General features: G+C 46.8%; 6 protein-coding genes across 7 annotated transcripts; 2 read left to right on the top strand and 4 right to left on the bottom strand.

Moving 5' to 3' along the window:
* Nucleotides 1-84389: 84389 nt before the first annotated feature.
* LOC142764836 (uncharacterized) lies at nucleotides 84390-167176 on the bottom strand. The gene is made up of 5 exons (XM_075865370.1): nucleotides 166999-167176; nucleotides 134547-134683; nucleotides 134397-134476; nucleotides 94669-94758; nucleotides 84390-84619 (listed from the first exon to the last, which is right to left on the bottom strand). Exons 1-5 carry the CDS (start codon nucleotides 167110-167112, stop codon nucleotides 84468-84470), a joined length of 573 nt encoding a protein of 190 aa, XP_075721485.1. The 5' UTR covers nucleotides 167113-167176; the 3' UTR covers nucleotides 84390-84467.
* Nucleotides 167177-272397: 105221 nt separating this feature from the next.
* LOC142765386 (uncharacterized) lies at nucleotides 272398-517339 on the bottom strand. Its single transcript, XM_075866277.1, has 5 exons — nucleotides 517164-517339; nucleotides 471754-471884; nucleotides 429591-429685; nucleotides 303568-303690; nucleotides 272398-272751 (listed from the first exon to the last, which is right to left on the bottom strand). Exons 1-5 carry the CDS (start codon nucleotides 517332-517334, stop codon nucleotides 272504-272506), a joined length of 768 nt encoding a protein of 255 aa, XP_075722392.1. The 5' UTR covers nucleotides 517335-517339; the 3' UTR covers nucleotides 272398-272503.
* Nucleotides 313551-314174, bottom strand: LOC142765135 (uncharacterized). Its single transcript, XM_075865706.1, has one exon. The coding sequence runs from the start codon at nucleotides 314172-314174 to the stop codon at nucleotides 313551-313553; it is 624 nt and encodes a 207-aa protein (XP_075721821.1).
* On the top strand, nucleotides 373490-374421 carry LOC119181938 (piggyBac transposable element-derived protein 4). The gene is given in 2 exon segments (XM_037433184.2): nucleotides 373490-373737; nucleotides 373740-374421. Coding segments are annotated over 2 exon segments (783 nt in total). The 5' UTR covers nucleotides 373490-373610; the 3' UTR covers nucleotides 374396-374421.
* Nucleotides 439281-445810, top strand: LOC142765385 (uncharacterized). 2 transcript variants are annotated; one of them, XM_075866275.1, is made up of 8 exons: nucleotides 439285-439634; nucleotides 440546-440675; nucleotides 440805-440980; nucleotides 441438-441497; nucleotides 441569-441628; nucleotides 441694-441798; nucleotides 441854-441967; nucleotides 442264-445810. In XM_075866275.1, the coding sequence occupies exons 2-8, from the start codon at nucleotides 440560-440562 to the stop codon at nucleotides 444423-444425; spliced, it is 2793 nt and encodes a 930-aa protein (XP_075722390.1). In that variant the 5' UTR covers nucleotides 439285-439634; nucleotides 440546-440559; the 3' UTR covers nucleotides 444426-445810. The 2 variants fall into 2 exon arrangements, with proteins under 2 accessions (XP_075722391.1, XP_075722390.1); XM_075866276.1 differs by having other exon boundaries at nucleotides 439281-439634; nucleotides 441694-441967; nucleotides 442264-442298.
* LOC142765134 (uncharacterized) lies at nucleotides 469461-470753 on the bottom strand. Its single transcript, XM_075865705.1, has one exon. It carries the CDS (start codon nucleotides 470544-470546, stop codon nucleotides 469461-469463), a length of 1086 nt encoding a protein of 361 aa, XP_075721820.1. The 5' UTR covers nucleotides 470547-470753.
* Nucleotides 517340-576716: the final 59377 nt, after the last annotated feature.

The raw sequence follows: 576716 nt of genomic DNA, 5'->3' as shown, positions 1-576716 counted from the left end.
TAGCTATTCCAAAAAAAAAAAACGACAAGGAGACGGTAACGCTAAAACAAGCACCAAGCGAAGCGCGCGCAACACGAAGCCGCAGTCAGCAACTCTTAATTGATTGATATGTGGGGTTTAACGTCCCAAAACTACCATATCCCTATTGAAAAAACGTCCACCATTGGAATGGTGGATTCCACCATCCACCATTTTGGTGGATTATGGCGGTGGAAATGTATGTGGCACATGGTGTATGGTGGAGCGGATGGTGGATGGCGCGCTCCAGCTGGCAATGGAGGAGCGCGAAGCAGCGTCAGAACTACCGTGACAAGCTGCCACTAAAATTAATAAAAATAATTGTATAAACGATGTAAAAAGCACTCGCAAAAAAAAACTAGTGACAGCGGAGAATCGAACCTGCCACCTCCGAAATCTGAGCTGAGCACACAAATTATTGCGCCACGCCGACAGATGGCAAAATGGGTGTTAAAGCGGTAGTTAACTAAGGAAGTCGCTGTTTAATTTTAGTTCTGTTTGTTGTTTACTCGGGACGGACGGGATCTGCATCTGCTAAAATTTGCACATTTGATAAACACGAACTGCTGCCTGTAACTATTGCCACTGCGATAATGGTAACAGCGCTATGTTTTTGTTACAATTTACAACCGCAAGGAAAAAAAACAACTCCGTGGACTAACGAGCAGGTAGAGTTTATCGGTGGTTACTGTCAAGTTTATTATCCGTTTCTCGCTCCTCCCAAAGAGCGATATCAGTTCAGGCTTTTTTACGCTTCTATGCTCAATCAATAGATACGCCCACACAATCGATTTTGATGTTTTTCGCGCAACGCACACGGCAGTCGTGCCAGCGCACCACTGTTGCTCTGTCGTTAGGAACAACAGCTACATAACGGCTTGTCCAAAACGAATGCAGTGCGCCAAAAATTTTTGCTATCATATTAGTTCAGTAAGCGTACGAATGGAAGTGTCTATGTTCTCGCATAAGAGCAAGTGAAGTGCCGGCGAGTGCGACCGGCGACTGTCGGTGAGGGGAGGCGTACCTTTGGTGTAAGTGCTGCAAGAGCGTCGCATCGATGTTTGTCCCTTCTTGCGCGGACACCGTCCACAATAAAAAAGGCTTCATTCAGGTTAAATGATGCCGCATCTGTGCTGTATTGTCAATTATACTCGTCAAAAATGCATATTCTGAAACCCAAAAGTGCCTATAACACTTGTACGGGCTCGGTCGGTATGACTAACTTTTGGTGGAAATTATAGTGGTAGAACAGAGGGGTAAAAATCAAATTCGCTGGGGCTCATCTCGAAGCATGTCGAAAGTAAAAGTTTATGCATATTCGCACGAACTTGTCAACTTAAAGGTACGGCTCAAACAATAGAGTGTGGAAGACTTACCAGAGTTGCGTTTCTAGCGTGGCGACATCGAGTGACTGCTGTGTTCTGCTCTAACATTGAAAGGGGCGATTGCGAACTGTTGCCCATTTATTGGTCGACAACTGCACGCCGGTGTAAAACATTTACTGTAAAGTTTACAGAGACAATACTAGTCTTCTAAATACTACAACAAAGAAACCCATTACGGAGGTCGAACTGATGTAAGTACGTGCGCGAAATGTAAACATATTCTCAGCCACATATTCTATGCTCCACAAAATTGAAGTGTTGTTGAAACCACCGGAATAAGAAACAAACGTACTAGAAAGCGTAATGAGCAGCGTTGGTTTCTTTTAACCATAAACATATATTTCTGCGCATACGAAACACTACATATAAGTGGTTTCGCATACTGTCATGCGCTTTTCATCATGCCACCAACCTTCCACCACGCCACCATCATCCACCTTGCTCACCAAGCCTTCCACCAAACACGTTTTGTCTCGCCACCATGAGCCGGCATTTTCCACCGTCGCCACTATTGGCTCGCCCCACCACCACCATGTGCCACCATTTTTTCACTCTAGCCGCCATCAGCCGGCATTTTCCACCGTCACCACTATTGGCATGCCACCACCACCACTCTCTGCCATATTTTTTTCACTTTCGCCATCATCAGCCATTATGCCCACTACAGTTTCCACCATATCCATTAACACTTACACCATATCCACTATTCTTTCCATCATATCCACCAACGATTCCAGCATCCACCAACTCAGGATTTTCAATAGGGATGATTATAAGAGACGGTGAAGTGGAGGGATTCAGAAATTTCGACCACCTGGGGTTCTCTATCATGCACCCAAATCTGAGTACAAGGGCCTACAACATTTCGGCCTCCATCGAAAATGCAGCCGGGATTCGATCCCGGGAGCTGTGGGTCATCAGCCGAGTACCTTACACTCTAAGGCAACAGTTAGTCCCCACAGACGAACTCAAGTACTAACATTTAGTCCTCCCATTTACACCTTACTGAGTAACCGTTAGTCCCACAATTCACCTTAAGGGATTAACATTTAGTCCTCACATTTGCACCCTATAGAGCAACTGTTAGTCCCCACATTTACATTTTACCGGGCAACCGTTAGTCCTCACAGTTACACCTTGCCGGACGAACGGTTGATCCACTCAAATACTCCGATTGGATGAACTTTATGTCCCCAGTTCAAACATTGTTTTTTGTATGTCGCCAGTTCCAACATTGTTTTTTGTTTACTTTCCGCCTGGCCTAATACTGTTTTCGCCTGTTTTTCTGTGCAGTGAGCAAAAAATTGGGCAGAAAAGAACACGCGTAAAAGTAGTTAGCCACCTATGTGTAACTGCTTTCGCAGTCACGGCAACAACGAGAGACAAAAGTGAGACATCGAAATCTTTTATTTTTCTGCACACACATGAAGTTTCTTCGTTCTTTTAAGTGAATTTTTGGTGAAGTGTGCAAGTCCAGTGTCGTTGTCAAATCTTGTTCACTCCTTGGGGAGCTCCTCCGACGAAAGCGATAGATGACAGGCATTGCAGACGCCAGCACACGCAGCCTTCTGCCTGTTGTGTTCCCACGGCTGCACATACAATATTATAGTAAAAATAGTCAGACACACGTGACAGATGATGAAGATGCACTCATATGACAAGTACATGCACGTTAATATAAAAATAAGCGTTAAAATATGACACACAAATAGCTTTACTTTCACAACTCGCTAAATCTTTCTGAAGCTGCTCTGACGAAAGAGATGGATGACAGGCGTCGCAGACGCCAGCGATACAGTCTTCAGCATGGCGTGTGCCCACGGCTGCACAATAAGTACGTAAAATAGTGAGTCACGCGTGACAGAGCATCAATACAAATGCATACGAGAAATGCATGGAAGGTGAAATGAAAACATACGTGAGATATGACATGCTAATAATTTCACCGTGTTGTCACACGTCGTCAAAGACTCATTTCACCCGTAGCGCAACAGCTTAAGAGTGGCGGCCGCAGCCACAACTCCGCGACCCACCGTGCCGCTAACAAGTCGGCAAATCCTAAGCGAGCGACGTCGTTTAGCTCGATCAAGCGAACGCGAGACCAAGCACGGCGCTGCACGCGGAGTGTCTGCCGCCAGCGAATTTTGAACAGGAGAGCGAGCGTACGCTTGGTCGCTGCCACGAACAGCGCCGAGCTAGTTTGGAGGTAGCGCCGAAGAAATCTACGGTAATGCGGCCCTTTTCCACAAACCGGAGCGAGTGCAGCGCGCAAACGCGAACCCGCCACCGCAGCCAACGGATGGCGCCGAGCTGCTTGCGACCGACTATTGGGAAAGCCAATGTAATGGCGAGCAATTTTCAGTGCCTTCCGACGCTAGCAAAAGCCCCGCCAGCCCGTGCTGTTGCACTTACAGCGCGCGACATACTACAACCAAGCTCTTTACGGGAACCCGCAATGTGTTTTCGACGACTCGCAACACAGAGACGAGGTCTCAAGCCTAATATCGTCAGCCCGGAGCTCATCGCGGCGGCGAAAACAGGCGAGCACTCGACGAGCGAGCGTACGGAAGGCCGACGTCAATTGCGGCCAATTTCCAGGTGGTCGCAAAGCATAGGCGAACTGCAGACGCCGAAGCTGACCTTCGCGATGCATTTAGTGCGTGCGATATACAACACGACCGAGCCCGTTGCCACCAAGCGCGATCCGTATCGCACACGCGACAAGTAGAGAATAGTAAGGAATGATAACCTACTTGCCTTAGAATCCAGCGCTGTTTTCTGACCTGAGTCAGACTGAAATATATATCCGATAGGCCTGTTGAGTTCTCGGTCGCCGTATTGGCCTTCCCAACTGTTGCTGTCGTGTGTTGGTTGTGAATATCTCGAAGCCAGAGATATACATCGCGGCGTGGTGACGTGTCGAGACTTGCTCCAGACTTCATGAGTGCAGAGAAACGCAAAAGCAGCAGCCCACGCTCATCCAAGCGTATACACAAGCACCACGTCGTAATTCTTATATCGTCGAATCCAGGTGGCCATGGTCGAGCACTCTGAGCGCGACGCAGCGCGAACCGTCACCGGCAAACTACGGGGATACACTCGACGAGAAGAGGAGGAGAGGGAGAGTGGGCCACTTTGGCAACGATTTCCGCGCTGCCTGCAATGCCCGGGTGGTTCATCGCTTGGTTTCGCGCGGCACGTTTCCCTCTGTGGTTGCTCCTCAACGGTCTATCCGTTAATCGCGCGCGCCTATTGGGCTCCGTTACTCCTTTTTTCGGGTAATTTTGCATTGTAGTGTAGCCACTAGACCACCGCGGTGGGGCGAATAGTTATAAACTTGTATGCTCGCAGTGTCGTTAATAAAGTTCATCAGCTTGAAGCAATGCTCCTCGCACATTCCCCTGATATTGTCGCTATCACGGAAACGTGGCTACATTCTGGTATTTCCGATGAAGGCGGAAATGTCGTAGGCCCGTGTGCTCAGATTTGGGTGCACGTTAAAGAACCCCAGGTGATCAAAATTTCCGGAGCCCTCCACTACGGCGTCTCTCATATACATATGGTGGTTTTGGGACGTTAAACCCCACATATCAATCAATCAACATTCTGGTATTTCGGATAAGCAAATCGGACCTCCCGGATATGTGATAGTGCGCAAAGACAGGGAGTCACGTGGTGTATGTGCTGCGCTCTTTTTCAAGGAAGGTATCTATTTTTCAACTATGCCAGACGTTAAAAAAGATAGAGCTTTGTGGTGCAATGTGCACCTTTGTCACAGAACGAGCGCTCAAAACGGGCGCGCCACCAAATTCTCACGACGAAACGCTGGAGTGAGGCCGTGAGGTCAACAATAAAAGAACAAAAAAGAGAAAACAAACATCCAAGGCTCCCCGGGCACGCGACTCTCTCCGCTCGGAAGCGTGGCTTCGCCGACGAACCTTCTCACCCCACATCGGCAGCCGAGCAAGCACTCGAAATTTCTAGATGGAAAGGGGCATGTTATGCCGAGTTGAGTCATCTGTCGGGGGCGGCCCTCGTACAGTCTCGCGCCTTCCCCCAGCCTCCTCTGCGCATCGCGCTGACGAAATGATGAGAACTTTCTGGAATGTCGCGCGGAAGCTATTTATTTGAGCAGCCGAGATGAGAGATCAGGAGAAGACGGAAGTTAGCGCCAGAGCGCGTAGGGATTCCGCCGTGTAGTCGGCGAAGGTTTTGTCCGTAGGGACAAAGCAGGAGAAGACGGAAGTTAGCGTCAGAGCGCGTAGGGATTCCGCCGTGTAGTCAGCGAAGGATTCGTCCGTAGAGACAAAGCAGGAGAAGAAGATGATATCCACCTGAGGGATGACGACTTGAGCTACAGGCAAGAGTGCGTGTTTACCGCTATTGAGCGAAGACGCGTGGCAACAGCTGCGTGTGTGAAGCCGACGTGTTTCCGGCGAAGAATTTGAAGCTTGGAGAGTGGCCAATTGAAGACGCGAGGTTTCCTTGAAGAGAAACTTCAGGGGCAGCGGAACGACAACAACGCTGGACTTTGAGTGAGTGATTCTCGGAAGAGTATCATCCAGACTTTTGTTCCAAGAACTTTAGACTGAATAGGTTTTCTATCTCTTTAGTCTTTAAGTGCCTTGGTTGTTCAATTCATGCGACTGTATTGTAGTGCATATTGTTGTCTGTGTCAGTTGTTTCGAGTGTGGCTGATTGTACTGTGTAGTACGTTGTTTCACTGGTGACATATTGTCCTCACCTATTGTGGAGTGTGCATTCTTGTGTATGGTTTTCGATCTCCCATTATTGAGAATATAATTGTGTTTTGTTTATTAACTCGTGGCTCTGACTTGTTCTTTGGGCCACAGCCGGCGTCCACTGGCGCGCCAAAAAGGACCACTATTAAATTGTCCACGCTTTCGTGGTGCGGTTCAGGGGGCCGATACTTCGGCCCTTGGAATTAGCCCGGCAATCACCTCCCTAATTAACGGGACCTGTGTGACAATTATTCTGGCGTCCGCGACAGGACCTTTTGGTGCACAGTGTGTCCAAAATAGTGAGAAAGAGCCTCGAGTTCTTGATAGTGCTATCGGAACGATTTTGTGCGTTGTTCAGTGTTCTCGTTACCGAGTGCAGGAGAGTGTTCCGATATACTGATTTAGGCAGATATTTTTTGCACGCGGCAAGGCTTTATTTGCGAGACACAATGGATCTCGAAAAGTTAGTAGCTCTGGGTGAGAAGATGGGTCTTTCTGGCGCCGAACTACGGAAGTGGGTCAGCCAGAAGGAAAAAGAAGAAAAAGAGAGGGCCAAAGAAGAAAAGGCAGCTGAGCTGGAAAAAGAAAGGTTGGTGGTCGAAAGAGCCAAAGCGGAAAAAGAAGCTGAGTTGGAACGAGAGAGGTTGGCAGCTGAGAGGGCCAAGGAAAAAATAGAAGCTGAGTTGGAACGAGAGAGGTTGGCAGCTGAGAGAGCCAAGGAAGAAAAAGCAGCTGAGTTGGAACGAGAGAGGTGGGCAGCTGAAAGAGCGAGAGAAGAAAGAGAAGCGGAGATGGCTGAAAGGGAACGGCAGCGGCAGCGCATAGATGGAACTCGAGCGGCTCCGTTTGCAACAGCGAAGTGAAACTCCCGTCCAAGCTAGAGTTGAAAGCAGCGAGAGGGAAGAGCATGGCTTCCACTTGAACCCAAGCAAGCTGCTCGTGGCGTTTGATGAGAGGAAGGACGACGTTGACGCGTACCTTCACAGATTTGAGACAATTGCAAGGAGCCAAAATTGACCGGAACATCAATGGGCAACTGCTTTGAGTACTTGCTTGAGTGGTGAAGCGCTCAGTGTGTACGGTAGGCTGACGCCGACTGATGCAGCCAACTATGCAAAGGTGAAAACTGCTTTGCTGAAGCGATTTAGATTTACTATGAAAGGATTCCGGGACAGATTTCGGACAGGAAAGCCAGCTGATGGTGAGACGGCTACGCAGTATGCCGCCCGACTGTGCCATTATTTCGACAGATGGATTGAACTTTCAGGGACAGCGCAAGAGTACGATGAGCTTAGAGAGCTCCTAATTAGCGAACAATTCCTTAATAGTTGCCACCCAAGCCTGTCGCTGTACTTAAAGGAGATGGAGCTAAGTCACTTGAAGAGATGCTTGAATTGGCTGATCAATTCTTGGAAGCGCAAGGTGGAACTAATTTGGCCAAGGTCAAGAAGGAGTGTCCCGAAGATTCGAAAAATTCGGCACCCGAACAAAAGAAGCGTGCACCGGAGAGTGTTCCGCGATGTTTTCTGTGTAACCGAGTGGGTCATCGCGCGAGCAACTGTCGTACTAACTTTACGAGCCCTACGGTAGTAAAATGTTTTAAGTGTTGTCAGACTGGGCACAAAGCACACGCATGTCGAAACGGAGCAAGTCAAACTCACCAGGTATCCTGTGTGAAGGCGGCACCAAAATCCGGTTATAATGCCGTCACCGATGAATTCGTAGAGTTGAAAAATGGGGAAAAAATTCCTATTGTGGGTGCTGTAATGTCAAAACAGCCAACCGGTGTTACGAAGGGAATGCCAACGCTGCCTGGAAAGGTTGCGGGCAAGAAAATTACGGTTCTAAGAGACACGGGTAGCTCCACGGTTATAGTGCGGAGAAATTTGGTACGGGAAAGTGAGTTGACAGGCAGAACGAAACCGGTTTGCCTAATTGACCGTACGGTTCGGATGCTTCCCGAAGCAGAGATTGAGGTTGAAACCCCGTACTTCAGCGGGAAGGTTACCGCTCTATGTATGACGAACCCCCTTTACGACCTTGTCATCGGAAACATCGACGGGGCGCGAGGACCGAATGATCCGAAATGTTTGGGAGAAGACCCTAAGATTGAGCCCTTGCCAACCCAGCGACCGCGAGATACAGTGGAGGAGCATCCCGTAACGGATCTCACTAGAGCCCAAGGTGAAGCCGCGGCGCAAGAGACAGCGAATGAGAAGATGATCGTGTTGAATGAGTTCACGTGCTGGGCAGCTGGACGTACGTCGACACGACCCCAGCTGACCAACAGTGTAAAGATGACGGAGTCGGCCAGCCAGGCGCAATGCCGTGACATGAACAAGCTGGTAAATAAACAGACAGGACCCGTTGAACGTTATGGCCCCTTAACGGTGTCGGAAGTGATTGCTGAGACGCCGATTGCTGAGACGCCGTCTCAGCTACCGTCGTTGAAAAGGGCTCGCCAAAAAAGAACGTGGAAACACAAGAAGAGATCGAGCGAGCACCGCAAAAAAGGGCGCAAGCGCCGCTCAAAGTTCACAGGATAAGTGCTGAGGTCGAATCAGAATGTGTTTGGCAGTGCTGAGTGCCATATGTTGTGTTAATGTTGTGTTATCCTGTGTCACAAGTGTCGAATTGTCTGTGCTGTGATGTGATGTATAGTGTTGTATAATTGTTGTAAAGACAGAACATTGTACGTTTGTATTGTTTGGAATGTGTGATGAAGCGTTGTACTCATGTACCTGCGGTTATATTTCATGTGTGTGAGATTGAATAGCAATGTCCAATTGTATTGAGTGATATATTGTGAATATGACGTGTCATGAGCGATAGACTATGTTACAGTCTTTGAGAGTGTGTGGTGACTGTTCGCGCTCGTTTGTGTGGTTTTGAATATTATGAGATAATATTCTTAAAGTGGGGGGCAGTGTCACAGAACGAGCGCTCAAAACAGGCGCGCCGCCAAATTCTCGCGACGAAACGCCGGAGTGACACCGCGAGGTCAACGATAAAAGAAAAAAAAAAGAGAAAACAAACATCCAAGGCTCCCCGGGCGCGCGACTCTGTGCCCTCGGAAGCGTGGCTTCACCGACGAACCTCCTCACCCCACATCGGTGTCCGAGCAAGCACTTGAAATTTCTAGATGGAAAGGGGCGTGTTATACCGGGTTGAGTCCTCTGTCGGGGACGGCCCTCGTACAGTCTCGCGCCTTCCCCCAGCCTCCGCTGCGCATCGCGCCGACGAAATGATGAGAACTTTCTGGAATGTCAAGCGGAAGGTATTTAATCGAGCAGCCGAGATGAAAAATCAAGAGAAGACGGAAGTTAGCGCCAGAGCGCGTAGGGATTCCGCCGTGTAGTCGGCGAAGGTTTTGTCTGTAAAGACAAACCAGGAGAAAAAGATGATTTCCACCTGAGGGGTGACGACTCGAGCTACAGGCAAGAGTGTGTGTTTACCGCTATTGAGCGAAGACGCGTGACAACAGCTGCGTGTGTGAAGCCGACGTGTTTCCGGCGAATAATTTGAAGCTTGGAGAGTGGCCAATTGAAGACGCGAGGTTTCCTGGAAGAGAAACTTCAGGGGCAGCGGAGCGACAACAATGCTGGACTTTGAGTGAGTGATTCTCGGAAGAGTATCATCCAGACTTTTGTTCCAAGAACTTTGGACTGAATAGGTTTTCTATCTCTTTAGTCTTTAAGTGTCTTGGTTGTTCAATGCATGCGACTGCATTGTAGTGCGTATTGTTGTCTGTGTCTGTTGTTTCGAGTGTGGCTGATTGTACTGTGTAGTACGTTGTTTGACTGGTGACACATTGTCCTCATCTATCGTGGAGTGTGCATTCTTGTGTATGGTTTTCGACCTGCTATTATTAAGAATATAATTGTGTTTTGTTTATCAACTCTCGGCTCTGACTTGTTCTTTGGGCCACAGCCGGCGTCCGCTGGCGCGCCAAAAAGGACCACTTCTAAATTGTCCACGCTTTTGTGGTGCGGTTCGGGGGACCAATACTTCGGCCCTTGGAATTAGCCTGGCGATCGCCTCCCTAATTAACGGGACCTGTGTGACAACCTTTAACACACGATCGCTAAAGCGGGCGTGTTCTACAAGCCCCCAATGCCGATTGTACATATCTTGAATCTCTTTTTGATTACATGTATTCGAATATGCACGGCGGCTTGATTGTACTAGCCGGGGACATTAATCTTCCTGACATTGGCTGGTGTTTTTTTTCTGCCTGAATCTAAACATCAAAGCATCCTACTGGATCGCATGTTTGGCTTCAACCTCGAGCAGATTGCTTCAGTCCCAACTCGAATACGGGGAACGTCATCTCCGATCTCAGACCTTGTTTTTGTAAGTGACAGCCTTACTACAAATGACTCTCGAGTAGACGTACTTGATGGGTTATCCGATCACAAAATGGTATTATGCACATTGCCTTTTATTATTACACCAAAGCTAAGTGGCCAAATAAAACAAATACCCGCACTTAACAAGACCAATGATGCGGCTATAATGACGTACCTTGTTCACGAGTACACTGAATTTTTCTACCTCTGTTCTGATGCTTGCTCTAGCATTGATGTGATCTGGCTGAAATTGAAATTCCATGCAATGCATTGTAGGCGGAACTTTGTTCCAATGGCATTCAAATCAACTCAAAAACACAATCCGTGGATCACACATGAAATAATTCATACTAAACGCAACATCAAGATGTTGCGTAAAACTAACAAAAAACCGGAATGTTCCAGGCTACCATTCCATACTAAACTCACTTACTAGATCACTTGAGGACCAGGTGCGTAACGGGAAACAGAAGCTCTGCGGGTCCACATACAATGAGTTTATTAAAAACTATCCTCACAAAATCGGGAAGCATATGAGCACAAAATGCCTAATCTACCTTCACCAGACGGTCAAGACCAAGCAAGAGTTGACGATTTTAACTGTTATTTTTGTTGGGTTTTTACAGTCGATAATGGCACTGTGAATATAAAGGCTTCTTTATATAATCAGGATATACAATTTTTAGGCATGCGTTTTTTATCAGAGGCTGGCATTCTGTCGCTTCTTCGAGGCACCAATGAAAAAAAAGTAGCGGTCCAGACGGAATTCCAAATGGCTTCCTTAAACGACATGCAGAACCAGTCAGTAAATATCTTTACTTGATATACTCCAAATCACTGGCAGACGGCTGCATTCCACCTGAATGTAAAATTGTCAATATACTGCAATATTTGAATGAGGTAATGCCGCTAATCCTTCTAATAATAGGCCTAATTTTATCACCTGCACTTGAAGTGAAATTCTCGAACATATCATATCCAAATTTTTAATTAGTTTTATTGAACCAAACAACATTCTGCAATCCAACCATCATGGCTTTAGACCACGACTATCTACAGTTACACAGTTTGTCGAAACACTTCACAATCTGTCTCTCGGCATAAATGAACGTATTCAAACTTATGTAATTATTCTCGATTTATCGAAGGCTTTCGACCGCGTCTCGCACCCTAGACTATTACTCAAACCTAATCACTTGTTAGGCGATGGCCCCACCTTCCATTAGATAACTAATTACTTAACTTACCGTCACCAATAGGTACAGCAGGGCATCCACACTTCTGACCTAGCTAGCTCGGTGTTGTCAGGCCTTCCGCAGGGGTCAGTACTAGCTCCAGTTCAGTTCCTAATATAAATAAATGACATAACTAACTATGCAGACGTTAAACTCAGACTCTTTGCAGACGACTGTGTGCTCTACAATGAAATACGTCATCACGATGATCAGGTGAAGTTGAGTAATTCACTAAACAAAATAGCTCAGTGGTGCGCTAATTGGCAAATGACTATAAACATTGACAAAACTGTATTTATGTCCATTACCAACAAGGTGTCTAAGTTTGATTTTCAGTACCAGTTTAATAATGTGCCACTACGAAGAGTTACCCATTACAAATACCTTAGTATCACAATCGCGTTGGATTTTAGTTGGACACAGTCGCCCCGCCGCGGTGGTCTAGTGGCTAAGGTACTCGGCTGCTGACCCGCAAGTCGCAGCTTCGAATTCCGGCTGCGGCGGCTGCATTTCCGATGGAGGCGGAAACGTTGTAGGCCCGTGTGCTCAGATTTGGGTGCACGTTAAAGAACCCCAGGTGGTCGAAATTTTCGTAGCCCTCCACTACGGCGTCTCTCATAATCATATGATGGTTTTGGGACGTTAAACCCCACATATCAATTTATTAGTTGGACAGAGCACGTGCGTCAAGTGTCCAAAAAAGCGATGAGCTAATTATTCTTTATTAAACGGGCTCTGTCCTTCGCCACACATGAAACGAAGCTTCTTGCTTACGTCAAATTTGTCCGCCCGGTCTTATAATATGCTAGTATTGTGTTGTTCCTTCACGCTGTGAATAATTTCGCTATACTGGAAAGGGTCCCGTAGAAAGCAGTGTGCTTTGTCTTCAACAGATACGGGCACAATGACTTACCTACTGCTCTATTACACCGTGCTGGTCTAGCCACCCTTGATAGTCGTGCAAAGGTTTTCCGGCCTAAATTTCTTTATCTACTTTTACACAGATTAATCCGCATAAACCCAGATCTCTACTTGAACTTTTGAGACACCAGATTGACGAGGCGAAGGCATGCATGGAAACTTGAAGAATACTATTTAAGTTATAACACTTTTTATGCGTTCTTCCCGCGCGTAATTCGAGAATGGAACATACTGAATCTAGTCATCACACAGCAACCAACATAAGAGAAATTTGGGAAACTAATTGAAGGTACTGATCTATTCTAACCTAGTTAGCATGTACAGTGATCACCTGTTTTTTCTTTACATAGCCCTTCCTGCTTCCAATTATCATACCAAAGCACTAGTCTGCATATACTTAGTATTTATACGCTTCGTTGATAATAATACCCGATTTGTGTTTTTTTCTTTCTATGCTTCGTTTCTTCTTGACCCCTGTTTCTTTGTCGAGGTACCATTGGAGTACTTTGTACTTAGGTATGGTACAAATAACTATGTATGACTGTTCTATGCCATACTGCTGTGTCCAGTGATTATATATTCTTTATCATTCTGATTTTCTTTGTTTCATACGTCAAAAGTGATTCTGACCCCTGTAATAATCCCCATGAAGAATTGACAGTATTCTGTAAATAAATAAATAAAAATAAAGATGAACATAGCAAATTCTCTAAATACGTTTGAAAAATTCGCCTTGTGAGCTCATTCAAACTATGATGTCGCAACGACGAGGTAAAGAACATAAAGTGATTTCAAGCGCAACGATCATATTTACTGTTGCTTTCAGACACACAGCATTTCGACAAAACTATTTGTTAATTTTTACCGTGGTTCATCATCTCCTGCCACGTTTTTTTCTGATTCGTAGCTCCTCTCTTTTGTGATTTTCTTTTATACTACTTTTATTAGCAAGACACTGTGTCCTGGAATCAACTAAATGCCCCAAAAACCCTTTGCAGTGCCGCAGCAGAGGCCTAATTACTGTTAAAACTTGTGAACGTTTGAACATGCTTTGAATCGGTAGCACCAGATGCGTGGGTAGGAAGGCTATGATTATTTCGAGCTTAGAGTTTTCTACCTGCAGTCCGTAATGAAAATCAAATTTTAGGGCCTCTCGTGGAGGTCGTCGCTCTGATAACTATGCCCTGTGCAAATGCCGCAGGTGATGCTGCGAAAAGAAAAAGAAAGCATGAATTTTGGTGAACATACATATAATTCATGGGGTGAATTTACTTTGAATGAATGTGTTCTTACTTTCCCGTTTTTTTTTCAATTCCGGACTAGTTAAAGTAGAAGCCTCTTCCACTTTTTTATTGCAACGTCGATGTTGCAACTGTATAGGATATCAAGGGTTGCATTGTAGGTCCAGGTTCGCGAAGGACTCACCATAAACTGAAATACAGAATTAAAGAGCTGCTTCGGTGCAATATATCCTTTCGAACAGATGGTCGCAGTTCTGGGAGAAACCCGCAAATAAACAAACTGGTGCGAGATGCACACGTCCTATCATATTGCAAAACTTTGTACCAGTTAAAGCAGTGTGAATACGCGTACAGCACACTGCAGTGTAATGAACGTATAGATAGTGCCAGAAACGAGAAAGAGTAAACGTCATGTACCAGAGTATGTACCAGGAAATCCTAGCTTGATCTTTGTAGAATTTTTTTTTACAAAAGTTGGTATTGTTTTATTTTTTATTTGCACTGCCTGCTCTGTATTGGTACTTGTCGTTATAAACATTTTTCAAAGTTGTCATTGTATGAGCATATACTTCTTCAAGACGAACTGCCTAAAGAACAAAATTAAGGATAAGTTCACTACAACGTAAAAAATAAATTCACAATAAAAAGCCCAAACATTGCGCCACCTAATAGAACTGTATTTTCACAGAAATAAAGGAAGGCAAACCAGTTTACTGAACCAAAAGGTTCGTGCACACGTTTGGAGGCCTCAGAAGGTAATGCACGTGCAAGCGTCACGACGAGCGTGCCAGGCTTGAAAAAATGTTCTTTTCCCTTCTCCTGTTCACGAGTGAGTGTCGTTGCATTGCCCAGGTCAAAACCGTTAAAACTACGTCTCAGAACTGTTCGCACTGCCGTCTTCCGCCAAAGAAAAGAAAAAGACTGCAGCTACAGCGACGGCAATTCGACTAAAAAGAGAAAAAAAAGCAGCAGCCAGGATAGTAATCTCTCCCATTATCTACACAAAAATACGGCTAGTTTTTCGAAATGGTGCCTTCTCCTTTCTCTCTTTCTTTGACTACAATGTCCCCTCCGTCTTAGAGTTTTGAGCCGCCCTGTCATATGGGTTAACTTTACTACCACCACCCCTTTCACAGAAACGTCGAGCGCTGCACGACTCGTTCTGCCAAGCAACTTCTTTTTTTTGCATTCCTCGCCTGTAGTGTCGTCTGTTTGTTTCGCCACACTCTTTCTTTTCCTGAAAGCACTACGTCCCGTGAAGGGTCTAGTATACTAAGAGATTACTATCTCAGGTACAACTTATCTAAGCAAAATAACTTTTCACAAGTATGAGTGCGTGTATACGTTCTAAAATCTGTACCATTTACAATGCCATACCTAAATTCACTACATTTAAAAACAATTAACACTAATTTCAGTTCTTCAAGTTTTATTTGTGCAGCTTACATATTCTATCAAATAATTTTTTACGCAATGGTAGACCTCGACCTGGCATTTATTTATATTGAAAGCGAACAAATGTTACCGCTTATGTGTACTGACAAGACGAAAAATATGTTTCAACCAGTTAGGTTTACCTATAACAATTATTAGCATTTGATAGAATCAACCTAAAACTACAATATTTTCTATTGTTCTATATCTAATCAGCGCTCCAAATATTACAGCGACTTGTTTCAATTTACTGAAAGTATTCTGGCGTTAATGCTGCGAAAACAGAACAAATAGGTGAACAACCACAAGCGCTTGTGGTGTACACTTTTTTGCGCTAAATTTACAACATAATGAAACAGTAACAACTCGCTCACCTCTCCGATTTAGTTTACCATAGTTATATTGAGAAAACAAAACGTAGTTCAAACAACGCATCATCGGAATTCCGCTAATTTTTCACTTACATCTTTTGAAGTTAGCCAAAGATTGATCACATGTTTCGTTTATGAACCCAACATTATCCAATCTTTGCACTGTTTGACAAGAAGAACAGGTAATTCAAAGATAGCTCACTCAGCATTTTTTTTCGCTGCACCAGCAACCGCCAAGTTCCTTAACACTCGCGAGATCACAATGTGTAGTTCACTGCCAGGAACATTCACACAATTAGGACGTCTCAGCATAGCGTGTCAGGTGGTCCACGGTGGTCACTATTCATCGTTTGTCAGCAGGTGTGACGGAAAGAGACCCGTAAAGGTCAACACTTACAACCTCGAACGGCATTGAAGGGCACGGAAGTGGCTGTAGAGGTCCAGTAGGTGCAGACGAGGGCAGTTTACGACGCTGGCTTGGGTAGCAGGAACCGAAGTATCGCGCTACACTAGAAGAAAGGCCGGGCCAGTAATAACGACATAGAATGCGGTCGAGAACTTTTTTTTTAAACCAAGATGAGCAGCAGTCAAGTTGTCGTGGAAGGCTTCGAGCACCTGAAGTCGAAGAGAGTGTGGCAGTACAGTAACCCAGCACTGACCGTCAGGGTGGTAGACGTGGCGGTAGAGAACCCAATTGTCCAGCTTAAAGTGCAGAAGTCGATGACGGAGTCGCGCGTTTGGTGGATGAGAAACTCCCGAAAGGTGGCCAATCATGCGTATGCAGTATGAATCGGACCACTGGCGGGAGACAAATGTTGGCTCGTCGTCCGAAAAGGGTTGTCTTATTGATGCGAGCGTGTGAACTTTGGTACATGTGGCGGTTGAGTTCTCACCAACGCTGATATGGGCAGTTGGAAGCGGGCAACGAGATAAAGCGTCGGCGTCTTGATGTTTTCTGCCTACCTTGTAAGTTATGTCAAAGTCGTACTCCTGCAAGTGTATATCGACCAACCCAAGCGTCCGGACAAATTTTTCAGTGCAGAAAGCCAGCTTAAGGCATGGTGGTCCGTAACGATTGTGAAGTGACGGCCGTGGAGATAGTAACGGAACTTCTGGACTGACCAAACCACAGAAAACACTCTTGCTCAGTTATCGTGTAGTTCGTTTCGGCAGGGGTGAGTACGCGACTGGCATATGCAACAACTTTCTCTAGGGAAGACTTGTCGCGTTTGAAGAACGGTTCCTATACCGTGGCCGCTAGCGTCGGTATGGAGGATAGGCGGTGCGGCTTCGTCAAAGTGGCAGAGCAGAAGCTCAGACGTGAGTGCCCGCTTCAACAGGTCGAATGCCATTTGACATTCTTGAGACCACAGAAAGGGGACGTTGGAAACAAGTAGTTGGTGTAATGGAGAAGCAATAGAAGCGAAGTTCTGGATAAACCGGCAAAAATAGGAGGCGAGGCCAAGGAAACTGCGAAGCTCCTTTGGTTTTTCGGGACGCGGAAAGAAAAGGACCGCTGAAATCTTGTCAGGGTCGGGGCGGATGATATCTTTGCTAACGACGTGTCCTAAGACCTTGATAATTCTGCTAGCGGAAGAGACTTTTTGGTGTTTATTTGAAGCCCGGCGCCAGCAAGGCACATCAGAACTTGATCCAATCGTTCTAGGTGCTCAGGAAACGTTGACGAAAAAATAATAATGTCGTCCAGGTAGCAAAGGCAACTTTTCCATTTCAGACCGCCCAGCACGGTATCTATCATGCGCTCAAAAGTCGCGGGTGCGTTGCAGAGCCCGAAAGGCATGACGTTGAATTCATATAGCCCGTCGAGGGTTAAGAACACCGTTTTCTCCTTATCGTCTTCATGCATGGGAATCTGCCAGTACCCAGAACGCAAGTTGATGCTTCGAAAGAATTCTGCGCATTGTAGGGAATCAAGGGCGTCGTCAATGCGTGGCATAGGGTACACGTCCTTGCGTTTGATCCTATTAAGCGCCCGGCAGTCCACGCGAAAGCGCACAGAGCCATCCTTTTTACGGACCAAAACAATAGGAGACGACCAAGGGCTAGATGAGGGACGGATGACTTCCCGTTTAAGAATGTCCGCAACGTTTTCTTCTATAATTTTTCTTTCAGCTAAAGACACGTGGTAGGGTTGGCGGTGTACGATAGATGTCCCAACAGTTTGAATTCGATGTGACGTAGTATTAGTGCGGCCCAGCTTTGACGAGCAAATATCGAAAGAATTTGCATGTTTCTGTAACAATGCGAGCAGCTACTGCCTCTGTGAATATGTCGATTCGCTGCTGATAGCGGTGGTAAAGGCAGATGAAGAAACGTGCTTACCGAGTTAAGCGTCTTTTGATGCGATGGCCTGAAGTGACGTGAAAAATACAAGCTCGGAGTCGGCAACATGGGCCACAGTAGGGCCCTGTGGCAGTAAGGTATTCTCCGGTGTAGAGTTGACAGTTGTGACAATGCAGAGCCATTGCAAAAACGTACGACACTGGACGGAAGAACTATACCTTTACGAACGCAAAGTGGTGATGGTGAGAACAATACATCACTGTTATAGATGTCGTTGGACGTAATGCTGACAATTTGCTTTTGTAGTGGTGGCAGTTCGATGTCTTTCACAGTGACCAGACGAAGCGGCTTCTGATTGTCGTCGTCAAGCATGTAGTTGGTGTCAGCGAGGTGAACAACGCGTTGTCCACAACAAATTGCCGCGGAAGCAGATGATAGAAAATCCCACCAAAAAATTACTTGGTGAGAGCAGCGGACAGGACAGCAAAGTGGATATGATGGCGAATGTCGTCGATGAAACCACGCACATTACAAAATGCGGAAGGGCGAACAACGTTCCCCTGGGCAGCCACTAACGTGGAGCCATCGTAAGGCGTCATTCCTTCCCTAAAAGTTCACACAAATCAGCATGTATCACAGACAATGTCGCACCTGTGTCCACCAAAGCATCGACTTGCACTCCTTCCACTTCAACAGAAACAATGTTACACGGGCCAGATGGAGGAATTTTAGTTCTAATTCCGAATGCAGCTTTTCCTGCACAAACTGCATCACTTAGTTTTCCGAATGAATATCAGAGGAGAATGATGCGGGCCGAAGTGAAGTGGAACGGCGGAAGGACGAAGGCGAGCGGCGTCTCATGTTTCGGCAGTTTCGTGGTGCAGTCGATGCCAGAGGAGATGGAGACCGGTGCGGGGGAGACGAATTACGCCGACCTTGATAAGAAGCCCCAGTGTACTAATCCCGTTCGCGCACGTCGTTCCGACGCTCATCTTGCTAGCGCTTTTGGCAGAAACGAGATATGTGGCCGCGATAGCCACAGTAGTAGCATACAGGGCGAGACGAGTGCCACGGTTGGGAATAGAAGGCATGGACGCGGCATTGTCACGTGGGCGTCACTTAGAGGCCCGGCATCAACTTGAGGGTACGTGGATATAGGGCAAGAAGCAGGTGGTAGTACGGACGCAGAGCCAGTCAGAGATGTAAGTTCCTCCCTGACGATGTCACGTTAGGGCCCTCCAGAAGGCTGTGTAGGACGCTGTGTAGGAGGTGTGAAGCCCATGGACCGCAATTCGTCGCGTATAATGTCCCGGATGAGGTCACGCAGATGGCCATGTGACGTGAAGAGGTGGTCGCCAATGTCCGGTTGGAGGCGAACGGAGTCCAGCGCATCAAGGCGCTGGCATGTCGTCACGCCATCAGCGAGGGTAGCTGGGTTTTGCACAGCGAGGGCATTAAAGGCAACAGGCCCAATGCCTTTCAATATATGACGCACTTTGTCCGATTCCGGCATGAATTGATTCACACGCTGGCACAGTGCGAGGACATCGTCGATGTATGAAGTTTACAATTCACGGGGATGTTGTCAGCGAGTAACGAGTGTCCTTTTCGTGACGGCGGATCGAATTTTCGGTGTACCAAAGACGTGTCGCAGCTGCTGCTGTAAGGTAGACCAGTCGGGTATGACAACGACTTGGTTAAAATACCAAGTCTTCATGACTTCGGTCAGATAAAAAGGCACGTAACACAGTTTGGCGGCCTCATCCCACCTATTAGCGGCACTTACGCGGTCGTCGTCATCGAGCCAGTCTTCTAAGTCTTCTCCCCGAAGACCAGCGAAGAGCGGGGGTCCCCGCTGATATCCGTGTATGTAAGTAGGAGGGGCAGCTTGCGGTGGTGCGTGGTCGATGACATTAGCGCCGGCAGGCTTAGTCTGGGACATGCTGCCTGACTGTGGGCGCAAGCGGTGGCCAAGAACGAGGCTCCTGGGGGGTATAGCGGACTGCGGGAAGTCAGAGAACCGATAATCCACCTCCACCACGTATGACGTCTTGGTAGTCTTAGCTGCGTTAGCGTTTATTTGAGGAAAGACCTCGCAAAACGAACGGGCAGAGCCAGCACACAGACGATAACGATCATGATGACCCAGAGTGGCAAAGATACAAGCGGATGATGGTGATTGTGATCATGCAGGGATGAGGACGATGTAACAAATGCCCACAATATATATATATATATATATATATATATATATATATATATATATATATATATATATATATATATATATATATATATATATACTGTAATGAAGAGAAAACAGACAACAGCCGATCCACGGCTAGCTGTTCTTATTCTGATTCATCCTCTCACCTGGCATGCACGTCTGTGCCAGAGTGCCTGTTTCGGTCTTCGTCATCACACTCGGCCATGACTGCGAACGTTGTCGATGGGCCACACGACAATGTTCATGAGGGTGAGGCTAGCTGCTGCAGTTGACATTGCTTCAGGTCGGCGGGGTCGGCTGCATCGTCGTGGTCGGCCCCGACCACGCTGGAAGTTTGTCGAAATTGGCTCCGACGGCCGACACTGGCTTTGTCGCCTGGGTCTTTCGCCATGTCGGGGTGGGGACTGGGTACTAGTTGTTCCCTTTGATGATGATGACTCCGCGGGACAACGTCGACTGTCGCGGGGCAGTCTACAGCCTCGGCCACGCTGCGACTTTACAGATAAAGCAGTTAGACTTCGATTTTCCTTTGGTGGACTAAGCAGGTATTCTCAGGGTAGAAGTTTCCTATGGTGGTGTGGTTTTCGTGGAGATGGTTCTGGCGGGTGGCCCGGACTGGATCGACATGGTCGCAGGTTGGTCACAGAACGCTTTCTTTCGTCTCGACACATTTTAGAAAACAGGGCAAGAAACGGTGGATCCGGCAACGAAATGGGTAGCATCATACACAGCCGTCTGCGCAAGTTTTGGCGAATCGAAGGATGTTTTCCCGTGCAATCAGACATCTGCACTAACGTGGGGTGAAAACCACGCGCTGACTTTCGGCGTGGCTCCTGCGCCGTGATGTGGCTAGTCCTTGACTTGCGCAGCATTGTCGCCATGGGGCTCGTGGATGCTATCAAGTCAGCGATTCTTAAAGCCACGCTGCTTACTGGCGGGAGATCCTCGACGGAAGCCATTCCGAAAATCGGAGACTCTACCGATTCAGGCAGTGCATGCATCACACGCATATCCACTTTCGTCTGGTCAGATGGAATGTTATTAGACTCAGGGGAGAGACTTGTCTGATGAGGTGGTAGAATGTCCAATAGGATGGGGGCTCGTGCCTCTAAGTCGACCGGACGGCCTGCGTCGGGGCCTGTTGAGGAGCATTGCGCAAGCTTTCCGTAAAGGACCCGCCGGACACAACTGCACCGTCGGGCCGGTTCCCCTCAAGAGCTCCAAAGACTGCAGCGAAAATGCATGTGCAAGGCAGAGTTACACGGTCGTGATTGTTCCCTACATCTTGGTCACCGAGAGATGACCGGATGATAGGGGCTCGAATCACATCCTCTAGGTCGGGCTTCTCCTGAGTTCCGTCCTGAGAAAAGGTCTAGTAGCATGGGCACGTAGCACAGGGAATCAAACCGAAAGCAGCTATGAGCTTGAAGATCCACTCCACCCATGACTGCTGCTTCCAGCCTTCATACGAGTGCTACGCTGCTGCACCTTCCCGAAAATGGTCTATGGCCAGAGAACATTTCTGGTGCTCTGTCCAGGGCGCACGCATTGCTAGCGTGTTGGTTGCCACCCAGCTGTCGGCGTCGTTCTGGGCCCCGTGGAATTCAGGTAGTTCGCAGACGGCTAGTGATTGTGGGGTGGCAGGTGGCAACGCAGAGATCACCGACGGGAAGCAGTCGACCTGGTGTGAGATCTCGATGAGAAAAGACCGAGACTGCCTGCCTTGCTCCGGTTTGCTTGCCTCAAGGTCGTAAGAGGCAGCTACTTTCAATACTGCGTTAACGTCACGCAATGCTGGAAACATTGTAGAAGTTCGCTCGGCGATCAACGCTGTCAGTTCGTTAGTCTTCACGCGGAGTAGCGCGATGGTACGCCGCAGGTCCGCGGTGCTGTCGGGCGTTAAGCCCGAAGAGTCAGTGATCGTGGTCTTTGAGTAAGTAGCAATTGCAGCACTCACCCCGGTGAGGTCGACGAGCAGGGAAGCCTGGACGGCGTTCCGTGGCGGCTTGTTTGTTGAAAGAGTACTGCAACGGTAATGTAGGCAATGGTAAACGTGAGCGTCATTCCCAAGGGACAGGAGCCGGTGCGGATCCCTGCCGTGAAACGGTGGCAGGGTTTCAATCAGGTCATGGCCTAGAACCACAGGGGAGGCTGGATGCTGTCCACAGGTGGTCAGAAGGGTGGCTGAAGCGGCGGGTGGGACCCCATCGCTAAGGAAGCGTGAACGGCGTTCCTTTATGGAGAAGCCCACGCTGCCGACAAACCACGAAGACACCTACCGGTACCTTTCTGCAGAGGGTTCACTTGTCGGACTGCGCCAGTGGAATGAAGAGAAAAGAGACAACACCCGATCCTGGGCCAGCTGTTCTTATTCTGACTCTTCTTCCTCGCTCACCTAGTATGCGCGTCTGTGCCAGAGTGCCAGTATCGGCCTTCGTTATCACAATATATCATCATCATCATCATCATCATCAGCATGACTACGTCCACTGCAGGACAAGGGCCTCTCCAATGTTCCACCAGTTAACCCGGTCCTTTGCTTGCTGCTGCCAATTTCTACCCACAAACTTCTTAATCTCATCTACCCACCTAACCTTTTGTCTCCCCCTAACCCCCTTGCCTTCTCTGGGAATCCAGTTAGTTACCCTTAACGACCGGCGGTTATCCTGTCTACGCGCTACATGCCCGGCCCATGTCCATTTCGTCTTCTTGATTTCAGCTGTGATATCCTTGACCCCCGTTTGTTCCCTAGTGCACTCTGCTCTCTTCTTGTCTCTTAAGGTTACACCTACCATTTTTTTTCCATTGCTTGCTGCGTCGTCCTCAATTTAAGCTTAACCCTCTTTGTAAGTCTCCAGGTTTCTGCTCCGTAGCTAAGTACCGGCAAGATTCAGCTGTTATATATCTTCCTCTTGAGGGATAGTGGCAATCTACCAGTCATGATTTGGAGCGCTTGCTGAATGTGCTCCGCCCCATTCTTATTATTCTAGTTACTTCAATCTCGAGGCTCGGCTCCGCGGTTTTTGCCTGTGCTTAGTAGACGTATAGTCTATTACAACTTCAAGTGTACTATTGCATATCTCGAAGCACTGTTCAATTCTTAAGTTTTACATTACTTTCGTTTTCTGCAGATTAATTTTAAGACCTATCTTTCTGCTCTATTTGACTAATTCAGTTCTCATGAGTTGCAATTCGCCCCTGAGTCACTCAGCAATGCAATGTCATCGGCGAAGCGCAGGTTACTAAGGTACTCTCTACTACTTTTTATCCCTAACTGTTCCCATTCTAGGCATCTGAAAACCTCCTGTAAGCACGCGGTAAATAGCATTGGGGAGATTGCGTCCCCCTGCCTTACACCCTTCTTGATTGGTATTCTGTTGCTTTCTTTATGAAGCACTATGGTAGCAGTTGATCCCCCGTAGATTTCTTCCATGATGTTAATATATACTTCATCGACGCCCAGATTCCGCAGTGTCTGCATGACGGCTAATATTTCTACTGAATCAAACGCCTTCTCGTAATCTATGAAGGCTATGTATAGTGGTTGGTTATATTCTGAGCATTTCTCCAAGACTCTGGTACTCTTGCCGTCAGGAGACACCTCGTAAACAGGGTGGCTAGTTTTTCTAACACAATCTGCCCTCCATCTTTCAGCAGATATAATGTTACTTGATCCTCACCAGCAGATTTGCCTCTTTGCATGCTCTCTAAACCTTTTCTGACTTCTATCATAACTGGTGGGGTGTCACCTGGGTTACTGCTAGTTCCTATAGTATTAAAGTTGTGGATGTCCCAGCTACTGTACGGATCTCTGTAAAACTCCTCCGCTATTTTAACTATCGTATTCATATTGGTAGTTATTTTGCCTTCTTTGTCTCTTAATGCAGCCATCCGATTTTTGCCTATCCCAAGTTTCCTCTACACTGCTTTGACACTTCCTCCGTTTTTCAGAGCGTGTTCAACTCTCTCCATGTTATACGTTCTTACATCGGATACCTTACGCCTATTAATAAACTCCGAAAGCTCTGCCAGTTCTATTTTGTCTGTTGCACTTGAGACTTTCATGATTTGACGCTTCTTAATGAGATTCTTCATTTCCTGGGTAAGCTTGCCAGTGTCCTGTCTAACTACCCTGCCTCCAACTTCCACTGCACACTCCGTAATGATACTTGTCAGATTCTCATTCATTGTATCTATGCTAAGGTTGGTTTCCTCATTAAGAGCCGAGTACCTGTTCTGAAGGGAGACTCTGAATTCCTGTACTTTCCCTCTCAGTGCTAGTTCTTCGATTGGCTTCTTGCGTATCAGTTTCTGTCGTTCCTTTCTCAAGTCTAGGCGAATTTGAGACCCTACCATTCTATGGTCACTGCATCGTACCTTGCCGAGCACTTCCACATCTTGCACGATGCCTGCGTGTGCACTCATTATAAAGTCTATTTCGTTCTTATTTTCGCCATTAGGGCTCCTCCATGTCCACTTGCGGTTTCCTCGTTTTCGGTAGAAGATATTCAAAATCCGTAAATTATTGCGTTCGGCGAATTTCACTAGTAGCTCTCCTCTGGTGTTTCTAGTACCGATGCCATAATCTCCTACTGCCTGGTCTCAAGCCTGCTTCTTCCCTACCTTTGCATTAAGGTCTCCCATCAGTATTGTATACTGTGTTTTTACCTTACTCATTGCCGATTCCACGTCTTCATAGAAGCTTTCAACTGAAGCGTCATCATGGCTAGATGCAGGCGCGTAAGCCTGTACCACCTTCATCTTGTATCTCTTATTCAGTTTAATTATGATACATACCAACATTTCATTAATGCTATAATATTCCTCTATGTTGCCAGCTATGTTTCTGTGAATTAGGAACGCCATTCCCAGTTCTCTTCTGTCAGCCAAGCCCCGATAGCAAAGGACGTGCCCATTCTGTAGCATCGTATAGGCCTCATCTGTCCTCCTAACCTCACTGAGCCATTTAACACCCTCTAGCTCCTTGAATAGTACAGATAGACTTCCCTCACTAGATAAGGTTCTAGCGTTAAACGTTGCCAAGTTCAGGTTCCAATGGCGGCCTGTCTGGATCCAGAGATTCTTAGCACCCTCTGCTTCGTTGCAGGTCTGACCACCGCCGTGGTCAGTTGCTTCACAGCTGCTGGGGACTGAGGGCCGTCAGAGTTTTCACGTATGCATGTGGGAGGTAGTGGCCAGATACTGCACCAGGGTGGCCAATCCTTCTCTGGTGAGGGAGTGCGTTTCCGGCGGTGGTTACCGGTGAGGCCGCACCCCAGGCCTCGTTATGCAGTTCCATCACCACGCGGTTTGTTTTTATCTGGTTGGGAACTGCGCGGCACCGGGATTTGAACCATGGACCTTTTGCATGCGAGGCGGATGCTCAAACCACTACACCATCGCTGCTCCTATATATATATATATATATATATATATATATATATATATATATATATATATATATATATATATATATATATATATATATATATATATATATATATATATATATATATATATATATGTATATATATATATATATATATATATATATATATATATATATATATATATATATATATATATATATATAGTGATAACGAAGACCAAAAGATGAATAGAAGATGAATGCGAGAGTCGGAGATCTGCCAGAACACCGCTCGTGCCAAGTTAATTCTCTTCCACCACGCCTACCCTCTGTATCGTTGCAATTGCTCTATGCAGACGATGCTCGCAAGGCAAGTTAGGCTTTTTTGCGGTAATGAAATTGTTTTAAACGGGCCACATGGACGACTTTGGTATTGCTTGAGCGGCATCCAACTGACAACAGGCGAGACATCATGTACGTGACATCGCTGAGACGTTCCAGGACAACCAACGGACCAGTCTAGTTGGTCAGAAACTTTTGGCAGAGGCCGCGTCCAAAGTCACAACAAATCCCCTTTGTCAAATCTCCTTTCTCATGCCGGTGACTTCTGTCGTAGCGTTTATTAGAGCGTTTTTGGGAAACTAAAGTTTGAAGACAGGGGATGCGCCGGGTCTCTTTTGCACAGCAATTGGTTTCGGCGAAAGTAGGTTGATCGGTCTTAAAAAAAGGAAAAATAGGGTCAAGAGCTGTGCGGGGTCGGCGCACGTAGGGCAGAATAGACAGACTGTGTTTCAATATTTCGTGCTGAGCAGTGTTGTATCGAAAGTTATAATTGGCAAGATGGTAGATGGTGTCCCATGTTTTGTGTCTGGAATCAACATACAGGGAAATCATGTGACGAGAATCCTAATAGTTCTTTGCGTCAAACCATTAGCCTGCGGGTGATACGGGGTACTGGGACGAAAATGGCACGAAGCAAGACGAAGGAGGTGTACATTGGCAACGAATCGGCGCCCGCGATCACTGATGATGACACGGGGGGGATCTAGGGCGTAATTTAATGTGCGAAAGCATGAACTGTGAAACTTGAGTGGCCGTTGCCGCAGGATTCACCGCAGTTTCGGCGTAGCATGTGAGGTGGTCAACGCCCACAATAATCCATCAGTTGCCATTCGTTGATCGCAGAAGAGGGCCGAGCAGTTTAACGCCGATGACGTCAAATGGTGAACCCGGGGGTGCTACGAGGTGAAGTAGTCTGGCTGGTGGTGTTGTAGGACGCTTGTAGCGTTGACATTGCTCACAGCTCACAACGTATGCTGTCACACTTTTACGCATCTTCTGCCAGAAGATGCGTTCTTGCGTGTGATAAAAATGTCCTTGAAAACCCCATATGGCGAGATGTTGGGTCGTCGTGCTGTGCTCGAAGTACGTGTTGTCGCAAACTTGTAGACACAACTAGAAGTAGACGGGGGCCTGCGCCAGAATGATTGTTCTTGTAGAGAATACCATTCTTTACGATGAAACCACGTTCACCATTTTTTTTCTGAAAAAATAAAGAAGTGAGACTGTTCGCACTGCGTTGCTCTCTTCAAAAAGTTGTTAGGTCAGGAAATGGGGCATCCACTACAACCAAATATTCATTATAGTTGTCTGCGTCACACTCGGTTCTCGGAAGGGAAAGCCGTGAAAGGCACTCGGCGTTGGCATGACGACGGCCGCTTTTGTAACGGACTTCAAAGTCGTGTTCTTGGAATCGTAAAGTCCAAAGAGCAAGATGACCAGATGGGTCCCGTAGTCCAGTGAGCCAATAAAAAGAATGTAGGTTCGTGATAATCAAAAATCGGCGCCCAAAAATATAAGGGCGTAACTTGTGCATGGTGAATATGACTGCGAGACACTCCTGCTCTGTGACAGCGTAGTTTCGCTCCGGTTTACTAAACAGCGACTGACATAGACAACGACGTGTTCAGCAGCTCCACCGAGTTGGACAAAGACCGCGCTGATACCTACACCACTGGCATCGGTGTGAACTTCTGTGGCAGCAGGTGGGTCATAGTGGCGAATCACGTGCCCTGACGTAAGAACAAACTTGAGTTGAAAAAACGACTCGCATTCCGTTGACCACCGTAAAGGTGCGTACTTGTGGAGTAGGGACGTCAAAAGGTACACGAGGTCGGTGAACTTTGGCACGAAGCGGCAAAAGTACGAGCATAAGCTAAAAAATCTTGGCAACTCTCGTACAGATTGAGGTTGTTTGAAGCTACTGACTGCAGCTACTTTCTAGGGATCGGGTAGAACGCCATGCTTCCACCAGATGACCGAGAACCAGAGTCTCGCGGTTGCCCAAGTGACACTTCTGAGAGTTCAGGGTGAGCTTAGCTCTCTGAAGGCACTAGAGAACAACGTCTAGACTATAATTTTCTTCATCGAATGTACGACCAAAAATTATATCATCCAAGTAGCACAGACAAACTTCCCTCTTCAGTCCACGTAATATAATGTCTATGAAGCGCTCAAACGCAGCTGGAGCATTGCATTGGCCAAAAGGCATTACAGTGAATTCAAATAGACCACCGGGGTTATGAAGGCCGTTTTCTCTTTGTCATTCGGATGCATGGGGATTTGCCAATAGCCAGGTCTTAAATCCATAGAAGAGGAGTACGATGCTGAATGTAAACAATCAATGACGTCAACAATCCTGGCAAGCGGGTAGACGTCCTTTTTAGTAACAGAGTTGAAGCATCGGTTGTCCACGCAAAATCGCCATGTACCGTCTTTCTACCGGACAAGAATCACAGGGGCAGCCAAAGGGATACAGGACTCTTGGAGGACCCTTTTTTTTAACATCCCGTCTACCTGTTGAGCCATGAACTTGCGCTCCGCAGATGAGACGCGGTATGGTTTATGCCCGATAGGGTGAGCGGATCCTGTGTTGATACTGTGGTGAGTACTCGACTTGGATACACTTATTTGCTCGTCATTCTGCGCAAAGCATAATATTGTAGCGTACTTCGCAAGGACTTTGACCAAAGCTTGACGTTTTGCTGACAGCGACTTGTTTACCCTACTTAGAAAGTTGGCTTCTGTATAGTGCGTTGCACGAATAGGGTCTACGCTCTCGCCACTTAAAGATGCGATGAAACTGTCTGCATTTTACTCGAAGTGGTCAAGTCACAATCCGCAAGGTAGCATTACAGTTTAAGTAAAATAATTTAACCCCCACAATGCCAATCACCGATCACTCTTTGAAATAATACATCTTGGAACAAGCACATTTATTCTTGGCGCAATTCCGCAAGAATATCAAACGTTCCGGTGTCCAAGGCAGAGGCGTCAACGCGAACGTTCTTCATCGAGTTGGGCGGGAAGACAACATCCTCAATGACGGTGATAGATTCATGCCAGCACTCGGGATCGTCAGTAAATGCCGATAGCATAATCTCGCCGGCACCGCAATCTACAGTAGCACCGCAATCACGTAGAAAGTCGATCCCTAAGATGACGTCATGTGTGGAGCTGGCCAGTACAGTGAATTCTGCCCCGAACACTTTGTCACCCAAAGTAACACTAACAGCACACACACATTGATAGGGCACAGCGCCTCCCCGCCTACTGCGCGAAATTTTGCACAATAGTCCCAGCGAAACATCACTTTATGTCCTAGCCGCAATTTTAACTTTGGACTCCTCCCTGAAACAGCTGCTCCAGTATCTAATGAAGTCATCGTAGGCAGTCCATCAATATGCACGGTGATCTTATTTTTTGTCATAAGAACGGGTGAAGGCATAGGTGAATGTAGTAAAAAATCTTTGGTGACCTCAACTTCATTGGCCCCACCACCTAGTTTCCCGGAGGTTAGGAGGTGAAGCGTAGACCAGGTGACGGTGAACGGAGCCGGGGTATTGCCTAGGGCATTACAGGATGATGTTGGAGCGACGTCGAACCGTGCAACGGTGGTGACGTTGGCAAGTCTAACAAATTTCGAAGTGATGTGCCTTGCCTTCAGCGTCTCAAACGTGCGGCAGTGTTGAATTGCATCCGCTACAGACGCCATAGTGTTCTTGCCTATGAGAAAACTGAAAACATCTTCAGCAATCCTGTTGAGAGATGCCCAACCTTATCGTCTCCTTTCATGCGTGGGTCTACAGACTCACACAATTTCACAGTCTCTTCAATGTAAGTTGTGCATGTTTCATCGTGGACTTGAGCACGCTGCATAAAAGCTCGCTCAGCCAGATTGTTCTTCATATATAGGTCCCGAAGCAGCTCACTATTTGTTTTTCAAACGCTTGGTGTGGCTCAAAGCATGGCATTGGTGTGATTTTCAAACCACTGCAACGCCATCTCTTGAAGAAACAATCCGACATTGGTCAACTGGGAGGCCGAATCCCAACAATTGTATTTACTCGCACGATTGAAGTGCTTTGGCCATCCATCGACACCTTCTCCGACCTTCCCAGAGAAGCTTCGTGGTACCATGTGCCGGGGCCACGTAGCGCCAGACTAAGAGTGCGTGGTGTTGCCGCCAGCAATCGGATTCATAGATAGGGGTGATAGACCTGACAGTCGGCGGCTTCAGTGTAGTTCTTGAATTGGCGGTTCCGTGACCGTTTCTCTGAAATCACTCCGCTGTACCCCGCAACTTCCACCAATCTTTTTACGGTTAGATGCCTTCATTTACAAAAGACGGTGAATGCGAGAGTCCAGAGATCTAGCAGATCATCGCTCGTGCCAACTTTGTTCTCTGTGTTTGGGCACATTAATAAGATTTACCAGACAATAATGCCAAGGAATGTATAGGGGAATTTATTAGAACGAATGTAATGTAAATAGAAAGAAAGAAAAGTGGGTGAAAAATAACCTACCATGACCAGGAATTAAACCTACTACCTTCGGATAAGGTGGTCGATGCTCTGAACACTGAGCTATCATGGCGGCATTCTCGCAACCACTTTTTTTGGTTTTTATATGTGAATTTAAACGTAGGAGCGTCAGTCAGCGCCATATGTAGCCAAGTGGCGAGTGTGAAACACCCTTCCAACGAGTTATTCGAAGGTCGTAGGTTCAATTCCTGGTCACAGTACATTATTTTTGACCCACTTTTCTTTCTTCTTATTTACAATACATTCGTACTAATAACTTCCCCTATACATTTCTTGGCATTATTGCCTGTTAGATCTCATTATATATATATATGATGAGTAGTTTTTTAGTGGCGCAAGGGCCAATTGATGGCCAAAGAGCGCCATTTCAATTGAGTACAGATATGAACAATGTGTGTTTGTGGCAATATGGTGCATGGCTGTAAAGGGGCCTTAAAATTCCTCGCTCTAACGCGGGTTAAAACATGAAAGTAATAAGATCATGACAGTGGCGTGACATATGTGTAGTGATAGCGGATGGCAAAATGTCATGATAATAAAACTATGATGAAGATGTAGTCACCGCAGCCACGACAACTCTATAGGGGTTGTGCTACGGATGACCGAGAAATATCGGGTGAAAGCTTTGCACATCTTTTAAAAACGTAAAAAGTGTTTGCAGTTTAAAAAGCGGATCCCTACCGATGAGCATCCCAGGGTGTAGAGAGAGCTGTTGTTGGTAGGGCAGTAAAAAGTGCTTTTTCCTTAGAGCGTCCAGCTCATTGCACTGGACGAGAATGTGGAGAACCGTAAGGGGCTCCCCACATCTCTCACAATATGGTGAATCACCGGTAGAAAGGAGAAATGAATGTGTAGAATGTGTATGTTCTGGTCTAAGCCTTGTTAGTATTACTTCTGTGTGTCGTGATTTTGATAGTGGCGGCCAATAACCTAGTTGCGGCTTAATAGCATGGAGTTTACTATCTGTGTGTTTATCCCACATGCTCTGCCAGTACCCCCTGAGCTTTCGTTTTATAAAAGATTTTAAGTCAAGTGCAGGACTGGTTTTGATGTATTGGCAGTAGTGACATTGGCGCAAGCAGCCAGATTGTCGGCCAAAACGTTCCCTTGTATTTCACGGTGCCCTGGAACCCAGCAGACAACGACATGCTGTTTTGATGTGTAGAGTGTGCGCAGAAGTGAGTAGAGTGACACCAGCACGGGGTTCTTGTGTTTTTTAGGAGTTTTCAGGGCTTTGACCACGCTTAGTGAATCTGTGTATATTACGGCCTTTTTTAAATTTATCTGTTTAATGTGTTTTACGACCGCCAGTATTGCGTAAGCGTCACCTGTGAAAATGCTTGCATTAGGATGAAGAACGCCGGCCTCGGAAAAGGATTGGTCTACCGCTGCATATGACACAGAAGTGTTTGACTTTGACGCATCAGTAAAGAACTCAGGGCATGTGTATTTATGTTGTAGTTCTAAAAAGTATGTATGTATGTGTGCAAGTGGTGCGTGCTTTGTGACATCAACAAAAGAAACATCACAGTCTATAAGCTGCCACTGCCACGGTGGCAGATATGTTGCAGGAGCCATCAAACTGGGTTCAAGAAGAGGCACACCTGTTTCTTCGGCCAGGCTCCTTACACGCAGTGCGTAGGGCTGCCTAAACGAAAGACGGTTCTCGAACAAGCCAGAACAAGACAAATCATTATATGTGAAATGGGAAGGATGTTTCTTGTCTGCCTTCACCTTCAAAATGTACAAAAAGGACAGGGAACATATTTGTATGTGGAGCGACCATTCATTCGAATCCACATACAGGCTCTCCACAGGGCTGGTGCGGAAAGCACCCGTAGAGAGGCGAATGCCTAGATGGTGGACAGGGTCGGGAATTTTCAAGGCTGATGGTGTTGCCGACTGATAGATTATAGCACCGTAATCTAGGCATGTGCGTACGAGGCTTTTATTTAAGTTAATTAAACATTTCCTGTCACTACCCCATGTAGTGTGTGACAACACTTTCAAAATGTTCATTGTTTTTAAGCACCTGTCCCTTAAAAACTTGATGTGTGGGATGAAGGTTAGCTTAGTGTCTAATATGAGACCGAGAAACTTGTGCTCGGTCTTCCCTGACAGAGGTTGACCATGCAGGTCAATGTCAGGGTCAGGATGGAGGCCCCTCTTTCGGCTGAACAAGACACAAGTGCTCTTTTGCGCGTTGAGTATAAAACCATTCTCGTTTCCCCATTGAGATACCTTGTTCAACCCTAGTTGAACTTGACGTTGGCACATTGAGATGTTGCACGATTTGTAACCAATCTGCACATCATCGACATATATGCAGTAAAAATATTCCGTGGGAGAGACAAGTGCAAGAAATTCATTTTAACTATGAAAAGTGTGCAGCTCAATACACCTCCTTGTGGCACTCCTGTTTCTTGGACAAATACTCGAGATGAGACAGTGCCAACTTGGACACGAAATGTACGGTTGGACAGGTAGCTTTCTATAATTATTAGCATTCTACCCTGCACACCTAAATGTGACAAGTCTCGCAAAATGCCGAAGCGCCATACAGTGTCATATGCCTTTTGCATATCGAGGAACACAGAAAGGAAAAAGTGCTTATGAACAAAACCGTCGCGAATTTGTGCTTCGATACGGACAAGGTGGTCAGTGGTGGACCGAGCCTCTCGAAACCCACACTGGTATGGGTCAAGTAGGCCACTAATTTCAAGGAAGTGCATCAGGTGTCTGTTAATCATTTTTTCAAGGACTTTGCAAATACAGCTGGTTAATGCTATTGGCCTGTAGCTGAAAACTGAGGCCGGGTCCTTGCCTTGTTTTAGGATTGGGATATTGATAGCTTCCTTCCAGGCTGAGGGTAGCTCACCAGAAGACCATATCGCATTATACAGAGAGAGGAGAGCTTTCTGGGTTTCAGTGGGCAGGTGTTTTAACATTTCATATGCCACACGGTCTGGGCCTGGGGCAGGTTTATTGCAGCAGGCGAGTGAGGCCTGCAGTTCAGCCAAACAAAAAGCTTCGTTGTATGCCTCATGTGTTCTGGGCTTGCGCTCTAATCTCTGTTTTTCTATTGCGGTTTTGTATCGTCGGAACGCTTCACTATAGTGTTGAGCTGGAGATGTGTTTAAAGTGAGCTCCGAGAGTGTTTGCCTGGTCTTCCAAACTCTCCCCTTGTGTGTTCACTAGAGGAAGCGATTGTGCTCCTCGTCCTGCCACCTTACCAACCATGCTCCAGACTCTTGACTCATCTGTGTATGAGTTAATGCCCGATACAAATTTGTGTCAACTTTCTCTTCTCGCCTGTCGGCGCGTCCTCCTTGCTTGCGACTTGACGATCTTAAAGTTTACAAGATTCTCGGCTGTGGGCGAGTCTCTAAGCAACCTCCATGCCTTATTTTGTTTTTTTCGAGCATCACGGCACTCATTAATCCACCATGGGACTCGTCGTTTGCTTGACGGTCCACAAGTTTGGGGAATACATTTTGTTGCTGCATCAACCAAAAAGCTGTAAAGTAGAATACAGCATCCTCTATGCTCAATGCCGCCATGTCAGTCCAAGATAATAAAGTCATTTTTTGAAACTTTTCCCAATCAGCTCTGTCGGTGAGCCATTCAGGAACTTGTGCAGGACATGTATTTGTTATTGATGTGCTGATGACGATTGGAAAATGGTCACTACCATAAGGATCATTAATGACTTCCCATTTAAGTAGAGGCAGAAGTGATGGGGATATTATGCTGAGGTCTATTGCTGAGTACGTATTGTTAGCGATGTTTTAATATGTTGGCTCTTTCCGATTCAGCAGGCACGCACCAGAAGAAAAAGTAGCTGTTCAATCAGGAGACCTCAAGCATCGCAGCGAGAGTCACCCCATAAATTGCTATGTGCATTGAAATCTCCCAGGAGAATATAGGGTTCTGGAAGTTCCTCTATGAGGAACTCGAATTCACGCTTTTCAAGACGGTGTTGTGGAGGTATGTAGAGAGAGCAGATGGTGACGAGCTTATTCAAAAGAACTGCTCGAACAGCCACCGCCTCAAGGGATGTTTGTAGTGGTAGATGTGTGCATGCAATCCCTTGATTGACTATAATGGCAACACCACTGGATGGCACAATGGCATCATTCCGGTCTTTCCGAAAAATAGCGTAATGACGTAAAAAGTTATTGTGTTTAGGTTTCAGGTGTGTCTCTTGTACGCACAGCACCTTAAGTGTATGTTTGTGTAAAATTTCATGGATATCGTCGAGGTTTCTCAACAGTCCTCCGACGTTCCACTGAAGTATTTGTGTCATTTTAATGTAGTGTGGTGCTGTGTGTACAGAGGTGTTGCGTTAGTTTACAGGGCCTTTTGAGGGCCCTGTGATTCAAGTTTTTTTTTTTTTTTTGGCGCGCTCCAAGGAGTTGCGTCTATCCTTTGGCGTCTGAGACGCCGGAGGAGAGGGAATTGTGTCCATCATCTCTTGTGAGGTGGTGGATGGTGCCTGCTGGGCAGGCACATTCACTGAACTTTCGGACCTAACTGCGCCTGCAGTGGTCCGAGGTTTAGCAGACACTGGGGTCTGCCGGCCCCGTTTGTCAGGTGGCGGAGCAGTACTGGCTGCTCCAGCCGGGGGCGCTGGCGGCACGACCGCGGCCACACACTGTGTGACATTCGCGGGTGCCGAGGCATGTGGCGCGGCGCCCCGGCGTGTCACATCTGCAAAGGAGGGATAAGATGGGTTGTGTATTGCGAAACGTTGGCGTGCTTCTTGGAATTTGAGATTGAATTTAACCTTAAGTTCTACTATTTGTTTCTCTTTTTTCCATGCGGGGCATGATCGTGAGTAGGCAGCGTGATCTCCTTCACATTTCGAACATTGAGTTGATTCTGAGGTAAAGTTGTCCGATATGTGTTGAATGGATGCGCACTTTGCGCAAATGGCACGCCCTCTGCAACTCTGCGATCCATCACCGAAGCGTTGGCACTTAAAACATCGACGAGGGTTGGGAATGTATGGTCTTACACGAAGCTTACAATAGCCGGTTTCGATTGATTCTGGTAGGTCTCTTGTTCCGAAGGTAATTATTACGTGTTTTTTAGGGGTCAGTTTGTTGTTGCGCCTTATTGTTATTCGTTGGACTTTGACCACGTTCTGGTCCGGCCAACCTTCGAGCAGTTCACTTTCAGAAAGCTCAGTAAGATCATCCTCAGAAATAACGCCGCGGACAGTGTTCATGGACCTGTGTGGGCCCACCGAAACAAGGGATTCCCCAAAGGCTACAAGCTTAGACAGCTTTTCGTACTGAGCTTTGTCACGAACATCCAGACGAAGATCGCCACTTCCCATCTTTGTCACTTTACAACCTGGGCGTATTGCTTTTGTGAGAGTTTTGGAAACGAGGAAAGGTGAGACGGCTCGGACTGTCTTGTTTTCGTTTTGACTGTGGATTACATGGTACTTTTGGAATGTCGGCTTTGGTGTGCTAGCAAGGAAAGTATCATCGGTGCGCCACCTTTTTAGGGAGCGATCAGGAAGAAGAGGAAAAGCTTTTGCCATAAAAATACTATAAAGTTCGGCGGCGATGGTGGCCACCCATCACCGAGCCCAACAAGGGGACGCTACAAGGTTGACTAGTGAACACTCGGAGACGCCAGCAATGCATCGCCGCTATAACCGAATATAACTACCCAAGGTTGGGTAACTACACAGGGTTAACCCTCGCCGCCAGGAAATTCGGAAGTAAACGGAAAAGAGATGACAGGACAGATAAAAAGTGAGAGATAAAGACGAAGATGTAGGAAGAGAGAGATAGGAAAAGGCGACTGCCGATTTCCCCTGGGTGGGTCAGCCCAGGGGTGCCGTCTACGTGAAGCCGGGGCCAAAGGGGTGTGTTGCCTCGGCCGGGGGGCCTTAAAGGTCCAATCACCCAGCATTGGCTCAACCCCCAGAATCCCCTTTTCCCCGGACACGGCAAAGCCACGCACGGTTAGGCGTTGGAGGGAGCCGATACTCCCCCGTTATATATATATATATATATATATATATATATATATATATATATATATATATATATATGTATATATATATATATATATATATATATATATATATATATATATATATATATATATATATATATATATATAAAGTCTAATAATACTATAATACTATAATAATAATACATAAAATAAAGTCTAATAATACTTTATTTTCCTTTTTGAGTACTTTTTTAGTATTATTTATTTTTATATATTTTCATCCTTTACAAGAATACCCATTTACTTATTTTCAGTATGACTGGTTGTACATTTTTCTGCAAGAGAGGGCAGGTGGAGGGAGGGAGAGAGGGCACATTAGCTTTCCAACGTGGCCATTATATTCCGAAAGCTGGAGCGGGTCGTATGCTTCTTGTGTGTGTGTGTGGCCCGATGCCACGGGCCAGCCGCCGAACCACGTGAACTTAAACTCGATCCATGTGTGGGATGCGAGTAAGCAACAACATGTTCCACATTTTTCCGTTTTTCTTGGTCGCTTCCGCTGGCGGCGCGTCTTACCTATACCAAGTAACAATGCCAGAATTACCCGCTCGTTTCCGGCGGCTCTCCGTCGCTCCTTTCTAGTTCCTCTCCTTCTTCTGCTTCTTGTTGTCTGTTGCTACCTCGTTCGCCCGCTTGTCTTTTTCTCTCTCTTTTTTTGGAGGGTCTTTAAACTGTGAGGGTGACCCTCTGCTATGGGAACTTGTATCATTTCACTTACATCCTCCGAAGAAGGCTGGTCCACTAGCCGAAACTGTTAGGATTAAATAAATATTTTATTGTTTTGTTTCCTATACTGCACTATTCTCGAAGTTTATAACTTTTATTACGGTAGCCGGAAGAAATTCTGATCATCTATTTCATCTATATATATATATATATATATATATATTGTAAACACACACACACACATATATATATATATATATATATATATATATATGGGTGTAAAAGTAGTTGCGCTTTCACATAACAACTTGCTTATTCAGCCGACGTTTCGACGGGAACCCCGTCTATTTCAAGGGATATTATTATTTACACATTTTAGTGCCTTCTTATAGATTCTAAAGACAGGAAGGAAGGATACAGAAAAAAATATTAACAATAACAAAAAAGAAGAACAAAAAGAAGAAAAAAAGAGTCACCGGCTGTTTCATATCTTCGAACGCCACCAACATGCACTTGAAGCGCTTTACCTCTCCCACCGATTTGTCGTAAATTTCGAAAAAGGACAAGTTGCCAGCGGATTGCACCGGAGGCTGAAATAGAGAAACGGTGCTCAAAATGTCCACTTCGGGGAAGGGTTGGTGCTCGGGAGGTACTGTTGACCAATTTGGCATAGCTCGTTTACGTTCGCATTTGTTGAGTTCCTGTTCCTTCCTAATCCCGCCATGCCCCTCTTGCTTCTTTCGAACGTGGGTCGACACCACTGAACAATTCTAGTACACTCTAACATGGGCATCTTCCCTCTCTCGTGCGCGTCCTCCAGCATATGGTTGTCAAATGCGTATCCCGGCCACAATTTGCCGACAGATGCGCGCGTCGCGTTGCATGTCCACCAACGCCGTCTCAAGGTTGCTTTTTTTTATCCGCTAGGCCATGCATTCTGGCGCTGAAGTTAGATTGTAAAACTCGACTGAACGGTGTCTAAATACACAACCACAGGTGTTATCAGAAAAGTCAGCTGGTCCTTGTTGCTGTTGATCAGGAGAACTCAAAAGTGAGGGTCATTATCTTGTCTTTCTTCTGCGACGAATGTAGTGAATTCCTCACCCCTACGTGAATTCGCATCACCTCCGGAATCAGTGGCAGTAGAAACTTTACACACCGCACATGGTTCGGGCACTGCCTCCAGGATCGGCCCAGCTTTGACCACACGACGATGACCTGTGACGAAGTCATCATGTGGCCTCAGCTGGGGACGTCAAAATAGAATGGCAGATTTCAGCGACTTTTATCATCCTCATGACGTGTTAGTATACGCGCCGACGGAAACCTCGCGCTTTGGATGAGGAATCTAAATTTTTCACACTGAAACAGAGCTTGTCGGCTTGATTAAATCTACGAGGTCTCTTCTCACCTTGTGCCTGCACACTAGTTCTTGGCCTAAAGCTCCAGGGTACTAACCTGAGCAATGCCAGTGCACTTCAGGCTCTTCCCTACATTTTTTTAAATAATAAAAGTAGTAAACTATTAGTAAACGCATTGATATACTTTTTATGGCGTTTTTACTACCTTCGAGGTATCTCGTTACTAGTATTAGGTAGTAAAGCTTGTGACTTCGGCTTTAACTAACTAGAGTAGCTATCTTAGTATTCTTACTAGGTAATTACTGAGCCGCATAGCTTGCCAGATCTTTCCTAGATACCGAGTATATTTTGCCAATGTGTATAAACAACTCTTCTGTACCCCTGCAATCAGTTTGACGTTGTTAATATTTGTCCTATTTTCTGCCTGCTGCTGGTATAACCAGAAGGGGCTGTCGCCTCGTCAAACTACTCACTGTAGTAGCTTTTTGTGAGAGCTCCTATCATTTTTTTTCGAAAGATTAATAAACTTGATAATAATTAATAATAATAATTGCCTTCAACAAATTTAGGCTATATTGATTAGCATAGATTAGAGTTTTATGCGTAGTGGCACGCATACGCTTTAGCAAGCAGAACGGGACAGGTGATCTGTAGCAAACATCAGTTATTCCTCTAACTTTTATGGCTGATAATGAGTACATGGTGGGTCTTGCCAAAATAACAGGAGCATTAATAGCCTTCAAGATGCTGGTAGAGTAGGTATCATCTGTGTAGAAATCTTTATTTTAGTGTGGGCGTTTGCGTGTGTGTCATCGTTGTTTGAGATTCGTTCATTCCTCTACGTACGTTGCTGTGATATGGCCTTACCGTAGTAATGTTATAAAGTAATTAGCAGCCATTAGGTACTTTAGAAGGCAGAGCCCCTTTGTTTATTTAACCACAACATGTGTGCTTTTGCAATAGAGCCATCTTAACATAGTTCTGCAGACGCACATAAATACAAAACACGCGTAAAGTTTTATTTTCTAATTATAGTCAACCAAAGTAAATACGGTTAATAAGATGCTGGCGTGAACACTAACAATCTAATAATAGACCAACCGTTCCAGTGAGTACTATTACCTTCTATCTAGGTTGAAAACTTCACTGACCTGCCTATTATAACCTTCGATTAGCAAGAGGTTAATGCTTTTTGTGAAAAGTCAACGGCAATTATCTAGCTAGTGAATATGCCGATCTTTTTTAAAATGTAAAGTTAATGTATGACGGCTTTATTAGCCACACGCATTTTCACAATTTTTCACAAGAAATGCTACGTTTAAAAAACTATGTTCTTGCAATATAGCGGCAAATACGTTATAAGGTATGCTAAGTAGGTTGACAGATAATTGATATGCACGTTCTCACATTTTCTTCACCCAAGAAAATCGGTGCTAAGTTTCTAAATAGCGGGCGCTTTGCTACAGTTGTAAAGTTCTTCATTATTTTGCTGTATTAAAACGATATTTGAACTCTACTATTTTCTTGCTTTGTACGCATCTAGAGTAGGAACAAATAATTTCATTTAAAGGGAAACATATTCGACAGAAATCTGCCTGACTGGGTCACAAATATTACGAACAAAATAAACTCTCCAGCCACTGTTAGTACAAAACTTTTAACTATAAACTGAGTCGACATTTCGGGAACCTTTCGGTTTCTTCTTCAGGGGTGATTGTTCGGCTGGCTCTTAAGCTCGCGTCCTTTCTTGGTGGTGTCTCCTCTCTATCTTCTTTCTGCCCACCGCACTTCTTGCTGTGGTGTTTGCCCGCTTGTTTCGTAGACCATGCACGTATGAACTGGGTAGAGTCCCATTTTGTGTGGTTAATATTTCCACGTGTTACTTGGATATACCAGGACTAATTGCCTTTTTGTGCACGTACCTTGCATGTCGGTTACCCGGATGGCATCGAAATTGATGTGATGGTCCATCTTTTGGCTGTCTTCTGCGAGAGTGTTCCAGACAGCGTTCAAGCTACGCATGTCGTTTCAGTGTTTCCGTATCCTTTCCGGGAAGTTATTGTCCCGCCGATGTAAGAGACGTCACATTCATTGCAAGGAAACACTTAGACAAGCCCGCGGATTTTTTTTTTTTTTTTTGGCAGCCGTTGTTTTGGTCTGGGCAAGAGTCACCCAACGGTTGAAAAGGGTTTGCGCACCACCTTGATCTCCTCTTTTGCAAGCACCCTTCACGCAGTTACTCGCTTATTCCTGGAACGTGTGGTATCGAGACGTGGTTAGAACGTTTGAGAGATGAGTGATTCTTAGCGTCACCCTTTTTAGAAGAGGACAGGTGGCTGGCATTTTATTGACCGTCACGTCAATGCCGTCCTCGGTGAATGGCGTTCTTTGATACACATTATCTAGGACATCGGTAGTGACTAATTATAATGTGGCTATAAATTATAAACCAACCCAAAGTTTTGAGACCAAAACGTCAGGTCACTTGAAGTTTTGAATATTAACATTAGACATTTTTGACTAAAAGGGCCTGAAAAGTTTACTTCAATTTTATGAATTAATTATTGAATGTTCATTCAATCTGATTTCCCTCGCGCCATTGCGCACCCTTTACTTCTATAACTTTTAACCGTACGCGAAGTTCTTGGCGATCCCTCTCCAGTGTGTCTTTCTCCTATAGGAAATGCCATGCGGCAGTGTTGACGGCAGTTAGTGCCGGCAAATCGGGCTTAAGCAGCTTTCTGTTTTCGTGACACACAGCCGTTTATTGAACCACGGCCGGACCGGGAAGACAAAGCGAGTGTTCGGAATGCGCGGACGATATTGCTCTCTGGGTCACGTCGGGCTCTGACGGCCATATCGAGCAGACGTTGCAACGCGCAACCGACGTCGTCACGTCCCACGTGCACGCGGCCGGTCTTACTTGCTCAGCGGCCAAATCGGCCCTTCTTCTCATGCGGCCTCCCGACCGGCGTCGCTACAAAACTCCCCACCCCACCATCACGGTTCATGCCAACTCTACTCCTGTCCCCGTCGTTTCGCATCTCCGCGTGCTCGGGCTGATCCTACAGTCCAACCGCCATAATACACACACCATAGACAAGCTCTCGCTCTCGGTGCAGCAGACCGCACGTATGCTCGCCCGTGTCCGTGCGCGGCGTGAGGGCATGCGAGAACACGATCTACTTCGCCTTGTCGACGCTTTCGTCGTTTCCCGCCTCACGTACGGCCTTCCTTATACACGTCTCCTAAAATCGGAACGCGATAAAATTGACGTCCTCATCCGCCGGGCATACAAGACTGCCCTCGGCCTTCCCCCCAACACGTCCACCGATCGTCTTCTCCGTTTGGGTGTACACAACACGCTCGACGAGTTGATTGAGGCTCACCGCTCCGCTCAAGTGCAACGCCTTTACCGTTCGCCGACCGGTCGCCACATCCTTTCCTCCATCGGCCACGACACCTCCTCCCACCCTCCGGATCTGGTCTCATTACCCCATGCTATTCGAGCGGCGTTCTACATCAAGCCGCTACCTAAGAATATGCTGGCGGGCCACCACGACGCTCGCCGCCAAGCCCGTGCCGCCATGCTTCACGCAAAGTACGCCGACCACCCGGCCGTCGCCTACGTAGATGCGGCCCGATACAATGCACGCAGGGACGCCTTCGTAGTCGTTTCCGTGTCGCCCTCCTCAGCTCCTTTGGGGCCGACCATCACGGCTGGCACCGTCAGAACGCCTTACGCCGTCGAGGCGGAGGAAGTGGCCATTGCTTTGGCCGCGACCTCGGCTGACGCAAGCGTCATAATCAGCGACTCGAAACAAGCCATCTCGAATTTCGCGCGAGGTCTCGTCTCGCCTACCACCCTACGGCTACTTCGGCCCCTACTGCAGCAAGATGAGCAGTGCCGCATAGAACTGATCTGGGTCCCCGCCCACTCGGGTCACCCCGGCAACGAGACAGCTCACCAACGCGCTCGAGGATTCGTCGACCGAGCGGTGGGCCACTCAGAGTCGGACGCCCTGGTGCCGGAGCCCCTGGTCACCTACCACGACATCACTCAGCACTATCGCCTCGAGCGATATTTCTATTCACATCCTCACAGCAGCCTTCCCAAGCGGTCCGAGATCGCCTGGCGTCGCCTACAGACCCGCACCTTCCCGTGCCCCCTCGTGTTTTCATACATGCACCCAGGTGCCATCGATCCACGCTGCTGCCTGTGCGGCAACGTTGCCTCGTTGAACCACATCCTCTGGGGCTGCCCGGAGGATCCCCCGCCCGCCGACCTCCTTTGCTCACCCCCCACCGAGGGACAATGGGAGGCCCTTCTCTCCAGCAACGACATAGACATCCAGACACGGGTCCTGAAACGAGCGGAAGAAGTCATCGAGAAACACAGCCTGGCAGCCTTCGTGGCTTAGCCTCCCTTACCCCTCACCCCTTCGACTAATAAAGTTGTTACTCACTCACTCGGAATGCGCGTTTCTAATCCAGCCGTAATGGAATTTTGTTCGCCCTTGATTACTTTTTGAACGGTATGACAAATTTTCCTCCTTCGTACAACAAGAACTTTCTGGCGCCGGTGCCGCAGTTATTGTTTCCGATATGAGGAATGTCGAACAGTCTTTTTTTTCTAGAATTTAATGATTATTGTGGCGTGTGCCTGACATGCTCAATTCAAATAAAGTAGTGAGCGTATTTGATTGTACTGTACTCATCAGCATCGTGTTTGCCAATAAAAGTAATGTCAGCTATTCAGTGTACATAAGAATAGAGCAAGGTTTGAAAAAAGTCGACGTACATTAGTAAGTGAATACAAAGAACTCAAGAAATCATAGAAAAATTATTGAACAGTTTCTAGAGCCATTATTCAACATCAGGCAAGCGAGTGTAACGAAAAAAATGGTTCGATTGCCTTGGCGTTGCAAGCTAAACTTAAATGAATAAATACTTACCAAAAAAAGGCTCAATAATTCGTGGGCAGGGTACAGTTTTTTGCACACGTGTTTGGTTATTATTTGTTGAAGTTTTATTAGAACTGCTTTATTTATAACTCCCTAAGCGAAAGTTTCTACGATTAAGTCATGCAGGTTAAAAATGACTGATTGGAAGCGTAGGTAGGTTGGCGCAATCGTATTTTGCTGAGATGAATAAAATGCCGGCGATAAGACTGAGCAGAGGTTAGTAGAAGTCGTACGCGTAGATGATGGAAATTATGATATTGTTTGGAGAAAGCGCGTGTTTACGAGAGCTATTGAGCGATCACTTTATACCTCTTAGCTAGTGGTTTGAAGTGATCACTCGATTTTACTTCTAAGTTGTTTTAGGCGTAAAGGCACGTATACGTATAAACAATTAGAAGGGGACATGCAATTCATAGCCAATATGAGTTATTCATCTAAGCTCCATGGTTTCTAACGAGTACACGGTAGGCCATCCCAAAATAAGAGGAGCTATAATATCCTTCAAGATGCTGCTAGAGCAAAAATCAGCTGCGTAGAAACATTAATTTCAAATTTCAGTGTGTACGTTTGCGTTTGAGTCGTCGTTCGTGATCTGTTCATTCCTCTACGTATATGTTCCAGCGATGTGGCCTTACCGAGGTAGTTAGATGACGTAATTGGCAGCTAAATTCTATTTAAGTAGGCAGAGCCCTTTTGTTTTTTTAACGACATGTATATTTGTGCAATAAAGTCACTTTGATACAGGAAAGCAGACGCACATACAAAGCAAACCAGGTGCAAAGCTCTAATAGGCTAATTGTAGTCCACGTGAGTTATTACTCTTACTAAGTTGCTAGCATTCGCACTAACAATCCATAAAAGACTAGCCGTTCTAGTGAGGACTAATAACTTTCCAGCTAGGTTGCGAATTTCGCTCACCTGACTAATATATACTTCACTTAGTAGGAGGTTTATGCTTTCTGTGACAAGTGAATGGAAAGTATTTAGCCAGTGAATACGCCAATATTTTTTCAGTTTGTGCCACCAATGTACGACGATTTTATTAGCCGTAAGTATTTTCACAACTTTATGTGCGCTTATTACAGCACGCGTTTCTAAATAAAAAGCTCTGTTTACAACATTCTGTTCGGGAAAGCAGTGGCTCATAGGTTATACGGTAGACTTGAGTAAGTTGACACGTAGTTGAGATGCATGTTTTCACAATTTTAAGACCAAGGAAAAAATGAGTGCTAAATTTCTAAATTACTTGTGGTGGACGGAAGGTATAGGGTTCATGAATACCTTCTTTTATTGAAACAGTATTTGAGCTCTGATCAACAGAGATATGTCTGACTGTGTAACAATTCGTACGAAGAAAATATAGTCTCCAGCCAGTTCTAGTCCCAAATTTCTCATGTTACCATAAAAAAAACTATAAACTGAATGGACGTTTCAGGGCCCTTCGGTCCCTTCTTCAGGGGTTACCATTTGGCTGACTCCAAAGCTAAGGACTTTTCTTAGCGTTGCGCCCCTATTGAGTGTCTTTCTTCCCGCCGTTATTGTTTCCGTGGTGTTTTCTTCCCTGGTCGCATAGACCATGCGCGTATACACCCTATAAAGACCAATTTGAGCGGTTAATGTTTCCAGGTGTTTTTTGGATAAGCCGGGACTAAGTTCCTTCTTCTGCGGCTACTTTTCATGTCGATGACCCTGGCGACGTCCAAATAATGCAATGGGCGATCTTTTCGCTGTGTTCTGCGAGAGCGTGTCACAGAGCGTTGAAGCTACGCACGTCGTTTTGATGTTGCCGTATCGTCTCTGGGAAGTTTTTGTTTTTGTGTGTGTGTCTCGCCGGCGTTTTAGGCGTCACAATCACTGGATTGAATGTCGTAGACAAGCCCAGCGAATCTTTTTTTTTTCTGCAGCCGGTGTTTTGTTCGCGGCAAGAGTCATTCAAATGTTGAAATGGCTTTGAGTGTTTCCTAGGTGCCCTCTTTTCCGAGCATCGTTCCCACAGTTGGTCTCTGATTCACGGAACGTAAGGTATTGAGACGCGGTTGGAACGTTTGTGAGAGGCCTTATTGTTAGTGTCACCTTTTGGAGAAGAGCGCAAGTTGGAAGGGGGTGGCGGCACTACACTAGCCTACAGTTACTTTGCATCGTATGTCTGGTGTAAAAACAGCACAGAGGCGTTGTTACGAATGAGTTATCCTATTAGTAATTTTCACCTCATTTATCTAATTCTTGAGTTTAACGTCCCAAAACCACCTTATCTATATGAGAGACGCCGCAGTGGACGGCTCCTCAAGTTTTGACCTCCTGGGTTTCTTCAACGTGCACCTAAATCTAAGCACACGGGCGTCAACCATTTTCGCTACTTGAAGCAATATACCGCCGCTGCCGCTATATGTTGCCACTCACTGCAGCAGTGAAATCTTGCACAGCGCACTCGAATAAGCCTGCGGCACGCCGCCCGCAGCGGAACATCGCGCCGTATTTTTCTCCTGCGCGCGCAAGGAGTAGCTTTGCTGTAAAGTCGTTGAACCTAAAGGCAGAGCTATGCGCGACTCAGCTCCCGTAGGGAGCTTATGCAGTAGCATTATACCAGCCATCACGTCACTACAGTTGTCGGCGAATAAAGCTCTTCGGGTACCCATTGTCCAAGAGGTCGATAGTGCTTTTAAACTAACTGTACATTGAATATAAATTATGAACTAACCCTACGTTTCCGGACCAAAACCTCGAGTCAGTTCATTGTTTTTAATGCTAACATTAGACATTTAGGACTAAAAGAGTCTGGAAAGTTTATTTTATTCGTATGAAATAATTAATAAATTTATAATCCAGCTAACTTTCTTCACGCCATCACGTGCCCTTTCCTTTCATAACTTTTCAACATACGTCAAGTTTCAGGCGATCCTTCTTGCGCGTTTCTTTCTCCTATAAACAATGCCATGTGGCAGTGTCAACGGCATTAAGTGCTGGCAAAATGTCTTTAGGCTGCTTTTTGTTTTCGTGACACACAGCCGTTCATGAAACGTTTTGGACGTTCCTTTCCGATCACTACTTCGACGGCATGGCGGATTTAGGTTCATAAAGCAACAACTTTCTGGCGCCGGTTCCATGGTTACTGTGACCGATATGCGGGTTTTCAACCAGTCTTACCTTCTATAACTAGATCATCATTGTGGTGTGCGCCTGACATGCTCCAGTCAAATAGCGCAGTGAGCGTACTTGATTTTACTATATTGGTCAGCTTCGTTTCTTGTTCAATAAAAGCCGTGTCAGCAATTTACAGTACATAAGAGTGGAGCAAGGTTTGAAAGGAAGGACCCGTAAATTGGGGATGCAAATACGAAAACTAAGAAAAAGAGAAAACAATTTATTGAACAGTTTCAAGAGGCCTTCATTAACATAGGTCATGCAAGTGTAATAAAAATGGTTTGACGGCTTTGGTGTTGCATGCTAAACCTAAAAAAACAAATACTTATCAAAAGGTCACAATAATTCGTAGGCAGAGTACAATTTTTAGCACACGTGTTTGGTTATTATTTGTTTATTTTTATTAGAACTGGTTTACTGATAACTTCATAAGCGAAAAGTTCTATTATTCAATCATGCAGGGTAAATATGACTGATTAGAAGCGTTAATAGGTTGGCGCAATCATTATTTGCTGATATAATAAAATGACAGCGATATGACTGAGCAAAGGTTAATAGAAGTCTTACGCGTAGATGACGAAAGTTATGATAGGGTTTGGAGAAGAGCTTGTGTTTACGAGCACTATTGAGCGATCTCTTATAAACATCTTACTTAGTGCACTGAACCTAATGACAATGTCAGTGCTGATGTGTTGTTTCGTTTTCAAGCTGATGTGCACCAGCGTTGCCTACAGCATCCTCGTAGTTGAGACGGCTGTAATGGCTGGCACCCATTTGCCGGAGATCAATTTTTTTCTTCGTTACAGTGCAGTGTAGATTGGCACTGTCATCCTCCTCCTTGGGACTTTTCATGGGTAGCACTTTTTAAACTTACCAATCATCATCTGTCTCCAACGCTTTGTCTATTTAAGCTTACCTTATTAACTCTAAATAAATTTCTTCTTATTAGCAGGACACTTCATTCCGCTTCCATGTAAAGTCTGCAGCAAGCCGTTTTGTATGCAAAACAGAAAATGCCTACTTAAATAAATTTAAAGAATTGCTGGGTTTTTATTTACTTGGCCAATATGAGCAAGTCCGTTTTAATAAAGATGTGAAGATGATGTTTTGTGCTTTGTGGCGCAAGGGCAATTTGACGGCCAAAGAGCACCAGTTCATGGAACAAAAGATGTGGACAATTATTGTGATTAGCGTCTGTAGAAAGGCATTGAAATTCCTCGCGCTACGGAGGGTGAAACATAGAAGTAATAAAATCATGACCATGCCGTGAAAAGTGTGTGTTGGTAATGGATGATGAAAGTTTGTGATAATAAACAGAGTAGTGGACATGTATGGCATTAGCACAAGTGCCTGGATAGCTCACACCCTTGCCTCCAAGGGCCATGAGGCAAATGCTTTGTTAAGTGTAGCCACTGCAGCCGAGACGTCTCTGGAGAGGTCGTGCTATGAACTGCCTGGGTATATGATATGAAATGTATGAACTTCTCTGAAAAAAGCTAACAAACATTTCTATGTGAAAAGTGGTTCCCCACCGACGAACATTGCAGGATGAAGTGGTATCTGTTGTCGGTAGGGTAAAGGAAACTGTTGTTTTCTTAGCGTGTTTAATTCTTTACACTCGATGAGAATGTAAAGTGCAGTGAGTGCTTCTCCGCATCTATCACAAAAAGGTGGATCGCCACCAGACAAAAGAAATAAATGTGTAGTGTATGTAGGTCCTGTTGTTAACCTTGTAAGTATTACTTCTGTATGGCGTGATTTTGATACTGGCCGCCAAAGACCAAGTTGCGGCTTGATGACATTCAATTTATTACCTGTTTGTGTGTCTCATGTGCTCTGCCAATAGCCCCGCCGCTTTCGTTTTGGAAAAGGTTTCAAGTTGAGTGCAGGAATTGGTATCAATGTATTGGTTGCGTTTTTGTTGGCGCATTCAGCTAGCTGGTCCACCAGAACGTTGCCTTGTATTTCGCAGTGTTCTGGCACCCAACAGACTACAACATGTTGCTGGGATGAGTAGACTGTGCATAAGAGCGAATAAAGCGAGACAAGGACAGGGTTTTTGTGCTGTTTAAGAGTTTTTATAGGTTTTACTACACTTAGGGAACCTGTATATATTACTGCCTTCTGTTTTTTGGAATTTTAATGCTTTTAACGACCTTAAGTATCGCCTAAGCTTCACCGGTGAAAATGGTTGTATCAGAGTGCAGGACGCCGGCTTCCGAAATGAATGGGCCGACGGCTGCGTACGAGACAGAATTCTCGATCTTTGAAGCATCATTAGAGAACTCAGTATATGTGTATTGGTGTTGTAGTTCTATGAAGAATGTCTAAATATGTTCGATTGGTGCGTGTTTTGTAACCTCCAAGAAAGATGCGTCGCAATCTATTGCCGGCCACTGCCATGGCGGCAGGCATACTGCGGGAGCCATCAAACGGTGTTCAAGTGGCCCACCGGTTTCCTTCACTAGGCCCCTCACACGGAGTGAGTAGGGCTGCCTTATAAAAGGTCGTTTCTCAAACAAAGCAAGGCTTGACATGTCAATAATTAAGGAATATGAAGGATGTTTCTTGTCTGCATTCAATTTAGGCTAATGTGTAAAAGACATGTAGTATCACTCTAGGTGGAGTGACCATTCGTTCAATTTCACTTAGCCCCGCCGTGGTGGTCTAGTGGCTAAGGTACTCGGCTGCTGACCCGCAGGGCGCGGGTTCGAATCCCGGCTGCGGCGGCTGCATTTCCGATGGAGGCGGAAATGTTGTAGGCCCGTGTGCTCAGATTTGGGTGCACGTTAAAGAACCCCAGGTGGTCTAAATTTCCGGAGCCCTCCACTACGGCGTCTCTCAATCATATAGTGGTTTTGGGACGTTAAACCCCACATATCAATCAATCAATTTCACTTACCTGCTTTCCACGGGGCTTGTGCGGAAAACACCCGTAGAGAGACGGATGTCTAGATGATGTACAGGATTAAGCATTTTAAGGCCAGTAGGTGTCGCAGATTGGTATGCTATTGCCCCATAGTCTAGGCGAGCATGTAGGAGGCTTGTGTACAAATTGATGAGGCACTTCTTGTCACTTCCCCACGTAGTGCTTGACAACACTTTTAGAACATTCATGGCTTTTATGCACTTGTTTTTTAGATACTTGATGTGTGGTATGATGGCTAGCTTGGCGTCCAAGATTAGACATAAGAAAATGAGTTCAGTATTAACAAAAAGACGTTGACCATGCAGTTGAATATTGGGTTCCGAATGAATGCCTCTCTTTCTGGAGAACAAGACACTCGTGTTTTTCTGTGAATTCAGTCGGAATTCGTTTTCTTCTGCCCAATGGGATACTTTATTCAAACGAAGCTGAACATGCCACTCACACATGGTCAGATTACAAGAGTTTGAACCTAGCTGGACGTTGTCGACATATGTACAATAAAATATATTCCGAGGAATAGACAAGTACAAGAAATTCATTTCAATAATAAAGAGTGTGCAAATCAGTACACCACCTCGCGGCGCACCTGTTTCTTAGACAACTGTTTGGGAAAAAACACTGCTTACTCGAACGCGCAATGTCCGGTTTGACAAGTAACTTTCGATTATAGTACACATACTGCCACGCACGCCAAGGTAGGAAAGGTCTCTTATTATTCGAAAGCGCCATGTTTTATCATATGCATTTTCAATGTTAAAGAACACAGAAAGAAGTATTGCTTGTAGACGAAAGCATATCTTATCTGTGCCTCAATACGAAAAATGTGGTCGGTGGTGCACTTACCCCCTCGAAACCCGCACTGAAAGGGGTTGAGCAAATTGTTTGTTTTATGGAAATATACAAGTCGGCAGTTTATCATTTTTTTTCAAAAAGTTTGCACAAGCGGCTTGAGCAAACTTTTTGCCTCTATCGAAACTTAAGAAGGGTCCTTAATAATAATGGCCTCTTTCCAGGAGGAAGAAATAGCATCAGAACACCAGATAGCATTGTAAAAACAAAGTAAGGTTTTTTACTTTTCGATTGGCAGGTTTTTCAACATATCTTACACCACTCGGGGAGAACCAGGGGTGGAAACACTGCAGGAGTTTCGTGATGTTTGGTGCTCAGCCAAGCCAAAAGCCTAGTTGTAGGCTTCGTGCTTTGTACATTTCTGTGCTATTTTCTGCTTCTCGATTCATGTTTTATGTTTTTGGAAAGCGTCAGTATAGTTTGACGAGCTGGACACCCGTTCAAAGTGTGCGCTGAGGAAGTTCGTCTGATCTTCCGAGCTGTCGCCACGAGTGTTTGCGAGTGGGAGTGAGTGTACTTGCCTTCCTGATACCCTACTAACCTTATTCCAGACTTTAGCCTCCTCGGTATATAAATTGACCACTGATAAGAACTTTCGCCTGCTTTCTCTTCTGGCCTGCTGGCGCGTTCTCCTGCGTTGAGACTTATTTTCTTTAAGCTGTCAAGATTGTCGGCTGTCGGTGGGTTACGAAGCAACCTCCATGCCCTGTACTGCTCCTTTCGCGCATTCCGACACTCAGTGTTCTACCATGGGACACGTCGTTTATCAGGCATTCCAGGTGTTTGCGGGATGCACTTGGTTGCTGCGTCAGTAAGGAAAGGTGTGAAGTACTGCACAGCTTCATCTATGCCTAACCCGCATATGTCAGTCCAACTTAAGTGAGTAATGTTATGAAATTGTTCCCAGTCGGCTTTGTTTACCAGCCATTTGGGAACATGTGAAGGACATTCATATAGTGTTGTTGTACTCAAAACTAAAGAAAAATTGTCACTTTCTAATGGATTATTTTTTACTTTCCTTTGGAGTAATGGTACAAGTGAAGGAGATGCGATACTGAGGTCTATGAAGGAGTAAGTTTTGTTGGCAAGGTTATACATGTTGTCTCTTCCCTATTCAACGGACGAGCACCTGATGAAAAGAGGAAATGTTCAGTGAGACTACTTCGTGCATCACCGCGAGAATCATCCCACAGACCGCTATGTGCGTTCAGGTCGCCAAGGACCACATAAGGCTCAGGTAGTTCGTCTATTAAAGACTGTAATTCACGTTTTTCAAGATGGTGGGGCGAAGGTATGTACAAAGAGCAGACGGTGACGAGTTTGTTTAGAATAACTGCTCGGACAGCCACCGCCTCGAGGTAAGCTTAAAGAAGTAATTGTGTACATGCTATCCCTTGACTAACTATAACAGCTACACCACCGGATGACGGCATGGCGTCATCTGAATGCTTTCGGAAGATTACGTATTTACGTAAAAGTTTTTCTTGGTTCGTTTTATGTTCGTCTCCTGTACACACAGTACTCTAGGGTTGTGTTCATGGAGGAGTTCTTGTAAGTCATCGAGATTTCGAAGAAGGCCTCGGATGTTCCACTGTAATATTTCTCTCTGCATATCAAAAACAGATATCTGTGTGTACAGACATTATTCTGTGTTGGAGTGAAGTTGTTAATTCAAGTGGCAGGACGGTCGTCCGGCCCCGTTATTGGATTTTTATTTTTCTTATCTCTTCTATCTCATATCTTTCTCTATATAGTACCTCCTCGGAGGCAATGGATTCCCGCATATGCCAGCTGGTGGTTCGAATTTTAGGCCTCACCTGGTGAGCTGAAGCCTTGAGACCACAGGACCTTGGAGTCTCTGGTCTCGATTCACTAGGAGGCGGAGTAGACTGAACTACTGCCGCTTTGGGGGCAGGCGCCACAGCCGACGGCTTGCTCTGCGCTGGCCGAAGAGGTGGCGAGGGCTGGTGCGGAGTTGCCCCCTGACACGCCGCCTCCGCATATGTAGGGCCATAAAGTGGCGACACTCCTCTTCTTGCTTCTTTGAATGTGATGTTTTCTTCAATTTTTAGTGTGACAATCTTTTTCTTTTTTCAAAATGAAAAATAACGTGAGTATGCTACATGATTCCCGCTGCAGTTCGCACAGTGTGACGGTTCTTTGCAGTTGTCATAATTGTGGCCTGACACTTCTCATGATGCACAAATTTGGTGACCACTACGGCTTTGTGAGCCGTTGCCATATCTCTAGCATTTAAAACAATTAGGTGGGTTAGGTATGTATGGTATGATCGAAGTCTTCGTGTACGCAGTTTGAATAGTTTCTGGCAGATTTTAGGAGGCAAACGTGAGTATAAGGTGTTTTGTTGGTGTTTGCTTGTTGGCTATTTTGATGATAATCGTCTGTACATTGGTCACATCCTGACTTTCCCAAACTTCCAGAAGTTCTGCTTTGGTCAGGCCAAGCAAATCAATGTCAGATACCGCTGCACGAGTTGTGTTCATTGATTTGTGTGGTGTTACAGTGATCGCAGTGTCAGCAAAAGTTGAAAGATTTTGTAGCTTCTCAAACTGTTTTTTTTCTCGAACTTCCGCTGACCATTTTGATAACTTTGTACCCAGCCCAAGATGTTATGTCAGACACCTGGCTACTACAAAGGGGGATACAGTTCTGGCTTGCTTGCCACTTTTCTCTCTATATGTAACATGAAAATGGGGGAAGTTTTTATTTGATGGGTTTAAAAAGCTAAAGTCTTCTGTGCGTGCGCGCTTTAGGACGTTACGATCACTTAACAGGGGAAATGCTCTATACATACCTGTTTAATGTTTTTAAGAAGCGTTCGCGGCCTCCTACCACGGAGCCAAATGAGGGGACGCTACAAGTTTGCGGATTCTAAAGCCTGCAGACGCACGCCAGCCGTACAACGCTACTATAACCAAATGCGCCTAGACCAATGTAGGCTAATTGCACAGGGTTAACCCTAGCTGCCAGGAAGTTTGGAAGTAAAGAGAAGAGAGGAGACGACAGGACAGATAAAATGTGATAGATAAAGACGAAGATGTAGAGAGAGACAGGTAGGAAAAGGGGACTGCCAATTTTTCCTGGGTGGGTCAGCCCAGGGGTGCCGTCTACGTGAAGCCGGGGCCAAAGGGGTGTGTTGCCTCTGCCGGGGGCCCCTAAAGGTTCAATCACCCGACTTCGGCTGAACACCCCGGATCCGTTTTTCCGCGGACACTGCTCAGCGACGCACGACTAGGCGTAAGAGGGAGTCGAAACTCCCCGTAAGCTCGGGTCCATGGTGTCGCTACACATCAAATGCCTGCTTAAGCAGACGCCCCTGCGGGGAATAAAAATGTGGTTTCAGTCCAGTTTGTATTTAAATTCTTCGTTTTTTACTTTGTAAACACTAAAAGGCAAAATCGTACATTTTGTAGCGAAAAATTGACGCCCAAATTTTGTGTGCGACTTGGTCAGATGTTTGTGATTTCAATAAATTTAATGAGCTTGAAGAAAACAAAATATATCACTATTGAGTAATTATTGTTTTTTGAATGCAAGGGTTCCTTCTACAGTTGCAGCAAAATATCCGGAAAACACGTCCGCTCTACAAGTTAAAATGGTAATGAAATTGCACGCTGACAACGCGTCCGCTCCACAAGTCCAATGATCATAGAGGCACACCCTAGAAAAGACGCTGACAATACACCCATTAGAATAGTCAAACTAATGAGAAACTTCAATAATGCTCAGTATGGTCGCCAACAATGATTATACCCACGCCCTTCGGGTCATTAGCCGAGTACTTTAAGCGCTAGACCAACGCTGCGGAGCAGTCTTATGCGGGAGGGGAGTCAAGGTTGAAGTTCGTCCCCCCACACTACACTCCAGGAGCGTGAATCTTGCGATGTACCCGGGTTGTAGAAGCCGAAACGAGATATCAGTAGGCAGGGCGCATCGCGTTGCCCGAGTCTGTACCAGGGCGTCGCCTGACCTAAAATATAATTGCCAGTGACATCGCAGCTCAGAAGTCGCCATCTGGTTTCGCGCCTGGAGCCACAATGAGAATAGCGTCATGACAGCTGACACGAAGAGACCCAAGACAGCCCTCTGGACAGCATCTCGCACTGCAGCAGGAACACCGGCTAGCCACGAGGGACGTCGCTCCTGACTAAACTCGGGAAAGCGGAGCGATGCTCAGCCGTCCCTCCCCCCTTCCCCCCAAAGAAAAAATCACAGCTTATCCATGGAGTGCATGATGATAAATAGGGCGAAGCGTCCATCCGTCCGTTTGTCCGTGCATCCGTCCATGCGTTTGCATTGCATCCATTCATTTGTGCATCCGCCCGTGCATCTGTCTGTCGGTTCATCCGTCCATCGGTTCATTTATCTAGTGAGCATTCCAAGTATCGCCATCTCGCATCTTTTCATCATGTATTCAGCATATAGAGGTACCACAATTCAGCGGATATTCCAAGGACTAATCGAGAGGTGGCACTCGCTCACATTCTTACGGCCTGTGCTTCGTGTCTACTTACCACCTTTCACCGCCTCTAGTTCTTGGCTATATATTTGTTCACTATGCTCATGGCACTGTGGCCCAACCCTCGCTAAACCTTGATAAAACCAAGGAAGTGCCGCCCAGCGAGTTTACCGTGGCAGCACGTTGGGTTCAGATAGTGCTCAAAGTGCGTCCTTTAAAGACGATAGTCTTTAAAGACGAGTTTTCCAGACGATGATCTTTCTTGGGAACCTTCAACGAAAAAATTCTGGTTTGTCTGTCTGTACTTATCTTTGTTTGTCCACTCTTAACGACACCGGGTACTTTAAACTGCCAACCCGATCCGCAGCGCCAACCAATGTTGCTCAAGATTTTGCGTTCATACTTGTGCAATTGTCAATTAATAGGCAATTATTGCGCATGTTTGGGGCACCATAACAACACGTATGTATTCTGCATGTGCATCTTTTACTATAAGAGGCATACATAAGTAATTTGAAGAACTGTAGCACTTATCATCCTGCGCTGACCTAGCAACGCGTGCACAAAAAGGCGAGTGTTTCAAATGCTTTGCTAAGACGAGATGGTGGCGGCACCAGCCCGTCGCCTTGAGTTATACACCTTATAACCTATGAGACGGGCGCGCACAACCGCCTCGGAGCCACGCACTTTGTTTTCCAAGAAAACTGCCAGATGTCTCACGTGGGACGTGACTTGATGCGCCCGTTCGCCTCCGCTGCACACTCGAGGCACTCAAACGCAGCGCGTCCAGAATACCATTCACCGATTTTCTAGCGCAGAACATCGAATAAACTGTTCACTCTCTCCACATGCAGTACTCTAGTCTTTCGTCGACATTTGCAGATTAACATGTAGATACGGGGTCAATTTTTTTTAAAAGCATCAAACTCAACCCTATTACAAGAACAGCGTGATGCCATTACATTTTTGGCGCTGGTACACGCTGGAGACACTGGTACACGCTTGCAATCGCTGGCACTTTGCTGGGCGCATGCACTGGGAAAAACTGTGTCGCACTGGAAGGGCCGCTGACTCAACCGCTGTGATGCTGGTGCGCACTGCGAAGCACTGGAAGCGCTGGAATTGTTTTTTTCAAGCGCTGGTGAATACTGAAGCACGCACTGTTTCTACCAGCGCAGCGTGCATGTTATTGTAGCGTGTGCCGTGGTATGTTTCGTTGTCATTGAATATAAAACGCTTCATTCGACGGTACGGAGAAATGCTACCTTAACAGATATCAAGAATACGTAATTTTTGCGGCGTACGTACGTATCACAGCAATTATTATGCACCTTTTTCGCATATGCCCCCGCATATACCAGCCAAATTTGCATCATCCGTGTATTGCTGTAACGATTCCAAGTTGCAGTGTTTGTAACCTGGAGTTGCACGCCACTCCTAACAGAAACAGGAAATTGTTTTTGCCGCAAAGTTGACGAAACGTAAACGAGCTCTCTCGATCGCTTCGCAAGGTTTCCCAGTGGAGGCGAGAAAAAAAGCTCTCGTTCGATTCCGCCACACCGCATAAATGTATGTCTGGCCATAATCACTCACTATCTTGAGGGCCTCTCCATCCCACTGTTGAAACGTGGTGATAAGAAGCGCTGTCAAGTGCGGTCTTTCAAAGACTACTCCCGTGCAGATGACACGTCCATAGTTGATCATCTGGAGACCGGTCTTGTTGACTTTGACAATGATGACGTATGCACTCTCTGGGCCCAGTTTAAAAAAATGTGTGAACACTGTTAATATAATTTTGTCCCAAGCCGGAAAAAGAAAACTCACAAACAGACCCCCTGGATAACGCGTAGTATTATTCACTTGAAACGTAAAATTAAACGTCTAAAAAAGAAGCATGCGGATATGACTTAAATCGGACCATTGCAGGCTAGCCTCGCACAAGCTGTGCGTTCTTCTAAGGATTTTTATTTCCAAACAACTCTCCCAAACTTCATAAAAAATGACCCTGAAAAATTTTGGTACCACTTGACGAATAAAAAAGCCTGTATCCGAAATGTTAGTAAAGGAATCTATTGTTACGGACAAAGAGACTATAGCTGAGCATTTCAATATATACTTCCATAGCGTGTTTACTAGCCCAAGTGTATATCCATCTAATGTTCCATCTTTTCACACGACCGAGGCTGACATTGTTTCTAAAACTGAAAACTAAGAAATCAAGCGGTCCTGATAATATTCCAAACACCTTTCTTTGCCGATATGCTGAAGTGATCGCGAAATATTTTGTGATTATATTCCGTGTATCTTTGATATCTTCAAAGCTCCCTAGTGACTGGAAGGCAGCCGGAGTTGCACCGGTATTTAAAAAAGGTAACCGCTTGCTTTTTGAAAATTATCGTCCAATATCATTAACATCAGCATGCTGTAAATTAATTGAGCATATAATCGCGCAACATATCACCGAATATCTTGAAAAAAATGCTGTCTTAACTGATTCTCAACATGATTTCAGAAAAGGGTTTTCAACTGTGACTCAACTGCTCACTATACCTCATTCCTTTGCATCTACTCTAGACAAGAATGGTCAAACTGATGTGATATTCTTGGATTTTAGTAAAGCGTTTGACAGGGTTCCTCATGACAGACTCATACTAAAATTGAACAATATTGATCTTCCTCGCATCTTAGTTTTCTGGGTTATTGATTATTTAAACAACCGAATTCAGTACGTAGAAATTGGGGATCAGCGATCGGGTTGTCTTCCTGTCACCTCTGGAGTACCACAGGGGAGTGTCTTTAGATCCCTACTGTTCCTGCTGTATATAAATGACATTGTAAGTGTGGTATGTTCATCTGTGCAAATTCGTTTGTTCGCAGACGATTGTGTCTTGTATAAAAAATTACTTGCCCACAAAATCAACATGACCTTAATCACAGTTTGTTTAATGTTTTTCAATCGTGCAATTACTTGGGGATGGCTTTGAACGTAGATAAAACTGTATGCATGCGTATAACCCGGAAGAAAAATCCACTTCAGTATACTTATACATAAAATGAGTCACCTCTACAGCAAGTTTCTGAGTTCAGATATTTAGGAGTAACACTCACAAGTAATTTATCTTGGAATCAACATATTGACAATATCTCCGCTTCCGCCTTCCGTAAACTGTCTTTCTTACGACACAAATTAAAAAACGCTCTTCCTGATGTCAAACTCCTGACCTACCAATCAATATTTCGACCAAAGTTAGAATGTGCACGCATAATATGGGACCCGTTCACACAGAAAAACGTCAATAAACTAGAAAAAATGCAAAGAAAAGCTGTAAGGTATATATACTCTAAGTTTTGTCACACTGATTCACCTTCTGAGTTAATTAGAGCTAATGGCATTGAACTCCTTGAGTCACGACGGAAGACATTTAGGCTTAATTTTCTTTCCCAACTTCTTCAAAGACAAACAGCACTTGACCCTACACAGTACCTGACACCCATATCGACAAGGCATACGAGACACCATCACCCCGGAACTCTAACACCTTATTTTGCACGGACAGATACATTTAAATTTTCTTTTTTTTCCAAGAACAGTGGAAGAATGGAACCTTCTAAAGGACTCTGTTTAAAAATTCCCTTTGGTTGATTTACTGTGTGTAAACAGTGTGTTGGGTGTGTAAACCTGTACTTGTATGTTGAATTATTTCCTTTTTCCTTTTCTACGTGACTTGAGTGCCTAACATGTACTTGCTACTTGTACCGTGCCCACCTGCCTGGACCTGTGAAGGTCTGCAGTATGCATTAAAATAAATAAAAAAATAAATAAATTATCCTTCTACTTACTTCAGGTAAGAGTTACTAATGTTCCGAAGCTCAAATGCAGAATCCTTAACCATCCCAACTTACCGCGTCGGGAGCGGTCTTACACACATTAGGCCTGTCATACCAGCCGCGTTGGTATATATGTTACCGGCGCTTATTGCTTGGTGTACACAGAACTTTAAAGTGTGAGAATAGCTGTAAAGTGTAGTTTAGACATCTATGAACTTAAATCAACTATTTTGGTCTTGTGACGATGTTCGCACAGGGAGCGCTAACGATCGAACGTCGCGCTTTCAGCTACGCAAGCTGTCACCGAAAGCTGCTGGCCGCGCAGCCGGTACTTCTCTGACTGATATGTAACAACACGCAATTTTCAGCTGGTAATTTGGTACGCCTTCGTCAACTGATTCCCTGCCATACATTTTCAGCGGATTACATTGGTATTTTTATGGATGTTTTTTTTTCATTGTTGGTATTGATATAAGTGCATATATCTGTACACTGGCACGCCCGCTGTATACTGCCAGCGGAGGCCAGGAAAACGGCTGTCGCTCGGCATCGCCACTGCGTAAATGCATTTCTGGATTCATTGACCTTCCAATTACTTCAGGTACAGTTTAGGTAACAGTTAGAAATGTTGCTAAGCTTAAATGCAGAAACTTCGTGTGTTGTATCGCTCAATAACCCAGAAAAAAGCATCGCAACTCAGCTGCTTTGAAAGCAGCCTTACCCCGTGCCCCGTCCTATAGCGAGGCCTTTTTCGTGCCGCCCGCGTTCGTGTACATGCTGCCGGCGCTTTTTACTTTAAGTAGGCAGAATTCTAAAGTGTAAGAATGACTTTAAAGTAGAGTTTAGACATCCCTGAGCCTAAATCGACCATTTACTCGCGTGTGCGGTGCCCGCACAAGGAGCGGCGACGATCGATTTGTTGTGTTTTCAGCAACGTAGTCTGTCACCGAAAGCTTCCTTCTGAGAGCACGAGCCGGTCCTTCTCTGACTCGCATGTAAGAACACGCAGTTTTGAGTTGGTAATTTGGTACGTGTTAGTGAACTAACAAACTGGCATACTTTTTCAGCGGATTGCATTAGTCATTTCTTCAGTGGTTTTTTAGTTGCAGGTATCGATATAGCTGCAAATATGTAATCTGGCACGCCGAATGTGTACTGCCACATCGTCGCTTGCGCGAAAAAAATACTCAATATTCACTTGTGTGCGCGGATATCTATCGAACAAGACTTATAAATCATCTGTACATGCTGACCAGTAGCAAGTGCGAGAACCGACTATCAAAGCAAAAAACTATCTGCAGCAACAGCTGACTATCTGTGGCTGCTCCTCCTGTCAATTTGAGATTTTTCGGAGTTAAGATGCGGTTGCTTCAAAATCTTTGCACTCTTGCTAATATCCGCACGTCATTTGGTGCCCGGAAGCCGATCGTCACTGTCTACTGAAGACGCCATTGTTATTTGGGTAGGAATATTGTGTAAGTCTTGAATGTGCGACTTATAAACAGCAAGTTGAACGGTGCATTCTTTTGATAAATAATCATTTTACAAGCCCCCTGCAAATTCTGGCGTGGCGTAGTGGGTAGCGTACTCAATTCAAAATCAGAAGGTGCGAGTTCAAATCTCGTCAATAGACGTTCAATTTTTTTAATTTTCAATTTTCTTATTTTCAATGTGAATGCGCGCTATTTTACTTATCTACTTGTTTATTTATGGCGAATTGGCACCCCCCCCCCTTTTGACTCTGTGAAGCCATTTTGCGCAGAGTACTGGAACGCTGCTGCTCGTCCCTGCACCTGCACTGGGAGGCGCTGGTAATAGCGCCATACTGGGCCCATAATCAGGCATGCCACTGGACTCTGGTACCCAGTGGCGCTGGTTTTTGCAATAGGAAAGGCAAACATTACTGCAGATCGAGTCACCAATACTCTTCCATGATGTTTATTTCATCAGAAACAACTATAGTTTTATTTATGATTAACGTGCGCGGGTTCCATCCTTAATGAACTAGGGTGCGCGCGTGCCACTCCTCTAGTCCGGCCGTAGAGGTGGCTACCTACTTCTACTACTAATACATATATCGTGGACGCATGGCCCACGGCATAGGGAGCTTCGCCCCTAAAAAAACCCGCGATTGTTGACGCCGAGACCAGGCCCGGGCAAGCAAGATTAGACAAGCAATGCGGGCATGGCCCTTTCTTCGAACAACAACGCTTCTCTGGCGTAAACTGCACTAAACCAGTCGCTCGAGAGCTTGCCTCGAGACTGACGCATGAACACGCGCATTGTTGCGCTCCTTCAGTTCATGATCACCAACACGGTGATTCTCGCGCACTTTAAATCGGCCCCGCTAAGTGACCACAAATATAGAATCGGTCTTGCACAATGAAAACAATACGTCACAGCTGACACGCGCTTCTCAGGGTAATGTTTTACCACACACGTCTTCCGCATTAAGACATTCCACAGAAGTGCATTTACAGATATGTCGTTTTGACAGGCAGAATGAAGTATAAGTGACACGCCTGTACACATTCTTTGCCATAGAATTCACATCTTTGTTTTCTGTTTCTGGATTTTGAAGGGACTAGACCCTAATAAGAACATAACCTAATTTGGATTTTTTATACGCAGCAGAGCAGCTTTTCATTCAGGGCAACATTTTATTAAGAGAGCTAGTTTTAGTGAAAAACGTAGAAATGAAGGTAGCAGCTGCTGCACGTCATGACTATTTTCATTTCCCTCTTCTTTTACGACATTCCTAAAAATACAAGGGTGAAGTAATAAAGAATGTGTTAAGAGGTTTATTGGCGGACACTTCGCGATGATTCACGACAGCGACAGTCAAGGCGGGGACCGACTCTCTGCACGAGCTGTTCTTCTTCTTATGAAAAGGGAGACCCACTAGTAGGCCCTGGAGAGGACGACCCACTGTTCAAAGGCTTTACCACAACTACCCCGGGTACGAAAAGGGAGCCGCCTGGCGACCTAACAGCTGGTTACAATGAGCGGGTCATGGTAGACCTTGAGGCGCTCCACGTTAACAGTGTCGCGTCCTCGACGGCGCATGTCCGAAGATGGTTCGATGGGTTCAATGAAGTAGTTGACTGGGGAAGTGCGTTTGACGACACGGTAGGGGCCTTCGTATTTGGGCAATAGTTTTGAAGATAGGCCAGTTTGGTAGGGATCGAGAGCCAGACGAGCGCTCCAGGGAGGAACGTGGGCGCAGTAGGGCTGGCGTCAGCGCGAATGCTTTTTGCCGCTCTTGATCATGCGCAGTGAAGGTCTTTGCAAGCTCTCGACACTCTTCAGCAAGCTTGGCTGTAGAAGAAATAGGTGCCCACTCAGACGGATCTGGCCTGTACGGAAGTATCGTGTCGATTGTGTGTGACGGGTGCCTTTCATATAATAAAAAGAAAGGTGAAAAGCCAGTAGTGCTCTGAGGGCGGTATTATATGCGTAGGTGACGAAGGGCAGAATGGAATCCCAATTTGTGTTATTGGCGGCGACGTACTTGGAGAGCATGTCGCCGAGGGTACGGTTGAAGCGTTCGGTGAGGCCATTTGTCTGCGGGTGGTAAGCAGCAGTTTTGCGGCGAAAAACGTTGCACTCTTTGAGAATGGCTTCAATGACTTCAGACAGGAAGACACGGCCTCGGTCACCGAGCAGTTTCTGGGGTAGACCGTGTCGCAGAATGAATCGTTGGAGCAGAAAGGAGGCCACATCGCTCGCTGTAGCCGCGGGAAGAGCGGCCGTTTCGGCGTATCGCGTGAGGTGGTCCACAGCGACAATGACCCAGCGGTTACCAGCCGACGTTAGTGGAAGTGGCCCATACAAATCGATGCCAACGCACCCAAAGGGCCTGGTAGGGCAAGGTAGAGGTTGTAGACCTACCGGCGACGGGTGCGTTGAAGCTTTGCGGCACTGACAATCTATGCAGGAGCGAACGAATTTCTGCACGTAGCGATACATGCCGCGCCAAAAGTACCGTTGGCGAATACGGTGGTAAGTCTTCGATACCCCGGAGTGCGAAAATGCGGATCAGAATGAAAGAATTCGCATATGTCAGAGCGCAGACTGCGAGGTATGACTAGTAGCCACTGGCGGCCATCACCGTTGTAATTGCGCCTGTGTAGGAGGTCGTCGCGAAGGGCGAAATGGTGGGCTTGACGACGCAACGCGCGAGTGGATGGAGTGGATGGATCAGTCAGCAAGTCTATCAGTGAGGCAATACATTGATCGCTGTTCAGTAGCAATGGTATGAGTGCTAATCGAAGAAATGGCAAGGTGAGACGCTGAGTTGTCAGGCAAGAGAGAGCGCGGCAGGGCGTCGGCGTCAGCATGTTGCCTTCCATTGCGGTACAGCACGCGGATGTCATAGCCTTGCAGGTGAAGTGCCCACCGGGCGAGACGGCCTGAGGGATCTTGCAATGACGACAACTAGCATAGTGCGTAATGGTCGGTGACGACATCAAATGGGCGACCATACAAATAAGGTCGGAACTTTGCAAGGGCCCAGACGATCGCCAAACATTCTTTCTCGGTGACTGTGTAATTAGTCTCGGCTTTAGTAAGCGTACGGCTTGCATACGCCACGACATATTCCGAGAACCCTGGTTTGCGCTGCGCAAGGACAGCGCCGAGGCCGACACCACTGGCATCCGTGTGTACCTCTGTAGGGGCCGTAGGGTCGTAGTGGCGGAGTATGGGAGGCGACGTCAACAAACGACGAAGTGTTGTGAATGCGTTGTCGCACTGTGATGACCACGAATGGAGAGGCCCGTTACTTCCGAGAAGCTTCGTCAGCGGCGATATGATAGTCGCGAAGTTTCGAATAAAGCGCCGAAAGTAGGAACACAGTACTACGAAACTGCGCAGTTACTTGACGGATGTCGGCTTGGGGAACTCGGTCACGGCCCGAAGCTTGGCTGGATCAGGAAGAATTCCGTCTTTGGAGACGACGTAGCCGAGTATTGTCAACTGCCGAGCTGCAAATCGGCACTTCTTTAGGTTCAGTTGCAGCCTGGCGTCGCTCAGACGCGTTAAAACATGCCGAAGGCGTTGAAGATGCGTCGAGAAGTCCGGAGCGAAAACGACTACGTCATCGAGGTAGCACAGACACGTGTGCCATTTCAGGTCGCGCAGAACAGTATCCTTCATGCGCTCAAAGGTGACGGGCGCATTGCACAGCCCAAACGGCATGACGTTGAATTCGTACAAGCCGTCGGGGGTGACAAAAGCGGTCTTCGATCGAGCGTCCTCAACCATAGGTACTTGCCAGTACCCTGAGCGCAAATCAAGGGATGAAATAAATTCTGCTCCTTGCAGGCTGTCAATCGCGTCATCTACCCGCGGTAGTGGGTACACGTCCTTACGAGTGATCTTGTTGAGGCGTCGGTAGTCCACACAGAACCGCACAGAACCATCCTTCTTCGTGAAGAGAACGACAGGAGGTGCCCAGGGGCTACTAGAGGGGTGAATAACATCGCGGCGAAGCATGTCGTCGACTTGCTCGTTGATTACACGGCGTTCTGTGGGAGATACGCGATATGGACGTTGCCGCAGCGGTGGCTGTGCGCCTGTGTCGATGCGATGCGTAACGGTGGATGTGCGGCCGAGAGAAGGTTGGGCGACATCGAAAGAAGAGCGGAATTCTTCCAACAGGCCCAAAAGCTGGGAACGCTGGCCCGGCGTAAGGTTGTCGGGTATGGAGGGACCGAATACATCATCGGATGATGAAGTAGATGTCGAAACATCACTAAGCGTACAGGAACTATAGCAGTGCATGTCATCGGGTTGATCCATAACTTGCGCGTCTTCGATGGGTTCCACGCTGCCGAAACATTCCCTTCGCACCAACGTAACACTGTATGGAGATGAGTTCACAACAAAAATAGTGGTGCTGCCGTGAGTGAGTTGCACGGTCGCGAAAGGAACCAGCAAGCCTTTTCTTGTGAAAACACGATGAGATGGCGAGAGGAGTGCAGCGGTGTCAGAAAGGCTTGCGCTGTAGAGCGACACCACCAAGGACGAGTTTGCAGGCACTTGAGTGTCGTCTCTGACGAGTAACTTGCTTGCAGCAGATGGACTGTCGGCCGGCGTCAAAGAAGAGAACTGCGTGAATTCTATTTCTGCTGGTGCGCAATGAATGACGGCGTCGTGGCGGGAGAGAAAATCCCATCCTAGGATAACGTCGTGAGAGCATGAAGAAATTATGATGAATTCGACCGCATACATCACGTCCTGAATCATGAGGCGGGCTGTGCACATCGCTGTAGGGTGAATACTTTGGGCACTGGCTGTACGGAGGGAGAGCCCGCAAAGCGGCGTGGTCATTTTGCGCAGTAATCGGCTAAGTTTTGCGTCCATCACGGATACGGCGGCTCCAGTCACAAGGGCACATGCAAGAACGCCATCCACAAGCACGTCTATCAAGTTCGACGGGCTTTCCTGAGGGCTTCCGCAGTTCGACAGCGTCGCAGCCCTTGCCTCGTGGACTGCAACGACTAATTTTCCTGGTCGCCCTCGAGTGGACGTGGCCGCATCGGCGATAGTGAGCGACGTCGTGGAGATGGTGAACGGCGGGTAGATGGAACGGGGCGGGACGACGGTGACATAGGCGGCGGTTGGTCATAAGAGCGGCTTGATTGGCTGGGAAAGTTGGAGGCGACCTGCGGATGCTGCACACGATTGCAATAGCGTGCTACATGACCGATGCAACCACAAGCAAAGCAGATGGGGTGATTGTTAGCAGTGCGCCATCGGTTCGCGGGTCCCATCCATGTCGCAGAAAGCGATGGGCGAGCCGGCTGCTGATATGAGCGCATGGTAGGCGGCACTCGAGGCACGTGGGTGACGCCGGCGTATGTAGGTGAGACAGGTTCTCCAAAGGTCTGGGGGCTCGCGACGGTGTCGGTGTAACTTAGGGGAACAGCGACAGAAATCGGTGGGGGCGGCCTGGCGACAACTTGGGCGTAGCTGAGTGGCGCAGATGCAGGAGGCGGCTGGTGGTATTCAGGGACGACCTCTGCGATTTCCTGTTGAATGGCTCGGCGGAGCGGAGGTGGAAGTGTACTTGATGGCAGTTGAGCATGTTGTGGGGAAGCAAAAGCCAGTAAAGAGACCTGGCGGGCAACTTCCTCACGCACGAACGACTTCATTTCGGAGAGCAAGGTCGCGTGGTCCGGAACTGCTGACAAGGCCGAGAGATCAGCATCACGTGGTGGCGGTCGACGGGTCATCAAACGCTACCGCCGCAGCTCTTCGTAACTTTGGCATAGCGTAATTACTTCTGCCACAGTGCGGGGCTTCTTTGCCAGGAGCATGGTGAAGGCATCGTCGGTGATGCCTTTTAAAACATGCGTGATTTTGTCAGCTTCTGACATGTTCAGTTCGACTTTCTTGCACAAGTCAAGGATGTCCTCGATATAACTTGTGAAGGACTCGCCGGTCTGCTGGGCTCGTTCACGTAAACGCTGTTCAGCTTGCAGCTTACGAACGGCCGGACGGCCGAACACGTCGACGACTGCGGTTTTAAAAGCGGACCAAGTCGGGAAATCAGATGCTTGGTTGTTGTACCACATGCCGGCCACACCCACGAGGTAGAAAAACAGGTTGCCGAGTTTACCTGCCTCGTCCCAATGATTGGGGACACTGACGCGTTCGTACATGGCCAGCCAGTCCTCGACGTCGGTGCCATCCGTGCCGGTGAAGACAGGAGGGTCGCGGATGCGGGGTACACCGGGGCATGGCGTCGGCGTAGGAGGAAGCGTTTGCTGGGCAGCGTATTGGTTCATGGTTGCAGGCACGGTACGGGATCTAAGCTCCAAGGGCATCGAATTCGGACCAAAGGTGTTTGAAGGGCACAGCACTCTCAACCAAATTGTTAAGAGGTTTATTGGCGGACACTTCGCGATGATTCACGACAGCGACAGTCAAGGCGGGGACCGACTCTCTGCACGAGCTGTTCTTCTTCTTATGAAAAGGGAGACCCACTAGTAGGCGCTGAAGAGGACGACTCACTGTTCAAAGGCTCTACCACAAATGTAATAAACTGCATGGCGAGAAGCCAATGCGTGCCTGTGATGCCTCAACCAGCCTATAACTAAAAAAACCATATTTTTAAACAGTTGTTATTGCTGCAGTTCAAGGAAGTGCATTCTGACAAAGCTGATATATTTCACTGTTTTGACATTATTTTAAAATAAATGACAGTTTCTAGCTCTAAATGGTCCTACATTGAGTCCCATTGTTGTTTTTATTTTTTTTTGGACCGTCGTGCTGGATTGTGCTGTTTTCCGTTTATGTAGCATTCCAAGCTTTTAGTACTTTCATGCGCAATAGTGAGACATTGTCTGCCTAAGAAACAAATGCACTAACGCAAAACAAAGAAAAAATATGAGCATTTATTTTGAGGTTTAAGGAAAATTACCTTAAGAAAGAACACCCAAAGAGCAAGACGTAATAACAATGAATAAACTAAAAACATTTTTTTATAAAACCTCATACATTCTAAAATAGAAAAGAAGTAGAACGATTAACTAGAATTTTCTGGTAGCACTTTTTAATGAACTGTATTACCATAGTTTTAAGTGAGAGAGCATTGGCAGGTCATACACCAGTGAAATGCTGTGCGTGTCTGTCGTGTATTAATAGCATGTTTTCTCAATATGTGCTAGTTCAAGGTCACTTAAAACAATCAATATATGCTACTCCTATTTTTGAGATGTCAAACACAACAAGTCAGCATTACTTGGTATGTGTCAATCGTTACATTTAAAGAAGTTTAGCCTGGCTGGTGGATTAGAACAAGACATACCCATTTTCATAGCTATTTCTGCGCTAGACAATTTCATGATATGGTATACGTTCATCATGACGCTACAGACTGGTTCTATGCAGATGGGTATAGAAGAAATGTATTAGTCGTTTGTTTCATTTAGCCCCCGTGACAAAAGATCACATGGCTTTCAAAATGCATGCAGTAAAATGAACTGCCACTATATACCTCAGAAAGCACTTGTCAGTGTGCCATTTTGCAATAAATACGTTTTTGCTCGAGATACCTCCATGCACAACGAGTACTTAACAACTGTAGGACACAATGTTGGCAGTCATGCGTAAAATTGCATCAAAGCAATAACAAAATCAAGGGTTAGCTGCAAGCCTGAGGAGTTCACGATGAGAAGGAAAATGCTACAAATGTAGATTGTGCGGTTGTGCTTTTTGTACAGCCCGAGAGTGCTGTTGTAAAAAAAAGAGTACTATGGATGGACGAAAAAACGTTTATTACAGAGAAAAAATTGAAATAAGGGTTAGAAACAGATGGGTGGGGTGCCTAGTCCAGGAATCCACTGGCCTCAGCAGCCCGATGCGCCTGGTACAAGAGCGCCACTTGGGCCTCCTTTTCCTCGCTGGCGAGCAGTGTCTTCCAGTGCTTCATCGTGAATTTTTTCGCCCAAATTTGAGGCGTATTATTTTAGCTGGCCTTAACTTACACAAAGCACCATCTTACTTTCTATACGAAAGCCCGCTTGAGAATGGCGTGGCGGGAAGTTCAATTGTTGAAATGAGAACAGCATAAAAAATACAATATTGCACAAAACATGACAAGCCATAGGGTCATTAACTTTCCTGAAAGGTGAATTTACCTCCTTCAAAACTTAAGTGTTCCTTGTGTGTATAAACACACAAAAATACTAATGCTGCACAAACAATTGTGAAATAAGGCTAGACCATAACCGCTCAAAAAATTACTTGTTATGCCCTTCATGAAATGTATGTCTGTTATTTTGTGCTAGATTCAATAGGACAATGTAGGAAAAACACGTATATCTGCTGTACAAGAATGCATGCATCAGAGGTTGAAGCAACTGCCGAATTTCCTGAATGCAGCCATATCTTCCTGAGGGATTGAAGGCAGTGCCATTACTAAACATGAAATTTAGAGTGAGGCGCATCACACAGTGGCACGTGACCAACACAACACTATTCTGGTGTTTGGGGCCTCATATAGGTTGCTTTTATAGATTAAACTGAACTCGGATATCAAACAGCACATTTTCCAAACTTCAAAACTAAAAGCATCTGAAATGTTATATTGATGTGTGGAAAAAATGTATTATGTATTCAAGGAGATTCCTACGCTACATCAGTACTTCTTTATGTTCCTTTGCCCTTGTGTAGTAGATAAAACTTCACAACATATGAGTGAACGCACATAAATTGCAAACGTTTATTCTTTGGTAACAATATTGCCTAAATTGTTTACAGCAAAGCTTTTGACCTGCCTGCGTTTATTCATATCTCGGGCTTGCACCAGCATTGGCTGCATGTGAATCAGGTTCGCCAAGACAGGGAGAGGCTGCCACAATGTTTTGTTAAGATGGAGGCAAAATTGGTTGAAAGTGGGGTTTTTTAATTTTTATGGCACAATATGGAAGCATACCGACAAGTGCTTCGACGAAATGGCGAGCTTTTCCGCGCAGTGGAAACGTTTGAAAATGGCCGCAAATGCGTCTGATCCTATTTCTGCATCGTTTTAACTGCACCTTTTAATGGCCTTTTCTTGGGGTAGTATTTTTGCTCTAAAAGAAACATTTTATCTGCAACCACTGAAGCTATCAAGTTGAAACATTTAGAGACTCTTTTCTGGTTTTCGTGCAACGTTTCTGAAGCAACAGACCGTTCTTTCCACCAGAAATGCATTCTTTAAAAAAAAATTTTTTTCTAGAGAAAGTCTAAAATCTTGGTCATAAAATATTTGCATTTAGGAAGTCCATATTCCGTTGCCAGTGCCTATTATTTTGTTCAGATGGCACTTGTAAAATAGAAAAGTGATTTCCCCATTTTGCATCAGAAATATTTTTCGCCAGTCTTCTTTTCAAACTTAGAACCGTGACCTACTTCAGTCTTTTGTTGTTTTTAGAACGGCTTTGTAATTTTCCGACAAATTCACAAAACATATAGTAACATCTCCATTCGAGAAAACTGAAAATTGTGCATTGTTTGCTTTACAAATAGCAGACTGATGAGCAATAGTAGTTGCACTTTCGTGTACTATCCATCATCTCCTAAAGCATTGCCAAGGTTTTCACATTGTGTATGGCCAGTAATGTTTGGTAAAACAGGTTTTGAGACAAAGTTGTGCCAACGCTCTTGAGAATGAATAGAGAGCTTCGGCCAAGCACGTGTCGTGTCTCATGCAAACATTACACTAAATAATAAATCACGCAGACAAGTATTACAATACACTTACACGACATCGACCACGAGAGAGCATCAGGTTGATGACGAAGACAATGAATTCAATTGCGCTCGTGTTTTTGCTGTTGTACCTCCATCTTGGCCGCAGCTGCCTCTGACTCTCCCTGTATATATTGTAAATATATTTATTTCATTTATTCTTTTACTCCCGTGACATTTGGTTGAGGTGCTGGGTCTCCTGCGTCCACGTGCTTCCATGCCTGTGGCTCTAGCCCTCAGACGGTGCCACTCGTACATGCCATTGTGCGACAAGAGCTTTCCCATGCTGGACAGGCCTCCGAGTGCACTACAACACCGTCTCAACCGATTGACCGTCGTCCACCTCCTGTTTCGTATGCCCAAAGCCAAAACCTTCTGGTTCGCCGTTGCAATCTAGCCGAGTGGAGGACTGCTGATGATCGTCCGATTTGTTTCAACTGCCACCGTATCAGACACATGGCCCGCCATTGCAACACTCGGGGGTATTGGCATCAGGCATCCTATGGGTGCACCCATCGCCCAGAGAGGGATCATGGACGCTTTCAACCTTACCGGGAATCACCGCAGGCGACCAGTGAAGACGTTCCTTCTATGCCACCATATCGTCGTCGTTTCCCATCTCCGCATGCTCACCAGTTCCGTCCACCACTCTCACATCGCTAGTCGTCTCTCTCGCATCAATTTCGCCGACCAACGTCACCGACTGACCAGCTGCCACAGGAAAATAAATAATGCAGCTCGCGGAGGTGTTGCTGCATTGACCACTTACTTGCCCGCCAAATCCTCTGACCATGCTGCCGACTCGACGCAACCTTATTGACATTGAAGTAGACGTCACACCCGTTGTTGCACTTGTGGACACATGGGCTCACACATCAGTGATGAATTCAGAACTTCGTTGCCACCTTAGGAAAGTTTTAAGGCCACCCACAGTACCACTCATCCAGGTCTCTGATGGTGGCACACTTCTAGTGCATGGAATGTGCTCCGCGTGTATAAGTGTTGCCGATCGCTCCACGACAGTGTTATTTGCTGTGCTCGAGAATTGTTCCCATGAGCTTATCCTCGGCATGAACTTTTTATCCGCCTACTCTACCCTTATTCATTGTTTAACCGGCATGCTTCAACTTGATTTACCGTGTTACCATGACGACCCAACATCAGCTTCACCCCTTCTGTGTTCTGTACCTCACGTTTGCCTAGCACCTCAAGCCATTACCTACGTGAACCTGAGATCTGTCTCTCCTGTTCCCAACGGTGCCTACAAGTTGACAGCTATTGCTGACGTTCTGCTGGCCAAAAATGTTGCCGTGTCTCACACTTCTAACAGCCACGGGAAATACTGCATTTCTTCCGATCCTAAGCTTCAGCTGGTGAACTCAAATTATCCCAGATGGTATGACTTTGGCAAAAGTTGCTTATATCGATGCTGCCATTTCGGCATTTGTTGCCGAATCTTTGTCGTCCTCTGCTCCATCCTGCTTTTCGAAGAGCGCAGCGGGTGCCATCATCAACAAGATGATCGCCCTGACCTTCTTCCAGCACAGACAGCTGATGTCCGACAATCTTTGATTTTTATGACCGCCCTTTGGGTCAGACATGCTTTGTAACTCATAGAATTAACACGAGAGACGCCAGCCCCATCCTTAGAAGTTCTTATCTCGTGTCTAATGCTGAACGACAAGTTATCCAGCACGACGTTGAAGAAATGCCCACAAAAGACGTCATCGAACCTTCCTGCAGTCCATGGGCATCGCTGGTCATGCTAGTCAAGAAGAAGGATGGCAGCTGGCGCTTCTGCATAGACTACCGTCATTTAAATCAAGCAACACGTAAGGAACTGTATCCACTGCCGCGGATTGACGATGCTCTTGACTGCGTACATGGGTCTGCCTACTTTTCGTCTATCAACTTACGATGAGGATACTGCCATATTTCTGTCGATCATCGAGACCGTGAGAAAACCGCATTCATTACACCGAATGGACTTTTCCAGTTCAAGGTTATGCCAATCGAATTGTGTAATGCGCCAGCTAGATTTGAAAGGATGATGGACTCTTCGCTGCGTGGATACAAATTCTTCACATGCCTGTGCTATCTCGATGACGTCATAGTATTTTCACCTACATTCGAAAGCCACCTTAGCCGCCTATCAGCTGTTCTTGAGGTTTTCTAGACAGCAGGACTTCAGCTTAACCCTTCCAAATGTCACTTTGGCCGTCGGGAAATCACTGTGCTGGGCCACCTTCTCAGTGCTCGGGGCGTGCAACCTACTCCTGACAACATTAGAGTTATCACAGATTTTCCCGTAACACGTTTCGCAAAAGATGTACGCAGTTTTATCGGTCTCTGTTCTTACTTTCGACGTTTTGTGAACAATTTTGTTGACATTGCCCGGCCACTTACAAAACTACTGAAGAAGGACAGGCCTCTTTATTGGGGTACTGACCAGGTGACTGCCTTCAGCACATTTACAACATTACTTACTTCTCCACTCATCTTGGTCCATTTCGACCCGTCAGCTCATACTGAAGTTCGTACTGATGCCAGCGGACATGGAAATGTGCTGTGCTCGCCCAGCGGCAACGAGGACAGTTTTGCGTCATCGCTTATGCCAGTCGCCTCCTTTCTCCTTCGCAGAGCAAGTTTTCCATCATAGAGTGTGAGTGCCTCGTACTAGTCTGAGCAGTGAGAAAATTTCAACCATACTTGTTTGGCCGCACCTGTTTGGTAGTCACGGATCACCATGCCTTGTCCTAGCTGTTGTCCCTTAAAGATCAATCTGGACGACTTGGCCGTTGGGCCGTACAACCCCAAGAATGCAGCTTTCACGTGCCATACAAATCTGGCCTAATGCACCAGGATGCCGACTGTCTATCCTGTTACCCCGTGGACCCACCCGAACTTTCAGCACATGATTCTGACCCTTGTGTTTTCGCCATGCCTGCTTTCACCAACATACGCAAGGAACAGCTCAGCGATGTCCACTTGTGGTCTATCATGCAGAGTCTACGTTTGCCCCACGTAGACCCGTTGCTACACTTGTTCGTTCAACGTGATGGCGTTCTTTCCCGATGCAACATTAGCGCCGAGACCAGAGCTTTTACTCGTTTTTCCTGCTACACTCCGTTCCGCTGTTCTTGAACAGCTTCACCACGACCCAATCTCTGGACATCTCGGGGTCACGCGCACGTATGATCGCGTGCGGTGTAGATTCTTCTGGCAAGGCCTTTACAGTTCTCGGCGCCGATACGTTGCTGTTTGTGAGTCCTGCCAGTGCTCCATACTTTCCACCTTGCCACCAGCTGATCCGCTCTAACCAATAGACATACCGACCGTCCCCTTCTACCACGTCAGTCTTGATCTCGTTGGACCATTTCCTACTTCTCTTATAGGAAACAAGTGGATAGCCGTGGCCACGGACTACGCCACAAGATACGCTATCACACGAGCGCTACCGACAAGCTGTGCTACTGATATCTAAGCCAAAAGAGAGCAACGGGGTATAGGGGTTGCTCTTTCCAGGGAGAAATTGCATTGCCACTCCCATCACTTCCCTAAAAGGAGTAACTGCAGAGGGACGAACCGTTGCTCTCTTTTCAGTTCGTCCTTTCGAGGATGAACAGTTACTCCCTCCAGTTGTTTCCTGCGGACCAACAGTTACTCCCACCAGTTGCTCCCTGCGGACCAACCATTACTCCCACCAGTTGCTCCCCTAAGACCAATGGTTAGTCTTCACTGTTCCTCCCGCGTTTTCTCAGTTACTCTCTGAGAACCAACTGCATATGTTACTTCTTGTGGAAATGAATATCTCGAGTATGCTTGTCACACGCTCAACACATGGCGAGAGCTCCTCGGAAGAACACTGCTTGGGAGCTTCTAACACAAAAAGTGGACAATATTGAAAGGAAAAAAATGCTTTATTGTTTTTCTTTTTTAGTCGGCGTGTGAGCACTATTAGACTTCGCCACACTACAGCCAGCACTCACCAAGCACCATAGTAAATCAAAGGTTTTCTGCGTCTTCCGTGGATTAACAATCTTGAATTTCTAGCATTGGGCAGTTTGTGTCATCATCGGAGAGAGAAGGGCAACTTCTCCGATTGTGAAAGACTCAATTTTCGCAGAAATGGTGTTTCCATCAGGCTAGCGCAGCGGAATGTCACTGCAGGCATATGTGAAGCATCTCATTGCAGCAAGAAAAAATAGAAATGTGAGGTTTAACATGCCAGAATCAATACATAACAATGAGTCACACACTCTGCAGCAGCGTTTACATTCTAGGATGTCCACTGCAAAACGAAATGTAAAAAAAAGGTAGGTTCGGTCAAACGCTACTAGGCAAGCCATATAAATGCTGATGTGGTAGATGTTCTTCACATGATGTCTCATATAACAACATCCTGGAAAAAATTGTGCAGCAACTCAAAAAAGCATCATATTTGTAGCATTTAAAGCTACCCTTAGGTTAAGTTAACTTGTTTCCTATACACAGCTGAGTGACATTTCTATGAGCTCATTCCCTAATAGGCAGTGTAAGCGAGATCGTGTGTGCGGCCAAAAACACGTACCGTCCGCTCTTGTTAAAATACATATTTAGCTTGTGCACGTAGTTGCTCTCGTTTCTACTGTTCTATCATATGCTGCTGCGTCATGAATTGTGCAATACCTGTAGGCACAAGCCGAACATGCAGAGCCTGCTTGAAAGCAACCATTCACAGAGGCTACATGATAATCTTCAGTACATTTCTTCGTGCCTGACGTAAACAGCTGGGCAAAACTATAGACATAAATAAATATAGACTGTGCTACCTTCAAGCAATGCTTCAAATTTAAGAAAATACGGTGCACTTGTTCACTCACTTAATGAGTCACAGCCACGAGATCTGTGAACGAAACAATATGTCTGGAGGCATGCACAGATATTCTGATTCATTGTTTGACAGTGTCACAGATGGATTGCGGATACACATATATCTGAGCGCAACAATATCTGAAGCTTTTATTAGTTCAACGTCTTGTTGGTTCACAGGCGAACAGGTTACTGCTCTGTTGAACAAATTGGAATAAGCACACCGTGGTTTCCAAAAAAAAAGCGTTATTAGATGTTAGCGCCGGGTGTGAGTGTCTGCCTATTTATTTTGTACTGCCTTCTACATGTGCCACAAAGACATTTGTTGAGGATGTGCTACCATTCAAGCCCACTTTGCACACTTGGTCAACGTGATGGGAACACGAACATTAGGAACACTGTCATCTCTAGTACGAGCATAATAATTCAGGATCTTGGAACAGCAAGGAGCTGCACAAGAAAGTTAAGCACACTCTTGCAGAACTCTAAACGAGAATTTTTCAACAGGTCCACATGCTGTGACACTTTTAAACCCACGAAACATGCACAGAAAACTCTTGCAGAACTTTAAACGAGAATTATTCAACAGGTCCACACGCTGTGACACTTTTAAACCCAAGAAAAATGCACAGAAAACAGGGCAAAGGCGAGTCAAAAAACGCTGTTATCAAGGCCTGCGCACGGATAGCTTTGTTAGTATAGGTCCAAGTGTATAGGTCCAAGTGTTGAGGTTGTCGAAATTTTCGTGGTATCGACGTCAAAACGTGACTTCAAAGGCTTGCCAAGTTTCACAGTGCATAAAGATTCCATGATACAAAATATTGACAACGCTAACGTAAACTTACAGCATTCATGATTCTTTCACATTATCAAGTTTTGCGAAGATTGTGCATCACTAAAGAAAAAAAAAAGATTTGGGTCATTTCTCCTCACATTGTTCTGTCAATATGCAAAGTGCTCGCTTGATGGTGCGCTTATAAAATAATACGTTCAGCGTAGAGGTGAAGCAAGTGACGCAGTGATGTAGGCAGATTTTTTTGGGGGGAGGCGTGTGGGGAGTGGTGATGTGGGGGGGAAGTTTGTTTATTTGAATTAGAGGCCGGGCAAGCAAATATGGTCGTCATATTAGGCTCCCTATGCACGGCCTAAAAAACTCAGTGTGCTACCACCTGGCTATGCCTGTGAAGTGATACGAAAATGATTTGTTCACGTGCTAGTCTCCATACACTCTACAGCTTTAAAAAATGCGGCCGAAGTCCCCAACACCTAGCCGTTCACGTTACATAAAGCCGATGATAGATAAGTACCAGTATGAAGGCAACTACAACCGCGCCTTAGTGTTTTTTCGACCTACGTATTGTAGCGAAAGGGAACTTTTAACAGCAAAAATACACTGGCACTGCAGTGGTGACAGAGGCAGAAAGAGGGCATGCAGGCGGTGATAATAGAGGTAATTTAGTTCGATACGGCTAGCAATGGATACGGTGAATAAGCAAGTGCAAATAATTTCTCTTTTGATAGCGAAACCACTCAACAATGTCTTTGGCGAAAAAGCAATTAGCCAGCTGTTCGAGAGCTCAACATTTTTCACAAGCTGTGAACAGGCATAAATTTGGGATTGAAAGCGCCCCAACCAATGCTACACTGTAATTACCCGCACTGTAGGAGCATTAAATGTTGCTGGGAACGCCACTCACCTGCAAGCTGATGCATGCGCAGTCTTTTGTCTGACGAGCGAACAGGTTTGCAGATAGCTGAAGACGTGTTTACGTTGTGTTTGTTCCAACCAGCAGCAAAATACACAACAAAATTGCGCTCTCTAAATATAAATATACACTAACCTTCGTCATGAATAAGTAGAAACGCAAATCTGCGACACACACGCGCGATCAAAACATAGCACAGAAGCTCGCATGTCCATGTGCTCGCCGACCACAAACCATATGAAGACGAGTAGTGCAAACGCGAACCTAGTTGCGGTGAAAAAAACGTCGAGTAGTGGCAGCACAGGCGTCAGCGCAAAGCTTTCAGTGTGTTGTCCAAATAAACTTATAAAATAAACTTAGGTATTATAAAGCTCATGAATGTTTATAAAAAATTGAGCTTAATTTTTATTTAGTGCTAGTACACATAAGCATTAAACATTGATCGCTTTGTAAGTTACATTGCTTCATATACTAACGCCACACTTGTCGATTTGTCATTCTGCCCTCAAACTACACGTTGAAGCGTGCTACTTAGTTTTACGGCTGATGAAAAGCGTGTCTGGGTCTGCTTTTTTTTTTCTCCGACATATTGCGGGGGGTGGGGGGGGGGGGGCTTCTTTTGCACGTGTTTTGGTGCTTTATCGGCTTGGCTTTGACGCCCTTCCTTAACAGATGAACGGTGTGTCTAGGCTTTTTCTATATCGTTGTTTTGCAAGTGTTTCGGCGTTTGGTCCGCTTTGACGTGCGAACTCTCCATGCTGCTTCTGCGTGGGTTAGGCACTTGCGGTAGCTGTATTCTCAGGCCTTTTGTGTTCAGCCAGCGCTGCTATTTTGTTATCTGCGGATGTTAAAATAAATCACTGTTTTGGTTTGGTGAAGTTTGGCACACAGAACAGATAACAATCTGGCGCAAGAATATCAATGTGGGCGGCATGCATATTTGTGTGTGGTGTCCTTCAGGGGAGTAACCGTTGCATTACGAGAGCAATTACAGCAGTTCTTCTTTCCGTTGCACCCTTACAAATTTAAGACTAATACAGCTGCTTCCCCGTTTTCGAACATGTCAGCCGTCTTGTTCTTCTTGGTCCTTTAGGAGAGTAACACTTGGTCTAAAGGAGTGAAAACAGCCGTTGTTCCCATTTCCACCGTTTTTGGCTTAGAGTGTGACTTCGCGGACTTCTTGCTTCATGACGCTCACCATGGCGCTCCTCAACAGCTGCTGAGCGATAGTGGTTGCTCATTTCTTTCAAAAGCAGTAAGCGGCATCCTTCGCTCGTGTTCGACGTGTCACAAGCTCACTACGGCCTACCAGCCGCAGAAAAATGGCCTTACTTAGCGCCTAAATCCAACCTTGACAACAATGCTCTCCATGTACGTTTCCAAAGATCACCTTGATTGGGATAGCACTTTGCCTTATGTGAAATTCGCATTCAATTCGTCACGCCACGACACCGCTGGCTTCTCCCCCTTCTATTTATTGTTCAGCTGCCATCCATAGTTACCCTTCGAGACTGTTCTACCACTAACTACACAAACGGTTACAGAGTACGCCCGGGATGCCACTGCTCGGGCTTGAGTGGCCCGCCAAATCGCACGGGAACGTCTTCTTGGCTTGCAGCTCACAGAAGGCCGGCTACGACAGCCATCACAGAGTAGTTTCCTACTCTCCAGGATCATTGGTCCTCCTCTGGACACCATGCCGCCACGTTGGCCTCTCTTCAAAGCTCCTATCTCGCTACTCAAGGCCTTACAAGGTTTTACGCCGGCTTACTGAGGTCACATATGAGATCGTGCCGTTGGACAGTCAGTCGTCGTCGTCCGGGCCCGCCACTGACGCCGTCCACGTGTCCCGTCTGAAACCACACATCTCCACATATGATGCTACTCTCCTTTAGGCGCCGAGACGGCGCTACCAGCGGCGGGGAGTTGTATGTTACACGACATCAGGAACGAGAGAGCACCAGGTAGACGACGAAGACGATGAATGCGATTGCGCTCGTGTTGTTGTTGCTGTTGTACCTCCATCTTGGCCGCAGCTGCCTCTGACTCTCCCTGTATATTTTGTAAATATATTTATTTCATTGATTCTCTCACCCCCATGACAATAGTTCTAACTTTGCTGACTAAGTGCTAATGCATTGTGCACTGGCAAGTTTTAACGTTAATGAACACCAACAATAAGAATGAACCATTGCACCAATAACAGAAAGCCTCCCCATGAGCGACATGCAATAGTGGGCTTTTAAGAATTCCTTCCCTAAGTATGTAAATAAATGTTATCTGAAATTTTAAGAGCCTCTTGGTTTATATGATCAGAGCTGAATACACTTTCACATGGATTCTATTGATTGAATGTTCACAACAGAGCAGTAAAAAACATTCCGAATTTTTCTCAAATTTCTGTGGTGTACATATATGTTTACAGCCAACAGGCTGAACATGCCAGTGTTCGACAATGTCATCTCTGAGGATATACACCGCACTTTGGGCGAGTTGGTACATTACCATATTCGGTTGACCCCACCATGTGGCACAGATGAGCAAAAACGAATTCGATGATACTTGTAGCCTCGTATGTACCAGACTTCAAGTTGAACTAAACAAACCATGTAAGTGCAGTACTATCTAGCTTAGATGCAGGATAGCTTATTTCTCTCTTTAGACGCGTACACAATGAAACAATCATATTTACAGCGTACTTAACCCACGTGAAATCTAAATTTTATGGTACAGTAATACATTCTGAGCAATTGTTAGCTGGTACCATAATTATGCTGATTTTTGAGTGTTCCCGAAGTCATGGAAGACTGCAGTCGACCTTTTCCTCCACCTGTTGATTACGAATAACTTATAACCAGCCCTGTGAAATGACTATAGCATGAACACAGCGATGAGTGTTTCTTAGAAGCTCCACAGCAGAGAAGTTACGAAACAAGTAATACTTTTCTATTAAAGGCAGAAGTTCAGGTCAGGATAAGATGAGATGAAAAATTCGTAAACACAGGGTGCCTGAACCACCTACGTTCACGGATTTTGTAATTATCACCAATGTCGCTCACAACTTCAATTCTTCAGCGCATGTATAGCGTCGAAATCAATGGAAAATTTCCCTGATAATCATAATATATTATCCAAGGTTTTGCACGGTATGACAGTCATAGGAGCAAGGCTAGGCCTGTTTTCACGCTTGAATGATATCGTCCTGCGCGTACAACTTATTCGTACAACAAAAGGTTAAAGGAACTGTGCGTTAAGACTCCAAAAAATGAGCCCAACTGGTGTTGGACAAGACGTTCTCGCATTTTTAGGTAGCTGACTTTTCAGTAAAGTTCTTTGTCGGCACGACACTAGCCGTCACAATAACGTTGTTGCCAAACATCACGTCATGCGTTGCACTTGTACGCGAGTAATTCACGTGGTTTTTGGTAGTATTGTGCAGTACATTTGCATTTGTGAGCGAGATCTCGATGAAGGGTGATGTGTGCAGCCCTCGAGTTCAAGCTGGGGTTTGTGCACGTTTCTCACATTCGGCTAAAGTAGGGTAGGGCGGGAGGATCTCACTAGGCTGAATTGCAGTAATGTCCTCATGCGGTGTGTGGTGTGCCATGTTCTGTCAGCCGGCCAAAAAGTGACGATGGTAGGGGAATATGTACTTGTTTTGTGAATATCGCCTTCTTCTGAGGGCGTTCTGATTCGGTTTTATTCCAATAAATAAGTAAGGCTGTAAGCTTGCCGTACACGTGTCTTCAATTCAGTCGGTTTTAGCAGTTTTGCCGTTATATCTATGCACCAAGGTACAACTGCCGAACTGCCGACACTCTGGGATTATTTGAAAAGAACGAGAAGGCAGACAAAAATGAATGTAGTGTTTACAACAGGTGAGCTCCGTTTTAGCATGTTGCTACTTTCATCTAGCGAAGACAGCCGCAATATCTCAAAACTGACCCTTCTTGAAGCTTGTTCTATTGTGGCCTCAATCGTGTCAGATCTGTGGCCTTCTCACGCGTCACAAGAGCCCTCAACAAAATACGACAACTGTGATGGCTCAAATATTGCTTTTTTTGCTTGTCTGCTTGTTTTCTAAGAGGACTGGCACATACCCTACATGCGGCTTGGCCAAGAAAACTTGTATTGACCTATATGTGAACACTATAAAATGACTGTCAGCCTATTACTAATAATGTAAGAAAAACAAATGATAAGCTATCTCTTAAGAATAAATAAAATAATAATAATAAACCAAAAGTGAATCATAAACCAGAGCTGATAAAATACTACAGAGAGCTGATAATAGAGACTGAAATTTGTAGCTGACAAGACAGTTCAGTTTACCTGACCCAATATATATGGTATGTATATTCGACTATCATTCACATTTATAATTATACCGCAAGTATTCATCAAGAGTATATTAAAGCAGGCGTTATATCGACATGCGCTTAGATTCTTGAACAAAATTGCATACTGCATCAAATACGTTTCTGTGGCAATGTCCTAAGACAGAGGTGGCGAAACTGAGAACATTATCGGCAGTCAAATTTAAAGCTACTGTAGAAAACGGAATGACTGAAAGTCTTTTCTTAATTAATAAATAGTTCGGACATAATATAAAGTAATGGTCAATTGTTTCTGTTTCTTCGCAGAATGCGCATAGGGGAGATATCACAGACCAGGTCTGTGTAAATAAAAGCTTAATCGGGGGACACGCTGCAGTTTTCTTGAGAGCTTCTTCTGCGTCTTCTTGCTAATAATACTACTAATATTAATAATATTAATAATAATAATAATAATAATATTAATAATAAGAATAATAATACTGATGATAATAATAATAAAAATAATGATATTAATACATCATCATTATTATTATTATTATTATTATTATTATTATTATTATTATTATTATTATTATTATTATTATTATTATTATTATTATTATTATTATTATTATTATTATTATTATTATTATTATTATTACGTAATGTCATGCTTTTCACGCAAATACGGACACCGCCACGCAGGATTGTATGCGCCTTAGGTCACTCAAAAGCTGCTTTAGAGGTATCTATTTTCTGAAATTTGTCCAAAGGGAGCGGTTATGGATAAATTCCTGAAACGTGGTAAGGGGCCGAGCAGATGTATGTGTAGGTGTTCGTGCGAGTACATCTTTACATAGGGTGAGTACTTGCGCCGCGGAGCAACCAGTACGTTCGCGTTGGGTCGCCCTTAGCCGTCGAATGCAGCAGTCTTGGGCAAGAAAGATCACATCTTTGTGCAATTCATTTAGGTGACGCAATATGTCATTTCTAAAGTGTTGCACTCTGTAGATGTTGTATTATTCAATTAGGTCGGGTTGTGGTGAAGCACTTGCCTCACTCATTGGTTCAGCAGTGAACTATTCCCACTTCCATTTTCATTGCATAGAATTGCCTCTAGGCGCACTGAGAATTGGTGCGGAAAGTACTACAGTTTTAAAGTTGGGTCACCAAATAACGAAATTTTTTTCTGATGATACGTACTTCGGTGCCTCACAAATACACCTAATCAACGATCATTTATAATCAGCAGCGTACTTGTCAATCGACGAAGCCTTTTCATGATTTTTTATTATCATCACAACTATTGCACAAAGCACCAATCCAACACAACTGCACGTATGCCATCATCCACCCACTCTGACCACTGCATCTCCAACGAAACGTGAAGTGTCCCTTCATCCACCCATCACATCTCCCGGCATCCGTAATTCGTGTGTCTCCACCATAAACCCATTATGGTCATCGTGTGTCCACCAATCTAACTGCATTCTCACGATGTGTCTCACGATGACCAAGTGTCTCACGATGTTCAGAGTAAATTTCAGGTTATTTCGTTGTCGGGAAACCAACTTTCCCCACTCGGCGCCCGAGGCCTGCACAACCCGAGGTGAAATAGCAAAGGGGGAGGAAGAAAAGTTCTGCCGCTATGCAAATATTGGCGATCGACTTGCTGGTTGCTTAAAAAGGAAGTAAAATGCTGTAGAAGTTCTAGTAAGGCTGAGAAACACTTGTATTTACAGACTTCGAAAAAAATATACCCAAAGGGTATTTTTAGCCCAAAAGTCCCAAAGCTGCCTTGAAAAACAATTGAAACCCACAAGCGGAAACCTACTTCAGGTCGAAACTGCCATGTTCGCCTTCAGGTAAAAGGTCACAAGGTAAGGGGGGCGTTCGGACGTCATGAGTGGGCGTGCACATGAAGTCCGGCCGCAGCAGGCTGCCGAGCCCTGGTTTGTGGCACTGTCGCTTCGCGCAGGTGCTGCGCACTTCATTAGAGCACCCTATTATTCGTGTTTCTCAGAAGGGTTGGGGAAGCAAATTAGTTCTGTGTCTATCTGTTTCAATTTACATGTCTGTAACCTTGCGATCGATGGCCTGATCGTCGTCAGCGTGTCTCTCTGTCGCTGGTATGCTTCATACCTAAATCATCGCCCCACCACAGTGTTCTAGTGGCTAAGGTACTCGGCTACTGACCCGCAGGTCGTGGGATTGAATCCCGGCTGCTGCGGCTGCATTTCCGATGGAGGCGAAAGCGCTGTAGGCCCGTCTTTCGAGATTTGGGGGCACGTTAAAGAGCCCCAGGTTGGCTGAACTTTCGGAGCCCTCCACTACGGCGTCTCGCATAGTCATATAGAGGTTTCGGGACGTTAAAGCCCAGATATCTATCTATCTACCTGAATCATCGGTATTTTAAACGTGTGCTGGAATGTCGTGTTCTAACGGGTTGAAGCGCGGGTACGTTCAAGCACTACAATGTCATGCCGAACGCAACCCAGTGCAGATGGGCTGATTACATCCTAGATAAGGCAGCTCAAGTGACCATCAACAATAGTGCAGGTTAAAGCCCCTCTGTAGCGTTTATAGCGTCCACGACTGCAACCATGCAACTCGTGCCGCTGCAAAATGAAACGTAACAGGGCACCTACTTCCTTTATATTGAACCCACATGGGCAAAATTATACGTTTTGTGTCCTCTGCTGATGATAGTCGCCACCGAACACCTCTGTTGAACGGTTTCCAGCTCTTCGTGAACATCCGGTCGGCCAATCAGCGTGCGCTTGCACTCCACTCGTGCGGGCCCCACCGTGATCAGGCTCCGTCTACAGACCGGCTGAAAACCGAAACGGTCTAGAAAAACGGAGCGGGACCGGACGTGCGGACTTAGGGCCATTCCATGCATCAGGGTCATTCCATGCGCTAGCCGAATAGCCGCAACGCACGTGCCGGCACACCTGCTGCACCCAAGCGGGGCATAAAAGCAGGCGTGGCCGTTCTGCCGCACAACTACGCCAAACATCTGGCCACCACCTTCCGTACCACCAGCACGCTGGAGCCAATGACCTCGCTGTGCGTTTTAATAAAGTTGTTTCTCTCTCTCTTGCTACAATGTCAAGAAAATGCTTAAGTTTTTCACAAGTATGTAGTGGGTATTACGTATTTGCGAAGAATGACGAATAATCTCATTGTGAATTCTTCAGCCCTATCGAACCATTGAAGTTTTATGGTGTAGTGGCTTGAATACATTTGTAAAAATACTTCACTGAAGTCTTTGTGAAAACCAGCACCTAAAAATTTCATGCTTATGTTACAATAGGAAAAGAAAATTCTGTTTTGGACTCTGAAAACAGAAGTCTTGTTGGCTGAGAGTCGAAAACTATGAAGAAGGGCAATGCGAGGTCAAAACTCAAAAATAGGATCCATCGCGGCGTTCTACAGATGCTTGTAGAGACAGTAATAAAACAATTGCAATTGTGACAATTCTGCAGATTTATGGAAGAAATAATTCCAACCATTTGAGCTACTTAGGCGCTTAGGCGGTATGTATTAAAATACTTCATGAACCCATTTTTATTCATATCTTGACTGATTTTCGCTCCGGAAGTCAATGAGTTTTGGTTAGTTTTAGCTGTTTTTGCATTTTGCAAAATATACCGTTCGATTTGTCTGGCCAATATTGCGTGCTCCTACTAACGCATTGTATTCTTTCATACAATCAGCACTAGGCCCTTCGTTCAGATGGCTCTCCTTTACGAGAAGGTCGAATGTAACAGGCGCTGTAATGAAAGAATTAGAAAAGGTTACTCAAAAGAAAATATTACAAAGGACTACTTAAACTACCAGAAAAAAAAATATTGGATTGACCTGCTCAATAGGACACAAGAGAATTGGCAATACTTTAAGAAAGAACGATTTTTTTCATTAGGCTTACACGAACGAATTGTTATTTCAAAAGTAGAAAATATTGAAGGACACAAGATTCACTAAGGTATATAGTATAAAGGTGAACTAAAACATTCAAGTATACTATTTATAGTAAAACACCTTTTGAAAGAATGTTAGTTAAACAAACCTCTAACTTGTGCAAGCTTCCTTTCTGCCGAACTTCCAAACAAACCAATGCTAACGTACTTACGTTCCACCTAATATTGAAGAGCGAGTTCAAGTTCGTTGAGACACTATTATACCTCTGACGCTATATTGTTAACAAATAGCGTTAAATACGACCGTACAGACAGCCATTGACGTTTTGAGGGTCATGTTGCCTGGGATTCTCGTATATAAACACGTGCCACTCAGTCTGCAGGATAGATCACAGAGAGCGTGAAACCTCAGGAGAACGAGAAGGCGGCCTCGTAAACGAAGTTGAAACCTATCGTCTGCTATCATGTCTGCTTGCTTTAGTAACGCCGCTTCTGAGGGTTTTCATTGATTTTGTAACCGGTGGTTACACCTAAGGCCATCTGGTATATTCCTGGTTTATGCTTATTAGACTCGTAAGTATAGTTTTTCCGTTTTTTGATGTCTGTCTCACCGCTGGGCCAAAGGGCTTTCCTTTAGTGCACTTCTATTTCCCCTCAGGGTGTACCTCTGGGGCTTTTTCTATGCAGTGGCATCAGCAGCGTTCATGTAGCTGTGGCATATTGGAATGGAGTCATTTCTATGAAGAACCTAAGAACATCCGGACTGAGCTTTTCGTGGTGACCTCTTATTAAAAAAATAACCGAGGTCCAACAGTTTGCACGTGGCTGCAGTCTCAGCCGTTCTCTAGACAGGGCTCTTTACGTGACCATCTAAAGTGTAACACCTTTGCTACACATCCAGTGAGTTTGATTCCCTCTCACCTGGCGTATTCTGAAAGTCTAGTCTATGGTGTAGACGTCAGATAAGCCCGGCGCAAATCTTGAGTATTTTGCACAGGTGCAGGTGTAGCGTCTGGGTACCAGTGGAACAGACAACTATTCTTGATGTCAGGTTTCTCGATGATGAAGTTGGACTTGGCCTCCTACCAGGCCTCACGTAGTTAACTGTTCACCACACCTATTTTGAGACTGTGACATTACTGCCAATTCAAGGAAATTGATTATTTTGACCATTATTCATGCGATTGCTAAATCTCCTAGCTTTCCTTCGTATAACAGCCCGGTGTGTGACTGTCGCATCCATTGCTTCTGCCGTGTGCCGAAACTGTGATTTTGCTCTTTGTATGAGAGAGGGCAGCATAAAAAACTCATCTCTTGCTTCTGTGAGAGCGAGAGGCTTTTCAAAGTTCCCCGGGGATACTAAAGTTTACGGCAGTGTTTTATATCAAGAAGCCCAAGTTATCTCTCTAGCGTGCAGATTCCAGTCTTACCGTCAAAACATACCTAAAAATAACGCATCTTCAATAAGACAGTGTCAGTTTCTATTGATGTATGAATCGTGAGCATTTTCAATAAGCTTTGGTTTAGGGTACATAAGCCTCAGTTTTCGTTTGTGCTAAATATACTGAAAACTCTGAGTAAGGTATTAGTGGCATTTTTCAAATGACCACTCAATGGCCAATTTAAAAATCAATCCTGAAGGTAAATTTCAATCTAATTTCAAACTGCTTATTTCTAGATACCTAATCGGTGGTCTAGATTATCATTGACATCTACTGGTACTTTTCTGATTGCTACTGATGCATCTATGTGGAAGGAAAACAGCAGTAGGAGTTTTCTGAGAAGCTTTACCATGGTCGTTCTTGTTGCGTCTCCCGGAATAAGCTCGTGTATTCAGGACAAATGCCTTGGCAATCATTTATTAAAATGTTTCACTGATTGATTCGGCAGGTGCTGCAGTTACCGATTCATTATCTGTGTGTCGCGGTCTAACTTCAGCTTTTCCTTCTGCGACTTCAATTTTTATTGCACTCACAACTTTATTTCTTAAAAGTTTTTTAGAGTGCGAACGTTATGGTGAACTTGTCATTCTAGACTTTTCAGACGAAATTACTGGCATTCTATCCCAGTGATTCCTCGATGCTTCTGTAATTTTCATTATGCTTGAAACGCTTCTGATTATGGATTCCAGATTCCACAACTATTCCTTACTTAAAGATTACAAGTAAATCGATTTTGAAGTTCATTATTCAAGTCATATTTTTTGTTGCTTGGAATATAAATGGTATAATCTCGTAAATTGGAAGTTACTTTCACATAATTTTGATGCCGTAGATGACCTCAAAGTTTGTATAAAAGTCTGGTTTAATGGCTTCTCAGCTATACTTTTACTGTGAAGATGTAAAAAACATCGAAAACATGATCACTTTTTTACTTACTTGCTATCACTTGATTAGCCAAAAAATATTTGGAAAATAATTGAGGAGCTATAATACTCTTCCTTTCCGGGCTTCTCTCGGTTACAGCAACATGAACATCTTGCCGCATGTGCTTGGTGACACAAAAAATATTTCAATGCTAATTATTTGTCCATATAAATTTTGCATTTGATGTTTTTTTTCTGATCTGCCAATTGCATACTACTGTAATTTCTGTATATTTTATCATGGTTTATAAAATATTCATCTGAAATGTTTTTTCTATATACCCAGTCAGTCGTGCAGTGTTTGTTTTCTTTTTTTTCTCTTAGCACACAAAGGCTACAAGCAGCAGCAACAGATACGGACCCAAACCACCTCAGTGAAGCTTGGGAAGTAGTGATCTCTCAACCGGACCTAGTCGACCAGCGTTAACTCGTCACCCGATCTCTGCGGGTAATCCAGGTCAAAGGGCTCTTGGATTAAGGAACCCGCTCACCTTCAGTCACAAGCTTTACAAAATAAATATTTTCTATCTTTAGTATGAAGTCAAATTTTTCTCCTTAAATTTCCACCAGTTTCATGCAAATTTTTTGAAGTTGGTAAGAGCCATAATAGGAGAGCCAAGCAAGCAAGAAAGCATCGATGCACTTTGAAAAAGCGCAGTTCCTCACCGTCAGCAGTGTTCTGCCGGTGAAAATTTGTTAGTGCTTGGGAGAAATGCCTCAGCTCCTTACCCCATATCTATCTATCTATCTATCTATCTATCTATCTATCTATCTATCTATCTATCTATCTATCTCTCTATCTATCTGTGCGGCTAGATGTTCACAAGTGCAGCAAAAGAAAATTTCGGCATATCCGACGTACCTTGTGGGGTAATTTTAATTTCTTTTTGACAAATGATGTTTCTGTTAGCTTTTGTCTCAGTGGTTTCAGTTCAATGACTTTTCGCATGAACTAACTTTTTCCTGGGGTCACTTTTCTTCAGCTTTGCAGATTACTTGTTTTTTTCCTAATGTCAAGCTCACGTCTTAGCGAATGCCTTGTGTGATAATTTCTTCCTTGTGTTAAGCCATTTATTGCGTTTACACGCAATAATTTAGAAGATACAAAGCAAGGCATATTGGGGGGCTTTTCGGCTTCATATTTTTACAGCTGTTAGAACTTTCTGACTTTGTCCGCCTCCGTCATGTCTTTCTCAGTCTTGCAGCTCAGTGCCAGTGCATCTTCAATGTATGCGAGCAACAACTGCGTCGATGATTGAATTCGTGAAGGGAGTTCATGCCTCGCTTCTGATGCACAACTGGCCAACCGAGCAACTCACAAAGCTTCTTCTTGCACATGTCCCAGCTGGTTAGCTCTTCCTCGTGCGTCCTATAACAGGCGCATACTGTACCATGAGGTAAAAAATACTATTTACCAGCTTAAGTGTTTTAACCAGCCTGTGTGTTTGCTGACGCCCTCGAATAATACAAGCCATTGTTCGACGTCTGTGCAGACCAGGCCACAAAACGTACCAGGGAGGAATAGATACGAAAGATTCACAAATCATGGAGCTGGTATGGACTGTGTAGCCTGAGCAACATTTTCAGGCATCACCGCTGGATGAAAGTGACGTCCGCTGCAAACATGCGCAGCCGGGTTGTTTACTAGATTACAGCGGATCTAGCTAGTCCATGCAGAGTGCACAGTTTTGTCGGTCAACAGGCCAGCTCGAGAGTTCAACTGACTACAACAACGCTGTCATCTTCCTCTACTGGATGTCCATACAGCGCCTGTACCGGAGTTACAGTTCAATATGCAATGAAAATAATAAATCAATACTCCGTATCTCTGCCAGCGGAGGAGGACAGAACGAACGGCCGTCGCGAGAGCTAGTGGCGCTGCAGTATGATCTTGCGCTACTCTCGGCGCACTGTCTGCTACGACGGCGTACCGCGACGCCTCGCTGCGCTGTTTTTCACGCTAGGTTTTCTGTTGTACTGTTATCGAACTTGACCATTCATCATGCGCTTTCAGTCGACATTCTCGCGTTACATTTGTGGAGTGGACAATGTCTCCTGTATAGGTTAGCCCGGAAGTGTTGCTCATTGCAAGAATCAATGTCCTGCCTATATTTGCGCCGTCTGCATTCGATTTAACCTCCAAGTACGGGAAATTGTGCATGAATTAGAATTTTCAGCGTAAAACATTTACGAAGACTTCTAGCATTTTAACCACTGTCATCTGGCCTAGACAAGAAATGGCCCAAACTCCTGTAAAAGCCTCAAACAAGTTGTTTTACTGAAATAAAAAAATACACTTTTTAAAGAAGAGTGCTCATGTTACAAAAAAATAAAACACTTTCTTCAAGAAACAGTACCCGTGGTCCACACTGTTCATCACACAATGCTTCCCGACGGCTATCAATCGAGAGCAAAGCGCAAAGTGCTACAGCCACTTCACCTCCTTTCTCGCATTTTCCACCTTTTCAGAAAGCTTCTGATTTGTTTTCTTACAGAAAAAAAGAGAAAAGACGAATATTCACGAACATTACTCTTACGTTCTCGTGATGAGTGGTATAACTCAAAAGATGCAGTGAAAGCCACTCCAACTTTTCAAGCACAATCCAAAAGAGGTCATCAACCAGAGGGTTCTCCTGAAAGGCCTCTCGACAGTTTTTCAATTGATTTTAATGTAGTAAGAATGCAGTGTAAGGATGATCTAAGCAGTCTTCTTAAAAACATCTGACCTGAATGAGCACACATTTGTTTGGTTTGGGCGTGCCTGTTCCACGGGTACTTGTGCGAGATGCTAGATGCCCTTATTGCACGTTGTAACTTATTCAATTTTAAATTCGAAGCTTTTCTTAGCGAACTTCGGCGACATTGAGCGTATCTATCTATCTATCTATCTATCTATCTATCTATCTATCTATCTATCTATCTATCTATCTAACTAGCCACCTTCGACTTTCAGCTCTCCTGGCCGTTTCGATAATGGTATCGATACTAAACTTGGTATGAGATAACATAGCTGTATGAAGAACATATCCGACAAGTCCTAACATGAAAATCATGACATGTATGTCATGAATGTCATGAATTATGTTTTATGTTCCTGCAACTGTTGCGGTGGTTTTGTTCACATGGCATGTTGCAAATTGGTATGGTATGGCATGATTGCATGGAGAACACAAGTGAGAGACCCTGACATGAAAATTATGATAAGCGTGTCATGTAACAACATGAAGACATGCCACGCTCTTGATGCGCTAGTAGCCCTTTCGCGAACGTCACATATACCAAATTTGGTATTACAGTACTGAACGGACGACGAAGGTAATTGACTGGTGCAAACATGATAATCATGAGATGCATGTAACAACATGACTACATGCTACGCTCATAATACGCTCGCCGCCGTTTCGATAACTTCACTTGTACCAAACTTGGTATAACGTGACGCGAACGGACGACATAGGTGAATGACACATCCAAACACGATAATCACGACATGCGTGTCATGTAACAATATGACTACATGTCACACTGATGATGTGCTCGCGGCCGTTTCGCTAGCTTCACATATGCGAAATTCGGTATTACGTGACGCCAATGGATGACGAAAGTATGTGACTGGTGCAAACATGATAACCGCGAGATGCGTGTCGTGTGAGAACATGACTACATGCCACAGTCAAGGCTTCAATACATTTCGACGTGACGCGGTGCGCGTGCTCGCCGGCGTTCATTTCGTCGCGTCAAGCCGGCGTTGCCACGCCAGGCACTGGTCATGCCATATACTCGCAGGTGCAAGCCACGCTGCGTTGCTTTGACGCAAGTGCGTTTTAGTGCGTCCGGCGTCCCTCCATAACGATAGTAGGGAGACGCAGTGTTGTCTGGGTGCGAACTGCAGCATGTCGCATTTCGCGTGGTGGCCGTCGGGCCACGCCGACGGGCGCTGGTCACGTCTGGCGTCAGACTATAGAGTGCTCATGCTTTGCTAACGCAGCGTTTCTGTGCCCAGCGTGCGTGCGCGTCAACACTTCACTGGAGTATATATTGGGCCCTTCATGATGCGCTCACGGCTATTTTGCTAGGTCCACTTATACCAAATTTGGTGTTACTTGACGGAATATTTGACTGGGATGACGAAATATATGACTGGTGCAAACGTGATAATCCTGACACGCGTGTTTTGTAAGGCTGAGAGCATTCCACGCTCATAGCGTGCTCGTGGCCACTTCGCTAATTCCACATATACTAAATTTTGTATCACGTGATGTGAATAGATGACGAAGGTGAATGACACATCAAAACATGATAATCATGACACGGAAGTCACGGTACGGTATCATTTACCTCCACCTCGTAACGTTGTGCTGATTTTAAACTGACATATCCTCATTTCTCATTCGTGCTTCGCATATCATCGATTCACACTGTACGTAGCGCCTGTCCATTTTTTTATGAACGTATTCACAGATGCAGTACACTCATGGTGGGCTACTTCCTAGTGCTCATTGCTGCACCCAGAATAACACCAACATGTGCCAGCGTTACCTGCTCTACGTTCAGAAATGAACACTGCAATTGAGAAAGATATATATTGCTGTAATATGAAAGAAATCTAACAAAACCTGGTCACCTGCGCCCCGCCGCGGTGGTCTAGTAGCTAAGGTACTCGGCTGCTGACCCGCAGGTCGCGGGTTCAAATCCCGGCTGTGGCGGCTGCATTTCCGATGGAGTCGGAAATGTCGTAGGCCCATGTGCTCATATTTGGGTGCACGTTACAGAACCCCAGGTGGTCAAAATTTCCGGAGCCCTCCACTACGGCGTCTCTGATAATCATATGGTGGTTTTGGGACGTTAAACCCCACATATCAATCAATCAACCTGGTCACTGGAAAAATACCACATCACATACGTATGTGCCTCGCTGCCTTTTCTCTTGCTGTTCTATTTCTGACCACTCCTCTGAACTTGGCACTCAGCATTTGAACGGCACCATACGTTTAGGGGGGGGGGGGGGAGATTGTTGGCGCCATGGTTATGGAATATTTGGTTTCAACATATGCGGTCGGATTGCTGGGAAAAAGAGCGAATGGGTAGAGGGCGCGAGCTCCCACTTTTTACGTGTGATTAAGACTTTTTCTCCAGCAAAACATGACGATAGTACGTTACGATGTCGTGATTTTCGCATCAAATGTCATAGACTTTGCCTTTGGCAGTGAGCTTTCTATATTCGCCGCTCAAAGCTTCGTACCACCTTCTGAATTGCGCCGCATTTTTTCCAAGATCTGTCACACTCAACATATTTAGTTTATACCCCAATCAAGACTAAATGATGGCACGTAATTGATTAACTTTACAACGCTCGATTTAAAAGTTACTGTGAGGTGGTCTTAAGTTGTTTCAATCGTCTGGTCACTCTCACGGGTTATTTTTGTTGGAGGTTAGAACTACGTTTCAGTGTGTTCTTTGATCATGCTATGAAATTAGGTTGCGGGATGAACGACTGTCTCTTCACCTATACTTACATTTTTATTTTTATTCGTTGTATAATATTTGAACGTGATAGCTTTACAAGCTCGTTTCACACAAATTCCGGTGTTGTCGTCCCTGTCATCGTTTCCGGTTGGGAGTGAGAAGACATTATCTTGTACTTGACGAAGAAAAACATCAAGAAACTTGCCAATAAAAAACAACAACTTTAGTATGAGTGAGAATCGATGTCAGGCTCTGTGCGTGGCAATCGGGTGTTATACCAAAGAGGCCCGCCAATGGTCGCAACTGATTCGTAGAAGAAACTACACGGTGTCAAAAAACAGTAGGAGCAGGGTCGTGGGAATACAGAGCACGATTCGCGGTAGCCGGTTGCGAGTCACACCGCCGATCACAACGCGCACGCCCCACGTCACTGGAGCGAGATCGTACTGCAGCGCCACTAGCTCTCGTGACCGCCACGCGGTCCACCTTTCGCGTGCAGCTTTCAAACTGAGTTTATTTCAGTAACGCTGCTCGTAATCACCCCCCTAAGCTTAGGTAAATGAAAATTGCTCGCTGATGGTGACATGAATGATGTGACTATTCTGTCCGGTACGTTATCAAACTCTGCACCAGAAGTGTGGCACATACTCACGGGCGAATATGTGCCCCAGGTGAACAGGAAGGGGTAATTTTAACGCGTTAGCATTAAGAAAAAGTTGTCACCGCCTATGTTGTCCCTACGAAAGCATAGAATATTTGCGGGGCCCGAGCAGGACTCCAACGACAGAACTGCATGAAATGAAGTGTTCCACCACAGAGCCACACTAGGTATCGGGACTACTTTTCAAATAGACCTTAATGTTCGTGAAACATCTTGTGTGGTTGCAGTGCTGCAAATCTAATTTAATAAACTATACATATGTACTTCTTTGATACAACCATCACATCGGGTTGACGCCAATTGTATTGAAGCACAATTTGCTGAAGCTGATTTATATGTAGCAGTGTCCGGCGCTACCTGCCTGTGAGCACCAGCGCTTCGTATGAGCTTACCGCTTCTGGTGTTGCTAATATCTTTGACGCTGAAGTATCACTATGCAACTGCAAACAACTGGTCATATAAATAATATACGGCTGCTTAGGGTATGTCTATGTGTGTATTATTATATATCGCTAGCACCACTTCGTAACGTTTCACTCAATAAAAATTGCAACACAGTCCCCTTCCAATCACATGCTTCGCATATCATTGATTCCCACGGTACGTTGGATCTACCGAATTTTATTCCTTTCTAATATGACAGAATTTTAAGGAGAGGGATCAAGAAACATTCTTGAAATCAAGAAGAGGAAATAGACATGTGCTGGGCATGTAGCGCGTAGACAGGATAACCGCTGGTCACCAAGGGTAACTAACTGGATTCCCAGAGAAAGCAAGCGGGATCGGGGGAGAACAAAAGTTAGATGGGCAGATGAGATTAAGAAGTTCGCTGGTATAAAATGGCAGCAGCAAGCACAGGACCGAATTGACTGGCGGAACATAGGATAGGCCTTTTTCCTGCAGTGAACTTATTCAGGCTGATGAAGGTGATGATGATGGTGACGAATTTGACAGAATTTCAAGAAGATGTGCTGTGCATTCTCAGTGACCACTGTTAACGTACTGATTTGAAGCCTTCGAAGTGAGCCTGAACGTTCGTGAGATGCATTATCACAAACCAACTGCATGCGGTGCATTTGACAGTACTGGGATCAATTGCACGGTTCTATACAATATATTCTCGTTTAGCGAGTGCCACAAATATTTGAGCACAATGAATTAGTACATTATAGGCTTATATTTAGATTGCCGTATGAATTTTTCTTGATGGCATATAATGACGACAACAGGATAAATGCTTTTTGATCTATGCAGGCTAGTTTTATGAATATTTATGACAAGGCTTTAACAGATTGGTGGGTGTAATGTTCTGTTTTTAGTGAAGACGAATATTCTATATAAAAAACTGAAATGTGAACCTAAAATGCCATCAATCGCGCAACGTTTGTACACATAACACAACATACTTACGCCAAAGATACAATCTTTCAACCAGAAGAACCGCGCACGTGTAGTTCACGGAGGCGAACACACATTCCTTATACACACTGTCTTGATATTCTGTGGAAATGAAAGATCAAAGATCATCAGCTGTTTTTCATACAGACAACCAGACTGACTCACTAAGAACAAGAAACTGAACAGAATACTTGATATTCAATTTTACATTACCAGTTTAGAAAAATCACTGCTAATTGGCTGTAGAAATGTGAGTGTGCCATGTTAATGGGAATGCTGTTCACTAGTATTGAATGCTTTCTCGGCTCACTCACAATTTGCACTTTTACGCTGGCTATACGTCTTCATGCTTCTCTACACAATTCAAGTATCTCAAAAAGCAAAAAAATAGTGTGAAGAAAAAGATTCATCAGTGTTGTTCACACCTTCCAGCATTCTCATGAGTCGCAGATCCGTTGCCCTGCCTTTCGCTACACTTGACGTCACTGCTGGCTGAAGCAATATTTTTGCACACAAACTCTTTTCCACGCCTGCTTATGCTACATGTCGGCAAACGTCTCAGTCGTGTTGAGCCCCTTGACTTTTCTTTCTTCCTTGACATGCTAGACGAATCGATTCGTAGTGACTCAACCAAATTTCATGGCCTTTTCTCGCTGGAATGCTCGTTGAGTGACACCTTCTCGAGTGTCGTCATCGATACTGTAAGTGCTAGATAATGCGCCAAGCTTTTTAGCCTTCTTCCTGCACTTCACAAGTTTATTCGACGTTTCACAGCCGCATCTAGGTCGCACATCAGAAGTGCGCCACTATAGTGACCCCGGATTGCACCAGCCTTTCCGTCAAAGAGCAAACCGCGTCTCTGCTATAGAACGCCACGTCATCAGCGACCAGGTTGAAGCGATGCTACGCCGTGGCGTAATTGAATCATTAAACAGTCCTTAGGCATCTTCTGTCGTCTTATCTCGAAAGAAGGGGTAATCCAATCACTTTTGCGTCGACTAGCGTGGATTTATTAGAATGACGCGGAAAGACGTCTATTCATTACCGCGCATCGACAACGCCCTTGAAAGCCTCCAGAGAGCCGATTTCTCCTCCTTAGACTCACGTGCTGGCTACTGGCAAGTTACCATGGCGGAAGGTGATTGCCAGAAAACTGCGTTTATTACACCAGATGGTCTGTACATATTTAACGCAATGCCTTTTGGGCTTTGTATTGCTCCTGCCACGGTTGAAGGACTCTTGGAAAACACACTGCGTGGCCGAAAGTGACCTGTGTATTTATGCTACCTCGACAACATTGTCTTCTTTTCTTTAAACTTTTAAGCCCATCCGCATGACCCCGACTGGTTCTGACGTGTTTAACCCACGTGAGACTCCAACTGATACTCAAAAAGCGCTGCCTCCCCTCGTGAGAGCTGTCCACTTAACGGCACAAAAATTCAAAGCATGGGTTTCTACACGACCCTTCAAAACTTCGTGCAGTCACCGAGTTCCCAAACCCTGCGACGCTCGAAGAACTGCGCAGTTTTGTCGAATTATGCGGTTACTTCCCGCTTCATTCAAAATTTCGCGTCGATCATGTCACCATTGACCAACCTAGGCGGTGACGCGCACCTTTCCTCCTGGTCTCATGACGTCGACGTAACGTTTGCCACGCTCCGTCGTCTGCTTACCTCTCATCCCATTCTTTGGCATTTCAATCCAACAGCTGCCTAAAAAGTTCACCCAGCCGTTAAGGGTTCTTTTTGGCGCTGTTCTTTCTGAACGTAAGCCGGGCCACTCCGAATACGTTGTCACTCATGTGAGTCGCACGCTCACTAAAGTTGATTCCAATTACAGCGTTGAAAGAGGGCTTAGATATAGTATAGGCATTTTGCAAATTCTGCACTTATTTGCACGGTGGCCCATTCGACCTGGCAAAGGATCACCTCAACGCTGTTGACTCGCCACATTGAAAGATGACGATGATGATGATGTTTGGTACTTTGTGGCGCAAGGAACATTTGATGGTCAACGAGCGCCAGTTCATGGAACAAGAGATCCTGGAATGAATGCGATTAGCGGCTTTATAAAGGCCTTAAAAGTACTCGCGCTAAGGCGGGTAAAACATAAAAGTAATAAAATCATGACCATGCCGTGAAAAGTGATGGTGGTAATGGATGACGAAATTTTGTGAGTATAAAAACCATGGTGGACATGTATGGCATTAGCACAAGTGCCTCGATTATTCACACCCTTGAATACAAGAGTCATGAGGCAAGTGCTTTGTTCAGTGCAGCCATCGAAGCGGAGACCTATATCGAGAGGTCATGCTACGGAATGCCCGGGAATATCACGTGAAAGGTACGGAGCTCTCTAAAAAAAGCCGACAAGAATTTATTTGTGAAAAGTGTTTCCCTACAGACGAACATCGCAGGATGAAGTGGAATTTGTTGTCGGTAGGCTAATAGAAAGTGTGGTCTTCTCAGCATGTATGATTGTTTACACTGGGCTAAAATATGAAGTAGGGTGATTGCTTCTCCACATCTATCACACAACGGTGGATTGCCACCAGACAAAAAAAATGGATGTGTAGTGTATATATGTCCTTTTTTTAACCTTGTAAGTAGTATTTCTGTGTGGCGTGATTTTCATACTGGCAGCCATTTACCAAGTTACGGCTTGATAACATGCAATTTATTATTTGTGCGTGTGTCCCATGCGCTCTGCCAATAATTCCCGAGTTTTCGTTTTAGAAAAGGTTTCAAGTCGAATGGAGGAATTGGTGTCGATGTATTGGTAGTGGTTTTGTTGGCAGATCCAGCTAGCTGGTCCACCAGAACGTTGCCTTTTATTTCGCGGTGTCTTGGCACCCAGCAGACTACAACATGCTGCTTGGATGAGCGTACTGTGCATAAGTGCACATAAAGCGAGACAACGAGAAGGTTTTTGTGCTATTTAGGAGTTTTCAGAGCTTTTACTACGCTTAGGGGAATCTGTATACAGTACTGCCTTCCGTAGTTGTATTTGTTTAATATGTTTAGAGGCCGCAAGTATCGCATAAGCTTCGCCGGAGTCTTGTATCAGAGTGCAAGATGCCAGCTTCCGAAAAGGATGGGCCGATGGCTGCGTACAAGACAGAAGTGTTGGACTTCGAAGCATCCGTAAAAACTCAGGACATGTGTATTTCTGTTGTAGCTCTAGAAAGTATGTCTAAATACGTGCAATGAATGCGTGCTTCGCAACCTCCAAGAAAGACATGTTGCAATCTATCGCCTGCCACTGCCATGGTGGCAGAAATACTGCGGGAGCCATCAAACGCTGTTTAAGTGGCACAGCGGTTCCCTTCGCCAGGCGCCTCATGCGGAGTTAGCAGGGCTGTCTCATAGAAGGCCGTTCCTCAAACAGAGCAAGGCTTGATGTCAGTAACTGTGGAATGTGAAGGATGTTTCTTGTCTGCGTTCACTTTAAGATAATATTTAAAAGACATGTAACATCTCTGTAGGTGGAGCAACCATTTGTTCGATTCCACGTACATGCTTTTCACGGGACTAGTGCGAAAAGCACCTGTAGAGAGGCAGATGCCTAGATGATGAACAGGGTCAAGCATTTGGCAGTAGGTGTCGCAGGCTGACATGCAATTGCCCCATTGTCTATACGGGTACGTATGAGACTTCTATACTAATTCATTAGACCCTTCTTGTCACGTCCCCGCGGAGCACGTGACAATACTTTTAGAACTTTCATGGTTTTTATGCACTAGTTGTTTTTAAAATACTCATTTTGTGGTATGAAGGTTGGCCTGTTGTCAAAGATTAGGCCTAAGAATATGTGTTCTGTATTAACGAAAATGCGTTGCCCATGCAGTTGAATATTATGTTAGGAATCAATGCCCCTCTTCTTAGAGAACAAGACACACGTGCTATTCTCTTCATTCAGTCGGAACCCATTTTCTTCTGCCCAATTCGATTCTTTGTTCAAACCAAGCTTGACCTGCCATTCACACATGGCCAGATTACAAGACTTAAAACTAAGCTGGACGTCGTCGACATAAGTACAATGAAACATAATGCGAGGAATGGAGAAGCGCAAAGATTTCATTTTGATAATAAAAAAGCGTGCAACTAAGTATACCAACTTGTGGCATGCCTATTCTTGTACAAATGTTTGGGAGAAAACGCTGCTTACTCGAACATGTATTGTCTGGTTTGACAAGCAACTTTCGATTATGGTAAACATTCTGCCACACACGTCAAAGTAGGACAAGTCTCTCAATGTTGCAAAGCACCATGTTGTATCATATGCCTTTTCGATATCGAGGAACAGAGAAAGAAATTATTCCTTGTGGACGAAAGCAGCTCTGATCAGTGCCTCCATACGAACAAGGTGGTCAGCGGTGGATCTACCCTCTCGATACTCTCAACTGGATTTAGTCGGGCAAATTGTTTCTTTGAAGAAATTGTACAAGTCGGCAGTTCATCATTTTCAAAAACTTAACACAGGCAGATTGTCAGTGCAATAGGCTTAGCTCGAAACAGAAGAAGGATCCTTACCGTGTTTCAAAATGGGAATAACAATAGCCTATTTCCCGGAAGTAGGAATAGCGTAAGAGAACCAGATAACATTGTACAAGGAAAGTTGGCTTTTTCCAATTGGTAGGTTTTCTAAGATTTCATGAACCACTCGGTCAAAACTCGGGGGGGGGGGGGAATTACTGCTGGAGTTTAGCAATGCTTAAAGCTCAGCTAAGCTGAAAGCATCGTTATAATCCTCGTATTTAGTACATTTGTATTCCAGTTTCTGCTTTTTTATTCTTGTTCTGTATTTTTGGAAAGCGTCAGTATAGTGTGACGAGCTGGACACCCGTTTGAAGTGTGTACCAAGGAAGTTCGCTTGATCTTCCAAGGTTTACGAGTGGGAGTGAGCGTACTTGTCTACCTGCTACCCTACCCACCATGTTCCATACTTTAGCCTCTTGTGTATATGAATTGGCTCCTGATAAAATCTTCTGCCAGCTTTCTCTCCTGGCCAACCAACGCGTTGTCCTGCCGTGAGACGTTATTTTCCTTAATCTGTCAAGATTTTCGGCGGTCGGTGAGTTCCGAAGCAACCTCCATGCTTTGTTTGACTGCGCGCGTATCGGCATTTGGAGTTCCACCACGGCACATGTCATTTTTTAGGGTGCCCATTCGTTGCAGCATGAATCAAAAACGCTGTGAAGTACCTGGCAGCAGCATCAATGCTCAAGGTACATATATCATTTGAACGTAAACGAGTGATGGTATAAAACTGTTTCCAGTCGGCTCTGTTTATGAGCAATTTTGGGAATCCGCTGTGGGCACTCAGGTGCTGTAGTTGTGCTCAAAGCTGCAGGAAAGTGGTAACTTCCATAGGGATTACTGACGACTTTCCACTAGATTAGAGGCACAAGGAATGTATATACTATGCTGAGGTCTTTGGAGAAGTAAGTATTATTACTGAGATTAAAATAGGTTGGTTCTTTTTGATTCAGAAGACACGCGTTCGACGAGAGAAGGAACTGTTCAATCAGTCAACCTCGTGCATCGCAACGAGAGTCACTCCACAGTCTACTATGCGCTATGAAGTCTTCAATGAGAACATAAGACTCCGGAAGTTCGTCTACTAAGAACCGGAAGTCATGTTTTGTAGGTGATAGCTTGGAGGTACGTAAAGAGTACAAATTGTTATCAGTTTGTTGAAAAGCACAGCTCGAACAGCCACTGCTTTAAGAGATGATCAAAATTGAAAGTGGGTGCATGCGATGCCTTGATTCATTATATTGGCAACACCTCCGGCGGATGTCAAGGCATCATCACGGTCTTTTCGGAAAATAACGTACTTACGGAGAAAGTAGGTGTGTTTATAATTTAGGTGTGTTTCTTGTACATAAAGCACTTTTGATGAGTGTTCGCGTAAAAGTTCTTGGGCATCATCAAGGTTCCTGAGAAGGCCCCTGACGTTGCATTGTACAGTTTGAGTGTTCGTGGTGAAAGTAAAGTAGTGCTGTGTGTGCGAAGAGCGAGTGGCTGCTTAGGCAGGAAGTTTGAATTCAAGTAGAAGGGCCATCACCAGGCCTCGTTATCTGCTTTTTTGTTTTCTTGATGCGCTCTAAGGAGCCACGCCGCTCTTTCGGCACCAAGGGTACCGATATATCCATCGCCTCTTCGGAGGCACTGAATGCCTACATGTGCGAGCTGGTAGTTCAAATTTTAGGCCTCGCCTGGTGAGGTGAGGCCTTGAGACCTGCGAACTCTGGAGTCTCCGATCTCTGTTCGTAAGTAGGCGGAGTAGGCTGAACTACTGCCGTCTCAGTGGCAGGTGCCACAGCCGATGGCTCGCTATGCGCGGGCCAAAGGTGTGGCGAGGACTGGTGCGACTTTGCTCCCTTACGCGCCGCGTCAGCGTAAATTGAGCCGTAAATTGCCATCCTCTTTTTCTTGCTTCTTTATCAAGGTATTCTCCCACACTTTCAATGTAGCAATCTCTTTTTCTCACTTCTAGGGCAGGATCGTAAGTAGGCAACATGATTTTCGTCACAGTTCACACAATGCGCCGTTTAACAAGTTTCGGACTTGTGGCAAGGAACTCCACATAGGGCACAAGTTTGCCGACTGCGACAGCTTTGCGAGCTGTTGTCATATTTCTGGCATTGGAAGAAATGACGAGGGTTACGAATGTATGGGCGAACGCGAGGCTTTGGGTACCTAGTTACAAGTGTCTCTGGAAGAACGCTGGAGCCAAACGTAATGACGATAGGTTTAGTTAGGGTATCTTTGCCATCTCGCTTCATAAAAATTGGCAGATCCCACGTACAGTGGGAATCGATGATATGCGAAACACGCATGAGGATGGTTGATATATCACTGTAAAATCAGCACAATGTTACTAGGTGTAAATAAATTCTGCCGTACATGACTTACGTGTTAGAACTACCATGCTTGGATGTGTTGTTTACATCCGTCATCTATTCACGACACATGATACCAAAGTTACTATGTGTAGAGCTGGCGAAACGGCCGCGAGCATGCAATATGCGTGGTATGTTGTCATTTTCTGAAATGACACGCTGGTTAGCTTTATTATGATTGCACCAATAATATACTTTTATCATCCATTTATTCACGTAACACCAAATTTGCTATATATGGAAAGAGCAAGACAGCCGGAAGAAGCAAGATGAAGGGCCCAATATACTCCGATGTAGCGCTGACGAGCGTGCACGCTGTGCACAGTGACGCTACGTTAGTAAAATGCGAGCACTCTATAGTTTGACTCCAGGTGCAACCGGCGGGACCAGCGTCCATCGGCGCGGCCCGACAGCCACCGCCGCAAAATTCCACAAGCTCGCGCCGATGCGTTACCCCCTTCATCTTCCTCTTTTCGTGATGGAGGGATGCTGGACGCGCCGAAACGTGCATGCGTCAAAGCAACGCAGTGAGGCGCGTGCCTGCGAGTATATGGCAAGACCGGCACCTGGCGTGGCTTTTAGTCATGTTGTTGCATCACCCGCATGTTATGATTTTTAAGTTAAGGTTGGTCACTCGTGTTCTTCATGAAATCATGTCATACCATACCAGTTTTGCAACATGCCATGTGAACGAAACCACCGCCATTGATTGATTGATAAGTGGGGCTTTACGTCCCAAAACCACCATATGATTGTGAGAGACGCCGTAGTGGAGGGCTCCGGAAATTTCGACCACCTGGGGTTCTTTAACGTGCACTGAAATCTGAGCACACGGGCCTACAATATTACCGCCTAAATCGGAAATGCAGCCGCCGCAGCCGGGACGAAACCACCGCTAGAGCTGCAGGATCATGAAATGTAAATGATGACATTCATGACATATATATCATGATTTTTATGTAATGACCAGTCAAGTACGTTTTTCATACATTCATGTTATGCCATACCAAGTTTGGTGTTGATATCAATATCGAAACGGCCAGGAGAGCTAAAAGTCATAGACAGGTAGATATATGTATATATATATATAGATAGATAGATAGATAGATAGATAGATAGATAGATAGATAGATAGATAGATAGATAGATAGATAGATAGATAGATAGATAGATAGATAGATAGATAGATAGATAGATAGAAAAACAGATAGATAGATTGATTGATTGATAGATAGATAGATAGATAGATAGATAGATAGATAGATAGATAGATAGATAGATAGATAGATAGATAGATAGATACGCTCAAAGTCGCTGAACTTCGCTAAGAAATGCTTCGCATTTATTGATTCTTTTGACATTGACTACATTCTCATCTTTCCAGGTGTCAAGAAGTTCTGTATCTGCAAAGTCAGCTAGAGCATTTTTTAATACAACTCCTCAGACAGTGTTCATTGAACGGTGTTCCGATAGAATGATGGGGACATCACCGAAAGTCTTCAAGTTGGATAGTCTTTCATATTGTTCTTTAGCCCGGATTTCATAAAGAGATCTCCACTTGCCATTTTTGTAGCTTCGTAACCTTTTCCAAGTGTGTTTATCAGGCATCTTGAAACTATAGGAATGGGGAGGGCTTTCTTACTGTCTTTGTAGTTGTGTCAATTAGAATAACAGGGTAGCGTGGGAAGTTGTCTTTGTTGAGCTGAAAAGGTTGAAAGATTGCTTCGCCGCGCACCCTCGTCAGGAAGCGATCAATGAAGAGGTGAAAGCTTTTTACCATAAAATATGGATTGTATGTGGTAGTGGTAGCAGCCGCCCACCACCAAGGCCAACGAGGGGACGCTGCAAGACACGAAAAAGCATCTGGCATACGCCAGCTGTAAACCACCACTATAACCTGATGTGGCGCATTCCGAGGTGGGGTTAACAAACGCCTTGCCGCCAAGAGGAATCGCAAGTAAACAAATGAGAGAAGTATACACGACAGATGAAAAGTGAAAAATAAAGACGAAGGTGTAGGAGGAAAGAGATAGGAAAAGGCAACTGCCGATGACCTCTGGGATGACCCCTGGGTGGGTCATCCCAGAGGTGCTGTCTACGTGAAGCCGGTGCCAAAAGGGTGTGTTGCCTATGCCGAGGGGCTCTAAATGTCCAATAAACCAGCGTCAGCTTAACCCCCAGGATCCCTTTTTCTCCGGACACAACGATGCCAAGCATAGCTAAGCGTGGGAGGGAGTCGAAACCCCCCATTAGCTGGGGTCCGTGTAGTCGATACACACCAAACACCTGCTTTCGAGGACGCCCCTGCAGGGCGCCACATTGAAAGACCCTTCTAGCCACCCAACCCACTGGGCAATTCGAATCTAGGTGCATGCCGTTCACGCCATTTATCACAGTGAACGCAAGCACTCTGACGCAGACGCCCTGTCCCGTTCACCTTTATCTCCCGACTAAGCATGTGGAAACCAATGGCGCCAACTCCGTTGCATTTCTCGCCCTTCACTTACCGCTGGTTTTGAATATATCTAATCCCCAGCCAGGTCGTTACGGCGTCTCTTCTTTTTCGTAACATATTTGGTGGAGGTGGAACGTTTCCCGTCCTCACCCCGAAGCTTCGCAGTGGCCGCACCGTTCAGTCTCCGGCGATGGCTACCAATGACAACAGCCCGTCAGTGTCTCCATCTGTAGCTCCAGCCACTACATACCTGACGATGCCCACCTTCCGTGATTCCGGTACATTCTCCGCACAACCTGGGCTTCACGTTGACTACTGGCTCCGTATGTACAACCGTGTTAGCCAGACACACCAATGGGACCCTACCATGATGCTCGCCAACGTAATATTTTACTTGGACGGCGTCCCACGGGTTTTGTTCGACACCATTGAGACCGAGATCACCAGCTGGGACACCTTCAAGGACCATGATGCTCGCCAACGTAATATTTTACTTGAACGGTGCCCCACGGGTTTGGTTCGACACCATTGAGACCGAGATCACCAGCTGGGAGACCTTCAAGGACTGACTATGCGACATTTTTGGGGACCCATCCGGTAGCAAAACAGAAGCACAAAAAGAACTCGCCACTCGTCTGCTGTCCTCAACAGAGTCATATGTCTCGTACATACGGACGCGCTCGCGCTGTGCCGAAAAGTCGACGAGCAAATGACAGAGAGTGATAAGGTGGGCCACATACTAAAGGGCATCGCGGACGAAGCCCTCAATTTGGTCGTCTACATTAATGTCACGTCCGTAGATATGACTATCAAGGAATGCCGCCGCTTCGAACTGGCCAAAATCCGCCGTGTTTTGCCTCAGTTTACGCGGCTACCAAACACGGCTGTTATACCCACCTGCACCGATCTCAGTGCCGCACCACCCATGCAGGACAGCGTGACACGCATAGTTTGACTAGAGCTTGAGGCGTCAAGTCCGGCACCATTTCCTCCACATCCGCTCGACCATGGCGCCGAACAAACGCTTCCGGTGGTCTCCGTTATTCAAGCCGTCGTGAGGCAGGAAATTGCAAAGCTCGGTTTTCCTGTGGCCTGCTCTGTCTCCCGACCCATCTCCAGACCAATGACAACAAATGCACCACACCATGACTGACATTTTATTCCGCGATCCCGCAATCCGGCGGAATGGAGAACTGAAGAGAACAAGCCGATCTGCTTCCTCTGCCAAAGAGTTGGCCATATCTCTCGCTACTGCCGCAGCACTTGGATGCCCTCAAGCTGGAGCCCATTTTCCTCTACTCTACCATACGGAGACTCCCGTCGGTATTCGCCCAGTCGTGTGTACCCTTCTTCCGACGTCCCCAACAGCCGCTCCACTGCTCGTTCGCCATCACCTCAACGCCACCGTTCCGCATCGCCCCAACCACGCCGCTATGCATCGCCGGTCAACTATTGATTCTCTCGGACGGAAAACTAGATCATGCAGCTCCCAGAGGTAGTGCTGCATCACTTGCGACTGATCCAAGTCATCCGTTGACGCTCCCCACTAATACGAACTTGATTGAGAAGTATGTGGACGGTATTTATTTGACGGCGTTAGTTGATACCGGAGCTAAAGTGTTCATAATGAGTGCTCATCTGTGTCGCCTGCTCAAAAAAGTCTTCACGCCTGCAGCAACTAAAGCCCTCCGTGTCACTGATTGTGGAACTGTGCTATCACTGGAATGTGTACCGCTCGTGTTAGTACTGCCGGCCACCATGTCCCCGTATTGCCATATCTACCATGTCTACCATAGTGCTTCATAAAGAAAGCAACAGAATACCAATCAAGAAGGGTGTAAGGCGGGCGGACACAATCTCCCCAATGCTATTTACCGCGTGCTTACAGGAGGTTTTCAGGAGCCTCGAATGGGAACAGTTAGCGATAAGAGTTAATAAAAAGTACCTTAGTAACCTGCGCTTCGACTATGACATTGCATTGCTGAGTAACTCAGGGGACGAAATGAAACTCATGATTACGGAGTTAGACAAGGAGAGCAGAAAGGTGGGTCTTAAAATGAATCTGCAGAAAACGAAAGTAATGTACAACAACCTCGGAAAAGAGCCGAGCTTCGAGATAGGTAATAGTGCACTTCAAGTTGTAAAAGACTATGTCTACGTAAGGCAGGTAATAACCGCGGAGCCGAACCACGAGATTGAAGTAACTAGAAGAATAAGGATGGGTTGGAGCACATTTGGCAAGCACTCTCAAATTATGACAGGTAGATTTCCATTATCCCTCAAGAGGAAGGTATATAGCAGCTGTATCTTGCCGGTACTTAGCTACGGAGCAGAGACCTGGAGGCTTACAAAGAGGGTTCCGCTTAAGTTGAGGACGACGCAGCGAGCAATGGAAAGAAAAATGGTAGGTGTAGCCTTAAGAGACAAGAAGAGAGCAGAGTGCATTAGGGAACAAACGGGGGTTAAGGATATCATAGCTGAAATCAAGAAGAAGAAATGGACATGGGCCGGGCATGTAGCGCGTAGACAGGATAACCGCTGGTCGTTAAGGGTAACTAACTGGATTCCAAGAGAAGGCAAGTGGGTTAGGGGGAGACAGAAGGTTAGGTGGGCAGACGAGATTAAGAAGTTTGCGGGTATAAATTGGCAGCAGCAAGCACAGGACCGGGTTAACTGGCGGAACATGGGAGAGGCCTTTGTCTTGCAGTGGACATAGTCTAGCTGATGATGATGATGTCCCCGTTTTATTTACGGTGCTTGAAAATTGCCCGCACGCCCTAATCTTCGGCATGGGCTTCCTATCGACGCATTCTGCCCTGATAGATTGTGCCGCCTGTACTCTCTGCGTAGAACTTCCTCTTCTCCCGGATTCTCACCCTGAACTCCCGAACAGCCTGTGCACCACTGATTTCTTCCGAATACCGCCTAAAGTTCTCACATTCGTCGAATTGGCAACAACCTCTCCCGTGCCCGACGGTGATTATATTGTGACGCTGATTACTCGTGTTCTCCTGGCGCGTGACAATACTGTCCCACACTCCGTTGTAAGCATGACCTCTAACCGAACATATTTACCTGTTATCGATTTCGGTTTCATAAAACAAGAGCTAACCCAAAGAATTTTGGTCGCCACGCTAAGGCACTTAATAGACGACCGCGTCACCTGTTTTACGGCAGACGTAAGTCCCGAGCACCCACATCACTCGCAGGATGCCATGTGCCTCGATGCAACCTTACGCTCCATGATCGCCCCGGACCTCAAACTTGAGAAGTCAACCGCGTTATGCCACCTTCTGGCTTCATACCGCGACATATTCGACATCGGCAGCCGTCCACTAGGCCAGACTTCACTCTTGAAGCACCGCATTAACACAGGTGATTCTCATCCCATTCATTGGCGACCATATCAGGTGTCTGCCACCGAGCGTAAAGTAATTGAACAAGAAGTCACCAAAATGTTAACCAAAGAAATTATTGAACCCTCTTCGAGCCCTTGGGCGTCTCCTATCGTACTCGTTAAAAAAAGATAGCACGTGGCAGTTCTGCGTGGATTTCCGTCATCTGAATAAAATCACGAAAAAGGACGTTTACTCTTTACCCTGAATCGATTATGCTCTCGATTGTCTCCACCGCGCCCGATACATTTTTACAATAGACCTAAGTTTTGGCAAGTTTCAGATTTTTTTCGATGAAAAAGACCAAGAGAAGACTGCATTGGTAACTCCAGACGGCCTATATCAGTTCAAGGTTATGCCGTTTGGGCTATGCAACGCCCCCGCCATGTTGGAGCGCATAATGGACTCCCTGCTACAAGGGTTCGAATGGTCAACATGTCTTTGTTATCTTGACGATGTCGTTGTGTATTCCCCAACATTTGAGACCCACCTTCAGCGTTTGTCAACTATACTCGACATATTCCGCACTGCAGGCCTCGAATTGAATTCGTCGAAGTGCCGCTTCGGACACCGGTAAATTACAGTGTTGAGTCACCTTGTCGACGCCTCAGGTATGCAGCCGGACCCCGAAAAAATTCGTGCAGTCACCAGTTATCCTGTACCCCAGTCAGCCAAAGACTTGCGGAGTTTTGTAGGACTTTGCTCCTATTTTAGATGGTCTGTGAAAGATTTCGCAACCACCGCTCTACTCCTCACAGAGCTTCTGAATAAAGACGTCACATTTACGTGAGATACCGACCAAGCTGCTGCTTTTATCACCTAATCACGCTACTGACAACTCCACCTATATTGGCTCACTTTGACCAATCCGCTCCGACAGAAGGCCGAATCCATGCTAGTTGTCACGGGATTGGAGCAGTCCTAGCCCAACGTCAACGGCGACACGACAAGTTGTCGCCTACGCCAGCCACTGTAGCGCGTCGTGACGACCGCAGTCTTCGGGTAGCGGGGCCGGTCGCCGTCGCTTCGTCGAGCCAAGGACTAGGGGAGAGCTTTGAGCAAACTCAGCGGATTTATTTACATCTTTTCAGAGAGTTGTTGAGATGAAGACAGAAGAGAAGAGAATTGGGCGAGGCGCTGCACGCCCTTTTTGTTGACCCCCGTTTCCTTGGTCCCTAGGTTGGGGATCACTACACAAAACAATGCGGACCAATGGTGATGTGGAAGTTCCTCTCAGTGAAGTACCGCCCGTCATGTATGTTCATAGAGGCACAACACTGGCTTTGACATACACACACACCCTTGCCACTAGTCGTAGCGCTGCCGTAGAACAGGGAGGGGGAGAGCGGAAGACGCACGGGCGCCTCGACCCTTTTTGTGGCGGCCTTGCGCTGCGTTCCATCGAGAAGATTTTAGCGCGCCCTTCCGAGAGGTGCCAGGTTCGTGGAATCCTCTGGGGAGAGCCCTTGACCAGCGCCGTCGTCGTCTGCTAGTTAACGCGCCCACGTGATGCGTGGCCCAGGCGGGAGATAGAGTGGTGGCTCCATAACCCTCTTTTGCAACATGCCACACAGTTGGCGCGGCTGTCAATCAGTGGGCACCGTCTCGTGTAGTCAGCCCCTGTTGCTTCCTCCATCCAGCCGTGGTTTTTTCCAAGGAAGATGCTGTCTTTGTTATCCTCTCTGGAACGGCTTATGGCGTCGTGGCGACACGACGTCTCATCCTCCGGCCAGCAGGGACAATACCTGGCGGGCATAGGCAGCTGGCCAGTCGGCTACTTGTTTGAGGATTAAAAGAGCGCCGCTTCCTCGTCAGCTCTAGACACTGGTTCCGAGAATAGTGGGGTTCCAGGCGTAGGAGCGCTGCCTTGCTACACTTCTCAGCGACAGCATGGCGCCTACTGACGACGGTCATAACAGCTTCCCCCTCGCCAGATGAGTCACGAAGGGCAGCAGTCACCACTGCTGCTCGCAGGGACGACGAAAGGATCCGTAGTTGAATGCCAGGAACTGGCCTTCGCTTGTGGCATGGTCTGGGTAATTGCCGAATCTTCGACAGCATCTCTGAAACTCGACCACATGCACAAGCAAGCACTCGGCCCCCTTCGAACAAACCAAGCAAAAAGAGGGATGTCAAACCAATTTTATTTACTAGCTTTAAACAAAAAGCTCATACTCAGATCTCTGAGGACTCACTTGTGCTGAGAAACCAAACGCGCTACCTCACACAATCACATAATAAGATGCATCAAAAAAACTAAAACTAAAATATCAATTTTGATACATCAAGAGCACCTCAGAATAGCTTAGAAAGAGCGGCTGAGTGCGTCAACGTTTCCATTCAAATTGCCCTTATACCTAATGTCAAAATGATAGTTTTGAAGAATCAAGCTTCACCTCAGAAGGCAAATGTTCTTTGATGTCATGGTCAGCAGCCAAGTAAGGCAACATTGGTCTGTCTGTACTGTAAATTTAGTACCTCTTAGTTAACACTGCAACTGCTGAAAGCCTACACAAGGTAAGCGTACTCCTTTCCTGAAGCGCAGTATGTTATCTCCCAAGAGCCCAATTTCTGGCTCAAGTAACGCGCAGCTTTGCTTCTTACCACTGTCGTCCTGACATAGAACGGCTGCCTCCCTCTTTTCGTTGCTGACCACTTTCATCGGTTCTGTCACGTGGAGAGCATCGGAAAAGTACGAGAACGCGGAACAAACTCAGATTGAGTGAGCGCTACAATTGTCCTGGTGTCCATCTTTGTTTACGGCCGCCAATAACCGTCTACAACTGAGACATGAGGCTCACCAGCCTCTCGAAAGCTTAACTGAAACTGTGCCCTAACGGTTTACCTCAATGGTTCGGTAAAGTCTGATGATCTCTACATGATCACTCGATCAATCATTCTTCAAAGAATTCAACAACAAAAAGGGAACAAACACTGCCTTCTAGCAGGTTTGTTCGGTTAAACTTACCTGCCTGTGCTAACGCCTATTCTTTCTCAGATTTTCTAAACGTTCATCCTTACGTTACGTTGTAATTCTCTGTGTACAACACAAAAATATTCCTAGGTGCGATACTCAATAAAATACCCTCACAATAATGCACAGGTTTCATGCTAAAATTGTGCCCCCATGACCTTCAATTCTCAATGTGCGCAACAACAACTCCACTGTGTCGCGCCAAACTTAATCAATTTACGAAATCATTCCGTTTATGCTAACATTTTTCTCAAATGCTCATTCACGCCACATCCCCATGGCAGTGAAGGCATACGATGTCACACTAAACCTTTGAAAAAACTAGAAAAATGACACACTGCACTGCAAGGTTGCGCCAGAGGGGCTCTTCGTCGTCGTGTGTGTACCGCTGGTCGAGGGGTCCCAAGCTTTTGACAGCAGACATCAAACGGTCCGCCGATCTGTCCGCTCAATTAGCAGGGCAATTTGTGGCGGGGGCCGTGCATGCTCGTACCCATCGCATGTTGTGTGTGTGTGTGTGTGTGTGTGTGTGTGTGTGTGTGTGTGTGTGTGTGTGTGTGTGTGTGTGTGTGTGTGTGTGTGTGTGTGTGTGTGTGTGTGTGTGTGTGTGTGTGTGTGTGTGTGTGTGTGTGTGTGTGTGTGTGTGTGTGTGTGTGTGTGTGTGTGTGTGTGTGTGTGTGTGTGTGTGTGTGTGTGTGTGTGTGTGTGTGTGTGTGTGTGTGTGTGTGTGTGTGTGTGTGTGTGTGTGTGTGTGTGTGTGTGTGTGTGTGTGTGTGTGTGTGTGTGTGTGTGTGTGTGTGTGTGTGTGTGTGTGTGTGTGTGTGTGTGTGTGTGTGTGTGTGTGTGTGTGTGTGTGTGTGTGTGTGTGTGTGTGTGTGTGTGTGTGTGTGTGTGTGTGTGTGTGATTGGTGTTGAACTCAAAAGGAGGAGCCGACAGGGCTTATAACGAGGCCGCAGGGTGCGGGACATCGCTCTGAACCATGTAACAGTTCAACTACCAGGCTCGTGGTTTGTGACCTCCCAACCTCTTGTTGTAAATAAGTGTAAATAGTTCCATAAACCTGTTTGTTTTTCGTATCCCGATCTTGTGAGCGTTCGTTTCCTCAACCCGTAGCTACACCACGCCACTACAAATGACCGGGCAGACCCCGGTCCGCTACAACTGGTGATCAGCGCTGGGATTCGAATCGACTACTGGTAAACAGTGCTGAGATCCGCAACAACTGGAGTACAGCGCTGGAAGCCGCAACACCGCCTCCTCACAGCTGTTGAGCGCAACTATTCTATTACAAAGCATGAGTGCCTTGCTCTTGTTTGGGCAGTCTCAATGTTCCGCTCATATTTATATGGTAAAAATTTCTCTGTAACAACTGACCATTATGCGCTATGTTGGCTTACGTCACTGAAAGATCCTACTAGCCGACTCGGGCGCTGGGCTCTGTGACTCCAAGAGTATATCTACACGGTGACGTACAAGTCATGACGCCTACGTCAGGACGCAGACTGACTGTCCCGCTACCCGGTTGCTGAGTCGAGCACTATGCCTGACACTGACACCGAGCCTTGCGTCTTTTCAGTTTTGCAAATGACATGCATTGGTGACGAGCAGCGCTATGATGCGTCTTTGCGTGCTATCATTGTGCGCTTCGAATCATCATCTTCCAGTCAGTCCAATCGCTCATTCGTGCTTCATGATGGTTTATTATACCGCAAAAGTTTTCAGCCGGATGGACAGGCTCTGCTGCTTGTCATTCCGAAACACCTGCGCTCGGAAGTTCTACATGAACTTCATGACCTTCCGACTGCTGGTCACTTTGGTGTGTCACGCACTTATGACCGAATACGCCGACGCTTCTTTTGGCCAGGGCTTGCACGCACAGTCATAAGATCCGTTGCGGCTTGTGAGAAATGTCATCGCCACAAAACATCGTCGACATTTCCCGCCGGACGCCCTCAACCACAAGATATTCCGTCAGAACCACTCTTCCGCCTTGGCTTGGACCTACTTGGACCTTTCCCTTTGTCTTCCTCGGGTAACAAGTGGATAGCCGTGGCCAACGACTACTCCACGCGTTATGCCATCACACGAGCTCTCCCAACAAACTGCGCCACAGATGTCGCCGACTTCCTCCTTAAGGACGTAATTTCGCAACACGGAGCCCCACGGCAGCTGCTTACAGACCTTGGCTGCACCTTTTTGTCGAAGGTCATAGCCGACATGTTGCAGTCCTGTAAACTAGACACAAGCTGACTACGTCATACCACCCGCAAACCAATGGACTCACGGAGCGTCTAAATCGAACTCTTACAGACATGCTCGCTAAGTATGTTTCTGCCTACCATACCGACTGGGATCTCGCGTTGCCGTACGTCACATTTGCCTACAATACTTCCCGCCATGACTCTCTCCAATTTTTCTGCTGTTTGGCCGAGAACCAACATGGCCTCTAGACACCGTCACACCGTCCCCTGGAGTACCGACCAGTAAATATACCATAGACGCTATCACTCGGGCCTCTCACGCACGCGAAATCACCCGTACTCGCCTTGCGACCTCTCAAGAGAAGCAACAGCGCTTGTATAACCAACGACACCGCGACGTACACTTTCCGCCCAGTTCTTTGGTCTTGCTCTGGTTGCCGACTCGTTAAGTTGGCTTGTCATAAAAACTGCTTACTCGCTACACAGGCCCATACCGAGTTCTTCGTGTGGTTACTCCTGTAACATATGAAATTGGTCCTGCCACCCCGTCACCTTCATGTGCCCCTCAGGCTGCCGATATTGTACTTGTTGCGCGCTTGAAGCCCTGCAATTCTCCAAGTGATGTTGACATTTAGATGCGCCGAGACAGCGCTTGTGCCGCCGGGGGTTATGCTACATGCATGTATATTTATATTCTAAGGCGTGACGCGTGTGTGTACCTGACGAGGAAGACGAAGAGTTGTCTCCGCTCGATCGCTTGTGAACCGGTTACGACATTACCGCTGGTTTTGAATGTATCTAATCCCCAGCCTCGTCGTTACGGCGTATCTTATTTTCCGTAACAATATTAGTAGTTTCTCAGGTAGCACTGACCTAGCATTCGGCCCAGTGATGGCTTTTTCGAGCGAGAACATACCATTTACGTAGGGGGTAGTGGCTTCTCTTATATGTTGTTACGTTTATAAATGGGTTTATTACGCTGTGGCGTACCGGGAGCCTTGAAGGGGTCGTGCAGCGGAGGCCTATCTCTTTTGTTTTTGTTTTGTTTCCCTGGGATGATGGCTCATACCCCCTCAGGGGGATTGGCCAAGAAAGTGTAGTACAGTTTTTCTGTGATCATTTTAACTATGTGTAATGAAATGGTAATATAATAGGACTAATCTAAAAAAGCAACATAAAAAAAGAAAACGAAAAAGAAAAATCAAGTTGGGCAATTTTGAGATTTTAGGTGTTTTGATTACCACTCAGCTGCGTTTACTTCACTCTGCCCTGAGGAGTAATAAATAATTTTTTTTTTGATTGAAGATCATAAAGGTATACGCTTGGTTGCCTGAATATAATCGCAAACGGCATTGAAAGCATCCCTGTGTCAATGTCCCAAAACTGAGGCACCAAATCTTAGCGCCGTTTCCGCCGTCAATCTAACGCCTTTTTTCAGAAATGGCATACCTAGTAACCTTTTTCTAAATATATCGTAGCGGCGACAATACAAAAAATAATGATCTAGTGATTTCATTTCTCCGCAGAATGCGCTGAGGGGTGATGTTGTCTGACCAGCTCTGTGTAGATACAGGTTTAGGGGGGGGGGGCACATTGAAATTTAGTGGGTTGCCTTGGAAACATGAGGTGGTTATAGTCTGTCCATGTAGTTACTTTTTCTATCGTATCAGTGGAGATTGCTGATTTTCAATATCTTATTGCCGTGATATATTCGACATCTGGCAGTATCGACAAAACTGGCCCATCAAGTGCGGCTCGTGTTAAGGAATCGGCCAATTCTTTCAATCTTAATCCACAGTAGCCCGGAACCCATAGTAACCTCAGGTGTCTCAACTGCGGGGGTACTAATGTTTTGACTGTGCTTAGAATTCGAGAGTTCTCTGAAGCTGTCAGAGCTGCACAAACTGAAAGAGAATCCGTCATTATGACTCCGTTGTTTTGATTTGATGGAAGCTTTCGAAGAGCTAAAATATTCGCCACGAGCTCCGCTTCAAAAACTTCAGTAAAATCAGGCAGTCTCACTGAAAAGGACCAGTCGAGCGAATCGGAGGCAATGCCTACACCTGCCTTTTGATTATTTACGGAAGCATCTGTGGCTATTATATTTTTAGTTCCTGCATGCTCCAAGTAATCTAATAATATGTTATTTAAAAATTTGAGAGATTGTAATTTGGCGTTTTGGGGGAATATATCACCATACTCAATAATAACATGACAATTCGAGTCATTAGTCTCAATTACATTTGTAATGTTCACATTTATACTGTGTAGATTCTTTTGTACAAACATTATCTGAGGTGTGTGAAACCATGGCCAATGAGCAAGAAAGAAGGCGTCTGGGTTTGCGATAAAAGCATATTGAGATTTTCTTGCCGGTAAGCTATAAAATTTTAAAAATGCTTGTACGGTCGAAACTTGAAATCGACAAAGTAGTGTAGGCAGGCGCGCTTCCTGGTACAGTACGTTGGTAGCCACAAATCTATGGAGTCCCAGACACATTCGCAGTGCTTCTCGCTGCAAGACAACTAGAGGTTTCGTTTTATAGCAGGGCCACCCGAGAATAATATGCAGCCGAATTCCATGATGGGGTGCATATAAATCTTGTACAACGTTATCAAGGTGTGCCTCTGTAACCCATATTTTCGGTTACTTAGCTTGTGTAGTAAGCCTGAAGCCCGCTGTGCTTTGGTAGTTATATACTCTATGCGTGGACTCCAGTTAAGTTTGTCATTAAAAATGATTCCCAAATATTTTATAGAGTCTACTTGCTGGATGGGTTCCTGTTTCTATAGAAGTTAAATTGAAATTGGTTCTGCAAGCGGAAACGCCATGAGCGAACTTTTGTTGACATTTAACGATAACGAAATCGACTGCAACCAAATTTCCAACATGTTAATATATCTTTGTAATTTAGGTTCTAGTGAGTAAATACCACAGTCAGCAGCAAAGAGTGCGATGTCATCAGCATAAATGTAGACAGTAACTTCTTGATCTGTTGGAATTGTGCTCATTAAAGCATTAAATAATATTGGAAATAAAACTGCTCCTTGGGGAACTCCCACGCGTTTGTTTAAATTTAGATGAGGAACATCCATCCTTGACGCAGTAGAATTTTCTTGATGTTAAGAATTCTGCCACCCACTCAATAAAATATTTAGGAAGTTCAATCTTTTTAGCTTATTAAACAATATGAAGTTCTCCACACTGTCATACGCCTTGGCTATGTCAAGCGTTAGTAAAACAGCGTATTGCCTTCTTTTACGCGCGAGCTATATTCTGCTCTCTAAATCAGCATGGGCACACCAAATAGAGAAATCACTACGAAAGCCGATTTGGTTCGGTTTTATTACTAAATTGTCTGCCATCCAGATACTAACTCGGCTATGTAGGACCCTCTCTACTAGTTTGACCACGTTAGATGTTAGAGAGATTGGTCTGATAATATCGACTGTTAATCCTACACCCGGATTTTTTAGTATAGGAATCACCTTTGCTATCCTCCAATCCTGCGGCACTCATGAGTTTTTTAAAGAGTAGTTAATAACATTGGCGACGTCCCGAGTTGATATTTGAACAGAATTTTAATCATGGGTACTGTGATTCCATCTGGGCCAGGAGATGCACAGGGTAAATGTTTAATCACGTTGGATACTTCTGCCTGTGTCACTTCTTCAAAGTCAGACTTTGTCGTAGACTTGTGCCAGTTGTTTGGCACTACTGAAGTGAACCTGCTTTCCAGACCTTTACCGATTGCCTCTGAGGTAGTGGTCATTTCTTGCGCCGACAGATTATCACAAGCTACATTAACTGGTGATGGCAAGATTTTCCGAGCTCTCATATATCGGAACAGTGCTTTCATATGTTTAGGTTTCGACAGGTATTCGTAATGTCTTCTGTCATATTCTTGTTTAGCTTGAACTATTGTTCTTTTAAACCACGCAGCAATGAATTTGGAATCGGCCCAGTTTTGGGGGGATTGATTATGTAAGAGCTGCTTCCAAGCTGCCTGACGTCGTCGGTGCTCTCTTGTACATTCATCATTCCACCAACGGCTATATACTCTTTTTGTGGATTCAACAGTAAATTTGGCTCTTTTGTAGGATCTTTTAATGACTGCGTTTATTTTCAGTGCTTTTTTTTCATCACTCTCTTCCGCGTGAAAAGCCAATGCTGACTTCAGATCACTCTTAAATTTAGTGTAATTTACAAATACTCTTACATTTGAACAAGATGGAATTATAGGGCGAGGAATTTCAAAACTTATCGGTAAGTGGTCACTGTTGGTGCCACAGTCCAGCGCTTTCCAAGAAGAAGTAGTAATGGCTGAACTGACAAAACCTAAATCTAAGACCGACCTGGAGTGATTACGAATAAATGTGGGGGTTCTGACGTTAAGGCACGTCAGGTCATTAGCCATTGTCCACTCCCACAAGCGTTTCCCAATCAGATCAGTTCTAAAACCCCAACTCATGTGGTGGGAATTAAAGTCTCCAACTAAAACTTTGCCTTTGCACCACGATTTTGTAGCTAGATCCAAACTTCGTGTGTCTTGAACTCCCTCCGGAAAATACATATTAACTACAGTGAAAGGAGTGCAGTTGGGAAGTGTAATGTCTACTGCCGAATTTCGCATTGTGGCCACATAAGTTTGTTTGAGCATTTGACTTTCATACTAATTCTATTAATAATAAAAAGAGCTAGACCCCCACCTCTCGATGGACGGTCTAGTCGAAAAGATCAGAAGTTATTTAAATGGAACATATTATGTACAGATAGCCATGTCTCTTGTAATGCTATAATATCAGGAGCGAATTTAGAAGTCAAGTATACCAAATCCGTAGATGCAGAATGGATTGAATGGCAATTCCTATGGAGAATCCTAAGTTACCCTATGGTTTCGAAAGAGCTGCTTTCGCTATAGCTTTCTCTAGAATGCTTTATTTCAAGAAATCTCTCTTTGAAAGGCTCTCCTTTTCTTTCAGATACTTTTTGTGCTTTGTTTGTTTCGGTGAGTTAGTTTTCCTTGACACAGGTGATCTAGATCGCTTCAGGGACCTAGGGTCCAAATCCATGTCATCGGAATCTATTGTATATGCAGCTTTGTGCTCACTTACACTCTGTATATCTACTGCAGAGGGTGCTGCAGACGGAGAACACGATGGTGTGGTTTCAAGTTCCTTATTTTGGCTGTGGACGCCTATTGCAGAGGCTCCTGCGGGCGGATAATACAATGGCGCAGTTTCAGATTCACCGTGAGCTATTGGTCGTGAACTCTCAACATGTTCTCTCAACTCTCTAGGCCTGACTCTCCCGTTGTACCAAATATGCGAGTCATCTGGTTAGCCAAAATTTGAGATAGAGAATCGCAAAGGTTAGAAGTGAGTCGTTCCAAGGCTTTTTCTAGAGCCTTTTCTATGGCCTCTGCTATATTAAGGAAAATCGACCCATTTATTTCCGAGAGATGTCGTGCTGCAACACTAGCATACCCCTGAGTTCTAGTCTGTATTTCTGCTAAGGCTTCTCGTCGAGAACAGCGCCTACGCCCTATAGTTTCAAGAATTTGCAGTTCTCGAGCCTTTGCTGAGCAATCAGGATTATCTGCACAGTGTTGTTCGTTGCAGAGACAACATTTCTCTTCTTTAGCTTTGCAGAAATTTGTTCCGTGGTTGTCACCACACACTCGGCATCTGAGTTCACACCTGCATTTTTTAATAGTGTGACCGTATCGCCAGCACTTCGTACACTAGAGTGGTCGCGGTGATAGCGGTTCCACTCTTTATATTACTGGCCATGCCTTGATTTTTCTTGGGAGATTCGCTCCAGCAAAGGTTACAATTACTGACTCAGTCGGCGTCTTCTGCTTCTCTACCAGTCGTGCACACCTATAAACGGAGATAGCACCAGTCACGGCAAACATCTCTAATACCTCAGACGGGGTCAAGTTAACATCGACACCGCGAACAATACCTTTCACACATGCCAGATGCGGGGGAATAAAGGCGCTCACCGGATTGGTCGCAAAACTCGAGCACTTCAATAGGTCTTGGACACAGAGCTGATCAGATGAAAAACATAGAATACCACCCCTGCCGAACTGGCGGACCTCTGTGAGGCTGTGAAAGTGAGACGTCGCAGCTCTAAGCTCCGCCTGGACCACTTTCGGATTCTTCATCCGAATGAAGCCGTCATTGCTAGGCACAAGGGCCACAGGAACTGCGGGAATGCCGTTGCGCAGAAATTGATCCACTGGTATTTCCTGTGGCGGAAGTGAAGCAGACCAGAGGCAAGCCCCTAGTCCAGGTGAAGAAAACGGCATCTAAGTGCTCTTTCTAGCGCTAAAAGCGCTTACTTAGCTGTAAACCCACTATAGGAACACCTAATAAAGACAAAGAAACCACAGCCACTACACAAACTTGGGCCAAAACCTTAGAGCAAGCACGACCAGCTACTTGCGTGTTCGAGCGTTCCAGGCACGCCAGTCACGTTCAAGCCACGTTCCAGGCCTATCTCGCTAGCCGAACGTCCTCTTCTCTCCTATGCCTGTTCCCCGCTGCCCAGAAGCTCATACCCAAATCACATGTGCAGTAACATTTCCCTCTGCGCAGACGAAGCCCACCGGGTGAGTCAAGGAGTCTCTCTAGGAATATAGCGCTTCAAACGTGCTATATGGACAAATTCAGTCTTTGCAGACCGTCGGCCATTTGAATGAAGACGTGCTACGTGGTACGTTAAATCGCTTATACGTTCTAGAACAACATAAAGTCCCACATAGTGTGCAAGCAGTTTTTCACACAACCCACGTTTCCTCTTTGGCGTCCACAGCAACACGTGGTCTCCGCGATTATACGTCACGTGTCGACGTCGACTGTCAAAACGTGTCTTCGAGCGATCTTGCGAAGCGAGGGTTCGCAGGTGAGCAAGACGTCAGAATTCTTCTGCTCGGCAGACGATCTAGGATATACCTGAATCATGGTGGTCCAAAAACAGGAAGACGGTATCTAGGGTATGGCGAGGTGGCCGAGCATACAGAAGAAAGAACGGACTGTAGCTGGTAGTCTCATGCTGTGCGGTGTTAAATGCGTAAATGATGAAAGGTAATACGCCATCCCAGTTCTTGTGATCTGCTGCGACATACATAGAAAGCATGTTCGTGAGAGTCCTGTTAGTTCGTTCCTACAGGCCATTTGTTTGGGGATGATATGGCGTACAGTGCCGAAAGCTTGAAGCGCATAAACGAAGCATCTCTTTTACCACGTCTGCAGTGAATTGTCGCCCACGATCACTGATAACAATTTTAGGAGGTCCGTGTCGTAAAACCACAAAACACAGCATGAATAAACACACGTCAGCTGCATTTGCAGATGGTATAGCAGCTGTCTCGCAGTACCGTGTTAACTGGTCGGTACATACGACTATCCAGCGAGTACCACTAGAAGACCTCGGAAAGAGCTCTAGAAAGTCAATCCCAACTTGCTCGAATGGAGTTCTAGGGGGTGGAATAGGATGTAGTCGCCCTGGAGGAGCACTGGTAGGGTGCTTACTGCATTGAAACTCTTTGCAATTAGAGACGTATTGTTCCGTCGTCTGGCGCATTTTCGGCCAGTGAAATCATTCTTGAAGCCGGCAAAGAGTTTTCGCTGTTCCTAGATGGCCGGACGTTGGGTCATCATGCATGGCCTGCAAGACAGAAACGCGAAGGCTCTTCGAAACCACTATGAGATATCGTAAGCCGGTCGTAGCATAGTTCTTTTTGTACACAAGCCTGTCGCGCATGCAGAAGCGAGTCGCCGATGGTCTTGACTCGGTAGGAAGGAGCTCCTGTATGGTGCGGTTCCTTTGCTGCTCAATCGTAAAGGCATTGATATCAGGAAACGGCAAGTCCGATGGCGCGATGTAGGTGTCCAAGTTGCCCGCGTCACAGTCCGTCGATGGGAGAGGTAGTCGCGAAAGACAATCTGCATCAGCGTGACGACGACCACTTTTATAGGAAACCGTAAAGTCGTATTCCTGCAGACGGAGTGCCCAACGCGCCAGTCGACCAGATGGGTCACGCAGATTGACCAAACAGCAGAGCGAATGATGATCTGTCATGATGGTAAAGGGGCGTCCGTACAGGTACGACCGGAAGCGCTGTACGACGAAGACTACTGCGAGGCATTCTTACTCTGTGACGGTGTAGTTACGCTCGGACTTGCTTAGCGAGCGACTTGCATACGCAACGGCATGTTCTTTGGTATCCAAGCGTTGCACCACCACGGCCCCAACACCGACACCACTAGCGTCCGTGTGAAGTTCTGTGGGAGCCAGAGGATCGAAGTGTCGAAGAATCGGATGGGATGTCAAAAGGAACTTCAACTCAGAAAAAGCGGACGCACATTCCGGAGTCCAGTCAAATGGCGCGCCTTTCTGAAGCAGGCACGTGAGTGGATGCGCGATATTGACAATTCCAGGGATGAATCAACGGAAGTATGAGCAGAGGCCCAAAAAGCTGCGTAGTTCTTTTGCTGAACGAGGTTGATTGAACGCTTCCACTGCAGCCGTTTTTGCGGGATCTGGCCGTATGCCTTCTATTTTCACCAAGTGTCCAAGAACGAGTGTTCGGCGTTCTCCGAAACGACATTTCTTTGAGTTGAGCACTAAGCGTGCTTTGCTTAGGCAGTTCAGCACGAGGTCGAGGCGTGTGTCGTGCTAACAAAAAGCGCGCCCAAAATCACAACATCGTCCACATAACGCATGCATACTTCCCACTTCAAACCACGCAGAGTGTTGTCCATGAAGCGCTCAAAAGTTGCAGGCGCATTGCATAGTCTGAATGGCATCACATTGAACTCAAAAAGTTCATCTGGTGTAAAAAATGCCGTTTTCTCTTTGTCTTCCTCGTGCATTGGAATTTGCCAATACCCTGACCTCAAATCAACGGACGAAAAGTAGGAAGCTGATGAAAGACAGTCTATAGCATCATCAATAAGTGGTAGTGGGTACACGTCCTTCTTTGCGATGGTGTTGAGACGGCGGTAGTCAACGCAAATTCGCCATGTTCCATCTTTCTCCTTGACCAATATTACGGGAGCGGTCCACGGACTGCATGATTCCTGAATCACATTCTTCTTTAGCATCTTCTTTAGCATCTTCTTTAGCACATTTCTTTAGCATTCTTCTTTAGCATCTCATTTATCACTGCGCGTTCCGAAGACGATACCCGGTATGGCTTTTGGCGGAGATGTCTATGGCATGACGTATCTACGCGATGCTTTACACGAGAAACAGGGATTGACAGTGGAGCCTGTAGTTGCGTGAAATCGAAAAGACCAACATGTTTGCGCAGAATACTCGCCAGGTCATTACGGTCGTTGGTGCTAAGAGACTTGTCAATTATTGCCATTATGGAGGTGTCCCTGGCGTGCAAATGATTGGAATCGGGCTTATCTGGAGAATCACTGCTCTCTGCAAGGATGGCAAGGGAGAACACCTGATGTTGACGAATCTTAGCAAGTTGTAGACCCTCTGGCAGTACCGAAGGTTCATTCCAGCCGCTGATCACGCACAAACCAGTATGCCCTTGCACAACCGACAGCGTACAATAGGGTATTAGAACATTCTTCTTTATGCAGCTGAGGTGAATGGCCTCTACGGTAGCATCAAATGTCATCTCGGTTGCAGGGAAACTTACGACAGGAACACAATTGTGTCCATGGACACGCAAAGGGTACTTTCCATACAGGGCGGGCTTTCCATAAACGCTACTGGAACATTTGAATCTACTGTGATCTCTCCTGTGCGGCAATCGACAGTGGCACCACAAAGATTCAAGAAATCAAGTCCTAGAATCACATCATGCATTGAATGAAAGAGAACAGCAAAATCAGCAATAAAATTCTGGCCACCCAAACTAAAAGTCACTGCGCAAACACCAACAGGTTGTAAGACATCTCCGCTCACTCCACTAAATGTATCAGCACGGTCCCAGCGGAACATAACCTTTCGTCCAAGAAGGGATTTTAATGCTATACTCATCACTGATATGGTTGCACCTGTGTCCTCTAAGACCATTGTTGAGACACCGTCAATTAGCACACGAACCTTATTTTTAAACATGCAAATAAAGGAGGTATTTCTGTGGAAATTGAAGACTGTCCAGCGACCTCACCTCCAACGGTCGCGCCGACTAGTTTTCCAAAGGCGGCGAAGGGTAGCGGCGCCTAGGAGACGGCGACCGATTTCGACGAGGGGCTGGTGGTGGTGTCAGACTGCGGTCAGAGGCCGGAGAACGGTTTCGCAGTGGCCTTATCTCATGAGATGTGCTTCCAGGAAATGTTGGTGCTCGTGCGGACTGGTGGGATCTTGGTGAGCGGTCGTACCTCGGCGGCTACAGGTAGTTGCAGTACCTGGCAATGTGCCTTTCGACGCCACAGTTGTAGCAGACGGGTAGGGGTCGTTCGCCGAACCACTGCTGAGAGCGCTCCGCTGTGGAGGGTCGCCTACCCGAACGGAGTGGAGCAGCTTGCTGAACGGGAACTGCCCGCCTCTGTGGAGCGGGGCCGGTACGAAGGCGTCGGTCATACCGCTGGTCAGGCGCAAATGAGTCTCGGCGTGGCCAAGCAGTTCCAGCTTCGGTAAAGTCCGTCACACAAACCGATGGTGGCAGAGGAGTGAACGGCGCCGGGTAATAGGAAGAACTGGTAGGCGGATGATGGATGGTGTCGTCGACCAGTGTGTCTTGTCGCTGTAGCTCTTCGCGCACTATTGCCCTGATAGTAGCGGCAAGGTCAGCAGGCGGCCTTATGTCGACGCTGGCGACCGTGGTTACATTTATCAGCCTACCAAATTTCGGGGCAATACGACGGGTCTTCAGCTTCTCGAGAGTACGGCAGTGACGTTGGACGGCGAAGACGGAAGTGAGGTCTTCCCTGCCTATCAAGAAATTGTAGACGTCCTCTGCTATACCTTTAAGAAGGTGTCCGACCATGTCCTCTTCAGACATATGCGCGTCTATTATCTTGCAGAGCATCAGAACCTCCTCTATGTAGGTGGTACACGTTTCTCCAAGTGTCTGGGCTCTTTGAGCCAAAGTGCGCTCCGCGCTTTTTTTCGCATCAGAGTCGCCGAAGCATTTTTTGAGTTCTTCGGCGAAACGTTCCCACGTTGTTAATGAATCTTCGTGGTTTTCGTACCACATTAAGGTGGTTTGCGTGAGAAACAGGGCGACAGTCCCCAGTTGCTCGGTGGAATTCCAGCCGTTGTACCGGCTCACCCTTTCGTAGTGTGTCAGCCACGCATCCACATCTTCCTATGCTCTTCCCGCGAACGGGCGGGGTTCCATATAGCGATACCGAGGTGCAGCCGGCACTGGCCTTTGCGTGGTTGAGAAGCCGTGACCTTCGCTCTCGGCCATGACGGTTGTTGTTGGTGGCAGACCGGCAAGACGACGGCTCCGGCGAAGTTCAGACAGTTGTGACTCCGTGGTTCGTCGACGTGCTTTACCCCGCACCTCCACCACTCTGTTACGTTTCTAAATGGGTTTATTACGCTGTGGCGTACGGGGGGGCTTGATGGGGTCGTGCACCGGAGGCCTATCTCGCTAGCCTAACGTCCTCTTCTCTCCTCTGCATGTTCCCCGCTGGCCAGATCACTTCCTACCCATATCCTACCCAAATCACTTATGCAGTAACAATATTATTACAAAAGCTGTCTTGCTACGTGCTTTTTGCTCTACGTGCTACGAGCACGCTGAAGCTACACAGAATGAAAATTGGGCAAGAAGCCACGTTTGTTTGTACGTGCTTTCCATTAACAGAGAGACTTCGTTTTCTTTTTTACCATCAAAGTGTATCATGTTAAGTTTCAGCAAGACAGTAACGCATTTCCGTCCAGAAATCGATGTCGAAAAATTCTCACAATCAGATTAACGAGAATTGAACCCATGACCTCTCGGTCAGCGACAACACATGCCGGGCACTGTATGTGGTCTCAAAGCACGAGTTTGCAGAACCACAACAACGCCGCTCTGCAGATCTGCTGCCAAGCTCTGGGGAGATTGGAGATAGGCGCAGCAGAAGGCGCAGCGAATTCAGTGGTTTCAGCTACAACGAAAGCCCCTTTAGCATGCGCATTACGTGTTCTGAAGTCAGTGCGAAAATTTCGGCGCCGTGCTGTCACCCTGTGCCCTGAAACGAGACGCTGCTGTTCCCAGCTTCCTTTCGGCGAAGGCCAAAGCAACGCGACGGAATCATCGGCATGATCCGAGGTATCGTTGCGTGCCACGACAGTGCAGACCGTACCAAGGTACGCAATTCATCTGTAAAATTATTGATTGCCGGGCAAGTCACACGAGAGAGAAAGAAAACATGCTTGTCACCGCATTTAAAGCGATAAAGTAAATATAGCTCTTTTTTGCATTTTGTTTTGATTGTCTCAATTCAATGCTTAAAATCATTTGTGTCGAACCGAATTAGTACAATACGCAGCGCGTCTACGCAACAGCTGCAGTAATGATTGCTCGCTGCATCCTCGCATTGTGAAAGTCCAGTCACGGTTGTATGTTTAAACAGCTTTGTGTTTTGAGTCTTTGCGTTTGTGAGATGTAGTTGTCGTTGTTGGATGTTCATATTGGCATACGGCGTACCTCAATGAGCGTTGCGTTCTTTGTTGCTTTCAACTGAACTCCACACATTGTCATAGGTTCACCACCTGCAATTCACGCATCTGGAAGGCTACAGCAATGTGACGGAAGGATGGCCTACATATTGAGAAAACTTAGACATCGCTAAGCTGCTAATTCATTCTAATTTTTCTTTCATTAGAGCGGTATTGGATACAGTCCGGCCCCCTTCTGGCTACGCGCAATGCATGGTATTATGAGCCTTCGAATTTAACAATCCCTTTCTGGAAGCAGAGGTCCGACCACCTTAAAAAACCTCAGCACGAACTCCACCGCCGGTCTGAACGGTATCACCGACAAGACAATTCTCCACTTAGACGACGACCTTTTCACCATTCTCACCAAAGAAATCAATCGTATTTGGGACTCCAGGACTTTCCTTGTGGCTTGGAAAATTGCGTCGGTTATTATCATCCCTAAACCTGGTCGCAGTACCAGTCTTAGTAACTTAAGACTTATTTCATTGACGTCTTGCACAAGCAAAGTGACGGCCCATGTCATCAACAATTGCATATCAAAGCCTATAGAGAAACTAACCTGTTCCCGTACAATGTGATAGGTTTTTGGCCACACCTCTCCGTTTACTAAAGACGTCATGAAACTGCTGAAAGCATCACATCACAATCAGGAAACGAAAGGCTTTAGAGCCATTCTTGGTCTTGATCATGAAAAAGCATTAGACAATATCTCGCACTCCCACATATTGGCCTCCATCTCTTTCCTCAGCTTAGGGGCCCGCTTTCACAAGTTCACCAGCTTGTTCCTCATGAATCCAGCCAGGAGATCTCAAGCCTATGTTCTCGGTTTCTTTGGCACCCTGCAGGGCTGACTCGTCTCCCCCTGCTGTTTGCAATATGCGGCCTTGCTGCGAAGATCTCAAACAAAGAAGGCATCAAGTTCACCGTTTACGTATACTTTACAATATGGAGTGTCGTGCCTCGGAGGGCTCTGTGGAGAGCTATATTTAAGAGGCCATTGACTGTGTCGAAGTATACATGACGGAAATGGTCCTGAAGCTCTCGCCAATAAATTCCGAACTTCTCTTATATGAACTCACCAGAAGGGGACCCTAATGCCAGAACTGGTAACCACTGGCCGACATCAACGTTCGGCTGCACACGGCAACGGGGCAGCATATTGTGAGGGTGGACTTCATACGCGTTCTGGGCATGATCATCGAGGCCATTGAACAGGACAGCCGCACGATCGACCACCTGACTTCCAAGAGAGAAGTGGTCATCCAACTAATATTACGTGTTTTAGGAAGACGGAGTAGTTTTCAAGAGGACAACCTCCTCAGACTGCTCCATGCTTTCTGGATGAGCCACATAAGTTATGTTGCATTCATGCAGAGCTAGACAGTATCATGAAACAAGCGATTCGCGATAGTATTTCAGAGATACTTCTGAGTATCTGAGTTGCTGTATTGATACACTTTTCAAAAATGCACTTGTATCTGTGTAATGAAATACTTTTACGATGTATCGCTCTTATCGTGATACTATCCAAGACACGGGTGTCTCGTTACTTTTTCTTCGGAAATGAGCTGAGGCATGTTACAATGGGAAATTTATTTCTGCTGTGACCTTGGTATTCCGTGATAAGATATGCACCCACATTTATATGTTTCTGCTGAGGGCAAAAGTGAATCATATACCATCTTGACTGCGAGCTAGTCGCTTTGCTCTCCGCATCCCAATGTGTACCTTCAGGCATAAATGGAATGTGTTCAAAGGATCACGTGCTTAAGCTTTCCAACATTGTTATACTGCCATTTTGAATTCTAGCATTGATATTTTCATGTGAGGAACATTCTAGAGTGCACAATGAGCTCCAAATAACAGCGTCGTTCTCGAAATGTGTTCTTTTAGGCCCATTGAATGAGCAGTGCTGTTGGTTCTCTCGTTTTTTCCCTCTTTTTTTTGCGGCGCCCATTTGAAAACTTGAGGGCTTATCGTGGAAGCCAGGAACCAGCCGAAGAATTTGGTGTGTGGTGTCATGTGCCATATACTACAGTTCTTTCTCCAAAGCATTTCTGGACGACGCCAGCGTGACGACATGGCAATAGGAAGGGTTCTTCTTGCATTTCCTATCGTATTCCTTGTTTTGTTTGTTTTTCTTCTTGTTTTTTCTATGTTTACAGGAAACACTAAAGCTTCAATAGGGAGTAAGTGCTCGTCTTCATAATTTATGTGTTTCCCTCCTGGTTCGCGCTAGGCTACTTTATCAAAACTGGAAACCAACTAACTCAGACCACAAACTTGTGCTCATCTGCAGCGGTAAAGCGACTTTTCTCGTTCGCGAGTGTTGTGTTGAGGCTGAACCGACTATGTCTAGTTGATGGCCTATTTGAAAAGCTACTGCTGGTGAGGTGCACTTGACGCACCAAACGTTTCAACAAAACAGATTTATGTTAAATGAAAGGATACGTTTTCCCAATTTGTTTGTTTATGCTTCCAGTGCTTCGCGTGAAGTATGCTACTTCTAGCATAGCTAACGCTCTTGCCACAAAGTATCCCAATTTTTGTGAACAATGCGAGTGACTCTTGGTCTTAAATAGCATAAATATTTGCAACTATTATTTGTAAAAGTCTCGTTAGTGACAATTATGTGTACTGTAAGTGTCTTTATGATGCCTTAATGGCACTCATAGTAAGGTGTTGAAATAATGAATAAAATTACTGCAAGTTTGCATACACTGTGAATTTTAAGTGTTATGGCACACATAACAAAGGTCTGTATGCAGTTTGACCATCCCCGACTGGAAACCAACTAACTCAGGCCACAAACTTGTGCTCATCTGCAGCGGTAAAGCAACTTCTCTCGTTCGCGAGTGTTGTGTTGAGGCTGAACCAACTATGTCTAGATGATGGCATATTTGAGAAGCTACTGCTGCTGAGGTGCACCTGACGCACCAAACGTTTCAACAAAACAGATTAATGTTAAATGAAAGGACACGTTTTCTCAATTTGTTTGTTTATGGTTCCAGCGCTTCGCGTGAACTATGCTACTTCTAGCATAGCTAACGCTCTTGCCACCAAGTAACCCAATTTTGGGGTACAATGCGAGTGACTCTTGGTCATAAATATTATTCATATTTGCAACTGATATTTGCAAAAGTCTTGTTATTGACAATTTTGTGTACTGTAAGCCTCTTTGTGATGTCTTGATGGCACTCATAGTAAGGTGCTAATATAATGAATAAAATTACTGCAAGTTTCCATGCGCTGTGAATTTTAAGTGATATGGCACACATAACAAATGTCTGAATGCAGTTTGACCATCCCCGACATGCCCCGCAGCGGTGGTCTAGGGGCTAAGGTACTTGGCTGCTGACCAGCAGGTCACCGTTCCGTATACCGGCTGCGGCGCCTGCATTTCCGATGGACGCGGAAATGTTGTAGGCCCGTTGGCTCAGATTTGGGGGCACGTTAAAGAACCCCAGGTGGTGGAAATTTCCGGAGCCCTCCACTACAGCGTCTCTCATAATCATATGGTGGTTTTGGGACGTTAAACCCCACATATTGTTCGACTATCCCCGACACAGAGAAAAGTATTTCAATGTCTGTATTGCTGTATCTGTATTCTGGAACACTTGTTTTTTTTGGCCAAGTATCTCTGAAATATCTCGCTACGTCAATCACAAATGTAGCTCAGTATCTGTTTTTAGGCATCCAAGCCGTGCATTTTGATATCTGTAGTCCGGAATACTTATTCGTGTATCTCTTCCTCGTCTTGCATTCATGCACAGGTGGCAACTGCATGAAAGAAAGAAACTGAAGACACGCATAGAAAGAATCATCAAGAAAGTTCTTGCGCACAAGCACTGAAAACCGTATGAAACTTATACGCTTAAAGAATTCATCGAGGCTCTACAAACGGCACAGAGTAGCAGGCTTTCCGTCATATCAGCAAGGAAAAAATATTCTTGTTGACACTGAGTCAATGCCCTGACGCGGCAAGTGCAAAATACACCACTTGATGGATATATGCGCTCTCGCATCCAATTGTGTCCCGTCCTACAAATACTGCACTCACAATACAACGTGTGCAGGCGTGTCGCTGAAGCCTCATCTCTTGTCTCTCACGTTCACGACCACTCGTCTATTTTATGCTTTGTCAATTACGCCCAGTACAGGTTTTCCGCTCACTTTGCCGTAGTATTCGCAGATACTATGGGCCAGATTTCACCCACAGCGTCAGTTCGATGGCTTTCGCAGTAGCTCTTCTTGATCCACAGAGAACTGGTATTTATACGGACTTGAAATCTGCTGCTAGGGTCTTCGCTTCTGGTTCCGTGTGCAAAAATAATGTTAAAACTCTCGCTCACAAGGAACTTAACCCCTGCACTATCATTTCGCTCAATGCTCACCTTGGCTCGAAGGTAATGGGCCTTCGAAATGTCCATGAGCTAGCCCACTTCAAGGCGCTAGGTTTTACGAACCGCGCTGAGATTTGCGCGGCTCCAACAGAAGGATCAGCCTGTAGCCTCATTTTAGAGACATTTTGATCACTTTTAGTGAGATATTACTCACTAAATATTACTGAAGTCGTAGGTTTGTTCGAATTCCACACAAAAAGGTGTCTATACTACAGGCGATCTCTCTTCGCATGCTTTAGACGGGAACATACCTCGTTTTGGTTAAATATCCGACATTTCAGAGATTTGTCCGGACTGGCACAGTTGCAGTGATTTTAGATACATGCTTTGCAGGTGCTTCTCTTTAGAAGAAAAAAATATCAAGAATTTTCTGAAAACGCCTTTCATTTCATGCTCAAGTGCCCGGCTCTCATACAACAGCTCAAGGCTGTCCAGAAGGCCCAAGATGTGGCGGTGAGGCTAGGCCTCCTCGTTCCTGCGTGGGAGCGACCCGTGGTCTTACCCATATAAAACGGGGTGGTATTTTTAGCACTGCAATAAAGCTTTTGATTCTTCTTTCCAGTAGGATGGTATTTATTCGAGCCACTGAGTCTAATTTGGCACCTGATACATGAATCATCATTGTCACATTTCGAGATGTGCGGTCTTCTTTCACGAGCGTTGCGTGTGTGCGTGTTACTCTCCGTAGGGTGCTACGACTGTGCGTTGGCGTGTGCGCTCATCGCGCGACATCGTCACGCACCCATTACCACATCGTGCCGGAACATTGGCACCTCTTACGCTGAGCTGCATTCACGCAGCAGGCCCTGTGCACCTGTACAGTCGGCATTCTCATAAAATGGGAGTGCTAGCAGGACGAGAAAAAACAACACGGCGAGATGTTCAACTTTCTTCCTCAGTAGTTCAAGATAAGTCATCTGTCTTGCAGCTAAGTCACCGGGTGATGCTGCAGTAGTATAGACGACGTATCTCTAATCTTATGAGGTTTTAGGGCTATGACAGAATCGTATTTCTCTCTTTCTTTTTCCTAGGCACCGTGAATGTGCGTTCACAACAGCAACTCTAGCATCTCCTCATTAGACTTTGACTGATATGTGGAGTTTAACGTCTCAAAACCACCATATGATTATGACAGACGCCGTAGTGGAGGGCTCCGGAAATTTAGACCACCTGGGGTTCTTTAACCTGCACCAAAATTTCAGCACACGGGCCTACAACAATTCCGCCTCCAACTGAAGTGCAGCCATCGCAGCTGAGATTTGTACCCGTTACCTGCGAGTCAGCAGCCTAGGACATTGGCCAATAGACCACCACGGCGGGGCGTTCACAACAGTACGCATCTGCTACGGCCAACTTCAACATCAAAACAACAATCATAAGGTATTCATTTCTGGCAATGTAGAATGTCACTCGCGTGTGTGGCCTTTACTTGGCACTGCATATAGGCGAGTAGGTATATTTTACGTATCACAGAATGAAGCTTACCTAGACCTATCAGCCGCGCTAATGTCGTGGACTTCGTAGGTTCATTTCGCTTTTAGTAGGGCGTCATTGTCGTCTGCTCCACAACGTAAGCGTCATTAGTAAACTTTTATGCCTCGATTACGTTTGCACGTTTGCTTTTAAAAGTTACTGTCTAGGTAGGAGATCTTTGAAGCGGCGCATTGCGCAGCGCTGCGAGTGCAGTGCGATAGCCCTACGCATGCACGGAAGCGAGTGGCAGCGCGGCGGAGAGAAGGGAGAACGACCGACGTACGTCCCCTGTTTCCATTTCACTGCCACAAATGGCGTTGCACGTCAAGAATCGCAGTGCCACCAAGTGTTGCTATGGGATCCTATTGACTGTGCCATCGTCTGAAACTCTGGCGAATTTGAGAATGCAGCTTGTATAATTCTCACTTTCTTCTTACAGCGCTTTTTGTCGACGGCTTGGTGTCATGCGCTGTGAATATTAAAGAAAAGTACTGCATCAATCTTTGGTTTAGTAATGCCTCATGACCTCCGCAATGCGACATGGTTACGCAGCCGTTCCATTCGGGGCAGTTTCTGCAGAAGTAGAGCTTTGTGAGCGCCTAGACACACTGCGAACTTTTGAGTTTATCCTCGGTCGTACTGACAGAATCCATTCGCAATAAGAATGCTTTATGACGGACGCTTACCTCGTCTTTTTGTAAAGCATGTGCACGTTTCCCTGTTATCATCAATGGAAGAAATATCGCGGGCTTGATGCAGCGAAGCGTCGCGCCTCTCTAGTTTGGCCGCTGTGAGCGATAACTTTCTCACATGCCGTGATATGTCGATCTAAGCCCACGTTCTCGCTTTGTTAAGAGATGCTTTTGTGGCTTTCACATCATCGTTAACAAGAAAGTATTTCATGTTGGGGTCCACCAAGGCGTTACTGGCGTATTACTGTCATGAATATAATGTTGTTAAAAGTACACAAACACAATCAATGACACAATCTAGAACAAATGTTGCGTAAATTTAGATGACCAAGGAATGGAACCTATAAGCTCTGTCCACAGTGATGGTGTGTGCTTATTCGAGTGTGCTATAAACAAATTTGCCAAGGTTTCTTCAGACATGTATCTGACGCTCCTTCACCCTGCACTTCCCTGCTGTGTTTATGGGGCAGTGTCACCGCCTAAGCACACAGAAGTCAAGTACACATCATGGCAATACCATCGACAGAGAACGCTGCAATAGTCGCTGCCATACAGCGCTCCGATGCTAACATTCGAACAGACGCTAGCCTCAGAATGTCTTACCAACGCCGCCTAATTGGCGTTGGCCCTACTCTAAAGATAGTGTAGTTTGGCCTACGCAATCAGCTCCAACAGCGCTCACCTTCATGAGAAGTATTATACGTTTTCTTCCAAGCAGTAACCATGTGTTCGGAATTATGATAAGTTGGTTAAACAAGGTTTCTCTAAATAGTAGTAAACTATATTATCCTAAATAAAAGAATGTGATCGCCCCTGTACTCCTCTAAAAAACCGCCAGGCCTGCGTGGAGCGTCCTGCGCAGTGGCAGCAAAAGCTGAAACAGCAGCCTGTCAAAGCCTTTTTTAAAGCACTTGTTCGGTAACTGTTACAACCACACTTGTGGGAAACCCTCTACGCCATATATCATCCCATTTTTGTGTACTAGGCAGACATCCACTATGCAATCATTTGTCATTTTCTGAGGAGTGTGGTACCCGCTACACACTTGCGAAAAATATTGTAGCGACTTTTTGATGATTTTGCAGAGCACCTTGAACATCCCCCTGCGGCGCCTGCATTTTTGATGGACGTGAAAATACTGTAAGGCTGGCGTGATGAAATTCGGGTGCACGTTAAAGAACCCTAGCGGGAAAAATTTCCGAAGTCCTCCATTAAGGCGTCTCTTAATATCATATGGCGGTTTACCAATGTTAAACATCACATATCAATCAAACAATCAGTGACGGTAAAGAATTATGCCTTAAGCCCTAGTACTGTGTTGTATCATTCGATGACCCATGCGTTATGCAACTCACATTGTGTGACATCTGGTTGAGCCTTTGTAGTTTTAAAACGCTTAAATACTCTATTGACACAATTCATTTGCCAGCATCAAGTCCTCCTAGGGTCTATTTGAAGCTAAGGTGCAAGTGAGATGCACCTTCTTGCAGGTTACACTCGTTGATTGCTTACCAGAATTAAGTGTTTCATCAAACTTCTCCGAACGCCCATGCTTGTGGGGATTCATGCAGGAAGTTCACCTCACAATTCAGTTCCTTGAAGCTCGCTTTTCTGTAGAATACCTGTACACAGTATCGCGCAAGGTGCTGTATAAGGACCTATTGAGTACACTCTTCCCACCTTCATTGTACCGTTCACTGTACTCCAATCTTACAGGCCACGATGTGTTGAAGCGAGTGCGCAAAATGTACATTCCACCGAATTCAAAAACATTCTTCTATAAACTCCACTCTAAAACATTGGCGGTAAACACATGGTTGGAAAGAAAGGGTATTTTCATTCTGTCTGTTAACTGCCGTCTATATGAAGTGCCGGAAACGAACATTGCTTTGTTAGCTGCAAAGATGCCATACTGTTTTGGGATGTCCTTCAGCAAGCACTCCAAAAACGTTTCGTCATTAATTCTCACTCAATACATTATCTTCTACCAGCAGCGCTTGATGAAGTACCATATCATATGTTTTTCATCATAGGTATGCACAGCTCGTGGAAGACACGAATGCAAGACCGCAATGCAGAGCCCACTACCTCTTCAAGCGCACACTTCATTCAAATAGCTATCCACCTAAAAACATTTACGACGAGCTAGACTTTAGACCGGACTGGTACTCTGTCTTAGAGAACTGTTTGAGCTCACCCCTTTTTTGTTTGTATAACACGATGTGAAGAACTCTTCATGTGAGGAACTCACGCTGTGTTAGCCATTTAGTCTTTATGAGTAACGCTTGAACGCTTACTTTCGCAATTTGATTGTACTTTTGTTCGCTTGATTTTGTCTTTATTGCGCAAATACTTTAATAAATACCATAAAAAAATGCAGGATTGGCTCAGTGGTAGAACACTGAACTGGCACTGAGCGGACCCTGGTTCGAATCCCCTCATTTCCTTGGGTTTGGTATAGAAAGTTTTTTTTCGTATTTCACGCGATAATGGTCACGGACAATGGCAGCGGGGGCAGTGGTGGACAACTACGGCGCACGCCACGCTTGTTGTGATCTCACAACAGCTTTTTCTGTAAATTATCGTGACGTAATTGAGCTTACCGTCTTTCATGTGCAACAAATTTTTTGGACTTTTCTTGCCCCACACATTTGATAATTTACCGGTCAGGTTGTATGAATATCTGTGGAAAAGAAACGCCAAAACCTGAGTGCCTTGCTTCACATTCAATAAACAGGGCTCATGATACTTACTTTCTGTTGCTTATATTGTATTGAGTTTCCATTTGCACAGTATCATTCGTTATGTTTTTGATGAAGTCTCTTTTGCAAATAAAAGAATCATTCCAAGATGATAAATAAGTCCAAATACGATCTGATAGTTTCATGAACTATAAAGCAAACATAAAGACAGCATTATTAGTTGCTATTCACATGTTAAAATTGAGAATTCTTGGTTTTCGCCTTCAAGCAGCAGCGTAATTGGGTCTTGTGAGCATCGCCACCTGAATTGCCAGCTTACTTCGGTTTTAGGTGAATGCTTCAACCATGTCGTAGGAAAACGAGTGAATGTTCCCGTAACATTGGCCATTTCAAAATATATATGACAGCCTAGTCTGAGCAGAATTACGAAATGCCCACTACATATTAGTTATTTCTCTTGCGAGTAAGCGTAGGGCACACTTCACGCCCATTAAGCAACGTGCAAACCTGCGAAGCTCTTTCTTTTGGTGTACTTTGGGTTCTGCTACTGACAAATATTCAGTGCGTCAGCACGTTTTCTAATCGGTGGGTCTTAAAGCACCTACTTATTGCTGTACTCACGCATGGTAATGCCTGGTGCGATTCTACGCTTCTGCACGCAATATTGATGCGTCGAGGAGCCTGCTGCACTCCAAAACATCCATATAATGCTTTTTTTTCTAAGGCTGTTTTAACAAATTGCATGGTTGAGTGACAGAACACCTGATTGACACGGGGAAGCCTTACGCAGACTGTGAAATTACAAATATGTGTTTTATTTGTATCTTTCTCAGTTTTTCAATCAAGGATGAGGTGATGACCTCTTGCTCACAACCAACCACGCCAACGTCAACATTTCTGTGGAGCCAGCTCTACAGCGCTGTCGCTTTAAAACTATTTGAATGTTTCACGTGAATATTATATGTGGGGTTGAGTGGTTAGCCCCGGCAGTGAGTACATTGAAAAGCAAAATAAGGCAGATTGCAGCGCTTTGGAGCCCACTTGTTATGAATTGGGCATCTGGAATTTAAATATTTCAGGGTGATAACATAGGACAGGTGCGTTTAAACAAAATATAGTATTGTTTAGTTTACTACACTCAATTACCCCTTTTCAGCAATACACTTTGAGAAATAGTTGGGAATAAATTAAGATCGTCCTTTCCAGCAGGTTTCAAATTTTCGTGCCGCCTGACCAATCTTCTCTGCCATAGGCTGGAAAAAACCATAGCCCGTCCTTGATTCCGCTTATATTGGCAACGTCTCACAAATCATTTATACGTCATAGGCGCGTAGGCAACAACCAATCAGGGCATCCCCAATATGAGCACATTCCATAGCCATAGAGTTTCCTAAACTTAACTAAAGGAGAAGATGGCGCAGGGATCTTTCAGCTATCATAGTATTGATGGACAGTAGACAAATATACCTAGTATTCGTGCTTCCAGGCTTCGAACAAACTCGTGGCTTTGTTCATAGCTGTTTTTTTAATGAAAAAAAAACAACGAACCATTGTGAGCATAACGGGCCGGTTTGAAAAGATGAGGCTGAAGGTTTAGATTAGTTAAGTGCAACAGCTTAACATTCGCAGATTTTTGTTTCGTGACAAAATACTCTAAACCAGGCGATGCAAATGGAGCCGAAAGTAAGAACATTAGACTAAGCCATGTACCAGCCATCATTTCCATGCTCACTGAAGCAACCTGCGCTGCAGCTCCTAAAGACTCCAGAATTAGGTCTAGTGTATGGCTATAGAAAACTCTATGGTCATTGCAGCGTGCGCAGAAAAGACAGTGTGAAAACCAACTCCCCTCCCCTCCCTTTCATCGCCCCGCTTCTTTATCTTGGAGACTTTTGTTCGGGTAGTACTGCTTCACATGGTAGTCTGCCGCTCCATAAAACAGCAGAGAGCAGCACAAGAAAATGAAAATGCGGACCAATGCGCATTTTCGTTGGGCAAAGTACCAATCTACGAGCCCAGTTGCACTTAAAGTAACCCACGGACAAGCTGTAATCACAGCGTACGCAAAAATAGGATTGTTCAGGCAAAGAAAACAGGCGGAGAGCCTGCAAACGAAGAGCCTGCACTGCGCGCAACGCTGTAATATTCGAAAACTGTGCTCCCCGCGGACAGTTTCACGAGATAGAAAAATTATTTGTGGGGTGTAAATAAGAAGACGGAGCCTGTTTTTACCGGCCCTAAGCGCATTTTAGAAGCTGCTGTACTAATATCCCAATATCGTGAAATAAAAATTTTAGTTACCCCTATTCTCTTTATACAATTGGAGTAGTTACCTGAATAAATATAACGTTAGAAGTGCCCTAATAGGCCAAAACGTAATTTTTAAATAACTAAGTAAATTGCTCAAATATGCCCCGCCGCAGTGTTCCAGTTGCTAAGGCACTCGGCTGCTGACCCGCAGGTCACGGGATCGAATCCCGGCTGCATTTCCGATGAAGGCGGAAATATTGTAGGCCCGTGTGCTAAGAATTGGGTGCGCGTTAAAGAACCCCAGGTGGTCGAAATTTCCGGAGCCCTCCACTACGGCGTCTCTCATAATCATATGGTGGTTTTGGGACGTTAAACCCCGCTTATCAATCAATCAATCAATCAATGTGCTCAAATATTGCCATATGTATGCACACAGAAAAAATGCAACATTCTGATAACACACACACACACATATATATATACATATATATATATATATATATATATATATATATAGTCTAGTAGATCCTCCGTGAGCGGTCACAACGTGGTTTATTTCGACGTTTTGGCCTAGAGTCTGGCCTTCATCAGGAATAAAGATACAGTTTGTCGGTGCTCAGCTTTATACAATCTCAAATCAGGGGGCAAGGAAAGAGAAAAAAAAAGGAAAGAAAAAAAAGAAAAGAAAAGGAAAGAAAAAAAAGAAAAAAGAGAAAAATAATATACGATGGACGCCCCTCGGGTGCCCCCCTTCCACTTTTCCCTCCACTTCCCCCCCATCTCTCTCCCCCCTCTCCCCTTCACCTTTCTGATGTCAGCGGTCTGTGTATGTTTCCGTTCACTAACGCATTCCTCCCGATCAGACGGCCCCTCCTGGCACTGGCGGTTCGGTGTGGGGTAAAAAAGAGCTTTTCAGGAAGTCCTAAGCCTTTAACTACTCAGGGTTCTGTAAATAATTCGTCGTAGAAGGACGGGGGCCGCGTATTGTGGCAGAGGCTGGTCAGCGGGTATTTTAGGAAGTTCTAAGCCTTTAACTACTCCGCGCCCTGTCAACATTTCGTCGTAAAAATAGGGGTGCCCCGTATTGCGGTAGGCTGTGCAAGCGCGTGCAATGCGAATTCCTGGCCCGCTTCTAAATTACGCGTGTCGTGGGGGCCTCCTAGCTGTGCACATGGTTGCTGCTGGGCATGTCGTGCATGGCACAATTGATTGGGTAGTAAAATAGAACAAATCAGACGACAGCTGCACTTAGGAAGAGTAGTTACACTTGGAATTGTTTTAGGTTGTCCAGTGCCCTTCGCAGCTGCAGTGACGTGAACTCAGTTACTATTTTCATTGTTGCCGTTATTGTTTTCTAATGCTTTAATTGCTGCAAGTGTACCAGGATTCTCAATTATTCCTCTATCGAGGGTGTTAAATCGGTGGATAAGGTATGACTCTCGTTGTTCACGTTCTCGATTTGATTTAAATCCCGTCTCTAAGAGCGTTACTGATAGTTTGTCGAATGCATGGTCGGGAAGATTGAGATGTTTTGATAGAGGTAGACTTGGGGCTGATTTCGCATGGGCTCTGTGATTATTGAAGCGAATCCTAAATGGTGTTTCTGTTTGTCCGATGTACTGCATACTATACACGTTGCATTCGAGTAGGTACACCACATTAGAGGAATCGCATGTTAGGTTTCCTCGTATATTAATCGAAAACTTGGATTGCGTGCTGGTTGCTTTGTCTGTTTCTCGCATCGCCTTACATACAAGACATCGTGGCTTTAAGCAAGGGCGGCATGAATTATTGGGTGGTGATGTGTTAATTTGGGAGTGGACAAGGGTGTCTTTGAGGTTACGTGGTCGTCGGTAAACGACGCCTGGAGCGGATGGGAATGCGCGTTTCAGACGTTCACTTTGTTCCAGAATGTTGTAATGTCGTTTAAGGATTTTGTTTACATTGGGGAAGTTTGTGCTGTAAGTCAAGCAGAGGTTTGTTCGTTGTGGGTCTTCTCGTGGTGGTCGCTTCATAAGTAAGTCATCACGCTTTAGTTTTTCGCTTTTTGAACAGCGTCATTAATTACATGTGGGGGGTATTTTTGTTGCTCGAGCATAAGTTTTAGCCTCTGTGAGCTCGTGTCAAAGTCAGCGTCTCTAGAGCAGATTCTCTTAAACCGGTGAGCCTGGCTGTATGGAATACTGTTTTTACAGTGGCGTGGGTGATCGCTTTGGTAATGAAGGTATTGTTGTCGATCCGTTGGCTTGCGATATAGGGTTGTAGAGAGCTTCTCTTCTTCTATCGTTATGGTAACATCAAGAAAATTTACGGTAACTTGCGAGTATGTGTGTGTGAAGTGTATGTTCGGATGTACAGCATTGTAAGTGTCTATAAAGCTGAGAAGTTCGTCCTCGCTGTGGGTCCAAATAAGAAAGATGTCGTCTATGTATCTTCTGTATAACATTGGTTAAAGGAACTTTGTGCAAGAAATTCAGATTCTAGCTTTCCCATAAATATGTTGGCATATATAGGTGCCATTTTGGTGCCCATAGCGGTCCCGCTGATTTGTCGAAAATACTCTTGGTTAAACTCGAATGAATTTAATTCGAGGACCATCCTCGTCAATGTTGCAATGGCAGAGAAATCTGGGGTGTTAGATTGTCTATGGTTTGTGTACATGTTTTGTAATGCAGCTATGCCGTCATCGTGAGGAATATTTGTATATAAAGAAGAGACATCAAGAGTAACCAAGTACGAGTTTTTCGGCACACAGATACCCGCAATGTCTCGAAGAAAATGTGTGGTGTCTTTTATGTACGACGCGAGGGTGCATGGAATGTGGCTTATTAGTTTGTCCACGTACCCTGATATGGGTTCAGTTATTGTACCGATGCCTGATATGATTGGTCGACCTGGGTTACCGGGTTTATGAATTTTTGGGAGGATGTAGAAGCGACCTGGACGAGGGTATGCTGCTTGCATCAGTTTGTGGTCAGTGTTGGTTATCTTTTCTGCGTCCAACAGTTTCTTTAGTTCTGTTGATACGATACGTTTGTATTCGTCTGTCGGATCACCTGGGAGGCGTTCGTAAAATCTTGAGTCGTCTAGTTGGCGGTATGCTTCTTGTAGGTAGTTGGTTGTATTAAGGACTACAATTGATCCTCCTTTGTCAGCGGGTTTTATTGTTATGTCTGTCCTAGATGCCAAATTTTTCATACTTATTTTTTCAGATTTGGTCAAGTTTTCTCGGTTTCCTTTCTGTCTGTGGTATTCGTGTACTATATCTTTCTGTACTGCGGTGATATAAAGGTCCAAGCACTTGTCTCGATTACTGTTCGGTGTCCAATCATTTCATTTACGGCGGTGAATTGTTTCATGGTTAGAAGGCCTATCCAAGAAATATTCGCGCAACCTTAAGCTTCGAGCGAAGCTCTCGAGGTCTCGGAGTAAGTGGAATTCATCGAAAAATTTTGTGGTCGGGCAGAAGCTTAGTCCCTTAGATAGCAGTTTTACTTCGTCAGGTGACAAGCTCGTGTCCGATAAGTTTACAACCACAGTGTCACACGGTGTGTTCCTAGATGGGTGCTCGTTTGTACCATTAGTGTTTTCCTGGGTGGTGGTGTTGTAATGATAAGGCACTGTATCAGGGAACGCGGGTTTGGGCACATGGTCTCTTTCGAGTTTATGAATTTTTGTGGTCCTGATGGCTTGGTATTTATTCTGCTCAAATTCTGTTAATCGCGTGATTTCTTCGTTCGATAAAGTGTTGTGGCGGAGAATGGTGTTGGTCATAGCGACCAGTTTCTTTACCTGCTTGTCACTATGATTAAGAGCAATTTCTGTTAATTTAAGAGATGCCTCAAGGAGGACGTTTTTCCATGTTATTTGGTCGTGTTTATCTAGATTTGTAGCGGCTGGTGTGAGGGAGAGTGTCATACCCTTGGGGGCTATTCTAGCACGAAGGTACACTTGCAATGTTGATTTATGCATTTCATGTCTAATTCGCTTGTCAGCAAGTTTTCGTACTTTAAGGAAAGTGGCACTGCAACTGGGAAGTGATGAGCTGGACTTACATTTCAGAAGTCAATCTTCTTTTGGGTGCGGGGATGGCACTGATGAGGTGCGCAGGTTGTAGTTATGTCCGGCAGGCCTTCGTCGTTGTGGGGAGAATTTCGGCGTTGGGCTCCCGGCGAACGTGTTCGTTGGCAGTTCCGGGGTCCGTAATAGGGGGACGCGGTTCCGTAGTTCGGCAGGCTTCCCTTTGAGGAGTGGTGTAGTGGTGCTGTCGTGTAGTGCTTCTGGTCTCGACATCCGCAATGGAGGGACGCGTGTAGACTTCCCCCCTAGTAGTGGTGCGCTGTTGATGATGGTGAGGGGGTGCTTGAGGCTCGCGGGAGTCACAGTTTCGTTGATCGTCGGGAACTCATCTGTGGTGTTGGGTGGGTGTGGGGTTCCTGGTGTATGTTGATATGCAGAAGTCTTCTCATGGGTGTCTTGTTGTGTTGAACGTATAATCACGGGAGCTGCTGGTTGAGTCGACCACCCCGTTGTAGCTTCAAGATCTCCACGACCGAGTGCTTTCTTGAGGGTTTCGGCAATCAAAGCGACACCCATAAAACTCGGATGAAGCCCATCCGCAGCAAGAAAGCGTCTTGGTGGCAACTGCTCGAATTGGTAGTCAATGTATGACACCTTGCTTGGTCTTCGGCAGTAGGCCTTGACGGTCTCGTTGAATTGGCGAGCGTCCCGGTTGAAGCGGTGCACAAATTGTTCGTTTGATCGTGGCAGGTGTAGGTTGAGGTACCGGGGCAGCACGCATGAAACAACGAGCCTTTTGAGTTCCTGGCGTGTCCGAAGCGTGTTGTTCACTTGGCGGCGAAGGCGGCGTAGCGATTCGTCTAGTCCGTACGACGCCAGCTCGCTCGTACCGACGTGAAAAACGAGCGTGGTCACAGATCGTGGTATGCCAGCAAGCTCTTTCTCGATGTCGAATGTAGAGGCTCCGCGGATGGAAATGATTGCAGGTGTCGTCTTCTCATGTGGGTTGAAATGCCGATGTAAATACCTTGTTTGCGAGTTTCCGATGATGGCTGTAGTTGGTGCATGTTTAGGTAAATTCCGTGAGACCTGCTAATTTAGAAGCGGGCCAGGAATTCGCATTGCACGCGCTTGCACAGCCTACCGCAATACGGGGCACCCCTATTTTTACGACGAAATGTTGACAGGGCGCGGAGTAGTTAAAGGCTTAGAACTTCCTAAAATACGCGCTGACCAGCCTCTGCCACAATACGCGGCCCCCGTCCTTCTACGACGAATTGTGTACGGGACCCTGAGTAGTTAAAGGCTTAGGACTTCCTGAAAAGCTCTTTTTTACCCCACACCGAACCGCCAGTGCCAGGAGGGGCCGTCTGATCGGGAGGAATTCGCTAGTGAACGGAAACATACACAGACCGCTGACATCAGAAAGGTGAAGGGGAGAGGGGGGAGAGAGATGAGGGGAAGTGGAGGGAAAAGTGGAAGGGGGGCACCCGAGGGGCGTCCATCGTATATTATTTTTCTCTTTTTTCTTTTTTTTCTTTCCTTTTCTTTCCTTTTTTTTTTCTTTCCTTTTTTTTCTCTTTCCTTGCCCTCTGATTTGAGATTGTATAAAGCTGAGCACCGACAAACTGTATCTTTATTCCTGATGAAGGCCAAACTCTAGGCCGAAACGTCGAAATAAACCACGTTGTGACCGCTCACGGAGGATCTACTAGACTATATGCAACGCTACGGCCACTCAACCACCATGCCTGCGTATACATATATATATATATATATATATATATATATATATATACTAAAAACAACAGTGATGCTGGGTCCGCGAAAGATTATCCGTATAGGGAAGAAGACGCACGTACGAAATGATTTTATTGACGTTTCGGCCGTGGGTCCGGCCTTCATCAGCAATGATGATGAAGGCTGGACCCACGGCCCAAACGTCAATAAAATCACTTCGTACGTGCGTCTTCTTCCCTATTTATTTATTTATTTAATAATACTGTCAACCCTCCAAGAGGGTCATAACAGAGAGGACAATACAATTACATACATAAAAAATGTACAAGGTACATAAAGTTGCGTAACACTCGGCACTTTACAATGAAAACAGGTATTTCATTAATACAATTCAGAATACAAAATAACAATTCAAAATTCACTGACATATTCCAAAATAATGGACATGAGGTCGCTTACATCAAACTCAACAATCTCGTAAGTGTGCCTCTACAGCATTTTCGAAGTCGGTGACATTGTTTAAAACAACAATTGCGTTTGGTAGTTTGTTCCACATTTCTACGACATCCGGGAAGAAAGAATATCGAAACATGTCAGTATTTGTTTGGTATGGTTTTATGACGCAATCGTGGTTAGTTCGGGGATTTATTTTGCCTGGGGGGTGTAAATATTTGAACTTATCAATCTTAAGTTGCTCGTGAATTATTTGGAAGAATACCTTCAGCCTATATTTTTTTCTCCGCAGTTCAAGAGTATCTAAGTTGCATCTCTGTAACATCAGCGTGACCGATTCCTTTCTTCGGTATGTTGAACAAATAAAACGCGCCGCCAGTCTTTGTATTCTTTCCAGCTTCTTCTTAAGGGTCGCTTGATGGGGACTCCAAACAACGGCTGAGTATTCTAGTATCGTCCTAATGAAGGTGGTGTATGCAATATGTTTTACGTCACGCGATGCATGTTCCAGTTTTTTCCTCAATATGTACAACTTTTGATAGGCTATCGTGCAAACGTTATCTATATGTTCAGTCCATAACAATTTTCGCGTAATTGTTACCCCGAGATACTTGAACTGTTGCGCATGCACCAACAAGTGTCCACCAATGCTGTACGGAAAGGAATGGATAGTTTTCCTTTTACTGATGTGTGTATATGTAGATTTAGAATAATTTATTGACATTTTCCATTTCCTACACCAATTATCTAACTTTTTCAAACAATTCTGAACTTTCAATTGGTCATCTAACTTGGTAATTGTGGCGTAGATTAGGCAGTCGTCTGCAAAAAGTTTAACTTGGACACCCTCTTCTGCCGCCACACTACTGATGTCATTGATATAGAGGAGAAACAATAGTGGTCCCAATACTGAGCCTTGGGGCACCCCTGAAAGTACAGCTAAAGGATCTGATACATGGCCATCCAGTTTTACTACCTGCGTACGGTTTGTTAAATATGCTTCAATCCATTTTATTACGAGCTCATTTATTCCTGCATTACGTAATTTGAAGATTAATTGGACATGGGGTACTTTATCGAACGCCTTCGCAAAATCCACGCAACCACATCAACCTGTTGTCTTATATCTACAGCAGCCGCAAAATCATGGATTGTTTCTATTAACTGTGTCACGGTTGATAACCCGGTCCTGAAGCCATGTTGATAAGGATACAGCAAAGTGTTCTGATCTAGGAACCTGAGTATATGTTTTGCTATTATATGTTCGAACAGTTTGCAGGTAACTGAAGTAAGTGACACTGGACGGTAATTTGTATCCTATACGGATATATATATATAAATATATATATATATATATATATATATATATATATATATATATATATATATATATATATATATATATATATATATATATGTATATATATATCAGATATGGCACAACGGGAGCGTTGTCAACAAGGATAAATATATTTATTTCCCAACAGTTTCGGGAGGGGTCCTCCCTTCATCAGGGGATGAATGTAACTGTTTAACTCATCCCCTGATGAAGGGAGGACCCCTCCCGAAACTGTTGGGAAATAAATATATTTATCCTTGTTGACAATTTTACCGTTGTGCCATATCTGATATATATATATATATATATATATATATATATATATATATATATATATATGTATATATATATAGTGTAAGCACGATCGAAGCACTTCTTAGTTCTCACTTGTACATGCTCATCATCATAGTTCCTTCGCAACGGTGTTCTGAGCCGAGGGACACATCGAGGAATAAGCATTTCTGGTCACTCTGCCTGGCGTAGGCTTCCTGTATTTTTCAGAGTGGTGAAGGTGGGTCAAGATCCCATCTTAATATCCGATCGGTCACCACCTGCACCCGGCCACCTCCGCAGAACGGCAGACATCAAACCTAACACCTATAACTACCTTTGCAGCCCCTATGCAGGCGGCTACCCTCTCTTCATCTGCTGTCACCAGCCGTCAGCGCGAACCACACATGTTCGCAGGTCTCCGTGGTGATGACGTCCAAGACAGGCCCGACCTATACAACCATGTGGGCTCAGCCAATCGATGGACCGAAGCGGAGAACTTGAGCGACCTCCTCTTTCTACCTGAACAGTGTAGCAAAAACCTGGTATTTCAATCACGAAGCTTACTTTGTCGATTTGTGAAGCTTTTTCAAAAAACTGCGACAAATGTTCGCATGCTCATCGGGTCATTTCGAAACCACGAAACAGAAGCTGGCTGTGCGTCTTCAACTGGCAGCTGAGAAACACACTTGTATATTGAAAATTTTCTGGCCCTCTGTTGCCATGCAAACAGTGATATCACGAAAGACGAGCGCGTTCGCCACATCCTTAAAGAAATTGGCCCAATCGCATTCAACGCCTGTGCGGTTGGCGTTGCCACTATGGTTGAACACATCATTCCAACATGCCAACACCTTGACCATTTGCAGTCCCTCCGCCATGAAATGACAGGAATTCTTGCTTTATGCTTCCTCTCAATTAAAATAATTATCTGCACCATGATCCGGCACAAACTTCGAGACCCCGAACAGTAATGGTCCACTGTCGCCTCCACTCCGTCCCCACCATTTCGCCTCCCGAATCTCATTAGGCAAGGATTGGCGGCAATGGTGACACCGAAAACTCCAGTCGCTCCACCAGCACGCCCGATGCCCACATGTGCTGATGTGACGTCCAGGACGACACCAGCAGCATCGGTTGCTCCCAGTGATGCCCACATATGCGGAGATTGCTGCTATCCGCCCTCCTTCGGTAAAATCCGGGCATCCTGACATTGCTCGTAGTCATTTGGCTTCTGTGCCAGGTGGAATGACTGGTGTGCCCTAATATCCTTCGTGCTGTCAATCCCATCCCGTCTGCTTTTACAGCGGTATCCTCGGGCACATTTCTAGTTACTATCGTCACCGCCAGCTGGAGGAACGATGAGGCTATGCTGAGTTGGAGCGAGACTGGTTCTAAAGACCAGATCTGTGTGCTCCAGACACCTACCCGTCCCCGCAGTGCAGGTCTCCGTCTCCTCCAGTCTACCCTCGTCAACATCAAGGCTACCACTCCTCTAGACGACGCTCTCAATCGCCCTACCGCTGCTCCACAATGCCGCTTTGTCCCATCATCTCCCGTCGCGTTGAACAATCTACGGAAAACTAAATAAAGTAGTTTTGTTGGGAAAAATGTGTACCGTAGACCGTCAAAAACGCCTCCCGTTCGCCAAGCCAATATGTCGTCAGTGATTCTTGAAGGTATTTTTGTGCAAGCTCTTGTTGACACCGATGCAACCGCTTCTACTTTGCTTAGTGACTTGTGTTCGCAGCTCCGAGAAGTCAGAACGCCCTATATGGGGCCTGTGTTGCGTGGCGCAAATGACACTGCTGATTCAACACGACGGACAGTGTACGGCTCGTGTTTTCACCGGTTGCATACGTCACCACATCGAGATAATTGTCTTGCCCACGTGCGTTCATGAACTGATCCCCGGTTCGAACTTTCTACTTTCTGCTTTTGCTGTTATATTGTTTCAAAAAAACGTCGTTCACATCACTGATACAATGAATGCGCCAATTCCGGTTTTGTCACCCTTGAACTCCAGCTCGGTGCCCCACCGCAGTGGTCTAGGGGCTAAGGTATTCGGCTGCTGACCCGCAGGTCGCGGGTTCAAATCCCGGTGGCGGCGGCTGCATTCCCCATGGAGGCGAAAACGCTGTAGGCTCGTGAACTCAGATTAAAGTGCACGTTAAAGAACCCCAGGTTGTCGAAATTTCTGGCGCCCTCTACACTGTGCCCCTCGTAATCCTTTGGTCTTTTTGGGACGTTAACCCTCACATATCAATCGTCATCTTCAGCTTAGACATTGCTGAAGACTGCGTCCTGCGCCCTGGTCAGAAACACGTGAGAAATGTCACATCTACCCAAGTAGCCAACGGTGATGCACTAGTGGCGTCTTTTTTCGCTGCTCTATTCGTGGAATTCTCGTCGCCTCTTGGCTCCTCTGGTTTTCCTGTGCCCGCGTTTTTCTCCCTGTTTGTAACACCACTGCAGAATCTATGCTGCTGCCCAAGGGAATGGCGGTGGCAAAGATCGAGAACTCTCCTTTGATCTCCGTCGCGGCACTCTACCAGTCTTCGTCATTATTACCAGCTCCAACTTCACGTTATATCTTTTTTTGGGAGCTGTAATTGGTTAAGACCTCTCACCTGAACCGCCAGAAGCACTATTGCGTCGATAGTTGTGCTCCAACACAGAGTCAGCCTTCCGCGGCTGTACAATGCATTGAAACTGACGGCTCTCGTGTGATACGGAGTCGGCCACATTGGGTTTCACTGTTTAGAGACAAATTAGTGAAAAAGGAGTGAACGAGATGCAGTCGTCAAATAAAGTACCGCCTTCTTCTAGTTCCTGGGCCTCTCCAGTCGTTTTAGCTAAAAAATAATGACTTTGTTCGTTTCTTCGTTGACTGCCGAGCGTTGAGTAAGATCACACGCAAGGACGTATACCCTAAGTCTCGAATCGATTACGCTCTAGACACACTCCAAGGGGCAAAATGTTTTTGGGCCTCGACCTCCAATCGCGCTTCTGGCGAATCCCCTTGAACGAAGCTGACAAAGAAAAAACTGCCTTTGCTATGCCGGACGGTCTTTATAAATATAATATATTCCTATTTGGCTTGTGCAACGTTCTAGCCACGTTTGAGCGCATAATTGATACTGTTGTTCGTGGCTTGAAATGGAAGACCTGCCTCTGTTAGTTAGATGATATCATTGTTTTTTTTTTCTCCTTTTCCCAATGTCTTCAAAGATTAAATACGGTACTTCAATATTTAACAAAGGGCGACCTTCAGATCAATAATAAAGGTGCACATTTGCCAGCAAAAGTATCACTATCCTCGGTCACGTCATTTTCAAAGACAGAATCCAACCAGATTTTCAGAAGATCGCAGCAGTGCTACAGTTCCCTCGACCGTTCAACCAAACGACGTTGCGCAGCTTTCTTGGACTTTTGTCCTACTTTTGTCACTTTTTACGCAACTTAGCTACCCTAGCGGCTTCACTAAATAAGGTATTCGCCACTGGTGTTCCTTTCTCATGGTTCAACGACTGCGAGTCCACATTTAAAATAATTATTCACGACCGTGGCAATGTATACTCCTTTCGCTACGCGTATTCTTGAAAGGTCGCAAAGAAGTGGCCCGAGAGTTAGTAAACTGTACTTTAACTGCTCCACAAGTGACCATTTGGTCACACAGTGTCGTCTACCACTAACTCCAGCATTTTCAAAGTGGCAGGAAGATTTCGAGTCTTCCAGCTCACAACAGCGGGGAAAAGAACTGCTGGTGATGCCAATGCCCACCAGCAGTCGCCAGTAATTGAGCAGGTGTCATGTGTTTCTGAAGCGGGTTCTATTTTGTCTGTTGCTGTCGCCATCAACGGACAAACGATTAAAGCCATCTTGGATTCTGTAAGTGTCAAAAGCTTGATTACAGCACTAATAGTTGACAAACTCGAACTGAGCATAATGCCTTCGTCCCTCTGTTTGGTAGGGGCAAGCTGCCATCAGCTACAAAATTTAGGTCAAGTCAGTACTGTGGTGACAGTGGACGACCAAACACTGCAGCATGATTTTGTTGTTATTCCCCAGTTACCTCACGAAAGAATACTGCTTGGCGATGGCTTCTTACGGGCTTCAAGAGCCGTCATCGACTGGGGCTCGGATAGCTTCGCGGTATCGGCCCCCCAAAGGCTACGCAAGGTCTACCCGGTTAGGAAGCCAGTACTGCCAGCTTTATAGCGGAAGTTAGTTCCTGTGGCCTGGCATCGCGTGTCGGAAGATGAAAATCATTTAATAGCCATCACCGGGACAAAGATCTTGTATGACCACTATTCAGTCATAGTGGATCCCATGGTAACAGCTGCATCGAAAAATACAGCGAAGGTTTCAATTACGATCTGCTCTTCTCAAGCCGTCTTGCTTTCTTATCAGAGGACAATAGGCCTCGCTGAAGAAGCAAGTAAAATTGGGGATATTGAGCTTTCTGAAGAGGACTGCAAACAGATCCTCCAAAATTGATGCCTTCCTTCTCCTGTGAACCTTGATGCACCACCAGCTCATAAGGTCGTCGATCCGCAGCACCGTTGAATCGCAATAGGAGACGTCAGCTTTACCAATGGAACAACGTTATCTTCCAATGAACTGCAGGTTGTGAAAGATTTGTTGGTGCAACATTCGGTTTGGTTTGCGCAGTCAAGTACAGATATAGGCTCCTGCACAGTTGAGCGACATTGAATTTCAACCAGAAACGCAAAGCCAATATTGCAACGTCCTCGCATATTGCCACCAGCACAGTGTGCTCTCGTCAGAAGTATGATCAAGGGCCTCATTGATGCCAATATAGTGCGACCTACTCGGAGTACTTGGGCGTCACCCCTTGTCCTTGTAGCAAAAAAAGACAGGACGACGCACATGTGCGTTGATTGTCGACGTCTCAACGCCGTCACTGAGGGTATTGTGTAAGCTACCCCAAAAATGGAAGATGCGCGGCAAGCACTCACCGGAAGCAGGTGCTTTTCTTTTATGGACTTTGTGTCTGGATTTCAACAGATCGCCATGCATCAAGATGACATACAGAAGACCGCCTACGTCACACAGTGGGGACTTTACGAATTCAACCGGATGCCACTTGGCCTTAAATGTGTCCCATTCCCATGTCAGCGAGCCGTGTAACGATCATTGACGGTATTAAATACGACAATTCCCTTGTGTATGATGACTGCGTAGACTTCAGCCGGACATTTCAAGAACACATTCCGAAGATTCAGTACATATTTACAAAATTCGAAATAGCAGCCTTGAAGTTCAAGCCATGGAAGTGTTTAATTTTTCTACTGTCATCAATTACCTTGGGCACGTTGTTAGAAAAGACGGTGAATCTCCCGACCCATCGATATTGGCAGCTGTTCACGCTTTCTGGCCTCCTCGAAATGTACAGTAACTACAATCATTCATCAGGCTTACTTCGTGCTTCAGAAAGTTCATCCCAAATTACAGCGTTATCGCCGCACCTATTAGATCACTCCTGAAGAAAAACGCTACAATTTCTTGGGAATAAGATCAGCAAGTCGAATTTCAGATATTAAAGCTCGTGTTATGCCAGCCGCCTATCAATAAACTATTCTCCGAAAAAACATAGTTTGGAGTCCAAGTACACACATATGAATCTCGGCTCCGTTGGGAGGTCTATTGCTGCAAGAGGATGAAGAGCGACGATATTGTCCAGTGCTTTACTTGAGCGGATCTCTCAGAGGCTTAGAGTTCAATTATTCTTTGACAGAACTGGAAGCTCTTGCAGTAAAATGGGCCTTAAAAGAGCTACGACCATACGCGATTGGCCGAAACTTTCAAGTTCTCAGTGACCTCTATGCACTGTGCTGGGTCTTGCGCTACAAGGAAGGAAACCGACATCTTCTACGTTGACCACTGATTCTACAGCAGTTTGAATTTTCGTAATCAATAAATCGGGAATTTCGCACAGCGCACCAGGTTGTATTTCCGGAAACCCGCCATTGTTGATGAAGTTGAACTAATTCTTGCAGTATCATATCCATCGCTGCGATTCTGTGCTACATGAGTGGGGAGCAGCAACAGGATGCGTTTTGCGCTTAATTCCTGGATATGCTTAGGGGTGCGCTGGGCATGAAAAGGCAACAGAAACGTATTCAAAAGTAGTTCATAACGCATAACGACGTGTTGTACAAAAGAGAACATGGTTCAGTGAGCAGACGATTTCTCCTCTGCCTTCCTGCACAATGACAAGCTGAGGCACTCCGCAAAATGCATGAAGGACGATACGGTGGTCACACGGGCACCAGGCGAACATTCAATGCCCTTAGGTCTAAGTATTACTGGCCAAAACTCTATGCAGATGTGAGACGGTACGTGCGTCACTGCGACCTTTGTCAGAGGATGAAGATGTCGAGACCGGTGCCTTACGTCCTGGCCACCCAAGAAGTTTCAGGCAGAGGCTCAAAGTAAGGTTTCAGGCGGGAAGCATGAATGAGGTCACGTGCACGTCAGCGCAAGGCGTCCGGTTGGGAAACTGGCTTAATTAGAAACTGAACCGAACAGGTTTTCTTCAAAACAGTGTAAGGCTCCTAATACCGGAGGACAACTTTCGGGGAGAGTCCCGGAGTTTGATATGGGATGGCGAGCCACACAAGAGACCCTGGGGCACAGCTGGGACCTGGAAGGGCGAAACTACGGTTTTCTTTCTCGCTTGCTGCTCGTCCAAGGTGAACGTACGGGTGAGCTGGCGTCACTCTTCGGCTTGCCGAACAGCATCGGAGATAGGTGGACACTCGGAAGCATCAGGACGGTAGGGAAGTAATGTATCGATTGTATGGGAAAGCTCGCGTGCATAAAAAAGAAAGAGGTGAAAATCCCGTGGTTGTTTGTATTGCAGTGTTATATGCGAATGCGACGTGTGGGAGAACAGAGTCCCAGTTGCTATAATCAGATGCTGCGTACCTTGAGAGCCTATCAAACAGCGTGCGGTTAAACCGTTCCGTTAGCCTGTTAGTCTGCGGGTGGTATGCCGTCGTTTTCCGATGAATGACGTGGCACTCCGAAAACAAAGTTTCGATGACCCCAGAGAGGAAGGCGTGGCCTCTGTCACTAAGGAGCTCTCGAGGTGCGCCATGTCGAAGGATAAAGTGACCTAAATTGTAAGAGGTGACATCCTGAGCGGTAGCGCTCGGGAAAGTGGCTGTTTTGGCGGAGTGTGCCAAGTGGTCGACCGCAACTATAATCTACCGATTGCCATCTGGTGTCAATGAAAGGGGACCGTAAAAGTGAACGCCAATGCGATCAAATGGCTTGGCAGGGCATTGAAGTGGCTGCAACGCGCCAGTCGCACGTCGCGGTGTTGATTTGCGTCGCTGGCAGTCAGGACAGCACTGCACGAATTTGCGTACAAAATTGTATATGCCGCGCCAGTAATAGCGATGAGAAGGCGTTCGTATGTTTTGAACACCCCGGCGTAGGCAAATTGCGGATCGTCGTGAAGAGAGGCGCATACTTGCGATCGTAAATTGCGTGAAATCACCAGTAGTCATCGGCGGCCATCGGTAGCGTAGTTGCGTCGATTAAGAACTTGATCGCGGATGGCGAAATGAAAAGCTTGACGTCGGAGGGAGCGAGATACCGGAAGGTTGGGCGTGCCGACTAGATATTCGAGAAGAGATGCGATCAACGGGTCACGACGTTGTTTGGTGGCAATCGAGCCGAAATTTAGCGATGAGAAGGTCTGAAGGCAAGTGTTTTCACACGTCGGATCTGGGGGTAAAGGTGAGCGGGACAGGGCATGAGTGTCACAATGTTTGCATACGCAGCGGTATACGACGCGAATGTCGTACTCCTGGATGCGGAGTGCCCATCGCGCAAGGTGGCCAGACGGGTCTTTCAACGTAGAGAGCCAGGAAAGGGCGTGGTGATCAGTTACCAGATCGAACGGGCGGCGGTATAAGTACGGCCGGAACTTTGCAAGTGCCCACACCAGAGCCAAACACTCTTTTTCTGTCACGCTGTTTTTAGTTTCGGCTTTCGTCAGAGTGTGGCTAGCGTAAACAAAAACGTATTCTGAATAGCCGGGCTTTTGTTGAGCGAGGACAGCGCTTAGGCCGACGCTGCTGGCGTCTATGTGCATTTCGGTAGAAGCCGTTGGGTCGAACTGGCGAATAGGTAGGGAGGAGAGCAGACGGCGCAGAGTAGTGAAGAAAACGTCACATGCAGGAGACCAGGAAGAGAGGCTCACGTCACCGCGAAGAAGCTGGGTTAAGGGTAACATTATGAATGCCGAATTGTGAACAAATCGCAGGAACAAGCAGCACTTACAAAACTGCCCAGCACCTTTATGATCGCCGGCTTGGGAAATTCTGCAACTGCTCGAAGTTTTGCTGGGTCAGGTAATACGCCGTGCTTCGACACGATGTGGCCTAGGATGACGAACTCACGTGCGGCGAAGCGGCATTTTCTCAGGTTAAGCTGCCGGCAAGCGTTGGTCAGGCAAGTCAAAACGTACCTGAGGCGAAAGAGGTGCGTAGAAACATCATGGGAGAAAACCACGACACATATTCCACTTAAGGCCACTTAGCGTATTATCCCCAAGCGCGCGCGCACAGCGCGACTGTCTGAAAGCGCATCTACTTATATATATATATATATATATATATATATATATATATATATATATATATATATATATATATATATATATATAATAGCAGTAAGTTATTTTTTCACCCACTTTTCTTTGTGTCTATCTACATTCCATTGGTTCTAGTAACTTCCCCTATGAATTCCTTGGCATTATTGTCTTAGATTTTATTTACTATTGTGTCAAAACATGGAAAAACGAGCCCTTATGTATACACTTCATTTCTATGTATATTTGTATGTTGTTGCACTTCATCTTCTCATCTGTATGTACTCATCCACACCTAGGCCTCCGGAATCAAATTGATACTGGAATCATTCCACTTTTTCGTGACGCTGGATAGAAATGTGAATGAAGTACGGAATTACGACTTTTACCCAAAATAGAGAACCTTTTTACTACACGCTTTTTCTTTTTTTCAAATCAGAACCTTGATTTTAGTTATAAAGCCGCATGTTCAAATGGCTTGGCTGGTTGCAAGCACAGTACATATAAGCCATGCACCTACCACAAGTTTGTCCTTATATTGACTATGCCCCTCTGAAGTTTGTCTCTATTTTTGCGTCACCACGGTCTAGTAGAACTACACTGTGGAGCATCTCTCCCCGTTTACGCCTTGTGGTTTTTTTGCCCTTGGCCACAGCCCAGCTACAGTTTCCCGCCGTCTGCTGTCTTCACACCCTTCACGTATTTGTGCTAGCTTCTGTCACCATTGGCACACTCGAACGCATGTTCGTAAGAAAACGTTTCTCGATGTTATGATGTGTATTAACAATGGCACGATGCTATTTTTAACTGCAGTCTCACCTCATACTCTATCACCTTTGTCACTTTTTTCATACTGCCCCTCTCCTTGTCTAGACACACGAGTGCCTTTGCGAAAAAACTCTGTAAGCCAAGGATTGTGGTGGTTAGAAGAAGTAGGCGCCTAATTTCTGCAGCCCTGTAGGAAGCATGGTGATCAGCACAGCACGAAATCGTATAGGATGAACCGTGTGCACTTTCCCTCCCTACAGCTGCGCCGTGGTGATCTAGCGGCTAAGGTACTCGGCTGCTGACCCGCAGGTCACGGGATCGAATGCCGGCTGTGGCAGCTGCATTTCCGATGGAGGCGGAAATGTTGTAGGCCCATGTGCACAAATTCGGGCGCACAATAAAGAACCCCAGGTGGTCGAAATTCCCAGAGCCCCCCCCCCCCCCACTATGGCGTCTCTCACAATCTTATGGTGGTTTTGGGACGTTAAACCCCACATAACAATCATATCAATGAATTCCGCTCCCTACAGACAAAAAGAGGAAATCAGCTTTTGAATGCGTTGGTTCCGGAAGGCACCAGAAGCAAGAAAGCCCACGTAGCCACGGTCGCAGTGCCACCTTCAAGATTCCCAAAGAAAAGCCACCCGCCAAACTAAACCCACGTATTCTTCTCCATTCTAGGGACAGGCGAGAGATCCGGGTGGCGGTGCTGCCGCCGCCGCACGTGTTGGCGGTTGGAGAAGCGCTACCACAATGCACTACCACACAGGCTCCTGCGATATTGCCGAGGTGAGCGGTCGCATCCTCTTCGGCTCCGTCTTTTGCAAATGTTTCCGCAGCATTCTTGAAACTGCTTGGTGCATGTTTGAAATCATCCGATTTGTGAAGAGGACAGGATGCGGCAGATATCGAACTTTGAGGTGGGCGACTGCTTTTCTTGACATTATCCGAACTTTTGTGCTGCCAGACGCTGTGCTAGGCACAGCGTCTGGCAGCTGTTATGCCACAAGCATGGTCTTCGTTCGGGAGCGCTTGTTTCCACGAGAATCAGCGCAGTTCCAGTGTACTCTCCCTCCCTCCCGGCACCACCTTCCACGCAGATGGCGGCGAGCCATCGTGCATTTCCGGGCAAAGCGTCGCCTCCTCCGCCGAGCCTCCGTGCCGTTTCTGGGAAAGGTTCAGCTTCTCCGCCATGCATTGGGGAACTTGTCCTGTAGAACAGACCAAAACGTTATTTAGGCCGTACCAGCCTCATGTTTAAAGGACTTTGCCCCAAGCGACCTTGTCCTGCTGGCTGGCTCTGCACGAATTATAACCTGCTGTACTAAACGTTCTTACCTGTTGCTGTTTTCAAAACTGATTGCCTCCCTATTCCGCCTCTTGGCGAAGGCTTCACCGAAGTTCGTTCGACTGCTCGCCGCTTTTGGCTACCACTGCCATCGCAACAAACAGGAAATCCTAACAGTGTTTGGCAGCTTCGGCACACGATACCTTACATTTGGCAAGCCTGATCGGATTTATGAGCACGAGGACGACCGACGTGATAGCGTTTGGCTACGCTGAGATATGCTACCCTACTTTTGTCACGCCGGATCAGACCCCTGGAAGCTCGAGCATGACCGACCTGATATGAGAGTTTGGATACGCTGGAATAGCTACCCCTGTCCCCAACGTTTCACTGCTGTGGAACCCACTACCTCCATCTCAGCTGCCCAGAGTTGGAGCGGATTCCTGCAGGCCTGAGGACACCCACGTCATTGTTCGACAGCAGCCACGAGTCGGACCATCGTGAGATACTTTGGTTGGGTGAGTGCCCAACGTTTACTCTTCATTTCGCCAGACCTCTCTAGCACAGGCAGATGTTAGTGAGAGTTTTTGTTTTGTTTTGTTGGTAATTATTTAATATTGACGTACTTCAAACCATGAGATTAGATTTAGAGTACGGTGAATACCAGTATAGAGCATCACGATAGACGAGATTGCGATAGACCAGTACCCTGTGCAGAACGTGCTTGAAATTTGTAGAGCCAAGGGGATTTCAATAGGGTCCACTAAAACAAAGTAAGCGGTTCTACAGGTGATGTGGGCAAAGATTTTGACGGCCGAGGAAGCTGACGTGTTTTGGGAACTCGTTTGTGAGGAAAAGCAGAAAGCCGAAGAGCGATAGGCTAGGAGTCACGAAGAGTGAAAGACCGAGGAGAGTAGAAAAAGGAGAGCACAGTCTTTCAAAATAAGAGAGCTTGATTGTGAAATACAAGCACTTAATAGGCAGCAAGCGCAACGGAAGCTTCGCAACTTTAAGATAGGCGAGAACATCGCGCATTTTCTCGATGACATTGAAGTCGTTTGTTCCAATGTATGTGTTTGCTGCGACCTTTGGGTGGAGAGACTCGTCACGTTGTTACCGGGCAAGATCGCGCATATTTTGTATTGCTTATCAGCTGAGGAAGCACGTGGCTTTGGTCATGATAGATATGCTTTGATAAGATATTTTCTCTTTCAAATCCTGCTGAAAGTCGGAGCGATAGAGACAGAGCTGAAGCGTGTCGTAATGCGCCAGAGATAGACGCACGCCGAAGAGAGTGAGAGAATGAGGCGTGTCGTAGAGCGCTGGAGGACGACGCGAGCTGCAGAACGATGGAGGCTGGGGCCCGTCGCGTAGCACTTCAAGGTGGCGCTCACTGAAAAGCGTTAGATGAAAAGGAAAACGGAAAGTGCAAGAGGCTGATGGCCGTCGCTATGCGTACGCCGCTGAAGTGCGTCAGGGAAAGTGGGACGCTGAGGAGAGTCGTGATACATCTGACGTTGAGGCCTTTCACAAGGTGCAGGACAACGAAGAGCGTCAGACAGAACCGTACAATGGGGAGCATCACGAGAAGTTAGGGGTGGAGGCCAATCAGAAACCTAAGAACGCAGAGGCGCATCGTAAAGCGCTTGAGATGTGGACGCTTGGCCGAGCACGTGATCGGGATGAATCACGTCAAAAACAGCAGGAGGCTGACCACGAAGGCCTGGGAACGAGGGCTATCGCGTAAAGGGAGAGAGAACCCTTACAAACTGAAGAGACACCTTCAGTTGAGTTGAGTGGCTTCAAAGGCATCGGGAATCCAGTTCTGTCGCAGGCAGATACAGCTTACGAGGAGCCCGAAGAAAAGCTAACTAACCAGTCTAGAGTTCTTTCAGTGCCTGTCAAAGGCAGCGCACTTGAAGTTAGGTGTGTCAAAGCAGCCGGCATTCCTAGCTAATCCGTCAAAAGAAGGCGTTGGCAAAAGCGTAATGCGAAAAAAATTGGCCCGAAGCTACATGTTACACTGTGAAAGTCGTTGAAAGGCAATAGTCTTTCGTCTGGAGAGAGTGAACAAAACGTTTATTTGATGTTCTTCTCAAGAAAATTGGTGAATGGTATTCTGGAGGCGCTGCGTAAGAGTGCCTCGAGCGTGTAACTGAGGCGAACAAGCGCATCTTGGCACGTTAAACACGAGTGCCATCTGGCTGTTATCTTCGAAAGCGAAGGCATGCGCGACCGCGGAGAAAGATGCGCGCCCGTCATGGAGGTGACAAGGTGTAGAATACAAAGCGATGGGCACGTGCCACCACCGTGCCGTCGTAGCAAAGCGTTGGAAACACCTTCTTGAGCATCGCGTTGCACTGTCAGCGCCGCGCGATAAACGCTACAGTCCTTAGAGATACGTGTATGTGTCCTCTTGCAGTATAAAGGCAGACATACAAAACATAGACATGGTGTTATGGCACCTCTGATATGCGCATTATTTGCTTTTTTAGTTGACAATCGCACAATTATGAATGCTAAACCTTGAGCAATATTGATGGGCGCTTCGGATGGGGTTGTCCCACAAAACACCTATACACTACTATGTAGGCCGTTCGGTTGGTCGGTTGGCCGTTTGGTGCCATTTGGGGTATCGTTAGGGCGGAAAAACAGACACATGTACAGACAGACAAAATTTTTTCTGTCGGAGGTCCCCAAGAAAGACTATCGTCTTTAAAACACAACAGGCGCCAAGCGTAGGAAAGCGCAAGGGTCCTCTGAAAAATTTTTGAAGGTCACACTCTCACTGAGTTCAGGGCACACGGGAAGCGCGTCGAGAAAAACCGAATTGCAAGGTAATTCGGGCGCCAGATTAATCGCCTGGTCTTATGTTTTTCACTGCCGCGTAGAGGCAACCACAAAGGGAAACATAGCTTGCGCCTAAGCTGGAATACAGGAAATGGTTACGGGTCGAACGAGCGGGGTAAAGGACGCAGGGTAGATGCCCCTTGTTCGAGTTAAGTGGCTGTACGTCAAAAGTTACTGCTACCGAGTTCAGCAAACAGCTTCGTTCGTTGTGCCTTTGTCATGACCAAATCCCTCGAAAACTATGGAGTGCACGACGCCCCAGAGTTCATCTGAGAGAGGCCCCGTCCTGCCATTATTAAGAATAGGTATTGTAATCAAATTTGAAAAAAAATTTCTAGTTTTGTCGTCAGCCGTTGAGCAAGTGCCTCTGAATGTTTGCAAGTTTTACTTTCCATCTAATCGAAGAAACTGACAATGATATGCTTGTTTGAATTATTTTGTTTTCATAATAATTTGAAATGTAACAGTTAGTGTGTTTTGTTTTAGCAGAGAAGGCTGAGTAAAAGCCCTTGTTTAAAGTACCTTTTGTGTTTTGCATTGCGTGTTAGTTTGCACGTCAGTGTGGGTTAACGTTTCACTTTGTTTTGTGTAGCGATTGCAAGTTTGATGTTCAGTGTTATTTTCTTGATGGTCAGCGTGTTTCACATGTTGTGATAATCATTGGCTGCGCGCACTGAAGTGAGAGCTTGAAGAGAATGAATTTTGTTAATTTTAACAATCTGACACTTGCAGGCGACGCCAGTGTGTTCGATTCAGAAGTGCTTGGTGTACTAAAGTGTAGTTTCGGGGCATAACTAAGTTAACCTCAGCAGCTTGCATCGTACACAATCTGTCTAAATCACAATAGAGAATCGCTCAAAAATATTCTGTTCGGTTAAGTGTCATGCACTGAAACTTAGCTAAAAGTGTGTCTGCATTATGTATTCCTGCCCAGGATCGTCACTCGTAATGCTATAGTTTAGCTCAGCCTAATCACATGGAAATATTTTCGTTTCTGCAGGTCTGGCGATTAGACCAGCATTTGGAGGACGTTTGCTTCGGCCAGAGGGGTTTGGCTTTGTGCTCGACTTCGCCGTTGCAGTGATCCCCTGCAAGGCTGTGAAAGTCACTACGGGTGGAGAGAGCAGAACAGCCACAATTTTCAATGGCTTACAAGTATCCCTCCTTCTGAGCCACGCTAGACGGCTCAAAACTCCGGATGCCTTGTTTGGCAGCGGGGGTGCTGTTATGCCTCAAGCATGGTCTTTGTTCGGAAGCGCTTGTTCTCACAGGAACCAGCGCAGTTCCCGTGAACTCCCCCCCCCTCCAAGCGCCCCCTTCCACGCAGACGGCGGCGAGCCATCGTGCAGTTCTGGACAAATCGTCGCCTCCTCAACCGAACCACCATGCCGTTGCGGGCAATGCACCGGGGAACTGGACATGCACCGAGGAACTGGCCTCGGAGAAGAGGCAAAAACGTTATTTAAGGCCGTACCGGCCCCATGTTTAAAGGATTTTGTCCCATACCAGCCGACGTTGTCGTGCTGGCCGGCTCTGCGCGAACTGTAACCTGCTATATTAAACGTTTCTACCTGTTGCTGTTTTCAAAACCGATTGCCTTCGTATTCCACCTCTGGGCGTAGGCTTCAGCGAAGTCCGTTCAACTGCTCACCGCTTTCGGCTACCGCTACCATCGCAACAAACAGAAAGTCCTAACACAGCCCTACGTGGCGGGACGTGCGCGTCCAACATGCCAGCTATGCAAGTAGAAGACGAAGTGCTGGCGGCAGAGGAATTTACTGAAGATCTACGAAGAAGGACGGTTTCCAAGCGAAAATCAAGACTTCCGACAAAGCCTGCACCAAGCGATGACGCTTCACAAGGCGAGCTGGCTGAACAACGGGGCACAGATAAATGGCCCAGTGGCTTTGCAGTTAAGCAACGCATTCTGAAGGCGTCGCAAACGCCACCGATGCCGGTGGCATTCGTAGTAAGATAGTAATTCGCCAATGGGGTGGATTGAATTTGTATTGTATAAAGTCGGTTCTACAACTGTGGGCAAGGCTATCGTTGAGGCGGCAGGCCTCACTACTGAGCAGATTAAAAATACGTTATTTGCCCCAATTTCACATAAAATATCTTCGTAGCTAGTGCGCCAAAAAGGAGCAACGCTGAATGCTATGTCAGAATCAGGTCAGTAAGAGTGGAGGACATGAATTTCGAAGTCAATGCATAAAAGACTGCCCCACACTCTACGTGTAAAGGCATCATTCCCATGTAGAAATTAGAGATGGACCTGCTGCACTTGAGCGGAACGTCGTTAATGATCGCAATTCACTGGCTCTGGTCATCAAAAGAGTCAAGAATACTGGCTCGGTAATCATTGTGTTTGACATCTCAAGCGTCCGCAAGTCTGTTAGGTATGGGCCAACTTTGTTTGGTCCGTTGTTACTTGTACCGCAAGCAAGTCGACGTATGCTACGTGTGTGGGAAGCTTGGACACCGGGAAGATGTCTGTCCTGCGCCCGAGTGCATTGAATGCCGGGGATGCAGTGCTCGGAAATCTGCAGAAGACCATATCTGTGAGTCTTGTTGCAAGATTTGGGGAGGTCCATGCGTGACGGCAAATAAACAATGGAGTCAACGATACCAGGTTCTCTATGTCATGCGTGCTTGCCGAAAGGAGGGGTCTAGAGAGAAACTTTCAGCGGAAAAGAAGTAGTCAAGGTGGCGCAGCTGGCATGTGTCTCTCAACGCTGTGGGAGATGCTCGCGCTCTCGGAGTCGTTCGAAGTCGGTACGACGGCCATTGCATGGAAGTCTAGCCTCAAGGAGCCACTCTGCATTTACTGGTAGAGGCGGCAGTGCCGCTGAAAGGCGGATAACCTGTGCTGACAAGGTCAAGGGTGGACCAATCACTGGCTGAACACGAGAGTAGGGCCAAGAGCATGGGGGCTGTAATAGAGGTAATGGCAGGATTGCACAATTGGAGAAAAAAAATCATAGCTTAAAAGCAGTCATTGAAAGGCTTGTGAAAGAAATGAATGAACTTAAGAAAAGTTGCCTAACAAAAGAGAAGGTGAACCTAAAAGCACTAGTGAGGGTAGCAAACCTGATAGCTCGATTTAGGTACCAAGGTCTCTGGAGGTTCCTAAAGAAAACGTAGCTGATGAGCAGACACCGACTCCGAAAAATTGGGCGCTCTCGACAGCTCGGGCCTACGCCAAAGTTTCCTCTGTGCTTAAAGAAATGACGGCGACATTACAGGACAGATTGAATCAGATCATTATTAGATTGGGGCGGATAGAAGAGAGAAAAATATCATGGATAAAATATTAGGTAAAATTGAAGTATATCTTAACGAGACGGTAGTGCCTTCTATGGAGCGGGAGTGCTCTTAGTCGCTAACCCATTAGGACAAGTCCCCTAGTGGAAATAAACTCAACATGAGTAAACCAAATTTACAAAGCCAAGATGGCGGCTTCAAATAATAGTTAATTTAGTACTTGGAAGTTGAATTGTAGGGGTTAAATCATACGAAGGCGTCCCTGCAGCAGTTCGTTAGAGCGGGCATTGTGAAACCTCAGGTTATTATGTTGCAGAAAACTCTGACATCTAGCGTAACCTTAACCAGTTTCAAAGTGGAGGTGAGAGATAATAAGAAGGGCAGAGGGCTCACAACACTGATCAGCAGAAGTATGGCGTATGCTGGGCATGAGCTTCACGTGACAGATTGCAGGATTGAATATATGATGGTCGAGGTGATTCTAGGTCTGCAAGTAGCCTGTCAGAGGAGCGTTTACCTCCTTAACTTGTACAGCAGCCCTAGCGACACGAAACAGAGTTTTAAAGCTCTCTTAAGCAAGGAAGGTAATCACGCTATGAATACATCGTTGCTCATTGGAGGGGACTTTAATGCGCCCTATCATGTGTGGAAGTACGCCTATAGCACAACCAAAAGCGAGAGACTATGGCAACAGTCCCTAAACTTAAATTTATTTCTCATTAAAGACCATTCGTATCCCACACGTTGCGGCACGTCGACGCCTGTAGATTTAACACCATATCTTACTTTTGTTCGTTGGGTGGTGGATTCGTCCTGGTCAAATTCTAATATAGATTTCGGCAGCGATCAACACCCACGTATGCTTACTTTAGAGATGGCTTCTAAAAAGGAGTGAATACTCAAGCTTCTTGTCTGAGATGCATTTAGAAAACGGAGAAAACAGAGAAACGAAGGTCACGGGAATGAGTTCACCTTAGAACACTGGACTAGTCAGCTCAAGAGTGACATTGAGGCAACCACTAAGGAACCTAAAACAGATATGTACACAAATCAGATAGTCATTTGGCACACTTGTTGCAAGCTAAGCAGTCACTAATAACGACATAGAAGGGTCAGCGGTTGAACAGATGGCTTAGAAAGCGTGTATCATTGATTAATAAAAAAAATGAAGACCACTGTCGGGTATTGTCCAAGCAGCAATGAAATGAAGTATGCAATTCAGTGGATGGTGGTAATAAAAGGGGGAGCACCTGGAATTTACTCAGTCATTTACTGGATGAGGCCAATTCTAAGTCTCTTCAGAGGATGGTGATAGGTAAGCTGTTCCATGAGGCGTGCCGAAACTCATCAGAAGAAGAGGTCAAAGCTCATCAGAGGAAACTCTCAGACCGAATTCGGTAACATTGTGTTTGGGCAAAGTCACTCAGCATGTAATTTTAAATAAGCTAACGCGTTATCTTGAGGAAAATGGGGTCTTTCCGCGCTCGATGATAGGTTTTCGTTCCGGCCTCTCGACTTATGATGTAATTTTTAGAATTAAGCATTACCTACTCGATAGGCAACCAAGGGACACTAAGGTACTACTTGCACTTGATGAGAAAAATGCTTTCGACAATCTCCGACACTCTTTCATTCTACAGGTGCTGTCAGACTTGAATCTGGGGCAACAGATTTTTCTCTTTAGTAAGGCTCTCCTTGTAGATTGGAGGGCATGTCTCGGGTTGAGGAAGAGCGAGTCTTCAGTCTTGAAATAGGGTTCTCGTGGTGCACCGAAAAGATCTCTACTCTCGCCAATGTTGTACATTCTGGCGATGTCAAACTAGCTACCTTACTGGACACTGCGGAGGGTATTATCTATACTACCTACGCGGACGATGTCACGGTATGGAATGTCGGTGGTAGTGATCTTTAGGCTAGGCTGCAAGAGGTGGTAATTATTAAAGAAAACTGTTTGGCTCGTATGGTACTCAAGTACTCCTCTGAAAAGCCAAAGTTGTTAATCTTCAAATCCCAGAAGTTAGGTAGTAGGTCGAAGAATTGGGTACCGGATGTTGAGACATGCATCATAGTTCATACAAGCAATGGTCATCGGTACCAAAAGTCGATGCTATTAGGGTCCTTGGTTTTGTAATTGAAGCAAATGGATCGAATATTGTAAGTATTCGGCGTATTACGAAGAAGACACAGAAGGCCATAAGACTTATCCGAAGTATCTCTAACGGGCATAGAGGATTAAAAGAAGATGCGATGAGCTTGGTTTACGCATTTGTTTTGTGCCTTTTTGCGTACATAGCTGCTATTCTAAATTGAAAAAAAGGGAGAAAGACAAATTGGAAGCTTTATTTAGAAAAGACGATAACATGATGCTCGGTTTGCCTTTGAGTACGTCAAATCACCTGTTGCTGCGGCTGGGTTTGCATAATACTCTTGATGAAATTGCCGAGGCTCAGTGTACAGCACCGAGAGTGCGGTTGCTGGTTACGCCAGCTGGTAAGTATACCTTACAATCAATCGGAGAATCGCTGGCGATTCGCGATGGTGCGCGCCTATACGAGTTAATAGTGAACATCAAGGCTGATATCATGGTTTGTCGGTTTCCACGAAATGTACATCATGTGCATAATGTAGGGAGTCGAATAGTGAGAGCGAGGGCTTTGTTGCGCGAGGCAAAGAATCAGGAGGTAGAGTCTGCGTTTTTTGAAGCAGCATAGATTAACGGGAAAGATTCTCACTCGATGGTGGCGGTAGAAGGGAAAGGGAGCGTTCGAAATGCCACTTCCGTTTATACGAAAGATCTGGAGGTCGCTGAGCAGGTGGCTATTGCCCTAGCACCCACTGATTCGGAAATAGTTGATGTAGTTAGTGACTCTCGCTCTGCAATTAAAGCCATCTCGAAGGGAGTTATTAGTGAATCGGCGCACAGACTGTTGCAGGGTAAGGGTATCGCTCCGAATACCATTACTTTGTTTCCGGCGCACATGGGGTCAGTAGAGAGGGCCCCAAGTAATCTCAAAGAGTTGGCGCACAGGGAGGCACGAGGATTAGTGTGCCGTGCAATCCCTGAGCAGGTTGAATCTCTCACTCCGGAGATCAGGTACCAGCTGTTGACGTACAACGATATAACCAAACATCATTACTTAGAGGGCAGGGAATTCCACTTGCCACATTCTAGACTGAACAGGCTACAGGCGGTTAAAATAAAGCTTTTGCAGACGCGGACGTACCACAACCCGGTCCTCATTATTAAAGTTAATCTGGACTGTGGGGATTTGATTTTTTGTAGTATGCGTAGGCGCTTGCTTGATTTTAAACACATGTTCTGGCGCAGCTCGATAATGGCCGGTGCGGCTTCTCTCGTTGAACAGTGGTGACCACGAATGATCCACAGTGACGTGCTGGCGGACCGATTCAAGGCTGTCTAGAGGGCCCGTGTGGTGGCAGAGTGGCTTAGCCTCTTTGTCTCGACGTAAGAGCAGCCAGCATCAGTTCTGGACTGATCCACAGGACTTCACTAAAGTTCTCCATACCATACCACACAAGCTCCTGCGTCAAGTGGTTCACGCTTGAGCAGCCCATGTTTGTGAAGCGCAACACATAGTAAGGTAGAAACCAATTGTTTTACCTCACTTTTTTAGAACCAACTATTTAAGGAGCCGTTCAGTCACAATTCGCGTTTTGAATCTGAGCGTTGAATCGCTGATTAAGCTTTCAAAGTTTTGGTGCGAAATTTTGCTAAATGAAACCAAAATAAAGTTGTTTTTTCACCTTGCGAAGCTTGCAAACTTTATTGCAGCATTTAATGATCTCGAGCACGCCTGAGTTCCTTTTATGACGTCAGTCTATTGACCAAAGAACTAGTGACCGATTGCCGGACGTGTTCGAAAGATGACGCGTTCAGAAGATCGAGCTCGGGAAACGAGACGTTTCATAATCTCGAGCTGGTCATCTTGCACTCTCAGGTTTCCGTGGTGGGATCATTTTATAATTTTCCTTATGTTTTTTTCACTTCGCTTGGTTTCTACGACTCGGTACGTATCTGTGTTCGTATAGCCAAACAAAGAGGGTAGTTGGGACTATTTTTCTACACACTTATTGGCTGGTACTCTAATATTACGCTCAAATCAGTCATGTAGGCCTGAGTACCTGCTCTATCAAAGTCGAAGGCCACATCATTTTCTAAAGATCCACCTTTGGTTAGGCAAAGCCAAGACGTGATGTTAAAGTGTGAACAATCTACCAGTTTGTAAAACAGAAACCAAGTCATAAGTTGGCATACACACAAGTGAATTATCCTAACATTCCTGAACAGAGAAACAAATTATCCTCGCACGTTGGTTCTCAATTATGTCCACTCAAGAGGAACGTATACGCTATGCACGGCCTGATCTTTATCTCACGAGCAGTTTAGTACCTTACAAACGTAAATAACCTTTGCGACAACAAAAACAATGCATATATGCGTACAGGCGAATACAAAGTTGTCATCACGCCTGCATACATTCCCCATGCATTCCTGGGAGGTGCGCTTTGCAAGCATGAGTGACGACGAGCAGTGTGGCCGTGTGTTTGGTATTGGATGCATAGGCACAAGAGGCGCAAGTGGTGGTGCATTGTTCTATCTAATATCCGCACATCTTAAGCGTTTTGTTCCCATTACCGAATTTTATGTTCTTAATATTCAAGACCACTCTAGCGAGGGACAAAACTGCTTAATTTTCTTGAGCACTATTTTTGTCAACATAGGAATAGCTGTGTCGTCCGTTTAGTATTAGAAAATTTAGGCTTGAACAATAAAATAACAGCATTCAATCAAAAATGCTGATTATGCAAGAACTATACGTAGCGGGAGAAGTGCTCCTATGGGAATTGGTAGCGATGTTTTACTTCACGAGCTATGTCATTACACTATTAGACCTCAAACTCGGTAACGTGTTTTACGTACTTTTGAAGTTCTTAATGCGTCTCATGAAACTTAATTATGGTGTAATTATTTCTTGACTCAATAAAACTATCAAGATGCATTTCCAACATTGAATAATTGAAGGAATAGAATTGAACGGCCCCACCAATCCCGGAGAGGGTCTGGTCAATTTTCTCATTACAACGAAAAAAAGGAACGGAATTGTGGCCAATCCTTCTTACCTGCAAAAGAATTGGAATAAAATGAAGGGGCCCAATCCGCAACACTAATTGTAGGAATGTGGCTCAGCCAATAAAGAAGAATCTTGCGTCGTCAACTTTGTTTACAAATGATGGAGGCGCTAGGTATTCATGTCGGTACTTCTCGCATAATATATGTATACATAATATGGCAATAAATATGCCATCGAATATTTCTTAAAATGATATCGCAGTCATGAACAAACCTTGCCAGAAAAACATATTGTAAATGTCCTAGACAGCAGCACGCTCATTTATAGCGTTGTTGCAGGTTACATAATAATTTTAAAGGTGGCTTTATTATACAAAACGGTAACACACATGGGTAGACCATCTACCATTTAGGACTCACACGATTGATTAATGTGCACAGTGCTCACGAATTAGGCATAACACCTTCAACACAAGCATTTTGAGTGTGACAAAGCCATTTTGCTAAAGAGAGACGCATGTAACGCTCAAGAAACTTTACCTGAGTGTAGTCGCACAGATGATTTCGACTTCTGCCCCCTTTATAAACCTCTCCGCAGACCGTATAACCAAAGACTGCTAAGATAAACGTAGCTGCACTCAAAGGCCTCACCATAATTTTCCAGATGTTTTAGACGTTAGGTATTATACATCTGAGATGGCTAGTTAGACGTTATGTCCTATATAACTGAGACGGCAAATGAGTAAGGTCAACGAAATCAAGGAGGCACTTAAGGACTAGTAATGAACTATACTTTATTATGTGTAAACTTTTATTAGGTCCTCGTAGTGCTTTCTCTGATATTTTTCAAATGTCCTAAAAGTAAGGAAAAGACAACCATTTGTATTTCGATGGTTTTTTAACTGAATGCGACACCACACCTGAGGCCACGTAACAAACCCTTTCGCTAGTGGCGTCTATTGCTTAGTAACCGTGAATACGTTTTCTGCCTTTGATGTTTTTTGCAGAATAACAGATTATTGAGCCCGGAAGGGAAATAGAACACGGAAGTTTTAAACCGTGAAATTTATCTTGATGAGTTATGTCGATACTTCCGTGATTAAAACTTTACTTAGCTTCTTATTGTGACGTCCTTTCCTGTTTTCTTTTTTCAGGCTGCCGAGCGATGACCCAGGCTCTGGTGTATTATTTTTACTGGAAGTTCACGATGTGTAACCTTCTTTGTCTATTTTAAAAAATTATCGGACTTCATTTGTGCTGCTATGATAAAAATCACTTATTTTATAGAGCTCATGCTATTACGAAATCCATAAAACCCGGGAGGGATGTATTATAAATCAGTTTTTTTTTCTATCAGTTGGAGACATAAAAAGCAGAAGTAAAGTGAAAAAGAAGCACAATAATATAATTTAGTAGAATATCTTTTGAGAATGAATACTCATTTATGATGATACATTTGCTACTTTTTGCATGTTTTTCCATATATTGTTTTCTTCATTTTCATGGTGTTTTTATCCACGGGATGAAGTACGCCTCGCGCTTTTACAGACTATTCTAGTGATTTCAGGTGTTCCACCGAGATCGCATGGTTATACCGATATTCCTTAATTTTTTTGTTGCTTGCTGACAAGCAATGTTTTCCACACCATGCCCTGTAGATTTTGTGACAGTGATATTCCCTTTATTCTATGCTTCACTATCAGCAGAGCAAATCAATGCTGACACATCAATTGGTAGGTACGTTACAGTGACCCCCCTCACACAGACCAACTTCTACTTGCTCAGAAGACTGCAATATTGCGCAACATGGCATGAGTAAGAGAGGCAAAGACAGAGCACAAGCCAACAGCCAGATGTTGCGATTTCAGAAATGGCATATTCAGCCGTCATTCTGGTAAAATAAAAAGAGTTGGAAAATACCAAACGCATGAAAGTATCGGGGCCCGCATCAAATAAAAAAGTTGTTATTTGTATGGTAGGGAGAGAGTTGAATGGCTTATGCAAGCGTCTCTCGTGGCGGCATCCTGAACTGCAATACCGCGAGGCGAGATGACGCTACTAATACTGTCATCATCAATAAACAGTCTCATTTTTTATTCAGGTGGGGTCTCTAACAGCTGGTTCACGCTGCTCGCTCCCTAGAGTATTTTGTTTTAAATGCGAAGCATTTCTTAATGAACTTCGGCGAAGTTCACCATATTTATCTATCTATCTATCTATCTATCTATCTATCTATCTATCTAGCCGCTTACGACTTTAGCTTTCCTGGCCGTTTCGAAATTGTACCGTTACGAAAACTGTTGAGGCATAAAATTGCATGAAGAGCCTTAGAGACTAGTCATAACATCAAGATGATGACATGTATGTCATGAACATGATGATTTACATTTTATGGTCTTGCTGCTCTTGCGGCGGTTTCTTCCTCATGACATGTGGCACAAGTTCTATGCTACGACATGACTGCATGACAAACACCAGTGATGGACCCTAACGTGGAAATCATGACATGCATTTTATGTAACATAAGGGCTGCATGTCACGCTCACGACGCGCTTGTGGTTGTTTCACTAGCTTCATATATACCAAATTTGATATTACGGGACGCGAATTGATGACGAAGGTATGTGACTAGCCAAAATATGATAATCATGAAATGCGTGTCATGCAACAACATGACTACATGTTACGCTCATGATGCCCTTGCGGCCGTGCCGCTAGCTTCACCTATACCGAATTTGGCATTACGTGACGCAAACGGACAGCGAAGGTAAATGACACGTCCCAACATGATAATCATAAGACGACTGCCATGTAACAACATGACTATGGGTATGAAGTGTGTTAAGGGGCTGAGCTGGATGGGGAATAGCTGGAATTTCTATATCTGAAGGGCGTCGCGCCTGCCGGTCGGCAGAAATGTATGTGGGTTCGCAGCATGGCCTTGAATTCAATGTACTTTGCTGCAAGTAGCTCTATTATGGTTCATTTTATGAATAGCCTCCCAGATTTTCATCATCTGCGGCAGGATGCACCCAGTCCTGTTCCACTATGTGTCTGCTCTCTCTCTCCCCTCGCTTTAATAGAGCGGAGGAAGTTGTTCTTAGGAGGCGTCGGGCAGGGGTGGTCTTACTCCGGCCGTTATTACATCATGGAACTCGTCGCATTTACCAGTTCGTGATACGTGTCCATATGGTACCACTTCAGCGACACAAGCAGATGCATACCACCTTATATGAACATACCAAGGGTTACAGCCGGAACGCTCCTGTAATCTCCTTCAAGCTCGCCTTCGCTACAGCGACACAACCAGTTACGGCTACTGGATACATGACAACACATCCCACAAGACACTACTTCACTTCATACACAGCACTTCGCCTAACAGCGCACAATACGCATACGCGCAAAATTATCATGCCTTAAAAGCAAGTCTATGTCGCAACGAAAATAAACATGACTACATGTCACACTAAGGATGCGCTCGTGGCCGTTCTGCTAGCTTCACCTGTACCAAATTTAGTATTACGAGACGCGAACGGACGACAAAGGTAAATGACATGTTAAACATAATAATCATAATATGCGTGTCCTTTAACAATATGACTACATGCCACACTTATGATGCACTCACTAATGTTTCACTAGCTTCACATGCATCAAGTTTGGTATTACGGGACTTGAATTGATAACGAAGGTATGTGACTGGTGCAAGCATGATAATAATGACATGCGTGTCATGAAACAACAAGACTTCACGCCACGCTCATGATGTGCTCACGGCCGTTTCGCTAGCTCCACGTATAACAAATTTTGTTAAACCTGATGTGAATAGACGACGAAGGTAAATGACACGTCAAAACATAATAATTATGACATAAAAGTAATGCACGGCATAATTTGCGCTAGCATCGTAACATTGAGCCGATATTAAAGTGATGTGGCAACCTTCCTTATTTGTGCTTCGCATATCATTGATTCACACTGTATGTGGGATCTGGCAATTTTTTTCTGGTTACTAAATCACGATTCGCGTGTGTGATTATCGCCAGGTGACTAAACTAGCCTCGACTAGAAAAAACAACGTCAATCAATCAGGGCTCACATTGTTTATTGCGAACGCCCAAGTCGGTATAACCGATACATATAGTGAGGTCCGATCAAAACAAATCACTCATACACAACAAAAGCTTTCAACCCATGTGTAAAGACTCCTGAAGACTAACAAGCAGGTGCATATAAATGAACATTGAGATCACTGATTGAATGAACGTAGCTTTTTTAGTATACTCAAGCTTGGAGGCTGAAGTTGATTTCTCTCTATTAATTTTAGAGATTTCGGCTTGAAATATGAGCTAATTGCAGTGCGGTGTGGAGAACTTGAGTTCATGTACAATATAACTACCTCTTTAGTTTTCTATATTTCTATAGATATGAAATGTTATTTCAAACACAAGCAGATGTGCTCAAAGAAATTGGGGACATATTTCTTCTGCATGAAAAAAAATATTACCGCATACAATTAACACAATCTCGCTCATCAGGACAACATTCACGTGCTTGTTGAAACTGTGCTGCAAGTGCTCATTACCGTTACAATATAATACTGGAAAGAGTGTAGTTCTGATTGTAGTTTGTAAACTGTCTCACAGGGCACAAATAAATGTCAAAAAGCCCGTTAAGGCCTTTACTGCGGTGGTGTTAATTTTAGGGGCGAAGCTCCTTATAGCGGCACCCGATCGTCCCTCGTAGCCTTTGTAGTAGTGTGTAACAAGTATAACATTTTGATTTTCAAGGTGGTGCCGGTGAGAGATTTCTTCTGTGCGTTGTTGAACAATAAAAGATGGTGCTCAATGTGCTTGCCAATGGCGGCTAAGGGGGAATGAAAGACAAGAGAATTCGGCTTTTAGTTAACCTGCACGCTGCGAATTTGTTATTGTTCAACAACGCACAGAAGACAAGAAAGGGTTGCTACGTTATACTTGCTGGGCGTAACCTCCTAGGTTTTAGAAAGGTTTAGCGAGCGTTGGGCCGAAGTGCCATCAATACAGTCATCTAGTATATACCATGAACTCGAGGTGGTTAAAGGTGGGAAGTAGACATGAAGCGCAAGCCGTAAGAAAGTGCGCGTGTGCCTCCACTTGTTCAGTCCTTGGAATGTCCGCTGGATGGCGGTGCTTCTATACGAGTAATATACGATGAAAAGATGTGAGATGCTGGTACTTGGAGTGTTGAATAGGTGAACGAACGGACACACAGACAGATGCATGGACGGATGCACGGATGGCTGCACGGACGGATGGACACATGGAAAAACGCAGGAGCGGATGCATGGATGAAAGAAAGGACGGACGCACAGATGAACGTGTGGACGCACGAACAGACGCACGCACGGACGGGCGGGTGGACGCACGGGCAGCCACTCAGACGCACGCATGGATGGACGGAGCCAAGAACGAATGGACGGATGTATGCTTCGCCCTACTATGCATCATTCACTCCATGAATATGCTGCCATTTTTATTGCAAAAAATAATTTCTGCAGACTTACAAGCAAACCATCATTTGGTTATACCTTAGAAGTCATACAGTAGTGGGCCAGTTTGTTTTTATTTTGACTGCAAGGGGTTATAGCAAATGGCACTGTAGCGTCGCAGGAGCCCCGACGGCTTGTCGAAACATATGCTCCGACAGTTCGTGGTCACAAATTCTTCATATTTTCAAGCTTCCATCTCTTTAGAGTCTCTTTGATTTACCTGCACAAAAGAGAATCAGCTCACGGCTGTGCAAGAGAAGTTCAGAAATTATACACCACGGGTTCAGCATTGCAAGCACAGTGCCACATCACAAGTGAACGACAAGGTGCCGACAAGATGGAAGCCGTATTTCTGTTCGCCTAGTTTACTGAGACGCAAACGCCCTGTCGAAACACAGCGTGTTAGTAAAGGCCGGTACGGCACTTACGTTTAAATGGTGCGACGTCGGCTCAGCTGGTCGTGCGGCTGCACCAAGCCGGCACTGTCTGTTGGAGGTGCAGAAATATAATGAACAAGTTCTAGTGCTGTATCCCGCACCTCTTCAAATGAATCGCGAGGTTCAAAGGTCGCCATTGCTGCACCCTTGAAATGCATGAGAAGATGCAGCGCCTCATAAAATGAATCTTGTGGTCCAAACGAGCATTTACCCCCATTGAAACGTGGTCACTGTGGCATTGATCAAACCATTGTTATTGAAGTCAGCAGTGCAACATAATATAACTAAAGCACGGGGGTAACGTTTCAGTTTCAACGTGGTTGACGTGCAGATTCCATAACCCGGTCGACATTCAATGTTTATGGCCAATCAAGAGCATCCCTCCACGAGATGCATGGTAAAACATTCACAAAGACAGCATTGAAAGTGTGAAGTTCGAAATACCCTGTAGCAAGGACGTTCACAAGTTTTAACGCTTTCGGAGAGTGCACATTCGCGGGTGGTCATCCTCACATAGCATGATAGCCTGAAAAAAAAAACAGGTAATGACACCAATTAATTGTAAGAATAAGCAATACGCATTACATTTTGTAAAGTAAACAAATGAACTTGGTTAACTGGTTCGTAACAGTGTGGTATACATACATGTAACTGTACCTCATAACGCATGCTGTGTTAGGCACGGTTTCTTCTTCACAAGACATGTCATGCAGCAGGTACTTTGCCCACAGTACACAAGTGTTTATATGTCAGTTAGGTCAGGAGGTTGTGGCACAGAAAAAAAAGCGTTTCTGATTTAGGTGACGGCTTTTATCGTCACACAAAAGCAAACGTACACTATCAATAATGTCATGCTTCTCAAGTGTGAATGTGGTAAACTATTCCCTTTTGGACTTCTGTACTTCTGTTTGGACTTCTTTCGGACTTCTGCCTAGCTATAAAAACACAGGTTAGGTGAAAGGGATGTTTTTGTCTTCTTTCATCACAACGGCCTGGTTTATGTTACCTGTAAGTAAAATTTCAGAATTTAATGTTAAATCAGTGCTTTGCTGCCAAGTTAACCCACGCCACAGGTAGGAAAAGTTTTTGGGTATGATTATGACACGCTAGAAAACTTAATACTTTAATTTGCGGCACCATGTGACGCCTACGCAAAATTATTGGCAAAAGACTACCAATGTAGAAGTGAGCCAACTGGCCCAGCAAGTATTCAATCCTAAAAATATTAGGGGATCCTAAAGCTCCACCTTTATGAGCTGCACGTGATAACAGTGTCTCGTTTCTTTTGCCTACTTTAAGCATTTCTTCCATGAAGCTGTTTTGAACTTGCTATGCACAAACTACGTGGCTTCAAAGAATAGGCACAGTAGCCGGTATGTCTTTTGTAGTGGGTCACCGGCTTAAACTACAAAGCTTTCGTGATAATCGCATGTTCTGACGCACGCTGACATTGGGTGTTCGTACAACTCATCATTACTGCAGTATGCCATGTTGAATTGTGAAGTATGTAAACAAAGCACGTGTTTTTGTAAGGCATGCAAGCTATTTTCACTGCATTTATAAGCAGTGAAAGTTCTTATCACTTAATTCACGAACAGACTAGTGGTCGTGTGGTAGAACATCCGTTTGACACACAAACGACCTGGGTTTGATCACATTCGGAATTAAATGACTCTGGTTTGGTCCCCACTCTGATCCAGAATTTCTTTATCACTTATACCTGTGACACACGGGCAAAAGTAAAGTACTTTGAAGTAAAACCCTTTTGTCGCCTAAAGGAACCATTTGCAGAAAGGAGTGGCGCTGATGACACATGGCACCGGACTACTGCTTTAGGCGGTGCGTCAGAAGAACGCTACAGAAAAAAATGGCGCTGTTTGTGGAAGCAGGAAGATTGGAAATATTAAAAAGAATCTGCGTACATACTTCACATTCAGTGACGCCGGAGCATAAAACCGTTTTTTTTATTGTCTGGTCGCTTATAATGCCCATACCTGCAATTTTCTTTCTCTTTTTTGCGCTTTTAGCAGCAACTTAAGTTCGTCTGACAACTATGAACAGTCGGTGTTTTGTTGTTTTTGTTTTTTGTCGTGCTTTTTACATGGCTGCGTCCAGCTGGGTCAGTGACGGCGTGCCGCGTTTCATCGTGGTCCTGCGATGTCTCAGCGCAGAGACAGAGATAAAGCAACAGTTGAGGTGGGCCTGACTCTTGTCGCCCTCGGCTCCATCAAAGATAAGCTAAACGCTGCGAAGGCAAGAGTGATGAGCCTCAAACAAAGACTCGTAATGAACAGCTTCATTTTGACTGCTTCCGCACTGTCCTTCCGACCCATAAACCGCAAAAGGTGGGCCTATGTGCGCAACGAACGCTGGTTATCAGTGCCCAGGTCTCTTTTCCAGTCCACTGGACGCGCGGTGTTTTCTTCACCGACTGAGCCGACTCCATTGTTACAAGATACTACGTCGCCGACACAGCAACTGCCGCTGCCAACCCTAACATGATCGCACTAGTGACGTAATGCAGACGTTTGAGAGTATGGACAGACTATAGGCCTTCACTTTTCAACAAATCGCACTGCTGCTGAAAATGAAAACATTTTCTCAGCGCAAAAAAGTACTGACAGGGCACCGCAGTGTTGCGACACGTTTTCTTCCATTGATACATTATGCACACTGTATGCGAGGGTACTCCCTTCCTGCCAGAAAAGCAGATACGGGATCTGCTTTTGCGAAAAGGATCTTTGCCGGAAAGGAGTTACTCCTTTGTCGTGTGTCACTGTGCCTGAACACCTTTACGAAAGATGTCCCCTTGTCTAAAGGACTACAGGGTGCCCGTGTGTCAGGGGCATTACTTTATTTGCATTATTCTCGATTTTGCAGTCACGCATATTAGGACGGTTTTCTGCTTCCAACCAATGACGCTGACGCCGAAATTTCTGCGAACAAGCCCTTTAACGCCATACCGTTAAAGCTGAGGCGGCTTTCAAACACCGATTTGTAATTCTCGGGGCTCGAAACGGGTCTCCATCTGATGAAACGTTCTATGGTAATTTCGTTCCTGCGACGTCAGCGTAATGTGCTCCGCACAGCATCTGAAGGCATCAAAATAAACTAAATCAAAATATCGCGTGTGAATGATTCACATTCCTCGTGAGTTAGAAGAGTCGGAATGGATAAAAACTGCGTCAGCAGATCTTCATTTTCATTTTCAGAAGAGGCACTGATCAATTCTTTTTAACAAGTTTCACTTTTCACATAATTTCGCTAAAGCTAGTGACCTATAATCTTCCCGAGTAAAGATCTGCTATAAAGTTAATTTTAGCGTTGCGACAATCATCGAGTAAGGCTTGACGTGTGGGCTCCACTGAATGCAAAATACGAGCACTGTGGGATTGAAAACGGGCACCTCGGTAACGCAAAGCGTCATACCTCTGGAGTGCATTTTGGGTACTAGCAATTTCTCCTTTACTACGACCAGGAGCCTCACTCTAAGCTCAGATAGGTTTTGAAAATTTTGCTTCAGCATTTTTTTCTAGTTGTTGTAAGGGCCCCTCAAAGATCTAATTTCTATAGCTATTTCTCAATCTTCTTTTTTCAAACCTCCCAAAGGGGGCAAACAAAGGCATGCCAGCCGACAAACAGCTCCTCAGTGCTACGCGGACACGTGCAGTAAAGTTCTGGTCACTCAAAATTGAGGAGTTGAGTTTGCGAAGCGCTCAATGTGGTCTGAAGTGAGATAGAATGTTGCTACCTATCTGCCCCACAACAATACAGTAATCTGTAAGGGAAATAGGCTCTGTTTTTCATAGCACACCAAGGAAAATGAGAGGAGCTGAAACGTAAATGCGATCAAGGCGCATATGTGTACTGCCTTGTGCATGTGTATACGTGGGCAGGTTTTTGAGTTATCCTATATCAACTCGTCCCGAATTTTCAAACATAAGCGAGAGCGCTTCAGCACTCCTGTATTGCGACTAGGCCAAGTACGATTGGATAGAATACTCACAGTTAAAATCGCCCATTAACACAATGTTGCAGTCACGATAAGAAGGTAGCCAAACTTTTAAAGAAACTAGTGCACCATAATGCATCGCTAACAACATACACGTTAATTAGGCACCACGGCAAGCCATGAAGTATAAATTCACAATGTATTAGACGCCATTTTTTCTCAACACTTTATACAACAGAAGATTACGCTAAACTTTTCCTGAGAAACAGAAGCAGTCCGCCGAAAGACCCACAACATGCGACACAAATACATCAAATGCAGAGAAATAAGGCTGCAAGGCCCTCTCTGTGTCCACTTCCCTCTCAGTCCTCGTTTCTAGAATGGCGACGAAATCAAAATGTCGGCTGAAAAGCAAACGGTGGTGCTGCGCCTGTTTCTACTTGGATCTTAGCCCACATACGTTGACCGTTGCAAAAGTTACTTTCTGGGGCAGTGTCCTGGTGTCCGAGTCCCTTTCAGAGTTGCATTCACTGGTCTTGTGGAGGAGGGACATGCGAATGAACCCTGTCACCAGTACCCAGCCTCCTTGATTATGAGCGTCTGCACTTTCCTGCAGACTGTGATGACTTGCGATGACGTGACTGACGAGGAAAGGCAGTCGAGTCGCTTTCCTCGCTTGTCCTTGAGTGTGGTGAAGCTCAGCGTTTACTTATGTTAGCGTCGGTGCATACTGACACATCCTTAGTAGTCATCTCCGAATGTAGTGCTTCATTATCACCACTGCTTCCAAGGCTTTTTTCACGAGTGACTCCCGTTTCAGATGCAGAGACCACCTGCCTTTGATCGCTGTCTTTCGCGCCATTTTCCTTCAGTGCTTGTTCGGATGTCTCTGCTACAGCACAGTTATTAGCCTGGTCTTTGTCGGCAGAGAGGTTCACAACTAAGGCACGTGGAAGGTCACCAGCTGCATTAAGGGCTCCCGTAGCATCTCTAATGTGCTCTTGAAAATAGCCATGAGGTGGTCGTGTGCGATAGCGTAGTTTGTTAGCATATGTCGCCACAAAATCTTCAGCCGTGTGTCCAAACCATTAACAATCCTCACAGCGCGGTATCCGGAAGTAAATACTAAATTGTCCCACTCTTTTCCTGTGAAGGCATATTGATGGTCTGCCAAGAATGAGCACAAGGCATCGTAGACCGCAAACCGAGAGTAGATGTAAGATGTCGGACACACGGACTACATCCGCAAGTGTCAAACATGGCATCATAAGGGTTCACATCTGTTTCATCTCTGACACTCTCCAAGTTTCCGCAGTAATTGAGTTGATCTTTCCTAATGACTGCAGAACTTCATGCACATAAACATCTACTAAACGTTCAGGGAGCCATAATAGCTTCATTTTAACTTCCGTAGGCTCAGGGTCTATCAGAACACATTTTCTTTTGCATAACTGCTGCCCTGCAAGTCACCATTTAAATACGGGGCGTTTTAACCTGACCAATTGGGGTTGCATGTGCAAGATCCGGTATTCCGGAGGGCATCTCAAAAGTGCTGCGTTCTGTATAGACGAACAGAAAGGACGGCATGCACAAAAACTGAGATGGCGACGAGCTTACCAGTGGGAAGATCAAACAGGAGGATGTGGTATTCATTACTGCTGGTAGAAACCTGAGCAGTACCTAGGCTTGAAGCCGATTGATCTTTTGTTGCGAAAACATAACAAACGGAACCATTTCAAACGGCGCCTTCGCCTTTCTCTCGGCCCAGCCTCTTCTTGTGAAAACAGTGAAAACAGCTTCCTCTCTTGGAAATACAGTAAAAGTAGCTTTCCTGATTCACAAACACATGCGTCCTGTATACATGCTTCACAAGGCAACATGAAATATAGCAGTAAGAATTCGTGGTCAGGCGTTGATTGTCAACGAGCATCAGAATAAGACATTATCCTAAAGGCTCCCTGGTTGAAAGCCTATACCCCAATACAAAAGGCACACACGCCATTGCGCCTATTTCCTTAAGGCCACGTGGTGAGTGCATAGCTAATTCGAGAAGGTTTTATCCACTTAGTGTTGGAAGTACGCATTAGTAACAGGATGTCACTTTCGCATTCAACTCCTAAAGGCGAAACTTTAGGGTCGCCAAACTTTTCATTTTTTCTCATTTGTGCCTGATTGAGTATAAATCAGGTTTAGTGCAAGCTGCTCGCAATGTTCCTAAACTTTGAGGTTGTCTCATCTTGTGGCGCTGAGCTTATGCGCACACAGTGCGGTGGCGGCCACATTTCGACGACGTGAAATGTAAGAGGCTTATGTACTTTACAGGCCTAACTACACGTTAAAAAATTCATGGTGGAAATTTGTGCAGCTCTTTCTCTCTACGTTTTTCATAATCATATTGTATTTGTAGGGCGTAAAAACTGAACAATTACAAATAAGATTACGCGCAGTACGTGTACTGGTGATTTGCGTGCTTACGTGTTTCATGAAAATAACCCTGGTAGGTGTGATCCCTGAGAACAGCATAAATGCAAAATGACTTGTAACCATTATCAGATTATCGTAAGCCGACGACACTTATTGCCGCTATCAGTGTAAATGGCGCGTTACTTGCACTTTAAATTGCTTACTTTTGTGGCCACAAGTTAGCTCCTTAGTGCGTTTCATTTCCACCAGAGTGAAGGCCGTTTTCGTCAAATTCACCACCACGTGACAATATATACAGTTTGTCTGGGGAGTTTCTGAGGTGAACATATTCTCTAGGTCAAGAAAAGTGATTGCACGCTAGCAAGTCTATTGATAACGAACTGTTCATGGCGGCAGATAAAAATGAGGATGATATTATTACGCGGAAGCGGCAACGTGTGAAGAGAGGAAGAGTTGAACGAAGTGGTCTGTTTTGGAAGCAGCTCGGTGTCAGCGCGGCTAACTTTCGCCATTCGCTCTTCAATAAACACGCCCCATCGCAGAAGTTTTGTTGAGAGGTGCTGGGTACAATAACGGCACCCCCGACGAACGGCGACTCATCGACCGCTCAGGTGCGATACGTGGCGCTTCGCCGAAGCCGACGACTTGCTGGTCTGCCACCTGCGATAGCATCTCACGACAACAATGACAACGAGCCACCTGCTTCTCGCATTCCGTGGCAGCCCTACATCCTGCCTCCATCCTTCACTGGACAAGCTGCAGGTGATATCGACACGTGGATCAGCTACTACCAATGGGCGAGTCGGTTTAATGGCTGGGATGCCACCGGCCAGCTCAATAATATGGGATTTTTTTTCAAAGGAACCGCATCTGTGTGGTTTGAAATCCTCGAAGAAAGCCTGACGATATGGCGGAAGTTCGTCGACGAAATCAAGTTGTTCTTCGGGGAACCGGCCGCGAAGAAGAAGCATGCCGAGCAAACTCTTATGCAACGAGCGCAAGTGCCTGGGAAAACCTGCATGACGTATATCAAGGTGGTGCTCAAGTTTTGCCGGGAACTGGACCCCTGGATGATAGAAGAGGACAAGGTTGGTCATCTAAAAGGAATCGCGGAGGACGTTTACCAGTTCCTAATCGAAATAAAAAAATTGGAGCGTGTAAGTGATGTTATCAAGCACTGCTGTACTTTGGAAGCGCTGAAAGCGTGGCGAAGTACACCAAAGTTCGGCCCAACGTCACTAATGTCACCAGTGTCGACGTGCATCCAACCCCATCGGATCTCGCGTCAATGATTCGCTAAGTAGTGCACAAAGAGCTCGACCTACGCGAGGCGGCTTCTCGGCTGGCACATAATGTCCGAGAACCCTTTCCTCCCTGCGACTCAAGCGCTACGACTATCAACGCCGCCTCCCTTGATGCCCACAACTATACGCCTCATCCTCGAGGACCAAGCCAAACTACGCGTTCGTACTACCCATTGAATGACGAATACGCGCGCAGACCACCTACGGGTTAACAGGTATGGAATGGCCGGGCCATTCATCCTTCTGCTGACATCAGCGCACCCTGCGAACTTCACATATGCGTTCATTGTGGCATCCGTGGTCATGTCGCCTGATTCTGCCCCGCTCGCCGTCGCAAGGCAGCACTGTCCTATCGGCGACCACGCACTTTCTAGGGGCGCAGCAATCAGCACGTTGACGATACACCCTGGCCCTCAGATTCTGACAACAGCCCACACAATTGGGGGAATCACTGCAGTGACTCACTGGCGTCTGCGCGGAGCTTGACGCCACCACATTCACGCTGCCGAAGATTCCCATCTCCTCGACAGCGTCCCAATTCACCGCCGCCGGAAAACTTGGCGGTGCGACCGATTGAGGTGAGGTCAGCAGTCATTATCAGCTACACGCCGCTACGCCTCCACCAGTGACAATGCGTCATAACAAGATTTCTGTTTCTGTGAACAATGTTACAACGACAGGTTTAGTAGACATGGGAGCAAGTGTATCCGTTATGAGCATAGATTTCAAAAAAACAATTAGGTCATAAGGTGATGTTCCAGTGGGATAATGCAAGCACATTTCGTGCTGTGAGTGGAGAATTGCTACGACCTCTTAGTGTGTGTACCGCGAACGTCTATTTCTCTAATAACGTCTATCAAGCCAAATTCAATGTGCTCGTTAAATCAACGCATATTGTGATTGGGGGTCTAGATTTCCTGCAACAGTGTGGCGCCACTCTTTATTGCGGTACCGGCAAGCTTTTTGTCTCTCCTTTTGTTGTCGACCAACCTGCTACTTGTTCGCACACCTTCGCCATCTGTGAAGATTCCGTCGTACCGCCCCGTTCGTTATCCAGCGTTCATGTTACTGTTGCTAGTGGCGACAACGATGTATTCGACGCTTTTGTTGAGCTGATGCCATCAATCGTCAAAAAGAAGTGTGTGCTCGTGCGTCGCTGTATTGTCTCTGTGGCCTGTAGCACAAGTACATTGTGGGTGTCAAATTTGTTTACCAGCCTGTTGTGCTTCCACGCGGTATGCGACTTGCCTCGTTTGAAGCGGATACGAGCCTCAATACTGACGCCCTAAGCAATCACGCCTCGAATGAATCACGGGCGCATGAGAATAGCCCTGGTGTCACCGAAGACTCTTCGCCGTTGTTGAACATGATTAGCTAGGCACTACCCTCTGAGAAGCGTGAAGCCCTTGTCAGCGTCCTTAGCAGACATGTTTCACTGTTTGAATTCACCCAGTACGCTGCCAAAGTTCGTGTTCCCAATACGCCTGCTCACCACGGGATTGACACGGGGTCCTCGCATCTCATAGGGCAGAAAACATACCGTGTGTCTGCATCGGAGCGCAAGGTGATCACTGAACAAGTGGAAGACATATTGGCTAAGGGCGTCATTTAAGACTCTTTTAGTCCCTGGGCTGCACCGGTAATGGCGGTGAAGAAGAAAAAAAACGGGTCCTGAAGGTTTAGCGCCGACTAACGGCGTCTGATTTCGGTGACGAAAAAGGATCTGTATCCGCTTCCCCGCAGAGACAACGTTATCGACTGTCTTCATTCGGCATCTTACTTCTTATCTTTGGACCTCGAATCGGGCTGTTGGCAGGTACCTAGGCATTCCGCCGAGAAAGAGAAAACCGCTTTTGTCACGCCAGATGGCTTGTTTGAATTCCATGTCATGCCGTTTGGTTTGTGCAACGCCCCTGCGACATTTGAAAGGTTTATGGACACGGTACTGCGTGGTCTCAAATGGGAGGTTTGTTTATGTTGCATCGACGACATTGTTATTTTTGGACGCACTTTTTCTGAACACAACCATCGACTTGACGTTGTTTAAACATGCCTTGAACAAGATGCCCTAACCATGAACTCGAAAAAATGTTACTTCGGTAAGTGAGAAGCACTTGTACTTGGTCATCTTGTAGACAAGCATGGTGTGCGCCCAGATCATCGGAAGGTTAATGCAGTTGCCTGTTTCAAACAACTGCAGTCACAACGTGAACGAAAGCGTTTTATGGGTCTCTGTTCATACTTCCGCCGATTTGTGCCCAAATTTGCTGATACTGCCTACCCATTGAATACACTGCTTTGTCAAGATAAGTATTTTATCTGGACAGCGGAGTATGATGCGTCGTTTCGTAAACAAGCCTTCTCCAACCCTTGATGTCACCCTCGTCTCCTTTCGAAATGGTTGGAGTAGATCCTTCGATCCATTTCTGTGCTCATCGAACCACAACCGTTAGATTATAGTCTACGTTGACCACATGACACGTTATGTGGAAACCAAAGCGCTATTAACAGCCAGGGCCTTCGACGTATTAAGTTTCATCCTATCTTCTGTGATACTGCGCCGTGGACCGCCTCGAATTATTCTGAGTGACCGTGATCGACAATTCGTAGCCGATGTTGTAGAAGAGCTCTTGCATCTCTGTGCTTGCCAGCTTGACCCCATATCACTCGCAGACAAATGGCCTCATCGAGCGCACCATAAGAACGTTTACCAATATGCTTTCAATGTACGTGTACTCCAGGCAGGAGAACTGGGATGACATCTTGCCATTTATCCCCTATGCTTATAACACGGCAAAGCATGAAACCTCTGGCTACAGCCCATTTTATCTTCTTTATGTCAGATCACCCCACCAATTTCTTGACACCATTCTGCCTTTTCATGCCCATGAGGACTCTACCATTGCCCAGACTCTCTGCCGCGTGGAGGAAGCACGTCGCCTAGCTCAGCTCCGTACTTTGGCAACCCAAGACCGCTACAATTGCGCCTATGATTCACGGCACAAGAACGTGTCATACGAAAAAGGAGAAAAAGTATGGGACACCCTTTCGCAAGCGTGGTCTGTACCAGAAGTTCCTGGCTCATTACACTGGTCTTTTGTCATCGTCGATCGCCTAGGTGATGTGACGTATTCAATCGCTCGTCTCATATCTAGCGGCTACCGTTCTAGGCAGACGAAGCTTGTTCACGTCGCCCGCCTAAAGCGCTTTCATCGTCGTGACTAATGCTCGCCCAGGGGGCTTCGTCTGGGAAAAGGGGAGTGTCACGCTAAAGCGGAACGTGTGAAAAGAGGAAGAGCAGAACGAAGTGGTCCGTTTTGGAAGCAGTTTGGTGTCGGCACGGCTAGACTTCACCATTCGTTCTTCAATAAACACGCCCCATCACAACAATACGTGGGTTTTAGTGTTTCAAAACCAAGAAATGATTATAAAAGACGCCGTAGTAGTGGGCTCAATAAATTTAGACCACCAGGGGCTCTCTAACGTGCACCCATATGTGAACCCACAGACCTACAGCATTTCTGCCTCTATCGGAAATGCAGCCACAGATGCCGGGATACTTTCCTGCGACCTGCGAGTTAGCGGCTAAGTACTTTAGCAACTAGACCATAGCGGAGGGACAAGAAGAATAGGATACATAATAGTAGCTTAATTAGTTCTTCATGTATAGACCTATAAACATGATGTTCCTCAAACAAGTCGCAGCGTTGTTTCTGCTGCTCAACATCAACTCGAAAATTGCAAAATTTCTTTAAAGGACAAACTCGAACAGCACACTGCTATTTGCGCCATCGTGCGAATGCTTCTTATTGAAGCGCGTATTTATTTATTTATTCAAAATCTTTACAAAGCTATCGAGGGCGTTGCGTAAAGGAAGCTGTACAGATTATACGTATTATATATATATATATATATATATATATATATATATATATATATATATATATATATATATATATATAGTGGGAGTAATAATTCAATGGGCCAGTTAGTCTTCGTGAAGGTATGGGATATGGCACAACGGGAGCGTTGTCAACAAGGATAAATATATTTATTTTCCAACAGTTTCGGGAGGGGACCTCCCTTCATCAGGGGATGAGTTATACTGACATGAACTTCCTTGCTGCCGCGTCCCTCTCGCCTTGAAAGACGTTTGCGAGAGTGAGAGCGAACTGGAAGAAGGAAAAAAAAGAGAGAAAAAAGACGAAAAAAGAAAGAAAAGAAAGAAAGTAAAAAACAGGAAGAACCACTGTCAACACTGAAAACGAAGCCAACTGTCCGTCTACATCCACCTACGGTTCATATCACGTGCTGTTCAGTTCTTGGCGTGTGTCGGGCCACCCAAGATTGTCGCCGCGGTGCCGGGAGGGTCCGGGACGGCGTGCCTAAAGACGGCGTGCCAAGAGAACTGGAAAGATATGAACTAAAGAAGAGAGGCGAAATTTCAGTAGTAAAAGATGGAAAATTCAAGCGGGATTGCAGTAGCTCCACTGCTCTGCAACAGGAAAATAGGAATGAGGCCGTACAAGAACACCAGGGACCACCCGTACCTCAACCTAACTTTGAGGAGAAAAATGGGAACTCAGAACCACAGTGCAATCCTAATCAAAACATCCTTACTCTCGAATATGACGCTGACACTCCCGTGCCACGTGATAGCCAAGAGCAGCCGAAAACTTATGAGGAAAATGTACTCAATCTGTCAAACACAACACTCACACCCGCTCAGCTTCAACTTTTGTCGAGAGGCTTGACCTTTTGTCCATCATCCGGTAAATTCAATGAATTTGAACTGTACCAAGACCTCGATAACTTTGCGCGTAATCTCCGCCTCCGTGAATACTTTCATGATCGCAAGCACTGTACGAACGAGAATAGAGTGATTGGTGGTGACGGATCATGGTGTCCGGGTGAGCAGAGGGACAAACACCTCGATATGTATATATCAGCAGGTCAAAAAGATATCATCAGAGCGTATGGAAAAAATCGGCCATTTCGAAACAACATATCAAAGTCAGAACGAAGGGCACTCGATGAACTACGAAAAAACACTGGAATTACTATCAAACCGGCTGATAAAGGAGGCTGCATAGTAATTCTAAATACGTCGGACTACTTAAAGGAAGGGGAACGACAGCTATCAGACACAAAATTCTACAAAGAACTTCCAACGGACCCGACTCCCGAATTTGAAAGGGAGATAAAAGTAACCCTAAACAATCTCCGCCGGGACGAGAAAATTACCGGCAAAATGTTAAAAGCAATGTTACCGGCCCACTCTGTTCCCGGTCGATTCTATTTACTCCCCAAAATACACAAGGCAGGTAATCCGGGACGTCCGATAGTATCCAGTAACAGCACATCAACAGAAAATATATCAGAATTCATCAATTCCTTAATAAAAAACATCCCCCCAAATTTTCCCTATTACCTAAAGGACACAAACCACTTCATCTGCGAAACTTCAAGTCTCGACATCCCAGGCGGCAGTTTTCTGGTGACCATGGACGTCTGCTCACTGTACACCAACATACCCCACCATGACGGAATAGCGGCTATGGTTTCTGAATATGTAAAATCTGACTCATCAACTAGTGTAAGTGGCGAGGTACTGTTTACACTTCTTGAACTTGTACTAAATTATAACCATTTTGAGTTCAACGGCAAGCATTCCCTTCAGGTCAGTGGCACTGCAATGGGCACGAAAATGGCCCCAAACTTCGCGAGCACCTTTATGGCTTCACTTGAAATCCCATTCATTGAGGGACGCACCTTGAAACCTTTCTACTACAGAAGATACTTAGACGATATTTTTATGATATGAAACCATGATGAGGGAAGTCTTTTCCGCTTCATAGAGGATTTTAACAAATGCCACCCGTCAATAAAATTCACGCACAAAATTTTCAAAACTAGCATTAACTTTTTGGACGTTACTGTCACGGTCGAAAATGACCGCTTGTCAACAAACCTTTACAAAAAGCCTACAGACCGTCAAATGTACCTACATTTCAACAGCAGCCACCCAAAGCATTGCAAAACGGGTATTCCATATTCTCAGGCCTACCGGTACCGAAGAATATGCACCGATATGCGGGAATTTGACAGACACGCGGAACACCTAAAGCATTCCTTATTGAAACAAAATTATCCGGAAGACATTATTGACGATGCCATACTACGTGCTCGCAACGTGAACAGGAATGATATAATTAAGGGACCAAACAAAGTACCTAAAACGACTTCCCAAACGAACCTTGTACTAACTTACTCCTCATCAGCGCCACGAATCAACAACATACTTTCCCGCCATTTCAACATAATCAGGCAAAGCGAACGACTAACTTCTATTTTCGCGAAGCCACCTCACGTGGTGTACCGCCGGGATAAAAATCTGAAGGACATTCTTGTCAGGGCAAAAACAAACACCCCCAAAATTCAATCAGGGTGCCATCCCTGCGGAAAATCTCGATGCAAGGTATGCCCACAGATGCTCACAACACGTGAATCCAAAGCGAACTTCTCGGATTTCAAATTCTGCATAACTGAAAGCCTTAATTGTGACTCCAGTAACGTAATATACATGCTACATTGCAACATCTGCGGACAAGAATATATCGGCCAAACAGACACGCCATTTCGGCTGCGGTTCAATAATGACCGGTACCACGCCGTTTCACTGCCGAAGCTACCTTTATCTAGACATCTGCGCCTGCCAAACCACAGTTTTAAAAATATTAGCGTAACTCTTTTGCAGTCCGGTTTTTCAAACAGACGCGAGCGCGAACAGCGTGAGGCATATTTTATTTTCAAATTTCGTACATTAGTAGCCGGTATCAATGAGGACCCCGGAAAACTCAACTGCCTCCGAGAAGTAAGCCAGGAGAAAATTGGTGACAAAGATTGATAGCTGGAGACCATGCTTTTTTCTGACTGACTCGTACGTGTACACTGTCCTCTTCTTTTTTTTTCTTTTTTTTTCCACATGCACATACAAAGTGTTTACGTTCGCCTACCACTTCATGACCGTTGAAGGGAAACGGACGAAGATTAAAGGTAAATAGCCGACCGACCCATTAACGAGAAACCTTTCCTTTACACACACCGCCCGCCGCCCGCCGAACGACCAAACGACCAATTACGGGGAAACCCTTTTCTTTAGGCACGCCGTCCCGGACCCTCCCGGCACCGCGGCGACAATCTTGGGTGGCCCGACACACGCCAAGAACTGAACAGCACGTGATATGAACCGTAGGTGGATGTAGACGGACAGTTGGCTTCGTTTTCAGTGTTGACAGTGGTTCTTCCTGTTTTTTACTTTCTTTCTTTTCTTTCTTTTTTCGTCTTTTTTCTCTCTTTTTTTTCCTTCTTCCAGTTCCCTCTCGCTCTCGCAAACGTCTTTCAAGGCGAGAGGGACGCGGCAGCAAGGAAGTTCATGTCAGTATAACTCATCCCCTGATGAAGGGAGGTCCCCTCCCGAAACTGTTGGGAAATAAATATATTTATCCTTGTTGACAACGCTCCCGTTGTGCCATATCCTATATATATATATATATATATATATATATATATATATATATATATATATATATATATAAATCACGTATAATCTGTAGCCCATTAGATACTAGAACAGTCAGTTGCAACATGTGAAGCTGTGGTGGAGAAACAAAAAAGTAAACGAAAATTGGACAGTAACTGCGAACCAGTAAAAGTGCAAAAAAAGAACACTGACGAAATAGTTTACTCCAAATAATTGTTCACGAGGAAAAAAACTTGTGGGTCTACAATAGCCATTCTGCATCTTCATTTCATCTGTCCCTATTGTCACTGGTCCCGTTAATTCGGGAGGTGATCGCCGGGCTAATTCCAAGGGCCGAAGTATCGCGAAGTATCGGCCCCCCGAACCGCACCACGAAAGCGTGGACAATTTCCAAGTGGTCCTTTTTGGCGCACCAGCGGACGCCGGCTGTGGGCCAAAGAGCAAGTCAGAGCCAAGAGCTGATAATCAAAACAAAATTATACTCTCAATAATGGCAGATCAAAAACAATACACAAGTATGCACACTCCACAATAGTTGCATACAATATGTCACCAATCAAACAACGTACTACACAGTACAATTGGCCACACTCTAAACAACGGACTCAGACAACAATAAACACTACAATGCAGTCACATGCGTTGAACAACCAAGACTCTTAAAGACTAAAGAGATAGAAAACCTATTCAGTCCAAAGATCTTGGAACGAAAGTCTGGGTGATACTCTTCCGAGAATCACTTACTCAAAGTCCAGCGTTGATGTCGTTCCGCGGCCCCCGAAGTTTCTCTTCCAGGAAACCTCGCCGAAGTTTCTCTTCCATAAAACCTCGCGTCTTCAATTGGCCACCCTCGAAGTTTCAAATTTCTTCGCCGGAAACACGTCGGCTTCACACACGCAGCTGTTGCCACGCGTCTTCGCTCGATAGCGGTAGACACACGCTCTTGCCTGTAGCTCGAGCCCTCACCCCTCAGGTGGAAACCCTCTTCTTCTCCTGCTTTGTCCCTACGGACAAAACCTTCGCCGACGGCACGGCGGAATCCCTACGCGCTGTGGCGCTAACTTCCATCTTCTCCTGATCTCCCATCTCCGCTGCTCGGTTAAATACCGTCCGCGCGAGATTCCCGAAAGTTCTCATCATTTCGTTGGCGCGATGCGCAGCGAAGGCTGGGGTAAAGGGCGAGATGGTTCGAAGGCCGTCCGCGACGGATGACGCAACCCGGCATCACCACGCCTCTTTCCATCTAAAACATTCGAGGGCTTGCTCGGGCTTCAATGAGAGGAGGTTCGTCGGCGAATCTACGCTTCCGAGTGGAGAGGGTCGCGCGCCCCGGGAGTCTTTGGATGTTTTTCTTTTTTTTAATCGTTGACCTCGTGGCGTCACTCCGGCGTTTTGTCGCGAGAATCGGGTGGCGCGCCCTGTTTGAGTGCTCAATTTGCGACACCTATATATATATATATTAAAATATATATATATATATATATATATATATATATATATATATATACATATATATATATATATAAAGAGAGAGAGAGGTCAATATGAAGATGCAATATGGCTGTTTTAGGCACACAAGCTTTTTTAAGTGTTTGTGAGAACTTTGTGTGGTTTCACTCTGAAGCCAGATCAACTGGTAAATCAGTCCATAAATGAATAGCTCGTGAGAGAGCGGACTGGTTGAAAGCGTTAGTATTTCCGTGTATGCTGATAAGATGTTATGTAGGCTGCTCGAAGTTCGATGAGTCAGATTTCGGTGAACAGATGGCACAATGCTGGTGTTGAAGAGTTTGTGGAATATTTATAAAAGTGAAATGTCACGGCAAATTTTCAGTGGCTCGAGTGCAAGAGTATGATTCATCTGTGTTATGCTGCATAGGTAGCTGTATTTACGCTGTATGAATCGACTAGCTCTGTTCTGTACATTCCTAAGTTATCTATGGGGTATTGTTAATACAGTGAAAAACGAAGAATGCGAATTCGAGTTGAGGATGTATTACAGCAAGTTAGGACTGTTTACGAACATCGGAGGGAGTACGGTATATGTTTCGGTGGGGAACTCCTAATGATTCTGATCTGTAGCACAGATTGAAGTGATTTTTTGGGACCAAGAAAGCGTGGAAGATAAACTTGTGCCTAGGTACTTGTAATGATTCGTGCGTTATACAATGCTTTGCGCAATTATTGATTGACCGATAAAGATATAACCTTTGCAACTAAATGTGAATGGTTTTAATTTGGAAACATTACATGTCATCTGCCATGTTTCGCGCCACTCATTAATACACTAGAGGTATTTTTGAAGCTTTAGTTGATCGTTGCTGTTGCGAATCACAACTATTGCGAATCGAATGCTTAGCTGGCAACCCGCAGCCTTTTGGGAAGTGCTGAAGTGACTCTATATATTACACATATGACAAACAAGAACTATTGGCAGCGTGTTTCTACAGTGCAGTCCTGTTAAGCAGCTTGGGCATACCCTAATATGTTCTTCGGAAGTAAAAGAGTTGTTTTGGGACAAAAAGTTTCAGAAACCAAGACACTTATCATTAAAGTGAAATCAGGCGCATTTCATAAACTTCCAAACAGTCATTTTTCTGCGTACACGTTTGCTACTAAATTGTAGAGGTCTATGAAAAAAATTTACAGTGTATGAAGGTAGCTTATACAATTCGCAAATCGGATACTAATTTTCAGGCAATATTTTGTATCTGTATCTTCAATAATTTTTGTCTGAGTGTCTTGTATCGTATCGCGATTCAATTCCTAGCCTTGATCACAGATCACGACATACAAGGTTATATAATTAGATATCTGTGCATGTAATAAGAAGCAAGTGTGCCGCTTCACACATAAATGTATATAAAACTGAATAATATGATATTGGTGAACGAACTTCTCAGTATTCAATATTCTAGGTGCCTGTGGCATTGGTTTTTTAGGTTTGTAGTAGGCTACGCACAATAGCCGACCTATGCTTTCATTTATGCCACCAGATTTACGCCACCAGAGACACCATAATTTGTGCTTGCGGTACGATCCACGAACCTCCCGGTCAGATTGCGTTTTTAAATTAGATTGAATCACAAGAGCTGAAAATGTGTGGAATGGGTGGCGAGATTTATTCATATAGTAAGGTCTGGTGTCTCAGGCCAAGGGGAGGGGGGGTCTCCTTGGTCGAAAAAGGGTGCGCTTCCCAAAGAACCGATTATCGGGAGACGAGGGTCCTGGCCTAGTTCTGGTAAGAAGACCGCGGTTGGTTGCCGCTTCTAACAACCAGCTAAATGGTCCCCGGCCAGCGAATTGCCGGCGGGTGACGTGAGGACAGTGTATAGACACCCATCCATCAGGATTAGAGTCCGCGGGATGGCTGTCATGCTGGACAGTGTAGTCATCTCACGGTAATGGCAGGAGGCCCGCAGCCGAACAGCGCCACCATTGTGTGCATTCACAAAGTTCGCGGAACGTAGTGTGCAGGCCTTTTGTCTCTCTCTCTCCGACCATGCGGTCGAAGAGAGCGAGAAGAGAGGATGCTAACAAGGGTTTAGTCTGTCCAATAAACAGACCGAATCGCTTCGGTTGCCCGTGAGAAGAATCAGGAGGGGCAACCGAGGGGTTAAAACCTGGCTCCCTAGTCCTCACGGAGGTTCTGGTCGCAGCTAAGAGTGCTCTGTACTATCGGCTCTGCCGAGGCAACATGCGATAGTTCCGACGATAAAAGGGTCTTGTAAATATGTACATAGTTCCCTGTACATGAAGTCGAGTTGTTGCAATATATCTAAAGGCTCTGGTCTCCGTCCTTGACAAGCAGCAGCCACGACGAGACAAGACGGACACCAGGCAACCAGCTTTCCACTCCTTTCTGTAGCAAGAGCCACTACGCAGCTGAAAGAGCTCTGCTCAAGAGAACAGAGGTTGTGGGTAGAAGGTTAAGTTTTACTATTTTATTTAGAGAAAGGAAGGTGTGGTAGGGCATTTACGTGTGGTCAGTAGTTGTTCATTCTCAACATGAACGCAGCCTCAGTTTGTCCTATGTACTGGGCACGGCATAAGGTGCATTCGATAAGATAGATGCAAGATCTGTCCAGTGATGAACAAGGTGTCAATTGTCACAAGTACCGCATCCTCATTTTCTTGAAAGGCAACTCAAACTGAGACAGCACCAAACTTCATCTACCTTCTCCAATGCACCTGAAGTCACGCCAGTACATAGGTCAAGCTCAGACTGCGTTCAAGTTCGGAATCAACAACCACAGAGCGCACGTAAATGCCATTCCACACCTTCCAGTAAAGTAGCTGTCACCATGGGTGCATACACGACCTTTCGTCTCATGAGGATGAGGAATGGAAAGGTGTGAGGGTTGTGAATGGCTTTGCGTTTGCTGTCTTTTTTCTGTTTTATCTCTGCGCGTGAAAACTAGCAGATAATAATGTGTGTTTCTGAGCCAACGGGAAAGGGAGATTGAAACTCCCAGGACGCATGTTGGCTACACCACTGGTATTTTTCGAACAAGTAGTACATCAGCTTTCTTTGAATAAATTGTTTTTATACGAAACTAAGGCAACTTTCTTTTAAAAGTGCGTTATTATAGTGTGAATGTCCATAGATTTTAATTAAAGTTAGGATATCACTGCGATGACGTTTGTGCTGTTCATATCTGCCTTCTCGTGTCCATGTGCCGTTTTGCGCTACATCAAAGCTTTTTCAAAAAAATGAAGAACAGTCTATGTCATTTCTTTTTGGTGGAACATGTTGAAACTTTATCACAAAACTGTGCTTGGGTGACATTTGAAGAAAAAGCTAAAACCTATCTGTTATTGAAGTCTTTTACCCCAATCACGCAGCAAATCTAATGTCAATAACAACGTATGACATATCTTTGTAACGTCATTTGTTTGCTCTCAAACGGCATATATATTGCCATTCAATTAAAAGCACATTTGCAATCAAATGAGATTGTGGAACTCATTCGCATTTGGTTTCGGACCGAATGAGTAGTCTTGATGCCCGGGACTTTTTATAAATTTCACTATCGGCTCTTGCATATGTAACTATTGTAGTTGTTAGTACTTTATTCTTAGTATATAAGTCAATAGTGGACCTGTGCTCATTACAGCACACCCAAATGTCTGTGAAAAAATTTCGCGCAGGCACAGACGCTCTATGTTGGTCAAGTTTCAGTTCGCTTAGAATTACTGTATATGCCACATAAAGGTAGCATATGCACGTGAATCTCGAAGTTCACTTTGTTGTCATGGCTGCCGTAGTTGGCTTGGTAGCCGGTTCCGTGCGGTTTGCTTGTGTTTATGCGGCAAGATTCGCATGTGTGTTTATCATGTGTGAGACGGATCCCAGAGCCCGCGTAAAATGGACGCAAATGGAGACGTTTTTATTAATTAAAATTTGGCTGGATCACTTTGGCGACCTGTAAAGAGCTAAAGGAAATGTGGCATAGTGTACGCGGCGATAATAGAGGCTCTGCAAGGTTGGGTGTTGTTATGAGCGCGCTACGCGTTGGACAGTGCTCTCTTGCCCTCCTTGCTGGCCTTCCTCCAAGAAACACTAGATGCGTCCGTCGGAGACACTGGGCGTGTTCCGCAAAGATGCTGGACGCTGGAAAACCACTGCGCTGGATAGCGGCTGCCTTGCAGCAGTTCTTTAGTGATACAGAACTTATTTTTCAAGGTACGAACCTGTTAGATACAACGTTTCATAGTTCTTCATTTCTCCGACAGCCGCGTCTTGAGAGGGCTAGGATCATGGCCATTATTTTAAATTATATTTGTTTTTGTCAGCGTGTGACTGCGTGCAAGTAATTGACATTAGGTGCACTTATTGTTATTCGTTGTACATTACATTAAATTTGCCGTGTGACAGGGTTACTACATTTGAACACATGCTCTCCAAGCACCTTTATTAAAAATAGGTGTGTGCAAAAGGCGTTTATTGTATTTACACCTTTCTAAAAATTTTCAATTATGAGAGTGTATGAAGGACGTTTCATTCGAGACGATTTTGCTCGAGGGCTCACGAACCAAGCAGAGCTTCGACGGCACTTTCAATCCTTTGAATCACTCCAGGAGGAAGCTATCGAGGAGGTTAATGACCCATCCAGAGTGATCCCTCGCGAAATTCCAGCTAACGAACGAGGCATGCGACAAAAATACAGCACACCCACAAGTCATTACAAGGGGAGGACGCGATTGACTTCCGCAGAATTCAAACAGGAGTCTTTTCAATCTTCAACGATTACATAAAACTTTATATCGCTCTATGGGCATCCGCGTTTGTTCGTGGTGTGGTGGCTCGCCATCACTTTACCACATTGCACTTTTGCGTCCCGTCAGGCAAGCGGCAGCAGCCAGTGGAGCCCTGGACTTAGGGCCCACCCATCAAGCTCATGACCTCTGTCCCCAACCTTTGCGAATAAAGTTTTTCCTTCCTTTTCCTTCAGTGATAAAAACACCCTTATTGTGGGATGACGGCTAATGAACCAAAGAATACTTCTCACAGTAGCTTCAACTTTTACTGAGACTGCTCTTTTCGACGCCTTATTGAAAAGGTTCAAAGTCCCTACAATATCGACTGCGTCTATTAAAAAGCAAACGAAGCTTTTCTTTATACTTATTCTCGAACTAAATTACTTATACTGATACTTATACTGATACTTATACTTATACTTATTCTCGAACAATCAGACGGGTGAAATTGCAGTTTGGGAAATATCTCCAGTGTTGAGTTCATCGAATAGAAGATCAGGACTGCTCAGAACCATTGCATAAAAAATGCAGAAAAAATAGGGGGCTTTGAAGCTTCGCCATTAAGAGTTCAACGCGATAGCAATTCCTATTCCTAGGGCGTACTTCAAATACTTAATGCATGAAACCTTTTCAAACTTGCTATGCACCCACTACGTGGCCTTAAGGGAATAGGTGCTGTAGGGCTTGTGCTATTTGTGGTAGGATACCGGCTTTAAAGGAATATAATTACGATTCCTGCTTTAAAGCACGGAGACGTTATGATAATCACTTGTTCCGACGCCCTGTGGCAAAGAACGCTTTTACCTCGCTATATTACTGCAATATTTGATGTTGAATTGAAAAGCAATTATACATCACGCGTAGGTATAAAAAGCGTGAAAAATACTTTCACTGCATTTCCAAGTAGGGCAAAATGTTTTCATTGCATTGACAAGCAGACAATGAGACGTGTGGTGTAATATGCGCTTGCCACGCAAACAACCTGGTTCAATCGCTACACGCACTCAGGTTTTTAAATGTGGAGCAATTTTAGCAAAGCTTGGTGGCTTTGACAACATCTCTCTCTTCTCTCTCTCTCTCTCTCTCTATATATATATATATATATATATATATATATATATATATATATATATATATATACTCATAAATATATATATATGAGATCTAACAGACAGTAATGCCAAGGAATGTACAGGGGAAGTTTGTAGAACCAATGGAATGTAAATAAGAAGAAAGAAAAGTGGATGAAAAAATTGTAGGTTCAATTCCTGCTCACGGCTGGTTATTTTTTCATCCACTTTTCTTTCTTCTTATTTACAATTCATTGGTTCTAATAACTTCCCCGGTACATTCCTTGGCATTACTGTCTGTTAGATCTCATTATATTGTGTTAAAACACGGAAAAACGAGCCCTTAGGTACACACTTCTTTCCCTTATTTTCATTGAATGAGGCTCTCGTACTGGCAGACTTGGTGTGTTTAGGTTGTATAAGAGGGACAATTATTCAGCTGCCTGCTCATAATAAGTTCACGTGCTACGTGACGCCAAACTTGCGCATAAGAGTGTTTTCATACTCGTCGTTTGGCTTATAGACGGCGCTGAATGTCACTCCTACCTTTAAATTCACATATAAACCCAAAAAAAGTGGATGGAGGGAAAGCCGCTGTGGTATCCCAGTGGTTAGAGCATCGAACGCGTTATTCGATGGTCGTAGGTTCGATTCCTGCTCACAACTCGTTATTTTTTCATCCACATTTCTAACTTATTATTTACATTCCATTGGTTCTAATAACTTCCCCTGTACATTCCTTGGCATTACTGTCTGTTAGGTCTCATTATTATTGTGTTAAAACACGGAAAAATTACCCCTTAGGTATACACTTCTTTCCCATATATATATATATATATATATATATATATATATATATATATATATATATATATATATATATATATATATATATATATATATATATATATATATATATATATATTGCCACTAGTACAAGTTCTGAAACTATTATTTCCACAGATGCTAGCATGCTTGTATGTGCCGCTGTTCAGAAGAGGACAAAGATGCGCGTGCAGAGAAAAACAATAATCGTACTGCCGTTGTTCGAATCAGTTTGACGTCCTTGTGTGCCCTTATCAGCTGGTTACAGTTACGTTGTAACGTGACACTGGTGGAGGTGCTGGGTAATAGTCTATGCACTGTTACCACGAGGAAGATCTCGGTCCCAACATTGACACCTTAGTAGAAACAGCCAACCTTCGACGCAGTCGGCGGCAACTAGGCCTACCACCCCAGTTCAGCCCTCTTCCGGAACGCTCCAGAACCATGGCATATGCGACAACTGCAAGCCAGACTGAACCATTCGCGACTCCACCAGCACCATGGCTACCAGCCTCCCGAACGCCAAAGCCCTTCCATGGGGAGCCCTACGAAGACGTAGAAGACTGGCTGGACCAATACGATCGAGTCGACGTCGCCAACGAGTGGGACGAGCGCCGGAATCTGTGGTATGTCTATTTCTACCTGGAGGATTCGGCGCGTATTTGGTTCGAGAATCACGAGGCCGCCCTGACAACCTGGCCGGTGTTTTGCACTCAGCTGCGGAACACGTATGGTAGCGCTGACCAGAAAGAACAAGCCGAACGTCTACTCAATTCTCGCAATCAACGACCCAATGAAAGCGTGGCCATGTTTGTTGAGGAGATGTCTCGTCTGTTCCGTCAAGCGGATTCTGCAATGACGGAAGACAAAAAGGTGCGCATTCTGATGCGGGGTGTCAAGGAGCAGCTGTTTGCAGGACTTGTACGAAACCCACCAGCTACCGTGGCAGAATTCCTCCGTGAAGCGACGACAATGGAGCGAATGCTGAGACAGTGATCTTCGCAGTATGAGCGGTCCGACAACCTTGCATGTCTGTCAGCAGCCTTGGTAACACCCGATGTCACGAGCGTGAGAGACCTTGCTGAGCTAGTCCGTAGCATTGTACGCGACGAGCTGCAAAAGCTTCACGCAGTGCCTTCACAGCCTCAAGTGGCTGCTCTGACAGACGTCGTCCGTGAAGAGGTGCGGCAGCTGGTACGACCATTAGTGCCACCTCCAACCGAAGCTCCTCTGCTAACGTATGCGGAAGCTGTACGTACTCCTGCACCGGCAGCTAGCTATTTCCCCCGACCGACTAGCCTGCAGACGCCACAGCACTTCTCGGGCGGGCCACGCTATGAAAACCAACGACTGACTTGCCTGCAGATGCCGCAGTACTTCTCGGGCCCACCACACTATGTGAATCCGCGACCCAATTTGCGTAAATCTAGCGTGTGGCGCGCTTCCGACAATCGGCCACTATGCTACCACTGTGGTGAGCCAGGTCACCTGTACCGGGAGTGCTCGTACAGACAGATGGGCCTACCTGGATTTCGGCCAGACGCTCGTCGGCCCAGGGACGGCGAACGACCCCGCGCCATCGCAGAATACTTGGCAAGTCTACCGTCTCCGAATCTTCAGCGACGCCAATCACGCTCTCCGTCTCCTCGACGCTCTACGTCCGCGAATCAATACTCCACTTTCGCCGATGTTGTTGCGGGACGATCCGCTAGGTCCCCAAGTCCACGCCGGGGAAACTAGAATCAGCGGCCTCCGGGGGTGGGACCGTTGTTAAGCTATCGTCAAAACAGCCTCCTCCGACCCTTCCACCGACCTTCGACGATTCATTTCAGCCGACACCTCACATCGCTGACGAACCCGTTTCTGCTGACATTGCCGTTCGTGTCGACAACCATCCAGTGACTGCTCTAGTCGACACCGGCGCCGACTACTCAGTTATCAGCGCTGAACTTGTGGCTGAACTCAGGAAAGTCACGACTCCTTGGGGGCATGGACCAAACCTTCGGACAGCCGGTGGTCATCTCTTGACACCAATCGGGAGATGCACCGCAAGGCTGCAAATCTGTGAGTCGACGTTCGTTGCTTCTTTCGTTGTGCTTCCCGAATGCTCCCGGAAAGTAATCCTTGGCATGGATTTCCTTCGTGAGCACGGCGCTGTTATAAATCTTCGAGACTGCCTCGTAACGTTTGCTGACGACTATGGCCCGAAGCCTAGAGATACCAATCCGCAGAAGACTGCGCTTCGCATTGTCGACGACACCGTCACACTTCCGCCACGCACCAGTATGTTCGTTACAGTACAGGGCGACATAGACCATGACAGTAGTGGTATCGCTGAAGCCAACCTTTCGGTGCTCTTGTCTCAGCAAATCTGTGTTGCCCGCGGCATAATTCAATTTAAACGTGGGATGACTGAGTTGTTGGTCACCAATTTTAGTGGATCATACCAACATTTGGCCAAGCGAACAACTATCGCTCATTTCGAATCCATTGACGATGAAGCGTGTACGACGATAGCCCCAATTTCTGCAGCCGTTGAAAGTGACACCGCGGTAACCGATGCAGTCGATGTCAATCCGAAGCTGTCATGTGCACAGAAAGAGCAAATCCACTGTATCCTCCGCATGTTTAGCGACTGTTTCGCGTCTACATCCAAGATAAAACAAACGCCAACCGTAAAGCACCGCATTGTCACTGACCATTCTGAGCGACCCATACGTCAACACGCCTACCGAGTATCACAAAAGGAACAAGAGGCTATACGTTCTCAAGTGAAGCAGATGCTCGAAGATGGCGTAATCCAACCCTCGAACAGTCCATGGTCGTCCCCCGTCGTACTGGTAAAAAAGAAGGACGGCACTCTCCGATTTTGCGTCGATTACCGCAAACTCAACAAAGTCACAAAGAAAGACGTTTATCCGCTTCCGCGCATCGACGACTCACTAGACCGCCTCCGACACGCTCGATACTTCTCCTCTATGGATTTACGCAGTGGCTACTGGCAGATCGAAGTTGATGAACGCGACCGAGAGAAAACAGCATTCATAACGCCTGATGGTCTGTACGAATTCAAGGTGCTGCCCTTCGGTCTGTGTTCTGCCCCTGCGACATTCCAGAGGATGATGGATACAGTGCTCTCCGGTCTCAAGTGGGAAGCATGCCTTGTTTACTTAGACGACGTCGTTGTCTTCACCCAAACGTTTGAGCAGCATTTGCAGCGACTTAGATCTGTGTTTGCTGCAATTCGCACGGCAGGCCTATCACTGAAACCCGAAAAATGTCATTTTGGTTACAACGAAATAAAGTTCCTCGGTCACCTTGTTAGCCCTGATGGTATTCGGCCGGACCCAGACAAAACATTGGCTGTCGCAGATTTTCCACCACCTACCAACAAACGTGATGTGCGTCGATTTTTAGGCCTCTGCGCATACTACAGACGCTTTGTGCAAAATTTCGCAAACATTGCCGAACCCCTCACTCGTCTGACAAAAGACGACGTTCCCTTCGTGTGGGGCCTTGAGCAAACACGCGCTTTCTCCGAGCTCCAGCAGCGTCTCCAATCTGAGCCCTTACTCGGACACTACGACGAATATGCCGACACTGAACTACACACAGACGCCAGTAACATCGGCCTTGGTGCAGTCCTTGTCCAGTGGCAAGGCGGTGTCTAACGCCCTATTGCTTATGCGAGTCGGATTTCATCATCTGCGGAGGCAAATTACACAACAACTGAAAAGGAGTGCCTAGCTGTTGTCTGGGCAATAGCTAAATTCAGACCGTACCTGTATGGTCGCCCGTTCAGAGTTGTTACCGATCATCATGCGCTATGCTGGTTGGCGAACCTTAAAGACCCTTCCGGACGTCTGGCCAGGTGGAGCTTACGCCTTCAGGAGTTCGATTTGACAGTCGTGTACAAGTCTGGCCGGAAGGATACTGACGCGGACTGCCTTTCCCGAGCTCCTCTTAAGACAGTGTCAGGTGATCACGATCTCGACGGCCGTTTTCTCTGCGCCGTTAGTGTATCCGACTTGGCCGAACAGCAGAAGAACGATTCCGAGCTTCGACAATTCATCGAATATCTCGAAGGCCGTACGCCGCATCCACCACCAGCATTCGCCCGCTCGTCATCATCGTTCCGCGTCCGCAGAAATATCCTCTATAAAAGAAACTTCGACCCTTACGCGACTGAGTACCTGCTCGTTGTCCCGCCAGCGTTACGAGCCGATGTCTTGTCCGCCTGTCACGATGAGCCTTCCTCAGGCCACTTGGGATACACACGTACCTTGGCCCGGATTCGCCAACACTACTACTGGCCTAAGCTCAGTCGAGACGTGAAGCATTACGTGAAGACGTGTCACGAGTGCCAGCGCCGTAAAGCACCACATCAGCGCCCAGCCGGCTTTTTGAAGCCCATCGCTCCTCCGACACAACCGTTCCAACAAATAGGCATGGATCTACTCGGACCTTTTCCCAAGTCTCGTGACGGCAACCGCTGGATTGTAGTCGCTACTGATTACATGACGCGCTACTGCGAAACGAAGGCATTACAACGTGGCACCGCCATTGAGACTGCCCACTTTTTTATGAAAAACATCGTCCTCCGACATGGAGCACCAGCAGTTGTCATAACTGATCGTGGCACAGCTTTTACCGCCCGGATGATACAAGACGTCATGCAGCTTAGCGGCACAGTACATCGAAAAACTACTGCATACCACCCACAAAGCAACGGCCTTACAGAGCGACTAAACAAGACGATCGCCGACATGCTATCCATGTACGTTGACCAAGACCACAAAAACTGGGATGACATCCTCCCTTATGTCACATTCGCTTACAACACCGCTGTGCAAGAAACAACTGGATTCACACCATTCCGGTTGCTTCATGGCAGGGAGGTCACTACAATGCTGGATGCCATGCTTCTACCAGACAGACACCAGATTAGTGTCAAGACGAACGAATTTATCAGACTGGCAGACGCGGCTCGTAAGCTTGCAGTCGAACGAATCCATAAGCAACAATGCATCGACTCGCTGCGGTACAACGCTCGTCGTCGCGATGTCTCTTACCAACCCGGAGAACGAGTATGGCTGTGGACTCCCAATCGACAACGGGGCCGGTCGGAAAAGTTCTTACGCCGCTATTTTGGTCCCTATACAGTTCTCCGTCGTCTCAGCGAAGTGAACTACGAGGTTCTTGACGAGGACATGGCTCGTCAATCCCGCCGTTTACAACAGCCACACGTCGTCCATGTTTCGAGGATGAAACCATTTTACCAACGCTGACTATTCGTCACACTCCCTTGAGTAGACTTACAGTGATTGTGAACACCCCCTTGTGTACTGCTTATCGTGTGTGTTTTCATCTGGCAATAATGTTATGACATCGGGACGATGTCCTTTGGGAAGGGGGGTAATGCCACTAGTACAAGTTCTGAAACTATTATTTCCACAGATGCTAGCATGCTTGTATGTGCCGCTGTTCAGAAGAGGACAAAGATGCGCGTGCAGAGAAAAACAATAGTCGTACTGCCGTTGTTCGAATCAGTTTGACGTCCTTGTGTGCCCTTATCAGCTGGTTACAGTTACGTTGTAACGTGACAATATATACGTAAATGTACATTTATATATATATATATATATATATATATATATATATATATTGATAGGTCGGTCTTAACGTCCTAAAACCACCATATGACTATGAGAAATGCCGTAGCGGAGGGCTGCGGAAATTTCGACCACCTGAGGTTCTTTAACGCGCACCCAAATCTGAGCACACGGGCCTACAACATTTCCGCCTCCATCGGAAATTCAGCCGCAGTCGAGTGCCTTAATCACCATGGTGGGACGTATATATATATATATATATATATATATATATATATATATTATATATATATATATATTATATATATATTATATATATATATATATATATTATATATATATATATATTATATATATATTGTGGGCGTTTGTTACTTACATCGTTCTCATCCCTGCATGATCAAAATCACCATCTTCCGCTTGTCTCTTTGTCCTCATTGCCACTCTGGGTCATCATCATCATCATCGTCTGTGGGCTGGCTCTGCCTGTTTGTTTTCCGAGGTCTTTCTTCAAATAAACGCTGACGCAACCAAGACTACCAAGACCTCATACGTGGTGGAGATGGATTTTTGGTCCTCTGACCTCCCGCAGCCCACTCTACCCCCTGGAGCTTCGTTCAGGCCACCGCTTGCGCCCACTGTCAGGCAGCATGTCCCAGACCGACCCTGCCGGCGCTGATGTCATCAACCACGCACCGCTGCAATTAGCCCCTCCTACTTTAATACACTGATATCAGCGGGAACCCCCGCTCTTGGCTGGTCTTCAGGGAGAAGACGTAGAAGACTGGCTTGATGACTACGACCGCGTAAGTGCCGCTAAAAGGTGGGACGAGGCCGCCAAGCTGCGTTACGACCCTTTTTATCTGACCGGAGTCACGAATACATGGTATTTTAACCACGTCGTTGACTTTCCCGAATAGGTTACCATTCAGCAGCAGCTGCAACACGTCTTTGGGACACCAGACATTCGATCCGCCGTCGCGAAGAGGACACCCGATACTCGCCGACAACATCCCGGTGAATCGTACACTTCATACATCGAAGATTTCCTCGCACTGTGCCGGCGTGTCAATCAATCCATGCCAGAATTGGACAAAGTGCGCTATATATTGCAATTTTTATTTATTTATTTTCAAATTCTGCAGCCACGTTATGGGCCTATCGCAGGAGTGGGTACACAGCAAGAAATAATAAAAAGTTACAAAAAAAAACAGCTGAATACACAAGTACATTGGCAACAATGAAACGTTTACAGCACACCGTCTTTTAATGCCTTCAAAAATTCATCTTTCTGCAAAGACCGAATGTGACCTGTTATGAGGTTCCACATTTCAATACATCGAGGAAAAAAGGTGTATTTGAAGAAATCAGTACGAGGATGAAACACAGAGACATAAATTGCGTGGCTGTTTCTGGTGGCTGATGGTTTGGCAGGTGTTATGTAGTTATTGTGTGGTGAGTACTGCGGTGAATTAAAAAAGAGTCAAAAAGTTTCAGAGACTCTTTTAGAAAGTGATGATAGACCAAGCTGCGCTAGATGGCATGATGGTGAAAAATTACAATCATAGCGTCTGCAAATGAATCGAATAGCTTTTTTCTGGATAGATTCAACGCGTTTTATGTCAGTGATTTTGTAAGGGTATCATACAGTGGCTCCATACTCAAGGATTGGTCGTACGAGGGTTTTGTATGTAAGCAGTTTTGTTTCCCTTGGGGCTAAACGTAGTGAGCGGTTATTGTATCCAAGTTTCTTGAAAGCCTTGTTGCATGTTGTATTGATGTGACTAGACCAAGATAAGTTAGTAGTAAAAAGGAGACCAAGGTACTTATATTGTGAGACCCGCTGCACTACATAGTTATTAAAAGAATTATGAAACACAGATGGGGTTTTCTGTCTACTGAAACACATAGCAGCTGTTTTTTGAAAATTAATGCTCATCTGCCAATTTTGGCATCACATGCAAAAGTTTAAGAACGATGTATGGAGTGTATGATGATCATCAGGTGAATTTATTGCGTGATATAAAACGCAGTCGTCAGCGTAAAGACGAATTTTATTTGAAACTGTGTCGGGTAGCTCATTTATATACAACAGAAAAAGTGATGGCCCTAGCACGGAACCCTGGGGCACTCCGGAAGATACACGTGATTTAGATGAATGGAAGGTGTTAAATGATACGTATTGGCTACGACTTGGAAGGAAACTTCTAATCCACTGAACAAGCGATTGGTTTTTTAGTAAGAGACTGAGTTTATATAGAAGTTTTGAACGGATGACAGTATCGAAGGCTTTAGAAAAGTCTATGAATACTGCGTCCACCTGAAGACCTAAGTCAAGAGCTATAGATATGTCATGAGTGAATTCTGTCAGCTGAGTTATGGTACTAAATCCACGCCGGAAACCACGTTGTGCATTGGACAGAATATTGTTAGTTTCGAGAAAATTGATGATGTGCTTGAAGACAATATGTTCCAGTAGTTTGCATGAGTGAGAGGTTAATGATATAGGCCTGTAATTTAATACAGATTGCCCACTACTTGATTTGTGGAGTGGAAGGACTTCTGCAATTTTCCGCGATGATCGAACAGTTGATGTTGATAATGATTTGTTGAAAATTACTGACAGGTATTGGCTTGTCCATAGAGAATAGCGATGAAAAAAAATATTAACATTGTCTGGGCTAGACGACCTTCTTGAATCAACATTTAAAATCAAATTTAGAACACCTTCTGTAGACACAGAGACATCATCAATAGAAACAAGCGAGGCATGAAGTGGAGTGCAAGAAGAAATTTCGTAATTAACCTGAGCAAAGACAGACATAAAGTATTTGTTAAATGCATCGGCAATGACCTGCGGTTGGCTAGTAGGAGTTTCATTAAGAATGATTGTACTAGTAGAGCATTGCTTTGGCGAGATTGAGCTCCAAAATTTTCGGGGATTATTCTTAACCATATTTGGCAAAGTAAACAAGAAAAAGAAGTCTTTAGCAGCATTTATTTTCCTACGAAGTTCCTCCTTCACTGTATTGAATTCAGCTCTACGTAGGGCATTGCCATTACGACTTGCATGCCTTAGTCTTGATAGTCGACGCTTTAAATGCAGTGTTTCTCTCGTTATCCATAGAAGTTTAGTAATTTTCTTTTTAGTTTTTAGTGGTACATGTGTTTCAATACATTCTATAACAATGTTTTCAAAATAAGACACCAAACTGTTGGCATCCCCAACATAGGTAAGTTCTTTGAAAATGTTAAACTCGCTGCTTAAGGTGTCAATTATAGACACATCGTCAGCGAGGCTATAATCGCGAAAAGTTGTATATTCATAGCGACGTTTCGGAACTGTGCTATTAAGAGAGATTAGTGCACCTCTATGATCAGAAATATCATTACTGACCTGAGCTGTAAACCCTCTTGTTTACAGTAAAGCACTGAGAAAAACGCAGTCCAGTATAACATTGTCCCTTGTGGCATCAGTGACAACGTGTTTAAAACCCAAGTTTAGTGAAAAATTAATCACCTTTCTACAAATTGATGAATCTGTGCCCAAAGTGGAGAGCGATGGCCATGAAATGCCAGGCACATTAAAGTATCCCATGCAAATTAGGTTACCTGAAGAAAAGCCATTTTGTTGTATAAAACTACCGAGTACTGTGAACTGATCTAGTGATGAACTTGGGGGACGATAAAATACACCGACAATCATAGAAGAGTTCACGATATGAACCTTGCACCAGACGGTTTCAATATCTGCCGGTGACTTTAATACAAAAAAACTCAAATCAGACCTCAAGAAGATGGCAACGCCGCCACCTCGGCCATGCAATCGATCAGTACGGACAACACTGCACCCTGGTGGAGTAATTTCAGAATCATATATGTCGCCATGAAGCCAGGTTTCCGTGACGCCAATAATGTGAGGACAATAGGTAGCAAGCAAGTGTACAAAATCAGGAAGTGTATTTGTGAGAGTTCTGGCATTTATATTGAGAATACACACCTTATCATGATGCCATCATTTCGTAAGAGTGGGGCGTTCAGAAGACTGTTTGGTGGATTTTACTAATGAGTTAGAAATACAATCCCAGTCATACCGCACATTATCTACATATACATGATCGTACCTTAATTGCACAGTGAAACCGTCATTCCTAAAGGTTGCAGTGGCGTCCCATAGCTTTTGGCGAATAATCCGTATGTGTTCAGAGAAGTCCTGCGTTATACACATGTTAGAACCCTTCAGCTTGAAGCCACTCTTCAGCACCTTAATCTTTTCGCGGAAGTCAAGAAGTTTAAGAATGACGGGGCGAGGTTTACTACCAAAGTATCTACCGATCCTGTGGAATCGTTCGATCTGCGGAAATTCAACTTTAAGTATGTCTGAAAAAAACTTCGACAGACTGGCCTTTAAAGAATCGCTGTTTTCATCTTCCGAATCCTCCAGACCGTATATGATAATGTTGTTTCTGCGCGAACGATTTTCTAAATCATCATTTCGAGAAGAAAGTTTGTTGACTGTAGAAGACAGCTTTTCAATTTGGCTACGTAGTTCGTCGTAGAATGCAGCATTGTGAGAAGGTGAAGTTTTCTCTAGAACAGGTAAGCGTGTTTCGATAGCCTCGAACCGGGAGTTGACAGAGGTACGCAATTCCGCGACATCTTGTTCTATTTTCTTCTGGCCAAATAGAATTTGAGAAAACATTTCTGAAACAGACCATTCATTGTCGGCATCAGAACTTCATGGATTATTAGAATCCGTTCGAGTAGGAGAACCTGAACGCGATGTAAGGCCTAAGTTAGCCAAATTAGCCCGAGTTAGCCTCTTTTTTATTGATTGAACGTTTATTATCATTTGTCACATGAGATTTACAAACACTGATTGGACCCATAGCCTGAGGCTAGTGTAGGGTCCAACGAGAAAAGTAATGGACAGAAGCGGGAAATATCAATTACACATAATACATATACAGACACTGTAAATAGACACATATACAGAGTAGAGAAGTCTTTCTCTTCTTAAACAATCTGGTCACACCAAACAAAACTGCCTGTGTGCATACAAAAAGTTATGACAGATAACTTCGTGGACACACCCAAAAAACATCAGTTAAAATACATAAAGAACATCAAACTATCACAAGTTTTAGTTAGAAGTAAAAAAAGTGCTAGGTTTACAAGATTCACCAGCGTATATTTATACAAATGTAAGTGGTTACCACCACAGAGAAAAAGAAGTGTTTACAGCTTGCTCAAGAATTGATTTTTTTAGTTTTACCGCGGAGGTCCCGGGTTTAACTCCACATCGCCACTTAGTAAGAGACTACACAGGCCCTGTACAATATCAGCATATGATGAAGTAAGCATAAATGAGCAAATGTGGGGGCAAGGTACCAGCAGCGAAAATCGATCGTCAGAACGAAGGCAATAGGCATTGCTTAGGTAACGTACCTGCACAAGGAACAGACAGCGATTAAGCATTGTGCTGGTGCTACTGTCACCTTCCTCACTGAAGCGATGCAGTTGCGGCGGCGCTTTTATATCCTTGACCACCGACGTCACATCGGTGGGCGTTTTCAGAAGTACGCTGTCATGGATGATGTCATCGAAGAAGGTTGCCGGCATGCTGACGAACGAACCATGGCTTTGCTCCGAGAGAAGGACAGGGCAGTCGGCGCACACGCAAGCTTAAACTTGCGCGTGTCGATCAGCAACCGGTGAAACATCAAAAACCGTCGAAGATGTGGCTACCAAGAGAGCTGCCAGGCCAGCGCAAAACTGCACAAGAAACAGACAGTGATTAAGCATTGTGCTGGTGCTGCCGTCACCTTCCCCACTTAAGCGATGCAGTTGCGGCGGCGCTTTTATATCCTTGACCACTGACGTCACATCGGTGGGCGTTTTAAGAAGTACGCTGTCATGGATGATGTCATCGAAGAAGGTTGCTGGCATGCTGACGAACAAACCATGGCTTTGCTCCGAGAGAAGGACAGGGCAGTCGGCGCACACGCAAGCCGAAAGTTGCGCGTGTCGATCAGCAACCGATGAAACATCAAAAACCGTCGAAGATGTGGCTACCAAGGGAGCTGCCAGGCCAGCGCAAAACTGCACAAGAAACAGACAGTGATTAAGCATTGTGCTGGTGCTGCCGTCACCTTCCCCACTTAAGCGATGCAGTTGCGGCGGCGCTTTTATATCCTTGACCACCGACGTCACATCGGTGGGCGTTTTCAGAAGTACGCTGTCATGGATGATGTCATCGAAGAAGGTTGCCGGCATGCTGACGAACGAACCATGGCTTTGCTCCGAGAAAAAGACAGGGCAGTCGGCGCACACGCAAGCCGAAACTTGCGCGTGTCTATCAGCAACCGATGAAACATCAAAAACCGTCGAAGATGTGGCTACCAAGAGAGCTGCCAGGAGCGCAAAACTGCACAAGGAACAGACAGCGATTAAGCATTGTGCTGGTGCTGCTGTCACCTTCCCCACTCATAAAATGAATTGAGCCTGTTGCATTTAACGCCCTCGCTGTGCAAAACCCAGTTACCATCACTAATGTCGTTATGACATGCCAGCGCATTCATGCGCTGGACTCCGTTCACCTTCCAACTGGACATTGGTGACCACCACTCTACGTCGCATGGCCATCTGCGTGACTTCATCCAGGACAATATACGCGATGAATTGCGGTCTTTGGGCTTCACACCTCCTACAATGCATCCTACACAGTCTTCTGGAGTGCCCTTACGTCACATCATCAGGGAGTAACTTACATCTCTGACCGGCTCTACGCCCGTACAGCCACCTGCTTCTCGCCCTATATCCACGTACCCTAAAGTTGCTGCCGTGCCTCGCAGCGACGCACACGCGACATTGCCGCTGCCATCCTGTGCGCTTCCAGACTTTCAAAACCCTCTTTCTCGAAACTAAACACTACGTCTTTGACGAGACAACGCAGTCTGGGAAAGAATTAAAATAGCAATTATCCCGTCCTCGATCAAAGCCAACCTTTCCCCAAATTGTCCCAAATCAGCTTTTTCGTTTTCCGTGATCTTTATTAATAATAGAAGTTGTCATAATATGTGCTGCGCGGGCGCGAAACAGAAACTAAAAAAACGACAATAGTGTGCCGTGCGGTGGCGAAGAGGATGTGATGTGTGCGTGTATGTGCCGGGCGGTGCCTACGAGGAAGACGAGAGCTCGTGAGGCGCGGCCTCGAGCGTGGGTGACCCGTGCCTTCGGCAGTGCGCGAGGTACGTCGTTCGAGGCAGGACTACCTCGTTGGGCGTCTGGCCCATAGGTACGACCCAGGCCACGTCGCGACACTCGTACTAGCCGAGTAGACAGCTCAGCCTCCGCTAGACGACCGGTCTAGGAGAGCTGGCGCCTGGTTCCTGAACCTGTCCTTGTCCCGCTGGTCGTGGAGAGCTGGCGCCGGGTGCCTGAACCTGCCCTTGCGCCGCTGTTCCAGGAGGGCTGGCGTGGGTTTCCGAGGCGGACTACAGGTGCTCAAGGGCATAACTCCCCGCCGCCGGAACACGTGAGTCGTCGGCTCCAGTTCGTCGACAGTGGCGCTGAGCCACTGGAGTTCGACGCGGCGACCCTGCGTCTCCCGACTTCGTCACTGCAGGTGACGACGCCGCCCATCGTCGACTTTGCCACTGAATGTTGCCGACGGGGCATCAACGACGGCCCAGGCTACTACCCCGACGACCTGAATTGTAGGCCGAACGTTCTACTTATTCATTTAGTTTAGCCATGATAGCCGCGTGTTTTTGTGTTAGGAACTTCGTAATGTGTGGGTTGTCCATGTGTGAAGGGTACAATAGAAGTTGGACGTGTGTTTGTGCACTGGCGTGCTGTCTGATTCTTTCTGGAGCGGTCCTGCCCCTATAACATCACAAACTGGCGAGCCTGCCAGGATCCGCTCGTTAAACCAGGGAAAGAAGACAGTTTCGCTCGAGGCAGACACACGTTCAGACTGCACCATGGACTTGGAAAAACTCGCCGCTATGGGGCTCCAACTAGGGTTCTCGGGTGCAGAGCTAAACAAGTGGATTGAGGCCCAACAGGCTAAGCTAAGGGATGAGAGAGCTGCAGAGCGAGAGGCAGCCAAAGAAGCTGACGAGAGGCAGCGTGAAATTCTGCAGCTTAAGCTAAAGCTTCAGGAAGGAGCTCAGAATATGCCTGTAGCAGCTAATGACGCTTTGACTGCGCCCAGCACCTCCTCACCCCTCAATCCGCAGAAGTTACTGCCTGTATTTGACGAGAAACGCGATGATCTGCACGCGTATCTGCAGCGATTCGAGCGCGTAGCCACAGGACAGGATTGGCCGCAAGAAAAATGGGGTCTCGCTGTTAGCCTGTGCCTAACGGGTGACGCGTTAACCGTGATAGGCCGAATGACTGCCGCTGATTCGCTGGACTACCAAAAAGTAAAGAAAGCGCTACTGCAGAGATTTCAGTTTACGGCTCAAGGCTACCAAGATAAGTTTCGGAAAGCACGAGCAGCAGATGGTGAAACTGGACGACAGTTAGCAGCAAGAATTACCAGTTATTTCGACCATTGGATAGACATGGCAAACGTATCCCAAACCTATGAAGGTCTAAGGGATCACGTAATCTCTGAGCAATTCTTGCGTTGTTGCCATCCAAAGCTGGTTGTTTTCTTAAAAGAGCGAGACTGCAAGTCACTAGATGAACTCGCTAATTTGACGGATCGCTTCCTTGAGGCGCAGAATTTGACTAATATAGGAAAAGGTCCTGACCCCGCGAAAGAATCTAGTGGAAAGCTTACCGAAGCGTCGCGGAAACCGCAACTCAAGTGTATCCTGTGTCATCGTTTCGGACATTTGGCTCCTGACTGCCGCAATCCACCTAAGCAGATGCTGAAATGCAAGTTGTGCGGTAAAACGGGACATGTCACAGAAACTTGCCGAAACCAGCACGGGAACAACAAACCGAGTTTTTCGTGCGCATTTAGCGAACCTGACTCTGCCCGGGCTGGTGCTAGAAAAACAGCCAAGCGTCCAGGAGGGAAGATTCCTTGCTCAAGTCACCACGACGACAAGAACGTGCAGGGTACAATACGTTTCCTGGCCGACGGGATGCCAGTGGTCGAAGGTCTGCTGCTAGGAAGAGAGGTTCGAGTCTTACGCGATACGGGATGCAACACGGCAATCGTCCGACGGGAGCTCGTTCCTGATGTGTGCCTGACAGGCAAGAAAATCAGTGTCGTTCTCCTATACAGGTCAACTAGCCATCTCCCGGAAGCTATTGTACAAGTCAACACGCCGTACTTCACAGGGATGCTGAAAGTGGCTTGTATGGATCAACCCCTCTATGACCTTGTGCTGGGAAATCTTCCAGGCGTCAGAGGACCATACGATCCAGATTCTGACTGGAAGCAGGCGACTCATACCCAGGTGGATGAGTTACCTGCGCAAGCGCACCCGACCAAGTCACCTGTCACCTCAAGATCTGCTTCTTCAAGCGTGGCAAAAACCAAAGCCAATCAACAAGGTCAAGAAAATATCAGGCCTTTGTACGTGTCAACAACGCTCTTACCTGACGTTACCAGAGCCCAACTCGCCGAGGAACAGCGAAATGACCCGACACTCAAAGCTGTCTTTGCTAAAGTGAATAAAGAGTTCAAATCGGGAAAGGGCCACTGTTACGATTTCATCGAAGATAAAGGATTGCTTTATCGACGCTACCGCCTTGCCACTGGCAGGACGTTTAAACAGCTGGTCACTCCGAAAGCGTTCCGGGTAGGCATACTGGACATTGCTCATGGCAGTATCATGGCGGGACACCAAGGCATCAAAAGAACTACTGATCGTGTCCTAGAAGAATTTTATTGGCCTGACCTGAACGGAGACGTAAAGCGCTTTGTCAAGTCTTGCGACAAGTGCCAGAGAACTACCCCTAAAGGAAAAAATGGAGTCGCACCACTAGGCAACATGCCTCTTATCCGGACACCTTTTGAAAAGGTCGCGGTTGATTTAATCGGCCCATTTTCACCAAGATCGGACCGTGGGAACCGATATGTTCTGACACTTATCGATTTTGCGACTCGCTACCCTGACGCTGTAGCATTGCCCGCAATCGATGCAGTTCACATTGCGGAAGCACTCATCGAGATTTTTTCCCGCCTCGGCTTGCCAAAGGAAATCGTCACCGACCAAGGGGCAAGTTTTACCTCAGAATTAATGAACGAGGTTAGTAGGCTTCTCTACGTGAAGATGCTAAAGACAACCCCATATCATGCGATGGCGAACGGTCTCGTGGAGAAATTTAATGGCACCCTGAAGACAATGCTAAAGAGAATGTGCCAAGAGAGACCTCGATCTTGGGACAGGTACCTAGCTCCGCTACTCTTTGCATATAGGGAAGTTCCACAGACAAGCCTCGGGTTCTCTCCGTTTCAGCTCATTTACGGCCGCCACGTCCGAGGACCGCTAACCGTGCTGAGAGAACTGTGGACAAATGAGGGGCTAGACGCAGAAACGCGGACGACTTACACCTACGTCTTTGATTTGCGCAATCGCCTAGAGGAGACTTGCAAGATAGCCCATGAACAGCTGGAGAAGGCTCGTGTGAAGCAGAAAACCTATTATGACAGGAAAAGTCGCCCTAGAAAATTATGCCCAGGCAACAAGGTTTTAATTCTGCTCCCGACTGACTCCAACAAGCTGTTAATGCAGTGGAAAGGGCCGTTCCAAGTCATCGAACGGAAAAATGATGTCGACTACGTCATCGATGTGTTTGGGAAAAACAAGATTTTTCATATCAACATGCTCAAAAAATACGAAGAGCGCGAAGTGACGGAACCACAACAGGTGTCAGTTGTTGCAGAGCTCCACGAAAATCTCCCCGAAGAAGAAGACGAAGTCAAACAAATGCCCATATTGAGCTTGTATCGCACGCAGTTCAGCACGGATGTCAAGCTGTCACCACACCTCACTGCTGAACAAGTTCAGAATGTGCAAGCACTTTTTCAAGAGTATACGGACATTTTTTCTGACTTACCAGGGAAAACAGCACTCGTGGAGTGTTCGCTACGTCTGACCTCCAATAAGCCTGTGCATGTTCCGCAGTACCCCATCCCCCTTGCCTTGCAAGAAAGAGTAGAAAAGGAAGTGCAAGAGATGCTGAAACTCGGTATTATTGAGCGGTCTCAGTCGCCGTACCACGCTCCCATTGTCGTGGTGAAGAAACCGGACAACACGATTAGGTTGTGCATAGACTTCAGAGAATTGAACAAGATTCTGGTCCCCGACTGCGAGCCAATACCACGCATCGATGTAGTTCTTGCACTTAATGGACAAAAGCAGTTTTTCTCCAAATTTGATTTCACGAAAGGATACTGGCAAGTACCGATGGATCCAAACAGTCGTGAAAAAACTGCTTTCTCCAGCATGTCTGGGCTCTATCACTTCCTCTACATGCTTTTTGGCATTAAAACGGCGCCAGCAGTATTCGCGCGCCTTATGAGATCAGTACTGGGTGGTGTTGACAACGTTCACCATTATTTCGACGATGTCATCATTGCGACCGATACTTGGCAAGAGCACATCGACACCCTCAGACAAGTTTTTGAACGAATTAACCAAGCTCACCTCACCATAAAACCAAGTAAATGTGAGATAGGAGAGCGAAGCATATCCTTCTTGGGACATCGAATCGGGGAGACTACAGTTGAACCGCTTCTCAAAACGCTAGACAAGATTCTTGCCGCAAAACGACCTACAACCAAGAAAGCAGTGCAGTCGTTTCTTGGCTTGACCGGCTATTACAGGAAGTTTATACCTAACTACGCCGAACTGACCAAGCCGCTGACGGACCATACAAGAAAGGGGCAAAGCCACACTGTTTCATGGGGCGCACATCAAGAGGAAGCGTTTACGGCCCTCAAAAAGAAGCTCGGTGATGCTCCCATCCTCCTCGCCCCCGACCTCTCGAAGGAGTTCGTTCTTCGTACGGATGCCTCCAATACAAGCCTGGGCGCAGTATTGCTCCAGATGGGAAAGGGCCAGGTGCTGCATCCAGTTGCTTACGCAAGTCGTAATTTATTGCCCCGAGAAACCCACTATTCAACAATAGAACGGGAATGCCTTGCACTTGTTTGGGCAGTGCAAAAATTTCATATTTACCTCTATGGCAAACCTTTTGTCATTCAGTCAGACCACCAACCATTACAGTATTTAAATTCCGCCAAACACGTGAACAACAGAGTGTTGAGGTGGAGTCTCCTTATGCAGGAGTACTCATTCACAGTTCATTACATCAAAGGTTGTGACAATGTTGGAGCCGACTACTTGAGTCGCGTATAACTGCCGTTTAGGTAGCAACGTGGTTCTTAATAATACTAGCCCTCAGTCGTGAATAGTTGACTCCTAGTTGCGACATAGCAACCCTACTTGTACGGTAGTTTTCCAACCGAACTGTAAGCAGCCTTCTGTGAACATTCTGCTACTATGTACATGCGACCCCTAAGACAATGCAGTGCAGTGCAGGGACCGTGCAGTGACCGTGCAGTGCAGTGACCATTCGTTCGCCCCGCGCCCTTGTAGTAGAATAGTTGCAAACAACTTTCTCGGAAAAGGGGGTGATGTCATAATATGTGCTGCGCGGGCGCGAAACAGAAACTAAAAAAACGACAATAGTGTGCCGTGCGGTGGCGAAGAGGATGTGATGTGTGCCTGTATGTGCCGGGCGGTGCCTACGAGGAAGACGAGAGCTCGTGAGGCGCGGCCTCGAGCGTGGGTGACCCGTGCCTTCGGCAGTGCGCGAGGTACGTCGTTCGAGGCAGGACTACCTCGTTGGGCGTCTGGCCCATAGGTACGACCCAGGCCACGTCGCGACACTCGTACTAGCCGAGTAGACAGCTCAGCCTCCGCTAGACGACCGGTCTAGGAGAGCTGGCGCCTGGTTCCTGAACCTGTCCTTGTCCCGCTGGTCGTGGAGAGCTGGCGCCGGGTGCCTGAACCTGCCCTTGCGCCGCTGTTCCAGGAGGGCTGGCGTGGGTTTCCGAGGCGGACTACAGGTGCTCAAGGGCACAACTCCCCGCCGCCGGAACACGTGAGTCGTCGGCTCCAGTTCGTCGACAGTGGCGCTGAGCCACTGGAGTTCGACGCGGCGACCCTGCGTCTCCCGACTTCGTCACTGCAGGTGACGACGCCGCCCATCGTCGACTTCGCCACTGAATGTTGCCGACGGGGCATCAACGACGGCCCAGGCTACTACCCCGACGACCTGAACTGTAGGCCGAACGTTCTACTTATTCATTTAGTTTAGCCGCGTGTTTTTTGTGTTAGGAACTTCGTAATGTGTGGGTTGTCCATGTGTGAAGGGTACGATAGAAGTTGGACGTGTGTTTGTGCACTGGCGTGCTGTCTGATTCTTTCTGGAGCGGTCCTGCCCCTATAACATCACAGAAGTATTATTTCGAAACGCGAACATATTTCGAATCTGAAATTTTCATCCAACAGCGACTTTCTTATATTAACCAAAGCATGGTTAAATGACAGCGTCTCCCTGATCAAAAGGTCTTGGCCAATCTGCCTAATTTTCAACTATTTCGGAAAGATCGAAATGATAAGAAGGGAGGAGGAGTTCTTATTGCCATAAACCAAAGAATATTCTGCTCGTTAGTTAACCTGTCGTCTGACCTTGAAATAATTTGGATTCTTTGTTCTGCTAAGCCCCAGTCAGTATTACTTGGCGTCTGCTACAGGCCTCCGAATGGCTGTCCTGACTTTTCTAATAACCTTAACGACGCCTTAAACGAAGTTACAAAAACGTATCCCAACGCCCCCGTAGTTTTGTTCAGTGATTTTAATTTTCCGGGTATTAACTGGCTTAACCAAACCATCCCGTCACAGGCACAAGGCAAAGCCAAGGCTTTCCTAGACGTTTGTTTAAATATTATTCTTTCACAAATTTTAACTGCACCAACACGCGTAACACAAGAGTGTGAAAACATTTTGGACCTAATACTAACCAGTCATCCAGAGAACATGGTCTCGATTACTTATCTCCCCGAAATAAGTGACCATTAGGTTATTCATACCGAACTTGCATTTAAACCGTTAATTTGTCAAAACACCCCGACAACCATTCGGTTGCACGACAACGGGAATTGTGAAGCAAGAAATTTGGCGCTTAACGCATTCTTATCCAGCTTAGAAACTACTTTCTTTTCCCGGTCCGTCGAAGAAAACTTTATACTCTTTAAGGACAAGCTAAATGAATTGACTGACAGGTTTATTTCGAAGTACCACTTCCACGCAAACTGCAAAAAGCCATGGTTTATTAAATTTCTGAAAAGATTAGAAAACGAATAAAATGCCTGTTTTGATTAGCAAAAAGACTAGAAGACCCGCAAAAGTGCCAGACATACCACGCAGCTGGAAAAGCTTATTTATACGCAGTTCAAGACGCAAATAATTCTTTTTTCAACGTTGACTTACCAAGCATGCTGACTAACAACCAAAAAAAATTTGGCAGGTTTTGAACCCCCCGCATACTGCCTCAAATACTCTCACCAGTGGTCACGTATTCACCAATGATCAATGCGCTAACATCTTCAACACCGCTTTCTCATCCGTTTTTACCAAAGAAAATAACGTGTCGTTTACAATACCACCCACTATTATAGAATCTGCTGAGACACAGGTATCGTTCACTGCTAATGAAATCATGTGCTTAATCGACAAATTAAAACTTTCCTCCTCTTTAGGTATTGACGAAATCAACTTCAAATTCCTTAAGAATACAAAGTATACTTGTGCATCTTTTCTATGGTCGCTCTTCTCACAGTCACTTTTAACGGAACGTCTACAGGATGACTGGAAAAACGGGAAGGTCGTTTCAATTGTCAAATCAGGTAACAAAAACTCGCCATTAAACTATCGTCTGATATCTTTAACCAGCGTTCCCTGTAAAATCGTGGAACACGTCTTCTACACGCATATCATTGACTTTCTTGATTCTGAGACGTCCCCACTACGCCACCGATCGCCAAAGAGAGGGAAGCCCCTCAACCCCCCTTTTATCCAGCTCCCTCTTGGCTACGTGTCTCAATTGCTTTCCACATGCAGGGATTCGTGCTGGGGCGGGAAGTAAGAGACGTCACGATCTATTCTTATTCATGGACGCATTAAATTGAATAACAAGTGCAAATGGCGTCCACACATATTGCCCGTGAACGACATCTCTGTTACAAAAAAGAGTAACACGTCAGCAAAACTCGCGGCACGCGAAACAGGATACATAAGCGAGTAGCGGCGGCAATATAACGGTGCCTCAATACAGGGTAAACATACAACGACACAAATGATAAAGTGATAAATTAATAAAACCGCGCAATGTCTCAATACGCCGCATTCCTGCCCGCGAAACTCGTTCATGTAAAGGAGGTGAAGTTCGTCTCACAGAGTGTCCATGTAGTCGGAGCCTCGGAGTTGGCTGCTCGAGTCAGGGCGGAAGGTTGGTTCTTCACGTCGCGGTCTCATTTGTCCCCTCCCGTCGCCGTCTACTTCTTTTTCTCCCCTGGGAGAGACTCTCCTCGCTTCTTTCCTTTCTTGACACGTGGCCGCTTTTCTCGGGTTCCCACTCTGCCCTACCGGGGCACCAAACCAATCGCCACTATCCACGCAGCATATTTTCTTCTCAGTTGGAGTGTATTATCTTCGGCGGCTGCCCCCGTAACCTACACCAGTAGAAAACCCTCTCCCAAACAAAGCCGTGCAAGTAACAATGTACAAACTCGAGCCTCGGGGAGAGTGATGGGCGAGCCGTCCGAAGACACCCTAATTACGGGCGAACAATGGTCCCGATGCTTCCGGTACTTGGTGAGCCGATGTCCAGACCAAGTCTCAACGTTTCCATGCAGCTCGGTGTCTCCCGCGAAATTCTCCGTAGCCGCTGCTTCTTCGTCGTTCACCGCCGCTGGCGGCCATCCGCGCAGAACGCAGTAATAAGCCCTGGAGCCACGGAGGTTGACGTAAAGGCATACTGGACCCGGCACAGGCGCTTGCCGCAAAGGTCGCATTCCCCGAACCAACAAAAGGTGTTCTGCTGCTCCCCCATGCCACAGATCTGAAGTGAGCGCGCCGATTATCTCCACCGTTCGCTGTCACATGGTCTGTAGACGACAAGGCGCCACCCGGTCCTCGTGTTTGCGCGGGGTAGCCCGTGAGAATAGTAGAAATAATCTTTCTGGTGCTTCCCTCCGGCATGCCCATCCGTTACCGCGAAGGTTTTCTTTTCCTTTTTTTTATGCGTGGGTTTGAGAAGCGAGCGTACACATCTTGAAAGGAGCGGGGTTCAGTCCGTGTTTGCGGGGACGACACAATCCCTTCATCCTGCAGAAAAATTTTCCCAGCGGGAAAATTCAAACACGATAAATGCGGGCGCATAATGCCTTCGGGTTGCGCAGCGAAATTGAGACGTCGCGGCAGTTTTAAGAATACTATACGCGAACACAGTACACTTGTGATTCAGCCGTGGCGGTGGCGCGTCGCTGAGAGGAACCAATCTGTGATTGTCGCTGAATCATCACCCACCACGAAGCAGTTTGATTCCGTATTTCTACCGCGCACAACACACTTGAAACCTTCAGAATCACTGCAGAAATTCGTGGATGACACATGGACAAAACGCACACTAGTCACAGCTGCTCGTCGGATGGTTTAGCACGCAGAGTTCAGTCATGAATGCGGACGGTTCAATACCATGCGAGCACATCACACACTTCGCCTGCACTGTCCACTCTCGGCACAACCGAACGGAGGATGCACACATTTCAATAGACTTTTATTTCACACATGCGCAAACTCTTAAGACCTCGAACATTTCAAACCAGACGAAAAGCTGGAAGGCGGGGGAACATAGGTCACACAGGCAGTATGACCCATGCTCTGAATCTGAATATGCACTGAATCTGAATTTTGAATATGCACTGAATTACCTTCGCATGCCATCTCCTGCCCGGCCTCTGCTGCACGCACCTGTCGGTGAGGAAAAGGGACCTTCAACGCGATTTGCGTGTTCGGAATGGCTGAGAACGTAGCGTATATGCTGTCCTATGCAACTGTGACATTGGGCGTTGTACATCAATACCAATCACGACGCCCCCTGCCTCCTAACGAGGCACGACACTTACGTACGGGGAGACGCCGTGAAACCATTTCAATCTGAACTTTCACCTCGCCTCGTCGATACCGGGGCTGCTTCATCTCTTCCCACAAGCCAGCCCTCCCCGCCTCCTATCGAGGCACGACATTATTGTGTAGGGAAAACGCCGTAGCTTGTCTGTTATCTTGTCTCATCTCATCACCTGTTGTGCAGCGCCTATTTAGGTATCTCGACCAACCACCTCGCATAATCTGCCTAGTTTCGGCCACAGATGCCGGTCACATATCCTGTCTATCTAAACCACACCATTCCCAGACCAGTCTCCCTCGCACCCTCTCTCCGACACGCGGCGTGGTCTAGGTAATCTCACATTCACTAACTCTATGTTCCTCCTCTATGCCATAGGTTCAATCGGTTCCAGGCACATCATTCGCCCAGAGGCCAACATCAGATTTTACGAGTAACACAAAGCCACACTAATCAAATGAACTACATGCCCTCTTCGAAATCCAATCTTTGAAACGAAACAGGTATATAAGCAAAAAAATTTCCAAAGGGCAAAAAACCTTGGCACAGTGCTCACACAAAAGTAACGAAAGTAGGATATGAGTGAAAACATAGGGATCAAAAACAAAATCCACGAGGGGTGAAAAATATCTACACAGTGTTCACACGAAAGTAATGAAAGTAGGATATGGGTGAAATCATGGGGATCAAAAACAAAATCCACGAGGGGCGAAAAACTTCGACACAGTGCTCACACAAAAGTAACGAAAGTAGGATATGGGTGAAAACATGGGGATCAAAATAGCAATCACCATGTACATTTATGACCCCGACATAGCAGGTGGCCCAAGATCCCGGCTCGCCTCTTGACTACCTGTTCGTCCGCTGTATAGGTGGGTCATAGCGTTGTCTCTTAACCTAAGGTAGATCGGGGACAGGACCGTGGCTTCTAAGGGCGTATCTAGGACCCGTGGTGCCTGCTGGACATACGGGTCGCTGCGGCTGCTCCTGTAGAACTAACTCCAGCAGCAGTTCTGGGGGTATGTTAGGCATGTTCGCGTTACCTGCCCCGATGGCGGGACTGCCGGATGACCGTGTCGAGGACTCTGGCCGGCTGCTTCGCTCAAGTTTGGCGCGTCCTGAGGGATCCGCCCGTCGCAGCCTGTTTGCGTGGATGACCTTGCTTTCGCGCGTTTTGATGTTACGCACGCGCATGATGACGGATGAAAGACGCTCAATGATGCGATACGGCCCTACCCATTTGGCGGCTAACTTCCTGGCCAGTCCCCGCACGACCGCGCCGACCCCGATATAAACTCTCTCTCCAACTTTAAATTTCGGGTCCCTGCGGAAAGGTCCAAGCCTCTTTTTACGCAACTGTGCCGCAGAACAGAGCGTGGACGAAGCCATGTGGTGAGCTTGCTTAAGCCTCTGTGTTAGCTCCGCGCGGTAGTCATCGAGTGGGCCGTAGTGCCCCTTTGGTTCACAGAAAGTCACCCCGGGCACGACGGGGTCCCTGCCAAACAGGAGGTAGTAAGGGCTGTCTTTTGTGCCTTCGTGGACGGCGGTATTATAGTCGAAAGTTGTGAACGGGAGCCACTTATCCCAATCCCGCTAGTCCTCACTCACGTAGTGGGATATGATCCCAACGAGTGTTTGGTTTAGGCGTTTGACAGCTCCGTTACACTGCGGGTGGTAGGCGGTCGTTCGTAGCCTCTTCACACCAAGCACGTCGCATACCTCTCTCATGAGTTTACTAGGGATGTTGGTGCCCTGGTCTGTGAGGAGTTGCAACGAGGCGCCATAACGCAACACTACGCCCTCGACGAATGCCTTAGCGATCGTGTCCACCTTCTGGTCTGGCAGCGTGAATGTTTCCGCGAATCGAGTCAGGTGATCAACAAAGGCCAAGATGTCCTAATTCCGGATGTCGTACATCGCAGCGGTCCCACAATATCCATCGCAGTTCTCTGAAACGGCTCGTGTACATCAGAGAATATTAGAAGTGGAGCCTGTTTTCGACACTTCGGTATCTTCCGGAGAATACACGACTCGCCTGTGCTACAGTATTTGACCACGTCCGCTTTCATCCCTTACCAAAAAATACCTTCTTCAATCGCAACAGGGTTTTCCTTATTCCCAAGTGTCTGGCACAAAGTGAATCATGGTGTATTCTCATCAGTTCGCCGACCATCAATCTCGGAACGACAATTTTCCCGACATCTGCGGTACTACCCTCCTTTAGTCTCAATAGTCCGGTGCTGTCTAGCCGATACCTCCCACAGGTGTTGTCTGTGGAGTTTTTACATTGCTGAATCACCTGTTGAAGTGCCTGATCTCTACCCTGTTCCTCACGGAAATGAGCTTCATCAGACGACGGCGTGAAATGGACCACACCCGCCACACCCACACGGCTTAACGCACCGGCGTTTTGGTTCCGCTTTCCTGGGCGATGTACGATGTCGAAGTTGTACTCCTGAAGGAGTAAGTTCCAGTGCGCCAGTCTCGAGCTAGGGTCCCTCACGTTCATGAGCCACCTGAGAGGTTGACAGTGGGTAACAATTCGGAAACTCCTACCGTACAAGTAGCACCTAAAGTGACGCACTGCCCAAACGACGGCCAAACACTCTTGTTCAGTCGCGCTATACTTCTGCTCCGCCGAATTAAGCTGGCGGCTTTCATAGGCCACTGGGTGTTCAAGTTCATCATGGACTTGAGATAGCACCGCTCCGACAGCGTATTTTGACGCGTCCTTCGTCAAAATAAACGGTTTTGAGAAGTCTGAAAACCGCAGGGTAGGTGCCGTTACGAGCAGCGTTTTTAGTTGCTTTAATGCCCCCTGGGTGCCTGCAATCCATTCGAATGGGCTCTTGCTGGTGAGGCGGGTAATTGGTTTCGCTATTTCCGCGAATGAAGGAACGTGTCTTCTGTAATAGGACCAGAGTCCCAAGAACTCTCTCACCTCGGTTTGTTTTTCGGTGGTGGGAAATCCCTTACGCACTGTACTTTCAACGAGTCCGGACGGACGCCCTCCGCGGACAAGATGTGTCCCAAGTATTTAAGCTTCGGCTTTGAAAACTGGCACTTAGCGGGTTTCAATTTCAAGCCAGCCGCTCGCATTCTTGAAAACACCTCCCCGAGGTCCCTCAGATGGTCCTCGAATGTCTCACTGTATATTATGATGTCGTCTAAATACACGTGGCAAAGTTTGCCGAGTAGGCCTGCGAGGATCACATCTGCGGTTCTCTGCCAGATGGCCGCACTGTTTACAAGCCCCTTGGGCATTCGATTTCACTCGTAATGACCGGAGGGGGTGTTGAAGGCTGTTTTTTTTATCGCCATGCTCCATCTCAATTTGCCAGTACCCGCTGGTCATATCCACGACCATGAAATATTTCGCCTTCCCCAGTTGGGCGAGTGTTTCGTGGACATTGGGAAGCGGATATGGGTCAATGCGGGTAACTTTGTTGAGGTCCCTGTAATCGACGACAAATCGGTATGACCCATCCGGCTTCTCGACCAGCAATGCGGGTGCTCCCCAGGGGGAGGTTGAGTGCTGAATTATTTCGCCTGCCAGTAAGGAGTCTACCTGTTTTTCCATTTCTTCCCTGCGCGCGAAAGGGATCCTGTATGCCCGGCGATATACAGGTGCCGCCCCTCTGGTGTAAATCCCATGCTTGATAGCTTCGCATCGCTCCAAGTCTGTTGTTCCTGTTGAGAATATTGACTGATTCTGCACTATCATGCTCTCCATCATTTGCCTCTCCTTTCCGTCGACTTGCGACAGATCGAACATCTTCTACAGATCTCCATCGTCAACGGGGCCTCCTCCCGCTCCCTGAACCATCGCGACTGCGTGGTAGGCTTCCGTGTCAACCAAGGAGCCGACCACTTTATTCTTAGGGAGGTGGATCTCCTTCAATGTTAGGTTTGCCACCTTTACTGGCAATATGCCGTCTTCCCGTGTATTGGTCAAGGTAGGTACTGCAGTTAATCGGTTTGTTTCTAGGCCATTAACCTCGACAACCTTGGTTTTGCCTGGGGGCACCGGCGCGCGAGTCCGACCTGCCAGTACGCACTCGCATAGTGGTGGGAGAGTAGCCTCTTCGATCAGGGAGACAACATTAACATTACGCGGCCTCAGTGGACTGTGGTTCATTTCACCGGAACTAAGTTTTTCAGCTGGCCTGGGTTTTCCAACCCAATTGGTAAATGGGACACGCTCGCTGCATATTCTCAGGCACCCTTCACTCAGCAGGAGGTCGGCATCTTGTTCTATTAGAATGTCTTGGACAATAATACCATCTGCCCGTAATGACAGTCCGTCTCCACAAATGAAAAATTTTGCCTCAAACGTGGTTTCTTTCATTTTTACGGGTACTCTAAAACGACCGAAGGTGTGTATAGGGTCACCAGTTATGCCAACGAGGGACATCTCACTATCCTCTTTCTGCAATGTCGCCTGCCACCTTTCATCTATTTCTCCCAGTGCACAGCTCTTCGCAAGACTCACCTTTGATGCCGTATCTACCAGCAGCCTCAGCGTACCCTTCCCCACGGCACACTCAACGACCGGATTCGTCTCCCCGCAAAAGTTTACCACTGCTATTGACCTCCGCCTGTCGTGGTTACCAGAAGAGGCCACACCTAGTTTTCTTGAGCCGTCGACTTCGTCGTCGTCTCCTCGCTGCCATGGTTTTCCGGCGTACGACGATCACCACGCGTGCTCCACGGTCGGCGTTGTCGATACCGATCGCATTCTCGCCAAAAATGGCCAAAGCCATCACAGTTAAAACATCGACCGGAAAAAGGGGGCCACCTTGCGTTTCTTTGCCCATCATCTCTGACGGGGTCGTGTGACCTCAAACTCTCCTCTAGGAGTTTTTCCAGGCGGTCGAGGCGGTTGCGCATTTCATGCGCATTCGCGTTTTCATCGACATGCCGAACGGGCACCGAGGAGCTCTGCGAAAGTTTTTCGTTACGTTCTTCCTTAGCTGCTACGTCGATGGCCTCGTCGAACGATTTGGGGTCGCGAGACAAAACAAATCTGCGGACCGGATCCCTTAGGCCAGTTAGGAACTGCGACAGCATTTGTTCGGCCAGAATCTCGCGGCGCAGCTGAGTTTTCGCTGGCTGTTCGCCGCTGGAGTTAGCCAGGGTGGCAGTCCCGAGCAATCGTACGTGATTTTCGAACGAGCGCGCTTCCTCTCCAGCGTTTTGTCTCACGTTCCTAAACCTCTCCACCTTGCTGCTAAGGGGTTCCGTGTCAAACCGCTCGAGGGCCAAAGCTCTGAACTCAGGGTAGGTAGACGCTGCAGTGACACTATCGTCTCTCCACGCAAAGTCATGTGCGGCGCCTAGCATCCTACATCGCGCAATGCCAATGAGTTGGCTGTCTTGCCATCCCCCGATTCTACCAACCTGTTCTAAAATTTGCAGGAAGTTCCTAATGTTCGGACCTGCGGGGTCTCCCGTGAACGAGGGAACCATGTTTCCTAACATCAAAGCGCTCGTTCCTAGTGCGCTCCCCTGAGCCACCTGCGTAGCCTGTTCATTCACCGTACCGTCTCTCCTTCCCTAATACGAGGGTGAAATCTCGTACCGTTGCCCCTGCAGTAATCCCACCGCTGCCACCACTTGAAACGTCCCCATTACGCCACCGATCACCAAAGAGAGGGAAGCCCCTCAACCCCCCTTTTATCCGGTTCCCTCTAGGCTACGTGTCTCAATTGCTTTCCACATACAGGGATTCATGCTGGGGCCGGGAAGTAAGAGACGTCACGATCTTTTCTTAATCATGAACGCATTTAAATAAATAACAAGTGCAAATGGCGTAAACACATATTGCCCGTGAACGACATTTCTGTTACACAAAAGGGTAACACGTCAGCAAAACACGCGGCACGCGAAACAGGATACATAAGCGAGTAGCGGCGGCAATACAATGGTGCCTCAGTACAGAGTAAACATACAACGACACAAATGATAAAGTGATAAATTAATAAAACCGCGCATTGTCTCAATACGCCGCATTCCTACCCACAAAACTCGTTCAAGTAAAGGAGGTGAAGTTCGTCTCACAGAATGTCCATGTAGTCGGAGCCTCGGAGTTGGCTGCTCGAGTCGGGGCCGAAGGTTGGTTCTTCACGTCGCGGTCTCATTTGTCCCCTCCCGTCGCCGTCTACTTCTTTTTCTCCCCTGGGAGAGACTCTCCTCGCTTCTCCCCTTTCTTGACACGTAGCCGCTTTTCTCGGGTTCCCACTCTGCCCTACCGGGGCACCAAACCAATCGCCGCTATCCAAGCAGCGTATTTCCTTCTCAGTCGGAGTGTATTATCTTCGGTGGCCGCCCCCGTGGCCTACACCAGTAGAAAACCCTCTCCCAAACAAAGCCGAGCAAGTAACAATGTACAAACTCGAGCCTCAGGGAGAGTGATGGGCGAGCCGTCCGAAGACACCTTAATTACGGGCGAACAATGGTCCCGATGCTTCCGGTACTTGGTGAGCCGATGTCCAGGCCAAGTCTGAACGTTTCCATGCAGCTCGGTGTCTCCCGCGAAATTCTCCGTAGCCGCCGCTTCTTCGTCGTTCACCACCGCTGGCGGCCATCCGCGCAGAACGCAGTAATAAGCCCTGGAGCCACGGAGGTTGACGGAAAGGCATACTGGACCCGGCACAGGCGCTTGCCGAGAAGGTCGCATTCCCCGAACCAACAAAAGGTGTTCTGCTGCTCCCCCATGCCACAAATCTGAAGGGAGCGCGCCGATTATCTCCACCGTACGCTGTCACACGGTCTGTAGACGACAAGGCGCCGCCCGGTCTTCGTGTTTGCGCGGGGTAGCCTATGAGAATAGTAGAAATAATCCTTCTGTTACTTCACTCCGGAATGCCCATCCGTTACCGCGAAGGTTTTCTTTTCTTTTTTTTACGCGTGGGTTTGAGAAGCGAGCGTACACATCTTGAAGGGAGCGGGGTTCAGTCCGTGTTTGCGGGGACGTCAAAATTCAAACGGCTTTTTCCATCCAGCACAACATGGGTTCCACAGAAGTTTCTCTTGTGAAACGCAACCGGCCTTATTTGTTTATAATTTGCATACTAACCTGGACTGTAACTTACAAACCAATGCCGTATTCCTAGAATTTTCCAAAGCGTTCGACAAAGTACCCCGTTCTCGACTGTTACTAAAACTTTCCCAGTTAAATGTTCACCTGAACATACTGAATTGGATCAGAGAATTCCTTACAAACTGCTCCCAGTTTGTTAATAACAACTGTAGCTCTAATCATCTTCCAGTAACGTGCGGAGTACCCCTGGGTTCGTTTATTGGTCCTCTTTTATTCACTATATACATAAATGACTTGCCTTCAAACCTAACCTGTAAAACCGACTGTTTGCTGATGACTGCGTTATACATCACACTGTTACTGACCTTTCAAAACAGTCATCCTTACAAGCCAACCTAAACTGCCTCCAGGAATGGTGTGAGCGCTGGCTCATGGAACTTAACCCGAGTAAATGTAAAGTCGTTTCATTCCATCGCCGCCGCATGCCGCTTATGTATCCGTACACAGTTATTGCCAACCCCCTAGAAAATGTTTCGTCATACAAGTATGTGGGCGTCATCCTTTGTAGCAATCTTTCATGGAACATATACCTCACTAATATCATTTCATCTGCAAGTAAAACACTGGGTTTCCTAAACGCCATTTACGCCTCACTCCACAACACGTAAAATTACAAGCATACCAATTCGTTGTTCGACCTAAACTAGAATACGCATCGCCAATTTGAACCCTCGACAATCTTATCTTACACATGCCATCGAATCGCTTCTAAACCAGGTCGCTCCATTTATTCACTGTTCATGCTCTTCCACTGTCAGCATATCTGGATTGAAAGCAGAATCTGTTTTACCAGATCTAGAACTTCGCCGTCGTATTGCCAGCCTGTCATTGTTCCATAAATTTTTTATAGTCCCTTGCATGCCCCACCTTATATCAATCCCGCAACATGCATATCTCACCGCACGAGCCATTTGCTTCAATTTACATGGCCATGTTCCCGGACTTCTACCTTTTCTGCCTCGTTTTTTCCACGTACCGCACCAGACTGGAACGGTCTTCCCAGTGAAATTGCAACCATTCCCTGTCTTTCATCGTTCATAGAAAATATCGATGAGCACTTTCTGTGTAAATCATTGGCTTCTATGTTTTGTCTTTATAATTACCCACCCCTTATGTAATACCCCCTTGCGGGTCTTTAAGTAAATAAGATAAAAATGAAGTTGCTCCCGCTCCCCCCCCCCCCCCGGTGAACTACCATTCCCTGCCCCCTGACCCTTCAGCCCACCTGACCGCGCTATCTCCGGGTGCCCCGAATGCCTTCTACTCCCCACCATGGCACTCCTCTCGCGGTGTCTGCTAGTACTGTGGCTATCGCGGTCACATATCTCGTTTCTGCCGAAGGCGCCAGCTAGATGAGCGTCGGAACGACGTGCGCTAACCGGATTTGTACACTGGGGCGTGTTATCAAGGTCGGGGCTAGTCGTCTCCTCCGCACCGGTCTCCCTCTCCTCCCGCATAGACTGCACCGCCGCGCAACAGCCGAAACTCGAGACGCCGCTCGCCTTCGCCCTTCTGCCGTACCACTTCACTTCGGCCCGCCTCATTCTCCTCTGATATTGATTCGGAAAACTGAATGATGCAGTTTGTGCAGGAAAAACTGCATTCAGAATCAGAACTGAAATTCCTCTATCAGGCCCGTGTAACATGGTTTCCATGGCAGTGGAAGGAGTGTGAGTCGATACATTGGTGGACACAGGTGCGACATTGTCTGTGATACGTGCTGATTTCTATGAACATTTAAGGAAAGTAATGATGCCTTACGATGACCCCACGTTAGTAGCTGCCCAGGGGAACGTCATTCGCCCTTCCGCGTTTTGTACTGTGTGTATTTTCATCGACGACATCCGCCATCATGTCCACCTTGCGGTCCTGTCCCGCTGCTCTCACAACTAATTTTGGGATGATTTCCTATCATCTGCTTCCCCGGCGATTGGTTGTGGACAGCGCGTCATTCACCTCGCTCACATCGACTACATGCTTGACGATGACAATCAGAAGCCACTTCGTCTGGTCCCTGCGAAACACATCAAAGTGCTGCCACTACCAGAGCAAATTGTCAGAATTACGTCTAACGACATCTATCACGGTGATGTATTGGTCTCACCGTGACCACTTAGCGTTCGTGAAGGTATAGTTCTTCCGTACGGTGTCGTTAGTTCTTGCAATGGCTCTGCACTTGTCACCGCTGTCAATTCTACAGCGGAGAAAGTGTTACTGCCACAGGGCACTACTGTGGCCCGTGTTGCCGACTTCGACGCTGCATTTGTCACACTACTTCAGGTCATCCCATCCAAAGACCCTTCCCTCGGTGAGCATGTTTCTTCCTCCGCCTTTACCACCGCTATCAGCAACGACTTGACAAATTCACACAGGCAGCGGCTGCTCTCATTGTTACAGAAACATGCAAATTCTTTCGATATTTGCTCGTCTAAGCTGCGTCACACTAACACTACAGCACATCAAAATCAAACCGCTGGGACATCTATCGTACACCGCCGACCCTACCACGTGTCTCTAGCTAAAAAAAATATAGAAGAAAACGTTGCTGACATGCTTAAACGGGAAGTCATCCGTCCCTCATCTAGCCCTTGGTCGTCTCCTATTGATTTGGTCTGTAAAAAGAATGGCTCTGTGCGTTTTTGCGTGGACTACGGGGCGCTCAATAAGATCACACACAAGGACGTGTACCCTATGCCACACATTGAAGACGCCCTTGATTCCCTACAATGCGCGGAATTCTTTTCAAGCATCGACTTGCGTTCTGGGTACTGCAGATCCCCATGCATTAACACGACAAAAAGAAAACGGCGTTCTCAACACCTGACGGGCTATATGAATTCGACGTGATGCTTTTCGGGATCTGCAACGCACCCGCAACTTTTGAGCCCATGATAGACACCGTGCTGCGTGGCCTGAAATGGAAAAGTTGCCTTTGCTACCTGGACGACATTATTATCCTTTCGTCAACGTTTCCTAAGCACCTAGAACGATTGGATCAAGTTCTGATGTGCCTTGCCGGCACCGGGCTTCAAATAAACACTAAGAAATGCCCTTTCGCTAGCAAATATATCAAGGTCTTCGGACATGTCGTTAGCAAAGATGGCATCCAGCCCGAGCCTGACAAGGTTTCTGCAGTCCTTCACTTTCCGCGTCGCGAAAAACCGAAGGTGCTTCGCAGTTTCCTTGGCCTCGTCTCCTATTTTCGCCGGTTTATCAAGAACTTCGCTTCTATTGCTGCTCCATTATACCAGCTATTTGCTTCCAACGTCCCCTTTATATGGCCTCAAGAATGTCAAACGGCATTCGACCTGTTGAAACAGGCACTTACGTCTGAACCTCTGCTCGGCCACTTTGACGAAACCACACCGACTATCCTCCATACCAACGCTAGCGGCCTTGGTGCAGAAGCCGTTTTTCTACAACGCGACAAGTCTTTCCTAGAGAAAGTTGTTGCATATGCCAGTTGCGTACTCACCCCTGCCTAAAAGAACTACGCCATAACTAAGTAAGATTGTTTGGCTGTGGTTTGGTCGGTGCAGAAGTTCAGTCCCTATCTTCACGGCCATCACTTCACAATCGTTACGGACCACCATGCCTTATGCTGGCTTTCTACAGTGAAGAACTTGTCCGGGCTCTTGGGTCGGTGAATACTACGCTTGCAGTAGTACGACTTTGACATAACTTACAAGTCAGGTAGAAAACATCAAGACGCCGGCGCTTTACCTCGTTGCCCGCTTCCAACATCCCATGTCAGCGTTGGTGAGAAGTCAACAGCCACATTTACCAATATTCATACGCTCGCATCAATAAGGCAACCCTTTTCGGACAACGAGCCAACATTTATCTCCCGCCAGTGGTCCGATTCATACTGCAGACGTATGATGGACCACATTTCGGGAGTTCCTCATCTACCAAACGCGCGACTTTGCCGTGAACTCCTGCACATTAGGCTGGACAATGTGGTTCTCTACCGCCATATTTACGACCCTGACGGTCAGTGCTGGGTTCCTGTACTGCCACGCTCTCTTCGACATCAAGTGCTCGAAGCCTTCTACGACGAAAAAAACTCACTGTTAAAGTAACAGCTGTCGAGTGAATTGCTAGACTAGGACGCACACAAGCAAAGAGGTTACGGGCAGTTGTCCCAAAGTTTATTGACTGCCGTTAAAAGACAAATGTTTTAAGAAATCGCTACAAGCCTAAAGGCAACAATGTTTCCATCAGTGAAGATTTTTCCACTGCAGCTAGAACACTGCGCAAGAAATTGTGGGATAGTGCGGCGAAGGAAACAAAGTAAAAGGATGTATGATAAGATAAACAACTCATCGTTTGGCTTATAGATGGCGCTGACTGACACTCCTACTTCTGAATTCATATATAAACCCAAAAAAGTGGATGGAGGGAAGGCCGCTGAGATAGCTCAGTGGTTAGAGCATCTAACGCGTTATTCGAAGGTCGTAGGTTCGATTCCTGCTCACGGCTGGTTATTTTTTCACCCAATTTTCTTTCTTCCTATTTACATTCCATTGGTTTTAATAACTTCCCCTATACATTCCCTGGTATTACTGTCTGTTAGATCTCATTATTTGTGTCAAAACACGGGAAAACGAGCCCTTAGGTATACACCTCTTTCCCTTATATATATATATATGTATATATATATACATATATATATATATATATATATATATATATGTTTATATATATACATATATATATATATATATATATATATATATATATATATAATGCCACCATTGATGAACGAGCCACTGTGGCTCATACGCGTTTTTGGGGACGAAGAAGAAGAGAACATCTTCGTTGCTCTGGTTCAAGTGAACTCCTGGCTGCAGGTCTTGTTTTGTTCGTGACATTACTGGTGGAGGTGCTGGGTACGTGTACTTCGGCTGTGTCGGCCATCGTGGAGACAGCTACATCTCCCAGAGCAAGAATCAGCCGCCGCCTGCGTGGATTACCCCCTGAATTTGGTCCCTTGGCATCGACACCCAGAAAGATGGCAACTGCGATGACAAGCCAGGCGGTCCAAACCAGCGATGGCCATGATTCTCTTCTCGCCCATGTTTTTCACGTGCCACAGACACCAAAGCCGTTCCATGGAGACATCTTCGAGGACGTTGATGACTGGCTAGACCACTTTGACCAGGTTGCCAGTATCAACGAATGGGACGATGTTCGCAAGCTGCGCCGAGTTTATTTCTACTTGGAGGATTCTGCGAAGACGTGGTACGAGAACCACGAGGGCTCCTTTGCAACATGGCAAGAGTTTAGCCGACAGCTCCGTGACGCCTAACGCAACACCGAAAGGAAGGAGAGGGCCGAACAAGCTATATCCAGCAGAAACCAACGGCCGAACGAACGTGTATGCATGTTTGTCGAGGACATGCTTCGACTCTTCAAGCGCGCGGACCCTGCCATGCCTGAGGAAAAGAAGGTGCGTCATTTGATGCGCGGAGTAAAGGAACAGCTTTTCGCTGGGCTCGTGCGAAATCCACCGACGACAGTCGCCCAGTTCATCAGTGAGGCAGCTACGATGGAACGTACGCTGCAGCAGCGGTCGTCTCAATACGAACGCCAGATCCCGGCCGCCACATGCGCTATCGGCTCTGACAGCGAGAGACAGGCCCTCGCAGACTTCATTCGAAGTATCGTTCGGGACGAATTGCGACAGCTGCAGGCAGTGGGATCCCATCCACCTGTGTCAGCCCTCGCGGATGTAATCAGACAAGAAGTCCGGCAGGCCGTCACACCCCTAGCCCCCATCGCACCGCCGATTCCCGAGGCCCCAGTCCTGACATACGCAGCGGCATTGCGATCCCCTGCGCCACCGGCTACAGATACTGCTATGCGGCCAAGGTACCAGGCTATGCAGCCATTTCACGACACTGCTTCAAGCCCACCTCTCGGCTCAAGGTTTTCGAGCCAACCCACCTATTCGCCGTCTATCTCAAGACAAAGTGGTAGCAAGGCAAGCATGTGGCGCACCTCGGATAACCGTCCGCTCTGCTATTACTGTGGCGAAGCGGGTCACGTATACCGGAACTGTCAATACCGGCAACTAGGTCTCCGCGGCTTCCACTCTGATGCTCGATGCCCGCGCTACGGTGAGCGCCTCCGCGAAATTGAAGCCTATCTCACGGGCCAACGTACTTCTTCGACTATTCGGCACCACCAGTCGAGATCACCATCGCCTCGCCGGTCTACGTCACCCAGTTTGCCCTCATCGTCTTCCGCTCCTTTCAGGAACCGGTCACCAAGTCCCCGCAGGGGAAACTAGGAACGGCGACTTCTGGGGGTGAAGTCGCGGCCCGGCGAACTGTAAAAGACCCTCCTTCGACGCAACGACCAGACGAGGGCGATTCCGGTTTTGCAGTGTTCTCCGACAGCAAAAAGATTGTTTCTGCCGAAATTGCCGTCTTCGTCGACAATCATGCTATTAACGCCCTCGTCGACACCGGTGCCGACTATTGCGTAATGAGCGCAACACTGGCATCTGAACTGAGGAAGGTTACCACGCCTTGGGAAGGACCTCAGTTGCGCACGGCAGGTGGCCATCTGGTGACGCCTACTGGTATGTGCACGGCACGCATTCGAATACGTACGTCAACATTTGCGGGCTCTTTCCTCGTATTGCGCGTGTGCTCCCGGCCAGTCATTCTAGGAATGGACTTCCTTCGTGAATACGGCGCCATTATCGACCTCCGTGAATTACTTGTGTCGTTCGAGGATCCTTTTTGCGCTGCAACTGACACTACGCAATTCCGGAAAAGAGCGCTCCGTGTTACCGACGATTCTCTGGCTCTCCCACCTCGAAGCAGCCTCTTTGTCAAAGTAGAATTGGGACAGGACCTGTCTGACGCGGTAATTGCAGAGGCCAATTTGTCTCTCCTTATTTCACAACAAATCTGTGTTGCCCGAGGAATCATTCAGCCTAGCAATAGGCATGCTCACCTGCTGGTCACAAACTTCAGCGACGAATATCGCCACCTAACGAGACACACTGCCATTGCATATTGTGAAGAACTTGCCGATGCCGATGGTCCATCTACGTTAGCTTCATTTTCATCGAATGAGCACCCTGACGAGGCCTTCGTGAGCACTCTCGACGTAAACGAGAGACTACCTTCGGCTCAACGAGAAAGCCTTTTGCGTATACTCGGCTCATTTTAAGACTGCTTTGCCACTACGTCAAAGGTTAACCAGACACCACTTGCTCAACATCGTATCATCACGGAACCTACTGAGAGACCCATCCGACAACATGCCTATAGGGTGTCGCAAAAAGAGCAAGATGCTATACGTGACCAAGTCCAGCAGATGCTTCAGGACGACGTCATTCAGCCATCGACCAGTCCCTGGGCTTCGCCAGTTGTGCTAGTAAAGAAGAAGGATGGTACGTTGCGTTTTTGCGTTGATTACCGTAAACTGAACAAGGTCACCAAAAAGGACGTTTATCCTCTACCCCGGATAGATGACTCGTTGGACCGTATACGCAACGCTAAATATTTTTCCTCCATGGATTTGCGTAGCGGCTACTGGCAAATCGCAGTGGACGAGCGCGACCACGAAAAGAGGGCGTTTATTACTCCCGACGGTCTGTACGAGTTTAAAGTGTTGCCTTTCGGTCTATGCTCAGCGCCAGCTACTTTTCAAAGAATGATGGATACGGTTCTCACGGGGCTCAAATGGCAATCATGTCTTGTTTACCTTGATGACGTCGTGGTCTTTGCAGACACGTTTGAACAACACGTCCAACGCCTTCGTGCAGTTCTTCAGGCAATTCGAACAGCGGGGTTGTCTCTCAAACCCGACAAATGTCATTTTGGATATGAAGAACTGAAGTTCCTTGGCCACGTTGTGAGCCATGCTGGCATCCGCCCAGATCCCGAGAAAACCCGCGCCGTTGCCACCTTTCCCGTGCCCACAAATAAGCGCGACCTACGCCGATTTCTGGGGCTCTGTGCGTATTACAGGCGCTTTGTCAAAAACTTCTCGAAGATTGTTGAACCCCTCAACAAGCTTACAAAAGACGGTGTCTCGTTTGTTTGGGGTCCCGATCAGTGCCATGCGTTCGACACCCTCCGAAACCTCCTCCAGGCTCCGCCTGTACTTTGTCATTTTGACAAAAGCGCTGACACGGAATTACACACTGACGCCAGCAACGTTGGACTAGGAGCGGTATTAGTTCAGTGGCAAAATGGCGTCGAGCGCGTGATCGCTTATGCGAGCAGAACGTTATCCCCAGCGGAGAAAACTATTCTGCAACCGAAAAGGAATGCCTCGCTGTTGTCTGGGCCATAACAAAGTTCCGCCCATACTTGTATGGCCGCCCATTCAGGGTAGTTAGCGACCACCATTCCCTTTGTTGGCTCGCGAATCTCAAAGATCCCTCAGGTCGTCTAGCACGATGGAGCCTTCGGCTACAAGATTTCGATGTCACCATCGTCCACAAATCTGGGCGGAAACACACCGACGCCGACTGTCTCTCACGTGCACCGGTCGAAAATGCCAACACTGACCTTGAAGACGACGACACTTTTCTTTCTGCCGTATCAGCGACCAGCTTAGCTGAGCAACAGCGTCACGACTCGGAGCTCATCCCGCTCATTGACTACCTGGAAGGACGCAATTCTCACCTTCCTCGAAGCTTTGCGCGCTCACTATCTTCCTTTTGTTTCCGTGATTTATATATATATATATATTGTGTGTGTGTGTGTGTGTCTACACGCCTAAGACACTTAGCTCTCCTGACCGCTTTGATAAATGTATCTGTACCGAAATGGTACAGCAGAACATGACTGTATGTCGGTCATAATTGATTAGTCAAGGCATTCGACATGTATATTACGAATTTCATGATTTACAATTCATCGCCTTGCTGCTTTTGTGGTGGTTTTGTTCACAGGACACATGCCCCGCCACGGTGGTCTAGTGGCTAAGGTACTCGGCTATTGACCCGCAGGTCGCGGGTTCGAATCCCGGCTGCGGCGGCTGCATTTCCGATGGAGGCGGAAATGTTGTAGGCCCGTGTGCTCAGATTTGGGTGCACGTTAAAGAACCCCAGGTGGTCGAAATTTCCGGAGCCCTCCACTACGGCGTCTCTCATAATCATATAGTGGTTTTGGGACGTTAAACCCCACATATCAATCAATCAATCACAGGACATATCGCAAAACTGATTGGCTTGGCATGAATGCATGGCAAACATAAGTAACAGACCTTAACATGGAAATCAAGACATGCGTGTCATGCAGTTGGCACGTCAGCTGGTCCTTCATCAACATCACCATAAACCCTATGATCAAAGCACGCGATGATTCCGTGTGTTCCGTCTTTCCTGCACACCATTTCTGAGATTGCGCACAAGCACTAGAACACAAGTTTGAGTCACCTGACTGAAAACCTATATCCCCTGCGACATGACCGACAGCCTATTAGGAGGACTGCTCTCCTGAGATACTTTCAGTAGGCACGTCAGCTGGCCCCCCGTCAACACCACCAAGAGCCTTTTTCTGCTTGTTATGCAGGTTAATAACAAATATGCATCTATAAGTACTGATGACCGTTGCTTGCTCCAGATGGCGTGCTCCTTTATTGTCTGTGTGTTTTCTTCGCATGCAAAGGACGTTCTTTTCTCTCTGTTGATGCTTTCTGGGAAAATTGGATCAAATCAAGGACCCAACACCAATGAGCTGCTGTAGCAGCTTCTGGATGGCCAAAAGCTGGTGCAAAATAGGCTGGACATAATTGAATACGAATCGCAACATAGCGAATCATCTACATCAACGCTTAAAGAATTCGGTACCAAAATCGCGGGCCTCAAAGACTATCCGTATCTTGGAATTGAAACTTGTTGACCTAGAAGACAGAAGCCGTCGTAATATTCTTCTTGTATTTGGTCTTCCAGAGGAAGCGAGTGAAATGCCACAGTTGCTTTTCGCTAGTGTGGTTGATGATTTGTTAGCAAAGAAACTTTAAATTAACAGCTGTTGAGCGAATTGCTAGACTAGGACGCACACAAGCAAAGAGGTCACGGGCAGTTGTCCTAAAGTTCGTTGACTGCCGTGAAAAGACAAATGTTTTAAGAAATCGCTACAAGCCTAAAGGCCACAGTGTTTCTTTCAGTGAAGATTTTTCTACTGCCACTAGACCACTGCGCAAGAAATTGTGGGATAGTTCTGCAAAGCAAACAAAGTAAAATGATTTATGGCAAAATAAACACCCATTGCACTCTGTTTCAATGGGATAGTAGCAATAATAAAAGGTTTCCTATCCTTACCAATAATAATTGTTCCTCAGCAACGTCTCCCGGCGTTTGACCGATCTTGGACCCGTATTGACTAACGTTGGCCGCAATATTGGCCTACGGTCGGCATCTCGGCAAAGTGCAACTTCTTCCGATGTAGGACTGATGTTCCAGCCGACTTGAGGCCGACGTTGTGCGGTATCGCTTGCCAATATCCAGCCGACGCCGGCCCACTCTACACATACCAATGAAGGCCCGTTCTTTCACCGACGTAGTTGCAAACATATATCCAGCATAGGACCATTCCCGGGCCCGTTTGTTGCCAATGAAATGCCAGTATTACGACAGTATTCGCTTTACGACAAATATCGGCTATCATTACACAAAAAAAGAAGTTAACTTCTTTGGCGCAAACAATACGGAAAAAGGAAAAAAGAAGGCGAGGACAGAAACAGATTGACGCCAAATCTGATTGGCGTCAATCTGTTTCTGTCCTCGCCTTCTTTTTTCCTTTTTCCGTATTGTTTGCGCCAAAGAAGTTAACTTCTTTTTTTGTGCTATGTACCAACTAGACCCAACGCAAGTTTTACTGAAGATCGGCTATCATTAGCTTGGCAATATTCCACCGTTATTAATATGGGCTTTTTACAACTGCGTTCTTTAGCATGTAAACTTTACATTACACCCCCGAACTTCCCCTAGCAGCTTATAGCAGCCTCCTACGAGCTTCACGGTGTAATATACTTCAAGGCGACTGACCTCTGGATGACTAGTGTCGAAACACTACACTATTCCACTGAACTGTACATTTTTACCTTTTTTCTTGCACTGCGTAATTTCCTCCCCAAATGTAGAGCATAAGACTGCACAAGTCTACTTACTGTCTAATTTTCTCCACGCATTCCTCCCCAGTTTTGGAAGAAATTGTAACATTGGCTTTTCCATCAAGTATTCGCTAAAAAAACTAACTAAATCAACTGCTTGGTGCAAATATTTCTCACACAAGCAATTTATAAATAAGAATACCAGAATACATATTTTGTAACTTTATTTTTAAATATACCAAGGCAAGCCATTTATTTTTCAGTTCATCTTTTCAAGTTACTGCTGTTCAGTAATGCAGCCCAAACTAGAAGGCGAGTTCAGCAAGGCTCTATGGTCATAGGGCTGGCCAGGGCAGCAGAGGTGGTGCGATGATTTAGAGGCTGCAGCAGGAGATCAGGCAATGACGGGGGGCTGCCCAGGGTCCTGCAAGCAGCGATTGGGCAGGAAATCAACCATCACAGGCTGTCGCAGATCCCTGCTCTGAGGGGCAGCAGCCATGGGGCTGCAAATCTATGAACCCATGGGCTAAGTGCCTTTCCTAACCTTCATCAAGGTCAACAAACTTCAACAGCCACGTCTTGATGGAACTTTGAGCTTTTTCAAACACCTGCATACGTGAATAGAAATAAACACCTCAAAATAAGTTCTAAGCACTGCAGTATAGCATATATGCAAGCTAAAACAATGAAACACAATGGCAGCAGACGTTATAATGAACTATCCAGATTTAATGTCATGTAGCCATTATGAAAATAAATGAAGAAATACTTAGGAATGAAAAATATTTAGGAATAGGTTTCAATGAAAGTTGATTAAAACAAGCTTGTTTGACTAATTTGCAAATAAACACAAGGTCTTTTATGATTTTAAACATGACTTACAGGGTTGCAAGCCAGGTGAACTAGTCTGCAACTATAGCCTATGGCTGTATAAATTCACAGCAGAACAACAAGACACACGACCGCACGAACTTTCAACTCTGCATTATTCTTGGGCACACATCAGCTAATACTGCACAAGATGATGGCAGACCACCAGATAGACAACATAAAATGAAAGAATCTATGCAAACCCAACTTCAGCATTGATGCTTGTGGATTAGTGCAAAGCACCTGTTTTAATTTTGAAATGGTACCTCCAAATGCTATCAAAGATGTGCTGATGTGGTTTCCTATGTTGTTCTCTTCGCAAATAATAAACCTACTAAATTGCACGTGCTTTTTGAGACTTGTATTGATCTGAAGTCTTGGTTTCATAGGAGACCAGGACTTGATAGGTGGCTCACCAAAAACAGCAGTTGGCAGAAAGTCGCGACACAACTGAGCCATTCGCGCCCAGACGACCGGCTCTAGGGAGAGCACGCACTTGTGGCGCTGCTGTGCTTCATTTTGAAACGAATAGCTCTAGAAGCCAATGTTCCAGTAATACTGCACTCTGGTTTAAAAAAACTGTCTGAAGGGTACTCTCACATAAATAGCACTTGAAAACGGAGAGAAGCTCTGCAAAGCGGATTGCATCTATGCATGAGGCATTGAAGAGACAGTGTTGTGCAGTGATGGCAACTCCCTCGTGATCATTTCCTGGCTGGGATTTTTGTGCTATGGTAGTACCGGCTTATATGCCCATGCGGTGACGATACCACACTGCGCACTTCTGCAGCTAAAAAAACGAATAAGTAGTGGCTGCGCATAATTTATTTTCTGGCGGCATATGTACGTACATCTTGTCTGCGGTATGTATGTACGTGGACAATGATCAAGCAAACCACTGTGACAGCATAGCACAGGTGGTGTCGTGGTCTTATGCTGGATAGCGCGGGATGGATCTCCGATCAAAATGGCAGCGTTTAGATGGGGACGAAATATAAAAAGAACACCCGTGAACCAAAAGCATTGTGCACATTGGAGAAGCCGAAGTTGTCACATTCTTGGCACGCACCATACAGCACACCTCAGAATGATATCTTGTTGGTACATTAAAGCCTAGCAATTATCGATGTTGAACAGACATGTCCATTTTATGCCGACACAGGCAAGCGGAAAAAACTGAAATTGTGTGTTAGGGGAATTAAACAACAAGTAAACATCGAAGACATTCAATAAATCTTCAGCAACGCATAAATTCTTATGTTACTTGGCCACGGCAGCAAGTGAGCAAAACACTTCCTGAATTGGCTGGCTCCATAAAGCTAAGCTTTGAGTAGTCCGCTCTTTTGTTCCTAACAAGAATCCTGTCTTTTGCACAAATTAAGTTACAGAGGCACTTCGGCAACAAGTTTTCACCGCGAAAGTATCTTTTATAATAGTTCAGAGGCCTATGAACCTGGCCTTGCACAAGTGTTGTGGGCAGCGCAGCTTTCCTTTACACGCAACTGTCTACAAAAAAAAAGACTACCTGCCTATCCTTTCTTACACTACACGCACTGGCATCAGATAGAGTTTAGTGGAGATGGTCAAATGGACGGACGCAAGTAAACTTTATTAGTCTTCACGTTCACTACTCAACCCTCAACGGGCCAGATAAAAAAGTTTAGAATGCCATTTGTTGCATAATATGCTCGTTTCATTTGCGGCAAAACACCGTGTAAACTAGACTGTTTTGCCCTGGTCTCCATTGGTGGCTGCCTTCACTATCGAATAAATATAGCAGACACGTGCCATTCAGTCTAGAAACGAGCCCGACAGCATTAGAAAGGAGAGCAAGAGCAGAATTTTGCTCGGCTGACCACTTGGATGCAACGCTGCCTCGTTTATCTACGTCCTCCCTTTCCTCTATACGTCCTCCTTTTTACATACTGTTGCGCTTTAATACGCAACAGCACCACCATTGCCCTTTGGTTTTTTTTTAATGCAATATATTTCCTTAGTGCACAGGGAAAATTTCAGAAGGAAGATATAGCATTGATTGATATGTGGGGTTTAACGTCCCAAAACCACCATGTGATTGTGAGAAACGCCGTAGTGGAGGGCTCCGAGAATTTCGACCACCTGGGGTTCTTTAACGTGCATTCAAATATAAGCAAACGGGCCTACACCATTTCCACCTCTATCGGAAAAGGAAGATATAGCAGAGAGATAGGACAGAACGCGCTCTTACAGACAATTTTATTGCACAGATGGCGGGAATATATATACGGCCAAGAGGGCGAGGAAATCACGCGCAGAAGAAAGTGCAAATGATGGCGCACGCGCCAAACCACCTTATTCGAGTCTTAAAATGACAACTTGACTAAAAAAGTACCTGTATTCATTATCCGACACATTGACAGGTATCTTTTCAGTTAAGGTATCATTTTAAGATTGGAATAAGGTGGTATGGCGAATGCGCCATCATTTGTCCTTTCTTCTGTGTGTGATCTCCTCACCCTCTTGCTGTATATATTTTCACGCAATCTGTACAATAAAATTGATGGTAAGTGTGCGCTCTGTCCTATCTCTCTGCTATATCTTCCCTCTGAAACATTCTCTGCGCATTAAGGCAGAATATTTATCTCAAAAAATGCCATACCAACCAGCCCAAGTAGCCACTCCTTTAGTTTTGTTATGGCGACGCGCGCACGCACCATCTCTACCAGCCACCACTCTCGTCTGCGGAAGCAGCTGAGAAGTGCACGCTCTCACCGCCAGTGTGGCCATGGAAACTCCTGTGCTGAGTCCCTATAACAGCAATGTTTAGGATTCCATGGTGCGAGTTCCGGAGAAAAAACCTTCGGGAAGGATAACTTCAACATAGCAAACTTGATCGACTCATTTACCTGGGATGAGCGACATAGTTCAAATCCGATAGGCACATCATCAGAACTATGAGGAGGACCCTAAAGAACTGGAGATGGCCGGACAGTGAAGACACAATTTTGTACTCAAATGAATCCACTAGGCAAACAAGTTGTCTTTGAGCTAAAACATCTTGATAAAGGAGTTACTTGTATGAATAGATTTTCATACAACTGTGAGGTTGCTAAAACAGAAACCAGTTGTAGATAACCCAAATGAACTTTTGATTGTGTAACTTTGTGCTAGCCTTTTTTCCCAATCATACTCAGCCAAAAACAACTTTGTCACAAAGCTGCCCCATCGTATGTAGAGTCATTTGCCCCACCTCACCTCCCCATCTCAATGGAGCCATTTGTATTAAAAATGCAGATCATATCGAACACTCCGTAGTGCAAAAGAAGGTTTCATAAATGATCTGGCATTATTCATTTGACTTTATATTAAAGATTTTCAAACAAGGAAAAAACATGAAAAATTTGTTACAAAGTAACCCCCTTTCATGGTAGTACAGGTCTTCGGCTTCTAAGCTAATTTCACTGCATGTCTTCGGATCATGCTGCCGCAAAAATATCACAATAGCCCCTAAATCGGGCACAAGAAAGGGATCATAATAATCTACACCATGCCCCAAAAAGAACTCCCGACTGCTGTTAAGGCGCTACAACACGAGGTCCACGACAAGGCCAAGCTCAACGAAGTGATGTCAGTGAACCTCTGATGTTTACCTTGAATAAAATCAAATATTGCTTCAAAGCAGTGTTTGCAGTGACTGGTGTTGCACCAGCAGTTGGCAATATGTTCTTAAAGGTACACTAAAAAGAAGCAACGTCTCAGTTTAGACTGACATGCTGCACACCGAGACCTCCCATGCCACAAGTTCGTTATCAGCGGAGAAAATTATGGTTGAAGTTTATTTTTTAATTTCGTAATGCTAAAAATTCGAAAATGAATTGTATTTTCACAACATTGGCTTGATGAATATTTTTGAAACTTCGTATCTTAGGTCCATCACACCGACAGATGACAGTGTACTTAATTTTCATGAATTAATATTTACGTAAGACCCAGTACACGCGTTTGAATTTCATGATGTCACGTGGTTTCGTGTGAGAAGATCAAATGGCATCTCCACCGACATTTTCTTTTCACGCGTTTTGTCTCATACCAAGCGTCATTTCGTGGTAAAAGTGGTATTTCCAGGATTGAGAAATTGTACTTGACTAATACGGGAAAAGTGTTTTTGGTTTCAGTGTCTTTTAAAGCTGTACCGAGACAATTTTGAGACATCGCAAAAGGGGCAGTTTTGTTTTCTCTGTACGCAAGTAGTATCACCACTTAGCACACAATAGTCAGCCTGCATGCATAAGATTGGTACTCTGATTTTAAAGTTTTTGTTGCGGAGTATTGGCAAGCTTTGTAGTGGACATTATCGGGATGAGTCAACAAGGTTACCCCGAGTTTTCAGACAGAGTTTCTGTGCAGCCTAAACCACAGAAATGGCTGTCACGGTCAATAGGGACAATGCACTCATTGTTTATATGTACCACGAGCAGATCGCTTATCAGCCATTAGTACGTATCGAATTGCCAAGTTCCTGCAATGTCACACTGCCTTGTCATGCTACAGAGAAGCTACACAATTGATATCGAAACTGAAAGTGTCTTTTAAAGGTAGAAGTATTAAAAATATATGCGATACTTTCCTGGGTGACAAGAACTCTCTTTGTGAACCCAATCTGCCTCTATAAAACAATTCCTAAATATTGAAAATTCGTCTCAGTACTCCTTTGAGTGATGCCAACAAGATGAATCGGGACAGCAATATCAGATGGTTTGGCAGTATATATTTCGGGTACGCACGATTACCTGATCAATTGTGAAGGTAACAATATTAACGAATAGATAGTAGATCACAGCCGGTCTATAGGCGCTCGCTCGCTCCGTGCTTTTATGGTCTAAGCAGCCGCCGCGAGTAAAATATAGTTGTTTTTATACAGTGACAACGCACTCCGCATGAGGGAATCGAGAGCCAACTTTTCAGAACGCCTTTTGTCGCATACGCATTGCATTGTAAATCAGCTGTACCCGGCCACTTTCTCGCGCCAATTACTTTTCCATTTATAGGAAGCAGTGAGAGTAGTAGAGGTGTGTGTCGGTGCAGCCTGTATTTTTTGGCACTTATGCATTGGGTAAAGAATACGCGCGCGCAACGGCATAAAGATCTTTTTTTCAAGGCTCAAACACAATATATTTTCTGAATTAAAAAATGCTTGAGGCTTGTGTGGTTGTATTTATCATTTAGGTGAATGTTAAAGAACTCCACATGATGAAAACTCCCAAAGCCTTCTACTCTGGCGTCCTTCATAAACATATCAGTAAAATAACTTCCTCGAATGAAAATCCTTGACAATCGCAGTTGATTCTTGAGCGATACATTGAAGATTCGCTGCTAGTGGCCTGTCTGGAAAGTGGGGACAAGAGTCACGCAGAAGGGTCGGCACTAATTCTGAAAAGTTTCTCCGGATTCTTCTAGTTAATTGTACAAGTCTTCATGGATCGAAATGACATGCCACCTGGCTTTGCTTACAAGCCCATACAAAAGCATTTCTGGTTGGAAACAATGTCGCTACTTGAGCTAAAAGCATCACGACAGAGTTTTGCCAACAGCGCTTTTTTTTTCTTCAGGCACATTGAAAGTATATTAGTTTGAATGAGAACATTTTCGGATTCTCTGAAATCGCATTGTTGCCCTGCGTCTCTGGCGAGCCTTATTGCATATGAAGATGTTTCACATTTCGTCATCGGAACTGAAGATCGCATCTGGGTTATCTGGGCTTGGGGTTGTTTTTTTTTACTACAACGACTTTCCAAAACTGTATCACTAAATGCTCTCTCGTGTTTCTAACTTTTGTGTTTTCATTTTGAACAATTCATATTTTCATTGAAATTCCTATCACTATTGCTAATACTCCTGCTATTGCGAGTGCTATTCACACCTACTTGTAAAAGATAGTGACAATCTCTATTATGCTTGTACTTTCACCTTTTTAAGGACTCATTTCAATTAACACGAAATGTGATACCTTGAATAAAAATGTGTAAAATATATCATTTTCGTGGGCACTGGCTGCCGGCATGTGGATTAAAAGTAAACATCCCCAAAACCATTTATCTCCGAAAAAAAGAAGATTACGTTGTCTGTCATTTCGTCTGCCAGTTAGTGACTGATCATGTGGCCGAGCCTTCTGAAAGCGACACACAATAGTACATGCGTGCAGAATGGAATACTTATCAATTTACTTCTGTCTTGAAGTATCAGAAAGAGTTGTCATATATCCTTGCAATCATGTTTATATTGCATTGGTACCACCTTGATGTGCGACAGTAGAAATGAACCTGAGCATTATTTGAGTGCGCTAGCCTTTTTTTTTCAATGGACGGAGGCGAGTTATTTTGGAACGAGATTGCTGAGATAGGTAGAAGCACAGCCTCCTTCCTATACACAGGTCATAAAGAAAGCGAGCATGCGCCTCCAGATTAGTCACAGGTAGATATATTCGGGATAATAAAGAGAAACAATGACTTGACTTAGATTAACAATCTGTGATCTGAAAACTCTAATGCTAGAAGTTTCACTGTCATCATTTCATTATAAACGAATAAAAATCAAGGTTAAAATTTCAATGTTAAATTTTGTGCTTAAACATTTTCCAAGGGTGCAACAGCCTAACTAGACTTTGGAGCAATTTTAGGAGCAGCAAAATGTTGCTTTTGGAGCACTAAAACTCAAATTCGGAGCAGGTTTCAAGCGAAAAAACGTTCATTTTCTTACCACGAAAGACCGAATTTCGAGCAGCTTGAGAAAGGAGACTTAGATTTGAATATTTACACACACACACACAACACACACACACACACACACACACATATATATATATATATATATATATATATATATATATATATATATATATATATATAGCGTGTGTGTGTGTGTGTGTGTGTGCAGACCATTTACCTTTTCCTAAATCATGCACAGTGAATATCAGAGCTGCTATTTCAACAAAGTAGTATTTTGTTTAATCACCCCACTCAGCAAACAACGATGAGGTCCACATTAGAAGTCACCAGCCCTGTCAAATTGTTTGAAAATTCAAATGTTGATTTCCCATGACTGTGACCTTGAGATTCGTAAAACTGGAAAAAAAATTACAGCTGCAGATATGTCATATTATACTCCAAATAATTTTGCCAGTAACCTTTTTAGACATCAGTGAGCATATTAGTTCTCACAAATATGTGGCATATACATACATCAATCATTGAACAAACTGTGCTGTGTCGAGAAACTACACTATAAGCCCCTTCTAAATATTATAACGCTTTTTCACAGGCCACTCATGTACTATGACGAAGGTGGCCTAAGTGGTATTTCTGCACTGCTTAGAACAAGACCAAAAAATTTTCAAACCACACCCCCCCTCCATCTTTTTTCATGAAAGGGTTAGGTTTGCGGCACAACTTTTTGGTTTGCTTGCAAGGCGCGTTTCACCAGATAAAGTAATATAGACACGTGTCAGTTGGCCTCGCAATGGCACCGGATATTTATCGCATGTGGCGTGGCTATGGAAACTGACATGGTCACGGCATGAAATAAAGCTGGTAGTGTGCAAGCTCGATATGCTGCGAATTTGTAGACTTGCAGCTTTAGTTCTTAATGATACCTAACATGCCATGGCCGCACTTGCTGACAAGAAAATTCATATTTCCAACGAAGTGTTGCTGGCTACGGACAACATCTTTTGTATTGTAGTTGCGTCGTTCCGCTGGTAAATATCTGCTGCGGTCAGCAGACTGACAGCCACGCGGCGTTGTTACTTCATCTGGTCGATCGAGTTTTGCGAGTTTCTTCACCTCTTACACTCCGGTTTAGGGCTAGGGTCGGCCCGCATAGATTAATGATGCAAACTACGAGGGGGCTAAAGTGGTCTTTATTTCTCGCTCAAATTAGGGCAAATGAGAACATTTTGAGCTTGGTCGGGCATTTTGGCGCAGTTTGGCGCAATTTAGCAAATTTTATGGTTTCCGCACAGCTCGGTGCACAATAGAGGAATTTCATCAAATTGGCGCAATCAGCGCAGCTGTTGCACCCCTGCATTTGAGCATCACGTAGCGAATTTCAAAATGTCTTTTTCGTATTTTCACGACATTGGCTCAATGAAATTTTCCAACAATCGTATGCTAGGTCTAGCATTCACTGAACACAATGTACTTCATTTTTATAGAGTAGAAGCTATGTGGGACTCCCCCAGTAGACGTCTTCAGTATTTCGTACGTCACTGTGTTTGGCACAGTAATCTCAGTGGAATCTCCACCCAAATTTTCTTCTTGCATGTTTTCTCCGTTGCTGAGCATCATATCGCGGCAAGAGAGCTGGTTTTGGGATAGTAAAATCACAGTTACTAATATGCGAAAAATTGTTTTGCTGTTTAGTGTCTGTTTAAAGAGAATGAAGCGTACTTCACTTTACGACAGAACTACCACAGGAAATAAACCTTCAGTTTTTATACCTAAGGCTAACGCTGTACTCAAACTGGGGTGAGACGGCTGAAACTAAATTGAGAGCAGTTTTTGGAGCAGTGAAATTTAAATTTTAGAGAAGTCAGCAGCCTTTACTAAGTTGACCTGGAAGCTTAAAAATACCAATGTTTAGCAACGGGGGGGGGGGGACCAGTGCATATTTTATTTGGCTAATAATACACATTCCACAGAAACAGATTACGAAGAAAGTTTTTGAACAGATTATTGCTAGGTCTGAACTGCACTACTTTTTTAAATACCATACACGTGACCTATCTAGCCCTGATGACACGTGAAATAATATCTAAAAAGGTTTTGTTGAAAGCTAGGTACCACGGAAACATTTAAAAAACACAATACACTAAAGAAGAAATTAGAAACTTGTGATTGCACAAGAATCATAGGGACGGAACAGTGCTCGCTCGCTCAAAAAAATCCTGACATGAAAGCGTCAATAGCTTTTCACAAACAACAGCATGGTGCACTGCCAATCACGGCCACCTCATGCAGGACGACCTCCAAGAATGCAATCTTGCCGCATAGACTATCTCGTTAAGCACGTGCATATGGCACTAAGTGATGAGCGAGTGATACCGATAACGCCTATCTACGTGAGCAACCACGCGCTATTAATATAGCAGGAGTTGACCAGTTTTATAATTTTTTAGTATTGCTACGATACTGAGGGAACGAGTGGAAGAAGAGAAAAACGAGGTGGGCACGAGCGGTGATCTACCAGATCTCTGGACTCTCGCCTTCATCTCTCGTGAATAAAGGCATCTCTGCGTATCAAGATTGGTGGAAGGTGCGGGTTACAGCGGAGCAATCCCAGGCGAACGATCACGGAAGCGCAATTTCAAGAACTACACCGAAGCCACCGAGTGGCTGGTCTACCACCGCTCTCTATGAATCCGGTTGCTGACGGCGACACCACGCACTCTTCTTCTGGGGCTACGTGGTCCCGACACATGGTACCACGAAGCTTCTCAGGGGGGGTCGGAGAAGGTGTCGACGAATGGCTAAAACACTTCAACCGTGCGAGTAAGTACAATTGTTGGGATGCGGCCTCCCGGTTGTCCAACGTCGGATTGTTTCTTCAAGGGACGGCGTTGGTGTGGTTTGAAAACCACGAAGAAACAATAATAACCTGGGAAGCCTTTGAGATAGAAATAGCGAGCTGCTTCGGGGACCCATTGATGAAGAAGAAGTGCGCTGAGGAAACTTTGATGCAGCGTGCTCAAGTCCCTGGTGAAACATGCTCAACGTATATTGAAGAGATTCTGAAATTGTGCAAGTATGTAGACCCACGCATGAAAAAAGATGACAAGGTTGGGCATATCTTCAAAGGGGTTGCTGAGGAAGTCTACAATTTCCTGATCGGTAAGGACACCTTGGCGTCTGTAGCGGACGTAATTCAACACTGTCGCACGTTCGAGACCCTGAACGCTAGGCGCATCACTCCGAAATTTGGCAGACTTGCCAACGTCACCACCGTTGCAAGTGTCGACATTCCTTTAACATCATCCTGTGATCTTGCCTCGATGATCAGGCAAATCGTACGCGAGGAACATGGACGACGTGATGTTGTCAACCCGCCGAGGGCACATGCTAGCAACGCCTCCCCGCCATACGACGCAATGTGTGCTACCGTTGATGCCACGCTATATGATGTGCCCAAATCAAGAGCACCAGATCCCCCAACTGACAACCTACATCATCGCCGTGGTTTCCAGAACGCCTCCCGCCAACCACCTACAATGGTGTCTTCGTGGGACGATCATGGGTACATGGCGCCTCGTGAAAGGTTTCGCGACGTGCGTGAGGCCCCTGTGTGCTTTAAGTTCGGTCTCCTGGACATGTGGCTCGATTCTGTGGTCAGAAGCGTCGCCCCCAGCAGCGCTACTACGAGGGATCATCAGCTTCTCGACAAAACTGCTGGCGCGTTCGTATGCTCTCGATGCGAGACGTGTACGTTGGGGACGGCTTCCAACAAACCACCCACAGTGATACACATGTGAGACGCAACTTCCGCCGGAATTAACGCAACGACTCGCCTTCCTCCAAGCAAAGCTTGACACCCCCCGCAACACGCCGGTTCCGTTCCCTATCTCCTGGTCGACGCATCCCCTCCCCGCCTCCGGGAAACTAGGTGGTGCGGCCAATGGAGGTGAGGTCGCCGAACATTTCCCACTGCATCCACCTATGCCTCCACCTGTTTTTATGACGCAAAGTAAGGTCCCCGTGCTTATCGCTGGACTTCCTACGATGGCTTTGATAGATACTGGAGCAGCTGTTTCAGTGATGAGTCTTAACTTCAAATTGCGGCTTGGACATGAAGTGATGTTTCGCTGGGACAGTTGTGCATCATTTCGTGCAGTGAGTGGGGAGACGCTGTGCCCGATCGGTGTGTGTGTTGTTAGTGTCACTTTGGGCGACAAGGTGTTCCAGGCTGAATTCGCTGTCCTGACCAGCTCCACCCATGACATCATCTGGGGGATTGATTTTCTACGCGAGTGCGGTGCTACTGTAGATTGCGGAGCTGGCGAGATTATGCTATCGGCATGTACTCCCGATCCCAGGCGGTGTCAAGGATCTATCACCGTCATTGAGGATGTCTTGCCGCCCAACTCGATGAAAAACGTACGCATGGACGCCTCTGCCTCGGACGCCGGCCCGTTTTATGTTCTTGTGGAGCCCCTTCCTCTCAATTGTGCCGAGAAAATTGTGCTCGTTCCACTTTGTGTTCTGTCGATCAGTGATAGACGATCAGCATTATGGGTGTCAAACTATTTAAATGAACCTGTCATGCTACCCTGCGGATGGCGACTCGCCTCCTTCGAACAAAATGCGAACACTATTTTAGCATCTTTAAGTGACGTGAGCGTAGGTCATATTCGTGCAACGCACTATACAGAAGCCAACTTTCTGAGTATGGTAAACAAGTTGCTATCAACAAGTCACTACAAGTTGCTATAAGCAAGTCACTGTCATCAGAAAAACGTCAAGCTTTGGTCGAAGTCCTTACGAAGAACGCTACTATATTTGACTCTGCGCAGAAAGAAGAGCAAATAAGTGTACCCGAGTCACGTACTGGCCATGGGATTGACACAGGATCCGCTCACCCTATCCGGTAGAAACCATACCGTGTCTCATCTGCGGAGCGCAAGGTCATTGCTCAACAGGTAGAATAAATGTTAAAGAAAAGGGTGATACAAGAGTCGTGTAGCCCTTGGGCTGCCCCTGTGATTCTTGTGCGAAAGAAGGATGGTACATGGCGATTCTGCGTGGACTACAGACGGCTCAACTCTGTTACTAAAGAGGATGTCTACCCGCTTCCCAGGATTGACGACGTCATCGATTGTTTGCTTACGGCATCGTACTTCTCCACGGTGAATTTAAGATCTGGTTATTGGCAAATCCCCATGCACCCGAATGACAAAGAGAAAACGGCCTTCATTACCCCAGATGGTCTATTTGAATTCAATGTAATGCCTTTTGGCCAACGCAATGCTCCAGCCACGTTTGAGCACTTCGTGGGCTCTATATCACGTGGACTAAAGTGGGAAGTTTGTCTTTGCTACCTGGATTATATTATAATTTTTTGACGTACATTCGATGAGCACAACCATCGTGTAGACATTGTTCTCACCTGCCTTGAAAAAGCTAAGCTGACTTTGAACTATAAGAAGTGTCACTTCGGCAGCCGTGAGGCTATCGTTCTCGGTCACCTGGTGGACAAGCATAGCGCTCGACCCGACCCCCAGAAAGTCGCTGCAGTCAGCAGCTTAAACAACCTCAGTCAGTACGAGAGTTGCTATGCTTTTTGGGCCTATGCTCGTATTTCCGTCGCTTCGTGCCCAAGTTCGCCGACGTCGATTAACCTTTCACGTCCCTACTCAACAAGAACGCATCTTTCTGATGGTCAGCGGAATGCGAGTCGTGTTTTTCGCAACTCAAGTTTGTTCTTACGTCAGGGCCTGTACTTCGCCACTATGACATGTCTGCTGCCACAGAAGGTCATACCGACGCCAGTGGTGTAGGCATCGGCGCCGTCTTGGTCCAACGCCATGGAGCTACTGAACACGTCGTTGCCTATGCCAGACGCTGTTGCAGTAAACCGGAGTGAAACTATGCGGTCAGAGAGCAGAAAAGTCTCGTGGTTATATTCACCGTGCACAAGTTTCGCCCCTATATCTATGGACGCCGATTCTCGATTATCACGAACCACCATTCTTTATTCGCAGCTTAGTCAAGCTGCACATGCGCAGCGTTTTTTCTCTGGTCCCCTATTTTCGCAGTGACAATGCGCTGTATTGTGTGAAGCGAAAATAAATATTTGATTTGATTGATTGATTGATGTTGGCACACTGGACTACGGGACCCATTTGGTCGTCTTGCTCGTTGGGCGTTACGATTGCAAGAACACGACTTTGAAGTCTGTTACAAGAGCGGTCGTCGTCATGCTGACGCCGATTGCCTTTCACGGCTTCGCCTTCCGACAACCGAGTGTGACGCTGACAACTTTAAATAATATTTGGCAGTAGTGGATACTTCGTTTCCTGACCTAACAAAGTTTCGGGCAGAGCAACGCAGGAACAACAGTCTCGGTTCTTTATTGATTTCTGGGACGAATGGTCAACGTGGTTTCGTCGTAAAGGATGGCGTTCTTTACAAAAAGAATTATTCCGGCGTAGGCTCTCGCCTAATTCTAGTTGTGCCTACCAGTGTGCGACAACACGTACTTAGAGCAATGCACGATGACCCAACATCTGGCCATATGGGTTTTTCCAAGGAGATTTTATCGCACGCAAAAACGCTTCTTCTGGCCGAGGATGCGTAAAAGTGTCAATGCATATGTTGCGAGCTGTGAGCAATGTCAACGCCACAACCGTCCTACAACTCCACTAGCTGTACTACTTCGTCCCATAGCACCCCCGGGTTCACCATTTGACGTCGTCGGTGTTGACCTGCTCGGCCCTTTTCCGTGATCAACTAATGGCAACCGATGGATTATTGTGGGCCTTGACCACCTCACACGCTACGCTAAAACAGCGGCGATGCTGCGGCAATGGCCACATAAGTTTCACAGTTCATGCTGTCGCACGTTATAATCCCCCCGTGTCATCATCAGTGATCGCGGGCTGCAATTTGTCGCCGATGTAGTTGAAGACCTCCTTCGTCTCGCTTCGTGTCATTTCCGTCACACTACCCCGTAGCACCCGCAGGCTAATGGTCTTACGGAACGAACTACTAGGACTCTCGTCAACATGATTTCCATGTATGTTGATTCCGGACACAAAACATGGGACGTGATCTTGCCATTTATAACTTTCGCCTACAACACTGCACAGCACGAAACAACGAGATACAGTCCATTTTATCTGCTCTACGTAAGCCAACCCCGCACAGCTCTTGACACTATTCTTTCTTTTTCCGAGACTGATAAACCTACTCTCGCCGAAACCATTTGCCGTGCAGAAGAGGCACGGCACATTGCCTGTCTTCGAACTTTCGTCTCCCAGAAACGCTCTAAGAACCGTTACGACAAAAATTCACCGGCACGTATTGTTTGAGAAAAGGGATTTGGTGTGGCTTTGGACGCCGCTTCGCAAGCGAGGCCTCTGCCAAAAGCATCTGGCCAACTACACTGGTCCGTTTGTTGTCCAAGAACGTCGCAGCGATGTCACATACGTGATATCTCGGCTGTTGTCAACTGGCTGCCGCTCAAGCAAGACCAGCGTCGTTCATGTCGCCCGTTTAAAGCACTATCATCATCGCAACGAAGCCTAACTCTCCCGGTGAGCATCGTCTGCAAAGGGGGAATTGCTACAATTCTGAGGGGACGGGTGGAAGAAGAGAAGAACGAGGTGGGCACGAGCGGTGACCTACCAGATCCCACCGGAGATCGGCTCATCGGAGATCGGCTGATCGTTGAGCGGCAGGTTCATTTCAGCTAAGATTTGGTTTGCTTTTCATTTCTTGTATTTCTTGTTAGTTTCTCTCATCTGAAACATTGTTGCAGTCCTTTGGAGGTCAGGCAAGTCAGAATATTCTGATGTCTTTCTCATCACCTGGCCAAGGCACTCCCCTTGGCTGGCCTCACTACCGGTCAAGGATCAGCCGCTCGATACCTTGCTACGCAGTGGAGATAGCTATGTCCCTGTGGCTCTGGTTCCTACAAATGGGGGTTCCATTCCAATGAAGAATTCGAAGGTGATATAAGTGGAGGTTCAGAAAGCCTCGTCGCTTTTACAGAAGGATACTGAGATCCGCCAGTTCGGCCAAGGGGGTATCCTATGCTCCTCTGCAGATCAGGATTGCGTGCGAGAGCTTCTGAATTGCTCTGAATTCGCTGCACAGCCGGTGAGCCCGTTTCTTCGAGCTCATCTTGCATGTACGAAGGCCATAGTCTGTGGGGTGGGTACGAGTCTGGCACCTCAGGAAATTCGAGACTTATTTGCTGTAGCTGGGGCAGTTTCAGTCTATCGATGCACCCGAACGACTGATAAAACAAAATCCCCTACTGCATCAGTTATAGTAAGTTTTGCAGGAAGAGTCAGACCAACAGAAATTAGGGCATGGCCACTAATCTACGAAATAGAACCACTTTTCCCGAAACCTTTGCAGTGCTCAAAATGTTGGCTGTGCTGAAATGCATGAAAGATTGAAAGGTAACGCAGGCGTAACATCCCGGCACACAACGGCAATGGATGCATCGCTCGCGAAGTCGATAACTGAGGCTATTGAAAAGTCTACTGAAAAGGCAATGCCGCATCTGGCAGCTACTCTTTTTTAAGCATTGGCTGATATGTTAACACAACAGCTGACACAAATCATTGGAACAGTTTCTGTGCAAAATTGGGATTCGCACGCTCTGTTGATTTCAAGGGGTACAGAGGAGAAAAGTCAGACAGTTAATCATAGATTTATCTCTCCGAAAGCAGGACCTTCAAAAAATAGAGTTCAGGCTGAGTCAGAACCTGTGCCAGATGATTCAGGAGACTTTACAGATATGGACACAGAATCTCTAAGAACTTTGAAACGTAACAGATCTCCCCCTTCTAGAAAGTCTTCTCAGAACCGAAAATTCAAGAAATACTTGTCAAAGAAAGACTTCTTTGAGAACCTTTCAGAAAATGATTTCTTGAAAAAAGATATTGCGGATCAGGCAGTTTCTTCTGCCGGTATAGCATCAAAATAGGTTGCCTAAAAATTCTGCAGTGGAACTGCCGGTCTATTTGGTCGGCAGCTTCAGATGTACAATATATTTCTTCGCAAATTTCTTCCGACATAATTGCCATTCAGGAAACCTGGCTTGCTAACGGTAAAAAATTTGATATGAAAAATTATCAATTAATCTGGCTGGATCGGCCGAGTAGAGGTGGCAGTCTGGCTTTCTTAATATCAACTAAATTTAGTCATAGAGCCAAGATATCGTATGAGTGCATGGATACGAATTACGAAATACTGGTGTTAGACATAACACTACCAGGCTGCTCGCATTTCTCTTTTGCAAATGTGTACTTTCCTGCAGGAGTTCAAGACACGAGATGCCTCAAAATTATGGCAGCTTCATGCAGAAAATAAATAGTACTGTGTGGTGATTTTAATTCCCACCATGTGTCTTGGGGCTTCAAATCTGATGTATGCGGAAGACGTTTGTGGGAATGGACGCTTGATAATAACTTTTCCTGCTTGAACTCACACGTTGCTATATTTGTAGAAGTAACTCTAAATCTACTATTGATTTAACATTTTCCAGCTCTACTTCAAGCATATCCTCGTTGAATATATTACACTGTGCTACAAGCAGCGACCACCTTTCCAGCACTTTTGAAATTAGGTTCCCGGGGTTTACTTTGGCATGGAAAGTTGGCTCATTCATAAATTATGCTAAATTACAAAAGACTGAAAATCTACGTAAACTTTCTGCGAGGAAATTCAGGAAGACCTTAGGGCTATGAGTCTATGTGCGGTGTTGAAACGATCATCAAAAATTCAACGTTTACGGTAAACTCGAACAGAGCGGGATCTTTTAGCCCGTGGTGGAATCTTGAATGTGTACGCGGTGTAGAAGTCGAAAAGCGGCTTGGAAAAAGCTGTTAATTAACCATTACCCAAAAATTGAAGTGATTATAAATTCATGGCCGCTGATTTTAAACGTCTAGTGCACAAAGTAAAAGAAGACTATGATATGAACAAATTTATTTATTTGTAAAAATAAGAATATGCTTTTCAGGTTTTTACGTGCGAGAAAAATGATTCCACAGGCAGAAAGCAGTCATTCCACCATTATGTCTCCTCGTGAACTCTCCTACTTCTTGGAAAATATTTCTAATGGCTTGCAAACCAGGTTTACGACAATTATGCCATAGTCTATGGTGAACTTAAGGGTATATTGTGATTTCCAGGTGGTATCTTCAGCTGAACTGGCGGATGTGATGAAGAGCTTACCTCCCGCTGCTCCTGGACCTGCTGGGGTGACCTCTACAATGATTAAAGTGCTATACGAAATATCCCCACATGAAATCCGTAATATAGTTAATTATTCACTGAAAAATTCTTGGATTCCGGCAATTTGTAAGCTTTCTAAAGTAATTCCGACACTTAAGAAGCAGGAAATAGAGTTTACTCTGGATAACATAAGGCCTATTTCATTGACATCTAACCTGGTCAAGCTTGCAGAGAGAGTCTTAAATGCCCGCATAATAAACTACATCAATGAACATACAATACTAAACCCCAGACAAATTGGCTTTATATCGGGATACTCAATTTGGTGCTCACATGTCGAATCGGAAAGTCGCATACAGCTGGCTCGGCATCGCCGCGAACACTGTGCACTAGTCACTCTATACTTAGTTAAAGCGTACGACAAAGTGGAGTATCCTATCTTAATCTAGCAGATGCAAGACTATCGCTTTCCAAAATATAATATAGCATGGATTACAGAGTTTGTGAAAGACAGAGAATTTTATTGCTTCTTGGATGGACGCTCTTCTAAAAGATATAAGCAAACACGAGGTGTACCTCAGGGCTCAGTATTATGCCCGGTGTTATTCAACTTATTACTAAGTTCCATTCCAACTCATCACTATATCCAAATTTACGTATATGCAGATAATATTGCTTTCTTCGCAACAAACAGTGATCTGCACTCATTGTATGAGGCATTACAGACTTACATGAACATGCTAGAAGGATGGCTTGACAATATACATATGTCATTAAACGTCAAAAAAGTGCGCTTCTGCCATTTTTCATTTTCTTTTAAGGATCATCTCAACATTTTCCTGATGTATCGTACTGAGCTCATTCCCCAAATCGATTTCATGAAATACCTAGGCATCGTATATATTAGGACACTAAATTGGAAAAGCCATATAGACGAGGTTGGCTGTAAAGCGTCACGTGCCTTGGGGTGGTTACGCAAATTGGAAAACAGAAAAATAGGATTGCGTAGGAGTTCATTGATAATGATTTACAAGATGTATCTGCGGCCTATTATGGAATTTGGGTGCGTATTATTTTGAGGCAGTGCGGCTTACAAGATGAGACAATTAGTATTATTAGAAAGAGAAGCTTTGCGCTTGTGTCTTGGACTCCCCAAATTTGTGGCAAATAATGTTTTGTATGTGGAAGCATGCCTTCCACCTTTGTTAACTCGGTTTGGAATACTTACAGTTCAAACTTTCTTAAAGATATACAATCACCTCAGCGACAAGCTTCTTACGTTTTTATTCAAAAAGCAACCACATTCTTTGGAACAAAGTGGTCTAGACTACAGTCCCCTCAGATTAGGTTCGTCGAGGCACTGCTAGTGCCTCTCAATGTAAATATTTATCAGATTGGCATAACGAAGACGCCTGATTCAAAACTTGAAATTAAATTTGATGATATTTTCCTTTTAATGCGAAACAACTGCCCCTTCAATATTTAAATATTCGGTTAAAACATTACTTGACTCATCTGTCCATAAACAACATTATTGCGACGGATGCATCCGTATTAAACGAAAAGTCTAGAGTAGGCATCTTCTGTACTTCTCTCGACTGGCCTTTCTCAGTTCGATTACCAGATTACACGCCAATATTCATTGCTGAATGATTTGCTATAATTCTAGCGCTTCGTAAACTTCCTGTAAGTGAATCAAAAGCGGTCATACTTACCGATTCTCTCTCAGTATGCACTGCACTATCTACAGCAAAAAATGTGACATTATTGAGTATAATTAGCAGTTTATTACCAGCAAACCTGAAAAAAATTTCACTTTCTATGAATGCCTGGCCACTTAGGGATTTATCCAAATCAGATGGCAGACTCGTTAGCTAAAGCATCTTTAAGCGGACCACTCTTACCTGTTTTACCTGATTTCGCCTACGTAACAGCACTCAGATATAGAAATGCTTGTTTGCACAAAGAAATAGAAAAAGTATCATTGGATGAATTCAGAGACTTCGTACATCTAAGATTTTGCTAGAACAAACAGTGGTGTGGATCTCGGCAGTTAGAAATTACAATCACCAGATTACGATGCAGAAATCCGCATCCGAATTACTACCTACATAAAGCTGGACTAACAGCATCTCCGTTGTGTCTCTTTTGCAAGGAATCGGAATCAATAGATCATTTCTTTTTATCCTGTCAACGATATGCTTATCAAAGTAAAAGATACCTGGTCGAACCAATTGAGAAGCTAGGTTTAAAAATAAACGTGGAACTAATTTTATCCTTCGGAGGGATTACATTAGGTTATAGTCACAGGGAGGTTTTTTCTGCTGTGTGCGAGTACATAATGGCAACAAAAAAGGTTACCTTGTTATTCTATTGTTATTATTTGCGACTACGAGACTACCTGAATTCCTGACTTAGCACACTTGATGATCCTGCCACCTGGTTCTTGGCCGATCCCCTTTGTGGGCGAGTGCCAGGAAAGCTGAAGGTTCATCATCATCATCATCATCATCATCATCTTCTTCTTCTTCATTTCGTATTCATCATCTCTCGCAAATAAAGGCCTGTCTCCGTAACAATATCTATAGGTCATCACCGTCGATGAAGAACAGCCAATAATACATCGACTTGCGATTGCTGCCCGCACCGCTCCGTTACTCGCGTAAAATGCTCGCGCACCACAAGTGAAATAATCCCTGTCCACGGAAACAAACCGCTGATTACATAAAGGCAGGTTTTATTGCAAAAAAGAAGAAAAGAAAGAAAACGAAGACACACTGCCGCCGACCGAAACCTTGATTGAGATAAGCCAAAAGCTCGTGTAGCCCAGAGCCGGCGCGCATGCAGCGACACTTCTTTAAGCACTTGTTGCGAGTTTCAATTACAAAACGTAGCAGTGGAAAATCGCCAGAAATGAAAACTGTGCCAAGTGATTGCGGATGCGTAATGAGTCACGAATAAAGCGCCAAGGTGCCCGTTAATATCGTTTACAATGGTATGAACACTCGTTTTGTCACCGCGGCTTCGCATGTAACCAAGTGTTTCTCTCTACCTGCAGACACTGATCTGCGGATTTCAATTGCGGTGGCTTTTTAAATTCAAAATGCAATGCGAACATGCCTGTCTAAATAAATTAGTAGCTAATGGGTGTAAACCAGGAATAGGGTGCACACATTCTGCCGCTCACGAAACACATTTTGAGAATTCATGTGCACATGCCAGAGCATCCGGGAGGCGTGTCGGATGCAGGGAAAAAATGACTTCACGTTTACAGTTACTCGCTCGCAGCAAACACGTACTCGTAGGTGACCGCATTCAGCAGTGTTCATGAGAGTCACAGTGACTGGAGCAACGTGCTATGCTCGACAGAGAACCGCAGAGTCAACCCCGCTATGGTTGCCATCCAAATTGGTAATATTCGCTAGCCGATAGTGGCACTATAACACACAGCCAAGCTAGTAGACGCAGCACGCTCGATGCACGGCAGCACATTTTTGTGGAGTCGCGCATATATTCTAAAGTTTAATGATTATGGGGGCACCACGGGATCTTTCGTCACCAGAAATGAGGAAAGTGAAAAAAAAAACACAATTGGGTGCATCTTATTACTCAAACTTGCCATTTTTTCCCCACGGAAGCTCATGTTGGCATCGAAATTCTGGCTTTCGAGGCTGTTTCAGAGCAGTTCGGTGCATTTTTTTAATTATTAGGTTTTTAGAGCCGCTTGGCGCAAAAAACCCAAAGGTATAAAAAATGCGCAATGTGAGCAGCTGTCTCACACTTTACCAATGCATGTGTGTTGGCAGTACAGGCACAGGTCACAACAGCCTCTTTTGGTTTACACATTAGCTTATTCCAAAAAGATCAAAGATAGATTGGCTGCATCTTTGGCACAGGAGGCTGTGTGCAAGTCATGTGTGCACAAGGTATTGAGCAGTGTTCATGCTCATATCCAGAAATTTCCAACAGCAGGGTTTCCAGGGTATGCAGTCACTAGATCCTGCGAAGAGGTGGCGAGATGGATCAAACATTTCAGCAAATGCGAAGTTTGTGAGCAAAATCATGAAAGCCGCTTTAGCCTTCTGCCCTACGTTCAAGTTCTTTATTGATACAAGCTCTTATTAGTACATAAAAACACACAACACTTGTTAGACTTGTTCACAATATGGCGCACAATTAAGATTGTCGCATCCAGATATGATGCGGCAGTGGTATGTACGGCTCTAAAGAAGCTGGGCAGCACTTGCACACTTGTTAAGCTTGGGGCCAAAAGCAAAACAAAAATAAAGGTGAATGTGGTCAGAAACACCGCAGCTCCTCCATTTCTTGTGTTACAGGAGTAGTGTACAAGATTCTCAGTCATGCGCCAACAGTTATATTGGTCAGACTGTTAGGTGCATGTTAGATTACGGGGGCACCAGAAGAAATGCGAAAAGAATGTCTGAATATCAAAATTGTTTGCTATTGAACACAACGCCACTAAAAGCTACTGTTTAACAAGATGAGGGGTGCAACAGTCGAAATACAACTTGCAGCAATTTTAGGAGTAGCAAAATATTACTTTTGGAGCACAAAAATGTAAATTTCAAGCAGGTTACAGAAAAAAGCTACGCAATTTTCATCACTAGATACCAAATTTTGAGCAGTATAAAAAACAAGACTTACATTTAGAAACAAAATATGTATAAACCATTCAACATCACCTAAATTGTGCAGCGTAAACATGAGCACTGCTAATTCAAAGAGAGTGGTATTTTGAACCACCCCTCTGAGCCAACAATGATAAAGTCAATATTAGCATTCCCTGGGCCTGTAAAATCATTTGACATACTCTGCGAATATAAATATAGATCTGCCAAGCTTGCGACCATGAAATTCGGGAGATTCCTGGAACAAGTGATGCAAAAAAAAAACTGGGGCAAAATTTAGTATGTTTTTTTAGGCAAGCAGAAATGTCATAAACTGTTCCAAATTATTTTCAGTAGCACATTCAGACATCAGTGATTACACTGATACTCATAGTTTTGCAGGGTCAAACGGATGAGTAAGTGAACATTATGTGCATTGTCCCGTGACTAGGGATAAAAGCCCCTTCCAATTCTCAGTACGCTTTTCCGCAAAGTATCGTTCTAAAATGGCAAAGTTGGCCCATTCAGGATTCCCTGCACGGGTTACAATCCCAAGCCAAGAAATTTTCAAATCACTACACCTACCCTTCCCCAACGTCCCATCTTGTTTTTTTTTTCCACCGTGGGGTTAGGTATCACTTCGGCTCTCCCTTGAAGGCACGTTTGACAGGTAAAGTAACAACGGCGTGCACCCGTTGACCTAGCGACAGTACTGCAGATGTCCATTACCAGGACCGTGGCCGAGACGATGCAACTTCAAGACAAAAAAAGGGGGGGGGGGGGGGCTCAGAGCTTTTTATGAAAAAGAGAGTGTTCATGTTTTTAAGCTTTATTCACAAACTGTGCTGTATTTCACGGCATTCTTAGAACATGAATCAGTTTTCGAATCTTACGAAGTTTTCACCTGTAGATCAAAACAGCATTGAGAGGAAGTGACAGTGGCTATGGGCCCATGTTACAGACGTGATCTTTAAGCAAACAACCCTGTGAGCTGAGGTCGCTGATGGCAGAGGCGTTGCCAGAAATTTTTTCGAAGGAGCTGCCACCTTGATTAGAATGGGTCCTAGCTAGGCCAGTAGATGTGGTAGACCATCATTTTCTGCGCGTCTATATACTATAGTAAAATATTGGGAGGGCAGAGGCACGGGCCTGATGTGCCACCTCCTAGCTACGCTACTGGTGGATGGAAACCAATGTGTTCGAGCACACATAAAGAAGGAGAGGCGGAGAGGAGGGTGGGAGTGGCACTGGCTACTGTTAGGTTACCTTGGCGAGAGAAGTAGCTATAACTGGAGCGGCATATATATAATGTACGAAAGAAGGTTTCGTCCAACGTGCTTGCCGAACACACAGAAGCAACTGACAACAAAATAGACTGGAATAAGGTGAAATTACCAGAAGAAAGGGAAAAGAATTGGACTTCCGGGCTATATCTAAACTCTTTGACAATTCGGACAAAAACGGGGCACATTCTTGAGTGTGATGACAATGACTGCAACTTTCCCCAGATATACGCATCTACATCTTATTTTGAAATATACATAATTGGACTGTTCCACATTCATTATTAGTTGTGAGCGTGGCTCCCATGCGAAAACCTAAATGTTCCGCTTTTATGCGAGCATTCATGGTCGGTGCTCATGTTAACCCCCTAGTTAAATAAAAACCGCCACACAAAAAGAGAGAGGTGACAGTGTCACTGTAAGTCACCGTGAGTGTTTCTCACGTATGTAGCGCGCTGTGGCATGCCGCCGGTAACTTTTGCTGTCTTTTCAGATCGTGTAGTCTGCAGAAGTCCGCATACATGAAGCCAGAGCAAAACGACGCTGTTCGAAAATGAAGACACTGAAAAGTCACAGTAAAATCACACATGGAACTGCCAGCTTTCCTTTGCTAGTGCGAGACGAGATCAGGTGATCCAATCCTGCACGTCACATCGATTGCTAGCACTCGCGCCTCCAGTGGTGGATCTCACGCCCAATATGTTAGGGAAACTGCATGACCGACCCTTGGTACACTGGACGGTGGAGCTAGCAATTGAGTAAGACAAGCGGTCGGTGCAGGGTGAATCAGTGGTCGAAAAGACAGTGACAAGAGACTTTTCGAAAACAGTCAGCCATAGATTCTTGGCTCTCTAACGCATTAGTAAGTAGTGTAATCAAACATCTTGTATATTAGAGAAACCATATGTCGGTGAACTGCTGAATCAAACCCTTTTATAACATACTCTGTCCTGTCATGCAAGTTTTGGTTCATGTCCAACATTAGTTGGCAAAAAATTAGAGCTCACTTAAACTCACCTATACATACATCGCACCTGGGGCTCATTCTGTCCCACCAATTTTCTTAAACCAGGCTCGCTTGGCCTCAAGCTCGCTAAAATATTACTCACCCTTACTCACTCAAGCACATCGCTTACATTGAGTATGAGTTAGTCTCGGCTAAGTCAACTCATAAGTGAGTCTGACCTAAGGTGTCAAGTTAAGGAGACGATCACAGAGCGCCCGAACGTAATAGGCTAGAATAAATCAATCGATCAGATAGATACTACACAGACCGACTGACGGACAGATATGGTAAAGGGGCTTTTAGTTCGCTAAAAAATGCTCTGCTTTAAAGAGCAAGTGACTACCAGGGGCTCAACCCTTAAGGGAAACGTAACTTTGAGACTTCAGTTTTTCTGGTTTCTATGAACAGAAAGCCCTTACGAGACATTTTGAAACTTGCCACTCTGAATTGGCACCGGTGTCCAAGCGACAGCCGACACACTGCCCTAAACAAGCCTTGAAATGCAAACCACAGGTCAACAGCACGAGAAAAAAGGAATTCCTTGTTATCATGACACAACGACAACACTTTCTAGGCTAAAAAAGAAATAATTGGAAACCTTATGTGTTTTTGAAACATCTGACATCGTTGTACAGACCTTATGTAGAATCTGCTGCCATCTAGCAGACACCGAGCGCATTTCTGCAATGTTGAAGGCTGGGCGCGCTCCACCTGTGCAAGCGCGGAATGTCCATATTTACGTAAGTGGCAGGTAGGGGAGGTAGTTCCAATAAATTTTCGTGTGTCATGTTGCTCTCACTGAGGAAACTGGGATGCTAAAAATATTTTCAGATAATTAAACTCTATGTTATTTGACTTCCTCGTGGCTGACGCGAAGGGCGAGATCTGTCGCTCATTTTGCTGCTTACAATTAAATGCCTGTTTATGTTCTCCGTCGTATCCAGATGTAGGACAGCATAGGCACTTGTCACAGCACGCTCTTTCATGCCATGTCAGAATGAAACAGTTTTTGTACCGTGTGAAAGCAGGCACAGACAAACCGGCCTTGGACACGACCTTCAAAGCTGCATCGCGGCTACTCATGCTTGCCTCTGCTGCTGTTTACAGCATTACTTTGTCGAATACACTGCAATAAAAATTACATATTAGCCACGTAGCTTCTGCATGTCATCGATTCTCATCTAATGGACTGGTTGTGCTCGACATGTTGCTTATTATTACTTGTTTTTTGTGGAGTTTAATAAGGTAACACTTGGCGGTGCGGTTTGCACACGTATTGCTTCACTATGTGTACTTTTCAAGCATTCCATAAGCTCTTTCAGAAGGGGCGGCCATTTCATAAGGGCGAACTGAATTCTGTGACGCTCTCCCTGTTATTATTATTTTTATACCCCAAAAAGAGTATATATGTTATTCCGAATGGTGATCCTGCTTCATAAAAAATCTTGTATCCACCTTTGTGTAGCGTAAAATGTTATTTGATGTCCCAAGTGCGTCAACACTGTTCAAAAATAAAGAAAATGTTGATCTGGCAAATCTGTCACCCAAACTGTGGGTGCGCTCCCACTGTTTACGCACAAAGGTGGTTTCGCAAACGTCCAGTAGCTGATACACAACTGCCCTGAAGCAAACAGCGTGAAATTGTAAGGTGCAAATAAGCCCCGAAAGTGATGACGTGAACCCAGATATTTTACACCTACTGTGCTGTTTATGAGCACATGCCCCCCCCCCCCCAAAAAAAAAGGGTATTCAATGAAATACCAGCTATTCAGCCCCTTCTTCAGGGATACGCTTTTCATTATTTTTCACGCGCAGAAGACTAAATGTCTAAAAATTTTACTTGTGTGTTAATGCTATATATAGCATACGTTGATGACTAAAGCAGCCAAGAATTATTTATTTGAAATATAAAGAAAGAGTAAACAGTTCAATTTTGAGTTAGATGTGCGATAAATTGGAGTTGCTATTTTTTAAGTATTCCATCTAGAACAGAGCAGACATGAAACAAAAGAATGAAATGGAGCCACACTAGATTGGTCAAGCCTATTCTCATGGTCAAGACATGAGAATAGCCATGGAAAGTGCATAGAACGGGTGGAGGCCCCATTGCGTCAATAAAATGGAGACAAAATGGCATCTGAACAACATGGATTCGATTTAAATGAAGCGCTTGAGCTCAAAGAATCGAGTTAGCCTGTTTTGCACCTCACTTACCCTAATCCTGCTGCGAAAATCACAACAAAATGACTCCTCCGAATCGCAACACAGCCTAGCTTCTACTCAAGACACAAATAAATGGCTGAAGTCATCCCATTCTGCAATCTCAAGCTTTGAAAAACAACACGTGCCAATATTGATGATGCGCTGTATTCATTTTAAATTTTTACTTGTGGTGAAAGCATTTTCGAATTCTCTTAACTTGCCAACAAGCTTCTTGATGCCTCTTGTTCTTACATTCTGTCTCCTCCCATTCGAAATAAAACGCTTACAAATAAACCGCCACGTTGACATAGGCCGTTTCTAGTAAATGGCGATTCTCAATAGTGTCACAGAGCTTTCGTAGCCCCCAGCAGTGTCTCGCTATAGCCTCTTCTCAGCCGCCCTTCATTGTTTCTCATGAATAGCAAATAACTAAAGCAATCCTTATTTTAAAATCCAACGACCGCTCCAGTTCATTTAAAGGGCCCCTAAACTACCTCTTATAATTTTTTTCAAACGTTTGAAGTAAACACGTGCATTATATGCAAAATGCTGCATGATCTGTGATTCTCCACGTGGCAGCGCAACAAGCCACCAGTGCTCCACAAACTCCAAGAAACAATCCCTCCATGCTTTTCGGGCTGGCACGTGGCATCGAGAAGTTGAATCTGACGTGCAGAATAAATATGCTGCAATTGGTAAAGCAAGCACCTATGACTTCCTGTTAGTCTGCAAGAAGCTGTCCACGCCACTCGTAGTTTGTCGCGATGCCCACATACATGTACGTGCTTGCAAATCATGCACTGTGGTCCGTAGGACAGGGTTCATACCGACACTATTCGTATAAGCACCGGCTGGCACAGCAACAGCGATTCGCCAACAAGCACAAAGTTGACATAGGGCGTAGTCGCGGCAACCGTAACAAGACAGTGTTTGGAGCAATATGTCATCGATGATGTATACCGTGGAAGATTGAGAGAGGTGCTCGGCAAGATGGCAAAGCGGCTTCGAGAGAGAGACCAATGGAGGGTAGTGAAAAGAAGAATGAAAGGAATGATTACTGTGCTTAGATAATCAAACGCATTTAACTCCGCTATCACAGCACCGTTTCAAAAACATTTACTGGCTTTATGGTTGTTGTACACTTGCGCACAGATTCTTCAACACAAATTAATCTCCACTTTTGGGTGGGTAAATGTTGCATCTTGGTTCTAGCTGCATGCAGTATAGCACATATTGCGTGCCAGAACTGTTCAGGCATTTAAATTATCCTTTGTGTATGGCTGTGAGATTGGTGGTCTCAAAATCAAACGGCAAATGTTTAGACCAGCAATGCTATTTTCACTGATACACACTGTTAAACGTGGGACTCTGGTGCAGCATGACATAATATACATTGATTTTATAAGAATGGTGCAGGAAACTTAGTTTGGCACATTTGTGCACAGAAGCATTACTCGATAAAGAATGGAGGGCGTTTACATTATTAAAACCACACGAAGCTAACAGACAAGGGAAACATAAAAATTCAGATGAATTATTACTTGAAATTTCATATTTTGTTTCTGACTCGCCACGAGTGGATTTTCAAAACGAACTGAAAGTTATTGTTGGGCTTGCAAAGCAAGAAAAAACGAAAAAGTAACTCGGACCTCCTTTTGTTGTCTGTCAAGCTAACCCCGCTTGTAGCAACATAATTACCACCACAACTTTCTTTGCTGCGAAGTAACTGACATAAATGTTGATGCCACTTTTATTCACTCGTATTGATGTCACGAAGCTTTTAAACGTCGCTGCTCATTATATGTAATGTAGGTAGCAAGTTACACAAGCCTCGTCTAGCGTACTAACCTCCCACATAGAGAACTTCGTCTAGTTTCAATGAGCCACGCTCCACATAATGGCCACGCTGAACCCACGGCTGACAGCAGTAGTTGGACTTGTTTTAGGTGCATCGTAAAGACGCGGTTATGCAAAATGGTGCAACATGTGCTACGTGTACGCACCATTTAGCTCACACTGCCGATCAACTGCACAAGTTTGACACCCAGGCACATAAAATTAGCATTGGTGTCAGGCAGGCACTTTTCTAAAAGATATCCGAGACAAAGGCAGACAACATAGGCTCCCGTCATGTCGCGGTAAGCGTACACAAGTTGCACATTAAAAGATTACCTGTACTCTACCATGTACCCTCGAATCACTCGGGTCGCACGTACGCGACAAGCCGCAACCGTTCGTCCTACATACTCGCCGAATACTCGCACACTACGGCAGGCGGTTGATTAAGGTGCACGTGACAGGTATGAACAAGAAGGCACTTGTAGAGCAGAACAGTAACTTATACTCACAAATGTAGTCTGGCTCGTCACTGGCGTTGCTGAGGCAGCTGAAATTTTCTTTTCTCTGCCCAGAACCCGGATCACAAAATCAGTGTTGCCAGGTCTTGGTGAGGGAGCGTCGGTGAGATAGGACAAAATTGACCAAAATGTGGTCAGAGAACTATTAATTCACAACAAAACTAAAAATAATTTCAGGCCTCCTTAACAAAATTGATATTTAGCAATCAGGAAGGCAGCGATGGTGTAGTCAACCAGCAATTGTCAAAATCTACTGTCGCTTAGCTTTACGCCAACCACGACCGAGGTCGTGGTTGGCGTAAACGACTGCGAAATGAAATTTTTTTAATGAAGTAGCATGCAATTGACAGTTTTTATACAGCACCAGCTCACTCTATAACCAACAAAGCAAGCGTACTACTTCTTACGACTGTGCAAAACTTGCGTTGCGTGTCACACGGACACCTATCATAGCGGAGGGAACAAGACGGTCGCGATCTGCGCATTGCAACTTCCGACTCTCAGGCTGTGATTTAGCTAACGTCTTCGCCAAACGTTTGCGCGATTCTGCGTCAAACCAAACCTGAGGTGTTGGATCACGATCATAAGACACTGTTAAAAAGAATCGGCAAGAAAAATCAGGTTAGTCGCGCAATATTGCGAAAACCAGCATCAGCTGATCCGATTGCAGCATATATTTCATTTCACCATGCTGGAGATTTCGACGGTATGCAGCTGCAGTAGTCTTGAACTCGAAATGTGTTAAAAGCCACGATTGTACATGCGAGAATCACACGTAAATACCAAGCGAGAATGACGGCTGTAAAGAGGCGAAGAAGCGCACAATTTTCGTCCTAATTAATTTAAGTGGTAGTATAAGGTGCTAGGCGTATAAGGTGCTAGGCAAGGTTGGGTTGAAGCTATACAAATCAGTACAATAATACTGGTTCAGCCACATCATGGGTTCGACGCTTCACCCAGAAATAAACACTGGCTACGCCCTTGAAAACATGACCCAGCATGGTCACATGTGTGTGTACTTTATACGTGAGGTACACCTCGCTGCGACATACACCAGATCACGTGAACACAATACGGCAGATCGTGAAATACAATAGCTAAGCGTATAGACGTGCATGCTCTATTAGCAAGAAATGTGCAAAGCCATCACAGTCCACGTACGCCTGTCCGCTTAGTCCTAACAATACATTTATACACTCTAGAATTGTACCAGATAATGCTACCAGCGAGCGTATAAGCAAGACATCGCAAAAATAACGAAGACTATGGAAGAGTGTGCACAACACGAGCGCAAATTTTCAACATCTTTGACAGCTTAACAGCTAAGGAAAGCTCTGAATCGGTGCGAAGTGATCGGTCAGGTTATTACTTGTGTTTTAAGGCATAGCAATTGAACGTGCTTTTTTTTCGTTGCAACAATATCATAGCACACTACGTTATCACTGTTTCATATAATAAACCGCAGAGCGACCACAACAGTATGGGATGATTTTTTGAGAAAGAGCTCTAGTCTCAGGACTCTGATGGCAGAGAAACAAAGAAGAAATAATTTTGCACATGGCGACTCAAGCATAAATTTGATGTACTGCATAAATTATATTAGAAGCACTATCTCACTTGGGCTGCAATTCAAAAAAATTTTTGAGGCAGCCACACGAAAATACACATATATTTACAGATTTTGCCGACTTCTCTCCGCCCAATGCGTGCTGTGTGTTAGTGTTACTGTGTGCTGCGAACGGTGCTGAAGTATAAGTCAATATGCTGACGGCATAGCACCAACAGTCAACTGGGCCTAGCTGTTTCAACCCAGCACCTCACATTCGTATACGATGTCACAGATATATGATGCAGACTTTTCTCCGAAATTGGCCTCATGTGGTTCAACCATTAAATCTTTTAAGAAGATGTGTATATTTCAAATAACATATTGATAGTAACACCATTCATTGTGTCTGATCTTCTCCATATGCCATGCGGCATGACGAATTCCAGACATACATTTCAGCATTTCCCCCAGCCTTGAATTCTGTCATGCTTGCCTCAACAACCTACTCATCGCGAGTTCATCAATTGAGCACAGTTCACGTCTGAATTCTGTAATCCAACATCTGAACAAGACACATTTGTCAGCATAAACAGGTCCACATTTGATGTCCAAAAGCTGACCTGTCCTATCCTTGTGTTCTCTGCATCCCGTATTCAGCTCTACCCAGGCAGATCTATAGGTGTTGAGAGCTTCCCAACTCCGAATACTAGATGCTGATAAGTGCTAAAAGCTCCTTCGTCTTATTTTTGTGAACTACGTACTATACTAACATTTTGTACCGTGGTGCCAGGCCATTATACATATTCTCTCCACTTCGTGCTGTAGATACACAGAAATGCTACTATATTGAGTTCCCATAGAGCAAGAACTCTGATACAAACTTTTGGGGATCAACAGATGCTTGTGTGACAGTATAAGCTACTCTCTGAATATCAAATGAGAGTTCCACTATACATCATCGTATGACATCTTGAATGCAATTTGTGCTACATCATCGACTCGTCAAAGGAGTACATATGAAGGCCATTCAGTTCCCTGGCATGTCCTGAAAATTTATGCCCACTATCTGAGCAACATCACAGCATTTTTTGTGGAGACTGAAGCTAGTGGATCCTCAAAAATGTCACTGAATAATGTCGTTGGCCCTGTAAACATATCCAGCAATGTGATACTGTGACTGAATCCCGAAGTGCTGCAAAGCCATCTACTCAGGTGGAACGTACACACACGTGATGCTATACAAAGGCTTATGTTATTTGCCCAGGGAAGTTTTTGGATTTCCCGTGTACTTGGGTGTATGTGGAAGACTCTCTAATTGTTAAATACCTAATTCTGCTTACAAGTGGGCATAATTGGTAAGTGCTCATGCCATTTCATTATTACATCGAATAAATTACGTGATTTATTTGTCAAAGAATACGTGAGTACACCTCTTATCGGTACATGTTACACTCCCTCAGTTACAATCGTTACATCCATATTCCCATGAACTGCCGCAGATGTCAAACATATCCGAAACATATCATAGCAGCTGTCAACATTGTAATTGAAGCCCTGTCACATAGCCCAAACAACATGTACACCTGTACCAGAGAATTATACACATTAAAAAAGTGGCAAATGGTTGACATGACAACAAATTCTGCCATCTGCAAGAAATTCACCTTCTTTATAAACCCACCCATAAGCATGAAGAATCTAAACACTTTCATGCACATCCCTTTATCTCGGCAGACGACAATGGTTTCCTGGGCGCCAGTAGCTATTCGAGCTTGAGCGGACGACAGCGAGACGATGAAGAGGTTTGACCAATCACTGTTGATCTAAAGGGCCTCGACCGAGCTACACCACTTCATATGTTCTACTATGACGTCATTTTGCCTGTGAGACAGCGTGCTGTCCAAGAACGCCCGTTCCATTGGCCATGCTTAACTCCTGGCGGTTTCTCGAGATATGCGACACGACGTTCTCTTCACTTGCCATGACGAACCCATGTCTGGTCACCTGGGTAATTCACGTACGCTTTGCCAGTGTGCGAGAGATACTATTGGCCTGGACTTTGGTGTGCGTCAAACAGTAGGCCGAAGGCTGTTGCGAATGCCAGTGCCGAAAGCAACCATCTGTTAATCTGGCTGGCTTACTTCAGCTAATTGAATAACCTTGCACAAACATTCTGGGAACACTTTCTGTGTCTGCTGACGGCAGCAAATGGGTGATCGTGGCGACCGACCATTTAACGCCCTACGCTGAAACGCAGGCAATCCCACGAGCCACAGCTTCTGAGTTTGCGAAATTTTCAGACACCACAATGCGCAGCGTCACGATGTGGTGCCTAAAAATTGTGCAAACAGCGTAATAACTGACAGAGGGACAGCATTCATGGCGCAGCTCATAGACGAAGTTTTTTAACCAGGCAACACCAGACACCGAAAGACGACTGCGGACCATACGACCACCAATTGTCTTACCGAACGACTGAATAGACGCTCACAGACATGAAGGCATCGCACATTGATTTACAGCCTAAAACATGGGACCATACCATGCCTAACGTGGCCTTCGCGTATAGCTGTGCAACAAACTACGTGTATCACGCCATTTCGGCTCCCCTTTCGTCGCGAAGTGCAGACTATGCAAAGCTCTATACTATCATGTCAAGACAATGGTGAATTCGTTGGCAAGTGACGCTGAGGAATTTGCAGAGCGTGCCGAGGAAACTCGGCGGCTCGTCCGACTGTACATCGGCCGGCATCAGCAGTAGATGCACGATGCTATAACACCCATCATAGGGAAGTGGTCTACAACCCCGGGCACCAAGTTAGGGTGTGGACAGCCGTTCGCCGCCAAGGCCTCAGTGAAAAGTCACTTAGCCGGTACTTCATCACATACAAAGTGGTACGCCACGTCAGTGATGGGAACAATGGACTGGTGCCGAACTCTCCAACGCAGGCACGGACTGGGACACGATCTAGCCGGGACGTAGTTCATGTTGTGCGCATGAAGCTGTTCATTGCGCGTTCGAAACATTTTACGGGCGAAGCTCCTTAGGATGTGGGCTTGTTCGCCGTTGTCCGTCGCAGCCACCCTAGTAATCGGAGTGGTCACTAGATGCAGCTGCAGCACTCGCTCCCATCACCAGCTCGTTCATGCGGCAAGTAATTGACAGCGGTAGGTGCAAGTTCCGCCAGTACTCGGAGTGCTCACCCGATGGTGCTGCGGCGCTCACTCCCACCACAACCTAGTTCACGTGGCAACAACTCGAGAGCGGCGAGCGTGAGTTCATGGATGAAGTGCTGAGCCGAGACGTGGAATTCATGCGGGACGTACGCAACATGAAGCAATCCTGGCAAAAATGTCACAAGAAAGTCTTCTCTAGGATTCACCAGCTGGGACAACCACACGCGCACCTCACGCTTTCTTTCGCGGAGTACACTGGGAGAGGCTATTGGAAACTGTAGAACGGCTGTGAGTGAGATTCGTGGCTTCCCGGTGTACGTCCGGAGATTCGCCGACTTATCATAACTCACTACATCAATATGCTGTGATTTCTTTATCGTTCACTGGTTTTAGTGTATTTCTATTTACTTTTTGAACTTCCTTGTTTGTTCATTGATTTTTCGTTACGTTCACAGTCTTTATTATTACTTTCGCTTTATTTTAACTCTCTTCTCTTCGCGCTCCTATCGAGGTGGCGCTGCCTTCTTCTTTTTCTTTTGTTTCTTGTGTTTTGTTTTGTCTCGTTTTTTTGTTGTTGTTGGAAAGGGAGATATTGCCAGCTGCATGTGATGGGTTGGAGCAAAAGCAGCCCTCACCTTGAACAAAAAAGAAAATGGCACGTTCCATCTCTGCTTGTAACTCCGACCCGACAGACGCGCTTATCAACAAGCTGCTTGGTAAATAATTTACAAACCTAATGCTCTTAAAGAGCTGGGATGATCTACAACACTTATGGTCGATTGTCGCAATGAAGATGGCGTGCAACCGCCATTTCCTGCCCCGCCGCGGTGGTCTAGTGGCTAAGGTACTCGGCTGCTGACCCGCAGGGCGCGGGTTCGAGTCCCGGTGGCGGCGGCTGCATTTCCGATGGAGGCGGAAATGTTGTAGGCCCGTGTGCTCAGATTTGGGTGCACGGTAAAGAACCCCAGGTGGCCTAAATTTTCGGAGCCCTCCACTACGGCGTCTCTCCTAATCATATAGTGGTTTTGAGAAGTCAAACCCCACATATCAATCAATCAACCGCCATTTTCTGTTTCCGTGTTTGCTTATACTTACGTCTGCCCGCTGTGAGCATGGTGATTATCTAATCGTGAAAGGGTGATTTACTAATAACAGGAAACTCGTTTTTATTACTGTAAATGTTTTAAACCTCGAAGGGACACTAAAGAGACACAGATGTTGCGTCTTATTTTCCCGTCAATTTCTCTTTCTCTCTTTAATGTGCCTTTAAGAATGAAAGCGTTTACCACACCATGCCCGCAACTATTGCACTCCCTTTGGCACTACTCAAGTGACACCACTCTCCACGCAGATGTGACAGTTCGGGTTGAGACAAAATGTGTATCTACCCTGCAAGCGGCAGCGCTGGCATAAAGTCACCTTACCTGAAAGTGTTAGCCAGCATCACTCATCACCGGTGCGGCGGGCGTAGTTTTCTGTCATCTGCTGTCACAGAGCACGTGATAGTTTTGTTAGATTGAAGTTAACTGAAGCCCTATATGACCTCAATGTCCTGCTAGGCTTTGTCAGTTCATTCTTTTCAGACAGCGAAAGAATGCAGCACCCCATTGTGTACTTTTACTGCTTTTGAAGAAGAAAAATTCGCTTTTATTTGGTTTCCTCATATATCACAATACATATGCTCAATATTCGCATGCACAGAGTATGTGTAACTACCACTTATGCACGTCCAGGAGAGCCTTCAGTACGCTGAGAACTTATTGCATTGGCGCATTTCCGATTTCTCTCACATTCTTTCTTGCATTGTGTAAACAGTGGTTGCTGTAGTTGTTCATGTTGTGGTTGAGACTTGTACCAACTTTCTAAATTCTCGAAACATGTTTTCACTTTTGCTTCCGCTTCTGGACTTTTCACAATGGCATTCTTCACGCGTAAGTTGTATTCAGCCATTGTTTTTGTACTCGCACCTGAAAAAGGATGAAATGATAGTTTATTTAAACAAACCAAACGAGCGTGAATATTTGATTTTAGATTAATAACAACTACCTTCGCGAATGTTGTTTTGATAGAACACTTGTGAGCATCAGTACATAGTCAACCAAGGCAGAACAGTGGCTACGGTGTTCCGTTTCTGACACGAAGATCGCGGGTTTCACCATAGCCACGATGGTCACATTTTGATGAAGCTGAAAAGGTAGTAACCCGTGTACTGTGCGATGTCAGTGCATGTTAAAAAACAGCAGATGGTTCAAACTTCTAGAGCCTTCTACAGTGATGGCATTTTTTCATAATTACATCGTAACTCATAATATCATCGTGAAGTTACAGAGAACGTCCAAGAACGTGCCAAGATTTCTGTCATACTTATGGTGGTCTACACAAGCCAAAGAAAATGGCAGATCTCACGTACAGTGAGAATAGATGATATGTGAATCACGAATGATGGAGGTTGATGTGTCCCTCTAAAATCAGCACAAGGTACGAGATGGAGGTAAGTGATGCCGTACAGGACCTACGTGTCAAGATTATCATGTTTAGATGCGCTGTTTACCTTCGTCATCTATTCACATCACGTGATATTGAATTTCGTATATGTGGAGCTCACGAAACGGCCGTGAGCACGCTATGACCGTCGTATGCTGTCGTTTTTCTAAATGACATGCATGTCGGCATTATCATGTTTGCACTACTCATATGCTTTCTTCATTCATTGACATCACGTAACACTAAATTTGGTATATGTGGAGTTGGCAAAACAGCCACGAGCGCATCCTCAAGGGCCCATTATACTTTTATGTAGCATAGACGCGCGCGCACGATGAGCACAGCGACGCTACGTAAGCAAAACGCGAGCACTCAATAGTCTGATGCCAGTCGCGACCAGCATCCTTCTTCGCACCCCGCGGCAACCGGTGCGAAATGCGACTTGCTGCATTGCGCGCCAATGCGTTGCCCAGACAACACTGCGTCTCCCTCTTTTCGTACAGAGGGATGCTGGCCGAGCTGAAATGCGCATGCGTCAAAGCAACGCAGCGCGGTGCGCGCCTGCGAGTATATGGCAAGACCGGCGCCTGGCGTAGCAATGCCGGCGTGACTCGACAAAATTAACGCCGGCGAGCAGGCGCACCACGTCACCTCGAAATATATTGGCGTCTTGACTGTGGTATTCATAATGGAATGATTGGAAGCGCGAACCAACGGGACACAAGAAAAGAGACAAACAAGCTCTTGTGTCCCGTTGGTTTGCGCTTCCAATTATTCAATTAGGAATTTGTACCAACTAGCCCGCCTGTCAACCCTACTGCGGTATGTTGTCATGTTCTCAAATGACACGCATCTCATGATTATCATCTTTGCACCAGTCACATACCTTGGTCGTTCATTGACGTCACGTCATTCAAAATTTGGCATATATGAGGCTATCAAAACAGCTGCCAGCGCATCATGAGTCTTGCATGTAGTCATGTTGCTACATGACACGCATTTCATGTTTATCATGTTCGAATAAGTCATTTACCTATTTCATCCATTCGCGTCACGTAATATCCAGTGTGGTTCATGTGAAGCTAGCGAAACGGCCACGAGGGCATCATGAGCGTGGCATGTAATCACGTTGGCACATGACACGCACTTCATGATTATCATGTTTGCACCTGTCACATACCTTCGTCATCTATTCACGTACCGTAATACCTATTTTGGTATATGTGACGCTAGCGCAACGGCCGGGAGCACATCATGAGCGTGGCATATAATCATGTTGTTACATGACACGCATGTCATAATTTTAATGTTAGGGTTGGTCGCTTATGTGGGGCATGCAGTCGTGACATACCATACCAATTTTGCAGCATGCAATGTTAACAAAACCACCACAAGAGCTACAAGACAATGAAGTGTAAATCATGATATTCATATTATGACCAGTCAAATATGTTCTTCGTACAGTCATGTTATGCCATACCAAGTTTTGTATCGATACAATTGTCGGAACGGCTAGGAGAGCTCGAACGCATAGGTGTATAGATAGATAGATAGATAGATAGATAGATAGATAGATAGATAGATAGATAGATAGATAGATAGATAGATAGATAGATAGATAGATAGATAGATAGATAGATAGATAGATAGATAGATAGATAGATAGATAGATAGATAGATAGATAGATAGATAGATAGATAGATAGATAGATAGATAGATAGATAGATAGATAGATAGATAGATAGATAGATAGATAGATAGATAGATAGATAGATAGATAGATAGATAGATAGATACGCTCATAGTCACCGAAGCTCGCTAAGGAATTAAAAGGTGATCTTAAAGGTGAAGCTTAAACTTGACTAAATAGTGAAACTTAAAAGGTGATCGCGAGAACATAGAGACGTCGGCGGTTAGATAGGTTGATAAATAGAAAGATGGATGGATGGATGGATGAATGGATGGATGGATGGATGGATGGATGGATGGATGGATGGATGGATGAATGGATGAATGGATGGATGGATGTGTGTATTCTCTACATGCATGTTAATGTCAACATTAATGTCATCGTTGCCGTAGTGTCAATGTTAGCGGGAGAGTGATAAGGCTTCAAGCTTGCCACATGCATGATATCGATGGTCTGTGCGGCAGTTGAAGGTGATAAGGCAGTAGGGTTGATTTCGTATGTCACAGGAGTAACCTCAGTTACGAATCGGTACGGACCTGTGTAGCGAGAAAAAAGTTGATCTGACAAACCGACTCGACGGGTAGGCGACCACAGCGGGACCAATGAGCTAAGTAAAAATTGGCCTTGTAACTGCATGTTATATTGCATATGCCGTCGAAAGATGACAGTCTTGCGTCTTGTGACAGTGAACAAAAGATTTATTTGATGTTCTGCGCAAGAAAATCTGTCAATGGTAATCTGGAGGCGCGGAGTTATAGAGTGCCTCGAGCATGTAGTGGAGGTGAACGAGAGCATTAATTCACGTCACACGTAAGACATGAGCGCTATCTGGCAGTTACCCTAGAAAATGCAGCGCGTGCCTGCAGGCCCGTCTCGGAGGTGATAAGATGTGAAACGCTAAGCGATGGGTTGGTGCCACCACTGTATTGTCTTAGCAAAGCGTTGGAAACACTTTGCTAAGACGAACGTAGCGTTTATCTCGTTGCGCTGGCCATGCAAGCATTGCATGTTCAGCGCAACGAGATAAATGCTACGTTCCTTAGTATTACTTATCTATGTCTTTTTTAGTAAAATACGCACATACAGAATATTCACGTGTTGTTATGGTGCCTATATATGCCCGATAATTGATTTTTAATTGACGATCGCACAAGTATGAACAATGAATCTTAAGCAATATTGCTGTGCGCTGCGGATGGGGTCGGCCGTTTTGAGTATTGTTTGGCCAATTTGGGGACGTTTAGGGTACCGTTAAGAGCGGACAAACAGACAAATGTACAGACAGACAGACAGACAGACAGACAGACAGACAGACCAAAACTTTTGCGTCGAAGGTCCTTAAGAAAGAATATCGTCTTTGGAAGTCCATGTGGTGGTGCCATTGGTCCTACAAACGCCGGTGGTTCTGTTGAGAGGCCAGAAAGCGAGCGCGGGTGATTTCGCGTGCATGGGCAGTCCGAGTGTTCGCGTCTCAAGGGCATATTCAGTGGTTGGCATCGCGGTAGATGAAATTACTGTATTTAGGGGTAATGTAGGTTTCGGCCAAACCACAAGAAAACCACAAGCGGCAGTGTCATAGCGAGAAATATCGTATGTGAATGTCATGTCTCGCAAAGCAACGTCCCAGCCCCATCCGAACGTTCTGATGGTCTCTCTAATACAAGGGTTCAAGTTGTAAACATGCCTGTGCTACCGACTACGTCCTTCATATATTCATCTACATTTGAGCCACGCCTTAATCGTTTGTTAGCGGTTCTCAACATCTTCCGCGCTGCTGGCCTTCAACTAAACTCGTTAAAATGTCACTTCGGCCGCCAACAGATTACGGAGTTTGGCCAGCTGGTAGGCACATCAGGTGTGCAGCCAGACCCGGATAAACGCTGCCCCGAGCTTTTCTGTACTCCAGTCCTTCAAGAACATCCGTAATTTTGTGAGACTGTGTTCCTACTTAAGAAGGCTCGTGAAAAATTTTGCAACAATCACTCGACCACTCACAGACAATCTGAAGAACGACGTGACTTTTACGTGGGGTTCTGCTTAAGCTACCGCTTTTTCTCACCTCATCACACTCCTGACAACTCCACCTATATTGGCCCACTTTGACCCATCCGCTCTTTGAGCCATCCTAGCCCGACGCCAGCGAGGACACGACCGAGTTATCGCCTACGCTAGCCGCCTCCTCACAGCTGCCGAGCTCAAGTATTCAGTTACAGAGCGTGAATGTTTTGCTCTTGTTTGGGTGGTCACGAAGTTCCACCCATATTTATATGGCACGAATTTCACTGTAGCAACGGACCACCATGCGCTATGGCGGTTTTCTTCACTGAATGATCCTACGAGCCGGCTTGGGCACTGGTCTCTGTGACGGCAAGAATATACCTATACAGTCACGTACAAGTAGGGACACCTACATCAGGCCGCAAATTGTCTGTCCTGTTACCCAGTCGGTGAATTGAGCCCCATCTCTGGCATTGACACCGATACTTGGGTCTTCGCAATATGCATGTTAACATGCATGTAGCAATGTTGTAGCTTGCAAACGCCAATAAACGCGCTTCGACGACCATCAGCAAAATCCACGCACTAGACGTCGTAATAACAGTAACAGCAGAGGTAGTGACGGTTGCCTAACATCAGTTTCGTTACATTTCTTGTCTAACGCCAGCTGTAGTTGTACTCATAGTTATCCACTCATTGCGTACACGCTCGCACTAATAAACAGCTATAAGCGAAGTATTGTTTTCGCAGCAATGCCCCAATAAGCATTCTGTATCATTTGCTTATCACCGCAACCTAGCGTGAACTTCGTTTCAATAAACCCGATGTGTGTGCTGCGACGTAAGTGTTGACGTATGAATACGATTAGCTAATCTGTGCTCTCCAGTGTTGTTGACGTACCTGCTAAGCTCACGACATGCATGAAACCGCACTTCCCAAATATATATATATCGGCATACTTCGGAGCAGTTGAAGGGCTCCAACTAAAAGACAATGCGACATGGGCTGCTCCTCCCTAACTGATAAGCGCTGTATTGATTCCCAGATTCCATGCCATCTTCATAATTGTTGCTTGCGTAGACGCCTATGTTACATGGTGTCAGAAGTGGCCGCGGCAGCCCAACATGGATGGCTACATTCACCACAGTTGTCTGGCAACGTCAGAAAAAGCTGGGATCTCTTCAAGCAACGATGGTAACTTTTCCTGGCTGCTAGATTGACAGAGAATCCCAATACAGAAGCAGTAAAGGCGGCCATACAATTGAGCGCTGCAGGGGATGAAGTACTTGAGGTTTACAACAACGTCCCTTTTGCCGAAGGTAAGCTTAAAGATGACTATCAGATGCAAGTGAAGAACATTTACGAATATTTCATTGAACAAGGCAATTAGGCTTATGAACGCCATGTTTTCGGCATGTGAGTGTAAGATGAAGACGAACCATTCGAGCGTATTGCGCGTGATAAACGAACACAAGCCAAACATTGCAATTTTAGTATTCTGAAAGGGTCTCTGACTAGGGACCATAATGTTTTTCGAACAAATAACAAATTTCTTAGAGAACAGATGCTGCAAGACAAAGCCTTAACCATACAGAAAGCCGAAAATATGTGTAAAGCAGCTGAAGTAGCAGCGCAACAAAACACTGCCTGGGCCACCAAGTTTATGCAGGTTGATGCCTCGTACCGACAGGAACGCTACATGGCAGAGAAACGCAAATGTAAATATTGTGATCCCATGGGCGCACCGCATCGATGCGAAGTCTACGGAAAAACGTGCCATGCGTGTAAGAATAAGAATCGTTTAGAATTATGCTGCCCGAGCTCTCGTGTCTCCGACATTCAAGAGAATCGTGAAGAAAGCTTCAGTGTCCTTCACCTCAGCATCTTTGGAGGGACAACTCTGAAAAACTGGAAAGTGTGCGTGATCATCTCCGGTTGTCTGATTTAGTTCAAGGTAAATACAGGTTCCCAGGCCAAGTAAATCAGTGCCACATAAGCGTCTACACAAGCGCCCGAGTCAAACGACACTCCGAGTAGTTGGGTAATGAACAACGCTGTTCTCTTTATTCGTTTTTTTATAGCTTCGCAATTTAACGTGTCGTGCGCACAGACGCGTTGATGATGAAAAGCATATCGAACGCGGCTTGAGGCCACCACGTCTGCTTTCGAAACAGCCACGCACGTTATACAGTGGGCAATCCATGATGCGTTGTTGGTGTGGGACCTTGATTTGAATTGTGCTGACCAATACTATGTGATTACATCCCGACCAGCCGAGATTTCTTCCAAATCTCGGCTTGACCGATTTCACTTTAAATATTTTTGATGCGAAGGTTTTTTAAGCTAGGGTCGACCAAGACTTAAGTGACGTATTTCAATCAAAGAAATGAAGTCAAAAATACGCACGATCAGAACACTAAGAAAAGAATTAGGCAACCATGAACCTCCGCCTTTAGAAGTTGAACGCTGTAGTGACATCTTGCTCTTAGTGCGTACTTCAAACACTTAGTGCATGAAACTTTTTCTAATTTGCTATGCACCTATTACATTCCCTTAAGGAAATAGACGCGTTAGCATGCGTGCTTTCAGTATAAGGGTACCGGCTTTCAACCACGGAGCTATTATGATAATCACATATTGTGACACCCGTTGGCAATTCAAACTTGTACCACGCATTATTACTGCAACAATTCATGTTGCATTGTGATGCATGTATACGTGAACGCTAAGCGGGAACACAACTTTCGCTGCATGTGGGAGCAGAGGAAGGTATTTTCACTGTTTCCACAAGCAGAGGCAAGGCCGTGTGGTATAACTACCGTTTTCCACGCAAACGACCCATGTTCCATTTCCTCGCGGACCCAAACAAACCTGGTTCGGTCCCTACTTTGCTGCAGAAAATTACAATCATTTTTTATTGTCACTGCATCGCGCACCACTTTTCGGTTCTATATTAAGATGACAATTTTTCACTCACAATCAACGATGCCTATGCCGACGATGACACCGGAATTTCTTCAAAACTAACTTTTCCACGCCATCGCGTTAAAAGTTCTGACAAAAGGAATGAAACGAATGACAAGTCGGTCCACGAGAACACAAGCCGGGAACTCTACCCATTTCACTACGGCCAAATGCTCTGGAAGCTCTACAAGTGCGTATTTTATACCTAACACTTACAGGAAGCTCTTCGTAAATTGAAATAATGCATCATAACCGTAACATCCACGACCAGTTCAACGCGTCGTTTCTACGCGTCCGTGCAACTCAGTGTGTTTCGAATAGAAGAGCATTTTTTTTCGAATAATTAACATTACGCCAGGTACGTTACCTCTAGGGTCGACCTCGTTCATAGCCTCCATTCATACGAAAAAATGGCATATTCGACGTACAGTGGGAATCGATGATATGCGAAGCTCAAATGAGAAGTGTTAACATGTCACTTTAATATGAGCACAACAATACCAAGTGGAGCTAAATGATGCCGTGCATGACTTCCATGTCATTATTATGATATTTGAATGTGTCGTTTACCTTCGTCCTCTATTCACGTCACGTGATGCCAAATTTAGTATATGTGGAGCTAGCGAAATGGCCGCGAGCACGCTATGAGAGTGGTATGTCATCATGCTCTTACATAAAACGTGTGTCAGGATTATCATGTTCGCACCAGTCTTATATTTCATCATTCCTTGACATCACGTAACACCCGTAACACCACATTTGGTATGTGTGGAGCTAGTAAAACGGCCGTGAACACATCATGAAGGGCTCAATATACTCCAATGTAGCATTTACGCACGCGCAGGCTGGGTACAGTGACGCGACGTTAGCAAAACGCTAGAACTCTATAGTCTAAAATGCCAACCACTGGCACGCGCATGCTCGCGTCTACGCGTCAAAAGCGTCAAATGCGCCTCTCGACGTCGGCGTCGGAGGGGAATACGCGAGGAGACGTGAGAGATCAAGCCGGGCTTGATATTTTTGCCACGCGTACGCTACGTCACCACGCGTACAGTGGCGCCTACCAACGAGGGGCTGCGCGTCAAGAAACCAGAGGCCGCGATTCTTCGGAACGTTATGCCTAAAGGCCGCCGCTTCGAAGGCACGGCGGAGTGCTGGAAGCAAGCACGGAAACTACTCCAAGCGTTCTTGAATGACCGCTTCGTAATCTAGAACAACAACGACACGACAAACGCCTGCGAGTGCTACCAGCGTGACGCGCTTTCGTGCAGATTTTGAGCGACGCCGACAAATCCAGCGCATCGGCTGAAAAAACTCTACGGTAGTTTCCGCCGCAACATAGACACCATATACGACGCCCGAAACATCACATGGCTCATACGGAGAAGTTTTATCTGCACTGTGTTTTCAACATCATCGCTGAAAACAAACCTCGCACTAGCCATCGCATTTCGGTGATGTGAAAACGTACGTACTTATAGAAGTGTATTCGTACATTGTATGACGCTGAAACATTCGTTGGCTTCTGTGCAAATCGTTTTCGTGTGTTGTCAAGCTAATGCTCTCTAACACATTCAAATAAAGTTATCAAACACTAGATTCATCTACTTGGTTTGATTCCTAGTACCAGTGTGTCTGACTTTTTGGAGGCACTTGTAGTATAATAATATTCTATATTTCTGATTTCTTACCGGGGTGCACTCAAGGGTAGTGATATTTGTTTACCTTGGCACACTTATTGTGATATCCCCGTTTAAATTCTTCATTTTGTATATGTGTACGCCACTTTTGCAGTAGCCTCACAATGGGCTGCCGTATATGAAAATAAATAAATATACCATCCGAAAGTGTTCCACGCTGTGCTCGGTTCCAACCTGATCACTAATATCTGTTGCGTCATGATGTGTCGGGTGTCTTTTATTGCATTGAAGAATATTTTGGCTGCCTGCCATGAAGGGTTCAGTTCCAGTATTATGACCTATATCTGTGACTTCATGAAGAGGAAGGCGCGGTTTGTCGTTTTAAAGAATACTTTAACTGCAGACAACGCCCAGAAGTTTTCTATACAGGGTTCAGTTGCAGTCCTAAGACCAATATCTGTCTTATCATGAAAGCGACAAGTACAGTAAGTTGCATTAGACCATATTTTGACAACCAAAATGCCCAGAGGCACTCTACGTAGTGCTTGGTTCCATTCTTATGACCAGTATCTGTTGTATCATTAAGAGCCAGAGAGCATATTTCCAATACGCTAATCATTCAAAAGCCCTCCACACAGGGCACAATTACCACCTCATGACCTTAATCCGTCACATCATGAAGAGTAGGGTGTGGGTTGTTGCATTGAAAAACCTTTCGGCTCCAGGCAACGTTCAAAAGCCTTCTATACAGGTTTCAGTTCCGATATTATGACCGATATCTGTGACATCATGAACAGTTGTGTGCGGTTTGTCGTTTTAGAGAATACTTTGACTGAAGACAACGTCCAGAAGTCTTCCATACAGGGTTGAGTTTCAATATTATGACCGATATCTGTGGTTTCATGAACAATTGGGTGTCATTTGTCGTTTTATAGAATACTTTGATTAAAGACAACGTCCAGAAGTCTTCCATACAGGGTTGAGTTCTAGTATTACGACCGATATCTGTAACTTCACGAGCAGCTGGGTATCGTTTGTCATTTTAGAGAATACTTTGAATAAAGACAACGCCAGAAGTCTTGCATTAAGGTTTCAGTTCAGTTATGATGACCGATATCTGTGACTTCATGAACAGTAGGGTGTCGTCTGTCATTTTAGAAAGTACTTTTACTGAAGAAAACGTCTAGAAGTCCGGCATTAAGCTTGCAGTTCTAATATTATGACCGATATGAACAGCTAGGTGTCTTTCATGAACAGCTAGGTGTCTTCTGTCGTTTTAGAGAATACTTTGACTAAAGGCAACGTCCAGATATCTCGCAAGACTAAAGACAACGCCAGAAGTCTTGCATTAAGGTTTCAGTTCAGTTATGATGACCGATATCTGTGACTTCATGAACAGTATGGTGTCGTCTGTCATTTTCGAAAGTACTTTTACTGAAGAAAACGTCTAGAAGTCCGGCATTAAGGTTGCAGTTCTAATATTATGACCGATATCTGTGACTTCATGAACAGCTAGGTGTCTTCTGTCGTTTTAGAGAATACTTTGACTAAAGGCAACGTCCAGAAGTCTCGCAAGACTAAAGACAACGCCAGAAGTCTTGCATTAACGTTTCAGTTCTAATAGGATGACCGATATCTGTGACTTCATGAACAATAGGGTGTCGTCTGTCAATTTAGAAAGTACTTTTACTAAAGAAAACGTCTAGAAGTCCGGCATTAAGCTTGCAGTTCTAATATTATGACCGATATCTGGGATTTCATGAACAGCTAGGTGTCTTCTGTCGTTTTAGAGAATACTTTGACTAAAGGCAACGTCCAGAAGTCTCGCAAGACTAAAGACAACGCCAGAAGTCTTGCATTAAGGTTTCAGTTCAGTTATGATGACCGATATCTGTGACTTCATGAACAGTATGGTGTCGTCTGTCATTTTCGAAAGTACTTTTACTGAAGAAAACGTCTAGAAGTCCGGCATTAATGTTGCAGTTCTAATATTATGACCGATATCTGTGACTTCATGAACAGCTAGGTGTCTTCTGTCGTTTTAGAGAATACTTTGACTAAAGGCAACGTCCAGAAGTCTCGCAAGACTAAAGACAACGCCAGAAGTCTTGCATTAACGTTTCAGTTCTAATAAGATGACCGATATCTGTGACTTCATGAACAATAGGGTGTCGTCTGTCAATTTAGAAAGTACTTTTACTAAAGAAAACGTCTAGAAGTCCGGCATTAAGGTTGCAGTTCTAATATTATGATCGATATCTGTGACTTCATGAACAGCTAGGTGTCGTCTGTCGTTTTAGAGAATGCTTTGACTAAAGGCAACATTCAGCGTTCTCGCATTAGGATTTCAGTTCTAATATTATGACCGATATCTGTGACTTCATGAACAGTTGGGTGTTGTCCGTAGTTTTAGAGAATATTTTGACTAAAGAAAACGTCCAGAAGTTTTGCATTAAGGTTTCAGTTCTAATATTATGGCCGATATCTGTGACTTCATAAACGTTTGAGTGTCATTTGTCATTTTAGAGTATACGTTGACTAAAGACAACGTTCAGAAGTCTTGCAATAAGGTTTCAGTTTTAATATTATGACCGTTATCTGTGACTTCATGAACAGTTGGGTGTCGTCTGTCGTTTTAGAGAATGCTTTGACTAAAGGCAACATGCAGAATTCTCGCATTAGGATTTCAGTTCTAATATTATGACCGATATCTGCGACTTTATGAACAGTTGGGTGTCGTCCGTCGTTTTAGAGAATACTTTGACTAAAGAAAACGTCCAGAAGTTTTGCATTAAGCTTTCAGTTCTAATACTATGACCGATATCTGTGACTTCATAAACGGTTGAGTGTCATTTGTCATTTTAGAGTATACGTTGACTAAAGACAACGTTCAGAAGTCTTGCAATAAGGTTTCAGTTCTAATATTATGACCGATATCTGTGATTTCATGAGCAGTTGAGTGTCGTTTGTCATTTTAGAGAAGACTTTGATTAAAGACAACGTCCCAAAGTCTTGCATTAAGGTTTCAGTTCTAATATTATGACCGATATCTGTGACTTCATGAAGAGTTGGGTGTCGTCTGTCGTTTTAGAGAGTACTTTGACTAAAGACAACGTCCACAAGTCTTCAAAGCAAGGTTCAGTTGCAATATTATGACCAATATCTGTCACGTCATGAAGGGTAAGGCACAGTTAGTTGCATTAGAGCACATTTCGACTATGGAAAATGCGCGAAGGCATTCTACGCAGTATTTGGTTCCTATCTTATGACCAATATCTGTTGCATCAATAAGAACCTGGTGTGCTTTGTTGCATCAGAGGATATTTCAAACACACAAATCAACCGAAAGCCTGCAACTCTGGCCGCAAATGTAGTCTTATGACTGACCTAAATCTGCCAGATCATGAAGTTTCAGGCGTGATTATCAAGTTGAGTGCTATAAATTAGTATGTGTAAATATACTGAATGTACCAGCATATTAAGATATTGATAATAAATTTGGTAATGCAGGTATAGAAACCCGGTGGTTTTTAAACCTGATCAGGAGGGCAGCCGCCGCCTCATTCACCGAAGAGAGGAGAGGGGGGAGCACAATTTCAACTTCATATATTAATCTAATAGGAAGGGGGCGCTAAGTCAGCCCCTATATCAATGGAGGGGTGGCACTGCGACAAACTTTTTCCCACCCTTCTTAATGAGAACTCTGCACACGCCTCTGATAGACGTATAGTATCCTAGACGGGAATGTTCATTCGCGGGAGCAGTGCACGCACCGAAGTTGATTTCCGGTGCATACCGCGGTAGTTACTTTGGGCACTGAAATGTCAAATACTTCTAAAATAGTCTAAACTGTGGTGGGTGAAGCACTATCAAATTTTTAACGTGTTCTTATATCCTCTAAAACATATAAACCCGCTCCAGTTAGGAACGTTCTGTTCTGTGCTGAACTTGGACACTTCTAAGCCAAAAGGTCAAGCAACATTGTGCATCGGCTTTGAAGCGTGGGCGTCAACGCGATTGACGCGTGCCAGTGGTTGCACGCCCTTTTCCTCCACAGGCGCGCCTATACGCTTTTGACGCGTAGGCGCGTGCATACGCGTGCCAGTGGTTGGCACTTAAGGCTAGGCGCGACCAGCATCCTCCGGCACAGCCCGACGGCAACCAGCGCGAAATGCGATATGCACATTTCGCGCCGATGCGTTACCAGACAACACTGCCTCTCCCACTTCGTAACGGAGGGATGGCGGACGCCTTGAAACGCGCATGCGTCAAAGCAACGAAGCGCGGCACGCGCCTGCTAGTATAGGCAGGACCGGCGCCCAAAGTGGCAACGCCGGCATGACTCGACGAAATGAACACTGGCGAGCACGCGCACCACGTCACGTCGAAATGTGTTGGCGCTTTGACTATGGCGTGTTGTGATGTTCTTACATGACACGCATCTCATTATTATCATGCTTGCATTAGTAACATACCTTCTTCATTCATTGGCGTCACATAATACTAAATTTCGCATATGGGAACTTAGCGAAACGACCGCGAGCGCATCGTCAGTGTGGCATGAAGTCATGTCACATGACACGCATGTCGTGATTATCATGTATAGAAGTGCCATATACCTATGTCATTCGTTCGCGTCGCGTGGTACAAAGTTCGGTACATGTGAAGCTAGCGAAACGACCGCAAGCGAATGATAAGCATAGCATGCAGTCATGTTGTTAGATGACACGCATCTCATGTTCATCATGTTTGCACCAGTATCATACTGCCGCGCCCGAAACACAGAACGAAGACGATGTGCGTGCCAGCAGCCTCGTGAAAAGGGGACTGAAAAAGACGACGTGCTTTTGTTTTGCTCGCCTGCTCTTGGCTCCTGTATAAGAACACACGCCGTCGGTTCTCGGTCCACTGCTTACGCTGAACCGCGACACTGGTGGAGGCGTTGGGTTGGAAGCCTTCCGATGCTCAACACCCCATCTGGGAGCCGTTCATCAGGTTCCGACACGCAGCCACCTTTTACGACACCAGTGCACCGCTTCAGTCGGCGGTTGCTAGGCCTATCGCCTGAGCTGACCTCCTTTGATGAACATTCTAATAGGCATTACGTACCTCTGCCAATGGCCTCCGCTAGCCAGCCACAGTTGGTCCAAGGGATACAAGGCAGCCCTGTTTCTAATCCAGCCCAGGTAACACTTCTTCAGCCGCTTGTGCCTGATCGCTTCAGTGGTGCCCCACATGAAGATGTTGAATATTCGCTTGAGCATTACGAACGCGTTGCCGACATCAACCAGTGGAATGCTCAACAGAAGCTCGCCCGCACGTACTCCACTCTAGATGACGGTGCTCACACGTGGCTTGAGAATCGAGAAGGCCGTATATCCACATAGGATGAGTTTCGTCAGCAGCTGATTAACACCTTTACTAGCGTTGACCGTCGAGATTGGGCTCAGCAGTTGCTCGAGTTAAGGCTTCAAAAACCTAACGAAACTGTGGCAATGTTTGCTGAAGACGTGACGCGCCTCTGTCATCGGGTTGATCCTAATATGTCCGAGGAGAAGAACTTGCGCTACCTTATGCGCGGCGTGGAAGAAAAACTGTTCGCTGGACTTGTGCACAATGCCCCAACTACCGTGACCGATTTTATAAGAGAAGCCACTACCATTGAGCGTGCTCTCCACCAAAGATCGAGGCAATATGATCACTCGTCCACTACCACCCCAATCAACGCCTCTTCAGTGACTCCGGACAATCAGGGCTCCCTACGTGACCTGATCAGAGATATTGTCCGAGAAGAAATTCAGAAGCTTTGGACTCCTCCAGTGGATACACCAGTGACCGCCGTTGCCGCAGTCGTTCGTGATGATCTCGGTCGCGATCAGCGTCAGCTGAGTTACGCCGACGCGTTCCGCCATCCACCACCCGTCCCGCCTATTACATCATACTACCAGCCACCTACAGCCGCACCTTCGTTGCAACCATTGCAGGAGGCTTTCAGACGTCGGCTCATGTCTCCGATGTCTCTATACCACCAGCCACCACTTGCCGCGCCTTACTCACCACCACGAGAGGACATAGAACGCCCAAAATTTCGCTGAACGGACGCTTGGCGCACCGTCGATCGGCGCCCTCTCTGATTCAGCTGTGGTGGTGTCGGCCATATAGCTCGCTATAGTTGGTACCACGACACATCGCTTCGCCCGTCTCGGCCAGGGTACGATGGTCGCCGTGCCAACGACGACTATATTGTTTGCCATGACGACCCTGGTTTTCGAGGACTTTCAACAATGTGGTCTCCCTATCATGAGTCGCTTCCTAATCGCCAGCCCTATTCCACCCACATGTCACGCTCTCCATTCCCTGCTCAGACATCGTCACCAAATCGACGTACTTTTGCTGACCTTCGGGGAACAAGGTCACCCAGCCCTTACCGGGGAAACTAAAGGCGGTGAGCTCTCGGGGTAAGGTCGCAGCCCGACCACAAGACGATAAAACGTCCCCAGTACTGCCACTACAGAACGACTCGACGCCGACGAATAATAAAACTACGAATTGGTGAGCGCGAACCTCAAGGTAATTATTGATGGAGAGCAAGTGACGGCCTTAGTCGATACGGGTGCTGATTTTTCCATAAAAAGTCACAAGCTGGCTGATCATCTTAGAAAAGTAAAAACGCCATGGACAGGACCACGTATAAGAACAGCGGGTGGTCAATTGCTGCTCCCTACTGAAAGATGGACAGCCAGAATCAGCATAGGAGATTCCTCTTTTGTCGCGACTTTCTTTGTTCTCCCAGAGTGCTGCAAAGATTTAATTATAGAAATGGACTTTATCAGGGACCATGGCGCAATAATCAACATCCCGGACCACGTGGTTTCATTTTACGAGAGTGCTCGTCTGACTGATCCTACATCACCGGAGCACAAATCCTTTCGTCTCAAAGACCAGTATATAGTCGTGCCGCCTCGATCATGTATCCTCGTTCTAGTAGCATGTCACGCACCGTTCGACGGTGAAGGAGTCGCCGACCAACTAACCTCACTGCTTTTCGCACACGGAATTTCCATAGCACGAGGAATAGTCAATGTCACCGACGACCGAACGAACGAACGAACGAACAAATGAACGAACGAACGATCTGTTGACCAATTTCACCTCCGAGCGACGGCACCTTCCAAAAGGCACAACGTTGGCACATTTCGACGAGATCGCTGATGTTCGTGACTGCTTTTCAGCACTCGAAGCAACATCTGTACAAGACCCACGTGACCTAGCACCTAACCTTGACGTCAGCCCTACTTTAACTCAGCAACAGCGGGAACGCCTGCTTGTGCTGCTAGACGAGTTCCACGACTGTTTTGCGTCGACCTCGAAAGTTGGCCGGACGTCCTTGACCAAGCACCGAATCATCACAGAGGACACGACTAGACCAATCCATCAAAATCCGTATCATGTGGCTTCAAAAGAACGAGAAGCGATAGGACAGCAGGTAACAAAAATGCTTGAAGACGACGTCATTACCGTCGAAAAGCCCCTGGGCATCACCTGTTGTTCCAGTGAAAAAGAAGGACGGCGGCCTGGGTTTCTGTGTCGACTATAGAAAGCTAAATCAGGTTACAAAAAAGGACGTGTACCCGCTTCCCCGCATAGATGATCCGATTGACAGGCTTCAAAACGCACGTTCCTTCTCTTCTATAGACTTAAGAGCGGATATTGGCAAATTAAAGTAGACTCCAGGAATTGTGAAAAAACTGCTTTCGGGACGCCAGATGGACTGTACGAATTTAAGGTTTTACCATTTGGCTTGTGCTCCACGCCTGCTACTTTCCAGCGTCTCATGGATAACGTTCTCTCTGGGCTTAAATGAAGAACCTGCCTAATATACCTTGACGACGTCATTGTGTTTTCTACAACGTTTGACGAACACCTTGAATGATTGCAAATGGTCTTGTAGGCCATACGAGCCGCAGGCCTGACGCTCAAGCCGGAGAAATGTCACTTCTGCTTTGAGTAACTGCAGTTTTTGGCCATGTAGTCAGTTATGCAGGAGTTCGTCCAGACCTCGAAAAAGTTGCCGCCGTCGCACACTTTCCAATACCATCAGATAAAAAGGCAGTGAGGCGTTTTCTTGGTCTCTGTGCATATTATCGGCGGTTTATTCCAGATTTTGCGTGCATTGCGTCACCTTTAACTCGTCTCACGAGGGATGAGTCTGCAATTGTTTGGGGCGACTAACAGGGAGATGCTTTCAATGACTTCCGGCAACGTCTACAGATGACCCCAGTGCTTGCCTATTTTGATGACACAGCCCCTACAGTGCTCCACACTGACGCCAGCAATGTTGACCTCAGAGCTGTGCTTGTGCAGCGCCAGGATGACGAGAAAAGAGTGATCGCTTACGCAAGCAGAACTCTGTCACGCACAGAAGCAAATTACTCGACCGCTGAAAAGGAATGCCTCGCCGTGGTGTGGGCAGTTATGAAATTTCGCCCATACCTGTATGGCTGCCCATTCAAGGTTATCAGTGACCACCATTCCTTGTGTTGGTTAACAAGTCTGAAAGATCCTTCCGGGCGATTGGCACGCTGAAGCCTTAGACTACAGGAGTTTGATATAACGATGGTGTATAAGTCGGGAAAACGACAAACGGACGCCGACTGCCTATCTCAATCACCATAGAGTCGGCTGCTGCTTTTGATGAAGAGACAGCGTTCTTTGGAATCCTCGACACGTCAACCATCACAGATCACCAGCATGACGATCCTGAGCAACTTGGCTTGATTAAATATTTAGAAGGACAAAGCCAAAATGCACCCAAAGTCTTTACAAGAGGACTATCGTCGTTCTGTCTGCGAAACAATGTCCTTTACAAAATGAACTTCTCGTCAGACGGGTCCACCTACCTGCTTGTCGTCCCTACCACTCTTCGTTCTGAGGCAATGCAAGCGTGCCACAACGATGTAGCATCTGGACATTTAGGCTACACGCGCACACTGAGCAGAATTCGAGGGAGATATTACTGGCCTAGACTCACCGCTGCCGTGAAGCATCATGTTCGGACCTGCCTCGATTGCCAGCGGCGCAAGTCACCTCCAACGAAACTAGCTGGTTTGCTACGCCCTGTCTAGATCCCCACAACGCCAGTTGACCAGATCGGAATGGACCTTTTGGGCCCACTTGCCACATCTAGTGTTGGTAACTGCTTGGTTATAGTGGCGACCGACTACCTTACTCGCTACGCCGAAACAAAAGCCATCCAGAGAGGCACAGGAGTGGAGGTAGCCCGGTTCTTCATAAAGAACATTGTGCTGAGACACGGTGCGCCATCGATCGTTATAACAGATCGCGGAACCGCATTCACGGCTGCGCTTTTAGATGACGTGTTAGTGCTCAGTGGTACTATTCATCGCAAGTTGACAGCTTACCATCCACAAACCAACGGGTTGACCGAGCGACTTAGCAAAACTCTGGAAGACATACTTCCAATGTATGTGGACATCGAACACAAAAACTGGGACGAGATTCTCCCTTACATAACGTTCACATACAATACTGCGAAACAAGAAACCGCACGGATGACCCCATTCAGCCTTGTTCACGGACGAGAAGTAAGAACGATGTTAGACGCGATGCTGCCACACGAATGCGATGACAACGAAACGAGTGCTGACGCAATTACTCAATGCGCAGAGGAAGCCAGGCAACTCGCACGTCTGCGAATATACCAACAGCAAGAGTACGACGCAGGCCGCTATAACCAACGTCATACACCTGTAACGTACGAAACCTGGGACAGGGTAGGGTGTGGACGCCTGTACGAAGACGGAGACTACCCGAAAAGTTGCTCAGAAGGTACTTCGGACCTTATGGAGTGCTGCGACGACTAAGTGACGTTACCTATGAAGTCTTCCCGGATAGCCTAAACTGTTCAAGGCGCCGCCAACACTGACCTGAGCTCGTGCACGTAGTGCGCATTAAGCCATACGTCAGCGAGTGACTCTGCGAGGCACCGTTACTTCTACAAAGTGACTTCATGCGTGAATTACTGTCTCAGCTATAGCATCGGGGCGATGCTCTTTTAAGGGGAGGCTAATGCCGCGTCCGAAACAAAGAACGAAGACAATGTGCGCGCCAACAGCCTCGTGAAAAGGGGGACTGAAGAAGACGACGTGCTTTTGTTTTGCTCGCCTGCTCTTGGCTCCTGCAACAGAACACACGCCGCGGGTCTCTGACTCAACGTCTCGGTGCACTGCTTACGTTGAACCGCGACAATACCTTCGTCATCCCTTCACGTACTGTAATACTAAATTTGGTAAACGTGACGCAATCGAAACGGTCGTGAGTGCATCAGGAGTGTGGCATGTAGTCAAGATGTTGCATGAGAATTTTATGTTAGGGTCTGCCGCTTGTGTTCGCCATGCAATCACACCATACCATACAAGTTTTGCAAAATGCCATGTGAACGAAACCACCGCAAGAGCTGCAGGACCATGAAATGTAAATCATGACATTCATGGCATACATTAGGCAAATATGTTCTTCAGTCAAGTTATGCCATACCAAGTTTGGTATCGATACCAATATTGAAACGGCGAGGAGAGGTAAAGTCGTAAGTGGATAGATAGATAGATAGATAGATAGATAGATAGATAGATAGATAAATAGATAGATAGATAGATAGATAGATAGATAGATAGATAGATAGATAGATAGATAGATAGATAGATAGATAGATATATGATAGATAGATAAATAGATAGATAATTATATAGATAGATAGATAGATAGATAGATAGATAGATAGATAGATAGATAGATAGATAGATAGATAGATAGATAGATAGATAGATAGATAGATAGATAGATAGATAGATAGATAGATAGATAGATAGATACGCTCAAAGTCGCCGAAGTTCGCCATGAAATGCTTCGCATTTATTAGCTCGGCGTTGCCTGGTTGTGGTTGTGGTCGTGGTTATAGTCACCCTCCCCTTAAGTTCCCCTTCCCCACGCGAAAAATTGCAGCTGGCCAACAACGTAGACATGACGGGCATCAACGTTAGACGCACGTTGCGTTTCTATCTAGTCGGGCTGTGGCATTCAATAATCTAACATTGTGAGAGTAGGTGTGAGAGTACCCGAATTCAGCCTCAATTCAGGGACGGGTCTTCTAGCTGTCACACTACTTTATCTGATTCCGCTCCCACCGCTAACTACTACAGCTACCACAAGCATTTATGACAACAAAGGTTTCTTTATTAATTTATCATAGATGTCAGTCATTGCAATAGAGATGCATTACTAAGTGTGAACGTTAGTGTGTTCACTTTCAAGGGTTCCATAGCTTTGAAACATCGAGAGATATTGGGCAGCTCTTATACTAATTTACAGTTTACCATTCACAATGCGCGAACTCGACGCTGCGATTTCTGCGTCCCGACGGTCGTCCGCACCAGTGCCTGACGGAATTGCTTATTCGGCTCTATATCACCTCAGCCAGGAAGCAAGGCAGGCTCTCTTGTCGTTCTACAACTCTACGTAGGAAACAGCGACAGTCCCAGAGAGTTGGAAGTGCAGCCGCATAGTGGCTTTACTGAAACCAGGCAAGTGTTCACACGAGTTGTCTTCTTATAGACCCATTGCCTAGCCAGTTGCATCGGTAAGGTGATGGAACGCATGGTGCTGGCAAGATTGGAAAGGCTGCTGGGGAATAATGTCGGCTTACCAGAATTTATAAATGAAATCCGTAGAGGTCGATCATCTATAGACGGTGTTGTAGACCTAGTTTCTTCTGTTGAAAAGGAAAGACAACGTCAGAGATTGGTAGGGGTCATTTTCTTAGATATAAAGGGCGCGTACGAGATCGTCTACCATGAGGCCATTCTTGACGCACTTGAAGACATCAGCGTAGGTGGCCGACTACACGCATGGGTAGGGAGCTATCTCATAGGACGTACCAGTTTTATGTCGACATCTGACGGTGACACGGCCAGGCACCCCATAAGCCGTGGAGTTCCTCAAGGCGCCGTCCTGAGCCCCATGCTCTTTAACATAGCACTCATTGGCCTTGAAGCTGAGCTTCCCGACTTTGTCAGAATCAGTGCGTATGCGAACGACATATGCATAAAGGCATCTGGAGCAACGCGACCGCAACTGCGAGCAAGGCTACAACAAGGCGCATCAATAGCATCTAAGTACTTACGTCGTCAGGGCCTGGAACTTTCAATAACAAAATGTGCTGCATTGGCATTTACGAAGAAATCAATGTCGTGGTACCCAATCTTCGCTCACGGAGCAGTAATTCCCATGGTCAAGCACCACCGCTATTTAAGGGTCGTCATTGATCGCAACCTGTCCTGGCCAAAACATTTGACTGTGCTGCGAAACAAACTAATCACTTTTGTGTATGTTCTTCGTGTTATAGCAGGACTGAGATGGCGCTCTTCAGAGAAAAGTCTTCTGCAGTTATACAAGGCATTATTTGTGGGCTATATAAGGTACAGCTCACCTGTGCTCTCCAGCATGCGGGCAAAGTGCCTTCGTACTTTAGAGAGCCTTCAGGTCCGAGCACTGAGAATATGCCTTGGCCTGCCACGGTGCACGTCCACCTCTGGCACTATAGAGGAGTCCCGCACCTACGCTATACAGGTTTACACGTCCTGTGAGCCTCTTCGAGTGCACCTTCGTCTGCTGACCTGACATGCACGGCATCCGTTGTCTTCGCTACAAGTGGACCGACCAGGCTGTACCTATTCGCGATGCCTTGATACGCACAGGCACGTGATCCCTTCAGGCTTTGCACCAGCCGCAATCCCTGCAGTGCCTCCATGGACATTGACTAAACCACTGGTGTGCCTTCACATACGTGGAATTTTGTATAAGTCGAGTGTTTTTTATATTGCCCTCAAGCAACTCACCTTGGCACATTTTGATGACCGATACAGCGACTCTGTACACATTTACACCGATGGATCCGTAACTTTATCCGCCTCAGCTGCAGCCTTCGTGATACCTCAACTCAGTATTTCCCGACAGTGCAAATTAGATCATAGGTCATCTTCGACAGCTGCTGAACTTGTTGCTACACAAGAAGCCATAAAATTTGTGAACGACCAAGCGCCGCGTCAATGAACGTTTCTGTCTGAATAAACATCAGCGCTTCAAGCTACCTATTCTTGCTCAAGAAGAGGCCAATTGTACGAGTTAGCGTTAGGAATCGTCCAAGCATTTGACCTAACACACAGGAGCGGTCACTTGATTACACTCCAATGAATTCCTGGACACTGCGGCCTGGTTGGCAACGAAACAGCTGATAGCGAAGCAAGAGCGGCAATATACAACGCTCCTATGTACGTCCAAGTACCGTACTCGCGAAGTGACGTCCACACATTGTTGAGATCCCTCATGCGCGAATGCGATGCCACTTACTGATTGCTACCAGATCACCGGAACAAGCGCCTGTGGGAAATAGACCCCGGAATGACTTTTCGTCTTCCAGATAAAATAAGCCGAAGACATGGTAATATACTGCACCGAATTCGCCTGGGCGTCGTCTTCACTCGCCACTACACCCACCTAATCGGTCGTGCGGACAGCCCGAATTGTGAACGCTGCCAAGTGCGCGAAACGATAGCTCACATATTTTGTGACTGTGCATTATACGTGGCGCAAAGAAAAATGCTAACTGCAACGTTGGCAAGCATTGGACGAACACCATTAAGTGAAAGCCACATATTGTCAGCAATGAACGACCAAACAGTGTCAAAAACTGTTACAATGGCTGCTCGAGACTTTATAAAAAGCACTGGACTAGAAACTACACTGTAGGGTACTATGCTGAGTGGCTACTGTACATACGCACCACCTCTTCTTGTCCCCATCATCACCCTTCATCCCTCTTTCCTTCCCCTTTCCCTTATCCTCTGTGTAGAGTAGCAGGCTAGAGCGCACTAGCTCAGGCCGACCTCTCTGCCTTCTAATAAATTCTCACTCACTCAATCAGTACAGCTAACATTCCACTATTTCTGGGAAAACTTGCTCCACTTCCGTGTTATACCGATTACTGTGACGCAGAGATAAGCCAAGTTTTTTTTTATTAAATTCATTTAGATTATCACCATTACTGATTGGTTGTAACCATCAACCTTCTTCGGGGCTTTATAAGAAACCAAAGTCTTTCAGAACCACTTCCTATTGACACTACCCTAACTGAGCACGTTCCCCTGTATTACTGCAAATTTTTTCCTGTCCCTTAGCTACCCAACAGCCACCCTAGGTTGCGTTTCGCGTTTCTTGGCAATCATTGCGTTGCTCTCACTTAGCATTCTATGTCTTTCTTACACATATTGCGTGCCTCCATTCTTTGATTCCATGTATTTTTTGTGGCACTGCTTGTACAGGACGTACGTGCAAAATTTCAAAACCACGTTGTCTGCTAAACGTAAAACATAGTTCATGTGAACATGCGTTCCAACTATTAGGCTGTGTTGTTGCATAATGTGTGTCAATAGGCCTGAAAACCATACCTATATGGCTCTGATTTCGGGTCAAGTTCACATGGGATCATACACACAAACTTCATGAGATTAAATCTGATTATTTTAACAAGGCAATATTGTAACGGCCACTAAACACACAAAAGCGAAGTAAAGTTTAACATGTCTTTATATGCAGCAATTGCCACCAGCTTCACTGTTCTCAAAACACTGTCTTCCTCGTTCACTGTTCTCGTCTACCCCTCACGCGCTGGTCACCCCGTTGTTATGATTCACTACATCCACCACCCCCTCTCTCCTGGAGTCGGAGCCAGAAGACGAAGAGGCGCGCGTGCAGAAATCACGCGGCCCATAAAGTTTCAACTCGCTAGCATTGGCTGGAAAACATGGTTTCGGCTTTTGGTGCCCAGTTCGGGAATTATTTCCAGGCGGAACGTAACAGTGCCTAGGGTATTCACCACGTGAAATGGGCCGGTATACCGGAGAAAAAACTTCTGGCAATGATGTGGAACACGCTGGGTGCGTCGAACCATTACTAGGTCTCCTGGTTTGAAAGGGGTGTGGTTCTCGTTGGAAGGCGAGCTTAATTTCGCCTGACGATGCGCTATTGCCAGGTGCGCTCTAAAGCGAGCCTTCCGAATAAGCTCCGAAGTACTGGTTTCATCCAGATGGTTTTGCGTTGTGTTTAAACCAAAGAAGCTCTCTTGCGGAAGCCTTGGCGTCCTTCCATTGACAAGCTTGAACAGTGACTCCCTTGTGATTTCTTGCTGTGACGTACTGAGGGTGAAGACAGCTGAGGCAACGTATTCGTCCCAGTTGTTATGACTGAGACTCACGTATGACGACAGTATGTTCTTTATGGTACAATTTGTACGTTCCACCAGACCGTTTGTTTGTGGGTGCTGAGGAGTGGCTGCGGCATGCTGAATTCTATGGTCGTTTAGTAGGTTACTGAGTGCGTGGGACGTGAAAGCTGTGCTACGATCAGTAATGAGCAAGCGTGGCGTGCCGCGTCAAAAAAAGACACACTCGTTCATGAACGCTAGGACGTGCAGAGTTGAAAAGTCAGGGATGGCCCTGACCTTGGTCCACTTCGTGAGATAGTTCGGGGAAACGATGAGGAACTTGTTGCCGCGCGACGTACGTGGAAATGGTCCCATTTGATCAAGTGCCAAAACATCAAAAGGTGTTTCAGGAGGACGGATAGGTTGCATGGGGGCTGGTTGCGGATTTGTGGTAGCCTTCCGGCCTTGACAGACTGTGCACGACAAAACGTAGCGGGAAATGTCACTGTGCATGCGCCGCCACCAAAACATTTCTTTGATGCGTGCCAGCGTCTTGTGCAGCCCGCAGTGACCGGCAGTTGGAGCATCGTGGCACATGAATAGCACCGATTGTGGCATGGCTATCGGCACAACAGGCACGCAAGACCCATCCCGATAATGTCGGTGATAAAGAATTCCCTCTCGGACGACATACGACGCAGAAAGACTTTAACGTCGACGCTTGGGAGTGCGTACTTAACCGGACAGTCGTCAGGATATATTGACAAATTCTGTGCCTTGAAGCTGCGTAGTTCCTAAATCAAGCACTGCAGAAACTAGGGAGATGTCGCTGAGAGCTGTCAGGTGGCGAGAAATGTAGTCAGCGTCCTGATGGCGAGCGCCGCTGTGATGGCGAATAGAAAAGTTGTCCTCTTGCAGCTTGAAAGCCCAGCTGGCGAACTCAGCGTTGAGGTCTTTTTTTGTTTGTTTGAAGCCATTAAAAGGCGACGTTGTCGGTAACGACCGTGAAGCTTTTACCATCAACGTATTGACGAAATTTTTTGACTGCCCAAACTACCGCCAAGCACTCAAGTTCAGAGGCTTGGTATCAACTCTCTGGTTCAATCAGCCGGCGGCTAGCATAAGCGACCGGTCTCTCCTGCCTGTCCTCGTTAGTTTGCAAGACAACAGCTCCGAAACCAAGACCACTGGCATCGGTGTGTAGAATTGTTTCGGCAATCTCGTCATGGTACACGAGCGTTGGTGGTGCTTGAAGGGCAGTCTTGAGGTCGCGGAAGGCAGCTTCTTGGCCAGGTCACCATTTCCAGTGAACTTCTTTCTTGAGTAGCTCGTTGAGAGGTATCTCACGAGAAGCAAAGTCAGGAACAAAGCGTCTGAAGTATGAACCTCATATTTCAGGGCTCATGGATCAGGGATCAGGGCTCATGGAATCAGCCCTGATCCCATGAAGGAGCTTCATGGGATCAGGGCTGATGCCTTTGGCGCTGGCTACGTTTCCCAAGTAACTGAGTTCTGAAAAGCTGAAAAAGCACCTGGAAGGTTCAATGCAAAGGACAGCGTCTTGGAGGGCACGCAAGGCCATTTACAAACGCCTGAGATGTTCGGGAAACGTGGGAGCATAGACAAATATGTTGTCTAAATAGACCAAAGCCATCGGCCACTTGAGATGCCGAAGAACTTGCTTCATTAATTGCTGGAATTTAGGAGCGTAGGAGAGACCAAACGGCAGGCGCTTAAACTTGTATAGGCAATCCGGAGTTATAAAGGGGGTCTTCGCGGTGTTATTCGGGTCTAGTTCCACCTGCAAATAGCCAGAAAGAAGACACAGCGTAGTGGAAAAATGGGCACCATGCAGGCGGTCAACGGCATCGTCAAGATGAGGAAGCGGATAGATGCCCGGCTTGGTGACATTATTTAGCCATCGATAATCAACACAAAAACGGATTGTGCCGTCTTTCTTTCTCACAAAAACTACGGGGGACGACCACGGACTTTACGAGCGCGATATGATACCACGCTTAAGCATGTCATCCACTTGCTTAGCAATTTCTGTGCGTTCAGAGGCAGAAACTCGACGCGGGTGATGCCTAACAGAAACTTCAGAGCCGGTGCCGATTCTGTGCTGCAGCACCAAAAGAGTGTGGCCGAGCTCACTGGGCGACATCGCCACGCAGTCCTGGAATTTTCATAGAAGTGCTTGAATTTCAGCTTTCGGTGACGGAGTCAAGCTGAAGCTGAAGATGAATTCATTCCAGTCTAAGGGCGATGCAGTTAGTGGCCAAGGTGCTACAGGCTATACTACTGCTACGAGAGACGGTGCTTCAAGGTAGGTACAGGTACCGAGGATGTTGCCTGAGAGCATGCAGAGGATACGGCCGGATAGGTTAAAGAGAAGCACTGCAAAGGTTTTGCCGGAACAGCAATGGAGCGCCCGCCGCACTGCGAATTCGCCTCCAGGCCGGGAACAAACGGTGCTTCTTACAAGAGTGTTCTTGTCGACAAAGGACTTGTCGGTGCTGTAAACAGGGACCCACGCAGCAAACGACAAGGCGATGGTAACTGAAGTAGCCATTATCGCAGGATTGAAAAGCAGGGATGGTTTTTCAATTTCAGGTTGTTTACTTCTGTTTGTACCCACGGCTGTATTCGTGCCCCTTGTTAGAATGCCAACTTTCGGAGAAAAAATATTAATCAGACTTTGCATCATGTGGTAGTTGTCAGTGAGCACGGAGCGCGCTTTGTCAAATGTTCTGTAAATGACATGACTCAACTGGAAATACGACTGCCTAGAGCAAGATTTAGTGGACGCTTCAACACTTGCTCGAATTGGTGTCCAAGCGGTAGATGTCAGTACAATCGGTGCCGTTAAACTGCAAAATAATGCTAAACTCTGCGCACCAATCATAGCCTAAGATCAATGGCACACACAAGTTTGAGACCACAAGGAACTGCTGTCTCACTGTCTTCCCTAACGCACACACATTCAGGCAGACTTTGCCGAGAGTGCGTAGAGTGGCTCCATCAGCTAAGACGAGATGGAGTCAATCGGTCTGCTCATGACTCACCGAAAATCTTCCAGACAAGAAACTCATCCCTAAAAAACTGAATGCAGTCCCTGTGTCCACTAGTGCTTCAACGTGCTGCGGCGAATCTACAAGCTTCACCGGCAGAGTTGACATCTCGGTGAAGAGGCCAAGTGAAAGAAGAGGGGCTTCAGGCATTACGCGTGATCCTGCCCTCGATGACTTGCATTGTAGTTTCACGGGGAAAGACTGCACAGGAGGAGCTTAGTTTATCAGCGACTAGGTTACCCGAGGGCAGTTCCGAGTGAAATGCCTAACATCATGGCAGTGGTAGCACCGGAGTACCGCTGCAGAATCGTGGAGCCGAGTAGGAGCCAAAAGCCGGGTCCGGGATGGTGCGTCCGTGTAGGGTGGCCTCCGGTATGGATCCTCAGTTGCTTGCGAGCGTTCGTGTATTTCCGCCTCAAGAGCGACAGCTAAAGCTGTTCGTACGTAAACAGGACGAGCGAGGCGGACGAAGTGGTGGACACTTCTGTTACTGATGGCATCAACAAAGGCATTAGCAGCAATAAAGTCAATGGTTGCGGTAGGGCAACTCGACAAGGCCTTCCGGGACAAGCTGTTGACGTGAATAGCTAGCTCTTGAAGGTCGCGGTGGTCTTACTGGACGTGTCTTGGTTTTGTGAGGTAGAGCTGAAGCAGATGATTGTCACCAAATCTGGTTTCCAGCGCCGAGACCAGAGCTTCATTGCTCGAGCGGACGACTTGCTGGGTGTACTCGAGGTATTCAACCGCGGCGCCACGGACCTGTACAACGAGCGCCTGAGCTTTATTTTGAACTGTCCAGCAATTTAGGGCTGCAACGTACTCGAACTGCGCCAAAAATTCTGCCCACGACGTGCTGCCATCGAATGTAGGCAGTGAAAGTTCTGCTCCCAAAAACTGAGGCTGAGCTGACAGAGGAACATTTTGTTCGACCACGTTAGACACACATTACTGAAGGTCAGAGTGCTCCTCAATGACAGAGAGCCACGCAGCTACGTCGGCGACGGCGTCCGCCTTCGGGGCACGTAGGACGAGGGTGGCCTCAAGAGAGAGCAAGCGGGTAGCGTAGCGAGTTTTGAAATCTTGCATAAGAGCTCGTCTGTCGGCCTCACCTTGGAAAAGAAGAGCCTGCAGGCAGTCAGGTATAGGTAGACTGGCACCAGCGCTTGACTGTTGAATGTTATTTTGCGTATCCTGGACATCGAACTCTGATAGAAGAGGCTGATGGGGTGCTGGTGGCGGGATGTGTGAGGACACTGGGGCTCCCGTGGCCTATGGCAAGCTTTCCTGCGTAGTTGGGACAGGAGGTTCCAGGGCCGTCGACGACGTGTCGCCTTCCGTAGGGTGCATCTGTAAAGTGTCGACTGTTGCTGTCATCGCGGCAGCCTTACTCCTCGTACAGATAGGTTAACGTTGTCACCGCTGCCACCAAATGTAATGCACGAAAGCTAAATGCACTTTAACACGGCTTTAATCTGGCGGCCATTGGCACCACTCTCATTGTTCTCAAAACACTTCGTCTTCCTCGTTCTCTGTCTTGGTGTACCCCTCATGCACCGGTCACTTCATTGTTATGATGCACTACAATATGCACACTGATTGCGTCCCATGAATGCGTGCTAATAAATACGAACTTCCTTAGACATAAGAAGTCTCTGCGGCGTCGAATATATACTAAGGCTGTATTGCGCTTTCTGTAGCTGTCTTGTATTCATGAGACGACGTTTTCCCACGGGATCGAGGCGTGTGTAACATCCGAAGATTTTTGTCGTAGATAACGGGGTTTAAAGTGCAAATAGGCCTGGAGTTGAAGCGCCAACTTAGCCATTGAAACAGCAATGCGCGCGAGTACCGATTGTGCGATTGCATTTAAAATGAAGCTGAAGTGTGCTTCAAGATTTTCTTTGTAACAGCAAAAGTTTTTGTCGAGGTGGGTGCTCACTTAATAATGTTATGTGGAGTGTTGCGTTCCAAAACCAGGACACGAATATGAGAGATGCCGCAGTGGAGAGCTCCGGAAATTTTGACCAACTGATGTTCTTCATCGTGCACTGATGTCACGTATAATCTGTTTCCCATACCATGTGCAACGTTGTGGAAGCTAAGGAGATTTCTCGCAGTCGATGCATTCACAACAAAAAGTAGTTCGATGTTGTTACCACCAAAAATGTAATTTTTGTGTGTTATTTGAGCGAGAAGTCAATGAAGATACAATGTGCCCTACAAACAAAAACGCCGTTCAACGTCTGTGATTAGGTGGCTGTATAGCTTAGTTTTCGCGTGACGTTACATACAGGCTATCTACTCTGAGTACGTCACGATGGCGGCCACCTGGAATTTCAGTGTCAGTGCAGGATAATACACCACAGGGTCATTCGAAACCCGCGTGCTTTTGTAGCCACCCCACTTTCTTCTCTTTGCCAGTCGCGCCAAAGGGGAGCACAAAAACAAGAACGTGAGGGTGCACCGGCCCTAATCACATTTAATGCGAGCGACCACGAAACACGTGGATTTACACGTTTTCTGGCCAACCTTCTTGCATAGCTTCCACAGCGTTGCAACTGATGTATGAAATGGAGTGTAGTTGATGGGCCTCTATTATTTTGTCGCCATGAAAATGCGACCACCACGGCCAGCATGGGACCCGTCACCCTTGGATATGCAGCCGAGCCAACACCGCCTAGACTTTTTTCAGGCCTCCGCAAGCCTACTTGACGTCATCAGTGTGAGATCTGCCTGGAAGCTGGCTTCACTCAAATGACCGGCACACGTTCGCGTTTTGTCGTTCCGTGGCCCAGTTGCACTCGTAGCATTTTTTTTACTCAGAGGTTTACACCTAGAAGCACTTACCACAGTGTACTTTGTGGGCGCAAAATCCTTGTGAGGGATCGCTCGCGTCCATGCGGTTCTTTGGTCGGCGTCCATCGGAAAGCGATAGACGCGCGCTTTAGGTCCATGAGCATAGTTAGAGTTGCAACCCGGTGCACAGCAGCATCCAGGCATATTGCGTAGTTTACCCAACCATGCTCACACAGCACAAGAGAAAGAAAAAACAGCCTGAGCGGTAACAAAATGCAACTAGCCTACAACCACAACCGCCAGCAGAGCGAGCGAGCTGGCTCGCTCGCTCGCTCGCATCGGTTTCCGATGGACGCCGACCAAAGAACCGCATAGACTCGAGCGATCCCTCGCAAGGATTTCGCGCCCACAAAGTACACTGTGGTAAGTGCTTCTAGGTATAAACCTCTGAGTAAAAAAAATGCTACGAGTGCAACGGGGCCGCGGAACGACAAAACGCGAACGTGTGCCGGTCATTTGAGTGAAGCCAGCTTCCAGGCAGACCTCACACTGATGACGTCACGTAGGCTTGCGGAGGCCTGAAAAAAAGTCTAGGTGGTGTTTGCCGAGCCCCCTAGTCACTGTTCCACTGAGGTGGACCGTTTGGTGCTCACATTCATTGGTGTTATCTTATTATAGATGCATGTTTCATAGCAAAGCTTACCCACTAATTTTTAATACTTTTCACCTGTTTTGCGATATTTACTTTTTCGTGGTGCCATCTACGCAAGTTCACAAACTTCTTCGGAAGAGTTCGTATGGCAACTTTGTTGCGGAATAGTATCAAGTGTTTTTTTTTTAACTTGAGCACTGCGAAACTCACCTCTGACAGGAGGATGATTAGGGCTCTCAGAGTACTTCATTTCAAACAATGCGCAGTTTCTCTCGCTGTTTTCTCGCAACATTACTTCCAGGCCATTCCAAGACTTTCTTCTTGAGTTAATACCTAAAATAAATATGCGAGATTACCAACTACTATTTATTTCTGCGAATACCCTCCCTTTATAGCCTACTACACTAGTTTGTAGGCAACTCAAAAGGAAAAAAACCAAATAGAATTAAATTAAAATATTCAGGAGTCCTTGCTCTATCAAGGAAATGGGGGCAAGCGAATCTTCGTGTGACTGCGCTTTACCTATTGCTTTTTTATTTCCTTTTTCTTGTTTCCTTAGTTATTTCTTCTATAAAAGCAATATTATTATTAAGTTATATTACAGTTAGCGACCGTCCAAGGGATACTGTTTTCGAGATGGGTCAGCAAGGCGTCTTTATCGTTTTTCACCAGCATTTGTCAACCTCTCGAACGCTACAACGAAATGGCTGCCACAGCATCATGGAAGGGCAAGTAAAGGATTCAAATTGCTCGTATTCTCAATTATTCTGAAATGTTCGTTTCCTCATGTCAGCGTTGGGCATGTTTGACATTATTACTTCTTTCCGCCAACATGAAATATTGAAAGGAAGCCACCATATCAAGTATTTTCCTTTTTTACAATATCGGTAGACTAGACTTGACCACGCATTCACGTGGCCAAGTCTAGTCTCTTGAGCGTGAAGGTTACGTCGGAGTAGAATGGGCCATTCATGATGAGCTATCCACCATTTCGCTAGCTTCACATATACCAAATTTGGTATCATGAGACGTGAATGAACGACTAAAATATGTGACTTGTGCAAATGTGATAATCATGAGATGTGTGTCACGCAAGAACATGACAACATACCACGCTCACGATGTGCTTGCGGCCATTTATCTGGCTCCACGTATACCAAGTTTGATATCACGTGACGTCAATTGTCTACGAAAGTAAATGACACATATGATGTTCATAATTTGTGTATCATGTAAACTTGACTACGCGCTACGCTCATTGCGTGCTAGCGGCCGTTTCACTAGTTCCGCATATACCAACTTCCATGTTACGGGACGTGAAAGGATAACGAATGCAAATTACACGTCCAAACAAGATAATCATGACATGTGTGCCATGTAAAAACTGGCTACATGCTAAGCACGCTCGGGGACGTTTCGCTAGCTCCACATATACTACAGGTTTTCCCGCTCACTTTAATCTAAGTGCCAGCCTAAATAATCTGCACGCCATTTAAATAATCTGAAAGCCGGGCTATTTAATCCATGTGCCCAACATTTAATCCAAGCGCCAACATATTCAATCCAAGCGCCAACTCAATGGGGCCGCATGCCAGTGAGTTTAATTTAAGTGCCACCGTGTTTAATCCAATTGCCAATGACTTTATTCAGGTGCCAGTCAGTTTAATCCATGCACAAGAAAGACATAGTTTGCCACTTTATATCGTATAAATGTCAAAATAACGCAAACATGACGTCACAGGAAGAACTTTTCTCTCGCCTATACATGCTAGCGCTTATGGAATGAAGTGCGCAGTGCTACTTCATCTTAACGTTTTGGTGTCATATATTCAAAATTAAAAAAAAACAGTGAACAGTAATTGCGTTTGTGGGCAATAAATGTATCTGCTCATAGGGTCCATGTTAGTCTACGTATATTTCGTCACTACTGCATTATTCCGGCTAACCATGTACACCATCGCATATGCATAGATTTGCCTCGTATGCTCAGCAGACGGCATTTGGCTGCTTATTCGCTGAGGCTTTCGCAGTTGTGTGCTCAGCCCAGTGAGAACAGGGACTGACAGATGACGTTCATTCGTTCTCAAAATCAGAAGTAACCACTTAAAAATACTAAACTTGCATTTAATCTGATTTACGTTGAATGAAGTTGTTATAAAAGCATCAAAGGAGATACTCCTGTTTTCATGTAACAGACGACACTTAGTGTTGATGAAGCTCGTTTGCTTGAAACACGTGCGTTTTCATACGGGCACATTGCAGACGAGAAGAGAGCTTTGCCTGAAGTTATGGCTGGACGCAAACGATGACCACACTTTGAAACACCGACAAACCTCGTCAAAAAGAAAAAAAAACCGCCGAGTATCGCTGGTCGACAGGGCTATAGGATTGTGGGCATCTACAGGCGTGGCGGTGACCTAAAGCAACTGGCCGACGCTCTAGGCATCAACGTTAGAACAGCAAGATCGATTACTGCTACCGACAGAGAAACATCGAAGCATGGTGGGAGTTCAAAAAGGAAGTTTGGACATGACGTCGTGAGTACTTTGAGATGAATTGTCGACAAAAACTGCACATTTACAATAAAGCAATTAAAGGAGGCCCTGGAGGAAGAAATGCCAGGAGTAAAAATCAGTGCACGCTCAGTCGATCGGTTGCTGGATCCCCACTGCTACTCGATGAAGCTAGTGACGCAGAGGCCTACAGATCGCAAAGGTGACAATATCGAGCACAGCCTGCAGGCGTTCTTTGCTGCTGGATGCGGCTCGCCACTCCATGCAAAAACACAGCACGTGGACAGCCCGGCCTTCGATCAGCACAATTTATCTTTCGTGGCTGCCGTTTCGCGTGAAGATGACTTGTGAACGGTCGTCTCCGAGTCCTATAAGACAGTTCTGTTTTAATAATTACGCTCACCTGTGGCTACGTTCTATTTCTTGAATATTAATAATTAGTAGTAAGCACTCTTGCTTTCTCTCTCTCTCTCTCTACATATATATATATATATATATATATATATATATATATATATATATATATATATATTTATATATAAATTCCTAATAGGCCAAACGTACTTGGGAAGAGAAGAAACACAACTTGGTGGTGGTCTTATTATTATAACCAATGGTCTCGACCGGTGGACCAGTCTTCATCAGGGTTTGCGCAATCTTCCAATGTGCGATGAGAGGCATAGTGCCGCATAAAAAAAAGAGGAACACGTACAGTAAAAAAATTGGCCCAAGGACAAATGCGCGTTACTATAATTTAGTTTCCTCCGTGTTCGTTTCATCACGTTGGTCCAGTACGTCACAATACTACCAAGCTAAATGAACAATCAGTACCGTTCGTAGTATTGGAGACATTAATTTTGATTGAATAACAATATAAGAGCAAACAATAATGTAAGATATAATTTCCAATGCCACATCAGGATGATCAGTTTGCGTTTTATGTGCACTTCAGGACAAAGATATATTGGAATTATCTCTTATTCACTCTGCCCCATGACGGCCTCCTGATTTCTTTATAATGTAGCTGCCTTTGACCCGTCACTGCCTACGGCCAGGTTTTCGATACCTTGATATGTATTCCGGCACTCTTATAAACAAAGCTTGTCTTTCGCATTATATGACCTGTCCCAGTCATGTAATGTTGTTGTGTGTGCCGAAGCCAATTATGAGCTTTAGTGACGGACACTGAATTTCATTGCGCTGTAAAATATTCGGTAGTATGTTCCTGCGTTTTCTTTCACTTTCATTAAAATTATTCCACCTGTGGCGAGCACTCATTATACAAACTTGCACATAGCAAAGTATAACACTCCGAACACGGCTACGAATACCATCGGCGAATACCAATAATAAATTTATTCTACCTTCCGACTATTGTCTTTTATACGGTAGAAACTGCATTTCAATTGCACTGCTGTTTTAACTTTCGTATTCAGCCTTTTGTGCATGGATTAAACTGACTGGCACCTGAAATAAAGTCATTGGAAATTGGATTAAACACGGTGGCACTTGGATTAAACTCACTGGCACGCGGCCTCATTGAGTTGGCGCTTGGATTAAATATGTTGGCGCTTGGAATAAATGTTTGGCACATGGATTAAATATTTCGGCACTCAGATTATTTTAATGGCGTGCAGATTATTAAAGCTGGCTCTTGGATTAAAGTGAGCGGGAAAACTTGTAGATTTGGTACTATGTGACGTGAATAGATGCCGAAACTAAATGACACGTCAAAGATGATAATCATGACATGGAAGTCATATACGGCATACTTTACCTTCGCCTCGGAAGTTTATGCTGATTTTAAAGCGACATGTCAACCTTCCTCCTTCGTGCTTCGCATATAATCGATTGTCTTTGTACATGGGATCTGCCAATATTTTCTTTCCTTTAACGCGTTCGTCCCTTCTGCATAGTGCACGTGGCAACTCTGACGCGCGTATTCTAGACATCCGTGCTTTTCATTACTTTTAGGGGCGAAGCTCCTTAAAACGGCACCTGGTTGTCCCTAGTGTCCGTTGTAGTATGTAACAAGTATAATATTTTGACATCCAAGGTGGTGCCGGTGAGAGATTTCTTCTGTGCGTTGTTGAACAAAAAAATAGTACTCAATGTACATGCTAATGGCTGCTAATGGAGAATGAGAGACAGGAGCATTTGGCTTATAGTTAACGCGCATGCTGCGGTCCCCACTAGCAGCCATTGGCATGTACATTGAGCACTATCAGACAAGAACAGGTTGCTACGTTATACTCGCTGGGTGCAACATCCTTAGTTTTAGAAAGGTTTAGCGAGCGTTGAGCCGTAGTGCCATGAATACAATGAACTAGTATATACCATGAATTAACTTGTGGTGGTTAGAGGTGGGAAGTAGATAGGAAGCGCAAGGCTTAGGAAAGTAAAAGCCGAAACCTACTGTCTATCATTTCCCATTAGCAGCCATTGGCATGTACATTGAGCACTATCTGACAGGAAAAGGTTGCTACGTTATACTCGCTGGGCGTAACCTTCTTGGTTTTAAAAAGGTTTAGCGAGCGTTGGGCCGCAGTGCCATGAATACAGTGAACTAGTGTATACCATGAACTCGAGGTGTTTAAAGGTGGGAAGTAGACGCGAAGCGCAAGCCGTAAGAAAGTGTGCGTGTGCCACCTCTTATTTAGTACTTGGAATGTCTGCTGGATGGCGGTGCTTCTATACGGAGAATATATATCATAAAAAGATGCGAGATGGTGGTACATGGAGTGTTGAATAGATGGACGAACGGACACACAGACAGATGGATGAATGGACACATGAACGGACGCAGGGGCGGATGCATTGACGAATGCAGGGACGGACGCACGAACAGACGCACGCACGGGCTTGTGAATGGACGCATGGACGGTCACACAGACGAACGCATGGACGAACGGAAGCAAGAACGATTGTACGGACGTATGCTTCGCCCCACTCTCCGTCATTCACTCCGTAGATATGCTGCAATTTTTTTTTCCTTCATCCGCATTCAACTTCGCTGAAATTTTCTTTTTTTTCTATCTCTGACTTTCACTTCTTCGCCCTCCTCCTCACTATGCTCTTCCGTTACCTGCGCGTTCAATGCTACACACCGAACAAATTGGCCCACTTGTTCAGGGAGTCAAGCAAAAGTTGAAGAGGAAGAAGAGGACGAGGAGAGGGCATGCCGGTTCGGGATCATAAAATTTTTTGATCGTGGCACATCAAGTTGATTCAGAACAGCTTCGCTCTAAAGATGTTCAGTTCGAGCGAGAAAGGAACCTAGGCGTTAGCGTGGTGGCCAGGCGTTCAACCACAGAGCCATGCGATTGCATTAAACTGCTTTGAAAAAAAAATTGACAGATCCAACGTACAGTGGGAATCAATGATATGCGAAGCACGATTAGGAAAGGTTGATATGTCAGTTTAAATTAGCAGAACGTTACGAAGTTGAGGTAAGTGATGCCGTACATCACTTCCGTGTCATGATTATCATGTTTTGATGTGTCGTTTACCTTCGTCATATATTCCAGTCACATCATACAAAGTTTAGTATATGTGGAGCTAGCGAAACAGCCGGGAGCACGCTATTAGCGTGGTATGTTGTTTTGTTCTTACAAGACACGCGTGTCAGTATTATCATGTTTCCACCAGTTATATATTTCATCATCCATTGACGGCGCGTAGCACAAAATTCGTTATATGTCGAGCTAGCAAAATGCCCGTGAGCGCTTCATGAAGGGCTCATTATACTCCAACGTAGCGTTGACGCGTTCGCACGCTGAGCTCAGCGACGCTACGCTAGCGAAACGCGAGAACTCTATATTCTGACGCCAGGCGCGACCAGCGTCCGTCAGCGCGGCCCGGCGGCAACCGGCGCGAAATTCGTGCCGATGCGTTACCGAAACAACACTGCGTCTCGCTCTTTTCGTGACGGAGGGACGCCGGAGGTGCTGTAACGAGCATGCGTCAAAGAAACGCAGCGCGGCGCACTCCTGCGAGTACATGGCAAAACCGGCGCATGGCATCGCAACGCTGGTGTTACGCGACGAAATGAACGCCGGCGAGCACGTGCACCACGTCACGTTTTAATTTATGGCGCTTTGATTGTGGCATGTAGTAATGTTCTCACATGATACGCATCTAATGATTATCATGTTTGTACCAGTCTCACACCTTCGCCATTCATTGACGTCACGTAATACCGAATTTGGCAAACGTGAAGCTAACGAAACGCCGCGAGTGCATCATGAGTGTGGCATGTAGTCATGTTGTCACTATGACGCACATGTCGTGATTATGATTTTTGGAATGTGTCCTCTATCAATGTCGTTCATTCGCTTCGCTTAATACCGAGTTTTTACATGTGAAGCTAGCGAAACGGTGGCGAGTGCATCGTGAGCGTAGCATGTAGTCATGTTGTTAAATGACACGCATCTCATGTTTATCATGTTATGGTCTGTCGCTTGTGTTCGTCATGCAATCATGTCCTACCATACCAGGTTTGCACCATGCCATCTGAACAAAACCACCACAAGAGCTGCAGGAACATGAAATGTAAATCATGACATACATGTCATGATATCCATGTCATGACTAGTCGGTTATGTTTTTCATACAGTCATGTTTCGCCATTCCAAGTTTGGTATCGATACTGTTATCGAAACGGCCAGGAGAGCTAAAAGACGTAGGCGGCCAGATAGATAGATAGATAGATAGATAGATAGATAGATAGATAGATAGATAGATAGATAGATAGATAGATAGATAGATAGATAGATAGATAGATAGATAGATAGATAGATAGATAGATAGATAGATAGATAGATAGATAGATAGATAGATAGATAGATAGATAGATAGATAGATACGCTCAAGGTCGCCAAAGTTCGCTAAGATATGCTTCGCATTTAAAAAAAAGAATATATCAATCTTCTGCAGTGAAAGGAGTCTCCTGAAAGGCCACTCACCAGGCCCCATAACAAATTTTAGCTAGACCGGTGTAGTTGTGTGTCCGATGAAAATCATTATGCCACCAAAATTTTTTCAGACGCTTTATTACGAACTAAGAAAACTTATATTTTGAAGCGACGCGAACCGATGATTAGAGGAAGCGAGTTCAGTCGTAAGCCAAATCTCTCCCCTGTTTCTTTGCCATCCGATCAAATGGTCACGTGCGCATGACGTCCCCGAGGGAGCACAACACTCGAGGACACGAGCGGCGTTGTTTTGTTGACGAGCGTTATTTTATGGTCTGCTGCCGGTTTGTGCAGAGTGTATCTAAGTGCGTGTTCGTTTGAAAACGCTGGCTTACACGTGGTAGAGTATAGGTGAGCGTATTTAGTGCTCGAACGCGCAGAAGTATTCATTTCGTTTTGAGGGCTGGCGTGCGCTAGACGCGCTAACCGCGGAGACATGAACGCATGCGACATGGACGCACATTAGCCCCACAGCTGGTTACAGTTCACTTAGAAAAGTGGAAAAAAACGCGCATATTTCTTTCTTACGTCTGAGTATTCTTCTCATGTTTATTTTTACATTTATTGAAGCAACAAATTACAGAAACTACACATATCACAACATTTTTGCTGTGCCCCACGCTACACTCTCAGTCAGGGGCCGGATAACGAATGGCATATAGGCGGTGCGTTCTTGCGCATTGACTAAAATTCTGTCCAGGGGAAACCCACCAATAAAAAATACCCGTGACAGCTCCGTGGTGTGGAAGCAACGCCTACTGCTGGTAAGAGCAGGCGCGAAAAGGGAAAAAAAAGGGGAGAGAGCCACCGTCTCTGACGCACCAGCCTGGCACCAGGAGCCGGCGTCAACTTACGCGGACCATTCAGCGACACCAAGCGCGAGCGCGGAAAAAAAATTGGCAGATCCCACGTACAGTGGCAATCGATGATATGCAAAGGAGGAATGAGAAATGTTTATATGTCACTTTAAAACAATCACAACGTTACGAGGTGGACGCAAATGATGCTGTACTTGACTTCCGTGTCATCATTATCATGTTTGAATGTGTCATTTACGTTCATCTTCTATTCACGTCTCGTGATATCAAATTTAGTATATGTGGAACTAGGAAACGGTCGCGAGCGTGCTATGAGCGTGGTATATTGTCTTGTTCTTACATGGCACGCGTGTCACAATTATCAAGTTTACACCAGTGGTATATTTTGTCATCCAATGACGTTACGTAACACCTAATTCGGTATGCATGGAGCTAGCAAAACGACCGCGAACGTATCATGAAGGGCCCAATATACTCCAATGTAGCATTGACGCATGCCCATGCTGGGCACAGCGACGCTACGATAGCAAAATCTTAGCACTCTATAGTCTGACGCCAGGCACGACCAGCGTCCGTCAGCGCGGCCCGACTGCAAACGGCGCAAAATTCTACATGCGGCATTTCGCGCCGATGCGTTACCCACACAACACTGAGTCTCACTCTTTTCGTTACGGTGGGATGCTGGACGCGCTCAAACGCGCATGCGTCAAGGCAATGCAGCGCGGCGCGCGCCTGTGATAATATGGCAGGACCGGCGCCTATCGTGGCAGCGCCGGCGTGACACGAGGAAGTTCACGCTGGCGAGCGTGCGCAGACTCCCTCTCTGGATTTCGTGCCGAGCCAATGCCACCTAAAGAAAAAGTTCGGGCCTGCTCACTGCCGCCGTGACGTCACGCGTGTTGACTGAGCCACGCGGGCGGCGCGTCTCGTCGCCTACCGCAGAAACAAACGATCGCTTGGAGTTCCACATATGTGACCGCTTTATTTTGCATTTTGCACTGTAATCAGCGCTGCTTTAAGCAAGCCACGACGCTTTAACGTTCGTTCTCACTTATACACATAGCGATAGCAACAACAAAATGACGTCGGCCTCGGAAGTTTATAATGAAGAAAAATGAGTACAACGGACATTGGATTTGCACATTCATTTTACTAACATTTCTTCTGTTGGACCAGCCTTTGTCAAAGAAGTAAATGCTTTTCGGTTTGCTTATGTACAGACTATAAATAATAGTGTTGCGCACAATAATCACAAAGAGCATGAAAATTTGAAATAGCGATAACGCCGGCGAAGTTGATCATACGGCAAGTTATATGTAATTGGTAATTACAGACACATGATGTGCTCGCAATGATACAGATACATGGCGCGTGGCAAAAAAAAACAATCATGTTCAAAGCTGGTTGAGTTCATTATTGATCATGATACCATATAGGTGAAGCAGAACCCTCTGAATGAAAACTCTTAAGGGAACAAAGAAAACACGCACTTGCTACACTCGCAACTAATTTTATCAATCGCTAGTATACTAAGCATTGCAATGCAAAACACTCCAGCGCAATATACAAAACACTGAAATGAGGCAACCAGGTGGCATACAGTAAGTACAGAAACAAATCATTGATTTACTAAGCAATATGTTGCAGACCACTCGAGAACAATAAAATGGCGAAGATGATAATAAAGCCTCGCGCAACCGTGCAGGCAGAATGCAGGTGATACACGCTTCTCAGTAACCGCCATAGTAAGCAATATGAATGGCGAGGGCTTTGATTGGCGTGTACGGTAAAATACCCTGTTGTGCAAAGACTATGAACACTACAGTAACATAACTTAACTGTATGAGAAAAGAATAAATGAGAGTTTTTGAAGAAAAAAGCTCTGTTCTTCACATTTGCAATGTACATAAAACGCACAAAAACTTCCTGTTCATTTTGAAAACTTCTGCAGCTTCTTTTGCTGTGACTGCGTTTTTTTTAGTGTTCAAAATATCTGTCTTCATCTGAACGTAGTTTTTCAGAAGGGTGTTTGCTGCTGCCACAAGTATGTTAGTCAGCACAGTGTCAGGGTGATGACCATTGGTACAGACATCAAAATTCTCACATTCGCAAAGGTGCCTTGTGATAGACACAAGGACCTCCCTCTGTTTAGGAGTTGCATGAAAACGTGAGGCATTCTCTTTTCTGGTAAGCTGTTCCAAGACAATGTGGGCGTGTAGAACTGCATTAATGACAGTCGGCTGGGGAAACTTCAGAGCGCCTCTCGAGAGGTTTTCAATCAGGACATTTCTCTCAAGCTGAATTTCCCGGTCCTGAGATGTAATATTCATGGCACAATACTCACAAGGCAGCTTCCTTAAGGCGGCGTGTGCACAAAATCCTGCAATGTACGTAATTACTGCCAAATTGGACTCCTTATTTTTTATATCACAGTCTGATATCTTAACACCGTACTCCTGTGCCAGTTGAGCTCCGTCAAATGTTATAGCACATGGCTTCTGTATTTCCTGCATTCGGGCAAAACCAAACTGTCTTGTAGCCTCAGCTTCTTTTCTGACTCGAAGACTTGCGGTATTGATATGTGGGAATTTGTTCCAGAGAGCCGACGTTACTGTCCGAACCTTTTCTCCAAACTGTCGGTCTGAAATTTACCCAGCAAGACATAGTTGAAATTCAGTTCTTCATGACAGTACCGGCACAGTTCGACAAGCGAGTAACAAGTAAGCCACAGCGCTGCATGGGTTTCTGTAGTTAATGCCCCGGTATCCATCCTGATGTCTCGCCACGTGTCCAACCAGTCTACGAAATTGTTAAGAAATTCGATCTGCTTGTTACTCAAACTCCTTACTGAATCCTGAAGCGGATCTCTGAGGCGCCGGCCCTTTGAGGGGCTTTTTACATTGACAATATGCCACCACTTTAAAATTAGGTCAATGAATGGCGCTGTCCCCGCGGCGTAGTTCAAACAGAGTTCGTTTCCGCGAATTTTTAGCGCCTACACCACAAATGAACTGAAAACTTTCAAAGCAAGCTTCACGTTCTGGCGCTCAATGTTCGTTGGATGCAGTGATTCATAGCTCAATCCATAGCCAAACTTTGAGAACCTGTGTTGCTCAGAAGCATGCAGGTCCCGAAGAGCTTTGAAAGAAGCTCCGTTTACCTGAACTAACGAAGAAGTGCTGGGAAATTCAGGGAAAAAATGCACGTATCAGGATTTTGTTGGTTCAACCAGTTGTTCCTTACACATTTTAGAAGGTGTACAGGATCTACCACATAAAAAAGGGGTCTTGAATTGTCTGCTGGGTGGGGGTACACAATGTCAACTGTTCGCGTCTTAGAAAAAAAGGACATCACCTTTCTGTTTATTGAATTGTTGTCTGTGATTACTGCGATGACAGTAAGCCCTGCTTTCTCCAGCTCTAGAATTGTCTTTCTCAGGGCCTCATGCAGTTCAACTGCTTCGATGTTAGCCACTGGCAGAATGTGAGCGACATCCTTGTGCGCTGATAGCAAGGACTGTATCATAAAAACATGAGCAGTTTTGGCTGCTTCTTCCGAAATAGAAGCCGCCCCCGTCACCCAGCCACCTTTGTGTTCAAAGTATGGCTGAATGTAGATTTCATCCACCATTAGAGTCACAATCTTTTCATGTGGTTTGAGAAGGCTTGATCACTTCTTCACATAACGTAAAAACCCTACATCGTCCTGCTCATTTGCAGGGTTCACGTTATATTGCGAACAGATTCGCACGAGCGTAGATCGATGTGGCAGTGCTACCTTGCCAGCGCTGTGAATGAATCTGTAGGCATGTGGGGAAATAGTGTACAAAATGCTAGAGAATATCAAAAGGTCAGCAGAGTACCGCACTGAGTGGTCATTTTTCTGCAGTAGCTGAAGCTGTTCCTTGATAAATCCAAGGGTTTCTATTTTTTCCTCTGGCAAAAGATCATCTGAACTGAGGCTGTCCAGCAAGGAGAACAAGTTGAAAGTTGCCTTCAGTTTGTCATCCTTTACACAAACGTCTGGGCCCCTGAAACGTCTCACACTGTCTAGTGCGGTCTGCAGGCATCGCAGATCGCCCAGTCTAGATGGGATGAGGAGATCTTTCCCAGGTAGTTTGGCCTTCCTCCAGAAAGCCGTAACCTCCATGTTCCTGCTGACAACCACAGATCTTTCAACTTCCGGTGGATCTTCGCCCTCTACATGAAGAAACAGAACTGCGTTTGCTGCTTGTACTGCTGTCCAGTAGCTGGAGAGGTCGACGCGTTGTAGTTGCGGTACAAGGTCCTCGTATGACTGCAGCTTATTTAGGCGGTCCTCTTCTTCGTGCGAAGAAATGGACTGTCGAATAGCTTCCTCCAGATGCGATGCTTCGCGACGTTTCCGCTTTTCCTCGGGCTCCTCGCGCACTGGTGCGCAGTCGCTCAGGTAAGCAGAAGAACTTGGAAAGATTGTCAGCACTGCGTCCGGAGTAAGCCGAGTGGCACCCATGGCAGCTTCTATTTTCCTGCCGGTTCTAGGATCGGTATACGTGGTGGTCGTCCTCAAGTATTCAGGCTTGAAATGGAGCTCACATACCTGCACACCATTGACAAAAATAAAATGCATTATTAGAGATTTTCTCCTTCATATCCCCCTCATTTACTTGGCTAGAAAATACGGAAATCTTAGCACTGTACAGACATGCACATAAAAATGAAAGGCACCAGCAGACATCTCAAGGAAATTTATTGATTACGGGGTTTAACACACCGAAACTGCACAGCTAGGCGATTAGGCGCGCCGCGGTGGAAGGCTCCAGGTCAATTTTGACCACTCATGGGGACCTTTAACGTACGCTTAAGTCTCGTACACACTATCGTTTTTGCTTTTTGCCTCCTTCAGAAAAGCGGCCGCCGCGGCCGGGAATCGAACCCGCGACCTTGCGCTCAGCAGAACAACGCCTTAGCCACTGAGCCACCACGGCGGGTCATTTCAAGGAAACAAAGTAACGGAAGCGGCTAGCGCGATGGGCATGCCATTACCAAAAGCGCAAGAAAGTCGCGGGTGCAGCATCAAAAAATAAACAACACATGGATTCATGTGATTACGCCACTCATATTTCTCAATTAAAAGTCGGAGCTGTTACAGAAGTGCGTGGTGCCCTGCGGCAACGTCGAAATTTCAACGACAGCTCTCAAGATAATTGCATAGCAATCGAAGATAATATAGAGAATCCAAGAAAGTGTGCTCTGAGATATCTTTCAAATACTCATCACGAAACGTTGAGTGATAACGTGTGTACAAATAAAACAACACGCTCTTTGATGCAACTTGTTGTCCTTTCACAAACTTTTTTTTCTTTTTCCTGCCTACCTTCGTTCTAACGACGCATATGACCCCTTCAAAAACATATTTACACATAGATGTCACGCTGCAGAACGGCCGGCTAGGAAGCAGGCAAGCAGAAATGTGAACAGAAATGAACTCGGCCAGTGAAGTTCACGAGTTACTCCTAAAGAAATGAACGACAACGCACTCGGCGAGATCGAGTGCCAGCCGTTTCCCGCATGCGTTTTAATACTTGCATCATCGAAATTTCTCGACGGTGCACTGGAGAGCAAGTATAAGTGAGAACAAACAGCAAAATCGAGCGTTGCGTGAACTTAGAATGCGACCCGGCGCTTCTAGAAAGAACATCACTTAAAACATGCGGGCCACCTTATATCCATGGCGGAATTCCCATCACAACAAAGCGGCAAAGCCAAAGCGAATGGTTCAACACAGAAATGAACACACGCGGCAATGAACACAAGCGGAAACATAACAAAGCACATATTACTCAACAGCGAGTAATGAAAACGTATACATACCTTTGGATCACGGAGAGAACAAATATCAACGTCATCTCGACGAACGGCATGCTCCCATACCACTCGTCGGGCATCCTTGAGGAACGAGAACACTCCAACTTTTGGTCCGGTGTCGTAGTTCCCGCGACAATTCGGCACGCAGCATCGCCCCATTACGACAGTTAGCAGGCGAACATTCGGTTAACGACCAAGCACATCACACCATCACGCAGCTTTTCACATATGCAGACAAACACTTCTTCTCAGGCCGCCACAAACACCACAACAGCGTAACAACAAAAGACACTACCACACCGCGTCAACGACTCGCCAGGCTTAGCACGCCGGCCAACTCGAACGGCGCGGCACAGCAGCGCGAGTGGCACAGCCACTCGGCGGAAGCCGTAGGTCAAAACTGAGTGACGTCACAGGCCACGACTGGAGGAGCGGACAGGCCTGATCCCGTTCAAGAGGGCGCTGGCCGAGCGGTTGTGCCCCCACGATCTCCGATGACCGCGCAGCTTCGGCCGACTGGCTGGCCCTACGCCATCTCCTGCCGCCAACAAGTTCTCTCGCTGAGTGGTGCCCCGTCCTCGGGCTCCTGTGTCAGTGTCCATCTTTCCTATCTTGCCCTTGCTTCTTGGTGTCGCTGTCCCTGCGCCACGCTCTCTCCTTTCCATCTTTATCTCAATGTCGTTATTCCTATCCACTTATTCTCGCCTTACCCCCTCCCTCGTGAGCTACTGTTGAGATGTCGCACTCTGATGCAGACAGTTACGGGGCGCACTTCTCTCTTGCTCTCTCTTTAAGAATCACATAGGCACGTGCACCGCGTCACATCGAATTGTATTGGCGCCTTGACTGTGGCACGTCGTCAAGTTCTCACATGACACGCACCTCATGAATATTTTGCTTGCACCAGTCACATACCTTCGTCATCCATTGGCGTCACGTAATTCCAAATTTGGCATATGGGAAGCTAGCGAAACGGCCGCAAGTGCATCATCAGTGTGGCATGTAGTCATGTTGTTACATGACACGCATTTCCTGATTATCATGTTCAGATGTGTCATTTACCTATGTCGTTCGTTCATGTCGCGTAATGGCGAGTTTGGTACATGTGAAGCTAGTGAAACGGCCGCGAGCGCATCATGAGTCTAGCTTGTCTTGTTGTTACATCACACGCATCTCGCGTTTATTATGTCTTCGCCAGTTCATACCTTCATCATCCATTCACGTCCCGTAATACCAAATTTAATATAAGTGAAGCTAGCCAAACGGCCGCCAGCGCATTATGAGCGTAGCATGTAGTCATGTTCTTATATGACACGCATCTCATGATTATCATGTTTGCACCAGTCACTTACTCTGGTCTTCCATTCACGTGGAGTAATACCAAATTTAATATATGTGACGCTAGCGAAATGATCGCAAACGCATCATGAGCGTAGCATGTAGTCATCCTATTACATGACACGCATGTCGTGATTATCACGTTTGGATTTGTCCTTTACCTATGTTGTCCGTTCGCGTGACGTAATTCCAAATTTCCTATAAGTGATGCTAGCGAAACAGCCGCCAGCGCATCATGAGCGTGGCATGTTGATTGATATTGATTGTTATGTGGAGTGTAACGTCCCAAAACCACCATATGATTATGAGAGACGCTATAGTGGAGGCTCCGGAAATTTTAATCACCTGGGGTTCTTCAACGTGCACCCAAATCTCAGCACACGGGCCTACTACATTTCCGCCTCCATCGGAAAGGCAGCCGCAACAGCCGAGATTTGATCCCACTACCTGCGGGTCAGCAGTCTAGTACCTTAGCCACTAGACCACCGCGGCGGGGCCATGAGCGTGGCATGTAGTCATGTTGTTACATGACACGTATCTCATGATTATCACGTTTGCATCAGTCACATACCTTCGTCATCCATTCACGCACTGTAATACCAAATTTGGTATATGTGGCGCTTGCGAAACGGCCATGAGCGCATCATAAGCTTGGCATGTAGTCGTGTTGTTACATGACACGCATGTGATAATTTTCATGTTAGGGTCTGTTGCTTGTGTAACATGTAACATGCCATGTGAATGAAACTACCGCAAGAGCTGCAATACTATGAAATTTAAATCATTACATTCGTGACATCCATGTCTTGATTTTCATCTTATGACTATTAAAATATGTTCTTAATGCAGTCATGTTATGCCACACCAAGTTTGGTATCGATACCATTATCGAAACGGCCAGGAGGGCTAAATGTCGTAGGCGGATAGATAGATAGATAGATAGATAGATAGATAGATAGATAGATAGATAGATAGATAGATAGATAGATAGATAGATAGATAGATAGATAGATAGATAGATAGATAGATAGATAGATAGATAGATAGATAGATAGATAGATAGATAGATAGATAGATAGATAGATAGATAGATAGATAGATAGATAGATAGATAGATAGATAGATAGATAGATAGATAGATAGATAGATAGATAGATAGATAGATAGATAGATAGATAGATAGATAGATAGATAGATAGATAGATAGATAGATAGATAGATAGATAGATAGATAGATAGATAGATAGATACGGTAAAGTCGCTGAAGTTCACTAAGAAATGCTTCGAAATTTAAAAAGAGAAAGACACATCCCCCTCCTCCCCACCGCCACCTTACCAGCTCGGCGTTCGGCGCCGGCATTACTTTCCCGGTTGCCTGCATGCAGTGACATTAGTGCATCGCCGTTTCATCCCACTGTCTTGTGATGCTCGTTTTTTACTTGATGGTCTGGTATGAAAACATTTTACAGTGCCTTACGGCAACTGCAACTTTATTCAAGATATCGTACATCTCCCTGCATTTGGACAAATACTGAATTGTGCAGTTCCAGCGTTACTCCTTTGATTTCAACAAAATAGTACAAACAAGTTTCCGTTTATCAATTTTTGAGGTACGACATTGTGTCATGCACTCAATAAAAGAGTACAAGTGCATGCGCGACTGCTTACTGTAGCACTGGCCTATGTATGTTCATTCTTGTGTTCTGTGAAACAAGTTGACCAGACGATTTTAGGAAAGCATGCAAAAAAGAAAGAAAGCGAACGAAGTAATACAGAAAAATATTGAAATTGAAAATCGATCAGTTAATGTTTTATTAGTGGTTGCATATTTTGACGATGAACATCAAGTACAGAAGTCGGGTGCGGAAGTCAACAGCAGAGTGTGTGTCATCGACATTTGCTCACTCTTTTGAATATTAAGTACAGTTCTCATATTCCAGCATGAATTTGTAACAGTGAACCATGACTAAGACAACCAGTGTACTGCTGTGGAGATAATGTGCCAGCTATTAAAATCCCCATTATCTGAAGAGCAACTGCATGCAGTAACAATAAAGATTTTGAGATTTGTTCTGCACCATTTCTCTATCCCTACTGCACAATGACGTTTGCGAAAGAGATTATGTGCAGAAGCTTTACTTATTTTAAGGGGGACTGACCTGGCCGTCTCGAATTCGTATACGTCATACTTGACCTTGGCGCGCGTTTTGGCATTCACTTAAACAGCGGTGTGATGCTCAATAAAGGTAAATGTAGCCACTCCTTAAAATAAGATCAGTTAAATACTGAAAATGAGTAAAAGCCACTCTATGTCGTGAAATAATGTGCATGAATTCTAATTGCAAAATTAAGTAGTCGTCGAAATGCTTAAAAGGCGCTGCTGCCCCAGCATGCAGCTCGTGGCAGTTCGCGCGTACTAAATGCAAAATGTTTGAGTCGGCAAGCTAAAATACCCATGAAACTTTTACGTGCAAAAGCGCATTGTTTTCTAACAGCTGGGAATTGGCTGGTGTCACTGACGCGCGTGTATCTCCCGACGCAAATCAGCGAAATTGCTCACAGCACACGCACGTGCGAGAAACATACGCAAGTTTCGACAGCAGAACGCCGCCTCGTCCGCGAATTTCGGTGAGCGCAACAACCACGGTTCATGGCGAAGCACTAAAACGACGCAAAACGAGGCACAAACACACGTTAATCGTTCTTGCGGAGCCGAAAGTGCTCACCGTGGTTGTCTCGAGTTCATGAAGCCCTATAAACTATTCGGTGATCAAATGCATGCATATGAAATAAAAACAGTTCAAGGTTTCTCTGGTGGTTTGTAAAAACCCACTTGGTAGATATGTACCTCCGTAAAAAGACTCGCCTTCATGTGGTGGCGCTGTGGTGCAATGGCTAGCCATCTGCCTCACGTGCATGCGGTCCCGAGTTCGATTCCAGGGCCGTGTGTGCTTTGCATGTTAATCTTGCAGATTATGTGAGTGCGATACTAATAGTTTTCAATTACCTATACTGATAATATCCACCGCATTATCGCCAAGAATCCGCTCTCAAAAGCGTAAAATAATGCTTTTTTTCGTCACTGCGTCAGGGCCGGGCCGTTTAGGGAAATGTCACGCCTAAGCGCAGGCCATATCTTGCCAGGAAAAGATTGACCAAAAACCCCGGCTAATCTTTATCCGGGCTATTCTGAAGGCCACTTTGAATCAGACCGGCTTCTCTGGGACACGACTACGGAGCAGCGTAGAAGCGGTGATAATATTACTTAATTTCCTGCTTGCAGGCGTGTAGTCTAGCCAGGATTTGCCTAAGAGTGTATGAGTGTGTCCAACCGAGTTCAAAACCAATCAGTGCATATTTGAGTGCCAAATGTCGGTCCCTTACCTGTCTTCTTTTTGTTTTTTTCTTCTGTCTTTGATAAAGCATGCATTGACGCTCGAAGTGACACCTATACAGATTGTGCCACACTAATGCAAGCAAAAGGCGTTGCGAAGATAGCGCCTCTTTTCATGTTAGAGCACTGTATACCTGACAAGACATTGCCAGAGTGGCACACCAATTTGCGTCAACTCTGCGTTGGTCTAAGAAGAGCATCAGGAGTGCAGTTGCTGTGTGCTGTCGTATCTCTTGAGCTAAAGTGAGACATCACTTGTTTGATTCACCGGATACATCTTGATACATCTTAGCGTGGCCTTCACAAGACGTTATGCCCACTTGATCGGCTGCATTGACACAGGTCCCGACTGAGGTCACGGTCAATCAGCCAAAACACTTGATATTGTATTTAGAGCCTGTCCAGCATACACCCGTGAACGTCAGACACCGATCTTCTCGACTGCAAGATTTCAAAGTAGTTCCTTAACCGATGAGGTTGCGGCAAGGTCCCCAACTTCACGTCAACAGCCAACAAAAGCCTGACTAGCTAAGCTGTCGACCAGGATGCACAATGCGCAACTTGCAGCTACGGTGGCGCTTCCACACGGCAACCGGTGAAAGCCGTGATGCGGTGATAAAACGAAAACATGCTTGGCGACAACGTGCAAACCGTGCTTCGCCATCATTGTGTCCCACAACTTCTTGCACGTGCGGGAACTGAAGTACGATACATTTTGTTGGTGCAAGGCTGTGCAATTTTTCTGCTTCAAAAATAGCTTAATAATACAAAAGAAATCACGTGTGCTGCGGGCTGCCATTCTGAAACTTCACCGTGAAAGGCTTCATTAGCGTGCTTGGTTTTCTTTTCGGCTATCAAAGCAACGGGCTATCAAACTGCACATCGTGAAACTTCTGAACATTGTGCTTGCCAGCATTCAATTGAAATCGGCTAATTCTTGGTACGGAAACGTATTGCTTGTATTTTATTTACTAAAATCACGACATGAGGGGACACGCTGTACGAAGACCTCGGAATTCATGTTCACCACTTCGGGGTCTCTTGAAATGCCCTTAAATTTAAGCCCATGGTTGTTTCTTTGCATTCAGCTCTATATAACTTCAACCGCCGTGACTGGCAATCAAGCCCACCGAACTCAACAGCACCGCACTTGGCGTACTATGCTACCACGGTGGGTATTACTGAGTAGAGCACACCCACCACAGTGGTCCAGTGGCTAAGGTACTCGGCTGCGGACCCGCATGTCGTGGGATCAAATTCCGGCCGCATTTTCGATGTAGGTAAAATTGCTTTAAGCCATATGTGTTAAGATTTAGGAGCACATTAAGAAAGCCCAGGTGGTCGAAATTATTGGAGCCCTCTACTACGGCGTCTCTAATAATCTTATGGTGGCTTTGGGACGTTAAACCCCAAATATCAATATTATTATTCCTGAGACAAACAGTCGAGTGCTGTTGTTTACTGTTTTGTATACAATAATTACCCTGGTTAATACAACTACGCTTTCGTGAGCGGAAAAGACTTGACAATCTCACCGCAATCGGCACATGCCAGCAGCAGCTGGGCAGACGCTACTGCCATTCGCGATCGAGAGCAAGCGTGTGTGGGCCACTCAAATTTTAGCAACATGATTGATATTGGTAGTGTTATGCCTGCGTCGACATACGCAAAGAGTTTTCTCGACAGCATTGATACGAAGAGCAAAGATGAAAAAAAATGTATTAAGCCGGGTGGGCGAAATAGCCTGCCGTGTCACATGTTTACCTGCGAAATGCCCTAGCATCGTGGATCCCTATCTCACTTGTAGCTTGTGCGCCAACGCTGTATTGAATAAGTGTTGCACTGGAGCAGGGATTATTTAATTGGGAATTAGTGTGCACAGTGAAACAATTTTGGCCAGTCTTTTTCGTGCCAGCGATACCACCACTACCGCAAAAAGCCTCGGAATTTTCGATCAAAATGATCGAAGTGGTAAAGAAACAACTGACAGCACAGGCAGTTCCACGTTAGTTGTCTGCAGTTCTGGTTACCGTTGTGGATATATTCGGCCACATAATAGCCGAACCGAGCAGATAACTAAAATATGCCGAGTTTGGCACACGCTGGATGCCCAATCCGGCAACCCAGTACGATGGAACATAACCGAACTGGCTACTGCACCAGCGCGTCGTACGTCGAATCCCATGCAAGATAATACCGCATGTTCCACACATTATGCGCTCAATCATGAGCTGCTTCATTCAGGGGAATTACAGTGTCATGGCAAATTATCCTAGTCGCAAGCGGCGGCACCGATGCAGTGACACCTGCTACGAACGCTCCGTGCATGCAGGTGATCACCACAATGACAGCAATTTTGGTTTTCTTGTAGCGCCCCCTATAGTCACTGAAATTTGCGAATACCACAAGCGGCACTGTCGCTTCTTGCAAAGCCGAGGGGCTATGCAGGCGGCCACAGCAGAGGCATCCCACCGGACAAACACGTCAGTTAACACGTTCGTCCATCCGGCCAGGTCCGAATACAATGGCACTGCCGCCTCCTACTTCGTGGCACTGAGTGGGGTATGGCGCTTTGATCGGACTCCCGGCAAGCGCAGGTTCACTCGAAGGGGTGCTCGCCGGTGAGGGGCGACCAGGATCATCCACCTCAGCGTTGTCGTAGACGTCCGCGAGTTGGCTGACACGGCAGTTTGGCACAGCACGTAACCGCGTGAGCAGGGGGCTAGCATCAGGTGCCCGGTGGAGACGCTCGAAGTGGCACAGTGCACGCAAGTCCGCCGTGAGTGACGCAGGCCATGCACGAGCTGCCACGAGTGTCTCAGCTACACAAGAGCTACCAGACATTCCGTGACATATTCTGGATGGTGGCGGGGGTCTTTGTCTATGAGTCGCCACTGTGGTGCTTGGAGTTTGCTGGTCGGCTGTTTGTTGTGCACAGTAGATAGAGCCATAGCCTCGTATATAGTGCAGGCGAAGGCAGTGGGGCAGCCGTTGCTACGGGCGAGTAGGCAGCGCACAGCTGATTTCCCGCGACGCATAGTCTGCTGTACATGCCGCACCGCAGGAAACCATTGGAGGCGATTGTCTGTTATAAAACCGAAGTAGCGGACGTCACTGCGCCAAACTATCGGCGCACCATCTTGCTGAAGGCGTCGGGCCTCAGCACGAGGGCGAACGATGAGGGCCTTGGTTTTCGGTGCCGAGATCGTGAGGCCCATGCTTCTAACGAAGGTGGCCACACATTGGAGGGCCTCCTGCATACAGGTCCGTACCGCTGAGCACTTACTGGTTGGTCCACGCACATAAAGAGCGACGTCGTTTGCGTACACAACCGAACGCGTAGGCAACACAGCCGTTTCTGGTGGGCACTTGGTGAGTGGCGCGAGTACCAAATTAAACAAAAATGGCCTGAGGACGCTGCCCTGTGGGACGCCGCAGCTGACGGTCCACGGCACGCGGTCGCCCCGTCCACGCGCACAGTAAACGACTGGTCGGTGAGGGAGGCGTCAATGTATTTCAGGAGTTTGCACTCGACGCCGAGCGTGCGCAAAGCACCTAACCAGACCTAACCTAACCTAAAACGCCGACTGTATGTAAGGGAGGAGTAGAGCGGCCATTTCTCTATCATGTAGCGCTTCCTTGGGGGTTCTCACGATCTCGGTGATGCAGTCGGCTGTCGCGTGCCAAGGCCGAAATCCACGCTGTTCGGATGGGAAGGCGTTGCCAGCATCCGCGATCCACTGCTATCGATAAAGGACCATCTTCTATAGCTTTGCCCGTTACTGAGACAAAGGGGATGGTTCTATACAATATGACCGAGTGTGGTGGTTTGTCTTGCTTAAGCACAGGAATCATAGTAGCGGAGCACCACTGATCCGGGAGGACCGCACTCGAGAAAACACTAATGAATGCATCCAGCAAGAACTGTTGCTGGGAGGCGTCCACGTTCCTTAGCATTTAATGTGTGATTGTGTCCGGACCAGGGGCGCTGCACTTGCGCCTTTTAAAGAGAACCCGTTCCAGTTCTGTGTTAGGGAAACCCTCCTAGCAGAGAGGGCGAATGTCAGCTGGCTTGGCGGGTTCCGCAGGAGGGAGGCCGAACACGCCAGTTGCCTTCACACTGGTAACACTCTTTGTATTCGGAGAAGAGGACGCGAATGAAGACGCAAGCAGTTCAGCAAGCTCCCTTTCAGTGATGTCCAGTGCAATGGCTATTGTGAGGACTGAGTAGCGCGCTACTTTTAGGTTAATCATCATCCGAATAATAAGTCAACCACGGTGACGGCTGTGTTGGTCCATCAGAGAAGAACAGACGCCCATCCAGCTACAGTTACGTAGCCGCTCCGCGTGACGTAGGCACAAGGTGTCCAGTTGGTTGTACTCTGTCCATTCGCCGTCCACAAAGGAGCGCCGTGCCCACCTCTGTGCGCACTGGCGCACTGCGGGGAGGTTGAGCAGCTTGATGTCAGAGCAGGGCGTGCCGGAAGGAACAACACAGCGTGGTGTCGCACGCTAAGCACCATCCGCGATGCGCTAAAAGAAATCATCACTGCTCTGTACTTTCGCACACAGCTCGCGGAAAAGTGGCCACCGCACAACTCTGTATTCGCGAACGGCACCACGGTTGGAGTGACACAGATGGAGCATGATCGGGTAGTGATTATACCCAGTGGTGTCAGCATGGCGCTTTCACTAGCGCCAGGTAGATCACAGTCGAAGCCGCGCTGCTGCGAATGAAGGAGGATTTACCGAAGTTCCGGAGGACAAGAAGACCCACTGAGCTGATCGCGTCGCAAAAGTCCCGAGCAGCGCATCTGTGGTATCTCATTCCCAACTGACGTGATACGCCTTGAAGTCTCTGCACATTACGTACTGGGTCACGCGCGAACGCGGTGGCAAGACGCGGCACAAATGCGCAGCTATAGCGGTGTCGATACGCAACAACCATCTTTGAAAACAAGACTGTGTGGAGGATAAGGTTACTACTCGAGTCGTTGCATATTAAGCGCCCAAAACATCGACCGTCCTCTCGGAACCCTTCCGCAAGTAAATACACAGGGACTGCGCTCCACGGCAAAACGGGAGAAAGAAAGAGAGAAAGGGGGGTCCTTAACCGCTCCGCGAGCGCATTCAAGACGCCGGTGCTATGTGGCCCCATTCCCCCCTGAGGAAGGAAAAAAGTCGGTTCGGAAACGTCGGGTTTCTTCACGTACATTTGGTGTGAGTGTTAATCATTTCCCAGTTTTCATACCCACCCAGACAGACATCTGCTGAATGTTAATATTCAAGTATTTGGCAATGGAACGCCTCGCATGCCGTCAACCAAAACGACGCTTTTATTTTCGGCGGTTGAAGCCAGGTTTCATTCACACAAAGCTGTTGCCACCGCGAGAGCGTGGAGGATGCTTGCACACTCACTGAAATACAATCTTGCTTCTAAGTTTAAATCTTCACTGCAAGGTTCAGTGTGTGCGACCACATTTATCATGGCTATCATTAAACCGCGGCATTACTTTACAGCGACCAAACAGCTATCGACTTGATGAGTGGTGAAGTTCGAGATTAACTTGATTCGTGACGACATCCCTTCTGCGCTGATATTTGGCGAGATTAATTGAGTAAAAGATATTCGGTATCCGGTTTACCTTCACTAAGAGCTCATCTTTTCATGCTCACCTAAAACTGCACGCATTCTTCAATGACCCTGCTCATTCTACCTCAACTTTACGTTTCTCATTAGAGTACATTTAAGGTACTCTAATGAGTACCTAAATGTACTCATTAGAGTACCTTAAAGTACCTGCTTGGGCATCCGGCACGCAAACTAACTTTGCGTGCCGGATGCCCAAGCAGGAGAGTTGCCCCAGAAACGATCTGTACGCCCTTGTTTCACCTATTACCACGGAAAGAAAGCGGTCAAGAACATCGACCTCACTGTTGTCTCCAAAGATGTGGTAAGCTACAACTTTATTTTCTGCTAATTGACCACGATTTTCGGCGTTTGATGTCACAAGTGAACGGGTTATGGTGATTACAAGAGTTGGTAGCGTCACATCTGAATGTTATATAGACTCCGGATGGGGCCCAAGATACATTCACAAAAAAGGCTAATATGTTTGAAATACCCAACATTTCAATTTGAAATACGTTTCCGCTATCTCTGATATTGGACACTTTCGAATGTGATTGCGTATCGTAATTGCAACAACATAAACGTACCCAAAAAAGACTTAACTCTGGAAATTCTTAAAATATAGAGTTTTGTTTCGCAGTTAGGCATCAAGGAATGTTGACTTCCCCCGAGAAAAAAATGCTCTAGGCAAGCTGTGCCTCTGTAGTTAGGGATCACACCTTTTAGAAGAAAAAGGTGAGGAAATTGCAAGAAAGGCACTAACGAGCGGGCCGGGCTTCATTAGTGAGAAGTCTGCATGCCGCGTGTTTGAGATGCGGGTCCTAGAGTGCAACCGATCGCCCAAATGTTTGACCGGAGAGTGACATCTCTTTGCGTGATGTGCGTGCGTCATGGTATATGTGAAATATATAGGACATAATTTGTGTTGCAATAGCAATTAGATGGACACTCTCGGCTGGCTTTTGCCTTTGACGTCACCGCCATTCATCGCGTATGTATACGTATCTATATACAGAATGCTTCAAGAAATGTGTCCGATATTATTCAAAGGAACCCACAACCGACCAGAACGCGTGATTAGATTCCGATGGAAAAGTGCGTGAACTATGGTGACAGGTGACATACTTTTCGCAATCTGACTAGTATTTATATTTTTAAATTGTCATTAAATAACCAAAACTGGCATATCGCGCCCCTCGCGCAAGAGACACGAACCACGTATATGAAATCCTCATATCTTTGCTGTGATTATTTAAAGCGCATCTGAATAAGGACTTAGGTTAAATACGTACGTTATTTTTATTTTGATTTTTTCTATGTGGCTTATAAAGTAAAAGAGGTAGAGCATAAAAAGTGGCGTTGCTGTCATGATCTGTATAGGGAAATGGGTGCAGTTGAATAGCTGGATTTTGGTCGCGTCGGGCGCATTGGAAGAAGCTGGAGAGCTTATGATTGCGATCGCTGCGGCACGCGAAATGACGTTGACGTACTGCTCTATGACGAGTTGCTAGCACTTGATACGTTCTGCTGGTGCTGGCAATGGTGGCGCTTTGTTAGATTTGTAACAACCACTTTCGTTCGTCGAAGCATGTCACTCTGCCGCTACTTGATAAAAGCTTGATATTGCAGTCACATGCGAGCCAAAATTTCTTCCTCTAACTCGCTCAAGTTATCAAGCGATGACATATCGAAGCTATCCAAAGACGATCCACTGTGCGCGAATCGCTGATCACGTGTAAACGCCTAGTTTTGTTATCAAACCGACCTGTGCGTGGTGAAAAGTACTGGCATAAAGAGCCCCGGAAAAGTGCTGTACTTCTTGTGAAATATTTTAGTGCACTAGAAAGCAGTAGTCCCGGGACAGCCGGCTTGACAAACACAAAATCATGTGTTTGTACTTAGGTCTTCACTTTTCATCACGGCTGGCGTTACACTGGCGGTAATCGCTATCACAATCACATCCACTGTTTGCAGCATGTCTCCTTTTAACTGAATAATCGCAGAACATCGAAAAATTCTGGTTATATGTGTTCTAGCTTGTTTTCCGCGTTACCATTCCGGGATTACATGCTCTGGCTCTTAAGCTTTCTGTTGCACGCATAAAAAGGGTACTATAAATATTGGTTTCGGGTCCCTTCATAATCACAGAAAGGGTGCACCTGCGGTGTTCTGTTTACGTTGGCAGAAGGCATCTTCAGATGGGTTAAAAGATTAGGTACTGCAGTAAATACAGAAATTAGGACAATTACCTTTTAACCATTGGAAATTGCGGATTGAGTTCAATGAGCGAATTGAAGTACTTCCTGTGAATAATTCACCGCTGCTTTGAAATTTCGGAAAAGCGGCCACTGGTTATCACCGCGGAGTGACGAGTTCTGGACAAATTAGCTGGCGAAAGCGAAACCAACGCTCTAAACAGCGCATCAATCATTCCCTTGGACAACGCCCTCAATGACGACACAGGTAGTCTGCTCTTGGACGAGGTCGGTTTCTTCGTCTTCGTTCGTTGCGCCTCTACCATTGACGTCTTTCTCACTGGCAGTTGCGCTGGACGCGTCTCTGCTCAGTTGCACTGCACTATCACACCGCTCAATATGTCTGAGTGTCGAGAGTTCTTGTTCACAAAAACTGCACACAGGGCTTGCTAACATCTCCAGGTAAATGTGGAACTGCCAGTGAAGAACACGTCAATGATAGGGCGAAGACGAAGATACGGACATCGTCCCCGAGCAGACCCTACCCGGACAGATGTAGCGATAGATTGGCTGTGTGGACTGCCAATCCCAAATAAGGGGGATTCAATGGCTTGAGGAGGCGCTGGCCAGGCACAAGAGAAGGAGAACCAATGGCTCATCAAACCGGGCCCAAGGAAGCGAAGTATCTAATGCTAGGCCAGACGTAACCCTCGACATCTAGGCCCAGTGTTCTTAGGACTCTATCATACTAAACCACTAGAAGGGCAGTCCAAGGCCTGCGTGGCTGGCAACTACCTGCATGTAGAATCCAGCAAATAAAGTTTTTTCTCTCTTTCTCAATGACGACACTGATTCCCTTGCATTGGGGGAGAAGCAGAAGCGAGCATCGATAAGCGCCCACGAAACGAAGCATAGAGTAACATAAAAATTACAAGAGTGGTCATTCAGGCCAAAGAGCGGCGAACGCAGCTTCATCCCAGCCGTCAGAAGGCAACACATAACTCACTGTTTTAAGGGAACACGCGTACTAGTTAATTACTACAGTTCCTTTCATAGTGCATTATGCGTCTACGTGTTTTGCGGCTGTGAAAAAGGCCTCCATTTTTATCCAGCTTTATCGTCTGCGATGATACCGTGCGATATTGTCAGCCTGGGATCAGGCATAAATCTGACGCAAGAGAAGTGCACATCGCGTCGACGCGACGGCAACGTTTTAGGGGCCAAGCTTCTTATATCGGCACCCGTTCGTTCCTCGTAGCCGTTGTAGTAGTGTGTAACAAGTATAACATTTTGACCACCAAGGTAGTGCCGTGGAAAGGTTTCTTCTGTGCGTTGTTGAACAATAAAAGATAGTGCTCAATGTACGTGCCGATGGCTGCTAAAGGGGAATGAGAGACAGGAGAATTCGGCTTTTAGTTAACGCGCTCGCTGCGAATTTTTTATTGTCCAACAACGCACAGAAGACAAGAAAGGGTCGCTACGTTATACTCGCTGGGCCTAACCTACTAGGTTTTAGAAAGGTTTAGCGAGCGTTGGGCCACAGTGCCATGAATACAGTGAACTAGTATATAACATGAACTCGTGGTGGTTAAAGGTGGGAAGTCGACTGAAGCACCAGCCGTGCGAAAGTGTGTGTGTGCCTCCTCTCGTTCAGTCCTTGAAATGTCCGCTGGATAGCGGTGCTTCTCTATGAGAAATTTATGATTAACAATGCGGTATGATGGTACTTGGAGTGAGGAATAGGTGGACGTACGGACACACAGACAGATGCCTCGACGGACGTACGGATGGCTGCACGGACGGATGGATGCATGGACGGACGCAGGAGCGGATGCATGGACGAAAGCAGGGACGGACGCAAAAATGGGCGCTTGAACAGACGCACGCACAGGCGGGCGGATGGACGCACGGGCGGCCACTACGACGCACGCATGAATGGACGCAAGCAAGAACGAAAGGACGGACGGATGCTTCGCCCCACTATCCATCATTCACTCTGTGGATATGCTGCCAATTTTTTACGCTCCGTGTTCACGCGCATTTACGGCAACAAAGAAGTACGGGCAGCAGCGGGGGGCGGTGGTGGTGAAAACGTATTTATTTATTTACATGAAATTTTCTGTGGAGAAGCTCCGAGTAGTCGGAGATGCTTGGCTTGCGGTGGGGGGGCCCAGGGCTCCACTTGCAGCAGCCGCTCTGCGGGCACGGTTGATCAGACTCAACTGATCTTCCAGGTTCTCGCTGGCCAGCAGCTCCTCCCATCGCTCCGCTGTTGGATTTTGCACTGGTTGTAAGGCTGTAATTGCCTGACGCTCCCACGTGACGTGGTACAGAGTGGCTTTAGCTGAACACGATGGCTAGAGAGGAGAGTCTGCCGAGGCGTGCATTTCACTCAGGATGAGCAAATTTGGAAACGTGCAGGTTTGAATTTGCCTGCAGTTGACCGCTTACTTTTTATTTAGTGTTCGGTGTGGTAGCGAATAAGCTTTCTTAAGTCCTCTGTAATGGTTTAGGATGGCCGAATAGTCGCAAGGGACCGAAACGAGTTCCTCAAGGGCGGAGTTGGAAGGTGCTCGGATCGCATACCCTCGAGCTACCCTATCCGCTGCCTGATTCCCCTCCAGTCCCATGTAGCCCGGAGTCCATATAATCCGATGCCAAATTCTGAGTGGATGTGTAATGGAATGCTCGCCAGTGTCTGTAACGCTCAGGATGACGATGAGAGAGGGTTGGCTGATGCGCCCCTGTAGGTAGTTGCGGCAAGTTTCTTGAGAGTCCGTGAGAACTGTCAGCGACCTTCGTTGTCTGTAGCCGAGGGCGAGAGCGAGCGTGATGGCAGTTTCTTCAGCATCGGTGATTTTGTGGCACCACACGGAAGCGCTGGTACGTTCTGTGAGTGTGTGGTCCCCGACTGTGGCTACAGCCTTATTGTTTGCATGGTCGTAGTTGGCGGCGTCAACATAGTACGTAGTGTTCTTGTGTGCATTAGTTCGCTCGAGGGCTTCCACTATGGCTTCCCACCGGCCCTGATGTAGTCGGGGATTCATATTGCGGGGGATAAAAGCGACCTTTAAAAGGCACGAAGTTGGTCCGGAATGGGCTTGCAACGAGCTGCGTCGTGAAACTGGCTGATGTAGCCAAGGTGTAGGAGCAGGTCACGGCCTGTAGGTGTTTGCGTGAGCCGTTGCAGTTGTGTGGCGAGTTGCGCTTCACAAAGTTATTCAAAGGTGTTGTGTAGGCCCAATGCGAGGAGCTTGCTAGAAGGACTACCCGGTGGTAGCTTGAGTGCCACTTTGTAGGCTTTGCGGAGCATTGCGTCTACTTGGCCCTGTTCGCTTTTAGTGAGGCGTTGGTAGGGCAAACTGTATGTCACCCTACTGACCACGAGGCTACGTATAAGTTTCAGGGTGTCCTCCTCGCGCATGCCATGGCGACGAGTGGCTACCCGAGACATCATTCGGGCCACTTGCAGTGTAGTGGTGCGAAGAAGGGAAAGTACGGCATTCACAAAGCGGCTCGACTGTACCCACATGCCTAATATTCGAATGGTGGATTTCTCTGGAATTTGTTTGCCAGCAAGGACGACTTGGAGGCGGGAGCCTTGGTTGTTCTGCGCCGATGGTGGGATCTTGCGTCGATAAATTCGTATAAGCTCAATTTTTTCTGTTGCGCAGGCCAGGCCTCGTGCCTGCGCGTATTGTTCGACGCATGTGGCTGCCTGCAGCAGGTTATATTCTTTTTCTCCAAGGGACCCCCGCGTGGCCCAGACGGTGATATCGTCCGCATAATTGCGTGATGGATGCCATCGATGCGGTGGAGCTCATGTGCCAGGCCAACCATAGCTACATTAAAGAGTAGCGGAGAAATCACTGAGCCCTGCGGGGTGCCCTTGTTCGGAACCCTGATAACATGTGATCGGATGGAGCTGAGACCGACTGTGGCCGTGCGCTCCGACAAGAAGGCGTGAACATAACTGCAGACGCGCTGCTCACAATGAAGAGCCTCGAGGCCCTCAAGTATGGCCTGGTGGCTAACGTTATCAAATGCGCCCTTAATGTCTGAAGCCAAGATAATATTTTCTTTTTGCTGGGGGACGTTATCAATGTATCAGTACATCCTGCGTTAAAAGGTGTGCCCGGAACCCGTACATTGAGTGCGGGAAAGGTCATTGTCCTCGAGATAATCTTGCACGCGATCAGTGATGACGCGCTCGAAGAGTTTACCAAGGCAGGAAGTGAGGGATGTCAGAGGTTTTCGATCTGAAGTTTTTTTGCCCGGCTTCGGTATCATTATTACCTCCGTGTGCTTCCATTCAGGAGGAAGCATGCCACGTTGCCAATGATCATTGAAAAACGCCGTGATTTCTTGTACGGCGCTGTCGTGGAGGTTCCTGATAAGGGAGGACGTGATTCCGTCTGCCCCAGCAGCTGTGTTGCGATCGCTGCTGCGAATGGCTGCGTAAACTTCGTCCACCGTTATTGGTCGATCGAGAGTGTCATTGGCACGCCCACGATACGCAGCGCGAGATGCGGGTGGGTAGAAATCGCCAAAGCATTTTTGCCGGACTTGATCCAGCAGCTCATCGTCTGTACCCTCAAAGGCGTGTATGAGGCGTATGACTGACATATTCGTCTCATTTTTTGTTCGAGAGGGGTCCATCAAAGCGCGCAAAATGTGCAACGTGCGGGCCATGCCCAATGAGCCTCGAAGAGAGTCGCTAAACTGGACCCAATTGATTCGCGCCAGTTCTGTAGCGTACTGTTCTGCCTGAGTGGTGAGTGCGGCGTTCCTTAGCATGAGGCGTTGGTTATGTTTTGCGTCCTCTATCTGCGGATGAGGCTCCTTCAGGCTTCCCACAGATGCCCCACCGCGGTGGTTTAGTGGCTAAGGTACACGGCTGCTGACCCGCAGGTCGCGGGTTCAAATCCCGGCTGCGGCGGCTGCATTTCCGATGGAGGCGAAAATGTTGTAGGCCCGTGTGCTCAGATTTGGGTGCACGTTAAAGAACCCCAGGTGGTCTAAATTTCCGGAGCCCTCCACTACGGCGTCTCTCATAATCATATGGTTGGTTTGGGACGTTAAACCCCACAAATCAATCAATCGGGCTTCCCACAGATGTAGCAGATGGCCGTCCACTTCCGGCAGTGCAGGTGTTATGTTAATGGTAGTGGTCCAACGCTCTCGAATTTCTTTGAGGTGGGTGCACCAGTCGGCTAGGCTTGTGAGGCTGTCGAGTGAATGTTCGCTCTCACGACGAAAGGCGTCCCAGTTTGTGATGCGTGCTTCTCCAATAGACCGACGCGGTGCGCTCTCTGTAACTTTTGTGCGGAGAATGAAGTGGTCGCTGCCTAAAGATTTCTGCTGGTTGTCCCAGTTATAGTTTGCATGGCCACGGGCGAAGACGAGATCGGGCAAGTGTCCCTGCACACACTGTTGCCGATCCGAGTAGGGAATGCGGGATCCGTAAGCAGTTCAAGCTGAAATTTTTCAGTGGCAGCCGCAAGCTGTTTGCCTTTGACATCCGAACGGTTGTAACCCCAGCCTTCATCGAGAGCGTTGAAGTCGCCGAGCAGTAAGAGTTCTTTTCCCTGGGCCAATCTGCACGCACCTTGGACGAGGGCATGGAAGTCAGTGGTTTTTTTTTGCTTTTGGGCGCTTATATACGTTGACAATGATGATACTTCGCTTTTCTCCTTTCTTTTTTTGCCTGAGAACTAGCTCCACAATCACATGTTCTATGTTGGTGTCTGGTATGTAGTCTAAGCCAACTGTGGTTAGCGCTTTGTCAATCAGGACGGCCGCTTTGCCCTTTGTTTGACTATTATAGTACTCCTAACCAGAAAATATTGGTGGCGTTCCGGGCTCCTGAAGCGCTATGACATCTGGCCAAGCAAGGTGTGTGTTAATGTACTGTTGGAGGAGTCTCCGCTTTCTGCGGAAGCCGCTGCAGTTCCATTGCCAGATGTTATGACCGGCACAGCAAGGAGGTGGCTTGCAAGGGACGCTCATCGGCGTAACGGTCAAACGCTGACCACGTCCTGCAGGAACGCGGGAGGCGTCTGTGTGCGCCACAGGAAACGCACATCAGCGTCGCTGGGACACACAGCCTGCGTCAGAGAAGATGCACGTGCACGGACGAGGGGTATAAAAAGCGCGTCGCGTGTGCGGTCGGGGCTCTCTTTCTCTGGGCTTCGCTGGCCCGCTCGTCTCGAGTGCGCTCTGGGCCCTTGTGATGGAAAGGTGCGTCTCAACGCCCTCGTTGCAATGTACTTCTCTTGCAAATATGTAAATTAAACGCATCTTCTACTTGTTCGTGAGACGCGTCGCAAGAGTCGTCCTTCGCCGGATCCTGGGTGGCAGCCTCAACCCCTCCCCGGGCATATCAACTAGTGGCAGCGGTGGGAGCAGTTCGTGCTCTTTTCTGGTACCGATCCTGGTGAGGGCCCACTTTCCGTAGAGATTCTGCCAGGTGTTTTGGATAGATGGTGATGTTTATCCGAAAGGGTAGATTAGTTGCTGCTTTGTGAAGGATTGGATTTATTAGAGGTACCTTCACGGCAGTTTGAGCAACGAAAGTCTGCACGGGGTGACCATGGACTTGAACAAATTGAGGAAACCGGATTTAGTGCTGTTGTGCCAGGAGCTGGGGATTGAGGTAGCGACTATAAATAGAAAGCCACTTTTAATACAGGCGGTTAAGGATTTTGGCGCGGATGCGGAGGAGCTCGCCGAGTGCTGGGAGCTAATTCAGGAGAGGATGAAAAGGGCACAAGAAGTCGAAGAGCGAGAGCGCCTTATGTTTGAAAGAGAAACCGTCAGGCGCAAAGAAGAAGCGGAAAGCCAAGAAAGGGAGCTTGAGCGCTTGCGGCTTCAGCTTAAGATTGCAGAGGCAAAAGGCGCTAGTGATCTGGGAACAGAAAATGCAGAGATTCAGGCAGGCGCACGAGTGAGCATGAGGGACCTCTTGCAGCCTTGCAAAATGAGTGAGGACATAGCGTTGTTCCTGCTAAATTTCGAAAGAACTTGTGTGAGGATGGGGTTTGATCGTGCCACGTGGCATCAAAAGCTACTAATGGTATAGCCCTGCGAAGCAGCGGACACGCTTGCGCGTTTGCCAGCAACAGACGCGGATGACTATAACAAAGTGAAGGCTGCCCTCCTAAAGAAATTCCTGCTTTCAGCAGAAGCGTTTTGCCGCCGGTTTGGGGATGCACAAAAGAAAACGGGCGAGACATTTCAGGAGTTCGCATTCAACATGAAGGCCGATTTGGTGGAGTGGCTGAAGAGAGAAGGTGTCTACGAGGATCGGAATAAGCTGGTGAACTTGATCTGCCTTGAGCAATTCTACGGGTGCTTGGATGAGGAAATGCGCCTGTGGATTCAAGATAGACCTAAGGAGAGGAACATTATACGCGCGGCTGAGCTAGCAGACTTGTACACCGTCCATCGCCAGTCAGAAAAAGCACGCGTTCGTCCATTCAGCAAACGGCCGCTCAAAGATTGCTGTGTGCGTAAAGGCGGCAGCTCTACAATGAATGCGCCCGAGACCGAAGCAAAGACAAACTCGGGGAAGGAAAAGACTTTTGAGGTGAAAAAGCCACTTTTGTGTTTCCGGTGCCAAGAGCCAGGACACATAGCGGCTGGCTGTCGGAAACCGAAGGTAGTGTTTTCTTTTACGGATAGCAGCGGTTTCCCAGGGACGTGTGCAGCAGACATGCATCCATCAAATTGCAGCCACGAGGCCCATCGAGCTGGACAAGTTGGCAATGGATTTAACGGGTGTGAACGCCACCAGGACTGCCGTGGCAATAGCTTCAATAAAAACGCAAATCACAGGACTGGGCCGTTCGCTGGCTGCTTCCCTGCACCATTCCGTGGTCAGACACCACGGTTTCGATTCGGAAGCTGGCGTGGCGGTGGGCCCTTTCACGGCGGTGGCCCTCCGTCCTTCCGGTGCCCACCGCCGTTTCAAGGGAGGCCTGCCCCTTCATTCGATGATCCTCGTAGTCGTCCACCGTACTCCTTCAGGCCTCAACGCTTCCCTTCTCGACCCCCCACTTCCGGAGCGAATGCTATCGGGGTCACCACGGTGAATTCGGCTCATCGCCGTGCAACGTCGACTGCTCAGACAGCGTTCAGCCGAAGCGTTGTGCATTCCCTCCAATCGGAAGCACCAAGCAGGCTTCACAGTCGGAGCCTAAAAACGATATAGGTCGAAAGGATAAAGACTGTGCGCATTTCGAGCCCAGTGCTTCAGCTGCTGGTACCAAAAAGGATCTTCCTGAAACATGCAGAAAGAGTGTCGCAGGAAAGCCGAAGCGTCTTTTGTCGACCCCTTCAGAGCGGCTTGCGAATGGTAATAGAAGTTTCCCGAAACGATTCGACGTGAGTGACTCGACCAATGTGGTCAAAGTGAGTGTGTGCGCACGTTTTTATTTCTTTGTTCGAGTTCACCTGGTCACCACCTCCGTGTAGTCTTCTGTTCGTCAATAAACAATGAAAGGAGCTTCGCCCTAACTTGAACCTGACGAATCTTAGGCGGGCTGAGTGCTCGCAGTGTCAGTGCTCTGTTTGTGTGCACCCTCCCCCACTAAAGTCGGGCAGCTACTGGCCGAGAAAAAAAACAGCCTCTGAGGACGGCGAACTTTATTTAACGCCGTGTGGCACAACCGACTATGGTGAAACCAGGCAACGGCGACTCGGACTCTGCGGATGAGGATGGTCCCATGCTGTGAACAAGTGGGCGTTGCGCGCCGAGTGTGGTTGCCATTCCAAGGTGTGTGGGTGTGCGGTGGATCGTGGCGAAGCCGAAATGAGCTTGTTGGGCGATCTGCTTTGTGCTGTGCTATGCAAAGGTGTGCTGTGCTGAGTGGTGTGCGTGTATAGGTAGTGGTTGACAATCAGTGAAACACCCGAGAAGAAGCACAACGGCCACTTCAGGGAGCAGCGCCACTGCAGCCCTTCCTTGACCTCTTCGGGCGGCGGACAGGCTGTTATGACCGGCACAGCAAGGAGGTGGCTTGCAAGGGACGCTCATCGGCGTAACCGTCAAACGCTGTCCACGTTCTGCAGGAACGTGGGAGGCGTCTTTGTGCGCCGCAGGAAACGCACATCAGCGTCGCTGGGACGCACAGCCTGCGTCTGAGAAGATGCACGTGCACGGACGAGGGGTATAAAAAGCGCGTCGCGTGTGCGGTCGGGGCTCTCTCTCTCTCTCTGGAATTCGCTGGCCCGCTCGTCTCGAGTGCGCTCTGGGCCCTTGTGATGGGAAGGCGCGTCTGTACGCTCTCGTTGCAATGTACTTCTCTTGCAAATATGTAAATTGAACGCATCTTCTACTTGTTCGTGAGACGCGTCGCAAGAGTCGTCCTTCGCCGGATCCTGGGTGGCAGCCTCAACCCCTCCCTGGGCATATCACAGACTACTAAACTTTCGCCAATGAGTGGGGCTGTGCTGCCCATGGTTAATTTATTGAGTGGAAAGGCGTGGGTATCAAAATCTCGGCTTGCGACGCCGATGTAGGAGTGAGGGCTAGGGCACTGGGTATCAATGCGGGGGTAGCGAGGATTTCAGATGCATGTGATTCCAATCCTAGCCTATGGTAACCTTGATCTGTCGTGGCATGCGAGCTACGAGTGGCTCTCTTCCTGCGTATGTTTTCACCTGTTTCGGCAATTTGCGCCTCGAAGCGTGTCTCTAGAGAGTCGAGGCGTTCTCCTAACTGCGTGAATACGGCACTGAACTGTTGCGATAGCTGCTGCGCGAGCGTTGAGAGCATTTCGCGTAACTCTTCGCGTGTGACTGTGGTGCCCGACGCAGCAGAAGTTGATAGCGCCGTTTTAGGAATTTTCTGTCTCTTGGAAGAATCGGGCGGCAATCCAAGACGCGCCAGTAGGGCATGAAGCTGAGAACTGTCCTTGGCTTGACGTGCCCTGACGACCGCAAGCTCCTGTTTGAGTTTTATGTTTTCCGCGAGGTGTTCGTATGTGGTGGACAGGGTATTGAGTGGAGCGACGGGAGGATCTACATTTGCTAACCAGTTCACCTTATTTTCGGCACCGGCTGATGAAGTGGGATTGGGCTTCTTATTAGGTTTGCTGGAGGCGTGCTGGGACTGTTGACGGGCGGGTTCCTGTTGCTGCTGCTGTCCCTTGGTCATCTGGTTCTTCGGATGCTGTCGCTGCTGTGGCTGCTGCTGTTGGCCAGGTTCCACAGAAGGGAGGGGCGGGAAGGACTGTGACCTCGAGCGTGAGCGGGAGTGGCTGCATGAGGTCTCGTTTTCCTTGCTGAACCAGCTGCGTTTGGGAGTGGGTGGGTTACAATGGGGGTTGCGGCCCCTGGCTGGTGCTGCTGGTTGAGGAGGTGGCCGTGGGCGCGGGGCCTTCAGTCTCTGAGAGCACCATTTGCGCCTGTTAAGTGGGCATCTCCACACAAGTAACATTTGGGAGCACAGGGGTGACCGTCAATGGGGTCGAGGATACCACACTGCCGACACATGGGAGTGTTTGGCGTGGGGCATACGTCTGAGCGGTCCCCGGTTGTAAACAGACTTAGCAGGCTTGTCGCATCGGCTTGTAGGGGTGGCAGGCCACCTCCTTACCGTAATACAGTACATATCGGGGCAGAAGGGGGCCCTCAAAAGTGATTACGGCAGATATGGTAGCACCAAGCATCCGTTCACTGTGCACTGTCACTCCCTACGAGCGCACGCGGAGGTTGGCGGTGAGTTCTTCCGGAGTTGTGCCAGCGTCTATCCCATGAATAACTCCATGCAAGGTGCCCTCAGGGGCCGCCGCATAGGTATTGAATTCGTAGGTCTTCCTCTCAAGCGTGAGGGTGGTGATTCTACGAAGAATTTCAGCCGTCTCAACATGTGGCGTGCTGGCAATAATGATGTTCGACCCGGGGCGAAAACGTATAATAAAATTATCATCGGTACAATGTTGTCGAGAATTGCCCGCTACTGCTACGGCTCGGGAGATTTTATGCGTAGTGAAGTTCCGAATGGCCAGGCCCTTTTTCGGTTGCATGATGATCTTTATGTCCGTGCGTAGAAGCGGCGTTGGCTTCCGTCGTAGCTGGCGCGGCTTCGGTACGGGTGGTGATGTTCGCGCTGGTGCGACGCTGACTGCGTCTGCCTGCGCAGCAGGAGTGCTCGCAGCCGCACCTGCCCCGGCGTTGACGTGTCTGGGCGGAGTGCTTGCAGGACCGGCCGGCTGCATCGATTCCGCTCGAGCTTTGTCGAATTTTTTCTGGCGTTGACGCTGGCGACGGTAAATCGCCAGTTTCCAGTTGGCGTCGGTGTCGCTCGCCGGTCCCAGCGATGCAGACGATGTGGGATGGTGCACGGCAACTTCATCTTCGCTTGCCGAAGTGAGTTCGTCGAAGTCGAGAGATTCCGTGTTAACATGGGTGTCGTTGGGGCTGAATGCAGGTTGAACGCATCCGGTAGTAGTCACGTCAGCAGTTGGCGTAGTGATAGCGTCCATGTTGTTGTGGAAGGGGTCCCGCCGTTAGGCCAAGTCACCCGTACTCGCACAGGCGAGCTGGGTCAACGCTTAGGCCCAGCGGCCCAGTGCTCACATGGGTTCTTTTGAAGGCGATAGAGAAAAATGGAGATGCTCTACAGCCTCAGGAAGGGTGCGCGGTTCCCAGGAAAGTTAAAACTTGATCATCCGACACAGTGCCGGCGACGATATCGGAGTGATCTGGTCAACGAGAGCACACGTTCGGCGGAGCGTATGTGGCGCGTCCACTTTCTCCGGCGTCTCGCGTTGCTTTTCCCAGCAGCGTGGAGATGCCAAAAAAGATGTGTGATAACGTGCCCCGCGTGCGTCGTGGTCTTCGCTTGTTTGGTCTGCCCCTCAGCCTGGCTGCTGTATAGGTACAAACATATGTGGTTCTTATGTGGTTCTTAAAGGGAAAAAAAGAAAAAAAGTGAGCCCCGTAACGGCCTGCATCAGGTGTGACATCTCAGCAGTAGCTCACAAGGGTTGGGGGTAAGAAGGAATTAAATGGGTAGAATTAAAAGATATTGTCACGAGCAAAACAAGACGTGCAGCCAGGAGTTCACTTGAACCAGAGCAACGAAGATGTTGTCTTCTTCTTCGCAGCCCCTAAAACCAGTATGAGCCACAGTGGCTCGTTCATCAATGGTGTCAATATATATAGAGAGAGAGGATAGAGAGAGTGAGGCGCAGAGACAGTGAGCGACGGAAATAAATATGAGATAGGAAAGGTGGAAACGGTCGCAGGAGTCCGAGGATGGAGCCCCACTCGACGAGAGCTCTTGACGGCTTCAGGAGGTGGCATAGGGCGAGTCCAGTTGGCCAGAGCTGCGCTATCGTCGGGGATCGGCGTCAGGAGGTGGCGTAGGGCGAGCCCAGTCGGCCAGAGCTGCGCTGACGTCGGAGATCGCGAGGGCACAACTGTTCGGCACGACATCCAGCGAGCGAGTGGGTGCGAACGTCGTCAATACTTTGTTAGGTGCGTATTGCATTTGTCATCATTTGTCATTGAAGCTTTAAAGGGCCACTCACCAGGCCCCATTCCAAGTTTTAGTTAAACAGTGGAAGTTGTTTGGTGTCCCTGTTGTTGGGTTACCACGTGAGCGGCGTTGTTTTGTTCACCAGCGTCTCTTTCGTGGTCTCCGGGATGCTTTCAAAATGCTGGCTCAGACACGACAAAATATTTGAGCATAATGAGTGAGAAAATACCTTCATTAGAACATATGCTCTGGCAGTGTACCAAACTCACTCATTTATCGAACATCACCTCTGCCAGATGGGAGGCGGCAATCCGCAGCTCGTCCTTGGCAGATCAGCTCTGGGCTGTCCACCAAGCCCGCGAGGCCGCTGAGGAGCTCGGCATCTCAGTCCCCACGTGGAAGCTGCCCGCAACACATAGTCTTTTGTTTTAGAGGACCAAATAAAAGTTTATCCAATGAGTGCGCGAACGCGTAGGAGTGTTACTTTCGCTTCCACGGCCGTCGTCTAATCGGTGCGCTAACCGCAGTGACACGAACACATGCGAAACGCCGGCACATTAGTCCCGCATCTCGCTGCGATTCACGGGAAAAAAGAACGACGCGCTTATTTTCTTCTAGCGTCTCATTATTTATCTCAAGTTTTATTTATCTATTCAAGCAGCAAATTACAAAAAACTATGCATGACATGATAAATCATTCAGGCCATGTCACGTGGTATACTGCTGACCTCGTGAGAGCACAGTTGTCTACGTAGACGACCGACGTCATTGCATTGTCGTGCACGTAGGTCCATTCATACGAGCTTGTCATGACCTCAATTCTCTAGGTGCGCGCCCACACGAGGAAGGGGCAACAGCGTTCATCTTGAAAGTTGATCCGTTTCCGCGGTGCGTAGCGTTGCAAATTTTGGCAGACGTGATCAACTACGCAATGCACTTGTCAGCGCAAAATTATAAAAACTGGTGAGTGGCCCTTTAACGTAACTTTTTTGGCATTGTTGTGTTCGGCACAGAGATATTTTTTGTGCTCTTCACTTCGAGTACCGTTTTTTTATGATTGCTTCACACTAAATCAATTTCGGATGCTTCGCAGCTTATTTGCGAGAAAATTGTTTCTTGGCTCAAGAAATGGAGTTGCCGCTCGCACTGTTAGGTTTTTTTTTTAATGCGAAGCATTTCTTAGTGAACTTCGGCGACTTTGCGCGTATCTATCTATCTATCATTCTATCTATCTATCTATCTATCTATCTATCTATTTATCTATATCTATCTATCTATCTATCCATCTATCTATCTATCTATCTATCTATCTATCTATCTAGCCGCCTACGACCTTTAGCTCTCCTGGCCGTTAAACACTGGTATCGACACCAAACTTGGTATGGAATAACATGACTGTATGAAGAACATATCTGACTAGTCATAACATGAAAATCATGAGAAAGACATCATAAATGTCACGACTTACATTTCATGGTCCTGCAGCACTTGTGGTTGTGTCATTCACATTACATTTGAAAAACTAGTATAGTATGACATGATTGGGACAGACCATAACGTGAAAGTAATAAGATGCGTGTCATGTAAAAACATGACTACATGCTACGCCCATAATGCGCTCGCAGCTGTTACGATAGCTTCACATATAGCATACTCGGTATTATGCGACGTGAACCGACGACATAGGTAAATGACACATACAAACATGATGATCACGGTATACGTTTCATTTAACAACATGACCACAAGCCACGCTCACGATGCGCTTTTAGCCATTTCGCTAGTCTTATATATATATATATATATATATATATATATATATATATATATATATATATATATATATATATATATATATATATATATATATATATATATATATATATATATGTGGGGTTTAACGTCCGAGAACCAGTATATGATTATGAGAGAAGCCGTAGTGGAGGGTTCCGGAAAGTTGGACCACCTGGGGTTCTTTAACATGCACCCAAATGTGAGCACGCGAGCCTACAACACTACCGCCTCCATCGGAAATGCAGGCGCTGCAGTCGGGATTCGTACCCGCTACCTGCGGGTGAGCAGCCGAGTACCTTAGCAACTAGACCAACGCGGCGAGTTGTGAGCTTTATATATGTCAAATTTGGTATTACGTGGCATCAATGGATGACGATGGTGTGTGACTGGTGCAAACATGATAATCATCAGATGTGTGTCATGTGAGAACATGAATACATGCCACAGCCAAGGCGTCATTACATTTCGACGTCACGCGGTGCGCGTGCTCACCGGCGTTCATTTCGTCGGGTCGCGCCAGGCTGCATTGTTATGACACACGCGCATTTCAGAGCGTCCAGCGTCCCTCCGTCACAAAAAAAGGGAGAGTAAGTGTTGTCTGGGTAACGCATCGGCGCGAAATGCAGCGTGTCGCATTTCGCACCGGTTGCCGTCGGGCCGCGCCGACGGACTCTGGTCGCACCGGTCATGTCTGGCGTGGAGCTATAGAGTGCTCGCGTTTTGCTAACGTAGTGTCGCTGTGTCCAGCGTGCGCGCGCGTCAACGCTACACAGGAGTATATTGGGCGCTTTGTGATGCGTCGTGGTCATTTTGCTTGCTCACCATACACCGAATGTGGTGGTACGTGACGTCAAAGGATGACCAAAGTATATGACTGGTGCGAACATGATAACCCTGACACGCATTTTATGTAAAAACATGACAACATATCCCGCTCATAGCGTGCTCGTGGTCGTTTCGCCATCTCCACGTATACTAAATTAGGCATCACGTGACGTGAATAGATGACGAAGGTAAACGACACATCCAAACATGATAATCATCACACGGAGGTCATGTACGGCATCACTGACCTACACCTCGTAACGTTGTGCTGACTTTAAAAGGACATATCAGCCTCTCTCATTCGTGCTTCGCATATAGTCGATACCCACTGTACGTGCGATCAGCAATATTTTTTGTGTCACTATAGATGCATTCGAATTCACTGCATGAGCGAGATATTGTGAAAAGTGCAACCATGCTCAGTCACGTTATCTGTACCGTTCGAAAATTGCTGAAAGCTCTAACGAGCGTAATGAGAGAGGAGTGGTGGATCTAGATAAATGTTTGTTAGCTAAAGGTGGGACGTAATCTTTAAGTAAGCACTTCTGCATCGTTAACGGCTTACATGACAACTAAAATTGCTTTGTTTTACATTCGAATCATTTCTTACCGAACTTTGGCGATTTTGAGCGTATCTATCTATCTATCTATCTATCTATCTATCTATCTATCTATCTATCTATCTATCTATCTATCTATCTAGCCACCTACAATTTCTAGCTTTTCTGGCCGTTTCGTTAATGCTAATAATACCAAAGTTGGTATGGCATAACATGACTGTATGACGAGCATAAATGACTTGACATAACATGACTCCAATGGCAAGTATGTCGTGATTTACAATTTGTAGTCTTGTTGCTCTTGCGGTGGTTTCGTTCACATGACGTGTTCCAAAATTAGCGTGGTATGACATGGCTACATGGCGAACACAAGTTACAGACCTTAACGTGGAAATCATGACAAGCGTGTCATGTAACTCATGAGTCATGACTACACGCCACGATCATGGTACGATGGCAGTTGTTTCGCCGCCTTTACATATACCCAATTTGGAGTTACGGGACGTGAATGCAAGGCGAAGGTATGTGACTGCTGCAAACATGATAATCATGAGATGCGTGTCATGTAACAACATGACCACATACCACGCTCATTATGTGCTCGTGGCTGTTTCACTTGCTCTACATATACCAAATTTAGTATCAGGTGGCGAGAATAGATTACGAAGGCAAATGACACGTACAAACGTGATAATAATCACATGGAATTCATATATGTCATAACTTGCTTCCGCCTCGTAACGTTGTGCTGATTTGAAAGTGACATATCAACCTTCTTCATTTTAGTGCTTGCATACAATCGATTCGCACTGTAAGAGGGATCTGTGATTTTTTTTCTGGGACCATAGCCTGTGACTGTTTTTGCAAAATATCTAAGTAAAGTGTGCAGCTAAAGATTAGCGCGAAGGTAGAAAAGTGAACGTGGCCAGCGTTTTTTTCTTTTTTTCGTTCAATTCATGTCAGTGTCAAGTGCTGAGGCAGCTACTGCTATGTCGCGTTGTGCACTGTATGTGTAGTTGTGGGCGTTTATTGCAGTTTTACTCTGCTGCGGTTCTTTATATATTGTTGCCTGTATGTTTACTTCTTGTGTGTAATTTATAATCATGATATGGCAGCTGTAGTTTCGTGTCTCACAGTTCAATGAACCTCTCTTTGTGCCTGCGTTTATAAAACATTAACAAAGTGGGCATGTGCTTACCAAGTATATGACTTGAAAAGAAAAAAGTTTTCGCTTCTTTATTGATTCTCAAGTTTCAATTAAAATGTGTGCATAGACGCACGTTGGCTTCGCGTGCTTGCCGCTCTATTGGTGCAGCTTACACGATGCTCATCGCATTCTAACGACGCGTTCATACATTGGCACCATGTCTGCATGTTTCCCTGCAAATGTCATCGAAAGACAATAGTCTTGCATGTGCAGAGAGTTAAAAAAACGTTTATATGATGTTCTGCGCGAGAAAATCCGTGAATTGTATTCCGGAAGCGCTGCTTTAGAGAGTCTCGATTCGTGCAGCGAAGACAAGTGAGCGCATCGAGGCACGTTAAACACGAGTGCCATTTGGCAGTTATCATTAAAAGCGAAGAAAGGCGCGTGCACCTGCGAAAAAGATGCGTGGCTGTCTCAGAGGCGATGAAGAGTACAATACAAAGCGACGGGTAGGTGCCACCATCGTGTCGTCTCAGCAAAGCGTTGGAAACACTTGCCTTTTTGAGCATCACGTTACACTTCAGCGCAGCGTCATAAAAGCTATGGTCCTTACAATTACTTGTGTGTGGCTTCTCAAGTATAAAGGCACACACACAAAACATCGTCGTGTTGTTATGGTGCCTCAGATACGTGCAACAATCGCTTTTTATTTGAAAGTCGCTTAAGTATGAATGCAGAAGCTTGATCAATATTGGTGGGCGCTGCGGATTGGGTAGACCATTTGAGGTATCACTTGGTCAGTTTGGTGCCATAAGGAGAATCTTTACCGCGGACAAACAAACATTTGTACAGACAGACAGACAGACAGACAGACAGACGGACGGACGGACGGACGGACAGACAAAATTTTGGCGTCGAAGGTGACAGCTTTGCCATGCAAAAATAGTGGCAGCTTTGCCGCAAAGCCGAAGCGATGAACGTGATGGCAGCAAATTGGAAGGTCACGCACAGAATTCGAAGCAGATCTAAACGTGCCCCACGTTTCTCACGCACAATTGTCACGCAAAACGTACTTACAGGTACAGGTGCTAACTGATAAGCGCCTAATTTTTTACTTCACTGTGTCTGAAAAGCGCGCTTTTCGCTCACAGAAGGTGCAATAATTGCAGTTACATTTTTGTGACTGGTAACTACAACAGGATCATTCCAGGTGAAGCCCGAGGACGGCCAAGAAGTATAATCTTCCCTTCCTCACCACTGCGAGATAAGGGCGCGCGAGGGAGCGTCGCTTTCCTCTTCGAAGTGCGGCAAAATACACGTTGGAGATTACAGCGCGCGCCACCACGCGATGTCGCAACGCACGCTCATTGCGCCATTTTGCTGGTATTGCTGAAAACACAATTAACGACGAAGAAGAAATCGCAGAGTGGACGCGCTTCGTGTTAGCTCCGTCCTACATCAACGCTTTCGCAGCTCAAATCAGCAAGTACTGCCGGTATTTTGCCACCATGTCAAGAAGCAAGTCTCCGGAACTTCACTAATACCAGTTCGAAGATAAGAGTTTCATTTTTCGGACTTAGGGTCACACCGGCACCTACCATGGCTGTCTAGATTTAGGCCTCGGCGCACGTAAACAACCAAACAATACGCAGGGCTCGTACTTGCGCTCCCTCGTAGAAAGAAGAAATGGAGGTTCTCGTGCAAAAAGAGAACATTTCCCAAGAATATTTCCAGGTGGACACGGGCTTGAGTACTGCGAGATCGAAAAACAGAACCGTGGAGAAAGCCACTATCAGTGATTTCAGAGCCTATCGCATCGCACCGTCGGTAGCAGGAAGCAGAAGCGCGAGCAGAAGCTGTAACAGAAGTTGATAAAGGCCAGCCGTATGTCATATCTACCGAAAGGTGATTACAAGATCATCATTCGCCCACATGGAGGACTCAAGATTGCCGAATCGGGTGTGGCCAGAGTTGCCTCGTGCTTATACCAGGCCGCTGCTATACCTGGAGAGCAGAAATATGATGACACCATATGCTTGAATGTGCAGCAGAACAATACTGTAGCGAGATACTCCCAGTGAATTCAACACAAACAGATGTCAAAGCATCGATCGCTTCGTGGTCAACGACCACATTCATGAGACCAATGCATGTATACGAATCGGTACCCGACCTGACTTCCAAGGGTGTCAACAGGGGAATACCTCTCATGGATTCCCCCCGGGACACCACCGCCCAAGTTGTTACCTCCGAGAATTCGACGGCATTTGCAGCGAAATTATTCAGCAATGCCACAAACGTCATCGTGCTCTTTTCAGGACTCAACGTTACCACCCATGTTCATTGCAAATGTGCACTTATCAAGTGAGTGTTATACAAGAAACAACTGAATCAGTGCCAGCAGTGTGGCAGATATGCCACCACATGGACGTGTGCCCCTGCCCGCTAGACCAGATCTGCAGTGGTTGCGTTACGGCCAACCCAAGTGCCGACCTCAATTGCAACTCCTGTTGCCAGCTTTGCGGAGGTTATTACTTGACAGCCGATAAAAAAAGCAATGTTCGTTTCAAGATGCCAAATCTAGACAACAGAAGATGATGGGAAAGGCAACGACAACAAGAAGAAATCCTAGCCTCGGGAGCTGCAAGAGATGCAGTCGGATGCCTTTCCCTCTAGGCCAAGCCCCCTTCGTGCTCTAGAACTAACTCGCGCACCAGACAATCCAGATCACGAAGCCACACACCCGCTCCATCCCGATCCTGGAGACATACGCCCGGACCACAACAGCCACTTCGGTACTTCTCGTGGCCCCACAGCACCCTACATGGTTCCCAGCCCACCCTACATGGTGGGCTGGGCAGACATGGTCAAAGGCTCATAGTGTCGCGCCGCATCTGAGGAAACTATAGCGTCCAAATAAACAGCAGAAATGTGACAGGAAAATTCGCAGTAATATAACTAATCTCGAACCTCATGAGAGAAATTCAGGAGCTTAAGTATAACCTCTAGAAAAGCATATCCTCCCGCCCAAATAGTTTAAATAAAGGGGAAGAAGCAGAAACCACTCATAATCACATCGAGCAAGACGATAAACCTCCGCCGCCACATAAAAGAAAAGCTCTGGCAGTTATCAGCCAAGCCGAATATCAACTTACCGACCTTGGACAGAAATTAACGTAAATGCAAAGTGTACTCAGACCAAGCCGAAGCTGTTGGTAATCTAAAATTGGTGATCTCGACCATAATTTAGAGACTTTACGAATTCAAATCAACGTAGCAACACTACGTCTGAGGGTAGCCAAACTCCCGCCAGTTGTTTTGCAGGAGCCCCCACAATTGGGGTCGGACATAATCGATTCTAAGTTACCGCTACAAGCCCAGCGGCAGTATTGGGGGTCACTCAGCTGATCTCTCCCCATTCCTCCACCCATCCACCAGGCCAAAATAGGGAAACGTGGTAAAAAGAGGTGACCTAACGATTTGGCAGTCGAATTGCAGGAGCTACGCCACGAAAAAACTTGTCCTACAAAGACGCATTAAAACAAATTGAAACAGGGCCTAATAATGTTACAAGAGACACATGAATTAGCCAAACTTTCCGATTAGCAATCAATTGGTCTCTCCTATAAGGAGAACCGCGCTGTGATAACCTTGGTCAGGAAAGCCTTAAAGGGCTTTACTCATGACACAAAACTAGCGCAAATAGAATATGTACTCACAGAAAAACACCCAAAAGCAAGAAGCAGTCCCGCGCGTTTCTTCTTAACCTATACAGCAACCCGGCGCACATAAGCCAGCGTTTTCTAACCCGATTCAAAAGGGCCATTGACCTTGCGGGCTCGCACCCTCTGCTAATCGGGGGAGACTATAACGCTGCGCTCGGAACATGGGGTTATACCTACACAGGAGCCAAAGGCAGGGCTTTATGACAAGACATACAGGAGACAGGCTTGACTCATCACTGACGTCAGCTCACGCAAAAGACTGGGAAGCGCGCTTGCGAGAGATACCATACCTGATCAAACGTTAGTAAACGATCACACACGTTCAAGGTCCCTGGTTGTGGCCACAGAATTCTTGAAATATAAATTACTGGATAGTTCAGAAATCGATACCATCTAAACTTTCAGACGGACAGACTGAGATAAGTTCCGTCAGAGTAGAACCACAATGAGTCACGAGCCCATGATGGACATCGAACAGTGGGCCTAAAAAGTTATGGCTGTTGACAAAGATGTTACAAAGACAGTGACGCCAGAACTTTCCATCGATAAGATATACAGCCACTTCGTGCACATGATAAAGGCTAAACGATTATTACAGGCCAAGTGGCAGAAACAAAGACACAATAGACAGCTGAGAAAGCGCATCGCGTTATTCAACAAATAAATTGAAGAACATTGCCGGACTCTTAGTAAGCAGCAATGGGACAAAATATGCACCACAATAGACGGACAGATTGGCACCAGTAAAACATGGCACCTGCTCCGGCACCTGCTAGACCCGACCAAGAACAAGTCAAACCAAAAGGACACCATTCGTAGGCTAATACATACACGCGCCAAGGAAGATGAAGAAATATTTTCGGAGCTCTGCGACAAATACGCCCCTCAATACCCGGCTATTCCACACAGATAATACACGGGGAAGCCCAATCCCTATCGGGACAGGGACTTTGACATGGGAGAAATAGGGGCAGCTTCGCAAAAGGTCAACAGCAAATCCGTCCGGAGACCAGACGGCGTAACCAATAAGGCCCTTCGTAATTTGGGCAATGAGACCATGTCCTAAATTACTAAGTACATCAACGAATGCTGGTCCTGAGAGTCCAGACCTGATCAGTGTAAACAAGCAAAAATGGTGCTCATCCCCAAGCCCGGAAAACCCGCAAATCTTGCCAACCTTCATCCCACATTGCTTGCTTCGTGTGCCGGAATGTGATAAAACACACCTCCTTAGTCGTATCAACTAACATTTGGACGACAATAAAGCATACCCGGACTCCATACTCGGGTTTCAGGCTCAAATGTCCGCACAGGATGCAATGTTGCAAATTCAACATCAGATATTTGGCAACAAGACCAGAAGTTCTGGGGCCATTTTAAGATTAGACCTCAAGAGAACCTTTGACACCACAGCTCACGCAGCCATACTACACAAGATGGCCTTACTAAATTTAGGCAACCGAGCGTACAACTACGTGAAGAATTTTTTCACAAATAGAAGTGTGTAAATGCTGGGAAAACGCTTATCTGAAGAAAGCAGGCTTGGCAGCGTCGGCACACCACAAGACTCCGTCATCTTCCCGATGCTCTTGAAACTCGTTATGATAAGCCTCCGCGAATGCCTTAAGGCCATAGAGGAAGTGTATGACGCCATATGTGCAGATGACATTACGATTTGGGTATGCGATGGAAGTGACAGACACATCGAGCACAGGTACAGACTACTTTCGAGGTAGTAGAACAGTACCTTGAGAGAACATGCCTTGACTGCTCATTATAATGATCTGAGCTTCTCCTATACCACCCGACGCTCAAGGGATGGCCTCCAGAGTGTTCCACTACATGAAGAGTACGAAGAAATTTGCGTTCGCTCCAAAGATGGGCAAGAAATTCTTCGGGTAAATTAGGTCAAGGTGCTCAAACTCATCATAGAATCAAATGGTGCCAACGCAGCAACGATAAGAAATGTAGAGAATAAGATTATGGACACCACAAGGCTTATCAGAAAAATCACCAATAGACATCGAGGCATGTAGGAGAGCATTGTCGTCAGGCTTATGTATTCTTTCGTGATTAGTCGCATTACATGCGTGGCTGCCTACCACATTTGGTACACTGCTGAAAAGACTATAGGGTCAACACCCTCATTAGAAGAACTCACATGATGGCGCTGGGACTTTCACAGAGCACAAGAACGGAATTTCAGCTACAGTTGGGCATGCGTAGTACGCTTGAAGAGCCATTAGATGCACACCAAATTTCGCAGCTAGACAGACTAACCAGGACACGAACGGGCAGGAGCATCCTGGACAAACTTGCGATAGCCTGTCAGAAGCAGCAAGGCGATAAGAAATTCCTCCTCAGCCCGGTCAGAGAAAAGCTAAGCGTAGCTAACATACCAAAGAACATGCACCCCGAACTGAATCAGGGTCAAAAAGAGAGCACAGCCAAGTCTCTACTACAAGCCTTTGGTAGGGACAAGAAAGCGCAGTTCGTAGATGCGGCAGAATGCGCTCATCTACGTGCCTTCGTAGCACCAGTCCTCAATACTGACAAAACATTGGTCACCTTAATATAGTGTATGCAGCAGACACCCTGAGGTAGTGGAAGAAGTGGCAATGGCGCTTTCCATAGTTTGCCCCAATAGCCGATACATACTAATTGATTCACAGAGAGCGGTCATAAATCAGGTACAAGGCAGAATCTTGCCCACGTCTGCGGCTACTCCAAAGGCGACGCAAAGTATATTACTTCCAAAGAGACAAAAGAACGACATATTATATGGTTCCCTTGTCACAATATCCCCCAACAGCGCCATCTCCAACCTAATGAGGAGGTCCATCGCGTAGTACAAGGTCTCACGTTTCGCGCCCTCGTAAAAAGGTCCTCTTCAGAAGATGGACATACCGTGGAGGGCTGGACAGAGAGGGATAGAATGACTCGATACAGCAAAATTACGAACTTCTATAAATATCTAGGCGTATTTATCCACTACCAAGCCCAAACTCAACAGATTTGAAGCGGTAGATTGGAGACAATTTAAAACCCAGACATTCCCCAACCACAGACATTTTCAGATGATATACCTAGATGTCTATTCAGATGATACTTGCAAGTTGTGCGGCTGCGCTCGTGCATCACTTAGGCACATTCTTTGAAAATGTGCAGTTTTAGCGAAAGAAAAAGCTGTCTCCCAAGATAAGGCTGCAGCGCGGTGGATGGCTGCGCTGCGTAGCTCCAACATTCAAGACTAACTGTGATTGATTTGATTGATTTGTGGGGTTTAACGTCCCAAAACCACCATATGATTATGAGAGACGCCGTAGTGGAGGGCTCCGGAAATTTTGACCACCTGGGGTTCTTTAACGTGCACCCAAATCTGAGCACACGGGCCTCGACATTTCCGCCTCCATCGGAAATGCAGCCGCCGCAGCCGGGATTTGAACCCGCGACCTGCGGGTCAGCAGCCGAGTACCTTAGCCCCTAGACCACCGTGGCGGGGCAAGACTAACTGTGAGCCATCCAGCAAGCCCGCGAGGTGGTGAGGAGACAGCGTCTCCGGTCCTCATCAGGAGAGGCCTAGGGCAGGTCACGAATTTTCCGGATTCAATAATAAAGTTGTGAACACCGCCAACACCACGATTCCCCCCGAAGTGGCCGTGAGCAGCGGTAAGTGGTAGATATAAATAGCTTGACATTTGAACGTTGGCGCAGCGGTTAACGCCTCGCACTCACGATTCAAAAGACTGAAGTGCGATTTCACGCACCGGAGTCTCTTTATAGGCTTCTTTTTTGTTTCTTGCATTTTCATATATATCCGAATAAAAAAGGCACACGTCGAAAAATAGAAAGGTTTCTTTACGTTTCGGCCGTGGGACCAGCCTTCGTCAGAATAACAGATGTAAGAGTGGTGCAGCAGTATATAAGCGCATACGTTTCGCTTGCGATAATCACGTGAGTGCAAACATCATAAAAGCAAGTGCTCACGTTTCGCGCCCTCGTAAAAAGGTCTTCTTCAGAAGACGGGCCAGCATATGACCACTTCACATATCGCAAACAGCACAGCATCTAACTTCAGCGTGAAAATAAATGGTGACTATAACTGCGAAACGCGTAATCTAGTTTACCTCCTGGAATGCGCGATCTGCGGAATGCAGTACGTAGGCGAAACTGAAACACCCTTGCAATATCGGTTTAACAATCACAAGGTTTGTATCTTTTCACTTCCTCACCTTCCAATATCAAAGCATGCTAACGCAGTGGGCCACTAATTTGACAACATTCTAGCCACGATTCTGGAGTCTGGCTTCTGAACGCATCACGACAGGGAAGTGCGCAAATCATTTTTCAACTTTGTGTTCAATTCAATTGCAGGCGGTTTAAATGAGAGTGCGGGGAAGCTTAGCGTCTTGCATCAGTGACCACTGATTGTGTTATTGCTTGTACCAGCTGTAATTCTTGTGCCCGTGTCATGACTTGTTGATTGCTTATAAACAGGATGTGATACGGGGGCCCCCATATAGATTTCATGTCTGATTGTTGCACTTGCTTTTATGATGTTTGCACTCACGTGATTATTGCAAGCGAAACGTATGCGCTTATATGCTGTTCAGCCACTGTTAGATCTGTTATTCTGACGAAGGCCGGTCCCACGGCTGAAACGTAAAGAAACCTTTCTGTTTTTCGATGTGTGTCTTCTTTTTATTCATACTAGTTACCGGCATCCAAGAATTGATTCCCCGCAATAATGCCTACAATGGACCCCGGAACGGCAAAAGGATCACATGGAAATACCCGAACACCGCTGTTTCCACGGTAGTTTTGGGCGACTCTCAAACCAAGTACATCTTCCAGCATTTTGACCCAAATGTGGCGGGCACGCCCGCGTTTGTTTCGCATTCCGGCGCCCTTATCAAGGATATGGCCATTTACTGGACTTCGTTCCTTCCACCACGACAACTCTTGTCATTCATGCTGGTGCCAACGACCTGGCGTTCCGCACTACTCACGCCGCCTTCCAGAGCCTTCGCAAACTGTTAGAAGCTATCCCAAAAGTACACCCCGAAACCAGGAGGATATATGCGAGCTTTGTGTTGTCGAGATCTACTGACCGACTTCGTTTCTGCAACAATCCGTCTTTAATTGAAAGGTTCAACCTAGAGGCTCACCAGTTCAACATGCTCCTACAAGACTACTGCCGTCATTTTTGGCTCGTTTATTTTTTCGACCACGGCTTCTATGAGCTGCCCCCACATGCGCCTTGGCTGCTGATGGTTTATACCTCAATTTCGATGGAACGGCAATCCTAGCTAGTTATCTGCGTCAAATTTTCGTGACGAGGTTCAGCGATTCTGCCTCGTCTTGGCGTACTTGTGCACCGACAGATTTCCGCGCTTCAGCTAAGGAAAATTGTGTGACAACAAATGACGCCGCTGTCAGCTACCTTCAATTGACACTTGACCTGACCAGCTGGCCCCCATTGAACTGTCCCTCTGTAAGCCGTCTATTGGGTTCTGGGAGACCTTCCAGCTTTATTTAGGCAAACAAATACTTATCGAGCTTACCTACAATTAGTGGTCGCCCGACACGCGGTGCCTCCGCGCATGAGCGGACTGGTGAAGGCAGTAAGGATGAATCTGTACCCACCGGACCAATCCTTGAATCCAGTCGAACTAATTGCCTCTCGGAGAATGGCTCGTCGGCTTGCCAACTACCGAGTGTCCATCGTTCACCTTCACAATCTACTACGAAGTCAACCTCGGACGATCAAGTTCTGCCATATCTAGTGTTGTTGAAATCACCCGTGACGTGCAACAATCACTTTCCTCGAGCATCGGACACCCATCTACCCTCTAGCCAGCCCAACGACACGATTCCTGCAGTAGTACAATCAACGACGGACAATTCTCTTTCGAAATTGCCATGTCTACAACAGCTGATGCCTAGTACGTCCAAAACTGTCAGCGTTTCGACTTCTGGTGCCCCTACTGCTCAAGTCTCCCGCTATTTACTGCGAACTCAACGCACCGATGGCCCTCTAAAAAGCAAGGCCCCATACTAGCATTTACACGTCTTGGTAAAAATTCTTCCGACTACTCTGCATCTAGAATATTTTTAAAAATTCGCAGTGATAGAAAAGCTAATTTGGTGCGAATTGCATAACTCTACGTTAAAAACTAATTTAGAAGCTAGCATTGTACCTAAAGGCCTCTGCATTCTCATAAAACCCGCCACAGCTAGCCTGTCTGGTTCTGAGTTTGTCGCGTGGAACGAGGTGCTCTCGAGAGCTTCTTTTGATTTGGTGCACATTGTCATTCGCCATCACGAAACATCGCTCAAAGCCATTCGTTACCATCATAAACTCGCCATCCATGAATGCGCGCTGCTGGCAGCATACCAGCGAAAAAAAGCTGATGAAATATATGCACTAAAAGAAAGAAGCTTGTCAGGGACAAAGATATTATGCCTCATACTTCCCCGGTGAGGCATACCGCTGAAATTTCTTCGCAGTCTAATAACTCCAGACCTCTAGGTGACCCCCTATCATCAGCTAACATACTCAACCTGTCTTCATATGAAGTTTTCGCTGATGAAATTTCGCTATTATCACAAGGACTCAATTTTTGCCCAGTGACAGAAGGTTTTGGTGAATTCCAGCTGATGAAGGATTTGGACACTTTTGCGATAAATTTAAGACTGAAAGATTACTTTCTTGACAAAAGCCCTGCTAATGCCCCTACCTCTATTTTGTATTCTTACAAACATTGAACCCCGCCTACCCAACGAGATAAGTGCCTAGACCTCTATATCACTGCCGTTCAACGCGATGTGCTAGATATTTACCGCAAACAGGTTCCTTTTAAGAGAAACCTTTCGATCAATGAAAGCACAGCAATGCAGCAACTGAAAGGGCGTGGTGATATCATAATTAAACGAGCTGATAAAGGTGGAGCTGTGGTGCTACTAAACAAACACAATTATGACAGCGAAGCTTCTAGACAGCTTTCCAACAGCACTTTTTACAGACGGCTAGACGAAGACCCCACTGAGCAGCTCAAATCTATCCTTATACGCACGCTAACTAACCTCATTGAAAAGCAGAAAATTCCCGATTCGGCTCTGCATACTCTCGTTCCACTAAGTTCAGTCGCTGGTCGTTTTTACCTCCCGCCAAAAAATACATAGGTCAGGAAACCGTGGTCAACCCATCGTTTCCGGCATTGGTACAGTTATGGAACTGATCTCCCAAATTGTAGAGTAATTAACCAAATTCCGTCTTCCTTTCTATCGTACATCAAAGACACAAATCACTTCTTGTCCGACATCGTTGACCTTTCTTTCCCCCCTGATTCACTCTTGATTACCCTTGACGTAGCGTCCCTATATACGAACATTCCTCATGCAGATGGAATACGAGCAGTACTTCACTCATAAGAGTCTGTCTGTGGCAAAATAATTGACAGCTCGACTATGATGACCCTTTTAAAATTCGTCTTGGAATCTAACAACTTTGAATTTGACGGCCCTCATTACCTTCAAGTTAATGGCGCCTCGATGGGCAGATCCATAGGCCCTAATTAGGCCAATATTTTCATGGGCCTACTCAAAATCAAATTTCTTACATGCCGTTCACTTAAATTATTGTACTACAAAAGGTACTTTGACGATATATTCTTGATTTGGCAGCACAGAGAACCTCATCCCTTATTGTTCATTCACGATTTCAATAACGCTCATCCGTCCATTTCATTCTCTCATACCTACTCAGGACAAGCTATAAACTTTCTTGACGTAACAGTGACAATGTGTGACGGCCAGCTTGCCACTAAAGTATACCGAAAGCTAACTGATACTCAACAGTACCTTCATTTTATTAGCAACCATGTCAAGCACTCTAATACCAGCATACCCTATAGCCAGGCCCTTCGCTTTAAACAGTATGCTCCCAAGAAACTGATTTTAATTCCGATTGTGCGCAGCTTCGGAGTGATTTATCAAAACAGCAGTACCCTTCCAAGATCATAGATGGCGCAATAAAAAGGGCAAGTAACCAGGACCGCAAAAACGCTTTTAAGCCCCGAAAATAAACACCCGGTCTTCTCCTGCACTAACCTTGTTCTAACATTTTCCGCGCATGCGCAACACGTAAATGCCATTTTAAGAAAGCACCATAACACACTTCTACAAAGCGAACGACTTAAATCAATTTTCCCAGAAACACCGTGTGTGACGTACAGAAAAGCGCAAAATCTGCGTGACCTACTCATGTCGTCAAAAAGCGTGCGCAGTAAACCTACTGGCTGCCGTCTTTGCAACAAACCTCTTTGCAAAGTCTGCCAGCATATGACCTCTTCACTCATCGTAAACAGCACCACATCTAACTGCAGCGTGAAAATAAATGGTGACCATAACTGCGACACGCGTAATATAGTTTATCTCTTGGAATTCTCGATCTGTGGAATGCTGTACGTAGGCGAAACCGACACACCCTTCCGATATCGGTTTAACAATCACAAGGCTCATATCTCTTCACTTCCTCACCTTCCAATATCGAAGCATGCTAATGCAATGGGCCACTCATTTGACAACATTACAGCCACGATTCTGGAGCCTGGCTTCCGAACGCATAATGACAGGGAAGTGCGCGAACCATTTCTCATCTTTTAAGTTCAATACAATCGCTGGCGGTTTAAGTGATAGTACGGGGAAGCTTAGCGTCTTGCATCAGTGACCACTGATGATGTTATTGCTTGTTCCAGGTGTAATACTTGTGCACGTGTCGTGACTTGTTAATTGATTGCTTATAAGTAGGATGTGATACGGGGGCCCCCATATCGATTTCATGTCTGATTGTTGCACTTGCTTTTATGATGTTTCCACTCACGTGATTATTGCAAGCGAAACGTATGCGCTTATATGCTGCTGCACCGCTGGTACATCTGTTATTACCACGAAGGCCTGTCCGACGGCCGAAACGTAAACAAACCTTTTTGTTTTTCGAAGTGTGTCTTCTTTTTGTTCATACTAATTGTCGGCGTTCGAGATTTTTTTCCTATATATATATATATATATATATATATATATATATATATATATATATATATATATATGTTGTTATAGGCCCGTGTGCTCATATTTGGGTGCACGTTAAAGAACCCCAGGTGGTCAAAATTTCCGGAGCTCTCCACTACGGCATCTCTCATAATCAAATAGTGGTTTTGGGACGTTAAACCCCACAAATTAATCATCATATGTGGGGGGTCAAAACACGGAAGCACGAGCCCTTAGGTATACACTTCTTTCCTTTATATATATAGACATATATTAAGGCAACCTTTTGGCTGCAAGACGCTTCTTTCACTTGTCGAGCCTCTGCTTCAAAACACAGGTCATACTGATGATGATGAGTATACACATATGATAAGATGGCGCTTATAAATAATTCTCGCACCTATATCTCCCTCGCGTGAGCGGCCGGCCCGGACGCGTCTTAGACGGAAATGGAACTTCGCATGAATGGCTTCAGACGTGATACGTGAACAGTCTCGGAACCACGACCGCGATGATCTGAGGAAAGATCGGTGGGACTGACACGATAGTTCACTGGTGACTTTTTTATTGATTGTATAGGGTCCAATGAAGCGTGACTAAAACTTGTCGCACAATCCTGGAATTACGATTAGGTGTCCGAAGCAACACCTAATCCTACGGACAGAAGAAGACGTCACGATGCGAGCTGTCGTAGCGTTGCATGCGATCTTGCTGATTGGCTTCTGTATTAGGGTGGGCCCGCTGCCGACAATCCTCGAGCCTTGTGATGAACTGCTCTGATACGGTAGCCAAGGCATCAGTTGGAGCATTTAGAGGAAAGAGACGTCGATGGTGAATGTCGGTGAACGGTCATACACGATGTAGAAAGGCGAGTAGCCAGTAGTTCTTTGAACAGCTGTGTTATGGGCAAACGTCACAAAAGACAAAATTGTATCCCGGTTGTCGTGGATTGATGCGATGTTCATTCATAGCATATCTGTTATCGTCCGACGAAATCTCTCTGTCAGCCCACTAGTTTGGGGGTGGTAGGCTGACGTCGTCCTATGTACTGCACCACAGGTTGTGAGTAAGGTTTTGATTATGGTCGACAGGAGCGTCTTGCCGCGATCCCTCAGGAGGACCCGAGGTGCACCATGACGCAATACAGCGCGTTTAGAAATATATCTGCGACGTCTGAAGCAGAACTTGCGCATAGTGCAGCAGTCTCTGTGTACCGTGTCAGGTGATCGACAGCAGTCACAATCCAACGATTACCCGCTGGCGCGATGGGGAGAGGTCCGAGTAGGTCTATGTTAACGACGGCGAAAGGATTCTCGGGACACGAGTTGGGTTGCAGACGGTCAGCAGGAGACGAAGTTGGTCCCTTCCACCGTTCAAACAGATGGCAAGATGCAACGTACTTGGCCGAAAGGGTAGAGATGCCAGGCCAGAAGAAAAGTTTCCTAATCCTGATTTGTGTTTTGAGAAACCCCAAGTGGCGTGCACATGGATCATCTTGAAAGGCTTCAAAGACTTAACGACGTAGAGAACGCGGAAGTACTAAACTCCAGTGGTGTCAATCAGTAGTTTAAACGTAACGATGGAGCCCATGTTTATAGAGCTTAATTACAGTAGTTGTCGGCGCAATCTCGCATTAGGAGTAGGTGATATGCCATTTAAACGTTGCATAATGCGATTGCAATATGAATCATTACGCTGGCGTGTGGCGAACTCGGTGTAGCGATTTGAGGCCGGCGTCTCGATAACCGCATGGTGTGATAATGTGAGGGGTGACGCAGCGTCTTGCCCACGAGACGAGCAATCAGCAGACATACTCGATAATAACAGTGGAATGGGGCAGCGAGAGAGAACATCTGCATCTTGGTGTCTTTTGCCTGACACGTAGATGACGATGAAACCATACTCTTGTAGGCAGAGCACCCGACAACCGAGGCGACCAGACAAGTTTCTCAGTGACGAAAGCCAGCACTAGGCGTGATGGCCTGTGATAACTGTGAAGTGGCGCCCATGAAGATACGGTCAAACTTTTTGTATGACCCAAACAACAGCGAGGCAATCCTGCTCAATTATGAAGTAGTTTTGTTCAGCAGCCGTAAGAGAATGACTAGCGTACGCAATAACTCTTTCCCGTGAAGTGGCATCCCACTGTAGGAGAACTGCACCAACGCCATGGCCGCTCAAGTCGGTGTGCAGACATGTAGGTGCGTTCTCGTCGAAATGGCAAAGAACAGGCTCTGATGTTAAAGCGTGCTTTAGGGCTTGAAAGGCATGGTCGCAGTCGTCGTTACTAGCGAAAGTTGATCTGGATGTCAGCAGCTTGTGCAGTGGCGACGCGACGGCAGCAAAATGATAATGAAGCGGCGGAAGTAGGGCGCCAGACCCAGGAAACGTCGTAGGTGTTTCTGATTTTCTGGCCGAGGGAAGCGTATCACGGCCACAAGCTTTTCAGGATCCGGCCAAACACTATCTTTGCTGACAAGGTGGCTCAACACCTCGATGTTCTTATTGGCGAAATGGCATTTCTTTGTGTTTAGCTGAAGTCCAGCATTAGGCATACACGTCAAAACTTCGTCCAAACAATCAAGATGCTAACAAAAAGAAGAGGACAGCATGACGATGTCATCTAGATAGCAGAGACAGGTTTTCTATTTTAGGCCGCGTATAACTGTGTCAATCATGCATTCAAACGTGGCAGGAGCATTACATACACCTAGTGGCATGACGTGGAATTCATACAGCCCGTCTGGTGTTGCAAAAGCAGTTGTTTCTTTGTCCACTTTGTGCAAATGTATTTGACAATAACGAAACCGTAGGTCGAAAATGGAGAAAAAATTGGCGCCTTGCGGCGAGTCTAGTGCGTCGTCAACTCGTGCCATTGGGTACAAGTCTTTGCGCGTGATCTTATTAAAAGCTCGATAAACAATGCAGAATCGCGCCGAACCACCCTTCTTTCGCACAAGCACTACAGGTGATGACCACGAGCTGGATGAAGGCCGGATAACATCTCGCTTGAGCATATCAGCAACGTTGTCCTCGATGATTTTCCGCTCTGCGGACGCAACTTGATATGCGCTGCAGCGTAGATTTCTATCGTCTTCCACTTCAATTCGATGCATGGCAAGGGAAGTGCGAGCCAAAACTTGGAATTGACATCAAATGAAGCGCCGTGTTTTTTAAGTATACCCAAAAGTTCTTGCTTTTGCGCAGACGTGAGATCGAGATTAATTGTGGCTGTTAAAGCAGCCATTGTAGCATGGTCATCAGTACTCGTAGAGAAAGATGACGGGTGTGCGTGAAGGGGCACCAGAGAAAGTGGTTCGGTATCTGTGAAGCAAACCACACTGGAACCCTGGAAAGTGCAACAGTCAAAGAAGTAGGGTTAACTGCCGTAACTAATGCTCTGCCATCACGAAAGGGCACCAGGCTAGGAGCTATGGTAAGTCAACCAGAGATGTAGCGTCCACACGGTGCTAGGAACACATGGCTAGTGCTGATCTTATCTGATGTCCGGATCAGAATGTGCTCATTACCTGGAGGAATAAAACTGTCATCAGCGGTGATGAAGCGCTGGCTATCAGCATCGTTATCAGACGAAAGCGCAGTATCTGGCAAGTGATTGACCCTCTGATGGCAAGATATTACGGCTGAAGCTGAGGAGATGTGGTGGTTAGGTTCGTCACGTAGCAAGGCATGTGACACGAGCAAAACGGAGACAGGGCGGAAAACAAAATGAAGTTATAGCGGACGAGAAAAAGACCATTGCAAATATAGTACTAGGCGCCGTACACGCAAGTGGTTCACACACATAGGAAAAGAGTTAACAGTTTCACAGTCCGTGCCGTAGCCCGGTGCCTTGCGGTGAGACCCATTGCTTGCTTGCATGCAGTCGTCGCTTGTGTGCACAGGTCAACTTCCCGCTGTATATGGCATCACCAGATCTAGGCGTAGCGGCACACTGTCAGCGACCTCGGCTCGCTGGACGTGGTTGGCAGCTCCGGTCTTTCGAGGGTGCTCGCAATACCGTAGATATCCGCAGGACCACTCAACCAAAAATCGTGCCTGGCCACGCCGACGCACCGTGCCCCGAGGACGTCATTAGCTCCAGCACAGGAAACTGACCTTTCGAACCTCGCGTGTAGTTGCGTGTTTACCCTAGGCTCCCTTGCGTCGTCTTGTCGGCGTCCGAACAGCTTCGTTCTGCACGAGCACCTTCTCTTTTTTCCTCAATGAGCTCGCTTCAATGTCCCTTGATTTTTGTCATCTTCCGGTTGATGTGGTGCTGTCGTCTGCTATGATCACATTTTCTAAGCTACTGCATCACAGGATAGAAAGTCCAATCCTAAAATGAGCGCATTAGTACACGATGGCAGAACGACGAACTGTATATAGTGAAGGAAGCCCTCAATAAAAACTCGTGCTGTGCAAACACCAGGAGGTTGAACAAAAACTGCATTAGCCTAGTGAAGGGGAGGGTCATCATACGGTGTCTTCACTTTGCGCGAACGGGAACACAAGTCGACACTAATAACTGAGAGCAATGCACCTGTGTCCACAAAGGCTTCAGTCCATGTACCCTCAACACACACTGAAATAACAATTGAGGGGCGTTCCGGAGGAAATCGATGCAGTCCGCAAAATGCAGCTTTCCTTCCTGAAGCTGCACTGCTTAGTTTTCTAGGTGATGATCAGACGCCGTGGTAGCGGTACAAAGTGGTGACGAGAAACAGCGCACAGGCGACGGGAAGCGACAGCACGAGGAGCGGAAGGTACCGGCTGCATTGAAGTGCAGTGGAGATGGTGAGCGGCGTTGGTACAGTTGGTATGGGTGGCGATGTTGTGGAGCAGGAGCAAACTCATCCCTCTCGAAGTCACTATAACCGCTCCTATCGTCTTGTTGACGTCGACGACAAAACCGTGAGACGTGGCCGCGTATTCCGCATTAATAGAAAATTGGTCAGTCTGGACGCCAGACATAAAAAGAAAGAGGCGTTGCCTTTGGGGCGAGGACATGCCGTGAAAGCTGCGCAGTTGATCCATGCTGTGGTAATTGCTTAGAAGGTGACGCTGCAACCACCTGAGCGTACGTGGGTTTTGGAGCGGTATACGAGCTCGGGACTTGCTCACACGTCATGGACGCCAATTTCTTTCTCACAATGTTATGGAGGCTACCTGCAGAAGGCCTCATGCGAAACTCATAAGACAACGAGGTAGCCTAAAGTTTCAGCTACTCGTGGATTAAGGACCGTATCAACGCGTGGAGCTCACTGCCATGCATTGGCCTGAGATCACATGTGTCAGGTTGTAAACGTATAAGTTGAAGGTCATCGAGTCGCTGACACGTACTGATAATATCCGCGACCATCTTGGGGTCGTTTGTCAATGAAGCGTTAAATGCGACGGCGCCTATACCCTTGAGCAGTTTGCGAACGCGGTCATGCTCTTTCATCGAGCTGTCGACGCGACGGCATAAGGCGAGGACATCTCCAATGTACGAAGTAAAGGACTCGCCGGAGTGCTGAACACTTTCAGCAAGCTTCCGTTTAGCTATTTCTGCACGGACAGAATGGTTGGCGAATATCTGACGCAGCTGCTGCTTAAAGGTAGGCCAGTCTGGGAAATCCCGCTGATGGTTGAAAAACCAAGTCTTAGTGACCATCGTCAGGTAGAACGGTAGGCGAACAGCTTCACAGAATCATGCCAATAGCTAAACGCACTCACACGGTCGTACTCATTCAAACAGTCTTCAACGTCTTCACCGCGAAGGCCGGCAAACATCTGGAGATCTTTTTGAGGGGCGTTGACAGTCCAAGTAAACATGTCCTGGGGTGGAGGCATGGTGGATGGACCGTGTTGTTGTGCCCATCTTGCGACATGGCCGTGAGCTAACTGCGCAGAAGGCGACCCGACCGGAGCTCCAGGGATGGTTTGTAGTTGAAGATAACGAAAAGGCGCTGCAGGGAGTGGACCAGGGCAACAGAAAGCACTCTCCACCACTTGTAAGGCGGCGTTTTGTCTGCGAGACACTTCTTTTACTTGCTGAGCCTCGTCCCCACAACACACGAAGAACTGATGATAATGAGTATGCACATATGATAATATGACGCGTATGAATAATGCTCACAATATACATATATACATATATATGTATATATAAGGGAAAGAAGTGTATACCTAAGGGCTCATTTTTCCGTGTTTTGACACAATATTAATGAGTTCTAACAGACAGTAATGCCATGGAATGTATAGGAGAAGATATTAGAACCAATGGAATGTAAATAAGAATAATGAAAAATGGGTGAAAAAATAACCAGCCGTGAGCAGCAATCGAACCTACGACCTTCGAATAACGCGTTCGATGCTCTAACCACTGGGCTATCACAGCGGCCTTCCCTCCATCCACGTTTTTGGAGGGGGGATTTATATGTGAATTTAGAAGTAGAAGTGTCAGTTAACGCCGTCTATAAGCCAAGCGACGAGTGTGAAACACTCTTTTATTCGCATGTTTGGCATCGAGTAGTACGTGAACTTATTACGAGCGGGCCGCTGATCAATAGTCTCTCGTATATATATATATATATATATATATATATATATATACGGTGAGTGATGCAGACGTCGGGAGCAAAATCCAGCCGAGAGTGTCCATATAATTGCTATCGCAATCAAATTAAATCATAACCTCAGAGACGAGCACGCACGTAGAAGTGGTCTCGGAGGCTATAATATTCCTAGTCACTACGAAATTGCCTTCGAGCTGATCTTTTCTGTGTTCTGCCATCTCCGAGGTTGCAAAGTTTCCCACACTCGTTTGGTAAGCTGCGAACCCAAATCAGCTAAGGTCCCTATATAAAACAAGTTTTCGAGGTAGCGACACCTTTCCCTTTCCTCCTCGTCTATGTTACTGAAATGCCCCCTAGAAGGTTCGAATCTTTTATCAAAAAACGAATGCCAGTGTTCAGTTGCAATGGTGAATAGATGTAAATGAAACAAAATGAAACGAAATGAGTCGTAGGATTGCTTTTATTAATGAACATAAACGGTACAACACAAAGGGAAGTGAGATGTGCGTTACTCAACTGGCAACGTTGTGCTGTTCCATATTTCACACCACAAGCCATGGCGTCTCACGTCGTATAGCGTAGTTTTTCCAGTTATAACAAGTTCAGTTCTCTGAATGTGTTTAGTTCGTGCTGCTACACAGTGAACGCGCTTCTTGCTGCATCCTTGTCAGTGACCACAGGGCGTGACGTTGTGGCGAGTGATTACAGCCGTCTTTTGCACACGCAAGGAAGAACCATAGCCAGACTAGTGCGAATGCTCTACTAGCGGCACTGCGATGACAGTTTTTTTAATCTTGCCCGTTTCGACAATCGTGATGCCAGGTTAGTCAGGTGCGGTGTGTGGATCTTCCTGAAAATCGAGAGTTCTACTGGGGAGGTATTCCGAAGTAGCGCGTTTCGGCTTCTATATGCCGCGTTCTGGCCAACTGGTCAAATGTGAAATGTTCCTCAATGTATATTCATTACACGCTCCATCATACGCGCAAGTATTTTTAACAACTGGCATCCACTAGACATGCATTAGACGCGCTCCTGGCGTTTCAATAAAAATTGACAAATGAACTCCCTTCGCAGATCCGCGTCGACGTACGTCGACGGAGTTGTGCGAAAGCGTTCGCATGAAGTGTTTTATAGCTACACTTCATGATATGCTTCATTTCGGACAGCACAAAGAAAGTTGAACAGGGTAAAACCGTTTTCGTTGCTTTTACGGCAACCCAGCACTGTTGAAAAACTCCAATATTGCATTGAACAAGCAACACTAAACAATCTTGACCGACCTGGTGCCAACTGAAACGCTCCTCCTTTTCAGTTTATGTCCTGGCTACGATTTCATCTTTTTTCACGGCGAAAATCCGGCGGCAGCCATATGTGCATGCATAGTCGTTTTGAAGTTTTTGCATAGTAATACATAAGACCACCAGTCATTTGCAAGATAATGTGAAAGGAATGGACCAGTTACAGACACAGAAGGCAGAGAAAAGGAGAGCTAAGTGAGAGAGTGAAGAGGACAGCATCGAGAACAATGAGTGATGCTACTTCGGAAACTTGTTTCATCTAGGGACCTAAGGTCAGCCGCTGGGGCCTATGAAAGTGTCCTCTGTTGACCTTTTATATTGTCACGGGCCAAGTAGATGCCTGAGGGTGATGACGCACGGGCGATGGCGAGCGGCTGGTCCGACGTTCTGGATTATGCTCTGCCCCTGTCTCAGCACGGTTGGACGGGGCATAAGGTACACGTTTGAAGCGAGGTTCCCAATCGTAGAAGCTTGGTCGAGGTGATGAGATCCGACGGCTGCGGCAATGGCGAGCGATCTGTTCTATCCGATGGCACGTGAAACATATGGGCCAATGCTCATGAGCGCATCATTCAGCTGGGTTTCGTCGTGGCGTGAACGTGTGGTTCGAAGTGGCACCCGCAACGACTGAAGCCGAGCTGGAAGTAGCAAGGGCATTTTGATGAGGTGGCGAAATGCCCATATTCGCGATCTCTTGGCGAACCACGGCCTGTATCATTGAAACAGCATCGAGGTTGTGTCCTGGCGCGCTGACGCTAGACATAGCGGGTGCCATAGCCTCGAGTTCCCAACGGACTATTCTGGTGACGTTTTCCGGTGCTGGTGGTTGATGTAGTGTGGGCAAATCTTCGCAAGAGTACGTAGCCGCCGTGTTGGGAAGGCGGTCAAATCGGTGAACTATGCGCCTACTTTTTGCCTGTTTGAAGCGACGACATGCTTCGATGACCGACTCCACCGTCGAGCAGTCCTTGCACAGGAGAAAATTGAAGGCGTCATCGGCAATTACTTCGAGGATGTGTCCAGCTTTGTCCTCGTCGAGCATGTCCTTGTGGAACTTGCGGCACAAAGCCAACACGTCCTGGATGTACGCGATGTACGGCTCTGTGGATGTCTGGGCACGAGTCGCAAGCTCTTTCTTTGCGGCCACTTGACGTCCGATGGGTTTCCCAAATCATCATCATCATCAGCCTGACTAAATCCACTGCAGGACAAAGGCCTTTCCCATGTTCCGCCACTTAACCCAGTCCTGTGCTCGCTGCTGCCAATTTATACCCGCAAACTTCTTAATCTTTTCTGCCCACCTAACCTTCTGTCTCCCCCTAACCCACTTGCCTTCTCTTGGAATCCAGTTAGTTACCTTTAACGTCCAGCGGTTATCCTGTCTACGCGCCACATGCCCAGCCGATGTCCATTTCTTCTTCTTGATTTCAGCTAATATCCTTCACCCCCGTTTGTTCCCTAATCCACTGTGCTCTCTTCTTGTCTCTTAAGGCTACACCTACCATTTTTCTTTCCATTGCTCGCTGCGTCGTCCTCAATTTAAGCTGAACCCTCTTTGTAAGCCTCCGGGTTTCTGCTCCGTAGCTAAGTACCAGCAAGATACAGCTGTTATATACCTTCCTCTAGAGGGATAATGGCATTCTACCTGTCATAACTTGAGAGTGCTTACCAAATGTGCTCCACCCCATCTTTATTGTTCTAGTTACTTCAACCTCGTGGTTCGGCTCCGCGGTTATTACCTGCCCTAAGTAGACATAGTCTTTTACAACTTGAAGTGCACTATTACCTTTCTCGAAGCGCTGCTCTTTTCCGAGGTTATTGTACATTACTTTCGTTTTCTGCAGATTCATTTTAAGACCCACCTTTCTGCTCTCCTTGTCTAACTCCGTAATCATGAGTTGCGATTCGTCCCCTGAGTTACTCAGCAATGCAATGTCATCGGCGAAGCGCAGGTTACTAAGGTACTCTCCATTAACTCTTATCCCAAACTGTTCCCATTCTAGGCTTCTGAAAACCTCCTGTAAGCACGCGGTAAATAGCATTGGGGAGATTTTGTCCCCCTGCCTTACACGCTTCTTAATTGGTATTCTGTTGCTTTCTTTATGAAGCACTATGGTAGCAGTTGATCCCCTGTAGATTTCTTCCAGGATGTTTATGTATACATCATCGACGCTCTGACTCCGCTGTGTCTGCATGAAAGCTGATATTTCTACTGAATCAAACGCCTTTTCGTAATATATGAAGGCTATGTATAGTGGTTGGTTATATTCTGAGCATTTCTCTATTACCTGATTGATAGTATGAATGTGGTTGATTGTTGAGTAGCCTGTTCGAAATCCTGCTTGTTCCTTTGGTTGATTCAATTCTGATGTTTTCTTTACTCTGTTACCAATTACCTTTGTAAATAGCTTGTATACTACACAGAGCAAGCTAATCGGCCTAAAATTCTTCAGGTCCTTGTCATCTCCTTTCTTATGTATTAGGATGATAGCGTTCTTCCAAGGCTCTGGTACCCTTCCCGTCAGGGGACACTTCGTAAACAGGGTGGCTAGTTTTTCTAACACAATTTGTCCTCCATCTTTCAGCAGATCTGATGTTACCTTGTCCTCACCAACAGCTTTGCCTCTTTGCATGCTTTCCAAAGTTTTTCTGACTTCTTCTATCATTACTGGTGGGGTTTCATCTGGGTTACTGCTAGTTCTTATAGTACTAATGTCGTGGTTGTCCCGGCTACTGTACAGATCTCTGTAAAACTAGTCCGCTAGTTTACCTATCCTATTCATATAGGTAGTTATTTTGCCTTCTTTGTCCCTTAGTGCATACATCCGATTTTTGCCTATCCCAAGTTTCCTCTTCACTGCTTTGACGCTTCCTCCGTTTTTCAGAGCGTGTTCAATTCTCTCCATGTTATACCTTCTTACATCGGATACCTTACGCCTATTAATCAGCTTCGAAAGCTCTGCCAGTTCTGTTCGGTCTGTTGTACTTGAGACTTTCATGATTTGACTCTTCCTAATGAGATTCTTCGTTTCCTGGGAAAGCTTGCCAGTGTCCTGTCTAACTACCCTGCCTCCAACTTCCACTGCACACTCCGTAATGATACTCGTCAGATTATCATTCATTGTATCTATGCTAAGGTTGGTCTCCTCACTTAGAGCCGAGTACCTGTTCTGAAGCGAGACTCTGAAGTCCTGTACTTTCCCTCTCAGTCCTAGCTCATTGATTGGCTTCTAGCGTATCAGTTTCTGTCGTTCCTTCCTCAAATCTAGGCGAATTCGAGACCGTATCATTCTATCGTCACTGCATCGTACCCTGCTAAGCACTTCCACGTCCTGCACGATGCCTGGGTGTGCACTCATTATAAAGTCTATTTCGTTCTTATTTTCGCCATTAGGGCTCCTCCATGTCCACATGCGGTTTCCTCGTTTTCGGTAGAAGGTATTCAAAATCCGTAAATTATTGCGTTCTGCGAATTCTACTAGTAACTCTCCTCTGGCGTTTCTAGTACCGATGCCATAATCTCCTACTGCCTGGTCTCCCGCCTGCTTCTTCCCTACCTTCGCATTAAAGTCTCCCATCAGTATTGTATTCTGTGTTTTTACCTTACTCATTGCCGATTCTACGTCCTCATAGAAGCTTTCAACTGAAGCGTCATCATGGCTGGATGTAGGCGTGTTAGCCTGTACCACCTTAATCTTGTATCTATTATTGAGTTTAATTAGGATACCTACTACCCTTTCAATTATGCTATAGTATTCCTCTATGTTGCCAGCTATGTTTCTGTGAATTAAGAGCCCCACTCCCAGTTCTCTTCTGTCAGCCAAGCCCGGATAGCAAAGGACGTGCCCATTCTTTAGCACCATATATGCCTCATCTGTCCTCCTAACCTCACTGAGGCCTACTATAGCCCATTTAACACACTCTGGCTCCTCGAATAGTACAGCTAGACTGCCCTCACTAGATAAGGTTCTAGCGTTAAACGTTGCCAAGTTCAGGTTCCAATGGCGGCCTGTCCGGATCCAGAGATTCTTAGTACCCTCAGCTGCGTTGCAGATCTGACCGCCGCCGTGGTCAGTTGCTTCGCAGCTGCTGGGGATGAGGGCCGTGAGTTATTTGACGTATGCATGTGGGAGGTAGTGTCCAGATACTGCACCAGAGTGGCCATCCTTCTCTAGTGAGGGAGTGCGTTCCCGGCGGTGGTTATCGTTGAGGCCGCACCCCAGGCCTCGTAATGCAGTTCCATCACTACGCGAATTTTTTTTTTAATTCGGTTTGGAGGTGCGCGGCATCGGGATTGAACCACGGACCTTTCGCATGCGAGGCGGATGCTCTAACCACTACACATTGCTGCTGATTCATTCACTATAAGTTGGCACAAATATAAGCCGTAGCTCTCTAAAATGCCTTGTAGTGCATAAAAAACTGCATTGCCAGCACTGTGGAGCTTTCGTTTGTCGGAACTTTTGGATCCCTCTCCAGCAAATTTACCACAAATATGCAGCCCTTTATTTTTCCCAAACAGAGGACAACCTTTGCTAATCTTCTTCAAGCCGCACACATTTGTTTTAACCCTTTATGGTACAGTGGGACATTTACAACCCACTTTTTGACTGCAGTTTAAAAGCCGCGCCACACCAAAACCACCGCTGCTGTTTAGTTGAGACTGCTGTCTCCATCTAGTGAGTGTCTAACCTAACGTTTTTAAACATTATTTTCTACGAAGCTCTAGGGGGCAGCACAATATAACGTTTCATTCGAAGCGTTCCGAATTCGTTCACCGCGCTTAGTTTCGCGGGTATTTTGAGTCGACGTGCACTAAATACACAATGACAAGTAAGTGTGAAAGTTTTATTTCTCGTGTGGGCTTTTATATAGAATCACTGTGTTATGTTTTCTGATTTTATTGTCGTACTGGCTACCCGGAAAGTTGTGACACATGAGTGACGCAACTCAGAGCTGGCGAAATTTCCTAGGCCTAATTTTCTTCTCGCTTACGTCGGAATTTTAGCGCGCTATTGCATTCTCTTTTCATTCCAGGGAGGTCGCTATCAGTTGAAGAAGCGGTTGAGCTTCTGTTCAGGCTTCCAGATGATCCTCGAGAAAGCGACATCGAGAGTGAACTTGCAGACAGTGAGAATGAAGTTGTGCCCGCGCTGGCTCCGGTCGAGGAAAGTCACTCAGATGACAACGCGCTTGATCAGCCATCCACAAGCACAGGAAAAAGGAGACGATCATCGTACGTCAGGAAGAAGCCCAAAAAAAGAAAAAACGCCCGAGAAGTCCTGAGCCAGTCCAATCGGATAACTCTGACAGCCGAGATGTTGCCTCGGAAGGAACCGCTTTGTGGTCTACAGCTTTTCCGGTTCTCAACAATCGCTCTGTGAGTAGCCTGGATCCGCAGTATTCAAGCAAGTTGTCCTCATCTTGTACACCGTCCGAGTCATTCAGCCTGTACTTCAGTGATGATGTACTTGAAATGATCGTGCTTGAAACAAACCGCTATGCCAGGCAGGAGGCTCGAAGAGGGTGGCACGATCTAACAAAAGGTGAACTGAAAGCCTATTTGGGCATTCTTATTTTGATGAGCGTAAATCCTGCGCACCATCTGTACCTCTACTGGAGTAGCGACAGCTTTTTCAATGTGAAGGAGATATCCAGTGTGATGACATTCAAGAGGTTTCAGGCCATTATGAACTCACTGCACTTTTACGACAATGAGAAGATAAAAAGTAAAGGTGAAGAGGGTTTTGATAGACTGACCCAAATACTACCTCTTGTGGACACCTTGAACAAAAAGTTTCTTCAAGAGTACAAGCCTTCTGGCCACCAGGTAATTGACGAAAGTATGGTGCGTTTCAAAGGACGATCGGCTTTGAAACAGCATGCCCCCAAGAAACCAATAAAACGCGGGTACAAGGTATGGTGTAGAGCGGACTCTGTGACTGGCTACCTCTGCGAGTTTCAAATATATGAAGGGAAGTCAGCAGAAAGAGAGGCTGGTCGTACACTTGGAGAACATGTCGTTCTTTCTCTTTGCAACAATGTTGACGAAGACAGTACGCTCTACTTTGATAACTTCTTCAATACGACCAAGCTCATGGAAGAGCTTTCAGAAAAACAAATTATGGCAGCAGGCACGATTAGAACAAATAGGAAGGATTTACCTCATGAAATCAAAGTTGACCAGAAATTGAAGAGAGGGGACTATGTTTGGCGATCAAAGGGCAATTGATGGCGTACCAGTGGCGTGACAACCGAAATGTGGCGATGCTGTCAAACTTCCATGATCCATCTGAGGTGGTTGAAGTGAACCGGACGCTTTCTAAAGGAGCCAAGGTGGGCGTGACATGCCCCAAAGTAGTCTCTGACTACAATAAGTTCATGGGGGGTGTCGACCGATTCGACCAAAAGCGTAACGCATATATGTGTGACCGTAGGTCGAAAAAGGGTTGGTACAGACTCTTCTATTACCTCTTAGATGCAGCTGTAGTCAACGCTTTCATTCAGCATTGCCACTTCACACCAAACGAATACTTGTGGTTTCGTCTTGCCCTTGGCAGGGAGCTTATCAGCGGTCAGAGCTTCAGGAAAAAGACGGTCATTCCCGCTTTTCAGCACAAGAAGCGTGGACGTCAGTCTGGACAGAAGATGGTGGGCGTTCCTGGAGAAATCAGATTTCACAAAGGTGACCACCACCCTGTGAAGACAACCGGACGTAAACGGTGCAGGTGGTGTTCTACCAAGGCGAAGGAAATTAGGATGGCACTTGTATGCAAAGTCTGCAACGTGCCGTTGTGTGCTACATGTTTCCTGCCTTTTCATAACGGAAAGTTAAGGTTTTCATACAGCCAGACGTTGCTGTTTGCAAGAGTGCAATTTTGAATAAATTTAGTACCCACATTTTTTTATTGCCAACAGCCCTGTCGAATGTGGTTACTGGGACCATATTGTCCCACATTCTCTGGTTGTCTGAACAACCAGTGGGACATATGCGTCCCACTTTTTTTGAGTCCCCCTTTGCACTGACGAAACTAAAATTTTATGTCACATAGTGATGTAGTAACCATCAGTTTTATACAGACAAAATGAATTGATCGTGTTTTTTCTCATTGTGTCCCATAAAGGGTTAAAAGGCACGAAGTGATTCTCTTAGGACTCCTATAGACTCTTCAGCCGAGCCTCTTTTAAGGCTTTTATAATTATGTCCTTGACACTTTCTTCAGGCAGGTTCCTACTATCAGAACATTCGTTGACAAAATCAACCTTCACGTGACACTCATTTTTCAAGAAACATTCCTTTGAACGACCCTTTGTCTTCCTGCATTTCGCATCTGCGCTTGTGCACACACTTCTTAGTCGTATTTCCATTTTATCCGCAATGCTCTCTGGCAAGCTTGTGCCATGCGGAAGGAAATATTTGACAGTTTCAAAATATGTCTGATTCAAAAGGTTCCGTCGATGGAAAATATTTATAGCTATGTCATTCGTCATATTCAAAATGATACTAGTATTAGACACAGTGCAATTCAAATTTTGCGAAGATATTTTTGAAAAAAAAGAACAGGCTATGCGAGCTTTTATACCATAAACCAAAAAGAAAAAAAATAACAAATATCAATGCAAGTACATATATAAACAAAGTACCACATATAAAAAAGCAAGTACAAAATAAATATTAGCAATTTAAAGTGTACTTGCTACCTTTGCAACCAAATTTCCCAAATAGATAGCGCAATTTCTGCTTACAGACGTCCCAGCTAGTCACCTCTTCTTGATGTGTCTCGTACCAGAGTTTTGCCGTGTCATGCAAGTAGAAGATCATGTTCGCCAACATAAGCGTCGGATCCCAATGATTGCTGCTGCTGACGCGTTCATATAGAACCAGCCAGTCATCGACGTCTATGGCACTTGTGCCGTTGAATGGGACTTGGTCACTAGGTTGCACCACAATGATCGGCTGCGGGGCTGACGGATCTTGTTGACATTGAGTACCCTGGTCGGTCATCGTGGTAGCTGCAATGCGCCGTCCGCTGCGAAGATCCAGCTCGTTGGGCTGTATAGCGAGTGGTACCCCGCACCTTCCACCAATGATGTTACGGGCAATAAAGTACACACTGGCGAGCAAATGCGTACTGGCGAATATACTGGCGAGCAAAAGCGTACAACGCTGCTGCAGTCCGAGCACGTTTGTTTGTTTGTTTGTTTGTTTGTTTGTTTGTTTGTTTGTTTGTTTGTTTGTTTGTTTGTTTGTTTCTTTCCCTGATATGATGGCTCATACCCACTCAGGGGAATTGGCCAAGAAAATGTAGAGCAGTTTTTCTGTGATTATTTCAACTATGTTCAACGAATTGGTAATATAATAGGACTAATGTAAAAAACATAAAAAGAGCAAACGAAAAAAAAGTCAAGTTGAGCGATTTTGAGATAGGAGGTGTTATGCTTACAACTCAGCTGCGTTTACTTCACTCTGCCCTGGGGAGTAATAAATAATGAGTGAAACAACTTTATTCGGTCCACAATAGACGCGAGTAAACTCAGCGTCACCTGGCTAGGCCCACTCGGGGACCATCAGGTTAAACCTAACGGCCCTCGCGCGGGCCCTCTGGACGGCCAGGATTTGAGAGGTCTGGTCCTGGGCCTTAATGAGTCGCTTCAATTCCTCTTGGGTGAAAGGGGGACCGGCAGAGGCGCAACCCCACAGTACATGCTCGAAGTCCGCATAACCACCACACAGGGGGCAGTCCGGGCTTGGAAACCGTTCAGGGTACATTGTGTGCAGTGCCGCAGGGCTCGGGTAAGTGTTTGTTTGTAGCAGTCGGAGAGTAACAGCTTGGGCCCTGCATAGCGAGGACTGTGGTAAAGGCAGCAGTCTTCTTGACAGATAGTGGTGCTTGCATATCTCGTTGTACGAGCAGAGAGGCTCAGGTCGCCCAGGAGATGACGCGTTACCCGGCACACGGTCAGTCAAACCTCGTGCAGCCGAGTGCGCCTCTTCGTTGGGATTGAGCGAGGCACCCTCAATGGTTCCAAGGTGCGCAGAAAACCAGACCAATGAGGAATTTTTGAGGTCTTTGACTTTTTGAATAATCTGTAGGACCTGGGGAGCCACCATGCCCATCTGGAAGGCCTTGATAGCGGCCTTGGAGTCTGAATAAATTGTGTCATGTACACCGTCCGTCAATGCAAGAGCAATGGCAACCTGCTCTGCAATGCTGGAACTAGAAGTGCGGTTGGTAGCGCAGCTGATGACTCTGCAATCACAGTCGACGACCACTGAGGAGAAGGCTTCTTCTTGAATGTACGAAGCAGCATCGACGAAGCAGGCTCGATCCTTGTCCAAGCGGGCACTGGCGAGCAGAGATTTACCCCTGGCTCGTCTTCGTGCTTCGTTGTAGATTGGATGCATATTGCGTGGCATCCGCGCAATCTGGATCTTGGATCTTACGTCGTTGGGCAGCTTCACAGCGTCAGGACCGACAACCGTGGGGTTTCGTCCCAGCATGCCGAGTATGGCTCTACCCGTTGGGGTGCCAGACAGTCTGACAAACTGTGCAAACTCTTGGGCTTCGACAATTTCTTCGAACGTGTTGTGGATTCCCAACTTCAGGAGGTCTTCCGTGTGCGTTCGAACGGGAATGCCAAGGGCCAGCTTGAAGACTCTTCTGATTAGGGCATTGATTTTGTTGCGCTCCGACACGAGCCAGTTGTGCATAGCCGCCGAATAAGCGAGGTGGCATAGCACGAATGCCTGGATAATCCGAATCAGATTGTCCTCCCTGATTCCGCGGTGCCTGTTAGCGATTCTTCGAATCAGTCCGAGGGCGCTTTCGGTCTTGGAACAAATGCGTTTGACGGCGGCTCCATTGGCTCCGTTAGACTCGTTAAAACATTCCAAGGAAGTAATAAATAATAATTTTTTTATTGAAACTCACAAACGTATACGCTTGGTTGCCTGAATATAATCGCAAACGGCATTGAAAGCATCCCTGTGGCAATGTCCCAAAGCTGAGGCACCAAAGCTTAGCGCTGTTTCCACCGTCAATCTAACGCTTTTTTCAGAAATGTCATAACTAGTAACCTTTTTCGAAGTATAGCGTAGCGGCGACAATACAAAAATATTGATCTAATGATTCCATTTCTCCGCAGAAAGCGCAGAGGGATGATGTTGTCTGACCAGCTCTGTGTAGATACAGGTTTAGAGGGGGGACACGACATCGAAATTTAGTAATTAGGAATTCGAGTTTTCTGGACTGGCTCCAGTGGGGTTGCCATGGAAACATGAGGTGATTATATTCTGTCCATGTAGTTACTTTTTCTATCGTATCAGTGTAGATAGCTCATTTTCGATATATTAATACCGTGATATATCCAACATCTGGCAGTATGGAAAAAACTGGCCCATCAAGTGCGGCTTGTGCTAAGAAATCGGCCAATTCCTTCAATCTTAATCCACAGTGTGCCGGAACCCATAGTAACCTCAGGAGTCGCAACTGCGGGGGTACTAATGTTTTGAATGTGCTTAGAATTTGAGAGTTCTCTGAAGCTGTCAGAGCTGCACAAACTGAAAGAGAATCCGTCATTATGACTGCGTTGTTTTGATCTGATGGAAGTTTTCGAAGAGCTAAAATAATCGCCACGAGCTCCGCTTCAAAAACTGTAGTCAAATTAGGCAGTCTTACTGAAAAGGACCAGTCAAGCGAATCAGAGGCAATGCCTACACCTGCCTTTTGATCATTTACGGAAGCATCTGTGGCTATTATATTTTTTAGTTTCTGCATGCTCCGAGTAATCTAATAATATGTTATTTGAAAATTTGAGAGATTGTAACTTGGCGTTTTGGGGGAATATATCATCATACTCAATAATAACATGACAATTCGAGTCATTAGTCTCAATTGCATTTTTAATGTTCACATTAATACTTTGTACATTCTTTTGTACAAACATTATCAGAGGTGTGTGAAGCCGTGGCCAATGAGCAAGAAAGAAGACGTGTGGGTTTGTGATAAAAGCATAATGAGATCTTCTTGCCGGTTAGCTATAAAATTTAAAAAATGCTTGTACGGTCAAAATTCGAAATCGACAAAGTAGTGTAGGCAGGCACGCTTCCTGGCGTTCAGCACTTCGTCGTCGTCATCCTCAGGCTTCTACTTAGCCCGTGACAATATTACTTTAAGAGCGAAGTGTCTAAATTGACGGTTAATAACGGTAACGGAAAGGGACGATTGGGCTTTATTAACAAAACGTACACAATTTCTGGTTCATGCTGGCAAGTTATCGAGGGGCTGCCAAGAACGACCATGTAGTTAACGTCACCAAAGCGTTGTACAACTGCGTAGGTGCCAAAATACCTCTTCAGCAATTTTTTTTAAGTCTCCGGCGGTGGATACGACTGCATACACACACGTGCACTTTCTCGCTGGGCTGACAAACGACGTGTCGGTGTTGCAGATTACAGCGTTGGGGCGTCGAAATTCTGCTGCTGGGTGATTCAGACGCGCGCAAGCAGCCTCGCTTCTTCAGCTCGTTAAGTAAAAGCTGCAGCGTCCAAATCGATGTCATTTAAGTTGTGAGGTAACATGGTGTCAAGCATCGTATTCATTTCACGACCGTGAAGAAGATTTATTGGCGTTCTTCATGTAGTTTCTTGCTGCACTGTATTATGAGCGAACGTGATGTACGGTAGAATGTCGTCTCAGTTCTCGTGAACCACGTCCACGTACCTACTCAACATGTCGGCAATTGTTTTGTTGAGACGCTCTGTTAAGCCATTTGTCTACGGGTAATAAAAAGTGGTCTTCTGAGGGGCCACACAGTCGCGGTGGTCAAGTGGCTAAGGTGGTACTCAGCTGCTGACCCGCAGGTCGCGTGATCGAATCCCGGCTGCGGCGGCTGCATTTGCAATGGAGGCGGAAATGTTGTAGGCCCATGTGCTCAGAATTGGCTGCACGTTCAAGATTCCCAGGTGGTCGAAATTTCTGGAGCCCTTCACTACGGCATCTCTCATAATCATATGGTAGTTTTGAGACGAATCTTCTGAGGGACCGTTCCACTAAGCTCAAGCACTGTGTTCAAGAGCGTGGCCGTAAAAGTGGTACCTCGATCCGTTATTATGAGTGACGGAGCACCATAACGATATTTTCTATAAAGAATCGTGCGATTTCGACAGTGGTGCCACTCGACAAAGCCTTTGTTTTTACTTAGCGCGTAAGATAATCGGTGGTGACTGTTACCCAGTGTTGCCAGCATGGGAAGTCGGAAATGGTCCGAGGACGTTCATTCCGATTTGGAAAAGGAACCTTGGAACCCTTAATTGGTTTTAATAGTCCAGCTGGTTTTGATGGTGGCGATTTTTGTCGTTGACAATCGAGGCACGTCCGCACCTATGATTTTACAATAGCTAGGAGCCTTGGCCATAGCATTTCTGTTGGATTCGGTCAACGTGCGTGTGTATCCGAGGTGACCAGACGTTGGCTCATTGTAGCAAACGCTAAAGATCTCCTCACAGATTGACGTCGGCATTACAAGTTGTTATGTCCGGTGTTGTCGTCGGCCCATAGACGTACGCGTTGGTTGCGGTAGTCCAAAGAGCTCAGACAGCCTCGAACGGTTAAAAACAAGTTTATTCCTATTCGGATGGAGGCGGCGGCCGAACTGCCGGGGGAAACAACGGTGGCTCGTTTTCGCCGAGCGGGGGAAGGGGAGGAGTCAACATCTGGAAGCAGTTTCAGCAACCGGTCCTTCGCAGGCTCACTCGTGACACAGGGGTTCTCGGAACACAACATCTCCTTCCTCCTTAGCTTGTCGCTTGGAAGCGTTCTGGGGGCCGCCGTGGGCGCGTAGACGCTCTAGACGCACTAGGAAGAGAAGCGTCCGTTCGCTGGGTCTAGTTTCTCTTGTGTTCAGGGCCGGCGGGCGGCGGCGCCGATTCATCTGGTGCGAGATGCCAGGCTAAGTGGAACGAAGCTTCCGTCGAGGTGGCTGCTTGAATGGGAGGTTCCCTTGGCAAATTACCTGAACGGCGTAGCTGATTAAGGTGGCGGCGTGTGGCCTTTCCACCAATTTCGACGAGCCATGACCACAAACCAATGCGTGTGAGTGCCGTCGCTTCCACCCAGCCGGCCTTTCTGTGCAACTGGCGGGCGTATATGCGCTGTCCCCTTTCGGTTCTCCTGCTACGCGGGAGCTTTTCTTCCTCCGACGGTGCTTTCGCTGAGGGCTCCGGGACAATTGCTGTCAGCTGGGCTCTCATTTCTCGTCTGAACATCAATTTCGCTGGCGTTTGATCAGTAGTGCTTTGAACAGTGTTGTGCTGTCTGAAGAGAAAGCGCGCGATGCGGCGTTGCATTGTCCCAGTCTGGTCTTTAGTAAGGGCGCGCTTTAGCTCAGCCACGTAGCGCTCGGCTTGTCCGTTCGTAGCCGGGTGGTAAGGAGCAGATGTAACAGACGAGACGCGGTTGTCGCTGTAAAACTTGAGAATCTCCGTGGACACAAACGGAGTGCCGTTGTCCGAGACCACCTTGCGCGGTAGGCCAAACGTTGCAAACAACGACCGCAGAGTGTCGATAACTGCTGCCGATGTCGTTGTAGCCATTTGTTTTACCTCCGCCCACTTGGTGTATGCGTCTATAACCACCAGGAACGAACACCCTTCGATAGGTCCAGCAAAATCAATGTGCAGGGAACCGACGCAACATTCGGAATGGGCTACACCACTCTTTGTCGTCCGAAAGAAGAACGGTACCCTACGCCTCTGCGGAGACTACCGGAGCACTGTCAACCTGGCGACAAAAGCATCTTCCTACTCACTGCTGACACCGGGAGAGGTTTTTAGCACGCTTCATGGTGGAAAAATCTTCAGCACCTTGGACTTGACACAAGCCTACCAGCAGCTGAAGGTGAGCGAATCAACGTCTGAACTGCTCACAATAAACACTACTAGGGGCCTTACAAAGTTAAAACGCTACCATTCGGAATATCTGCAGCGCCAGCAATCTTCCAGAAATTTATGGAGTATACACTTAGCGGGATCCCAGGTGTTTGCGTCTACTTGGGCGATGTTATTGTCGGTGGCGCCTCCAATGAAGAGCACACAGAACGCTTCGAGCTCATTTTGGAAAGGCTAGCAAATGCTAATTTGCGCATCAGTAAAGAAAAATGTGTTTTTGTGGTGCCTGAAGCGAAGTTTCTTGGACATCAAATTGACGCGCAGGGTGTGCCAAGGCGTGTCTGGTCTTGCCCATTCAGGAATAGGGGCTCTTGGCGGGCTTCTGTGGTTGCCCTTGCAAGGCTGGCAATCGTGAACTGTTAATTCTATATCATGGTCGATACCAGGCTACCACATATAACTTCTGGCGCACTTTTTCATGGCAACAATGCCTCGATCACCTGCGTGGACAAGCGGCATGGCCTGTTGGCGAAGTGCCGCTGGAATTACAACTCTTGATCCCAAGGTGACGCAACCGCGATGAGTGCTGAACTCCGCAGCTCGCTTGCGGTAAGCATTGAAGTGTTCACCCTTTAGCTTCTGCACGTTGCCTTCTTATATAGCTGCGTAGACTTCCTTCAAGACAGTGCACTTCTGCGTTGATGCTGCTACCGTGTCAGCTGTTAGCGGAGGATTCGGCAGCGCCTCGAACATGAGTATATCACCCGGCGGGGGTGGTTCATCTATTGAGGTGTCTAGCGGCAGGCGGCTTAGTGCGTCGGCGTTCTGGTGTTTCTTCCCAGTGCGATGTACGAGTTCATTGTTCCCTGGTATTTCTTCGGAGAAAACCGCTTTGTATTTATCTTGAAGCAGCTCCACTGACGGATAACTGGGTGTGTGGTGAACTCCGGCAATGACCACTCCAAGGGGGATGAAGCAATTCCGTCCTAAAAGGCTTGATACAGAACCGTGGACGACTAGAAAGGGGAGCTGATGGGTCTGCCCGTTGTAGTACACGTCTACGTTGGCACAGCCCAGCAGTGGAAGGGAATGTCCGGACCACGTTCTCAGCTGCGTGTTGTCTTGCTGGAGAGCTGGCACGTTCTCACGCCAAGTAGCGCGAAAAGTGTCCTCGCTGATGAGCGTACATGCTGCTCCGGAATCCACCTCAAAGCTGATAGGGCGCTGGTGTACCATAATTTCAGTTGTAATCTTCGGTCTTGTTCCGAGGTTCACAACGGCGTTTAAGTCATATAGTGCCGATGACGTTAGTGCTGTTCGGCTTGTATCTTGCGTCTGGCCCTCCTGTGTATCGACATTGTTGTTACGTTGCACTGAAGTCTTCGGTCCGAGCTGTTTGCGCTTTGAGATGCATGCCCTTTCAATGTGTCTCAGTTTTTGGCAAAAATTGCAGGTCGCTGTCTTGTATCGACATACCTGAGGATCGTGCATGTCGTCGCATCGCCAACAGCGCTGTGTCTTTCTGCTTGATTTCGCCTTAGACGTGGAATGACCTGCCTGATGACTGGTGTGATGCACCAGCTCGACGTTCCGTCGAATATCCCTCTGCTGTTGACCGGCGCTCTCCGCTCGTTGGGCGATGTCGTAGGCTTTAGAGAAGGTGAGACCCGTCTCCGCGAACAGGCGTTGCAGTAGGCCTGCGTCACGCAGTCCACACACAAAACGTTCACGCAACATAATGTCCAAGGGGAGCATAGTGGTGTTAGCAGGTGTGGCAGTCGATCCTCCCTCCTGCGCAGTAGCGGCAGCGGTCGCGGTCAACGTCCCGAAATTGCAGTCGGCAGCGAGCTTTTTGAGAGCCGCTACGTATACGGCCAATTTTTCGCCTTCCAGTGGGTCTCGCCGTTGGAAGCGGGCTCGTCAGTAGACCTCCGATGGCCTTGGGTCATAGTGCTCTTGTAGCGCTGCTACGATGTCGTCGTAGTCAACGGCTGCTGGAGTGCGTGGCTGAATCAGGGCACAGACTGTGTCGTATGTCTGCTCCCCACACAGCGTTAGCAGGTTGGCCCTCTTCATTGCTGCATCAGTGATGTTGTTAGCCTCGAAGTAAAATTGCAGGCGTCCAAACCACGATGACCATGATGAGCTGTTGAATTCGGGTCGCCGATTTGGGAGCCCGTGCGTAGCCATAGCTTGTAGCTTGTCAATATCGTTGCGTAGCGTTGGTCCAAATTCACTTCCTCGTCACCACTGTTATGTCTGGTGTTGACGTCGGCCCATAGACGTACGCGTTGGTCGTGGTAGTCTAAAAAGTTCAGACAGCCTCGAACGGTTAAAAACAAGCTTATTCCTATTTCGATGGAGGCGGCGGCCGAACTGCCGGGGGAAACGACGGTGGCTCGTTTTCGCCGAGCGGGGGAAGAGGAGGAGTCAACATCTGGAAGCAGTTTCAGCAACCGGTCCTTCGCAGGCTCGCTCGTGACACAGGGGTGCTTGGAACACAACACAAGTATATGGGTGCTTCCTCTGGGAGAAAAGCTTTTCTTATAGAGCGCAACATTGCGTAAACAGAATGATGGCAGGCTTCATGCCAATTTTCTTGGGACGCTATTTGTGAAGGCATTCAAAAATTTATTAAGGGGAAGCAACTAACGGTCTTCCATCTGCTTCCACGATATCGTACTGGTGTCGACGGCTGCTACAAGCACCATGTCGTCATTGTCTGTGTAATTATTGTGCTTTATCGGTTACCTTGATAAGCTATCAGCGTCGGTATGCTGCCGTCCCGACCTATTACACACGACCGTCATATCAAATCCTTGAAGGCGTAAGCTCCACCATGCGAAACGACCAGACGGGTTTTTCGAGGTGGTCAGCCAGCAGAGCGAATAATGGTCGCTGACTACGTGGAAGAAACAACCTTAGGGATATGAACGAAACTTCATAACTACCCTTACAACAGCAAGGCATTCTTTTTTGTTGTTGTGCAGTTGTTGGACTCGGCGCGGGAGAGCGTTTTACTAGCATATGCGATTGCCCGCTCAGCTGAGTCTTGCCACTGGACGAGTACATCAGCGCCCAAACCCACGTTGCTGGCATCTGTGTGTACCATGATAGGAGCGTTCTCATCAAAGTGAGAGGGCACAGGCGTTATCTGCAAGCGTTGTCGAGATCCTCAAATGCCGCTTGTTGATCGTCGCCCTTTGTGAACGGAACGTCTTCTCTGGTGAGGCGTGTTATTGGCGAGGCTATGTCTGAGAAATTGGCAACAAACCTTCAGTAGTATGCACAGAGGTCAGAAAAACACCTGACTGCTTTTTTAAATGCCGAGCATTTTAATCAAACTTCAGCGACTATGAGCGTATCTATCTATCTATCTATCTATCTATCTATCCGCCAACGACTTTTAGTTCTCCTGGCCGTTTCGATAATGGTACTACTACCAAAGTTGGTATGGCATAACATGACTGCATGAAGATCATATTTGAGTAGTCATAACATGAAAGTCATGACTCGAATATGATGAATGTCATGAATTACATTTTATGGTCCTGCAGCTCTTGCAGTGGTTTCATACCCATGGCATGTTGCAAAGCTGGCATGGTATGGCATGATTGCATGGCAAACTCAAGCGACCGACCCTAACACGAAAATCATGACATGCGCTTAATGTAACAACATGACTACATGCCACGCTCGTGATGTCCTCGCGGCCATTTCGCTAGCGTCACATATACCACATTTGGTGTTAAAGTACATGAATGGATAAGGCAGGAATGGTACTCGTGTAAACATAATAAACATGGGATGCGTGTTGTAGCATGATTACATGCTATGCTAATGGTGCGCTAACGGCAATTTCGCTAGCTTCACATGTACCAAACTCGGTATTACGCGACGCGAACGGACGACATCGGTAAATGACACATTCAAACATATTATTCACGACATGCGTGTCATGTAACAACATGACTACATGCCACACTCAGTATGTTCTCGCGGCCGTTTTGCTAGCAACATGACTACATGCCACAGTCAAGGCGAAAATACATTTTAACGTGAAACAGTGCGCGTGCTCGTCGGCGTACTTTCGTCGCATCACGCCGGCGTTGCTACACCAGGCACTGATCCTGCCATATATACTTGAAGGCGCGCGCGGCTCTGCGTTACTATGACGCATGCGCGTTTCAGCGCGTCCGGCGTCCCTCCATTACGCGAAAGAGGGAGGTGCAGTGTTGTATGAGTAACGTATCGGCACAAAGTGAAGCATCTCTCATTTCACGCCGGTTGCTGTCAGGCCGCGCCGACGGACGCGGTAGTGCCTGGCGTCCGTTTATAGAGTGCTCGCGTTTTGCTAACATAGCGTCGCTGTGCCCAGCGTGCGCGCCCGTCAAAGCTACAATTGAGTATATTCGGCCTTTCATGATGTGTTCGCGGCTGTTTTCTAGCTACACATATACCAAATTTGGTGTCACGTGACGTGAACAGATGACGAAGGTAAACAACACATACAAACACAATAATCATTACATGAAAGTCATGTATGGCATCATTTACCTCCACCCCTTAACGTTGTGCTGAGTTTGAGGTGACATATAAACATTTCTCATTCGTGCTTCGCATATCATCGATTCCCACTTTACGTATGATCTGCCAATTTTCACCTGGTGGCACCGCGAGCTCACTGACGGCCGCAATCTTATACGGATCAGGTCGAACACCTTTAGAGCTCACAACATGGCCTGAAAATTTGAGCTCCTTGAAACAGAAACGACATTTCTCGTGTTTCAGTGTCAGACCGGCAGACCGTATTGCTCTAATTACCGATAGCAGCATTCTCAGGGGTTCTTAAAATGTTGCTGAATAAACAATGACGTCGTCGAGATAGCCAAGACACGTCTGCCGCCTAAGGCTTGATAAAACGGTATCCATTAGTCTCTGAAATCTTGCGGGAACTGATCACAACCCGAAGGGCAAGAATTTAAATTCAGAAAGACTGTCAGGCATTACAAAAGCCGTTTTTTATATATCTATCTCATCAACCTCAATTTTCCAATACCCACTTTTGAGGTGCACTGAGGAGAAGTAGTGTTTGCATATCTCAGCTTGTCAAGTGAATCGTCAATGCACGGTAATGGGTATACGTCTTTTTTTGTGTTACAAGGTTCAGCTTGCGGTAGTCGACACAAAAGCGCAAGCTTTTATCTTTATTTTCAACTAGCACTACCGGCGATGCCTAAGAGCTTCTTAACGGCTGAATGTCGTCAACATTGAGCATTTTCTTCACTTGTTCTTGGATTGCTTCATGCTCTTTTAGTGCTACGCTGTATGGGCTCTCTCTTGCTGGTTGGCCATCTCCTTTGTTATTATCTGATGCTTCGTCAGTGGCGTTCAATTGGCCCTCGAGGTCGATGAGAAACAGTCTTTCAACTGGTGAAGAGATCTACTAGACGTGACCTCTAAACCGGTGATAGATCCGTGCTCACGTCAATAGGTGGTGGGGCTGTCGTGGCTGGCGGCTCGTCCTGTTGTGCTGCACAGCACTCGCGGATTTCAGTGATCTTGTCAAATAGGCAACTGAGTGCCTTGTCTAATGGGTCGTCTCTCGTTGCTAAAATTCGGCAAGAAAACCTCCGCTTGACCACACACAACCTTGACAATAGTTTTGGATATCGCAACACCGCGAAAGAGTAGAAGCGTTAACACTTGTTCAGCGATTCTTTCTTTTCAGTATGCTGCGCGTTGCACGTGAGAGAAACAAAGCTGCACAACAACAGAGATACGGTCACGTCGTCAATTTCACGCAGAGATTTTGGGTGAAGCGCTGCGCTTTGATCCGCTGAAAAGGTCAGTACATCACCAGGTATATTGATGGTGGCACCATATTTACGCAAGAAATTCATATTTAAGATCGCCTGTTTGCAGCACTCGGAAAGAATAACGAAAGTTGCGACGAAGGATGCATCCCCTATCTTGATTCTTGTGGTGCACTTTCCAGTAGGTGTGAGTAGCTGCCCTCTAGCTCCTCCAATCTGCAGTTTCCTTCATTCCTTTCTAACTTTCCTGAGCTTGTCTGCCAGACTCCCACTCATTATTGAAAAGTCCCTGCCTGTACCGACCGACGCAGTCACGTCTTGACCATCAATCTTAATTGCAATGTCGGCAGGAACAACCTCATATTTCGTCGAATCATTGCAATTTTTGTCTCTTCGTTCGGTAGCATTGGAGGTTTCCGGCACTTTGACGATTCGCAACCTTTCCCCCTGAGGTTGCTGCTTTTAGTTTCCATGGAGTGGACTGAGATATTTTCCTCGCGGCACGTCAGTGGTGCTCCGTTTAGACGATGGAGAATAATGACCAGAGGAGGTTGAGCACGACCAAAATCCAGGAGGAACATTCCGCCGGGTCATCACACTCGTGTCGACGTCAGGCGTTTCGTTGACATGGCGCCGACGAATAGTGGAAGAAATCCTTGAGACCCTGCGATGCGATGAGGGCAATACCGAACAATGTGACCTGCTTCTCTGCAATGAAAGGACAGGGGCCCATTGTCCGGGGTACGCCAGATGTCGGTAATACAAAGTGGTGATCGCCTCGGCATCGAAGTTTTTCTGTAGTACGAAGGTGCTGTCGGCGGATGTTGCTGGTGGTACTGATGCGGCGTCGGTACGTTAGCTGTGGACTACGTCTGCATAGCTTGCCCTGGAAGTGCTGGTGTTCGGCTCAGGAAGCGAAATCCCTTGCCTCCACACACAACTTCTGTGACTGAGGCAATTGCCCAGTCGTTCGGCTTGGCGACGAGCTTCTTCCCCTCTTGTACGATTTCTCGTATCAGTTGACGCAAAAAACCTTCATGGGTGTCGCTGTTGTGGTCATGATGGCTGCACTGATTAGTGCACTATGGGTTAGGAGGTTATACTGGCGGTAGCCTAGCTGCAGTGCGCGTTCGACGGCAGTCATCTCGTTGAAAAGTTCACGGACTCTTGCAGGCATGTTTCGCACGAGACCAGCAAACTACTGCTCCTTAACGCTGCGAATGAGGTGGCGAACCTTTTTGACTTCGGGCATATCAGGATCTCCTCGACCAAACAGCCATGCCAAGTCCACAACAAACATCGTAACGGATTCATTTAGTTTCTTAATCCGTGATTCAAAGAATTGTGATGCATGCTCCCACTTTTCGGTTTTACAAATATATCCAAGAACTTCTTCCGGACTCATCGCACGTTAACCACCCGCGATTTGTGAACCGTGTTTGGGCTCCGTGCTGAAGAGAAAATACACGCAGCCCAATTTCTGTGTGGCGTTCTACCCATTAACGTTCGCTGTTTGCTCGAATTCCTAGAGCCAGTCATGTGCATCCTCGTATGTGTTTCAATAGAAGTCAACAGCAGTTCGATCGTTGAAAACAGTCATCTGTGTCGCGCTTCTGCTGCAGACGTGGCCAGTGCTTCCAGGCGCCGTAATGCTTTCTGACACGGTCACGCTGTCCGGCATTGGACCGAACTCCGGACTGAGTGATAACAGGCGGAAGCTATATATATATATATATATATATATATATATATATATATATATATATGTATATATTGATTGTGATGAGCGAGACAGAGAACAAGATAGAACACCCGATCCTGGGCCAGCTGTTCTTATTCTCTGTCTCGCTCATCACAATGGCGTAGTCGACGAAGAAGAAGTCTTACGTCCCGGCTTCGTCATCCAGGACAGCCGTGATAAGCACCGCTTGAGAACGGCGTCGAACCCTCCTCGGCTATGAATTCTGCCGTCAGCGCAAGCCGACAAGTGAACCCTCAGCGGGAAGCCACCGGTACGTGTCTTCGTGGTTCGTCGGCAGCGTGGGCTTCTCCATCAAGGAACACCGTTCGCGCTTTCTTAGCGATGGGGTCCCACCCGCCGCTTCAGCCACACTTCAGATCACCTGTGCACGGCGTCCAGGCCTCCACTGAGGTTCTAGGCCACGACCTGATTGAAACCCTGCCACCGTTTCCCGGCAGAGATCCGTACCGCGTCCTTTCCCTTGGGAATGCCACTCACGTTTCCCATGGTCTACATTCCCGTTGCAGTACTCTTTCAACAAATGAGCCGCCACGGAACGCCGTCCAGGCTTCCCTGCTCGTCGACCTCACCGAGGTAAGTACTGCAATTGCTACTTACTCAAAGACCACGATCCCTGACTCTTCGGGCTTAACGCCCGACAGCACCGCTGGTCTGCGGCGTACCATCACGTTACTCCGCGTCGACACTAGCAAACTGACAGCGTTGATCGCCGAGCGAGCTCCTACAATGTTGCCAGCATTGTGTGACATTAACGCAGTGTTGGATGTAGTTTCCTCACACGACCTTGAGGCAAGCACACCGGAGCAACGCACGGAGCTTCGGTCTTCTCTGCTCGAGCTCTCTCACCAGCTCGACTGCTTCGCGTCGGTGATCTCTGCATTGTCACCTGTTACCCCACAATCACCAGCCGTCTGCGAAATACCGGAATTGCACGGGGTCCGGAACGATGCCGAAAGCTGGGTGGCAACCATTAACGCGATAGCAATGCGCGAGGCCTGGACAGAAAATCAGAAATGGTGTGTTGCTATAGACTGTCTTCGGGAAGGTGCAGCGGCCTGGCCCCGGTATGAAGGTTGGAAGCAGCAGTCATGGGCGGAGTGGAGCTTCAAGCTCTTAGCTGCTTTCGGTCCGATTCCCTGTGCCACCTGTCCATGCAACTTGACCTTCTCTCAAGACGTAACTCGGGAAAAGCCCGACCTAGAGGATGCGGTTCAAGCCCCTACCATCCTGTCATTTCTCGGTGACCAAGATGTAGGGAACAATCACAATCGAGTAGCTCTGCCTTGCACCGGCCTGTGTCCGGTAGGTCTCTCACGGCAAGTTTTGCAAAACGCCCTGCGACAGGCCCCAACAAACGCCATCCAGAGTCGTCAGACCATTCGGTAGAAGCTGAGGCGCCAGCCTCCATTTTACTGGACATTCTACCGCGTCATCAAACGCACGTGCCTGGCGATTTCACCATGCTGATCCTTGACCAGATGGAAGCGGGTCTGTAGGCTTTATGTGATTCAGTAACTGAACATGAGAGCGTTTCCGCCTTGCAAAAAGACGCCTCTCGAGAAATGAAGTATATCGTGGAGTTACTGTTGCTGACCCTGATTAAAGTGATCACAGTCCTCTTTTGCAGGTCGTGAACTCTGCATCGGTATTAGACCCGGGAATACCACTACCAGACCTTCCTCAGGAGATACTATCCTCGCGCTCGTTGTCATTTGAGGACATGGAGGCGCTCACATCTATCGTACCAGACACAACTGAACCCCCCCTGACCCTGATCATCGGAAACAAAATGCACTCCTTACCGCTTCACAAAGCAGGCCCTTCCGAGGATGCAAGCATCAGCCGTAACCTGACACAGCCATGTTTTCAGACGACTCATGCATTCATTTTCGAAAATGCACATGCGCTCAGCCATGCAGACACCTCACTCCCAAGGGATGTTTCCTCTAGAAAGGCCAGGCACCTAGCCAGGCAGAGACCACTGCCATTGAGAACTTGTCGAGGACCAGCTCTCGTGCTGTTCCCTCCCAAGACACCAACTCTGCACGCGACAGTACGCCAGAAGGCACCAGCTGGACAACTTCAGAGAGTTCTGCTGTGGTATTGATGCCCAACCATAAGCTGCGTCGCAGTTCATTTCGAGAAATGGCACAAACATCCACACGGCTGCCTCACAGAGCACCCCGCAGCAGTTCAGTCCAGCAAGGGCGGTGGGACAAACACCAGCATTTCCAAGTTACTCTGCGACCTTGTTGGAACAGTCAGGGCCGTCCGCCTGAGCGGTATTCTACGAGTTGTGAGGAAACGTTGTACCATGGACGAGTTCACCCGCAGCGACAAAGTCATTTCCACCCACTGTAGTACACACTGACAGATCTTCAAGCAGAGGCGCACCGTGGCGTTGACCGACCGGCTCGAGGCAGCCAGTGTCGTCCACCAGAGACGCCTACCCCAGACCGTCAATCCATGTTGCATTGTGGTTCGGGACGACAACCACGATGCAGCCAAGCCCACCCAGCAGAAGCTTTGCCGCCAGTTCCGCGCGCGCGCAGTCATGGCCGAGTGTCAAGACGAAGAAAGACGCTTGGGCTCGGTTGTGTGGGCAGCGAAGAGAAAGTATAGGAAGAAGAAGAAGTCAGAATAAGAACAGCTGGCCCAGGATCGGGTGTTGTCTCTTGTTCTCTGTCTCGCTCATCACAATACATATATATACATATATATATATATATATATATATATATATATATATATATATATATATATATATATATATATATATATATATATATTGATGTGGGCATTTAGTATACGCATCCTCTTCAACGGTACATTATCATCATTATCATGTGTGGCTCATGCATCCCCATCGTTGTCGCGTAGCATCATCATCTTGGTCCGATCATCTCAGCTGTCGGCTGCCGGTTCTTCGGGCCTAATAAAGGTCTTCCAAACCAAGACTCCATACGTGGTGGAGGTGCTGTTGGATCCCCCGCCATCCTCTCAACCACTCTACCCCCTGGAGCTACGTTCAGGTCGCCGCTTGGGCCAGGTGTCCGGAAATATGTCGCATCAAGAAGAGGTCGGTGCTGCAGCCGTTCCCACTCCGCCACCGCGTGCCGCGCCTTTTCACGTCATTAACAGCCTCCAGCGTGAGCCCCATCCCTTCGCTGGTATGCGCGGGGAAGATGTGGAGGAATGGCTGGACGATTTCGAATGGGTCGGCGCTGCTAACCGGTGGGATAACACCTACAAACTCGCTTACGTGTCATTCTACCTCACGGGTGTCGCGAAGACGTGGTTCCTCAACCACTTCATGGACATCCCCGACTGGTCAGCCTTCAAAGATCAGCTTCGCCATGTCTTTGGCACACCGGCTGTCCGTTCAGCTCTCGCAAGGAAAGCTCTTGCGACTCGGAAACAGCACATCGGGGAGTCGTATACATCCTACATCGAGGGTGTCCTTTCACTTTGCCGCCGGGTTGACACCCCAATGACAGAGTCAGACAAGGTACGCCAGCTTCTTAAGGGCATTGGACCCGTCGCATTCAATGCCCTTGCAATCCAGAATCCGGCTACCGTTGCTGACGTTGCGACAACCTGTCAGCGCCTCGAAGAACTTGAGTCGATGCGCCTACAACCGGACAGTGACGCGGCCCGTATTACGACTGATCCAAACCTACGAGAAACGATAAGGGTGATAATACGCGAAGAATTAGAATCAATGGGATTCACACTACCATCAGTATCTACCATTCAGCCTTCTTCAACGTCATTGCGGGATGTCATCAGGGAAGAGCTCACGTCCATGACCCACATGGCCAACCTGCAGCCCATTGTCTCTCGTACTCTACCATCGTTCCCGCACACCGCCGCCGCACCACCAGGCACCGTCAGCTCGACGTCCCCGCCACGAACGTACGCGTCGGTTGCTGCCGCACCTCCCACAAGCTTTCCCACGAGCTTTTCATCACCACCGCGTGAGCCGTCACCTGTCCCTCTGACTTCTCTCTCTCCTGGTGCAGTTAGCGCAAGCTACTACCCTCCTCATCGATCGACTCGGCCTACGTGCTATTATTTCGGCTATCGTGGTCACATTGCCCGCTTTTGCCGCAAGCGCCAGCAAGACGAGCGCCGAGGGTATGACATACGCGAACGGGACTATACCGCAGGAGCCTTGTACCAGGGTCGCCGTTATTCGTCACCGCCGCGTCGGTCTCCATCTCCGCCAGCATCGGGTGAACTGCGCAATAGTCACCGATCAACCCGACGCCGTTCACCGTCGCCTTACCGTCGCTCTTCTTCTCCTCTTCAGCCCGCTTCCCTTACTTCTGATCGGCGTCCGGAAAACTAAGCGATGCAGTTTTTGGAGGACAAACTGCATTCCAACACAAGACTCCAATTCCTCCAGCGCGCCCCTACAATATGATTGCGGTCACAGTTGAGGGAGTGGACGTTGATGCTTTGGTGGACACTGGGGCTGCGTTTTCTGTTATTCGTGCTGATTTGTGTGCCCGTCTTCGAAAAGTCACGACGCCTTATGATGGACCGACACTGGTTACAGCCCAGGGAACAATGATTCGCCCTTCCGCTCTCTGTACTGCCCGTGTACTAATCGACGAAATTCTTCATCATATAGAATTTGCTGTGCTATCCCCGTGCTCCCATGAACTCATTTTAGGCTGGGACTTTCTTTCCTCTGCTTCTGCGGCTATTTGCTGTGCACAACGTGTCGTCCATCTTACTGACACGGACCACTTGCTCAACGACGAAACCTACAGGCCACTTCGACTCATCGCTGCAGTAGACATCGAGTTACCACCAAACGAACATCAATTAGTGGCAGTTTTGTCCAACGACGTCGACTCTGGTGACATTTTGGTCACTCCGTCACCGTATTGCCTTAATAAAGGCATAGCTCTGGCATCAGGTGTGGCTCGCTTCAACGATGGATCAGCTGTCCTCGCTGCTACGAACACCACACCAGATAAAATTTTACTGCCGCGGGGCACTACTGTCGCCTGCGTTGCCGATCTGGAGCCTGTGTGCGTCGTGCCTCTTACCCCTGCCTCCTCTAAAGGCCATCCTGGAGATCATGCTGCTTCCTCGGCCTTTACAGCAGCCATCAACAAGATCTTGACAGACTTGCAGAAGCAGCAGCTGCTTGATTTGTTGCAAAAGCATGCAAACTCTTTTGACGTTCATTCATCCAGCCTGGGTCAGACAACTGCTACAGCACATCGTATTCAGACCGACGGAACATCCATTGTGCATCGTCGTCCGTACCGCGTCTCCCTAGCCGAACGAAAAATCATTGAGGAAAACGTAGACGATATGCTGCAACGGGAGATAATCCGACCCTCAACCAGTCCTTGGTCGTCTCCAGTGGTTTTGGTGCGTAAAAAAGACGGTTCCGTACGATTTTGCGTCGATTACCGAGCACTCAATAAGATCACTAGAAAGGACGTATACCCCATGCCACGCATCGACGACGCCCTCGATTCCTTACAGGGTGCTGAATACTTTTCGAGCCTCGACTTGCGTTCAGGCTATTGGCAAATCCCCATGCACGAAGATGATAAAGAAAAAACTGCGTTTGCAACGCCGGACGGCCTATACGAATTCAATGTTATGCCGTTCGGTCTATGCAATGCGCCCGCAACTTTTGAGCGCATGATTGACACCGTGCTGCGTGGCCTGAAATGGAAGACTTGCCTATGTTACCTCGATGACATTGTTGTCTTTTCATCGACGTTTTCTCAACATCTGCAACGCTTGGACGAGGTCCTGACTTGTCTTGCGGGCGCTGGTCTTCAAATTAACACCAAAAAGTGCCATTTCGCCAGCACATATATCAAGGTACTCGGTCATATTGTGAGCAAGGACGGAATTCGCCCAGACCCTGATAAAACTGCTGCAGTGCTTCGCTTCCCTCGCCCTGACAAACCAAAAGATTTGCGAAGTTTCCTTGGTCTCGCCTCTTACTTTCGGCGATTCATACAAAACTTTGCCTCCATAGCCGCACCACTTCATAAGCTACTTGCTTCCGGTATGCCCTTTCAGTGGTCTCAGGAATGTGAATCAGCTTTCGACAGGTTGAAGAGTGCCCTCACGACCGACCCTGTACTTGCTCATTTTCACGATGATGCACCGACCTTCCTGCACACAGACGCTAGCGGCCGTGGTTTAGGAGCCGTGCTCCTGCAACGCGACAACTCTTCGCGAGAGCGAGTCGTTGCATACGCCAGCCGCGTCCTCTCCGCAGCCGAGAGGAACTACACGATCACCGAGCAGGAGTGCCTCGCCATCGTTTGGTCAGTACAGAAATTTCGTCCATACCTGCATGGCCGCCATTTCACCATTGTGACCGACCACCATGCTTTATGTTGGCTTTCGACACTCAAAAACTTGTCGGGACGCCTCGGACGCTGGATTCTACGCCTCCAAGAATATGATTTTGAGATCGTGTACAAGTGTGGCAGGAAGCATAGTGACGCCGATGCTCTTTCTCGCTGCCCACTACCAGCGACTCCACTCGGGGTTTCAGCCGTCAATTTGCACAACACGCCCTCGGAGTCCACGTCTACGGCGGTTTCCTCTCTCGCCTCTATGGACCAGCTGCCTTCGGACGACCCGCACGATTTTCCTTCTCGACAGTTGGCTGACCCATACTGTCGACGTATTATAGACTACCTCACTGGCAGTTCCCGTCCACCTAATGCAAGGCTTCGTCGCCAGCTCTCGCAATTTAAGCTGGACAACTCGGTGCTGTACCGCAAAATTTACCATCCTGACGGTCAGCGCTGGGTTCCCGTTCTACCCCGATCGCTCCGGTCCGAAGTCCTCAGGGCACTTCATGACCATCCGACTGCTGGCCACCTTGGTTACCATAAAACCTACGATCGCCTTCGAAGTCGGTTTTATTGGCCAGGCATTACCACTAGCGTAGCTCGGTACGTCGGGTCCTGCACTACCTGCCAATGTAGAAAACTACCAACATCTGCTCCCGCCGGTAAACTACAGCCTCTTCCGTGCCCAGCCACACCATTCGAAGTTGTAGGCGTCGATCTTTATGGCCCCCTCCCAGTCAGTGCTGCTGGAAACCGGTGGATAGTAACAGCCATTGACCATTTGACGCGCTACGCTGAGACGGCATTCGTTACTACAGGTTCAGCTTCTGAGATTGCCGATTTCATCCTCCGAGCCATTATACTGCGTCATGGTGCTCCACGTGTGTTGCTCAGTGACCGTGGAAGGGCCTTCCTTTCACAACTAGTGAACGAACTTCTTCAGGCCTCCGGCACAACTCACAAGACTGCCTCTAGTTATCATCCCCAGACTAACGGCCTCACTGAGCGATTCCACCGCACTCTTGCTGACATGATCGCCGCCTATATTCAACCAGACCACAAAAACTGGGACGTTGTTCTCCCAATCGTCACTTTCGCCTACAATACGGCCATTCAGCGAACAACCGGCTACTCGCCATTTTACCTAGTTTATGGACGCTCCCCTACTACTTTCCTGGACGTCTCCTTCTTTACCTGCCAAGTGAATTCATCTCCATCCTCTTCAGAGGAATACGTTTCACGACTCGCACAGTGCCGCCAACGAGCTCGTATAAACACTGAAGCCCGCCAGGAAGACAGAAAGCTAGTTTATGATGAATCGCATCGTGATGTATTCTTCCAACCTGGAGACGAAGTGCTCCTTTTGACGCCTGTTCGCACACCTGGTTTGTGCGACAAATTTCAGCCTCGGTTTATTGGACCGTACACAGTTCTTGAAGAGACTTCACCAGTGAATTATCGCGTGACGCAACTTGTAGCCCCAGCAGATCGCCGTTATCGAACTACAGAGGTCGTCCATGTCTCCCGTATGAAGCCCTTCATGCGACGTTCTTTGTCCCCTTGCCTTGCCGCGGCCAGGCTGGCCGCTTTCACGTGGGGGGAATTGAAGTGGGCATTTAGTATACGCATCCTCTTCACCGGTACATTATCATCATTATCATGTGTGGCTCATGCATCCCCATCGTTGTCGCGTAGCATCATCATCTTGGTCCGATCATCTCAGCTGTCGGCTGCCGGTTCTTCGGGCCTAATAAAGGTCTTCCAAACCAAGACTCCATAATATATATATATATATATATATATATATATATATATATATATATATATATATTATATATCGCGCCACCACGGTGGTCAAGTGGCTAAGGTACTCAGCTGCAAAATATTGAATTGCCCATGTGCTCACATTTGCGTGCACGTTGAAGAACCCCAGATGGTCTAAATTTCCGAAGCCCTTCACCACAGTGTCTCTCATATTCATATGGTGGTTTTGGGACGCTAAATATATATATATCTATATATATATATATATATATATATATATATATATATATATATATATATATTGACGCGTGCGTACTGGTGGACCAAAACGACGATAAGGGGATTTGGCGGAAACCAGGTAGTGAAGCTCTGGCTGATTGAAGATAAAGAAGGCGATCTTGCTGTTCGGCTGCTGAGAGTCGCTGTGTCAACGTTTATCTGCCTTTGGTTCGCGCTGTACCGCGACACTGGTGGAAGTGCTGGGACGCAACCATACCTAATGCTCCATACTCCCACTGGGAGCCGTTCATCTAGCTCGGACGCATTGTCACCCATTGCAACTCCCGTGCACCGGTTCAGTCGGCGGCTGATAGGCCTCGCTCCAGAGTTCACGCCTTCCACGGAACCACGCAAGTGCCGATTACCTCTCCAAATGGCCAACGCCAGTCCGCAACCGGCGCCCTAATCCCCCCCCCCTGCCAACACAGCCTTCACAGGTAACCATCTTTCAACCGCTGGTTCCCTATCAATTTAGTGGCGGCGTCCATGAAGACGTGGACGACTGGCTTGAGCACTACGAGCGTGTCGCCAAGATTAATCTGTGGCCTGAACAGGAAAAGCTCTCATGCGCCTATTTCTACCTTGACGGCGGTACGAAAATCCGGTATGAGAACAGAGAAGCCAGTCTGTTAACTTGGGGCGACTTCCGACAACAGCCTGTCGATACGTTCACCAATGTCGATCGACACGACCGTGCCCAGCAGCTGTTGGAGCTACGGGTTCAACAACCCAATGAAAGCGTTACTATGTTTGCTGAAGATATGACTCGTCTTTTTCGTCGAGCTGACCCGAACATGAGTGAAGATGGGAAGTTGAGCTACCTCATGCGTGGCGTTAAGGTGCAACTTTTCGCCGGGCCAGTGCGCCACCCTCCAAGTACCGTAGTTGACTTCATCAAGGAGGCTACGGCTATCGAGCGGACGCTCCATCAACGATGCAGGCAGTATCAATGAAGATCTAGCAGCGCCCCAATCAATGCTGCCGGCATACCTGAGGATCAAAACTCCCTGCGAGACCTCATTAGGGAGATAGTTCGTGAAGAACTGCAAAAGTTCCGGAATCCAGTTGCTCAAACCACCGTTGCGTCCGTCGCTGAACTGGTACGCGACAAAATCCGCCACGCATTTTCTACCGCTGGTCCTGGTGACGAGCACCGTCCCATGAGCTATGCCGATGCTCTGCGATGTTCACCATCTGGTACATCACCGCCATATCACCAAGGGGCCGATGGCCCCTTGGTCACCGCGGCAAGAGCAGACCCTGAGCCGACCCCCAAGCCAACCGACGTACCACCAAGCGTCCACAGCAGCACCATGGGCATCGTCGCAAGAAGCGAGGCTCAGACGTCCACCGCTCCGAAGAACAGACGCATGGCGCACAATTGATCGACGTCCACTACGCTTTAACTGCGGAGGTGCAGGTAATATTGCCCGTCATTTCTGGCACCGCAGTAATTCGTTCCGCCCTCTTCGAACATAGTCTAACGATTGACGTGCGAACGAAGAATACATACCATGCCGGGAGGACGCCTCCTTCCATGGAGCCCGTTCTCACTTTTACGAATACCTTCCCGCCAGCCAAGTTTGGGACGTCCATCTCGCTCTCCTTCTCCCACTCATTCACCTTCGTCACACCGACGTACCTCCGCGGACCTTAACGCAAGAAGGTCACCCAGCCCGCGACAGGGAAACTGAGGGCGGTGACCTCCGGGGGTAAGGTTGCAGGCCATGAAGATGACGACGAAAAGCCCCCATTACACGACGCTGTAAATCCGATAAGACGTGAAAGCAACGACATTGTGACCGCTAACCTGAGTGTTTTTCTTGACGGCCACAAAGTAACAGCCTTAGTCGACACCGGTGCCGACTTTTCTATCATCAGTCAGGACCTCGCCATGCGCCTCAGGAAAGTGAAGACACCGTGGACAGGCTCTCAAGTAAGGACGGCAGGTGGTCAGTTATTGATGCCCTCTGAAAGATGCACAGCGAGAATTGACATAGGAGGTTCTTCTTTCGTTGCGTCGTTCGTCGTTTTCACCGCATGCTGCAGAATCTAATTATTGGTATGGACTTCTTACGAGAGTACGGCGCCGTCATCAATATCCCAGACAGTTTGATTACATTCCGCAACAGTTCGGGCGCACCTGATTGTACACAGGCGCGACCAAACCAATTGCGTCTAACTGATGACGATGTGGTTCTCCCTCCTCGGTCATGGACGCTTGTTTCTGTGGCAGCCGCTGTCCAGTTTGACGGCGAAGGAGTAGCAGACCGAATAACCTCGCTCCTCTTCACACACGGCATTTCCGTCGCAAGAGGTATCGTCAGTGTCGCCGCTGGACGCACGGACTTGCTTCTGACAAATTTAAGTGATGAGCGCCGGCACCTTCCAAAAGGCATGGCCCTCGCTTACTTCGACGATATCACAGACGCAGAAGGCTGCTTGGCAGTAGTCGATGAGGCGCCAAAACTTGATTCGACACGAGTTCTTGACGTTAGCACTACTTTGCCTAAGAACGAAAAAAAGAGGCTTCTTGAGCTACTGGCCGAATTCAAAGACTGCTTTTCGACAACATCAAGAGTTGGCCACACGCCTCTAACCAAGCATCGCATAATTACCGAGGACATGGCGAGACCAATTCACCAAAACCCCTATCGCGTGGCTGCAAAAGAACGCGAAGTGATACAAGAGCAAGTCGACAAAATGCTAGAAGGTGACGTCATTCAGCCCTCAAAAAGCCCTTGGGTGTCACCTGTAGTCCTCGTTAAAAAAAAGATGGCAGCCTGCGCTTCTGTGTAGATTACCGAAAGCTCAATCAGGTGACAAAGAGAGATGTGTATCCACTTCCTCGTATAGATGACTCTCTCGGCAGACTTCGACATGCTCGTTACTTTTCATCGATGGACTTAAGGAGTGGGTGTTGGCAAATCGAGGTAGACCCAAGAGACCGCGAGAAGACGGTTTTTGTGAAGCCAGATGGCTTATATGAATTTAAAGTCTTGCCCTTTCGTTTATGTTCAGCGCCTGCTACCTTTCAAAGACTTATGGATACCGTACTTTCTGGGTTGAAGTGGAAAACCTGCTTGGTTTACCTCGATGATGTCGTAGTTTTCGCCGCAACATTTGACCAGCACCTTGAGACTTGAGGCAGTTTTACAAGCCATACGGTCGGCGGGCTTGACGTTGAAGCTTGAAAAGTGCCACTTTTGCTATGAAGAGCTGCAATTTCTTGGCCACGTTGTCAGTCACGCAGGCGTTCGTCCTGATCCTGAAAAGATCGCAGCTGTTGCACAGTTCCCGGTGCCGACTGATAAGAAGGCTGTCTGACGATTCTTCGGACTATGTGCGTATTATAGGCGATTCATCGCGGACTTCGCACGCCTCGCATCACCATTGACCCGCCTCACGAGAGAAGACGTTGCTTTCCAATGGAGCAACGAAGAGGAAGCTGCTTTTAAGAACCTCCGCCAACGACTACAGACGCCTCCAGTGCTTGCCCACTTTGATGAGAAAGTCCCAAAGATGTTACACACTGATGCCAGAAATATTGGTTTGGGAGCTGTGCTTGTGCAGCTGCAAGATGGCACAGAAAGAGTAATCGCCTATGCAAGCCGAACACTAACACGCGCCGAGACCTAATTACTCCACGACTGAGAAAAAATACCTCGCCGTGGTATGGGCGGTCACAAAATTTCGCCCGTATTTATACGGCCGCCCTTTCAAAGTCATCAGCGACCACCACTCAATGTGTTTGTTGACAAATCTTAAAGATCCTACTGGGAGATTAGCGCGTTGGAGTCTCAGGCTGCAGAAGTACGACATGACTGTCGTACACAAGTCAGGAAAGCGCCACATGGACGCCGACTGTCTATCCCGCTCACCCATTGAATCATCAACTCTATCCGATGAGGAGGAAAAAGCATTTCTCGGTGTGGTTGACTCAACCGCTATTGCACAGCAACAACGAGGCGACCCTGAGTTACTTGCCCTAATTAATTACCTGGAGGGAAGATCTCATAAGGCACCAACTGTTTTCGTAAAAGCACTGTCATCATTTTGCTTACGGAGCGGAGTACTATACAAAAGAAACTTCTCTTCGACAGGATCTGCGTATTTCCTCGTCATCCCAGCAGCCCTTCGCTCCGAAGTACTCGAAGCATGCCACAACGAGGTGACTTCAGGCCACTTAGGTTACACAAAAACATTGGCCAGAGTACGGCAGCGCTACTTCTGGCCAATACTGACCATAGCCGTAAAACACCATGTTCGTACTTGCCTCGACTGCCAGCGACGGAAGTCACCGCCGACTAAACCAGCTGGCCTCCTGCCACCCGTGCAGGTCCCAAGAACACCATTCGACCAGATTGGCATGGATATTTTGGGCCCACTTCCTACTTCTACTGCTGGAAACCGCTGGGTTATTGTCGCGACAGATTACCTTGCCCTTTATGCTGAAACAAAGGCTATCCAGAGAGGTACAGCAGCGGAGGTGGCACAATTTTTCACCGAGAACGTTGTCCTGCGGCATGGTGCACCAAGCGTCGTAATCACAGACAGAGGAACCGCATTTAAGGCAGCTTTTTTGGAACAAGTCCTCATGCTGAGTGGAACAACCCATCGTAAGGCCACCGCCTACCACCCGCAAACGAACGGGCTTACAGAGCGTCTGAACAAAACAATTGAAGACATGCTTTTAATGTACGTAGACGTCGAACATGAAAATTGGGACGAAATCTTGCCATATATCCCGTTTGAATACAACACTGCCAAGCAAGAAACAACCCAGATGAGCCCGTTCAGCCTAATTCACGGGAGGGAAGTACGAACCATGTTAGATGCGATGCTAGCGCACGAATGCGACGACATCGAACCGGAAGCCGAGATGTTTACACAACGAGCGGAAGAAGCAAGGCAACTAGCACGCCTGCGAATCCAGCAACAACAAGAGTACGACGCGAGCCGCTACAATTCTCGCCGCAGAACAGTCGTTTACCAGACCGGCGACAGAGTATGGGTTTGGACGCCTATACGAAAACGAGGACTCTCTGAAAAGCTCCTAAGGAGATACTTTGGGCCATATCTAGTACTGCGACGACTGAGTGATCTTACTTATGAGGTCGTCCCCGACAGTTCATATAGTACGAAGCTTCGCCAGTACCGTCCTGAACTAGTTCACGTGGTGCGCATGAAGCCTTATGAAAGGTAGTGACTGTGCAAGACACTTCTTAAAGAACAGACAAAAAAAACTGCACTACTGGTTTAGCATCGGGGCGATGCTCATTAAGAGGGGGGGGGCGCAAATGACGCGTGTGTACTGGTGGACCAAAACGACGATAAGGGGATTTGGTGGAAACCAGGTAGTGAAGCTCTGGCTGATTGAAGATAAAAGGCGATCTTGCTGTTCGGCTGCTGAGAGTCGCTGTGTCAAGTTTATCTGCCTTTGGTTCGCGCTGTACCGCGACAATATATATATATATATATATATATATATATATATATATATATATATATATATATATATATATATATATATATATATATATATTGTTATGGCGTTTATTAGCAGGCACACAGCGAGTATAGACAATGGCGACAGTAACGGCCAAGCACGGACTCCAAGCGCGAGCGGCGTCCTTTTTCGGGTAGACCCACTAGAGAACACTTGAGAGTTTTACCCACTTCAGTGTTCGGCGGCTTCTCTACAATATATATATATATATATATATATATTTATTTATATATAAGGGAAAGAAGTGTATACCTAAGGGCTCGTTTTCCGTGGTTTAACACAATATTAATGAGATCTAACAGACAGTAATGCCAAGGAATGTACAGGGGAAGTTATCAGAACCAATAGAATGTAAATAAGAAGAAAGAAGAAAGAAAAGTGGATGAAAAAATAACCAGCCGTGAGCAGGAATCGAACCTACGACCTTCAAATAACGCGTTCGATGCTCTAACCACTGAGCTATCACAGCTTTTTTTTTCTTTATTACCTGTTTTTCTTTACAGGTGTTCAGACAGAAACATGAATGATAAAATACACTTGGACCAATATTTGATCCGAAGTGCTCACATTAAAATTTTTTCAGGTTGCACAATTCCTCTAACATTGTTAGCCAGCTGGGAGGTTCTTCTTCTTGTTTATACACCTCAGTGTTATACCGCATATTTGCAATGAAGTTCTCCCGGACAGGACGTATGTTCTGGTCAAGATGTATGTAAGCCATAGTGGTCTGCCAGATGCTGTGAAGGCTAATTAACATAACCATGTCGTATGGTGTGCCGTCGTCCTCATCCACACAGAGAAAACGAATGCCATGGCTTGTAATGGGGAGATCTTTTTTCAATGTTCTTTGAAGGATGTCCCAATGAAAGACAGCGTCCCAGCAATGAATAAACACATGGTCTATTGTCTCAGGTGTTTTACAAAGTAAACAATTGGTTGTCCATGGTACATCGATTCCCTTGTCCGCTAGCCACTGCTTTACGGGGAGAGTCCCGGAATGCAATTTAAAAAAGAAAGTTTTTGCCCCTGCTTTTACTTTCATCTTTTTGACCCTTTTCAAAACATCCTGTCCGGGTCCTCCATTGAACATAGATCTGTACAAAGGTGTTGGGAACAAGACATCACGGATATTCCTGTACAGATTTTTTCGCTTAACAGTGGCAAGATATTCCAGCGAAAAGCGCACTTTCAAACTCAGCTATCACAGCGGCTTTCCCTCCATCCTCTTTTTTGGGCTTATATGTGAATTATTGTGTTTTCGGCGCGTGATGTGTCGGATTTTGAAAAGCGTGTACTTTCTGCAATATTTTAAACATTCACTGTGCCACTATGTTTCTTTGTGTACTGCTATTTGTTTTCACACTTGTTGGACTGTTTTCAGAATTGTGTACCAATTTACCATGCGGATTGATGCTTTCTATGTAATTAATCCCTGCCCACCTGCTTGGTCTTCGGACTGCAGTATGTCTTAAATAAATAAATAAATAAATAGAAGTGTTGGGCTCGGAAGGTTTTCAGCTACTCGTACATGAAGAATTTCGATACAAAATAGAGGAAGCGAACCCGAAAATTGACGGGTAAATACTTAGAAAACAGCAGGGGGCCAACACAAAAAAAAATTATCAGCTAAGAAGAACGTGAAAAAAGCTGAGACAGATATGTGGAGAATTGGCATGACTAAGAAGTCCGCACTAGAGATCAATCGAACTTTTAAGCAGGAAATTGCCAAGGAAAGGATCTATGATAATACTCGAGGTAGTTCTCTACTGTTTGAGGCCAGGACGGGAGTTTCGCGAACCAAGACATATCAGGCCAAATACGAAGGGGTAGACACGGTATGCAGTGCATGTGAAGAGGAAGACAAAACTGCCGAACACTTGATAATGTTCTGTAAAGGTCTTTGCCCTATAGTTCAGGAAGGTGGCGCAGAGTTTTCAAAGTGCTTAGGTTCAGGGACAAGGAAGGCAACATAGACTTTAAGTGGGTAGAATTAACTAGAAGGAGGTTATCTAATTATTTTATTTTATTTATTTCAAAGCACCTTACAGGCCCCATGGGGGGCATTGAGTAAGGGAGGCTATACATATATACAAATAAACTGGAAAAAAATATACAAGACAGACAACTGAGCCAGGGGGGAATACATATAGACACCTCAAAATGAAAAAAAAGTACAAAAGAAACAATTGAGTAAGGGGTGCAATACTTATATACATCTCAAACTAAAACAAATACAAAAGAAACAATTGGAAAATAATAAGTCAAACAAAAAGCACCAACATGTACAAAAGTTCAACATGTACAAAAGATACACGCATGGTAACCGTGGGCGAAACACTGTATTTCCTGCGCATACAGCGGCCACAAGGCAGAATCCTCGCGCACATGAATGTGACAATCACAAAAATGAACCAATACGGACCAATGAATTATGATACGGCATCTACTTGCTGAGGCATGTGAAGTGGCTTGATAAGATATGACGGAATGTGTCAAAGTTTGTCTGGGATGCAATGTCGTCAGGCAAACTGTTCCACAGACGGATAGCACGTGGAACTGCGGACTGATTGAACGCGTTTGTTGAGCCGTATACACGGGAATAGCTAAGATGATTGTGTAGTCTACGTGAAGTGAGATATGGTTTTTGCAGAGCAGTAACGGTGATTCGGGAAGAATGGGTAATTTTATGAAAGAATGACAGCAGGGCAATGTCGCGACGAATGTTCAAGAGTGGGAGTGAAATTCCTGTTTGATTTGTGATATACTACAATGCGGACTGTAGTTATTGGCAATGAAACGGCTTGCTCTATTCTGGATTCTTTCCAATGAGTCAATTAAGTATTTTTGATGGGGAGACCAAATCGAACAGGCATATTCTAGATGAGGGCGAACCAGTGTCAAGTAAGATAATTTGCGAATGCCTGATGGTGCAGCTTTCAAGTTACGTCTCAAGAAACCTAGTGATTTCGAGGCGCTGGCAGAGATTGCCGTAATGTGGTCGGACCAGGATAGATTAGGTGTCAGTATTACGCCCAAGTACCGATATTGTGTTGCAGTCGATAGAATGGAATGATTAATACTGTAAGAGAATTCGGATATGCTAGGTTTACGTGTGAACGACATTACTTTGCATTTTGAGACATTTAGTGTCATCAGCCATGCACTACACCAACCATTAATTACGTCGAGGTCGTTTTGGAGTGACAGGTGATCTTCACTGTTCTTGATTGGACGGTAAATAATGCAGTCGTCAGCGAACACCCTGATGCAAAAAGAGACATGTTGCGTAAGATCATTGATGAATATGAGGAAAAGTAATGGCGCGAGTACACTGCCCTGTGGTACACCTGAAGAAACGTCAGATAGGGAAGAAGACAAATTGTTAACTGTTGTGTATTGCTGACGATTCGACAGGAAATTGCGAAGCCATGATAATGTACGGGAGTCTAATTTCAGGGCGGAAAGTTTCGATATCAGGCGACAGTGTGCAACCCTGTCAAACGCCTTCGAATAGTCGAGGAACACGCAATCAGTTTGATAATTATTCTCCATATTTGCATGAAGCTCTGTGGTAAATTCAAACAACTGAGTCTCACACGAAAAGCCCTTTCTGAAACCATGCTGATTTTTGAAAAAGAAATGATTGGATTCCAGATGCCTGTAAATATATGAAGTGATGATGTGTTCTAGAATTTTACAACAAATACACGTAAGGGAAATAGGACGGTAATTTTCGCATGAGGTTTTATTTCCATTTTTGAATATTGGAATTATTTTCGCCAGCTTCCAGTCAGACAGCATCATGCCTGTTTCGAGAGACTGCCGGTATATATGAAGTAGTATTTCGCTTGTGACCGTTACCGTATTCTTTATCACCTTTGAGTTGATTCCGTCCACGCCGCATGAAGACAACTTAAGATTATTTATGGCTGTAATTATGCCTTCTAATTGAATATCTATTGGTTCCATAAATTGGTAATTGAACTCAGCTACGTTGGGTATGTTGGTATTGTTCTCTTTCGTGAAGACAGAAGTGAAACAGGAATTAAATGCTGGTGGACACTGGCTAGCTGTGAGAGGGACGTTGTTGCAGTCAAGCAATGATGTGTGTTTGTTTTCGCTGGAGGGGTTTATGACTTTCCAAAATTTAGCTGGGTTGTTTTTCAGTAGTGTGGGTAGGTCATTAGAATAATACTTTTCCTTAGCCTTACTTAAAGCTGTGCAATATGCTTTTATGCAGGTTTTATATTTAAGCCAAGAAGAAGAACTACCCGAGCACTTAGCATTATTGTAAAGCTGTTTTTTCTTATTCCGCATTCTCAGAAGCTTTTTATTGAACCATGGATTTGATTTACCATTGCTAATTTTAACCAGTGGAACATGCTTGTCAACTAACGTACACAAAACTTGCTTGAAAAGTAGCCAGTTCTCTTCTATGGATCTATTGTTGAAACACGGCAGGAGAGTGTTTTCGGAAAATAACCTTAGCTTTTTGTTCATTGCCTGATAATCGCCTTTATTATAGTCCCGAATTTGTTTTGTATGTACACCGGCTACGGGAAGGGGTATGTTTATATCTACTTGGAGTAAATTATGGTCACTGAATCCGTCCAGGTAATCTGTATTACGTATTGTTTCCGGAGCGGTCGTGAGGATAAGATCAAGGGTGTTCGTACCGCGTGTAGGTTTCAGAACAGTTTGAAAGAGGTTGAAACCTAGAGTTAAGTTAAGAAATTCAGTTGACACGTGACAGGGCGATGACAGTGTGGCCCAATCAATGAGCGGAAAGTTGAAGTCGCTTAGTAAGTAAATGATATCGGCTTGGAAAATTTCGGAAGCGTTGTTTATACTGTCACGTAGCATAATAATGAAGGAAGAGTCCGTGTCCGGCGCACGATAGCAGCAACCTACGAGGATTTTGGAGGAAGGGACTGTACAAGCTACCCAAACTATTTCGAGGTCAGAATTAGTGTTGATAAAAAATGTAGTAATGGTTTTCCTGATGCCGACCAGAACACCGCCTCCTCTTTTACCAGTGCGATCACACCTGTAGATTTGATAAATGCTGGCTGAGGTGAATATTTCGTCGTCTCTGATAGCAGGATTTAGCCAAGTTTCCGTGAATGCAATGATATCAGATTTACTGTCATCCAGAAAAGCAGATATCAAATCCTGCTTCGACATAATGCTGCGTGTGTTAGCGATTGACAGCGACAATGAGGTTTCGGTCGTTGATTCTGCACGCGCGTGCAACGATGTAGCTATCTGACAGATTCGATAACTGTGTTCGTCGCAGAGTCATAAATGTATGTCTTTGAAGCGATGCGTAGCTTGTCCACAGAGAGCTTATACGCACTTTTCTGCGTTTTCGCGAATTCAATCAGCTTCTTTCGGGACAGCCGAGTTTCCAGTGAAAAATCTTCTCGTATGGAAAATGCGGAACCTTTTAGTTTGTGTGCAGACGACAGGATTTGTTCTTTATCCTTAAAGAAGGCTAATTTCGCTATTATAGGTCTCCACTTGTCTTCTGTATATTTGCCTATTCGGTGCACATGTTCAAATTGCCGTTCCGTCACAGTGATGCCTAATTTCTCTGACCAGAAGTCGATTATTTTCTGCTCAGGTTTTGCCCAGTATTCCTTAGGTTCATCGTCCAGTCCAAAGAAAAGAAGGTTAGAGCGCCGTAATCTATTTTCAGAGTTGTTACACCACGACAAAATTTCTGTCACTTGGCTTGATACTGTACGCAGTGCATTGGCACTTGCCTCGGTTACACCTGTGTTATGTGGTGACGTGGTAGTGCTTTCCAGGGCCGCGACTCTAGCTTAAGCAACTGAATTTCTTTGGTGGCTTCAATATGCTTCTCTTTCAGAGCTTTCAATTCGGCTAGTAAGGTATCCTGGCTTTCTTCAAGCTTCCGTATGGCGTCTAGAGCTTGAGAAAATGTGTCGGCTTCAGTTTTCGTCATAGGGCCCGGGTTAGATTCCACGTCACCGGCGAGAAGTAACAATAAAGAGCAGAAAGCGCGGCACTTCACAAAAGAAACATCTTTCATACGCTGTATCTTATCTATGAATTTGGGTGGGCACGACGCCGCAACTAGGACATAATTACTAGTTCTGTAGCAAATGGCACCTTTCAGGTAACTAACCTGTAAGAGCAACCATCGTAAGCTTGGCATGCTTGGCGCGATGTCGTGCCCGAAGTGGACGGCTCCTGGCTGGCTTATGAATCCCGCGCCGTCTGTGCCACCACCTGGTGCCGCGATTCCAGGTTGCCAGATGGGGTAGTTTGTTCCCACCGGAACTGGCGTGCGGTTTGCCGAAGCAGGCGGCAGCTGAAGAGGGGCAGCGGGCAAGTCACAATTCGGACGGAGATGTACGGAAGGCACCATCCACGAAATGGCAGCCTGTAAGAGCAACCATCGTAAGCTTGGCATGCTTGGCGCGATGTCGTGCCCCGGTGGTTAAAGTCAACGCACGAGTGAAAATTAAACCCTTCACTGCAAATTACGAATCCTCAACCTCACTTTTTTGAAGGAAAGAAAGATCTAGTTTTTGGTTCAATAAGTAGTACGGCTTAATGGCGCTAGCCACCGCCCGATCTAAAGGGTACATCCATATCCATCCATCCGTTCATACTAGAGTTACTGTATATGCTGCCTTTAGGTAGCAGAGTTGCACCACTGTTTTCCGGGCGCCACTCACTCCGCCTACAGAAGTTCAGCGCCCCTATTCGCCGAGCGCCATCACGTAGTCATAGGTGATTCATTTGCACTGCGGAGAAGCCAACGCTATGCAGTTTCCGGGCAGATCAAGCGGGGTTGACAACAGCTGTTGTCATTCTCGCCGCGCTTCTTCGGTAATGTAGCCATGCTACCTGTAGGTCACGAGAAATGTGACAGCCAATACGTTCTGTGTTGAATTGTACTACGTGTAGCCCATGCGATTAGACGCTGATGGAGCGGGTATTACTATAAAAAGATTGGTGCTCAGTCGGAAGGAATAAACGCTTGGCCATTGTCGTCTGCAGGATTTTCTTTTGGGGATGCAAACCATTTTTGCATCGTGGTTTAAGAAGAGCGAGAGCACTGATCTAGCTTAGGTGAGGGCAAGTGCAGTTGTGGCTTGAGGTGGGCAAGTGCCCATTTTCCACATCTCTACTGACGCCCATTTGTTGTTGTTATTGTTTCTTTCCCTGGTACCGCAACACTTGCTCTAATTGTATTAACCACAAATGCAGTAGTGAATACGTTACGCATGCAGACTTGGCCAGCGTGTGTCAGCTTCATACGTCTAAATTAGTCTGGCAGTTAAAACGCTAAAGATAAAGAGAGAGCTTAAACTATAACTATTCGAATTGGAAAGGTGTTGCTGCTAGGTCGTGAATTGAATGCAGCTTTGAAACCTTAAGTGAAAAGAATGTTGGACACGACAGGGTTGTTGAACAGTGATTCACATCAATTGTCGTGATCCGCGATTGTAATACGAGCGTAATACGAGAGCCACTCGTAACGCGGGTGTCGCACGGCCACTCTCGATCGCTATCCAGCTCGATTCAGTTGAAGACTACAAAGCTTTAGCTGGTTAGCTCACACAGTTAACAAACGAGCCCAACGCAATGAAAATATTCCATCCCTTACTTCCTCATAGCGATAAAGAGCGAAAAATAATTTTATACTTGTGAATGGGAAAAACAGCGCAAAAGAAGCTAAAGCTAGTGTGCGGTCTACTATAAATATGAATATGTATCACTGGTTTGACGAGCTGACGCAGGTTTTTTCATTATTACGTACCAAAAACGTACACATGAAATCAGAACTTCCAGGCCTGACCAGAGCAACTGAGTTTTTCTTGTACTTTCATGAAAATTTAAAGAAAAGAAAGCAAAAAGAATAAATAAAGCAACGCTGGTACTCTGAAGCCTGAACGCTGCTCCTACGCGGGTGGTGAGTAGCTTTACCGCAAGACATTTGAACCCAAGATGGCGTACTTTGGCGCAACTCTGCTACCTAAAGGTAGCATATACAGGAACTCTATTTTTTACGACAGGCAAGTTTTTATTCAGAAAGACAAATAGAAATAGCTACTAAACAAATTGAGAAAGTAATCACTGAGGATAATGAATCAGTGTGGACATACAATATTTTAATTAGACTGAGCTAGAGCTTGCTAAGGCACATGACAAGTCATCCCGGGAAAAAGACACAGACCCAAGAGTTGGTGCGATGAGGAAGTTAAGAGAGCCATAGCAAAACGTCCGGAAGCCTCTAGGGAACAAAGACATGCTAAGCAGCATGGTGAACCGACAGCTGATGTTGAAAGAAAACGAGACATCTTTCTAAGCTGTCGACGGGAAGCACCCCTTCTGATCAATGAAACGTTAGAAGAAAGGGGGCTCAGGGCCTGGCAGAAGTACATAAAAAAGATAGAAAGGCAGCTGCGATATTCTGAAACCATCTAAACGCCCAAAAAATGAGACGGGCCTATTAGAGAGGTTTATAACTACAGCTCAAGGTGCTAGGCTCGAAGAGGACGAAGCTCTTGAATATGTAGGAACAAGGGTGACAGAAAAATTTCAACAAAGAAGTGCCTCATGCGCCGAAATAAACAAGGATGAATTAAGTGGCGCAATGGCTCCATTTTCACAACGAGAGTGGGAAAGGGCTGAAAGGATGGTTCTTAGTAGTACATCAACAGGCCCTGATAGCATTACAATTATGCTGCTAAAGACATGAGGTCCGAAGTCTAAGCATATTTTGAGAGAGGCAGTGAGCAAAATGATGATTGACGATCGATCGATTCAATCGAACCCCATCATCTTCGATCGTTCCATCGAAAATATACTCGGATATCTTCGATGGAACAATCGAAGATATCCAAGGAGTAGTCATTCCGCGTAAAAGGAGGAGTAACAGCGTTCATTTGAAGTTTCTGGCCAGTGTCGTGGGGATCAAAAGGCACAATAACGTTGTCATCAACAGGAAGAACATAGCCCAGTGTTTCATGAGCTCTTAAGGTGAAAGGGCATGAGCTAGGATTGCAAAGGACAATTCCGGAAGTATCTTGGTGAAGTGGCCGAACAGCGTATTGCAGAGACGTACCCTGGCGGCGACTGAGAACGTCAGATGGGGAGAACACAACGGTAGAGCCGGACAATTCAGTGCGATTGACGGGGACAACGATGACACTAAGAGGGGTAACATCTATGTCGGAAGCAACAAGAAGCTTGCCAAGGTAAGAGAGCTCATTGTCGGTGGATGGCGCATCAGAAAACACAGAGAATTCCACCTGCGCACGAGCGCAGTCAATTACGGCATGGAGGCGTGACAAAAAATCCCATCCAAGTATCACGTCGTGGGAACAAGTGGCCAACACAAGAAACTCGATGTGGTACAGGACGTCCTGAATGATTACTCTCGCTGTACATGCTCCGACTGGTCGAATAGGTTGCGTGCTCGCGGTATTCAGCAATACGTCAGAAGACGGCGTCGTTACTTTTCGTATCGAACGGCGGAGTTTTTGACTCATCACAGATACGGTGGCACCCGTGTCAACAAGCGCAAGAGTTCGTAGACCTTCAACAAACAACTACCGTTCTATAACAGTGACATCGGTGGTCTACAGGCTGGCGTTGCAGATTATAAAGAAAAAAGCACAGGAATGATTAGAGTATGAAGGGGTGCTGGGGGAACTGCAGAATGGGTTTTGGAAACACAGGAGGTTGGAAGACAATCTGTTCTCACTGACGCAGTGCATCAAAATAGCGGAAAAGGAACACAGGCACCTGTTGCTAGCATTTTTGGATTTCAAGGGAGCGTACGATTGCCTGGTTCAAGAGGACTTGTGGGGAATACTGGACACACTAGGCGGGAAACATGTAGTCACTAATCTTTTAAATGATATATTTAAAGGTAACAAGGTAGTTATAAAGTGGGAAAAACAGGTATCCAAGCCTGCAGAGCTAAAACGCGGGCTTAGGCAGGGGTTTTCCCTGTCACCCTTATTACTCATGATGTACCTACAAGAATTAGAGGCCAAATTAGAGGGAAGTGGACTGGGATTCAACCTCCCTTCAGTCAAACAAGGAAAACTTATTGAACAGGCACTACCAGCATTAATGTACGCAGATGACATAGGGCTAAAGGCCAACAACAAGGAAGATTTGCAGAGATTGATGGACATCTGCGGTAACGAGGGAGATAGGTTAGATTTTAGATTCAGTAAGGAAAAATCATCAGTCTTGATTTTCAATGACAACGAAGGTAGGGAGCTTAGAATAAAGGAGGTCATGCTAGAGATAACAGATAAATACAAATATCTGGGCGTATGGATAAGCAATGGGACCGAGTACCTGAGGGAACACGAAATATACGTGACGACTAAAGGTAACAGCAATGCAGCAGTGATGAAAAATAGGGCACTGTGAAATTACGATAGGTATGACATTGTGAGAAGAATATAGAAAGGAGTCATGGTTCCTGGTCTGACGTTCGGCAATGCGGTCTTGTGCGTGAGATGAGAAGTTCACGCAAGATTAGTAATTGAGCATTGTCGAATAGGTAGGCTTGCCTTAGGAGCTTACGGGAATACACCAAATCACAGAGTACAAGGTTATATGGGATTGACATCATTAGAGGGCAGAGAAGCTAGCAGCAAGATAAAACTTGAGAACCAATTGAGAGTAATCGGGGAGGAGTGTTGGGCTCGGAAGGTTTTCAGCTACTTGTACATGAAGAATTTCGATACAAAATAGAGGAAGCCAACCCGAACATTGACGGGTAAATACTTAGAAAACAGCAGGGGGCCAATACAAAAAGAATTATCAGCTAAGAAGAAGGTGAAAGAAGCTGAGACCGATATGTGGAGAATTGGCATGATTAGGAAGTCCACACTAGAGATCTATTGAACTTTTAAGCAGGAAATTGCCAAGGAAAGGATCTATGATAATACTCGGGGTAGTTTTCTACTGTTTGAGGCGAGGACGGGAGTATTGCGAACCAAGACATATCGGGCCAAATACGAAGCAGTAGACACGGTATGCAGTGCTTGTGGAGAGGAGAAGGAAACTGCAGAACACTTGATAATGTTCTGCAAAGGGATTCACTCTATAGTTCAGGATCATGGCACAGAGTGTTTTAAAGCAGTGGGTATAGGGACAACGAGGGCAAAATAGCGGGTAGAATTAACTAGAAGGAGGTTATCTGATTGGCTGCTGAAGTCAAGGCAAGAGTGAAAATAAACCTTTAACTGCAAAGTACCAGTCCTCAAGCTCACTATTTAAGGGGAAAAGAATAAATCTAGTTTATAGTTCACTAAGTATTGCGGCTTGTTGGCGTTAGCCACCGCCCGATCTAAAGGGTACTGCCATATCAATCCATCCATCCAATTCAACCATGCAGAAAGGCAAATATTAATAGCAACCAAAGAGATTGAGAAAATAATCACCGAGGACACAAAAACAGAGTGGGAGTACACAAATCTAACTCGATTGTTTGAGTTAGAGCTTGCTTAAGTACGAGTAAAATCATTCGGAAAAAAATTGGCAGCATATCCACGGAGTCAATGATGAAGAGTGGGGCGAAGCATTTGTCCGTGACTCATCCATCCATGCGTCCATCTTTACTTCCATCCATCCATGCGTCCATCTGTGTTACCAGCCATGTGTCAATCCGCCCGTCCGTGCGTGCGTCTGTTCGTGAGTCCGTCTCTGCGATCGTCCATGCATCCGCCCCTGCGTTCCTTCATGCGTCCATCTATGCACCTGTCTGTGTGTCCGTGTGTCCATCTATTCAACACTCCAAGTACCACCATCTCGCATCTTTTCATCATATATTCCCCATATAGAAGCAGCGCCATCTAGCGGACATTATAGGGACGAAACGAGAAGTGGCACACGCACGCTTTCTTACGGCTTGCGCTTCGGGTCTCCTTCCCGCCTTTAACCACCTCAAGTTCATGGTATATAAAAGTTCACTGTATTCATGTAACTGCGGCCCAACGCTCGCTAAACCTTTCTAAAAGCGAGGAGGTTACGCCCAGCGAGTATAACGTAGCAACCTTTTTCTGTCAGATAGTGCCCAATGTACATGCTAATAGGTGCTAATGGTAAATGAGAGACAGGATAATTCGGCTTTTACTTTCTTACGGCTTGCGCTTCGTATCAACTTTCCACCTTCAACCACCTCGAGTTCATGGTATATACTAGTTCATTGTGATCATGTCACTGCGGCTCAACGCTCGCTAAACATTTCTAAAACTAAGGAGGTTACAGCCAGCGAGTATAACGTAGACACCCTTTCTTGTCAGATAGTGCTCAATGTACATGCCGATGGCTGCTAATGGGAATTGCAGCGTGCGCGTTAACTAAAATCTGAATGCTCCTGTCTCTCTTTCCCTATTAGCAGCCATTAGCGTAAGATTGAGCACTATTTTTATTGTTCAACTACGCACAGAAGAAATCTCTCAGCGGCACCACCTTGGAGGTCAAAATGTTATACTTGTTACACACTACAATGACTGCGAGGGACGAATGGGTGCCGCTATAAGGAGCTTTGCCCCTAAATGCAGACACGTAACCAAGAGCTGGTGGGATGAGGTAGCTAAGAGAGCCATAGTAAGACGCCAGGAAGCCTCCAAGGAACACTGGTATGCTAAACAGAGGGGGAACCAGAAGATGATGTCAAAATAAAATGGGATAACTCTTTGAGGTACAGAAGAAAAGCGTCCGACTTCATCAGTGACAAGATTAAAAGAAAGGGGGCCCAAAGGATGGCGGAAGTAAACAAAAAGGATAGGCAGGCAGTTGCAAAGTTTTGGAACCACCTCAATTCTCTGAGGAATAAGACAAGCATGAAACAAAGGTTTATAACTACAGTTCAAGGGATCAGACTAGAAGGATATGAGGCGGTGGAATATATAAAAACAACGATGACAGAAAACATTAAACACCAAGAAAACACTGCATGCACCGTACCGCATTAGGATGAACCAACTAGCTAAGTTGCTCCACTGGGACAACGAGAGTAAAAAGGGCAGAGAAAAGGGTTCCTAATAGCACAACAACAGGCTCTTATGGCATCCCAGTCATGTTAATAAAGGAACCTGGACCAAGCTCTAAACAAACATCAAGAGAGGCAGCGAGCAAAGCTGGTGAAGCTTCCATTGGGGGGAAACCACGCAGGATGAGCATGGTCTATGAAGGAAAGGGGGACAAAGTCGATATAGAGAACTACCATCCTATAGCAGTGACATCGGTAGTTTAGCAGCTGATGATGAAGAAAGACTACAGACTTGGGTGGAGATTGAGGGGATGCTCGGAGAACTACAAAATGGGTTCTATAAACGAAGAAGGTTGGACGACAATCTGTTTTTATTGATGCAATGTATTGAAATAGCGAAAAAAGAGCCCAGGACTCCTTGGCTGGAATTTCTAGATATTGCCGCGAACTATGCCTTCTCGTCTGTGTTTCGTGGCGAACATCTGGCTGCGCCCGATCGTGCTATCTGTTGTGGGCCGCACCCATACTGTGCCGCAAGCGAAGTGCATGTTTTCCTCCTCCCTCGGACTATCTCATTTTTGATAGGGAGAGCGTTTCGCGGTGGGCCGTTCCTTCACCACCTGGATTTATCATTCTTTGGCATTCATTTCAGAGCACAGGTTCGCTCTAATAAAAAACTAGTTTTTCCCAAGAACTCTGCGTCGTTCCTGGCTACGTGACATCTGGTGGAGGTGCTGGGTACATGAACCCTGAACCCCTGACAGGTCGTCGGGCAAGTCCAACTCGCGCCAGCCGCCGACAGCTCGGACTTCAGCCGGAGTTTGGACTGCTTCCGGAAAACGTAAAGAAAGAAGACGTCGTGACCACCACCATGAACAACGCTGCTACTATGACGAACCCTGCAAACCCCCCTGTAGTCCTCCAGCAACCCAAGGAGCCGCCACCATTCCACGGGTCTCCTTCGGAGGATCCCGAAGACTGGTTGGAGCAAGTTGAACGGGTCAGGCTCTTTAACCGCTGGGACGACGAAGAGACGCTGAGGCACGTGTTCTTCTACCTTGCCGACTCAGCTCAAACGTGGTTTGAAAATCACGAGAGCACACTTGGATCGTGGCAGGAATTCAAGAGGAAGTTTTTGATGACATTCACCACAGTTGTGCGGAAGGAGCGGGCCGAGGCCATGCTGCAGACGCGCATGCAACACCCTAACGAAGGGGTTGTTGTCTTTGTTGAAGAAATGAAAAGGCTCTTCAAGCGAGCTGATCCGGAAATGTCCGAAGAAAAAAAGTTACGGCTGTTAATGCGCAGTGTGAAGGAAGAACTGTTTGCTGGGCTTATCCGGAATCCCCCCAAAACCGTCGCCGAATTCGTCGTTGAGGCTAGCACAATTGAGAAGGCCCTCGACATGCGCGCTAGGCAGAGTAACCGCCAGTTTGTCGACGTGGGCAGTTCGAACTGCGTTGACGGGACACGTATCCCGACGGATACACTACGTGAGACAATTCGCGCCGTAGTAAGGGAGGAGTTGCGGAAACTTTTTCCAGCGGTGCCGCAACCACAAGTGGCTTCCTTAAGCGACGTCATCCGTGAGGAGGTGCAACAAGCACTGGGCACCTTTACGCTTCCGGAAGCACCACGCGAGCTACAGGCGATGTCCTACGCCGCTGCAATTGGCACCAGTCGCCCGCTGGTAACTCGTCGCCAAGAGTCGCCGCGACGCCACTACTCGTCGCCCGCCCGACTACCTACGGCTCAACCTCCGACGCCAAGGAAGACCGATGTATGGCGAGCCCCCGACCGTCGTCCGCTGTGTTACCACTGCGGAGAAGCCGGCCATGTCTATCGTCGCTGCCCCTACAGACAACTCGGCTTGCCAGGTTTCTCAGTCGACGCACCACGCCCCGTACCCGGCCAACGACCGAGGGAGATCAACGAGTACCTCTCTCGCACTAGCCAGGAACCAGCTCGCTTCAGCCGGTCACCGTCGCCCCACCCCTACGGATCAACAAGCCGCAGTAGCCACTCTAACTCCACACGCGGAAGGTCCCCCAGCCCAGGAAGGGGAAACTAAGAGCTGCAGCTTCGGGAGGTGAAGTTGCACCACGGCCGCAAAGTAAAAACCCTCCAGCGACGCACCGACGCGCAATGGACGAAGATGCACGATGCGCCCACAGCCCGACGCTCCGTTGTGTCCCCGACATGATTCCCCAGCACGACGACAGCCACATGGCGCCGCCGCTACCCGATGCAACCAAGTCCGCAGTTACCAAGACGACGACGACGACGCCTGTACACCGACCATCAACGCGAACAAGCCGTGAGAGGACGCCCAGACGAACCCGAAACTCGAGAGTGACCACTTCTGATATACAACTGTGCATTGACGGCCTCGACGTAGTTGCACTAATCGACACGGGTGCCGACTATTCAGTGATGAGCGGCCCATTTGCATCGAAACTGAGGAAAGTTGCCACTAGCTGGGACGGTCCACACATACGTACTGCGGGAGGCCACCTCGTCACGCCTTGTGGAACTTGTACGTCACGCGTCACCATAAATGGCACCACTTACCCTGCTGCCTTCGTCATATTGCCCTGCTGCTCCCGCGATGTGATTCTAGGCATGGACTTCTTGACTGAGAATGGTGCTATTATTGATTTTCAAGCCAAGTCGATCAGTTTCTCGGCTGATCGCAGCGCTACAACAAAAGGAAGTGCGAAACAGCATACCGCTTTGAGGATTGCCGATGACCACGTCACCCTGCCTCCCCGTGCAAGCCTGATGATCGCCGTTTACTCTCAGGGCACCACTCCGGACACGGACGCCATCGTGGAGAACGACCACAGTTTACTTTTGGACCGCGGTGTCTCCGTCGCAAGAAGTATTATACGGTTGGTCGAGGGAAAGTCGCACGTTCTAGTCACGAATTTCACTGAAGAATATCAGCACCTCAACAAGGGCACTTCCATCGCGTTGCTCGAAGAAATTCCGGAGGAAAGGGACGTGATTGCCGTCGCCAACCTTGAACGCCAATCGGATGACATCAAGTCTGCTCATCTCTTCGACGTGAATCCGGCGCTACCGCAAGAAAAACGAGAACAGATACGCGCTCTGTTACGCCACTACAGCGAGTGTTTCTCGTCGACTTCGACGCTACGTCAGACACCCCTTGCAAAGCACCGCATAATCACCGAAGAGGACGCCCGACCATTGCGGCAGTCGCCTTACCGTGTTTCTGCCCACGAGCGCGAAGTTATTCGGAGCCAAGTTGACGACATGCTCGCCGCCGATGTGATACAACCATCCAAAAGTCCTTGGGCTGCCCCAGTTGTGCTCGTCAAGAAAAAAGATGGCACTCTAAGGTTCTGCGTCGACTACCGGCGACTGAACAAAATCACGAAAAAAGACGTATATCCACTCCCTCGAATCGACGACGCCCTCGACCATCTTTGCCATGCCAAGTACTTCTCTCATATGGATCTGACAACCGGATATTGGCAAATCGAAGTCGACGAAAGGGACCGTGAGAAGACAGCATTTATAACGCCGGATGGACTATACGAGTTCAAGGTAATGCCTTTTGGGCTATGCACGGCACCGGCCACATTCCAAAGAGTCATGGACACCGTACTAGCCGGCCTGAAATGGCACACCTGCCTCGTTTACCTTGACGACGTCGTCGTATTTGCGCGGAATTTCGACGAACACCTGGCGAGGCTAGAGTCTGTGCTCGAAGCCATTCGTGCGTCGGGATTAACGCTGAAATCTGAGAAGTGCCATTTCGCATACGACCAACTGAAGTTTTTGGGCCACATCGTCAACGCCGCGGGTGTCCTACCTGATCCCGCAAAAACGTCAGCCATAGCAAGTTTCCCGAGGCCGAAAGACAAGAAAGACGTGCGACGATTCCTCGGTCTTTGCGCGTACTACAGACGCTTTGTGCAAAATTTCGCTAAAATCGCCGAACCGCTCACGCGCCTGACGAAAGACAGTGTTCAGTTTCGCTGGGAGGAAGCACAGCAGAACGCGTTCGGTGAACTGCAAAATCGCTTACAGCGGCCACCTGTGCTTGCACATTTCAACGATTCTGCAGAGACAGAAATGCACACAGACGCAAGTGACGTAGGCTTGGGCGCTGTCCTTGTACAAAAACAGAACGGCTGTGAAAAAGTAATCGCTTATGCCAGCCGTGGCCTTTCCAAAGAAGAAAGGAACTATTCGGCCTCTGAAAAAGAGTGCCTTGCGATAATATGGGCCATTTCAAAGTTTCGTCCATACGTCTACGGCAGGCCGTTTAAGGTAGTAACCGACCACCATGCGCTGTGCTGGCTCGCAAACTTGAAGGACCCTTCAGGCCGCCTTGGGCGATGGAACCTGCGCCTGCAGGAATACGACGTCTCCATCGTTTACAAATCCGGCAGGAAACATTCGGACGCCGACTGCCTATCACGGGCTCCCGTCGAGGAGCCGCCACAGGACCCCGAGGATGACGTCCCGTTTTTTGGTATTGTGACAGACAGTGACCTTGCCACTCAACAACGTGCCGATCCCGAGCTGCGCGCCCTAATCGAACATCTCGAAGGACACAACGCCGCAGTGCCAAGGGTTTTTAAGCGCAACTACACCACCTTCGCTTTGAAAAGTTCGGTGCTCGTGAAGAAGAACTTTGACCCTACAACGAGAACAAAGTACCTTCTCGTCATCCCCGCTGGTCTCCGTGACGAAATCTTGGCAGCGTGTCACGACGACCCGACATCGGGGCACCTCGGCACGGCCCGCACGCTGGGAAAGATAAAGGCAAAATACTACTGGCCGCGTCTCACGTCCAACGTCACCCACTACGTCAGGAGCTGCCGCGACTGCCAGCGCCGAAAAACGCCGCCGACCAGACCCGCCGGCTTCCTACAGCCGGTTGCAGTACCATCGAGGGCCTTCCAACAGATTGGCATGGATCTTCTCGGACCGTTCCCCACGTCACGGGCCGGGAACAAGTGGATTGTAGTAGCCACGGACTACTTGACGCGCTACGCAGAGACCGCCGCGCTCCCAAGGGGAACTGCAGAAGAAGTCGCCAAATTTTTCATCCACCAAGTGGTGCTGCGACATGGAGCCCCTGGAGTACTGATCACGGACCGCGGAACGGCATTCACTGCAGAGCTTATGCAACGGGTCTTGCACTACAGCCACACGGATCACCGGAAGACCACGGCGTATCACCCCCAGACCAACGGGCTTACCGAACGCCTGAATAAGACGATCGCGGATATGCTGTCTATGTACGTCGACGTTGAACATAAGACGTGGGATGACGTACTCCCTTTCGTCACGTTCGCGTACAACACAGCTATCCAAGAAACTACTAAATTGCCCCCATTTGAGCTTGTCTATGGGCGACAGCCGACGACAATGCTCGACGCCATGCTTCCACACGTAGAAGATGATGACCTCAACACCGACGTCCAAAGGTACCTACAACGCGCGGAAGAAGCCCGCCAGCTTGCTCGAGTGCGCATAACAGACAAACACCTCGTGGATGCCGGACGCTACAACCTCCGACGCCGCGACGCCGATTATGACCCAGGTGATCTTGTGTGGGTTTGGACCCCTATTCGACGTCGCGGACTCAGTGAGAAGCTCCTGCGTCGGTATTTCGGGCCCTATAAAATTCAGCGACGTGTAGGCCCACTCAGCTACGAGGTTGTCCCCGACAGCGACCATGGCATGTCACGACGACGCACGCGGCCCGAAATTGTCCACGTGGTTAGGCTTAAGCCTTACTACGCCAGATGACTGACTTTTTCTTGACTACTTTTTTTTTTATTAGTAGCATCGGGCCGATGCTCTTTTTTTTCGCGGGGGGCAATGCCGCGAACTATGCCTTCTCGTCTGTGTTTCGTGGCGAACATCTGGCTGCGCCCGATCGTGCTATCTGTTGTGGGCCGCACCCATACTGTGCCGCAAGCGAAGTGCATGTTTTCCTCCTCCCTCGGACTATCTCATTTTTGATAGGGAGAGCGTTTCGCGGTGGGCCGTTCCTTCACCACCTGGATTTATCATTCTTTGGCATTCATTTCAGAGCACAGGTTCGCTCTAATAAAAAACTAGTTTTCCCAAGAACTCTGCGTCGTTCCTGGCTACGTGACAATATCATGGGAGCTTACGATAGTGCGATTCAAGAATACTTGTGGGGAATACAGGACACATTAGATGTAAAAGATGGAATAAATAATCTTCTAAAGGATAACTACTAAAGTGGCAAGGTAGTTATCAAATAGGAAAAACAGGTATATGAACCTATTGAGATACAACGTGGTCTTAAACAGGGATGTCCCTTGTCACCTTTGTTATTTATGCTGTATCTCCAGGGACTAGAAGCCAAATTAGAGGGGAGTTGATACGGCTTCAGCCTCTCTTTCGCTAAGCAAGGAAAACACATTGAACAATCATTACCAGCATTGATGTATGCAGATGGTATAGTACTATAGCCGACAACGAAGAAGACCTGTGCATGATTGCTGGACATATGTAGTAATGAGGGAGATAGGTAATGAGATAGATAGGGAGATAGTCCAGTAGGGAAAAATTGGCAATGATAAGTTTGGTGATAACAAAGACTGTGAGCACAAGATACAGGAAGTCACGCTAGAAATAGTGGATAAATACAAATATTTGGGCGTATGGATAAATAACGGCGCTGAGTATCTAAGGGAGCACGAAATATACGTAATGACTAAGGGCACCAGGAGTTCAGCTGTAATGAAATATCAAGTGATGTGGAACTACAATAGGTATGACGTTGTGAGAGGATTTGGAAAGGTGTCATGGTCCTGGGTTTGACGTTCGGCAATGTGGTCTTGTGCATGAAATCGGAAGTTCAAGCAGGAATGGAAATTAAACAACGTGGCATAGGTCTACTTGCTTCGGGAGCATACGGTAATACCTCAAATCAGGGGGTAAAGAGTGACAAGGAATCGACATAGTTTAAGTGCAGGTAAGCTAGCAGCAAGATAGAACTTGAGGAGCGATTGAGAAAAATGGGAGAGGAGCGTTGGGCTAGAAAAGTTTTCAGCTACTTGTACATGAAGAACGTCGATACTAAATGGAGGAAACGAACTCGAAAATGGTCAAGCAAGTATTTAGACAACAGCAGAATACCAAGCCAGAAGGTAACATCCGTTAAAAAGAAGGTGGAGGAAACAGAGAGGAACATGTGGAAGAATGGAATGCTTACGAAATCTTCACTGGAGACCTACCGAATCTTTAAGCAGGAAATTGCAAAAGAAAAGACCCATGATAATTCTCTGCTCTTCGAGGCTAGAACGGGAGTATTGCGGACAAAGACGTACCGAGCAAAATACAAAGGCACATACATGGTATGTAGTCCGTGTGAAGATGGGAAGGAAACAGCTGAACATTTGATAATGTTGAGTAAAGGGGTCTGCCCTATAGTGGAATATAATGGCACCGAATGTTTCAAAGTTTTGGGGTTCAGGGACAGTAAAGGCAAAATAGACTTTAAACGGGTAGAAATAACCAGGAGGAGGCTAACTTATTGGTGGCTGCAATCGAGGTGCGAGAGAAATTCAATCCTTAGTCATACAGTGATAGTACTTGACTTTATGGTTGAGTGGTGTGAGCCACTGCTTGATCTAAAGGCACAACCAGATACATCCATCCATCCATGCCAGCTTCAGCCAACGTTACTAGATTAGGTTCAGTTTACAAACTGCGCCGCGTGCGTTTACCAAAGACCGACTCCACTTCGACTGGCGCTGCTGTCATATCAGAATCCCACGCGCGCTTAGTCCGCCACCTGGTCTGTGTTAAAACTGCGTGTATTCTTTCTTCGGTTGCCATGTGTTCGGACCTTTCCGGAGCTCTGCAGCTGGTGTGATTACTGCTAATCCAATGAAGTGTTTTGTGTGCATCTAAACCGACAAAGTCGTGCCGACGTTCTGTGTACTCGGTTGTACAAGCGGGTACCGGAACGACACAAGTGGTCGGTCCACCGCTTATTTCATCATCATCATCACCGAGCGACGAGAAACTACGTTCGGCGTAGAACCAAGCTATACTCCACGCCGACAATGACATCACAACCAAGTGCAGATTATGCTATCTGCATTATCATGACCAGGACATTCTGAAAATGTATGTGCACCCAATAAATGTAGAAACTGTCGAAATCCCAAGTGCTAAGTGGAGTCTCATCGACGGTGCGCAGCCGAAATTCTTCCTTTAGTTTTTCCTCTAATTGTATCAAAGCCAGCGTAGAAAAGACGAAAACGAAAGCGAGAAATCAATGGGGTCACCATAGCCTTGAACCTGCATCACCACATTCCAAACAAGCTTCGTGCAGCACAACCCCTGCTTATGCTGTGGAAGATGATATGCGCGAGCCGTCTGCGCCATCTTTTAACGAAATATAATGTGCATAGCTGCCACCATCAGGGCACAATGTCACCGTGGATAATGACAGCAGAAAATTTGCAGCATTTTTCGCAATGAACTTCAAGACTAAGGCGATGCAAATCGATAAATGCGTTGTTACGGGAAGTGACACAGTGGCAACCGCAAGTGGAAGAGGCCGCGAGGCGAAGGCTTTCGTGAGCTTGAACATTGGGACTACGCGTGACCTTTAATGACTTCGTCAGCAATCTGCAAAAGTTGCATGCATGCTCCGGATATGACGTACAAGGCAACAGCTGCATTCCATTCAGATGCAGGGTACTTTTAAAGGAGCCATTGTGTTTATCACGCCGTACTATAATGAAAAAACACGCTTTTCAAATGATTTCGAAAGCAAAAAAAGGCACGCCTGGCGACAAGAAAAAAAAGAAGAATCTGCAAAAAAAGCAATCAGGGCCGCAGCTTCACGAATGTCATTCGTGAAGGAACACAACCTTTAAATTTATGCTGAATCACTAGCGAGTGCACTGGGCAAGATTTACCCGCCGAGTTAGCACGAAGCAACAATTATAATAAAAACGTGGTGGGGGGTGCTCACGTGCTTGGAAGCCACGGTCGTTAGTTTTGACGCGCATACCTTTCTGTGCGAGTCGTTTCAATTCATCGTATTTGGCGAATACAATTGTATTCGTCGTATCGGGGGACGGTTTGAACCCTGCCCCGAAAATTTGTAATTTTTGCTCGCGCATATATGCAAGCCTACATACAAACGCACTCATGAATATATGATAGTTGAACGGGTTGAACCCTCTCCCGAAAAAGTTTCTGACTACGCCCCTGCTTTGTATAGAAAAAAATTAAAATTATTTTGTTCAGATGACTGTCGTCATAACCTTAGACGAATTGAAAAAAAGCAGGTCATGTGGGAAAGCAGTGAACAACGTTACCGAAAGGTAGCGAAACCACGCACCAATGCGAAACGCCTGATGTTTCGTGAGCTTCGGACTCGAGACTGTAGAGCATGCCGCGTTCGCATGTTTTGAAGCAAGCACAGAAAAAGCGCCAGTGACTGACATACGTTGCGGTGGTGTGTTTGATGTTTCCCACCCAGTTAAATGTAAATAAACGCGCACATTGGGCGCCCGATCACAGCTCTGCTAGCCTTGCGAGCGGCGAGGATAAATCTCGATGGAATGCTCCCGCCACCTGGCGGCCAAACTGAAAACGGAGACACTTGCAAAGCACGGCTCCGGCGAAGAATTTGCCAACTGAACCTAGTCGAGTAACTTTGGCTTCAGATGTGTTGTCGGGCCGTCACGGGCTCCTGAAAAGCTGCAGCTGTGGTTACTCGGAACGCGCATTTGCTCCCTGGTTCAAGCAGACGTAACATTACCAAGTTAGTGCGTGGACAACCTGACCAGTATGTTGGCATGCTCCAAGCAAAGACGCCTTCAGAGCGTCCTGTTACCGATTCTGCCACCCGGACGAAACAGTGACAATTCGTTCTCTGCTTCGACATTTCACAAGCAACATGTTCGTTGGTGCGGGATATCTCGCGAGGTACAGACTTCACCACGGTCCTTGTGCAGCAGCGTTCAATGCGCAAGTGCTGTAGAGTAGCTTGTTGGAACTAGAAATGCAATAATCCAGCCTGCAAGAGATGCTCATCAGCTTCGCTCTTTTACGCGGCACACATGAATGTGGTACGCCTCCCGCAAGAAGACTGGTTGAGAAGCGCGTGCATGGACTTGGGGGAAAAAAGCGTGTCTTGTGTACACTCCCTCTGGCCGTCGCTAGCCCTCTCGTTTATATCACTCGGGTTGAAAATTATTTTTAACATCCGCAAATGACCATAAAGCGACAGCATTATGCTTCCCGTTTATGGTATTGACCTAAACGCGTACTTCGAAACATGCGCATGGGATGAAAGTGATACGAAATAACACGATTCTATACGTAACACACTAAACGAAACAAAATAAAAGCAGCTAATTTTCTTCTTCATACTTTGTTGGGATGACACTATTCCTCAAGATAGCCCGCGTCCGTGTCCTCCGCACGCCTTGGCAACGCCTCCTAGAAAAAGTATGCTTGGAATCATGGAGGAAGGAAAAACACAGGAGGAAGCATGACATCACGCACCCAGCCTCGGCAAGCCTACCTGTTTAGAAGCCATCAAAGTCGGCCCTTTTGCCGTGAGATCACGCAATAAACGAGACTTGCCAAGATGTTCTTGTTTGGTTCTCGGTAGTTTTTAGATGAAGAGCGGCAGTTTAGCCGCTTCACGGAGCGCCCACTTAATCCATACGCTGCTCAGTGTCGCCGCCTGCACTTCTGATCGTGGTCTCGTTACGTTTTTCTGAGAGCTTGTTCCGCTTCGTGGTGGCTTCGGCTACAAAGCGTATCGAGACTTCGGGCTCAGTCATCGTCCTTTTTGACGGACTGCGTCTGCCAAAGTTTGTGCGTTGCAGACCGACCTTGGTAAGATGCTACCTCTACAGGAAACAATTTGATGTGTGCTTCGCTTGTGGTAGGGTAGGACATCGCTCAAATGTGTGCCCAACGGCGAACTCTGTTCAGTGTCGAGGGTGTGGAGCCCTCAACCCGCCATAGAACCACATGTGCACACCCACCTGCAAGTTCTGCGCAGGAGGCCAGCCCACCGGAGATAAAACGTGCAGGAAGCGATTTCAAGTTCCCTATGTGGTACGGGCCCGCCGAAGGGAACGCAACCACTCAAGATCGACCATGAAGGCGCCCATGGAGCCGCCAAGCCTACGCAAGAGCCCCAGAAACCGCTCACGTTCTCGGAGTTGTTCGAGATTCAGACGCCAGCCGCTACCCAGGAAGAACAGCCGCTCCAAGTCGAGAGGAGTGCCAGAGAGCTCAAAATTTGGAGCGCCTGGTGCCACGCTGGCTGCTGGGAGCACTTCGGCCGATAAAGTAAATAGTACCATGAGAGTCGCTGGTAGCACTGCTGCACCAGCGGCGACCGAGAGCAATGATGCCAGAATAGGTCAATTGATTAGGGAAGTAAACTCTTTGCGGAAGGCTAACGATGAACTGACCAAACAGGTAATCGAACTCAAAAAGAAGGCGCAGTCATGACCTACCTGCGAGCGTAGTAAGAGTCAGACCCATAAGTAAAACTAATGAATTATGTTAGGGGGACTGCTCCCCCGCTCCTAAAAAGAGAGCAGTTAGCCCCGAAAGTCATTCAGTTTTCTCAGTCCTTACTGAACTGGAAGAGGTATTTAAGGAAATCGAAGAGACGACGGAAAGGACTAACTTTAAAGTGGGCAAACTATGGAAATGGAGGTTGACGGCAGAAAAGAGATTCAAGAAACTCGGAATGAAAAATGACGACGACAAATTGTTGCCGTTAGACTCGGAAAGTCTAAGTTCACTCTCTAGATTGTCAGAGAGTACCCCAAAAAAAAACGATGGTGGGTAACAGCAAACTAAACTCATCGAACAATTATGACTAGCACCCACAGTCTTCGTGTGTGGCAGTGGAATTTTCGCGGATTCTTCACAAAAAGAAATTGCTGCGCCAAATAATTATGTAAATGGAGACAAACTAAAAGTAATTATGCTGCAGGAAACTTTATCAAACGAGGTCAAACTAATCGGCTACAAATTGGTATGTAGAGGAAAACATTGCGAGAGGGGATTGGCAACCGTCGTCGACAAAAAAAAGCTACATTTTATTGAACACGTTATCCCGCTCGGATTGACTAATATTGAGTATACCCTAGTAGAAGCCGTACTTAAAAGGAAGGCGGGAAAGGGGCACAGCACCTTCTACTTAAACATCTACAGCAGTCCCGGGGCCAAGAAACAGAACTTCAGGACACTTTTCACCAGGACACTCGCCATCGCCAAGAGCTCCCCGCTCATATTAGGAGCCATGGCTTGGCCTTGGTTTGTGGCGTGAGACGACCTATGGGATCAGCAATTTTCGCCGGCAGTCCTTGTCAGCCATAATGTGTTGCCTACTGCACAGCCAGCACTTGGGGGTACGCTAGTGCTGTGAATCAGGATTCGAAGCCCCGCACCAGCGACATACGACGTCGCCTGGGCTAAGACACACATCAGCACGTTGACCGAGCCGACCACAAGCGTAGTAAATGTCTATGGTCTCGCGATAGTGAAACCTGCACAAGGGTGGGGCCGTAGCGTACAAAAACTGGGGCTTTATGACCGTCTAAGATGGTGATTGCCGTGTCAGCGCTGCCAATGCACTTGGCTGCCAAGGTGAGTGGATTCCTTTCATTTACAATCGTGTTGTCAATAGCATTTGGGCTTTCGACGAGTGTATTACCTGGGGCTGAATCACGATCTTGGTATCCTGCCTGGAGAGCTGGGGCATCCGGCCAGTGCGGATGATACTAGCTTTAATGTTATTGCCACTGCTGCGACCTCGCGGAGCCTCGGCCGTTGTTGAATTTATCTCGTCACAAGTAGTACCATTAAAGTTAGCGCCTGCCAAGCATGCGCTCGCTCTTCTGGCGCCTGCAGACTACCGACTGTGGTCTTCTGTCATCTCGTCGGGGTTATGTCCTCCTCCACCACACATTCCATTTTTCTCGCAAAAAACCCTGCAAACAGCGAACAGGGCGCCCGGGAACAGTGACGTGCCTGGAGTCACACCGGCGTGCGCTTGCCTTGTTAGGCTTAGCCCGAGCGGTGGCCGAATTGGGAGGAAAAACGTTCAAAAACGTTAAATTAGTCCACTTACACGGCAGGTTTTGGTATCAAAATAGTCCTGGCCCTTTGACGGATCCGACATGAACAACGCTAAACGGTCACTCAGAAAATTGACTTGCAGATTAAGCAGGAACCAATCAAAAGTCGTATAAACACGTGGCTGTGCCAATCTGGAAAGCAGTGTGAAATAATGTTGCGTGCAGAAAGACTGCAATTATTACATTCCTAGAGGTGCTGAAAAACCACGTTATCTGCAGAAAGATGTCGGCGGAAGAAGGGAAGCTTAATAGATCGAGTGAGTAGCAATAGATCACTTCCGCCTTTGAGACTTCCTAGGTTTGAAGACTGGAGAATAAAGCTTACTTCACCACCTGGTTACACTTTTTTTACAAATTTTCATCATTCGTCAAACAACATCCAATGTGAAGGGAGGAATTTGGAGAAAAGTCCGGCACGTGAATGTGTAAATTTCCCTGGGATCTTTAAAATTGACAATACTTTGAAGTCTAGTTTTATTAGCAGTTTGTTTACGGTTGTTTACGAAGTATACAGTAACCGCTAGAAAGTTAGTGATATGCTTGAAAATTACTCACGACGTCTTCCACCATCATCCCTCCTGGAGACTAACATAGCGTTGTAAAAGTTTGCGTCTGTTCTGTCGACATTCCGAAACATCCCTTTGAGTTGACTGCATTGAAACATGCCACAAAAAAAAGAATTGAAGGACATGCACTTTGTAAATTCGAAAATTGGTCCTTCCATGTCAAACGTCTGAGCCATTTTGGCGACAATCTCAAATATATTTGACGAAAAATTGTACTATTTTACTGCATTGAAAGCAGTGGAAAAGTAGAATATTTCCGACAGAAAAAAACTATTGGTCACGAGGCTGCCTTCTGAGCTTCCTGCGATGTCACTCGGTTGTTGTTTGAAAAGAAAAAGTTGTTTTAAAAGCACTGATCCTTCTTTCTATACCAAATTTGGTGTGCATGTTAGGTAAAGTTTCTTGTCTAAAGTGTTTGAAACTCAGTAAAATTAGTGCAATTTTTCTGGCACGTACATATACGCCTCAAAGATTTTAGCCAAAATTTGTTATGCTTGCCTTTTTAACTGCGGAACATTTCTTTGCAAACTTCGGTGAATTTGAGCATATCTATCTATCTATCTATCTATCTATCTATCTATCTATCTATCTATCTATCTATCTAGCCGCTTACGCTTGCGTCTCTTGTGATCATCCCCTTGGCTTGGCGTGAACCAAATTTAGCAAGAAAGGGTAAGATCGTTTTATGAATCTGACGCGCTGGTCAAGACATGAATATTGTCACAATCCCGTCGCGTACGTCGTCAAACATTTCCCGCCAGACATTAGCACATACTCATGAGCGGACCTGTGCCGCTGGCATGCGGGTATGTGCCGCATGTGATTGGCACTTTGTATTTACCCAGGAACGACGAGAACACACACGGGCAATTTCAACGCGCGAGAGTTAAGAAATATCCGACATCGGTAGCATCGACCCGACCAATGCAAAGAATAAATGAGTCATGCTCTCAGCTGGAATCGAACCCAAACATTCTGCGCGGCAATTCAGCAGATCACCACAGAGCTACGCCAGCTATTGGAACTACTTTCCAAATAAGCAGTAATCTTCCTGAAACGTCAATAGTGGTTGCAGTGCTATCTACTTAATTTTATAAACACTACATATGTTCTTTGATACAGCCGTCGCGTCCGGTTAACGTCCTTTGTAGTTAAGACAGGAGCTAAAGTTGATTTATGTAGCAGTGTTCAGGGCCAGCAACCTCGCGAGCAACATCGCTTCATATCAGCTTCTGGTGTTGCTAATACTCATGTTCCAGTTGGCATCGTTGCGCAAATGCACATAACTGGTTACATAAACATCTGGAACTCTTCCAAATATGTCTGTGCGTGTGATATTTGTACGTATATTTAGCGTCGTTTTATGGCGTGTCGCCCATAGAAAAAAATGCAACATGGTCACCTTCCCTCCGCATGCTTCGGATAACGTCGATTCGCAGGTATGAGGGATCTGTCAATTTGTTTTTATTTATGCAAAAAACATTATTGGGTCTGATCAGCCACTCGTGGCAATGAAAGCAGTGCAGTAGCAGGGCCACGAACTACCCCGAGTAGAGAGGAAGAAGTGGTCACAGAGAACAGTCTCTGCTTCGAGCTCTGTGAGTTTTCAAACTCTTTTGCCAAGACTTTTCAATATTCGACCCACCGCGGATGGACGTTCTTTATAATGGGGGACCAAAACCGCATTCAGCAACCGGGACCGGGCCGACCACATCATAGTGCGTCTGACGCAAGCTCTCACCCCGTTCCAAGCGTGGTCTACATTGACAATTCTGATGACTCTGTTGAAGATATGGCTTTGGACAGTGACTACGTGGTCGTACCAAGCCGACGCCTGAAGAGGAAAATAAGCCGGACATCGCCGACTGGCCGGCAAGCACAGACAAAGGTGAGTAGCATGCAGTCGTATGTGCCGATATCGAAGACAGGCATCTTGAAATCTCTGAGTAGGCAGAGCCTGTCGAATTACTTTGAGCTCATCGCCCCAAGGAAAGTCGTAGAAATAGGCATAAATACTCGAAAGAACATCCTGTCTGCGGAGGTCACTGCGAAGGCCTTATTGGACACGCTGAAAGCGATTGTTCACTTAGGAAGCATTCCAGTTCGCGCATTCTCCGCGTACGACAAAGAAACGACAACAAGAGCTATATACGATGTTGATGAAGAAATAAAAGACTCGAGTCTCGAGAAACTGCTGTCATTGTCGGCTCCCTTGCTTGGTTTCCACCGTTTTTGGCGGACGCGATGTGTGCAAGTAGTGTTTCAGTCGAAGACGTTACCCACACATGTAAAAGTTGGGTACGTGAGGCACTCGGTACGTCCTTACGTACGAAAACCTCTGCAATGTCATAAATGCATAAAATTTTGGCACGTAAGTGCAGTTTGCCAGGGTCCAGTAACCTGCAAGCATTGCGGTGGCCTGCATGATGGTGATAACTGCAATGCTGTGGCCAAATGCCCCAACTGCTCAGGCAACCACGACGCAACATCAAAAGAATGTCCCAAAATGAGATTTGAAATGAGTATCCTGAAGAAGATGGCGCCGTAAACATTGTTAGCGACACCGACGCAAACAAAGCAGCAGTGCTCATAGCTTATCGAATTCGACACACAAAACTGTGCCCTCACCATTTCCTAGCCCAATTTTGTCGGTTAAAAAGGAGGATACAGATGCTGAAGTGCCAATACAGTCCACGCATGAACAAGGCAACCAGTCATTGGCTCGCACCACGTCGGAGACTCAGTGGCCTTCACTGCCGTCAAGAGCCGCAGTAATGCCATCATTACATAGCGCCCCTACCCACAATGAAGAGAACAAAAATATGGGCAACGCAGATGTCAAGGCTATGTTTATAATTTTGATGGGTTCAATGAGTAAGATCTTCAGCAGCCTAAACACTTTCGCTGCTAAGGCGGCTGTGCAGCTACTTGAGATTTTGAAGCCTCTTCTAGTGATTCTTCAATAAGTGAGTATGGTATTGATGTTTGAAGAACGCATGCGCCAGTTGCTCGTTATGCAATGGAATGCTCGTGGTCAACGTAGCCATCTGTCAGACTTCAGACAATGGGTTTTTAAATATTGCCACTAGTGCAAGTTCTACAAGTATTATTTACACAGAGGCTGGCATGCTTGTATGTGCCGCTGTTCAGAAGAGGACAAAGATGCGCGTGCAGAGAAAAACAATAGTCATACAGCCGTTGTTCGAATCAGTTTGACGTCCTTGTGTGCCATTATCTGCAGCTTACAGTTACGTTGTAACGTGACACTGGTGAAGGTGCGGGGTAATAGTCTATGCACTGTTCCCACGAGGAAGATCTCGGTCCCAACATTGATGCCTTACTAGAAACAGCCAACCTTCGACGCAGTCGGCGGCAACTAGGCCTACCACCCCAATTCAGCCCTCGTCTGGAACGCTCCAGAACCATGGCATATGCGACAACTGCAAGCCAGACTGAACCGACCGCGACTCCACCAGCACCATGGCTACCAGCCTCTCGAACGCCAAAGCCCTTCCATGGGGAGCCTTACGAAGACGTTGAAGACTGGCTGGACCAATACGATCAAGTCGCCGTCGCCAACGAGTGGGATGAGCACCGGAAACTGCGGTATGTTTATTTTTACCTGGAGGATTCGGCGCGTATTTCGTTCGAGAATCACGAGGCCACCCTGACAACCTGGCCGGTGTTTTGCACTCAGCTGCGGAACACGTATGGTAGCGCCGACCGGAAAGAACAAGCCGAACGTCTCCTCAATTCTCGCAATCAAAGACCTAATGAAAGCGTGGCCATGTTCGTTGAGGAAATGTCTCGTCTGTTCTGTCGAGCGGATTCTGCAGTGACGGAAGACAAAAAGGTACGCACTCTGATGCGGGGTGTCAAAGAGCAGCTGTTTGCAGGACTTGTGCGAAACCCACCAGCTACCGTGACAGAATTCCTCCGTGAAGCTACGACCATGGAGCGAATGCTAAGACAGCGGTCTTCGCAGTATGAACGGTCCGACAACCTTGCATGTCTGTCAGCACCCTTGGTAACACCCGATGTCACGAGCGTGAGAGAACTTACTGAGCTAGTCCGTAGCATTGTACGTGACGAGCTTCAAAAGCTTCACGCAGTGCCTTCACAGCCTCAAGTGGCTGCTCTGACAGACGTTGTCCGTGAATAGGTGCGGCAGCTAGTACGACCATTAGCGCCACCTTCAACCGAAGCTTCTCTGCTAACGTATGCGGAAGCTGTACGTACTCCTGCACCGGCAGCCAGCTATTTCCGCCCGACCGACTAGCCTGCAGACACCACAGCACTTCTCGGGCGGGCCACGCTATGAAAACCAACGACCGACTTGCCTGCAGATACCGCAGTACTTCTCGGGCCCACTATGAGAATCTGCGACCTAATTTGCGGAAATCTAGCGTGTGGCGCGCTTCCGACAATCGGCCACTATGCTGCCACTGTGGTGAGCCAGGTCAATTGTACCGGGAGTGCTCGTACAGACATATGGGCCTACCTGGATTTCGGCCAGACGCTCGTCGGCCCAGGGACATTGAACGACCCCGCGCCATCGCAGAATACTTGGCAAGTCTACCGTCTCCGAATCTTCAGCGCCGCCAATCACGCTCTCCGTCTCCTCGACGCTGTACGTCTTCAAATCAATACTCCACTTTCGCCGATGTTGTTGCGGGACGATCCGCTAGGTCCCCAAGTCCACGCCGGAAAAACTAGAATCAGCGGCCTCCGGGGGTGGGACCGCTGTTAAGCTATCATCAAAACAGCCTCCTCCGACCCATCCACCGACCTTCGACGATTCCTTTCAGCCGACACCTCACATCGCTGACGAACCCGTTTCTGTTGGCATTGCCGTTCGTGTTGACGACCATCCAGTGACTGCTCTGGTCGACACCGGCGCCGACTACTCAGTTATAAGCGCTGAACTTGTGGCTGAACTCAGGAAAGTCACGACTCCTTGGGGGCATGGACCAAACCTTCGGACCGCCAGTGGTCATCTCTTGACACCAATCGGGAGATGCACCGCAAGGCTGCAAATCTGTGAGTCGACGTTCATTGCTTCTTTCGTTGTGCTTCCCGAACGCTCCCGGAAAGTTATCCTTGGCATGGATTTCCTTCGTGAGCATGGCGCTGTTATAAATCTTCGAGACTGCATCGTAACGTTTGCTGACGATGATGGCCTGAAGCCTAGAGATACCAATCCGCAGAAGACTGCGCTTCGCATTGTCGACGACACCGTCACACTTCCGCCACGCACCAGTATGTTCGTTACAGTACAGGGCGACATATACCATGACAGTAGTGGTATCGCTGAAGCCAACCTTTCGGTGCTCTTGTCTCAGCAAATCGGCGTTGCCCGCGGAATAATTCAATTTGAACGTGGGATGACTGAGTTGTTGGTAACCAAATTTAGTGGAGCATACCAACATTTGGCCAAGCGAACAACTATCGCTCATTTCGAATCCATTGACGATGAAGCGTGTGCGACGATAGCCCCAATTTCTACAGCCGTTGAAAGTGACACCGTGGTAGCCGATGCAGTCGATGTCAATCCGAACCTGTCATGTGCGCAGAAAGAGCAAATATGCTGTATCCTCCACATGTTTAGCGACTGTTTCGCGTCTACATTCAAGATAAAACAAACGCCAGCCGTAAAGCACCGCATTGTCACTGACCATGCTGAGCGACCCATACGTCAGCACGCCTACCGAGTATCACAAAAGGAACAAGAGGCTATACGTTCTCAAGTGAAGCAGATGCTCGAAGATGGCGTAATCCAACCCTGGAACAGTCCATGGTCGTCCCCCGTCGTACTAGTAAAAAAGAAGGATGGCTCTCTCCGATTTTGCGTTGATTACCGCAAACTCAACAAAGTCACAAAGAAAGTCGTTTATCCGCTTCCGCGCATCGACGACTCACTAGACCACCTCCGACGCGCCCGCTACTTCTCCTCAATGAATTTACGCAGTGGCTACTGGCAGATCGAAGTTGATGAACGCGACCGAGAGAAAACAGCATTCATAACGCCTGATGGTCTGTACGAATTCAAGGTGCTGCCCTTCGGTCTGTGTTCTGCCTCTGCGACATTCCAGAGGATGATGGATACAGTGCTCTCCGGTCTCAAGTGGGAAGCATACCTTGTTTACTTAGACGACGTCGTTGTCTTCTCCCAAACGTTTGAGCAGAATTTGCAGCGACTTAGATCTGTGTTTGCTGCAATTCGCACGGCAGGCCTATCACTGAAAGCAGAAAAATGTCATTTTGGTTACAACGAATTAAAGTTCCTCGGTCACCTTGTTAGCCCTCATGGTATTCGGCCTGACCCAGACAAAACATTGGCTGTCGCAGATTTTCCACCACTTACCAACAAACGTGATGTGCGTCGATTTTTAGGCCTCTGCGCATACTACAGATGCTTTGGGCAAAATTTCGCAAACATTGCCGAACCCCTCACTTGTCTGACAAAAGACGACGTTCCCTTCGTGTGGGGCCTTGAGCAAACACGCGCTTTCTCCAAGCTCCAGCAGCGTCTCCAGTCTGAGCCCTTACTCGGACACTACGACGAATATGTCGACACTGAACTACACACAGACGCTAGTAACATCGGCCTTGGTGCAGTTCTCGTCCAGTGGCAAGGCGGCGTCGAACGCCCTATTGCTTACGCGAGTCGCATTTTATCATCTGCGGAGGCGAATTACACAACTTAAAAGGAGCGCCTAGCTGTTGTCTGGGCAATAGCTAAATTCTGATCGTACCTGTATGGTCGCCCGTTCATAGTTGTTACCGATCGTCATGCGCTCTGCTGGTTGGCGAACCTTAAAGACCCTTCCGGACGTCTGGTCAGGTGGAGCTTACGCCTTCAGGAGTTCGATTTGACAGTCGTGTACAAGTCTGGCCGGAAGCATAGTGACGCGGACTGCCTTTCCCGAGCTCCTCTTAAGACAGCGTCAGGTGATCACGATCTCGACGGCCGTTTTTTCTGCGCCGTTAGTGTATCCGACTTGGCTGAACGGCAGAAGAACGATTCCGAGCTTCGACAATTCATCGAATATCTCGAAGGCCGTACGCCGCATCCACCACCAGCATTTGCCCGCTCGTCATCATCGTTCTGCGTCCGCAGAAATATCCTCTATAAAAAAAACTTCGACCCTTACGCGACTGAGTACCTGCTTGTTGTCCCGCCAGCGTTACGTGCCGATGTCTTGTCCGCCTGTCACGATGAGCCTTCCTCAGGCCACTTGGGATTCGCACGTACCTTGGCCCGGATTCGCCAACACTACTACTGGCCTAGGCTCAGTCGAGACGTGAAGCATTACGTGAAGACGTGTCACAAGTGCCAGCGCCGTAAAGCTCCACATCAGCGCCCAGCCGGCTTCTTGAAGCCCGTCGCTCCTCCGACACAACCGTTCCAACAAATTGGCATGGATCTACTCGGACCTTTTCCCAAGTCTCGTGACGGCAACCGCTGGATTGTAGTCGCTACTGATTACATGACGCGCTACTGCGAAACGAAGGCATTACAACGTGGCACCGCCATTGAGACTGCCCACGTTTGTATGGAAAACATCGTCCTCCGACATGGAGCACCAGCAGTTGTCATAACTGATCGTGGCACAGTTTTTACCGTCCGGATAATACAAGACGTCATGCAGCTTAGCGGCACAGTACATCGAAAAACTACTGCATACCACCCACAAAGCAACGGTCTTACAGAGTGACTAAACAAGATGATCGCCGACATGCTATCCATGTACGTTGAACAAGACCACAAAAGCTGGGATGACATCCTCCCTTACGTCACGTTCGCTTACAACACCGCTGTGCAAGAAACAACTGGATTCACACCATTCCGGTTGCTTCATGGCAGGGAGGTCACTACAATGCTGGATGCCATGCTTCTACCAGACAGACACCAGATTAGTGTCAAGACGAACGAATTTATCAGACTGGCAGACGCGGCTCGTAAGCTTGCAGTCGAATGAATCCATAAGCAACAATGCATCGACTCGCTGCGGTACAAAGCTCGTCGTCGCGATGTCTCTTACCAACCCGGAGAACGAGTATGGTTGTGGACTCCTATTCGACAACGGGGCCGGTCGGAAAAGTTGTTACGCCGCTATTTTGGTCCCTATAGAGTTCTCCGTCGTCTCAGCGAAGTGAACTACGAGGTTCTTGACGAGGACATGGCTCGTCAATCTCGCCGTTCACAGCAGCGACACGTCGTCCATGTTTCGAGGATGAAACCATTTTACCAACACTGACTATTCGTCACACTCCCTTGAGTAGACTTACAGTGATTGTGAACACCCCCTTGTGTACTGCTTATCGTACGTCTTTTCATCTGGCAATTATGTTATGACATCGGGACGATGTCCTTTGTGAAGGGGGTAATGCCACTAGTACAAGTTCTACAAGTATTATTTACACAGATGCTGGCGTGCTTGTATGTGCCGCTGTTCAGAAGAGGACAAAGATGCGCGTGCAGAGAAAAACAATAGTCATACAGCCGTTCTTCGAATCAGTTTGACGTCCTTGTGTGCCATTATCCGCAGCTTACAGTTACGTTGTAACGTGACAATATTAATTGCCTGTTATCGTCATATGTGAACCGAATATGGTTCAACTTTTCGTATATCTGGATATATCCAGATTTGGTCCCGCATTGATCCACGCACGAGCGAAGTTCTCGTTTGTATATGCCGTGATTTGACGTTCTTGAGACATGCAGTGACGTCGCATACCAGCAATTATTACGTGAGCCTGACTATAGAACACATAGAAAGCGGACATTTTCAGTTATAGGAGGATACATACGCCCAAGCGCACAGATAGACTGCTTCTACCTGGCGACCATTCTTCAAGCAGCACCAAGACCACACATTATGATTGGCGATTGTAATGCACATCATCCTCTCTGGGGTAGCACTACAATGAATTATCGTGGAAGGAATTTGGCCAATTTTATACGCAACAATGGACTAAGCGTGCTCAACGACGGATCACCTACATTTATTCGTGGCACGCCCTACAGCAGCTGCCTCGACCTCTGTTTCGTTTCCAGAAGCCTTCTGTCTTCCGCATGTTGGTGCACTGATTTGGACACTCGCGGCAGTGACCACCTTCCAACATATGTTCAGTTCAGGTGGTTGCGCCGCACACACACACGCTACATCCGTCGAACCGACTGGAAACTTTTCAAGGCATCTGTCAAGTCCGGTTGTGAGCACACGGTTGATCCATTCGAGGTAGAGAACATCAATGCTTCTTCACTGCGTGTCACAACCAAACAGGTTAACCCACCATTGCAGAGATCAGCAGTTGACTCCCAATACGACGCCCTTCATGCAATCCGTCGCCGTGCAGAACGCCGATACAGACGAACAAAGTTGCCTTCAGCCCTTTCCGCCTGTCGTCGAGCTCAACACGTTCTTCGGTATCTTGATAAGATTGACAGGCAGCGTTGAAAAAATTCTGTCGATCTCTGAAACTTAGGCAAACTCTATCTAAGATCTGGTGGGTGGTACGAGGTCTGCAGGCAGCTCCCCAACAACATCAACCGTTTCAAGCTGTTGCTCTGCATCAAGGGCGGACTGAAGTAGAGATAGCCAGCGACTACTGTAGCCTCATCGTGACCACTACTGATGGTCTTGCCACTATTGAGCCTCTTACCATAGAGAAAGAAGAAGACAAGAGCGGACACTCCGCGAAACCTGGCCTCAGGAAGTGCGTCACGACTACGTAACGAACTAGTGCTCCCACCACACGTCAGAGGGCGCAAGCGCAAAAAAAAACACAGTTATAATCAATGCAACAGAATTGTTTTCACAAATTAATAATTACACGCCCAAATTTGGTATGTTCTTTATACATAAAAACGATTTATTCAACACACCTTACGCGATTATTTTTCTTCAGCCGTACTGTCATAAACACCATCTATCCAGCGACAAGCCCATGCATGACTGACAGCGAGACGCTTTCGTCGCTTTCGTCAACGTCGGCTGCGTCGGCGTTTTCAAGCGTGAGATAACAGGTGAGGCACGTTTTCAAGCGAAGCTTGTTGAATGACATGTTGTTGGTCTTGTTGGGTCATTTTTTCAGAAAACGGTTACGCCTGCGCGAAAAAGACACCATGCAACAAACATAGAAAGATGCACACACACACGTTGCGCTTCGTGTGTGCGAGTTTGTTTCTTACGTGGCGTGTCATTCACGCAGTTGTAACCTTTTTCTGAAGCTTGTAAGGACTGGGAGGTTCGCTAAAAAGAAAGTTTGTGGCTCTATGCGGCGGTTAGACGGGAACATTGTGCAACGTATGCAGTATAGAAAAGGCGGCACGGCGTCAAGCCGAGGCGACGCGTGCTGCGTCTGCCACGGACGCGAGCGTCTGTGCGCTGAGCATAGCTGGGCAGCTAGGTCGTAGGCTCGGTGCAAAATATTGAGAAGCGTTTGTTGGGCCTCGCATGCTTCACGACGCATTTCCCGAAGGCTCGGAACACGAATAATTCTTGGTGTGCCGGAGGCAAATCTGGACTAGCCAAGTGGCCATCATCTTCGTTTCTTCGCTAGCCTTGTGCCACTAGTGCAAGCTGCCCACAAATTTTTTTGACGTTTCCAATATAATTTTACCGCACAAATTTCAACTACGATTTTTCTTCCCAATGTACTGCTGATACTGCGTACGCACGAAGGTGTTCTAATGTTCCCAGGCCGCGATACCATTGCATTACAAGGGATAGCGGCCTGGAAACTTCTGAAGATCTTTGTTCGTGGTCTTGACGTATATCTTTGTAAGTCAGAGTTTTATGGGTCAGAGATGTATCACTGGTTTTGTATTGTGCATCGATTAGCTAATCATTCAAAGGGGTTTGCTGGTACACTTATGACGTGCACATATCTTTTTTGTAATTTGACAGCGAAGCATCCACTTACTAACATTTTCAGACCGCGCTGACGCCATGCCGTCCGGCGGTCCAAGCTACGGCAGCTACTGCTGTGTATCGTGGTGCTTCAACAATGGCAGAACCCACAAGAAGCCTGGGACGAGTTTCTTCCGCGTACCACGGGACGGCAGGTGTGTTAAAGCTTTTGTATGGTTTGCATGTCTGTAGGCTTACTGTTCGTACTTGCTAAGTGAGGGTAACAATAAAAAATCACTATTCAAGCACTTCCCCTTTCAGCTGATAGTTCATTGCCAATGCAGGATGAAAGCATGGATGCAGTATGCTGGACGCGATGATCTCCTGAGTAAGCCGGCCAGCCTATTGTACGCAACGTACAGGGTTTGTAGCGACCATTTTACTGCTCAAAGTTTCATGGACCCTGGGCACACAAGGCTTACAAGAATGGCTGTTCCCAGTGTGCAACCAGCTGCACCATGTAAGTGATTGACTGAAACTCAAATATGTGCAATAGCAGCCACTTGTATTGAATCAGTGGCGACAGTTAACCGTGAAGATCTCTGTAGCCGATAGAGAAACCTCACTACAGAAGTAACACTTGGAAAGTCTTAAGTTCTGTGAATTGTGGGCTATTACCTTCCTAACAGCAGCTTTACATTTCTGTCATTTTTTGATGCTCTGGACCTGCGCAACTTGTTTTGAAAGACTTTAAAGGGCTATTTCACGTTATCTTCAAGCCTGAGTGCACATGTACGTATACCTTTCATCAGTGAAAGCTGCCACTGTTGATAATTCCAAAAATCACAAATTACTTGTTTCCTAGTTGGTGCCGTCTCTTTTTTTCCACGTTCGACCAATTTATGCGTTTGAAAGAGCTGTTTAAGCTTCCCCATGCTACAAGCTTTGTAACTTGTACCAACTGCACATATATGCAGGTTCTCTGAGCGTCGCTTCAAGTAGTGACTGTGACATGGCTGCAGAAGCTGCACTGCAAGGTGCGGATGAGCTTCAGTTTGTGTTATTATAAGCCTCTTACTGACACATTGTCGTAATTTCATCTCTTCAGGACCTGCGGTAGAGGCTTCAGAAAGCGGCTCCCACACATTGAGGTGCCCCGATGAACAGGGTGCGTTCAGTGTCGCGATTTCTTTTTTTTTTTACCCAAATTGACTGTTGACCAAACCTCTGCAGGTGGCAGCTCCCTTGTAGCTGGTGAAAGAATTTCTGATGATTTCGTCTTGCCGGAGAAAACCTTAACCAGTCGTTCAGCTGTCACAAAAGGAACTTGTGTGGCCGGTAAGTTGTATGTTCACTTCAACACCAGAGTGGATTGATATAGAGACTTCCGCAGGCCGCTCGCAAGATTGTTCCGACAGCATTGTCCGAGGCACTGAACAAGCTTCACAAGACCCTCCAGAAGACGTCTCCGCCAACAGCTCCACGCCTGAGTGCCTTAGAGAAAATGGTGACTATGCTTTTATTGCAGCAGTTTTTAATGTGCTATTTTATGTTTAGGACATTCTGAGGAAACTATCCTCAAAAGGACACTACGTGTGCACTTACAAAATGTAAGGGTGGGCTCTCAGTGATTTTCATTTTTTTTGTGCATTGTCAACATTGTGAATGGTTTGTTTTTAGGTAGTGGAATCGAAAACTTTGTACCACAGAAAGTTTCAGACCTTGGGTCTGAAAGAGCGAGGAAAGTGCTCGTATGGGATTAGTTGTTCTTCGCTTTTACATCAATTTTTTTGTTTATTGCAGTGCGTTCCTGTGTGCCAGCGACAATGTCTCCATCAATGAAGTACAAGCAAACCATTAAACATCTGCAAGCCAAAGTAGCAGCACAGCGGAAAACTATCAAAAGACTGCAGAGACAGCCTCACCAAGCACCGTCATCGACTACGAAGGCCCTTGAAGTTATCCGACCGCACGTCACCGAGGAGGTTTTTAAACTTCTTTCTGCACATGTTCGCTTGAGGCCCAAATGCAAGGGCAAGCGGTTTCCCGTGTGGTTCAAGAAATTCGCTCTTCACTTAAACTTCCGAGGTCCGCGAGCATACCGATTTCTGGCTCCGTATTTTTCTTTGCCCTCCCGGCGTTCATTAAGGAGGTGGCTAGCTAATGTAAAGATGACTCCAGGCATAATTCCAGGAATCCTTTCTTCCATTGCAACAAATACTCAAGCTTGGAATGAACGGGACCGAGTGTGCGCTTTAGTTTTCGACGAAATAGCACTCAAAAAGAATTTGTACTATGATGCTTCAAGAGACGTTGTCCAGGGTTTTACAGATGATGGCACTCATCGCACTTCAACCATCGCTGATCGAGCACTGGTTTTTCTTCTTGTTGGTGTTTCGAGAAAGTGGGTTCAACCGGTTGCTTTTACTATAGGGCACACATCAACACCATCATCTGTTATGCATAACTTGCTGGTGTCACTCATTTTGGAGCTTAGGAGCATTAATATTGCAGTGAAAGCAGTCATTTGTGACCAGGGCAGTTCAAATGTAAGTCTCGCTAACCAACTAAAAGTGACTGTAGCAAAGCCTTTTTTTGAAGTTAATGGTGAGCGGGTATATTACATTTTTGATGTTCCGCATTTAATTAAAACAACGCGCAATAATGTCCAAGCACACAAGTTATACATTGGGGATGACATCGTTAACTGGTCGCACATTGTAAGCCTTTACCAATCCTCACATGAGTTGCGGTTGCGATTGGCTCCAAAGTTGACTGAACGGCACGTTCATCAGAAACCTTTTTCTAATATGAAGGTCAGCAGAGCAACTCAGGTCTTCAGTGCATCAGTTTCGATTGCTATCACGGCAATGGTGTATGCGAAGGTGCTGCCTGCCTCGGCCATCACTACAGCTCAATTTTGTGATCGTATGGACAGGATTTTCGATGCCTTGAACAGCTCGAGTAAAAAAAGAACTTCGCAAAAGCTGCGGCATGCAATCATGAAAAATGATTCAGAGCTGATTGACTTCCTCCGAGGCCAGCTTCCCTGGATTGCATCATGGCAGTTTGTTGGCAGACGTCAACCACAAACCATCGTAGGTTGGCAAATTACAATTCAGGCAATTTGTCAACTATGGGACGACCTCTCCAAAAATTACAATTTTGAATACCTGTTAACACGCAGGCTTCAACAGGATCCTCTGGAGAACATATTTGGCCACATTAGGCAAAAACAGGGTTGCAACACCAACCCCAATGTAGCACAATTTATTTGTGGCCTGAAGCACATCTGCATAAGAAAACTCTTCAAGCTGTCAGAATACGGAAATGTCGAGGATGATGAATGTGACCTCCTCCAGGAACAGCTGTCGCCATTCTCCCTCACCAGTGCGTCTCTTGTGGATAATGAGGAGTGTGCACAGCCACAGCCTGACGACTTTCCCGCTCTAGACGATCTCTCTGAACTTGCGACAAACATTCACTCCCATATTATCGATGACTCCGCTGCATATTATGTAGCTGGTTTTCTCATCAAACACTTCCTTCGGAATGCATGTGACGGTTGCAGTTGCCCACAGTTACTGAAAGACGACAGTGAGACGCTTAAGGGTACCCACCAGTATTTCACAATGCTCAAAGCATACCACGTCCCCAGCAAACTTTTTGGGAATCTCACTGTGCCATCAGAAGCAGCTTTTGCATACGTACAACAACTTGAATCTCGCTTTCTTGCCATAATTGAGGCCACTGCACATCACCTGAAAGTGTGCGATGTTTTGTATCACCATCTGTCAAGTGTTGGCGATTTTCATTTCTGCTCTGCTGGGTGTCGCGCTAAGTTTCTGAAAATGTTTTGCCGGGTTCGTTTATGTTGGCATGTGCGTTTTGTGAACCGAAACTTAGACAGGGTTAGGTTCCAGTCTTCAATCTCGGGCATGCAGCTTGACAAGTTCAAAGGTTAGCAATTAGCGGCGGGTTTACACTAAAGTATTGGAGTTGAGCCGAATCCTGCAATAGCTTTGTTATGTTATTACTTCGTTACAGCAGACTTCATTATGGTCTTATATGCTTATATTCAGTTCAACTGGACTAACCACTCCTTCGTTGCATTCATTGTTTTGGTTACCCGCTATGAGGAGTACAAACACTGTGTATTCGCTCGAAGTGATTTGCATAACCTTAAAAAGAATGTTGGGCATCCTGTCTGTATTTTTTGTAGCAAATACGGGCGAACTGTACACTTTACTGTGGGTCGCTTGGTCACTGTGTATGCTTTATCTCTCCAGCTCAAGTAATATATCGATAACAAAACCGCTTGTTGAAATGTCTTCGAGCGGGTAAGGAACACAGTATGAAGTGGGCACGGTTCATGTTATCACGCTTTTCGTATTTTAGCTTCTCATCAACCTCCTCATCTTGCCCATCAAAATTTTCAAAAGAATACCCAAACTTGTAGTGTTTGATGGGGCTGCGGACGCTGCCATTTTATTTTCATATAGCTTGTGAGTGATAACGTACGATGTAGAGCCTTTGTGAAAAATAATGAGCCAAAGTGGTTTCCTTCTGCTATTTATTAGCCCTGTAATACCGCTCTCGTAGCACCACTTAAAGTCCACAATTCTGGATAAAGTGATGACTACAATCTATTTTAGCTCGCAAGCGTCACAGCAACACCCAAACGCAAATCACTTGGGATCTTAAGTTTTTGATGAAGGCGACGCATAACAAAAGCCACAAGACCTGCCAGTGTTGTAGCATAAAGTTTGTCTTTCACGTAGTGAGCAAGCTGCAAAGCCCTACCTTTCTGAGGACAAGCAGGCATCAAGTCTGCTTTTTTTCATTTTGGACTAGCTGTTCTTAAGCACAGCCAGCACACTGCACCTTTGCCTTTCTGTTATATTGTGTCGTGTGGTTTCTGTGCGCTCTTTTTTTCTATGCATTATTTCAGTTAAGCCCAGGCGTGATTCGCGACTTCATTGCTGTGTATATGTCACTTCTTCCTTCTTCATCAGCATTGTGCGCTATGTTTTTGCCATAGATCCTTAGTTACCCACTGGCCCGGTGTGTCATACTTCACCAGTTTCTCGGCTTCTGCCAACTCTAGCGATGTGTGCGTTGTCTGTGTTCTCTATGTATTTGTTACAATATTTGTTACAATTTATTTGTAAGGCGAGATGCATTTGTTGTCTACCTTTGTCATATTGTGCTTTTTATATTCTCATACTCTACCTTGCCTTTGAATAAAACATTGCGGATGCTCTGTTTCTTTGACTGATATATACATTGATCACTTGTTCCAAAAGAAAAACACAAGCGCGATGAATAAAACGATAGTGAATTATCATTACCTGCATCTCTTTTTTTTATAACTTAATCAAAATAAAAATTACGTCACGACCGATTCGCACGAACCACTGAACAAAACAAAACAGGGAATCGCTAAATCAAAACGACCTACAAAAACTATCCATTTGGGCGATGAATAGTGGTCTGAAATTATGAACTTACGACATAGCCAAACGTCGGTTATGCAAAGTAATTCAAAAGTTGCGCCAGTGAAACCGAAACCGGAAGCGCAAGCCACTTGCTCTCATCAACCACTAGGTGTGCTAGAGTCGATTGGGCCGCTGGGGTCTACGGGAGTGTCCACTCTTCACCTTTTTTATTTCTCTATGCTCTTACTACCATTGCGCCTCCATCGTCTGACGAGCGCCTTGATGTGCGTTTTACAATGCATGAGCTTGACGCTGCAATTTCTGCCTTTCGACGCTCATCGGCACCGGGACCTGACGGAATCACGTATGCTGCACTCAACCATCTTGGTACAGAAGCAGTACATATCCTGTTATCTCATTATAACACCTCATGGCAGTCAGGAGAAGTCTCAGGTAATTGGAAAATCAGTCGCATTATTGCATTGCTTAAGTCGGGGAAGTGTCCTTATGCACTTTCCTCCTACAGACCACTCGCCTTAGCCAGCTGTGTCGGGAAAGTAATGGAAAGAATGGTTCTGTCAAGATTACAGTGGCTTCTAGAGAGCAACAACTCCTTTCCTGCCTTTATGAACAGCTTCAGAAGAGGTCAATCTGCCATTGACGGTGTGGTTGACTTGATCACCAGCGTTGAAGAGGAAAGAAGCCGACGCAGACTACTGGTGGCGGTCTTTCTAGACATTACGGGTGCCTACGATAATGTGCTACATTATGCGATTCTTGACGCACTGGAAGATTTCGACATCGGTGGATGACTGTATGCTGGGAGTTTAGCTACCTTAGGGACCGCATCATTTACATGACGTCAAATAACGGAGACACCGATCGATATAAGGTTCATCGTGGTGTTCCCCAAGGAGGATTTCTCAGCCCGATTCTATTCAATGTCACAATGATCGGCCTAGCAGCACAACTTCCCAGCACGGTGAAGATCAGTGCATACGCTGACGAAATATTGTCACGTATTGCAAGAGGGTGACACAAACAATAGCTTTATTAAAGGGCGAACTTGTGCCCAGAAAAATAGGTAAATAACTGAGTCCGCTAAAGCGTTCCACACTAGCGTCTCTCTCGAACACCTTTTTTCACAACCCGTCGATCAGGCCACCGTCGCGAGCCCAAGCACGAGGAGCAATGACTCGCGTTGCTACAGCGCGCGCAGGTGCGCTACGTTGTAGACGCTTGCATAGCGTCTCGCTGGTTCTCCTGGTAGTTGTAGACGCTTGCATAGCGTCGCGCTGGTTCTCCTGGTAGAAGGCAGTCTCTGCGGCATTACTCCCCCTCCGAAATACGCATCGTCCCGATGCGCGGTTGGGGGAAGTACGCAAGGGGGAATGCTTCAGCATCTCTCGAAGTAGGGCTTCATGCGGGCTACATGTACGACCTCTGCATGGTTTTGACGTCTTGAGCGCTCTTGTCCTTCAGGAATAACTTCATAAGTTATGTCACTGAGTTGGCGGATGACCTTATATGGACCAAAGTAGCGTCGAAGAAGTTTCTCTGACAGCCCACGGTGGCGTATTGGTGTCCACACCCACACTTGATCGCCTGGCTGATATTTGACTTCTCTGCGGCGCAGGTTGTAGTAGCTCGCGTCCCTACATTGTTGTTGACGTATTCGATGTCGCGCTAGTTGGCGCGCTTCTTCAGCTCTTTGTAGGAATTCTTCAACGTCAGATGGCTCATAATTGTCGTTATCGACAGGGAGCATAGCGTCGAGTGTTGTAGTCACCATACGGCCATAGACCAGCTCAAATGGAGGAATGCGGGTGGTCTCCTGTACTGCCGTATTGTAGGCGAACGTTGCATAAGGTAGGATTTCGTCCCACGTCTTATGCTCTATGTCCACGTACATCGACAACATATCCGCTATGGTGCGGTTTAGGCGTTCCGTCAACCCGTTCGTTTGGGGATGATACGCAGTACTTTTTCTATGAGTGGTATTAGTCATATTCATCAGGCACTGCATCAACTCCGATGTGAATGCTGTTCCGCGATCGGTGATAACTACCATCGGGGCGCCATGTCGCAGAACTATGTTGTGAACGAAGAACTTGGCAACTTCCGCAGCCGTTCCTCGTTCCAGGCAGCCAGTTTCTGCGTACCGCGTTAAATAGTCGGTTGCGACAATAATCCACCTCTTTCCTGAGGATGACATTGGAAACGGCCCGAGAAGATCCATTCCAATTTGCTGAAAAGGAGTCTCAGGTGGGTCTATGGGCTGGAGCAGGCCGGCAGTTTTCAGAGGTGGTGTTTTGCGCCTTTGACATTCGCGGCATGTCTTCACATAATGCTGTACCGATGCTAACAGCTTGGGCCAGTAATATTTCAGATGAATTCTGGCGAATGTCCGGCTGACACCTAAGTGACCCGAGCACGGTTCATCATGGCAAGCGTGTAATATTTCACGTCTCATGACTTGCGGCACAACGAGTAAGAACTTTTCTTTGTTGCTTCTGAAGTTCCTTTTGTAGAGTACATTATCACGGAGGCAGAACGACGATAATGTTCTCCTAAATACACGTGGAACTTGGGAGTCGTGCCCTTCGAGGAATTTTATCAATGGGAGCAGTTCTGTGTCGGATCGTTGCTGCTCGGCGATATCTGAAGCCTTCACAACACAAAGGAACGGAAAGTCGTCCTCTTCCGAAGAGGTAGAGTCCAGTGGCGAGCGTGATAAGCAATCAGCATCGCTGTGTTTTCTTCCCGACCTATATACAACTGTAATATCGTATTCTTGGAGCCTGAGGCTCCATCTCGCAAGTCGTCCCGACGGGTCTTTTAAGCTCGCCAGCCAGCAAAGTGAATGGTGGTCGCTGACGGCGCGGAACGGCCTGCCGTAGAGATATGGCCTGAACTTGCTAATCGCCCATATAACTGCCAAGCACTCTTTTTCCGTTGCAGAATAGTTCTTTTCAGCTTTTGACAGGGTGCGACTGGCATAGGCTATGACTTTCTCTTCTCCATTTTGCCATTGAGCTAATACCGCGCCGAGACCAAGATTACTTGCGTCTGTATGGACTTCCGTGTCCGCAGTTTCATCAAAATGTGCGAGGATCGGTGGGGCTTGTAAACGGTTCTTTAGTTCCTCGAAAGCTCTCTCTTGTTCCTTATGCCAAACGAATGATTCTTCCTCTTTTGTGAGTCTGGTCAGAGGTTCAGCAATTTTCGAGAAATTTTCTATAAATCGTCTGTAGTAAGCGCACAAGCCCAGAAATCGACGCACCTCCTTCTTGTCTCTCGGCTTGGGGAATCGCGCAACGGCCGCAGTTTTGTCCGGATCCGGGCCAACACCTTCAGCGCTGATCACATGACCGAGAAAACGAAGCTTTTCATATCCAAACTGACACTTTTCCGGTTTAATAGTCAAGCCGGCCGACTGGATGGCGTGAAGCACTGAACGTAGTCGTTCTATATGCTGTTCAAAGGTTGCAGAAAATACCACAACATCGTCCAAGTATACTAAACATGACTGCCATTTGAGACCCGATAGAACACTGTCCATCATGCGCTGGAATGTCGCCGGCGCACAACAAAGGCCGAATGGGAGTGCTTTAAATTCGTACAAGCCGTCCGGAGTTACGAAAGCCGTCTTTTCGCGGTCTCTTTCATCCACTTCAATTTGCCAATACCCGCTTTTTAAATCTAATGACGAGAAATATCTGGCATGCCGTAGGCGATCTAATGTATCATCGATACGTGGCAAGGGGTATACGTCGCGCTTGGTCACGCTGTTCAGTTTCCGGTAGTCAACGCAGAATCTCAACGTGTTGTCCTTTTTCCTCACAAGCACTACTGGCGATGCCCACGGACTGTTGGATGGTTGGATGACATCATCCTCCAGCATCTCTTGCACTTGACCCTTTATGACCTCTCGTTCTTTGGGTGAAACTCTGTACGGGTTTTGATGAACAGGTCTTGTTTGCTCGTCAGTTATTATTCGGTGTTTAACGATCTGCGTGCGACGTACTTTTGACGAGGTGGAGAAACACTCTGAGAAGTCTCTTATGAGGTCCTGTATGATTTGCCTTTCGCCTGATGATAGACTTCTATTTATTGAAACCGCAGCTCCGACATCATCCGTACTTCCCGAAGCAGGTGGTGCTGACGTGAGGCCACACAAATCTGTCGCTGCAGTAAAGCTGTGCAGAAAGGCAATGGCAGTGTCTTTTGCAACATGCTGTATTGCATTTCCGAAGTTTGTGAGCAACACACTGGCGCACCCATCACGTAATTGAATGATGCCCCGGGCTACACAAATACCTTTCTTTAGTAGCAGCTCGACGTTGCTATCCGCTATGCCTTCGGAATCGGCAAATGTGTCATTTCTGACGCCAACCAGCACGCTGCATCGTGGTGGCACGGTTATGTCTTCGTCGATAACCCGCAATGCAGTGCTCTCTACCTCCTTCTCGTCTATGGCCAGCTTCGTCGAGAAGGAAACGCTAGAATTTTGTAGGTTGATTATGGCACCGTTCGCTAGCAAGAAATCCATCCCGAGAATTACGTCCCTTGAGCATTCCGGAAGCACAATAAACTCAGCCACGTAAGTAGCACCCTGAATTCCTATTCTCGCGGTACATCTTCCCACTGGTGTTATCCTGTGGTCCCCAGCCGTTCTTATTTGTGGACCACTCCACGGCGTCAAAACTTTCTTGAGATCCCTCGCGAACGCGTAGCTGACGACTGAATAATCCGCACCGGTATCGACTAAAACGCTCAATTCCCGCTCGTCCACCGTAACGCGCAAGTCCGAAGAAATTGATTCCTTACTTATCTTAGTCGTTCTTTTCTGCCTGTCGCTGCTACCCTCGGGTCTTGACGGAGGATCTTCGCCTTGTCGAACAACAGCGGCCTTGCCTCCACAGGTCGCTGGACTTAGTTTTCCTGCCGCGGGCTCGTTGAACGTCTTGGTGGACCTGAGAATGGGGAACTTGGACGCCGGGGGCTCGGTGATCGGTAACGTTTCGGCGCCGGTGACCTTGGCTGGTGCTGAAAACTAGCAGATGGGAGTTGCTGCCTTGACAGGTAATCTTCTATCTCCATGGGTCTTTCACCATTACGCGGGCATGGTGCGTTCACAGAAAACCCCCGCAGGCCGGCCCTCCGGTATGGGCACGTTCTGTAAAGATGTCCAGCCTCTCCGCAATGAAAGCAAAGCGGCGTCCAGTCGGGTGTGCGCCACACGTCGCTTTTTCGTGGTCTCAGCTCTCCGAGAAAGGGCGAGCCATGCGAAGCCGACGGGCGTGTACTGGGGGCTACGAAAGAAGCATTGTGCACGGCAGGCTGGCGTAGAGCGTCCGCGTACGTTGGCATGCGACGTGTCTGCAGTGGTTGTTCCAGTCGAACAGGTTGCGGCTCAGGTTCCGGCTGAAGGATGGCGTGCCGGACTTCGTCACGAATGACGGCGGCGAGGGTCGAGACTGTTGGCATCACTTGTGGCTGCATCAACTTCTGAATCTCTTCCCTTACAATGGATCGCACCAGTTCTCTTAGCGTTTCACTGTTGTTACTTTGGCCTGCCGATAGGACGTCCACTGGTGCGCTACTGGCGTCTCGGTTGTAATGACGGGCACGCTGCTGTAGCGCCTTCTCTATGGTTGTTGCTTCGGTGCGGAACTCGGCAACCGTGCGTGGTGGATTGCGAACTAACCCAGCAAACAAGTCCTGCTTGACTCCACGCATTAGGTGGCGCAGTTTCTTCTCTTCCGTCATGTTCGGATCAGCGCGTTTGAAGAGCCGGCACATGTCTTCGACATACATGCTGACACTCTCATTCGTGCGTTGACTCCTGGACTGGAGAGCGTTCTCTGCCTTCTCTCGGCGGTCGGTGCTGGCATACGCAGTGAGCAAGTGTTGTCGAAAATCTTCCCATGTTGTTATCACCGCTTCGTGATTTTCGAACCACACCTTCGCTGAATCCTGCAACGCAAAGTACACGCGTCCAAGTTTCCTTGTCTCATCCCAGGCATTGGTCCTTGCGACTCGCTCGAAATGTTCCAGCCAGTCTTCTACATCTTCGTGCGAGTCACCGTGGAAGGGCTCAGGCAGGCACGGTGGTGACACGATGAGCTCGGATGTAGAACCTGCGGTGGCCATCGTTGTGGGGTCGTTTGTAAAAGCTGCTTGCGTTGCTGGAGCAGTGGTGAGCGGTCCGAATTCAGGCGGGTCTCCTCGAAGACGACGGCTCGAACGCTGGTGTACAGGAGTCAATTCGCCAGGTTCCAGTCGTTGAGGGTCGGGGCTCCGCTCTCTTGCGCCTGAGGGACTTCCAATCATACCCCCGCACCTCCACCAGAATGTCACGTATTGCAAGAGGGTGACACAAACAATAGCTTTATTAAAGGGCGAACTTGTGCCCAGAAAAATAGGTAAATAACTGAGTCCGCTAAAGCGTTCCACACTAGCGTCTCTCTCGAACACCTTTTTTCACAACCCGTCGATCAGGCCACCGTCGCGAGCCCAAGCACGAGGAGCAATGACTCGCGTTGCTACAGCGCGCGCAGGTGCGCTACGTTGTAGACGCTTGCATAGCGTCTCGCTGGTTCTCCTGGTAGTTGTAGACGCTTGCATAGCGTCGCGCTGGTTCTCCTGGTAGAAGGCAGTCTCTGCGGCAATATGCATATGGGCATCCGGAACTACTCGCCCGCAATTGCGAGCTCGACTACAGCGGGCGGTGACGATCACATACAAATATCTACGACGTCAGGGGCTCACTCTTTCAATCAACAAATGCGCAGTGTTTGCGTTCACACGCAAGCATATGTCGCAATACCCTATTTTTAATAATGGGACAGCGATACCTGCTGTAACGCACCACAAGTTTCTTGGGGTTTTCGTACACAGAGGTCTATCGTGGACGAGACATGTCGCAGTACTTCAATCTGAATTGAAGAGCTTTGCTCTCGTTCTTCACCACGTGGCAGGAGCAAGATGGGGCCTATCAGAATCATCGCTGCTTCAATTGTATTATGCTCTATTTGTGGGATACATTCAATACAGCATGTCGGTGCTCTCCAATATGAGACCTAGTTGTGTGAAGACGCTACAGAGTGTTGAAGCTCAATGCTTACGAAGATGCTTGGGTCTACCGCGCTGTACTTCAACAAAGGGGATAATCGCAGAGGCTCGGGCTTGTCCCATCAGTGTATACATGCTCTGCAAGCCACTTAGAGTTCACCTCCAATTACTGAGCCGACACAGACAGCGCCCAATATCAGTACTACCCGCCACTCACCCAGAGTGCAGTTTCTCAAGAGTAATATCGCGGCATGAGAATATTATACCATCAAGGTTTTCCCCGCCAAATATCACTGCATTGCCTCCATAGATGCTGCCTAAACCACCTGTTTCTTTTATGATACCTGGAATTACGAAAAAGTCGCTCGTTTCTTCTGTCGGCCTCAGACAATTGACCTTACATCACATTTATACAACATACGGTGATTCTCTGCACGTGTACACCGATGGGTTCACCACACAAAACACCTCCACCACAGCCTTTGTCATCCCAGACATGGATATCGCTCGATGATTCAAAGTGGACCATAAAACCACATCAATTGCCGCAGAGCCTGTCACTATCCGGGAGGCAGTAAGATTTATTTCCGGAGAGCGACCTCATGCTTGGACGATTTTCTGTGATGCCAAACCCGCTTTGCAAACCATTATTGCATCATGAAGCAAGGCCCGTATTACAGCTTAGCAATAGAAATCACAGAACCTATTCAGGTTGCTTCAACAAATGTCCATCTTATCACTTTCCAGTGGATTTTCGCGCACTTCTGCGTGATGTAAAACGAAGAGGCCGACGCTGAAGCTGAAAAAGCCTTAAGCAGTGCCCCTGAAGTACGCATTGCGTTTTCATGAGCTGACACGAACGCCCTGCTTCGCTGCGTGAGGCGCAGCTACACACTTCAGCACTGGACCAAACCGGAACGGCGACACTGGCGACTTCACAAATGGGACCCGGAAATGAGGTTCCGCATGCCCCCTAAATTGAAACGGCAATTCACAAGTATGATTCACCGCATTCGTCTTGATGTGGCGTACACCAGACATTACGCACATACCATCAGTCATAGTGACACCGGTCCTGATTGTGAACACTGTGATGCGCCAGAAACACTTGAGCACATATTTTGTGTCGGCCCAGCATACGCACGGGAATGATAAACATTGATTTCTTCTCCTGAACGATATTGCAGTAGGTCATTAACTGATGAGACCATGCTCAGCCCTTGGCCAGACACCAACAGTGCAATTGTTGTCATAAGAGCGGTTATAACTTTTTTGGAAGCAACTGGACTATAAGCAACTGGACTCGGCTAAAGAGAATACTACATACTCACCTCTCTATCTCACAATCGCCATCCATTATGCTTTCTTTTTCCCTTTCCCCTCCCCCAGTGTAGAGTAGCAGGCTAGTGCAAGCTATGGCTCAGGCTGACCTCTCCGCCTTTCTGTAAATAAACCTATCTCTCTCGCTCTCTCTGGGCCACAGGGCTATACGGGAGTGTCCTCTCTTTATGTAAGTATGCTTCTCTAGTGCATTGCTTTCCGCTAAACCATGTAGGGTACAACTACGCCTACTGGCCCCACAGCTGAGCAAAGAAGGAACGATGACCTAGACTGTGAACTGGGGCCCTTTTGCTGGTATTCGTTCCATGGTCGAGCAGACAATCGCCAGGCAGCAGTGACTGGGACAAGGCAGCTGCGGAGCTGCATGTTGGAACCCAGTGGACGCGGGTGTGCGGTGGATTGCTGCTCCTGAAAAACATTTATTTACAGATGGTATTTACAGGGAGGGTGGGAACGGTCCTTAAGGGGCCGCCCCGTGCAAACACTAGATGGGCTCCCTCTTACAGAAGCCCATTATTGTTGGCCGCGGCCCGGGCACGTTCGACCAGTGCCCGTTAGGCCGTCAGGTCAGAGCAGCCAAGCAGGGCTGCCTCCCAGTCCTCCCGCGAAGGGTTGGGTAGTGGGGTAAGGTTTGGGGTTTTTTGGCATGCCCACACCATGTGAAAAATGTCAGAGGAATTTTCCTCACAATGCGGGCACTTCCCCGTGCAAGCGGGGTCAAAGTGTTTTATGATTGCCGGGCACAATAGAGTTTTGGTATAAAGGCGAAAGAGGATTCGCTCCTCCGCCTTCGTGAAGCCTTACAGGGTTTCGGATAGACGTTATGGCCGGATTGATAAAATTGTGTGAGCTCCTTGAAGGTGTAGGCGGGATTGGGTTCGAGTTCCGGATCGGTAGGGGACGAGGATGGTGCCCTGAGAGTGAGCGCGTGGGCGGTGACAACGGCCGTCTCATTACCATCAAGGCCCGTGTGAGCCGGAGCCCATATGATCGTTCGGTGCGTAGGGGCACCTAGGTAGCTGCTGTTCTTCAAAGTTTTATAAGCATAGTACGGAATGTATCTCTGTTCAATGTTGCGACAGGCACCCCTTGAGTCGGTGATGATGACCCCCGAGTCCTGATCTGCGGCGGCTAGTGCGATGGCGATCTCCTCCGCGTACGTAATATTATGTGCACGGATTGTGAGTCCGTTTATCACGGTGTTTTGGTGGACGACCGCAGCCGTGTACCAACCATCGTGGTGCGGGCCGGAGGCGTGCACGTAGAATACTCCGAATTTGTGGCCGTAGTGTCGAGCCAAGGCTCCCGCCCACGCGAGGCGTCGGCCACTGTAGTCGTCTCGGGTCATGTTAGCCGGAAGAGGGCGCACGTGCAAGGAGTATCACCAAACTTCTGGAATCCGTACGCGCTTTTCCGTGTGTATTGAATTATTGATGGGTAGCCATGCAAGGAGGCGGCAACCCGACAGTGTTTTAGAGAGTCTAGTATAATGGTTTGTCAAGTGCGCCTCTCTCAGTTCCTTGAAGGTGTTCACCATTCCCAAGCCCAAAAGACGCTGGTTAGAGGTGCTACAGGAAGGTCGAGGGCGCGCTTGTAGATTTTGCGGAGAATGACTTCGAGGGCATTCTCGTCGGATTTGCATAGGTGGAGGTATGGAGCAGAGTACAGGACTCGGCTGGTTACGAATGCATGCGCCAGCCGCAACACATTCGCTCATTGTAACTCCTGCGCTTGTTGGAAACCCGGCGAACCATCCGGCCCACCTGGTCCCCCACCTTAAGCAATTTGGCCAATGTTGGGTCTACTCTGCGATTTTTGTGTATAAAAAGCCCTAGTACTCCAATCTCATCGCGTTCGGGTATGGGCCCGCTGTGAAGGGAGAGGTGAATTTTTGTGGTGCACTTTGGTGATGGGCGTATGTGCACCAATTCCGATTTGGACGGGGAGCACTGAAGGCCGCAATAATGGGCATAGTCATCCACGATGTCCGCCGCTTGCTGCAGGCTTGCCTCTATGTCTCCTGCCGAGCCGTATGACGCCCATATGGTGATGTCGTCGGCATACAGCGCAGGCTGTATGCCTTCGACTTTCGCCAGCTGAGCGGGGAGTCTCATCATTGCCACACTGAATAGGAGGGGCGAGAGGACCGCTCCCTGTGGAGTCGCTCTCGTGCCTAATCGGTAAGGGCCGGGTTCAATGTCCTGAATCTGAATGTATGATTGTCGGTCAGAGAGGAAAGTGTTTCGGCCGCAATCCACTTGTGAGAGATGTGTTAGAATAATTTCGTGGGTCACGTTATCAAAGGCCCCCTTCAGATCCAAAGCGAGCACAACTTTGTCATTCAGGGGATTTTCGACTGGATCGAGGATCTCACGGTCGAGGTAAAGCAAGACATCCTGCGCGGACCGGTGTGGGCGGAACCCGAACATGGTGTCTGCAAATGCATTTTTTGTCTCCAGGAACGCGGACAACCTGTCGCGCACCATCGTCTCATTAATGTTCCCACACAAGAAGTCAGGGAGATGGGGCGGAGGTTGTCAGTGTTAATGGCTTTGCCCGCTTTGGGTATGAAGGTGACCAGGGCGGTCTTCCACTCAATTGGTAGGCTTGTTTTCCCGATCCAAGTGGAATTGCTGTAGGCAAGGAGCATGGTGTAGGCCGAGTCAGTAAGATTGGCAATTTCACGGTATATTTATCCCTTCCCGTTGCCGTTCCTCGCCACATTTTTACTAGGGCTGCCTTCAAGTCGTGTAACTGGAACAGTTAATCCAGCTCCGCGTTTTCCGTTAATGCATACGAGTACGCCAGCCCTAGGGAGTCCTGCTGTGTGCATAGATATTGGTCTCGGAGTTTACAAGCCAATTTGGCTGTGTCTCCGTCGAAGCTGTGAAATGCTCGTTGCAGATGCTTTTGTGTCTCTGTTCGAGTTTGGGTCGGATCAATCAAAGCGCGGAAGAGACGCCAGGTACTCCGGCTGGACATTTTTCGAACGGCTGTGTTACAACGGTCCACCCAGTTAGAGTCAGCGAGCTGGGCCGCATACTCTGCTGCTCGCTGGGTGAGCTCAGCGATGCGAATTTTGAGCTTTCGGTTGTGTTTTTGCTGGCGCCATCAGCAGACGTGGCTGCGCCGGGCCTCCCAGAGGTGAAGGATGTGGTTATCCACCACCGGAGTCACTTCGGAGAGTTTAATTTGTGTTCTGTGGAGCGTAATGAGGAAACCAGTTGCTGGGACCAAGCATGGTATCCTTGCTCCTCAATGGGTGTCAAATTGGCGTATATTTGCCGAAACTTCGTGTAATCGGGTAATTTTGCCTCCGTATTGTATTGTCAAAGGATAGGTGCGAATGGCGGTGTTGAATATGCAGTGGTTGCTGCCGAGGGTCTCCTCAGTGTTGACCCAATCCGCATACTGGATATTTTTTGTGAGGGTAAGGTCCGGACATGTGTACCGGGTCACGGAGTTACCCACGCGTGTTGGGTAAGCAGGGTCGGTGTGAAGAGTTAGGCCCAACGTGGACATAAGTTCCCGCCAACTTACGTCCACGTTTCTCTTCACGTGCCTACCCCCAAAGTGTGCTGGGGACATTAAAATCACCCACGATCACCAGAGGGTCCCAGCCTGCAGCCTTTATGGCGCGGCTAAAAAGGTCTGCGAATGTAATGTTGCTTAGTTTCGGTGAGCAATAAATGTTTAGCTTGTGCAGGGGCGGGTCATGTTTATGCAGCAGAAGGAGTGTCACCATCACGTACGAGAAAGCTGACTTAAGGTCGAGATCAACTAGGTTGGCCGTATGATTTTTGTGCACGCAGATACAAGATAAAAGGTCCTGCTGAAACGTAGAATAGTTTGTGAGTGTGGCAGCACTCCCTGGCTCCTGGAAGGCTACCACAGCAGGAAGGTTTCGAAATGCTTCGAGAAAAAGCCGGAGGTTGGCCCGCTTAGTGTGAGCCTTAAAGCCCCGACAATTCCACTGGGTAATCTGGATGGGAGTGGCCGTATTGAATCGTGGGGACTTCCGAATTCTTAGGGTGCCCGCCATGGTCAGTGGAGTTAACGAGCGATTGCGGTGGTGGTCCTCCCGAGCCAGCACGCACGGGGAAGGGGGTGTCCTCGATTCCGGAGACAGAGCAGCTGTTATCATCCTTGAATTCGATCTGTCGTCGAGGCGTTTTAAGGTATGTCCAATACGTCCTTAATTGGGCCGGCTCGTTTGGTGAAACGCGCAACTTGTTGGGCTATCAGGGTTGGGATGGTTTCTGTCATTTTAGCAATGGCGGTATTTACAGCCGCTGAGATTTGAGTTTCGAGGACAGTTATACAGCTGTCTATACGGACCTCAAGGGTGTTCACACGAGCCTCGAGTGCGGCTACCGCGTCCGTTGCTGCCGCCCCAGTCTCTATCTCTATTACCTCTACTGCGGGGGGAGGAGGAGGGGAGACTAGTTGGGCCTGTTTGGCCTCGGCTGCCGCTAGTCTTTTCTGTAACGCTTTTATTTGTGCCTGAAGCTTGGCAATAATATTTTGGTTGGTGTTACGTGATGAAGACGGAAGGATGGGGGGGATTAGGAGGCAGCTCTACCCGTACCACCCACCTGGTTTCTGTTTTTGACGGCGTTGGCGCATGAACCGGCTTCGCCGCATGGTTGCGCCGTTGGCTGCTTTCCGGTTCCTCCAGTAGGAGAAGCAGGCTTGTCTGTCTTGGTGACTTCCCGGTGTTGTGGGTGACTGGGAGTGTGATCTTTGCGTCGTTTCTTGGACGACCTTTTGGACTTTCCGCCCTGTTGTGCGGCCACCTTGGAATTATGGTACTTGGCCGTACATGCTCGAGAGTTTGTGGCGTGTGCTCCACCGCACACAGAACATACTGGTACACATTCATAAGGGGCCCGCACCCCCTCCTCCACAAGCGGAACCTGTTGTCCACACAGGCCACACGTATACGGTCGTGGTTTGGGACAAGTGTCCATCCGATGGCCGACGACACCGCACTTGCCGCAGGCCGGGATCGTCCGGTAGTAGGGTTTGACGGGGATCAGCATTGTGTCGTAGTGAACAAAGCGTGGCTTCTGCTTGCCGGCGAAGGGGACACGCGGCTTGGTCGATGTGCCAAATTTACGCACCTCGACGATGGTGCCTTACCTCCAGCGTACGCTCTCTCGGAGCGTCTCCATCGTGTCTGTGTTGCGGACTACGATAACTCCATGGTAGACATTGCTACCATCTTGTCGCAGGTACCCGCTGAGCAGAACCTGCCTGTGCTCGATGTTTACCGCGAAGTCCCCGATGATTTTGTCCGCCGTGTCAGGGTCCACGGTGTGAATCACGATCAAATTTTGCTCTCTCGACAAAATAACTGTCAGCGTCTCAGCTAGCTCGGGCCCGAAGTATGCCTCAAACGAGGACCCGTACCAGTTCTCTGAGAAAGCATCATGCAATGAGATGCACTCTCGTGGCTTTACGACTATTACATAGTCGTCCCGACTCAGTATCGGAAACGGGCGAGGCTTCCATTTGGTGAGAACCTTGCCCTTGCGTCCCACAGCGCGCGAAGCGGGAGGCTGCTTCTTGTCAACTGGCATGCCGGATGCCGGGGCAGTGGCGGACGCCGCCTTCTTGGCGTTGGCTTGCGAGCGGCGTTTAACCGCGTCGTTGAGAGCTTGGCTCTGAAACCTCAGTGAAGAAGCAGAGCTTGGCGTTTCGGAAGTCGTAATCGTCTCCCACGTCATGGCATGTGGGTCGTATCCACGCTGCATGCGAGTAGCGTCCTTGTTGCCTCGGAAAGCCGGTCCCACGCCGCCGGGCATCGGCGTCGCACTTTGGCTTGACGGCATCGCCAACGTGGTCGGGTGGTGATCGGCCGTAAAGTTGTTAAAAACTGGCCCACCTGGATGACACTGGTATCCACGTGTTGTCTGTGAGTCGCGGAAACGATTTATGCTGGTCTTGACGGCGTACTATGAAGTTGTCTGTGGTTCCAGCCGAAAATCAGCGGAGCTGAAGCGCAGCACTTCCTATATCATCGCGTGCTTGCAGCGCCCCCCGGTGGATTGCGGCGACGGCGAAATGTGCTTGCTGTGCGACGTGCTTTGTGCTGCACGATGCGGTGTGCTGTGTGGTGTGTGTCTTTGGGTTGTGGTTAATTATCAGTGGAACGCCCGGGAAGACGTACAACAGCCACTTCAGAGAGCAACGCCACTGCAGCCCTCTTCGGGCAGCGGACGGACCGTTATGACTGGCATAGCCAGGCCACGGCACCTAAGGGACACTCATCGGCATACCATTCAAACGCGGTCTGTGTCCTCCTGGAACGCAAGTGGTGTCTGTGTGCGCTGTAAGAAACGCGCGGCAGGATTTCTGGGACATAGAGCTTGTGTTTGCGGAGATGCGCGTACGAAGGGTATAAAAAGCGCTTTGCGTGTTCGCTCAGAGCTCTCTTTTTTGTCTTCGCTGGCCCTCTCATGTGCCACATAAAGGCGTATCTGCTCGCCTAGTTTGCCAAGTTCTGTATATATGTAAATAAATCGTATGTCCTTTGTGTGAGCAAGAAGCCTCGCTAGAGTTCTTTTTGTCCTGGTGCCTGGGTGTCCACCTGTGCCCCTCCCCTCGGTCACATTACTGCCAGCTCACTTTCGGGTTTTACGTTTGCCCGCAACCAGACATACGATATGTCACTCTCGGTAACATAGAGCACTTTCTTCGGGAAGAAGTGGCACACCAACTGTCTATGCTTCAGAAAATCAATCACACACTACAGCTTAACACGCATCTGGCTGCTCTTACCGAAAGGAACATCCAAGAAGATTATTAAACTTTTCAGCGCAAAAACTATCAAGAAAAACTTGTCAAATCGCAACATTTGGCTTAAGCGTGTGCTGCCATGGCTGCACCACTGAAATATGCTACACTTGTCACGTGACCTATTGGACACAACTGCGGACAAGGATATCATTGAGCGTGTCATGCCGTGTTTCTGCACCATAAAATTTAGAATAAAGGGAGCCTCCTCGTTGAAAAAACGAAAAACGGCGTGACTGTGTTGCCCAGAGCACCGTTGAAACGCGTCAAATGCTGGCCGTTTAAATCAGTCCAGTCCGAGACATGCACTGCATGCTCCACGCGTCGTCAAATCACCGTCCTTCTAATATGTAACACTCTATAAACACTGAACCACCACCGCAGAATTTTTCACTGAGTACACGTTGCCGTATCAGTGCGCGGTAGGTCGAAATGGCGAACGAGGTGGTGATGTCGTGTGCGTGCACGCCAGCGTCGCGAAGCGTGAAGACACGTTCATTGGTTCGTGACAACTGAGAGACCGAACTGCATCGCAGTTTATCACCGTGTGACAGCTTTGGAGCACAGATACATGGCGCTACCTGCGTCGCTGTAACGACCGAATAACAACAACGTTTCTTTATTTGCTAATGGTGGACTTAATTTGTCGTAACGGACACTTATGACTGAGCGTCAACGTGGATGCGTCCACGTTAGGCGGTACTATAGCTTTTAAACACCAATAGACATTGTGCAAGCTCTCTGTTATCAATATACAGTAAACACGAAACTATACTCGGTGACAACTTTCTGTGGCAGCACAGCCAAGGCTACGAAGCCCACGCATGCCCTTTTTTACTAAGGTTCTGCATGTAGTCCATGAACGCTAACTTTTTTGCACTGATTGGCTTAACAAAACTATAATAACAAAAGGTGTACACATTATGCTCAAGATTGTTTTATTAGAAAGCATCAACCATACAGGTATTTTGTTCTTTTGTGTTTTTAGTTTTCTGGTTTCCTGGTACCATTTCACCTTTTCTCTGCCCCGGTTAACAACAATGGCGTCGCTCTGTTGCAGAAAGTTTACGTCAGAGCTTGTGAGTGTGCATGAGTGCGTGTTCATTATGTGATCTGTATTCATTGAGCAGGGAGAAGTGAACACAGTGGTGCGTTGTGAATTATTTTCTTTCCCACTCATGCAATTACCGATAATTTGGGTGCCATGTGATACCATCAGTTAAAGTGGGACTCTAATCGCTATAGCCGCCTTGAAAGTGACACGGGCGACCTGCCACTCTTCAGCAACAAAAGTTGCTTGGAAGAAAATGTGGTTAGAAACTGTGCGTAATACCAATGAACATTTTCCTACATTTGCAAACGTGGTCCGTGTTTTCACTGCCCTAATATTGTTCATCAAACAACGCTGAAGATCGCGTACCGTAACGCCGCTCCGGTCGACGTCTACGGAGGGAGTCGTTTCTTGCACTTTGCCTGTGTAACACACGCGTTTATGTATATTACCCTGCTTATTGTGCAATAACAGCGTTCTTGGTCAAGTAAAAGTTACGTTTCACCCACTTGGATTTATGAATGTTAGACGCACGCTCAAGACTGAAGCCCAACCCTTATAAGCGCGAAAATGCACGCTACAGCGACGAGCGATGCGACGTAGATTGTCTTCGCGTGATCAGTCGCTAGAGCAGGCAAACCTCGTTAACGCGACAGCTTCGGCAAGCCAACTCCACTGTTGCTGGCATGAGGCCGTCTACTCGCACCAAGAAAACCGCGTAGTGAACGGTATGCAATTTAAAAATAAAATATATTGTTGCATAATGGAACGGAAAGTGTTCATGAATGCCTTGCGGCACTTTTTTTCATATGCACATGCGTAAACATTGCGCTATTTTTTGTTGCGCAACGTGATTCGGCAGGGTCACGTGCACCTGCGTAATCTTTGTCTTTTGCGGTTTTTCGCTATTGGCTGCTTGAACCTAGCACTTCCGGGCGATGAGCGACGCTTTCCAAATCTGGAGAACTGAGCGATCGCGCGAAAACGAGCACGCGACACGTCGCGCGAACGCCCTGTTTCGTCGCTCATAGCATCGCTCGTCGCGGTCGCGTGCATTTTTGCGCTTATGAGTTTTCCTCTTAATCGGTGCCAATATTCATGCTTCTCGTGGTTGTCTTCGCGTCCCCTAAAAAATAACTAGAGCATCTCCAGAAACCTCTTGCATCTCTAAAAGAATTAAAATAATGATGCTGACCAAGAATGCACTGAAATTTAGGAAATGGTTTTTTTGGCATTGCGTTGTTTCAATCACCTAGTACATGCTCGACCATACCTTTCTTTCTCAAATATATCTTAACGCTTCAAAGAAGATTCGTGTGTTTCCCTTTAAACAATGAACATTTTGTTTACTTCTCCCAAATAAATGTAAGATTTATTGTATGATGGTCGTTCGAAAAAAGTAAGTGTTGGATGCGTTTGCGAAACCAAAACCGTTGTTGCACGAAAACAGACTACTTGGAGTAGTAGCGCATTTGCAGAAGCTCCGCCCACGTAGCTTTGGCTGTGCTGCCACAGAAAGTTATCGCCAAGTATACTATTTTGTATACAATTGTTACTTTCATATTTACCGTTTCCTATGGCGGAGGAAATCAACCACGTTTATTGGTTCACTAAAAACGCTGCATGCGTTTTCGTCGTCAGTTGCTCGCGCACCACGATCGCAGACTAGAAAAACGAGGGTCGTGTAAACAGAAAATATTTCTTCCCGTAAAACCATAAAACGTTTTTTTACTGTTTATAATATTCACTCGTATGGCCTAGCTACAACCGTATAAATTTTACACGCAACTTGTCTCGTCAAACCAATCAAAAACGAACGTCCTTTATCGTCATGTCACAAGACATTACATCACTTCCCATAACAGGAGTAGCCGATGTCTGTGGCTGTAGTCGGATGTCTAGGTAGTTTTTTTTCTTTTGTGAATTCAAATTATAACAGCTCCAATTTTGGCGTTATCACAAGCGCAAAGATATCGTCCACGTTAAAGAACCGCAGGTGGTCGAAATTTTCGGAGCCCTCCACTACAGCGTCTCTCATAACGAAATGTTGGTTTTGGGACGCTCAACCCCACATATCAATCAATCAATGAACGATATCAACGCATTTCACGGCGCCAGAAAAACCAATGAAAAATAGATGTTCAGATTGTGTCGCAACGCCCCATCAAGAAAAGTATTCATGAATAATCATTTCTTCAAGACACCTCAGGTATCATCTGATGAAACTTGATGCTATGTCTTTCGTCCATTCTTTGTGTATATAAAAACAATATTCTACAAATACATGTTTCTTCCCAACAGACTAGTGTCAAAAGTGAATTTGTTGTAGGTGCTTGTAGAAAGTATCAACTCCCGCCATTGCGCATGAGTGGTCCCGCGCGTCTTGCGGTCATACATACCACCTCGATCACACAAAATGCTCATATGTATACGAAGCATCTCTCTCACGTTCAAACTTGTTTTCGCTTGAATGAACGCCACGTTTTTGCGTACTCTGAATTGCGTTTTTAGGCACAATTACAGATGAGCCTAGTGTTGCTTGGACATTTCGGGGTGTTTTTTCAGTGTTGCTGGTATTTATGGAACTCGCCAATATATATAACGAGATTCATTACTTTAACTCCTTATTGTACGTTCGCGAATCAATTTTCTTTCCTACAAATTTACTAACTTACTCTGCAACAGCATTTAGAACTACTGTGTCATTTTTATTCATTCAATAATACTTACGAATCAACTGCAAAATAAGCTCAGTGTATTCTACGAAAATGATAATACCTAAAGACTAGATTATAGGTAAATTTCTATTGTGTTTCTTGCATTCCTGCTGTGTCATTTTGACAAATAAACACAAATTAGAGGATAAGAAGAGCTTTTTATAATTTTTTTATAAAGCCTATCAATGTCTATTTTGGACGTTGGTGCCTAAATTTTTATAAGTGTCTATATCTTTGCCTATATAAACTTTGCCTCTATAAACTTTATTTAACCTCAATTTTCGCTTTTAAGCACCACTACAGTCTGGTATTCATGTTACCCTGCGAAATTGAGCTTCCGGAAGAGTAAGGGGTGCAACCGATACCACATGTAATATGTTACTTTTAGCACTGTTAAGCCTACAAGGCCTTTTAACCAACAGGAGGGTAGATTACCCTCTACACATGTATTCGTTCGTGCCGCGTCGTCTGCTCGGCATCTCTCCGGCGTCTGTCACTTCCGTAGGGAACAGGAGGTGTGCAGCGGCCGGACGGTGAAGAACGCATTCTAAACCGTGGAGTGTCATCAGTGAAAAATAATGTGTAGTTAGAAACGGTGTCCATGTGTGTCTTTTGTTTTATTTGTGATTTACTTCTTAAATGGCGCTGCACTAGGTCACATAAAAATGTTACTTAGACAGAGGAAGCTGTTACGTGTCCGATGGAAATCTTTGTATTACTAGAATTTTTACTTGGTTCATTACAAGCTGCAAAAACATAATGTGAGGAGATGAGCTTGAAACCTTCGCCACTCACTGTATGTAGACTTCACAAGCCAAATTCCTTCCCTTTCCTATTTGCTATCAGAGCAACTCGGAGATGGAGGATTACACGACGTGGACGCATCAGCACGTCATGCACGCGTAAGGTTAATTCACATGACATGTATCTGTCAGGCCGTGCTTACAAGCGACGTTCTGTCGTTTTGACGTTCTGCGTATTATACAGCCTGTTTCTGTGATGTGGATCTCTTTATGCACGCACTTTTGGAGAGGTCGGCATTGATCACGTATCCTCACCACAATACACAGAATCGCACCGCTGGAACTTATCGAAGAGACGATGCACCCAAAACACGCCAAGCGTTGTGAATGGCGGCACTGGCACGATGCGAGAACGGCGAGAATACCAAGGCAAACGAAATGGAGGCAGCTTAGTCTCGCATCTCGCTCGATACGAAGTTAAAAAAATGACGTGTATAGGTTCCGTCTGCATGTTTTCATACTTTTGTCAACCTTCATACTCCTATTCAGGCAAGAAATTGCACAACTTACACACGTCATCTCGAATAGTTCTCGAAATGGCATGCACTAATTTTGGTACGCCGGACAATTCCTTGTTGTATATTTTGCTTCCACCATCACCTCTACCAGTCTGATATTTCGCCTCTTTATGGCACGCGTAGCACTGCAAATCTTGGCAGATGAAATAGTGAGCACCCATTGCGTGCATTCCTCTTGGCTTCACAAAATTCTCAAACCTGCGTAAGGGTCTTTTAATGAGCTTACAGACAAAAGAAAAATTGAGCCTCTGTGGTTAGACTGAAACGAACACGCCAGTCCGTGGCTGGGCCAAGACGAAAACTTTATTGCGATAGCGCGGGTTAATGTAGCGTTGTGCGAGAGGGGTTAAGGGGAAGGGAAGGAGAAGAAGCAGTGGTGATAACGGCGGTTTCGGCTGGCGTGACGTCACGGATACATCATTCCGCTCCCCCTACGGTGAGTAACGGTCTGGGGGTTTGCGTTGCCGGCCCGAGCGACGCAACACCGGAGTTGAGGGGCTCCCGGCGATCTCGCTCATTGTTGGCGCTCGCCTCGGTGTTCCTCCTGCTAGGGCCCCGCCGGCAGTTTCGAGGCACCGAGAGTCACCGACTTCTCCCTGGTCATGCTCCAACTCCCGTGGCTTCACCTGGTCGCTGTGGCGCCTAATGGTTTCCCCCTCCGGACCATCGGCATTCACCAGGCGGGCTCCGTCTGTCGATGTAATGCTGGCTGGAGTCCACGGCTCGCCTCGCCCGAAGTTCCTCACCCAGACTGGCTCCCCGGGCTGCCACCCATCGAGGGGGGGACGGTCAACTGGTGAGGGCGGAATGGACACTGCGTTGTCCAGCCTGGAGCGAAGATCGTAGCCCATTAGGAGTTGCGCTGGTGTCCGGCCCCCGGCCTGCGGCGTCCTGCGGTACCTGTGCAAAATCCTAGCCAGGCGGGTTTTCAGTGACCCTTGTACATTCTTCTTCAATGAATACTTCACCGTACGAACCGCCCGCTCCGCGAGCCCATTGGACTGGGGGTGATACGGTGCTGTTCGGAGGTGTACTATGTTATTCAGCTTCGTGAAGGTGTTAAATTCCCAACTCGAAAACTGTGGGCCATTATCGGATACCAGCGTCCGGGGCAACCCGAATGTACTGAACAAGGTGCGCAGAGCCTCTATGGTGGCGTGTGTGGTGGAACCCTTCATGGGTATCGCTTCTATCCACTTACTATGTGAATCCACCACAATCAGTAGCATGTGACCATCGATCGGCCCCGCAAAATCGATATGCAGCCTCGACCAACGCTCATCCGTTTCTGGCCACGCAACAGGGGGTTTCTTTGGGGGCATAGGGGCAGCTTGGATGCAACTGGTGCAGGACTTAACCATGTGCTCAATGTCATTATCGATCCGGGGGTACCACATCAAGGAGCGCCCTAGCCGCTTCATTGAGCAAATCCCTTGATGAGTATCATGCAGCAGACGTAACATCACTGCTCGGGCATTCTTAGGGACGATCACTCGATGGCCCCAGTATAGAAGCCCATAACTCCCCGTTATCTCAGCTTTCCGGTTGAAGTATGGCATCAAGTGCTGGTCCTTAGGCCCCAAATTTCTTGGCCATCCCTCCTGCACCCATTTTTGCACCTTTGCTAAATCGTCATCAAGCTCCGTGAGAGTGCCCAGTTGCTTCGCAGACATGACACCATCATTGAGGGTCTCCGTGAGCAGGACATACTCACCGTCCACAGTTTCTTCCTGCGTCTCTGGCTGGGAAGTTGCTGACGTGGGGAGTCGGCTGAGGGCATCTGCTGGAATGTTGTCTTTCCCGGGCTGGTGTTTGATGACGTAATCGTAGGCGCTCAGCAGCAGGGCCCACCGCTGGATTCGCGCAGCGGCCATCACGGGCACTGGCCTGTCTGGGTGAAAAAGTGCAACAAGCGGCTTATGGTCCGTCATCAATGTGAAAGTATTGCCGAGCAAGTATTGTCGGAATTTCGACGCACCAAACACAAGTGCCAAGGCTTCACGCTCCAGCTGCGAGTAATTTTTCTCAGCTCCAGTCAATAACCGAGAGCGGAACCCTATGGGCCGAAGTACCCCGCCCCCGATATCGTGTGAAAGCACTGCGCCTATTCCGTCCGGGGAGGCATCGCATTCCAGGACTAGCGGCTTGTGTGGGTCAAAATGCGCCAGAAAGTCTGCGGATTTCAGAAGGTCTTTCACACTGCTGAATGACTGCTGTTGAGCGGTATCCCACTTCCACTTAGCTTCCTTCCGGAGTAGTTGATATAGGGGTGCCATGGCGGTCGATGCATTGGGAAGAAACTTGTGGTAGTACGTTACCATGCCGAGGTAGGACCTTAATTCTGCGGAATTCCGTGGTGCCTGAACCTTAAGAATGGCGTCTATGTTTTCCGTCTTTGGTTGAAGACCTCGAGCGCTGATTCGATGCCCCAAAAAATCCACCTCTAGTTGGCGGAACTTGCACTTGTCTGCGTTCAGGCGCACGCCGTATTCCCGGAAACGCTTGAATACTTCGTGCAGGGTGGTGCAGTCATTGCGTTTCTCTGCCACGATGACGTCGTCTAGGTAGACCTGAACACCCGGAAGTCCCTGCAAAATGGTCTCCATACGCCGTTGGAACACGGCCGGCGCGGACGCCACTCCAAAAGGCAGGCGAGTAAAGCTGAACAGTCCCTTATGCGTGTTTATGGTCGTGAGTTGCATGGCTTCCTCATCCAACGGAAGCTGGTTGTATGCCTCCCGCAAGTCTATCGTGGTAAAAACTTCACCGCCATTTAATGTAGCCAGGATATCCTCCACCCGTGGCAACGGATATTGCTCAGTGCGACAGGCTTTGTTGACCGTTAGCTTAAAATCGCCGCAAAGGCGGATGCAGCCATTCCGTTTCACTACCGGTACCACTGGCGCCGCCCACTCCGCATGAGGCACCGGTACAATAATACCCGCGCCCGAAAGGCGGTCCAGTTCCGCGTCGACCTTTGGCCGAAAAGCATACGGAACTTCGCGTGCTTTCCAAAACTTCGGCACCACGTTTTCTCGCGTCTCGAAGTGTACCGGTGGCCCTTTTATGAGCCCTAAACCTGGCGCGAACGCATCAGCGAATTCTGCTAGCAACCGGTCCACGTTAACGTCGTCAGCACCGAGTAACGGCAGTTGCTCACCTGACGTGTTCACGTTCATTACCGGTGCCTCGAGCATGTAGAACGCTTGAATCAGGTCGCGTCCGCAGAGGTTTGGGCCGGAGCAACCAAGGACTTGCTAAGATCCAGCCGTCGACTTGTTTCCGCACGAAACCTTGAGCTGAAGTTGTCCCCGCACTGGAAGCCGTCCCAGGAAGCAGGTGAGTTTCAATGGCGAACCACGCAGCTTCGGCCACACTGTTTTGTTCCGCTCATATGTGGGCCACGTGATGACCGAAACCGGCGAGCCTGTGTCGACCTGCATGTTCACTGGAACCCCACCACAATCCAAGGTGCGCACGATGGGTTGCGTAATGCCGACGTGGCCGATGTGACTGTCCGCTGCCTCCAGCGCGAACATACCGTCCGTGCCAGTGTCTTCCTCCCGCGACAAGGCGTGTACTTGGCGTTCTGGCGGTACCACCCCGAACCCACTCTCACGGCGGCAACAGGCTCGAGCGATATGACCTTGTTGTTTACACTTGAAGCATGACGCCGAGCGAAAGCGGCAATCCTCGGGTCCGTGCCCTTTTGCTCCGCAGCGGTAGCACCCAACAATCTGTGGCCGGCTTCGTGGGCGATAGGACTGGCCTCCCAGCGCATGCACACTTGCCTCAGCGGTGGGGCTTACTATCTCTTGCGCGTTGGCCTCGGCCATTTCGGTAGATATCGCAATTTCTTCCGCTTCGCTCCTCGTCAGCTGTGGTTTCGCGAGTAGCTGCCGACGCACTCCGACGTTGTGCAGACCACACACGATGCGATCTCGTAGCATTCTGTCCAACGAAGCACCAAAATTGCAGGTGTCCGCTATCTGTCGAATCGCCACGACAAAATCCTTGACCGGTTCGCCGGGCAGCTGATTGCGGGTGAAGAACTTATAAGACTGTGCTATCTCGTTCGGTTGCGGCGAGAAGTGCTGCTTAAGCAAGGCTATCACTTGTGGGTACGAAAGTTCATTCACCTTATCCGGAGCACAACGTCCGCTCAGTACGTCGACGGTGTGGGTGGACAGTGCAGTCACCAGCAGGGCCCGCTTCTTGTTGTCTTCCGTGATGCCATTTCCCTCAAAGAAGGCTTCCAGCCGAACCTGGTACGCGGGCCACTTGTCGCTCGCCTCGTCGAACTGCGGCGGGCTGGCGTATCCTCCCGTGGGTGCGGCGGTCATGACGGACGGAGTTGCCGCACCGCTTTTATCCCATTCTCGTCGCCACTGAAACGAACACGCCAGTCCGTGGCTGGGCCAAGACGAAAACTTTATTGCGATAGCGCGGGTTAATGTAGCGTTGTGCGAGAGGGGTTAAGGGGAAGGGAAGGAGAAGAAGCAGTGGTGATAACGGCGGCTTCGGCTGGCGTGACGTCACGGATACATCATAGACCAAGTTAACAACGAGGCAAAAAGGCTCTTCTGGCCTAATGCACTTTGGCTATTCGAACCTGTGTAGCCCTTCTTAGCCATGTTATAAAGAGAGAGACTCAGAAGCAAGTTTATTCGACGTTGGACACTTAACTCACCATGCTGCACTAGAAATAGATTGTATTCTGCGAACCCTGCGAAAAAATATGCATGGCTGTGCTAAACCATTAGGGCCTCTTTACCGTCATAAACTAAAGCATTTCTGTTTGACTTCATGTCGCAGACATAGATCCCACACGTGTTTCTTCAAAATTTTGAATTTTGTCGAAGTTCATTGCGCCTATATTTGTTTTTTCGGAAGCCTGAAACAGTGTTTTGCCCGGCTATTACTAGCGCCAAAAACTTGGTTTTTTACTGCTAATAAAGTTTGCCTTCCTTAACACACAGAAAATGCAACAAAAGTGAAAGCGATCCTCAGTTTTCCTGTCTCAGCTTTCTTTTTTGCCCAGATAATTTTATCATTATCAAGTTTGGCAATATATAGCCATACCACATTGCACTTGACCAAAAGCAGGTTTCGCTAACATTTTTATTCTGTTTTCTTCTTGCCCATCTTTCCATGAATACCCCTGCCTAGAACACAACAACATTGAAACTGGGGATAACTTCAGCTGTGTAAGTGCATCACGACTCTATCTCTTCGCAAGCTCTTTTACTGTGCACCCTACATCATCTTTTATCCTCACAATATGTCAACAAAATTTCCCCATGCACCCATACTAATCATTTTTGCTTTTACGTTTTTCTAAAGCTGCGAAAACTTCAAGTGATTTTCTACACTCTGAATAAAGTTGCATGACCTTTGCGGCATGCACAGTAAGAAGTAACTTTCAACTTTGAAGCATTCTGGCGATTACAATTCTTTTGTTCAAGCCGACCAATTATTAGAGACCTCCATTGGGGCCTTTGAAGTAAATAAAAACGAGTAATTGAAGTCCATGAGACATGTCATACCTACCTTGATTTTTTCTTGTAGTATCTTTCAAAAAAGGTACTTTTATTATTTGTTGTCTCAACAATGTCAACCAAGCATGGATATTGCGAATTTCCCAAGCCGAAAATCCATATGACCCCGTTATCTCCATAAAACTAGAAATGACCATGTTTGTCAAAGGCAAAAGTATTAATGGTACTGCATCGATAACCCTTTACATTGTACAAGAAAGTAGTACAAATGTACAAAACAGTAAAATAAATTAGAAAAAGGTAAAATTGATAACCTTGACCACTTTTGCGGATTGTAGTCATCAATTCATCATGACCAGCTTTATCAACACCTGCGATTCCGGGCTCTAAACCTGGCTTTCAAAACTATGGCGTAAACCCCAACGACACATCTCAATGGTAGAAGTCCACACTAATAAGCAGCCGCACTGAGCCTTGGCTCTGGTTTGAGGTCCTTTTGTAATATAGGAAAAGTTGTGATGAGAACACAAGAAGGGCCTATTTGGGTTTTGTAGATATGCGCCGCCATCGCCTCTGGTGCCCCTAACCACTACCGCGAAAAATGGGAAAAAAATTGTACAGATTGACCCAATTTAAACACGGATAATCCACGTTTAAGCCAAGTCTTCAAGCACTGACCACGCCGGCACCTGCAACTCGTTTGCGAAAATATCCTATGCAGTGTCCTGTCAGGCAAGGAATTGTGTTAACATGTGTAATATAGTGTCGTAAAAGAGCAAAATTATGACGACATGTCACAAAATGCCAATTGCACGACGAGTATGTCATTGAATGATTCCAACGCATTATAAAAGGGTCAGTCATATTTCTTCATCGTCTTGATCTACAACACAGAGTGCACGTAACCCATTACGGATGCGTAGGAAGTACTTCGCTTACCAACAAATTTATGAATAATGGCATCGCGGGAGCTACCTTTTCTCATGAAAGTTACGGTAATTTATGGCGCAGGGGGCGCCTTTTATGTGTACTCAGAATAGCTGCCCGAAGAAAGCCTATAAAGTTTCAGGATTGCAAGTGCTGCGCCCCAAAATACTTCCAGTCTCTTTACTTACTACTTCCTAACGTCAAAACTGGAAGCGCGTCTTCATTTTTTTCAAGAGCAAGGAAACCCGCTCCTTAATTTTTCAGACAAAAAGAACTTGTGTAAGCTTCAAGAGAATCTTTTCAATTTTTATGTAGCTCAAAATAACTTTTATTTGAATATAATCAGCTAAATAAGGGAAAATAGTTGTAGAAAATGAGCAGGCTATTTTCTGAAGCCCTTTTTGCCCCCCCCCCCCCCCAAAGCTGTTGAGGCACATTGGTGGATGAAATCCGATGTCATTTATGAAGGGCATGTGTTTGTAAACAGCGAAAGGGTCTACTACTACCACCTGTGGAAATCTCCTCGAGCTTGCCCAGTGACTGTGCCGCCTGGCAAATTGTTTATTCAAGCAGTGATTACTGGTGAAATTTCCCCATTCGACCATTTATAGTCATGATAGTGTTTTGATAGTGCATAGCATGCATGCAGGTGAAGCGCAGCATGCTTGCAGGTGGATATTCGCTTATTTTATTCTTGTTTTTACATGCTGCGTCTATTAAAATTATATTAAACAGATTCACTGTTTAAATAAAGCCAAGTTTTAACCAATCCACGCTAGGTTGGGTACCAGAAGAGGCAGTGGACTAGAAGGAAAAGAGACCTAAAAGGAAATATGAAGAATCAAGAAAGCGCGCGTCGGTTTTTGTTATTAATTTTTTCATTACATTATACTTAAAGCCGTTTTCTTACACAAGCTCTTGCTTTCTTTTGGCTGCAATAAACGCCATTCCCAAAATCTTTTCGAGGTGAACGAGCGATTGTGTATATTCCTCGAAGCAGTCTAGAAAGATTTTGTCCAGTTTAGCGCATGAAATAGTCTTGTGTAAACTTTTTACACCCGTTGACACTAGTATGCTTCGGGAAACTTCAAACCTTCAAGATCACAGTATTAGCTCCTGGGAAATGCCATTATGAGCTCTCGCCCAATATAATAAAGCCGGCTATGCTATATGTGATTTTGCCTACTTTACGACAGGTGACGCCGACAGCAGGCAGCAGATTGCCCCTTGAAGAACTCCGCATCCAAAATTGCTGTTTCAGAAAATGTGCTGCTTTGAACTGTGTTTGTGTACTGTTGGTCACGTGAGCACATGTCGGAAGAATATTCAATAAAACACCAGATGGCCGGCACGTCGCTACTTGTGGGAGCAACTAATACTATCAATTTTCTTTTCACGTTCGTGACATTGAGATTTTTTTAAAGTTTAATTGTGTTGTAATTCTGTACATAATATGCACAGGTCCCACAGGAGCAACGCATTTTTTTAAATGAGAAATACTCTAAGTATTATTTTTTATATTATGTGGACAGTACATCAGGGGGACGTTCTTGGTGAAATGGTTTCCGAATAGTTCAACAGCACTTTCATATTGTCATTGCTGTAACTGGCCATGTAACGCGCTGAAGCCTTCTTGCAATCTTTCTACACAACACGCATTCTCCTCAGTTAGTTAACTATGCATTCTGTATTCGCATCACTGAGTAGTAGTAGTAGAAGCTTTGCCGTACTTGAGGGAATTAAGGCGAATATGGGTGGGTCCCTTAGTGCAAGGCCCCACTGGCCTTAGCGGCTCACTGGGGCGGATCGAGCCGAGCAACTTAGCTCTCTCAATTCTCGCTCGCAAGCCAGTCCTCCCATTTCCTTTCAAATGAGTTTCTTCCTAATAAGAGCGAATTTATTTTGGGTGACCTGAGCCTACACGTCGTCAATATGCGGGTAAGAGATAGCCGCTCCCAACACCATGGACATGTGTCCGGGTGCTGCGTTGGGTGAATTTTGCCTAGAATTCGTAAATTGGGGTAGGTGTTCGTAGTCGGTGCCAGTCTCTAGCATGCCCGATATCAGATTCTGGGTCTGGAAACTCAGCTAGTTACCTTAATTGACGCTTTATTCTCAGCGATGGCAGGCCTACGTAGGATTCGCACTGAGCCCTTTACACCTAATAAATGTCCATGTACACTGTGAATGCAAACTTGCTAAGCTGGACGCTTCAAAAACTTAATACTAACTCCATTTGGATCATGCTTTTTTGGAGTGTAATCTTACAATTGTAATGAGGTTGGGCGTCTTCAATTTTACTTCGTTAAAAATTATGGTGGAGAAAATCGGTAACTTTTTTATAAGCCCTGATTTTTCAATTGGTGCGAAAGAACTGAAATATTATGCATCGTCTTTTGAAAGAAACAATGAAGCGATGCGAAGCAGCAGCGGTGTGCACATCGTTTACCTGGTTAAAACGGGCGTCAACGCGAGTGTTGGAAGAAAGGTTCCAAGCGAAACTCGGTAGTGCGTTTACTGGAGTAAATGTTTGTTCGAAATGCAAAGACACGGGAGGCGGGTTGGGTTCCGTGTGTGTTTCATCGCAGAAAAACAAGCCGGAAGAGTGTTTCCACTCGACTTGTGGTTGAGCGTTACGGGTGGTGGAGGGAGTGAAGCGACAGAGAAGTGTGTTGCCAGTGGACGGAGGAGCCGGGTGCGGCAGGCAGGCGAGCGTGCTGATGGTGAAAGAGAGAGTGACGCCAGGGTGCACTTGCGCGGGCAGCGTGTGAGGGAGCGTGTCTTGAACATGCAGGTGTGGCGTGACCTACTTGGCACTGCTCCAACACCTGCGGTGAACGAGACGCGTTGTGGTGCGTTCATATGCACGTGCGTACGGCGCTACACGTGTGCATCAAAGAGGTGCTTCAGATCTAAAACTCTTATAACACTTTCTGTGGCATGCTTCTATTTTACATTATCCGAAGCTCTTCATAGTATCATCAGGGCTGTCGGCCATGTGCGCAAGCCCCGCCGCGGTGGTCTAGTGGCTAAGGTACTCGGCTGCTGACCCGCAGGTCGCGGGTTCATATCCCGGCTGCCGCGGCTGCATTTCCGATGGAGGCGGAAATGTTGTAGGCCCGTGTGCTCAGATTTGGGTGCACGTTAAAGAACCCCAGGTGGTCGAAATTTCCGGAGCCCTCCACTACGGCGTCTCTCATAATCATATGGTGGTTTTGGGACGTTAAACCCCACATATCAATCAATCAATCATTTGCGCAACGACACTGGCGTAAGAAGTGTTTTTCTAATGACTTAATGACTTATATTTCTCAAAGTGATTAATATATTCATGAACCTGCTAATCAATTATTTCTTTGTCTCATCACCTGATTTATATTGCCGTACGTAATACTAATAACGTACACTTTGTACCACTGGGCACGGGCTTACACAGCACTTCGACTGCAGAATGACTTCGCTTATGTTGTTTTACTATAAATATAGATATATTAGGAAGGGCCTGCGAACCCTCGCCCTGCAGTGGTAGTCTATTGGCTAGGGTACTGCGCTGCTGACCCGCTGGTCGCGGGGTCGAATCCTGGCTATGGCGGCTGCATTCTCCATGGAGGCGTAAATAATGCAGGTCTCTGGGCTCATATTACGGCACACATTAAAGAATCCCAGTCTCCAGGCGGTCGAAATTTCTCAGGCCCTCCACTGCTGCATCTCTCACAAACATGTGGTGGTTTTGGGACGTTAAAACCCACATATCAATCAATATGCTCCCCGCTAAGTCCTGTTTCTATCTCTACCAAACTTTGGTCCCTCACAACTTTCTGTAAAAACGCGGTGATACCGCTGATTAGACTGATTGGTACCGCATGCGTACTTGGTATGCTCTATTGGATAACGAATGGGACAAGGGCAGCGTGCCACAACGCACAGAAGTAAATTCCGTGTTGAGAAAGACTGGCGCTGAAAAAATAGCATATTCATGGAGTGAATGTTGAAGACTGGGTGAAGCGTCCATCAGTCCGTCCGCGCTTTCGTCCATCCGTGCGTTCGTTCGTGCATCTGTACGTCCACCCGTGCGTCCAACCCTGTGATCATCCGGCCGTCCACGCATCCGTCGGTGCGTCCATTCATCCGTCTGTCCGTCTGGCCCTTTTATCATCATTCACTCGGTGGATATGCTGTGATTGTGTCTGCGCGTCCATGCATCCGTTCGTATGCTTGTCTATCTGTCCATCCTTGCGTCCGCGTGTCTGCTTGTCTATTTCCCCGTCCTTGCGTCCATTCGTCTATCTAGTCAACACTCTAAGTACCACCATCTCACATATTTTCATCATAAACTCATCATATATGAATATAGTACCGCAATCCAGTGAACTAAACGCGAGGTGGCTACCTACTACTACAATCAAGACTACTACTACTACTACTGCTGCTACTACTACTACTACTACTACTACTACTACTACTACTAGTACTACTACTACTACTTTTTCAAGTTAGGCTGGAGACCAGCATTTTGGACACAGGTCAAAACTTGATGCAACTGTTGTAGATGGGTCAGGAAATCTGGCACAATGGTGACCATATCATCTAAATAGCAGAGGCAAGTGTGCCACTTCAAGCCGCGTCAGATGCCGCCCATCATGCGTTCAAAGGTGGCGGGCGCGTTACAGAGTCCGAATAACATTACAGTGAATTAGTATAATCCATCTGGTGTTACAAACACGTTTTTCGAGCGGTCTGTCTCAGCCATGGGCACTTGACAGTAGCCAGAGCGGAAATACAAGGAGAAAAAGAACTCTGTTCCTTGCAAGCAGTCGAGTGCGTCATCAATTAGTGGTTGTGGGTACACATCCTTTCGGGTATTCTTGTTAAGCCGCTGATAATCGACGCAAAATCGTAATGTGCCATCTTTCTTCTAAACAAGGACGACAGGTGATGAACCAAGGACTGTTGGAAGGTTGAATGACACCGCGTTTAAGCATATCATTCACATGGTCATCACTAAGATGCCTCTCACTCGCCGATACTCGGTAAAAACACTGTCGACTGGGCGCATGGCTTCCGGTGTCGATAGTATGCGAAACACTCGTTGTGCGGCCGAGTGCCCTTGCTTGACAGTCAAAAAAGAAAGAGAAATCGTCGAGCAAGCGAAGAAGTTGGTCTCGTTGTGTCGTCGTAAGGTCGCTGGCTATAGCTGGTGTGAAAAATCGTGGTAGTGGCCGAGAAGTTGATGTCTCGAGGGTGGCCACATCAGTGGGGTCGTCCATGGTGTCGAATATTGAAGATGACGCCAGCGGCACAGCTTTGCTGAGGGTTTCTCGTCCTCGCAAAGGGATTGGCTCGAGTGATGGATTGGTTATGTACATCACAGAGGCGACTGGATGGAACTCGAAAACGGCAAATGGAAATGGCAGTGATCGGCGGCGAACTAGACGTGCAGATGGTGCGAAAAGCACTGAGCCACCGCCTTCAGAGTGACAAGAGATGGAGACAAATACAGTAAACTGGGCAGGCACAATGGTGTCGTCACAAACTGTGATTTTACGACATGTGTCCTTGTCATTGATGACATCTGTCGGAAATGGGAACAACTTGAGTTCAAAGCGGGCGCAATTGATGATCGATCGCACAATGTGTAGAGAGGAAATCCCACCTTAATATGACGTCGTGAGATCAAGATGGCAGCACAATGAATTCGATCACATAAAGCACATCCTGGATGACGACACGGGCTGCGCAGGCACCGGATGGCTGGACGTACTGCGCGTTGGCTGTATGAAAGGATAGTCCAGAAACAGGCGTCATGACTTTTCCAATATGGCGGCAAATGCGCGCATCAATCGCTGAAAGGGCAGCGCTCGTGTCGACAAGGGCTAGCGTTCATGTACCTTCTTTAGCGCCTTTAATAACGTTTCTTGGAGAAATTCCAGGCCTTATGCATTTCACCGGAAGCGCAGTTCTCGCCTCCTGAACTGCGCTACTTAGATTTCCTGGCGCACAGGGCTCCCCCGTTGGTGCATGGGGACAGGGAGCGGCGACGAGGAAAAGGCGTGCAGTGGGGGGAGGGTGGGGTCCTGGAGGTGGGATCAGAATAGTAGTAGTCTGAATAACTGCGGCGGTGTTGACGTGGCGCATACGCGATTCATGGTGGACGAACACTGTTGGAGATAGGTGCTGCACGAAAGCGGCAGTAACGGGCCACATGACCAACAAGGCCACAATGAAAACAAAAGGGACGGTTGTCTTGCGTGCGCTAAGGGTCGTCGGCTCATGCATACTGTACGACAGGGCGGGAGGGTGGCGATATTGGCGGGCGAATAGGCGGACTATGAGGGCTGTAACCTTGCATTACAGGCCTGGAAGCGACTGCGTCGTACGTCAGGGGAGCAGCAGTCAGAGCCTGAGGAGCGAAGGCGAGACCTCTTCGGCGACCTGGTCCCTGATGATGTTTTGGAGAGGGGGCACCAACGGGGAACTTGACTGGTCGTGAACAAGTGGCATAAGCGAAAGCTAGCGAGCGACCTCTTCACAAACGAAATCCTTATTCTGTAGCAGCAGAAATGAGTTGTCACAAGCAACAGCCGATCCCGACATTGAAGTCACCTGTGGATGAGAGCGGCACGTGGCTGTGCGTTGTTTGCGCAGCTCATCGAAACTTTGGCAAAGACTGACAAGTTTGGACATTGTGGACGGGTTCTTTGCTAGCAGCATCTGAAAGGCGTCGTCTTCACTTCCTTTTAAGATATGCCTGATCTTATAGGCCCCCGCCGCGGTGGTCTAGTGGCTAAGGTACTCGGCTGCTGACCCGCAGGGCGCGGGTTCGAATCCCGGCTGCGGCGGCTGCATTTTCGATGGAGGCGGAAATGTTGTAGGCCCGTGTGCTCAGATTTGGGTGCACGTTAAAGAACCCCAGGTGGTCTAAATTTCCGGAGCCCTCCACTACGGCGTCTCTCATAATCATATGGTGGTTTTGGGACGTTAAACCCCACATATCAATCAATCAATCAATCCTGATCTTATAGGCATCGGCCATTGCGACATCAGCGCGGTTACAAGGGCCATTCTGCTGCGCGCGGCCGCGCAACCGTTGCTTGGCTCAAAGCTTGTGAACAGCGGTGCGCCCAAATACTTCCGTCACGTGCGTTTCGAAAACAGCCCCCGTCGGGAAGTCACGTTGGTGGTTTCGGTGCCACACGCTGGCGACACCACCTAAATAAAATGACACGTAGCTGAGCTTCGCAGCGCCCTCCCAGCGGGTGATTACGCTTACCAGTTCGTATTCGGCGAGCCAGTCTTCAACATCCTTCTCCTCTCTACTGCTGAAGATTGGTGAATCGCGTTGACGCGATGGGCCAGGGCAAACCAATGTGGGAACCAGGACAGCAGGTTGTTGCTTCAGTTGATTTGGTACTTCATCCAGCATTGCAGAGGCTGGCTTGAGTTTTCGGCTGCGAAGTTCCAGGTTGGCATAACCCAGCACCTTCACCACTTGTTACGGGGGTTTATTGAGGTACACAGCGACTGGGAAGATAGCAGCAGCAGCAGCGGCGGCAGCAGCAGCGGCAGCAGCGGCAGCAGCGGCAGCGGCGGCAGCGGCGGCAGCGGCGGCAGCGGCGGCAGCGGCAGCGGCAGCGGTGGCGGCAGCAGTGGCGGCGGCGGCGGCGGCGGCGGCAGCGGCAGCGGTGGCGGCGGCGGCGGCGGCGGCGGCGGCGGCGGCAATGGCAGTGGCGGCAGCGGCGGCAGCAGCGGCAGCAGCAGGAGGCAAAGTGTAGCCAGGGAGCGAACAGCCGAGTGAGCCAGGCGATAGCAATGCGCTTCTGCATGTGTCCATCTTCTTCCTCACGCTACATACATCACGGACGCATAAACCACAGCTTAAAGAGCTTCGCCCCTGAAAAATTCAGCCATCACCCACTGAAGAAAACCATTAGTAATTGTGAACCAGTGGGTGCTAGCGCCTACACTGGCGGCAACGTTAACGTTGGCTCTCGTTGCGGTGTCGCAGGAAAGAAACCTGGGGAGAGGCAAAGCACGCCGTGCTGCCCGGCTTTCTTTACTGGAGTATGCCAATCACTGCAAATTGCAGTAGGGGACAAAAACTCCGATCGGACACAGGGCCCAGCAGCCTGGTTTTAGTTAACGCTCACGCTGCGAATTTTTATTGTTCAACAACGCACAGGAAAAATTTCCAGTGGAACCACTTTGGAGGTCAAGGCCCACTGCCTAAATATACGGTGTGGCCAGTGAACAGCTGTGCAGCATGAGAAGTCGGTCATAAAACACGGAAAAGCTCCTTGCGTAACGAGTTCCTCCGTACAAACTTGCCGCGTGCCGGAGGTGTTGGCGTGGTGTCTCGCTGACATCACGCTCTCCTCGCAATGCGCGCTGACGTACCTCTCTCCTTGGCCTGCCGCGCACTCGCCGCAGCGCCTGCAGCTGCCGCATCGTCCATTCGCCCGCAACGCCTGCAATGACCACCGCTCACTGCACCGCTAACTCATCAAATCACGCGCAATAAACGTGACGCGTGCCTACGGCGCTTGTTGAAACAAATCAATACGTGTCACCAACAAAACCTACATCAGCCATTACTTCAAAGAAATCTTCGAGCTCTTAGCGCAGCACCCGCCTTACTCTAAGTTCATGCTGAAGCATCCGTTTTTTGTAGTGGCTGGAATTTCCCTGCTGCCGAAACGCAGTGTCATTCACGCTGGACGCACCCCACGCCACCAATTCCAATGATTGATTACTGAATAATTGATATGGGGTGTTTCACGTCCTGAAACCACCATATGATTATGAAGATGCCTTAATGGAGGGCTCCCGAAATTCCGACCACCAGAGGTTCTTTAACGCGCAAACCAATCTGAGCACACGGGCCTATAGCATTTTCATCTCCAATGAAAATGCCGTCACCACAGCCGGGATTCTATCCCTCGACCTGCGGATCCGCAGCCGAGTACCGTAGCCACTAGACCTCTATGGTGGACCCTGCCGAATCTGCCATCTACCACGGGACGAACGCGGGATGAATGCTCAGTCACCCGGTTCTTGTCGCGGCTAGAAAATGCCACTAACTACCCATGGTGTAAGCTTCAGTGATTCTCGCACGCATGAAGGATGAGGAAGCAGTTCTGCTTACTGCACTAAGAAGTCGCTGTCTTGCAATTCATGAAAAGCAGAAGAAACCGATGACGCCAGCAGCCTTTGTGGGTTCGTCTTGCTCTGCAAGACCGCGACAAGCTCGGGCACCTCTTGTGCGAAATAGGACGTGAAGTAGGAACAAAGTGGTTTAAACGCTCGTTTGTTGTTGTTTACATTGTTTACATTCATCGTATTTGTATTGCCATTTCTAAGGGGCCCCCAGGCGCCTGCATAAATACGCCAATACAAACGGGCTAAACAATTTTTCCATTGCAAGACCAAATTTTGGCGATGATAACGTTAAGCTACCCTCATTGCTTCGTATCTAAATGGTCGTTAGCTGTATTTGGTTGGTGTAAACAGTCTTTGTCGAGCACACAGCACCAGCTTGTTACGCGAGGCGAAAATTGACGCGTAATTGATCCATCGCGTAATGACCACTTATAAACGACCATGTAAAGAATAAGAGGATAATCTATTTTTGATACGGCATATTTTTTGTCATTGGTTCTTCGGCATTTAAAATTTTCTTTGTTCCACAAACTCGCCTCTTGTTAAATGACGTTACGAAGCTGGAAAGCATCTCCTTCTAAATGTAATTGAAGTAGGCTAGCTGCCAATTACATATGCAGCGGCTATTTATTGCAGGTGGCGATATGGATTATTAGTATAACATATTAGTTCTACTTGCAGCATAATGGTGTTTACTAGTTTGTGTGCATATGCATCTCTGTGAGCTCCCACTGTCTGATAGAAAGAGAAATAGAGAGAAATAAGCAGCGCTACACGTGTGTGCTTCTTTGCTGTCCGAGATGTATTTTAACTAAGCCTTCATTGTGCTAAAAACAATGGTCTTTCACCTTCTCACTTGTCCGGTGGGTCAAGTTGTGGTGTAAGCTTAAAATCTGAGCTTTCTACTGAGCCTAAGTCCACTGCTTCATTCATGGTTACTTTGCAAGCTACCGCTATTGCTCCAAGTTACTGTAAACAAGGCTGATCAGGTTTATCAGAGACTAAAGCGGAAAATTTTTTTGGAGTTTCCGTAAAGAAAACTTAAACATCAAGAACGACTCGTCACTCTCATCGGCTCACAACAGCTTCGACGGAGCAGCTGTGACGATCTATCCTTATCCAAGAAAATTATTTTCTGGAAACAGGAAATGCTTTTACCGGTTAAAAAAGTTTGCTCGTTCGCATCTGTAACTTCATCAACGAGTCACGGCAGAATAAAAACATAAACAAAGAATATATTATTATAGGGCCCCTGTTCAGTGCATGCCTGTTCTGTACTACTACAGCTGAAGACACGAAAGAGTCGCATAGGCGACCGACACGACAAAAAGCACACAAGGAAAATTATCACAGCGGAAATGTTGACAAAATTGCACTATTTTGTAACATTGCCTCGCAAATTTTTCATTCCACCAAATGAACTTAATTGAGTGATTATTGTTGTGACAGGAAAATTCGCCTTACTTGTTTGTTTTTCCAGCGTGCAGCCAAGACGGACCGCTGTCTAAAGTGGGGGAGCTGAACCCCCCGCCAACTTTGCTCAGTGGGGGGCTAGTGCCCCTTTGCCCCCGCGGCTGATACACCTATGCGACCAAGACCAAGTGCCTCTGGCTCACCGCGTTCACTTGAGCTTCAGATTCGTCTCTGGGGGGGGGGGGCAGGGGGGAAGCCCTGTGGTGAGCGTCGGAACACGCGCCACCGCACCCCCACGTAACATAAACTGTGTTCCCTGAACTCTGTGTGTCATCTCTTACACTGTGTTTCAAACGAGAGGCATTTCATAGCAACCTTTGTCGACTTTGATCGTATCTATCTATCTATCTATCTATCTATCTATCTATCTATCTATCCGCCTAGGACTTTTAGCTCTCCTGGCCATTTCGATAATGTTATCAATACCAAACTTGATATGGCGTAAGATGACTGTATGAAGAACATATTTGACTAGTCATAACATGAAAATTATGGCATGCATTTAATGAATATCATGAATAATTTTCATGTACTGCAGCTCTTGCGGTGGTTTCGTTCAGATGGCAGCCCCGTCGCGGTGGTCTAGTGACTAAGGTACTCGGCTGTTGACCCGCAGGTCACGCGATCGAATCCCGGCTGCGGCGGCAGCATTTCCAATGGAGGCAGAAATGTTGCAGGCCCATTTGCTCAGATTTGGGTGCACGTTAAAGAACACCATGTGGTCGAAATTATGGGAGCCCTTCACTACGGCACCTCTCAGAATCATATGGTGGTTTTTGGACGTTAAACACAAAATATCAATCATCCAGATGGCATGTTGAAAAACTTGTGTGGTATGGGATGATTGCATGGCGAACACAAACGACAGACCCTAACATGAAAATCGTAACATGTGTGTCATATAACATGACTACATGCCACGCTCATGGTGCGCTCACGGCCGTTTCGCTAGCGTTACATATACAAAATTTGGTATTAATGTACGTGAATGGATGACAAAAGTATGTGACTGGAGCAAACATGATAAATATGAGATGTGTGTCATGTAATAACATGACTACAAGCTACATCCACGATGCGCCCGCGGCCGTTTTGCTAGTTTTACATGTACCAAACTTGGTATTACGTGACGCGAAGGGACAACATAGGTGAATTGCACAACCAAACATGATAATCACGACATGCGTGTCATAAAACAACATTACTACATGCCATACTGACAATGCCATCGCGGCCGTTTCGCTAGCCTCACATATGCCAAATTTGGTATTATGTGGCACCAATGAATGACGAATGTATGTGACTGATGCAAACATGATAATCATGAGATGTGTGTCCTGCGAGACCATGACTACATGCCACAGTCAATGCGCCAATACATTTCGACGTGACCCGGTGTGCGTGCTCGCCGGCGTTCATTTCGTCGCGTTACGCCGGCGTTGCCACACCAGGCACCAGCCGTGCCATATTTTCGCAGGCGCACGCCGCGCAGCGTTGCTTTGACGCCTGCGCGTTTCAGCGCGTCCGGCCTCCCCCGTCCCGAAAAGAAAGACATGCAGTGTTGTCTGGGTAACGCATCAATTTGATTGATTTGATTCATTTGTGGGTTTTCAGGTCCCAAAACTACCATATGATTACGAGAGACGCCGTAGTAGAGGGCTCTGGAAAAATCGATTACCTGGGGTTTTTTAACGCGCACCCAAATCTGAGCGCACGGGACTACGACATTTCCGCCTCCATCGGAAATGCAGCCGTCGCAGCCGGGATTCGAACCCGCGACCTGCGGGTCAGCCGCCGAGTACCTGAGCCACTAGACCACCGCGGCGTGGCGGGTAACGCATCGGCGCGATGTGCAGCTTGACAAATTGCACGCCGGTTGCCGTGGGGCCACGCCGACGGACGCTGGCATCCGGCTATATTGTGCTCGCATTTTGCTAATGTAGCACCACTGTGCTAAGCGTGCACGCACGTCAACGCTACATTGGAGTATATTGGCCCTTCATGATGCGCTCATGGCTGTTTTGCTAGCTCCACATAACAAAATTTGGTGTTACGTGACGTCAATGGATGATGAGATATATGACTGGTGCAAACATGATAATCCTGACACACGTGTCCTGTATAAGAACATAACAACGTACCATGCTCATAGTGTGCTCGCGGCCGTTTCGCTAGCTCCACATACACAAATTTGCTATCAGGTAAAGTGAATAGATGACGAAGGTAAACGACACATTCAAACTTGATAATCATGGCACGGAAGTCCTTTCTGGCATCATTTAACTCCAGCTTGTAACGTTGTGCTGATTTTAAAATGACATATCAACATTTCTCATTCGTGCTTCGAATATCATCGATTACCACTGTACGTGAGTTCTGCCAATTTTTTGTATATGCCGCAAACATCCTCCCTCGTACGCTTTCCTCCTCCTCTCGTTTCCTCCTTTCAAGGCGGCAGTCCGTACTCGCGTGCCGCCGCAGCTCGGCAGATGGAGAATAAACAACCATACCGCGCGGACGTATTGTCTTCCGGTCAAGTCAGTCAATCCGCCACATCCCTCTACACTCTGACCGCACAATCTCGCGGACACGAACGCATGCGAAACGCCAGCACATTAGCCCCGCATCTCGTTGCAGTTCACGTGGAAAAAAATGAAAAAAAAAACGCTCGCTATCCCTTATTACGTTTCAGTATTTATCGAGGTTTATTTGTCTCTTCAAGCAAAAAATGCACAAACTACGCGTGTTCTTATAAGTAATTTTCGCTATGTCACGTGTCACTGTTGGCAATGTCAGAACATGGTCGTCTATGTAGAAGACCAACGTCACTACATTGCCGTGTATGTAAGGCCATTCATACGCGCACGTCATCCCCTCTTTGTCTATGCGCGCGCCCGCAAAAGGAAGGGAGATCAGTGTTTATACTAAAATTTTACCCATTTACGTGGCGCGTAGCGTTGATTTTTTGGACAGACGTGATCATCTACGCATTGCGCTTGTCAGCTCGAAATTTTCAAACCTGGTGAGTGGCCCTTTAGGAACAGTTTTTATAGTGTGAACGTGAGCAGATGCTTTTCTTTTTAGCGCTATAACGCAACGAGTCTGTTGTGCCGCTGTGTGGGCCACTGTGCAAGTCGAATGCGAGAAGAGACGCTAGCTTGCAGTACTACAATTTCTCCTCAAATGTATAGCATCGGTAAGCCTGGCTGAAGAATAAATTTGGCCAAGGACCATCAGGGAGCAGAAGAACGTCATTGGTTGCGTACGCAAAGTAGACGCCAGTGCGTGCAGCATTGTGGTCGCCGCAAGATTTATTGAGCATGACCACTGCTTTGTGTGATCGCATGTGTGGGCAGCTAGACACATGTTTTTGTGTGTGTGAGTGTTGATTTTTATTGTGCGCGCATTGGTAGCAGGCGTTGTTTTCTAGCGGTGTGATGCCGTGAAGCTGTTGTGTGCCGCTGTGCAAGTAAAACGCGGGGTTATAATTCAGTTATAATTCCTACACTACCTTAAGTACTTTGTGTGGTTTAGAATTCAAGCACGTAGGCAAAGCCGTTGTTGTTGTTTTTTTCGGGGTGGAGGGGTGCGGAAGGACGAATAACAAGGTGAGTTTCGTGAGCCGTTGAAAATGATATGCCAAACAGAAACAACGATAAGAGCTAAAAAAGTAGCCAGTAAAGAAACAGAGGCAAAAGAAAAAAATACCTAAAAGCACTTATCATAAATGCGTGTGTTCTTTTGACGCTCTTTACTTATGCGCCACTGATTTATCAACTGAGTCAAATTTACTAACCTAATCAACCTGCCATAAAATTGTCATAATGCCCGTAAGAGAGAGACAGATGAAAAGCTACTTTCAAATTTAAGAGTGTCCGGGCCCTTCGGCCCCTCTCCTCAGTGTTTGCATGATTCGCTGATTTGCCTTGAAGAAAGAAGTAAAGCTACTTCCTAATATTTCTGCAATAGAAAACTCATTTACAGTTCAAGTAAATCAAACGGAAAGCATTCATTGAGACCTTTACTCTGCAAATTTTTGGCCTTCCTAGGGCAAACTGTTCACATATGGGGTGCGATAGGTACCCCTAATAACAATTCAGAATCGATGGCCTACCGTCCCGCATAGAAATTAATGTGAAGGCATTTCTTCTGGGAGGAGCAGTGGCGCCAGAGCAGGGGCGAGGTGAACTATAGGCCCATCCCGCCACTTCGGCAACACGCAGCAGGCCGCACGTAGTTTTTAAATGCGAAGCATTTCTTGGCGAACTTCGACAACTTTGTGCCTATCTATCTATCTATCTATCTATCTATCTATCTATCTATCTATCTATCTATCTATCTATCTATCTATCTATCTATCTATGTAGCCGCTTATGACTTCTAGCTCTCCTGGCCGTTTGGATAATGGTATCAATTCCAAACTTGGTACTGTGCAACATGACTGTATGACAAAGATAACTGAGAGGTCATTCTATGAAAATCATGACATGCATGTCATAAAGGTCAGGATTTACATGTTGTGGTCTTGCTGCTCATGCGGTAGTTTCATTCACATGACATGCTGCAAAACTGGTAAGGTATGACATGACTGCATGATGAACACAAGCGGCAGACGCTAACATAAAAATAATGATATGCGTGGCATGTAACAACAGGACTACATGCCAAGCTCGTGATATGCTCGTGGCTGTTTCGCTAGCTTTGCACATATCGAATTTGGTATCACGGGACTTGAGTGGATGACGAAGGTATGTGATTTTATGGTGCAAACATGATAATCACGAGATGCGTGTCATGTAAAAGTATGACTACATGCTACGCTCATGATGTGCTCACGGCCGTTTCACTTGCTGCACATGTACCAAATTTGGTATTACGTTACGCGAATGGACGACATAACAAAATGACACGTCCAAACATGATCATGACATGCGTGTGATGTAACAACATGACTACGTCCCACACTCATGATGCGCTCGCGGTCATTTCGCTACCTTCACAAATGCCAAAATTCGGTATTACGTCACGTGAATGAATAGCGAATGTATGCGAATGGTGCACACATAATAATCATAAGATACGTGTCGTGGGAGAACAATAATACACGCCACACTCAAGGCGCCAATACACTTTTACGTGACCCGTCACGCGTGCGCGCCGGCGTTTGTTTTATCGCGTCACGCTGCCGATGCCATGCCTGGCGCCGATATCCCCCTAGTAGAAATCAGTGGATCTACCCAGGGCCTTCATTGTGAATCTGCCTGCCATATACTCACAGGCGTACGCCACGCTGCGTTGTTTTTACGCATGCGCATTTGAGCGCACATGGCGTCCCTCCGTAACGAAGAGAGGCCGATGTGGTGCTAAGTAACGTAGTCGGTGCGAAACGCAGCATGTCGCATTTCGTGTCGGTTGCCACCGGGCCGTGCTGACGGACTCTGGTCGCGCCTGGCGTCACACTATAGAGTGCAAGCATTTTGCTAGCGTGATGTCGCTGCGCCTAGCCTGCGCGGACGTCAACGTGGCGTCGGAGTATATTGGGTCATTCATGACGCGATCGCAGCCGTTGCGCTAGCTCCCCATGTACCAAATTTGGTATCACTGCAAGTGAGCAGACGACGAAGGTAAATGACACGTCCAAACCTGATCATTGTAATACGCGTTTCATGTAAAACATGAATACATACTATGCTCATAGCGTTCTCACGGCAGTTTCACAAGTTCCACGTGCACCAAATTTAGTATTACGTAACGTGAATACGACGAATCTAAATGACACGTTCAAACATGATGATTATGATATGGATGTCATGTAAGTTATGACTTTATGCTACGCTCATAGCACACTCGCGGCCCTTTCGCTAGCTTCATATCATTCTGAGTTACAGCTTTGGCGATTTGTCCAAGATATTGGACATCAATTACTCCGTCCTTACAAAGATCTCAGCATCTCTTGCTCCTCTAAAATAGTTGTCCGAAATTTTAGATATCTACAAGTGCTGTTTACGATATTTTGTTGAAATTGCGCCAGCAGATTCCGAAACAAAAAAGAAAACATGGTGGCGTTCAACAGAGCAGCACTTCAGAAGTTTAACGGCGAAAGTCAATGTCCATTTTTTTCTATTTTTCAAATATTCTTTTTAAGTTTTGATTAATGAACTGTTATTCCATTATTTTAACAATTTCCTTCAGTAACCTTGCTTTGTGTTGGTTCAAGTTCACTACTTGACGAGTTATTTAGGTTCCAGCTTCCAATTATTTGAACGCTGGAACTTCATTACAAAGTACCAAAACTGCAGGCATCACGGAACTAATAAGTTTCACATTTACCTTTGTCACCTACACACCCTCTTGGGAAATTTTCAGGAAATTCTGTGGACCTAAATCCTACCTGGAAGTCAAGAGGATATGTACCAAAGTTGGTGTCAGGTGACGTTAATAGATTGCGAAGGTAAATGAAACGTGCAAACATGACATGGAAGTCACGTACGGCATTATTTACCTCCGCCTCTTTACGTTGTGCTGATTTTCAAGTGACCTATCACCTATCCTAATTTGTGCTTCACATATTATCCATTCCCACTGTACGGGGGATCGGCCTATTTTTTTTTTTTATCCAGCGGCCGGGTCACTTGTCAAGTCGCAGTTCACGTAACTGAATGTTGTAAACAAAGGGAGTTTAACTGACTCTGTGCCAACTTGACGTCCCTATTTCGTGAAAGAGGTGACCGGGCTTGTCGTTGGCGTGAGCGAGCTTGTCGTGGTCTTGCGGAGCAAGACGAACCCATGCGCCAAGGCCTCGCGTCGGTGGTTTTTTCTGCTCTTCCTGCATTACAAGAGAGCGACTTGCCAGCAAATCAAGCCATACTGCTTCTCCTTGCTTTCTGCGTACGAGAATATTCGAGATCTAGAACAGCGGATAGCGTAGTGGCCTTTGCGAGCCGCGACAACTACTTGGTGCCAGCGCATCCATCCCGCGTTCATCCCGTGGTAGATCACATATTCGGCGTCGTGGGGTGCGTCCAGTGCGAACGATGCTGCGTGTCGGTGGCAGGAGAACTTCGCTCGCTGTATAAAGCGGATGTTTCAGGGTAAACTAGGGGTTAGCGCCGTTTAGGAAGCCTACAAAAGGCGGTTGTGTAGGCTTCCTAGCACTGTTTAGAGTTAATTTATATGCTACCTTTAGGTAGCAGAGTTGCGCATGGGTCCGCCATCTTGACCGCTGAGACGTCCATGTCATGCAGGAAAGCCACTCCTTCTGTCAGCAGCAATCGGGTTCAGACGGCCGAGTCCACCCGCAGCACCTCGGCGTCACACAAGCGCGCGTCCGCTCACTCTGTTTCCATGCGGCGTTGCAGTCCCTTTCGAACTTTCGAAGAGAGCGGACGTGCGTTCTTGCTCTCGCGTCTGAGAGCAGGAGGAGAGGAGGAGAAAAACTTTATTCATCCCAAGAGGGAAAGGTGCGGTGGTGGAGTGTCAGAGGGGCCTACCCAGTGTAGGTCTCCGCTACCCTCTTGGCCCAATCCAACATCTAGTCCTGGACCTCGGGTGCCGAGCTGCGCATAGCAGCCTCCCACGGCTTCTTACTATTAATGTGTAGAGAATTGGGTGGTGGGTTTCGAGTACCCCCACATGATATGGTCTAGGTTAGCTCTTTGTTGACAGAAAATGCACAAAGGGGAAGGGTATATCGCAGGGTGTATAAAATGGCGAAAAGATGGGGTAGGAAACGTACGAGTCTGTAACTGGCGCCATAGTATTTCATGGTAGCGCGAAGCTCCATGATCTAAAGGGGGCTATGTAGTGCGCCGTAGGCGGTAGTGATTTGTTATATCGTGGAAGGTCAAAAGACGATCTCTCGCGCTGAAAAACGCCGCGTGGTCTAAAGCACCATCAGAGGCCTGCGCTCGGCCGGTCATTCCTCGAGCACAGGTATGAGCCGCCTCATTGCACCTCAACCCCGCATGCGCGGGCGTCCATATGAAAGCCACGTCTTGCGTGGGAGGATGTTTCTTAAGAATTGAAAGGGCAGTTGATGAGATGCGACCTGCGCCTAAGTTGCGTATGGCAGTTTTGGAGTCACTTACAATCATAGTGATATTGAGGATGGATAGACCTAAAGCGATGGCAGCCTCCTTTGCCTCCTCCGAAGAGTTGACAGTGACGGATGCCATTGTGAGCGCCTTGCCGTTATAGTCGACAGCAGAGAGGGTATAGGATGAGGAGGACGGGTATTCTGCCGCATCGACATAGAGCACGTCATTGGCTCTATGCCATTTTTCTGAAGAGCTTTTGCTCTTTGGATTTGGCGCTTAGTATGATAGGTTGGATGCATGTTTTTAGGAAGGGGCGGTATGAGTAATTGTTTGTGTATGTTTTGGGGAATGTTGTATTTAGCATTGGTGAGTGAGGTGAAGTTTATTCCGGTAGACGATAAAATGTGGCGACCTGCGCTAGTGGTCGCGAGCCTTGCGTATTGAGCTGTTAAATGGGCTTCACGGATTTCACATAGGGCATTTACGACTCCTGTCTGGGGGAGTAGTGCATTGGAGGTATTGATTGTAATGCCTAGCGCGTATTTTTAAACTCTGTGGAGGAGGGTGTTGACCGATTCCTCCTCTGCTAATTTAAGGTGATGGTAAGGAAGGGTATATGTGATTTTACTAATAACAAAAGCTTGTATAACACGAAGTAACTCTGACTCTCGGAGCCCTCCATTTTTCCCTCAGATTCTTTCTAACATTCCTACGGTGTTTTAAATGGTATTGCGCAAAGCTTCGAGTGTGTGCGTATCAAGTCGGTTGTTTTGAATAAATAAACCTAGCACACGAATGCGTGAAATTCTAGGAATGAGGCACCCATTTATGTTAACTTCAATCATTGGAACGTGTTTGTTTCGACGGTGAGTTGGTAGAAGGAGTAACTCTCATTTAATTGGGGTACAATAGAGATTCATCTCAGATGCTAGTGCTGCTATTGTATCTACAGCTGTTTGTAGGGTGTCTTGAATGCGTCCATCTGAGCCTCCTTTCACCCATAAGGTGATATCATTGGCATAGATGGAGAAGTTCAAGTCAGGGATACGTTGAAGAGCGTGGGGTATAAGTAGCATAGCCAGGTTAAAAAGGATTGGAGAGAGCACTGAACTTTGAGGTGTTCCGAAGCTGCCTAGTGTATAGGATGAGGAATGTTCTCGTCCTAATGTTAATGTAGATGTGCAGTCTGTGAGGAAGCTTTTGATGTAAGAGTAGATTTTGGCGCCACAAAAAATGCAGTTGAGGCCAGCATATATAGCTGAGTGGCCTACGTTAATGAATGCTCCATGTATCTCCAGACCAAGGATTGTCTGAGTATCCTCGCTCTGGTTGAAGTTATGATGTCGTGTTAAAGGCGAAGCATCGCGTCTAGCGCGGAAAGTGAGGGCCTCAAATCAATCATTTCTGGAGGCAGTAGTCCATTATCCTCCACGCGTCTCTGGAGGCGTGCAAGCACAACATGCTCCATAGTCTTTCCGAGACACGATATTAAGGAAATGGGCCTCAGATTTTCTACTAAGGGAGCTTTGTTCGGTTTAGGTATAAATATGACTCTGGCAGCTTTCCGCGAAGGTGGAAGAGTGCCCGTGTCAAAACAGTGGTTAAAGTACTCAGTCAAAGCTTTAATAGAAATAGGGTCAAGATTTCTGAGTAATTTGTTGGTAACGCGGTCGGGACCTGAAGCTGACGTGGTACGGAGAGTTACAAGGGCGTGCCCAACTTCCGCTTCCGTTATCGGTGCATCTAATGACTGATTAGGTTTCCTTGTGTAAGATGGCACAGAATCCTTACGTAATCGAGGTAAATTCAACGTGCGGAGGTTATCGAAGAGCTGTCTTAAACGGTCACTGTGCTCGTGTAACAGTTTAGTGATAGCGTGAGGGTGTCGTGCGAGAGAAGTGCTGGGGTCTAGCAGATGTCTAAGAAGTTGCCACGTTCGTTTATTACTGAGGTGGTCATGCATTCCTTCCCAAAGTTGACCCCATTGTTGTGCCGCCAATTGTGTAGTGTATCACTCGATTTGTTGGTCTAGCTTCGCTATCCTAATGCGGAGTTTCCTGTTGTGGCGCTGGTGTTTCTACCATCGCAGAAGTGACTGTTTTGCTTCCCTCATATGGAGAAGCTTGGAGTCGAGAGTAGTTATCTGGCTGTTGGGGGGTAGAGTTTTCGTGTGAATTTCAACATCTTTTAGAAGCTGTTGAGTCCACTCGGCAAGGTCTGCAATACGTGAGGGAGCGGTGCTGTTGTGGGTCTCTCTAAATTTGTCCCATTCTGTGAGCCTCAGTGGTTTAGGTGCAATGGGTCTGTGTTTTAGTTGTAAAGTAATGCTAATAATGTAATGATCACTGCCAAGATTAGTTTGGGTGTTAGTCCAAACCATTGTTGGGGCATTGTGAGTGAGGGTAAGTTCGGGCGATGTATCTTTGTTCACACTGTTCCCCAAACAAGTAGGCTCCTCCGGGTCGTTGTGCAGTGTAAAACGATGCGCCTGTATATGGGACCAGAGGGTTCTACCTTTCGGTGTAGATGCGGTGTAACCCCACGCTGGGTGGGAGGCGTTGAAATTCCCCCACTATGAGGAGGGTGTGTTTGCCTGCCGATGATGTAGCTCGGGCAAAGAGGAAATCGAAGCGGTGCCTTTGCTCTTGCGGTCTACTATATACGTTGAGAATGTATAAGAATGGAGAGTTACGTTTATCAGGTAGTATTTGGAGAAAGTCGTGCTCAATGTCGATGTCAGCAAGTTTTGAATAGGTAACTGTAAGGTACTTCTGAGTTAAGACAGCAGTGTTTGGTTTAGTATCAGCCGGGGTTTGATGCGACCTGACAGCTGCACTACGCCATTTGTTTCTTGTAAAGCAATGATTGCGGGAGGGGTAGTTTGTGATTTGATGTACTGCAGGAGGTTTGCCTTTTTTCGGCGAAACCCCCTGCAGTTCCATTGCCATACGCAAAGTTCAGTGCGGTTACGAGCAGCCATTTTCGCTAGGTTAATTTGGCTTAGGTTGGGCAAGCTCTTGATGGTTAGCGTGCATCGTGTCGATCCACTGCGGGACTCTATCTAGGGATTGTTGCATCGGTAACATGGCTTGTTGTATCGAGGCCACGGACTCATGTAGCTTCTGTAAGGAAGCTGTGGAGAAGGTAATAATATTGTCTAGTTTTTCCTCAAGTTTGGTTACTTTTTCTTTCTCTTTGCCTACCTTCTCTAGTTTCGCTTCGACTTGTTCCACTCGCTCATCGAATGACAATGTGGGAGTCGAGACTTTTCGTTTTTGCGCAGGTGGTTGAGCGGGGTGCATAGCTATAGGGGTGATTGAGAGAGGAGCTGGTGCTGGTGAGATAGGTGTAGGGGTATGTGATGCGGGTTCTTGTTGCTGATTTGTTTTTCTCCCGGGCTGAGCCTCAGAGAGTTTTGTTAATAAGGACAAAGCCGTTCGGTTTCCAAGAAACACACAAAAAGTTTAATTGAAAAGAAAAAAGGCAAAGATTCCTCACACAACAAAACACTTAATAAACAGTTGACTGGACATGACGAAACACATCTGTAAACACCCAACAAAAACGTTCAAAGTCAGTAACTAAACCTAACGTTCGAAAGGGGCTGAGTGATGGGAGTAGCGCAAGAGTATCGGTGCAGTCTCACCCACAAGTTGGTTTTCGGCGGTGATGAGAAACCGGAACGCCGTGACTCCTGCGTCACTGCGTGGGCTGGACGAGGACGAGGGAACGCTGGCTGCTGGCGACACGTCGAAAAGCCCTACCAAATCGTGATGGTTTCGGCTTGAGGAGCGTGGACACGTCGGAGACGGGAGAACGCAGGCTGGTGGCGACGCGTCCGGGAACTAGGGTCGACCTAGTCAAGCAGCTGGGCGCACAGCTCGGGCCCGGAGCCCGACGGCTGTAGCTCGCCTGCCGGAACCAAAGTCCGCAGGCCCTGGAAAGGAGTTCAGGACCGGATGGCCACGGTCCTTTGGAGCGGGAACCCGACAGCAGGAGGCCCCGGCCGGTGGAAGTCCTGTAGGCTCGGGTCCGGAACCCAACGGCCCATCTTCAGCGCCCGGTCCGGTGACGACCTTCCGCTTGCACTGCCTGCCTCGAATTCCCCTTGCTCTGGTCTGCTCAGGCTCCTGCTTCAGCTCTGGCCCACTTGTCTCGTTCTCATTGGAGATACTACTGTTTCGTGGTGTCAAGCCATTGGGCCTTGAAATCTCCGTGTTCGCTGCCCATTGGATGTTTTACCTTTTGTTTACTTCACGTCCTGCCACGCATCCTCGTGCTTGACGCTCTTTAACGTCGTCATTCTTGTTTAAGCAGCACCGCACGTGCACTCTGGTATTTCTCTTTTTGTTTTTTTTTTTTCCGTGACGCGCACTTTTCGAAGGCGCGCACTTTGAACGCGCACCACACATCACATACGCCCCCCTTTTATTCAAGTTTTTTTTTTAGAAAAAAAAAACTGCCGATGAGTGCGCGTTCTGCACTACGTCACAATTAAACCACATATTTGCACCACGCAGTTCAACACATCACCGGGCTACAGTTCGCTACATCGTCCAAATGTCCACACTTAAACTTTAGATTCACCCAATTGCATTTAAAAGTTCTGAAACCCGGAATAAACCTTTTTACTACAAAATCGACTATGGACAAAGCTACTTGTGTCCGCATCTAAAAGTCGAAGTCCAGAAAGAGCTACCGGTTTTCTAACCCTACACTCAGGTTATCGCGTCCCAAACCAGACGCACTGCCCTTCTTGCACGTTTCGAAAGTAACTGTGGCAAACATGCTTTTATGCACTTTCGCTGAAACGCGTGTCTGCGCCCCCGCCGGCCACATGAACGCTTACCGGTCACAGAGGAACAGGGCGCGGTCTCGAGCCGTCGGCGTCGACACGAAACGCACTGAGACACGAATGTCCAAATGCCACAATCTCTCACACAAATGCTTTCTTTTAGTTCACCATCTAATGAACACAAGCTCGGGGTGCCCTCAGCAAGCCCAAACGCTCCGACAAGCGTGTGAGGTTCCTGGATTCTTGAGAAGGGATGCCGTTGTGCTCGGTCATTATACAGCTCATCTTGAGTGGACTTAATTATAGGTTCAAAACCAATCACGTTCTTAGGTTCAAGACCCTGTCTGGCATTCTCCATACCTACTATCGAGCCCACCTCCGATTCGATACTGTTTATTTTGAAGAGTGCTTCAGCACTCCCATCGTGTTCTCTCGGACAAATAGCAGTTACGCTATCCTGTGAACTAGAATCCCCTCTCTCTCTGAGTGAGATATACGTATGGTCTAGGACCATTGACGTGGTGCCTGCTGCTACCTCTGTCGGTACAAAACAATCAGTGGCCACTATATCAGAGCCTTCATGGCATTCGCTGCCATCTTCCCAATGACGTTCTAGCGCTCCTTCCATGGAGCTATTGAGAGGTAGCCCTACCCCTTCCCGAAATGTGCTCGGCCTTTGAGACGTTCTGATACACACCTCATTCTGAATGGAACTTCTTTGTTCCCTGCTATCGAAGCTTTGCTCCACAACATTTTCCACAGCTTCTAGGTCGCCCATATCCAGGCGCTCTTCTTCATAGGTGCTTGGCCTCTCAGAGGTCCCCAAGCAGCTAACGGAAGTAATATGTTCCCAGCCAGAGAAGCTTTCCGTCGCTTCAACAAACTCCTCATGACTCCTGCCTTCTTGGCTGTCCACCTCTCTGCCTTCCTCTATCTGAGCCTCTCGCTCCGAAGTAAGGCTGTCGCGAGGCTCGAGGCCAACCTTGCAGGAATCGACTTCCCTCCAGCAAACGCTGCTATCGGAGCAAACATTCACCGCTTGCTCGACCTTCTGCATCGCCAGCTGCCCCCTTTTCGCCATCGCAAGCTCGAGTCGCCGCTCGAAGTCCACCCTCTCTAATTGGAGCTGCTGCTTCAGTATGCGTGTCTGACGCTCTAGCAACACTTTATTTTCACGCGTTACGCGCTCTAGCTCCTCCTTCTTAGCTCTAAGCACCAATTCAAGCTTTTCCTTCGCCGCCTTTCGTTCTGCAGCCCGTTGCTCACGCTCCCTCTCCATCCGCTCCTCGTACCATACTCTAAACTCCGCTCCCGTCAGTCCCATTTTATCCGCCAACTCAATTAACTCCCACGTGTTCGTCATCGTGTTAACCGCGTCAAAAAATCTACTGGAAAAACAAACGACTTTGTCCTGTCGCGGACGCCAATTTGTGATGCAGGGTTCTTATTGCTGATTTGTTTTTCTCCCGGGCTGAGCCTCAGAGAGTTTTGTTAATAAGGACAAAGCCGTTCGGTTTCCAAGAAACACACAAAAAGTTTAATTGAAAAGAAAAAAGGCAAAGATTCCTCACACAACAAAACACTTAATAAACAGTTGACTGGACATGACGAAACACATCTGTAAACACCCAACAAAAACGTTCAAAGTCATGATGAAGAACGTACAGCGCGAACACAAGACGGGAATACTAAAGATGGGACACAGACAAGCGCTGACTAGCAACTGAATTTTTATTAACACAGAAGCTAGTCAGCGCTTGTCTGTGTCCCATCTTTAGTATTCCCGTCTTGTGTTCGCGCTGTACGTTCTTCATCATGCAATACCAACTAGCCCAAAGTTTCACTCTTCTAAGTTCAAAGTCAGTAACTAAACCTAACGTTCGAAAGGGGCTGAGTGATGGGAGTAGCGCAAGAGTATCGGTGCAGTCTCACCCACAAGTTGGTTTTCGGCGGTGATGAGAAACCGGAACGCCGTGACTCCTGCGTCACTGCGTGGGCTGGACGAGGACGAGGGAACGCTGGCTGCTGGCGACACGTCGAAAAGCCCTACCAAATCGTGATGGTTTCGGCTTGAGGAGCGTGGACACGTCGGAGACGGGAGAACGCAGGCTGGTGGCGACGCGTCCGGGAACTAGGGTCGACCTAGTCAAGCAGCTGGGCGCACAGCTCGGGCCCGGAGCCCGACGGCTGTAGCTCGCCTGCCGGAACCAAAGTCCGCAGGCCCTGGAAAGGAGTTCAGGACCGGATGGCCACGGTCCTTTGGAGCGGGAACCCGACAGCAGGAGGCCCCGGCCGGTGGAAGTCCTGTAGGCTCGGGTCCGGAACCCAACGGCCCATCTTCAGCGCCCGGTCCGGTGACGACCTTCCGCTTGCACTGCCTGCCTCGAATTCCCCTTGCTCTGGTCTGCTCAGGCTCCTGCTTCAGCTCTGGCCCACTTGTCTCGTTCTCATTGGAGATACTACTGTTTCGTGGTGTCAAGCCATTGGGCCTTGAAATCTCCGTGTTCGCTGCCCATTGGATGTTTTACCTTTTGTTTACTTCACGTCCTGCCACGCATCCTCGTGCTTGACGCTCTTTAACGTCGTCATTCTTGTTTAAGCAGCACCGCACGTGCACTCTGGTATTTCTCTTTTTGTTTTTTTTTTCCGTGACGCGCACTTTTCGAAGGCGCGCACTTTGAACGCGCACCACACATCACAGGGTAAAAGATGAGGTGGGGAGGTGTGTGGAGGTAAATGGTTGTTTGAAGGACTGAAGCTCTAGGCGTAGTTTTGCATTTTCTGCCCTCAATTTAGCCACCTCATCCTGCAATAGTTTGAGCTGCTTTTGAATGGAGCTTTCAGGGGAGGCTACATCAGCCCAGCTCACCTCGTGTCCAGGGCCACTCCGAGTGCTGGGGTTTTGATGAATGCTTTTGTTGCGGCTTCGACGGCGGCTGCGACTTTTTCGGCTTTGCTGTCTTGCAATACTTGGTGAGCGTCCTCTAGGGGTGTTCTTGAAAGATGGGCTTGGTTCGACGAATGTAGCTGCATCTTGCTGGAAAATTGAGGGTGCGTGCTTTGGTTTGGGCTTGTAGAGCGGTGGGCACTGGGGCAAGCCGGTGGGGTGGTCACTGTTGCCCACCACACACTTAGGTTCACATTCGTGATCAAGTAGTGGGTACACATTAGACATAAAGGCTGAGGGGCGCCTGGGCATATGTCTGGTCTGTGGCCAAGCTTGCGGCAGAGATTACAGGCTTCCGTCTTATGACGATAGGGTACGCAGCTGGTGATGCCACCCTGATAACGTATGTAGAAAGGCACGCGCGTACCTCTGAAGGTAACCAAGATGGACGTTGTGGAACCCATGCGACGTCCGGTCAGGATGAGGCCTAGTCTGTCATAGTCCAATAGACTTGACAAGATGATTTCAGATGTGTGTTCCAAAGGAATATTATGGATGACCTCTCAGCAGGTATTCGATGGATCGGAAATGTGGGGGACCACTTCAAAGCTGCACTCGTCCATCTTGATAGATTTGATACTGTGGTATGCTTCGGGGCGTGCCGAGTCCAGTGTGCTTATGAGCAGAATGTTGCTTACAGAGTTGATGCAGTATTGGTCATGTAGGGAGCTTGTGAACGCTGCCACTTTTAGGACGGAATGTATGAGCTTCGGAAGTGGAGTGTAAGCACAGCTGAGGCCTCCACGTATACGCAGGACTATTTTGTATTCGTCCGCTGGAAGTGGAGGGGGTCTGGGGGCACTGCGACGAGTCGATGAGAGAGCTTTCTGTGACTCTTCTTGCGAAGTGTTGATGGCAGGCGTCGATTTCTTCGGGGATGAAGCGGGCTTTCTGGCCCTGGCATACACTTGACGCCAGCTGCCTTCATCACCGTCGAGAGCTTCGGCGGAGGGAAGTTCCTCTCTCTCTGTTTCGTAGATGACCATGTTGATAGGCCTAGCCGGTAGGCCTAGCCGGTGAGCCCACGGAGGTAGTCGAACGCTGCCAAAAAGTCGATCTTCTTGGATGCGAACTGCAAAGCGCTCGCTTGAAATCACTTCAGATGATGCGGTTGATTCCGTAGAAAGCTTCACATTTGTTCAAGTTTCCATTGAATGACTTAAGCAGTCAAAAATAGGAGTTTTGCCTGAGCGCATGCGAAACGCGGCCGCTCCCGGTGGCATCTATGGCGCGTCCCGCGTCTGTGAGATACGCTCTCGCGTCTCTTGCAACGCTCCCGCATTCTTTCGCGCAGGCTTTGTGCCAGTGCTTTAGCGATTGCCCCCGCGTTCCTGCGGCACCCGGTAGCCACTGACATGAAGTACAACGTTGTAGGAACCACGATTTCGGCATAAAACTGGTCGGATGGCTCTTGGCAGCCATCGCCCGATTTTCGCGCCCAGGAGAAGCGATGCCTCGAGCTCCGCCAGGCAACGCCGCACCTGAACGGCGCCTAGCAAGCGAAGCCCCCGCGTAACGACCTGAAACCGCACCCACCGCCCCTGCTAAGATAGGGTTTACTACCTAGGATGCCGCCTGACGCCATCCATATTGTGGGACGGTCAAAAACTTCCGTCGACTGTACGAAGCTGCCGCCATGGCAATTGTATGACGCCCTGCTGAACGCCGCGTCGCTACCGGACCAGCCACCAGTGTTGTTGTGTTCTGGTGTTCCGGTTTCGGAATGACATGTGAGGATGCCAGGGGGCGCCACTCTGGCATCCAGGATTTCAAGGTGACTGTAAAATAAAATCAGTGTGTGTTGGGTAACCGTGGAGTGCAGTTGTTGTTCCTTCCTTCGGCGCTTCGCGCCAACCCGCGTGTTCGGGCTGGTCGGCGTCCCCGCCGGCCGCGTACGTCTCCGTCGGCCGTCTTGTTCTTCTGCTTCGTCGGGACCAGCCAGCCCCCAACACAGCAATGGCGACGAGGATGATATAAGAACCCATTTCATTCTCCGTGTTCGTCTTTTTCTTGCTTCTAATGGACCTACCCTGCTAACCCTAGATGCTCTTTGTTCCCAGCAAGGTGGCTACAGCGTGCTGCGTCGCTTCATTTCTTCTTCATTCAGCTACGCCGCCTCTGCCTTCGTCTTCAAACAGTGTACTGGCGGAATTTTCGTCTCGTCTGCACCTCTCCATCCTTGTTGCTTGAAATGGCGTCTCCTATTCCACCTCCCCTATTTCTTCATTCGCCCGGAGACCCGCCACTTCCGTGGGCGGACTGGAAATTGGTGTTTCAGGCCTACGCAGACGAGGCCGGGGAGCACGCCAGCAAGCCCGAGCGTCGCAAGACCCTGCTGCTCAACGCGTTGGGCTCTGCCGGGTTAAAGCTCTTCTATACTTTGGACGCCACCAACGAGTCGCTGACGCCAGCGTCTGTCGATGCCTTCAAGAATGCTGTTGCTCTTTTCGATGAGCATTTTAAAGATATCTCGTGCGATTATCGCGCACGCGTCAAATTCAAAGAAAGGCGACAATTGCCTGGTGAGCCAGTCGCCGAGTTCATTACTTCTCTTCGAACGCTCGCCGCATCGTGCGGCTTCGGCGCGCTCGAGGACGATATGATCCGCCATCAGCTTTTCACCAGGGTAGCCTCGCAAAACGTCCGCTGCCGCATGCTTCAAAAGGGCTCCTCGATTTCATTATCCGAAGCCCTCTCGATTGCGCGAGAGGACGAGCTTATTCGCTTTCAGTTTGAGCAATTCGCTCCGCATTCAGTGCAGCAACTTTCTGCTGCGGGGGTGCAAGGCGGCGGCGCTTTGTTGCACGGGACGCGTCGAAATGGCGGCCCTTCATCTTCGTCTCGGCGCGGCGGCCAACATGGACGCCCGCCTGCACAGTCCTTCCGTGGCGGCCATCATGGCGGCCTCTCTGCGTCGCGGGGGCGAGGAAGCCAGCAGTATGGCGACCCCAATCCGCCAAATTCTGGTTTTCAGGAACAGCACCGAGCTCCTAACTCGCGTTCGCAATTTTCTTCTCCAAGCGCAACCGCGCATTGTTTTCGCTGCGGATCGGCTTAGAATATAGCGAATTTTGCGCAGTGTCCCGCGAGAAACCGCACTTGTCTTGCGTGCGGAAAAATCGGACATTTTCAGGCCGTATGCAATTCCCATCCAGCAAATCTTCCTGAACCAGTTTCTTCGTCCGCTCCTTCGAGCACTGCAGAGACCAATACGGTCACTGTTTTAAATGTGGATGGCCTCCACACTACGTCCGAGCCCAGCATCGTAGCTTCAGGGGGCCATGTGCCCTTGTGATTTCTCGTGGACACTGGTGCATCAGTCTCTATAATCAGTGCCGCTGACTTTCATAGTCATTTTTCTAACATTCGGCTTTTGCCTTCACACGTCGTTCTACAAACATATTCCAAGGAAACGATTGATAATTTAGGTCATTTTACAGCTCAGGTCTCCTATCGCAGTCGCACTGCTTCCATTACTTTTTATGTAACTGCCAACGGCAGCTCGCTTTTGGGACGTGATGCCATCAGGGCTTTGTCCATCAACATCGTCGGCGCGTCTATGACGTGAGCTCAAATCGACGTCCAAGATGAGCTTCCCGCCAACGCGCCTTCTGAATTCCACCACCTGTTCACCCGTGAACTGGGTTGTGTGCGCGGTTTTGTGCTAAAGGGATGCGTTGACCAGGTGTGTGCCCAGTGCGTGCCAAGCTGCGCCACAATCCTCTTCTTCTCCGTGAGCAAGTCTCTGCGGAACTGTCTCGCCTTTAAGCCAGCGGAATCATCGAGCCTGTCTCTGCTTCCGACTGGGTTTCTCCACTTGTCGTCGTCAAGAAAAAAGATGGATCCCTTCGACTATGCATCGACTTAAGTGAACTGAACAAGGCGATCGTCGTAGATGGTTTTCCACTTCCTAACATTGAAGAACTGCTTCATCAGCTCTCCGGAGCGGTATGTTTCTCCAAGCTGGGCCTCGCGTCCGCTTATCACCAAGTTGAACTTTCCGAGTGCAGTAGAGACTTATCCACATTTGTAACGCACGAAGGCTTGTTTCGGGCTTGCATCTGCCCCTGCAGTGTTTCAGAAAATGATGTCAAATATTCTTAAGGGTTGTAATGGCACCTTTTGTTACTTGGATGGCATTTTAGTGTGGGGACGTACTCGCGAAGAGCACAATGCTAACTTGCATCACTGTTCTCAACCACATCCGTGAATGTGGTATGAAACTTAATAACAAGTGCATTTTTTCTGTGGATGAGTTACAATTTCTAGGACATAATGTCAGTTCCCTCGGCTTCACACCTGTTGAAGCTAAAGTTCAGGCCATTTTCAATGCCCCACGGCCTACTGATGCCAAAACCTTGCAATCTTTTTCAGGTTTTGTTGGTTATTATGCCAAGTTTGTTCCTCACTATGCTGATGTTGTTGAGCCACTGCGTACTCTACTTCGTCAAGCACAGCCTTTTAACTGGTCAGCTGAAGCTGAGCAGAGCTTCATTCGAGTTAAGTCAATACTGGCCTCAAAGCCAGCTGTTAGTATTTTCAATAAGAAGCTTCCCATCGTCACCACGACGGATGCGTCCGATGTTGGACTGGGAGCAGTGTTTCAACAACTCAGAGGTGATCAGCTGATCACTATCGCTTTTGCATCTCGTACATTGACCCCTGCTGAACGCAGATATTCGGTAGGAGAGCGTGAAGCTCTCGCGTGTCTTTTTGTCTGTGAGAAATGGCGTGTTTACTTGTGGGGCCGGCACTTCACATTACGTACAGATCATCAAGCACTAGTTGCTCTTCTTTCTGCAGGATCCGAAGGCCACCGCCCCATTCGCATTTTCCGTTTGTGTGCCAAACTCATGTATTATAATTTCAGTGTTCAATATTGTAAAGGTTCTAATAACGTTGTTGCTGATGCACTGTCGCGCCTTCCTCTTCATATACCAGTTACCGAAGAGCGGGATGAGGAAGTTGTTTCATTAGTTACTTCCTGCATTACTAAAGCTGAGCTTCAGGCAGCTACAGCTGCAGATTCCACTTTGTCTCAAGTTCTCAAATATTTACGTGAAGGATGGCCTTCCAAATGTGCTCTTGCTTCTGAATTCTTGCCTTACTTCACAGTCCGACAGGAACTGTCTTGTGCCGAGGACTTGCTTTTCCGCGATGAACGCGTGATTCCTCCTGCTTCTTTCCGTAACAAGCTAATACAGCTTGCCCATGAGGCCCATCTAGGCATTGTCCGCACCAAACAGAATCTCCGAGACAGGTACTGGTGGCCAGCCTTAGACAAGCAGGTCGAGCATGCAGTTTACAACTGTCATATATGTCAGGCAGCTGACAAGCCTGCTAAACCTGCATTTTCTCCGTTGCAGCCAGTCCAGTGGCCTGATCGGCCTTGGCAGAAACTCGGCATGGACATCATCGGTCCTTTGCATAATGTTCCGCAAAATACCCGGTTCATTGTTTCTCTCATCGACTACCATTCTCAAATGGCCAGAGCTTTGTTTCACACATACGGTTACTTTTGAGGTCAGCATTGAGTTTCTGTCTTCAATCTTCAGCCGGGAAGGTTTTCCTGATGCCATAGTTACGGACAATGGTCCACAGTTTCAGTTCCAACATTTTGAGGCTTTTCTTTCACAACGAGGAATTCAGCATTTGAGGTCATCAGTTTTCTATCCCCAATCAAATGGGCAAATCGAGCGCTTTAATCGCGTTCTGAAGGAACGTATCCAGATCGCCCAATTAGATCACCGTCCCCTCAAGCAAGTCTTGACTGAATGTTTAGCTTCGTACAGGTTCACACCACAAGGCACCACTGGAGTGTCTCCTGCTCCACTTTTCCACGGTAAGCAACCGCGAGTTGCTCTCGACATAGTCTCTTTGCCTCGTAACATAGCAGTGTCTTCTCCTGATCAAATCTGTACCAGGGTTTTTTCTCATCAACAAGCGATGAAAAAGTATGTCGACACCCGTTGAGGTGCAAAGCAGTCCAAAGTTCGCACTGGCGATCTAGTCAAGGTTCGTGTGCCAGGCAAGCACCCCAAGTATCGGGGTCCTTACAAAGTTTTGGGCCAGGTTAGCCCCACTTCTTTTCGTTTAAGTGATGGTAACATCTGGAATGTTTTGCGCCTTGTTATTTTTCATACGGATTCGCCTTCAACACCTAAAAGTCTTCCCCATCACGTTCCGTCCACGCCTTTCAACTATGCATCAGACCGTTACATTTCTTCTTCAAGGGGGGAGGAGTTACCAGTCGGTGTCGCTGGTTCAAGTACACCAAGTCTTACGGTTCACTTCGAACCTTCAACCACGGCTGAGACCGTTGAGCCGGACTTCGGTCCGTAAAATTCTTCCGAAGCTCATGCTGCGAGCTCTGATGAGACCGCGATTTTTAACGCTCGTTCAGAGTCTTCACAATCTTCCACTGCTCTTGATGTGTCGCATGAGAGCACAAGTGACCAAGGTGCAGACACACCTCATTCTACACCCAAAAGGGCCCGCCCTAAGCGGAAGCGGCAGAAGCCGCGTCGGTTCGAAGACTACGTGATGTAGAACTCTTGTTCCGAACGGTTGTGTACACTTTTTCTTGTTAGTGCATTTTCAGGATTCGTAGTGTGTGAGTTCGGTGTGCAGTGCTCTGAATTTTCATGTGTTCTAATGTACATACCTTGTAAAATATGTTGGTATCGATCATGTATACATATAAACAGTGTATAGGTGAACTTTTTTCGAGGAGGGGATGGTTGTAGTGTTCTGGGGTTTCGGTTTCGGAATGACATGTGAGGATGCCGGGGGCCGCCGCTCTGGCATCCAGGATAAGATCCCTAGATGAAACAAGGTAGCGTCACTCATTGTTCTCGAGCCGTCCTTCTCACTCTCTCGATTACTCCTCTTTTTGTCTGATATCCGCGTCTGTAATTGGTGCATTACTTGCACGTGATCTTCCAAATGGCTCGTGGTGTTATTTATTATTATGCAAAAGGTTCAAAACGAGTACGCATGCGCATATGGCTCCAGCCGGATTCTCGCCATGACCAAAGACAAAATCGTAGCCAGAACATAAACTGAAGAGGAGGAGCATTTCGGTGTGCGCTAAGTCAACCAAGATTGTTTCGCCATGCTCGTTCAATGCAACATCTGCGTTTTTCAGCAATGCTGCGTTGCCGTAAACAACAGAAAATGGTTTCGCTCTCTTCAACTTACCTCGTGCTTTCCGAGATGAAGCGCACCATGAAGTGCAACTATGAACCATTTCACGCGAATGCTTTCGTGCAACTCCGTCAACATATGTCGACGCGGATCTGCGAAGCGAGTTCACTTGTCGGTTTTTATTAAAACGCCAGGCGCGCGTCTAATGCGTGTCTAGTGCATGCGAGTTGGTACAAATACATGTGGGTATGCACGTATACAGAATAGCTGTAGGTTGTAATCAACGCACCTTCAGAAACATTTCACTCTTGACCAGTTCCCGCTTGAGCCGAAACGCGCTGCTTCGAGACATCTCACCAGTATAGAACTGTCACTTTTCAGGAAGTTCCCAGCACCGCATCAGAATCACTTGGCATCACGATTGTCCAAATGGGCACATTTAAAAAAAACGTCATCGCAGTGCTGCTGGACGAGTGTTCGCACCAGTCTCGTCGTAGTTTTCTTTTCTTGCGTGTGCACAAGCCGGTTGCAATCAATCGTCACAACTTCACGCCCTGTGGCCACTTACAGGGTCCAGCAAGAAGCACATTCACTGTGTCACAGCACGAACAAAGCACAATCGGAGAAGTGGACTGGTTAGAACTGGACGAAATACCGCGGCCGTGGAACTAAAATGTACTACGCGAGACGCCATGGCTAGTGGTGTAAAGTATAGAACTGCCCAACATTGCCGGTTGAGTAACGCACATCCCGCTTGCTCTTGTGTTGTGCCGTTTATGTTCATAAAGGTAACTGTTTATTCTACGTCTTATTTCGTTCAATTTTGTTTTATTTACATCTATTCACCGTAGCAACAGAACCGAAACATTCGCTTTTGGATGAAAGTTTTAAACCTTCTAGGAGGCGCTTCAGGCAAATAAGCGAGGAGGAAAAGGGAGGGTGTCGCTACCTTGGAAACTTGTTTCATCTAGTGACCTTAATCCAGGATTTCAAGGTGACTGTAAAATTAAACTAGTGTGTGTTGGGTAACCGTGGAGTGCGGTTGTTGTGCTTTCCTTCGGCGCTTCGCACCAACCTGCGTGTTCAGGCTGGTCGGCGTCCCCGCCGGCCGCGTACGTCTCCGTCGGCCGTCTTCTTCTTCTGCTTCGTCGGGACCAGCCAGCCCCCAACACAGCAAGTGTCCTACGACAAAATGCGGGTTCACCCCACAAACAACACCTTCACCCTTAGTGTGTGAGAACCCGTCCGAGCACAAGCCTACCTGTGCATCAGGTGGCTGCAGATCGGAGTCTGGACTATCGAATTTCACGTACGCCCCACCACCCAACGCCCCACCGTGGTGGTCTAGTGGCTAAGGTACTCGGCTGCTGACCCGCAGGTCGCGGGTTCAAATCCCGGCTGCGGCGGCTGCATTTCCGATGGAGGCGGAAATGTTGTAGGCCCGTGTGCTCAGATTTGGGTGCACGTTAAAGAACCCCAGGTGGTCCAAATTTCCGGAGCCCTCCACTACGGCGTCTCTCATAATCATATGGTGGTTTTGGGACGTTAAACCCCACAAATCAATCAATCAATCAATCAGCCCCACCACCCAACGATGCATTTTGTGGCGTCATGTTTAACGCTTACGACAGCTTTACTGATGCGGAAATCTTGAAGCACTTGCAAGAGAGCAACCCAACTATGCCTGTCGTGGCTGGCCGTCGCATGAGGCGGACCAACCACGTACTCGTCACCATGCACGGACATTGTTTGCCACGATGGATGTTTTATCAGGGCGTCTACATTCGCCTCTACCCTTCTTTTTACCCAAGAGTAGACGCATGCTATAACTGCCGCAAGGTGAGTCATTGTACTGATGTTCGCCCTCACCCTCCATGCGGCGTTGATTAAACGAACATGAACAAGAGCAAAGGTTAGTGCGCAAGCCGGAAACGCATAGCAACGCATCGCCGTCAAGTTGGCTTTCCCTAAAATGGACGCTTTTTGCGCACGTGAACGCGAGAGGCGAATGAGGGCACGAGGGGCGAGTTCTATCAGTGGCGCAGCTCTGCTACCTAAAGGTAGCATGTGAAGTAACTTTAGCACCGCTCCGCTCGTTGCGCCACCCATGCGCAACTCTGTTACAGTGGCTAGAATAGGGAAGTGTAATGAACGTGCCAGCTGGCGCGTAATGCCTTGAGAGAAAACCGCCAGGTAGTGCTTACACACGTTTGCACGTAACCCAACGCGGCGATGCGCTGCGCAGAGACGGGAATCAACCAGGCGCGCGGGTTGTGTGAAACATTTAAAATACATGTTGTTGCTCGTGCACGGCCTCCTGGCGACCAAGCAAGTATGTTTATTAGCTCCTGGAATAACAGGATGCCTACGCGGGTGCGCGAATGAACTGCAATATCAACAGAGTGCCGATAGTGAGCGTGTGACGGCACTGAAACATTTTATCGATGTGAAGTGGTAGAAAAGTGGAACGATGAACTCAGTTGTGAGCCATTGCTTGCAACACCTTCCAAGACGAATCATCATTTCCGGAAGCACTAATCTGTAAATAAAGCCCCATCATTGGTAACATTCCATTACATTCCCCCTGCCTTACAATCAAGAAGGGTGTAAGACAGGGAGACACAATCTCCCCAATGTTATTTACCGCGTGCTTACAGGAGGTTTTTCAGAAGCGTAGAATGGGAACAGTTAGGGATAAGAGTTAATGGAGAGTAGTTTAGTAACCTGCGCTTTGCCGATGACATTGCATTGCTGAGTAACTCAAGGGACGAATTGCAACTCATGATTATGGAGTTAGACAAGGAGAGCAGAAAGGGGGGTCTTAAAATTAATCTGCAGAAAACGAAAGTAATGTACAACAACCTCGGAAAAAAAGCAGCGCTTCGAGATAGGTAATTGTGCACTTCAAGTTTAGAAGACTACGTCTATTTTGGGCAGGTAATAACCGTGGAGCCACGAGATTGAATCAACTAGAAGAATAAGAGTGGGGTGGAGCACATTTGGCAAGCACTCTAAAATTATGACAGGTAGATTGCCACTATCCCTCAAGAAGAAAGTATATAACAGCTCTACCTAGCTGGTACTTAGCTACGGAGCAGAAACCTGAAGACTTACAGATAGGGTTCCGCTTAAATTGAGGGCGACACAGCGAGCAATGGGAAGAAAAATGGTAGGTGTAACCCTAAGAGACAAGAAGAGAGCACACTGGATTAGGGAATAAACGGGGGTTAAGGATATGATAGCTGTAATCAACAAGAAGAAATGGATACGGGCCGGGCATGTAGCGCGTAGACAGGACAACCGCTGGTCATTATGGGTAACTAACTGGATTCCCAGAGAAGGCAAGCGGGTTAGGGGGAAACAGAAGGTTAGGTGGGCAGATGAGATTAAAAAGTTTGCGGGTATAAATTGGCAGCCGCAAGCACAGTACCGGGTTAACTGGCGGAACATGGGAGAGGCCTTTCTTTGTCTTGGAGTGGACTTGATCCGGCTGATGATGATGATTCGTAACATGCATGGCTTGCTATAGCTACTTCTGCTAACGCATTATCAAACTCAGAGAGGAGAATCACTAGTAGTATCTGAATGAAAACATTTTATTTTCTGCACACTGGTCATACAACACATTTCCGAGTAGTGACTCACTATGTGTTTGCAACAACGCATTCCTAATAGTTGGTCGCACATCTTTTTTTTATCCCCTCAAGAAAAAAAGTTCTATGGTTCACAAGCGCACCACAGAACATTGTTTCCTTAGGGCTGCAAGCCTAGGGGACGCGCCTGAGCTTCAGGTGCAAGTCCTCTTTTCACGGGAAGATGGTCGTTCCTTGTGGAATGCCTTTGTGTAAAACCGCAGATGGGTTGGATGGATGGATGATCTTTAGTTTGTCCTTCGGAACGCGCTTTAGCTCGTTGCGGGCCGCTCCCACATCAGAACAAAAAGACCTACTCCCGTATTCTAGAACGTTCCTTCACTCAACGCTTCACCTTTACATGAGAAATCCAATGGGAGCGCCTTCTCTAATCACGGCAAGTCACTGCATATTAGCGATAATTTTCTGCCATTCGTGAGCAGCGCAGCATCATTTTCAGCCGAGCGGTGACGTGTTGCTCAACTCTGTCAAATGAAGGGTGGAATTCGAGTCGAGGAACGTTTGTGAATACGGGGGCTAATCTCTGTGCTGCGTCGCGGGCCTGGTGGACTGATTCGACTCCGAAGCTTGTAATAGCACTCTTTCATTTGGAAATAGTGATCACTTCCCTACTGCGCCAGAGTATATTTTTCAAGTTTGCTATATCGTCACAGAAGATACATGTATTAGTTTACTGCATTTCGGGATAAATTTTGTTCTGGCCGAGAAAACTTAGTCACTTATTGGTGAGGCTCGGGCCATGTTGTGTGCAGGCTAGTATTACGTTATTTTTTTTGCAAGCAGGAAATAAGCTCTTCCAAGCTGTCACTGTGAAGCTTGTACGTTGTAGCTAAACCACTTTGAAAACGTGATTTCAGGGGCGCCTACAAATGCGAAGAGCTTCTCCGAAAAGGCTACCCATAGGTGCAGTCACTTGGCAGGGGGGCGCTAAATCTGCTCCATACATTGAGTAGGCAGCGGGGGACTCTTTTAGTCACCTAAGAGGGGGGCGCAAAATCTGCCTCACACTCTAATTTAATATGGAGGGGCGGGGGGCGCTGCAATAAACCTTCGCCTCCCCTCCTCCCCACCTGAACGGGAATCCTGCGCACGCCTAAGGCCTACCCCTTTCAGTGCAGACAATTTCGCCATTCACAGTGTGCTCTAAGTGCCAGAAGATGAACCTCTCGTCGAAGTGCAGCTCGCACACAGCCGAGAGAGAGAAAACTTTATTAAAAGTCAGTCAATTGTTCAGGCATGGCCCGTCGCCCCTAGCTGTCGGCCTGAATCCCTTGGGACGCGGCAGCAGCAAGGGCTTGACTGATGATGTCGCGCTGGACGTTGGGATCTGGGCTGCAGAGCAGGGCCTCCCAGGATTCTACAGTGTGAGAACCATCGTTTTGGCTTGGATATGTCCACACCATGTGGACCAAATTCGCTACTTCATCACAAAATTTACCCTGAGACTGGAAAACTGCGGGGTGCCACTTGCTGTAAAGTGCGGGATTTGGAAAAACCCCAGTCTGTAACTTTCGCCACAAAACCTCGTTTTTCTTACTTAGTGAGTTGTCCGCTCTCGTGTATACTTGCCGATTCAGCCTGTAGTGTGCGACGATTTCATGGTATGTGCGCATATACTCGCTTCTTTGTTCGTTAACTTGGGAGGTTCCAGGGGTCGACCAGTAGGTGAGACCTCGGGCGACGGAATGAGCCTCCTCGTTCGCTCTAAGTCCTTGGTGAGCTGGAGCCCAGACAAGCAGAACCTGCTCTTTGCGTACTCCTACCATGTTTTATATACGGACGCCAGTCTCCGTCACCCTTCCCGAATCATAATTTCTCACAGCGTTTTTGGAGTCGCTGATGACCACCCTGAACCCCTTTTGGCTGATGGCCAAAGCTATGGCCACTTCCTCGGCCTCTACAGTCTCAACACCAAGAACTCAGCAGCACGCAATCAGGCCATCATCTTCCCTTACCGCCACTGCCATGTGTGCCGCTTTGCTTTCATATTCCGCAGCGTCTATATACGTCACTTCCTGTCGACCGATGCACCTAAATTGTATTGCCTCTGCCCTGGCTTTACGCCTGCCTTTGTGAAAGGTAGGGTTCATATTTCTGGGTCGCAGAGGTATCTTTATCCTGTCCTTGATCTGTATTGGTATGTCTTTTGAACGCGCTTGTTCACGCGTGGGCTCATAGCCCAATCTCTTTCATATTTCTTTTCCCGTTTTAGATCCGAGTAGTCTTTGATGTTGTGCAGTCACAGTAGCCTCTATTAGCTCATCGAGTGTGTTAGATACCCCCAACTTCATAAGTCTGTCAGTTGACGTGCTTGGGGGAAGTCCGAGTTTGGGTTAAGTCCGAGTGGTTTAATTTTAAATAAGGTCTCACGTACACTATCCTACTTATTATGAAGGTCTGCACTAATCTAAGAAGGTTCGCCTCCTTCATCCCAGCATGCCTGTTTCCTATTCATCTGATGAGACGACATGTCTGATTAGAACAGGCTTCCAACCTAGCAAGAGTTTCAGAATTCTTGCGGCTCGCCTGAATCCTTAGTGCAAGGACACGGATACTGTCGACCGCGGGGATCTCTGCGCCGTTAGCATAGAAGTGGATGTCCACTTCAGGCCTGTTGTGGAGCCACCGTTTTCCGGCGGGCATGAGGAAGAGTGCTTCCGACTTTTCGGCCGAGCATTTAAGTCCTTTGGGCTCCAGGTACTCCACGATTTTATCAATGGCGATTTGCAGAGAGCCTTCAATTTGGCTGTCACTGCCCTTGTTCATCCATATGGTTATGTCATCCGCGTAAATGGTGTGATTTAAATTCTCAATATCATTTAACTGTTCACGCAGTTTCAACAATACAATGTTGAAAAGGGTGGGTGATAACGCCGAGCCCTGAGGTGTCCTCTTGTTGCCTAATTTAATGTCCTCGATGGATTTTGCCCCGATTTTTAAAGTGGCTATCCTGTTCCAAAGGAAGTCCTGGACGTAGTCATAAACTCGCTTTCCGACATTCAGGGAGCTCAGATTCTCCAAGATCGATACGTGCCTCACGTTGTCAAATGCTTTTGCCACATGTAACCCCACGATAACTTTTGTGTCTCGCATTCGCTTGTCTATAAATTGGTCCTTGAGCTGTAGCATCACGTCGCACGCTGATAGTCGGGGTCGAAAACCGATCATGGTGTCCGGATACATACCATTGTCTTCCATGTACCTATTGAGCCGCGTCTGAACGACATGCTCCTTAAGCTTACCTACGCAAGACGTTAACGATATAAGCCTAATATTCTCGAAACGGAGTTTTTTACCCGGTTTAGGAATGAAAATTACATTTGCGAGTTTCCACTCCTGCGGTATCGTCCCTTTTTCCCAACACTCCTGCATGTACGTTGCTAGGTTAGCGATGGACCTATCATCTAAATTACGAAGCACTTTGTTGGTCACTCTGTCTGGCCCTGCCGCTGATCTAGTCCTTAGCCGATTAATCACCGCTCGCACCGCAGCCAGGGAGATAGGGGCGTCTAAGGCTGCGTTTTCCCGTCCTCCATAATCTGGGAGAGGTTCGGATATGGCGGGATTAACGTATCTGCTCCGAAATTCTTCTAAGATTTCCTTCCTAGTGCCTTCAAATTTTTGCGTCATCCGTTCCAATTGCTGTTTAGACGCTGTCTTCGTGCTCTCCGGATCTAAAAGGTGACGAAAAAGTCGCCACGTTCCGGACGTAGTTATATTCCTATCCATCTCCTGACAGACGTCCCCCACCTTTGCTTCGTGAGCGTGATGGCGTGCTCTTCAATTCGCCTGTTTAAAGCCGCTATTTGTTTACTGATACTCCGATCCCATATCTGTTGGAGTCGGTTTTTCAAAGCTTTCTTTTTCTTCCAAAGATTTACTAATCTCGTGTCTACCACTTCGTTGTCCTCCTCGGTTTCCACCACTTCAGCGGCTTCCTTCACGGTACGTAACACCCCATCGCACCACTCGGCAATGTCAAAAATGCGAGTCAGGTCGCCCCTGAGGTTCCTGAAAGAGTCCCAATTTACGGCCTCTACCCTTCGTTTCCGAGGTGTTGCCGGGCCTTCCTCTACCACTATTTTTATGATCATGTGATCACTGCCGAGGTCCTCGTTTGTGTTGCACCACGTAGCACTAGTGCCACTCCTTATCAGAGTAAGGTCGGGTGTGGTGTCTACCGCGACACTATTTCCCTTGCTCGTTGGCTGCAACGGGTCGCTTATTAAATCTAGATTATGAGTTTGCATATCATCCCACAAGTTCCTGCCCTTAATTGAAGCCTGCTTATATCCCCATGCCGTGTGGTAAGCGTTAAAGTCACCGACGATCAGCAATGGGTTGTTCCTAATCTTACGTTGCGTAGAAGCGAAGAGATCCCCAAAGTCGCATCGCCTTTGTCTGGGAGAGCTGTATATATTTAATACGAACAAGCTAGCGTTTTTCTTTTTTGGGGGTATTAGTTCTATGAGAACATGGTCGATGTGTGCATTACCAATGTCATGCTGCACCGCCGTAACGTTTCGCCTTACCAGGGTGGCCACCTGCGTACTCGTGCCTTCGCTTACACAGGATTTATAACCCGGCAATGGCGCCTTTCTCCCACATTCCTGTAAAGCTATAACATCTGGTCGATCCCCTTTCCTCAGGAATTCCTGCAGAACCACACGCTTGCGCGTGAAGCCTCTGCAGTTCCATTGCCAAACGGTGTTCTTACTGAATCTGTGAGCCATGATTGCCACTAAGGTGATTCATCGGCCTGCCTAGTACTTCTTGGGCGAGCTGTTCATACGCCCGATCCCTCTTCGCGAATTCTGTTTTAGGTTCCTCGGTAAGTTTATTATCCCGCTGATGCAACTGCTGTGTCAGATTTTGAAACATCTCGAACATTCGTTTCTCGAAGGCCTTACGCCATTCATCGTCCTGGGTATATTTGGCTTCAATGTTTGCCTCCAGGAGCGCTATTTTCATGTCTATCACTGTCTCTACGTTCTCATCTATCACGGGCTTTTCCGCTTCTGTTGCCCTCTTTTTCGCTGCAGGCGGAGTAGTTCTCTGCTCCTCCGGCCTTTCTATATTTTGATTCTGTGGCATTCGTGGTAGGGAAACCGGTGTTGTGCTAGGCGACTTAATAGCTATTTGAAGCTCCTCTATTTGCCGACTCATCGTTGCTAGCTGCTCTTTAAGCTTGCGATTCTCTTCCTTAATGGTTAACATTTCTTCATCGCGTTTATCCTGGGAGGCCATATCTCCCCAACACACCTTGCGGTTCAGCGACGTAGGTCTCCCACTGTTGAGGACAGCACTGCCGGAAGTCCCCTCGTTTACTGGATCAGTAATTGGTGGCAGCTCTCCTTCTTGTCTTTCCGGTAGTCTTGGGAAAGAACCTGCTCTTCCTCTTGACCCTCTCCGATGCTTCGACCGGCTCTTGGACCGTTCTTTGATCTCTTCCATTCTGTACGTTTGTGGATCGGCGTCTTTCGCCTTCCGATCTTCTCCTTACATTCGCCGCCAGGCCTCCCACTGTCTCTTCTTTATTGTATAAGGGGTCCTGAAAGCTTCCTTGCATTTCCGATCAGCTGTCAGATGACCTTTGCCACACAGCTTACAGTTGGGCTCACATGCATGGTCCTCGGGTGGAGCTGTCATTCCGCATCCCGGCAGCGAACATGGTCGCTGATACACACATCCGATCTGTGTCCTAGCTGGCCACATCGGTAGCACATCTCGTATCGTTTCTTATAAAGCACGCACTTCAACGGTACACCGTAACAGTACATCAACCTGGGCACTGTCTCATTTTTGAAGATGATGACCGCTGAATTTGAGTTCCCCAGCTTCCTAACACCAAATATCGGCGGGTTCCTTGAGTTGCCGAAAGCCTCTGTCAGTTCCTCTACTGACGATCTCAGGTCTATGTCGCGCACCACACCCCGCCCACTATCCTTGTGCGGCGCGAGGTACGCCGTGAAGTCATAGTTCTTGCCTTCAATCTTGACAGACTTAATCCTGGTCACCTTCCAGGCAGTGTCTATGCCTGGAGTGCTGAAAATCAGGGCGCCTTGCTTGTCGTTAACAATGAGCACTTTCTTTTCTTCTCCCTTATTCCACGGAATTTGCGCTGCCATGCGCACCGCCTCACTGAGCGTGGTGTTCGGAACTTTTGTGAGCGCCAGCCCGCACTTCGGACGAATGATTATCTTGTAGTCGTTCGCCGGCAACTACGGTAGGTACGACACAATCGAGCTCTCCACGATCTTGTGCCCCAGTTTTTTGTATGCTGCGTTCGCAGCCGCCGTCTTCTTCCTGTCTTCGCCGGGCTCGGCTCCACTTTCTGCCCGGGCGTTGCCATCTTGACGTCCCTGTCTGTCACCTCTAGCGAAGTCACGCAGCTCTTTAACATGTTTTCGAACGTTCGTGATCCAGTCAGCGGTTCTAAATTCTTTAGGGGTAATTTCAGTACCCTCCACGGTCACCTCCATTGCCGTCGCGTCTCCACAACGGGGCTCTGAAGCGAACGCCGGGGGCGTCGGCCACCGCCGAGCCGCCGCGTTTGTTCACAGCTAGCGTTAGGCTTTGCTGGGCGGAAGCGCAGTCGACACCAAAATAGCCATAAAATGTCCCAAAACGTACTCACAGTCCTGAAGTCATCGTCTAGATGATCCCTAGAAGTTCAGGCAGGCGATTATAGGAGTTGTTTGCTGTAACTGCACAATTTCCAGCAGACCAAACAACTTTCCGCGGAGTTGATGCAAGGCACATCCGAACTCCCTGGTCCCCTGGTAGCCATCCACACAGCTGAGTTTTTTTTTTGAAGCAGTTTGTCAGCGCGACGTGTCAGAGAGTGTTAACAAAAGGCTCTGAAAGGCCACTCTTCCAAATTTCGCTGTGAGTGTGCTGCACGTTCCGCGAAAGCCCGGTGGTTTTTTCATCAAGTCCATGTCGCCAATCGGTGTTCACACCCAAAGGTCTGACGACGTACACGACAGAATTGTGATGTCAGCCTTATCATGACCAACGAATGACATTTGCAAAACCATCTTACCCTCCTATATTAAAATTCTGGTATACCCTACGTTAAGGGGGTGATCACGAGAGCATCCAGACGTAAGAAATGCTCCATATTTATTTATTATTACACCGTAAAAAGCACTCATAAATCAAAATATTAGTAATCATACCAGTAAAAAAGAATTTAACTAATCAATGCAAAAGAACCACTCAGTGAATTCTGCAGTATCTGCATGGCCCACTTTTTAAGATAAAATGCAGCATACATTTTGTCAGTAAGACCTTCACCTAGGACATAGTTTTCCAATGTATACCTACTTGAACTATATCGACGGTATTTTCTTGCTCACGATTCGCTTGTTCGCTTCCTGCTCCTTCTTCTGCAGTTGCGCCCTGTTGCTGTTGGTTGCCATCACCGTTCGTGGCATCTGAAGCTAAAAGCATGGCCATGACAAAAACTGAGAAGCCCTTTCCAGTTATCATCTGCATCCTGAAAGCAGAAAAGGCTGCTTCCCTGTGCATTGTTGGCCAATTTATTTAAAATGAGTAGCTAAAACCACTGACGTCTTCTATATAATGACTTACGACTTAGAGACCCGGAAACGTGTGACGTGACTTTCTTTTTGAATTTTTGAGCTTGGGAGAATGCTATTCTTTTACGATGCATTGCCTGGCTCATCTCGTTCCGAAGTGCGTTGCTCTGTAGTTTTTTTTTTCTATCTTATATAAAAGATCACTGTTGTCTTTAGGTTAGGCGTATTTGTTTTGTTATTGCATTCTTTTAGCAAAAAACTCCAAACTTAGTATTGCAGCTATGAAGCCACCCAAAATAAGTTATTCAGTTTGGCAAATCTATATACAGTAAAACCTCAGTGATACTAATCTCACCGGGCTTGAAAAATATTCTTATCACACAAAATTGTTTCTTTTTTCTTCTTCTTTCTCTGCGTTGCTTTTCTAACACGCCTTCCTTCTTCCTTCACTGGCAGGAGCCAATGCATATAATAATTCTTAATGGTGGATCCACAACTACCGGCTTTTTCAAATCTTCGAACGCCACCAACATGCACACGCAGCTCTTAAGTTTCCCCCCGCCACTGATTTGTCGTAAACTTCAAAGGTGGACAAGCCGCCAGCTGTTTGCACCGGAAGGTGAAATACAGAAACGCTGGCCAAATGTCCTTTGGAGAAGGGTGAGTGCTCACGAGGTATTGTTGACAAAGTTGGCATAGCTCGTTTATGTTCGCCTTACTCTCTTGAGATGCTGTCCCTTTCTAATCCTGTCGTGTTTTTTTCTGCTTGTTCCTTTATTCTCCCTCCGCCCCCCAGCTTTTAGATGCGGAAGCATCTTATACTCGCGCCTTGTAGTGCGCCGTCCGCGCCGTCCGCGCCGTCCGCACCGCTTCTCGAACATTCGACAGCTGACGCGCGCGCATGCGCCGTCGCGCCGTCGCCCACTCTTCCACCATCTGTGCATCCCTTCCTCCTCTACACACCGCGCGCGCTTCACTCCTCCACCATCTGTGCACCCTTCCTCCTCTACACACCGCGTTCGACATCTACAATTCTCCTGATTCTCCAGTGGACGCGCATGTGGCGTCGCGCTTCGAGAACATTCAACAGCTGACAGTGCATGCGCCGTCGCGCTGTATATATACTCAAGGTCGGCGCTCGCTCGCTCAGTTGCCGCTCGTCGGTTGGCTTGTACGGCGCGTCGACGTCCAAGGTCGCGGTGAAATGAATTCCAACGAATCCACAAACACAATGATCGACGTCCCTTCGACCAGCGCCGCCCTTTCACATACGTGTGTACGTGTTCACTCATTTAACACCCCCTCCTACAACCACGTTAACCAATTTAGCCATCGACCCAAGTAAGTCGCAATTTAACACCCCATTTCACAACCACGTTAACCAATTTAGCCATCGACCCAAGTAAGTCGCACTTTAACACCCCGTTAACCAATTATATGGTCCGCATCCTCCTCAGTGTTCCCCCGAGGGAAGCTGCGGGCAATTTTTTTGCCCCCCAGTTTCTGCCTCCCCCCTCCAGCTTTTTTTCTGTCCTCTTTCCTCGTGCCTCTAGAAGCTATAAGAACACACAGAAAATGTGTAAATTATGCCTTGAAAGAGACGGGACTCCTTTCGAAACGTCGGCTGAATAAACAGTTGTTATGTAAAAGCGCATTTACTTTCATCCTCATCATCATCATCCTGACTACGTCCCCTGCAGGACAAAAGCCTCTCCCATGTTCCACCAGACAAGTCAGTCCTGTGCTTGCTGCAGACAATTTATACCCGCAAACTTTTTAATATCATCTGCCCACCTAACCTTCTGTCTTTCCTAACCCGCTTGCCTTCTCTGGGAATCCCGTTAGTTACCCTTAATGACCAGCTGTTATCCTGTCTACGTGCTACATGCCCGGATCATGTTTATTTCCTCTTCTTAATTTCAACTATGATATCCTTAGCCCCCGTTTATTCCCTAATCCACTCTGCTCTCTTCTTAGCTCTTAAGGTTACATCTACCATTTTTTTCCATTGCTCGCTGCGTCGCCCTCAATTTAAGCGGAACCCTATCTGTAAGTCTTCAGGTTTCTGCTTCAAAGCTAAGTACCGGCAAGTTGCAGCTGTTATATACCTTCCTCTTGAGGGATAGCGGCAATCTACCTGTCATGATATGAGAGTGCTTGCCAAATGGGCGCCACCCCATTCCTATTTATCTAGTTACTTCAATCTCGTACTTCGGTTCCATGGTAATTACCTGCTCTAAGTAGACATATACGTTTACAATGTGATGACGTTTATTCGAGCCGAGAAGTCGCAGCGAGGTCGCAACGGAAAGTGGGCGTACGGCAAGTCTGGCAGAAGTGGCACAAACTCTCGCGCAAGCAGAGCACGGGCTTTTCGTTGTCTTCCGAAGGCGCATGCGCGTTGGTGCGTATGCTCCACTACAATACCCCCGGGGTGAAGGGTAGCCATCCTGGCGACTCAGGGAGTAGGCACAATGAGGGGGTCGTAGTAGGGCTTGAGACGGTTGACGTGTATGGTCTCGCGTCCTCGACGGCGCAAATCTGGTGATTGTGTTAACGGCTCGATGATGTAATTCACCGGGGAGGTCGCGTCAATGACATGGTACGGACCATGGTACCGGGCCAGAAGTTTAGAAGACAGGCCAGGAACGTGCGGGGGCACCCAAAGCCACACAAGGGAGCCAGCACGAAATGTAGGAGCTATGCGGTGAGCGTCGTCGTGTCGAGTCTTTTGTAGACCTTGAGCCTCACTTGTTGCTGACGCTTGCGCGTTCGTACAAGGAGAGCCAGTCTTCGACGTCTTGCTCACCACTTCCGCTGAAGATTGGTGGGTCCCGCTGGCGAGTAGCGCCGGGGCAGGTAGACGGGGCAGCCGATGGTGCTGGCTGGGCTGGGACGGGCTGGTTGGCGACTGCGTCAGTCATGTTTCGCGGTAGTCTTTCAGGCAACTTGCGAGAGCGGAGCTCCAGGTCTTCTTGGGGATCTCAGCAGCCTCCACCAAATGTGATGACGTTTATTCGAGCCGAGAAGTCGCAGCGACGTCGCAACGGAAAGTGGGCGTACGGCAAGTCTGGCAGAGGTGGCACAAACTCTCGCGCAAGCGGAGCACGGGCTTTTAGTTGTCTTCCGAAGGCGCATACGCGTTGGTGCGTATGCTTCACTACAACAACTTCAAGTGTGCTATTACATATCTCGAAGCGCTGTTCTCTTCCGAGGTTGTTGTACATTACTTTCGTATTCTGCAGAATATTTTAGGACCTACCTTTCCGCTCTCCTTGTCTAACTACATAATCATGAGTTGCACTTCGTCTCCTGATTTACTCAGCATTGTAATGTCATCGGTGAAGCGCAGGTTACTAAGGTGCCCTTCATTAACTCTTATACATAACTAATCCCATTCTAGACCTCTGAAAACCTCCTGTAAGCACACAGTAAATAGCATTGGGGAGATTGTATCCCCCTGCCTTGCACCCTTCTTGATTGGTATTCTGTTTCTTTTTTCATGAAGCAATATGGTAGCAGTTGACCCCCTGTAGTGTTCTTCTAGGGTGTTTATGCACGCTTCGCCGACATCCTGATTCCGCAGGGCCTGTGTGACTGCTGATATTTCTACTAAATCAAACGCCATCTCGTAATCTATGACGGCTATGTATAGTGGTTCGCTATATTCTGAGCATTTCTCTATTACCTGATTGATAGTTTGAATGTGGTCGATTGTTGAGTTGCGTGTTCGAAATCCTGCTTGTTCCTTTGTTTCATTGAATTCTAATGTTTTCTTAACTCTGTTAGCAATTACAATTGTAAATAGCTTGTACACTACGGAGAGCAAGAAGATCAGCCTGTAATTGTTCAAGTCCTTGTCATCTCCTTTCTTATGTATTAACATGATGCTCGAATTCTCCCAAGACTCTGGCACTCTTCCCGTCAGGATGCACCTCGTAAACAGGGTGGCCAAATTTTCTAACACAATCTGTCCTCCATCTTTCAGCAGATCTGATGTTACCTAGTTCTCACCAGAGGCTTTATCTCATTGCATGCTCTCCAAGGCTTTTCTGACTTTGTCTATCATTACTGGTGGGGTGTCATATGGGTTACTGCTAGTTCTTATAGTATTAAGGTAGTGGTTGCCCCGGCTACTGTAGAGGTCTCTGTAAAACTTCTCTGCTATTTTAACTATTCTGTCCACAATCGTAGTTATTTTGCCTTTTTTGTCCCTTAGTGCATACATCCCATTTCTGCCTATCCCAAGTCTACTTTCATATATGTATATATATATATATATATATATATATATATATATATATATATATATATATATATATATATATATATATATATATATACATATATATATAGAAGAGACACAACTTAGCGGTTGCGGATAATTGATTTCCAACACGGTTTCAACCAGGTATATATATATATATATATATATATATAGTTTCTATGGCTAAGAGCAGCGGAATCAGGTCTCTGGGCACGAAGAGCTATGGACGGAGTCTAGAATAGAACAGCCTGCCCGCTGCAAGGCTGCTGTCTCTGTCTTGTATATTCCCCTACAATGACGCAGTTATACAAGCTAATCTTGCCGCTCAAGCCATTTGTCCGTACCCTCATGAACCATCGGCAGCACGGGTCTCTTCATCGTAGGAACGCCGTTCAAGCTTTCTCTAATATGGACTTCTCGACCCCACCGCTGCTGCACCTACCCACCGAATCCGCCGTGGTCGGCGTCCATGCCTCCTCGATGGTTCCAGGGTACCACTTGACAGGCAGCCGGCTACCACCTTCTGCTCAGATTGTGCACAGGCTGCTCTCATCCGAGAATGTCGCCCAGAGTCTGACAAGCAAAGTACACACACACACACACACACACACACACACACACACACACACACATATATATATATATATATATATATATATATTGTGGTAAAGCCTTTGAACAGTGGGTCATCCTCTTCAGCGCCTTCTAGTGGGTCGCCCTTTTCTTAAGAAGAAGAGCAGCTCGTGCAGAGAGTCGATCCCCGCATTGACTGTCGCTGTCGTGAATCATCGCTCAGTGTCCGTCAATAAACCGCTTAACAATTTGGTGGAGAGTGCTGAGAGTGCTGTGCCCTTCAAACACCTTCGGTCAGCATTCGATGCCCTTGGAGCTTCGATCCCGTACCGTGCCTCCAACCATGTACCAAGACGCCGCCCAGCAAACGCTTCCTCCTACGCCGACGCCATGTCCCGGTGTCCCCCGCATCCGCGACCCTCCTGTATTCACCGGAGCGGATGGCACCGACGTTGAGGACTGGCTGGCCATGTACGAACGCGTGAGCGTCCCCAACTATTGGGACGAGGCAGGTAAACTCGGCAACCTGTTTTTCTATCTCGCGGGTGTGGCCGGCATGTGGTACAACAACCACGCATCTGATTTCCCGACATGGTCCGCTTTTAAAACCGCTGTCGTTGACGTGTTCGGCCGCCCTGCTGTTCGTAAGCTGCAAGCTGAACAGCGTTTACGTGAACGAGCCCAGCAGACCGGTGAGTCCTTCACAAGTTATATCGAGGACATCCTTGACTTGTGCAAGAAAGTCGACCTGAACATGTCAGAGGCTGACAAAATCACGCATGTTCTAAAAGGCATCGCCGACGATGCCTTCACCATGCTTCTGGCAAAGAACCCCCGCACTGTGGCAGAAGTCATCATGTTATGCCAAAGTTACGACGAGCTGCGGCGGCAGCGCTTGATGACCCGTCGCCCGCCACCACGTGATGCTGATCTCTCGGCCTTGTCAGCAGTTCCAGACCACGCAACCTTGCTCGCCGAAATCAAGTCGTTCGTGCGTGAGGAAGTTGCCCGCCAGGTCTCTCTACTGGCTTTTGCTTCCCCACAACAAGCTCAACAGCCACCCAGTACACTTCCACCTCCGCTCCGCCGAGCCATTCAGCAGGAAATCGCGGAGGTCGTCCCTGAATACCACCAGCCACCTCCTGCATCTGTGCCGCTCAGCTACGCCCAAGTTGTTGCCAGGCCGCCCCCACCGATTTCTGTCACTGTTCCGCTAAATTACACCGACACCGTCGCGAGGCCCCAGGCCTTTGGAGAACCTGTCTCGCCTACATACGCCGGCGTCACCCACGTGCCCCGAGTGCCGCCTACCATGCACTCATATCAGCAGCCGGCTCGCCAATCGCGTTCTGCGACATGGATGCGACCAGCAAACCAATGGCGCACTGCTGATAATCGCCCCATCTGCTTTGCTTGCGGTTGCGTCGGTCATGTAGCACGATATTGCAATCGTGTGCAGCAACCGCAAGTCGCCTCCAACTTTCCCAGCCAGTCAAGCCGCTCTTATGACCGACCGCCGCCTATGTCACCGTCGTCCCGCCCCGTTCCGTCTACCCGCCGTTCACCATCTCCACGACGTCGCTCACTGTCACCGATGCGGCCACGTCCACTCGAGGGCGACCAGGAAAACTAGTCGTCGCAGTCCACGAGGCAAGGGCTGCGACGCTGTCGAACTGCGGAAGCCCTCAGGAAAGCCCGTCGAACGTGATAGACGTGCTTGTGGATGGCGTTCGTGCATCTGCCCTTGTAGATACTGGAGCCGCCGTATCCGTGATGGACGAAAAACTTTGCCGGTTACTGCGCAAAGTGACCACGCCGCTTTGCGGGCTCTCCCTTCGTACAGCCAGCGCCCAAAGCATTCACCCTACAGCGATGTGCACAGCCCGCCTTATGATTCAGGACGTGATGTATGCGGTCGAATTCATCGTAATTTCTTCATGCTCTCACGATGTCATCCTAGGATGGGATTTTCTCTCCCGCCACGACGCCGTCATTCATTGCGCACCAGCAGAAATAGAACTCGCGCCATTCTCTTCTTTGACGCCGGCCGACAGTCCATCCGCTGCAAGCAAGTTACTCGTCAGAGACGACACTCAAGTGCCTGCAAACTCGTCCGTTGCGGTGTCGCTCTACTGCGCAAGCCTTTCTGACACCGCTGCACTCCTCTCGCCATCTCATCGTGTTTTCATAAGAAAAAGCTTGCTGGTTCCTTTCGCGACCGTGCAACTCACTCACGGCAGCACCACTATTTTTGTTGTGAACTCATCTCCGTACAGCGTTACGTTGGTGCGAGGAGAATGTCTCGGCAGCGTAGAGCCCATCGAAGACGCGCAAGTTATGGATCAACCCGATGACATGCACTGCCCAAGTTCCTGTACGCTTGGTGCTGTTTCGACTTCTGCTTCATCATCCGATGATATATTCGGTCCCTGCATACCCGACGACCTTACGCAGGGACAGCGTTCCCAGCTTTTGGGTCTGTTGGAAGAATTCCGCTCTTCTTTCGATGTCGCTCAACCTTCTCTCGGCCGCACATCCACCGTTACGCATCGCATCGACACAGGCGCACAGCCACCGCTGCGGCAACGACCATATCGCGTATCTCCCACAGAACGCCGTGTAATCAACGAGCAAGTCGACGACATGCTTCGCCGCGATGTTATTCGCCCCTCTAGCAGCCCCTGGGCGTCTCCTGTCGTTCTCGTCACGAAAAAGGACGGTTCTGTGCGGTTCTGTGTGGACTACCGACGCCTCAACAAGATCACTCGTAAGGACGTGTATCCACTACCGCGGGTAGATGACGCCATTGACAGCCTGCAAGGAGCAGAATTCTTTTCATCCCTCGATTTGCGCTCAGGGTACTGGCAAGTACCTATGGCTGAGGAAGCTCGACCAAAGACCGCTTTTGTCACCCCTGACGGCTTGTACGAGTTTAACGTTATGCCGTTTGGGCTGTGCAATGCGCCCGCCACCTTTGAGCGCATGATGGATACAGTTCTGCGTGACCTGAAATGGCACACGTGCCTGTGCTACCTTGATGACGTCGTCGTTTTTGCTCCTGACTTCTCGACGCACCTTCAACGCCTTCGGCATGTTTTAACGCGTCTGAGAAACGCCAGTCTGCAACTGAACCTAAAGAAGTGCCAATTTGCAGCTCGGCAGCTGACAATACTCGGCTACGTTGTGTCCAAGGACGGAATTCTCCCTGATCCAACCAAGCTTCGGGCCGTGACCGAGTTCCCCAAGCCGACATCCGTGAAGGAACTGCGCAGTTTCGTAGGACTGTGTTCCTACTTTCGGCGGTTCATTCGAAACTTCGCGACTATCATATCGCCGCTGACGAAGCTTCTCGGAAGTAACGGGCCTCTCCATTCGTGGTCATCACAGTGCGACGACGCTTTCAGAACACTTCGTCGTTTGTTGACGTCGCCTCCTATACTCCGCCACTACGACCCTACGGCCCCTACAGAGGTACACACGGATGCCAGTGGTGTCGGCCTCGGCGCTGTCCTTGCGCAGCGCAAACCAGGGTTCCCGGAATATGTCGTGGCGTACGCGAGCCGTACGCTTACTAAAGCCGAGACTAATTACACAGTCACCGAGAAAGAATGTTTGGCAATCGTCTGGGCCCTTGCAAAGTTCCGACCTTATTTGTATGGTCGCCCATTTGATGTCGTCACCGACCACCACGCACTATGCTGGTTGTCGTCATTGAAAGATCCCTCAGGCCGTCTCGCCCGGTGGGCACTTCGCCTGCAAGACTATGACATCCGCGTGCTGTACCGCAATGGAAGGCAACATGCTGATGCCGACGCCCTGTCGCGCTCTCCCTTGCCTGACGACAATGCCAATAACTCAGTGTCTCACCTTGCCATTTCCTCGATTAGCATTCATGCTATTGCTACTGAACAGCGCAAGGATCAATGGATTGCCTCACTGATAGACTTGCTGACTGATCCATCCACTCCATCCACTCGCGCGTTGCGTCGTCAAGCCCACCATTTCGCCGTTCGCGACGACCTCCTCCATCGACGCAATTACAACGGTGACGGCCGCCAGTGGCTACTAGTCATACCTCGCAGTTTGCGCTCTGACATATGCGAATTCTTTCATTCTGATCCTCAGTGTGCGCACTCCGGGGTATCGAAGACTTACCACCGCATTCGCCAACGGTACTTTTGGCGCGGCATGTACCGCTACGTGCAGAAATTCGTTCGGTCCTGCATAGAATGTCAGCGCCGCAAAACTTCAACGCACCTGTCGCCGGTAGGTCTGCAACCTCTACCTTGCCCTGCCAGGCCGTTTGGGCGTGTTGGCATCGATTTGTATGGGCCACTTCCACTAACGTCGGCTGGTAACCGCTGGGCCATTGTTGCTGTGGACCACCTCACGCGATACGCCGAAACGGCCGCTCTTCCCGCGGCTACAGCGAGCGATGTGGCTTCCTTTCTGCTCCAACGATTCATTCTGCGACACGGCCCACCCCAGGAACTGCTCAGTGACCGAGGCCGTGTCTTCCTGTCTGAAGTCGTTCAAGCCATTCTCAAAGAGTGCAACGTTGTTCACCGCAAAACTGCTGCTTACCACCCGCAGACGAATGGCCTCACAGAACGCTTCAACCGTACGCTGGGCGACATGCTCTCCAAATACGTCGCCGCCGATCACACAAATTGGGATTCCATTCTACCCTTCGTCACCTACGCATATAATACCGCCCCTCAGAGCACTACTGGCTTTTCACCTTTCTTTTTATTATATGGAAGGCACCCGTCACACACCATCGACACGATACTTCCGTACAGGCCAGATCCGTCTGAGTGGGCACCTATTTCTGCTACAGCCAAGCTTGCTGAAGAATGTCGAGAGCTTGCAAAGACTTTTACTGCACATGATCAAGAGCGGCAAAAAAGCATTCACGCTGACGCCAGTACTACTGCACCCACATTCCTCCCTGGAGCGCTCGTCTGGCTCTCGATCCCTACTACTGCAACTGGCCTATCTTCAAAACTATTGCCTAAATACGAAGGCCCCTACCGTGTCGTCAAATGCACTTCCCCAGTCAACTACTTGATTGAACCCATCGAACAATCTTCGGACATGCGTCGTCGAGGACGCGACATTGTTAACGTGGAGCGCCTCAAGGCCTACCATGACCCGCTCATTGTAACCAGCTGTTAGGTCGCCAGGCGGCTCCCTTTTCGTACCCGGGGTAGTTGTGGTAAAGCCTTTGAACAGTGGGTCATCCTCTTCAGCGCCTTCTAGTGGGTCGCCCTTTTCTTAAGAAGAAGAGCAGCTCGTGCAGAGAGTCGATCCCCGCATTGACTGTCGCTGTCGTGAATCATCGCTCAGTGTCCGTCAATAAACCGCTTAACAATATATATATATATATATATATATATATATATATATATATATATATATATATATATATATATATATATATATATATATATATATATATATATACTCAACCAGCAGCTCCCGTGAATATACGATCAACAAAACAAGACACCCACGAGAAGACTTCTGCATATCAACATACACCAGGAGCCCCACACCCACCCAACATCACAGATGAGTTCCCGACGATCAGCGAAACTGTGACTCCCGCGAGCCACAAGACCCCCCTCTCCATCATCAACAGCGCACCACTACTAGGGGGGAAGTCTGCAGAACAGCCAACACGCGTCCCTCCATTGCGGATTTCGAGACCAAAAGCACTACACGACAGCACCACTACACCACTCCTCAAAGGGAAGCCTGCCGAACTACGAAACCGCGTCCTCCTATCTCGGACCCCGGAACTGCCAACGAACACGTTCGCCGGGAGCCCAACGCTGAAATCCTCCCCACAACGACAAAAGCCTGCCAGACATAACTACAACCGACGCACCTCATCAGTGCCATCCCCGCACCCAAAAAAGATTGACTCCTGAAATGTAAGTCCAGCTCATCGCTTCCCAGTTGCAGTGCCACTTTCCTTAAAGTACGAAAACTTGCTGACAAACGAATTAGACATGAAATGCATAAATCAACATTGCAAGTGTACCTTCGTGCTAGAATAGCCCCCAACGGTATGACACTCTCCCTCACACCAGCCGCTACAAATCTAGATGGACACGGCCAAACAACGTGCAAAATTGTCCTCCTTGAGGCATCTCTTAAATTAACAGAACTCGCTCTTATTCACAGTGATAAGCAGGTAAAGAAACCGGTTGCTATGACCAACACCATTCTCCGCCACAACACTTTATCGAACGAAGAAATCACCCGATGAACAGAATATGAACAGAATAAATACCAAGCCATCATGACCACACAAATTCATAAACTCAAAAGAGACCATGCGCCCAAACCTGCGTTCCCTGATATAGTTCGTTATCACTACAACACCACCACCCAGGAAACGACTAACAGTACAAACGAGCACCCATCCAGGAACACACCCTGTGACACTGTGGTTGTAAACCTATCGGGCACGAGCTTGTCACCTGACGAAGAAAAACTGCTATCTAAAGAACTAAGCTTCTTTCCGACCGCAAAATGTTTTGATGAATTCCACTTGCTCCGAGGCCTCGACAACTTTGCTCGAAGCTTAAGGTTGCGCGAATATTTCTTGGACAGGCCTTCTAACCCCGAAACAATTCACCGTCCTAAATCAAATGATTGAACACAGAACAGTAATCGAGACAAGTGCTTGGACCTTCATATCGCCGCAGTATAGAAAGATATAGCACGCGAATAGCACAGACAGAAAGAAAACCGAGAAAACTTGACAAAATCTGAAAAAAATATTTATGAGAAATTTGGCATCTAGGAGAGACAAAACAATAAAACCCCCTGACAAAAGAGGAGCGATTCTAGTCCTTAATACAACCAACTACTTACAAGAAGCATACCGCCAACTAGACGACTCAAGATTTTACGAACGACCCCCAGGTAATCCGACAAAGGAATACAAACGTATCCTATCCACAGATATAAAAAAACTGTTGGATGCAGAAAAGATAACCAACACTGACTACAAACTGATGCGAGCAGCATACCTTCGTCCGATCACTTCTACATCCTCCCAAAAATTCGTAAAACCCGGTAACCCAGGTCGACCAATCATATCAGGCATTGGTACAATAACTGAACCCATATCTGGGTACTTGGACAAACTAATAAGCTACATTCCATGCACCCTCGCATCCTTCATAAAAGACACCACACATTTTCTTCGAGACGTTGCAGGTCTGTGTGTGCCGAAAAACCCGTACTTGGTTACTCTTGATGTCTCTTCATTGTATACAAATATTCCTCACGAAGGCGGCATAGCTGCATTTCAAAACATGTACACAAACCATAGAAAATTGAACACCCCAGATTTCTCTGCCAGTGCAACTTTGACGAGGACGGTCCTCGAATGAAATTCATTCGAGTTTAACCAAGAGTAATTTCGACAAATCAGCAGGACTGCTATTGGCACCAAAATGGCAACTAATTATGCCAAGATATTCATGGGAAAGCTAGAATCTGAATTTCTTGCACAAGTTTACTTGAAACCAATGTTATACAGAAGATACATAGACGACATCTTTCTTATTTGGACCCACAGCGAGGACGAACGTCTCAGCTTTCTCGACACTTACAATGCTGTACATCCGAACATACACTTCACACACACATACTCGCAAGTTACCGTAAATTTTCTTGATGTTACCATAACAATAGAAGAAGAGAAGCTCTCTACAACCCTATATCGCAAACCAACGGATCGACAACAATACCTCCAATACCAAAGCGATCACCCACGCCACTGTAAAAACAGTATTCCATACAGCCAGGCTCACCGGTTTAAGTGAATCTGCTCTAGAGACGCTAACTTTGACACAAGCTCACGGAGGCTAAAACTTATGCTCGAGAAACAAAAATACCCCCCCACATGTAATCAATGACGCTGTTCAAAAAGCGAGAAAACTAAAGCGTGAAGACTTACTTATGAAGCGACCACCACGAGAAGACCCACAACGAACAAACCTCTGCTTGACTTACAGCACAAACTTCCCCAATGTAAACAAAATCCTTAAACGACATTACAACATTCTGGAACAAAGTGAACGTCTGAAACGCGAATTCCCATCCGCTCCAGGCGTCGTTTACCGACGACCACGTAACCTCAAAGACACCCTTGTCTACTCCCCAATTAACACATCACCCCCCAATAATTCATGCCGCCCTTGTTTAAAGCCACGATGTCTTGTATGTAAGGCGATGCGAGAAACAGACAAAGCAACCAGCACGCAATTCAAGTTTTCGATTAACATACGAGGAAACCTAACATGCGATTCCTCTATTGTGGTATACCTACTCGAATGCAACGTGTGGTATGCAGTACATCGGACAAACAGAAATACCATTTAGGATTCACTTCAATAATCACAGAGCCCATGCAAAATCAGCCCCAAGTCTACCTCTATCAAAACATCTCAATCTTCCCGACCATGCATTCGACAAACTATCAGTAACGCTCTTAGAGACGGGCTTTAAATCAAATCGAGAATGTGAACAACGAGAGTCATACCTTATCCACCGATTTAACACCCTCGATAGAGGAATAAATGAGAATCCTGGTACACTTACAGCGATTAAAGCATTAGAAAACAATAACGGCAACAATAAAAATAGTAACTGAGTTCACGGCACTGCAGCTGCAAAGGGCACTGGACAACCCAAAACAATTCCAGGTGTAACTACTCTTCCTAAGTGCAGCTGTCGTCTGTTTTCTGTTTTATTTTACTACCCAATCAATTGTGCCATGCATTACATGCCCAACAGCAACCCTGTGCACAGCCGGGAGGCCCCCACTACACGCGTAATCCAGAAGCGGGCAAGGAATTCGCATTGCACCCGCTTGCACAGCCTACCACAATACGGGGCACCCCTCTTTTTACGACGAAATGTTGACAGGGCGCGGAGTAGTTAAAGGCTTAGAACTTCCTAAAATACCCGCTTACCAGCCTCTGCCACAATACGCGGCACCCTTCTTTCTACGACGAATTGTTTACGGGACCCCGAGTAGTTAAAGGCTTAGGACTTCCTGAAAAGTTCTTTTTTGCCCCACACCGAACCGCCAGTGCCAGGAGGGGCCGCCTGATCGGGAGGAATGCGTTAGTGAACGGAAACAAACACAGACCGCTGACATCAGAAAGGTGAAGGGGAGAAGGGGAGAGAGATGAAGGGGGAAGTGGAGGGAAGAGTGGAGGGGGGAAGTGGAGGGAAGAGTGGAAGGGGGGCACCCGAGGGGCGTCCACCGTATATTATTTTTCTCTTCTTCTCTTTTCTCTTCTTTTACTTTCCTTTTTTTCTTTTTTTCTTTTTTCTTTTTTTTCTTTTATGTCTTTTTTTTTCCTCTTTCCTTGCCTTCCTATTTGAGATTGTATAAAGCTGAGCACCAACAAACTTTATCTTTAATTCTGATGAAGGCCAGACTCTAGGCCGAAACGTCGAAATAAACCACGTTGTGACCGCTCACGGAGGATCTACTGGACTATATATATATATATATATATATATATATATATATATATATATATATATATATATATATCACAAATGCGATTTATCAGAAGAATTTACGTTTGTATATATTTATTGCGTTCACTGTCACTTTTTTCTTCTGCTTGCAATCTTGTAAAACTATGCTACTGATTACCAGAGTGTTTAAAATGAATAAATGAACAAATGTGCGAGCCTGAGTAGTCACACGACGCAATGAAAATACGTGCGATACTTTAAAAGGCTCCAACTTCAAAGGGCTATACAACTTACAAAGACTCAAGATAGCACCAGGAAATGGGCAGGAAACCGGTCGGCACGAAATCCACCGAATGGGTTCATACAGGGCTTCATGGTACCTGCCCAGTTGTTAATGTACCCTGGTGTTAAAACATAGCACATGTCGGTAGGCGCATTGTTAGAATTCTACATGGCACTCTTTCTCGGTTTTATAAGATTCAGTCACCGTCTGTAAACCAACCTCTACAAGAAAAAACAATCTGCCTAGTTCTGCTGAACTCTGTGTCAGCGTAGGGGACTAATGTGATTGTCACGGACCAACAAACACAAATGCAAATTACCGTGGATTCCTTGAGAACTCACATTTCACATTTCACTCGAGCTCATTGCCACCACTTTGGAACAGTACACTCCTTCAAAAAGAGGGCGTGCATCATACTGCTGGACTATTTCAAACTAATCTTCCAGTCTTCACTCAGGTGACAGACTCGCATCCAAACTATCCTTCGTCAGAGTCATCAGATGTACCAGACACAAAGGACAGCTGTTCTCTCTCCACCTTGGAGTTCGATTTGTCCAGCAGTGCACCTAAGTGTACCAGCCATTTTTAAAAATTATGAGGCGTCATCGCATTTCACGACAAAGCTAGCATATAGTTTTACTGCACTAGAAGTACGCCGACCACACTCGTGTTTACATCGGTGGCTCTATCACTATCTAGTGTTCGTCCCAAAATATGGTTATCTGAATGAGTGGCATAACCATTAGCTTTAAGAAAGATCAGCCAACAACATCGACGCCTGTAAAACTTGCACTTATTCGTACTGCTCTTTATGAAGTCACTACCCAACAGCAGTCCTGGTCGATTTTCAGCCACTACAAAGCAACCCCACGATTTGTGTTATCATCCTTGTCGCACGGAGCGTACAAGTAATTGATATTTGATATCCAAATCCTCGTTTATAGGTCATTTGAGCAAGAACACACAGTCACATTTCAGTGGTTGCAAAATTAATGCGGCCTCATAGGCGACGAACATGCCAATAACCCTGCTCGTTCATTTTTGGCAGGCCACAAGCAAAAAGATATAGCCCTTGCAAGGGCTGGTGCTCTATCACGCCTCGAATGATCGTATGAGACATTACGCACTCCACGTGCAACACAACAAGATGACAAAGCTATCGGCAACACCTAAACGTGCTACCAGAGCCATTACGTACCAGAACCATTCAGCCGAAGACTACGACAAAGTACTATGCCGGTTGCAGGAGCAAGAGGTACTCATACAGTCATTTTCTTTTCGTGAAAAAATAGCCAGCAATGCTTTTTTGCGCGTGCCCAGGATTCCGGCTCACGAGCAGGAGGCGCGCTTTCCCGCACGGTGGGGGCGGGGTCCTGTGTCACTCTATGGGACTGTAGAGCAAAACGGTAACTCCTCTTCCTTTCTGATTTCCTCATTGCTTTCAAGGTTTCAAGTAGCAACTGTATGAACCTTTCTTCTGCCGGAGTTACAGTATCGTAGTTGCAATAGTGCGAGTTCCCCAGCTTATTAAAAGATACTGCACAGCGCCTACAGGTGCTCTCAGAAATATTGCCTATTTTACCGCATTTGAATTGCTGCCATGAAGACGTCCTTGAAGATATCTACTTGCTTTCTGGGATTTAGTTGCTGGCATGTGTCTAGTTCATGATGGTATAGAGCGTGTTTGAATCGCGTGGTAAAAAAAAGTTCCCTGGCCAGTTTTGTTCGGGGGGCAGCTGATGATATGATGATGATGATGATGATGATGATTTGAGGCTGATCTCTTTGTATCAGGCAGGCCAGATTAATCTGCCCTAGTCAAAGAACAAAAACATCTAAAAAGTAAATAAACAAAACACTCCACAGGCGTACACACCCACATCAGCACACCTTTAATTTTGTCCACACAAATCATTAGCACTGCTTCGCGCGCCACCACTGCAGCAGCCTTGTTTTGGTGGTGCGTACTGCCGCATAGTTCACTGTACCAGCCGCTCCATCCCCTGCGGGAGGCCCCGGGTCATCTTTGTGAACAAACCCCTGAGCACCGGACATTGTGGTGCCCTTTCGTTGGTGTGGGCTCAAACACGTAGAACGTAGCACTAGATGGGGGATGGTTTCTTCTTCCTGCCCGCACATCCGGCACATCGCACTCGTGTAATCGGCATTGTCATCGAATTGTCAACTGTACACAAGGGTTCGTAGTTCCCCAGCCCACGCTTCGAACAGAAGGCCACTACCGCCATTGTTGTCGCACATGCGCTCCTTTTCTATTTCATTCTTGCAACTTCGGTATACCGTCAAAGTTGCCTTGGAACGCATCGCCCTCCGCCACCGCTCGTTCTCTTCCTCCCGTACCTGTTCTTGCACGGCACGGGCCAATCTGCAGTCTGTGCTTGCCTTCGCGGGTTTCGCGAAGAAACCAAATTTTCTGCGCAGGGTGTACACCCGCGCAGTCCACTGTGTCGTTATTCCAGTCAGGCTGGTGTATCCGAACAAGCGTCTTGCCCACCTGTTGTCATTCATGAGACGCAGGCGGCCTAGTAGGCTAACTTGCTCTTGGCTTCTCGGGCCTCATACGAAGACCATCCAACGTCTCCTTGCAACTCGTCCGTGACAGTTTCAAGGAGACGTCGCAACTATAGCAACTCGTCCATGACATTCCAAGGCCAGTCAACCAACCTCCCGCTGCCCTAGTTCCAACCACTGTCTGGTTCCTGGTTGGAAGGTTAGTACAGCATTGGCAAACGATAAGCATGGAACATGCACACACTTCAACATTTCCCGAACCAGCAGAAATCTGATACTGCCCCAAAGACTTCGTTTGCGCATGACGTTCGCCGTTTTGCGAGATGTTTGGCGGATGTTTTCCTCGTGAATGTCTGGAACTCTCCCTCATGTACTGAGTTGGACACCGAGGTATCTGTACTCTTCCTTCCATGGAATCTGCCAACCATGCGGCAGCAACACTGCCACAGTTATATCTGTGCCTTCAAACACCAGCACCACTGATTTCATGGCATTGAAGCAGAGTCCAAATTTGCTTAGGTGATTTTCTGATAATAAAACGAGGTGCTGCAGGCCACCCAGACTGTGAGCCATCAGGACAATATCAACCATGTATACCAAGCCCGGAAGCCTCCAGGACACTGGTGCTCCGCCATATGAGAGGGCAAGAGAGAATCCATCTCCATCCGTCAGCAGCGCCTTCTCGAGGCTGGCCGAGGCTGGCCTCTCGAAGATGGATGGATGGATGGATGCATGGATATGGCTGTACCCTTTAGATCGGGCGGTGGCTAGCGCCACTAAGTCGTAATATTTATTGAAGCAAAAACTAGATTTATTTTTTTCATTAAATAGTGAGGCGGACTATTCGTACTTTGCAGTGAAGGGTTTCAATTTCACTCGTGCCTTGAGTTTAGCCACCAATCAGATAACCTCCTTCCAGTTAAGTCTACCTGCTTAAAGTCTATTTTGCCCTCACTGTCCCTAAACCACAGTGCTTTGAAAAACACTGCGCCATCATCCTCAACTATAGGGTGAAGTCCTTCAGAGAACAATATCAAGTGTTCGGCAGTTTCTTTTTCCTTTCTACACGCACTGTATACCGTGTCTACCCTTTCGTATTTGGCCCGATATGTCTTGGTTCGCAATACTCCCGTCCTGGCCTCAAAAAGTAGAGAACTACCCCGAGTATTATCCTAGGTCGTTTCCTTGGCGATTTCCTGCTTAAAAGTTCAATAGATTTCTAGTGCGGAATTCTTAATTATGCCCATTCTCCACATATCAGTCTCAGCTTTCTTCGCCTTCTTCTTAACCGATAGGCCTTTTCGGTTTGGTCCCCTGCTGTTTTCCAAGTATTTACCAGTCAATTTTCTGGTTCACATCCACCATTTTTATTGACATTCTTCATGTACAAGTAGCTGAATACATTCCTAGCCCAACGCTCCTCCCCCATTTCCCTCAATCGCTTCTCAAATTTTATCTTGCTGCTAGCTTCCCTGCCCTCAAATGATGTCTATCCCATATCACCTTGTACTCCCTGATTTAGTGTATTCCCATGAGGTCCTAAGGCAAGCCTCCCTATTCCACGTTGCCTAATTTCTAATCTTGCTTGACCATCTGATCTCATGCACAAGACCGCATTGCCGAACGTCAGACCACGAACCATGACCCGATTCCATATTCCTCTCACAAAGGCGTACCTATTGTAATTCCACAGTACCCTGTTTGTAATTACCGCTGCATTCCTGTTACCTTTAGTCGACACGTATATATCGTATTCCCTTAGGTACTCGGCCCCATTGCTTATCCATACGCCCAGATATTTGTATTTATCTGTTATCTCTAGCGTGACCTTCTGTATTCTAAGCTCACTGCTTTCATTATCATTAAAAATCATAACTACCGATTTTTCCTTACTGAATCTAAAATCTAACCAATCTCCCTCATTACTGCAGATTTCCACCAATCTCTGCAAATCTTCCTTCTTTGCGGCCATTAGCACGACATCATCTGCGTACATCAATGCTGGTAGTGCCTGTGCAATGAGTTTTCCTTGTTTGACGAAAGAGAGGTTGAAGCCCAGTTCACTTCCCTCTAATTCGGCCTCTAATCCTTGTAGGTAAATCATGAATAATAAGGGTGACAGGGGACACCCCTACCTGAGCCCCCATTTTACCTCTACAGGCATGGATACCTGTTTTTCCCACTTTATAATTACCTTGTTACCTTTAGAGATATCCTTTAAAAGATTAGTGACTACATCTTCCACGCCTAGTGTGTCCAGTATTCTCCACAATTCCTCTTGAACCACGCAATCGTACGCTCTCTTGATATCCAAAAATGCTAGCCACAGGGGCCTGTGTTTCCTTTCTGCTATTTCTATGCACTGCGTCAGTGAGAACAGATTGTTTTCCAACCTCCTGTGTTTCCGAAATCCATTCTGCAGTTACCCCAGCACCCCCTCATATTCAATTCATGCCTGCAGTCTTTCCTTTATAATCTGTATCGCCAGCCTGTAGACCACTGATGTCACTGTTATAGGACGGTAGTTGTTTATGTCAGCTTTGTCCCCCTTTCCTTTATAGAACATGCTCATTCTGCTAAGTTTCCATCCATCAGGATCTTCTCCTTCGATCATTATTTTGCTCACTGCCTCTCTCAAAGCCTGCTTAGACTTCGGACCTAATGTCTTCAGCATAATTGGAATGCCATCTGGGCCTGTCGATTGACTACTAGGAACCCTTTTCTCAGCCCTTTCACACTCTTGCTGTGAAAATGGAGCCATTGCACCACTTGATTCATCCTTTTGTATTGTGGTGCAGAAAGCACTTCTGTGTTGAAATTTGTTGTCAACGTTGTTGTTTTATATTCAATAGCTTCGTCCCTTTCTAGCCTAGAACATTGAGCTGTAGATATAAACCTCTGCTCTAGGCTTGTCTCATTTCTTAGGGAGTTTAGATGGTTCCAAAATTTCGCAGCTGCCTTTCTATCTTTTTTATGTACTTCTGCGAGCCACTGGGCTCCGTTTCTTCTAATTTTTTCATTTATCAGTAGGGATGCATTCCTTCTACAGCTTAGAAAGATTTTCCATTTTCTTTCGACATCATCTGTCGGTTCACCCCGCTGCTTAGCATGTCTGTGTTACCCAGAGGCTTCCTGACGTTTTGCTATGGCTCTCATAACTTCCTCATCCCACCAACTTTTGGGTTTGTGTCTTCTTTTCCGGGGTGACTTGTCACGTGCTTTAACAAGCTCTAGCTCAAACAGTGTAATTAGATTCGTGTATGTCCACACTGTTTTATTATCCTCAGTGATTACTTTCTCAATTTAATTAGTGGCTATTTCAATTTGCCTTTCTGAATAAAAATTTTCCTGTACTTGCTCTTCTTGTCTCCTTCCCACTTTCGCTGCTCTTTCAAAACTTAGCTTGATACGTTTGTGATCACTACCCAGACTTCTGTAGCCACCTTCATCTATGTGCATTCCCTTGAGCTTATCATACATCCTATGTGACATCATTGCGTAATCTATCGTCGACTGCAGCCTTCCTACCCCCCATGTTATTTGCCCTTCACACTTCTCGGTACTGTTGTAATGATCAAATCCAGCCTTTCACACATATCCATGATAATTTTGCATGTCGGGTCGGTATACCCATCTATACCTTCTATATGTGCATTCATATCTCCTAGCATAATTAACTTGTGCTCTTCTCCTAACTTCTGAGTATCCTTTGATATACACTCTACCATTGCCTGGTTTTCCTCTCTGGCCTTTGCTACCGTCCACAAGTACATGAAACTAAGGAGTGTCATTTGCCCTGCCACTTTCCCTTTTAGCCTTAAATGTTCCTTGCACTTCTGCTTGACCTTTTGCAAGTCTGTACTTTTATAAATGAATGCCCCAATACCACCCACCTTTCTGCTGCCTTCTGTTCTATTACTATATTCCCACGCGTAGTCCGCATTGTTAGAAGGTTGTTCCATGTTCCTGAGATGTCTTTCTACATACCGTATACCATCGGCCTCTCCTCCCGTAGCTTTTGTTCTATCTCTTCCCACTTCAGCCTGTTCCTACCGCCCTGCATATTAATATACCCTATGTGTGAATTGGCTCGGCGCTCGTGGCTGCGTTTATTTCTGCCCCGGACTCTCCGTATCTTAGATACTGGTGCCACTTTTGAATTGTATCTGTCCATACCACCTGTCAAATAGTCTCCTTGGTCGTTTTCCTCGTTACTAGCTATCCTGCACCCCGGAGGGCCCGCTTGCCCCCAAGAAAGCTACTGCGAGTCCTGCAAGTCGTCAACCCACCTCATGACCTAGCCGCCCATCAAAGTGAATTCTGTCTCGTTGAAAACCTCCCCACCTATGCACCTCTCTGTTTATTTCCACCACCTCAAAGCCTTTCACTCGACTCAGCCGCCATATCTCTTGGTTTGCGTTGACAACCGCTCTTTGCAGGTAGCTATCACGCACCGGTACCTCCGGCATGGTGCATATCGCTACCTGTAGCTTAGGAGAAGTGGTGCGCATGTCATCAACGCCTCTCGCCAGTGTATACTTGCTAGTCCTGCTGTATCTTCATTTAAGACATCGTTTAAACCACCTGAAAGTATTACGAGGTTTTGTCTATCAGCTGTAGTTTTCAGTTCCGCGCTTGCTTGCTTCATGACTGCTTCCAGCTTGCGTCCTGAGAACGCCCCTACTGCAACCCTGTTGTCACCTCTTACCCTCTGTTTGATGGCTTCTGTGCATCGATTTCAATTCGAGTCCCCGGCGATTTCCACATGCTGTGACTTTTCAGCTGGAGCGTCCTGCACCTGTGGGTTACTTGCACCTGTGACGCCGGCTGCTTTGTCCCCTCCCAGCTCCACCACTACTTCGCTGAAGCTGGGCCTTGCGACAAATGAACCGGTTGAACCTGTTTTTTTTCCAAACTTGCTTCCTCTTTCTTCTCCGCAGTTCTGGTTGCCGGTTCTCTACTGTTCTCTCCATAGGCTGCTCCTCTGTTTACCTTGGCTAGTGCTTTCTCGGTGGACTTCAGCTTTTCTTCATAGCCCTCATTTTCTCTTGCTCTGTCGCCAACGCAGTCTCGAGCTCGGCGATTCTTATCAGCATGTCACTCAGCGTAACCATCATTTTCTCCATTTTTCCCTCGACCTCACATTGCCTACACTTCGCGTCAGCCTCTTCTTCTTCCGCTTCACACTTGGGTTCACTTTCAAACCAACCCCCCATCCTGAACAGTTCACAGTCTCTTTAACCATGTCTTTCCGACACCAATTGTTCTATGACTTGTCGCACTCGATAATTAAAAAACTCGAGCCCTGTCCTACGAAAAAGAGAATCTCTAAGCTCTACTACAAAAACTTGCGTGTTCAATGTACGTGCACTTCCCCCACGGTGTGGCAAAAGAAAAAACAACAAAAAAACAATAAAACCACACACGCACAAAATAATAAATACCTGGTGACTGACCCCCGAAAAGCTATCAAGCCCTAGTAGCTCCATCTAGCATCAGGATGGTGTACTCTAAGGGGCCACGTAAAAATTAAAATAGGGTACGCATGAAAATAGTGGATTCTTATGAAAGGAACACTTACAACCCCGCGAAACAATATTTAAAGTTGGTTGAGGTAAAGATCGATAGTATAGCACACCAGTCGGGTACTGTTAAAAAATGATGAAGGGCGCGTTTCCGAACATTCAGTGTATGTACCACATATACACCTCAATATACAGCACATTCTCGAGTTTTACAGGTTACACAATAGTTACAGTTATCTTCTAATTAGTTAATTAGTTGTAGATAACTAACGCATCCCGGGTTAGGCATTGAAATTGCGAGTAATATTTATCGGGCACAATATCATGGACGGAGGTATCAAGTCGCCGTCCACGCCCCTTAAATCCGGCATTCCTCAGAGATCCGTCCTTGGGCCTCTTTTCTTTCCGGTTTATATCAATAACGCCACTCATGATATTTCGAAAAATCTAAGGCTTTTCGCAGATGTCTGCGCGTTTTATAGTAGTTAATGCTTCCAGTGACCGGCTTCTTTTAAATAACTCTTTATCTAAGATTCAAGATTGGTGCACAAAATGCCAGATGACCTTTAACGCGAGAAAAAGTTTGCCGATAACCATGACCCGCAAAAAAGATCATTAAAGTTCCAATATACAACCTAGGCAATCAATTCTTGTCCTTTGTCTTGCAATATACGCACCTTGGTCTTGTCATCACATCTGATTTAAGATGAAACGAACACGTGTCTTATACTGAGAAAAAGGCTTTGAATATGCTAGGCTACCTAAGACGGCCACTCGCTAAGGCATGAAGCGAACCTGAAAGACCTGATGTGAAACGTACGTAATACCAATACTAGAATATTCATTGGCTGTCTAAGACCCGCACACGCAAGCTAACACAGATAAATTAGAATCAGTGCAGCGAAAATCTGTAAAATTTATATTCAATGCCTAGAAGTAAGACCTCTCCATCAGTTCTTCTGGAAAGCGCTGAACTAAAAACCTGGAATGGAGACGTTATCGCGAAATAACGAAGCTGTTCTATCTCATATATGATAATAAGGTGGTAATACAAAAGACTAAGTATAACGAACAAATCTTGCGCCACAAAACGCGTGCCTCCAATCTTGAAAGAGTGACTGAGCCCTTATATACAGGTACCTTTTTTCCGCAAAAACAGATAGTGTAACAATTTGCCACCAGATATTCTTGAAAGTGTTCATCTCAACTAGTTTCTGCGTGTGCTAGCTGTTTCACGTGGCTCATAACTACACCTTCGTATATGTTACAGTGTGCTTAATTTTATTAGTCATCTTAATCAGACAGATTGCTTGAGGTTCAATGCCTCGTTTCTCCACGATTCTTCAATGCTTCGATTCTGCAATGTCTCGCTTCTTAATATTGCCGGCTTTATTTTTTGTACAGTTTGTATTTGAGTTCTTTTTACTTTTACCCAAACAACATAACCTAGTGGGCACGGTTTTATAGTTTTTGTTTTGCTCTTGGTATTGTGGACCGTATTTCATGTCGCTTCTTTTCTTTTGCGTTTTGAATCATCGGGCTTTCGTTCAAAAGTAGCTATACTGCTGTACCTCCTACACATTGTTGCGTCCACTGCGTCACACACCCCTGCCCCAAGTCCGGCACTAAACTGGCAGTTTTTCTCTAAAATAAATAACAAATCTGTAAATAAACGGTCCACTTCCCCTCTTTTATTACGCGACTCTCCAACTTAACGATAGAAATTAAAAATATTGAGGGAAGTAAGTTGAAGGAGAGAGATATAATGCTGAAAGGCGGGGAGGTTAAATTTTTTAAGAACAAATAACCCCATTTGCACTGTGTTATGTCAATGGCAGCCGGAATAACAAGCGTACGTAACAGGGAACTGAGTTTATTACTTTCAAGAAAGTTATTAGCATGCAGCATGGTCAAAATGGTCCGAGCGCTGGCTTTCGAGCCCGCTGTGGCCATAAAAGTGGCGAGGAGCACAGAGGAGAGGCAACCAGTGCGCGGGCGCACTGATTGCCCCGACAGTCAGGCAGTCCCCAGGCGCGTGGCTTCAAGTATCGTAGGGGGAGAGGGGAGGAGGAGGTCAGGTAAAGAGCAGGCCGCATCCCTGCAGCTGGCTGGAAGCGGGAATGCACGGTCTAAAGCCCCTCCATGCGTTTTCCGGTAGAAGACGCGATGGAGGGACTTAAGCTTCAACAAGCCGAAATCTCCTGCCAGAACTTTTTTTTATGATGGCCGCCGTTCATTCGGGCATTCTGTGAAACTAGCGGGTGACGACGGGTTGTCCTTTGTGGAGATACCGGCAACGCCAAGCGTCTTCCTTATGTGGTGTGACCTTTCAAGGCGGTTCTGGCAGAATGATTGAGATCTGTGTTCGCTGCTCGCAAGAAAGCATGAGATTCTCCGGTACTTGGCCCGTCTGGCCAGTTGCGAGTTGCTTAAAAAAAAGCGTGCAATGCGTGGCTGCAATGACCCCGTACTTGCAAGAGCGCCTTTTAGGTCTACCACGTAGCGTTTGGTCTGTCCGTTTGTGGCTGGGTGGTTCGGAGCAAATTTCACTACCGTGATGCAGTTGTCACTCGTAGAATTTTTGTATTTTGGCTGACACAAATGCGATTCCGTTGTTTGAAAACACCTTGTAGGGTAATCCGAAAGTTTTGAACAACAAGCGCAGGAAATCGATGGCAGCTGTCGATGTTGTTTTGTTTACATGGTGAATTTCAACCCATTTGCTTTAGGCACCCGGGATTACCAGGAATGTGTGCCAACGTGTGCTTGGTCTGCCCCAGTCTGCTGCTGGAGCTCGTGCCGGAGTTTGTTGATTCAAGTGGCGGGCTGTGCAGTCTGCAGCTATATCGGTGCCCTTGCCAATTACCGGCCATCACATGTAGCTGCGGGTGCACTTCATTGTGATCACGCCTCGGTGTCCGGCATGAATGAGAGCCATTGCTCATTGTCGAAGTGGGCCATGAATGACAACTCGTGATACAAATTTGATACAACCACGATGAGAGTTGAATTCCATTGCTCTTTTGTTAAAAGCATTGAAGTTCTCATTCTTGAAGTTTTGAACTCTGCCCTCCATCAAGGAGTTGTACGGCTTGAATAATGTTGGGTCATCTTGCGTGGCCATTGTGACTTCGTCGGTGGTTAGTGGGGTGCCTTGTTAGCGCTTCGAACATGAGCACGCCGCCAGCTTGAGGTGTATCCTCAATGGTTTCGCTGAGGGGTAAGCGGCTCAGTGCGTCGGTGTTTCCGGGCTTGTTTCCAAGATAGTACACGACGTCGTAGTCTTATGCTGACATCTTAATGCACCATTAGATCATACGAGGCAAAAAAATGTCTCTGGAATCTGCTTCTGGAGCTCTAGGATACTCAGAAGTGGCTTGTGATCAGTCCGAACAGTCACATGACTGCCCGCGATGTACTGATGAAAATGCGTGGCTCCACAGACGACGGCCAGTCTTTTTTGATAAACCTGAGAATAATTTAGTTCTGCAGGCATTAGCGTACGTAAAGCGAATGCTACCGCAGGGTTTTCCGGTTTGGTTTTAGTTTCTTTCCGTCGCAAAAAGTTTCGTTTCGTTTCCGGTCCAGAGCGAAAAAAAGTTCCCTAACGGCTCGTAACGGTTTTATTTTTCTTCGAAACATTGAAGTTAAATTAACTATAAAACATAGGATTTCCCCTTGAAGAACCCGGGACCAGACAAAAATAAAGTATAATACAAAAAATAATACAAACGTCTATGGTTGCCACTTTTTTTCGTTTTCCACAATATTTGCACACACCTTTACTTAGGAATTCCTGCCATACACACTGATTATGTGCCCTCAGTTATGCAGAATATTGCTCACGTTGCATGACCTCACTTGCTCTAGACTGCCAAGTTTTCCCGTGAAACAAAAAACGATAAAAGACATTTCGTTGTTGCTCCGGAACGAAATATAAATGACGTTCCGGCTAAAGTTTTGTTCTGGTCAAAAATATTTTTTTTTTCGTTTTTGTTCCGTTCCAACACTGGGTTATCGCTGCTTCTCTGCCTTGACCGTCAATCTGGGAAAGCACTGCACCGACGTCGTGGCGTGAAGCGTCACACGCCAGAAGCAAAAGACAGTGTATCGTCATAGTGACTGGGCCTCGTGCTGCCATGCCAAGGCGCGTCTTTGCTGGGATGCACACTTGGACTTCTGCGACGCGAGGGAGCAAGTGCTGACCGGTCTCTGATCACAGGAATATTGCACGATGCTCCTCAGGGGGTCATTTCAGCACGAAGATGACTTGCGCTGCCCGATATACGAAAATTCTTAGTGATTTTTCCTGGTATTGCAGCGAAGGTGTCGAAAAAAAAAGAATGACAATCTGAAGTATCTCCATGCAAAATCGAATAAAGTGAATACTGCTGCCAATGCCTTGTAGCTCGCGAAACGACTTCAAGTTGCTGTACACGAGAAAGCCAGCCGTGTTTACAGAAAACTCATTCTGCAGTATTGGCACGAATGTCTCATACAAGAAAGTCGCATGAAGAGGCATCGCTGCGCCCAGGAAATGGAACGAAAGGTTACATCACCAACTGACATCGTAGGGATGGATGCCGCTGAACGGTGGACAGAACTACTGGCAAATGGTACTTCTATATTAAAGTCAAATCAGTATCAAAACTGCGCCAAATGCTTCACAAGAATAAGACAGCAGCGCGAAAATTGTGAATGAACCAGTGACAAGGAATGCGGCTGTCTCCTGGGATAATCACTTGACCAGTGACTTCCAGTTTGACCAGTGACTTCCAGTTTGAACTTCCAGAATGAACCAGTTTCCTGACAAATGAACATTCTCATTTCACATGGTATCCAATTGTTCTGCTAAGTTCTTGAAAGTTTTTATAATAAACTTTTGGAACATAGCCTAGGCTTTTGCAAACACAATGTCACAAACGACTCCAATTTTTGTATCGTCCGCGGGCCCCATCGTCCGAGGAAGAGCGCTTTTGCGTTGGGAGCACGACATCCGGCGGCTAACGACCCAGCGATGGCACCACCTCGTCTTCCCTACACCTGTACCGAAAGGGGCACGTGTGGTCTAAAAAAAGGAAATGACCTCCAGATGGGACGGGAGCAAGCGCACGCCCCTGAAAAAGTTTGGGCTGCATCGGAATAGGCAGTTGACGTACAGCCAGCAAGAAATGCGGCCGTCGGTGTCGCGAGCCTCGCTTTGGCGGCTAGCATGGAGTGACCCGTGCAACGTATTGAGACAGCTGCAATTCCGGGCACCCTCGTCGTCTATCAAGCCGGCGAGATCTTCAGCGGCACACGTCAACTCCCCTACGTGTACCAAGAGCTGGCCTGGTCCGTACAGAACTTTTTATTGTGACTTTTTTAAAACTGTTAAATTATTATAACCAGCCTTTTTTTATATTTGTAGCTGTGTGCGCTGTGGCGCATGTAGAAATTCAAAAGCGCGACCATAATCTTTTTCATGTGATTTTTCTTGTATCTCCTTTGATTTCCATCATGTTGTTCTTTTATAAAATTCCGCGTATTTGTCTTTTGTCTGTACCTCTTGTGGTGTCCTTTTAGAGCCTTTGTTGCTTTGTAGCTGTTCTTTTCCATCGCGTATCAGTTTTAGTCCTCTGTTACTTTTTTTAGCCCCTGCGTTTGCCCTCGTTTTAATTAAATGCCTGTTTGTGTGTAACCAAATCTCTTTCTGCTCAATGAGTGCGTCGGTCAGGCTCATTCATCACCACACGTGCAACCCCGCGCGGGTCGACCAACCTGCAAATAAATTTGAAATGTGCCATTTCGAGGCCTTTCAGGCGTTGCAGGCCGAAGCGTAAAGTGGAAGCCTGTGAGTCTGCCGCACCACGATGTTGTATCGGCGGGGCCTCACCTGAAGTGTGTGACACACAAGTAATGTTCATAAAGCTTTCATCATATTGTTGCTGCCATAAGCGTTTAGTCCAAAAGGTTCATATTTATTTATTGGTTTCTTTTTTATTTGTTGGTTGTGCCAGCAGCGTAGCGAAAAACTTCTTTCAAGTTAAGGATTTACCGTTCCTTACGCATGCTGGTGCACCTCTTTGTATGTGTACGTGTACACAAGGAACCCCACGCCCCTTCACCCCAGCACTGCCTACGCAAGAGGCTTGTGTGATTTTGGCAGCTGAAGTGAGTTCTGACGCCATTAAGACGCCCAAATTCAGCACTCCTCTGGTTTTATGCTTGAAAGAACTGAAAGAAGTTACTGCAGTGATAGTGTTTGGTCGGTGATGGGCTCTATCTTATAAATAGAAAATTCTTGCTGAGGCTTGATAAGGACAAGAAATTGAAGTACTTGTGAGTACATTATTTTTTTATTGTTTTTGTATGATACACAATGTGCATTTATTACTGAATACTGTGCTCGAACATTTGTACCTGCCTTGTGTTATGATCTCGGTACTGGCTTCTGTTTATAGGCATAGTTTGTAAACTTTTGCGCGCCATAATTTTCGATATTTGTGTTGGAATATGTGTATAGGTAACGCATATTTTGTGGCGGCTGTCGAATTTGACTTTTCGCGAAATCATTTCAAATGTGTGCACAATGAATGTCTAACAATCTTTGTATTCGTATGACACATTGTGTAAATAGATCATAATACAGTTTTACAACGTATTTTTTGATAAACGAGCTGCGTTGTATTTTGCATGTGCATTTTTTACAACAGGCTACAGCTCTGTCGAACCTATCACTTCTCACAGGTACTTCACCTTATCAGTGGAATGTAGTGGAGGTAGTTTCACTTCTCAAATCAGCTTAGAATTTTTTGCTCAGTAGTAGGCTTGACAGAAGAATAATCATTATTGCGGGAGCAGGGTTTTTTTTTTTGCTGAAGTGCTGGTGTGTGGACAAGTGTGGAGGAGTCGAAATCGTGTCCGAGTCGGGTACGCAGCAAGATTCAGGCACTGGTTTCAGCAGAGATAACCACAGCATGCAGCCAGTGACCCAGTGCTTTCATTTCGGACTCGCTCGCTCCCTTGAAGGCCTTACGTTGGCTGCTATACGTCTCATCGCATTTCGGTTCTGGTTTTACTGCGCATTTGCTATTGAACATTCTTTTTTTGTTTATTCTCTTTTGCCTGGAAGTTCTATTCACACGTGTTGTTACCGATGGCACACGGGAGAGGTTCTCCTACATGATTTACTTCGTTACAATAATATACTGAGATGAGCAATGCGTGCGTGCGGGTGTGCCTACGTTTTCTATGTGTAAAGTTCATAAGACCTTCTGGTACCACTCAAGCCTCGTGATGTTTTTCAGGCTGCGTGCAGTAGTTTATTCGTGTTTTAGGTCCGTAAGTTATAACTGAAATATTTTGAATTTCAGCTTGAAGCTTATCGGTAATGCGATTGCTGGGCATGTGTTTCAAATGACTAACGTTTTTTTGCGAATCAACCTAACCTTTCTTTTTTGTGAATGCGAGAAACATTGGGGGAGGGGTGGCTTTGCTGTTAGTACCCTTAATTCCGCGTTTTCGCCGAGCCGCCTAACAATATCTTTGTTTTCTTCGGGCCTCTCTTTATACATACTTTAACTTGTCTTTATTTCACATCTCCAGATTTTCTTTCGTGAGTCATCGCCGGCATTACTAAAAGCGAAATATTGTATGCCAAACTCATCTTCTTCACTACATAACAAAGATAACATACGTTAAGCCTTAATGTTTTGTTTTCGTTCTACTTCTTTATTATTATGAAAGTGCTGCGAATCCAATTCAAGAGATTCCAACTTTTACTGAGCGCATTACCGGTCATGATTTTCTTGCTTTTCTTGAGTTATCCGGTAGTTGTTGGATCGTTTAGGAGCACGTAATAAACTGTTACGTAGCCTAGGCTACAACGAATATGAGTATTACTGATGACACTTTCTTTTATCATATTGGTACTTACGTCGTTGCCGTAAGCGTCTGCCTACATTTATTCTTTGTGTTTCTTTATAAGTTGATTTTGTTTTTCAATTTGTTTGGGGCGCAGCCCAGGGTGCAGAACTTTTATTCTAGAGGGGAAGGAGGGGGAGCAGGTGTTTAATCATACTTAATTATGTTCGTGCGTGTAGTTTGTACATATACACATGCAACGACGCACTCCTGCCTTGGCCAGGGGTCCGCACAATTTTCGCAGCTGTAGTTATTTCTGATATTAATGAGGTGTTCATAGTAGTACCACGGTTCTATGCGTGAGAGAACTAAAGCTATATATATATATATATATATATAGAATGGGAACAGTTAGGGATAAGAGTACATGGAGAGTACTTCAGTAAACTGCGCTTCGCCGATGACATTTCATTGCTGAGTAACTCAGAGGACGAATTGCAACTCATGATTACGGAGTTAGACAAAGAGAGCACAAAGGTGGGTCTTAAAATTAATCTGCAGAAAACGAAAGTAATGTACAACAACCTCGGAAAAGAGCACCCCTTTGAGATAGGTAATAGAGCACTTGAAGTTGTAAAAGACTATGTCTACTTAGGGCAGGTAATAACCGTGGAGCCGAACCACGAGATTGAAGTAACCAGAAGAATAAGAATGGGGTGGAGAACATTTGACAAGCACTCTCAAATTACGACATGTAGATTGCCACTATCCCTCAAGAGGAAGGTGTATAATAGCTGTATCTTGCTGGTACTTAGCTATGGAGCAGAAACCTGGAGACTGGTAGGTGTAACCTTAAGGGACAAGAATTGATTGTTATGTGGAGTTTAACGTCCCAAAACCACCATATGATTACGAGAGACGCTAAGAGTCAAGAAGAGAGCAGAGTGGGTTAGGGAACAAACGGTGGTTAAGGATATCATAGTTGAAATCAAGAAGAGGAAATGGACATGGGCCGGACATGTAGCGCGCAGACAGGATAAACGCTGGTCATTAAAGGTAACTAACTGGATCACCAGAAAAGGCAAGCGGCTTAGGGGGAGACAGAAGGTTAGGTGGGTAGATGAGATTAAGAAGTTGACGGGTATAAATTGGCAGCAGCAAGCACAGGACCGGGTTAGCTGGCGGAACATGGGAGAGGCCTTTGTCCTGCAGTTAACGTAGTCAGGCTGATGGTGATGATGATGTAGATATTGTTACAAAGAAGAGTTATTCACTGACAGCTGGTCCTGTTAACGGCTTAAAGAGCGCACAGTCATGCAGGCCAGCGGGGAAAGCTCGAAAGTCCAACCTACAACAACCACGTAATCGTCTTCTTCCTTTTGCGTGCCAAATCAGCTGTGTCGGGGGGACAGTTGTACACACGTATCATCACGCCCATCCGTAAGGCACCGTCTTGGTGCCTGTTAAATGAGCGAGTCCGCGTTGTAGGGCTTGAGACGAGAAACGTGGACTACTGCCGTTCCGGGTGCAGCAGCTGATGAGTTGGTGGTAGTGGCAATCTCGTAGGTCACAGGTGTGACTTGACGACACCTGACCTGACCCCGCACCGTCAGGTGTGACCTGACGGTGCGGGGCCTTCACACAACCCGGCTCTAGAACTGCACAGTGAATGCCAGCTTTGTCCAGCCCCGATGCATGAAACCGGCACTCAGGCCTCGCCATTCGTGCCGGCTCCATCACCTGTATTCCCCCCCCCCCATCTTCTTGACCTTGGCATGTTTTCCGGGACGGACAGCACGGATGTCGAAGAATCGCTCGTATTATTCGAGCGCGTCAGCAAGCACTACAGGTGGGACGAGACGCTTATGTTTGCAAATATTCTATTCTACCTACGGGGTACGGCACGCACCTGGTATGAGACGCCTGAAAAAAAATTAACCAGCAGGGGCACAAGCAAGCAAAAGCTTCGCGATTTGTTGCTGGTCAGATGGCAGCCAGCCAGGGACTCGCGTCACGCGTTCAATCATCGACGGAGTCGTATGTCACGTACATCCAATGCGTACTGGCATTGTGCCGGAAGACTAACAAAAACATGTCCGAGGCGGGCAAGATCAGCAACGTGTTGAAAGCATTGTTGATGATGCTGTCAACATACTAATGTGTAAGAACTGTACCACAGTCGACTCCATAATATCTGAATGCCGATGATTTGAACAAGCAAAAAGCAGTCGAAAAACTCACCACTTCGCGAGACTACCAAACACTGCTGCGACTTTGTCTTGCGAGGATCCTGCAGCACCCCGTTCACTTACGACTCCTGCCAATATCGTAAGGTTTGTTCGCCAGTAGCTGGAGGCCATGGCACCCGCTTCCTATCAGCCCCTTGCGCAAGACAACTGGGCAACAGTCTCGCTTATTCAAGCCGTCGTACGTCAGAAGTTCGCTAACCTGGGCGTCCAGGTTCCCCAGCTCATCAGGATCCTGCCGCAGCCCATGAGCACTCCCGTCCACAACGCTGACCACCACTCTGCTCTACTTGTCGGTGTGGCAGCTTCGACTCCTCGGTTGCCACCACGCTTCCTAAATCCATCTGAGTGGCGCACGCAAGTTGATCGGCCCATCTGCTTTTCTTGCTCTCGAGTTGGGCACATCTCCCACCATTGCCACAACAGGGGGTGTTTCCGGCCAAGCATTCCTAATGTCGACCGCCTTCAAGACCGTGGACACTATTCTCAACACGCTTTTCCGGATGACCATATTCATGACCCTTAAGGTCACCGTTTATATCCACGCTCCGAACCGACCTACGTTGACGTCGTCACTCAAAGAATCTGGTCTAGCCGCTCGCCGTCACCTCAGGGTCGGCCGTCACGCTCCCCTCAACGCCGCCGCTCTCCGTCACCGCCTTATTCTGGTCATTCCCCGGGAAACTGACGAGTATAGCTCCTGGAGGTGGCGCTGCGTTGACGACTTGGAACGCAAACCCTCAACCGGCTACAAATTCAAGACGCAATTTACTTCGGGTGTTCGTTGATGACCACGCCGTTACTGCTCTGATTGACACTGGTGCCCAAGTATCTGTTATAAGTTCAACACTTTGATCTTGCCTGAAAAAGGTTCTCACACCAGCTGTGTTCTCTACTGCTCGAGTGGCCAACGGAAGTCGAACATCGGTGCTTGGCATGTGTACTGCCCGCGTTACTGTTGCAGGCCAACACACTTCCGCTCTCTTCGCAGTCCTCGATGCTTGCCCACACGACGTCATCCTTGGAATTGATTTCTTAACCGCCCACTCCACCCTCATCGATTGTTCGACAGGTATCTTACGGCTCGAATCACCTCTGTGCACCGATTTCACTTCTCCAAGTTGCACTCGGCTACGATCCATGGAGTCTCTACGGCTACCGCCCCAGGCTGCTATGTACACTCGTCTGTCGTCCTCCCGTCCGTTCCTGATCGAGACTATCTGGTGGCTCCCTCATTGATTTGACCTTTACGCACCACATCGCACTACCAAATACTATAGTGGTTGTTGCTAACAACACGGTGCTACTTCCAGCTTTGAACTTCTCTACGTCGACCCACATTCTTCCCCAAGGCATCACTTTAGCCGATCTTTCCACCCTTGATGAATGTTCGATTTGTTCTTTTACCACTGACACTAAGACCATGGCAAAACCTGTCATCACCCCGCAATATAAGGCGTTCCTCGACAAAATGATATCCGGCGACCTCTTTCCTTCCCAAGTTGCAGCCCTCCGGGGTGTTTTATTTTCTTACCTTGATATATTTGACGTCGACGACTGTCCCCTGGGCCGCACAAGTGCCGAAACCCACCGAATCTACACCGGCGACGCCAGTCCACTCCACAAACGCCCTTATCGCGTGTCACATGCTCAGTGCCAGGACATACAGAGGGAGATCTTGAAAATGCTGAGCTAAGACGCCATTGAGCCTTCATCAAGTCCTTGGGCATCCCTTGTGGTCTTAGTTAAAAAGAAGGACAACGCCTGGCGTTTTGCGTCGACTATCGCCACCTGAATTGGATCACCAAGGACGTTTATCCTCTACCCCGCACCTCCACCAAAAAGATGTTACAGGGAAGATTTGTTCACCGACAGCTGATCTTGCTAACGACTTAAAGAGCGCGCAGCCATGCTGGCCAACAAAGAAAAGCTCGAGAGTCTAACACACAACAACCACGTTATCGTCTTCTTCCTTTTGGGTGCCAATTCAGCTGTGTCGGGGCGACAGTTCCACACACGTATCAATATATATATATATATATATATATATATATATATATATATATATATGTATATATATATTTCGCGAGAGAAAACGATAGACAGGAACTCGAAGTGGACGGCCGTCGTTTACTCAGCCACAGCAGCCATTCACTTCTTCGCTCTCGTCTTCTGCCACCAACACAGCGTGGTATTACCCTCTCCCCAAAGAGAAAGAAAGAATAAGAAGCATTGCATGAATACCGCGGCTCCGAAAAACAAAGATAGGTAGACGAAAATGTCTGTGTGCATTAAAAAGAAAAAGGACGAGATTAAAAATAAAGAAGCAAGAAATAAATGTACAATTGTCTTGAAGGTTATTGCCACATTACAAAGTGATAACTTGCGGTCAACGCGAATAGTAAGGCTTCATCCTGGGGACGTGAACCAAATCCAAGGAGCGTGGTCTACGAGAACGCTGTGACGTTTCTGCGGGGACAACTTCGTAGCTCACTTTGCCGAGGCGATGAAGAACTCGGTACGGTCCGAAGTACTGACATAATTTTTCTGAGCGTCCACGTTGACGCATAGGAGTCGAAACTCAGACTAGGTAACCGGGTTCGTATATTATTACTCTGTGGTAGGATTTGTACCGGCGAGCATCTTGATTTCGCTGCAATAAAAAGCGAATGCGCGCCAGCTGCCGGGCGTCTTCGGCACGCTGAACAAATACATCTGCGTCCACAGTAATCGTGTCCAGCAGAAATGGTTGCAGCATGGTGTCAATCATTGTGTTGACGTCGCGGCCTTAAACCAGACAAAAAGGAGCAAAGCCGGTGGTTTCCTGTAGAGACGTATTGTAGACAAATGTTATATACGGAAGGATTTCATCCCAATTCTTCTGATCCTTGGTGACATACATCGAAAGCATATCTGCAATCGTTTTGTTAATGCGTTCAGTTAACCCGTTAGTCTGCGGGTGGTATGCAGTTGCTGTTCGGTGCGTCGTGCCGCTCATCAACAGAATCTCTCGCAGCAACTGTGCCGTAAAAGCAGTACCACGATCTGTGATGAGGACAGCGGGAGCACCGTGGCGGAGAACGATGTTCTTCCACCTCGGAAGCAGTTGCTCGCTGGGCGGCTTGTGTTTCGCAGTATCTGGTCAAGTAGTCGGAGGCAACCACGATCCAGTGGTTGCCAGCAGTAGACTTCGGAATTGGGCCGAGTAAATTCATCCCGACCTTTTCAAAAGGTGCGTAAGGGGGTCGCAAAGGCTGAAGCAGACCAGCTGGTTTCGTCGTTGGATTTTTGCGGCGCTGACAGGCTGTGCATGTCTTGACGTACTGTCGTACGGTTTTCGTAAGTTTCCGTCAGTAGTATTTGTCCTTGATCCGCGCCAGAGTACGCCCGAAGCCAAGATGCCCTGACGATGGCTCGTCGTGACAAGCACGCAAACTATCATCGCGGACAGCGGCAACAACGACGAGAAGGTAAACAGCTTTCGCTTGATGAAAGTTGCGCTTGTAGAGGATGTCTTTGCTTAGACAGAAAGATGACAAATCACGCGCGAACTGAAGTGGGCGTTGTGGGCGACGTCCCTCAAGGTATTCGATCAGTGGTTGTAATTCCAAGTCTTCGCATTGCTGCTCAGCCACATTTAATGAGGCGAGAATAGCAATGCAACTGAAGTTTTCATCCCTGGCCTCTGCAGTGACCTCGACGGGTGCGCGGGAAAGACAGTCAGCGTCGGTGTGTTTCTGGCCAGACTTGTATACCATCATTATATCGAATTCCTGTAACCGAAGGCTCCATCTTGCGAGACGGCCCGAATGAACTTTCAGATTCGCTAGCCAGCAGAGAAAGTGGTGGTCACTGATGATTCGGAAGGGACGTTCGTACAAGTAGAGCCTGAATTTTGTTATGGCCCATACAACCACCAGACATTCTTTTTCAGTCGTCGAGTAGTTCTTCTCCGCTGATGACAACGTGCAGCGTAGGCGATGAAGCGTTACACGACATCTTGATATTGCACGAAAATAGCTCCGAGGCCAAGGTTGTTGTTGGGCGGACTTGTGTGTCTGCTTCGGTGTCGAAGAGACCAAGGTTTGGTGGCGTTTGTAGGCGTTGTTGAAGGCCGCGGAAAGCGTCGAATTGTTTGGGGCCCCAGACAAAGGTGACGCCATCCTTGACAAGTTCTTGTAGAGGGTCGGCGATTTTCTAAAAGTTCGGCATGAAGTGGTGGTATGAAGCACAAAGGCCCAGAAATCGGCGAACATCATGCTTTCTTCTCGGTATCGGGAACAAAGCAACTGCCATATTGTTCTCAGAATTGGGGCGAGCACCACTGCTGCTGACAATGTGGCCAAAGAACTTGAGTTCCTCATATCCAAAATAACACTTTTCCGGTTTCAGATAGAGGCCGGCAGTGTGAACAGCCAGAAAAGCCGCCTCGAGCCGCTCAACACTAAACAAAAGTGCCACATCAAGTCACATTAAACAGTGTCCATCATTCGTTGGATTGTGGCTGAAGTGTAGCACAGGCCAAAAGGGAGAACTTTAAGTTCATAGAGACCGTCAGGTGTAATAAACGCTGTTTTTTCTCAGCCCCGTTCTTCTACTTCAATGTGCCAATATCCGCTATGGAGTTCCATGGAAGAAAAGTAACGGGCGTGTCGCAGGCGATCCAAGGATTCATCATTACGAGGAAGATTATATACGCCTTTTTTCGTTATCTTGTTCAGTTTGCGGTAGTCGACGCAGAATCATAATGAACCATCTTTCTTTTCAACCAGAACAACAACGCCCAACGACTAGTCGATGGTTGAATTACGTCGTCGTCGAGCATTTGTTTCACTTGATGACGGATAGCATCCTGCTCCTTCTGTGACACGTAATAAGCATGTTGGCGCACGGTTCGGTCGTTGGGCTCAACGATAATTCAGTGCTTCATTAGAGGAGTCAGCCGGATTTTCGAAGTAGTGGCAAAACAGTCACTAAAGGAGGAGAGGACACTGAGGAGCCTTGCCCTCTTAAGTTCTTCTAACTGACGATTGACGTTGAGGTGACTAGTCACGTCAGTATCGCAGCTGTTCTCAGTCGAGATTGTCGTAATCAAAGGGAAGGCGGCCAAATCATCCAATGCCTCCAAGTACGTTATGGTTGAGCGTTTCGCAAAATACATGTGTTCGCCACTGAAGTTCGTAACTAACACCATAGTCTGGCCATTTCGCAGTTGAACGAGACTTCGAGCAATGACCACTTCCCGATCAAGCAATAACGTCAGGTTACTTTCGGCGATGCCGGTAATCGACTGCTCCCGTGGACACTCAACAAGCACGAAGATACTACTGCGAGGGGACAGCGTGACGCAATCATCGACTACGCGTAAGGCCGCGCCACGATATTCGTTCTCGATGTCGAAATCTGGAGAAACACAGAAAAACTGACGAACAAATCACGCAGATTAATTATTGCTCCATACCCTTGCAGAATATTTTTGCCCAAAATGACCAGCCGAGAACAATTGGGCAGTGCAAGGAATGACGCTACAAAAGCCGACGCACAAATCTCAAGCCTGGCAGTGCACTTTCCTATTGGGGATACGAGGTGTCCTCCAGCGGTGATTAGTTGAGGGCCGTCCCACGTTGTCAGCGCCTTGTGTAGACAGGGGGCCAACGTAGCACTCATCACCGAGAATTCAGCTACCGTGTCGACAAGCGCAGTCACCGGATAACAGTCGACGGAAACGGTAATGGCAGCGGACGTTCTGTTGGCGGTTTCAGAAACAGGCTTCAGCACGCCGTAAGGCAACGGCGGAGGGCATTTGTCGGTTCGCGTGACAGCGGCCTCACCTCCGGAGGTGGCCATTTTCAGTTTGCCTCGCGTGGGCTTGCGCCACTGACAACAGGGGACACAAAGGCGGGTCGGGCGCGGTGCATTGATGCGGACGGACGGGGTGATGGTGACCGTGACTGTCGTCGCGGCGGGACAGGAGCGTGATGACTACCTTCCAAGTAATCGACAAATTCTTGTGGGTGCTCACCATTGCGTGGACAACGGCCATCTGGGTAGAATCCGCGTAGGCCTATTCGTCAGTAGTAACAGTTGTGGTACATGTGTCCAACTTCGCCACAATGGCAGCACAAAGGACGATTGTCGGGTGCACGCAAGATAGACTTCCGCGGGCCAGGACGAAAATCGGTCTGAGAAGGCAGGTGATAGGCTGGACTTGGAAAGCGTCTGAGGTCCCGGCAGGTGAATGAGCAAAATGTGCCGTCGACGGCGTAGAGACGCGTAGGGACCCGGTAAGGAGAGCGTGGGAGGTTCGACCTGCGATGGTGGTGAGAAGTGAACGAATTGCCTGATTTTGTTACGAACGACGTCCGTAAGAGCAGCGCTACTGGGTGGGGACGCTGCATAAAATTTCCGAAGTTCTTTGCGTACAACTTGCCGTATGAGTTCTGCGACGACTTCTCTGTTATCACCTCCCGGTACAAGCGAGCACGCAGCGGACATGGCCATCTGGCGCTCATACTGTGACAGTCGCTGTCGAAGCATGTGCTCCAGAATTGTGGCCTCACGTATGAACTCCGACACCTCGTAGGAGGGTTGCGCACAAGGCCCGCGAAACATTGCTCTTTTACGCCTCGAATTAGGAGGCGCACATTGTTGTCTTCTGGCATGTGGGGGTCAGCACGTCGAAACAATCGCGACATCTCTACGACAAACAAGGCGACGCTCTCGTTCGGCATTTGAAACCGCAAAAAAAGTGCTTGCTCCACTCTTTTTCCGTTCGGGGTTACTAAACGCCTCGCGAAGCTCCCGATGGAATTCCTGCCAACTTGTGAATGACGTTTCGTGGTTCTCGTACCACACTGTTGCCGCGTCTAAGAGGGAGATATACACGTTCTTCAACTTACGGCAATTGTCCCAGGCATTGATGGTGGCGACCCGGTTGAAATGGTCAAGCCAGTCTTTGACATCCTCTCCGGCATCACCATGGAGTGAGCTGGGTGTGCGAGGCGTGTTGATGACACAGGGTACGCTAGCGAATGGGTCATGCTCGGTTTGGGATGTGAAGTGGCAAACATTGACCTCACGGAACTTGCCAAGGGGCCGTACTGTGCTGGTAGTCCTTGAAGGTGGCGGCTCCTTGAATGGATATCAGCAGAATCTGGGGCACTGGCGGTGGTTGCTTCTGATTCAGAAACAGCAGGCATAAGACGTTGCAGTACAGTACCCAGCACGTCCACCTGTCTGTAGCGAGAGGAAACGATTGACAGGATTTTGAAGTGGACGACCATTTACACAGCCACAGCAGCCATTCACTTCTTCGCTCTGGTCTTCTGTCTTCTGCCACCAACACAGCGTGGCAATATATATATATATATATATATATATATATATATATATATATATATATATATATATATATATATATATATATTGGAAGTAAATAATTGTAATTGAACGTTTATAGAAGTCTATTCTGAAAATTGTGGTTTTGTGGCCACCAAGTATCATGACCTGCACAGTACAAGCAGTATTTTAGCAGCCAGCACTACAGAGAACATTTTTTTATTTATTCTTGCTTTTCTTTTGGATGTTGTTAATTTGTGGAGTGTGAACTCTATGAGGTTAAACTTAAGCATTTTAGCTGAATTCTGTTGTGGTCGGTAGGAGATTTAAGAAGTTGGGAAATTTAAAGAGGGCCTAAGGAGCCAGAAACGACTTGGTAACTTCCCCAGGATCCGTCTGTTCGTCACAAATCACCTTCGTGTCTCGTTTTGCCAAAACTGCCGTTTTCCGTTTCCAACACGTTTCAAAAGTTGTGAACGAATTTTGAGGAGATTGTTACTAGAGAGCGGTTCAAGTTTGTTGGCGTGTTGCAAATGTGCCCCGGTTTGCGCAAGGATCTCCTTCAGAAATTCCTCTCTGTTTCTAGAACAGAAAAGGAGTAGAAATTGATCATATGGTATAGCTGCTCAAGGACTCTGCGAAATCCCCGCGTTGCGCTTCTGCCTTCTTGACGTCGTTCTTAAGTTGGCGTAATCTTAACGAGTGGACGCGAAAGTTTATTGCTGCCCGACAAGACTCATCTTAGCACTCAGCGGCTGACTGCCACGTCGGGAACGCCAGTCCAAGTCTGTCGGCTGCTCCACGGGCTTTCTAAACGGAAATATTCGCTTTTTGCCTACGTAGCTGGCTTGACACTCTGAACATGGCAGCTTGCAGACCAATCGCTGGTGTTGCTTCTTCTTTCGGCCTTGGTAGCAAGTGGGGGAGCATTGAAGCAGGCTTGCGAACTACCTCGACCCCTGAGTTTCTGAGAATCGCGAAGAGCTTTTCACTGGCTCTCGGCACATAAGGGATGACAATGCGCTTGGCTGGCTTCAATTATTTTTGCCAGTGGGGTGACCAGAGAAGAAAGGTTGCCGCGTAGTGTGTCTTTCACGGGTCTCTCAACACGGTACAATGGCCGTTCTCTCAATACATGTCGTGACGCCCACTTATAATAATAAAAAGCAGGCACAAACGGAAAGAAAACGAAAGCCATCTGAATGCACAACGCTGGGTAATATTTTTGTTAGTTTTTACCTCTCGAGGGGGCTTCACAAAAGTGTAAAAAGTGAACGTTTCTGTTGATAAATGTAAGACCCGGTAGCTGAGATGTATTAAATGAGGTAAGCCAACAGAAAAAAATGTTAGGAGTGATTTGTATTGTTGTATACCATAATTGAAGAAATACCGTAGGTAAATAACGTGTTACTGTGTTGCTTTCCGACACTAAAACTCAGCTGTTGCTCCAGTAGTTTGTCACGTACACCTCAGTGCGAAGAACGTAATCCTACCATGTGTGAAGAATAATTTAAATGGAGCATTTAGTGTGGCAAAAGCCGCTTAAAATATCGGTTGCTTCCCGCAAAAGCTATGTTACTCTGCAACTACACTTATGTTCTTATTAGGGCAGGCAAATTAGTGGGGGCTCTGTTGACTCATATTCAAAAGCTGACAACGACTGATTCCATGAAACAGACCTACCTATACAGTGAACAGTTTAAAAAGAAAAAAAGAAGGCTTATCAACAAAATGTCATTCTCGTTCAATGACGATTTCATTGTCACTTCCCTTTGTAACATTTACAAACTAGACTGCTTCGGCCGCTTTAGCACTGAGCGAAGAAATGCGAATTATATAGCAGTATATTATAAACGAACGGTATTGCTGAGCAAAAGAAAACAATGCAGATTTACCTGGCGCACACGAGAAGACTGTGGAAGCAACGATGCTGGTGGCCTACACCAACTCCTTTTCTTTACCTCCTCCTCAGTTTCCTTTCTTCCTTTTTGCTATATTATACAAGGACAATATTAACGACAGTCTATCGACTCGTCATTCACATAACAATAATATATATGGCTATGTTTGTTTTCACTTAGATTGACAAATGTGTTCCGACGTCGGAGTGGTCGTCGGCCAGGCAGGAAATGAAGGTTATACACTCTGCTGTTGAAAATGGAATGCTACATGTATCAAGCGTGTTTTCATCTAGGTTTTCATCCTACACTCTTGTCTGAGCTGTGTGTGTATTCGAGGTGTAACATTGTATACGATGGCACCAAACGTGAACATCAGTTTTCTTTTTCCTCGAAGGACAAATAAAAGCATATTGCCGCCAGAAATGACCTAGCGTTAGCAACAAATAGAATATTATCAATCGATAACTGATATGGACTAATACAAAATGTTCTGCATCACTTTTTTTTTCTCTGCTACAGGTTGATTAGTGTTCTTGCCGTTGCCATGTTTACACATACATCAGCGAGATCATATAGTAATAGGGTGGATTATCATCTATATTTTCCAATGTATATAGGCAATAATTATGGTGCATTCACTCTTATATCGCAAAATCAAGCTCTGAATTCAGACAACATCAGGGCGCGAGAGGAAGCACTACGTACTTGAGATGAACGCATAAATAAACAATGTGAGTTTAAAAGTGATTTTAAGTCAAGCATGTTAGCCCTTACGTCGTACGCCAAGGACCCCATTCGATAGCTGCTTTATTGGTGCGCAGGCCTTCAACACATATATCAACAATGCAGAGATCGTTGCACAGTCGACTATGTGTTGCATTAAGCACTTGATATGTGCGGAATAATACTATGAAATTCACTTTCGCATGTCGCAATGAAATCTCGCCAGATGAAGTGTTACATAAAAATTTTTTAGGAGCGAAGCTCCTTAAGGCGTGGGCTGTGCGTCCCCTGTATGTAGCCACCTCTCGTTCAGTTCTTGCAGTGTTCACTAGATGGCGGTACTTGTAGCTGACGGCATTAAGTATTACGCTAGCCACCGCCCGATCTAAAGGGTACAGCCATATCCATCCGTCCATCGATCCATCCATCCATCCATCCGTCCGTCCGTCAGTCCGTCCGTCCGTCCGTCCATCTGTCTGTCCGTCCATCCATCCATCCGTCCGTCCGTCCGTCCGTCCGTCCGTCCGTCCGTCCATCCGTCCGTCCATCCGTCCGTCCGTCCATCTGTCCGTCCATCCATCCGTCCGTCCGTCCGTCCATCCCTCCATCCATCCATCCATCCATCCATCCAAAAGAAGCAAGATGTTATAAACTAGACGGCGGTACGTGTAGTTGATTATGAAAGATGCGAGGTGTTATAAAATAGGAATGATGCCACATAAGGCGCGTGTCATCGTTCGATATAGTGCGCCGACGTACGCTAGGGGGAGCGTTGCAATAAAATCGAGTGAGCAAAATGTACGGAGGATTCATGGTTTACCAGGTTTACCTCCGGAGCTTCGCCCACTCATCATCATTCACTTCGTGGATGTGGCGGCACTTTTTCTATTACTATTTTTATTATGTCAAGGTGAATGAAATGTGCCAAAAACAGATAAAGACACAATAGTTTTAGGTGCAGCAAATCATTTGTCAAACACGAGATGCTGCGTAATCTGGAGTTGCGAAGCTCGTTAATTAAATGTTGTCAGGTAGTAGTGCAAAAATATTCAGAGTCATGCTGTCCCTTAAAGCAACCATTGTTTGAAGTACAGTTTACGGAACTATGCTGGATACCTTATAAAATAAGACGACTGCAATGAGTTGCTCGCAAGTTAGATGCTAACACTAAATTACAAATCATCTACAAAAGCCGCTTTTCAAGCTTACACTCTAACTGTGCTATTCGTCCCGAGCATCTGGCGTTTTTGTTTCCATTTAACTATACTTAGCTCCTTATGTATATTTACGCAAAGAATAAGCGCCATGAAGAAATAGGAAAGAGAAATAACTTCCACAAGGGGACAGTACAATTTCGGAGCCTTTACTATGTGGTTGTCATGCCTATTCCTTTCCTACCACATCACTAGTGTAATGAACATATTATTTATTATCACTATTTATTTGCAGTTACTGCAATCATCATATGGTGATTTCAGCAGGCTGGTACCTATACTAAGTGTTGACAAAACCATGACAAAAATGTGATGCAGAAAAGTAAGCAGAGCTATAGTCGAAACTGAAACCACTTTGGTAGCTTCTGTAAGAGTCGAGTAACATGTTTTTAGGTGTAGTTCATCCTTCCGTCCCACCTATTTATTGGTCTCCACGCTACAGTGATCTAGTGGCTAAAGTACTCGGCTGCTGACCCGCAGAATGCGGGATCAAATCCCGGCTGTGGCGGCTGCATTTTCGATGGAGGTGGAAATGTTGTGGGCCCGTGTGCTCACATTTGGGTGCACGTTAAAGAACCCCAGGTGGACGAAATTTCCGGAGCCCTCCACTACGGCGTCTCTCATAACCATATGGTGGTTTTGAGACGCTGAACCCCACATATCAATCAACCTATTTATTGGCCACCAGAAGTAATTGTGTAATCTACGCGAAAATGCTTGCGCACGATGCGGTCAAGTATACAAAAATATTTCAGGAGATAGGTTTGCACCATTAAAACTATTTAAATTGTACGAGCTCTGTTATTTATTTTCAATACATTGTTGAAAAATGTAGCCTTTGAAATCAAAACTTTGCTCGCACTGCGAGAATTACTTGCGTCCAGTACACTCGACATCAAGATGCAATTGGTGCACATTGTTTTCAAAATAGAAGGAAGAAAGAGGTAGCTTGACGTGACACTCTTCAAGCCCAGTCATAGAAAAATAAACTGGAGCATGCTTCGAATCTATCAACAGCGTGAAGCACGAGGTTTATCGGCGACTGATGAGGTTTAATTTTGGACAAAATCGGCACGCTCTCTTCTACGTATTGTATCCTTTGTGGTGCTGAACACTATGTTCTACAGCCAACCAAGAGAAACTTTTTTTCGGGTCAAAACAAACCTCGCTTGTGTTTTTTAAGACTTTTAACCTAACAGGGTTAAAATCAGCGCTCTATCAAAAAGAATAGCAGAATGTGTGTACCTATACGTTCAACAAATGAATTCCAGTGTCCAGTATAGTGGACATGGCTCTCCTGTGAAAATTGTTGTACTAACATCTTTTTTTTAATTTTTTGCATGCTTTTCAATAGCCTATTAGCTAAAAACGAGATTAAAGAACTTTGTTCTGCCCTATAAAAAGATCGTGTCGGAAAAGATTATGGCGTAGCCACAAATTAAGTATGGAACCTCATAGTATGAATACAGTAGATTACCTACGACGAGAAAAAAACCAAAGAATGTAATGGAGTTGGTCGTAGCTTGTTCGTATATAATTTATCTATGACTATATATTGAAACTATGAGGACTCGAATTCAACCGTGCCAAATAAAGACATAAGTCCTCAGTCTGTAAAATCGTTTATGTCGGGGGCGGAACATTTTCGCGTACTCTACACCAGCCGGCTCTTAAACGGCGCGAGTAAGAATGCGCTGGCAGCGGGGCGCTATTCATTGGTTCCCACAACGAGGGGCGGGAGAGAACAGGTTGAAGAGAGAAGCTATTTCCGTAGGGAACTCGCCAGCGTCGCGGTGGGAGGAGAAATAAGCGAGCGGGGGGAAGGGTTCAACTTCATGCGGCACGTGGTGGAAGTTTAAGGAACTAGCCCCTCTTGAGTCGGAATCCTGGCCTCGCGGTTGTGTGTGGCAAAGGAGAGATCGCAGCATGTGTTGCGAGACTCTCCTCGCTACAGCGCGTAAAGATGATCCCTCGCAATCATTCTGTCTCACTTCGCTAGGAGCCATCCTTGAGCATTATCATGAAAATGTCATCGAGATTGAAACGAACAGCGGCACCATGATAATTTTTAAGAAACACCTACTTGCAGACGCCGCTGAAGAGTTATCACAATGCCGCGTACCACACAAGACTGCCGATCCGTAAAGTTTTTAGGAAAAATTGCTCTCGTCCTGTTCGGCAGCCGTCTCGGTATATATTACTGTTGCCTGGTTAAACTTCTCCAGCCATCTTTTTGGTGATTCCAACAATTGGCAATAGATGGCGAGGTAGTCGATCGACGACACGAGGAACTCTGATGCTTCGAGGGAGAAAGCTAGCAGTATTGTCATTGGCGATAGGTTCACTGGCGAGCTGGAGAAAGTAGCTTTTAGATACGATAGTCTTTCTTGGGAACCTTCAACGCAAAAATTTTTGTCTGCCTGTCCGTCCGTTTGTCTGTTCGTCCGCCCTTAACGGTTTCCCAAATGGGAGGCCCAATTCGCAGCGGCCATAACGATTGTACAAGAATTAGCGTTCATACTTCTGCGATTGTCAAAACGAAAGCAATTATTGCGCATATCTGAGGCACCATAACAACACGTTAATATTTTTTATGTGTGGCTTTGTACTAGAGGAGGCACACATAAGTAATTATAACGACCGTAGCCTTTATCACGCCGCGCTGACAGTGCAACACGATGCTCAAAAAGGCAAGTGTTTCCAATGCTTTGCTAAGACGACCTGGTGGCGGCACCTACCCGTCGCCTAGTGTTCTACACCTTATCGCCTCAAAGACGGGCGCTCGCACGGCGCGCTTCAATTTTCTAGAAAACTGCCAGACAGCACTCATGTCTCATGTGTGACGCGACTCGATGCGCTCGTTCGCCTCCACTTCACGCCCGAGGCACTCTGACGCAGTCCCTACAGAATACCGTTCACCATATTTCTTGCGCAGAACATCAAAAAAACGTTTTGTTCACTAAGGACCTAAGACTATCGTCTTTCGACGGCAGTTGCAGTGTAACACGCAGATATGGTGCCGTTTTTTTCCATTCCGAAGCATTTTTTAGCACACCGCAGGCGCTTCGAGTGTTTCTATCTACGCATCCATCTTGCCGCCTACGTCCGGGTGCTGTCGTCTTCCCGTCCTTAACATGGCCTAAGCCAAAATTTGTACGGGAGGGTAATGCAGTTTGAACAATGTATCTGGCTGGTCCTGATATGAATGACGTGAAAATACCATCGCATGCGTCGTCAAACAGTTTCCTTCGAATACGTGTGGCGCAAACCCGTATATGACGAGCAGTGGTATTCTGGTATGCACCAAAGGCGTTTGAATGTTTGTGTCTACCCAGGAGCAGCGGGAACACACTTTGGTACTCTGAATGCGAACGCGTTAAGAAATCTGGCACCGACAGCGTTGATTCTGCGAGCATTGAGAATAAACTTTGGGCTCCCAATAGGAATCGAACGTAAGCATACTGTGTGGCAATCAAATATTCTACTATGGAGCCACGCCCGGTCTCGGAACTGATTTGGGAACCCAACACTATACAGCTGCGATGTTCCTAAAACGTCACTTGTGGTTGCAGTGCTGACTATCTAATTTGATAAAAATTGCATATGTACTCCTATGACAGAGCATTCACGTCTGGTTAACATCAGTTGTAGTTCACCAGCAACCACTGAAGCTGGTCGACGTAGCACTGCCAAGGCATATCAAGAGTGTTACCAGCTATCCATGGCTATCAGCTTCGCATGCACTGGACTACATATCAGCTTTGAGAAACGAAAAAAAAACAATAGAAAACAACTTACATGAACTCCAAATGCGAAAATACGGAATTCATATTCACACGAAAGCCGACATCTCAAGCATCACAAAATAAGGCGTCCATCAAAAGAAAAAGCCCTCCTCTAGAATCAGCCACTGCCACAAGGAGGGAGGAATAAACTTTATTATAAAAAACCAGCAGGTTTATGTGGCTGGGCCTAAGCCTCCTATGAGAGGACGTCAAGGGCTTGCCTCAACGCTGCCTCACAGGCGTGTGGGTCGCCCAGGTTTGGTCGTAAAGAGCCCCGAGATAATTTTCATTTTTGTGGGGACCGAAAACTTGCATCAAGAACTTTGCGAACACGTTTTTTGCTGTTAGAAGGATTGTACCATCATTGTGAACTAAACGCGGCTCCGAAGAACCGTTATTTGTACCACATAGCTCGTACCTTTATTCCCCACTATCATTTCCGTCGCAGCCTAGAGATATCGGCGAACATATTACGCTAATAGACTGCGTATCGCGGCTCGTTCGAGGCCATGTTTTAGCGATCTATCACAATGGTTTTCCATGACCAGTTAACTTTTACAGCATATTAGCTCCAATGGCAGGCGATCCAAAACCGCAACGGATTTTAGAGCTATTCCTCGATTAACTTTTAAAACTAACCTAATCCAAAAAATATAATATTTCACTATTGCTTATCTGTATCGCGTAAATTTGGGTATATCATATTCATTTTATTCGATCATTTTTTATTTCCTGTTTCCTCTGTTGTCATTTCGATTCCTCGTAACTTAAGAACTATTGCAGAAAAATGGCTACATAGGCGTTGTCAAAAAGCTGTTTGTCTCATTAAGCGCACAGCCCCTTCTCACAGACTTACCTGATCTGCGACTACGGTGAAAACAACTAAAGTGACAAAAAACAGTGCACAGCCTCATTTCATTGGGCGTGAAAAGACGTTTATCATCGTCATCAGCCTGACAACGTTCACTGCAAGACAAAGGCCTCCCTCACGTTCCGCCAGTTAACCCGGTCCTGTGTTTGCTACTGCCAATTAATACCCGTAAACTTCTTAATCTCATCTGCCCACGTAACCTTCTGTCTCCCCCTAACCAACTTGCTTTTTCTGGGAATCCAGTTAGTTACACTTAATGACCAGTGGTTATTCTGCCTACATCCTACATGCCCGGCCCATGTCCAGTTCATCGCCTTGATTTCGACTATGATATTCTTAACCCAGCTTGTTCCCTGATTCACTTTGCTCTTTTCTTGATCTTGATGTTACACCGACCATTTTCCTTTCCATTTCTCTCTGCGTCATCCTTAATTCAGGCTGAACCCTCATTGTAAGTCTCCAGGTTTCTGCCCCGTACCTAAGTACCGGCAAGAAGAAGCTGTTAAATCCACTCCTCTTGAGGGATGGTGGTAATCTACTTGTAACAATTCGAGAGTGCTCGCCAAATGTTATCCACTTCATTCTTATTCTTCTAGTTACTTCAATCTCGTGGTTTGGCTCCGTAGGTATTACCTGTCCTTAGTAGACATAGTATTTTACAACTTCAAGTGTACTGTTACCTATCTTGAAGCGTTGTTCTCTTCCAAGGTTTTTGTGAATTACTTTCGTTTTCTCCAGATAAATTTTAATACCTACTTTTCAGCTCTTCTTGTCTAGCTCCACAATCAAGATTTGCAATTTGTCTCCTGATTTACTCAGCAATGCAATGTCATCAGCGAAGCGCAGGTTACTAAGGTACCCTCATTACCTTTTATATCTAACTGTTCCCATTCTACACCTCTGAAAACCTCCTATAAGCACGCGGTAAATAGCATTGAGGAGATCGTGTCTCCCTGCCTTAAACCCTTCTTGACCGGTTTGCTGTTGCTTTCTTTATGAAGGACTATGGTAGCAGTTGATCCCCTGTATATTTCTTCTAGCAGGTTTATATACGCTTCGACGGCATCTTGATTCTGCAGGGCCGGCGTGACTGCTAAAGTTTCTACCAAATCAAACGCTTTCTCGTAATCTATGAAGGCTATGTATAGTGGTTGGCTATATTCTGAGCATTTCTCTATTACCTGATTCATAGTATGAATGCGATCTATTGTTGTGTAGCCTGTTTGAAGTCCTGCTTGCATCTTTGTTTGATTGAATTCTAATGTCCCAATTCTGTTAACAATTACCTTTCCAAGTAGCTTGTATATGACGAAGAGCCAGCTGCTCGGCCTGTAAATCTTCAACTCCTTGTCAACTCTTTTCTTATGTACTATGCTGTTAGCATTCTTCCAAGATTCTGATACTCTTCACGTCAGGAGACGGGAAGAGTACAAGAAACAGGGTGGCCAATGTTTCTAACACAATTTGTCCTCCATCTTTCAGCCGATCTCAGGTTATCTGATCCTCACCAGCAGCTTTGCCGCTTTGCATGCTATCCAAGGCATCCAAGGCTTTTCTGACTTCTTCTTTCATAACTGGTTGGGTGTCATCTGGGTTACTGCTAGTTCTTTATTAAGGTCATGGTTGTCCTGGCTACTGTACATATCTCTGTAAAACTCTTCCGCTATTTTACCTTTTTTATCTATATTTGCAGTTATTTTCTCTTCCTTATCCCTTAGTGTTAAATCTGATTTTTGCTTATCCCAAGCTTTGTCTTCACTGCTTTGACGCTTCCTCCATTTGTGAGGGCGCGTTCAATTATACCTTCTTACATGGACTACTGTACACTTAATAGTCAACTGCGAAAGCTCTACCAAGCCTATTTTGTCTCTTGCACTTGAGGCTTTTAAGCTTTGACGCTTCTTAGGGAGATTCTTCGTTTTCTGGGGTCATACAAGGAAGGAAGGAAGGAAAATAGAAGGAACAGAATGGTAGGGAGGTTGACCAGCCTATAGGCAGCCGGTTTGCTACCCTGCTGATGTGAGGGGGATGTGGAGATGAAAGATAAAGAGCAGTGAGGGAAGGAAGATAAACACAGCACAGCCGGCAGCACACGCGCGCACACTAAGTCATAGTCTAGTCTTCTCTACAGTTTTCTAATATACACTATTGGGAACTCAGGCGGTAATGTCTATCTGACCTAACACGCACGACGCTTCAGTGAACATGGGAATGTTGAGTAGTACACAGATTTGTCTAACCTTCGTACTTCTGGCCTCATTCTGGCTCCGTGTGTGTTCATGTGGCTTGGAGCTGTTTTCTCACGAAACAAAAATAAATAAATGTTAAGTGACTGCACTTCACCACCCTATTCTTTCAGGCTTACTATTTTGAATAGGGTCACGGAATTCAAAAGTGTTCATTCTTTCCTTCGAAATGAAATCAAAACCAGCAATAAACGAAATCCTAAGTACGATTTCTCACCGCAAGTACGAAGACTAAGCAAATCTTTGTACCACCCATCATATGCATGGCCGCTGAACGACTGCAGCGCCAGAGTCCCCTCTAGTAATTCTAGGAAACCCTATACTTGAGACAGCTTGCCAGTGTTGTGTCTTACTACCATACTTCCCATTTCTACTGAACACTCCGTAACGATACTCGTCCGATTATCATTCAATGCGTCAACGCTAAGGCTGGTTTTCTCGATAACAGCCAAGTACCTGTTCCAAAGCGAGAGACTCTGAATCCCTGTACTTTCCCCTGCAGTGCTAGCTCATTTATTGGCTTCTTGCGCCTCGTTTATGTCGTTCGTTCTTCAAGTTTAAGTGAATTTGAAACCATATCATTCTATGCTCACTGCACCGTTCCTTTCCAAGCACTTCTACATCATGCACGATGCTTGGGTGTGAACTCATTATAAAGTATGTTTTGTTCTTATTTTCGCCAATAGGGCTCCTCGATGTCCACTTACAGTTCCGTCGTTTTCGGTACAAGGTATTCAGGATCTGAAAATTATGGCAATCAGCGAATTCTACCAATAACTCCCCACTGACAATTCTAGTACTGATGCCATTATCTCCTACTGCCTCGGCCGCAGCCTGCTTCTTCCCTACCTTTACCTTGAGCTCTCCCATCAATATAGTATACTGTGTTTTTACATTACTCATTGCTGATTCTACGTTTTCACAGAAGCTTTCAACTTAATCGTCATCATGGCGGGGTGTAGGCGCGTAAGTCTGTACCACCTGCATCTTGTATATCGATCTTGTTGAGTTTAATTACGATACCCACCACTCATTCAATAATGCTATAGTATTCCTCTAAGTTGTTCCTATGTTTCTGTGGATAAGGAGCCACACTGCCAGTTCTCTTATGTCGACCAAGTCCCGATAGCAAAGGACGTGCCCCTTTTGTAGCACTGTAGAGGCCTCATCTGTTCTCCGAACCTCACTGAGCCCTATTGCATTCTATTTAACCTCATGTTACTCTTCATAGAGCACAGCTAGACTTGCCACACTAGATAAGGTTCTAGCGTTGAACGTTGCCAAGTTCATGTTACAATGGCGGCATGTTCGGACCCAGAGATTCAGCACCCCCTGATGCATTGCAGATCAGACCACCGCCATGGTCAGTTGCTTCGTAGCCACTGGGTACGGAGGGCCGTGGGTTATTTGAAGTTTGCATGTAGGAGGTAGTGACCACATGCTCCACCAGGGTGGCTAATCGTTCTCTCGTGAGGGAGTGCGTTATCGGTGGTGGTCACTGGTGATGCCGCAGCCCAGGCTTCTTAACGCAGTTCTATTACCACGCGAATTTTTTTTAATGCGGTTGGGAACTGCAAGGCACCAGGATTCGAACCACGGGCCTCTTGAATGCGAGGCTGATGCTCTAATTACTACGCCATCGCTGCACCTGAAGCAACGCTACCGATTCTAAATACAACCTACTCGTCGTTGCCTCGACGTCCTTCTAATTATAACATTTTGCTATGCAGCTTCCTGGGCAGCAATTCGAAACAGGAGTTTTCAAAATTTCTGGTTCGTTTCAATATTTACAGTTGCAAAACTATCTCTTGAATCTTCACCATACACCTCAAATCCTTCAGTGGTGCCAGCATAGGTAAAAAATGCACTCTTCATAGATACAGCAACGCAATACATTTTGACCTACCTATTTAACATGGCAAACAAGCATGTCGAGATACCTTCAGAGAAACTATAAGGTTTCGCGTGCTAACATGCTGGTTGACGATGTTTTGTTCAGCGAAAAGCACATCAGCGCATTACCCTGTACCTTCTCGGCAGTGTAAGTGCGGGCATCTGACACCTGCATGGCGCCTTTGCGAGACGCTACCTGGAAAAAGTTATGGAGAGGCTGCCTTGTGGGGACGAGGTAGCCGTGAGCAGACAGGCATTTTCAGGTGTCGAGAAAGCGCCCTATCAAGGCATGCCACTGTGACCTGCTAGCACACCCATCAACGTGGACTTGAGATACTACTATAGCTTATTCTGGATGGTGTCACCATTATGCGCACGAGCATGATTTTTGGGCTGTTTGTAAGCCACAATGTATGCCTCTCTTAAGCACGCCCATCTGATAGAGCCCACTAGCTATCTCGAAGGTTTACCATCTCCATGCCGGAAGCGCGGTGGCGCAGCTGAGCTGAACAGCGAAGTACAAGGGCCTGAGCGAACAATAAATGCTAAGGACCAGTGCCTGAGCGAGCCATCAATAGCTCTCCCTGTACAACATAAGTGACTTTAAGCTGGTCGTGGGCGGTAATGTTTTTTCAGTGCCTTTTTTGCGTTGAAAGTTGCTACAATTGTGTCCTTTTACCTTCCAGTGAATAGACAGCACTTGTGTCCGGTACTTCATCGTGCTTCGTATATTGCTTACTCCCACCGTCAAAACGATGTTCCAAGGCAAAATTTGTGACCAGATTTGCTGCCATATTTGAAAACACCCGCTAGACAAGGTTATCAACAACGTGTTAGCAAGCCATTGAATCGAAACCTCGTGTGTTCTGGAAGTGATACAAGGCAGCTGCTGGTCCATGAATATGTCAAATGACGTATGGGGACGGTGGTAGTTTGGCAAATGACCTGGCGTGACTACAGCAAGCGGCAGCTTTTCAAGAAGCGACCAATCCTTTTGTTTTCTTGCCCCTCCGTCGTTCTACTGTTTGGATTTTATATGCTGTGGATGCGCGGTTTGTTCATTTATATTCGTGTGGGCAACCGTGAGGGATGAAGCGTTCGCTAAGGTCAGGGAACCGAAATGTGTAATAAATTGCGGAAGTGGTAATCGAGCCACAGATTCATAGAAATGAGCGTACCGGAAACTTCATGCGAGAGCGCAGGCTGAAACAGTAGTGGGTGAGAGGAATAAACTATCGCAACTTATAAAGGAGAGCTCTCTAGAGCAAATCAGAGTTCGGCAGGCGGTATCGATAAGACCCGCTGAGACACTATTAAAATGTCTTACTGGAGCACTTTCGAAATTTCTTGCAGACACTGAAGCAACGGTGTGGTTTGAGCTGATCTGGAGCACACTCAGAGCTTAACGAAGTTCGCAAACGATTTAACGGGGGGGGGGCAGTCATTTTTCCCAATGCTTCGAAAAGGTGTCATTTTGTTGCACAAGACTTTGCTCAGAAGAACTCAAAAGTTACCCGAAATTGAAAATGATACAGTAATTCTCGGGGTTTCATTCCACGTCTATTACAATTTTACCACCATGAAGGGCATCGCTTCCGTCCCCTTCGGGTGAGCAGCCGAGCACCCTAGCCACTGTTCCACGAAGGCGGACTTCGTGAAAATCAAACAGACGCTCTTAGCGAGCAGAGGCTGTGACCATGCGCATACATTGTATGGTTTTCGGCGTCAAAAAACTGACCCGACCAAGTCTAAAAATCATTTTCAACAAACGTTGAGAGCTACTTCCACTTTAACCTTGATGCGAGGGTTGCGTCTATGTCTGTACGGCTCGTCCAGTTATTTTGCAGACGAATAAACGAGAAATATTTCAGAAAAAGCGCTGCACAATGTCTTACCATATATATGAAAGTGAGCAATGGATTACCGGCTCAAAGCTAGAGGCATTGCTGCGCACGTTCGAGGAGGCAAAACGAAGAGCGTGGTCAGGCAGACGACAGAGAAGGTATCGAGGTGGCTCGTTTTAAGTTGTTTTAAAGTGGACACAAAATTCTCCCTCCTGGTGGCACAATAAGCAAAAGCCTAAGGCTTAAAAGTAGGGCTGCTACGCGTGAGATGCTGTGGTGTGTACAATGCGGATTAATACAAATTAATAAGTACGAAGACATAAATACAAAGACGCAAAGCCTAAAGATATGACTGCTACGCGTGAGAACCTACTTTGCGTACGTTATGAATGTGCAGGGACAGCAAACATCAGGTGCTTTGGGCTCTAAGAGTAAAAACTTATAGCATCTTCGAGGATTGTGCCCCGGAGCAGTCGTGGCAGGCAACGAATGCTGGGATTGCACAGCGTCGCTCCGCTGATTTTTCGGAGCACCTTGGAGCAACTGACAAAAAAAGTGCCCCGACAAGGTGCGCCCTGGTTACTAAAGATGGTTGGTGCGCACCGGTGCGCACAGGTGCGCTTTCCCGAAGATGCCATTAATGGTGCACGTTTCAGCGGGAGAAAAGGTGACCACACACAGTGAACTTATTCGTGTGCCACTCGAGTGCAAACAATATGCATTGCAAAGCTGGCCTAGCAACTGAAGTGGAGGTTACAGTATTTCGCGAGAGTGTGATGCCTCCTGAAATTAGCCATCACAGGAAACAATTTTCCTACCAATTACCTTTGAGGAAAAAGTGCAGGAACTACTTGTTTAAGTTTAGTTGACTAAATTGAGGGATTGCAGTGTTTGCGCCAAAGCGGGTGGGGGCGGGGGGAGGGAATTTCTTAGCTCCATGCGTTACCTGACATGCCAAAAGCATGTATGCATTGCATATTACTCTAAAAAAGTAAGTTTAAGCGTAAGGGCGAAGCAATAAATGCAATACCAACAACTTGGAATGCAACGCTGACAACGGTAAGCAGACTGAAACGTGCACTGCGCTGATTACACATAAATTACGCAATAACACAACATACCCAGGGCGAGAGCAAACTAACAACGTTTACCACTCGAGAATTACCGCGCTGTTTAAACAAAAACGACGCATGAAACGTAATCAAAGGTACACATGAGTGCAAACTAACAAGTGTGTAAGTTGTCATACTTCGCTTTAGATGTATCAAAAGCGCGCTCTTTTCGCAAACGAACCCTGTGCAGTGAGCTAACTGACCTTGGTGGGCCTGGCAACTAACGCAATCGCTCCGGTGAAAGCTGAAAGCACAGGAATTTCCCCACCAAAGAATCAGCCCGCGAGCACAAGCATCTAACCCCCTCTCTATTCACGGGGGGAAGTATACGCGTGGGACATAAACACGCGTAGGCGCATTGTGACGAGCTGGGCGCCGAGTGCGGGTGGCTTTTTTAAGACGATAGTCTTTCTTGGGGACCGTCAACGGAAAAATTTTGATCTGTCTGTCTGTCTGCCTGTCTGTTTGTCTGTCTGTCTGTATGTCTGTCTGTTTGTCTGTCTGTCTGTCTGTCTCTACAATTGTCTGTTTCTCGCCCTTAACGATACCTCAAACGGCACCAAACGGCCGACCCCATCCGCAGTGCCCACCAATATAGCTCAAGCTTCAGCATTCATAGTTGTGCAATTGTCAATTAAAAAGCAATTATTGCGCATATCTGAGGCGCCCTAACAGCACGTCAATGTTTTTTTATGTGTGCATTTATACCCGAAGAGGCACACACAAGTAACTCTACGGACTGTAGCATTTACCGTGCTGCGCTGACAATGCAACGCGATGCTCAAAATGGTAATTGGTTCCAACGCTTTGCTACCACGACACGGTGGTGGCATTTGCCCTTCGCTTTGCGTTCTACGCCTTTTCACCTCCGAGACTGGCGCGCATTGTTCTCTGCGGGCGCGCACACCCTCGTTTCCAAAAATAACTGCCAGATGACGCTCGTGTTTATTGTGCTTCGATGCACTCCTTCGTCTCCGCTACACGATCGACGCCCTCTAACGCGGAGCCTCCAGAATAACATTCACCAAATTTCTTGCGCAGAACATCAAATAAACTTGTTCACTCTCTCCAGACGCAAGACTGCCGTCTTTCGACGACATTTGCGGTGTAACAGGCAGATTAGGGGCCAATATTTTTTTGTAGTTTTCATATATATATATATATATATATACATATACATATATATATATATATATATATATATATATATATATATATATATATACGTATAGATACGTATACATATACGGTGAATGATGGTGGCGGCGGTGACGACGGCAAACAATCAGCCGAAACAGTTTATATAATTACTAATGCCATAAATGTATTGGAATCTCCTACATACTATACTTTTAACTAGGTTGCTAAGATCCCCGAGGAGGAGGATGTCACACAGCTATGGTCCAAGAGTGGAACGCAGCATACCAGAGCAGGGCAGCAGGTGGAGATCGAGAGCACAGTCCTAATCCCATTTAGCAGCTATGACAAGACAGGGAATAATTACCCGAATAGTAGTCAAAATTAGAGACGAAGACGGCCCGCAATGTATGAGCGCGTCGCCGAATAAATCACAGGCGGTAAGCGGCAATGATAAAAAAATTGTCAGCACATCCAGAGAGTGAATGATGGAGTGTGGGGCGACAAGTTCGTCCTTCCATTCGTTCTTTCTTCCGTCCGTCTATGCGTCCGTCTGTGTGACCATCCATGCGTCCATCCATGCATCTGTCTGTGTGTCCGTTCTTCCATCTATTCAACACTTCAAGTACCACCATCTCACATCTCTTCATCATATATTCCCCATATAGAAGCACCGGCATCCAGCGGACATTCCAAAGGACTAAACGAAAGGTGGCACACGCACACTTTCTTACGGCTTGTGCTTCGAGTCTACTTCCCACATTTAATCACCTCGAGTTCATGGTATCTACTAGGTCACTGTATTCATGGCACGGTGGCCCAACGCTCGCTAAACCTTTCTAAAACCAAGGAGGTTACGCCCAGCGAGCATAACATAGCAACCTTTTCCTGTCAGACAGTGCTCAATGTACATGCCAATGGCTGCTAATGGGAAATGAGAGACAGAAGAATTCGGCTTTTACTTTCTGACGGCTTGCGCTTCGTATCTACTTCCCACATTTAACCACCTCGAGTTCATTCATGGTTTATACTAGTTTATTGTATTCATGGCACTGCAGCTCAACGCTCGCTAAACCTTTCTAAAACTAAGAAGGTTACACCCAGCGAGTATAACGTAGCAACCATTTTTTGTCAGATAGTGCTCGATGTACATGTCAATGGCTGCCAATGGGGATCGCAGCGTGCGCGTTAACTAAAAGCCGAATGCTCCTGTCCCGCATTCCCCATTAGCAGTCCTTGTACAACAACGCACAGAAGCAATTTCTTACCGTGACCACATTGAAGCTCGAAATGGAATACTTTTTACGCACTACAACGGCTACGTGGGACGAACAGGTGTCGCTATAAAGAGCTTCACCCCTAAAACGGCTTGGGTGTAATCCACAAAAAAAAGGGAGCAGCCATGCAGCAGTGGTTCGTAGGTGGACATTGCTTGCTCGTTTTATCCTTTCTCGTTGCAACCACCAGATTAGGGTAATGGGCCAAGAAGCCGGTGGTTAATGTAAGTATAACATCGGAATATCTAGGCTGGAGAAATAGGATTATTTTGTTGTGACTTGGCGGGAATATTTTGGGACATTGTGAAAAAAAGTGAAAGAAAAGAAATACGGAAATTTTTGAATAACTGAGGTGTGTTATAATAAATTCTTCTGAAGGTCAAGTCATTACAGTACAGTAGTTAATTATTAAATCTCAGATTGGCTAGTAAAAATTGAGAGCTGATCAATGGCTCAGCAAGGTAATCTTATGTCACGTAGCTTTTCGCAGAGGTCCCCGCATACGTTCCTGTCGTGGACAAAATATTGGGAGCAGTGGGTGAAATTCCTACTTTTCCTAATAAAATTTCCAAACAATTATTTTTGAAATAGTGGCATGTGAGACGAAAATGTTCGATGTTTTCAGGTTCATCACAGATTGATCACAGATGGGATGGCACCAGACCTGACCTGTTAAGTAAAAGTTAGAGTGGGGTGCACAGCAATGCAATTTTGTTATGGATACTTCCAATTGACGTGGGGGACGCCATTTATTATTCCATTCAAAATGCAGGTAGGAGAAATCTGCATTTGATGAGTGTGAAGAAGGGAAAGTTTTCTGGACCTCGCTGCTGTTACACGAGCTATAAGAGGCATATGATTAGTAGAATCAAAAGATCAAGGGATGTTCGTGCGAGTGAGTAAGCCATCTCATTTAAAGGTATACTACGATGGCCGGGCACCAATATCAATCACACTAGACGGATGTTTGCTGAGTATAATGATTGAAAACTTTTAGTACTGCTGATGTCGCGACGACGATGATAAAAATGAACACAAGGAATACGAGTCAGTCACTATCACAGCTGTCAAATGAGTCGCAGGAAGTAAACGAAGAGCTAGTATAACGGCTGTTATTTCCGCTTGAAACATTGGTGTGTAATCTGGCAGGCGTAATGAAAAGAACCAGAATAATGAAAGAGAAAAATACCCACACCTGCTTTCTCGCCAC

This window comes from Rhipicephalus microplus, chromosome 6, assembly GCF_043290135.1.
Source record: "Rhipicephalus microplus isolate Deutch F79 chromosome 6, USDA_Rmic, whole genome shotgun sequence".
In the NCBI taxonomy this organism is placed as follows: domain Eukaryota; kingdom Metazoa; phylum Arthropoda; class Arachnida; order Ixodida; family Ixodidae; genus Rhipicephalus; species Rhipicephalus microplus.
Note: the sequence above shows the minus strand (reverse complement) of the source record. Positions and strands in the feature narration are given on the sequence as shown.

Bases quoted from the DNA above. Each gene is read 5' to 3' on its own strand.
- LOC142765386 (XM_075866277.1), bottom strand. From the start codon at position 517,334: ATGCAGATGATAACTGGAAAGGGCTTCTCAGTTTTTGTCATGGCCATG. The intron at 429,686-471,753 runs GTAGGTATGACA...GTTTCAATGCAG, and splicing joins TACTACAAGAAAAAATCAAG to TCAACTCAAAGGGATGTTTC. The intron at 272,752-303,567 runs GTGAGTTTCGCA...ATCCTTTTTCAG, and splicing joins TAATCATCCTCCTGTCAGAG to GTGCGAGTACAAAAACAATG.
- LOC142764836 (XM_075865370.1), bottom strand. From the start codon at position 167,112: ATGGTGAGGCCTTTGAGTGCAGCTACGTTTATCTTAGCAGTCTTTGGT. The intron at 94,759-134,396 runs GTAAGCTCAATT...TCATTTCCACAG, and splicing joins TTTGTTGCACATGAAAGACG to AATATCAAGACAGTGTGTAT. The intron at 84,620-94,668 runs GTAAGTATGTTG...CTTTCATTACAG, and splicing joins TGAAAGATTGTATCTTTGGC to CGCCTGTTACATTCGACCTT.
- LOC142765385 (XM_075866275.1), top strand. From the start codon at position 440,560: ATGCCGTCCGGCGGTCCAAGCTACGGCAGCTACTGCTGTGTATCGTGG. The intron at 441,498-441,568 runs GTGCGGATGAGC...TCATCTCTTCAG, and splicing joins TGCAGAAGCTGCACTGCAAG to GACCTGCGGTAGAGGCTTCA. The intron at 441,799-441,853 runs GTAAGTTGTATG...AGACTTCCGCAG, and splicing joins AAAAGGAACTTGTGTGGCCG to GCCGCTCGCAAGATTGTTCC.
- LOC142765135 (XM_075865706.1), bottom strand. From the start codon at position 314,174: ATGCAGGAAATACAGAAGCCATGTGCTATAACATTTGACGGAGCTCAA.
- LOC142765134 (XM_075865705.1), bottom strand. From the start codon at position 470,546: ATGACCGCCGCACCCACGGGAGGATACGCCAGCCCGCCGCAGTTCGAC.